Below are 453,665 nucleotides of genomic sequence, written 5' to 3'. Positions count from 1 at the left end.
TATGAATGGGGATTATAATTTAATCCTGTAGATGGGGTGGGGGCCCCCTAGTGGTCAGTCCATGAATACCAGGTGTTAGTGAATTTGTTTGGGGTATTATGAATAATACTAGATATACACTCAGTGGCCATTTTATTAGGTGCTCCTGTACATCTGCTAAGTGACATTGATCGTGAGATGATTGTTGGAGCTAGATAAGGTGGTTTGAGTATCTGCGTGATGCTATCATGTCAACATGGGCCCGAATCTCTAACGAATGTCTCCAGAACCTTGTTGAGCACATGCCACAAAGAACTCAGGCTGTTCTGGGGCCAAAGGGGGATCCTATAAAATACAGTGACCACCGGGTATACACCATGCGGTAAATGAGTAAGAGAGGGATTGGGGTATGCATATTCCTGCTACAGTCTTAATCAAGTGGAGTATTTCTTTTCAGAAGTTACTCAGAATCTCCAACAGATGGGGGGATGTGTTTTGGAAAGTAGTATACTGTCTTTTCGGCACCATTTCCCAGTGGTAGTATATTTTTTGGACATTCTCGCTTATTTTAACACATGTAGAACTTTTATAGAGATTTATTCTCATTTTTGTCCAGTTCCCAGGATCAAGAATACACATCAGCGTATTAAGTTGCACTGCACAGAGAACTTCACTTATGGCCAAATAAAATCTGATTCAATTGGATCAGAAAGGATGGAAATCCGGCTGTTGGTGATGGCACATGACATTGGTGGTACACCAGAACGTGGCTGGTCTATGCATCTGTGTCAGACACAGACAGCTCCAATTGCCATTGATACAATTTGTCTGATCTACTCTGCCAGATACTTGGACTTTAAGCGATGGGGCCGACTTAAAATGTGACGTGGAGTAAATTCCATCACGATACCTTCCGGTGCCATGAAGGATTTTTACCACCGGGGGCACTACTATGCTTCTCCTTTACTTCTCCAATGAATGATGGAAACTTGTTTAGTCATTAATACCAATCTGTCATAAGTAATAATGTGGTTAACTCAGTAAGATGGTTTTCCGGTGTCAGAGTGATCTACATTGCATACATGAGGAGACAGCTATTACAGAGAACAAGCCTTAGGTCTGGCCATCCTGCCCAGAAGGTTTGTGTCCCTACCAGTATGGTAGGGGAACCTGTCTCTGCCTCCACTGTTCTCAAGATTGGACTACAGCCGCCAACATTATTACCTTACCTAGACTATATTTAAATGGAAATGGCCTACCTCATGAATATCAAATCAAATCTGACTTTGAATGGAATTTTAATTTGTTTTATTTTTTTTTATTTTTTTGTAAACTGGTGCCACGTTGTTATCCCTGCAAGACTCCCCTGAAAATAACCTAATTCTTGGACAGATGGCAGTGCACTCAGTCGTGATAGGGGCATCACGGAGGCACTGTGGTTAGCAATGCTGTCTCCCGGCGCTGGGGTCAGGAGTTTGATTCCTGACCAGGTCACTGCGTGTGTGGAGTTTGTATGTTCTCTCTGGCTCTATATAAATAAAACAATTATGAATCAGAAGCCACCTACGCCAATCAGCAAAAGACAGCAACATGTGTTTTCTTAGTATTAATGTTGTGTGACAGCAATTTTATCACCCTGTGTGTTTAATATTGAGAAATCACTGTGGCTGTACATAAGGAGATAAATTGTGTTTTCACGGTCTCCATGTCCAGACCATGGGCTAGATTTACTAAGCGGCGGGTTTGAAAAAGTGGGGATGTTGCCTATAGCAACCAATCAGATTCTAGCTCTCATTTTGTAGAATGCCCTAAATAAATGATAACTAGAATCTGATTGGTTGCTATAGGCAACATCTCCACTTCTTCAAACCCGCCGTTTAGTGAATATACCCCCATGTCTTCTTAAATCGTCTGCCTGTTTGGTGTACCATTTGTCCTGCCCTTAGTAGTGGGTGAACAGCATGGCTCCTAATGGTAGCCAATTTGTAGGGATGATACAACTTCTCGCACTGACCTTTCAGAAAGTGGATGTGGCTTCACAAAAATGTGGGTGGACTGTGCGTGGCTTGGTAGGACCAGGGACAGAGCTTATTTTGACAAAATAATAATAATAATAATAATATAATGTTTTGTTTGTGTTTTAAATGTTGGGGGTATATCTAAGGGGAAACGGGAAACAGCAGAAAGTTGGTGAACATCCTCCTTTTTGCGATGCAGAAAGACCTTCTGCTTTTCTCAGTTGATATTCATGTGTTAATGTTGTGACTTTTTTTGGCTAGCGAGCTACACAAACACTGCCAAAGCTGCTGTTTGAGAAAACAAAAAGTATCTTGTGTGTAAATTGGGATTATTCTGGCATAATTTGGAGGTAAAACATATAAACATATTTAGTGCTGCTTTGTTCTAACCTATCAACTTTTTTTGATTGGTTTGTCAACATGACATACAAATAAGTAAATAATTGCAGTGTGACAAGACTCTCACTGATATTTAAGGAGAATAAAGGCAGAAAGTATCTATGTATCTATGCTAAATCCTCCTCATCCTTAAAATAATAACTGTGTGGGACTTATACTAGGGATTGCCATAGTTTGGGATAAATTTGTCCCAGGTGATATACAGTTTTGGCACCACTAGGCAAAACAGCTTGGCACCTTTACAGTGCAAACTGCCTGGCAAACTTATGGGCATCAATCGTAAAGAGGACAAATCTTGTTTTATCTAGGGGACCTTCAAGAGGTTCCCTTAGCCCCCATCTGCATACCTCCCAACAGTCCCAATTTTGGCAGGACATCCCAACTCACAGTTTCTTTATCCCTAGGATTATCTAGGAGGAGGGGTGGGCAAATGTAGACGGGGAGAGAGTGGTCACAGGCCTCTTATAAGTTAATATATTCATATTTTTACAAGCTTTTTTAGGGATAGAGAAGGGTTCCTATTGAGTTGACCCTTTACAGGAGAAAATTGGGACTGCAAAGTCCTTAAAGACAATGTACTGCAGGCACGGTTAGGCTTGGCTTCACCTGCACCAAGGAAACAAGAGGTAATGGGGGAGGGAAGATAATCTTCTTGTAGTTTCTGGAAAGCTTTCAATGCACCATCTGTATGGAGATGGCCAAGATAACTGATTCCATATCTGCTGCAGACGTAATAAGCATCTGGGAGCATCTTAATTAAAGTCAGGGAAGCATTTTTTCCCACAAAGGAATAAATAACTCTCATTGTCTTTTGCATTAAACAACTTGTAATGAATATTTAAAGCAGCATCTGATCAAATATCAAATATCAGATGTGTTTTTTTACATAAATCACTGTGGCAGGCTATAAGAAGAATGTTAGTATTTACCATTTCCCTTGTATTTTTGTTCTTCAGGCCACTATTATTTATGGTTCTGTACTACCATGGCAACAGTCACATTGTACATGGTGTAGAGAGCAGGGAGGCTTTGGAACGTCCCTCTAAGCTCTGTCTGCGCTGCTGCATCCTCCTTCTCCTCCCTATGTCATCACATGACTTGCTGAGAGCTGTGAGCCTGTGTATAGCAGGATGACTCTCTGTGTCTGGATCACTTATAAATAACTTATTCTATAAATATATTTCAATTATTAGCGCAGTGCACTAATTTATATCATTGCTAATATACTGATTTTTATTATATTGTGTTGCACTTTTGTATAGGAAATGTATTTATTTCTGAGACAGTGCCAGGGGAGGTTATACCTAGTCTTCCTGGTTATCCTGATTGTGCTCCCTGTGTTCCTTATATATTGTTGTGACCCGGCATGGCAACTTCTCCTCCTTCTTGTGACCTACTTGTACTGCGACCTCGGCCTGTTGACTACCTTCTTGGATTCTCCCTGGTACTGCTATTCCTGATTGGCTCGACCCGGATCGTCTGACCCTTCTACACTACACCGGCAACTGGCTAGTAGGACCGCGACTTGCGTACCCTGTGCGGCGAAGTCCAAACCTCCTTGCGGGGGTCCCTGGTGAATACCAGGGCTACGTTAGACTCCGCACCTATTAGTTCAGTAGCGTTAATACCGGTTAGTGTCCCGCTATTGTTATCCTCAAAAGGCTATCGGCCTGACATTCTGCAGCATGTAAGTCTGCACCAGTAGCATATGTGTCCAGTTTATGCCACGCATCGACCCCTATCGTTTGGTGCCAGCACAGTGTGGGATCAGCCATGTTTGGCCGACTTAACAGTACATTCCATTTCCATTCTTGAACCAGTTCGGTTCTAAAATTTGGAAAGTCTCAAATTTTAGAACCAGTTAAAAAATGAGCAAAGTCAAAGAGCTTCAAACATGTTGGAGCCGCTTCTACTATAGTCAAGTCTGTTCGACAATGTTTGATCTAGTTTACACTCATGCAAGCCCAGAGACAGAACTAGAGAGCTGTGGGCCCCGGTGCGGGGAGGAGGGAACCAGGGCCCCTGACCCTCTGCATCTGCCATGCAGCGGGCCCTATTATCTCCATGGGCCCCTGTGCATGGCACCTGCCACACCAATGGTCGTTCCGCCACTGTGCGAGCCGTCTCTAAAAAAACATTCAACTTAAATTTGAATCATTTTGCCAGTTTTTTTATTGTGAATTCCAGTTCAATTTAATAAAATGTTAAACTACTTTTATATTGATTAAATTTATTATTTTTAATTTAAGAAGAAAAAAAAAAGCTAAAATCTCAAATAGCAAACCCCAAATTCGAACCTCGAACATGATTGATGAACGTTAAAGCAAACAACAAACAGTGTTGATAAGCCTCAAATTTCTAAATGAACGTTTGATCAGGGTCCAGAACCAATTGCACTGTACACATGTTTGGGTCATCAAAACGTTTTTTTACTAAGGGTTCTATTGCAAAATGTTGAAGGGGCCCTCAAATTCTAAACCACTTCCTACCTACACCCCTACTAAGATCTGCCTTGTTCTACGACCTCATCTAGGACTGTAGCACAGTAATTACATCTTTGCCTTTCACTCGTTTCACCATCAGTATCCAAATTTAAATTTTTTATACTGCCGGTCCCCATAGGCTTCTGTGCCTATAATTACGGCCACGTGGAGTCTCCTACTTTGTATGTGTGAGATTAAACAAGAGAGTGGCAGTGCTGAGCGGTAGTGTGTTCAAGAGCAGGGTGTGGCTGGGAGTCAGGAGTGGGTTTTGGCCGGAATGGAGACGAGGTGCGTGGGAGGATATTGTAGTGAACATGAAGGAAATAAAAAAAAAATTCTGCTCACAGCTCATTTACTCTACTGTACCGAACTGTATTTCCACGTTAGGATGTTCCTGGATGTACGAGAGGGGGGATGTGCTTTATTATCTAATACATTGCTGTCCAAGTGTTCAGGTAAAGGATTTATTTTACAACCAAGGGTTTGCAGGCCGAATACTGTTTAAAAAAATGATGTCATACAACAGAGTCGGAAATGGTGAGGGCTGGTTGGATAGTAAAAAAGAAAAGTGCTGTAACCAATTAGACATTTGCTTTCACTTTCCAAACTGTACTATAAGAATGTATCTAAAGAGAACTGGATTGTCAGCTATGCGTTACAGCAACTTTTGTATTGCAATTATCTGTGTGTGCACCAGTTTTCATAAATGTCTCCCTCTGTATTTTATGCTTTTTTTAATTTACCCTTGGAAAAATGGTTTGAGGGAGACAGTGATATTGTTTATATACAGCGGGCACCATGAATAGGGCAGCACGGTGGCTCAGTGGTTAGCACTTCTGCCTGACAGCACTGGGGTCATGAGTTCAATTCCTGACCATGGCCTTATCTGTGTGGAGTTTGTATGTTCTCCCTGTGTTTGCGTGGGTTTCCTCCAGGTGCTCCGGTTTCCTCCCACACTCCAAAAATTGACCCTAGTCTCTCTCTGTCTGTGTATGTGTGTATGTTAGGGAATTTAGACTGTAAGCTCCAATGGGGCAGGGACTGATGTGAGTGAGTTCTCTGTACAGCGCTGTGGAATCAGTGGCGCTATATAAATAAATGATGATGATGGTCCTCAGTGGGTCCTTTTGTATTTTATTTTAAAGTACAATTGTCAGGATTAAGTTTGAGCACTTATTACCACACTAAAGGAGCATGAATTGTCTGTCAAAAATGAACATCCTATTAGATAAACAATTACATAGGTAGTGCACAGAACACTCTCAAAACTAATTTGCTAATGCATTATTGGTCCGCAGAGTTTGCTGACAAAATGTTATGTTAGCATGTAATAGCAGCTAAAAATAAACTACATATCACACATATTTGGAAAAAACACATATACCTAACTTTCATGGTTTGGTAAAAGAAAATATGTATTTATTGCCGAATAGAAGTGAATACTTGTCTATGGTAAAAATAATTTTGATGGTAAAAATAATATTCTTTTTTAGTTCAGTGTAAATATTCAAGGTCTCATTTCGAGTCGTATGTGAAGATGACAAAATCAACGGCAAAAATGCTTCTGAACTCAATGCGTTTTAATGTTCGTATCTAGAGTCGCATGTTTCTAGAGCCCATGAATATGTCTGGATCAAAGACATGCCAGCCATCATTATCAACTTATGTCTGATGTACAGACAGGGTCAGAGATGCTGCAGTTATCTCTGGGGAGGGAGTTGAAAATAAATAAATGAAAAAAAAATATTATATATATATATATATATATATATATATATATACATTATGCCCACCCCCCTAAACCCCTAAAATCCATAATTAGTATTAGTGCCATACAACCTGGGCAGTATATACCAGTACTGTGCTAGATAGCAGGGCCTGATCAACCATTAGGCTGATCAGGCTGCAGCCTGGGGCGCTGGGTCCCGGGGGGCAGAAGTGCTAATGACTTAGTAAAGAAAACAATCATATATTTTTTAAAAAAAATGCATTCTAATTAAATTCAGGCCTGTCTGAAAATACTTCCTTTGCCATTTTAGTAAAAAAAAAAACAAAAAAAAAATATCTTCATGAAAGCTGGAGATCAAACGGAATTAGGACCCTAAGGTATACAAGAACCTACACTCCTCAATCCATCAGTGGACAAACCCTGGATGAATGTGACATCTGACTGGACAGGTGCTGAAGCCATTCCCCAAGGTGCACCAATCACTATACTACTACCCCAACACAGCATTTAGATTTTGACCTGCAGGGTTGAAATTTAGAGTCCCCCAGCATTCTCCCTACGATCACAATCACCTGCACTGTAAGGAACTACACAGGGAACGATTGTGGGGTCGGGGGGCCTCTAAGACTAGATCGTAAGGGAAGAAGGGGGTCCTTAAAACATATGAAAATATACAAACTCTCCAGGGGTTTATGAAACTACAAGTCCCAGCATACCTTGCCAGTTATCTGTTGGCTATCTACTTACAAAGCATGCTGGGGCTTGTAGTTTCACAACACCTGGAAAGCTACTGTTGTAACCTGGAGGCTTCAGCAATGCCTTAAAGAGCTTCATCTGATCAGCCATAAAGCAAATTGCACAGAAGGTTGAGTGATCCTCAAGTAAAACCTAATTGTCTTGTACTTTTCTCAGAGTTCCTCTGAAGCAGATGAACTACCTGTTACCACAAGTGGCCAAATCCTAACAGCCTGTTTCTTTTGCTCGGAATGGAAAAGAGGAAGGAGACTCCAAACATAACAAAAAAGCTAATAACATTTTGTGAGATGTTTATATTATATTTCTTTAGGGACCTTTGATGGTGCACAGACCTAAGCCCTAAAAGACAAATGAATGAGAGGGGATAGAACAAGCCAAGGCAAACCAGCCAGACAGCAGACAGGACACAGAAGGAAAGAGGGGATGGAAAGCAGGTGAAGTGGATGGACTGTCATAAGAGCAAGTGCAGGATATGGTAAATTACAGTTGTGTCATAAAAAAACACCCTTTTAAATAGCTGGCTCATTAGGATCAAAGGCCTAGGGAAATATTCAGTCTGCACACTCCAAACTTTATTAAAACGTGTTTATGTGTTCTTAACTTTAAGAATAAACTCAAGGATTTATTTTTTAATTAAAATAAAAAATATTTATATTTTATCTTTATTTTTATTTCATCATTTTCATCATTTATATCTAGCTTCATTGTGAACTCAATGCACTTCACAACGGGGGCAGAGTTGTGTCACAGAAGAATTTGTTTTGGGTGGAGTACACTAAAGTAAGTTAAAAAAAGTTCTACTTACCTTTGGTGCTGCATTACCCCGATATGGCGAGTTTCCAATTCCATTGTCCAACGAAGCTCCTCTCACCTACTTCTACTTGTCTGATATATGGGCAGCACGGTGGCTTAGTGGGTAACACTTCTGCCTCACAATACTTGGGTCATGAGTTTGATTCCCAACCATGGCCTTATCTGTCTGGAGTTTGTATGTTCTCCTTGTGTTTGTGTGGGTGTACTCCAGTTTCCTCCTATGTGCGAAAAATATACTGGCAGGTTAATTGGCTGCTATTAAATTGACCTTGGTCTGTGTGTGTGTCTGTGTATGCGATAGAGAAGTTAGATTGTAAGCTCCAATGGGACAGAGACTGATGCGGAAATAGTGGCGCTATATAAATAAATGATGATGATGATGATACAAACAGACAACAGCTTTGTCATTGTATTCCATGAGTGTCTAATTTATCGAATGGACAGTTCACAAAGAAGGGACATAGACAACACCACTGTGTGTCTGGAAAAGGCCCGTCATTAGGAGAGAGAATTGCAGCAATGAACCATTGGAGACGGAGACTCGCCAGATTGGAATAATGTCAGACTGAAGGAGAGTAGAATTTTGCATTTCATCTTAGAACTCCACCCTGGGTGGATTTATCCTTTAACATTTGAAGTGATGGCTGCTAGAGGTATGTCTATTAACACAAACTACTATATGGCACATATGGGAGTGATGGAGCCAAAGTCAGGTGTAGAATATTCAAAGGGAATATCCTTATCTTAAGGGTTACGCAGCCAAGACTCAATTTATAGAAGATCATTAGCTGCAACTGGAGTGTAGATTGTTGCAGACTGGACCTCAGAGTTTGGAAGACTGTGGCCAGTTCCTTTCCGATCACAAGAGGACCAGACTGGCTACTTCAATAAGAGCCTAAGAATGATGGTTCTATCTATTGCCAACAGGCCTGCCCTGCACCCAAGAAGATCAGGCCCCACTGTACAATCATTTGATGGTCCTTGAAATGCCCAACTGGCTGTAGAATTAGCAGACCGTGCATTCTTCAAAACCTTAAGGCAAGATCGAGCTTCTGCTTTTTAATACTGGATGTTCCGCTGGCTTTTTGTTTTTTTTCAACAGAGATGATATAACGGGGCTACCATCAATACTTTAGACGAACATGGTAAATAACTTTGCAACATAAAACTGGAGAACAAGGAAGTTTAAGGCTAAGGGATAGATTTACTAAACTGCGGGTTTGAAAAAGTAGAGATGTTGCCTATAGCAACCAATCAGATTCTAGCTGTCGTGTATTTACTACATTCTACAAAATGACAGCTAGAATCTGATTGGTTGCCATAGGCAACACCTCCACTTTTTCAAACCTGCAGCTTAGTAAATATACCCCTAAGACTGGTGGTCACTACCATACATATTGAATTTTAAAACATGTTTGTAATTATTGTTCTTATTTAAAGAGAAACCCCCTTAAACTTTCTTGGGAATGTATTACAGTAATCCTATGTCATTTTACAGTAGGGTAGACTGACAGCAGGTGACTGAATGAGGAGGTCAGTGACTTGTGTATTTTTACCTGTGATGCTTGATATGACCAGAAAGAGTTGCACACGCTTGAATTATAACCTTTTCTGAGGCCAGCGTCTGGCTGACGGACTTTAGCCTGAGGGGAAAGTACACAGCAATGGCTCATAGGTAGCGGTCCATCCTTAAAGGGTGGGTTTCAGTACAATATATATTTAGCAATATAAAAAAGAGGCTATTTTGATTTTGCTTTTATTACCTTTCCTTTTATTATTATAAATGATAAATCTTAAATAATGACAAGAAATAATGCAATAACTAACAAACCTCAATTTATATTGCATTTTGTTCTATACCTTCCTTTCCCCTACAGCATCTTTTTTTTTAACTGGCTGATTTAATGGGGTGAATATACAGGGGCTTATTTATCAATGTGCAAAAAAAGCTTTTTTGTGTTAAAAAAAAATCTTGATATTTTTGCCAGAAAAAGGGCTTGTTTTGCTTCGCCCTATATACTAATAGGGTTATCTCCGGCAATAACGCGTGTTGGGGTAACCTATCTATCAATCATTGGGGCGCTACTGCCTGTTCTATTAGAGCCATCATCAGATATTGTTACCAGAACACAGGCATTAAAATAAATCTCTATTCTTGGAATACAGTATGTTTATAACGCGGTACTATTTACATTACTATAATTAGATAAAGAAAGGTATTGTTAATTACACAGACACCGCTGTAGGTAACCAGCAACATACGGCTTCTTCCACTTGAACCATTGTTTTTAAACCCTCCACTGCTGGCTCCAGATTCGCTCAAGCAAAACACTATTAAACGGGTCCAGTTGAAAAAGCTGCGCTAATGCGCGTCTGTATAATTAATAAGTACCAAGAGAAAAAAAAATTAATAATTTAAATAACTTTTATTTACCTTAAACAACAATCTATCTCTTCAACCTGGTATTTGATTCTATGCTCCGAGTCCTACAATCATTAAGGTAAGTAAGGAAAAATAATTTTCTCCTAGACAAAACCATGTTACAATGCAAGGGGTGCAAACTAGTTTATTATTTTGCACAAAAGATAAATATTGGCTGTTTTTTTCATGTAGCACACAAATACTTGATAGCTTTATTTGTATACTGAAATATAAAGTTGATCTAGAACATGCCCTTCCCCAACTATAAATCTGCCATCACATTTTAAATTTACCTCCCCTCCAATGTAACATGGTTTTGCCAAGGTGCAAAGTTACTCATTTTTTTGCTTTACTTTCTGCAATGAATCAGGCCCATGGTCTTTATTTCAGGGCATCTCAGTGGGTGACACAGAGATTAAATAATCTTCTTTCGCAGATGATATATTACTCTATGTATCTAATCCTAAGGAGTCCCTCCGCCCCTTACTTTCTTGAATCAAAGAATTTGGTTAGGCTTTATACCTTAGTCCTGGATGTATCCAGCCTTATCTAGCTAGAGACATACCAATTAAATGGGCGACGAAGGCTGTCCCTGATCTAGATTCCTCAAAAGAAAATGGGGATCTCACTAGGGAGGTAGAGGGTTGGGATCACTCCGTCTCTCCTTAATGGGGAGGGCAAATTTGATGATATCTTTCCCCAGACTCCTATATCCCTTCCAGTCCTTGTCGGTCTTAGTAACACGTAAGGATGTCTCTGATATTGATATAGTTTTTCGTGACTTCATTTGGGACCAAAAAAATTCTAGAATCTGGTTGTTTCACCTCCAGTAGCCCAGTACTAATGGTGGCGTTAAGTTGCCCAATACAAAACTCTATAGTCAGACTGAACTACTTTAATATGGATAATCAATGGCACTAAATGGAAGTTGAATAAATAGGTTTTTGTTTAGACACTTAGGATGTTTAAGAGTTAAAAGTATATTGGTTGACAAATTTAATGTCCTTTTACTTAGTAGAAGTCATATATACAGAAGTGATTATGTAGCGATATATTAAACAGTATTTTATCTTGCAAATTATCTAAAGAAATCTACCACCATGATATGGGAAATAGAGCTGTGTTTAGCGTATGTGCTGGAGAACACGATACTGATGGATGTTGGGTGGGCCTGATAATAGGGTCGTAGGGTCTTAAGTCTTAAATGATGCATTTTTCTATGCAATTATCTTGTGGTTTATGGTTATAGAAGTAATTGTAAAATTAATAATTAATTGCCATTGTTCATTTTGAATTGAATGGTCTGTACTCTATGTACAAAATAAACTGAGCATATTCTAAAGAGACTTCATCCTTGAATTTTTCCGTAACAACTTAGATATCTGAGGGACTGAATACAAGGCTCCTACATCTATATTAATACTCCCCTGAAACAGTATTTCCTCTCTGGCCTATAATTGACTGCTGTTCTACAATTTCATGATCATGAGGTGCTAATGGAAGTTCTTGATAATCAACTTTTGATGTCCGCTAGAAAGTTTTGGCACATATTAGGCATAGATGATACCTAAATCCTTATTTATCTATCCATCTTCCCTTGCAGGGGAATCCTGGGTTCCAAGATGGCGTGGCTGCCTATCCCTTCACTCTGTGGAAGAATGCAGGGCTGGGGACGGTGGGGCGTTTCTCAGCAGCCTATTAGGAACATTTTAAAGGAAAAAAAAATGCAGGTGGCCCAGTGACCCAGCCCAAGGTAGCCAACTATGGGACCAGCCTGGGGGACAGATGCCCCCCTCCCCTCCCCCCAACCCAGCCTGCCCCTAACGCATGTCCACAAAATCATGTAAGTTGCTGGGTGCATATGTTATAGGATTTTGTGTTTTTAAAAAATATTTTTTGTTACTTTAATTTGTAAGCGAGAAGGAAGGAGAGAAGGAAAGTTATATCTTCTTTATTATATGAATCCTAAAAGCAATTGCATTTCTCCCTATGAAATCAAATGTTTACAAAGTTTTATTGCGCTTCCGACCTGGTTCTGTGTATGTGTATGTAAGTACGTACGCCTGCCTACGTACTGAGACAGAAGGACAATGCTGAAAGGTACAGCAAGCAGGTAAATATTAGGTCATGTGCTTGTCCTACCTCCGATCTGAGATATTTCTGCTTCCCCTGTAGATGGGGATATAGTCATGCTGAATAATTACATCAATAGTCAATCTTCTTTGGATATTTATTATTACAACTGTTAATTGGTTGCTTGATTTAATTTTGAATCTAAGAGAAGAGTACATACGGCTCAGTCATGGGGAGACATCGATTAGCTGACTGTAGTATCGGGACACCCAATAGGAGTCATGCTGTAACATATGTCATGCACTGAGCTACATTATTCCTTACCAATTAGGATCTTGCTCTGTCACAGGGGGAGATACAATTGCCGACTATGTGGTGCTGAACATCACCGTGACGTCCGCTGTGCACATTGCCGGCCGTTACAGTAGGAATATCCGCTCATTTTTCCTGTAAAATCTTCAATGCGAGGTGTCTCCGTGGACGTTCCGGAGAAACCTCGCAAATAATTGAATCTCCCCGATAGTCTTGTTGTAGTGACTTTTGTCAACTCTTCCTCCAGTGTATTCCAGAATCCTGTAGTTTACCTGATCCGCGATCTGTGTCACCTTGGCACAGTGGTTAGCATTGCCACCTCACAACACTGGGGTCATGGGTTCTATTCCGAACAGAGCCCTACTGTGTAGAGTTTGTATGTTCTCCCGGTGTTTAAATGAGTTTCCTCCCACACTCCCAAAATCTACTGGTAGATTATATGGCTGCTGACAAAATGGACTCTAGTCTATGTGTTGTAGAGAATTTAGACTCTAAGCTCCAATGCGGCAGGGACCCATGTGATTAAATATTATTGATAAAGCACTGCATTATTTGATTGCCGCTACACAAACAATAATAATAATTAGTGAAGACTGCAGATATGGCGGAATTCTATAAATAAACATGAATAATAATAATCAGTGTTCCGAGGTCCGTCCTGGTGCTGGAGTTGCGTCTAGTGTCTCCAGTCCTGATCAGACGTCTATCAGTTTGGTATTGCCTGCACTGCTCAGCACTCCTCCAACACTGGACAGCTCATTGACTTGGCGTGAAATCCTTGTGAGCCTTGTGGTATAGGGACTGGCCAGTATTCTCCATTCAATGTCTGTCTATATCAAGGCTCCACTGGATATATTGTGCTGCTCAGTTTTCTTGATTGAGTTCCCTCTGAGCCTACTGCGTACAGCTATGGCAGTCACGCAGCCTGTCTCTACTGGGACTCCCCTCTTCTAAAGCCTCTGGTCCTAGTGTAGACTCGCTGTCGGTGTCACCAGCAGTCTACAGCAGGGTTGGGATCTTGCTCACTCTTTGAAGCCACCCTGTCCAGCTAGGCTCAAGTTACATAGGCCACACTGAAAACCGGGCGATGACCACTTGGTGGTGCCAAACCAAGCAAATTGCAATATGAGGACAGATGGTTAACTCCTGTGTAACTGCTGGGCAATACCGCCGTCACCATCAGATATGTAAAGGGGAAGGACAGAATATCCAAATCATTGTTACCAGCATGGCACAGTGTGATGAAGAGTGGCATTACTAATATGAACTGGGGGCATTACTGTGGCATAATTTGAGATGGGGGCACTAATGTGCGGCATAACATGACTCATTACTATTATTATCTAGTAGCATGAAATATTATTAGAGTATTAATATGCATTAAATGCATGTTAATTTGAGAATTAAATGCATGAAATATTAAACTGCCTTTCGGTATATCTTTTTGTATACTTAAAACGGTCATTAGGGCAGAGAACCGGTTGTTAATTTATTTGAATCCCACCTCTGGTTACCCCCATTGCCTACTATACATTATACGTAGATATCACCATTATTATTATTATCATTTATTTGTTAGGCGCCACAAGGTGTCCGCAGCGCCGTACATAGTACAAACAGTAAACCATACAGGGTTAAACAGTACAGAACAGTAAACACAAAGTACCAGTGCTTCAGAAACTCCGGGACAGACAAATGGAGTAAGGACGGAGCAGAAGAACCGGTGTGGAGACACGAAGGAAGAAGTGCACTGCTCAAACGAGCTTATATCCTAAGGGAGGGTGGACGAAACAGACACAAGAGGGAGCGGTGATACCCGGGGAGAGAGGGAAGGGTTAGGTGGATGATTGGTAGGTTTTAAGGAACAGGTGAATATATGTTAACCATATATTACACAATGATACCTACCATTGCCAGCAATAGATTGCACAAAGATACCCCTATACAGCTATATATTACACAGATAGCACTTAATTGACAGCCATATATTTCACAGGGATCCCGCCCCCCAATAGCTGACAATATATTGCACAGAAATCCAATTACTTGCCATTACATTGTAGAGACTCCCTTCCCTAGTTGCTGGTCATATATTACACAGAGATCCTGCCCCTTCTCAGTCTCCTTCTGTTGCGGTTTTCCCTGACATTAAGGGGGGTATTCAATTGTCGGCGGAAATGCCGAAAATCCCGCGGTCCGCGCACTATTACCGTTATTACGGTAATTTTCTCGCTGAATTTCAGCTCGCGGCTCAGGAGCTGAAATCCAGCTAACTACTACCGTAATAACGGTAGTAGTTTTTACGCAGCGGGATTTCGTAACAATTGAATACCCCCTAAGGCTGGGAACACACTACAGTGTTTTCAGCCAATTACTGGGTCAATCAAATAATAAACGACTGTTCGGCCTAATAGCGCATTAGTGTGTACCCTGCAACAATGAACAATTATTGTTACAAAACATCTTATCATTTCCTTTGAGTTTTAAACTGGATTAAAAATGTTGTTCAGCCCACTGGAAGAACCCCACGCCTCCAACGCTCCAAATGGTCTGTGGTCGAGTTTGGCACACCTATCAGATGGAATACATCACCAGCGTGCTTAGGGGCTCCTCCGTGTCCTTCAACAAAATCTGGTCTCCATGGGCTTCATATTGCAATCAACCCCTGCTTCAATTCTAGTCGTATTCGATTTGCTACTGGAAATCCCAGATCGAATTATCACCTTCTGCTAAAATCTTAAAAGCGTGAATTGCCCCTCCCCCCCCCTTTACCTACCCAATCTGCTCTTTCCCCTCCCCCCATTTTGCCCTTACTCCCCTTTCTTTATCTTTTTCCTTTTATTTGTATAACTTAAAATAAAATAACTTCCTCATGGTACCATGCTCATATGTAGGTGCACGTTAACATCTTATACGAATATTAGCCTATAAAAATCACTGATACGTCCGTTATAGATATTCGCTCCCCAAGCTGGATGCTATTGTCTTACTGGATTTACTTTTACTGACCTTTAGTTGCTCCCTGACCCCTGTTCCTTGAGCCTATAAGACCTCTCTCAACATATCATTGAATGCTAGCTGTAGCCATATTGGTCATCGACTAAAGCTACGAAGCCACAACCTGAAAGCAATTTACCTATATATTCGTGTGGGGAATAAAAGTAGGAGACAGTAATAGAGAATTGTTCTGACTGCAACTTCTACTTTTGAACCTAAATTGAACCTTGATACATTCTCTGGAGACCGCCAAACTACTGCAGAGAATAAGAAGTTGTCTTTGTTAGTTGAACCCTTTACTGGTTTGACTGCAAACGACAGTAATCCAGCGAATTGTTCTTCAGTAGAAGACTTGGCCTTCAAAAAAAACCTGAGAGACGTGTTTATCTCAGCTTGTGTTGTGTCAAACTGATACTCATGGTGTAGGCTGATGCCTTTGAAGATGGCGCTCTTCTCAATATTCCTCTGACAAAAACATTATTATATATGAAATTGAAACCTGCTAGCACTCAAATGGGCATTTAAAGTAAAGCACTACTGGTATATACTGATGATAAAAACCTGGAACATATTGAATCAGCTAAAAGATTTAACTCAAGGCCAGCTAGATAGTCCTTGTTTTTCTTTCAACCGAACTTTAAAATCAACTACAAACCAAGAATTATAATATATGAAAAGCCTTTCCATTTCCCCTGCTGATCCAATAATTGCTTCTCTGAGATCAGGGGGTAAATGTATCAAGCTGAGAGTTTTCTGGCGGGTTTGAAAAACCAATCAGATTCTGGCTATCATTTATTTAGTACATCCTGACAGTGGCTTAGTTGTTAGCACTTCTGCCTCACAGCACTGGGGTCGTGAGTTCAATTCCCGACCATGGCCTTATCTGTGTGGAGTTTGTATGTTCTCCCTGTGTTTGCGTGGGTTTCCTCCAGGTGCTCCGGTTTCCTCCCACACTCCAAAAAAAAATATACTGGTAGGTTAATTGGCTACTATCTCTCTGTCTGTGTGTGCCTATATTAGGGAATTTAGACTGTAAGCTCCAATGGGGCAGGGACTGATGTGAATGTGTTCTTTGTACAGCGCTGCGGAATTAGTGGCACTATATAAATAAATGATGATGATGTTGATGATGCTACAAAATGACAGCTAGAATCTGATTGGTTGCTATAGGCAACATCTCCACTTTTCAAACTCGCTGGAAAACTCTCAGCTTGATACATTTACCCCCAGATCTATCCCATCAAATGCAACAAGCCCAGACTCCATCTGAGAAACATCCAAAATTAATGCATGTTTCAGACAATCTCCATCTATCCGTCCTGAAAGAAATACATAACTTAAAACTGTCCGCCCACCCAAGTTTTTTAAAAAAAATAATTCAGTTACCGTTTAGAATAGTTTGGTGATTACATATAGAAGAAATTTTATGTTGGAGTTTGGGCTTGTGAGGTGTGCACAAGGAATAAATCTCCTCACTCTGTTGTGTTTGCGCTACTTCAACTTCCCCACCCTTAAAGAACCATGGCCTCATAGCCATGGATTTTATTATAGATTTACCTTCATACAACGGATTCACCGTTATTTGGGTGGTCGTAGATCACTTTAGTAAAATATCTTTATTCCTTTGTCCTGCTAACTTCTGCCTTGTAGATCAAGTATTCAAGTATCAATTCCCACCAACATTGTGTCTGACAGAAGTTCCTGATGTACTCATAAATTTTCGGTTACAATTATGTAAATTAGTATAACTTGAGTTGTCTTTAATATCCTGAAAGCAACAACCAGACTGAAATGACTAATCGATTGTAGGAACAATTTTTCTTTAACTCAATAAATTTTTAATGAAGAATATGTAGAACATTTTTGAAAAAAAACAGCAACAGATATCAAGGGCTAGAAATAAAGCAGCGGGATAGGGATGAATAATGGGAATATTCAAGGAAAATATAATGCATTGCTACGGGACACAAAGAGGTCATAAAATTGACAATGAGTAGTACTGCGATACTCGTTAGTAGATAACCCATTGGTTCCATTAAATCAGAGGAGAGGATGCATTATCAACATTCATCATCATCAACATTTATTTATATAGCGCCAACATATTCCATAGCGCTTTACAATTGGAGACAAACACAGTAACAAACAAACTTGGTAAAACAGACAAAGAAGTGAGAGGGCCCTGCTCGCAAGCTTACAATCTATGGGGCAGAGGTTACATAACAACTTCTCTGAATTTTGGATACAATTATAGATCGGGGTGGAGGGGCTGGATTTTTACAGTATTGAGCTATGATATGTTACATATTTATTATGTCTATGGAGCTGTGGGGGATAAGGATGGAGAAGAGCAATTTTGGGGAAGAGGTTAGAGTCTCGTATTAGTAACCTGGTTAATGAAGTTAAAAACCTCTACCGAGAGGCGTTGAATTTTGGGACAGCTCCAGAATATAGGTGTAAGAGTCTCAAGAAGAACTCTTGTATATATCAAATGATGAGATGAATGAACAATAAGACAGTTAATCACAGTTCAATATTGTCAATTAAATGACCAAGAGTTCTTCTTGAGAGTAATAGTTCTTTCATTAACAGATCATTTTTTTATTTCTTTGAGTAATGATACATGAATGTATTACTCATATATATATATATATATATATATATATATATATATATATATATATATATATATATATAAAAATAATAATTCAACATAATTTTAAATGATAATACACTATGAGATGAGTTTTCTCTTCCTTTTTATGGTATGAATATGGAAATACATACATCCCCTACACATGATATGAAATCTGAGACTGGATATTGAAGATCATCTGTATATGAAAGAACTTTTACTCTCAAGAACTCTTGGTCATTTAATTAACAATATTGAACTCTGATTAACTGTCTTATTGTTCATTCATTTCATCATTTGATATTATAAACAACCACGGCGCCATTGGTGGGTGTGTCATTAAGTTATGAAATGTATATTATAAATAGGGCTGGCGGGTGACAGTCCTGACACTCTCCGGAGGCAGCAGTGATAGGAGCACTCCATAGCAATCAGTTTATTTCACTTGAATCTTTAAGTTGAAGCATAAGGCATGCCTGCTGATAAGTTGTTAGGTTTGGAGCGCCCACACCTCCTTTTAGCTTAGATCTAAAGAGACATTCCTTGGCAAATATTGGGCTGTTTACCTCTCCAGACGCAATTTAATGATACTGTATTATCTTTTGAAGAACTATGTAACAGGTATAGGATTTTGGTAGAAGCCTCATCTTTACTGGGGTTATTTGTTCTAGCCCTGAAAACTTGAAGCTGGCCCATGGTTTGGTTAAAGAGTCAAATTGTTTTCTAACATGAAAGTTTATAGTTCCTGTATTGCAGTCTACAGTATTTGAAGGGTTTGAGGGAATATATATATATATATATATATATATATATATATATATATATATCCCCCCAAGTATTTTAAAGACGTAGAGCACCAATGGTATTTATATGTAGAGTTAAGCGATTGGCGGAATTCTTGAGTAAGTTCAAACCCCAGGGCTTACAATGTAGGTGTTCAGTTCATAGTAGGAAACTTCAGAATACTCACGAAGGATGCTATGTAGTGCAGGCTATAAAGGTCAGTTATAAACAGGAGAACATCATCTGCAAATTGGCAGATTTTGTGATGTATATTCCCAATCTGGGTGCCCATAATAGCATCTATGGATCTAATTTTTTTTAACATGTAAATATAAGCAGAGGGAGAGGACTATTTCCATTTAAAATGCCAAAATTGAAGGAAAGGTACCCATTGCTAAAGATGCATGCTGATGGATTTGTATAGAATGTTCAGTTTATTGTAATATAGTATGGATTGTCTGGAGAAGAAGCCTTTAAAGCCAAACCTTGTGAAAACCCTGGCCAAGTAGTCCCAATGCTTGTCAAAGGCCTTCTCTGTATCTAGAGGAAGCAATACTAGAGGCTCAAAGCTAGCAATGTGATTTGCTATTATATTAAAGTACTCATCTTGTATTATCAGGTACCCGTCTGCCAAAAATAAAACTCACTTGATCTTGACTATTCAGTTGAGGAAGGATGGGGTTGACACTATGAGTTTAGCAAAGACTTTATGTGGAACCATTTTAAATTTAAGATATGTAGTACCTGACCATCAATCTGATTGGCCAAATACACAGCATGAGCAGAATTTGCTCAAGAGAATTCACACCCCTTCCTCTACTTGCATTTGACCATTCTGTTGTGAATCTGAAAAGCAAATTTAATCCACACCTATTAAAATGCAAGTCTGTTTATGGATATTCCTTGTCGACAAGGCCCCAACATTTGAAATCGATGACAAAGGTCCACTGACAACTACAAGCCTTTAACTTTGCCTCCTCTGAGCTATGTTAGGGCCTACATTCATTGTTCCATGAAAATTGTTTAATGTAATACATTCCATATCATCATCATGAATTGTCCTCTACACTCATCAACAATTTATTTATATAGCGCAACTAATTCTGCAGCGCTGTACAGAGAACGCACTCACATCAGCATTCAAAAAACATAATACTTTTCATATCTATTTTAAACATGCAAGGAAACAATTTAATTCTTCTTTGCATTCACTGACTCCTATTCTGGTAGATAATTGGAGTATGAGAGAAAAAAAAAAAAAAAGATTTTCTATTATAATAAAATTTGTAATAGTCTTCAGGAACTTATCCAATGGCGAAGATATCGTCCGGATGTCCACTAAACATGTACATGCAGACCGTTTAAAAAGAAATTTCCATAAGAAAAATACTAAAAAGCTTAAAGACTTCGGCACACACCCAGATAACTTAATTATTTTTAAAGGCATCACCTAGTTTTGCGCATACAAGGTCATATTTGCACTTGAGCTATGAAATAATGTTCACCCACATAATTCCAGGCTGGGATCACTTACATGCTAGCTTTAGGGTGTTGCTTCATAACCTGGGTGCTATAGTCCTATTGGAGTCACTATTTGTTGCCATATCGGTCTGCAACTATAGCTACATGTGCAAGACCTGATTGGCAACAGAGCACTGGAGAATATATACAGTGCTATGGGAAAGATGACAGTAGTGGCTGACCTACTGGTGTCATAACCAGTCAGACCAGGAGTGACAACTGTATCCGCCATCTCTGCTGTCAACATTGGCCTACACACGGGTCCAAGAGATCCGATGCCTGAAAAAGGGTGTATGGCCAATGTATCTGCATGTATCATCAGCAGCAGTCAGAACAGGCTCTCGCCAGGTAGGTTAGTAACAACTTAAACTCAAGAGAAACATGAACGAAGAAGGGAAGATCTTTGGATCTTCCCTTCGTACATATTTTGGAATTTACTTCTGTACAGTAAAAGGAATGTATTCTTCACATTATGCCTGGTCAACAGCTCATCTATCCAAAAAGTACACTTACAAACATGCTGTGCTGACCAGTGGCTTATCTACATGGTAATTCTGTCATGTACTATCAGGACATCAATCAATAACTCACCACTGAACACAACTTTTTGATGTTTCATATTAAATCTATAGCACAACACTTCATTGTAGAGAAAAAACAAAGCGAACCAGCTAAGTGTATTGTTATAAAAATAAATACATAAAACTGTTCCATTCCTATCCTAATTAGGATTGCACATTACTGAAACAGAAATCTTTACAGGAGTGCCCATATCTAGCAGAAAAATGAAAAAATGCATATACTGTATTTACCTGGAAGAATCAAAACTCCCTCACATTTTTAATATACTAATACAGTATATAAAAAAAAAAGTTAATCTTGTAAATGGGGTTATTTATTCTGTAATATTGATTTTTTTTTCTTTTTCTGCTTTCCAGACAGACTTTACAAAAAGGTTATGGAACAATGCCAAACTTAGTCTAACCAAAACAATATTGAATATGATGCTTACATGCAAAGTCAATAGCTTAAATCATACTGTACGCATTAAAAATAATCCACATACTAAATCTGGCATGTATCAAAATTAGTCCTTATAAAGACTAAAGTTGTCCAGGTTTAGGCTTTGTAAAGAGTGGAACAGTCCAGTATAGAACAGTATAACCATGTTATTTTTTTTTTTAGAGCCAGTAGCAGCACAGATGCAACAGTATTTCTTCCTGCGCTCTATGTACACAGGTACTACTGATGTCTGTGCAGTGTGTTAGAAGGGTTGTGTGTTGCACCAGGCCTGTCTGGCAGTGCAGGGGTTAGGAATGATGCAGGCACTGAACATGTGCTCAGGTCTTTTCTTCTTTCTTCTCTTTCCTTCCCCTGCTCTCCTCTCTGCCAAGTTGTCAGCTGATGGGACTGATCACCCAAGCGTGGCGCATGCAGCCAGCTCCAGCTCTCATCCTCCCCATTCAAGCTTCAGTCTCCCCCATCCGCTATTCTGACACCCCTCTGCACCCACAGCAGACACCCAAAATACCCCGGGGATCCCTGTTGCACAATGCATGAGCCAAGTCTGCAAAAGCCTGCGCTCTGCTTACTGCAGCAGGCCATGCAATGCTTTGCAAATAGTCCTTTGTTTACATGCAATGCCTTACTCTGCGGAAGAAGGGCTGGGATTTGGCTGGGGGTGGAAGAGAGGGGGGCCGGAGGGGGAGGGGTGCTGTTTCTGATCTCTCACCAGCTGTTTCCCGCCTTGAAACAGACATCAGCTGCAAACACACACTCACATTGAGAGACAGAACACAAGGAGAGAGACAGACAGACACCTCCCCCTGATCATCTGGGACATCCTACACACTACACCATTGATCCCTTTCATACAACATCACCTAATCAATAAGGCTGATCAGGGGGATCCCACAAAAAGCAAAGCAAAAGAGGGGGGGCTGCTGGAAGGAGAGTGCAAGAAGGGGGGGTGGGAGGGGTGCACATTGTTGGGGGGGTGGAGGTTGAATCCTCCTGCTGATTGCTATGGAGTATTTCATGATGCCCGCGCAGAAAGTACCCTCCCTGCAACACTTCAGGAAGACGGAGAAAGAAGTCATTGGGGGTCTGTGCAGGTAGGTACCCACGTCCTCTTTGCATGCTGCAGATCTCCTTAGCTCACCTTGCAGACAAGCTAGACACGGGGATGTAGGAAGACATGGGGAGAGGGGATTGGCTGTGTTTGGAAGGGGGTAGAGGTTCCCGGGAGTCACCATTACACCCCAAAATGCAGCATGGTGGTTTAGGAAGAGGGGATGGGTGAGTGCGAGTAGTAAGACGCGGTTTTTAAAGGGCGCAGTGGAAGGTTTGTCAGTTGCAAACAGACCCACGTGGTGCCCCGGCCATGCTGCAGAGCTGTGAGCAAGGAGCATGCAAACACTGCCAAGGAAACCTGCTGCTGCTTCTCCCAGCTGCCCCCCTGGGTGCACACCCGGGGCATTTAACTCCTCTGCTCCTAGACACACACCCCTCCCGAGCCATCAGCTGATTTCACACTATTTATGCTGCAATTGGGCTGTGGGCAGACCAGCAACACCTGGGGAGCTGTGGATAGCACCACCAGCCAGGCTGCTGATGGTAATGAGTGCGATGTCAGGTGTGTGTGTGATTGCAGATCTGAGGCTCTGCTTGGGGAACTACAAGTCCCAGCATGCCCTGCCCACCAGTAACTAGGGCTTGTAGTGCATCAGCTGGAGAAGCTACTGGTTGTCTAGTTTTGGGTTCCCCACCATGCTGTGCACACAAGGTCATGTTAATGTGATGCATGCTGTTGTGTATATACATTATGCGGCTGCAGTAATGAGAGGGGGGGATATGGGGGTTGTAGTCCTGGACACAAGGTCACTATCAGCAGAATAGTGACTGGTGTGGACCTTATTACACTGTACTATGAGCAGGGGTCGGTTATTATGAGCACTTTATACCCAGCACAAGGTCACGTTGTGTATTTATTTTGCATGTGTACGTTGTGTATTACAGTGTATAGCTGTGTGTGTCACTAGTGTGTGAGCACAGCTGGGTAACACGCCCCCTCCGTATGCTGCCCCTGCTCTTGTTGTTGTTATCACTATCGGGGGGGGGGGGGGGGGGGGAATAAAAGCCCCCAGGGCAGCAAGGACGGGGCTTCGTCACACTACGGAAGCCGCTGGGAAGGGACGGTGACGGCAGAGCACCACGACGGGCACACCACGGGACCCCCCACCCGTGACCTTGCCGCCTGATTTTTTCAGCTGAGGGGGGTGTGAGAGCGAGTAACGCAGACAGGCCTGGCCGTGACTCTGCAGCCCGCCTGGAGTAGGAGTGTCGGAGCGCACAGCCTGCCGGGAAGTGTAGTGCGGCGGCGCGGGGGAAGCCGGGAGATGTAGTCGGCGCCTGGCCATGCTTTCTCCAAGCACAAAGCATGGTATGGGAGCAGGTCATGTGACCAGTGTGTGTAGCTCATGGCCCATTACTGAGGGGAAGACTGAGCCCAGAGCAGCTCTCTCTGCCTACTCTGTGTTGTCACCTGTCATATCTTACAGTCCTATAGCATGTGATAATCTAGTGGGGTAACTTAAATAAAATGGAACAATAGTGTTAATTAGTGAGAAAGCAGGTTTCTCACATTAGTTAACCTATCAACCTTGCCAATTCTTTGTTGATGATGGATTGTAGTATTGTGTTTAACTCATATACATATATAGAATTTGTTCTGTAGCAGAAACCGACAAATTTGCAAATCCATAGATGTTGCAAGTGTTTCAGGAAGCAAAGGCCCATTTTTTTCCCCCCAGACATGATTAGCTTGCCAGGCTGGCAAAATCCTGACTTGTGCAATCTTTTTCCTATCCAGCTCTATCGATGATGATTTTTTTTTTCCTGTATAAAGTGTTAACATATTCAGCTGTACTTACTGTAAGCATGTCAGACACATGCTTGTGTCTTCTTTGCAGCATGGATTAGGACTTGTCCACACACATGTACTGGGAAACTGAGTAAAATCTATGACAACGGGCGTATAAACTTGTGCTTTTTACCAATGCAATCTATTGTACCAGTAGAGTGGGAAATACAATGCTTGAGATTTACATTGTGTAAAGCATGAGAAATACGTTGTCTTACATTCCATCATTTTAAACGTAGCATTAATACTTTAGAACACAATGATAGGAATGAACCTGTGAGAAACCTTTCTGACTATTGTTAATGTACTTTCAAAAGCGCATTAACAGATCATACTTGAGCACGAGCCTTTAAGGTCTCATGTATATAAGGTGCTGTTACGCTGTGTTAAAGGTTGGTGCCTTACATGGAGTCAAGTGTGTACTATTTGACTCATTTTACATGAGTTGGGGTTAAATATCAAGCGGTTACTATGGGCTTTGCCTTTAATAAAATTGCAGTTTTAAATAATGATTACAAACCACTGATTGATGCACTTACCCTTCAGTTTGAATTTTCGTTTACCTGATACCAAGTGGACCATTAATACACCTATTTGCGTCCATGTATTATGAGAATCTGGACATTATTCGCATCTAGGTATCCTTAATGGAACCTGATAGTCCTTGTGTGTGGCATGAGCCATAAAACCAAAATAACACATATTGGCTGAGCATGGTACAGTCTTTAAGAAAAAAAAGTTGTAACATTTTGTTATTTCTCTAAAAATAGTGTACAGTTCATACTAATATTTATATCGCAGATACAAGGATTCACTGTTGGGGAAATAGACATTTCTGGCACTGTCTACAGAAAACAAGAAAATATTTACACATGTTGTATTGTTGTCTTGTGTAGATAACACAATTTTTAATTTAGAAAGAAAAAAAAATCCACGGGAAGAATAAAGATGTAAGAACTTAGTCTGATTTGCACTGTTTCTGCAACTGTTTATTTAAACATAGCTTTTTGCCTACAGATTTATTCATCTCCGAACACACATGTTTAATTGCTTTTTGTGAATGTGTTACATGACTCATGTAGCCACACCTACCTGTGAGGTAATCCTAGAACACAAGGTGCACACGCTGGAGTAATACTAAATTATAGTTTAAGATGTATATGGGGGAAAAAAAACGTTTAATTTAATCAATGATTCAACATTTTTACAAATTAGCTGTTAGTGTTTCCTACATAACTGAGGAAGCCGGAGAAATAGATTTGAGATGAAACAAGTTTGCAAGACTCCTGCATAGACAAAGTGGACGCATTGATTCAGAACTGCAGTCTGATTTTCTAAACGGGCATTACATAACACTGCTTTATGGCACACAACACAATTTCATGATAATGACCCGGGGTTAACCACCCATTTTATTTAAACAATATATTTTTACTTATCTTTGGCCCATTTCATAGTAAATTAATTTATTGCAAAACTCTACCCCATTCTTACATTCACCAACTTGTTGCAGAGTACACACCTAGATAAACACCAGTGCAAAACTCATTCTGTTTCAAGACTCTCTTCCATTATTAGGACCTGTAAAAGCTGCTGTGATTTAAGCCAATGGAATGCTCTATTTGCTCAATGGCTTGAGAACAAGCTGCCAATCACTGTGGCCAGTAGGCTATCTGAGAATTTGGAGTTGCAGTATATTTTAGTAACAACATATTTCCAAGCAATATTTTAGGCACAGACAGGCTTTTTGGATGTTTGTCTGTGAACCCTATAATAGGCTGGTTGGGTCTCAATTAGGAATATATGCACTATATATGTTGTAGACCTGTTACTGACCATACTTGCAAGTGCAAACACGGTTAAAAATAACAGTGTACACATACAGTGGGTTCACGTTGCCTGCTTCATAAAGTGTTTTGTTTTCTGGAGAGTACTATAGTTATTTTGAAAGTATATTTTTAGAAAAATCTGAGCTCATGGGATCAGCTCATTCACATAAGTGCATTCTCACAACGTTTTCCCTCCATGTTCAAAATATGTCATGAGTAAACAGCCTGTAAAATACAGCAGGATATTGCTATGTTGTGCTGTGTGCGTGTGTATGTTGTCAAGGTGAACAGTAATAGACTATGTAGTGACCGTGAATAAACAAAACGTTCTTACGGTCATTTATGTGCAATCTATTTCATTGCTGTCAGTGTGGATGGTAAGCATGGCGTAGGGATCAGTAGATCCCTGTTGTTTACTGATCTGCGAATGAGGACTGGAGGGACTATTTATTGAAATACCATCATCATCATCATCATCTATTTATATAGTGCCACTAATTTCGCAGTACTGTGAGTTCTCTACATCAGTCCCTGCCCCATTGGAGCTTACAGTCTAAATTCCCTAACATACACACACACAGTCTAGGGTCAATTTGATAGCAGCCAATTAAGCTACTAGTATATTTTTGGAGTGAACATATAAACTCCACACAGATAAGACCGTGGTCGGGAATCGAACTCATGACGTTGTGAGGCAGAAGTGCTAACCACTAAGCCACACTCAGCGATACTGCCCCGGGAGCAGTAAGGGTTAACTTACCGCTTTTCCGGGTCAATCTGAATGTATATGCGGCTAGCCAGGTCACGCATGCTCCGTGAAATTGAAAGGCCAGACTTTCAGTTTCACTTCGTTAAAATAATGATCATAACATTTGTAAAGGAAAGAAAAAAATATTTGACCATTGAAACAATGGTCATTAATATATTAATTTACTTCTAGTTCCTGTGCTGGCGATCGCAGAATAAGGATTGCGGTGGTACTTGTACTTTCATTATTTTTGTTTTATAGACCTCCCCCTATAATAATTACACCCCAATATAACACTAATGAGATATACTAAATATAATTATAATAAATGTATCGGTCAGCTAAGTTACTTCCTATGTGTATTCTCACTGTAACCTATATTAAGAATATTGTGTTTTTAATACAGCAGTATTTGTTTTTGTTTTTGTTTTTTTTACAACATTCTTAAATATTTCTTATTTTAAAAACTCTTTGGCGATTAAAGCTTTTTTCCAGGTCAGATGCACATTTTAATATTTTTATGTTCCAACAAAGTGTAGATATTTCCTTTGCTCTGTAGTAATACCGCAGGGCGGGGGTAAAATGCAAATATGTAGACAGCATGTTGCTTGTGTTATTAAATGCAGAATGAATTATGACAGGTAATTAACCCTTCTTTCCCCAAATGTGCACAATAGAGGTTTCATACATTTAAATATGCTGTAGTACTAGTATAACATGCTAGCTAATCTGCTGCTGAGTATATATTTTGCCATGCACGTGTGTGGCCACATTTAGCATTTCCGAAGTCAGGATAAATTGGACAGTGTGTCAGTAATTGCAGTCTGACTATGTCCTTATACTCTGTCATTATTCTGCTGGTGTTACTCCCTGGCGTGCTCGACATCTGATTAATCCCGACCAGGGGGTAAATGTATGAACATGCGGGTTCTTCAACACCCGCGTGTTCGGCGATTAAATTTCAAGCGGCGCTGCATTGTAAAGGGAAGCAATGCAGCGCCGCTTGAAATTTAATCGCTGAACACGCGGGTGTTCAAGAACCCGCATGTTCATACATTTACCCCCAGATGTTTATTGGGAATGAATTCTAAAAGTTCTAGATATCACTTATAAATGCAGTTAATGAATTGGCCATCACCACTTTCCTTAGAATTCCGTAGTCTTACTACTTTTTCAGTGAAGAATCCTTCTCCCTGTAAAATTGATGTACCATACTCCCCTTACAGTGAAGAACCCCTCTCTGCGATCATGTTGTAACTGTAACCCCCCCCCCCCCCCCAGATTAAATACGCCCAGTTAGTAAACACTCTATTCCCCCAATAAGTTTGCAGTTTCTGAAGCCTGTCGGGTTCCTCTGTGTCCTCCTTTTGTAGACAGGTGCCCAAACTACCTCATGTTCCAGAATGGTCTGACTAGTGACTTATATAGTGGTAAAGCATCATAGGACTATATTGGCCTTTACAGCAGCTGCCTGACACTGGGTACCGTCATTCAGCTTTGTCTGCTTCCATCCCAGATGTCCCCAATTGTGTCTCATTTAATGTATAAGCAGCATGATTGGTTCCACCACCTGGTTGTATTACCTTACATTTATCTACATTTTACTTCATCTGCCAAAGTTTTCAATTTCTCCCATTGTAGCTATGTGCTATCCTCTTCTGTATTAGTAACCCCATATAGTTCAGTGTCATCTGCCAAATAGTCTTAAGCCATCTATAAGGTCATTAATATAAAACATAAAAAGAACAGAACCCAATATTGAATCCTGTGGCGCAAACGTGTGCAAGTTGTCAATGCAGAGCACTAGCCTGTGTGCGTTTGATATCACCTGTACAATATATAATACACAGCACAATATACCAGCTGCTAATTTTATGCTGTCTCGGTCACACCTTGGAGTTAGAGTGCAGTTTACAATAGAGCGGAAGCAATCTGTGTACTGGGCACTGCAGCAATGCAGATTAGTGACTTTGTCTTTGCTCTGGGTCTGATGCTTTAGATCTTTCTGTTTACAGATAAGGTTTCTTCCATTTATAGTAAAGAGTGATCATCAAATTATTTCATGGCATCCAAAGGTCCAGGTTACTATTTAAAAAAATTGACCCGTCTATATAAAAATGAAACACTACAGCCAGTATAAGGGGGAACTGTTTTTATTGGTTTCAAAACCCGATTTAGACCCCAAATCCACTTGTTTTGTGTGGAATTTGTATAGTACATTAGTTCGCTGAATCCTATAACAGTACTGGGCATTTCATTTATCATTTCTAACCCACAGGTTTATTCCTTAAATGTTCTAGTGGGTTTATTTTGTTTGTTTGTTTTTTAGCCCCAAATTTTTGTAAGTTTGATCCTGAATGTTTTCCGTTGGCTGTAAATATGTGGTCTGACCTTATTCCACTTTTTTACACCTCTTCCATGCAGTAAAACAATGATGTTGAGATTAAAATGTAGCTGTTGCCCGTGTACAGTGCAGGCTGTGGTTTTTGAGGCCTGAGGCTTAGCAATTGAGGCTTGGTGATATCCATGAGGTACTAATTGCTTGTGTATTGATAGGCCGTATATTACTGTGGCTCTCAAAATGGCTGCCTCCACTGTGAGAAGGTGACCGTACATTTTAAAAAAGAAAAAATTCTGAATTCATCAGCTGGAAATAGCAGAGGATGTATAATCACTTTCATTGTCACTAAAGCCAAATGCCAGATGAACAAATTCTTCTTATTATTATTATGCTGCATGAGGATTTAGTAAAGGCTTTTTTTAATATCCCAATGCTCTGTGAGGTGTCTTATTGCTCTGCTCTGTCCTGTGACTAATCCCAACTATCAAGAGGGGAAAATATTTGGTGGGGGCAGGAAGCTGGATTTCCCTCGTTCAACCCTGAGGGGGTCAGCTGCCTTCATTCTCCTCCTGTATTGTCATCTGGAAATTATTACAGAGCCCTCAGGGCAGACAGGAGGGGATGAAAGGGGGGGTCCTCAGATCCGGCTTCCATCCTTTCCTGAGAGGGGCCACACACAGAGGTGGCTAATAGGTCGCACTATATGAACTACACCCACCTTAACCCTTCCGGTGCTAGAGGACCCGTGTTCTTCATTTATACACCTCTTTTCCTATATATATGTAATGCAGAAAAATACTTTTTAGATGTTCCTGTGTTCTCCTTTAACAATGTCCTGTATTTCAGTCTAGCCAACATCCCACTGACGCCGGAGACCCAACGGGACCAGGAAAGACGAATACGCCGGGAAATCGCCAATAGCAATGAGCGTCGGCGTATGCAAAGTATCAATGCTGGTTTCCAGTCTTTGAAGACCCTAATCCCTCATACAGATGGGGAGAAGCTAAGCAAGGTGAGCAATCAGGGGATCCCTGGGGGGTTCAGTATGAGACCCCGTACATTGGCGATATAACCAAGGTTTGGGGGTTGTGTGCATGCCTTTGTTTTTTAAACCTGTCTTAGAATCTGGATTTGGAATTCCTTACCTCCGAGGATTCTAAACCCACTTGCTGTCGAACTGTCTCTTAAACTCACCCAGATTATTGTCTGTTTTCTCCACGCAGGCAGCAATACTGCAGCAGACTGCAGACTATATATTCTCGCTGGAGCAAGAAAAGACCAGATTATTACAGCAAAACACCCAGCTCAAGAGGTTTATTCAGGTAAGGGAATTATGTCCCTGTTCTAGATGTAAATTTAATGGCTGACTTGGCCCACCTGTGGTTTTTCCTGCTGTTCCTGAACAGCAGATCATGATGTAGTGGAACAATAAAGCTTCTCTAATGTAATGGGGGACACTGAAGCTTGTGATCTGATCATAGCCTTGTCTATAATGGACGATGTGCTCTACTGCCTCAGTAATGATGATAAAGTGATGGCCTCTATTTAATGCAGGAGTTCAATGGCTCATCCCCTAAACGGCGACGGGCGGAAGACAAAGACGAGGGGATTGGTTCCCCGGATATTTGGGAGGAGGAAAAAGCAGATGACCTGCGGAGAGAAATGATTGAACTAAGGCAACAACTGGACAAGGAACGTTCTGTGAGGATGATGCTGGAGGAGCAGGTAAGATTAAAGTGTTGCTTCCCCTTTCTGTAGTGCATATAATTACTTTGCATGCAAAGGAGTCTGGGTAACTGCATACATGTGCATTGCTATTGCTTTGTGGAGTTTCTGACAGCTGGTTAGACTAAGATTGGTCCTAGCAGTTTAGGATGTCACTGTAGGTAGTTGGCACGCTGCATGCTTGGTAGAGAGAGCGCTTTCTCAGAATACGATGCTGACGGTTTATCAGCATGCCTGTCAGCATCCGATTGGCCAGACTCTCTGTGATTGACTGATATGACTGACAGGTGCGGGCTCTGGAAGCTCATATGTACCCTGAGAAGTTGAAGGCTATAGCTCAACAAATCCAGCAAGAGGAAGAGGGGGGGCAGGCACAGGGCCAACAGCTGGAGTCACTGGACAGGGCCAATCAGCATCTCCACTCTCAGGTGAGCCTAGCACGCTTTCCTCTCATCCTAATCCCGCATCCACCCCTTCCTTTCCTCAGTCACTCTACGTTCAGGTTGCCTGGTAGCCCGCCAAAACTTGCTTGCTCCCCGTTTGCGTTGCTGTTCTGCACTCATCTTGCTGGCCCCCAGATTAACATACATTTATAGAGTTGTGTATACATTTTATTTTTTTTAATGATCACTTTTTTTTCTGTTACCATTGTAAAATAATTGTGCTTTATTATTTATTATTATTATATTTTTTTGTGCTGTCCGTTTTTTTGTTTTGTTTTGTTTTTCATTAACACATGTCCTGTCCCCCCACAGCTCCTGGCACCACATCTGCCCCTGGCGCCCACCCACCACCCCACGGTAATAGTTCCCGCACCTCCTCCTCCTCCACCCTCTCACCACGTCAATGTTGTGACCATGGGACATTCCTCCGTAATCAGTTCAGTGTCCACATCCCGGCAAAACCTGGACACCATTGTGCAGGTGGGTGTAGAATGAAAATATAGAAGAAAGATCTGGTCGGAATGATTAAACTTGGCTCAAAAACTGACAACGAATATAGATCCGTGTGAATGATGGAAGCAGAAGTATTGTTGTGTGTTCTTAGAATTGACAGAAACACTAATGCTTTTCCTTGCTTTTCCAAGGAGCACAAGTTTACTATAACCATTAACTACAAAGCAGATCTTGACCATCATTGGTACATAGTGCATATTAGACGTTTGCTTTCAATACTCAGGTTGTTATGGTTACAACACATGCTATTAAATAGGCCTTACTATGTCTGTTACATACATTGTCCTTTTAATTACAGCAATATTGAACAGGGGAAACTTAACGCTTGTGTCTGGCGCTATCTATTTGCTGTAATAGAAAAATTAAATGGCGCAAATTGGTGTGATTTATCATGTGCATGCTGACCTGTCACTAGCTCCTACCGCTGTTCTCGGTGATATTAGTTTAGTCCACACAATGTATATAATTTCAGTGATCTTCCCCATCTCTGACCTATCTGCTCCCGCCTTTCATCCTTCTCAGGCCATACAGCACATAGAGGGCACGCGGGAGAAGCAGCTGCAGGAAGAGGAGCAGCGGCGGGCGGTCATCGTTAACGCCGCGCGCCCGTGCGACGATTCGGACACCGCGTCGGACACAGAATGCGATGACAGCGAAGCGGAGCAAAGCAAGGACGACGCCATGGAGGACCCCTGACATCCGCTGCCCAACCCAGGAGTGGGCAAGAGACTGGGGAAACTGGAGAGGAGGAGGCTGCGAGGGTACTGGAGGGAGCCCTATCAGGGTCTGCCCTCTACCAGCCTCCTTCCCAAATCCGTAGGGTTTATAGGGGTGGTCTACTGCTGACCGCAAAGATACTGTAATGAGGTGGTTGAGGGAGAAAGGGTTAAAGCACTAAAGGATTGCCCTGGTCTGTTAGACAAAGGAGGAGTGTCATTGTGGTGGGGGTGCTTACATTTTTTTTTTTTTTTCATTTTTTTTTTATTCCTAAAGTTTGCAACAGTCCCTCAATACCTGAAATATTTTTCTTAAAGCTTTCCCAGCAGAAGGCATTAAGGCCTGCACTGGTAAAAAAAAAAAAAGGGGGGGGGGGTTAGGGTAGAAACATTTTTATAAAGCGGTCCTCCCTGCCAATATTGGTATTCTAGAGTCCTAGACGCCAAGAGATTCTAGCTGTGGTAATATAGGGGGTTTTCTGCTTTAGTTAAGAACCTTCCCAATAGTATAAAGAGACGAGCAACGCGGAAGGTGAGCGGCAGAGGCCTTGTATACGAGTGCTGGTAACCTGCTAAATAGAGGACGGAGAGGGTACAGAAGAGAGACCCAAACTAAAGTTCTACTATGGGAAAAGAAGAGAATTTAGTAGAGTTCTTGATTTAAGTGGAAACCCCCTTTTAATAACCCATAAACCATACTTTCCAATTTATAAATTTATAGATACATTTTATACTGCTATATATATTTTATAGACCTTGCTGTGTGTATAATATACCTATATTTGACCCCTGTTTCTTTCTTTTAAAAGAAACACGTCATTGAAAAAAAAAAAAAAAGTGACTAGGATAGGACAATGCTGTGGGTATAGCAAACCCTACTTGTTTTGAGTTACCAGGTTTAAGTGACATTTCACCTTCAATTTCTATCTGTCCCAAAAACATTGTGCAGGCCTTTCTACCACATGATGGCGCTGTAGAGAACAGACATTTCAGCCTTTAGAATCTTGCATTCTAAAATGTGATTACTTTCATAAAGTCATAGGGGACCCCAAGCTAATACCTATACCTGTACAGACCATGCAAAGTCTTAGCACTACATTAGGTTCTGGTTTCCATCTTTTTTGAATTACTAGCTTCTCCATTTGCTGCTGTGGCCTTTACATTTTTTTATTTTTAGTTGACTTGCATCTGCTCTGAAGCCGGAATTGGTTTGAAATGGGTAAAATTTACTTTAGAGAACTAAACCTGTGATAAAAAGTTTGGTTTAATTAATGTATTTGATATACTGGCGCGCGTAATTGCAGTTTTGTGAGAGTAGTAAAATTGCCAAAACAATGTCCCCATCTTGCTTCCAGCTAACGCTAAACAGTACCACCAGTTGTTGTTTTTTTATTTTTTACTGCAAAAAAATGTAAAAAATAATGTATTTCATGGTTTACGAATTTCGGGAAATTTCAAATTGTCACAGTGTAAACGAATAGTGGCAGCTTAAACCATACTCTTATTTAAAGATGGTTTTCATTATTCCTTTTTTAAAAAAATCTGGATATAGGTCCCATTTAAAGTGTACCTCTTCTTTACGCACAGTATATACCGTAGTTTTGCGTGCTGAATGGATGGTCAGCCTGTTCACAAGGAAGTAGTGACCTCCCTGATGCAGGGAACACAATAGTGCTTCATACCTCAATGATACGAATTCTTGGTGAATTGATTGGCTGCGTTCTCGTTAATACAAGTTTGAGGTACAAATGGCTGCCACCACTGTGCGTAGACAATGGATACACTTTAAGGGCATTTGATAAACAAGGAGGGACTGTCTGCTGCTTTTGGCTCCAGCATTGGTGACAGATTTACCTTTTTACTTTCTAGTCCAGTGTTGGCTAACCTGTGACACTCTAGGTGTTGTGAAACTACAAGTCCCAGCCTACCCTTCCAGCAATAAGCTGCTATATATTGGCAAAGCATGCTGGGACTTGTAGTTTCACAACACCTGGAGTGTCACAGGTTAGCCAACACTGTTCTAGTCACTATCAGGAAGGATAATAAAAAATATATATATAATTTGTGTTGCTATGAGATAATTAGCAAACCCCTGTAGTAGCTAACAAGGGGTTGCTAGCTAAGAAGGCAGACAGAGAATGTCTTTTCCTAGATGAAAACCAGCCAGCGAATGACCTTTTTTTTTTTTTTTTTATTAAAAACAAAATGAAAAAAAATCATTAACTTATGTCTTTATAGGCAGCAGAAGAAAAACTCAAAAGTACTTGTTGTCTAGATACAGCGGAGGATGCCATTTTATAACTAAAACAATATTCAGCCTATTCATTGCCTGAGTAGCTCATGATTCAGTGATGCCACTAGTTCCTAGTGAATAGATTTGCTGCATTATCATGAAAACTATGACAAAATGGCTGCCTCCCTGAGAATCTAGTGGGTACACTTTCATTTTACCTTACTCTGTACCTTTATTTTATTTTTTTTATTCCTGACTGAGCCAAGAAAATGGAGTTGGGCAGCCATCTTGTGCCAGTATGTTAGGATATCTATTCACTGTTTGCAGCCATGAGATTTGTTGCTCCACTTTTGCCGGTGTGGAAAGAAATTGAAAGCTTTTCTTTTGTGCGGAGGTGCAGGCTCTGAATTATCTCAATGAGAACACCTCTTTGTCGTTTTACTTTTTATCCATGGTTTCTTTGTTTCTTTAAAGTTCCTCAAATCCTAAGCACTTACATGTAATTTTATGTTTTCTGTTCGCTAGGGATAATTCTGCCAGTAATTATGCTAAATATTAGGTAGACTGCTGATGTTCCTCGTTCCTTTATTGGTGGCAGCTGGAAAAAGCTTCAGTTTTGTCCATTTGCTTTCTGCAAATTAACATACTGTCACTTGCAGTGGTTGCAGAGCATTTATCCAGGTACAAAATCATCTCGGCCTGTTTTTGTAGGTGTATATTGGGACAGAGAGGTCTTAAGTATCCACGGAACACTGTATTTAGAATCTTATACAGCCCAGAAGTCACAATTTAACCCCCTTATTTGTTGTGGTCCTTCCATAACAAAAAAAAATGTCAAAAATAAGCTTTACCCCTTGTCAGTCGCTTTAGATATTAAACTTCAAATCCACCTGTTGCCTACACAGCATTCAGGGAGCTCTTTTTGGGTTGTCCCAACATCAGGCTTATCAGTTCATGAGGAACTAATTACCTCACCGGACATAAAGCCACCTTTAAAATGCCTTGTGCCTCAATGAGGTTCCTAGTGAATTGATGTGAGACAAAATGTCTGCCTCCACTGTGTGTGCAGGTGACACTATTTCAGTTATTACTAGAATGTCCTTTCTGAGCTGGGAGGGTTTTGATCTAAATCTTATAATTATGGTATAGTCATGTACCTTTTGACTTATAGTAGATTACTTGGGTGGTGATAGGAGACATTCAAGCTCTTGAATTTAAATTCCCAAATTGTCCGAATTTTTGGACTGTGATTGGCTTAGAGTAATTGCGGTCGAAGGTTATACACAGCTAGTGAATTATATAGAGAGCAACTTTATTTTATGTAAGATACCTACTGGGCTGTATTTCAGATTTTTAATCTTACCAGTGTCCTGTATTAAAAGGGAAGCCCTGAATAAACTGGATCTGTCCCGTACACCCGGTAGGGGCAGCCATTTTGTGATCTGAACAATATTCAGCCTATCCGTTCCTTAGGAACTAGCGACATCATTAGCTCTTTGTGAATGGACAGACGGCCTTCTCTTAGCTATAAATGGCTGCCTCCATTGAGTGTAGGTGATGTAGGTAGTCTGCACCACTAGAAATGACAGCATGCTTATTTTCAACATTGGAAGCAGGAGGATGCACCAAGCTTTGAAACCTGTCCCCACCTATTCCCAGCACTCCTCCCTCCCCCGCCCCCCCTCTTCACCTACGATCAATCTTCCTGTCATATTTTTTTTTAAAACCATTTCAGCTCTTGTGTTTATTGAGAAAAAAAAGCTATTTTATATTTTGTTAAGAAAGTGACATAAAAAAACCCTGCAAGGCATCAGCCTTTGTAAAGAAACAAAATAAAAAATGTTTGTACTTTGTTTTTTAGAAACTTGTTGTCTGTCTTTTTATTATGGGATTTGGGTACTTTTAAAGCTTTCATCTATACTATACCACCAGACCTAAGGCTTCCATCAGTATTCGATGACCATAGACACAAACACTTGGGGCTAGATTTACTAAACTGCGGGTTTGAAGAAGTGGAGATGTTGCCTATAGCAACCAATCAGATTCTATCTGTCATTTTGTAGAATGCACTAAATAAATGATAGCTAGAATCTGATTGGTTGCTATAGGCAACATCTCCACTTCTTCAAACCCGCAGTTTAGTAAATATACCCCTTAATCTTTTAACTCCTGTTGCTTACTTTTCTCCTTGGCTACTGAATTGTAGGACATGCCCTCCAGGGGAGATATCATAATATTTTTCTGATGTTTCAGAAAATTAGATGTCAGTATAAAGTTGATATTGTTTACTTTGCATCTGCAATCAATTGATTTTGAAAGAGGCGAAGCTTATTTAATGAGCAGAAGGAACAATGTCCGCTATTTTGTAGACTTAACCAATATTCATGTGTGCATTTAGTGACTCTAGGAACCAGTGTGTGCACAGTGCAGGCAATGTGAAGTTGATTTTATTTTTTCTGGAAAAAGAGGGCTTTCTTCTAGTATGAATGTGATGAATACAGGTAATGGACAGAAGAAACACCTGGCCAATATGGGGGGGGGGGGGGGGGGGTACCAAGCATATTGAAAGCAAAGTGTGACTCATGTATCAAAGCCAATAATGTCTGCATGATCTGGGTCATGGATAAAGCGGTACAAGACACTGGACTTTGCCTGGCTGCCTAGAGATATGACTACAAATGGAGATGGGTGATGGCTGTGGCACAGAACTTGCTAATGTTTTACAAGTGGAGCTGTTTAAGGTGAAGCCAGAAGGAAGCTCATCATGGAAAACCATTTGGTAAAGAGCAACAGTAGGTAGAAGTGCATGCTCCAAGATTGTGATATCTGTACATTAATTTCTGCATTACAGAACTAGACCTTCATCACAACCGAAGTTCCCAGCTCACGTCACAACCCTCCCAATCTAGTTTCCCAGTTGTAGACTTCATTCTCTCCAGCCTTATTAAAAGAGGCTGAAGATCTCCATTTGGACATCACTGGTACCTTCAACTCCTCCTACTTCCTGATGATTGCCTATCATGTCTTGGACTTACCTGTGATGCACCTATTCATCTTGTCCTTTTTTTCAATGAACCTACATGAACTGTGGAAGACCACACATGTTATCTCTGTTAAAATCTGGAGACCCCTGTGATCTAAATAAGTACAGGCCTATCTCTCGTCTCCCAGTACTTTGAAGTCTGGAAAAAAAAATATTGAATGCCCAACTGAAGCGCATCATAGAAAATACCCTGCTAATATCAATGTCCTCTGACTTCAGAACTGAACATTGTACAATTCTAACTCTGGCTAATGTGATAATTAATAGACAGCACAAGCTAGAGAACAAAGAGTTTGCACTGTTTTTTTATAGAACTGAGTAAGGCCTTTGACACTACCAACAACAGCCTCCTCCATTTACTATAGAAACCATTAGTCTAGATTCTGTGCGTATCGACTTGTAATCTGACTATAACATACTTTAATAACAATTTCCTAGGGGGGGAAATGCTACTTAATGCCAAAAATACAAAAGCAATGCTATTGTCTATTAACCATGTACCTTGTATCTTTCTAGGAGAAACCCTGGAATTTGCACTGGCACTCAAATAATTAGGACTTTGGCTTGACTTAAAACTCTTCTTTGTGGTTCTCCTGAATTTGTTAAAAGACGTAAGACAGAAACAATTTTTTTCCTCTTTTGGTTTAAACCACTTTCTAACCAGGGAGGCCAGGAGACAGCCAGTTCAGTCATGAAATGCAGATGGGATAAAAGGACCTTTTTCTCAGTCAAGGGGTAAAAATTAGCATGTAGTCCTGTTCTTGCGTAGAAGGTGATGTTCTAAGAGTGGCCAGTAGAGAGCAGCCTTTCCATTTGTGCAGTTACTTTTGTCCTAAATGGCCAAACCAAGACATTGACACCTTCCCATAAATTAGTCCCAAATAGAAAATGTGCTCAAGAGCGCTAACATCACATTTCCCATTTTTCGTTAATATTAAGTGAAACGCGAATGAATATTAATCTATACCATGGTTCTGTGAGTCAGAAGCAATAGATGTTCGGAAACCTTTATACATTCTTATCTGTTCCTAGTATAATAAGTCATTCTCTCTCTTGTTTATTGACATAGTATATTTAAGAAAAGCTTTATTTTTGTTTCCCCAGCGTTTATTTTAATAAACTTGAAAAATGCACCCGTATTGTGCAAAGAGCGACTTGTAACATCCACAAATATAATGACAAGTAGGAAGTATTTTTGCTGTGGATTAAACTCGTGGTTTGTGGGGGACATTTGTTGAAACGGAAGCGCAGCAGAAACAAGGCAGACAGGTTTTTGTTTGTTTTTTTTCCTTTAACATTTAATGGTCACCTGCGTCTGCTCTCCACCAGCTTAATGCATCATTGCACACCTTTAATTTGGGACTTGAACATGTCACAGAGATGTTGTGGTTTTGCTAAATATGTTGCAAGCTCGGGACATCTTCCATTATGAATGTCACCTGTTGTATTCAGCAATGTTTGCCCTAATTGTTTTCGTGCACTAAAGCGTTACTAAATATCCCCCTTTGTGTGTATTGTAGAGCATTACAGACCCTTCACAGCCTAAAAATATATGAGATCAGAGGTCAGTTGCTTGTCTTGAGATCAATAATGACACGTCATTTAAATATGTTTTAAGTTAAGTCCTAGTATTGTACTTTTACATTCACATGACACTGATTAAAGTCTAGGGGCTAGATTTACTAAGCTGCGGGTTTGAAAAAGTGGTGATGTTGCCTATAGCAACCAATCATTCTAGCTTTCATTTATTTAGTGTCTTCTATAAAATGACAGCTAGAATATGATTGGTTGCTATAGGCAACATCCCCACTTTTTCAAACCCGCAGCTTAGTAAATCTAGCCCTAAGATTTGATTGCATTAGGGTTAAAATAATAAAAATGAAACAATCTATGCTTAGTTTACTAGATTGGCTGGGGTCCAATGGTCCTACTCCTAACCACTATCCTTTTCCTTTTGTTAACAACAAGCTGAGTGGTTGTCAGGGCCCCTCCCTTGTTCTCTGCCTATTCAATTCAACGGCAAGTTTGTGGGGGGTGGGTGTACTAATTACCACTCGACTTGCTTCAAACAGACAGCAGAAAGAGGAGTAGAGAGCGACATGAGATCGTTGGAATCATCAGGGACCTATGTGTCCCCAAACATTTTAACAGTGGTTGGCATGTAAGGCTGGCACCTCATTCTATGCAGGTCCTATACTGACCTATATACTTTAAACACCATTAAGGACCTGCATACAATGAGGTGTACTTGGCGTTGGGATGCAGGCTTAAATATTTTGATCAAAATATGAACCAACACCTCATGTTTTCATTTTGCACACAGATATGCAGTCTTGAGGATATGCGCTGATAGCAACTGTCTTTTTGTTTTAGATGCTGGTAGCTGTAGTCCCACAACATCTAAAGCGCCAGAGATTGCTTAAGCCCACTGCACAATATATAGAGACGCTACCTTGAGGGCTCATTCACACCAATCTGCTATTTACGTGCTTTTAATCTGCTAATGTCTGAAAAGCACCTTATCTAACATTTTAATGGCAGGTTTCAAATTTTAGAATGTAGCAGTGCCTATTTCTCAGTGGTTAATGTGTATTTCCAAAACAATAGAAAGTATCTGTAAGAGCGGAACACAAATAGTGTTAACCACATCGCAAGAACGTTAGTTGTTATGTGTTTTTACCAATATGTGTGAACGAGCCCTGGGCGTTCATCCTAATTAATGGTATAGAGATCAATATTTGCATATAATTATATATTACACTCCTTGGCCTATAGCTATCCATGTTGATTGAATCCTGGTCCATGGTATGTACTTATGTTAATATTTGTTTAAGAGACAACAGGCCTGATTCATTAAGGAACGTAAATGCCGATACATACCGTATTTTGCATAAAAACACTCTGAGCATGCCCAGAACCAATCCATACGCCAGAGAAGGCAACAACATACAATTCATCCTGAGCACTAAGGACCCTTACTACAGCCTATGATTTCATGGGCATAGCGAGGAGGGGACTGGGTGTATGCACATCAGGGGCAAATGCAGGATTTGTAGAGGGGGGTTTCCACACCATGCTGCCAGCGGGCGTGATCAGCATACATGGGGGTGTGGCTATAATTTTAGAGAGTGCTTGGCTGCACTCCAACTCTTCCTATCCCCATAATATACACGGGCAATGCTGTGTGGACTATTGTTAGGTGCACACAGCTCTCCCTTTTCAAGCAGAGCTGTGCGAAGCGGGGCAGGGTCCAGACATCTCAATTATACAGTGCCCCAGGCTTGGAGGGGGTTTCCAGCCACTAGGAAACACCCCCCCCCCCCTCGGTTTGCCTATGCACATAGTCAATGTACAGTAAGGGTGTGCAAAGCTCGAGCTGCGATTCAAGCATTGGGCATATCTAAGGTACATGTTTCTCTGTCCTATCACTTGCACCAGCTACAGGTCTGGTGTAAGGGCCGAGTACTAGTGATGACGTCTGTGCATACATGCTAGAACATGTGTTTGCATGCTAGAACATGTGTTTGCAATCGAGAGCAACTGTAAAAATGCATTTTATGTAAAACAGACATTAATACTATCATGATAAATGTATTGGAGTGACAATCATTGATTACTTTTATTGGTTTTTTTCTGCGCATTCTTTTGGGACCTTATATTATTATTATTATCATTTATTTGTTAGGCGCAACAAAGTATCCGCAGCGCCGCACACAGTACTAACAGTAGACTATACAGGGTGAAACCATACAGAACAATGAACAAAAAGTACCAATACTTCAGAAACTCCGGCTAGTCATATGCAGTAAAGACGGAGCGGAAGAACAGGTATGGAGACAGGAGGGGAGGGGACCCCGCTCATACGAGCTTACATCCTAAGGGAGGGTAAACAGACTAGGCACAAGAGGAGCCAGGTAAGGCAAGAGGAGAGAAGGGAGGATGAGCAAAGGGAGGAGATGGGGGTTAAGTAGATGGTTGGTAGGCTTTGAGGAAGAGGTGAGTTTTGAGTGCACGTTTGAAGGAGCACAGAGTAGGAGAGAGACGGATGGAACGAGGGAGGTCATTCCAGAGAAGGGGGGCTGCACGCGGTATATTCCACATATGTATTGGACGTATCCTGCAGTGTATTGTTTGTTAGAGCAGAGCGGACCTAGACCCGTATTCATCACCAGATGTATCTTTACATCCGCTCATAGTTGAATACGGAAACGCGTATGCCCGATGTACGTTTTCTGTTTGGTTTTTTTTAAAAAACGGGAGGGAAGGGGGAGCATACTGTCTAAAAAGTTATATATAATATGTGCGTAATAGATACATATTTTAAAAAGATTGAAGATCATTGAAAGGATAAATCACTTTTTTTTTTAATTCATCTGTTATAGCCATCCTAACAGAACAGGTATTTCATGTAAAATAGGTAACAGTAATCTTCCTGCCCGAAGCGGTCAGCGCCGGCCATCCCAGTATTATCCCTTGGAAGAAAATTGATTTACTTGACATCTTAAGGTTCAATTATGTGGCATTGGACACGGTTTTGCCCATGTTTGTCCACGTCACTTATGATCGGCAGCCACCGGCATTACTCCTACATACAGAAGAGGAGGAAGGAAAAGTATGAATAGAGGAGAAGTGGGAGAGGGGGAGGAAGGTGGGGGGCAATAAGGCAGTGGGGGGCAGGGGCAGAGAGAGATGTGCAGAAAGGGCAAGGGAGAAAGGGATAGGCAGCCATAATGTGGAGACAGACACACACAAACAGCACACAGAAACACAAAAAAAGACAGATTTACACACACACACACACACACACACACACACACACGCACGCGCGCGCAGGGGTCAGGCACACATGATCAGGTTCGCAGAGGCACACATGGGCAGGAGGAAGAGGTACACATGGGCAGGGGAGAGGCACACATGGATGGGGGCAGAGAAACACATGGGCAGGGAGGAGAGGCACATATAGGCAGCAGTCAGGCCCACATGGGCAGGGGGGGAGAGGCACGTATAAGCTGGGGTCAGGCACACATGGGCAGGGGGGGCAGAGGCACAGGGCACACATGGGCAGGGGGGCAGAGGCACATATGGGCAGGGGTCAGGCACACATGGGTAGGGGGAGCAGAGGCACACATGGGCAGGGGTCAGACACATGGGTAGGGGGAGCAGAGGCACACATGGGCAGGGGTCAGACACATGGGTAGAGGGAGCAGAGGCACACATGGGCAGGGGTCAGACACATGGGCAGGGAGGCAGAGGGCACACATGGGTAGGGGTCAGACACATGGGTAGGGGGAGCAGAGACACACATGGGCAGGGGTCAGACACATGGGTAGAGGGAGCAGAGGCACACATGGGCAGGGGTCAGACACACATGGGCAGGGAGGCAGAGGGCACACATGGGCATTGGTCAGACACACATGGGCAGGGAGGCAGAGAGCACACATGCGCTCCAGCATGCTTAAATGCCAGCCCAAACAGAGAGTGCCTGACCTGGGGGCCTCCTGATAGAGGGTGGCTCACCCTTAATTTGAATCTACTTGCACAGAGCAAAAAATAAAGAAACGCTCAGGTGCCCGGTGATGTAGTGCTCCCTCCCTGCAATATGTAGTATAACACATTATAATCCGCTATGGCAGCCATACACGTGCCAGTTGATGGTTCTCCATTTTGGACACACATGTAGGTGGTCAAATTGAAGAAGCTGGAGCTGTCCTGTCATCATGCCAGTAGAGAACATCTCCCGGCCGCATTTATCTTTTCCATTTTTTGGATTGGATTTTTATTAGGCCTCAGACTTCATTTGTAAACAAGACTTTCTGCGAATCAGCATAGGCTCTTCTAGTCCCTCTATCTGGACGTGGTGTAATACAATCTATAATGTCATCTGCTCATTATCTGCCTGCCTGGGAATGGTTAATGTTTGTGATGGGACACATTACAGAAGAAACCATAGGAATTAATCCCAAACCGGCCCTGAGGGGTAATAGCATTCCACACATCCAGAGAGTCGGATGAGGGGACAGCTGAGGCCCAGAGTGCGAGGACTAAGGGACCGTGGATAAAAACAGTAACATTGTCACAGGGAAATGTGCTCCTCATTTATTTGTCTCCATTTCCCTTCATATTCTACAGTGGGGGGGAAAAGGGGATCTGAGGAGAATCCCACTTCATTTATCTGTGCTCACACTGGAAGCCAGCACTGCTCTGTGATCTGAGAACATACCCTTTGTGACGGGCAATGTGACTATGGGAATAGGGATATCCCAACACTTCAGCACCCCGTGTATTAATAATTCATTTGCACTCATGACCTAGTGATGTCACTATTTCCTAGTGAGTTGCTAGGCAGCATTTTCATGGATATTGGCTCAGCTAACAAAATGGCTGCCTCCTTTGTGTGAAGACTTTATTGCAGATTAAGGCTGGACGTCAGCCTCCAGTTTTTAATTTCTTGTTTTATTTTCTTTTAATAACACTATTACTGTTTTAGTAAAATTAGATTTTTTAGAATAATAGGTCCATGTACAAAGTATTATTAAATTGTAATAATGACATTGTCAAGATGGACAGCACAATAGATTTGAAGAAGAGGCTCATGTGAGCCCCCTATAAATGGCTGCAGGAACCACTTTGGGTTTCATGACCCACACAATAGAAGGTACACAGCTAGTTCCTACTCCAGGAGCCATAATATAGGGTGCTGCGTGATGCCAGTTAAACAACAGCAGTGAAATTGAAAGGTTTAATGGATAACTATATGATATTTACCAGTGTTGTTTGTCTACCTGTAAATGAGCAATAAAACTATGGGTATATTTTATTGTGTGCAGGAAGTATGCCTTTGTTCTTTGTTCTGTTTTATATTGGGAATGATAGACATGGCTTTAAGACATGCGGAAACTGCCATTGAAAATGAGTTCTGTGCTGTGAAAGCCAAACATCATAAATACCCATAGACTCCAATAGCTGCAGTCCCCTCACTAGGTCTATTGAGTAGGACAAACTACTTGTTATGCAGTTGCGCATATAAATTCTCAGTTTCTCAAAATGCAGAAAAGGAAACCATTGACTGACAGAGGCATCTAAAAATGTTAATTGTGTCCCCCCTCATTACAATTTTAGTGGTACACCAGACCTAAACACGTGTACATATGTCTGCTTACTACTCATTTCACTTCTGCCTGTCACATGACCCTTGTCTGCTTACTACTCATTTCACTTCTGCCTGTCACATGACCCTTGTCTGCTTACTACTCATTTCACTTCTGCCTGTCACATGACCCTTGTCTGCTTACTACTCATTTCACTTCTGCCTGTCACATGACCCTTGTCTGCTTACTACTCATTTCACTTCTGCCTGTCACATGATCCTTGTCTACTTGCTACTCATTTCACTTCTGCCTGTCACATGACCCTTGTCTGCTTACTACTCATTTCACTTCTGCCTGTCACATGACCCTTGTCTGCTTACTACTCATTTCACTTCTGCCTGTCACATGACCCTTGTCTGCTTACTACTCATTTCACTTCTGCCTGTCACATGACCCTTGTCTGCTTACTACTCATTTCACTTCTGCCTGTCACATGATCCTTGTCTACTTGCTACTCATTTCACTTCTGCCTGTCACATGACCCTTGTCTGCTTACTACTTATTTCACTTCTGCCTGTCACATGACCATTGTCTGCCTACTACGTATTTCACTTCTGCCTGTCACATGACCATTGTCTAGTTACTACTCATTTTACTGCTACTAATCTTACCTATTGGCTTGCAGCACTGATGAGTAGTAACTACACAATGTCCCCCAAGAGGACTTAAGTCCTATTAACAGACACGTACCCTTCCTGCTCTGAACCAATCTGCATTCAGAAGTTGCTAAACCATACTTGCCAACCTTTTTAAACTTCTTTCCGGGAGATCCCAGGCAGGGGAGCGTGGTTGGAGGGCGGGAAGGGTGGGGTGCGGTGAATCGCGTCATTTTGGCTCAGCCCCCGCGACAAAATGCCATTTTTGTCGCGGGGGCAGGGCCAAAATGACGCGATTCACCGCAAATTGTGTCATTTTGACAGCAAGATACCGTTTGCGGGATATTTGCCTGCTCTCCCGGGAGTCCGGGAGACCTACCCGAATTTCGGGAGTTTCCCGGACATTCCGGGAGAGTTGGCAAGTATGTGCTAAATGCTATGAGTATATTATTGGCTTTTACCATTCAGTGTCTAATCTGTTCCCTATAGTAATTGGTGGATCTCTTGATGTTCAATGCACTATGAACATTATAAGTAGGAATATTATATAAACTATAAATGCTCCCTTACCAAACAGACAATCAGTTAGTTGTTAAATTACTGATTTGTAAATGGTTACTGCCCTTGAAATGTAAACTTTTTCAGATCACCAGAAAACATTAATTTAGAGCTTAAGTTTGTTGTGTGTTAGCTATAAGTACAAACTAATCACATTGTTACGTCAGGGTGCTAAATTAATAGTAATATTAGTTGGTGATATACTATCATATGTAATATTATGTATTAAAAAAATATTTATAACCACAGAAAAATACAGGCCTGAAGCACAAATGATTTTATTAATACAAAAAAAAAGTATTTACCTATTTTGTGCAATTGCCCCAGTTTTAAGGGGTAAGCCCATTGATCAGCTTGTTGCGATGGGCCTGAGAGGAGCCCTTCCAACATGAGGAGATGGGTGACTAAACACATTTTGTGGGCTATTCACACGCACCCAAATGCAATAAAAAAGAGATATTCTAAAGAACTTCAAGGGGTGCAATTTGGGAACTCTCACAATTTTGTGTGGTTCCACAGAGTCTTCTTAGCCCCCCTTATACAAGTCTTGGGTTGCAGAGATCACGTCTGCCATTAATGTAAATCGGACACCTTTTGTGCCATCTAGGCAAATTTCATACTAGAAAGCACATTTATATATGCACATAAGCCAATGGAAAACATTCAAATATACAAATATGGCACATGAAATAAAAATAGCCTCAAATTCAGCAGATTATTTTAACTTTGTTTACAACTAGGTAGAACTGGAACATACGCGGGCAGCACGGTGGCTCAGTGATTAGCACCTCTGCCTCAGAGCACTGGGGTCATGAGTTTGATTCCTGACCTTCGCCTTATCTGTCTGGAGTTTATATACTCTTCCCGTGTTTGCGTGGGGGTGCTCCGGTTTCTTCCCACACTCCAAAAACATACTAGTAGGTTAATTGACTGCTGTCAAAGTGACCTTAGTCTCTCTCGGTCTGTATGTGTGTATGATAGGGAATTTAGACTGTAAGCTCCTATGGGGCAGGGACTGATGTGAGTGAGTTCTCTGTACAACGCTGCGGAATTAGAGGCGCTTTATAAATAGCTGCTGATGATGATGATACATAGAGCATATAGTATATCCAGTGTTTGGTGATGTATATACACATAAATAATGAATAAATAAGAGCGTATATGAATTACAGCTAATATGCTTCACTTATATTTAAAACATATTTGACAAATAATTCCAATTGACTGTCATCATCATCATCATTATTATCATCCGCTAGTAATATAGCACTACTAATTCCGCAACTGTCATCCACTTATTTACATAGCATTCACGTTTTCTTTACATTTTTGACACATGCAGTCTTGTATGTGGACACATAGCTGTGTGCTGGTTGGCAGTCACTGTTTGAACCAGTATCAGGCTGGCAGTGTGCACAGTGCAGCACAGTAGCTGCTTACTAGCAAAGTAAGGTAAGTGTTTATAATACCAGTCATGCACAGTGTATTACACTGCTATTGTCCACATATAATCACTGCATAAGTGGGTATTCTTTTACTTATTTAATGAAGTATTTCCGCCTACCTGACAAGCTTTGTACTAGGGCCAGTTACACAACAAGCTGGGTATCTGTGTGTGTCGGACACAGCTGAGTGAATAAAATGGGCAGTTGTTCTGAGTTCCTAATTAGGGTCACCAATGGCCAGGACTCTGTGTGTGTCAACGGATTGGGAGCACCTGTGGGACAGCCTGCAGTGACGTCTCTGTGACCACTGCACCCCTCTCAGCTAACTGCGGTATATATAGAGGAGCCAACCATCCCAGATTTCCTGGCTGACACCATGAGAGGACCAGGGTTATTCTGCTGCTGCCTTGCCGCCCTTCTCCTCTTTGTGGGAGCAGGTAGGAACCCCTCCTTATTCTCTCTATAACATGGATCGCATTGCTTTCTGCTGAGTCTTACTAGGAGCAGCATGTAACTTGTGTCACACGGGACTGATAGAGATAGAACTGCTGGTGCATCCCATGGGATTTAAAGCCCAAAATAAATAGCATCTAAAAGGTTAGACCTTCAAATTACCATTTTCTGTATTGAAAAGTGATGCGTTTATAACAAACTTAAATTCAGTGCTAGATTGCGTTTATTATAAGCTGTAAATAATTGCATAACTGCTTTATAATGCATTCTCCTAGCATAATAAAAAAAAGCAGTGACCAGCAGTATATGCTCATGTTTCACTCAGTCTCTCTGATATAATCTGATACCTGTTCCCATTCTACGCCGAGTACTATCGGGCTTTAAGTATTGGAACATGCTGATAGTGTTAAATTACCGAGTGCCTTCAATTCTCTAAGGGAACTGCAAGTTCTCAATTCAATATCAAAAGGGTCATTGCACATGACAGCCCCCACTTTTCATAAGACGTTCAACTCATTGACCTTAAAGTGTCCAAGGAAATTACTATGAAACCGAGACATAGGCCTTGGAGGTTAAAAAAGGTGAATGCAACACTTAAAATTTAATTTTGATTGTTAGTGTTACATTATCTTTTAAGGTACTGGTGGGCTAGAACATGCAGGCAATTTTATCTAAGCAATGACATTGGAGTATCGTACAATAAAGTTGAATGAAAAGAAGTACAAGGTAGAGTTCCGCTAGTAGTAGAATGCAAAATATTTGCAACTTGTCACAAGTGAATCTGTACCTGTGCTACTATTGCATGTTATTGCTGCTGCAAAGTAGCCCATTTGGTTCAGTTCTTGCAAATCAGAATATAATGGCTTTATTTGCTCTTTTATACAGACTTAGGCAACCTTGGCTCTCCAGCCGTTGTAGAACTACAACTCTCAGCATGTTGGGACTTTTCCACAACTTCTCAAGAGCCAACAATTGCCAATCTCAGTCTTAATGCACACATCTAGTGAAGACAAGAGTAGGACTGTAATATTTATGGCTGTACCATAGTATGTATAATTTACCTTAATTGCACCTGGGGTTAATCTGTAAAGCTCTTTAAAAAAAAAAAAGGAAGAAGAAAAAACACCTATAAGTCCTTGAATCAATACAGCTAATTACATATTGAAATACTGTTTTCTGATGTAAATATCTTGTCAGTACAGGTAGGATTGCTGTAGTTTATAAAACATGGTAAAAGTTTAACATGTGTCACACGTATACTATATGCTTAATATATATATATATATATACTTTTATGAAATCTATGTATGTATACTATAACTGCTTTATTATATTTGTCTCGCGCAAAGACTGGTCTTATCACATTCATAAAATGTGTATTTTTTTCCAAATATCATATTATGTACATTTAAAACTCAGCCTTTCTTTGAAAATACTTATGTTCAGTGTTCTCCATCGCGGCTGAGAGGTAACTGCATGAAATATCACCACAGTTTCTGTGAAGTAGACCTGATGTAATTACAGACATCTTGATTAATGTAAGCGTCTGTGATAATTGCAATTGCAAATTGCCTCTATAGAAAGACACAAAAGCAGAAATTGTGGAAGGTATCCAAACAGCTCTATCTGAATGGCTCTGCCTGGCTATTCTATCTAGAATTAAAAGAGAGAGAGAGAGAGGGGGATTATGGGTCAACAGCTGACAGCTAAGGAAACATGAGGTGTAGAGTGACAGCTGGTGCTCAGAGAGTGACATGAGGTATTCAGAGCGGGAGGGTGGGGGGGGGGGGGGGGTGAGGGAATGGGAAATACTGTACTTTCTGGTACTGTAAAGGTTAACAATAAAGTTACGTGTGCGCTTACCAGTGGTAGTCACACTGCAGTCTCCCATCTTTGATAGACAATGGTTGTTATGACATACCGGCTATCACATTCCTTACTTGTTGTAGCATGATATTAATATTGTATTAGCATCAATCATATCATGCAGCGCTGTAAAGAGAATATGTACCAATTCACATCAGTCCTTGTGCTATAGGAGCTTACAATCTAAATACCATAACACATATACAAACATACACATTTTATCACAAGCCAACTAAACTCCCAGTATGTTTTGGACTTTGGGAGGCAAGAGGAGCACTCGGAGGAACCCCAAGCAAACACGTGGACAGACAGGCCCCTGGTTGGAATCAAATCCATGACCCCAGTGCTGCGAGCCAACAATGCTAACCACTGTTATGATATTCTAATCAGTGAGGGAGAACCAATTAGCCGCAGTGTTCCTGTGAGCATTGCGGCTGCGCATTTTTACCATTACGACGGTAAATTCTCCGCTGATTTTTTTCCTCGCACCTCTATGGGGAGCGAGGAAAAATCAGCGGAGCGTTCTTGTAAAAATCCTGTGTCCAGTGTCTATCAGCATCGCTCTGCTTAGACATATTCGTGTTTTTAATACAATTAGCTGAAGCTGCAAAAAAATAATAGCCATACATTCTGTACTAGAACCAAAGTAACCAATCAGAAATTGTGTGATAACCCTCACAGGATTCAACAGAACAGTGCCCCCAGTGGACAAATTATTATGGTACTTGTCTGATATGTTTTAGTTGTATTACATTATATTATGGACACTATTAATAGTATTATTGCTTAAAGAACTAACCCCCTAAAATTATTGAAGGTAAAATACATTGATATGTCTTAACCGCCCCTTTAAAATGTACATTTTTCCTCCCCACTCTATTACAGCTGAAGCCCTTTGCACATCCTAATGTCTTGTGATGCAGGTCAAAAAGATAAGACTGCAGTCATTAGTGGGATTACTGGCTGTGCCACTCTGGATGAATCCATCAATCCATGCTGTACATTTTTGCAGCTAAAGTCTACAAAACTGTCAATCCCTCTCAGTCTGCTCAGTGAGAGAAAACACCTCCTCTCTAACATGGCAACATGCTGCAGAGGAAACATGCATGAAATATCTGACATATTAGTCAGCTCAGTTATACCTAACTTTATTTATATCTTAATGTCAATTAGTGGCTTTACATACTCTACTACAGGCTTAGGCGACCTGTGGCTCTCCAGCCGCTGTAGAACTGCAACTCTCAACATTCTGGGACTCTGCCACAACTTCTCAAGAGCCAACAGTTGCCTACCTCTGTCTTAATGCACACATCCAGTGAGTCACAAGAGCAGGGCTGTAATATTTGTGGCCGTACCACGTTTTTCATAAAACTGCTTACACCACAGTTCACATCTCTTTTTCTCTAATGAGATGCATAATGCATGTGGTTATTGGACGCCGCACAGCGCCTAAACACAATAGCCCCCCTACACTTTATAATGAACTCACCCGTTGGGGGCGTGGCCAGGGATACTGCCCCAGATTGTCCATCATGTATTCTGTCATGAGGTGTGGTGTTGTAAAAGAATTGGAATTCTCATCCCTTACACCAGTGACTCCTAAGTGTTTAAAATAAAGTTGAGGGACTATGGAGGAAATTTGAGCTATGGTTTAATTTAAGCTGAAAGGATTTTAAAGATCTGCTTTTTCTTTGTTTATTTTTTTCTTTAGTGCAATGATTTACTATTGCTGTGTCACAAAAAATGTATGACATGACAGGTGTGTTGGTAATGGCTGGTCTACTGTGGCCTATTTCACCCATCACTGCTTGTATGAGGCATCAGGCAATCACTAGGAATGATTACATAAGCTGTCCCTCTGAGTGTCGCTGTCAGTTGCAGCGGTTATAAAGCATGCAAAGACTTATGACCATTGTATGACTGAGGAGTATGTAGCTGACGCCATAGCAGGCCGGCTGTCACATTTTTATGAGACTGATTAGATGTGATTTTATCCTGTAAGTGTTCGCAAGATGAAAATTGTCTACTGTAGCCCTTGTGTAAAGACGACAAAAAGTTTGGGAACCACTACTTTTACAAAATGTTTATAAACTACACGTATTTCCCAACCATCATGCAAGAAAATGTTCATAAGTTGATTTTCAATATTTTGCTGCCCTCAGATGCCTTAGACAGCTGCCTGGGTTGGCCCCATGGCAGTACCATACTTATTTAGTTAGGTTATATCTCAGGAAGGGTTTGTTTAAGGATTATTCATTTACATTATGACAATGATGTAAAGTCTGCCTCCTTGAAATATGCTCAGTATGACTAATGTAAATCTAGATCTTAATATGTATGTTGATATAGGAACTTGTCAGCACTGAGCTCCTGTGTGAGATCATGTGGCCGACTGAGCAGCTTGTTCTAGCCAGGGTCTAACCACTAAAGCTGGGTGCAATGTCTCTAATGATTTCACCAACGATTGAAAGTCACGATGAGCATGCAGATTCATGGGTACACACCGATCGATTTACCTTCAGATCTGTGATCTTCATCTCTCATAACCGTCTGCTGAACAGATTGTGACTCTGCACACACTCTACAGATATCTGCCTACGCTACAGGTCATGAGCGCGTACACACTGCCACATTTGCCCGACATCGTTCCATCGTTGGTTGTGATTTTTAGGAAGCTTAGAAAACCAAATGAAACGATATGAAGTGCTTTGGTAGGATAAAACATTATTGTGGGACACACTCTTGCAATATCTGACCAAAATGTCGTTTATCGTGTGGTCTGCACAAGAATTACATAAATCATCATCATTATCTTCACCATTTATTTATATAGCGCCACTGATTCCGCAGCGCTGTACAGAGAACTGATTCACATCAGTCCCTGCCCCATTGGAGCTTACAGTCTAAATTCCCTAACACATACACAGAGAGAGAGAGAGAGAGACTAGGGTCAATTTTTATAGCAGCCAATTAACCTACCAGTATGTTTTTGGAGTGTGGGAGGAAACTGGAGCACCCGGAGGAACCCACGCAAACACGCGGAGAACATAGAAACTCCACACAGATAAGGCCATGGTCGGGAATTGAACTCATGACCCCAGCGCTGTGAGGCAGAAGTGCTAACCACTAAGCCACCATGCTACCCCATAAATGTGTACCCAGCTTAGTAGCCTTAGACACACTGTATTATGATCATGTCCAGTGGTCAGGTCATGTTGGGAGCTGTAGTGTCCTATGTCTGTATATAGTGTAATAGAATTGTATTATGATTATGTCCAGTGATCAGGTCATGTTGGGGGTGTAGTGTCCTATGTCTGTATAGAGTGTAATATAATTGTATTATGGTCATGTCCAGTGGTCAGGTCATGTTGGAGGTGTAGTGTCCTATGTCTGTATAGAGTGTAATAGAATTGTATTATGATCATGTCCAGTGGTCAGGTCATGTTAGGGGTGTAGTGTCCAATGTCTTTATAGAGTGTAATAGAATTGTATTATGATCATGTCCAGTGGTCAGGTCATGTTAGGGGTATAGTGTCCTATGTCTGTATAGAGTGTAATAGAATTGTATTATGATCATGTCCAGTGGTCAGGTCATGTTGGAGGTGTAGTGTCCTATGTCTGTATAGAGTGTAATAGAATTGTATTATGATCATGTCCAGTGGTCAGGTCATGTTGGGGGTGTAGTGTCCAATGTCTTTATAGAGTGTAATATAATTGTATTATGATCATGTCCAGTGGTCAGGTCATGTTGGAGGTGTAGTGTCCTATGTCTGTATAGAGTGTAATAGAATTGTATTATGATCATGTCCAGTGGTCAGGTCATGTTAGGGGTGTAGTGTCCAATGTCTTTATAGAGTGTAATAGAATTGTATTATGATCATGTCCAGTGGTCAGGTCATGTTGGGGTGTAGTGTCCTATGTATGTATAGAGTGTAATAGAATTGTATTATGATCATGTCCAGTGGTCAGGTCATGTCGGGGGTGTAGTGTCCTATGTATGTATAGAGTGTAATAGAATTGTATTATGATATTATCCAGTGGTTAGGTCTTGTTGGGAGGTGTAGTGTCCTATGTCTGTATAGAGGGTAATATAATTGTATTATGCTCATGTCCAGTGGTCAGGTCTTGTTGGGAGGTGTAGTGTCCTATGTCGGCATAGAGGGGCAGGGGGTTTGAGTCTAATAGCCTTTATATAAACATTTTTACATTACGTTCCTTGTAACAAGTCAGAAATTGACAGTCTCAGTGTTATGAGACCACCTTGTGTGCATCTAATCTATAATCAGACTGCTAAGTGTTTAGGGTGGCTAGAATTACAGAAAGATATATAGTGTTTAGTGCCTCTCTATCTCCAGTATTATTGGGATTCCCTGTTGGGCCGTAAGGGCCTTGACTGTCCTAATCATCTAGAATGACCAGAAGTCTGCCAAAATATTCAGTGGATGGGAGCTGGCATGAGCTTAAAATAGAAGCCTTAAGGGGAAAATTAGACAGACTGTAATAAACTCCTACATGGCATTTTTCAGGTGCCTCAAGTACATTATATTATAGTATGTCCTCACTCTTCACTCTGTACAGTCAGTATGTTACTGGCTTCTTCAAATTGTTATTTTATGGTTGGAACAATAAAATTGGATATGTAATCAGTACTATGTCATTAAAAAGGAGACCATATTTTTTATAGTAGATGATCTAAAGTCTAAGACCGGGAATATATCCAGACATATAAAAATATGTGAAACTTGCCAAGTAACATAATATGCACTATACATTATATGGAATTCCATGGAACGTTGAAGCAGAAACAGAAATTGGAGATTGTATCTCTGGAACTTTGCACTTCAATGAAGTGGCCTGTTCCACCACAAGACTCAATTTCCTCAATATATTGCTCATCTCTACTACTTCCGAGACTACTGTGACAAAATGTATTTAGCATTCTATAGAGAGTACAGATATGGGATCCTTTGTGTGCAATTTTTTATTTTAGTTCCCATACTTATCCTGATGATTACCTGTTTTAGAAGTTTTACAGTTCCACGGAATTGACAAGTGTCAGTAAAAAGGAAACATACCCCCGATTTGAGGAACTCCTCAGCAGCTATTTAGTGAAGGGCTTAAAGGTCAGAATAAGTTTGATCGTTGAGTTCCGAGACCTTATTGATTGTTTTGCTCAGAAATGTGTCTAATATGTATTATATTAATACATCTAATAGAAGGAATGAGGATTTGCATCCTTATTATTGACCAAGTTCCTGTAGTGCCACTAGAATCCTGTGCTGTTTGGTTCAACTGTATTAAATAGTAGTTGACTAGTACAGTTGTACAGAATGGCATTCCTAGACTACCATAGCACAATTCCTTTGTGATGTGTCCTAAGAATGAAAGTTATAAGAACAGGAGAACACTTGAGCAATTTTGCCAGGTGTATCTAACGTGGCCTAGAGTATGTGCTCACAAAGTGGATGTCACTATAGGGGGGCCAACAGCAGCGATAGCACAAATTACAGACATCCCTCATTGCATTCTGGGCAACCCCAATCAGCAAGTAGGCATGCAACTGCTATTAGCCAAACTCACAGTGGTCCAACCAGTTACTCTCTTACTTTGTCAATTTCTCATTCAGACTTTGAGGTATATTTACTAAACTGTGGGTTTGAAAAAAGTGGAGATGTTGCCTATAGCAACCAATCAGATTCTAGTTGTCATTTGTAGAATGTACTAAATAAATGCTATCTAGAATGTGATTGGTTGCTATAGGGAACATATCCACTTTTGAAACCCGCAGTTTAGTAAATATACCCCTGTATGTTAATTTTACCCTCTCTGTTTTTGTTTTTATTACATTTTATGTATAATATATGGGGCACCCCGTAATACATTTTGCCACGTGACCACCACCATATTGGTGGAGAGAGGCCGAAACAGTGTTCCATCCTATGGTAGTGAATGGACCTGATTTCTAAACAAAGGACCGGGAAGCCTGTAACATGTTGATGGCTTCCCTCACGAGCAGGTTTGAATATACCCTTGCTCGCCCTTGGGTAAATTTAGGATGCTATCCGCTCCCCCTGGCTCAGCGTAGCTAATGATTCTAGTCAGCATGCTAAGTATGGAAACAGTGCTGTAATTGGACACCCACCAGCTCAGGACGGTCAGATCCCTATTCTCCCCTTCTAGCAAGTCTTCTGCCCTGCATGGTAAACTCGTCTCCCCCCCCCCCCCCTCCCATTGCACTGTCATACTGGCCCGCAGCTGCTCGGTCCTCACACTGTCACACAACACAGTTGCAGACAGTGACTGTATCCTTTTAAGGTTATATTTCACTTAGCCCTGACTCCGTCAGCAAGGAACCAGCTAGGGCTTATTCTGGAGGACCAGAAGATGCCATTGCACTTAAAGGGAAAGACCATTTATGTTTCATTGATACGGATCTTGCTATGTGTGGGGGGATCCATTCCTGGATTTACAGAATGAAACAATTCAGTCAAGTTAGTCATAGTATGGTGGCACATAGGCTATAACTTAGCACATTTGTGTTTTCAACCCTTTATTGTTGAGTACCCCCCCAAAAAATACACTGTAATTTCTCCTTATTCGAATATGATGAATTAACCTGTGAATGATTAGTACATTGTAAAGCGTGGAATGCTTGTGGTATCGGAAGCCTTCTAAAGTGTGTCTTAGCAGAACTCCGGTAGATGAATGACAGGCGAATGCCTTTGTCTTTGCACATTGTCCCTGGATAGTCTGCCGACCATACATAAAGGTGCCAACTGTCCACTCTTAGGAGAGTCCTCTATAACCTAGAAGTGCACCCAAGGCCTCCGCTACCATTAGGCAAACCTCAGCGGTTGCCTAGGGGGCCAATGGTTAGAGGGTGTCTAAAACACTGAATGAGTGACATAATGTCACTGATCATGTGAAGCTGCTGGATGCTGCTCCACCATATTTATGATTGGCTGGGAGTCTGGCGCTAGGCTATGATGTCACAGCCAGACGCCACAATCCCATTCTGAGGAGCAGAGGATGCTGCTCCCGCCTGCCAAGGTAAGAAGCAGCTAAGGTGGATGTGCCGCCTCAGAGGCGCCCACACGTTTGTTTGTGTGAAGCTTTTTATCGCATTGTTCGGATTGAGTCTAGAAATGCAACATAGAGGCACCCAATGGCTCCCATTAAAGGTAGAAGATAAGACCCAAAGATCGCAGACTCTAAGATGGTGCAAAATTCAAGTTCTTTTGTAGAGTGGAAATGGCTGTGAGCCCCTACACACAGCAAGGCAGGCTCCCCGTCGACCCCTTCATCTCTTCCTTATTGCTCTGCAAAAGGAAATCTTGTTCCCGTAGTGGTGTGCCTACGTCAAAGTCTGCACTGAGTACTCTGCTTGTGTAAATTTCTGCAAACAACGGCAATTTGCTCTGTAAAGCCATGGAAATTCTGGGCGTGTTTGCGCAAATCGAGGCTTTTGCGCTCCATAAATGATCTCCAGCTATGGCAGCCATTTTGTGGAGTGAACCTTGTTTAACAAAGATGAGTATTTGATTGATTGCTATATAGGTCACAGCACACTTATGGTATCGGATCCTTTTTCGTAAATGAACAGTTTGGATTTATGTAGTTTGGATAACGAAATTCTCTTTTCACTTTTAAATAGATTGTTTTACCCTATTTTACACATTGGTGCTGATGTCTTTACTAAGGAACAGTGTCACAAAAACAATAAAAAAAAACATTTTCAACATAATAGCTTAATGTTTGTGATGTCTCCCACAGACTGGGGCACCCTGTTTCATTATGGGGAGAATGTTTATTTGCTAATAGTATTCCCTTAGACCAGCTCTGTAGTGGGAGGGATTCTGGTTCTGGTTGATTAGCGGACAGAATGAATGAATTGACCTCACATCCACTCACTACTGCTGCAATCTGACAAGGGTCCGTGGGGTTATAAGATGCCCCTATCACGTACCACTACTTTGGCAAGGCAGCCAGGAAACGAGATTTCGTCATATTGATGACACACCGTTTCTGGGATTTGGGTCAACGAGACCATTACATAACAACTGCTAAGCTGGAAATTAATCTTATAGTGTCTGCGTTAGGGTGGTGGGTGCATTTGTTTTTAGCATAAATAAATAGTAATAGTAAATAATAGTAATAAATAAATATTAGTAATAGTAAACTTCACAGTTCATGTCAGCTTTTTACAATCATATTTCTTACCAATTTCCTATCCTATACTAAAAGCCCTCCAGGCTCTTTGGACATATCAAACGTAAAACCTAATGTAGAACATTCTTATACCTCCTTATCCAAGATGTAGATATTCCATATAGCATCACCGCCTACCTATTTTATTTTTTTGTTTCCATTAACCCCCCCAGCAACAACTTTCTTCCTTATTATAACACCAGGGGGTAAATGTATCAAGCTGAGAAGCTGAGAGTTTTCCGGTGGGTTTGAAAAACCAATCAGATTCTAGCTATCATTTATTTAGTACATTCTACAAAATGACAGCTAGAATCTGATTGGTTGCTATAGGCAACATCTCCACTTTTCAAACCAGCCGGAAAACTCTCAGCTTGATATTTACCCCCTGTATCTTTTATCAGTCTGCGTAATAATGTACTGTTGGTTATACAACAGTTTATTTGTTATCTAATTTTACCTGTTTAATTCTAAGTTTTTGTTGACAAATTAAACATTAGAATTAAAAATGAAAAAAAAAAAAAAGGCTCTTGGAAAGATTTGCAAATCCAAAGAAGTCAGTTCATAAATTTAGCACTCGGCTCTTTGGTGTACAGTATCTGCAGGGTTAACTGTAAGGCAAGACTGAGGTACCAGCAAATATAAGGTGCACAGTGTCCTTTATTTACCTGTAGACCTATGACATGTCTCTATATTTTAAAATAAAAATTTGAACTACCCCAAAAACATAATGGCATTTACACACTGTGGTAGAAACCATTTTTTTGAGTTGACCCAATATTGATGCCTCTGTGATAAATTACAGTGAATGGATAGGCTGCATTATCATGAATAATGCATCAACCCAAAAAGGGCTGTCGCTATGTGAAAGACTCAAATATATTTTAATGCAAAAGGCAAAGACTAAAAAACATGCTGTAAAAGAGGTTTATAAGGTCATTAAGGGTATAAAAAATATAATATGTTGAGTTCCTATTAAATAATAATCTAAAAAAAATCTGTTCACATCACTGGGGCCATGAGTTCAATTCCCGACCATGGCCTTATCTGTGTGGAGTTTGTATGTTCTCCCTGTGTTTGTGTGGGTTTCCTTCGGGTGCTCCGGTTTCCTCCCACACTCCAAAAACATACTGGTAGGTTAATTGGCTGTTATTAAATTTACCTTAGTTTCTCTCGGTCTGTATGTATGTTAGGGAATTTAGACTGTAAGGGACTGATGTGAGTGAGTTCTCTGTACAGCGCTGCAGAATTAGTGGCGCTATATATAAATAGCTGATGATGATGATGATTACACCTCACTGGTTAAAAGGGGTTCCCATCCAAAATTATCATTTATTTCCTGTGGGTGGGGGAGGTAATCAGCTGCTATCTCCCGTGCTTCCAATCTTCCAATCTCATTGTTGGGGCTATTCTGCCCGAGTCCCTTCAAAAATCTATAATCAGACTGCAGGGTCAGTATATACAGGGAACCCCTTTATAATCAGTACCGACGAGGTTTGTGTCTGTGCAGCAAGTGCCAATGACTTCTCACACACACACTGCGGGATGAAGTTACTCAGAGGCTGCGAGGGTAGGGGAATCTCCTTTCTGAATATCAGCATCTGTTTTAAAAACATTAATTATGAAACATGAAACCAGGAACATCCCTTAGAAATAACAAGAGATCTTCCCAGCTTGGCACATCTTGGACTCGCTCAAGAAAGGGCATTCCCCGGTGGAACTTGTTCTCATGGAGTCACCTACTGGTGAGAAGGGTGAGACCCAGTGACGCAACATTCTGGACATACAAAGGGCAAAATAGACCTCTTGGACTTATCTGACAATGTTTCTAATTAAATCCATTAATAAGCGTACTGCGTACTACTGACTGCTCTGCCTGCACTAGATAGGTACATATTTCTCAACATTTAAAACTGCCAGGCAGGTAAATCTATACGGTGGCTCAGTGGTTAGCACTTCTGCCTCACAGCGCTGGGGTCATGAGTTTGATTCTTGAACAGAACAGTCCTTATCTGTGTGGAGTTAGTATGTTTTCCGTGTTTGCATGGGTTTCCTCCGGGTGCTCCGGTTTCCTCCCACACTCCAAAAACATACTAGTAGGTTAATTGACTGCTCAAAAAATTAACCCTTGTCTGTGTGTGTGTGTTTTAGAGAATATAGACTGTAAGCTCCAATGATGCAGGGACTGATGTGAATGACAAATATTCTCTGTACAGCGCTGTGGAGTTGGTGGTGCTAATATAATGATAATGATCTATACATGGTCTGACTTGTTCACTATAACTCCCAACAAGACATTAACCTGACAGGGGAAGTCTATGCTAAGCAGCACTGTTATACTACTCAATCCTTGACCCGCTCCTGACCAAGGGCTGCGGTGAACTCCAATAGGCAATGCATGGTATGTCTATTATAAGTTTTGCCCTCTGAATACCACACGCTCACTCTATCTGACCTAAAGGTGGAAAGGGGTATTTTAAGTTTCAAGACTATTTCCCTGCTGAGACCGCGAAGGTCAGTTCAGTGACACATCCCCGAGCAACCTTACTGGGTCCTATCATCATCAACATTTATTTATATAGCGCCACTAATTCCGCAGCGCTGTACAGAGAACTCACTCACATCAGTCCCTGCCCCATTGGGGCTTACAGTCTAAATTCCCTAACATACACCATACTTGCCAACATTTGTTTTCTGGCTTCCGGGAGATGCCGGCTGGGACGTGGACGTACAGGGGGCGGGGCGCCGAGATCACGTCATTTTGGCCCCGCCCCTTGACGTGATGACGCAAATTCCGGGTGAATCGCGGCGTTTAAACCGAATTTTGCCGATCAGGGAGATTGCCACACTCGCCCGGGAGTCCGGGAGACTCTCGCAAAATGCGGGAGTCTCCTGGACATTTCAGGAGAGTTGGCAAGTATGACATACACACACACACACACAGACACACAGCCAGACTAGGGTCAATTTGTTAGCAGCCAATTAGCCTAACAGGATGTTTTTGGAGTGTGGGAGGAAACCGGAGCACCCGGAGGAAACCCACGCAAACACGGGGAGAACATACAAACTCCTCGCAGATAAGACCATGGTTGGGAATTGAACTCATGACCCCAGTGCTGTAAGGCAGAAGTGCTAACCACTACGCCACCGTGCTGCCCTGTCCTATAAGCCAGAGAGACTGACATAGGTAAAGTATATACGCGTATTGGACCATTGTTACCAATTTATGTGATGATGACTCTTGGGCAGCTGAATTACAGCAGTGTTCAGCGGTACACTGCATTTATATAACGCTGCCACTGGAAACAACTGATGCAGACAGAATTCTGCAGAAAATGGTTTATGTCTTATAGATCCTACATTACATTTAGGAAAATGAAACACTTCTATAAATTTGTCACAATCCCATCTTTGTCAGGGTCTTGACTCACATATGCCGTATGCCTGCTTTTTATAGCTACTTTCCTCTTAGAAATAAACATGTGTCACTATGGTAAACCCACCCTTTAATCTGAAGAGATGAAACAGTTGCAATGGTGAAAAAAGGCACAATTGCAATTCAACATTTGTCTCATCTAATACAACAGTTGTTGCACAGTCAGTTCAACTATGACAGTGGTTTACCGCTGAGGGAACCAAACAGAAGGATTTATTACTATTACTGCTACGAGGAGAAAGAGGCTGCGTATTGCTAATATAAACTCATTAAAGCTTTTACTTGCTATCTGGGAGTCTTCCCATATACAGACTTATTACAGCGCATAAACATGATTGAGCTGTTTTATGACAAAATGACATTGTTCTCTGCTTTGTAACATTATTATTTTGTAGTCTCTCAAATTGCAATCACTCCATTGGGATGTCATAAATGATTTATATTTGTCAACGCCAGGTTTAAAGACTAAAACAAGTCTCTTAGACCCAGTGTGAGGCTTGTTCTGATTGTTAGATGCAGCCCATCAAAACCTTGATTATTCAAAGCTAATAATCGTGGATAAATGTCCCTAAAACTGTCATATCTTTCCCCTAAAATTGCTACCACCCATGCCCCCCTCAGCAATTTGTAAATTACTTTAAAAAAACAAAAGGGTTTATATAGCTTTGGTAAGTGTACCTAGCATTAGTGGTAACTTGCTTCCACACAGATATTTTATAATCATTGCTGGCCCTAATTGTTGACATTCCTGGTGGGCTAAGGAGGATTGGGGAGAGTGGGAAGAGCTAGTGACACCTATTTGGATGGCAACGGGACCTGTTCAGCAACTGTCCAATCAGCTTCCCACACAGCAGTTGCAACAACATGTACGACAAACCATCCAAAATAGCATTATTTAACACAATTTGTACTACATTTGTTTTACCGTCTTTCCTGCTGAATTCTGAGATGCTCCATTCCTATACTTTATCGTCCCTGTCAATAACCAATCAGAGAATATATATTCAAATTGCTTGTTTCCAGGTTTAGTGCGTCTCAGGAGTAGTCAGACTCATTGGGCCTGAGTCATTAAGGAGAGCAAAGCAAAAAAAAAAAAGGAGTAAGTTTGCTCCTGGACAAACCATGTTACAATGCAAGGGGTGTAAATTAGTTTATCATTTTGCACATAAGTTAAATACTGGCTGTTTTTTCATGTAGCGCACAAACACCTGATAGCTTTATTTTTACACTGAAATTTGAAGTTGATCTAGGACATGCCCTACCCGAACTCTAGATCTGTCCCCACATTTTAAATTTACCTCCCCCTCCAAAGCAACATGGTTTTGCCCAGGTGCGATGTTACTCCTTTTTTATGCTTTGCTCTCCTTAATGACTCGGGCCCTTTAATAGGTAGAAAACATCAGCAAAATTACTTGCAATACTAGCAGTACAGTACGTAATATATATGCTGTACTTTGCAAAAACATTTTAAATACTGGAAACATATTAAATATACTAAATATATATATAGGTTTACATACCCTTTAATTGTCGGAAGACAAAATAATAAAGTTTTGGTGAATGTGAATAAAAGTGACCTATGCAGGTGAATTTTGCTATTTCTCTCTTATCTGTTTAACCCCTGCCTTAAGCTTTATTTCTGTACATTAGGTAACTATTAACGTTTCTTTGTAACCCAGCCTGCCTAATACTTCGAGCTGGTGTCTGCAAAAACCACCACATGACACTGACTGGGAGAGCGAAGTATTTAAATGTACATGACCCCTTTTCATTTATAGGTCTGTGTCAGAAAGGGGTAGAGCAGCTACTGTATATAGTTGTCCGAGCTGCTAAGACTATTAGCAGGATGTGCGATGTCCCTTCTCCTGCTCAGTCAGGATGTCAGTCTCACAAGGACAATTTGTGGAGCAGAGCTGAGATGATTATATCCATCTGGCTGTGCCCTTTCCCTCCTGATGGCTGAGTATGTCAGATATGTAACTTGCGCTGCATCAGCTTTGACCTAAGAGACATACTTTTCCCACAGTCCTCTTGGGCCAGGAGGCTAAGTATCAATAACACAAAAGTGATCGTGTTGGTGGCAGAGAGCTTTAGTGATTATATCATGTAGATTATCTTTCTGTACAAGGTTGGGCCGTATTTCCTTTATATCAGCAGTATGGTTAACCCCTTTGATTCTAAGAATAAGTGCATACCCTTACTTTGCATAATAGTTCTGTTTTTAGGGATCTGTCACAGAAACCCCCAAAGGTCCCACTCTTGCAAAACTGCAGATTCAAAATTGACATTCATCATCATTATCATTTATTTATATAGCACCACTAATTCCGCAGCGCTGTACAGAGAACTCATTCACATCAGTCCCTGCCCCATTGGAGCTTACAGTCTAAATTTCCTAATAAAAATCAGCAAAAGAGACATTTTGGTTTCGGGCGGTGGTTGGACAGTTCAATGAGGGCATGATCGGTTGTCCCAGTCTTTGAAACACTACTAAACCAATGTGGAGGATAAGTCCAACTTATTATGGAAACTTTGGCGAGTGTTTTTCCATTTACATACTGGTGTTTGCTTGCATGATATGATTACCTGACAATATCCGGTACAGTCTGGTAGACAAACATGAGAAAATATCCCCAACTGTTTCGTTAAAATGCAATCATTGCTATTATAATGTTTTTCCAATATGATATAGCCTGTAAAGAAGTGTTCCAAAATTCCCCCAACTAACAGGACAGCAGTGTTCTGGTAGAGAAGGTTGAAATTCAAGAGGCCCTAGCACCTCTTGTGTGGAGACCACTGATTGGACGGCTACAATGTCCAATCATCCAATCAGTGCTCGGGACACAATAAGAATATCAGGTGTCATGAACCTTGAATTTCACATTTCTGCCGCCTCAAACGTCATTTTGGCTCCTAGTGTAGTGGGCGGGACCCAGTAGAAAGGCCTGGGAGAACTACCCGATTCTTCTTCTAAAACTCATGTCTGACATCAGCCTCACACTAGCTGTTAGCGGGGTTTGCTGTCTCTGAATGGTAGTTTAATGAATAAGATGCTGAACTTATAATAATATTTTAATAAAACAAGTTTCATTATCTGAAACAGCAACTAGCATTTTACACAAATCGATATGTAAAAGTTCCAAGACCTTGGGCTAGATTTTCTAAACTGCGGGTTTGGAAAAGTGGAGATGTTGCCTATAGCAACCAATCAGATTCTAGCTTTCATTTATTTAGTGCATTCTACAAAATGACAGCTAGAATCTGATTGGTTGCTATAGGCAACATCTCCACTTTTTCAAACCCGCAGTTTAGTAAATATACCCCCTTGTGTGTAGTTATAGTTAGCTCGCTGCTCTTTCTGTTGGAATTCTCACTAGTTTATTGAAGGATACTATAGAATATCAGTCGTATAGTACACAATTCCTTGCAAAGAGCCAGTGAAGTGTAAATCCTGTAAAATAGTGACATTTTTACATATACATTTGTGAATGTTTCAAGATGTTTTGTCTTATCAGATTTACTCGTGCTTTAGATATAGTGCCCCTTTAAAAGCCTGTTTGGTAATGAGGCCAACAGAAATAGTGTGACATCAAATGATTAGAGACAATGATGAGAGGTCAGGAACCCATCTGAAATAGCTGCACAGATTAATCCCACTGCTGTCCCCACGGAAATTCCTGGCACCTCGCACATTGCACACGGGGCAAACTTTTGACAACTTAGCAGATTTCTGATGTATTTTTACCTCAGTAAAAGGGCAGATACCTCTTTGTTGGATTCTCAGGGCAGAAGCCTAACTGCAGTGAATTAATACAGTAAATGGATTCAGTTATGTCTACAAGCAAAATATATACTGTTCTATTGCTGCTGCCACATATATCATAAAACCTTATATATATATATATATGTATATTGTTTCTATTCAGAAATATAAGACTTGCTAAATATGTTAGAGCAAATGTATACACAGCTGAGAACAATACATGTAACAGCCAACTAGATATTAGTGTTAATCAGTCAAAGACAATGGATTGGGTACAATGGTTCTCATGACATATGTGCTTATGTTAAAAGAGAATGAAGCTTTTATATGAGTAAATCATTGTAGACTTTGTGTACTTCCAAAAATTTTCTGTATGTCCTATGCACCCATGATCGTTTTGTGGGGGTTTTATGCATCACTGAGACTTTTTTTCGTTTTAATTATATAAATTCCTAATTGTGTCGCCATGTGTGTATATATACAGTCTGTATTAATGATGGCTGATACATTCCCGATAATGATCTGATCAAGTTAACTTGTCTAATGCATTTCAATATCTGATGCATGTTACAAAATCTTGTTTTAGTAATGTAAGTGTCCAGACAAGTATTTAATTGTGACTAGGCAGTTATGTATATTGAACTCCTTGCAGGGCCGATGCAAGCCCCCCACCCATCCAGAACAGGTTCCTCCCCTTCCTCTTGGAAGTGACGCCCCACTTACATTACTTCTTAACTTGGCAGGTGGGAGCAGGGTCCTTGGTACCTCAGACTGTGACATCATAGCCAAGCGCCACACTCCCAGTATAACTTCTTGCCTTGGCAGGTGGGAGGTGAGGGCAGGGTCCTTGGTACCTCAGACTGTGACATCATAGCCAAGCGCCACACTCCCAATATAACTTCTTACCTTAGCAGGTTGGAGGTGGGGGCACCTCAGACTGTGACATCATAGCCAAGCGCCACACTCCCAGTATAACTTCTTACCTTGGCAGGTGGGAGGTGGGGGCAGAGTCCTCAGCACCTCAGACTGTGACATCATAGCCAAGCGCCATACTCCCAGTATAACTTCTTACCTTGGCAGGTGGGAGGTGGGGGCAGAGTCCTCGGCACCTCAGACTGTGACATCATAGCCAAGCGCCACACTCCCAGTAAAACTTCTTACCTTGGCAGGTGGGGGCAGGGTCCCCAGCACCTCAGACTGTGACATCATAGCCTAGCGCCACACTCCCAGTATAACTTCTTACCGTGGGAGGTGTGGGCAGGATCCTCATCACCTCAGACTGTGACATCATAGTCAAGCGCCACACTCCCAGTATAACTTCTTACCTTGGCAGGTGGGAGGTGTGGGCAGGGTCCTCAGCACCTCAGACTGTGACATCATAGCCAAGCGCCACACTCTCAGTATAACCTCTTACCTTGGCAGGTGGGAGGTGGGAGCAGAGTCCCTGGCACCTCAGACTGTGACATCATAGCCAAGCGCCACACTCCCAGTATATATATATATATATATATATATATATATATATATATATATATATATATATATAGCAGACACATATATCTCTCTCTGGATAACTTACACAATGTACTTCTGGACGACTACATTAATATACCCACATTGTGTATTATAGTGTAACGAGAAGGACGGTGATAAACTTTGCCTGGCTCCAGAACCTACTTATGTCAAGACCCCAGTGCTTGACCCTGTCAGTCTGTGTTACTAGGCACTGCACAGCTGAACAGGAAGACACTGTGGTAAGGTAGGGGCAGGGGAGGGCTGTCAAATTTTAGCCTGGGGGGGGGGGGGCAAGACTTGACTCAGCAGCCTATTTTAAAAGAAAAAAAATGCAGGTGGCCCAATGATCTAGCCCAAGTTAGCTCACTATGGGACCAGCCCGGGGGGAGCGGGTGCCCCCTGCCCCCCAGCCCAGCCTGCCCCTGGGTAGGGGAGTGGGGGGTGGAGATGTAGTGGGGTGGAGGGGGGGGGGGGGGTTAAGCAGGCTTTGCTGACACATTAGAGCTACACCAAGATTACTTATTTTTCCACTTGTTGTTAAACGTTACGTGTGTCCCTTGTTTGTTGTTTCTTGGTAGCAATGGCGGTGGTTAGTATTTTTTGGCGTTAGACCTACCCCCTCTGCAGAAGGTTATTCCAGAAGACCCAAGCATTACTTTCTTGTACATGCTCCCAGTCTATGCTACTACATGTGAAATTAAATTAGAGAAAAACTAGAGAATATATCCATGTATACTGTACATGACAGCCATGTGTCATAGAAATGAATAGACAATATAGGTGAAATAATGGGGATTAATAACAATGGGAGATCTGTAAGTGGAAGGGGTTATTTAAGACATACATTGGATGGAAAAAGAGTGCAGTGAAATTGATTGGAAGAGCTGTGTTTGTATTGAAGTGCAGTGTGTTTCCGAGTGTATGCAAAAAATCAATAAAGTAAATAACATGTAAATATGTTCATGTAATTTGCATATGCAGAGTATGTATGTGAGGATCTCCTTCATGCCTCAGGGAAGTCACTAGTTCCTGTGAATTGATAAGCTGCATTCTAATGTAAAGAGAAAGTCTTTCATATCTGCAACAGTGCCCCCAGTGGTCATAATGCAATGACATAAAATCAGTGACTTTTGATCCACGCAAAACATTCTTTGTTTTAAAATAGATTATTATTAAACTGGATGTTTAATTTTGAACTTTAAGAAACTTTAACAAACAGTGTTTTAATGTTGAAGTGTAGAACATAACTAAAAGGAAAGTTTAACAAAACTCTAAAGTAATAAAAACTCAGAATAAACCAGTCTAATTTGCATTACTATTGTTAACCACCGGAAGATGGATATGTGAAGACTTGCACAGATAATTCTATAAATCCAATAGAATAAATATGACTTTGGATTTGTGAGCTAATGCACTAAATAATACATTTAATCCCCTACACCCCACTTTTCAGCTATTATTATTGCTTTGCTGTTCTTCTCCTGAACCGAGTGGTCCGATGACACTGACTGATCGTCTTCTGTTTAGAACTTCAAGTCTCTTCTGATGCCTCTGATGACGTCGGAAGCTTTGCCGATGGCCAACCGGGTGCGGTGGACCCCAGATTGGATGACAAGCCTCTTTATGCTGAGCAGATTCTTGTAGAAAAGAATCTGCTAGACTCCTACACAGAAGGCCTGGAGTCAGGGACACATGAGGTAAAGCCACAGGATTGTGGAGCTGCTGGAGAGCGGCAAGAGAAGCAGAACATTACACCGGGTGCAGCTCCCTGTGAGTCCGTCAACATTAATCTAGAAGAAGATGATGCAAGTGAGGAAGCTGTTATAGAACAGGGCCAAGAAAAAAACACATTAGATGAAGACACTGATGATGCAACCAGTAAGGATCCCATAGCTGGAGGAAAAGAAATCAAAGATAAGGCTGTTACAGAGGAACCTCTATTAGAGGATATAGAAGAAGGAGTACAAAAGGAAGACCCTCAGCCCAAAAATGATGAAGATCAAGTGAATCAAGAAACATACTTGAGTGTTCCAGACGACAGTGTTGAGGAACAGGAGGAACAACCAAGCCTTGATATAATTGAAAATGAAGAAGAGGTGGTTGTGTTACAACAGGAGTCAGAATATGATGAGACCCAGGAATTTGGACATGTTTCGCTGGACACATTAACTACCGAGGAGCCAAGTATCAGCGGAGACCATGATTCAATTAAAACTCAGTCAAAGGATATGGATCAGGAAGATTCCAAAGAGTTCATTGACTCAGATGAAGAAGAGAACCAAATACATGAAAATATATTGCATCAACAATCAGAGGATGCTGCGGACAAAAATGAGAAGGAAGAAGAAGCGGTAGATATCACTCTGGACTATGTAAGAACAGAAGACATTTCCCTTGAAAACAATGGAGGCTCAGGGGCAACAACAGCAGATGGTGACGAGGATGAACCTGAAGTGGAGATCGGAGCAGAAGAAGCAGAATCTGAGGATGATATAAATGAAGGGAAGTCATCAGAAGTTGAGAAAGAAGTAGCAGAGGAAATAGAGGTAGACGATGAGGATGATAAAACTGGAGGGGGCTCATTGGAAAAAGATAAAGAAGATTTAGATACTGAGGATGACATAAATGGAGAGATGAATTCAGAAGGAGCAGAAGAACCAGAATCAGATGATGAGGATGATATACATGGAGAAAGGTCATCAGAAGAAGAAGAAGGAGCAGCAGAAGAACCAGCATTAGATGCCAAGACTGACTTAAATGGGGGAGAATCTTCAGAAGAAGAGGAAGAAGAAGCAGCAGAAGAACCAGCATTAGATGCCAAGACTGACTTAAATGGGGGGGAGTCTTCAGAAGAAGAGGAAGAAGAAGCAGCAGCAGAAGAACCAGCGTTAGATGCCAAGACTGACTTAAATGGAGGGGAGTCTTCAGAAGAAGAGGAAGATGAAGCAGAAGCACCTGAATCAGACGATGAGGATGATATAAATGGAGAACGGTCATCAGAAGAAGAAGCAGCAGAAGAACCAGCGTTAGATGCCAAGACTGACTTAAATGGGGGGGAGTCTTCAGAAGAAGAGGAAGATGAATCCGAAGCACCTGAATCAGACGATGAGGATGATATAAATGGAGAACGGTCATCAGAAGAAGAAGCAGCAGAAGAACCAGCGTTAGATGCCAAGACTGACTTAAATGGGGGGGAGTCTTCAGAAGAAGAGGAAGAAGGAGCAGAATACACAGGTGTTGAGGTTGACGGAAATAAGGACATTGTACCAGAAGTGACAGATGCAGATGAATTAGATCTAGATGTTGAACATATAAATGGAGGGACATCAACAGAAAAAAGTGAAGCAGAAGACACAAAAACAGATGTTAAGGATAAAATAAACACAGAAACTGGATCAGAAGATGGAAAATTAAAATTAAACCCAACAGAAGAATTTGTATCAGGTGTAAAAGGTTAGACATTCCAATAATCTGAATAGACCTTCACATGTAAATAATTGTGATTTTGACACTTAATATCATATATACTTGGTTGTTGTTTTTTTTAACTATAAGGCAAGATATGAGTTCTACTTTAGTTCTGGAGTGGTAAATATTAATAATTATTATTAATAATAATAATAATAATAATAATAATAAAACATGTTCCCCACCACAGGGACCAGTAAACATCATTCATCATGCAAATACTAAAATACTGTATATGTGTCTAAAAATGTTAATGCATCATGAACACGGGATCTAATATTCTTCTGCGTTACTAAAAATGCAAGTGAATTCAATTATACTGTATGTTATACGTCACATATATATTGGGTATTGTCGGTAAAACTCTCACCAGTAGGACAGTGACTAACGGTACAGGTAGATTGTCAGTCATCATCATTTATTTATATAGCGCCACTAATTGCACAGCACTGTACAGAAAACTCACTCACATCAGTCTCTGCCCCATTAGGGCTTACAGCCTAAATTCCCTAACACACACACACACACACACACACACACACAGACACACACACACACACACAGACTAGGGTCAATTTGTTAGCGGCCAATTAACCTACCAGTATGTTTTTGGAGTGTGGTAGGAACCGGAGCACCTGGAGGAAACCCACGCAAATACAGGGAGAACATACAAACTCTTCCCAGATAAGGCCATGGTCGGGAATTGAACTCATGACCCCAGTGCTGTAAGGCAGAAGTGCTAACCACTTAGCCACCATGCTGACAATCTCATATATATGTAGGAATATATTATATAGATGCCATTGATATTTTACTCTAAGGTTCCAGCATCTGGATATACGTACGTTGGGCTGACAATCAAAGCATTGTTTTAGAAATGCAGAAACTAAAGACAATTCTAGGTTTTCTGATAGCTATTATTACTATTATTTAGATTTTATCTTAGAATCATAATAGACAAAGTCTGAGGAAGATCCATGTGGACTGGAATTTCTCATAAACCGATCTAAATGGGTGCCTTAATAAATTATCATCCAATGGAAATGGAAAGATGTTTTACATTAAACATATTCCGATTTAAAGAGTGTTTTGCATACACTCCTATCTATCTGTATGTCTGTACAAATAATAAATAGCCTCTACTGTAATGGAGTGTATACCTTTATCAGAGAAAGCACAATATCCTGAAATCTCATATAATTTACTGGATACTAACTTAATTTCCAGATCACTCAATTTAAGAGCACCAATAGTGGGCACACAGTGGACTGAACGAATACAGCCTATCAAATCAGCCACATCGATGACCTCAGTGATGTCATCACTTCCTAGTGAATCGATAAGTAACAGGCCCATAAATATTCTTTCAGCTCACAAAATGGTTGCCTCTGTTGTGCAGAGACAGCCGGTGCACTTTACTGTAAAGTGATATAAACCTCTTAACTCTATGAGTAACGTGTGGGAACAGAACCACCCCTCACAACTACTGAGGGCTGATCACTGATTGGTTGCTTGCTTTTCCCACAGATGATGTGGACGACACAGAAGAGGTCACTACGAGGGACAGAAGCCACATAGAAAGCACCCTGAAACTCACAGAGGAGACACCAGCAGATGACTATTCAGGTAATTAGTCATGGCGCTACCTGACCGATCAGTTGTCCTCTTTATTGGAGAAATTCATCTACTATAAATAGCATGGAGAGGTGTTGCCAACCTTTATCGATTGGTCTCTGGGAGTTTCAGTGTAGAGGTAGGCGTGAGGGGGCGGGATTCCGTGAATCGCATCAAGGAGGCTTCAAATCTACCCACTTCACTAGAAAGTGGGCAGATGCGAGAGAGTTGTCAGCTCTCTCGAGAGTCCGGGAGACCTACTCGGAATTCGGGAGTCTCCCAGACATTCCGGGAGAGTTGGCAAGTATGGACAGGGCCATCATCATTCCTATCTCAAGGACTATGAGCAGGGGTGCCGAGAGGGAGAGGGGGTGGGCAGGTAATAGGTAATGGGGGCCTACCGGGGGTAGCAGCCTCCCTCCATAGTGAGAGCAGCCACCAAACTGGTGTGACCAAGCAATTTTTAGCGGCTATGGAAGGGGCCCCAAGAATTTCCTGTACCGGGACCTGAAATTCCTCTCGGCAGCCAATACTATGAGCTACTAATTAGTATGAGATTAAGTATAAATGGCCTACAAGGAAATCCAATTGAGTGTTGCAAATACTATAATTTATGCAGAACACATTATTTATAATAATTTCTTAGAACTCAGTCTATGGTAACGTTAGTAATTGAACTGCTGTTTATTGTCTCCTGGTTCTCATTTTTCCATATCTCTTTTCAGCGGTACTTCAGAGGCTTAGGAAAATCTACCATTCTTCTATCAAACCCCTGGAACTGTCTTACAAATACAGTGAGCTGAGACAGTATGAGATTACAGGTGAACATGTTTTCCTTTAGCACGTGATAATGGCCTTTTACAATGCAAATGTCCTGGTGGCAGACGTAAGATCAGAAACACCAGAGTAAATGAAGGACCTTTAGAGCCTGATTTAGAGCTGCATATAAAAATGGCATTTGCGTATAAGCTAAGATGCCCCTGCACACTTGAGTTGAATGTATATTAAGTCATGTGCAGCCTTAAATCTACCGTATAGATACTTCTGGAGCAAGGATGCAGCAATCATCATCATCATAAATAATAACTCCCAACACTTGCGATAGGTTTATGTAGGTCCAAAATTCACGTCTAATAGTTAACATATTTCAAGATCCTTGTAACTCAAAATAAGATGCATGAGAAAGGGGTATGCTTAATTGTGTCTGTACGCCCTAACTGTATGTGCAATACGTTAACCGCCCTGCAAGATATTTGTAAATACGGTACACAATACACAGATTATGTGCCTAACTTTGCACCAGGATGCATCTTTACGTTTTGCAAATGCTCTTACGTGCAACTCGAAACCAGGACCTTAGTATATTTGAAGCAAGGGCAATCCAGTCTTTGGATTGTGGAGGTTCCTGGTTCTCTACCGAGGGCACGTGACCAATTATGTCATTTGTTTCTATGACATCATAAGCAAATCAGGATAACTTCAGAACAACTCTGAACCCGATAAAACCTAACAGCCAACCAGTTTCACAAGATAAGGTTGTGAATTCCATCTATTAAATGTAAATAATGTTGTTGTTTTTTTTTTACCCTGGTGTTTTAGTTTATTTTGCCTGCTCTTTGTATGTGGCATTGTTACGTTTGCTGTTTATAGGACATGTTTATACGTATTTGTGTTATATTTTACACTTACTGAGTAAACTAAAGAGAGTGGACCCACTTATTCTGCCAGACTCTTAGGGGGGTATTCAATTGACGGCGGGATCGCAGAAAACCCAGCGCTCTAAAAATATTACCGTTAATACGGTAATCATGTGCGTAAATACCGTTAATACGGTACTTACTCGCTGAATTTCAGCTCGCAGTGAAATCCAGCGAGTGATTACCGTATTAACGGTAATATTTTTAGAGCGCAGGGTTTTCGGCGATCCTGCCGTCAATTGAATATATCCCTTACAGTATGCAGTATGAGAAACCTCCTGTATTAGATGTGACTGATGTATGTACTGAAGTGCTTTAGTGAGACCTGGACTAGGGGGTCTATTTATTATTAGAGATGCTCGAGCTCGGTTTTTCAAAAACCAAGTCCACCCGGCTTAGCTTGGTACTTTCGTGTGCACTCAGAATGGAATTGAGGCAAAACATCATTATTGCGTCATCGGATCTCACGGTTTTTGTATCCCATAAGTACCTCCCTTCCCCAGGAGATCCAGCGCCATTGCTCACACAGAAACATGGGTAACAGTGTTCTCATCACTCTCCAGTCTCCAGTGCCATAGCTCAGTGTCATTGCTCACACAGAAAAATGGGTAACAGTGTTCTTGTCACTCTCCAGTCTCCAGTGATATTGCTCAGTGCCATTGCTCACACAGAAACATGGGTAACAGTGTTCTTGTCACTCTCCAGTCTCCAGTGATATTGCTCAGTGCCATTGCTCACACAGAAACATGGGTAACAGTGTTCTTGTCACTCTCCAGTCTCCAGTGACATTGCTCAGTGCCATTGCTCACACAGAAACAGGAGGGGTAGCAGTGTTCTTGTCACTCTCCAGTCTCCAGTGCCATAGCTCAGTGCCATTGCTCATACAGAAACAGGAGGGGTAGCAGTGTTTTGTCACTCTCCAGTCTCCAGTGCCATAGCTCATACAGAAACAGGAGGGGTAGCAGTGTTCTTGTCACTCTCCAGTCTCCAGTGACAGTGCTCAGTGCCATTGCTCATACAGAAACAGGGGTAGCAGTGTTCTTGTCACTCTCCAGTCTCCAGTGAACATTGCTCAGTGCCATTTCTCATACAGAAACAGGAGGGGTAGCAGTGTTCTTGTCACTTGACAAAAATTGACTGGAAATGACTGGAAATTAATGTTATTGAGGTTAATAATAATGTAGGAACAAAAAAAGAGCCAAAATTATGTGATTTTAGCATTTTTTAGCAATTGTTTTGTTTTTTCAAATACAGATCACGAAGTTAATACAGATCCAAAACCAAAACCAATACCAAATTATTTATTATTTGAATAAATTATTAATTTGACAATACTTTTAAATTATTTTCATTTTTTTTTTTACGTATTCTATTTTTTACTCTTTAAGTTTTGTTATTATTATTATATTTTTTATTCGTCTGGGCTTTCAGTTCCACTCCGCCTGGGTGAACCAACAAGCAAGATCACACATTCACAGATCCCAGAAGACCGGCCCGGCGAATCTCATCGCTCTGGGCCGGTATGACTGAGACAGCTGTTTCAGCAGGATTTTAATAATAAATGCTGGCGATAGGTAATTTTGCGGCGCCGTATATTAATAAATAGACCCCCTTGACCATGGGCGCCTTTATAAAATGACATCCACTTGTCGATAATACTTTTTAAAGTTGTTTTAGGGATTTACACGGCTAAAATAGAAAGTGAACGGCTGTTGCTATGATGAAATAGTTCACAAGTGTGACTGGAATAGCCCTACTCTCTAGTTAGCAGACATTTAACTGAAAGTATCCACTCATTACAGAAACACAAACTTTCTGTCAATAAACCCCAATATTAATGAGTAGGTAAACCCCTCGGATTCGATCCGCCGAAATTTGCGGCATCGAATGGCGGAGGCGGGGCTTAATCGCACCATAAAGCCCCGCTCCACTATTCAATGCCGTGAATGCCGGCATTTTATAGTGGGGTGGAGCCATGGCCCCTCCTACCCCCATGTCACATGACATGAGAATATATATGTTTTATTCAACACTAACATACATTGCATTATATTTAGAATAACACGTGTCAGTATAATGTCTCTTTAAAGCAAGTTTGTATGTCCTGTCCTAAGCTATGTGAATGACAATGAATTAAATTAGTAAGAAAATTGCATGTTTCTGTATGTATTTCCCAAATTGACCCATATAGACACTTAACCTTACAGGCCCATGTGGGTAATTTACCTCACATGCCCGTGTGTTTATGATTTTTTTAACTAAACTTTATTATTTTGTAAAATTAACGATGTACATTGCCTCACCGTTCCCTATGCGCAGTATATCACAGGCCCACATGTAAAAGACAGACATGTGTATATGTTTATCTCAACGGCCCACGTGTATTTACAATAAGGGCTCACGTGTATAATATCCACATTGGTTCATATAATAAGTATAATCTTGGGCCTGTGAGGTAGGGACCTCAGAAACCCATCTGTATATTCACCTCATGAGTACTTTAGAGGCCTTTGAACGCCATTCAAGGTGGGAGGAGATTAAAGGCTGAATAACAATTTATATGTCTTCTTGCTGGCTGCTCAGCGACAGCTGACATATTAGTCCGGTCATGTCAGCGTGAATGCTGGGCAAGTCAAACAAATATTTAGCCCATATTGATTCACACTGGCCTTGTGCACACACAAAACAGCACAGACTCCTAGTTAAGCAGCGACAAAATACAATACATTAATAAAATGCATATTTTTTACATATTTCTCTATCTGGCAAAATGGGACATTCCCTTGGACTTTATCCTAGTTACACCCCTACAATAAGAAGAATGCTTAGCTAGGATGTACTGCCTTGGCATCTGAATGATACTAGTGCACCGCCCCATCCTTCTCCTACTGGCATATGCCAGGGGGCATAGCTTTCCCTTGTCTTGTGATTAGATGTTGACATGTCCTTTCCCTCCCCTCTGCTAACAGCTTATCATGGACGTACCCTTGCTGACTCGGCAGGTGGGTATAACTGCTTGTATCCTGCCTGGTCCTCTCAGCTGGAGTGTCGCTCCCTCTAACATAAGCCTGAGATTACCTCACGACATTTGGCTGAGTATTTATTCCTACTCACCTGCCAGCATCCGCTTGCTACCTTTAGGCCTTCTCTCCTGCTGAGGAGATATATCTTGTATGACGTTGGCACATTACTAACAACTGGCTAATTGGCGCTTTGTGTAGATTACAATCTAACTAGTGTTGATGTATTCACGTGCAAAATGGACATCCTTCAAAACAAAGCGGAAAATATTGCTTACTACTGAATACATCTATACCACTCAAAATGTAATTTAATTATTAAACCCCCAATGGCTACCAAAGGCATATATTCACACCAATGCTTTCCACATATTCAGTGCTGATATTGACTAATTGTCTCAATATTGCTGTGCGTGGCGCCCCAAAATAATCAGCATGACTGATATATATATATATATATACCACACTTACAGGTCCCATTTTTTGATATGGCCATTTGGCCCAAGGAAAGCTGGATTCAGACTCCATGGGGTTCATGCAAGGTATTGGTTCAGCCCCCCCTCCTTCCGATCCATCCATACCAAAATGCCGTACGATGGCATTCCCTGGCATACCGCCGTACAATACTTACCCTATACATACCTCTTATATTAGTTCTCATTTTTCCGCTTCGTATTCAACATTATGACACATGTATACATATAGTTCTCTAGAAAGAGAGCACTAAGTATACCAATGTCTTCCCACATAAGCATGAACATAAAACTCCATTGCTCGCTGCCTACATCTAATTCACAGACAGGGGAGTAAATTTATAAAAATGAAAACTGGAGGTGTTTCCCATAGCAGCCAATCAGATTGTAGCTATCATTTGTACTAGAATGCACATTTCCTCTATAGAAGGTTTGATAAATCTACCCCATGGTGCCACTCACAGATAGATCAGAAATAAATCCCCTGCTGCCCCCTTGACCCACTCAGACACTATCATATTCCCCAAAAAACTCCCTTCCCCTACAAAGAAACCATTTTATTACGGTCACCTATCCCACCACTGCACCCCTGTAACGTTCAATAGTAAAGTGAGTAGGGGTGGAGCTAAATGACGCAATTAACAGCAAATAGTGTCTTCCTAACCCCACCTCTTTGTTGTAATAGGCCGAAAATAGCTTTGTTGATCTGCAGGGGTGGGGCTTAATGACATGATTCGCATGACCAAACCCTTGGACTCGGCACAAAGATCTCCCCTCCAGTATCTCATGAAGAGGACATCAAAATTGTTGTCAAGTATTATTTAAAGTGTTACCCTTTAGGGAACACATGTTTTGCAACATACATAACCTTTACATTAGACATGCACATCTGGTGGTAGCAAAATATATTGCAACATATCCAGCTGGAGCTTGTAGTTCCAACTGGAGGGCTCTGCTTAATCTTACTAGACTAAATTGCTCCAGTCTACCATCCCTCTTTGTTGATCCTGCTGTACGTGGGCTGATTGCAGTCAGACCCCGATGCTTGTTCTGAGTCACTCAACCTCAGTCAAATGAGGATAAGCACTAAAAAACTCTCAGAGAAGCACCTACTTCTCCCCAATTAGTCCTGACATCAAATTAATAGCATTCACATGTAATAAATAGCCCTATTTCCCCCCAATAATATTAAAGATTAAGGGGTCTATTTATCAATAGGTCCCGATAAAGCTGATCACTGCAATTTATCAAAAATATCTCATTCAGTTTCACCAATTAAAATAAAAACAAAACAAATAGGTATGAAAAAAAAAATCCCATTTACAGGTGTAATCCTTGTTAAATAAGCTTCTCCAAGCATGTGGAAGCGATCACCGGCATATTTGAGTGAATCCTACTGCCAGAGCTGGCAGTGCTATCATCGGGAGTAATCACTTGATGCAAAAGGCAAAGAGATTTTCACCCATTCATAAATATGCCAGTACATTTTTTTATATGAAATGTCTAAAATAAAATGTACTCTTTAAGCCAACACTGTAGGTCTGTTAAAAAGTAACGTGTAATGCACTATTTCCTGACCCTGAATCCCAAAATGCAGAAGGCTCCTCCCATGGATCTTAGAGTAACTTGTTAAATCTAACATGGGTTAAACAGCACAAATTGCAAAGTATAACATATCAAATATTCTTCTATAAGCCTTCATTACAATCACTCACTATTCCTTGCTGAATTCAGAAATAAGTAAAGTGGACTTCTGTTACCTAGGTGACGCCAAGTCATTCTTTCATGCATTCTGCCCATTCAAGGCCTCATTTATGAATCACAGGACAGCTGAGGCACATCGTAAAACCCTCTTTAGTATTGATATGTGCCTTAATTTGCATAAGTCTGCCTAGATTTTCGCAAAGATGCAAAAATGGTTAAAAATGTCAGTGTGATTTAAATAAACTTATGAAACTTTATACTGTAGGACTTTACTTTCTGTACACACCTTACCCTATTATTAGACTCCAGATATTACATCCATGGCAACTATCCTAAGATTTTGCTTATGGACAAGGAGACTTACAAAAATTATGCAAAAAAGGTGCAGTGACCTTTAAATACCCCTTAAAGTAATGGTTCACCTTTATGTAGTTTTTTAACATTAAATTTAATAAACCTAAAGAGTCTATTTTGCAAATAGACCTGACTACCGAGCTTGAATTTTTGGTTAGATACACTCTCTAGTAGCTGTATCTAAGGGAACCTGAAACGGATAGAAAGACAGAGTATCTAACCAACGTTCCAAAGTAAATACGTAAAGAATAGCTACTATAGAACTTAATTTTATACAATGGTGGAGTCAAGTTTTAACAGCTCTGGCACCTACTGCCAATAGGGGTGTGGCCTAGCTAAGCATTGCCCCTCTGGGTTTTTTGTATGGCCTATGTTATCCTGAGCTTTATTGTGGAGTATTCGGTTACTATGGTTAGTATTCGGCTTACTGCAATTTTGCATTAATTGTCATTCTTTAATATGATTTTTAATTGTTGTTCTCTCACTCATATTAAAAATTTGATTGTGCCCATCCCTTTCTCAGATGGAGAGATCACTTCTAAACCAATGGTGTTGTTTTTGGGACCGTGGAGCGTTGGCAAGTCCACCATGGTCAACTACCTCTTGGGGTTGCATGAGACACCCCATCAATTGTACACAGGTAATTTTGTAGTCATCTTTGGTGATGTACATGATTAATCAAATGTATCCCATGAACCCCTAAAAATGTTGTCCTTGTCAATTTTCCGGTAGGTGCTGAACCCACAACTTCTGAATTTACAGTCCTCATGCATGGGCCAAAGCTGAAGACCATTGAGGGTATTGTGATGGCTGCTGACAGTGCTCGATCCTACTCTCCGCTGGAGAAGTTTGGGCAGAATTTTTTGGAGAAGCTTATTGGCATTGAAATTCCCCACAAACTCCTTGAAAGAGTTACATTTGTGGACACACCTGGTATTATTGAGAATCGCAAGCAACAAGAAAGAGGTATGGATGAAGACATTAACTACAGAAAATGAAAGCTAACTGAGGGGAATAATCAGTAGTCATCTCCTCTAGATGTTCCTGGTATCATTATGTTTTGTTGAGCTTTTCTGCAAGAAATGAAAGAGAAAACAAACACAATTATTCTTTAAACTTCATTGACTCATTGAGTAGATTTAAGGAGTAGATTTAGATCGTAAGCATTCAAGACCCAGTAGATCTGTTCATTGGGAATGTTACGAAACCTTGAAGAAGTTTTGAATGCTTAGAATATAGTCAGCTCAGTCATCCAATATTTCTTTTGAAAGCTTGGCAAATACCTTTCAAAATGAGTGAAATTTAAGTTATTTCTGGCTACATTCTTATAATCCTAACAAGTTGTTTTAAATTGTATTTATTATATTTATCTATATCATAACTGATCCCTCATCTAAACTTTTTTTGACAGGTTATCCATTTAATGATGTTTGCCAATGGTTCATTGACCGAGCTGATCTTATCTTTGTGGTATTTGACCCAACAAAACTGGACGTGGGTCTTGAGTTGGAGATGCTCTTCCGTCAACTGAAAGGACGTGAGTCTCAGATCCGTATCATCCTGAACAAGGCTGATAGCATGGCCACCCAAGAACTCATGAGGGTGTATGGGGCACTGTTCTGGAGCTTGGCACCTCTGATCAACGTGACTGAGCCACCAAGGGTCTATGTCAGCTCTTTCTGGCCAGAAGACTACCATCCAGAAACACACAAGGAACTTTTCCTTAAAGAAGAGATCTCTCTTCTAGAGGACCTCACCCAAGTCATTGAGAACAGACTTGAAAACAAGATTGCCTTTATCCGTCAACATGCTATCAGAGTCCGAATCCATGCTTTGCTAGTTGACCGGTATCTTCAGACTTATAAGGAAAAGATGACTTTCTTCAGTGATGGAGAACTTGTGTTCAAGGACATAGTAGAAGACCCTGACAAATTTTTCATCTTCAAATCTATCGTAGCTAAAACCAATGTCAGCAAGTTTGATCTTCCCAACCGAGAGGCCTACAAGGACTTCTTTGGAGTAAACCCCATTACAAGCTTCAAGGTTCTTTCCCAACAATGCTCCTACATAGGTGGCTGTCAATTAGAGAAGATTGAGAAGGCTATAACACAAGAGCTACCAGATCTGCTTAGCAGCATAAGTAAAAAGCCTTCAGGCCTCAACTGTGATGTTACCGGCTGCGGAGAGGCACCAAAGAACCGCTATAAAAAACATTAATTCTCCATCCTAACCCCTCTCATATTTAAAAAAATAAAAATAAAAAGCAAAGTGTATCAACACTATAAAGGTCCTGCGATCTTTTGGTGATAGAGTTGACCTGCTCTCGAAAAACTTGCAGGCCACTCTACTTACAGTATGTTGTCAAGGTGTGTCACAGAGATGATACTCAAAAACTCCTTCTGTCCTAGAGGTACCAACAGATTACTGGTCACTCTGGTGCTGAAGGAAGTAAAAATGTGTGAGGGACCTTCCCATATCATTGATAATATTTTCTTAGATAATATTGCAGAGCACTGCTATTCCACCCTTATTCTAAGCATATCCTGTTGGGTTCTGTTTCTTCGATTATAGAAGGAAGGAACATGATCGTTTGGCAAAGTCACCCTGACATAAATCTGTGATGTGAGGTGTAAAAAGAATTCCAGTTCACTGCAAAATCTCTGATGCATTCTGTGCAATAATCCTATTCCTTGTGTAATTTGGTGAGATAACAACCAGTTTATAGTTTGTTTAGGTTCAGTCAGGTACTGCAAAATAGTGCTGACAGGACTCAAATTTCCTTTCTGCATTGTGTCTGGATCATTAGTTCATTACAGGTAATGGTGGAGGTAATGGTCAGTGCACTAGCTTATAAGGAATACATAGAACTGGTTTTACATAAGCAGTCAGCATTGTACAAAATCGGACAACCCCTTTGATGGGGATGTTCCATGGTGCAACATGCATTCTGTGAAATCCTGGGCAGTACCTTTTTAGAATTCAGCTACGTATAAAGATTTATGTTCAAAAGTTTTTATTTTAATGCAAAAGTACAAACTGTAAAAACTGCCCTCATCCCAGCACCACAATGCCAGCAGTCAAGATGGAGGGATCTCAACAAAATGGCTACCATAGGTCTTTCTAAACATTTTATTACATTGATCAATAAATCATTATCTAAAATTATGTCAAAATTAATAAGAATGTTACCGGCTTGTGAAGGAAGAGATTTTTTTTTTCTTTTAAATTCTCTTGAATATTTGCATAATTTCATATAATTTTCCTATGACAACACTTTAATTTGTTGCTTATATTTAAAGTAACACAGCAATGTGGAACTCTGGGAAAGTCTTGGTTTCACCTTTTTATAGTATTTTTTAAACTTTTTACCTCATCCCATCTGGTTATGCTGCACTGCATAATACATGTATCTACAAGCCAATAAATAGTAAGTAAATGTGGACTCTATTCATTAGTGTGAATTCAATGTACTAGATTAGTCTGGTCTTGGCTCACTAGCTATTTTTTTTTCTACAAGATTCACTATGCTTGTCTGATGTCTGAAAAGGCTGAGAAAATGACTGAAGGGCTAACACCAGATCTAGCCTGCATTAAGATACACGAGAAAACAGGCTTATCATGCTTAGCAATGAGTTTGCAAGCAAATTTCTCTAATATTGGCTTAAAGCAAATTGAGCCATTCTCTCTGTCTGTAATTGTCACCATGTGCCTATTGCTTGGGGCCAAATGCAGTAAAAAGAAGAAAAGGTACAAGCGTCTATTTCCACTGGTTCTGGCAATCTGGATGCATCAGAAGTCTGTATTCTATGAAAATAATCGGAATTCGAGGGTCAAAAACCAGAAAACAAGGAAGACCTCCACTAGACAGGATGAAAAATAAGGGTAATGGGAATGTGTAATTAAAGAGGACCTGTCTCCTACACAATGCTAGGGCAGCAATTTTATGGGCTGAACCAATAATTATGAGAATCTTGTCACGTGGAACCCAGTGCCTTATTATTATAATTCGTCAAGCTTCCTGCATATTAGTCCAGCTTCATGAATAATAATTAGGTTTCATGCATATTAGTCAGACTTCATGAATATTAGTCAGAAGTGTGCCTCAGGTATGTCGCTAGTTCCTAAATAAGCTATAGGCTTATTTCTCATGAACATTGGTTGTGCATGAAAAAAAGCTGTCCCTAGCTGGGAAGGTGAGGGGTACGGGAGCGAAAGTGAATTCATTTTTGATTGTTATACACCAGCAGTAGATGAATTGCAGGATACTGTTAGTCTAATACGTGTTCATGATCATATTAACCTGGGTATTGAGCTAATGGCTCCCAGCAATGTGTTGTTTCACTATTCTGCTCTCAAGGGGTTAATAGACAATATTTACTTTTGCAGGTGGTTAAAGCAGCGAGTTCCATTTCCTCTGGTCCAATTAATATAGTTGTTTCATTTTACTTTCTTTTCTACCATAAGCACTCCTTTCACTCTGTTATTATTACAGTCCTCTGAACGGACGCTCCTCCTGACGTACAATAAAATTATTTGTGCTTGTCAACAACAGACTCACTGTGATCTCTTTCTGTGATCGGACAATGCAGTGTTTGTGTAACTGCAAAATCTACCGCAGGCACTTCTTGTTTCAAGGGAAACTATTGATCAAGTGGCGTTTATGTGAAAGAGCCACTTTGTAAGGCTAACCAATGCAATTGGGAAACATTTGAAAATTTGAAAACACTTTAGATTTTATCACTTACATATGTTTTTCTACTTAAACAAACTGGCAAATTTTATTTGTATCTATCATCATCATCATCATGATCATCTATTTATATAGTGCCACTAATTCCGCAGCGCAGTACAGAGAACTCACTCACATCTGTCCCTGCTCCATTGGAGCTTACAGTCTAAATTCCCTAACATACACAGCGAGAGAGAGAGACTAAGATCAATTTAATAGCAGCCAATTAACCTACTAGTATGTTTTGAAGTATGGGAAGAAACCGGAGCACCCCTATGCAAACATGAGGAGAACATTCAAACCCCACACAGATAAGGCCAAGGTCAGGAATCAAACTAATGACCCCAGTGCTGTGAGGCAGAAGTGCTAACCACTGAGCCACCGTGCTGTCCAAGTATGTTCCAGCTCTACCTAGTTGTAAACAAAGTTAAAATAGACAGAGAAAGAGACTAGGGTCAATTTGATAGCAGCCAATGAACCTATTAGTATGTTTTTGGAATGTGGGAGGAAACCAGAGCACCCGGAGGAAACCCACGCAAACACACCTGATTGTGTGTTTGGGATGGAGAGGGCTCATTATGTGTCCTGAGAGCACTGTCTTTCGGTGTTGTCTTCCCCTCCTATACAAACTTCCTTTTTGCTGCCAACAATGAAATGCTATAGAGATCCAGCAGCCACTTCAGAGCATTTTTGCCTCTGCCGCAATGTCCGAGTGGTTCCCCAATATCAGGAAGTCCACCTAGATGAACAATCACCCTTCCGGATCGTATGGAGGTGGGTTTAATGAGGTTGTACATGTCATTGTGTCCCCCCCCCTCCCCGAATGACGGCATTGCACAGCAAGGGGGTGGGACCACAGTGATCAGAGTAACTAAAAGTTGACAAGTGCAATTCAGAGCTATGTTTGGTGTTCTTTATGAGTACCTCAATGTCATGCTGAGCTGTCCCTTGTAAGCTGCAGTGTGGAAATATTGTCAGACTATCCTCTTTAAGTTTCATTGTGATTGTTGTTCCCAGCACTTGGGTTAGGTACACATTACAGTGTTCTCAGCCGATGATTGGTTCAATCGGACGATAAACGACCGTTTGACCCGATACCGCCTTAGTGTGCACAGTGATGACCGATGATCGTTCCAAAGCCACTGAAATCGTTGATCAAGAGTTTCAGACTGACTTGAAAATCTCGTACAGCAATGGAACGACGTTGTTCCAATTCTGCAGTGTGAATGCACTCTGCAGAATTGGAGCGACAAATGATGGAGGGGGACAGGCTCACATACCTTGGAATGCAGACTGAGAACATGTGGGCGGGTCCCTGCTGAGCGACGGTCTGACAGCCGGGTGATGGTTATGACAGATGAAGGGCACAGATCTGAAGGTAATCAGTATTTTTTTTCATTCCTGACGTTTGTAAATCGCTAATCGTTTGTTTTTCCTTTAGCGTCTACCTAGCCTTACACAGTAACCTACTGGGACTGCCAATAACAATACAATACCTCACATCACCTTGAAAATCCATGGTTTCAACCTCTGCCACATCCTATAAGTATAAACTAAATGCATTCTACTAGTAAGAGAGGCATGGAGGCTGGCATTGCCACCCCGCAGCACTGGGGCACAGGGCTCATTTCTCACCAATGTGTCTGCAGCAGGGAAATTAGATTGTAAGCTCTCTGTGTTAAGTGCTTGTATGAAGCTCTTTGTACAGCAATACATAACATGGCGGCGTTATATACATATTCCTCCTGGTTCAGATCAAGCCATACATATCATACACGCAAAGAAAATGAACATTTCCTATTCTACAACAGCATTAGCCAACACCAACTCTGCAGGGGAAACATTCCACATACACACTGTCCCTCAATGCCTGCTTTGTCTGGTTCTATTCTGGATAATTTACAGATGCTTGGCAGATGTAGAGGGTGAACAGAGAAAACAGCATCACTATCTCCTGACAAGTTCTACCAGAAATTTAGCACGGCTCATTAAGGCTGAGTAAACACTACAGAAAAATTCTCCCAATGTGACATCTTCAATGATTTTACCAACGACAAGAGAAAAAAAATAAAACGTGCCGATTCAATTGTCCACACTATACATGTTTTACACGGTCTATCTTCAGATCTGTGCTCTTCATCTATCATAACCATTGGCTGAAAAGATTGTGACTCTGCCCACTCCATAGAGATCTATGGACACTGCCGCCCCTGAACACATAAACACACTGCAGGATTGGAATGACATCATCATCATCATCACCATTAATTTATATAGCGCCACTAATCCTGCAGCGCTGTACAGAGAACTCACTCACATTAGTCTCTGCCCTATTGGAGCTTACAGTCTAAATTCCCTAACATACACACAGACTGACAGAGAGACTAAGGTCAATTTTGATAGCAGCCAATTAACCTACCAGTATGTTTTTGGAGTGTGGGAGGAAACGGGAGCACCCGAAGGAAACCCACGCAAACACGTGGAGAACATACAAACTCCACACAGATAAGGCCATGGTCAGGAATTGAACTCATGACCCCAGTGGTGTGAGGCAGAAGTGCTAACCACTAAGCCATCTTGCTGCCCTGTGACATCGTTCCATCGTTGAAGGAGATTTTAAGTCTGATTTTAAATTTAAATTAAACAATACGATGGGCTTTGGGCCAACAGGTCGTTTATCATTTGATTGGCTCAATAATGGGTTGAAAACACTGTATTGCGTACCTAGCGTAACTGGGATGTAATTAGTAAATTGACACTTAAACATCTGTTTTGCACAAGTACAACATCCTCATGTTGGGCGGTGGTGTGAGATGTAATGACATCTACTTAGTGAGCACTACCGATATGCAACCCTAACTGAGCAGACATACTATCTAAGCCTGTGTTGGCTAACCTGTGACACTCCAGGTGTTGTGAAACTACAAATCCCATCATGCTTTGCGAATATATAGCACCTTTTTGCTGAAGAGTATGCTGGGACTTGTAGTTTCACATGGAGTGTCACAGGTTAGCCAACACTGATCTAAGCAATCCCCTATTCCTACAGCCCCCCCCCCCAACTTTGGTAAAGCAAGTTCTCCCAAATACCCTTTGTTGATTTAAACTCTCATATTGTCATTAAACAACTCAAGTAGTGAGAGGACAAAAGACTGTGGGGTATATTTACCAAACTGTGGGTTTGTAACAGTGGAGATGTTGCCTAGCAACCAATCAGATTCTAGTTGTCAGTTATTTAGTGCATTCTACAAAATGACAGCTAGAATCTGATTGTTTTCGATAGGCAACATCTCCATGATCTTTGAAAGGATGAATATTGGTTCAGCCTAGAAGACGTCTGCTTCCTCTCTGTTTATAGTTTAATACCAATATTTTAATAATAAACCAAAGCTACAATGTAGTACTATACTAGGTACAGCTGTTATATGAGCGCCCTCCTTTGCAAATAAACTTTTTCTGCTTCAAAGTTCTAAAATAAGAAACCTACAGGGGGCTGTTCCAGTCTGAGGACCAGATGGCTGCACAGAACAGATATTCCGTTTTATGGAGGCCACGTCTCAGATTCTGCAATAATTCCTATCTCATGCTCTTGTAAATAAGAGGCATTAAGAAATCTAGGCTATGAGCGCTGAGGTCATACAGACACAGACGGATAGACAAAAGCCTAGCATAAATAAATGAGAGACATCTATGTCATTCTGCCTGATATAAGGATAGGTTAAACCATGATGCATCAGTCTAACATACAAAAATATCTGTAATTATGGATAATGTAGTAAATTTGTCTCCCGACTCTTCCTGGTGATAGGACTGTGACAAAGCTTTGTCAGTTGCCACAAATGAGCTTCTAAATCCATAATCTGATTTTGTAAAGTAAATGGGATAATCTGTGAGTAATACAAGGATTATGCCCAGGCTAGGCAGATGATAGGAATTTTTCTGTCCACTATGAATTAAAGGTAGAAATGACTTTGAGTTGCATGTTTAAACGTGTATCTGAGTATTGGGAGTCACAACACAATTTGCAACCCCCCTCCCCGCAACCGTGCAATTGCATCATCGAGCAGCAGGAGATGGGGCCATTATGACACAGATCTGTTGATCATGTCCTGGGGTCAGGTCATCTTCTCATGGTTGTAGATGCATTATATGCATAGATAAACCTGCCTAGCAGCAATATGTTCCTTGAAAATAGATTATTTTTAAAGGGTGGCAAATATCGTTGTCCCGTGCTGGACACACTTTTCCTTGAAATGACTTGATGCACTCCATGCTCTGGATTGTTGGCTGCTGACGCTAATTCCGCAGCGCTGTACAGAGAACTCACTCTCATCAGTCCCTGCACCATTGGAGCTTACAGTCTAAATCCCCTAACATACACACACACAGACCAAGAGAGACTAAGGTCAATTTTTGATAGCAGCCAATTAACCTACTAGTATGTTTTTGGAGTGTGGGAGAAAACCGGAGCACCCGGAGGAAACCCACGCAAACACATGGAGAACATACAAACTCCACACAAATAAGACCATGGTCAGGAATTGAACTCATGACCCCAGTGCTTTGAGGTAGAAGTGCTAACCATTAAGTCACCGTGCTGCCCATGGTCTGAAGAATCCCAGTTACATGTTGGTAAGGAAGTGGCGAGATGATGGGACAGACGGGAGGAAGCGGAAGCAGGGGGGTCTGCAGGGCTCAGAATCTATTCAATTTAACATTAGCTAAGAATTATTATTAATAATAATAATTAGCTAAGAATACCTGTCTAATGTAAATTCTTACACACTCTGTCCTCAGAGCATAGTTGATTCCTATATACTAACCACGCAGATGAGTATTTTGACATCAAAGACTCACTCTCTGTGTCAGTCCTAACCTCGAATGACTAATCTTCCAACTCAGCAAAATGAGGTGCAGTAAAAATGAGTCAGTGCACCTTCTACTGGCACTATCGAAATTATTTTACACTTCCCTTTGTGAACGTATACCTTCTCTAACCAACACTGCTGTCTATATTTCTCTGTGACATCCTCCATTAAAACCAACCTCTCTAAAAAAAAGGAAAAGTAGAGGTGTTGCCCATAGCAACCAATCAGGTTCTAGCTATCATTTTCTGCAATGTACTAGATAAATGATAGCTAGAATCTGATTGGTTGCTGTGGGTAACACCTCCACTTTCCCTTTTTTAGATGTTTTAGCAAATCTACCCCAAAGACTGAACTACTAGTTTCCACCTTCCACTAATAATTCTCCTAATTATCTCCTGACTTTATTAATGCGGCTCCTCGCTAGTTTGTCTGCCAACCACTACACTAGCTCCATTTCAGTCCATTTTGGATGCGGCCGGTAGATTTAAACACACGTAATTATTTGCTAACGAGGTAAGAGGGTCTGTGTTCTATTAAACCTTACTCTGATATCCTATACTAATCTCTTCACCAATACTACAACCTTCTGCGGTCATTGCACTGGCTGGCTGTTTCCAATAAAACATAATTCAAAACTATGGTTGTGACTTTCAAATACTTTACCTACCTATCCCTCGTCTTTTTATATTACATTCTTCACGCTGCCAAGGATGTCTCTTTTATCGTGCCATCATTCTGCCTACCATTGTCTCCTGCAAGACTTTGCTCGGTCTGCTCTTTCTCGCCCTAGCAGAGTGATCCCAAGCCCTCAGTTTCCGAAAAAGTCTCCCCCTCTATTATCTCTGCACAATATACCCACATCATCATCATCACCATTTATTTATATAGCGCCACTGATTCTGCAGCACTGTACAAATAACTCATTTACATCAGTCCCTGCCCCATTGGAGCTTACAGGCTATATTTCCTAACACACACACACACACACACAGAGACTAAGGTCAATTTAATAGCAGCCAATTAACCTACTAGAATGTTTTTGGAGTGTGGAAGGAAACCGGAGCACCTGGAGGAAACCCACGAAAACACCGGGAGAACATACAAACTCCTTACAGATAAGGCCATGGTCGGAAATTGAACTCATGACCCCAGTGCTGTGAGGCAGAAGTGCTAACCACTAAGCCACCTTCTTTTCTGTACTAATGCCCCATATATCCTTCTGTGTTATTCCCGAAATATTTTATTTTTGCTCCCAGAAAGATGGCACCCTTGTGCAGTTGAAGATTTTATACTCCTATGTTAATATGTGGCTTTTCCCCTACCTTAAGGTATCGAAAATGTGTTGTGCTTATGTGTGCGTAGCACTGGTAATATATATGCTAGACCTAATTCTATGTTATCCTTCTGAGCAGGCTGTGAATACACTTAGGGAGTTGAGTATGGTTATGTTTCTCAATCGGTGGTTGATATGTTCCCCCATGGGATACCTTAGATAGGTTCAATTGTTACTTCAACCTGTTAAATTACAATATTAAGAAGAAATACAACATAGTGCAAACAATTTAGAAAGACTCTTTTCTTTTTTTTCTTATACAATTTCATTGGTTCCAAAGAAAAACCTTAAGTACAGTATCCATAATATAGCATATGTTATGGCATTAAAAGGCAATTAAGGGCAACGTCCAGTAATATGAGAACTCAGCCATATCGAAAGCATCAGGTGAATCAATTTCCTAGATCATAAAAGGCTCATTGTATCACTGTATAAAGGGCTTTCATACCATCAATTGACCTCAAAGGTAAACGGGAGACCAAGACAAAGGGAGAGACAGATGAACCAGCACTACCACAAGCAAATACGCAGATATGCAAAGAAACGGGAACTATTACTTACTTTGTCTCTGCCAAACTCTCCACTAAAGCTACCGTGGTAAGTCAAAGTTAGACTTTTATTATTATTATTACCATTTATTTATATAGCGCCACTAATTCCGCAGCGCTGTAGAGAGAAATCACTCACATCAGTCCCTGCCCCATTGGAGCTTACAGTCTAAATTCCCTAACACACATACACAGACACACACACTAGGGTCAATTTGTTAGCAGCCAATTAACCTACCAGTATGTTTTTGGAGTGTGGGAGGAAACCGGAGCACCCAGAGGAAACCCACACAAACATGGGGAGAACATACAAACTCCTCACAGACAAGCCATGGTCGGGAATTGAACTCATGACCCCAGTGCTGTAAGGCAGAAGTGCTAACCACTTAGCCACCGTGCTTTAAACTTGCCGTTCAAAAGGCAGAGTGTTACTGTGCCTAGGGCAGCCACCCAAGACAGATTTATACCTACAACCGTTTTGTACATACACAGTATTTTCCAATGTATGAACATTATTTTATTTTTTGGTGATGTTTTCAGAGAATTTGTAACACAGATCACTTCCAGATCTGAGCAGTATATGAGAGAAGCCAAATCTGCTTAGGGACCAGTCGCAGGCTCCGGTTTAGATACAAGGCTGGGTGCTCCCCTCTCTCAAAGCCCCGATTCACTCAGAAGTGCTCCAAAGTCCCTCTTCTGATGCATCGTTCTACAGGACAAATTGTCAGCCAAAATCAGGGATCCCAAGTACAGGACCTTTACAGAAAACTTTTTTTTTTTTAGTTAAATGACTGCTGGAAGTCCAACGGGATCACATGTGGTGCTGGAAGAAAGCAGGAGCATGTTGGAGTCCAAATGGCATTGTTGTGAATTGAACTAGCATTAATGGTATGTCAGATTTCTATTTTTACGAGTTCCCGTTTACCGTCAGTTAGTCATCATCATTTATTTATATAGCACCAACATATTCAGTAGCGCTTTACAATTGGGGAAAAACACAGTAAACTAATAAACAAACTGGGTAAAACAGACAAAGAGGTGAGAAGGCCCTGCTCGCAAGCTTACAATCTATGGGACAATAGGAGTTTGATACATTAGGTTAAGTCTACATTTTGCATTTCGGTCCAGCCAGACTGCAAAGGTAAAAGTGACTCATAAGCTAAATGATCCTGTCACACAACAATGTTGGTCAGGGGGTAGTTGTCTTGTGTGAAATTGTGTAACGGATGTTAATAGGGTAATGTAATGAGGCTAAGAGGGTGGTTGAGGAATATTATAAGCTTGTCTGAAGAGGTGGGTTTTCAGAGAATGCTTGAAAGTTTGTAGACCAGAGAAGAGTTTTATTGTGCGAGGGAGAGAATTCCATAGAGTGGGTGCAGCCCGAAAAAAGTCCTGTAATCGGGAATGGGAGGATGTAATGAGGGTGGATGAGAGACGCAGATCTTGTGCAGAACGGAGTTGCAGAGTCTATAATATATTTGACAAAACGTGAACTTTGGTGGCGTAACAATGTTATGATTTACCAGGTTGGTTCTCCATGGATTGTCAGACATTACATCTAGAAACCAAGACACCTAAAGATTTGTTTTGGTCGAGGGTAAGAGAAGCCTTGTGAGGGACAAGGGATTATGACACATGGCTAAATCGGTCTACGGCCTAAATCAGCTTCTCATAACCTGAGGGCCTAAAACAAAATCACCCACAACTGGGTGTACAAAGAGAACCCCCTTGCTCCTTCCACTATAACAGGTTTGTTTCCCTTTTCTGGTTTTGAGCAGAGCAATTTTGTAATCTACTTCCCTTGTAAAACCTCGAAGGGACCCTGACATTTGGCCAACAATTTGCTCTCTTGTGTGGGTCATAATAACAATAACTTGTCACCTGGAGCAAATACCCAAGACCAGACATTCAGAATATACAACCAACTCTTGGGCTCTCTGTGAATTCCTCAAACTCTCCACTAAATCCAGGTGGTTATGTATATTCAAAACATCCTGCAGAACATTTTCGTCTCTGAAAGGTTGTACCTCCCTTGACACCTGCAAAAGATTGAGAATGCCCCATGGCTTCCTGCCACATAGCAGTTCAAACAGCCAAAAGCCTGAGGAACTGCCTGAACTGCAAACAGGAGGAATGGAAAAAGTCTGCCCCAATTCTTCTCCATTTGGTCAAATATTTTAAGCATAGTCTTCGAGGTACTATTAAACTAGTCATGTATACCATTAGTCTACTGATGGTAAACAGATGTCCTAACCGAGCAAACTCTCAAGTGTTTCAAGACTCCTTGCATCTGTCGGAACTCTGATCTGTAGGTACAACATCAGGTAGACCCACACGGGAGACATTCATTTTATAGCCACTTGTTTAGTGGTGTCAATGTGTAATTGGAAAACTCCGGGATATCTAGTTGCGTAGTTAGTCTACCACCACTAAACTAAACATATAATCTCTTTAGGAGGATTCTATTGGGCCCACCAAATCAATCAATGTCAAATGGATCCCTGACTATTGGGAGAGGAACTAATGGGCTTGGGGGTTTAATATGAAATTAAGGACAGGCATTGCAGAACTTCACTATCTTGGCATAAAACGCAAGCCAGAAAAAGTATGGCCCCAAGTCAGTACTTTATGGAAATATGAACCAAACATTGCTGGAATATCTCCCTCCTTTGTATATGATTATCATTTCATATAGAATATCGTTTAAAAAAAAGGTACATGAGCTCAACAACATCAGACCCTGGGTTCACATTTAAAATTACAATGGTTTCAAATGCTTTAGACAGAGCAGGATCCTCAGCTTGGTCTGCTCTAAGGTCAGGGAGGGCCAGAAAGGAAGAGACAAAACATATCCATAGATGTCAGACAAGGGAACGTTAGCATTAGTACCAGCATCAGGGCCACCATCAGAAACTGTGGGGCCAGTACCAATTAATCTGGCAGAGCCCCCCTCCCTCTTCACCATACATACGCCCCCTATCCCTCATCACAGTACATTCCCCCCACTCCCTTATCATAGTAAAGGTTCCCCTCCCCTAAAGAAAATGTCCCCTCCCCCCACCAATCACAGTTAATGCCCCCCAATCACCGTTAATGTCCCCCTCTCCCTCCCCCAATCACCATTAATGTCCCCCTCTCCCTCCCCCAATCACAGTTAATGTCCCCCTCTCCCTCCGCAATCACAGTTAATGTCCCCCTCTCCCTCCGCAATCACAGTTAATGTCCCCCTCTCCCTCCCCCAATCACAGTTAATGTCCCCCTCTCCCCCACTATCACAGTTAATGCCCCCCTCCCTCACTATCACAGTTAATGACCCCCTCCTCCCCCCATTCACAGTTAATGTCCCCCTCCAATCAGTTAATGTCCCCCTCCCCCCCAATCACAGTTAATGTCCCCCTCCTCCTCCCCCATCACAGTTAATGTCCCTCTCTCCCCTCAATCACAGTTAATGTCCCTCTCCCCCCCAATCACAGTTAATGTCCCCCTCTCCCTCCCCCAATCACAGTTAATGTCCCCCTCTCCCCCACTATCACAGTTAATGCCCCCCTCCCTCACAATCACAGTTAATGACCCCCTCCTCCCCCCATTCACAGTTAATGTCCCCCTCCAATCAGTTAATGTCCCCCTCCCCCCCAATCACAGTTAATATCCCCCTCCTCCTCCCCCATCACAGTTAATGTCCCTCTCTCCCCTCAATCACAGTTAATGTCCCTCTCCCCCCCAATCACAGTTAATGTCCCCCTCCTGCTCCCCCATCACAGTTAATGTCCCTCTCTCCCCCCAAACAAAGTTAATGTCCCTCTCTCCCCCCCAATCACAGTTAATGTCCCCCTCTCTCCCAGCCCAATCACAGTTAATGTTCGCACCCCCACAGTTAATGTCCCCCTCCCCCCCAATCACAGTTAATGTCCCTCTCTCCCCTCAATCACAGTTAATGTCCCCCTCCCCCCCAATCACAGTTAATGTCCCCCTCCTGCTCCCCCCATCACAGTTAATGTCCCTCTCTCCCCCCAAACAAAGTTAATGTCCCTCTCTCCCCCCCAATCACAGTTAATGTCCCCCTCTCTCCCAGCCCAATCACAGTTAATGTTCGCACCCCCACAGTTAATGTCCCCCTCCCCCCCAATCACAGTTAATGTCCCCCTCCCCCCCAATCACAGTTAATGTCCCCCTCTTCTATCCGCCACTCTCCTATAAAATGAACACCTAATAAACTTACCTTCTCCTCCGCGATGCTGCAGCCCTCGGTCACTGATACACTGGGAGAGCGGCGCGCAGTGATGACGTCACCGCGCCGCGCTCCCAGCATATCAGTGCCTGGGAGGCAGAGCTGCAGCATCGCGGAAAGAAGGGGCAGTACGGTCAGTCAGACTGAGGGGCCCAGACAGTCCAGAGAGCCTGGACAGACGGAGAGGTGTGGCCGGGCCCCCTAGTCTGTCCGGGCCCCTCACAACAGTACTGGCCGTACCCCCATGATGGCGGCCCTGACCAGCATTAAAATCAATATTTTCGGATGTTACAAGCCAAGTAGTGTTAAACAAAAGGTGGCGGCTTAGGCGGGCCAGTCCTGATCTGACTAAGCTTTGTCCCGTGGCTCAGGAAGTTCACCATCGCACTGCTATGCATAGCAGCATTAAATGGGTGCCACATCCACCTGCCACTGGTGTGCATGGCAATAAATAAGTGTCCCGCTTCCCAATGCTTCAAAGCTGGGTGGTATGGGTGTAATGCCCGTTCTTAATGAATTGATAGGCGGCGTTCTTATTAATGGCCGTCCCCACTTTGTGCAGGTGAATGGTACACTTGCATACAGTAATCTAGACAAATACATATTTGAAATTATTATTATTTTTTTAATACACCAGCATACCTTCATTGCAGTTGATTACAGGTTCACTTTTGGGTAACAAGATGAAATAAAACACTATAAAAAGTGTAATAAATATAATAAAAGCACTGCATACTGATAAATATTTAAATGCAATACATGTAATGCTTGCTGGTTTTAGTTTATGATATACCTCCCTGTTCTGTCCGTTATTCACATGTCCTATAATAATACCAATTTAACTTTTTGCAAACTTTTATTAGAAGTGCAGTAGTTTCACCACCAGAGAGCAGCATTTATCTTCCCAGCACACACAGACTAATGCAGATACAGTAGATCTCATTAACATGACAGGAATACAGGTAGAGGACAAGAGAAGACAACAAGAATGTAAAGATTGTTTAAAAGATTTTGGCGACACCTATGTCTTCAATTCTGCAGAAGGATGTGGCAACATTATTCCAAGACAAAATAAGGCTTCCGTGATTAACGGAGGTAGAAAAATACAAAGATGGCATACCCCAAAAGTAATCATCTGACGTAAGGTCTGGAGACTGACAAGGCCAAAACTGACATCCTGCTGTTCAGCTTCCTTTCCAAATTGTCCCTTTGTGGTTATGATATATAAATGTATATGGTCGACTGTCCCTCTTGGTTGACAAAAGCGTCCGCCTGACTCTTAAATTAAATACAATAGCTTAAACGAATTCTAGGCAGAATACACATGGCTTGGTCCAACATTCCAGTTAAGCCGTGTTCAGTGGCATGTTGAACAAGTTACATATCACTTCGAATAGGAATCTTTGATCCCCAGGGTCTGATTATCCAATAGAATATAAACTGACTAGGCTACAGCCTATGGGGGATGTAAGCAGAATGTCGACATTGAGAATTCTGACACCATAACATTGACAGTAAGTATGTCGACACAGTTACAAGGTCAACATCCAAAATGTCAACAGGTTTTAAAGTCAACAGTCACAATGGCGATATAAAGTATTAGACTGGTAATACAGTAAAAAACAAAAAACAAAAAAGAAACGGTAGTAAACATAAAAAAAATGCCCATCCCCCCCACCTTAAAAACAGATAAGCCAACCCTAGCGCTGCCAGCCTAGGCTGGTACTAGCAAAATCTGGGGGACAAAAAGTATTGTGTCCCCGTTTTCACTATTAAGAGCAATAGGCTTTGCTGGCAAGGGAACTTACAACACGGACCCCCACCCCCCCTGAAGGCACCATGACTCTTCCCACACCACTGGGCATAGGGTGTGGGGTAGTAATAGAAAAAATAATCGTAAATTTTTTTTTTGTCCCTGGTGCACTAGAAGCACCAGCATACCATTGGCTGCCAGGGCATGCTGCCACTTGGTTAACCACAAGTGCCAGCATGCCCTGGTACCCAGGGTCACTGGCACCTGTAGTGCACCAAGGAAAAATGTAAATAAAACACATATAGAAGTGTAAAAAGTATTTTCATTGAAATAAAAACACTGCATCTATGCCACACGATTCAAACGATCCTTGCCTGGCAAAACAAAAAAATCCACATACATCCAGGGGTCTTCATCTGTTATAGATCCAAATGATTCTTGCTGGGCAAAACAAAACACCTGTAGCACAATGCTAAACACTAGCTCTAAAGAGCTCCTGGTGCAAAGTGAGCGCTTAGCCGCACTGGTCCTATTTATAATATGGGGATTTCCCACGGCTTCAACTCTCGCGGCCAATAGGGTGGGTATATATATATACTATATATACTATATATATATACTATATATACTATAAACTGTTAACGAGATTAAAGTTCTGTTTTGCAGTTTACAGTTAAAAGACATTAGAATAAACCACAAATTTACTTTGCCCTGTTATTGTATATTGTATAAAGAGATGTAAAAAATAAACTACAAAATGTAGCCTTTTCTCCGGATTCAAGCTGTAATGGCTACATTTAATAGTATAGTTAACATTCTGTTGGAATTAGAAGTTGGCATGGAAAAACGTTACCAATACTATACTTGTAGCTATTTAAGCTCCAAACCGTTTCTCTTACTGGAATTTAACTGTAATTTTTTTAGGCAATCTAATGTTTGAGAATTTATTGTGAATTTCCATACTTTATAACTGGTCAAATAATAATTATCACATACGCCAGCTGTGTGAAGTAAATAGTGGTGTAAAAGAGAACAATCTAAAGCTGGGTACACACTACAGAAATTTAAACCAACTTTTTATGCCGAGCGATTTTACATGCGACCGATGTTCCGATCGCTCGGTCCATGGACTACATACACACTAGCCTTGTTTAGGACGATAAAGGGAAGAGCGGACGTCCCTTTAGCGACTTTTTACAGCCATGTTGTCGTGAGCAATGACTGTAATTTCGTACTCACTGTTGTGGATCGGTCTGAAGTTTATACACACTACACAGCGGAAACGAGATTGGAACGAAAATATTAAACGGTACGACCACCCAAATGAGGCGACAATCGTCCATTTGGGCAGACTTTCAACCATCGTGTCACTGTACACACTGACCCGACTTTTGAACGAGCGGTCGTATGTCGGCTGTTTGAGCCGATTATTGGATGAAAACTGTGTAGTGTGTACCCAGCTTAAGTCAGTAGAGTAAATACCAGTAGCCCATACTGACTAAACAGCCCGTGAATCAAGATAAGGAAAAAAATATATTAATCCGGTTGTTTAAAAAAATAAATAAAAAAAAAATGTTAGAAAATAAATAAAATAAAATAAAAAATAAATGTTTTTCAGTAATAAATAACATATAAAATGCCCCAATGACTCCTCTGTGTATAAGCAGAGGGTATCTGGGACTGTCAGACTTATTAGAGAGGTTGTATGTCTGTTTTGGGTGAAATCATAGGGAAGGGAGCCATTGTTTTGGAATGTCCTACGTAATCTTCCCAGACAGGGATGACTGTGTAACAGAACATATTAGGAACACTAATGACTGTGCAATTCATCTCTCGCTGCCTTCCAGCGTCTCCTCCTGCATCAATTGCATTCTCTCCTCATCCACCCTTTTTTTTTCCCCTTGAAATCACAAAACTGTGACTCTTTTCCTCAGCCTCTACCCCTTTTCCCATCTCTCTCCCCTCCCTCTCCTCTCTGCCTGCCCCCCTTCTGTTTCTCCTCCTCCTCCCCCCCTCCCTGCTCAGCCCAGCATAGGAAAAGCAGCCAGGAAAGAGAGAGAAGAGAGCGGCCTGTCTGTGTGCTGGTGAGAGGCCCCTCATGGTTGGGGAAGGAGAGCAAGATCCTCAAATCTCCCCCCTCCCTCTGTGTACCCCTAACCACAAAGAGGGGGGCACCCTAACCTGCTGGACAAACAGAGGGTGAAAAGAAGACAGCTGTTCCCCCCCCCAAAAAAAAACACTGCAAACCCATTACCAAGGGATTCAGAGAAAGGATTAAATGTAACACCTAACATTGGAAAAACACCCCTAAAAGAAGAGGGATCTTGAGCTAACTGGATAAAGGTACATCTGTCTCAGTGGCTTCCCTGCAGTGACATTGCCTGTCATGCTCTCCCAGGAACACTAGATCATTTTCCCATGAAAGATGGAGCCCCCCAGAGTGGATGGAATTATATATGTAATATGTTCTCCCTCATGGCTTACAACACTGAGTGAGCAGTTCCTAAATATTTACAGAAGGAAGGGGGAGGGAGATGATACGCTGCGGGATTCACAGTCTCATCTGATTTACTAAATGTACATATTAATGGATGGTCTGCCTTGCCTAACTCTGGAGATATCTGCACCCTTCCCGAATGACTGTATTTAGCTGCAAGTGCACCGAGACTACAGAGCTTACTTTTCATGGAGGTGCAAGTGCGAACTGCCTGGGGCAGACTGGACGCTGTCAAAAACCCTTCTGTTAGTCTGCAGCTGAAGGATTGCTAGACAGCGGGAGGAGGTGGCTGTGTTAGTGGTGGTGGAGAGAGTGTGAGGTGGGAATTAACAAAAAAAAAACGTCCCAGGCAAACTATATATTGATAACATGGCTTCTCCTGTCAACCAGCAGCTGCTGCATCACACGGAGGTGAGGTGCGATGGCAGCGGGGACTGTAGTAGCGTGACTGTGAAAATTAATAGACAGCAAAACCAGGGGGCATCAAGACGTTGCAAATACAGTATATCGTCCAGCTGCAGCTCAGGGGAGTCTGGAGTAAAGAAAGGTGGGGGTGCCGGGGGAGGTCGGAGGCAGAAGAGGCTTCCTCAGCTTTTTGAAAGGTCCACGTCCAACTGGTGGAACCCAAAATTTGATTCCAGTAACCTAGAGGAAGCCTGTGTGGAGAGATGCTTCCCACAGACGCAGCGCAGGTTCCGGTATGCTCTGTTGTACCTCTCGGTGTCTGGGCTCCTGTGGAGCATCTACTTTGGCGTCCATACGAGGTCCAAACTGATTGGCCACCTTGTACCAACCCTGTGCTTCCTGGTGGTGTGCCTAGGCCTCTTTTGCTTCACCTTCACCAAACCTTATGCCCGCCACTGTACAGCAGTCTCCTTATTTGTCACAATGCTGGTCTTTGCTCTAACGTTGGCCTCGCAGTTCCAAGTGTTGACCCCTGAAATTTCTAGTGATGGAATCTCAAACTTTACCTCCCTTCCACCTACAGGTTCCACTTCTTGCTTATCCCAAATCGGCAGCTTTTCCATATGTGTGGAGGTCCTGCTTCTGCTCTACACAGTCATGCACTTGCCTCTGTACCTCAGTGCCTGTCTTGGGGTGACATACTCTGTTCTTTTTGAGACGTTCGGATACCACTTTCGCGATGAAGGATGCTTTGCTCCTTTGGTGGGTAGGATGGCTCACTGGGAACTACTGAGCAAAGCACTGCTGCATGTTTGTATTCACGCCATCGGGGTGCACCTCTTCATAATGTCCGAGGTCCGGTCCCGCAGCACTTTCTTAAAAGTTGGTCAGTCCATAATGCACGGCAAAGATCTGGAAGTGGAGAAGGCCCTCAAAGAAAGGATGATTCACTCCGTCATGCCAAGGATTATTGCTGATGATCTCATGAAGCAGGGTGATGATGATAGTGAGAACTCTGTCAAGCGCCACTCTGCTTCCAGCCCCAAGAGTCGCAAAAAGAAGTCCTCTATCCAAAAGACGCCCATAGTCTTCAGGCCCTTCAAGATGCAAAGGATAGAACAAGTCAGCATACTTTTTGCAGATATTGTGGGTTTCACCAAGATGAGCGCCAACAAGTCCGCACATGCCCTGGTGGGACTTCTCAATGACTTGTTTGGCCGTTTTGACCGGCTTTGCGAAGAGACAAAGTGTGAGAAAATCAGCACCCTGGGTGACTGCTACTATTGTGTGGCAGGATGCCCTGAGCCACGGACGGATCATGCCTACTGCTGTATTGAGATGGGCCTTGGGATGATTGAGGCCATTGAGCAATTCTGCCAGGAAAAGAAAGAGATGGTCAACATGCGCGTTGGTGTACACACTGGCACGGTTCTATGTGGCATCCTTGGTATGAGAAGGTTCAAGTTCGATGTGTGGTCAAATGATGTCAACCTGGCCAATCTTATGGAGCAGCTGGGAGTTGCTGGAAAAGTGCACATCTCGGAGAAAACGGCCAAGTATCTGGATGACCGCTACTTGATGGAAGACAGCTTGGTGGTAGAGCGCGTTGGGCAGATAGTAGCGGCTGATCAGCTTAAAGGTAAAAACAAATGGATCTCATAACGTGAGCAGTAGTCTTAGGCCTTGTAGTACATGAGGATGCATATACCACTGTCTCTATGCTTATAACTGTGACATGCTTTTACTTTCCAGAAATAAAATCCTATATTCAGAAATAATAACTTTATTTAGTGCAAATAGATTTTATAACAAAACTCACAGAAGGTTACCTGTCATTTCATTATGTGGGAGCTAATACAACACAATCATAATTGTATTATTATGGATTATTCTTTGAGATCAAATCTTAGACACACTTCAGTTTATATTCCAGAACAATATGTTAAGCTATTGTGTTATAACTTAATGAATATAAGTATTCTGTTTGAACAGTGATACCACTTAGTTTCACAATCTGTTTTCAGGAGGTCACCAAGTATTAGATATCTATCCAACACTACTGATAATCTGCAGTCAGGAGATCACTATATATTATATAGAATCCCAGCACTGTCTAAACCTCTCCTGATAATCTGCAGTCAGGAGATCACTATATATTATATAGAATCCCAGCACTGTCTGGTCCTGTCCTGATAATCAGGAGATCACTATATATTATATAGAATCCCAGCACTGTCTGATCCTGTCCTGATAATCTGCAGTCAGGAGATCACTATATATTATATAGAAACTCAGCAGTGTCTGATCCTGTCCTGATAATCTGCAGTCAGGAGATCACTGCATATTATATAGAAACCCAACACTGTCTGATCCTGTCCTGATAATCAGCAGTCAGGAGATCACTATATATTATATAGAAACCCAGCACTGTCTGATCCTGTCCTGATAATCAGCAGTCAGGAGATCACTATATATTATATAGAAACCCAGCACTGTCTGATCCTGTCCTGATAATCAGCAGTCAGGAGATCACTATATATTATATAGAAACCCAGCACTGTCTGATCCTGTCCTGATAATCAGCAGTCAGGAGATCACTATATATTATATAGAAACCCAGCACTGTCTGATCCTGTCCTGATAATCTGCAGTCAGGAGATCACTGCATATTATATAGAATCCCAGCACTGTTTGATCCTGTCCTGATAATCTGCAGTCAGGAGATTACTATATATTATATGGAATCCCAGCACTGTCTGATCCTGTCCTGATAATCTGCAGTCAGGAGATTACTATATATTATATGGAATCCCAGCACTGTCTGATCCTGTCCTGATAATCTGCAGTCAGGAGATTACTATATATTATATAGAATCCCAGCACTGTCTGATCCTGTCCTGATAATCAGCAGTCAGGAGATTACTATATATTATATAGAATCCCAGCACTGTTTGATCCTGTCCTGATAATCTGCAGTCAGGAGATTACTATATATTATATGGAATCCCAGCACTGTCTGATCCTGTCCTGATAATCTGCAGTCAGGAGATTACTATATATTATATGGAATCCCAGCACTGTCTGATCCTGTCCTGATAATCTGCAGTCAGGAGATTACTATATATTATATGGAATCCCAGCACTGTCTGATCCTGTCCTGATAATCTGCAGTCAGGAGATCACTATATATTATATAGAATCCCAGCACTGTCTGATCCTGTCCTGATAATCAGCAGTCAGGAGATCACTATATATTATATAGAAACGCAGCACTGTCTGATCCTGTCCTGATAATCAGCAGTCAGGAGATCACTATATATTATATAGAAACCCAGCACTGTCTGATCCTGTCCTGATAATCAGCAGTCAGGAGATCACTATATATTATATAGAATCCCAGCACTGTCTGATCCTGTCCTGATAATATGCAGTCAGGAGATCACTATATATTATATAGAATCCCAGCACTGTCTGATCCTGTCCTGATAATATGCAGTCAGGAGATCACTATATATTATATAGAATCCCAGCACTGTCTGATCCTGTCCTGATAATCTGCAGTCTGGAGATCACTATATATTATATAGAAACCCAGCACTGTCTGATCCTGTCCTGATAATCAGCAGTCAGGAGATCACTATATATTATATAGAATCCCAGCACTGTCTGATCCTGTCCTGATAATCAGGAGATCACTATATATTATATAGAATCCCAGCACTGTCTGATCCTGTCCTGATAATATGCAGTCAGGAGATCACTATATATTATATAGAAACCCAGCACTGTCTGATCCTGTCCTGATAATCAGCAGTCAGGAGATCACTATATATTATATAGAATCCCAGCACTGTCTGATCCTGTCCTGATAATATGCAGTCAGGAGATCACTATATATTATATAGAAACCCAGCACTGTCTGATCCTGTCCTGATAATCAGCAGTCAGGAGATCACTATATATTATATAGAATCCCAGCACTGTCTGATCCTGTCCTGATAATCAGCAGTCAGGAGATCACTATATATTATATAGAATCCCAGCACTGTCTGATCCTGTCCTGATAATCAGCAGTCAGGAGATCACTATATATTATATAGAATCCCAGCACTGTCTGATCCTGTCCTGATAATCAGCAGTCAGGAGATCACTATATATTATATAGAATCCCAGCACTGTCTGATCCTGTCCTGATAATCAGCAGTCAGGAGATCACTATATATTATATAGAAATCCAGCACTGTCTGATCCTGTCCTGATAATTAGGAGATCACTATATATTATAGAATCCCGGCACTGTCTGATCCTGCCCTGATAATCTGCAGTCAGGAGATCACTATATATTATATAGAATCCCAGCACTGTCTGATCCTGTCCTGATAATCTGCAGTCAGGAGATCACTATATATTATATAGAATCCCAGCACTGTCTGATCCTGTCCTGATAATCTGCAGTCAGGAGATCACTATATATTATATAGAATCCCAGCACTGTCTGATCCTGTCCTGATAATCAGCAGTCAGGAGATCACTACATATTATATAGAATCCCAGCACTGTCTGATCCTGTCCTGATAATCAGCAGTCAGGAGATCCCTGTGTTATATAGAAAATCAGATGTCTTCACAAGAAATTAATTTGTGTTAGTAATTTAAGAGTAATTTAAATTTTCTGTCTGGGATTTTGAGCAACATACAAAAAACTGAGATCACTACTGTATATTAGAAATATGAATTAAATACAAATGTAACTGGTTACAAGTCTAATACAATAAAATAGCCTATCCTACCAGTTATAAGAAAATACAGATTTTTCTCTTTTTCAATGACACCGAGAACGAATATATTTAGTGCTTTTTATAAAACACAAATTATAGTTGGTAAATGTGTGATCAAGTTTGTTTAAATTGCAACTGCAGTGTTTGTTTCTATTAAACAATATTAACATTGGAAGTCTAATGTGTTAACATGAGCTATAACACAGATAAAAAACTAACAGCTTTAAACCAATATTACTATTGTTTTTAAAAAGGTTTATGTCCATTTCAATACATGTATGTATATATTTGCATTAACGAGTATAAACTGGAAATCTAGAGTTCATAGACAAAAGTAAAATGCTGCCACCTAGAGGTCAAATCACCATGAAAGCTCAACATGCCTGGCATTGTTTTATTAACAGGTTCTAGTGTAGTATCATGCGGGTGCCAAAAGAGGGCAGCGTTCATAGCGCTATATTGTTCCCTTGGTGACAGGTTAAGTGAATGGGGGAATTCTTGTGCCACATGGGGAAAATTAAGCTCTAAAGATGCTGCATGCAGTGGTTTCTGAGCATAATTACAACAGGGGATGAACGTTCCCCATTCACCTCAACCACGCACCACAGAAATGATTAATTAATATTAACGCTGGCGGTTTTCTCGCTGGAAAAGCGCAATCGTTCAAAGCGCCTGTCTGCCACCACCCGTACACAAAGCATCTCTCCGACCGTATTAACTAATATTGCGTTCACATTGGCGACAGGTGACAGAGCCTCCCACCCCGGCAAATTCCCGGGTCTCCCTGGCAACATCACAAGAGGAGCTTTGATTGTCTCCGATTGTAAAGTTGTTGTTTTTTTCTTTTAACTTTCAATAGTTTTTGGTGAGACCCGGGTTGAAAAACCTGTGTCTCGTCATCATCATCATTATCATCATTTATTTATATAGCGCTAACATATTCCGTAGCGCTTTACAATTGGGGACAAACATAGTAAACTAATAAACAAACTGTTTCACCGTTCAGACTGGCATCTAACCCATACTTGCCTATTTTGGCGAAGTTATTTCCAGGAGAGGGGCGTGACTGGAGGGCGGGAGGGGGCGGAGCACGGCCAAAGGCTTCATTTTGTCCCCCCCACGACAAATATGCCGTTTTGTCGCGGGGACGGGGCCAAAATGACGCTATTCACCGCAAATCACGTCATTTTTGGAAGCTAGTGGTGGGGTGCGGGAGATTTGCCAGTTCTCCCGGGAGTCCGTGAGACAGACCTGAATTTCGGGAGTCTCCCGGACATTCCGGGAGAGTTGGCAAGTATGATCTATCCGGGTCGGACCCGGGAATAACCCTTTGAAAGACCCTGGTTCAATTCCCGGGTCGGATGCAGGGGACCTCGTTCACACTCAACCTCAACCCCTCAATAACCCTGGTTTTTGAGGCAGTGTGAACGGGAAATTAATTTTACCTGAAGTCTGTTTAAACACCAAGTTACTCATTAAGGGGTCTAATTATTATTGGGAGATAACACCTTTCTCTGCAAAAATGGTAAATCTCTGTTATCACCTCTCTATGATAAATAGGGGCCTAATTGTTAAATACCTGGGAGGACATTTACGACTGGTTTCTGCACTCACACAATACAAATCCTTATATTTCTAATTAGTAGTGTATTATATGGTGTTCATTAAGTTTACGGTCTGGAAGTCTTTGAAGGGTTGATGTAGTACAAGACTCTTTACTGAGCACTCAACGCCTCACCCTCACTGTTCTTTATTGATCTCTTGTACAACCTACAAAACCATTAACATCAACTTTGATGTTCCCCATGCACTTAGTTTTCTGATCCCAAAGGGTCCTATTTTAAGGACAGGGAGGTCATTAAAGATAGCAGCTTAAGGTGTCACAATCTGAGAGGGCAGCACATAGCCAGGACACAAGCAGTGATTGTTAGATTACATATGTCTACAGCGCTGTGTCCTTCAGAGCCTTAACAATAATGTTATCCCTTCATATCATGATGAGTGGGCAGATGGCTAAATCCAGTCTGGTCTATGGTAAGGAAATGTAGTTTAGCTATGAGGCTCTTGCAGTGTCCATAGAGCCTGCAGATGGGCAGGGCTGTACTGTGCTTGTGATGGGCAGAATGGGTGGGAGATGTTCTGGTTCTGGCACCCAAAGAGTTAAACCACCAACATAAAAGGTCTTGTGTATCCCATGCTCTATTCACTTATTTCCTGTGTTCTCAGTTAGAAGCCATTCACTTGTGGTTATATTAAACACACATATATATCTTATTACGCAAACAGCCAGACACGAGCAGGATAAGCAGCTTTGTAATATGTCGTTTTTAGCAGAGGGTTTTATGAGATACTGTATCACAACAATGCATCTAGTTAAAGCCTCAGATTCTTTTGAATGCTGCGTTCACCGCTCCGTTGATGCAGCATTACTGCAGCAAATCTACTGGATCCTTGTTCACTTTGTAAAACAGATCTTGGGTGCACACAGGTTTTTTAAGAAAACGGAGGATGGATGTGCGGCATGCACAGTTTTCTGTAGCTATCATTCGGTCTTCTTTTTTCCTAAAAACCTGTGTGCGTTGAAGATCCATCTCACGTAGAGATCAATGATCCCAACGATTGGCTGTAGTAGTGCTGCATTCACATGGGGGTGAACGCAGCATTCAAAATACAGAGATAGCTGAGGCCTGAAACTTTCCCCAAAGTGCTAATCATATTTTCTTTTCCTTTTGAATTGAAATATCAGTCTGTATGTCAAAACTTTCTATTGATAGGACATATTAAATAGTAATATATTTACTGCCTAACAGTAGACTGTCTGGAACGAATAATTTCTTTGGGGACGGGGAAATTACAGACACTTTGGGATAATATTAAAGTTCACCTGATGCCTATTCACAAACTAAACTATGCCAATATTGGAGTTTATAATTTTTGTGTGCACCACACACATGTAATACTTTTAATGTAATGTTTTTTTCTCTAAAAAACTGTAATATCTTACAATTTACAATTAAACGTAACATGTAATCAACACTATAGTAATGAATAGAAAATGAATTATTTGTTCAAAACTACCATCGCTCCCATAATTTGCACATAGTCTTAAAATAAAGTGTCTGTCACTTACAGGCATACTTGCCAACTCCCCGGGAATGTCCGGGAGACTCCAGAAATCCGAGTAGGTCTCCCACATCCTGCAATTTACTAGCCAAAATGAAGCAATTCGCTGTAAATCACACCATTTTGGCTCCGCCCAACGACAAAATGACGTTTCTGTCGTGGGGACAGGGCCAAAATGTTGCAATTCACTCCCGGACTTCACTATTTAAAAGTTGGCAAGTCAAGTATGCTTACACGCAGTGTTGGCAGCCATCTTGTGGGCTGAGCCAAATATCTGATCCTGTCAATTCGCTAGGAGCTAGTGACATCCCTGTGGTATAAAGTTGCCAGGTCACGCTGGAACTTGTAGTTAGCAGCACATAGTACCATGGGTTGCCTAAAACTGCTTTAATCTGTCTATTTACTAGGTTTATCTCAGGTGTTTAAATACAAGCGGTTATATCCTAATTTTATTGTATTTTCTGACAAAAGAGAAAAAAATAATCACAGGAGGAATGTTAGATTTGTGAACAGCAGCATTCTTTCAACACACATCACATATGCAAAGACTTATTTTGCAACCATCCCTTTTGCTATAGTCATTTGTCAAGTAACTGCAAACAAGTTAATGGAACCTGACTCTTGTTTGACCTCTCACCTCAGCCCCCATCTTGCTTGACTTTTTACCTCAGCCCCATCTTGTTTGCCCGCTTATCTCAACAACATCTTGTTTGTGTTTCTGCTTGTAAAGTGTTGTCAAATCAGGACATAATTTACAAAATCGGTGCCCTTGTTTAGAAAACACAGTTGCAAGCTATGCTATCATGAACATATAAGGTTAGGAGAAGTCTCTCTGTTTATACAACACGTGACAGTCAGCCAGCGTCCTCAATCGATGTCTGAATGTCTGAAGACAAGCACCATCACTGAATCTTAACTTAAGAAATAGAAATCTATCTTAAAAATAAAGTAATTGTTCGTTTCACTTTCATTTTTTATTTTATTTTATTGATGGCAAGTAAAGCAAACTGGTGGCTAGTTGGCTAGTGCAGTGGTTCTTAAACTGTGTGCCGCGGCTCCCTGGGGTGCCGTGGCGATCTCACAGGGGTGCCAGGGCCAATGGTAAGCAAAGCGAGGGACTACTTGGTGATTAATTTGGCTTAGGGATGCCTTGAAAAAATTACGGAGACCCTAACGGTGCCTTGAACTGAGAAAGTTTGGGATCCACTGGGTTAGTGTTTTAACCAGACCTCCAACCTGGTGGTTAGTGCATAGGGTACTTTTAATGTGGTGGTCCCACCCACTTCCCCGAAACTGATCTTTGATCTCCCACGCCCTGTACACAACTCCCTCCTGTAGCCCCAAGAGTGGGGACTTTGGCATGGAGAAAGCCACATCACGATGTGAGATATGACATATGACTGCTGTGCATATCTATTGCTAGGCCTATTTATTAAGTTATAAACCATGCGGAAATGGCTTTTTCCGCAAGGTTTTGGCATTTTAAAGTATCACATGTAGACATCATATCTCCTGCATTAGGCTAAGTTTCGCATTAAACCGCAGTCCCCGTAATTTTCAATGGGGACTGTGTTCTGGGTCAATTTAACAAGCTCCAAGAAGCCAAGCTATTCGGAGCTTGACCCCGATGACCACGCTGTGTAAAGATGGCGTTAGTCGTTCTACCCTATGGGAAAGGGATCTTCAGATCCCTCTCCACAGCCTTCCTGCTCTTCCCTTCTTTATTTATTGGAAAATGGCGCTGCATGACCCAAAGGTCGTGTATCCGCAGTAAAGACTCCGGGTCAGAACCCGGAGATGTTAGGGAAGTAAAGTAATCACCGGGACAGACTAATATCAGAAGCGTTGTCCCGGCATAATGTTTTAGTAAATGGCCGCAAATTATCATCTCTTATCTTTGCAATAAGGGATGATACTTAACAGGGGGGGATGCGGCCATTAGTAAATAAGCCCCTTGGAGAGACACAGTTGTCCAGCATACCCAGTAATTGTAAAGTAACTACAAATATACTAACATTAACTTGGTTATTGTCCTTGTAACATTCTTTTTTTTTGTTTTAACATAGAAAATAATGAGTAGCTTTCAATATGAATGAAAGATTTCATATAGTGATATCTATAGAGATTATCAGGAACATTCTCAATTTACTTATATAACACTGCAAAATAAGCAAGGTGAAACATATTTTTTAGGACAGTCTTAGCCGGCTAGCTGTGCATATTGCCGGTTGTTGTAAAGTCTGCACACTCCTAATCCACAAGTCGCTCTTAGATAAACAAACCATCAAACACCCGTGTCCTGCACATTTTACTTTGCCATATCTCGGTGTTTGGGGAAAACAAAGATGCACAAAGCTCTGACCTCTGTTCTTCTTGACCCTTTCCTTGCCAGTCGTGGTATTTATCCAGGTGTAACACATTTAAAGGAGAACTCCCACATTTATCTTACATTCTATTACAGCTCTGTATAACCTTGTAGACATGTAGACAGCTGAAGCTCCTCCCACATCTTTTGGACAGTGATTCGCTGCCCACAAACAGGGATGGGACTTAATTGGAAAGTGGGTGGGGTTTGCACAACTATGCCCATAACTGGATGGAGTTTGGGCAGGGGTGGGGCTTATTTTGTCCCGCTTTCAGGATTCTGAATGTTGCGAGCTTTGCTTATGAACTAGGAACTAGTGTTCCCGGATGGTGTCCACCCAGCTTCAAGGCGAACCACCTACACTTTGCTATTTGGAGATGCTTTTGCAAACTAGATGCATACCTCCCAACTATCCTGATTTCAGCAGGAGAAACCTGATGTTTGTCCCGCGGGGGGAGTGGAGGGGGATGTTGGGGGATGGGAGTTATGTAATGGGCAGCCTATGGGGTCGTCACCACGCCCACTGTCCCACTGCCGGCGGGGACTGGAATTTAGGGAGGTATGTCAACAAAACAAAACCCAACCTCGTTCCACTATAGTACCACACCTTCCAGTAAGCTGAACTAGTTAGCTGTTAATTCTTCTTCTAAAAAAACTACTTGATTTAGCCTCATTGATGGCTTAAATTCATCAAGAGGAGGGATATAGGGACTGCATTTATGACATGGCAATTTTGTGTGTGTAAAGCTTTTTATTACATTAATTGGAGTGTGTGTGAAAATGTGCTTCAGCGCTAAAGAGCAACGAGAAGTTGCAACATAAGTCCAATTAAAAATAAAATATGGAACCCGAAGACCACCTGCTATGACCTGGGGCAAAACAGGAATCTTTTTGCACAGCAAGGAACACCCCTCCATCTCCTCCATCCCTCTATCGTATTGCAATAATTTCACTCCACAAAAGGAAATATAATTTCTTCACCTCTACGCAAAACAAGGTGCATTGGAGAGCCCGCTCCATACACGCTAGAAATGCTTTTCACTCCTTCACTCCAAATCTTGCTAATCCGCAATTCTCTCCATTTTGCACAGTAATCTGCGTAAACTGAGGTGCACGGTGAACCCAAACTTGCTGTTACACTGAGCAGCGGATGATTTGCACTTGATAGATGAGCACCTGTCTGCTTAGTAAGAGAAGCACCTCCCTCTTAACATGGCAGCCTGCTCCAGAGGAACGAGATAGAACATGGTGGACAAATTTAGTTTAGTATAAACACAACGCTTATTTCATGCGTATTATCACCATCATCAACATTTATTTATATAGCGCCAGCAGATGCTGTAGCGCTTTACAATTGGGAACAAACATTAATAAGACAATACTGGGTAATACATACAGACAGAGAGGTAAGAGGGCCCTGCTTGCAAGCTTACAATCTGTGGAATTCACCTGAGTAATATATAAACTGAGTAATACATGCACTGCATAGTGTTGATGGCCTCTATATTAGGAACCCAACCTCCTTCTAGCGTATACTTATTACTGTAATTGTACCATCAAATAAACACGCTGACACCAGTTTGGAAAAAAGGTCACAATTGATTAATAGTAAATTGTTGAACAGTGGCAGCGAGAGCAGGGCAGTCAGCCACTTAAATGCAAAGCCAACCAGGGGCGCACGCAGGGGGGGTTTCTGGGTCTCCAGAAATCCCTCCCCTCTGCTAAAAAAGTGCCCTACATAGCGGCAATGTACTATATACAGCTCCGGCGCAGCAGCTTTCTCGCTTTTTTTTTGGGAGGGGATGGAGGGGAAACCCCCCCTTAAAAATCCTCCGTGCTCCCCTACCACAGACCCAGGATATAATCCTTAACTATTGGCCAGTGCTAAATTCTGGCAACAGAGTGATTACACCCTTTCTGGACTGGACAGTGACCGTGCCCCACACAAAGCAGGTCAAGGGGTCTCCTCACAAAAGGACCAAGGGTCTGGTTGCTTCAAAGGGGGCAGTGACCCGTGGCCAATCCTTGGAAGCACCATATGCTTTCCTACCAACTGTGCCTTCATGGAAATGTATGACATTGGCAGGGTGGGAGAGAGGTATCTGGTGCAGACAGAAAAGGCCCAGCAGCCACTGGTTAATGTTATAGGCTGAGTATGCAGGAGACTTAACCCGAATGGGTAAGTGCTATGACGTAAACACATTATTTTACGTGCGTCTGGCTTATGGTCAGTCTTGTCACAGTCTTTGCAATATAAAATGTGGCTTGTTAAAATCTAAATGGGGCAACTAAGCAGATAAGTAGTTTTCCACATGAAGCAAATGGTGGAACGATTCTGCCTGTTTTTATTTACTTTGTGGCTATGAGGCCACAGAATGTCTCTTGCCTAAAGTGGTTCTTGTGAGCAAATGTTTATTTTTTTTTCCTGACCCAATGTTTATTTTACCTAAAACCATACTTGCCAACCTTTAATACATTTCTTCCAGGAGCTGCAAGAGGGAGGTGGGCGTATAGGGGGCGGGGCCTCGAAAATAGTGTCATTTAGCCCAGCCCCCGTGATGTAATGACGCAAATTGCGTCATTTGACAGCGGGGGCGGGGCCAAACACCGCGATTCCCGGGGAATCACGGCGTTTGAACTGATCAGGGAGATTGCCAGACTCTCCCGGGAGTCCGGGAGACTCTCGCAAAATGCGGGAGTCTCCCGGACATTGGGGGAGAGTTGGCAAGCATGCCTAAAACCACCGCAGGTGCTGTCCCATGTTCTTAAACTTGCCCTGATAGTTTAAAAATGATAATATGACCAATGACCAATCTCACGAGAAGTTATACACCACTTGCTTAGACCCCGCAAGATTGGTCTATTGGGTACAAACCTCAGAACACTGTACCGTGTTCACGTTATCACTGCTGCCTAGTCCAGGCTAAGCCATGCCCTGTTGGAACTTGTAGTTTAACAGCAGTTGGAGAGACATGGGTGGCCAGTCATTGAACAAGATGTGAGGATAATGGAGATGGACAGTGTGATTTTTTAAGTGGTTCTTTGCTCACAACTAATTCCTCACCCCCAAAAGACTTGGCAACACTAGCTCCGCCACTGTGTATGTCAATTTTGCACATACTTACAAACTAGGAAGTGGGCAGGATGTGAGACCTGGGAGAGTGGGCAAGTATAGTTTTGCACCAGGTTGTAGCTGGTGGTAGTCGGGTCCGGTTCTATACTTTTAATGGCAGGGGCAAACGCAAGATTTGTAGAGAGGGGTTTCCATGCCACACCGCCAGTGGGCACGGCCAGCATGCTTCGGGGCGTAGCTATAATTTTAGACGGTGCTTGGCTGTTCTCCAACTCTTCCTATCCCCATCATATACACGGGCAATACTACCTGCACTACTGTTAGGGGCACACAGCTCTCCCTTTTCGAGCAAAGCTGTGTGAAGCGGGACATACCTCCCAACTGTCCCTACAATCAGGACCAAGTCCTGACTTGAATGTGTCAGAACAGTTGACAGACTGTCCTGCTCTCTCCTACCTGTTCTTGCTGCTTTCAATACTTGTTGGGGAGAGATGGCTGTGAACAGTGCAGACAGAAACGATCTGCACACAAGCTGCAAAGTGTCTGGTCCCGGGGCAGTGTCCAGCCACCTCAAGCATACAGTAGGAGCCATTTTGCTCCTCAACGTTGTACTTTGACAATGAAACACATTCCTAGGTGCATCAAGGGTAATATTATAAAAAGATTTACACACGCAAAATTGTGATAGCGGTGTACATCATGAGCGTTTCCTAATAGGAAATAAAAATCTGCTAATTGTTAGCATAGCTGGATTAACTAATGATCTGATGAGACGCTGCTTCAGGCAGGACCGGCCTTTATACCCTGCCAAAACACAGAGGGAACTCCCCCACCTCACGAATAAACAAAAACAAACTTTGTGAACTTTTGAGGCAAGAGGAGGCTCAGAGGCCAGCAAGCAGTAACGGGGGAATTATATGTATTAGTTGTTCAGGAGGAAAAATACGTCATTAATTATTTATAGCATGGAAACACTGGGGCCGAGCAATCCAGTCTAACTCTCTGAATAGGTCCACCAGAGTATTCTTTCCAAGTATACACGTCCCACGGTCCAGAAGTGCTTATTTGTGTTGAATGGGCAGCACAGTGGCGTAGTGGTTAGCACGTCTGCCTCACAGCGCTGAGGTCATGAGTTCAATTCCCGACCATGGCCTTATCTGTGTGGAGTTTGTATGTTCTCCCTGTGTTTGCGTGGGTTTCCTCCGGGTGCTCCGGTTTCCTCCCACACTCCAAAAACATACTAGTAGGTTAATTGGCTGCAATAAAAAAAAAAAATAAAAAAAAATTGACCCTAGTTTCTCCCTCTCTGTCTGTCTGTCTGTCTGTGTGTGTGAGTGTGTGTCTATAGTAGGGAATTTAGACTGTAAGCTCCATTGGGGCAGGGACTGATGTGAATGAGTTCTCTGTACAGCGCTGCGGAATTAGTGGCGCTATATAAATAAATGATGATGATGATGATGATGATGATGAATCTTCTTCATGCACTCTAGAGCTGGATGTTATGCAGTCTGAACACTTTTACCTCTGATTGGTGCAGGAGTGTATTTGTGTTATGGGGAGTTTTGGCTGCCTGAGCTGATCTGTGTTATTCTTGTACACATAGGAGGGCCCAGCAGGAAGCCTGTGTGCATGTGTACCCAGGCTGTGCGATAATGTGCACAGTGCCTCTCTGTATTGCTATAAGGTGTGTATTTGTCTGAGCAATCTCTGCACCAAGGCTAGATTTCTATATGTACACTTGTGCAGTGACCAGAGGTGAGGGGCCCCTGGCAGGTAACACCGACGTTCAGCATAATTATGATGCCAGCCGGACGGGAAATACAGTTTTAAAGAGTTCATGCTAAAACCAAAGCAGATCACAGTGCAGCGGTTTCACTAAAGTCGGAGCACCCAGGATGCTGCCATAATATACTGGACTGAATATATATACATAATGACTGGATGAGCCCAAAATGTACTCATTTTCAAGCCATCAGGGGTGTTTAACTGGACCTCTCTGTTTCAGATGCACCCCAGTCTCTCACATACACAACTCTGACTAGTGACACACAGATAATATGGATTGGATGCTAGACCAGACATCATATAATCCATGTCATCTGTGTACAACTCATATAGCCTGCAGGCAGAGATGATCACAGAGCTGGGATAATACTGCCAATCAATGAGCAAGTATGCAGATAGAATCATATATATATATATATATATATATGTAAAGTAACTTCAGTATGCGGGTTTGAAAAAGTGGAGATGTTGCCTATAGCAACCAATCAGATTCTAGTTAGCATTTATTTAGTACATTCTACAAAATGACAGCTAAAATCTGATTGGCTGCAATAGGCAACATCTCCACTTTTTCAAACCCGCAGTTTAGTAAATGTACCCCCTGGTCTATAATTTTACAACCCAGGTCATTTTTCTATATTATAGGATCTATCTTCCCAATGTCCCTCCCCCCCCCTGCCAGTTATAGCTGATCATAATGTGCTGTGTTCTTTAGCATATTACAGAACTGTGCCTCTTTATTATGCTATCATAGTAGAAGTGAAATTCAATATAATTATTGGAAGTGGGAAATTATTGCTGAGTAAATGACATACAATCCTATGTTAATAACATATTTTTTTTTTTTTAAAGCAGCAACATATTTTCATACTCTGTAGAGAAGAGCAAACTATAATGTCCTTGAGTGTCAGTACCTCTCTGTTTACTCACAAAATTTAAAAGGTTTCTCACTGAACACTGCCATATTTCTCAGAGAGTCTGTCTTAATTCAGTCATTGCTTTTATGGCATTAATGCAAATGCTTTTATGATTTGCAGCCCAGGGTGGCAGCGTCTGTGGGAATGCAAATGTTTTCTCCCTCTGATGGGAAGTCTATGGCAGATCAGGGGTGTTCCTTGCCTAGTGTGGACTTTTGCATCTACGTTCAAAACCAAGATTATGATTGGCAGGTAGGGGTCATTTAAATGAGATAAAGGGGTTGAGAGAGCAGATTTATAGGGGCATTTCCTGTTTTGCAGGTGGGCACATAGACTTTAACTTATACTTCCCAAGTGTTCTGATTTAGGTGTGACAGTCCCGATTGAAGGGGACTGTCCAGCAAATCAGGACTTTTGTCCCAATTTCAGGACAGTCGGGAGGTGATGGGTGCCCCATGTGTACCAGCGCCAGGTGTGTGCAGCACAGACTTTCTTTTGGGGGGTGGGGGGATTGTGGAAGGGCCTGGGGAGTGGCCCAACATTTCAGAGGGTGGTGATTTTGCCCAAATTTTATGCATAAAAAATAAGCTTTGTTCAAAAACCGTATTTACACTATCTATGAAGTGGAGAAGTCAGCTGCTTGGGACACGGCCACGGTTTTTACAGGGATCTGAACAAAAACAAGCAAATGCAATTAACATGTTATCTTTTCCAAAGCTGTGATTTTTGCACTTACTGTGTTGACTTTATAAACATTGCTCTGTGTATTCTATCTCCATGCCTCATATTCAATTTTGGGGTTTAGTAGTTTAAAGAAAACTTTTCTTGTCTGTTTACTGCCACTTTAAGTTCCTCAAGTCATGAGTATTAATTACACTTTCTTATCGCTTGTGACTGATAACCTCTCCCATTAACTTTATAATACACATCATCAGCGCACAGACATTGTGTATCTAAGATAAACCATATTGTCTTTTTATTGGAAGTCAGATTCCAAGACTATATCACTGAATGCAAGGTGCTTGCGGTGTAAACTCGGATCCTAACCAGCCAGATTTCCATAGACCCAGTACCATCCTTAAACACACTGAAGATAATAACAATACAACCATTGTGTGTACTTTATTGGTATAATTTATATACTGATAGCACCAGCTTGCTTTGTGGCTCGTTCACACCTGTCTGCTGTTTACGCTTCTCACAGGTTAATAAAAGCACAAAAAGTACGTACAAAAGTCAGTAGTTCTCACCATTGTTTTCTAAAATATTAACTCCGGGAGGACAGGTCACGCGACAGGGGCAGGAGGGGACGTTGTGACGTCTTTGCGTCACCATAGCGATGCCCCCACTATAAAATGCCTAAATTCACCACATTGAATTATGGGAGGCGGGGCTTAATAACACGATTAAGCACCGCCCCCCGATATTCAATGCCACGAACTTCTGCATTTTTTATGATCCGGGAGGGTTTCCCACTCTTCCGGGAGTCCCCGAATTTCCGGGAGCCTCTCGGAGAGTAGGCAAGTATGAAACACTCTGATTACAATTTAAGCATGCAGCAAGCGCTATTTCTCATGTGTTGATGTGCGCTACCAGTGCGATAGATGTAAAGTGCACAGAAAACACTTAAAATGTGTCTAAATCCATTTTACCAGCCCATATTTGTGATTGGGAACTAGAGGGGATAGTTTAGGTATGGGAGGGGGGGGGGGGGGGGGTCTAAAGGAATTTGGTTGTGCACATTTCCATTATACTTTTCCTGTTAGGGACATTTTTAAAAGATTAGGAAATCTTAAAAACCAGCATCTGGCATCTTGTGTGACCATTAAACCGCCAGGAATTTTAAGGAGCAAAATTCCGTAGACTCCCAATTCTGCTTGGAGGGAAGGTGAACTGGGATGTAGACGAGTGGAGGATGAGACGGCCAAGAGTTAGGGTAAGTCAGGGAAGTGGAGGGTAACGGTGTGTGAAACCTTGGGGGCCTGAATAAAATTTTGCTATTGAGCCCCCAAATTTCTAGTTACGCCCCTGACTTTACCTTTTTCGTTGTACTTTGTCCATTACATAACACTTTTCTGTTGACTATACAGAAAATAACATCATCACCAATAACTCCTGAATAAAGTACATTCATTACAAATATTTTGAGTATTGTCAGAGTTGTGAATGTCACAAAGGAATCTTTCATATTGAAGACTTGTTTGTGAGAGGTGTAATTACCTTGTAATAATGTTACCATTGTTACAGCTTGTGACTAAGCTGTCATTTTTTCTGGATGCAGGCTAATCTGATGATTGTTCCATAACTCAACCTGACCAGTAATATTTAAAAGCATATTAATTTATGCAGAGGGACTGCTTTAGAGGCGGATGTTAGTCCGTTTGTGTGATGTCTGCGTGACATGCGCAAAATCTTGCATTCGTATTTAGAGGATTTTACACTTGTGGCCCCATTGTGCCTGGAGAGGTGGATCGGGGCGTTTACGTGCAAGTAGACAAGTAGATTACAGTAACCTAGTGCTGGTTTCCACTCAAACACTCCACTTATGCATACTTACCTACTCTCCCAGAATTTCCAGGAGGCTCCCAAATTTCGGGGAGTCCTCCCGGACTCTTGGGAGAGCAGGCATTGTCCCGGACGTCATGGGGCGGGCTTAATGATGCAATTTTGTGTCATCGAGCCCCTCCCCGGGCGGGGCAATGGTGATGCAATAGCGTCGCCATGCCGCATCCTACCCTCTGTCACATGACCTCTGCTCCAGGATCTCCTAGAGCAGAGGTTTAAAAAGTAGGCACTTATGTCTAGATAGGAAAATATACAGCAGTCATCATCATCTTCTTCCCTGAGTCATTGAAATAGAAGTTGACGATGAGGATGACTGCTATATATCTTTATTCCGGAGGTATCTGAACCCAAAATGGGGCCCAGAGAATGCAAGAAAACAGAAACATCAAGGGATAGAATTCCCCATAGGACTGCAAAAGTTCAGAAAAGGATGAATAAATGTTTTGTGCTCATTTGGATAACATGACGCTCAATTAGTACAGTCACTATAATATCGCAACAGTCGTCCGTCACAATAATTTGCTTTCAGTTTAGACAATATCGAGGAAATTGTCCAAAATGCTACAAGTATGGCCACAGTCGCACCGATATGTGTGATAACTTCAGAATCCTCTTCAAGCTCCTCACTCTTACTTACAAGGCCCTCGCCAACTCCACTGCCCCCTACATCTCCACCCTTCTTTCTATTCATGCTCCTTCCCGCCCTCTCCGATCTGCCAATGACCGTCGCCTCTCTTCTCCCCTGATCACCTCCTCCCATGCGCGTATCCAAGACTTCACCCGTGCTGCCCCCCTCCACTGGATCAAGCTCCCTCCCTCCATCAGAACTTCCCCTAATCTGTCCAGTTTCAAACGGGCTTTAAAACCCACCTTTTTCGTAAAGCCTTCCAGTCTCCCACTTAATTACCTACCTTTTCTTCTGCTTCTTCCCCTTCATTCCCCTTTCCCTATCCTCCATTCCTCCCTCTCTCCCCCGTGTCTCTCTGTCTGTCTACCTCACCCCTTAGATTGTACGCTCCTCTGAGCAGGGTCATCTCTCCTTCTGTCTCACCACTGTTAACTCTGCTCTCCAGCAACCTTGTCGTCCTCCTCGAGGACCCTCTTCCCCCTGTCCCCTCCCGCTCCCTCCTCTCCCCCCCTGGGGGTCTCCCTATAATCCGTGCCCTCCCTCTTGGGCTCCGTCGTATGCAGACCTTCCCCTCTCCCCTCCCCCGCCCTTGCTGTGCTTTGAGCTCACAGAGTTACTGTGCTTATTGTTTACTGTACTGTGCTGTCTCTCCTTGTATTGTAATTTCGTTTGTCCCTGTACGGCGCTACGGACACCTAGTGGCGCCCTATAAATAAAAATTATTATTAATAACAATAATAATAATAATAATAATAATAATAACACAGTGACTTAATGGTTAGCACTTCTGCCTCACAGCACTGGGGTCATGAGTTTGATACCCGACCATGGCCTTATCTGTGTGGAGTTTGTATGTTCTCCCTGTGTTTGTGTTGGTTTCCTCCGGGTGCTCCGGTTTCCTCCCACACGCCAACAACATATTGGTAGGTTAATTGGAAACTGATGTTATTTCATGACAATAGCAGATTTGGCCTATTAGCTTCTTCATTCTCCCAAACTGTCCAAATCTCATATGATTTAACGGCAAAGACAGTCAGCGGGGAAAAACAGTGACACTTGATTAACGTCCTCGGCCCATTTGAGTTGCACTTGAAAAAGCAAACATCCTTTTTTTTTCCTTGGCTCTCTTCTAAGTGTTTAAAGGATCTGAGTGTTCAGTTGTTTATGAAAGACTATTTTTTGGCCAGAGGCAGAGGATTGTACCTTATAGGGTGGTGTCTGCAGAGATACACCTAGGAGCACGAACTTTGTGTCTAGAATAGATAGCTATTAGTACAAGTGCTTCCGTAACACACATCGTGTCACTTACAATCAGTGCCAACACACTCTGTCGCAAAGAGTTATCTGAAACTTCCTGTGTTTACATCTACGGTGAAGACGGAGGTCTGAAGAACAATGTCCTTTTCTTTTGAATTTACAACAAATGAATTACGGAACCGTTTAATATACGGCCAGAGTTTTTCCTCTCTATCTTGTTTTTTTTTCATGAGCTTCTCTAAATGAAAGTGCCGTTAATAGCAGAAGATACGTCACTTAGCCACCGCGGGCAGCACGGTGGCTCAGTGGTTAGCACTTCTGCCTCACAGCACTGGGGTCATGAGTTCGATTCCCAACCATGGCCTTATCTGTGAGGAGTTTGTATGTTTTCCCTGTGTTTGCGTGGGTTTCCTCCGCGTTCTCCGGTTTCCTCCCACACTCCGAAAACATACTGGTAGGTTAATTGGCTGCTATCAAAATTGACCCTAGTCTGTGTGTCTGTGTGTATGTGTTAGGGAATTTAGACTGTAAGGGACTGATGTGAGTGAGTTCTCTGTACAGCGCTGCGGAATTAGTGGCGCTATATAAATAAATGATGATAATGATGACGAGATGCACGAGATGATCCGTGAGTGAATGCCTGACGTTGCACAGCCAATCTGGTCAGGCCGGTACGGTTTTCTCTTGACCAGATTATCCAGCTGTCTCTGTTGACATCTTGAAGATACCATATCGGATGTTACTTTGGTCTTTTTAGGCCAATACATGGGGAGAGATTCAATTCAGCGTGTTGTGTCTCTGGAACATCCGCGTGACACCTCACAGAGATATGTCGGGGAACTTTCCTACCGTAATTGCCGCCAGTGTGCGCAGCACGATGTCCGCCCTCCACATGGCCGGCAATTCAATTTCCGCTATGGTCTAATGTCCGGACATTTAGGTCTACATAAGGGGTGGACAAAAATACATCGATTTCAGGAGCCAGTCAGTCAAATTTAGAGGTCATCAGGATCTTTTAAAGAGCCTGAGAAGATGTACATCCATGGGCATTGCCAGAAACCATAATCCCAAAGTTAGGTAGCAGCTGTACATTTTTAGATGCATTAGCTAACAGGCTCATTGGACCTGTCCATCCCTCTTCTAAAATGACCTAATTGCAGCGTGTATTAGCATCTTTAAGTTATTGTAAAAAAAAACAACTAAAAACACATCTGCAGAATCTATAGAGAACTGAATACAGCGACTTGTTAACTAGTAAACACAAACCAAAAACCGCAAGATCACTCAAAATTAAAATGCATATTTTATTCACAAATGGATGTGTAAAATTTATCGTATCATCACAATAGGACTAGATAGGTTGGACATTATATAATTGTTAGCTACTTCAGTGCAAGCTATTGTCCTCTGTTATCAGGGAGTCATAGGAATAAGTCCTGAAACATTGACCCATATATTTCAGAATTATATCTATTCTATGGCCTTTGTATTTAATAAAGTAGTTTTCTCTTAGTGCCCCTCTAAATCTGAAAAAATATTTTTAATTTTTATAAAGAAGGATCAATTATAGTATATTGCCTTTGCTATCAAATACAGGCACAGAAGCAGCCATAACTCTGCAATTGCTGTATTGTATCCCGGCCTCTGGCTTTCCAGCTGTTGTGGAACTACATGTTTTAGAATGCCCTGCCTACATGGCCTTATCTGTGAGGAGTTTGTATGTTCTCCCCGTGTTTGCGTGGGTTTCCTCTGGGTGCTCTGGTTTCCCCCCACACTCCAAAAACATACTGATTAATTGGCTGCTAACAAAACTGACCCTAGTCTGTGTGTCTGTCTGTGTGTGTGTGTGTGTGTGTGTGTGTGTGTGTCTGTCTGTGACTGTGTGTTAGGGAATTTAGACTGTAAGCCCCTATTGGCCAGGGACTGATGTGAGTGAGTTCTCTGTACAGCGCTGCAGAATTAGTGGCGCTATATAAATAAATGGTAATAATAATAATAATAAAAACATTATTAGAAACCTTTCAACTTTGAAAAGGGGAGGGGTTGTGCTTCAGTAACGTCTTGCTGACGATGTCATCAATGGCAACGGTCACTATTTGCAGAACGGCTTTAGGTACAAAAATTAAGACTAACAATGAAGCGTTTTATAAGTATCTGAATAGAAACAGACACATTTGTCATTTTTTATGGTAATTCTAGGATTGTCCAAACTTTCTAAACATTTGTCCAACGGTTTTTATATGGAATTCTCAGTCAATTATGCGATATCAACTTTATAACAGATATTTGGTGCTATTTTTCAACTGTCTATTGACGCGCCCCATTGTGTGCAGAACCTGTCAGCCTCAAAGCAATTCTACATGCTTCACAGTTGTGACCTTGAATCCGTTTGCCTTGGTTTAACAGACAAAATATCAGTGTCACAAAACAATGTTTTGTTGCTTAGAATTCTCTTTTAGAAGAAGACATCTGAATCGTGTCTGCACACAGTAGAGGCAGCCATTTTAGGGTCTGACTAATATTCATTAGAATGCAGCCTATCCATTCACAGGAAACCGTTGACAGCGCTCACAAAATGGATGCCTCCACTTGTCAAGTTTAATTGCGTTGTTATTTTTTTTGTATTGGTTTCATGTTCTGTTGCACAACTAGTTCAGATTAAAACATTATTTCTGCATAATGAGCAGATATTGAATCATGTCTTCAATACATGTCACAGATTAACACTGCATCATCGTCATCTAGCAAACTGGCCTATTCCTAGTGACTAGACATTGGGGATTACAATAAATCAGCAGCTGTTTGTAGGTCGAATAAAATAAATGGTGAGAAATTGACACATCAGTGTGACAGTTACGTTGTCTTCCATTACTGATTGTCAGCCTAGAGATCACAAAGGTTTTTTCTATATAAGAGGCCTATACATTACATACTTACCAAATTTTCAAAATTGGTCAACGGAAGAGAGGTAAGGTGGGGTGTGAGGACGAAGGGGGGGCAGGGGTGCGGCAAATTGTGTCATTTTGTCACCTTCCCAGGGATGTGATGACGCAAAAGCGCCATTTTACAACGGGGAGTGGGACCAAAATGACGTGATTCACTAGGAAGTGGACAAGATGCGGGAGAATTGCCTGCTCTTCCAGGAGTCCGGGAGACCTACCCGGAATTCGGGAGTTTGGAAGTATGATATATTATTCTTCAGCAATAATATTTAACAATAAAATATCGCTGGAGCAGATGAGTGATACCGTACCTCCCAACATTTAGAATCACAAAATCGGGACAAAATTAACCACACCCCTGATCATCAAATGTAAATGTCGAGACACACCCATTTTGTTAAGCTCCACCCCTTTTATGGCACACAAATCTATATGTCCAGCCAAAATTGGTACAGTCTTTTACCCTTTCCACCAGCCAGTCCTGGAAGCCTCTCCACATGCATGACCTGGTTTGCTGGTTCACGCATGTACAGTGGAACTGGAAACCCTAACTTGGGTACTGGTACTCCCTCACATCCATTTTCACCGGTGAAAGGGCTTTTCTCCCTTTCATAAGAGGTTTGTTTTGCCAGTAAAATAGCATCTATTATCCATACTTGCCAACTCTCCCTGAATGTCAGGAAGACTCCCTGAAATAGGGGTGATCTCCCTCACACCCTGAAGAGTCTAGCATTCTCCCTGATGCTGAGCCAGTACAAGACGTGGTTGGCTTCGCCATCTGTGGCATGATGACACAGTTCAGAAATTGTGTCCTATGTCCATGTATTGATGCCTATGGAGGCGGACATTCTCATGGAGACCAAGATTTAATCAAAGACTGACAGGTAAGACAACATGACTTCAGTAATGGAGACAGAAATGTAAAACACACTTCAGTCTCTAGAGATTCATTAGCCACTTTTCTTTAACGTATAGTTGCCTACTCTCCCGGAATGTCCGGGAGACTCCCACATTTCTGCGAGACCTCCCGGGTGAGCAGGGCAACCTCCCAGTTCTCGCCCCCATAATATCTAAGTGGTGGGGCTTAATGACGCAAATATCGCATCATCTTAGCCTCGCTTCCTACTGGAATTGGCTAAAATTGTGACAATCATTTAGGGGACGGGGCCAAAATAATGTGATTTGTCAAGCCCCGCCCCACACACCTCATCTCCCTGAAGCCAACGAGGAAAAGTTGGCAAGTATGCTATTACCTGTCTGTCATCCTATGTGTACTCAACAAAATGGGTCCCAATCCACACATAACATTGCTATTTCTGGTCTATAACACAAGATATTGGTATCATGATCCACTCAATGAACAGCGCTGAATAACTTTATTCCTCCACGACTGTGGCAAATTCAGACTAGTTTCTTCTAGAAAGACAGAAGATGGACAAAAGACTCTTAATATAGCCATGGATTTATATACAGAAAAAAATTATACTACTGTATACTCATACTTGCACACTCTTTCTGTTGCCCCCTCCGCAATAGCGTGATCTTGCCGCAGGGGCGGGTCCAAAATGAGGCGAATCGTGACATGGAAATGCGCAGGATGTGGGAGAATGATCCTGCCCTACCCGGAATTCTGGAGTCTCCCGGAAATTCCAGGGGGAGTTGGCAAGTATGTGTATACTGCTAATCAGAAAAAGGATGGTACTGTTCTGGGCGGTAACTAATAATAATACAAGTCTTTGTTTTCGGCTTTGTGAAAAGCAGAATATTGCAATTACTGGGACTTTGAGGGTCACTCTTCAGAGCAGATGTGTAAAAATAAACTTAATTTGACAAACTGTATCCAGGAAGCTGTTTATATGTACCACATGCCACCCCAGGGTTTTTTTTTTTTTAACCCTCATCTATTTTCTATCATGTTCGTTTCTCTCGGTGACACACCAGTCAGTTCAGCCTACAGCCTTGTGCTTTCATATTGGCACAGAACTGACTTATAATATCCATATAATGTACAGAAGGTGCTGTATTGTGCAGTATATTATTCTTTTAAACATGACTTTTAGCAAAAACAAAAATAAATCTGGAAACAAGAGGCAGTCTGGGGAATGCTGATGATTCCAAACAGATGATGCAGTGAGACAGCAGAGAGCAGGCTGTTATTTGGGTAAGCGCTGTGATTAGTCAATATGGGGAATGCCTTGAGCCCCCCCCCCCCCTCTCATGTCTCCGCTGTGGGCCGGAATGTGGTGCTGTGGTATATTTAGAAGACTCTGCCCGCTCCCCCCGTGGGAGCCGGGACCCTCAGAGCTTGGAACCCATCCTGCCAGAGCCTGAGAGACTGTAATGATTCCCATGAGAACCCTTAACCTCCTCCATGCCGGAGGATGTGCAAGTTGTGTGTTATAATGTGTGGTGCCCATGGTAGTAATCATTTTCCAGAGCTGGGGTGTATATTTACTAAACGGCGGGTTTGAAAAAGTGGAGATGTTGCCTATAGCAACCAATCAGATTCTAGCTGTCATTTTATAGAATGCACTAAGTAAATGAAAGCTAGAATTTGATTGGTTGCTATAGGCAGCATCTCCAACCAATCAGATTCTAGCTGTCATTTATTTAGTACACTCTACACAATGACAGCTAGAATCTGCTTGGTTGCTATAGACAACATCCCCACTTTTTCAAACCCGCCGTTTAGTAAACATACCCCCATGGAATTAATGGCAACTTGCAGAGCTTCCGTGTCCAATGTGTTCATACTTACACTAAGTACTTATTTTCATGATTTAGCTCATAGGCCTAACATCTGTACAGTTATCTAAAATATTTATACACTCTCAATCGTTTACGCTTTCATTGTATATGAATATATAGCTGGATATCTTCAGTCGTATGTAGTTTGTTACTATATTACATTACAGAGAATGAAACGGTGATAAATCTGACACAATGTCTAGAAGATGAATATAATATTTATGTAATAAAAAAGACTTTCACATACCAAAGTCTCTAAGTTTATTCAAGTTAAGGCAGCACCAATCAGATGCAAGCATACGGGAGCAAAGATTAAATCTAGGCTTTTATAGATGTTTGAGAAGAAAATAAAAAGAAGCATAGTTTAGTTATAAGGTACTTTGATGTACTAAATTATTCAAAAGGAGCCTACCTTGCTAAATAGGCACATCCGAGCAGTTAGTGTATATTTGCATGGGGACAACGGTCCCTATGCTTATAGCAAAATGGTACATTCCATCGCCATGCACATTCTGTGATGAAGACACCGGACGAATATGAATACAGTATGTCAGAGGAAGAGTAACCATAGCTGCTGATATATTATAGTAGCTATCATATTTTTTTTATTTATTAGTTTCAGGGACACTTTCTCGCTGAGCAGATGCATCTAAACACCAGTCAGTGTTGTCTCCTGTACACTGAATTACTATAATCCCCATCTTGTCACTTATTTTGATAATAATGCACTTTATTTGCATTGCAAATACTCCTCCTCAATCAATATTAGCATATTATGGTAAGAACATACTTGTCAACTCTCCCGGAATGTCCGGGAGACTCCCGAAATTCGGGTTGGTCTCGCGGACTCCCGGGAGAGCTGGCAAATCTCCCGCTTCCCACAATTGCAGGGCTAAAATTACACGATTCGTGGTGAATCGCGTCATTTTGGCCCCGCCCTCCGCGACAAAACAGCATATTTGACGTGGGGGCAGGGCCAAAATGCCGCAATTCACCGTGCCCCCCCCCCCCCCTCCTGCCCTCTAGACACACCCCTCTCCCAGATACAACTTGCCAAAGGTAGGCAAGTATGGGTAAGAACTGCCTGTAATATACAGAAAACACACAGGGCCTTATCCAGAGATAAACGCAACTTGGGTGTTGCACGCAAAAATAGTGTGTTTCAGCCCGTAGGCTGAGGCGGATGCATATGCAGATGCATCCAACACTGCTTCAGTAACATGTGCATCAGGTTTAAGACGGGCATACTGACACCCACATACACATGCACAGAACCATCTCGTTAGAGCAATAAAACTTTGTCAAAATTTGTTTTCATAGGAAATTTGCTATTAGGCTTCATATAATACAGCAGATATAACCTTCTTTCTTGTGCACAAATTAAAGTAAAAAAATATGTTTTTCGTTGTAAAAACACACAAAATCTTACAATATATACATGATCATTTAAGAAAGCACCCAACAGCATCAGAAGTGACTTCACATTCAGCCAGTGAGACGCGGTTAGTTAGTGAGGCTATTGCATATTATACAGATGTCAAAGCTGTATCTGCAAAAATCCTGTGAAAAATCCTTTTTTTTTTAGGGCTTATCTCGATTTAATAAATATACCACTTGTTTTTTTCAGTATGTCCTATTTTGAAGAATTATTTGTGAAGCTTCTTGAATTAGCGTTTACGTCACAGCATGTGAAACATAAACAAACATAGTTTTTGGCTAATGGAGATCTATTTTTGTTGTTTTCTGTTTCCAGTGTGGATGACTTGCGTTCACACGGGCATTTCGAATGCGTGGAATAGGCTGAGTAAATATTTTGCTAACCAGTCTCTTTTTAAGTACATACAGGATATTGTAAGGGAACTTGGAGGGGTCTCCCCTGTGATAATAGTGGGTTGTGGGTGACACATTTCTCCCGACTGTCCAAAATTGCGGGCCTCAATGTGGGCGGAGCTTACACAAAAGGGGGTGTGATTTCACCCCAAAGTGGGTGTTTTTAGGAGGATTTTGGTGGGGTCTAGGTGAGTCTAGCAAGGGTTTGGGTGTGTCTGGTATTGAGGATGGGCATATTTTGTCCCGATTCTGCATGTCTCTATGTTGGGAGGTATGGTGACATCACCCATACATTTGGGTATTCCAGACAGTGCAATTACCTATGTCTGAGATCACATATTGGTGATGTTTGGGTGTAGAGCGTGTCTCTGGTTTTGGAGTGCCGCCATTGTGTAAGTCAGTGGGAGGATACACTTGTATCATACTTGCCTACTCTCCCGGAATGTCAGGGAGACTCCCGTATTCCGTGCCGTTCTCCCGGACTCCCGGGAGAGCAGGCCATTCTCGCACTTCTTGCCCACTCAGTGTCGGACTGGGGCATGAAGGGCTCACAGTGGTAGGGGCCCACCAGTGGGGGTGTGGCCAGTCACTAGAGAGGCGTAACCAACCGGGGTGTGGTAAGCCCACGAAAGACAGCTAGCACCATAGTGTAGTATATAAAGAATACACAGTCTTGACCTGCCCCGTAGATTGGGCAGAACAGTCACAAAAATCAGGATTGTCCCACTAGAATCAGAACATTTCACAGACTATCCTTCTCTCTCCTACCTGTACTTGTCACTTGCACCACCTGTGGCTGCTGGTTTCTTTAGTTGAGGATTGCCTGGATCCTGGAATGTTGGGGGCCCTATTTGAAAAAAAAATGGGTACATTTAGAAAATTCCAACCAGCCCCGGCGTTAAATCAATAGGACCCACAATTAATACTGAGGCCTTCCTCCAGCCCCAACATTAAAGTAATAGTATTCCCATTTAATAAATAAACCTATTTCCCTCCCTCCAAACAGCCCAAGCAATAAATTAATAGCATTTACGTATAATAAATATACCTATTTCCCACAATCGTCACTACCATTAAATAATTCATATTCACATTTAATAAATAGACCTCATGTTGTGTGCCATGCTGGTTTTGCTCCCCCCTTCATCACTCTGTGTCATGCTGCTTTCCTCCCCATGCCTCCGTTTCTTTTCATACCTTCTTATTGGCTTCATCTCTTCTCTTCTTGTCTTCTGTTTTCTTTCTTGCATGCTCCTCTCTGCCCCGACATTCAGTGACACCCCGGCTCCCCGGCAGGCCAGTCCGACTCTGTGCCCACTTGATTGAGGAGCCTCCATGACATGATTTGCGGTGAATCACATCATTTTGGCGCGATTCACTGTGCACCTCATCCTCACATTTCACCGTTCTACCGGTATATCCCAGATGGAGTAAGACTGTTTCCTCTAAAATGGCTTAAAATGATGGTAACACTTATATATCCAATGGGAAGGTGTTTATATATATTTTAAATAAATACACAGCCCAGAGCCTATACTAATGGAGCTTAAACGCAATATGAAATGTTACCGCAGAGTTCTAGAGTGTTCCCGATGCATTCAGTAACACCACCGCCATTCCTGTATATGGAAGTCACATCCGAGTTTGGGATGCACATCACTGCACCTCTGGAATCAGAGTGAGTAGGCATGTTATGGACACACCGGCAGTTATTAATTAATTCACAGTAACTGGTTCAATAAATAATCTTTGTAATCCTGCAAAACAATTACACTTTGCTTAAAGAGCCTTTATACTTGTTTTTGAATAAGTAGGCCTCTGTAACTTATCCTGCCCAATTGTAAAGTTTTTTGTTTTTTTTCTCTTAATCCAGTTAAAAGCCAGTATTTTCTTTTTGATGGTCAACCGTGGAACAGTGCCTGAAGAAGTGACTATAGCGGCATTTATAGTAATACACCTATGTGTGTAATTGTGAGATTGTTCTATTCCAAACCAGGTAGTGTAGAAATAGACGGCCATAAATCTGTGTGTCCATAGCACACCAGCAAGTAGCCAGTTGGTTTGTGATATGAGGATGGCCAGCTTTTCCCTGGGAAAATTGGGATATTCTACACTAAATTATATGTACAATTGCACGGTATACTGTCCTAGATTTTCTATGTAGAAATTTACCTCAGAATCCTTTAAAATGAATGAAAACGTATAACCTTTTGTGTGTTGTTTGATTCAATAGGTCCTCTTTATGTATTTGTATGAATTAAATGAAGCGCTGAACACATTTTAGGGCAAATGTATGTAGAAAATGAAAACATTATCAGGGGTTCACAAACTTTCCAGCACCACCGTGATTCCTTGGGACAGTGGGGTCAGAGCTTCCCTAGGTGTGCGTTAGTAAACGCTGGTTAGAATCTTATTGGCTATAACATAACCTCATACTTACCTACTTTCAGTAGGTGATGTCCGTGAGAGGGGCGTGACTAATGGTCGGGAGGGGGCGGGGTGCCTCGAATTGCGTCATTTTGGCCCCGCCCCCACAAGTAAAATGACGTTTTATCTCGGGGGGCGGGGCTAAAATGACGTGATTCACCAAGAATCGCGTCATTTTGACAAGGGAGTCCCGGGATGCGGAAGAAATGCCAGCTCTCGCAGGAGCCCGGGAGACTGACCCGAATTTCGTGAGTCTCCCGGACTTTCCGGGAGAGTTGGCAAGTATGCATCACCTGCTTCCTCAGCAACAGTTTTCATAAATGCCGCCCAGTTTTGTGAAATAAGCATTCTAAATTCACTTCGATTAATTTTCTTCTCCCATGATGCTTAGCAACCAGGCGGAGGGTTTACATTCCTGCTGTGGAACTTAATACTTCAGTGTTTTAGGCAGGTCTCATGTGTAGCACTTATTGCCTGGCAACGTCACAGAAGATCCAGTGACTGATTGTTGACATTGGAGTCTGTTGAAAGGCAGATTTTGGAGAATGAAGTAGAGTAAACATATGTACTCTTAATTGTGAGCTGTAATTAAAGTGAACTTTTTACCACCCCATAAGGGTATCCGTATATACATATCATCTAGGTAAACAATTTTTAGTGCTATATAAATTAAACGTTGATTATGATACAAACTAAACTCTGTTTCAATCTGCCGACTGTCGAAAAAGCTTGACAGTCTGGTATTGATAAAACCACTGTATAATTGTGCGTAATGGTGATTACCGATCCTCTCAATGTACTGTGTCTATATCCCTGTTCGCTCCTCTGAGTGTAAAATACTCCTCCCTTCTCTCTTAGTCGGTATTAGAAAAGTTTGAAAATTGGAACCGGTTCCAAATTCTATCAGATTTCACTGGTTCGTTGGCCCCAAACATGCTTGTGGTACAATCGCCAATTGACCCCGACTCAAATTTGTGGTTTCGAAATTTGCGACTCATGTTCCCAGTTCACCTTTGCATTAAAATTAGCGTTTATAATATTTTTATTTTATAAACACTATTTACATTTAAAGGTTTTTAAATAATAAACATGTATTTAAACATTTTGTTTTCATTTTGAACTGCAAACCCTTCTGTGATTGAAGTTCACTTTCGACATTAAAAACCGTTAAAATGTATCACTGTAAGCTCAAATGCATATGAGCTGGTTCACCATTGAACATGGTGGAAGCTGTTCGACTTTCACAAATTTAGCTCCGTTGTTTTGTAATTGATCAAAGTTCAAGAAATTCTTCAAATTCATGTACCAATTTGACAAACCGTTTCAAAACCCATACGCAGCTCTCTAGTCGGTATTGATTAACTCCGCACTACCACCTAGCATACTTGCCAACTCTCCCGGAATGTCCCGAAATGTCAGTGAGACTCCCGAAATCCGGGTCGGTCTCCCAGACTCCCGGAAGGGCAGGCAAGTCTAGCATCCCACAATTCCCTGGCCAAAATAATGCGATTCGCAGTGAATCGCGTCATTTTGCCCCCCCCCCCCAAACAAAACGCCAATGTCTTCGCTGGTGACGGGGCCAAAATGACGTGATTGACTGCGCCACGCCCCTTCCCGTATGCCTATGTGGCAATACATTTCAGTTCACTACTTTGAAATAACTGTCACACTTGCTGCCATTTCAGTGTATATGAAATGTATGTCCTCACTGGGGGGGGGATACTCTGTACTCTCTTTACATTTGGTGTGGCTGTTTTGTAGAAATCTGTCTCGTGTACATAGTTTATATAAATACGTGATTCTCTGGATTCTGACAGCTGTGTATAAGTATATATTATGTTTACACAATTCCCCGTAACATATCAGCTTATACCAGGAATACACATTCCGTGGGGGCCTGGATCTGTGCATAACCATAAATTGAACATTTTAAGATAGGAAAGTGCTCCAGTCTGTCACCTTTTATATTCTTTGACGCCTAGCTTTTGTATGTCTGTATTTAATTGGCTTACACCCATAAGGCCTGGCTTTGTTAGTACACATTGGGTAAATGTAATATACAGCATGGTCTATCGCTGTATGAGAGGAATGGGGACGAGGCTTCAGCCTTGCAGTGTTTACTCAGAAATCAGGCACACAGGAATTTTTCCTTCACTCCCAATATAGCCCCGATCTCTGGGCTTGCTGAGAGAGGATCGCACCACGTGTGGAGGAAAACTGGCTGTGAGCAGCGTGCACTGCAGTGTATCAATCTCTGCAGAGTATCGCCATAATGAAACCATGTCTCCAGATCATCCACCTATTAATGCCAAGTAAGGGGAGGAATTGGCTAATAATGATCCCATCTTTCTAGAAGATTGATGTTCATGCAACACCTCTGTGATCCTCTTCCTGCCAAAGATCTTGCTAATGGCCCCTCAATTCCTTTATTAACCCCCGTTCCCTCCCGAGGCTGTGAGCTGACCCAATATTACACAGGCGGAAATTATTTAATAAGCCCCAACCCTCCCACCTTCCCTGCATTTCCTCCTCTCACCTTGAACCATAAAAGACATACAGGATGCTGTTCCTGCAGCTGGTGATCAGACTCCCTCTATGCGGGAGGAACCTGTCTAGCAGAACTATGTTCAAAAATTAACTCTTACTAGGCAGAAAAAAAGTAGGAATAAATTCATACTTGCTAACTCTCCCTGAATGTCAGGGAGACTCCCTGAAATAGGGGTGATCTCCCTCACTCCCTGAAGAGTCTGGCATTCTCCCTGATGCTGAGCCAGTACAAGACGTGGTTGGCTTCGCCATCTGTGGCATGATGACACAGTTCAGAAATCGTGCCCTATGTCCATGTATCGATGCCTACGGAGGTGGCCATTTTCATGGAGACCAAGATTTAGTCAAAGACTGACAGGTAAGACAAAATGACTTCAGTAATGGAGACAGAAATGTAAAAGACACTTCAGTCTCTAGAGATTCATTAGCTACTTTTCTTTAACGCATAGTTGCCTACTCTCCCGGAGTGTCCGGGAGACTCCCGCATTTCTAGGAGACCTCCCGGGAGAGCAAGGCAACCTCCCGGTTCTCGCCCCCACAACAGATAAGTGGCAGGGCCAAAATGATGTGATTCGTCAAGCCCGCCCCCGCACTCCCACCTCACCCAGGATCTCCCTGAAGCCAACGAGGAAAAGTTGGCAAGTATGAATAAATTCATAAACATCATGTAAGTATAGAAATTCACACGAATAATGCTTTATATCTACAACATACTGATATGATAACACTTCTAGATCAAAGGGCCGCTAAGCCAATAATGCCAGTTTTCTTCTAGTATAAAATAACTACTTGTAGCATTTACAAATTATATGTAAAAAAAACATTTGACATTGTTGGGCCTGATTTATCTTTGGATGTAACCTGCACGCAACTTGCGCTTAAAAAATGATCACTGAGCATAGTTCCACCTGTATTCAAACACAAGTGGATATCAATATACGGGGGCGGGGCTCCCAAAATTGCGTCATTTTGCACGCTCCCCCTGTGAGATAGTGACGCAAATGCGTCATTTTACATCAGGGGGCGGGGCCAAATGCAGCGATTCCCGGATAATCGCAGCATTTTGGACCGAATTCTGCTCACTTCACTAGGAAGTGGGCAGATGCGGGATACTGACATACTCTCCCGGGAGTCCAGGAGACCCACCTGGAATCCGGGAGTCTCCCGCACATTCCGGGAGAGTTGGCAAGTATGCTGTAATCAGCCATATTTGCCTAAATGTGGCTAAAAGAGGCTGACTGCATTGTGACTCACTGGGATTACTGACAGAACATCTGCTGTAAGACAATATCTCCCCCTGCATTCACAGCGTTATCTCAAGGATTTCTAAGTAACTGAAACCTTTACATACAGATTTTTCAGTGTTATTAAAAGCTCTTTCTATACCTCCCAACTGTCCCAATTCAGGCAAGAGTCAAGATTTAAGGGGATTGTCCCGACTGCCAGGAATGCAGAGGTATTTTTAGTGGAGGAGGAGGGGGCAGACCAGGGCTGATGTGGCGATGACCCCCAACATGACATGATCACGTCCTCAATGTGACATGGAGCTGATATCACACCTGTTGTATTGGACATGGGTCCGGTCCAATCACTTTTGTTACATACCTTGACCCATACTTGCCAACATATAAATAAATATTGGAGTATTTGCAACAAGGGGAGAGTGGGGAGGACATATGTGACAGTGGGAGGGAGGCTGGGGCTCATATGTGGCAGTGGGAGGGAGGCTGGGGCTCATATGTGACAGTGAGAGGGAGGCTGGGACTCATATGTGACAGTGGGAGGGAGGCTGGGTCTCATATGAGACAGTGGGAGGGAGGCTGGGGCTCATATGTGACAGTGGGAGGGAGGCTGGGGCTCATATGTGACAGTGGGAGGGAGGCTGGGGCTCATATGTGACAGTGGGAGGGAGGCTGGGTCTCATATGTGACAGTCGGAGGGAGGCTGGGACTCATATGTGACAGTGGGAGGGAGGCTGGGTCTCATATGAGACAGTGGGAGGGAGGCTGGGGCTCATATGTGACAGTGGGAGGGAGGCTGGGGCTCATATGTGACAGTGGGAGGGAAGCTGGGTCTCATATGTGACAGTGGGAGGGAGGCTGGGGCTCACATGTGACAGTGGGAGGGAGGCTGGGGCTCACATGTGACAGTGGGAGGGAGGCTGGGTCTCATATGAGACAGTGGGAGGGAGGCTGGGTCTCATATGAGACAGTGGGAGGGAGGCAGGGGCTCATATATGATAGTGGGAGGGAGGTTGGGGTCATATGTGACAGTGGGAGGGGGGTTGGGGCTCATATGTGAGAAGTGGACAGTGAGGGGGACATAAGAGACAAGGAGTGAATGGGGTATTTTGCCTTAATTCACCACTGGCTAGGCTAATGGCTGCCCCTCTGTCTTAGCAGGCCTTGGGTAAATGGCTCTTTTGCTTTTTTATTAAAATGACCCTGTCTGTACAGACATAAGTCCAGGACAAAAACAAAATCTGTGTAATTCTCAGTACGTGCCGAAGGCAAGCAATATGACTGAAAAAGCCAGTCGCTTGATTACAACAGCATGCAAACCTTTTCTAATGGATTTTTGGCAGACGGTTTGTCAGACCTCAAAGCTGCGATATTTCATTGTTCCTCAGTGTCTGCACAGTATTTGTCATTAGGCAGAGAGTGAGATGGAATGTGGTGTTCCCACACAAGAGCCAATCATTTTATTTTGTTTTCCACATGCTAGCGAGATGGGGCGCAGGTAACACTGCAGTGCTGCTTAAAGAGATATCGGCTGAACTGAAGTCACGATGGGACGTTAGCCATTGCTGTTTTTGTATCCTGAGAAGCTGCTTCCAGTAAAACAGAGAGTGCAAGAGGCTGTTGTATTGCTACTTGCTTTCAGAGTGAGCCAAAGGTGTCAGGTTCTGCCAGGAGGAGGGTGAGAGAGACAAGCGTGTGCCCGCTTTAGGCAGGAACAATAGGGCACTGAGCGAGGGCTGTGATAATTACATGGCCATGTCCCTGTGCATGGCGACGTGCCAGAGTCCTCCCAGATTCTAACGTTTGCTCACTGTTGCTGGCAGCCACATCATGATCATGCTGGGAGTTATAGTCCCACAGTAGCTCTAAAGCACTCTGAAGCAATGTGAGTTACCGTGTCTGGATGTGTTTTAACAGTGTTATAATTTATGTGTACCCTGGATGATGTCAGAAAATGGATAATGTTCAAGCACACTTGGGGGTATATTTACTAAACTGTGGGTTTGAAAAAGTGGAGATGTTGCCTATAGCAACCAATCAGATTCTAGCTTTCATTTATTTAGTGCATTCTACAAAATGACAGCTAGAATGTGATTGATTGCTATAGGCAACATCTCCACTTTATCAAACCCGCAGTTTAGTAAATATACCCCTTGGTCTTTCTAAGTGATTTCAATGCATATTTATAAAAAAGCGAAAGCCCTATTGGCGTTCTCTCCGCCATAATAGTTGAAAATCATGGAAAAATGCTTTGTTCTTTGAATAAAACATTTTTTTCAGTATTCAGTTGATTGGTTTTATTTTGTTTTTAATTAGTGGATCTGAGAGCCGAAATCCGACTCCCGCATGCGCAAATAGCAGAGTTTGGCGAGACAAAGAGTAAAGTTAACCTATACCGTTTCGGGCAAGTATCGCCGGTGACACCCAGCTGTCTTGCGATAAGTTATTTATAAATAAGTGATTTTTAAAAATGTTTTGTTTATGTTCTAAAACCTTAATGCGGGGATGTAGATTTCAGAATGCGGGATGTTCTACTCTTGATACATTAGGTCATGTTATTTCACTCATTTATCTGAATGGAGCCTTGTTTAAAAATAACTCAGGTGCTTTTGATGTGTTTTTTGAAAAGCTTAGATGTGATCGTAATCTAAGGAGTAGATTCAGCTCGCGCATTATAACCGTTACTACGGTTAGTGCTCGCGGCTCGCAGAGCAGCTATTACTGTAATTGAGTCTACCCCTAAAGGTGGTCTTCACTCTGAATGAGCAGTAGGAAGGTTGCCCACTGTGAATAAACGCTCATTAACTCCTATTCCTGTTTTTTCTTAAACCACAAATATCAGAAAGAAAAGTATGACCAATCACCGGAGCCAAACCAAAGCGTATGTCTGTGCTAGCGATTGCAGCGGTGATGGTGTTGCATGTAACTACGTAATACTGCTGCCAGAAATCTCGCCAAGCACTGATTTAAAGAGCACCTTGAACCAACAATAACCTATTATTTCACTAGAAACCAGTTAAATAGAGAATTCATGACTTGGTTATAAGTGAATTGATAAGATGAATATTTTCTACAAATCAAGGTCCACACACAGGGCCCGATTATTCAATAGGCTGACTGGTCTTCAGCTTATAGCGCTAGGCTTGGTTTTTTTTATTGAGGGGGGTCGGATCATTTTTAGGGGTGCAGAATAGTGACAGGGAGAGAGGTATAAACTGAAATTCATTTTCAAATTTAAAAGAAAAGTTGTTCTCCAAAGTAAAAAGAAAACATGAAAGAAAATGTAGCAAGGTTTTAATCTTGACATTCCCGTGCTAACGGGTGAGGATAATAATTCGTCCTTGGGCGGATGCTTCAGGGTAAGAGAGACAAAGATGGCGATGAAAAGTGAGTCTAGCAATGTGCTTCTCTCCTGAATCGCAACTGGAAGATGCAACATGGGTCCCGTTAAAAGTATAAGACAAGATATGATCTCCGCTAGCAAACGTCCAGTCCTTCTGCCGAGTGTGAGTGTCCGTATTTTCTTCTGTATAGCAAGGAATGCCGCTAAAAATGTGCCCTTAACAGGACCTTATCTCATTTCAGTAATATTGCTCCTTAAAGGATCTAATTTTTGCACTGCTCCGCAAAATCAGACATGCCTCCGTCGTCTTCGTACTGCACCTCTGTCATTTTGTGCTGTGTAACTGATTGGCTACACTTCGAGCACAGTGAACCAGTCTAGCTGCACCCATAGGCTATAACTGGCTACAAAAGTTCAGCCTGAACACCGACAATCAGGTGCTACACAGTCGCCGCCACTAAAGCTACAATCACCCTGACCTAGCACTCGCATTCTTTACAGCTTACCAAGGGTTAAAATGATCACGAAAATGCAGCTGCAATTTTTCTATGACTAATCTTGCTAATGTTGACATTATCCACATTCCTGACGTGATCTTCAGTATGTCTATCCAAGGCGAAGGCGTACTATTAACCCCGTTTACAGTAGTGAGCAAATAGTGATCTTGTCTCTGGTACTCTCCCCTGACTCGTTATTCCTCAATCTGTCTCCATGGCTTCACTTTCCTTCCTCCTGCCTTTTAGTTAATCTGTCTTCATCTAGGTTCTCCTTCCCCACTTGCATCTGTCAGAGGAAAATCCATCCATCACTGTAAAAGAAGAGGGACTTTCACAAGGGTGATCTGGGACATTTCTGGCTCCTGTCCTGCTCGGCAGCCAAGTTCTGCAGAGTCACCTCTCTCCCGCCAACCACCTGACCTCACACATGGCCTGCTCTATCCGCTGCTCATGAGACGACCTCAAGGCTGAGGCTGTCACGCACGGTCTTCTGTGAACCGGCTCGCTCCAGAGAGATGGGTTTATTTTAGCCAATCTGGCAGCAGAACTGTTAAAGGGAAATCATAACTTATTTATAAATAAGGTTTATCTTTTCCTCCTATAAATAAATATTTAGTAAACTTATTTTGTGTAAGTTATTCTGCCCTTTTCCTCTATGTATTTATACTTAGAGACACCAGGGAATAGACGTATTTAATTCTTTTCTCAGTATAACTCAATGCAAAAGTCCCCCACAGTGGTCAGTTTACCCAGGACAATGGGAAGTTTTTACTTTGGACAATGCTTCCCTAAGACATTGATTGGGGTGACCTGATTTTATACAGTAATACATCCTCAGAAAAACATACTGAGGGATATTGATGAAAATCGGTGCGCAGGTAATTGCAAAACAAATCGTTGTGTAAAATATGTTTGTTCTTATTTAAATAGTGAGCAAAAATAATGACAATTAGAGGTATATTTATCAATAGGAGAAAACTCTAGATCGACAGATTTTCTCCTATTTACCAAATCTGGTGAAGATTATCGTTGTCTACCGCCAGTGTAGTCTTCGTCTAGGGACGCCAGCGAATATTTACCATTCAAAGGGCAATCATATTTAACATTGTGTTAAAGCAGCAATAGAAATTTTTGGTTATTACCCCAGCATCAGACACGTACCTGACAACTTGTCAATGTTGGCCTCTGGGAGATCCGGGGCAGAGTTGGGAAGTTAAGGAGTGGGCAGATGCGGGGGAATGCCCTACTCTCCCGGGAGTACAGATTTTGAGAGTATCCAGGACATTCTGGAAGAGTGGACAAGTATGCATACATTACATAGGTCCTATAATTGTATAGTTGAGCTGTGTAGTGCTATGATTTCACTTGATTTGTGCAGAGGTGTTTTCTATCTCCAGATGGCTCTAATTTATTGGGTGGTACACGCCATCCTACAATTTTTACTTAATACATTGCTTTATTTTTTTATAGGTTCCTGCTTTGCTTTTCAACTATACTATAGAGAGCTGCTCTCTAGAAACAACGGCACCCAATGCAGAGAGCTCAGCTGAGCAGTCATATCCCAGAGCGTCAAGAATAAACATCTCTGCGTACTGATATCAACGGTGTATATGGGAAAACACACACACACGGTACAATATAACAGGTGTGTAGAACCCTGCTTTGGTATAGCAGAGGTATGCAGAATATAAATTCTGTTACTGGTGTACTCCACCACTGCCTTTCACACACCCATTTCTGCGGCTTTCCTGTTTGCGTGACTTGGCTATGAGACGTCTCTGGCAGATGTGCGACCTCTGGGTGATGTATTGGGCAAGTTCAGACTAAACCGATACAAGCAATTGTGCCGTGCCCTGCTCTGCGGCGCTTCAACATTCTATTTTGTGTGTTCAACATTCTATTCTGTGTGTTCAACATTCTATCTGTGTGTTCAACATTCTATTCTGGGTGTTCCTACATTTCCTACCAGTATCTTTCAAATTACTTACAGATCTCTCTTGTAACCAGCCCCCACCCTCCCTCTCTCTGTTTATATTCTCTGTCTCACACCCAGGCCTTCTTGTCTTCCCCCCTCTTTATCGCTGCCTCTGCTTCTCTCACCTGCTCTCTCCTTGGCTCCCTGCCATCCTCTCCCTCCTCGTTACTCATGTGTCTGCTGAACACTTAAGCTTTGTGAAATATACATGGAGACACAAGTGTCCCTTTCACACCCACAGGTCTCAGTGACACAAGGCCCCAGCTTGCTCCCAGCTGTCACCTCAGTCTATCCAGTGAACACTCAGCTGACAAAGGGCATTAGATACAGATATGACAGGGTATGTGCTGACTGTGCGATAGTCATGCACAGCACTATGCACCCGGTCTATGGGTATAAGTGAACATCTATTAGATTAGATGCAATGAAACCACAATTTTTATATATATATTTCTAACACTAAATTCTAGGTTTTTTTAATAATATATTTTCACAATTGCTATTGATACTATGTTATAAAAAAAGACACATATATATACTGTATATGCATATAATACACATTGTATAGATTGCTACATACATACAATATGATGACAATATTAATAAAATAATGTCTCTTTTGGGTGGTGGGCTGGGCACCCCGGACTTTCGACATTACTACCTCTCTGCTCAACTTGCTCAGTTTGCCTTATGGTGTAGCACTAACACCCCTAGTATGTGGGTCTGTATTGAAGCTGAAGGGCTGGGGTTGCTCTTTCTTGCTTCTCTCTTCTGGCTCCCGAGATGGGTTTTGCTCCACCCAATTGTCTCCCATTCCCTGACAATCTGGGATTCGGTCTCTTAAATACACGACCTGTCTCCCCAACCCTCCCTGGTTAGTCCACTTTTTAACACCTCAGAATTTCCTCCACCTCTTACGCCTACCATGTTTGCTCCATGGCACTACCGAGGGATCAGATCTTGAGTGACCTCACCCGTACTGACCTCTTCGCTCAATTCTCCTATTATTCAAGATAAAGTTAATGTCCCTACAAAAATTTTCGACCAGTTTCTACAAATTTGTTATTTTCACAACACAATCAAGCACCGGCTCTCTGCCCTTCGGTTTACCTCCTTTGAATCCCTCTGTCTACGTCAGTCTTCCACGGCAGGTCTAATATCTAAGTTACACTCGGAACTCTCCCCCCACCACATCGGGTCGGCATGGCCCCCATTACGTGGCCTGGAAGAGAGACATCGGGGAGGTGCTCGATGCTGATGATTGGTCTGAGATCCGCGAAAATCCTGCTGCTAGTTCCATATGCGCTAAAAAAAAGAAAATGTCTACAAAGTTTTATATCGCTGGTACTATGTGCCAAGCTGAATTAAAAAAGATGGTACCTGATTCCTCGGACCGGTGCTGGCGGGGCGGTTCTTTGGAAGGGACATTCCTCCATATTTGGTGGAGCTGACCGAAGCTTGCTATTTTCTGGCTTGATCTGACTAATCTGATAACTGCTGTCCTCCAGATCAGTGTCCCCATGGAGCTCAAATTCTTTCTTCTTCCTCAAGAGATCACCACGGCCACGCATCACCAGAATAACCATTGACTCCACAAGATCTCTGACGGTGTCCTATGGTGTCTGGCACCAAGACGTTAGCAGCAGATCCTTTAAGTCCTGTAAGTAGCGAGATGAGGCTTCCATGGCTCCGGCTTGTTTTTCCAGCACATCCCACAGATGCTCAATTGGATTGAGATCTGGGGAATTTGAAGGCCAAGTCAACACCTTGAACTCTTTGCCATGTTTCATCAAACCATCTCTGAACATATTTTGCAGTGTGGCAGGGCGCATTATCCTGCTCAATGAGGCCACTACCATCAGGGAATATTGTTGCCATAAAGGAGTTTACTTGGTCTGCAGCAATGTTTAGGTAGGTGGTACGTATCAAAGTAACATCCACATGAATGCCAGGACCCAAAGCTTCCCAGCAGAACATTGCATAGAGAATCACGCTGCTTCTGCTGCTTGCCTTCTTCCCATAGTGCATCCTGGTGCCATTGCTTCCCCAGGCAAACGACATACATGCACTCGGCCGTCCACATGATGTAAAATAAAATGTGATTCATCAGACTATGCCATCTTCTTCCACTGCACCATGGTCCAGTTCTGGTGCTCATGTGACGATTGTAGGCGCATGCGGAGACTGACAGGGGTCAGCATGGGCACTCTGACCGGTCTGTGGCTACTCAGCAGCAAGATATAATGCACTGTGTGTTCTGACACCTTTCTATCATAGCATTAACTTTTTCAGCAATTTGTGCTACAGTAGCTCCTCTGTGGGATCGGACCAGATGGGCTAGGCCTTTGCTCCCCGCGCATCAATGTATCTTCAGCACCAATGACCCTGCCGCTGGTTGTCCTTCCTTGGACCACATTTGGTAGGTACTAACCACTGCATACCGGGAACACCCTACAAGACCTGCCGTTCTGGAGATGCTCTGACCCAGTCATCTAGCCATCACAATTTGACTCTTATCATAGTCTCCCAGATCCTTACGCTTGCTCATTTTTCCTGCTTTCAATACATGAACTTCAAGATCTGACTGTTCCCTTCTTTCCTAATATATTCCACCCCTTGACAGGTGCCATTGTAACAAGATAATCAATGTTATTCACTTCACTTGTCAGTGATCTTAATGTTATGGCTGATCGGTGTATAACAGATTAACGGGGAGGTCAACACTATACATTGTAATAAATGTGCTTAAACGGTTCTGCGCAAATCTTACAGAAAATCAGTGGACATTTTTGGAAGAATCAATGACAATAAATTAGTGTTCATAGGTTCAATAACACACACACACGCTTACGTGGACATAATATTCTTACAAACCTGTGCAATTTAATAAGCCATGAGATGTGGATGAATGTGGATTAGTTAGGTAATGTATTGAGAGGGTGGGGAGGTACAATTGATTCAGGTAGTTCTGGCCAATGGACGAGGTGCAGTCTCCTTTGCATCTCCAATGGCTTAGATAATGGCATAGGCAACTTCTGCCTCTTGTCCACGTAGGCCTGCGGTATGAGGTGAAATAGAGCATAGTGGATATATTTAGAATAAGCACTTCAATTGTTTCAGGTATTGTTCAGCTAAGTATGTGCTCGTCAAGCAGTGTATAAATCACCTTTGTATTATAATAAAATCATTGTGTGTTGCACGGTGTGTGTATTTGGCAGTTACTTGCAGTAAACACAAATATATAAACAGGCCTGTTCTGGTAACTTTTGCATAATAAGCTCTAATAACCGCAGCGAGGATTAGTAAACAGACATATGTGCTTCTGAATTTGTAAAGGATCCATGGACACATTACATAAATACGTACTGTTGTTGTGTGTTGTATGCCGTCACTCTGTGTAGTATTCTGGGCACACAGATAACCGACATCCTACTGAGTAGGACGAGCTGATAATAGAATGGGAGAACACGCAGACTTCCTGCTGTTCCTCATTGTGTAATTCTGTCACCGTGTAGTTGTTGTAGCCATCTGAACTCCTCTTAATGTCGGTTCATTCACCTTCAGATTTAAGCATTTTTTAAAGTGGACCCGTCACCTACACAGAGTGGACCTCATTTGCGAATTGATCACTGGATTGGGACAGGACAATGCCTTGGTTTTGCACCATTGTGCCTGGATGGTCTGCTCACATTACAAGCTGTACATCTGCCCCCTTGGTCTCTTAACTGCCTGATCTTAACTGCCCCAGTGTGCCAGCACTGCCTTGTGTCCCCAGCCAGAGGTGGGGCTTTCAGAAAAATGGGTGGTGCTTAGCTGGAGAGTGGCCGTGGTTGGACAGATTAGGGCATGCTTGCCAATGTCTGGGAGACTCCCGATTGTTCGTTGCTCCCGAAGAGCAGCAGACACTCCCAGGTAAAGCTCACTTCCCTAATGAAGTTGGCTGAAATGGGCCAGCCCTTTCTTTAAATTGAAATGGTCTTTATTACGTGTATCAATTTTGTGGACGGGAGGTTTTTGTATTACATTGTTGGAGTAAACTTAGAAATACACATGCACGGTAATTTCAGCAATCAATGCCATGTGGTGTGTTGCGCCGATCTCTCCCCTCCTCCATGCCCCAGAATCCTCCATGGCGGAGGTCAACTGTGTTCCATTTTTTGAGCAGAGCTGCATGATATGTAATAATAAAATATTGTATGGCGGTACTCTGCTCCAAGAACGGAGAGCCGCAGCTCTTTGTACACTAGTACATGGAGCTTTCTGTCTCCCTGTGTCTCAGGAAGCAGATTTATATTCTAAACTTACATCTGCAACGGAACCCTGGCTGAAACGTTCTCTGCCTTATGTTCTATGTGCCATTTAAGAATGAATTCCTATGTGAGGTGCATCCAATACTGCTGAATATTCTCATGAGAGAACATGCAGAGTAGCAATGATGGAGCGGTTTGATGGATTATGGCCAAGCATGTTCCTGATGCATGGTATTATGCTTTATTTATATAGTGTCTGGGCTGAACCATCTTATCATTTGCTAGCATTTTCTTCGCTCAGGTTAGTCCCGGCTCAAGTGACTCTTAAAATGTGATTTTCCTACCACAGGCAGACAAACACTCCAGGGCAAATGTAGTGAGAAGACAATTAACCTACCAATATGTCTTTGAAGTATGGGAGTAAAGCAAAGCACTGGCAGGTTACCCATGCATGCTGGAGGAGAACGTACAAACTCTGGGTCACAACTAAACTCCACTACTGAGATGTGCACAGCTTACGTGCAGGGCTGTGTTCAGAGATAATGGCGACCTAGGCCAAAATGACCTCCCAACCTAGCTCCCAACCTGTACCTGGGGTACCAGGCATGCACCCCCCCTCCCCCCTCCTTACTAGAGGGAGAGACGTTCAAAGACAAATAACACTATTTTTGGATTTTTCTTCTAAGGCTTAGAGCAGATCAGATTCCCGGGCCTGATTGGACTGTTGGTTTGTTGCTGTCCTTCAGCTGTATCTTGTTATTGCTAATAGTAATAATAATAAAAGATAAATTTCTCTGAAATGTAACAGGATTATTTATTTTTTTGCCTGATTCATTAAGTATGATTACCAGAAATCAATTCATTTGCTCCTCTACAACTTACCGAGAAGCTATCTGGCTTTGCAGGACACGATGGAGCCTGATTCTGAGTTGGACAGGGGGGCAGATGATTGGCTCAGGACATTTGGTTTAACACAGGTCAGTCAGGTGATAGATGAGAGTGTTAGCTCCTAGGTCACAGTAATATAGCAGATATCCGTGTCTTGCAAGCACAGTAACACAAAGTGGAATTTTACACCTGAGAGTTGAACTTATATCCAAATCTATATCAGGCCTTAAATGATGAATGAGGTGGGCGTGATTGGATGATGGAACTTGCGCCATCACAGCTCATATTGCAGATGGGTAAGCGCCCTTGTGGGAGTATTGTCTGCTCTCTGGGGAGTGTGGGAGGACTACCTCTAATTCTGGAGTTTCCTGGACATTGCGGGAGAGTAGCAAACTATGCTTATACAATATTTATATCTTGGAGTTCATGGGAGTAATTGGGCAAGTTAAGTCTTGACCGATTAAATTGATTGATTCAGAAAGTACTTTAAAAAATACTTGGGAAAGGTTCCAAATGTAAAAACAAAAATGTTCTTTAATGTGTAAAGGATTATTAATCAAGAACGGCATTTCAAAGGGATTCACAGCCAATTTTCCTAGAAAGACCTATTCTTTCTGTCTATTGTCGGCACATTATTCAAAGTAATTTCTTGAAAAGTTGAGCTGTCCATAAACCAACTATTCTTCTATTAACTATAACAAATACTGTTTATCTGAAAGGGCTATATTGTCGGAAATAATCACTGAAACAAATTGCTGCGAGTTATTTTTGCCAAACCAGAAACTCCATTGTTCTCTTTTTATACTTTCCTAGCAGAAATATTAGAGTTACGGCAAATATTGCCATTTTAACCCTTATCGGATCAGCGAGGTGAGAATAACTGCTTTAGAATATCGTAGATGCCAAATAAAGATGCCGCAATCAGCCTCATTATAGGCACACAATGGTAACCGTTTGGCATGTTGGATAGGTAATTAAAGTATGGGTATGGTAAATGTTGGTGATCTATTACACAGCATTTAATGGTGAACCAAATAAAACCTCTTTTAAGATAACAGTTTTCTTATGCCATCCGGGCTAAGGATATTCAGGCCAAGATGTGGTCACTTATCAGATATCGATGGGTATCGATGTATGGGGTAATAAAATCAGGATCAACAGCTGAATTGTTTATTTCTCCATCGTGACAGCAAGGGCTAAACCTAATATCTCCAAGCGAATGATGCCCATGTGACAGCTCTCAGGGTTACTGCGTGTCACTCATTATAGCGGCCAGAACATGTACAAGAACACTGAGGTTCTGTCTACAGTTCCGAGCACGTCTCTGGAATTCTACTCACTTGTGGATAGTGATCATCGTCTAATGGTTAAAATAAACAAATAAACCATCTTTATGCCGCTTTTGCAACTACCATACGCATATGCACACACCCTTACCTGGTATGTGCCGTTTAGGCTGTCTGTTGAGCCGCTGACATCACGACGCACATAACTATAGTGCGCTCACGCTGCTTGCCTGAAAGATGAACGGGTCGGCAAAAGCGAGGACAGGGCTGCAGACATCACAAGACTGGATTCTGCCGACGCAGACGTTTTTCAGATAGGCAGTGTGTTGAGAGCAGAGCCGTAACTTAGAATTCTATAGCCTGGGGGGCGAGAAAGACAAATGCCGCCCCCCTAGCACTCAATTTTAACCAAATTAACCTAAAATATTCCTAAATTGCGGCCCCCTTCAGCGTTGCGCCCTGGGCGGTCGCCCCTGTCGCACAGCCCTAGTTATAGCCCTGGTTGAGAGTAAGGTGTTGGGGCACCCATCAGACAGACCGAAGGCCTAACCGCATTTTACTTACCTTACTATATTCCACCCAAAATGTATTTTTATTTCTGGCTGTAGATATTCTTTAAGAAAATATAAGAAAATTTAAGGTATGAAGCCTGACGCCCATGCAGTTCTGTGCCATAGTCCGATTTGGATTTAGAGCAAAATTCTATGCTCTGCCGGAATATCGGTGAGTCTCCTGAATTTCAAGTAGCTCTCCTGGACAACCGGGATAGCAGACATTTCACCCCGGCGAATCGCGTCTGTCCAAGGTTCTCATCTTGGAGTTATCCATATGAACCAATAAGGTCCTGTCATTTTTCTAGTACAGCTTAAAAAAATATTAAAGCCAACATATGATTGGTTGCTATGGGCAACTCCACCTTTTCTTCAGTCACCTTTGTAATAGTTTTCAGAAATGTCCTTTATAATCTCCTTCTCTTTGGTGTCATAAGGTTCAAGTACATAATGTCTGTGCAACATGCATGTTGTTTGTATTGGGGGTTTTTTTCATTATAGGGTTGGAAATAGAAATAGATACTTTATTGACCCTCTTTGTACTGCAACACTCGCTATAATACCGATTTGGCCTGTGTTTTAAAAAAATAATAATGGAGCACTGTATATATTTCTTGGCGATGTCGTCTGTGACCACTTTCTGATTGGTCATTTCTGATTGTAAACGTAATATTTCACATTCTCCCTACAGGGCTGAAGACCTTCCTGATCTCGGGGCGCAGGCCTCGAGTGCCTAGCTGCAGCTGCTCACAGACTCTGCTTCCGCTACAGGAGGGATCGGACCCCGGCATAGACTCACAGACGTCGCAGGGCATGGGGGGTGTCATCTCGGACAGCACCAGCGACTCTCTTCTTCACTGCTCTCACTTGGAACGACTCAAGGTGCGTAATACTCTGTGCCTCACCTGCTCCGCCGCACGGCACAGGCGTTACAGAAGTATCGTGAGTAGCTGGGCATTGTGACATCTGTATGATGGGTCAAATATGATATCTCTGCACATCAAGGGTTAATGGCACAAATGCCGTGTCCTGACTCTGCAGCGGTAAGTAAGGGGAGATTGGTTGATCTCAGCAGGAGATAATAGATTTACCCCAGGAAGGATCCCCTGCCACCCTTTGTCCTCATTAACAGCAATTAATTGCATCAGGCCCCCCTGGGTCCCTCTCCCTATGGAGGCAGTGCAGCCCTAATGAGGCTCACATTGAATCCCAATCTATTAATGTCCCCAGGCTGCCTGCAGAGAGTGCAGCAAACACAAGCAGGAATCACATCCGGAACTTTAAGGGACTGAGTATATCAAAGTCATAAATATCACAACCTAGTGTAGAAACACTCAGTATATGGTGTGACCCTAAGACACCTTTATTAAATAAACAGATATAAATAGTATTTCTGACATTCTGTTGACTATCTTGTTCCACCAATCCTGATGAAAAGTAAATCAGTAAAATCAGCGGATACTTTTTTGCTTTGTATTATTTAAAATGTTCAAAACGTGGCAAACAGAAAACTTAAACAGTCAGGGTCTGAGTCATTAAGGAAAGTAAGGCATAAAAGGAGTATGTTTTCTCCTGGACAAAAAAATGTTACAATGCAAGGGGTGCAAATTAGTTTATTATTTTGCACATAAGTTAAATACTAGCTGTTTTTTAATCTAGCACACAAATACTTTTATTTTTTACACTGAAATTTAAAGTTGATCTAGGACATGCGTCCCAAATATAAATCTTGAAATTTACCTCCCCCCTCCAATGCAACATGGTTTTGCCCAGGTGCAGAGTTACTCTTTTTTATGCTTGGCTCTCCTTGATGACTCAGGAATTCCAAAATGTCGGCATTAGTGTGTTTGCAGCATTTGTATGATCGACTATGTGTTGCAGTAGAACCAATAGCACTCTAGCACAATTTTTAGCAATTTAGGAACATTCTTTGTAACTTAGAAGCTGCAAACCCACATACTTGTTTGAGGTTTTTAACTGCAAGATTTGTAACAGTGATGCTGTCTTTTCTTCATTCATCTGTGTGAAATGCAATAGCATTTCAGCTCTCAAGCTCGCTCCCGAGGAGAGGGTCACTGGATCTTTAGGTTAGAGCCCTCTTTCAAAGTACATGCTGGCAGAGAAATGAGGAGGGTGTGGGGGGATTGTGCTGTAAACGTGCATGCTGACATGAGGCGTGGTCCAAATCCCCTCTGCTGAATACATAAGATGTCATGTGACTGTCCAGCTTTAATTGGTGTGAAATGCAATTAGATGAGTAACTTTTAACTGCATTTCTGTACTCTTAAGTTTGTAAGTAGAAGAAGTCTAATACAAAATTCTTTCTCAGTACACCTGCCTTTCCTGCTATTTTGTGAGGTATAGAAGTAGGGACACTCCTTTGGGGAACATTACTTACAAAATGGGTATTGAACGTGGAATCTCTGTAGGTGAGGTACACATCATTCGAAAATGAGACAGGTTCCTAAAGAGATTCTGTCTACCCCTAAATCTGTGGCCAAAGCTGTATCTTTGACTACACCGCCTAAAGTTAGAGGGATGTACAGTCATTAAAATAATGTAATGTTGATCCGGGAGACAGACATGGTGTCATTTAAATGGAGAACATACTAGCCAGTTGGGTTACCTCTATGGTGGCGAGAGAAAAGTTTGAGCCGATTATTGGATGAAAACAGTGTAGTGTGTACCCAGCTTTACATATTACAATTGTATGTCATTTCTCAGCATAACAATACCAACTTTAAAAAAATAAATAAATAAATAAATAAAAGTACCACAAAATTGTACATTGGTTTACAATACCACTGGTACAAAATAATTCTGCACGAAGATTTTTTTTGGGGTATTTTTATATTTTTCATATTTGTGATAGGTGTAAAATTTGGGCTAAGTTTATGGTTAGACTTTCCTTGTGCACAGCCTGTCTGAAGTCATTTTAACGGCTAAAGTTAGAGATCGGCACAGATTTAGATTCTGGGCAGCAATCACAGGACCAACATGGTGTGACGGATTGGCATCGTCAGTAAATTTGAGTAACATGTTTAGGACAGAAAAATTAATTCAGTCAATTTTCATAGGTTTCTCTGTTATTTATTTGCAGAGCTGTCCATCCTGCGGAGACGCTGGAAACCGAGACGGAGTGGAGGAAGGAGGGTCTGCAGTAAACGGGACCCCAGAAGAGTGGAAAGGAGGGGGCAGTCGGGTAAGGGCAGCTGATGTATCTGGATGATCTGGGGTTAAAGGGCAATATTGAGAACAATAAGTGTGTTGATAAGTGTGTTGTAGACAGACAAGAAATTGGCTTGGGTTGAAGGAGCCTTCGAATAATAGAGAACACTGAAAATGTTGAAGAGGGGATTCTATGAGGATGAGAAAAGATGTGTGATGTTTGCAACCTCTTTACTATCAGATATCTCCATTTTTTGCCTCTGGTTGTAGCCCACGGCCATTGGACGTCACGTAAAAACCCAGAACGGTCTTTTAAGTCCACCTCCAGAAGAGACCCTGAACAACAGCCAGGCCTCTTTGTATGAAATGCTTCAAGAAAAAGGTCGCTGGTGTGGGGTCAGTATGGACCAAACCGCTCTACTCCCCCTCCGCTTCAAGAACATCCGAGAGAAGACAGACGCTCATTTTGTGGAAGTTATTAAAGAAGACAGGTAACTGAAATAGAGATAAGAATCGGGTGAGAGGGACGTGGGGTGACCACAGAGAATAGAGTAAAGTCAACAGACTGGACAGGGCAGGGGAACTATGAGGACGTTTCTTCAGATAGTACGGACTAGAAAGCCAGAGTTAAAACAGTAAGAACTGGGAAGAGGTCCATGCAAGAGAATTCTGGTGCATAACCAATCAGACAAATTCATAACGGCTTATAAATTAAATGACAAAGGAATAAAGGGTGTAAAGTGCTAAATAAATAAATGTAAATAAATGAATAGACAACAATATGGCAGAGTGTAAAGTGTGGGGCAGATATATATTGGAGATTATCTCTTGACACATGAAAGATGTCTTACGTTGACCCATCTCTCTCGTCTAGCTTAATGAAGGATTACTTCTTCAAGCCTCCAATTAACCCTCTGAGCCTGAACTTTCAAGACAAGGATCTGGAAATGTCATATCGAGCCAGCTACCAGGAGGAGGTAGTAGTCCGTGCCGAGTGTGATCATGTTAGAGTGGAATAATTGTTTTACTTATAAAAATGTTATTTGTTTGTCCGTGATGAATGGGTTTCCAAACTGAATGTATATGTAATTTATCCTACCTGTGTGAACATGTCTCCCACACCACAAGCTGTTCCATTTATATATAAATGCTGGGCCTGATTCATTAAGGAAAGTAAGGCAAAAAAAATGAGTAAGTTTTCTCCTGGACAAAACCATGTTACATAAGTTAAATACTGCCTGTTTTTTTCATGTAGCACACAAATACTTGATTGCTTATTTGTACACTGAAATTTAAAGTTGATCTAGGACATGCTCTACCCCCAAATATAAATCTGCCATCACATTTTAAATTTACACCCCCCTCCAATGCAACATGATTTTGCCAAGGTGCAAAGTTACTAATTTTTTTGCTCTCCTTTCCTTAATGAATCAGGCCAAGGAGATCCTTTAGTGTCTATTTGTCTTCTGTGTTCCCACACCCCTAGTGATCCCACCATTTGGTGTGACGATAAAACGACTAATGTGCTAGTTGCCCAAACACCTGAAGAGCCAAATTGCACAGATCTGTTTTTTTCAGGCACTGACTGGCTCCCAACACATTTTCACCATCGCTTCCGAATGCAAAGATAGAACAACACTGAACAGTGAGTGGGCTTCAATCTGGGTACAAAACAAAGTAACGAAAGAAATTAACATTTCTCCGTCTGTCTCCAGGTGATGCGCATGGCTCCTGTGAAAACATTTGCCAGTGCTACCTTCAGCTCCCTACTGGATGTGCTCCTGTCCTTCTTCATCTTTCTGCTCCTCTCCATCACCTGTTTCCTGAAACCAGGCACCGTTCCTGTGTCCCCACCAACATTGGCCATCATCGTGCTATCTATCTGTGGCCTCCTGGGGTTTCTGTCCTTGCTCGTCTCAGTCAGGTGAGCCAAAATGGGAATATTGATTTTTACCCCCTAATTATTAACGCTTTGATTTTACCCCCTAATTATTAACGCTTTGGGAACAAACACTGTAATGAAACAAGTGTATTAATAAGCAGATAAAGAGGCAGGAGAGCCCTGCTTACAAGCTTACAATCTATAGGAAAATAGTTGTCTGAGGTTAAGTACCACTTTGTCGCATATTGGTCCAGTGCAATGGGAAAAAAGTGGGTTAGGATGGTGGTTTGGGAATTTGACAAGCTTGCCTGAGGAGGTGAGTTTTCAGGGAACAAGTTTGGAGGCTAGAGAAGAATCGAGAAGAAAATCCTGCTGAATGATGGAGGAAATTCCACAGAGTGGATGCAGTCCACAAAAAAAGTCCTGCAACCGGGAATGGGAGCAAGTAATGATTGGAGGTGTAAGGTGCAGTATTAGGCATAGGAGAATCTTTGGGAGCTATTTTGAGACAAGCTAATAGATGTATGCTGGTACAGTATAGCTGATGCCTTTTTATATTAGATGAAGCATTTTATGTGGAATTCGGTAAAATACAGGCAACCAATGTAGGGACTGACAGAGCGGAGCAGCAGTAGAACATCTTGTGAGTAAACACAGGAGATAATGAGTCATGGATTAAAATTTTAGCAGTGCCTTATGTAAGATATGTGCTTATGCTGGAGAGGTTCCTTAGGCTGCGTACACACTACTGTGACCAATCCTGCAGTGTGTATGCATTAACGATCAGGATCTCCATAGCGTTTACAGAGTCACGATCGATTCAGCAGATGGTTATGACAGATGAAGAGCACAAATCTGAGGGTAAATCTTTTCAAACATGAATAGTGTGTACACATGAATCGGCATGCTGATTGGGACTTCTTTTTTTTTTAGTTGTGGGTAAAATTGTTACTGGTACGGTATCAGGAGAAATTTTCTGTAGTGTGTACCCAGCCTTAGATGTATGGAACACGATTGGATGTGGGGAACAAAGGAGCTCTGAGTCAGTGAGCTTGAGGGGTAGAGTTTAGTATAGATGTTAGGCGAGTAGCTTCTGTTGATTGGTGGAAGCATTATTAGCTCAGTTTTGTAACAGATTGAGTTTAAGGAGGTGTGCGGAAAAAACCAAGATGAAAAGGCGGAAAGACATTCAGGACTGAGGGCCAACACAGATGGAGCAAGCTCCGGAAAGGATAGATCAATTTAGGTGTCATCCGCATAGAGATGATACTGGAATCCAAAGAACTTCTCACTAAGTTGCTTGCGCACATACTGTACTGATCTGATGAGACAAAGGAGGAGAATCTAGACGTAGAACTTTTACCAAAGTAAAAACACAAACGGCAAAGCCATTAACACTTAGTGGTGCAGAGAGGTTGAGAAATATAAATGTTTTTTCAACCGTAAGACAGCACTATATGAATATCAATATTTGTGCATGATGGATGCAGAATGGGACGGGCGCCAGTTTGCGCCATGTATTTTGCATGAAATCTCTCCGCGTATGCCCAGAAAGTCAGCACACACATTGCGCCCATGCAGACTTGCGCGATTCTGGCACTCAGGCGCCTCTGTCCTCGGAGAGGAATTAAAATGTTAACAAATTATTCTTTTGTTATTTTTGTTCCCTTTTTTCTAGTTGTAAAAGACCTGATTGTAGACGAATATCTGTGCAACGCTTGTCACTTATGTGCAATGTTTTTGTCTTTTTAAGAAAAAAATGATATTATAGTTACATTAGGCGATACTTTGTATAATGTTACGTTTTGCATACACCAGTGAGAGCTGATTGAACAGCTCCTATAGTACAGTGACACAGAAAACATGGCATGTTAAATTCTGTAATACCTCTTTCTCTGTACGCTTCCTAGGATGGCGTTCTATTTGGAGGACATGTTCCTGTGTACCAGGCGGCTCCTAGAAGTTATCTCTGGCTGGCTTCCCCGTCACTTAATCGGTACTGTGCTCGTGTGTCTCCCCGCGGCTGTTGTCTTCTCCTACATGACCTATGACTTCTACACCAACATACACGTAAGAATATTGTGGACTAAGGTGGACAGTTGTTCTTGAAAGACAATGATGTAATAATATGGGTAGTACAAAGGCATAGTAATAGGAGTATGACACTTGTGCTAGGAGAATGACATAGCAATAGTGGTAGGACAATGGTATGACACTAGTGCTAGGAGAATGACATTGCAATAGTGGTAGGACAATGGTATGACACTAGTGCTAGGAGAATGACATACCCATAGGGTTAGGACAATGGAATAGCAATAGTGGTAGGACAGTGGCAGAGCAATAGGGATAGGACAGTGGCAGAGCAATAGGGGTAGGTCAGTGGCAGAGCAATAGGGGTAGGACAGTGGCAGAGCAATAGGGGTAGGACAGTGGCAGAGCAATAGGGGTAGGACAGTGGCATAGCAATAGGGGTAGGACAGTGGCAGAGCAATAGGGGTAGGACAGTGGCAGAGCAATAGGGGTAGGACAGTGGCAGAGCAATAGGGATAGGACAGTGGCAGAGCAATAGGGGTAGGACAGTGGCAGAGCAATAGGGGTAGGTCAGTGGCAGAGCAATAGGGGTAGGTCAGTGGCAGAGCAATAGTGATAGGACAGTGGCAGAGCAATAGGGGTAGGTCAGTGGCAGAGCAATAGGGGTAGGTCAGTGGCAGAGCAATAGTGATAGGACAGTGGCAGAGCAATAGGGGTAGGACAGTGGCAGAGCAATAGGGATAGGACAGTGGCAGAGCAATAGGGGTAGGACAGTGGCAGAGCAATAGGGGTAGGACAGTGGCAGAGCAATAGGGGTAGGTCAGTGGCAGAGCAATAGGGGTAAGATAATAGCATAGCACTAGTGATAGGACAGTGGCAGAGCAATAGCAATAGCCACTGCAGTTTTAGGGGTTGTGATGGGATATTTTAGAAGGTGTTTAGTTTAGCTGGCTCCACAGATCCTTTTGGGACATGCAAAATGATGTAATGGTGATCTAGGAGCACTTTATACCTGACACACATTTATATGCACACATAAATCAATGTAATTAAAATGTACAAATATGACACATATAATAATGACTTGTGCTTTATCTCTCATGGCTTAATTAAGACCTCATAATGCTCTGCATACCAGGAAAATGAGTCATTTAGGGGGGTGGTAAAAACGTGATAGTCGTCTGTACATTAAAGTGATATTTTTATTTTTGGCAATATGAGCACAGATAAAATGTTTGGCAAAGCATCTACATGGGTGGCCATAAAAAGCTGAATGCGGCAGACACAACAGGCAAATATACATTGTTGTGTAGGAAAGAACTTAATGGGACTTTGCATTTTTTTCTTGACGTACCCACTGCAAAGAGGAACTGAAAACAGGACAATACTTGAATTAGTTTGATGTTTTCCCAGTACCTGGAGTGCTAGTAGACCGTTCACCTCACCACAGTAATGGCAGCCATTTTGAGAGCTAAGCCAATAAATACAAAATGCAACCTGTCAATTAAATTTCAAGTAATTTTGCACTCAAAAGTAAGGAATGCTGGAAAACTGTTTTTTTTTCCCATAAACACCTGCTATTATTGAGGGGCTAATATTGGTGACAATAATTTCTTACAGAAACACACTCTGATTAAAAAAACACAGACAATCAAACCTGAGTAGATTGTTGTGTAAGTGTAGTATGTTGCCCTCTGGTGGTCACAATTTGTCTTACACCCTACAGTATACCATGTTCCTGTGTTCTGCTCTTGTGATTCCCATGGTTCAGTACTGTAACTTCTGTCAGCTGAGCTCCTGGCTACGATCCTCTCTTGCCACCCTGGCTGGTGCAACTCTACTGATTCTGCTATATTTGCCGCTCTCTCCAAATAAGTAAGTGGGAGGCCATTGTGCATGGGAAATACAGAACAGATAAGATGTTGTCTTGTGTTTAAAACTAATGTTAACTGTCTGTTATGTCTTTTTCTAGAGCACTGATAGCAGAGTCTGACATAGAAACCAACTATAGGTAAGATGAAATATGGATGATCAAATGGCAGTTCATACAGGAACAGTATAACAGTTCTCAATGTAATGTCCAGGGAAACTTACCATCATATCTGGTTTAAGAGAAGATTATATCTAAATATAGAGGCCCTTTTGTTACAACTTTATATAGTATATATGGACGTGAAGGTTTCTGTGTAAAATCAGATACGCAATATCTGGGGCAGAAGAAATGAGGTTCTCACCTCGCCTCCCAGCCCTCAGCTTGCCCCTGCTCGGGATGTGAGCAAATCAGACTGCATTCTGGTGGCAAGTGTACAAGGCAGATCACATTCTGGTGGCAAGTGTACAAGGCAGACCACATTCTGGTGGCAAGTGTACAAGGCAGATCACATTCTGGTGGCAAGTGTACAAGGCAGACCACATTCTGGTCGCAAGTGTAAAAGACAGACCACATTCTGGTGGCAAGTGTACCAAATCAGACACACATTCTTGTTACAAGTGTGTACAAAATCAGACCACATTCTAGTGGCAAGTGTACAAGACAGACCCCATTCTGGTGACAAGTGTACAAGGCAGACCACATTTTGGTGGCAAGTGTACTAGGCAGACCACATTCTGGTGGCAAGTGTACAAGGCAGACCATATTCTGGTGGAAAGTGTTCAAGACAGACCACATTCTGGTGGAAAGTGTTCAAGACAGACCACATTCTGGTGGCAAGTGTTCAAGACAGACCACATTCTGGTGGAAAGTGTACAAAGCAGACCACATTCTAGTGGCAAGTGTACAAGGCAGACCACACTCTGGTGGCAAGTGTACCAAATCAGACCACATTCTTGTTACAAGTGCGTACAAAATCAGACCACATTCTAGTGGCAAGTGTACAAGACAGACCCCATTCTGGTGACAAGTGTACAAAACCGACCATATTCTAGCTAGTATATAATGCAGACCACTATTCTGGTAATTAGTAATACAATGCAGACTACATTCTGACGGCCCGTAGATATTGAAGACCTCAGTTTGGGTAGCTTGTATAAAATGCAGACCCCAATTCTAGTGTCTTATATTTAATGCAGATACAGAAGTAGGTAAGCTGGGGCTCACAGTTGTATGAAATAACATATCTCAGCACCTCCCTCAAGTGTTGATTGTCAGTGATTGCAGATTAATATCTCATAATCAGGCAATTACTCAGTATTGGTTCTTAGTAAATAGTCTGCATACTGGTTCAGCCAGTAAAAACTGTGCATAGATGAGATGACAAGTTGACTTTAAACTCTATCATCATCATCATCATCATCAATGTGGTTTATTTGTAAGGCGCTACAAAATGCAGCAGCAGCACACAGTTCCAATATAAAAGAAAATTTTGAAAATAAATTGTACATAGAATCAGGATAAACATATAAAAGGTAGACACAGTAGGTGCAGACATGAGACAGAGAGGACCCTGCTTGTGGGAGGATTGAGTCTATATTTCTGTAGAATTACCTCCCTCCCCCCAAATCCCTATAATCCCAGTGCCTCCACTCTCTGAATGACACCAAATTATCCCTCTAAAAAACGCTTACACCTCAGGGGGGTGGGTAGTGCCAACCTGCCGGTCTGCCTGTGAAGGCGCACCCTCTCCCTCTGTCGTATAGACATGCCAGCTATACCGAAATAAATGTATTTTGACAGTAGTTAAACATGATCATTGATTTTATTTGTAAGGTGACAGGCATTCATAAAACATGTGCCTAAATTATGAAACAAGAACACTAGCCATGCCTACAATTCTGCCACCTTAGGAATGTCCTTACACAGCAACTCTCAATTTCAAAGTTCTCCAGGCTGTTTATCCTGCAAATATAATGAGTGGAGGTGATGAGCATGGGCCAATAACGGGCAATTTGTTTGCATACCGGTATATTACTCTCTGATTGTGCATGTAGCCCAATCATAGTTGGCAGCATTGTTTTTACACTGTGGTGTAGAGTTGAGCCAGGATTCACCGTTGTATGACATTATAAAGGCACTCTACTGGCGGCTCGCCATTTTCATACGGAATGTGGAAGGTCAATGTGACACTCTAATTTCTCATACGTGCATTAGGCAGTGTTCCTAAGGAGTATTATAGTGACGATGTCAGTTGTCAGTTATATATGATCACATAATTTATAACAATAACACTAATAAAAATATAAATTAGGATAGATTATCACAATATAATCTTGGCTAATGTATGCCATTACATGCCATGTACGTTGATAACAAACACAAACAACACTCATAAATATAATGTTAGAAATGTTAGCAGATTCAAGCACTTTTCTTTCATACTCTGTTCAACAGGCACACACTTGGAAATTCTTTGTGGTATAATTATTTATAATAAACTGTTTTTTTTATCAGTTTATAGACCATACTTGCCAAAATTGAGTTCTTGTCCTCTGGTAGGGGGGGTGTGGTGGGAGGGTGGAAGGGGGGGTGTGGTGGGAGGGCGGGAGGTGGCGGGTCACGGCAAATCGCGTCATCTTCAAACTTACGTGATTTAACGCAAATCGTGTCATTGAGGCTCACCTCCTGCCCACTTCACTAGGAAGTGAGCAGGATGCGGGAGAATTGCCTGCTCTCCTGGAAGTTCGGGAGACCTACCCGGAATTCGGGAATCTCCCGGACATTGCAGGAGAGTGGGCAAGTATGATATAGACATGACAGGTCTTACAGGAACAGCAACATTACTAGAACATCATTGTTCAACAGTGTACAGAATGATAACACATTAACATATTTAGTAACAGTGTCACCTGCTGTCCCTCCAGTGTAATCACTCAAATAATATTAAGTCTCATTCTGCTGTAATATCTCAACAATAAACACAGATTTAAAAAATAGAAGTATAAAGTGCACAATTATGAACCCTTATCACACAATAATGAAAAGAGGACTTTTTGTTTTGTTTTTCAGCACTCCCTACCCATCTGATAACCTGGACCCTGGCGATATAAGCAAGCCATCCTCACAGCTCGGACAGGAGCTTGCTGTGGCCTATTTCCTCCTCCTCCTTTTGGTGTGGTTCCTGAATCGTGAGTTTGAAGTCAGTTATCGCCTGCACTACCACGGCGACGTGGAGGCCGACCTCCACCGCACTAAAATCCAGAGCATGAGAGATCAGGCAGACTGGCTCCTTCGCAACATCATCCCCTATCACGTGGCTGAGCAACTGAAGGTTTCCCAGAGCTACTCCAAAAACCACGATGATGCTGGTGTTATATTCGCCAGCATAGTCAACTTCAGTGAATTCTATGAGGAGAACTACGAAGGCGGTAAAGAGTGCTACCGCGTACTGAATGAACTCATTGGGGACTTTGATGAACTGCTTAGCAAGCCACATTACTCCTGCATTGAGAAGATCAAGACCATTGGCGCTACATACATGGCTGCCTCTGGACTCAACCCATCTCAGTGCCAGGACAGCAGCCAACCTCACCGCCACCTGCAGACGCTGTTTGAGTTTGCCAAGGAAATGATGAGCGTGGTAGATGATTTCAACAACAACATGCTGTGGTTTAATTTCAAGCTCCGCATTGGGTTCAACCACGGCCCTCTGACAGCTGGTGTTATTGGGACCACCAAGTTGCTTTATGACATTTGGGGGGACACAGTGAACATTGCCAGCAGAATGGACACAACAGGTGTGGAATGCCGGATACAAGCAAGTGAGGAGAGCTATAGGGTGTTAGTGAAAATGGGCTATGATTTTGACTATAGAGGGACTGTCAATGTTAAGGGCAAAGGACAGATGAAAACATACCTATACCCAAAGTGTACGGACAATGGAGGTCTAGTGCCCCACCACCAGCTATCTATCTCTCCTGATATCCGGGTACAGGTGGATGGGAGCATTGGACGCTCACCCACAGATGAAATTAGCAGCCTGGTGACAGGAGGGAAAGGGCCGGTGGAAACAGGATGTGGGGAGACAGGACGCAAGCGGGAGAAGACAGAGGATAGAGGCCGAGATGGAGGAGCACGGTGAGACTGGTGGAGTGGAGAAGGACCATATAGCTTGTGGAGCCACCAGTGATGAATGGGACTGGTGGCCCAACAGAGCACTTACGCTCTTCACTGTGCCAGCTCGTGGACCTTTCTTTCTGTACTAAGAGCCATTGCATCATTCCACAACTCAGTCTTATGGTGATGTGGCTTATAATGGATATCTAACTAGATGGCTCTTAATTCTTCTAGTCATGTGCTGGTGGGCCTCTGTGTTCTGAGTAAACTATAATTTATGGTGGGTCATGCGCATAACCCATTTTGAAAAGAGAGATGGAGGCTCCATGTATCTTCTCTCTTAAATACAGGGGTTTCTCTTCATACTGTACTCAGTAGTCATGGTTTGGTAGTAAGGTCAAGGTTCCAACTTTACTGAGGGTGCAGCCTCCAATTTGTCCTTTGGTGACATCGTTTTGTCTTTTAGCCCGTGTTTATAGATCCATTAGATGGAGGCCCACCACCTCCTCCTGAGACATTACCTCTGATGGGTTGCACAGACACTGGACTTCAGATACATAAGTGGGAAGACCATTCTCTTGTCATGCCTCCTCCTGTACCAACCTTCTTCAGCCATACTGAGGATTGAACTAAGTGCCTTCCGCCGTCTGGGTACCTCGCGCCCAGATGAGAAGACAGTGACACCTTGCCGCAATTCTCTCCAGTGCTTGCCAAAAGCATGCGCCTTTCTGGACTGCTTTCCATCCATGGCAAACACAAGTGGTGATGGGGGTGGCGTGGTGGTGGTGGTGGTGGGAAGGGGATTTTTATGAATGGGGAAATGGGTAGTGAGTAATTTCATTTCTCTCTTAAGACAATGCGATTGTAATGTGTTTTCAGTAACACTTTAGCTGCCTACCAGCCTCCCCATTAGATGTTCTGCCCCCTACACGGCAGAATTTCAAGAATATCGTAAACAAATCCAATCTTCTTGTGCATGTCCCAATATTATTGATGGTCTTTGAAATATATTTTTTAACCTCGTTGTTGCCATAGCAGAACAATGTAATAAGATACCTCTCTTGCTAAAAAAGGTGTTTAGAACCCAAACCTTCCCTGTTCCCAGGAGGATGGCGGCCATATTGTTCGCCAAAAGAAGTCTGTTAAGGGGGAAGTATCACTCTTTACAATACCTATATATGCAGCGGACATCTTGGCCATGCGTAATAAATGGTGTGATGTCATAGGGCAGTGGATCCCAAACGTTCTCAGTTCAAGGCACCCTTAGGGTCTTCATAATTATTTCAAGGCACCCCTAAGCCAAAATAATTACCAAGTAGTCCCCCACCTTGCTACCAAGGGGCCCTGGCCCTGGCACCCCTGTGAGGTTGCCACGGCACCCCAGGGAGCCGCGGCGCACAGTTTGGGAACCACTGTCATAGGGATTTCTCTCTTTTCCTGAATAAGCTTTTAGAATTCTAACAGATGTTTGCCTTGTCTGACTTACCAACGCTGATCCCACACTTCCATAGGCACCCTTATAACAACCTGAGTATAGGCTGCGGCCCACCGGCTGAGCTTTAGCTTGTTTCTCTCTCCCTACCTTCTGAATGGTACAGCTTCAAATGAGCTATTATTTTACCTCAGGAACCACCAATTGCTGAATAGTCCAAGAAGAGAAAGTAGAAGAAACAAAACAGGTCAAATTTTAAAGAATGATTCTCACTAAAACAATAGGAAGAGTTGGGGACAAATTGAAGCTATACCCATGGGATAAAATATGCAAATAATTCTTTCTACTAGGAAAAAGGACTTCTGGGTAAAGAAGATGGCAGATCTTTCAGTCATTGTGTCATCCACAGTTTTCAGAGCAAGACATAGGAGTAGATTCACTAAGCCTCCTAAAAATTAAAAGCGGAGGTGTTTCCCATGGCAACCAATCAGATGCTAGCTATCATGTTCTAGAATGTACTAGATAAATGATAGCTAGAATTTGATTGGTTGCTATGGGCAACACCTCAGAATTTGATTGGTTCCTTTTTAGGAGGCTTAGTAAATCTACCCCAAAGACTGTTCTCCGGACAGACCTGCTCTGTTTCCGCCTAGAAAATGGCTTTGCCCATAAGTCCCGGCTCCTTTTAAGAATGACGGAAGCCATGTCACCATGTTATCTTTGAAACTATTGTGTTTTTTCAAAGCTGATACTTCCTCTTTAATAAGCATATACGTATAACTATATTGTTATGGCAGAAATTGGGGCGTTACATTTCCCGAGTGTTTGTGTGTTGAAGTGGGCTTAAACATGTGTACAGTATCCCTTGAACTGCAAAAAGATACCTGTGTACATACATAGACATGTTATTTATTGGGCCAAATTTAGACTTTAGGTTATAGACCAGGCATTTTTTGGTGCCTCTATTTATTTCCCATGTGGACATGTTTACCAGCAAGGTGTGTGGGGTTATCAATTAAGTGTTTTGGGGTACATTGACAAAAGGGACAGTTTATAGTTTCCATGTCTTCTCGGCTCCCCCAGACCTTCACAACTTACCGGTGGATTTGGCTCTAATCACCTATAAAATATTTGCATATGTGTGTGTGTGTATATATATATATATACACACACACATACACACACACATGTGCATATATTTATTTACATGTACATAACATAAATACATAGTCAAAGTCCAATACAAATTTGCACAGACAGTTATCTGTATATACTCCTACACAAGTAGATCTATATGTACACAGGTGAATAGTATTTGCCCAGAGGAGACCGTAGAGCCTGGATGTAGGGCCATTTGTTGGCTGTGCCCCCCCCCCCCCCCCCCAGCCCCAGCCCCAGCCCCAGGTCTCTTGCATCTCCTCTATATGCTCAGATTTCTGTGGTGACTGAACGTTCCTGCTGCGCGATATACTCTGTTCTGCAGAACAACCTGCAAAGCCAAAATAAATGCATTCAGTACTCCAATGTCTGGGTTATCTGCTGCCTGATTTGTGTGTTTCTGGTTGGTGAGTGTACGGCTGTGTGACAAACCCTGCACCTATCACCCTCTAGCACAGATTTTCCAAGAAAAAACATTAACTTCCCTGGCAATAAGTAAATTTAACCCAGATTTATTACCCTGTAGTTTATATTTATCAGGGGCTCAACCCAGAGTTAACAGTACAAAGATCCCTGCCGTTCTCTTTAAATACAAACATTAGTGTAAAGATATATCTTCTGTTCCTAATACACAGACAGTAGAACATAGACCTCTCTCTTCCTAGTAATACACAAACCTTTCTACTCCCCCTTGTGCACAGACATCAGGTCACATAACCTCTCCCCTCCACCTAATACACAGACATCAGGACACAGACCTCTACCCTCCACCTAATACACAGACATCAGGACACAGTCCTCTCCCCTCCTCCTACTACACTGACATCAGGACACAGATCTCTACCCTCTTTCTTATGCACAGACATTCTCCTACTCCTAATACAGACATCAGGACACAGACGTCTACACTTTTCCTAATACAAAGACATAAGGACACAGACCTCTCCCCTCCTCCTAATACACAGACATCAGGACACAGATCTCTCCTCTCCTCCTAATACACAGACATCAGGACACACTCCTCTCCTCTCCTTCTAATACACAGACATCAGAACACAGACCTTTCCCCTTCTCCTAATACACAGACATCAGGACACAGTCCTCTCCCCTCCTCCTAATACACAGACATCAGGACACAGTCCTCTCCCCTCCTCCTAATACACAGACATCAGGACACAGTCCTCTCCCCTCCTCCTAATACACAGACATCAGGACACAGTCCTCTCCTCTCAATACACAGACATCAGGACACAGTCCTCTCCTCTCCTCCTAATACACAGACATCAGGACACAGACCTCTCCCCTCCATCTAATACACAGACATCAGAACACAGTCCTCTCCCCTCCTCCTAATACACAGACATCAGGACACAGTCCTCTCCCATCCTCCTAATACACAGACATCAGGACACAGTCCTCTCCCCTCCTCCTAATACACAGACATCAGGACACAGTCCTCTCCCCTCCTCCTAATACACAGACATCAGGACACAGTCTTCTCCTCTCCTCCTACTACACAGACATCAGAACACAGAACTTTCCCCTCCTCCTAATACACAGACATCAGGACACAGTCCTCTCCCCTCCTCCTAATACACAGACATCAGGACACAGTCCTCTCCTCTCCTCCTATTACACAGACATCAGGACACCTTTCCCCTCCTCCTAATACACAGACATCAGGACACAGACCTTTCCCCTCCTCCTAATACACAGACATCAGGACACAGACCTCTCCCCTCCTCCTAATACACAGACATCAGGACACAGTCCTCTCCCCTCCTCCTAATACACAGACATCAGGACACAGTCCTCTCCCCTCCTCCTAATACACAGACATCAGGACACAGACCTTTCCCCTCCTCCTAATACACAGACATCAGGACACAGACCTTTCCCCTCCTCCTAATACACAGACATAAGGACACAGCCCTCTCCTCTCCTCCTAATACACAGACATCAGGACACAGCCCTCTCCTCTCCTCCTAATACACAGACATCAGGACACAGACCTTTCCCCTCCTCCTAATACACAGACATCAGGACACAGCCCTCTCCTCTCCTCCTAATACACAGACATCAGGACACAGACCTTTCCCCTCCTCCTAATACACAGACATCAGGACACAGACCTCTCCCCTCCTCCTACTACACAGACATCAGAACACAGACCTCTCCCCTCCTCCTAATACACAGACATCAGGACACAGACCTCTCCGCTTCTCCTAATACACAAACATCAGGACATAGACCTCCTCCTATTACAATATATAGATACTCCCTTCCCTTAATACACAGAGGCACAGACCTCTCCATACTCCTAATACACAGACATCGTCAGGCCTACTTATGATTGGGGGATATCCTATTTCTCTGGTGAAAACAGGAGATTGTGACTATACTCACACCTCTTAGGTACAATTCTTAGTTTTGTTCAAAAAAAATTTAATTAATGAAACTGAAATCCCCAATTTTCCGCGGTGACGCAGTCGTGTCCCTGCCCATGCTACGAGATTCACGGTATGGCACAGCAGCGGGCATGCCTGATGACCAGCTTTAGGTGTAGTGAATGAATGGCCCCAAAGTACATCATATAATCAGGAAAGAAGATACTGCCGAAAATGCTCTGCCCCATCCTGTCCTCATTGCAGGTAATTGTGTGAGCATCTGTGGCAGACGTAAGAGACCAGTCTTTGTTCTAACTGGTAGGAAAATGTAGAATCTGCATGTGACAATACTACATGGGCACAGGGACTCAGATTGGCATCTCGTTTGAGCCATCTTGTGGTCACAGCTGATATTGCAAGGCTTGATCATATACTCAGGCTGCGGCTGTGCACACATTTGCACGTACATAGACAATCACACCCTATCTGGGGCTGTAATAATAAGAAAACATGAATACAATAAATGTTGCAATAAAGTCATTTCAAACCGGGCATGCCCATTTAGTATGGAAAGGGTTAAATAATTACATTTATTATGTGAGAGTGGGGAGAGGGTGGGCTTAACCGTCTTTGATGTGTAAGAGATTCCAGTAGCTGTCACCAGCAGCAGAATGGCTGGGCCTGAGTGGAAGGATGGATGGCTGAAAATAACATCTGGGGGTAAATGTATCAAGCTGAGAGTTTTCCGGCGGTTTGCAAAACCAATCAGATTCTATCATTTATTTAATACAGTCTACAAAATGACAGCTAGAATTTGATTGGTTGCTATAGGCAACATCTCCACTTTTCAAACCGGTTTGATACTAGCTTGATACATTTACTCAGGGCCATCTTAACAACATTATGGGCCCCCGGGCAAAGCAGTGCATCGGGGCCCCTAGATATAGATATATAGATGTATACAGATATAGATATATAGATATAGAGATAGATAGATGTACTTGCTCAGTGACCCTTGTAGGTTTTTTTTCCAGGTTTTTTTCTTTTGCAGGATTATTTATTCTCATTAAGAGCCGTGCCTATGGGGCCCCCTTTCCCGTGGGGCCCCCGGGCAGCTGCCCATCGTGCCCAATGGAAAAGATGGCCCTGCATTTACTCCCTGCAATTATTTCATGCTCTGAGACGATGTTGGAGCTCCTGGATCTCTGGGATTTCTGACAAGTGCCAGGACCTGTAGATTTACAATCTTACAATCCAAGAGGTGTGGGCTACACTTATTCTAAACTCAGCTTAACTCTTCTGCACTGTCTCACTGAGGATGTTGGGACAGATGCATTGTGGAGGGTACAGGTGAACTTAATGATGGCAGAAACCACTTTTCCCACAGCTGTTTTGGCCTCACGAGAAAAAAATATACACTTTCCCCAAAGCCGCTGTACAGAACGAATCACCAAACCCTTGCAATGAAAAGAGCACAACACTTAGACAGCTCTAAGGTAGATAATGAAATCTGTGGTGTAGCCAGAAATACAAATCACTACGATAAAAACATCTTTTTATTATTATATAACCGCTCAATAAAAACATATAAATCAATTAAATGCTTTACAGCTTGTAATTACAAATCACTTAGATATAAAAACAATCTCTCATACACCAGCTGTTAATCGGTAGAGGGCTAGTCAATAATACTAGACAATGTACACAAATATACTCACAATAAATAGATAATGAGGCTGATAATTTGCTTATGCAATATTATATAAGCGTCAGTAACAAGGCTCATTGACAAAAAAAATCACATGTATCCTGATATTATGAGAGTAACAGTATAGGATCACAAACATAACTTCAAGGTTGAGAGGCAGCCAGATAAGAAGGTGATAATCTGATTGGCTCATTTTAGACAGGCAAAGCAGCAGCACCGATTAGAGTGATGGATAACAGGCGGCCCACCGTAGAGAAAGCGTACTTACGTGTGTATGTGTGTTGAGACAGACGATTCTCAGGATGTGTCCAGCCCACACACAGCAATAATTGCACAGGGTCTACGTCAGACACACAAGTGTGCACACTTACGGTGAAGGATAACGCAGAGATGTGGTCTGACAGTGTTAGTAACAGATGCTAAAGTTACATGACCCTATTTGTACACAATATAATATTGTGATGAAAAGTAATATACACCAGAGAGAATAGGGGCTTAACTGTTATTAATAAATAAAGTCGTATTTTCCAGTTAAAATGTAATTAACTACAAAGACCTCCCCGTCCATGGATTAAATTCAATAGGAATCTTCTGCAGTAGTCCAAGTGGAAGTGACAAGTAATGGGTGACACACTGGATGGGGTCAGTATGGGAGCAGCCAATCAGAAGCGGCTATCTAGTGCTCGTCATGTTCATCATCATCACAAGGTATGTTTGCACCAGCCTTCCGGTACCCTAAGATGCATATCTGGGGAAGCTAATTATGTTGTACTTATGTGAACACACCTGTACTGCATTTAGCTTACTTATTGACTGTCGGGATTCCCAAGAAAAACCACAGAGAGAACGTAGTGAAATGAAGTGGTTTTTATTAACACCGGTTACACAGGTTTCAGGTTGTAGTATGGTAGGGTATGGCAGAGATAGCTAAAGAACACAGTGGATGCAGTGGTCCGCAGGACTTTACACAAAGTAGTGGAGGTGGAACCCAAAGTGTGATGGTCTGTGGAGCAAGGCACTGAAGATTCAGAGAACAGGTAGCAATAATCTGCAGAGCGTTACCACAGGATACTGGAGAAGACACAGTGGCTGAGATGATCTGCAGATAGATGTGCTGGGAACTTCAGAGAACAGGTAGCAATAATCTGCAGAGCGTTACCACAGGATACTGAAGTAGACACAGTGGCTGAGATGATCTGCAGATAGATGTGCTGGGAACTTCAGAGAACAGGTACCAATAATCTGCAGAGCGTTACCACAGGATACTGGAGTAGACACAGTGGCTGAGATGATCTGCAGATAGATGTGCTGGGAACTTCAGAGAACAGGTAGCAATAATCTGCAGAGCGTTACCACAGGATACTGGAGAAGACACAGTGGCTGAGATGATCTGCGGATAAATGTGCTGGAACTCAGAGAGGAGGCAGCATACAGGAGCCCGGGGACAGGCACAGCAACACAGGTAATTGCAACAGATGATCTGGATAAGGTTGCTTGGGACAGACAGGCTTATATAAGCCAGAAGCAGGTGTTTAAGCTTCAATAACCAGGCAGGTAAGAGCAGTCTAAGTACCACAGTGGCCCCTTTGGTGGACAGTGGTACTACAGGCAGGATACAAATATATACAAAGGTCCAACAAAGTACCTGCAGACAGGAGGTTCCGGTTGCAGGTTGTGACATTGACCCTGCTGCGCCCGTTCCGCCTCTCCAGGTACATGGGGACATAAGGTTATGATATGTAAACAAATTAGTAATTTTGGTGCACATGCCCAATGTGACGCCCACTTCCCTTGGAGCGCGTTGGACGGAAATTTTAACTTAAAGAGCAACAATGAAAACGTGGGGCAGCTCTGCTAGCAATTAGTCAAGTAGATAAGAATAATCCGTATTCATTAATTGCAAAGATATCAAGCACTTAATGCAATGAGTTAGTGAGCAAGGTGAGGGTTCATGTGCGCAGCTGATGTACTCGATCATTGTGACTCTTGTGCTCTATTTACGAGTTGTCCCATCCACTAATCTCAGCTAAATGGTTTTGTTCTGTCTTACTGAGCAGGATGTTGGTGACGGGACACGTGCATTGTGGAGGGGCCAAGTGAATTTAATGATGGCAGAAATCACAATATGCCAACAGGTGTTTAGTCATCCAACACCCTAAAAGGGGTGGAGCCAGAAAACATGAACCAACTCATTCAGAAAAAATAGCAGCAGGATGGGTGATGACAGCTTCCACTATTCCCTGCTGTCACCAGAGTTCAAGGAAGGGACCATACCAGCTTATATCTATACACTGCACAGGTGATGCTGATAATAGTAATACCATACTTACCAACTTTCTGAAGTTGGCTTCCAGGAGCCTGCCGGGGAGGTGAGATTGGAGGTGAGATCACGCCATTTTGGACCCGCCCCGTGATGTAATGACGCAAATACGTCATATTACAGCAGGGGGGCGGGGCCAAACACTGCGATTCCCGGTGAATCGCAGCGTTTTTTTACCAAATTCTGCCCCCTTCACTAGGAAGTGGGCAGATCTGGGAGATTGCCACACTCTCCCGGGAGTCTGTGAGACTCACACGAAATGCGGGAGTCTCCCGGACATTCCAGGAGAGTTGGCAAGTATGAGTAATACATATATAAACTACTGCAAACAATAGCTGTATAAGAGTAAGCCCTGGTGTCATCTCTGCAGTGTTTATTAGGATAACCTGTGTATTAAAAGTAAAGCACTCCCTACTGTAAATCATCATGGGCATTAGACGTCCCCTGTGAATCCAATATCCTATATAAAAGCATTTTTGTGCACTCTCCCGGAATATCTGGGAGACTCACGAATTCCATGAAGGAATTTGGTAGACTCCCGGGAGAGCAGGCCATTATTCTCCCACATCCTGCCCTCTTCCTAGTGAAGTGGTCAGGATGGGAGCCTTCATGACGCCATAGGCGGTGAATTGTGTCATTTTGGTCCAACCCCCGCAGAAAAATTATAATGTTGCATCATTGCATCACGGCAGCAGGGCCAGAATTACGATTTTACTATAAAACAAACAAACAAACACATGCACATAAATATAGTGTATTTCTGCCCATATGCAGAGTCGTATACATCCTCAGATGCACTCAGCGCCTGGCTTACGCCAAGTCAGCAGCAGCACTTGCCCTGTGCTGGTGCAAAAGATACTTTTCCTAAACAGGCATACGTGCGTGTTTCTGCATGAGCCGTGTGTGTGTGTGTGTGTGAACACGCCTCTACTGTCCTTGGCCGACATAAGACTGCCCCTTCCCACCCCTGTCCTGTCCCTTCAGTCATAAGAGGGCACGAGTGCCAGATGCGTACACGTCTGCATTAGCACATGTGTGCGTTCTCTTTGTGGGTATGTGCAGTGTGAATTTGTGCAACTTACGCTACATAAACCATGGTAGGTTCAACTCACCATCAGGCCCTGTAGTAAATAGTTATAGAAATAGCGCAGAGAGAAGCAACAAAAGGATCGTCCATTCACTGTGCCAATATTACTGAGAGAAACATGCCAAACAGACAGATGGCTGATGTCTGTCATCCAGTTCTCACTTGTGTAGTTACACCTGCACTCTTTATATTATTATTTTTGCGGGAACATGTCTCAGATTATCCTGGAACATTGTACTTCCTTGGTGCATGCTATGAGTTCTTCCTGGTTTGCAATAACTTATTTCTAGATATAATAATATAATATTCAAAACACAAAAAAAGTAAAAAAGAGAGGGGCGCCACACATAGTGTATTATATTTTTAACAAGTGTATGAATAATAGGATCCAATACTAGGAAATGCCCGCAACAAATAAACAGTGGTGGATGTCACAAATAGCTTGCACTTTAGGCAACGATAGCGGAACAGAAGGAGAGCCACAAACCCGACGCATTTCGTCCTCAAACAGACTTTTTCTTTTTACTAAAGCGCAAGTTATTTGTGAGATTCACCTCTGATGCTAAGAAGAGGACCCCGTTGAACATTATATCCATCTATACATCCGATAAGCTGTTACTATCTGTTTATTTGGATCCTATTATTCATACACTTGTTAAAAATATAATACACTATGTGTGGCGCCCCTCTCTTTTTGTGTTTTGGTCTTTAGATGTGACACTCGCAGACAGGTGACAATTGATTTGGGAGCTGCCTACTGCATATTTAAGTATATGTTTTTGTACTATTATTACAGATAGACCATTAATAGCGCCTATATAGCTTAAATAAAAAATTTTTAGTTAATAATATAATATATAGTAACTACATGATAATAGTGCAAATAATCATATATTTTACTGTTTATTTGATACATTTTAATGATAGACACCTTAAAAGATCTGAACTAAAAGTCTTTTTAGTAGACCCCATAGTAGGACATTATTATTAGTAATATTTCTGAAGCCCATTGGAAAAAATAAATACATACCTCCTACTTTCCTGCACTGCAGCCTAAGGCACACAAGGAATTCAAATATGGAATGTACCGGATGATTCAACCTCCGGATAACTTTAACATATTGGCTCATATGTGCCATACCGCAACTTTTACTACATATATCTTGTAGCTTCCTCCTGTGCTTTTCAAACATGTATTTACATCATCAGGTGGAATTACTTCTGTGGCTGCCCTGGGACAGAATACTAGTCTATGGATGCAATTGTATTTAATGCAGAAAGCACAGAAGACCCATATCATATTCCAGGACAAGGAAAATAACGGCTTTGCTGACAACAATGACACGATAATACAGAAGCATGGCTGAAAAGCACAGTAGTAGGCCAGGAAGACAAACCAATGTATAAAACCTGCAGGGAGCCATGTACAAGTCAATAGATGATACTCATTTCAAGGTAGACATCATCTTTAAGGACTTTAAGTAACAATGTTCCATAGACATGTGGTCATTTATTAAGTGTTGCACAATTACTATTAATGTGTGATTTATATAATAATAATAATAATAATAATAATAATAATAATTAATATTTGCAAATTGACCCTTGCTGGATAGATGTTTTTTTTTTTTTAAATACATCAGGTATACACACGTCTGTATTCAACAAGGAGCGGATGTAAAGATACGTCTGGTGATGAATACGGGTCTAGGTCTGATCTGCTCTAAAAGACAATACACTGCAGGATACGTCTAATACCATAGGCAAACCGAGGGGGGTTTCCTAGTGCCTGGAACCCCCCCCCCCTTCAAGCCTGGGGCACTGTATAATTGAGGTGGCTGAATCCTGCCCCCACTTCACACGGCTCTGCTTGAAAAGGGAGAGCTGCATTACCCATGTATATTTATGGGGATAGGAAGAGTTGGAGAGCAGCCAAGCACTGTCTAAAATTATAGCTACGCCCTCTTGCGTGCTGGTTACGCCCACTGGCGGTGTGGTGTGGAAACCCCCCTCTACAAATCCTGCGTTTGCCCCTGAATACATATGCGTAATATAAAGTCACAAAAGAACGCACAGATTTATTTTTTCAAAGAATGTTTCCTGTTAATAATATATTCATTAATGACAAAACATTTGAGCTTGGCACAATCTTACTGAACATTGGCTACGTACATATGCCCATTCTCCTACCCGTTCTGACCTTGAAATCGTAGGCTGCAGTAAAGGTCCTTTGCGCTCAAAGATGAATTGGACGTTGCTGCATTCTCTGGCGCATGGTCCGGTGCAGAGTGATTTGCACAGCATGTATTGTCATTTACGTTGCTTAATGATTCAGGCCCTGAATGTATCACTATGCTGTGCATTTGGCTGGGAGAAGGACACATCTGATATTTTTGTATCAGCAGACTTATGGTTTATATATGCAAGGCAGAGATATGCATTAGTCATATCTACCTACAGGCCCTTAATTCTGTTCAATCAAAAATGGTTGTATCAATATCAATATGGCAGTCAATCATCTGTTATTAAACGGGTGGGCTTGAGCTTATAGGTAAACGTGCTAGTCTGCATTCGACTGTGCTTCCCTAAAGAGGTCATTGCCTGGGGTTAGTAATATACGGTCATTGTGCTATATAGAAATCAAGCTACATAATGACAAAAAAAAGGTTTGAAATACTTACAATACTCTCTACCTTACAAGCATTTTTGAGCTGATCTAATTTTCCCATTACCTATTAGTGCAATTGCAGATTTGTACCACAAGAGGTCACTATTGCATCATTTATTACATCATTTATCACATATAAGTATTTGTTACATATAATATAACTAAGCAAGCAGGACCTGATTTGGAGTTATCATTACAATGAAGCTGTTTATGGTTACATGTATCTTCAGATACGTGCAATTTAAAGCTAAGGTATAGATACGTCTGGGGCAAAAACATTCACCAAGCCTATGGGAAGAGCAAACACATATTTTAAAGATCTGTGCAAGTAAAAATAAGACATATTTCTAAGCGGCGTAGTTGATTTGTGTCTCCATGACTTTACTGTGCTGAACTTACACATGAACTGCCCTGATACAAGTGCACAAAGCATAATATATGGTCAACTCAAAATACGGGTGTAAGTTGTGCGCATGTGCAGTGCGACAACTTTTATATTACTCACAGTTTTATGTGGCAGAAATAGATTTTGTACAACTTTATTATATATATATATATATATATATATATATATATATATATATATATATATATTCCCATAGAGTATATTCAGCTTCAGGAAAAAGGGGTTATGTATGGAGAGAGAGAGAAGGGTTGGCTCCATACAGAAGGCCCAGTCCTGGTCTTCTGGTCTCCCAGTCTCACAGCTGACTAATCAGGAGTTGCACCTGCAAGGTGCTGACAAAAAGCTGCTAGGCAGTTTCCTCTGTCTCTCACAGTCTGAGGAGGAGGTTGGATGCCTCCTGAGAGACACTGCAAACGGTCTTGTATTTTGTATGTGCATGGGACACAAGGTCCCTCACTTGAAAGAGGGTGTTCCAGTGTGTTTACTTAGTGCCGGACAGGCACGGATTTTGTTTCTGTTAGTTTCATTTTATGACTGGAAAATAAGACTAACTGTGGTTAGTCAAACAAAAACAATTGATTGATGTGATATCCTTGGCTGGGGGCCGTCTAGCGCAGTATATTATATAAATCTCATTACAAAACATAACTAGTGCATGTGCAAATAAGCCTTATAACAATATGAAAAATCTAAAAAAGTTATCTGTTCCAAAAACTGCACAGCTCCTCAACAGCACCTGCTTAGTCCTGAGTGAGACTTTCTGATTTTCCTCAAATACATAGAGAAACTGACATAGCGCAGTTCATTCCAAACATATACTTTAATATAATACGTAATACACGTACATCAAGTTAAAAACAAAACAGCTTATCTGAAAATGATCACTCTCTCTCCACTGTTCCAGTTTATAGACATACAGTCCAATCTGTGCTCACAGTCTCTAATGTCCATACTTAGATATATAAAAAAAAAACCTCAAAAGCTAATAATAAAAGATGCCTAAATTTAGTCCCAGATACTTAGGTAAAATTACATGTAGATAAACAAAATGCAATAATGCATCAAAGAGCAATAAAAATGAAAACAACACAATTCATATTAAACAACAGGTACACCGTCATTGAGCATCATTAATAAATATCAATATTTGCCCAAAATTTGTTTTTTTAAGTTAATAATAAAAAACATACAATGAAACAAATACATCACCTCTTCTCTTAATATAATAATCACCATATATTAGAAGAACACCAATCCTATTTATAAAAAAAGGGGCAATCTCTTACCCTTCATTAGACGCTGGGGTGACAAGGTACCCAGTTGGTATATCCAGTACATTTCACGCTGAGATAGCAACCTTTCAATGCTACCGCCCATTTGTGACAGCGTCACATGTTCAATCGCTTTTCTAGATATAAACATGGGGTCAGAATTATGAGAATTAATATGTCTGTCACGGGCACTAGGAGTCTTTACCCAGGGATCACCAGGTGATAGGCTTACCAGAGCAGTATAGGTGGTAATATGGTACTCTGGTAGCAGGGTGATCACGGAACAGGAAATAGCAGATGATGAGATGCTCAGGAAAGTCTATGACTAGCAGCACTGGCAATATGGAGGTAGTAATACACGAGGAACTGTATGGACAAAGGACACGTGAAGGTAGTCAGTGGTCTGCGGTAGCAAGTTGTACCACTGCTATAGTGAGGAGGAATGTCCAACAGAAACGAGGAGGTGATGAGAGTCAGCGGTCTGCGGATAGCAAGTTGTACCGCTGTCTGAGTGAAGGAATGGAATCCAAGTGGAGGTATCCGGGGAGTCAGTGGTCTGCGTTAGCAAGTTGTACCACTGCTATGTGAGAGGATACTGGAACGGGTGAAACTGTAAACAGGAGTCAGTGGTCTGCCACTAGCAAGTTGTACCACTGAATATATATGTGAGGAGGTGCACGGGGAGAGACTGCAACACAATATATACACGGGCACCTTGACTTTGATCCACAGTAATATGCACAATATAAATGTATAAATGACTGAACAACACTGCCAATATAGAAAGTCTCTTGAAGTAATCCAGCATGAGATAACACAGTCAATGATGGCAATAGAGTCAGCAGATAGTACACTCCAGAGGAGAACCAACACAGTCCAGCAAGGTATGCAATACACAGCACAGTCAATGGGAAGTATGCATACCGTGGTTCAGGAGAAGCAGTCAGACAGGAGTGCAGCGATACCTGAAGGGCAGGAGGCCGGCAGGATCCAAAGTCCCTGGATGGGTGAAGCGGTGGTCTAGCAGGTGCAGAGCACAGGTAGGTAGACCAGCAGGGAACACAGGAAGGCGTGGAGAGCGGATCAGCAGTAGATGGATGAGTAGCGCTGAGAAGTAACAGCAGCGGGTCTCTGCGGGAACACGGAGGTAGCCAATAGCAACCAGCAGGTGCAGTAACGATGGGACACCGGAGCAGAGTTGAACTGGAACAGATGGTCACGGAGAGTAGCGGGTAGCAATAGTGGCAGCAGACTCAAGGAAACACGGGAGAGTAGACCAGAGCTGAAGACTGAAGCGCACAGGGGCAGCGGATAGGAATCAGCCAAACAGTCACGATGAAACACAGACGGGTTGCAGGTTGAAGACTGTAGTGCACGGAGGCAGCGGCTAGGAATCAGCTAGCAGTCACGACGATGAAACACAGACGGGTTGCAGGTTGAAGACTGTAGTGCACGGAGGCAGCGGATAGGAATCAGCTGGCAGTCACAATCATGAACAGGTGAGTGGATGTGAATGAAAGACTGTAGTGCACGGAGGCAGCGGATAGGCATCAGCTAACAGTCCTAATGATGCATGGTAGAGTTGAAGTGATTAGAAGACTGTAGTGCACGGAGGCAGCGGATATGAATCAGCTCACAGTCACGATGAAACAGTAGATGGTAGAAGTGGTATGGGAACCACAGTAGTAGAAGTGGTTTGGAAACCACAGAAATCAGCTGGGCTGAATAAACGAGGAAACACAGGAACACCTTCAGAGACTCATGGGGAATGAGACTCCAAGATCAGGCAACGTGGTGATGACCACAGGTGCTTAATATAGGGAGGTTGCCTGATCTGCCAATTAAGTTAAAGGCACATACACAGAAGTATAGGAAAGGGCTGCGCATGCGCAGACCCTCAGGATGGAGGACGGCCACGGTTCCTAAATGTCCGGGAAGAGGCACTCACGGTACGGTGAGTGACAGTACCCCCCCTTTTAAAGGTGGGCACAGAACGCCTGGAACCGGGCTTGTCCGGATTTTTGGAATAAAACTTCTTCAGAAGGGCAGGAGCATTAAGATCTTCAGCTTTGATCCATGAACGCTCTTCAGGACCAAAGCCCTTCCAATGAACGAGGAAACGGAGGACTCCTCGCGAAATTTTTGCATCCAATACCTCAGTAATCTCGAAATCCTCCTCCTGATGAACTTGAACTGGCTGCGGTGCTGAGGGAGGAGTCGAGAAACGGTTGATGATGAGAGGTTTGAGCAAGGACACATGGAAGGCATTGGAAATCCGAAGATTCTTAGGAAGAAGAAGTTTAACACATACTGGATTGATAACTTGAATGATCCTATATGGACCAATAAAACGAGGGGCGAATTTCATAGATGGAACCTTCAAACGAATATTTTTGGTAGATAACCAGACACGATCTCCAATTTTTAGTGGTGGAATAGCCCGCCTCTTCTTATCTGCGAAAGACTTATATTTATTAGATGTCTTCTTTAAACAGGTTTTGACCTGAGACCAGATATTTTTGAAGGTTTGACAAGCAGTCTCCACAGCAGGAACTTGGGTGGGCGGGAGGGCAGGAAATTCCGGAAAAGACGGATGGTGACCGTAGACCACAAAGAATGGAGTTTTGGATGATGACTCATGGTACATGTTGTTATGGGCGAATTCAGCCCAAGGAAGCAATTCTACCCAGTTGTCTTGGTTGGCTGAAGAGAACATCCTAATAAAAGTCTCAAGATCTTGATTGACTCGTTCCGTTTGTCCGTTAGATTGCGGATGGTAAGACGATGAGAGTGCTAATCGTATGCCCAAGGTTTTACAAAGGGCCCGCCAGAATCTGGAAACGAATTGTACTCCTCTATCCGACACAATCTCAGACGGACATCCATGGATGCGGAAGATTTCTTTAATGAAATGTTCAGCCAGAGTAGACGAGGAAGGTAAACCGGACAGAGGGACGAAATGGGCCATCTTCGAAAATCTGTCTACCACTACCCAAATAGTATTGTGATTCTTACTTGGTGGCAAATCAGTAACGAAATCCATACTAATATGGGTCCAAGGCTTGGACGGAATGGGTAGTGGTCGCAGCAACCCTGCTGGAGTTCTGCGGGAGGATTTGAACTGAGAACATAAATCACAGGAAGCAATAAACTCTTTGACGTCTCTCCTCATTGAAGGCCACCAGTAACTACGAGAGAGAATCTCAAAGGTCTTGTGTTCACCGGCGTGTCCAGAAAAACGAGAGGCATGGAACCACGAAAGGATTTTCCTCCTCAGAGTAGGAGGCACAAGGGTCTTCCCAAATGGTAGCATTTTGGTGGATGAAGCAGCCAGAGAAATACATTTGGGGTCTAGAATAGCATGGTTGGGAACCTCTTCTACATCAGAGGACGTCACAAAAGCTCGAGATAGAGCGTCAGCTTTCTTGTTCTTAGCGGCTGGTTTGAAGGTTATAATTAATTCAAAACGGGAAAAGAAAAGAGACCATCTTGCTTGACGAGGGTTCAAGCATTGAGCAGATTGCAAATATGACAAGTTCTTATGATCCGTGAAGATCGTCACCGGATGGCGAGCTCCTTCCAACAAGTATCTCCATTCCTCTAATGCAGCTTTGATGGCCAGCAACTCCTTGTCCCCGATAGTATAATTTTTCTCTGCGGGCAGAAGACCCCGAGAGTAGAAGGCACAAGGATGTAATTTTTGTTGCTCCGAGCGTTGGGAGAGAATAGCTCCTAAGCCCACATTAGAGGCATCTACTTCTAGGAAGAAGGGGAGTGTCACATCAGGCTGTCGCAGAATGGGAGCAGACGAGAAGGCCTCTTTGAGGATTTGAAAGGCTTGGAGAGCCTCAGATGACCATTGCTTAGTATTAGCCCCTTTCCGAGTTAGGGCCACAATGGGAGATGCAATGGATGAAAAGTCTTGAATGAAGCGTCTATAGTAATTGGCAAAACCTAAGAAACGCTGGATGGCACGAAGAGTAGTTGGCTGAGGCCAATGTAGTACAGCATTTACTTTGTCTGGATCCATCTTCAGGCCAACTCCGGAAACTATATACCCCAAGAATGGAATCTGGGGTAACTCGAATGAACATTTTTCCAATTTACAGAACAACGAGTTTTTTCGTAGTCTGGAGAGGACCTCTGCCACATGTTGGTGATGAGAAGGCAGGTCCTGTGAGAAGATCAATATGTCGTCTAGGTAGACAACGACACATACATATAATAAGTCCCGAAAGATCTCATTGATGAAACCCTGGAAAACAGCGGGGGCATTACACAGCCCGAAGGGCATTACTAAATATTCGTAATGCCCATCTCTGGTGTTAAACGCGGTCTTCCATTCGTCACCGGAACGGATTCTAATTAAATTGTAAGCACCACGAAGATCCAACTTAGTAAATATCCGAGCTCCCTTGATGCGATCAAATAGCTCAGTGATCAGCGGAATGGGATACCGATTCTTGATAGTAATGGCGTTGAGTCCACGAAAATCTATACAAGGGCGTAATGATCCATCCTTCTTTTTGACGAAGAAGAACCCAGCTCCAGCGGGAGAGGTGGAAGGTCGAATGAACCCACGCTGGAGATTCTCCTGTATGTACTCAGATGTGGCTTGAGTTTCAGGTAACGAGAGAGGATAGACCCGACCCCTGGGAGGAGTCTTGCCAGGTAGAAGGTCGATCGGACAATCCCAAGAACGATGAGGAGGAAGACGTTCAGACTGAGCTTTATCAAACACATCGGCAAATGAAGCATACTGAGGAGGGAGTCCCGGGGAGGAAGATGAGATGGAAGATCGCTGTACTTTAAGAGGAATAACTTGAGAGAGACAACGATGGTGACATTCAGACCCCCAAGACGTAACTTGAGGGGTGCGCCAGTCAATCTGGGGAGAGTGACACTGAAGCCATGGAAGGCCTAAGACAATCGGACTTGTCGTAACTGGAAGAATTAAAAACGAAATTTCTTCATGGTGTAGTACACCAATCTGAAGGGTTACTGGAGACGTACTCTGGGTGATGAGACCATTGATGAGGCGTGATCCATCTATAGCCGTCACAGTAATGGGTGTTTTTAAAGTGATCACTGGTAGGGACCATTGATTCACTAGTGATTTAGAAATGAAATTTCCTGCTGCTCCGGAATCAATCAATGCCTGTGACTCAAAGGATTTGGTAGCAAAGGAAATCGTAACATCAAAAGCGCAGACTTTAGATTTCATAGACAATGGAGAGGACTCCAGGGACCCTAACTTCACCTCTCCAGAACTAGTTAGGGCCTGGCATTTCCCGATCTCTTAGGGCAAGAGCTGAGCATATGCGTGGAATCAGCACAATAGATACAGAGTCTATTCTTTACTCTTCGTTTCCTTTCCTCTGAAGATAATTTGGAACGTCCTATCTCCATGGGAATCACAGAGGATGGAGCTGGACGAAATTGAGGGTTTAAACGAAGAGGTGCTTTGACAGCTGTTGTTTTCTCAGACTCTCTTTCACGAAATCTCATATCTACACGATGGCAAAGAGAGATCAAATCTTCTAGTGACGAAGGAAGCTCTTGGGTAGTCAGTGCATCTTTAATTTTATCGGAGAGCCCCTGCCAGAAGGCGGCAACTAATGCTTCAGTGTTCCACTGAAGTTCAGAGGCTAAGATCCTAAATTGAATGACATACTGTCCTACTGTATGGGAGCCTTGTCGCAAACGAAGAATGCTGGAAGCAGCGGAGGTCACACGACCTGGTTCATCGAACACACTTCGGAACGTGGAAATGAATTTGGCACTATCTTGTAGAATTGGATCGTTTCTTTCCCACAGGGGGGAGGCCCAAGCCAGGGCTTGTCCCGAAAACAATGAGATAAGATAGGCCACTCTGGAACGATGGGTAGAAAAATTTTGAGGTTGGAGTTCAAAATGGACTGAACATTGGTTAAGGAAACCTCTACAAGTTTTGGGGTCCCCGTCATATTTTGACGGAGTAGGCAGGTGAAGCGTAGGAGCTGTAGACACCTGGGATGGCACTGGGGAAACGGAGGAAAGCACAGGAGCTTCAATATTAGCTGTAACAGTCTGTCCAGATGTTCCTTGGGAGGTTAATGATTGGTAACATTGAAGTAACAGCTGTTGGCGAGCATCCTGTTGCTCCACACGGCTGACCAGATGCTGCAGCATCTCTTTAGCGGTAGGTTCCGTATCTGGGTCTGTCAGGCCTGATCTTACTGTCACGGGCACTAGGAGTCTTTACCCAGGGATCACCAGGTGATAGGCTTACCAGAGCAGTATAGGTGGTAATATGGTACTCTGGTAGCAGGGTGATCACGGAACAGGAAATAGCAGATGATGAGATGCTCAGGAAAGTCTATGACTAGCAGCACTGGCAATATGGAGGTAGTAATACACGAGGAACTGTATGGACAAAGGACACGTGAAGGTAGTCAGTGGTCTGCGGTAGCAAGTTGTACCACTGCTATAGTGAGGAGGAATGTCCAACAGAAACGAGGAGGTGATGAGAGTCAGCGGTCTGCGGATAGCAAGTTGTACCGCTGTCTGAGTGAAGGAATGGAATCCAAGTGGAGGTATCCGGGGAGTCAGTGGTCTGCGTTAGCAAGTTGTACCACTGCTATGTGAGAGGATACTGGAACGGGTGAAACTGTAAACAGGAGTCAGTGGTCTGCCACTAGCAAGTTGTACCACTGAATATATATGTGAGGAGGTGCACGGGGAGAGACTGCAACACAATATATACACGGGCACCTTGACTTTGATCCACAGTAATATGCACAATATAAATGTATAAATGACTGAACAACACTGCCAATATAGAAAGTCTCTTGAAGTAATCCAGCATGAGATAACACAGTCAATGATGGCAATAGAGTCAGCAGATAGTACACTCCAGAGGAGAACCAACACAGTCCAGCAAGGTATGCAATACACAGCACAGTCAATGGGAAGTATGCATACCGTGGTTCAGGAGAAGCAGTCAGACAGGAGTGCAGCGATACCTGAAGGGCAGGAGGCCGGCAGGATCCAAAGTCCCTGGATGGGTGAAGCGGTGGTCTAGCAGGTGCAGAGCACAGGTAGGTAGACCAGCAGGGAACACAGGAAGGCGTGGAGAGCGGATCAGCAGTAGATGGATGAGTAGCGCTGAGAAGTAACAGCAGCGGGTCTCTGCGGGAACACGGAGGTAGCCAATAGCAACCAGCAGGTGCAGTAACGATGGGACACCGGAGCAGAGTTGAACTGGAACAGATGGTCACGGAGAGTAGCGGGTAGCAATAGTGGCAGCAGACTCAAGGAAACACGGGAGAGTAGACCAGAGCTGAAGACTGAAGCGCACAGGGGCAGCGGATAGGAATCAGCCAAACAGTCACGATGAAACACAGACGGGTTGCAGGTTGAAGACTGTAGTGCACGGAGGCAGCGGCTAGGAATCAGCTAGCAGTCACGACGATGAAACACAGACGGGTTGCAGGTTGAAGACTGTAGTGCACGGAGGCAGCGGATAGGAATCAGCTGGCAGTCACAATCATGAACAGGTGAGTGGATGTGAATGAAAGACTGTAGTGCACGGAGGCAGCGGATAGGCATCAGCTAACAGTCCTAATGATGCATGGTAGAGTTGAAGTGATTAGAAGACTGTAGTGCACGGAGGCAGCGGATATGAATCAGCTCACAGTCACGATGAAACAGTAGATGGTAGAAGTGGTATGGGAACCACAGTAGTAGAAGTGGTTTGGAAACCACAGAAATCAGCTGGGCTGAATAAACGAGGAAACACAGGAACACCTTCAGAGACTCATGGGGAATGAGACTCCAAGATCAGGCAACGTGGTGATGACCACAGGTGCTTAATATAGGGAGGTTGCCTGATCTGCCAATTAAGTTAAAGGCACATACACAGAAGTATAGGAAAGGGCTGCGCATGCGCAGACCCTCAGGATGGAGGACGGCCACGGTTCCTAAATGTCCGGGAAGAGGCACTCACGGTACGGTGAGTGACAATGTCTAAGGGGTGCATGACTGTCAACCTTATTTCTAATACTTATCACATATTCCTGTGCTCTCAGCTTTCATAGTACTTCAACCCACAAGTACACTCATTTATCAGATTTTCAGCCCTCCTAAATACTGTATCCGATTGGTCTGGTATAACTCATGATAAAATGGAATCTAATCTCAAAATTCCACAATGTTTCTTAAATGTGCCCCTTATATATTTCTCATAACAATTATATTTCTTTATGAAAGAGTTCCTTATTTTGTTGACTGTCATTTTTATTTTTATTTTTATATCAGAAGATCACTTCTTTTGGTATTTTTATTCATTGCATTTTTAATCATCTTGTCCAGATGTCCTTTTTCTACAAATCATTGGGTATATAAGGAAAATTGTTTCCCACAGAATTCCTATAATTTTGCTTCACTCTACAAAAGTGGGAAAATGAAACATCTCTCCAGGTGACCACTTTCAAAACGGATATAACTATTGGTGTCTACTGTCTTAATAAAGTTATACGTAACTATTCTCTCTTCGTGTGCCTCTAAAACCAGATCTAAAAATTCAGTCTTATCTGGTTTAAAATTAAAGGTAAAACTCAAATTAAAATTATTATTACTTATACAATTCATAAAATCTGAAAACTGCTCTGTCGTTCTGTCCCATACTATTATAATATTGTCAATATATATTTTATATAAACTCACATGGGTTTTATATAACCTCACATGGAATTTATATAGCCTCATATGGATTTTAAATAAATAATTTCAATAAAGACTTCCCATATATTCTCATAAATAAGCTTGCAAAACTGGGGGCAAAAGTCCTCCCCATTGCTGTACCACACACTTGTAGATAAAAGGATTTAAGGAATTTAAAATAATTATGAGTTAGTATAAAATCAATAAGGTCACAAATAAATTCCATAAAATCATTACAAATATCTGGATTTCTCTTTAAAAAAAATTCTACCTGCATCTATACCTTTCTTATGTTCTATAGATGTCTACAGTGCCTGTACATCTATGGTGGCCTATTTATAACTTGGGCACCATTCGACATAGTCCTGTATATTTAAATCTAAGTGGTATCTTTGAGATGCAGTGGGAGTACTTTCCCTACTTTCCTTTTCTAATTATTATTTCGTAGATTTGGAAGACGCCACAATGCTCCACAGCGCCGTACAGTAGGGAAAACAGTACATGCATAAAACAGGGACATAAAAGGCAGACAAAATAAATGCAGACATGAAAACAAAGGGTATGAAAGACCCTGCTCATTAGAGAGCTTACATTCTAAGTGGAAGGGGGCACAGCTGGAACAAGAGGAGCAAGTGTGGCTCAGAGTGGAGATTGGGACAGTTGTGAGGGTGCATTAGTGGTTAGCACTTCTGCCTCACAGCACTGGGGTAATGAGTTTGATTCCCGATTATGGCCTTATCTGTGTGGAGTTTATACGTTCTCCCAGTGTTTGCTCTGGTTTCCTCCGGGTGCTCTGGTTTCCTCCCACACTCCAAAAACATACTGGTAGGTTAATTGACTGGTTTTAAATTGCCCTTAGTCTCTCTCGGTCTGTGTGTGTATGTTAGGAGATTTAGATTGTAAGCTGCAATGGGGCAGGGACTGATGCGAATAAGTTCTCTGTACAGTGCTGCGGAATTAGTGGCGCTATATAAATAAATAAATGATGATGATGATGATGAACAGTGTTATCGGGGATAAGGCCACCTCTAATAAAGAGATGGGTTTTCAAAGAGCATCTAAAGATTTGAAGGCTGTGGGACAGTCTGATTGTGTGTGGTAGGGAATTTCATAAGTGGGGAGCAGCACGGGAGAAGTCTTGTAGGCGGGAGTGATAGGTGGTTACCAGAGACAAGACAAAGTCTTTCTAAGAAAGATCTCAACATTTTCTATAACATGTGCAGTTAATAAATCACTTCTCGCCACTATAGGGCATCCTGAGGGTTCACTAAGTGGTAGAAGATGGGTATTTTAGGGTGAGTCTGCAATAAATATAAAAAAACATCTTTCTCTATAAAAAAAAACCCCTCTTCTATCTCCCTCTAATAATTGTTGTAAATGCAAGACATAATCCTCTGTGGGATCCTCCGGTAAAATCTTATACAAGTATTTATCATTCAACAGTCTAATAGCTTCCTTTATATAATCATCCCTATCAAGTACCACAAGATCCCCCCCCTCCTTATCATCTATCAGCTTATACGCACAAACACATACAGTCATGGTCAAAAGTATATTTTGGCATCCACGTATATATTTAATTGGTTTGCAATGGAATAAAACACAAAGAGCAGTCAAATGTACTAAGTCGTTGTCAGGCGCTGTCCCGCTGCCTCCTCGGGACGGCCGCCTACGTCATCATCCCGCGCGTCTGGTTGCCAGGTGCGACCATCTGAGCATGCGTGTCCCGTTGCTAGGCAACGGGACGCTATCGGATATTGCGGCGGCAGCTAATTAGCGCCGCCGCCCATTACATTTGATTGGTCCCCTGGGCTTTATAGGCACTTCCTGCTCTGACCCCTGTGCCAGAGTATCAGGTCTTCCTGCCTCCAGCGTTTGTGTGTATTACCAGTTTCTGCATTGTTCCTGACCATTCCTTGTGCTGCCTGTGACCTTTTGATCCGGACCGTTTGACCACCTCTATTTGCATTTTGCCTTTGTACTGCGCTACCTGAAAGTTACTGACCCGGCTTGCCTCACCATTCTCCTGGATATCCTTGTGTGTACCTCTACTACCAGAACGCTACCGACCCGGACTGTCTGACACCTCCTTGTATCTCGCTGTTGACTCTTCGAAGGACCGCGACCTGCGTGTCCCTGCAGCGGAGTCCATACTTCCTAGCGGGGGTTCCTGGTGAATACCAGGGGCACGTTAGATTCCGCACCTTCCTCTGAGTTGCGCCAACAATAGCAGGTACGCAATATAGTTGTGACAGTCGTAGCTTATTCCACAAAGAAATCCACAAATGGGCACAGACAAAATTATTGGCACCTTTTAGAAGTAGTTAGAAATCATTAGATTTCAAGCAGGTGATTCTCCTTCACTTTAAAACTGAACACACCTGTGGTGAAGAGCAGGTGCCTGAAACATAAAAGTCAGGAGCTTGAATAGAGAAAAGTATCACTTTCTTGTTTAGTTTCACTATTTCAACTCGCACCATCGGTCGCTAAACCAATAAAAGGAATTATATGGTAGGGGGCCCCAGAGGGCCCCACTGCCGAGAGAGACATAAGAAAGCCTGTCTGGAGTTTGACAGAAATAGCCAAATTCCTTCTAGGAGGATGTCCTGTGGACAGATGAGACCCAATTAGAGCTTTTGGTAAAACACATCACCCCTGTGTTTATAGAAAGTAATATTAAGCTTTCAAAGAAAAAGACACCTTCTCTACAAACATGGAGGAGGTTCGGTGATGTTTTGGGGTTGCTGTAATGTATTTGGCACCCGATGCCTTGAATGTGTGCATGGCATTATGAAATTTGGAGATCAGGCCACTTTTGAATGACAATGTTTAACCCAGTGTTAGATAGCTGGGTATCCGTTGAAGGGTCATGGGTTTTCCAGCAGGACAATGAACCCAAACTCTCTTCAAAAAAACAAAAACCCAGGAATGGTTCAAGGCAAAGCGCTGGAATGTTCTGAATTAGCCAGTGATAAGTCCAGGTCTAAATCCCAAAGAACAACTCTGGAGAGATCTGGGAACAGCATTTGAGAGACAGAACTTTCACATCTGGGAGAACTGGAAGAGTCTGCATAAGAAGAGAGAACCAAACTGCAGTAGAGAGGAGCTGGAAGCCCATCCATGGCTAAAGGAAGGATTATTCTGCGCTACCAAATATTAAGTTTAGGGTGTCAATAATTGTGTCAGTGCTGTGTATTTTCATTTTCTTATTGAAAAGGATACACATTTTAGTCATAATCAAAGGTTCTGTATATTAACACAGACAAAATTGTGGAGACTCATACTGTAGTTATTTGGAAAAAGTGCAAGGGAGCCAAAAATTTTGGCCACGACCACGTGTACCTCTAATATATATATCTATAATATAAATGTCTAGTGGCGTGTTAGTCTGTCTGTGTGTGTGTGGAAAAAATAAAACCAAGCTGCAGCGCCACCTGCTGGGCGGAGTTATACACTGACCTACTAAATTCTTAGTGTTTGTGGAAAAAAAAATTCAGAAAGGGCTGAAATTTGGTATACTAAGATGTTTTTAATTTGTTAATTGTTAAAAGTGTTTATAAAGATTTTAAAAAAATATATATATATTTCTTGAAGGAGAAGTGACAGTTGGGAGTGGTTGGTGGTTGCCGGGGGTGACAGTGGGGAGTGGTTGGTGGTTGCCGGGGGTGACAGTGGGGAGTGGTTGGTGGCTGAGGCCTGGACTATGGCCCAAATGCATGACAAGAACCTTTTTAACACCTTAAGTAGCTTGATTTGACTAGAATGCATGAGTATCATGCACGGGTTAACTTGTATTATATATATATATATATATATATATATATATATATATATATATATATATATATATATCTCCACACAATTCGAACAGTGTGTGACCTTCTGCCTGAAAATAGTCTGTTTCAGATCAACTAGGACCCCTTATGAGGGATACAAGTGCTAAATAAACCCTTATATACTCCAACAACAACAAAAAGGTGGTGCATTTCACATCGTGGCCATGGCAACACAAATAATATAGCAAAGAAGTTTAGAGCAGCGCCACCTAATGAAACATTGCTTGTTCCCTGCCAAGAGGGATTAAAAGCAATAGTTCAATACAGTAAAGATCCCTTGGTGAGGTATAATAAAGTGTATATAATATTTTATGAAGATTATTTCCAATTAAAAAGCTGCTTTCCTATAGTGAACTCACTGCGTAGACGTCATATAATATTTATGCCAGAGAGAAAAAGAAATACACGTTCATGGAAGAGTTTGTGAAATATGAATAAAAAGTGATTGTGCCCACCTGAGCTTAATAAACTTATGCTCTGAATAAATCTGTATTCAATAAAAATGTTGGCGTCTATATAAACGGTGAAATTTTCCTCATGACTACAGTAGAAATAAAAAAAAACACACAGTGCACTTTTGTATATTTATTAAATCCATTTCAGAAGCGAAGACCCCATGTGGCCCTAGACACTGGTTCGAGTACCCAATTCTCCCCCCCCCCCCAAAAAAAAACCACGTTAAAACACAGTAATCGGATCCCTTTAGTAAAAAACAAACAAACACCGTGTTACGGTAATCTGGGCCTCTCAGTGCCCACTGGGCCATAGGAAGGGGCCTAGGATGCCTAATGGATGATCCGGTTCTGGCCTTTTCAAAGATTTTTCAGTCATGCCATCAACTATTAAGTCTACAGCGATCTTCAGGATAAATTAAATTTATTCTAAAAATACAGACTGGTGCCTGGTTAAGGGCATCTGTCCAATCAGGTTACAGCATGCATGGCACACACTTGCCCATATCTTGTGGAATTTCACGTGTAATACTTGTAGGATAGAGACACAAGATCTGTGTTTTCCCAATCGTACCACTACAATATTTTAAGGTATTACATTTAGTCCAATATCCTCTTCTTCTTGAACAAACTTTACCCCTGGTTTAAAAAAAAAAAACAACTGGTTCCTCGTCTGTAGAATAAATTTATAACTTGAGGATATTTGTTTCAATACTTTAGAATTGTTCATAAAGCGCAGCAGCTACTGCCAGTGTCATTCATCTAATTACATTTTATGTGGTTACCATCTGGACTAGGCTTCCAGTGAGTAATAAGTCTCTGTTATTAGCACTCACTATAGAATTGAGCTTCAGGGATCCATTTAATGTTACTTTTATACTACAACTTTACAGGCCTTTTTTTTTTATTTTTAAGAGTTTATTCTCATTGAAATGATTTTATAAGATTTACCTGATTATATATATATATATATATATATATATATATATATATATATATATATATATGTATATGTATGTATGTATGTGTGTGTATTATGTATGCATATGTATGCATATGTATGTGTGTGCACTATGTATGTATATGTATGTATGTATGTATGTATATGTATGTATGTATGTATGTATGTATGTGTGTGTATTATGTATGCATATGTATGTGTGTGCACTATGTATGTATATGTATGTATGTATATATATATATATATATATATATATATATATATATGTGTGTTTATATATATGTATATATAGATGTATATAAATATGCGTGTATATATATATGTATGTATGTATATATATATGCATGTGTATACATATATATATATGTATATATGTATATATGAATATATAGATATATATATATATGTATGTACATTTATGTGTGTGTATGTATATATATATATATATATATATATATATATATATATATAAATAAGTAGTAGGCAGTCGTGTCATCTGTGTTCAGACATGAAGTGCAAGCATTGCGTTCATTGACGTAAGGTCTGTTCCTGAGCATGTGTAGGGCTATTTCATGTAAGACACTTCTTTGTCGCAGGGAAGATGTCCCGTACGTCACTTGCTGTACTGGGTAGGGGGAGCTCGATGCACCTCAACCCACCTCATGACCTGACATCCAAAGATGGTAATTGATGTATGCTTATAATGACTCTTCGTCATAGAGCAGCTGGTGATGAGGTTAGTAGCATGTTGATAAGAAAGTATCATAAACTAACGGGGAATATAGAATTAGGTGATTTCAGAAATGCTATCGGCTGCTCCGCCAAATTAAAATACTTTTAATGAAAAAGACAGGAAATTTGTTGACAACAACTGACCTGACCTGTGTAAATCTGTATATAACTCATAAAATAATAATATGAGGTGTCAGTAGAATTTTTGGGCCAAAACATGTGACTTCAGGCCAACACCAATGGGTATATTTACTAAACTCTATGCTTGAAAAAGTGGAGATGTTGCCTATAGCAACCAATCAGATTCTAGCTGTCATTTTTTAGAATGTACTGAATAAATGATAACTAGAATCTGATTGGTTGCTATAGGCAAGATCTCCACTTTTTCAAACCCGCAGTTTAGTAAATATACCCCAAGTTTCCTCAATTTCACACTTCAGAACTGAAAGGCAGTTAAGTCATCAAAACTATTTTCTGGTCTTTGTATAATTATGTTGAGTTTAATAATGTATTAAGTAATGTATTATGGATCACTGCTGTCTGTATATTGTATACTACTGTATATGTCATGTACAGCGCTGCGGACATTTTGTGGAGCATATAAATAAAAGATAATATTCTTAATAATAATAATATTAATTATAATAATAATAACATTTACTAGAGTTTAATTATATTGCTGATTACTGGTAAAATATAGTGTTTTTATTAGAATATGACTTTTAGAAAATTATATAATTGTGCAAAAGAATATTAAATTGCAAGTAAACCTGCTTTTGGACATTAATATATATATATATGAAAGGTTATGAATTAGTCAGCTAAATAATATATGTGAAATATCTGATGTTTTATGCGTAACTTAGTCTGTCTAGCATGCTGCCTCCTCTCTCACAGAGAGCTGCCATTACTTAGGAGGGTGGTGCTTCTCTTTCTCATAGCCTTCCAAAGAGAGCTTGTGTGATTGGCTAGCAAGTCTCTATGGTAAAACAAGCATACAGATTGGTGGATTCACAGTTACAGGGAAAGTGATCTCACAATGAGATAACTGCTTTGCTCTTTCAGGTTTTTGTCCTATTTCAGAACCCATTAGACATCTACGAAAAGATTTAGAATGTGGCGTCTCCATATATAATGAAGGGATTGCCAAATCCCATTTATCTTCTTAAAGTGTGCATTTTATATTTATGCTTGACAAGCAAATGTAAAACTGACCATTGTTTGGTGTGAAATGGTTATTGAACGAGTTAGCATAACCTGAAGGACTAGGTCTCGCCTTGTTTGTCAATGTGACACATTTATGTGTCTGTGCTATTGTTCGTGCACATGCTTATGCTCAACTGTGCGTATCTGTCTTCTTCTATAAATTTTATTATAAATGTGGGCAAAGTTCGTCAGTTTATTTCTATGTGTATTATAGTGTGTGTACGCTTGTAAGCATCAGGGTCAGATTACTGATCAGGTAACCTAGACTGTACCCTAGGGCAGAGGCATAACTAGCGAGCAGTGGGCCTCGATGCAGTGAAGCGGGGAGGAGGGAACTGGGGCCCACAGCTTCCTAGTTCCTATCCTCTGCTTCTGCGGTGCAGTGGGCCCCATTATCTCCATGGGCCCTGGTGCACTGCCCCTGCGGCACCAATGGACATTCCGCCACTGTCCTAGGGCCAGGTGTTTATGAGGTGTCCGTGGGCAGAAGTGCTAGCGATAGGCCAATGGTATTAATATGGAAGTAGTGATGGGCCTGATTCATTAAGGAAAGTTAAGTAAAAAAATGAGTACGTTTTCTTACTCAAGTTTTCTGGACATACCATGTTGCAATGCAAGGGGTGCAAATTAGTTTATTATTTTATTTTAAAAATATTTATTTTAGGAAAATACTGTCTGATTTTCATTTAGTACACAAATACTTGGTAGCTTATTTGTATACTGAAATCTAAATTTGATCTAGGACATGCCCTACCCCTACTATAAATCTGCCATCACATTTTAAATTTACCTCCCCCTCTAGGCGTGGTCTGGGAGAGGGAGCCCGGGGCGCACACAGGCGGCCGCATCACATGAAATGGGATGCGGCCGCGTCATTGATGACTGTCATGTGATGCAGCCGCCTGTGCACTGACGCGCCCGCATATCATGTCATCAGAAAATGGGGCATATTGCATCCGGGGGACGGGCTGGCCGGCCTACCCCCCGGCCCTAATAGCGGTCTGACTGAGCGCTGCCCCCCTGCCCTCCGGGCCAGCCCGCCCCTGTCCCCCTCCAATGCAACATGGTTTTGCCTTACTTACTTTTGATTAACTTTCTTTAATGAATCAGGCCCCATAAGAGCATGCACACATACATCAATGTACATAAAAATCCAAATGCATTGTTGTGGTGCTTGAAATAAAAATGAACCCTGATGTCATGAGTTACACAAAATGTAATTTAAAACAAAGCCAAATGAGCAGTATTTTAGGATTTCAAAGTTAAATTGTAATGGATTAAAGGATACGTATAGTCCAGAGACATAGAAACAACCAGACATAGTTGGGGAATTAAATTAGCTGCGATGATTCTCGCGGCTGTGCAGTTTCTCCGTTACTACGGAAGAAATCTCTGCTCATTTTTTTTTTCGCACCTCTATAACGTGTCAAAATCTCTGTCCTAAGTCTTCGGAATGTCCACCAAGAAACTTCGCGCCTAATTGAACCCTCCCCATAGAATGCTGACGCTACTGAGATAAAAAGACAAAATTAAAAAAATACTTTGCATTGCCGAGTTTTATCATTTTTGCCCCCCCCCCACTCTTTTCTTCTGCGCTGCTCAACGTTTTTTGTGCCTTCTACCATTTCTCACTGTTTTATCGACCAGAGTGAGGGGATTTAATAAGACAAATCAAAGTGTGAAAGACCAGAGTCTTTGATTGACAGCAAAGTACATTATGCCTGTAGACAGAGGGACTCCCCCTGCAATTGGAATGGCTCTCCCCATATACACACTTCAGCTGCCGATATAGCACACTACAGAGTCGATATTAAGTGTACATTTGATATACGCATGCGTACTACAGTACTACAGGAAAACTATGCTTAGAACAGCACTTGTAATTACTTTTGATGAGAACATGAACAGCATTGGATACAAGGATACAAAACTCAAAACAATCTATATTATGACACTAATGAGCATTTGCAGAACAAAAATAGACAGAATTCTACTAAAATCAAGGTCACGATGTGTCTCTCTTACATTTTACATCTTAACACATTCCAGTCCATTTTAACATTAAAGAAACCTTTCCCTTAAGACAAATGTATCAAGTTATTTTACATATATGTGAATAAACCTTAAACTCATTATAGTCTACCCACATTTTACCTTCTATTCTAGAATGTCCAGGAGACTCAGGAAATAGTGGGAGACCTCCCAGCCTTCAGAGGGAGCTGTCACTTCTCTCTCTAGGCCACTTAGCTGCCTACAAATTGCATCATTAAGCCCCACCCATCTTAATGAGCACCACTGGGACGGGGCGTGATGATATAATTACTGTCATCATATACATTGCCCCGCCCACTAGATGATAGAAATGACATCATCAGGTCACCCCAGCTCTTCTTCTCATTCCTATCCTAGATATCTCTCTGAATGGGAAGGGATGACAAATATAGATTTATCCAATGCTATGCATACAATACTCTAGATGGCAAATATACTGTATGTCCACGTCAAATATACACTCCTTGCCAAGAACACTGCACTTCCAGAAAGAGTGAGATAGAATATATATATATATATTTATATATATATATATATATATATATATATATATATATATATACACACACACACACACACAACTGTATACAGTATATATAATGGGCCTGAGTCATTAAGGACAGTAGGGCACATATAAGGAGTAAATCATGTTCTCAGGGACAAACCATGTTACAATGCAAGGGGTGCAAATTAGTTTATTATTTTGCACATAAACTAAATACTGACTGTTTTTTCATCTAGCACACATATACTTGATAGCTTTGTTTTTACATTGATATTTAAAGATGATCTAGTACATGCCCTACCCTAACTATAAATCAGTCCCCACATTTTAAATATAACTCACCCTCCAATGCAAGATGGTTTTGCCCAAGTGAAAAATTACTCCTTTTTATGTTTTGCTCTCCTTAATGACTCAGGCCCAATGTCTCTATAATCAATATGGTAGAAATGATTGGATAATAAATATGGAAACGTTGCTGGTATAATCAGTACGGCAACAATGCTGGTTTAACCAATTTGAGGCAAAACTGACATACCTTTTTCTCTGCTTGTGTAATGAATATGACAAGAGAGCCCCTAAAGCTGAACTAACTTAAATGCAATTTGTTTGTGTGTATGTACAATGCACTTACCTATTAAGGGTTAAAGTTTTAGTATGCTTTCTGGCATCAGCCAATAGGATCCGTAGTGGAGAAGCCTTGGATTCTCTATATCAATTTCCCCACTTGGATATTCAGCCTTTTTTTGCTGCACAAAATCCCACCCTCGTTTTGCAACGTGACGTGTTGATTTGTTACATGCTAATACTAGTGATTTTCTCTTTCTCCTTACAGACGAGGCACAGTTTGCAGGAAAGCATTGCGGTCCACGGCTTATACAAAGCACTTTTGTTGATTGGCCGCAGGTCACGGTCCCTTTCGAAGTAAAAGTGGCTCTTGGTCCTTTTATGTGTGGTACTCCTTGACCTGTTTTGAGTGGGTACGTCTTTGTGAGTCTAGAGAGGGTGTAGTATGTCTGACGTAAGATTAAGCGCAGGCCATTCAGTTATGGATCATATCCTTGGTTTAGTGGATTCCGGGCTAGATGGCCATCCACTTGTTTGGTTTAGTATTGTTCTGTTTAACTGAACTCGCAATTTGCTTTTTCCACCACCATTTAAATTTGAATTAAATCTGTGACCTTATTTGCCAAATTTATATTGGTGTCGGTGTCTCTCTTTCATGATTACAGTATTAAGTTTAACGTGTTAAAGAGAGGTCTATTGTGCAGTAGAAAGAAGCATCACCATAATCAGGGGCGGGCTGGCAAATTTCAGCCCGGGGGGCAAACAGGCGGCTGCATCACATGACACGCGATGCGGCCGCGTCATTGATGCGGCCGACTGTGCGCTGACGCGTCCGCATCGTGTGTCATGTGACGCGGCCGCCTGTGCGCCGCTATAATATTGCATCCACGGAGGGGACGGCCGGCACAAACAGGGGTTAGATTGAGCGGCCCGGGGGCCTCTGCCCCCCGGCTCAGCCCGCCCCTGACCATATTGCAGTTTATGGGGTTACCGTTGGTATAGCCATGTAAAAACACTGCTGGTATGATGTGTGCAGGTTACTGTAAAGATTGGAGGAGTGGGCCCCAAAACTGGAATCCTGTTTAGAGATGCCTTTGATTATAACCTGTTATTACTCTGTGGTTTTTTTCAAGCATTTATGTATACAGGGTGTATATTACTATGAATTTGTGTCAGTCATGAAAAGTGTGTTTTTTTTCTTAAAGACAACAAGTAATTACTATGTACTTATCTTAGTTTGTGCTTTGTTGAGACATCATGAAGTGATGTGTTCTGCATGTAACTAACTTGTTTTAAGAATTTGAATCAGATGCAGATCAAGAAGCCATTATGTGTTATGTTTTCAGGCTGTAGTTTAGATTTAAGTCTCTATTATAGCTAAAATTCCTTCATTATGATGTAGAATTATGATGACTGTGTAGTACACAGATTAAATTAAGAAAGATGCGTTCACTTATGTTTGTCAGCAGTTTCAAGGTGTGAATAGTTTTGTATGTGTAGAGGTTTGCTGAAGTGTGCAAGAGTTGCGTTGCTTTACCAAGAACTGATCTTACTCCTTTGGAGAGAAGATATATTATGATTAGTATTATTATTAGTAGTAGTAGTAGTAGTATTAACATTTATTCATATAGTGCTAGCATATTCCTTAGCGCTTAACAATTGGGAACAAACACAGTAATGAAATAATACTGGGTAATACAGACAGATAGAGAGGTAAGAGGGCCCTGCTCACAAGCCTACAGTCTATAGGACAATGGGAGCTTGATACATGAGGTTGTGCTACATATTGCATATTGGTCCAACCAGACTGCAAAGGTAAAATGACTTAGTGGGCTAAATGATCTAGTCATAGAGCATTTACTGCTATAATTACATGTTAATTTTCCATTTGCTTGTCTAGCACTATCTCTCCCTGAAAGCTGCTATTTGTCACGATACAAAGGCTATCTACAATTTACCTCTCACCTGAAACTTTTCCGCCCCCTGCCATGGTACCTCTACAAAATTTGTTTGAAGTACGCTATAAGTCATTAAGACGCTCCCTTTTGGGATGGTCAGGTCTGCGTCTGCTTTCAAAGTCACTTCCTTTTCAGACTGTGTGGCATTCGCAACCACTTGGCACTCCAATCTGCCTCTTCTGTTCTTCTATTAAGGCAAAGACTACTTTACCTCTTCCTGTAGTTCCATGTCCTCTGATGACTAACTGTACTAATGTCCCAACCTATGCCTGCTGTGTCGTTCCTTCCATAAAAAAATATTTTGGGACTATCTCCACCCTCCTTTCTAGCCTTCTCCCCAGTTTACTGTGCAAAATTAATTTTACTTGGAATCTTGCCTTTCATTTAGGAATGTTCCCAAAAAATCCATCTGCCACAACTGTTTGGGTCAGGTGTCTCTGTCTCCACTGGTCATTTCTTGGTCTCACCACAGGTGGGGCAGTACATGGTTACAGTCTTTATATTGTCTATTGTCACTGAGATCCCATGTTGTTGTGCCCATTCATGCTTTTTTCCTCTTTGCCCATATTGGATGTGGGCTCAGGTTCCAAGTTTTATCAACAAAGGGCTTACCAAAGCAGCCACATCCACTTTGGCTCAGTTGGTCGGCTGTTTGGTTGGGGTTGTCAACATCTGTGATCAGGAGTTAGTGAGTATTTATATGGCCCACCTGTAATTTCTTCAAATACCAAATGGACTATCCGTGCATAATCCAGCGGGCATTTTTCAGGTCGGCATCCAGGTAATAAGGCCTTTAAACACAGCCTGTCTGCATTAATCTAAGTGGGGTCTTCTTGTTTATCTTGAAGTACCATTACTGTGGAATTTTGTTCAACATATTGGTTGGACTCAACCTGATCAGACTCATGGTTCATAGTCCCTGAGAGCAGACAGTAGGTGTTAGTTATTCAGTGGTGACTTTTAAACCTCACCAAGGCTGACCCATCAGCGAATCACATCTTTTCTTTGTCATCATCATTGAGCTGCTCGAAAGGTGGTTTCTTCTTCTCTGGGGAAGGCTGGAGTATGCACTCAGCCACATCTCGTTGATCAGAAGGGATATTGACCAATCTGGCTAACTGTTTATTAATGTCTTGAAAGTATGATTCAAGGTCAAAGTATTTTGTAACAAGTCACTCTTAGGGGTAAATGTATCATCCTCCGATTTCTGCAAGTTTCCAGAAATCGGCGACTTTATAGTGATAATTTAAAGCATCGATGACTTGTAAAGGCAAATTTTCACTGCAAAGTCGCCGATTTCCGGCACCTTGCAGAAATCGGAGGATGATACATTTGCCCCTTATACTTTGACTCACCCATCAAAAGGTATTATGAACTGTGAAGTGTGTTATTCCTTTGGTTTTATTCCTCTGGTGAGTTCCACATGCTGTAGAGCTATAGAGACTGTATAAGCAGCCAGGAGTTACTTCTCCAGGGGTTGTTCCTCTGGGCTCCTGTAATTAGTTTGGTACAGAAGCCCATTGGCTTTTAACTTCTTTAGGTTGCCACAAGCTGCAGGGAATTGTCCTTTTCCATTACACCCAGTTGCAAAGGAGTTCCAAGCCTCACATCCCATAAGCCATGATGTTGCAGGCAGGCCTGCTTGGTTGCCATGAATACAATTCAGAGCCCCAACTAACATTAGTCTTTTTTTTAATCTAAACTTATAGATGGGTCTCAACGTCAGACTCAGAGTGGGTATAAACGTTCTTCAGAACCATTAACGTGAACTTTTGGGCCTCATTTTTGTTCATGGGTCCTGTAGTCCCTGTATAGTTTGTATTACTTTATCTGGAATTGTGCACTGGGCTGCAGACCACACCTTACAGAGAAAATTTACCCTTGGTCCTACTTCATTGCCCTCCCTCCGCACTCCATGTGAGCAATCAGTTTAGGGAGGGCTGCTTCCACTTTTCCTCACTCCTTGTGATATTTATATCATTAAAACCTGCATCCAAGCTGAACATAAATAAGACATTAGAAACCAGTTCATGGTAAGGCCAGAGTATATATGTTATTTTACAAAACTCCAGAAAATGTTGCTGTCATAGCATAACTATCTGTCCAAACATTTCCTTTGTGAAACGTCATCAGGTGTCAGCTGCACAGTTCTTCAGTTCTGTGCTGTCAGTCGCCATCTTTAATCTTCCCCGTGGGTCTTCTGGCTTCATCCCGACATCTTCTTCTTTCTTGTCCTCGCCTCTGTTTCTTCTCTTTTTCTCTCCGCAGGCTTCTTCTTTGATCTTGGCATCTTCTCTCTGGAACCCCCATTCAGGGCTATATAATAGCCATCAAGTGGGCGTGGAGAGGTGTTGTGGTGAGCACCAATTGGCTCGCCGCAGCGCCAAACATCTAATTGGCCAGAGGTGAGCCCTGACTGGCTTACCATCTTTTCCACTGATTGGTTGGCAGTATATAGTTTTCAATTCGCTGTCACCGGTGCTGGGGGACACTGAAAGAAAGGAGAACTTACCTGTGCTGGATTGCTGGTAAGTTGAGTCTTCTTTTCTTCACTCTCTTTACGAGCTCTGTGCCCATGGGTCATTAGCTCACAATATGCAAACGAGTATGCATCCAAATCAGCAGCAGGCCCTTTGCCTCTTTATAACACTCAATTAGATACTGTTGAACAGGCTTTGGATATCACTAAAGATGAGTCTTGTATTCTAAAAGAAATACTATCTGAATGTGGACATTCAATCAAAAAATGCAAGATAAAGTGGGAGATTTGGAAAAAAGGTCAAGGCAAAATAATAATAAAATTCCATGAAATGGTAACTAATGTGGAGTATTTACAATTAATTTCAAGCGAAATCCCTGAACATTTAGGACTAAATTAAGTGTTGTTACTTATTCAAGAAGAGAGAGTATATAAAATTGTCCCATTATATTCTGATTGTAAGAACGGTCATACTAACATTTTTGAATAAGTAAAAATATTGGGAGCCTATAAAATCCTAGGCCAAGCTGAAGTGAAGAATTATAAATTATTGATGTTCCAAGACTAGGAAGTTGCTTTATCTCAGAGGAAACACTTTTCTTCCCTGTGCTGTCATTTAATTAAGAAAGAAATACATTTTACTCTAACTTACCCTGCAACCTCAAGAATGTTTAACTCTGCAGCGACAAAGTGTTCTGACTGTCCGAAGGAAGCTCAAGCATTTGTCAGACATTTGGAAAATGTTTAGTCTTGGATATCACCATAAAATAATTACATGGTCTACTAATGCTTGTGATTTTTGTTAATATAGATTGAGATAAAGGCTGATTAAAAACACCCATTACTGTAATGGTTTCATCTGTTAAAAGGAGAAAATAAAAATGTGAGGCTTTCAGGACAGATAGAATAGCGTTGATGTATTAGACATTGCAGTAGAGAACCTGAGAAATCTATGTACTTAGTGGAGCACTAGCTAGTCGGTGCTGTTGTTGGCTAGGACATTGTGCTTTCTAATGATCTGCTTTTCTGCAAGTATAGCAAACTCTGTAAAGGACTTGTCTTTGCCTCTATTCCTCCACTAATCTGCATGGAAAGACTTTGCACCAGCAGATCCACGGGTCTCGTTTTAGGAGCTGCCTTTTTAGACTCTTATGTTTTCATGTACTGAGTGGCGATATTTACATTCTCATTAACAGTGGCGGGCTGGCCGCTGGGTTAGACGCCTATTAAGGCCGGGGGGTAGGGCGGCCGGCCGCCCCCCCCGATGCAAAAAACAGTTTCTCCCCCCGCGGCCGCATCCGATGTCATCAGATGCGGCCGCGTCAGCGCACAGGCGGCCGCATCACATGACAGGGGATGCGGCGGTGTCATCAATGACGCGGCCGCATCCCCTGTAATATGATGCGGCCGCCCATGTGCCCCCCGGCCATCCCTCTCCAGCCCGCGCCTGCTCATTAACATGTATCCCCTGTCGAACCACAGCAAGAGTTTTAAGCTTCAGGGACCTGATTCAGCAGGTATTCCATTCCTGAGGGTCTAAAGCTGGGTACACACTACAGAATTTTCCACCAACTTTTTACGCTGATCGATTTTACATGCGATCGATGGTCCATGGGCTGCATACACACTAGCCTTGTTTAAGACGATAAAGGGAAGAGCGGACGTCCCTTTAGAGACTTTTTACAGTCACGTGGGACTGGTACAGATATCACAAATTTACTTACACACGCCCCCCAGGTCGAGGAAGTATCGGAGGATTGTCGCGGATCGGTCGGAAGTTTATACACACTACACAACGGAAACGAGATTGGAACGAAAATACTTAACGGTACAACCAACCAAATGAGACGACAATCGTCCATTTGGACAGACTTTTGACCATCGTGTGACTACACACACTGACCCGACTTTTGAACGAGCGGTTGTATGTCGGCTGGTTTAGCCGATTATTGTACGAAAACCCTGTAGTGTGTACCTAGCTTTACAAAGATTTCTTGAAATCTCTCAAAATAATCTGCTACTGACTCTCCTTTTCCTGTTAGCAAGCTTTTATCCTAGACCAATTTGCCCTTGCAGGAATGTTTTTTGTTTTACTGCATTTAAGAACTCACTTCTGCAGTCAAATGATCTTTTACTAGATAAGTTGTGGGCCAATATGCCCTTCTACAAAATCTTTCAGTGCTGTTTTCAGCAATCAATAAATGAATCACCAAGGGGGAGCTGTAACACCGAATATAACTTCCATTTCTATACCAACTTTTCCACCCTGATAGGCAGCCCTCTATCTATTTGCAAAAGATCCGTAAATGACCATGGGACCTAAACTATTTGAGGTGGATTGTCTCCTGGTTGGGGAAATTCTCCTTGTTGTTAGATGAGAAGGTGGTATTTTTAATGTATGTACACCTAATATTCAACTAGGTGGGGAAGTGAATGAAGGTGGATTGTGGTAGCAAGGTAATGAAGTGAAGGACGTATCTGGTGTCTTTGTCTATGTGTGTGGTGAACCAAGTATTATTTGATTATTGTATGGTAGATGAGATAAGTGCAGTCAGGGGTGAAGTCTGCACTTACATTGTAATTGTTGTGTGACAATTTATGCAGTACTGGATGATGAGGCTTGTCCTGCTACCTGTCAAGTGTTTGACTATGTATATTCCTTTAAAACTGGATATACAGTGGTTATGGTGGATGTTGGGCGTGTAGGTTATAAAGATTGTGGTAGAGTAATGGGCTGTGTTTTCTTTCATTTCATTAGTCTGTTTGTAGAGTTTCTCTTTTTATCCTTTATAAAACTGTTGTCTAAGTTCCCACATCTAGGGGTAAACGTATCAAGCTGCGAGTTTCCGGCGGGTTTGAAAAGTAGAGATTTTGCCTATAGCAACTAGAGATGCTCACTGACCCCCGTGAATTGGTTTTGGTTTTGGATCTGGATTAGCTTCGTGTTTAGGTTTTGGCAAAACCGCCCTCGTGTTTTGGTTTTGGATTTTTTAGAAAAAATCCTAAAATATGCTAAAATCACATAATTTTGCTCTTTTTTTGTTCCTACGTTATTATTAACCTCAATAACACTAATTTCAAGTCATTTGCAGTCAATTTTGACCACCTCACAGGTCATGATATTATTTTCATACACTTTCAAACAAAGACTGCAGCGACCTGGCTGGATGCTAAGCAACAGACCAATGACACCAACACACGGCAGTTCCTAGCACATCTAGGGCACATTGGCACACAGCAGTGGCAGAAAAGAAAAATGGGGGTCCACCCTCCCTCCCACACCCCGCTGTGCTGGATCTTAAAAAGGATTCCAAAACTCGCGAGATCCGAGATCCGACGACGTCACAATGACATTTTGCCTCGTTTTCAAATCTGAAAAAGCGCGATGGGGTACTCGGATCCCCTAAATTCGGTTGTGTTCGGTTCTCGGGAAACCGAACCTAAGCATCTCTAATAGTAACCAATCAGATTCTAGCTGTCATTTTGTAGAATGTACTAAATAAATGATAACTAGACTCTGATTGGTTGCTATAGGCAACATCTCCACTCTTCAAACGCGCCTGAAACTCATAGCTTGATACATTTACCACCTTGACTCTTCCGTTCTCTTAGTAGTTCCTTTAAGCCACTCGCCATATGCTTTCTATTGTGCAGATTGCTTGTTGTGCCAATCCCACGTGTCAATGAAAGTTTCTTTTCCATAGTGTATAGACATATATCCTGCTGGTGTCTTAGGTGACTGGAATCTGTCCCCATCTTGTAATTCTCAATTCACTCCTGCATGTGCACTGTGAGAATTATTAAGAAACAAAGTGAGAGCAGAAGAATTACCCAACTCATGGCATGTATCCCAGACAAGCCAGAATTCAGGGTCTACTGATAAGAGATGAAATATAAAAGTATAACCTTTGTATCCTTGTCTTTCCAGAACGTGTGGTCTTCTATTCCCTAGAATCTACCCAGATCGCTTATATATTAATTTATAATCATGACCCATGACAGACCTGGTTAACCTCTGCTGACCTGAAATAGAGACCTGTTCACACAAATATAAAAATAAAGATTACACCTCCGGATTGTCATAGTGTTCTATGGGGACAAGTCCAATTCAGACCTGATCACTGCATTCACTATCAACATAATGAGACACCTCAATTCATACTATTCATTATACAAAAATCATCTATAGTAGCGAATATTATATTGCTTATGGTATCTCTAACGCAGCTAAAAGTTACTCCAAGCTGAGCTTCACTCCCTTGCCCCCCCCACCTCGGCCCACCATACTAATCCTACCCCTCCTATATTCCTATCATTTAAAAATGTGATTGAGAATTAGATACAAAACAGCTAAAGCCAAATTTCTTGTGCACTTTTTGATATCAGAGCAAATATAACTAAAATATTGTAAGTCAAGATTGTTGAATCGAATTGTTAATCTTGTATTTTTATATGCACAAAAAACCTGTTATATATTTTGTATGTATGACTTCAAGAAACAATAAAAACAGATTATAAAAAAAAATAAAAAAAATCATCTATAGTATTACTTTTTAGCCTTTATGTAACAAAACATAATTATATATGACATTATAAAAAAAAATGCTGAACAAAGAGGATTAAAAATATACATTGACAGTTTATGCTGTTCTTCTCTCTACTTCACAGTTTATGACTTTTATGTAAAAAGATCTATTCTCATTTGTTTGGATTTATTAATGTATTGTTATGCTATCTTTTTGACCTATCAAAATAAAATATTCTAAACAAATATATGTTTTCAGGGTGTAGTAACCACATTACAATGAACACTTTGATCATTCATTAAAGGAAAAAGCTATAGAGAAAATTAACCCTCACCTTGTGGCACACCTGGGTTTGAATGATTATGGTTCATTGTACAGGTTCTTTTTCCACTCCAATCTTTTTGCATCCCACTTCTCACACCAATTGTTGCGGAAATTACCTAGTTGAGATATGTGGAATGTTGAATGATCAGAGGGTTTCTTCAGGGCCATCTTAACACCATTATGGGCCCCCAGGCAAAGCAGTGCACCGGGGCCCCTAGATATAGATATAGATATATAGATGTATACAGATACAGATATAGATATCGATAGATAGAGATAGATAGATGTACTTGCTCAGTGACCCTTGAAGGTTTTTTTTGCAGGTTTTTTTCTTTTGCAGGATTATTTATTCTCATTAAGAGCCGTGCCTATGGGGCCCCCTTGCCCGTGGGGCCCCCGGGCAGCTGCCCATCATGCCCAATGGAAAAGATGGCCCTGGGTTTCTTTATTAAAAGTAAAGTACATGAAGCAATCTAGCATAGAAAATTCATGCTATCTTAAGATAAACTCCCATCTGAACCTGTAATGTAGAGGTTATCTGGAAATATTAGTAGTACATTCTTAAACTTTAACCTACATTGTAAAAAGAAAACTTGCATAATACATAATAAAGATAGCTTGCACAGCAACTACAAAGGATTATCTTTAAAAAAAAAAACCAAGTCAGATATATAGAGACAAAGAATTTGACTATTGTCTTCTTCTCACATGCAAATAAAACTTGGCAGAACATTTAGTATAGATAACACATTTGTTTTCTTGTTTAAAAAAACCCCATTCAGTGGCGCACGCAGGGGGGGTTTCTGAGTCTCTAGAAACCCCCCCCCTGCGTTAACTAAGTGGCCACTGTCCTATACAGCAGCCGCGGCGCTGTCAAAGAAGCATCCGCGGCGGTGCTGTATTGTATACCGTATAACCATTGCATTGTATTGTATACAGCACCGCCGCAGATGCTTCTTAGACAGCGCCGCGGCTGCTGTATAGGACAGCGCTGGCGGAACGGAGCTGCTGCGCATGCGCAGCAGCACTCTCTCGGTTTTTTTTTTGGGGGGGGGGTTTTGGGGTCGGCGGGGGGAACCCCCCCCGACAATCCTCCGTGCACCACTGCCATTAAAACCACCACTAACCGTCAAGGCATGGACTCCACAAGACCTACAAAGATGTCCTGTAGTATCTCACACCAAGACGTTAGCAGCAGTTCCTTTAAGTCCTGTAAATTACGAGGTGGGTCTTCTATGGCTGACTTTTTTTTCCAGCACATCCCATAGATGCTTGATTGGATTGAGATCTGGGGAAATTGAAAGTCAAGTTAACACCTTGAACTCTCTGTCATGTTCTTCAAACAATTCTGAACAATTTTTTTGCAGTGTGCCAGGGCGCATTATCCTGCTGAAAAAGGCCACTGCCATCAGGGAATACCATTGCCATGAAGGGATGTAATTGGTCTGCAATGTTTAGGTAGGTCATACATGTCAAAGTAACATCCCCATAAAAGCCAGGACCCAAGGTTTCCCAGCAGAACAATGCCCAGAGCATCACACTGCCTCCGCCGGCTTGTTTTCTTCCCATAGTTCATAATGGTGCCTTCTCTTCCTCAGGCAAATGATGCACACACACCTCTTCCATTGCTCCATATTCCAGTTCTGGCGCTCATGTGCTCATTGTAGGCTCTTTCGGCTGTGGACAGGGGTCAGCATGGGTACTCTGACCAGTCTGTGGCTATGTAGCCCCATTTGCAGCAAGCTGCGATGCACAGTGTTCTGACACTTTTCTGTCATAGCCAGCATTAACTTTTTCAACAAGTTGTACTACAGTAGCTCTTCTGTGGGATTGGAGCAGATGGGCTAGCCTTTGCTCCCCATGCATCAATGAGCCTTGGGCCCCCATGACCATGTCACCGTTTGACCGGTTGTTCTTCCTTGGACTGTTTTTGGTAGGTACAAACCATTGCATACCGGGAACACCCCACAAGACCTGCTGTTTTGGAATTGTTCTGACCCAGTCATCTAGCCATCACAATTTGGCCCTTGTCAAAGTTGCAAGTTTGTGGATGGTGTTGGAGATATTAATGGACATTTGCAAGTGTTTAAGATGACCTGTAAACTACATGATTTGCCCAGGACAGAATGGGTAAAATATATCACACTACCAAAGTTGCAGTGACAGATGGATTCCAGAGAAAAATGTCCATGGTGAAGGTATTTCTTAAGCTGTCAAGTAGACCCGAGAATGAATTTGTCCAAGGGATGAAGACGAAATTTGTCACTCCCATCACCCGGAGTCAAGCTGCCAAACTACTATCTTCAGGAGCTATGCCAGCATAACCCAGGCCAGAAAAGCAGACTCAAGCTGCCAAACTACTATCTTTAGGAGCTATGCCAGCATAACCCAGGCCAGAAAAGCAGACTCAAGCTGCCAAACTACTATCTTTAGGAGCTATGCCAGCATAACCCAGGCCAGAAAAGCTGACTCAAGCTGCCAGACTACTATCTTTAGGAGCTATGCCAGCATCAGCCAGGCCAGAAAAGCTGAGTCAAGCTGCCAGACTACTATCTTCAGGAGCTATGCCAGCATAACCCAGGCCAGAAAAGCTGACTCAAGCTGCCAAACTACTATCTTTAGGAGCTATGCCAGCATCAGCCAGGCCAGAAAAGCTGAGTCAAGCTGCCAGACTACAATCTTCAGGAGCTATGCCAGCATAACCCAGGCCAGAAAAGCTGAGTCAAGCTGCCAGACTACAATCTTCAGGAGCTATGCCAGCATCAGCCAGGCCAGAAAAGCAGACTCAAGCTGCCAGACTACAATCTTCAGGAGCTATGCCAGCATCAGCCAGGCCAGAAAAGCTGACTCAAGCTGCCAGACTACAATCTTCAGGAGCTATGCCAGCATCAGCCAGGCCAGAAAAGCAGACTCAAGCTGCCAGACTATAATTACCAGGTGTACAGCATCAACCAGACTTGAAGAAAAGATTCAAGTTACCATCAGAACTTTGCAGCAATTCTTTACCTCCGGAGAAACAATGTCCCCTAGCAATGCAGAGGATGTTGTTTCCAGCCGGCTTGGCTTGGTCTTGTGTGTTGCTAGTGATGCTTCTGTCTCTAGTAGGAAGCCAGCTAAAGCGGTCAGTAGTGACAACCACCATGACCTTCCTGACTGTCCCTAGTAGTCCCAATATAAATCCCCCTGTAAGAGTGTCCTGACCTAGTAGGAAATAAAAACAACAGGAGGAAGTTCAGGAAGCAGGTCTTCTCATCCCATATGGGTACCGCATAACGCAGTCTCCAGGAATTAGTAAGGCAAGAGGGCCAATCCAGCAAGATCATGGAGCTGGATGGACAGGGAGGGAAGGGAAGCAGGTTGAGATAAAAGGGAGCAGAAAATCGCGCAGGACTATTCAAGGGAGCTGAGAGTCCGGACTGGCGAAATCGGGGCAGCACTAGTCTTTTTCCTTCTGCAAGAATCCCTGGGATCTTGTAAACCTGTGTGTCCAGTGACAAGAAAGCCAGATCTCTGCCTTACAGGCAGCATTTGTTGGATCAATTGTCAGATCAGGAATCCAGAAAAGGGCACCAGAGAACTCGGTATAGTGTGTGCTTGTGTACAGTGTTTGTCTTGTTACAATTCTGCAATATGGTTAAGAGTTCTATTGCTTAAAGTACTATCTTTGTTTGCTGTTGATGTAACTATGTAACTGTGTTTTATTCATCTGGATACTTGCCTGGGTGTAGAACCAGCACAGTTAGATGTACACTGCTACTGATCATGGTCAACACACAGGTGGTGTTATTCTTAGGGACAATAGGTACTGCAGAGAACATACCCCTGACTTTAGTGCTTTGGCCAAGTTCCTACCAGACCTCACTAAGAAGCAATTATAATCTGTACAGCACTTATCAATAATTTACAAGTACCTAGTAATTAACTATACTTCCAATTTGTTAGTGACGTGAAGGACTCATGGTATCAATAATTGGTCTTTTTTTCTTTGTAAAAAGTTTAAATTTAGATATTTGCAGCGGGTGGCCTGTGCTGGAACAGTTAAATGGCCTATAGGGGCAATATATTTTTACTGTAAGATGACGAAACAAGTTAAGCCATCTATTTCTTCTGCTCTAAACAGTGGCATTGCAAATGCTTGTAGGGTTTCAGTCCATCTGTTTCATTCAGTTTGAATAACAACCCAAAAATTTTGTCTCAGATCAACCAAAAGTTGCATATGTATAATCTTGCTACTCTCTGGAGAGGTCTTAGCCTGGGCTTCACCTCCTGCATATTCGATGGTTACTAGAAATGTCAGCCAAGTTGCTGTCAGGGCCAGCGCAATCCCTTGGGTGCCCTACTCGGCACTCCCTCCTTGCTTGCACCTCTAGCTCCACTGCTTATATTGTGGGGCGAGAGGTGGCATTCCTCTCCTCCTGGGACTGGGAGTATGGCACATAGCTGTTACTTTATAGCCAATTGCCACAATCTCAGTATTACAATGACATGGAGGAGCAGCAGTTAGCAGACTCACATATAAGAAACTGCCGACAGCTTCTCCTTCACGTCAGTGGCCGGAACTCTGTGTGTGGGCACCACGGGGACATTAAAATCAGTGGATGAGTTACATTATGTTACTCATCCAGTGTTTTAGGCACCCCTAACTATTGGAGCCCTAGGCAGCCTAATGGTAGCGCATGCCCTGTTTGCAGGTCTTTGCTTGTGAAACAGTGAAATATTCTACTATGCCACTGGAAATTAATTTAGCTTTACACACTGTTGAAGGAAGCCTTATTTAAAACATGTTATTATTTTTACCCTTTGTATTAGGCCTTTATTGGCTTTAGGAACGTGCCCCAGTCTTTAATTGAAGTTCTGGCTAGATTCTGACTTGGGATTGTTTGTGTTCTCATAAATGCTTAGTTCCAGCGAGGCTCTTAAGAACTTTACAAGTATCCTATTCTGAATGTCATTCTTTTCTGATGTTTTCAATAAGAAAGATGATGAAATTCTATCAGCTCATCATCCGTATTATGTGAGAAGGGTTTGATAGCCAGACGTTCATGAGTTAATGGAGCGTGACGATAACATCTACTTGCTTTTGTGAGAAATTATATAGCTGCCTTAGTTATTGTACTTAATTTGGTACTTGATCTTATGTGTAGAAAACTATAAAAATAGGCCTAAATATTCAAGATAGAAAATGTAAGTTTCCATTCCTGGGAAATTAGATTTTAGTAATTAGCAAGACGAAAGGAACGTGTTCTGATAAAAGTAACTGCGTTCTCATGAAAATCTTAATTTGCATGTACTGTGCTGTTAATTACTTTTAAACTTTTTTCTGCTTTAAACGCCAATGTTTTATTGTAAGTAGTTATAGTTAGATAGATCTTGTCTAAGTCATGACAAAGGAACACTAGTTGAAAGATATGCTCTCTGTTCACGGTATGAAGTAAGTGAAACGCGCTATTTACCCTTTGTCTATTCCGCTCAACTTGCTGTGTTAGTGGCCCTCACACTCAGGGCCTGATTCATTAAGGAACTTAAATTTAGAAGTTTCTTATTTAAGTCTCCTGGACAAAACCATGTTACAATGCAAGGGGTGAAAATCAGTTTTCTGTTTTGCACATAAGTTAAATACTGACTGTTTTTTCATGTAGCACACAAATATCAACTTTAAATTTCAGTGTACAAATAAGCTATCAAGTATTTGTGTGCTACATGAAAAAACAGTCAGTATTTAACTTATGTGCAAAACAGAAAACTGATTTTCACCCCTTGCATTGTAACATGGTTTTGTCCAGGAGACTTAAATAAGAAACTTCTAAATTTAAGTTCCTTAATGACTCAGGCCCTCAGTGTTTCAACCTATTTTTTTTTCTGATCAAAATCTCAAATTTCCTCGTAAATTTCCATCTCAAAAATTTGAACTTAAAACGCTGTGATACATACACAAAATGATAACTTTAACATGAAACATAACAAATTTGCATAAAAGGATAAATTTAGCAGGAAAAGTACTAACAGGAAAAATGGCAGTTTGTATAGGTTTGGCTTAAATTAAGCATTTAAATTAAATTAAGCACCACTATCCAGGTGCTTCTGATTGGCTGAATCACTTCTCCAGGTGATTGTTTGATTGCTGTTTAGGGGTCTAAAGTTTTGTAGCAACCTGGTAAAGAGGACATGATAGTGTGTTTCATGTGGGAACACAATATTGTCTCCATCCTTCTCCTAAGTCACCCTGATTCAAAGAGTCAGGAAACTGGAAGACAGCAACCATGCATCTTGTTTGTTTACTTCTGGTAATCTCAACAGCTATTACATACGCTCTAAACAACTTTATGACTTTATGGCTATGTATCAAGACCCTTAACAAAACTGTTAGACGTTTGCCTTGGAACAGTATTGGCAGTGGTCTGTCCTGTATTATAGTAGGGCATGTGGGCAAATGTCCTACAGTTTTGTTAAGGGTTTTGGCATATTGAGATATATATATATATATATATATATATATATGCTGTAAAATTGGAGAAATAGTTTGTGGGCTGGAAAAGTGAGCAAGGACTAGAGATGATTTGCCACTTCTGTTTCTGTCTTAATTAAACAATGGAACTCTCTTATTGAGAAATAGTCAATGCAGTGTCTCTTTAGAGATCTAAACAATGGGCAAGAAAGAGGGAGTGTATGCTCTAATTGCAAAAGAATGTCGAGTCTGTAATCCTGATAACTCACAAGAGGTATTTGATCATGCTAAACACATTAGATGAAAATCAAATGTCATAAAGGTGAGTCAAGTTTGTGTGGGTGATATTTAGAAGAGAAAAGGGGGTAAAGGAAAAAATGTGGGCGAAGGAATGAAGGTCTTGCAGAGAAGGACGGAAAATGGGTGGGAGGGTTTTGAGCCTTTTAACTGGGACGGTATGAAGGGAAGGACTGTCAGATTAAGGAGGAACAAATGGAATACAGTAAAATAGGGCATGCAGACTACAATTAGATTTCGGGCAACTTTAAATTATTGTGGCGCTTAGGAAGCTTTATGCCTCGGTTTCTCACTACTGTTAGTGCTGGTTTAAGGTTTTATCACTGTCTCTTGTCTCCTGTTGTGTATTGGTTTATTCACTCTTATTGATCTTATGCTTGGACTTGACTATGTATTTGGCTACTGCTTGCCATTGACCCTGTGCTTGGACCTGACTATGCATTTGGCTACTGCTTGTCACTGACCCTGTGCTTGGACCTGACTATGCCACTTGTGTGCCACTTACCTCTGCCATTGTGTTTGAATCTATTTCCTATGACTGTTACCCACTCTCTGAATATCACCCTCAGTCAGCATTTCCATGAAAACAACTTGTGAATGTCCTTTATTACCTCGTTTATTGTGTCTGCAATATTACACTTCTGTTGTGCCATGGGGTTGTGCTGTAGATAAGATACTACTGCTACGTGCTTAAGTCCTGGGGGCAGCTGAGTACCAGTGAGCATGTATAAGTTCTATGGAAAAAGAGGTTCCTATAAGTGAACATCATGATTCATGATCATTATTTGGTTCTAATATATTACCTCTGCACAGGTAAACCCTGACCTTATGGGAGGAAGTGTAAAGTGAGGTCTGATAGGGGATGTGTGTGACTGATGTCTTGATAGCTGAGGGTGAGGAGTTCTAATTGGATATTTTGTCACTTGAAAGAATGTAAAGGTGGAAGAAGAGCAGTGGAAGAGGAAATAAGTCTTGCTTTAGTGTTTAGGATGGATTTAAGTGGGGTAAAATATGTGATAAAGGGCCCAGACATATGAGTCAAGATGGGAGATAATGAGAGAGTGGATGAGAATTTTGGTAGAATCAAGGGAGAGAGATGGGTATATGCTGGAGATGTTTCGAAGGTGGAAGTGACAGACTTGGGAGAGAGACTTGATATGGTAGTGAAGGAGAGTGGAGCCAAGGGTGGCAACTAGGCAGCAGACATGAGGAACAGAGTCTGGGTTGGGGGAGGTTACTCTAGAATTAGTTAACATGATGAACTTTAAGTAAAACTGGGAAATCCATGTGGAGATGGCAGAGGAACAGCTGGACACATGAGGAAGGAGAGAGAGAGGTCGGGAAAGAGCGGTAAATTTGGCCATCAGCGTAGAAGTGATACTGGAGACTGAAGGAGTTTATTAGTTCTCCAAGGGAGGAGGTATATAGCCACAAAAGCTGAGGACAGAGCCTTGTGGTTATAGAAGAAGACAGCTGGATTGGTGCATAACAGAGTAGTGATAGGCAAGATAAATAGTTCCACTGTGAAAGAAAAAAGGGCAGAGTCAAGAGCATAAAAGCGATGCTAAGTATGTGTGGATTTTCGATTATTTGGATGATGGGAGCTGTGCAGGAGACAGAGAGAGGCTGGAGAAAAGGAGGTTGTGGTCGAAGTGAGGTAAGGGCCAACTGGAAATATATGGAGATAGAACAGAGGCAGAATAAGACAATGTCAACAGAATGAGTTTTATAGTGAATATGAGAGGAAGTTAAAGTAGGAATAGAGGGAGATAATTTTGCTGGTGACAGAGTCAGTGGGGATATCAATTGGAACATTAAGATCACCTAGGATGTGGGAAGATATATAGGAGCAGAAGATAGGCAGTGAAGGAATCAAGTGGCAAAGTTATCAAAGAATTGGGAAACAAGCCCTGGGGCAGTAGAGATCACAACACAATGGTGGATTGGATAGAAGAGGAAGTGGTGCCTCTAAAATCTAAACTATAACAGTAACTGAGTTTTTTGATTGGAGATATTACGATATCCTATCTAAATAACCTAAAAAATAAAGAGTATAATAAAGTATAAAAGGCTACTATCACAGAACCTTACATTCAAAAGATATTCTATTTGTACATATATAAAGACATAGGTTAAAATGAGCAAAATTATACCCTCCACTATTTGTTAATGACAATTTCACATCTGATCTTATATAGTTTATAACAATGATCATTGTGGGTGTCTTGACTTGAAAGGGTCCAATATAATAAAAGATGCAGCACAAAAACATTTGTTAAAGTTCCCTTTTTGCTTGACGGCATGATCAGTCAACAAGATATAATCCAGAATATAATTGTAGAAAAGGCAGTTTATATAGGTAAGTCAATATTTGTAATATTATCCTTCAAAAGACCAGTTTTTCTGGCTTTTCAATTAGAAGGAAAAAGAGAAATTTCACCATAAATGTTGTTGTACTCCAACCACAGAACTCTGTGTGGGGCAGACAAAGTTCATATGTGCTTCAAGATGAAAATCCTTAACCACGCTCCATAGTAGATTCTACTATGGAGCCTGGTGTATTAGTCACTGTTTTTTAAAATACTGAAGCTTGTGAAGAAGTAGGTATTAGTCTGTAGAAAACCTTGTCGCGTTTCTGTGTGTATGGCACATTCTGCAGATGATAAAAAACTAATATGTGTAGTAGAATGTGTTAAGATTCTGTACCACTTAATTTTATGCCATAAAACACGTTGAAATGGTAGATTTTGATTTAAAGAATAATGAAAAATTGAAATGTTGAATTTTATATAATTAATTAAATTAATATTCCATGATGGAGTTGTGTTATAAGAGGGTGGTGATGAACTAGAGAATATATTTGTGAATAACTGGAGGTAAAATGTAAGATGGAGGTAAAATAAGTCATAAATTGGAGGTAAAACTGGTTTTAACCAGGAGGTAATAGCGGAGATAAACTGGCAATAAAATATAAACTGGAGGTAAAATAGGTGAAAATAGGGGTGATATACTGGATGCAATAGTGGTGATATACTGGAAGTAAAACATAAACTGGAGGTAAAACTGATGATAAACTGGAAACAATAATGGTGATAATGTAGAGGTAAAAGTGTTGATAATCTAGAGGCTAAACTGGTGATAATCATTTCAGAGATTAATTCTGCCAGCTTCCTAAAATATAGACTTGTGCGACAGACATTTTGTGAGCAGATATGCACAACACACACAAAATTTATTAATAACAGTATTAATTTTGTCTTAAAACATAACTACTTCCAGTTTAAAAATAACTGAAATATAATTGCAAGGTATGACAATGGGGACTAGATTTGCACCTAGCTACACCAAATCTACATGAGCTGATGGATGTAGGAGCAAATCTGGAGGAGTGGTGAGTCTGGTTTTCTGGCAGCAGTGTGGATGACATCTTGATATGGCGGTACCACCTGGCGGATTTTGGTTGTAGGGAGCAGATAATATCAAATCTTAGAGATGCTCAGTTGGAAGGTAGGATACAACTGTGATGAGGGGAAGATTTTGCCTATGACACCTTAAGCTTCTTCAATTCCTTCTTAAATTTATCTTTCTCTCCCTTATGAGATGACTTCTTAGTTTGACTGTTCATGTCCTCTGGTATCTTCATGTTGCCAATAAAGATAAGCTATTCATAGATAAGCAGTGATTCAGAACCTCTTCTTCTCTAAGATTATGTTGAGAATGTTTAATCCTCTCAAATAAAAGGTACTTTCCAGGGGAAACAGCAATATTTATTTCCCTTTTGAATTTGTTCCAGTCTTTTAATTCTTTCAAGTCTCTGAACCATACTATACTTACACATGTGCATATGAGCCTGATCTGCCGGATGGTGGACATTTACTATTACTTGTCCCAATCGTATAACTTCTCAATTAATGCCTTAAATCACATAAGTAATAGAAAGTGTTGCAGTTATTACTGAAGGGACAAAGAGAATAACTCATTATGCTAGAACTCACTCTTCTTGATCCTGAGGCTATCCCAAGTTGCCCTTGTGATCAGAGTTTGTTCCCATAATCCGGACCCCCATACGGCTGCATACAATTTCAAGTACCTATATTCGATTCACACAGCTTCATGATATAGGAACAACATTATGGTTCTTACATACAAATGAAAAAGAATTTCAGGAAGGGTAAACGCACTTCTCAATAAGATGTGGTGTTCCACTGTGTGTCCTCAGTTTAAGGGACCTATTTGGGAAAATGTGGTGATAATGGTGATTTTTTTTTTACTGTTATCATAGCAATAAAAAAGTTATCATTGCAATTTGTCATAAAAATCTCCGTCGAGGCAGTTGGGTAATACTCAGCTGCCTCAGCGATACTGCCCCGGAATGGAAATGGTTGACTTAACACCAGGCCGGGGCAGTCTGAAGGGATAGGTGCTTGCGTGACCTTGCTAGCCGGTTCACTCTTGCACAATATAACTGGATGCCCATACTTTGGCTTTCAGTACCACTTAGTTGTAATTATTGTTAAAAATAGAATAAAATAAGTAAAAAAATAAAAGTTATTTTAAAAATATTGACCACTGAAAAATGCTTGAAATGGCAATAACAGAACAATTATTGCAGAAGTAAACATTGTTAAATAGGCTTCCCCAAACTTCTCTCTGCAAAAACCCAGGAAATATTATCACCTATTTGAGTCAGCCATAGGGCTTTTTTCCCTATGATAATGCACAGTCCTAGATCTGGTCTGTGAGAGTACTTCTTTCACTTTTCGTATTCAGGGTCTTTTCTCAATTCACACAACCATTCATTTGCCACCTCCTCTTCTATTTCTTTGTAGTACTGCACTGTCTTTTATAGCATTATTCAATACTGACTAGCTCAATAATAATACCTACCAGAAATACAATTTAAGAGTATAAGGATCCATACATTGTTACTTCAATGTGAATCTTTACAGTCTTGACAAACAGAGATCAGATGTTGTTAGTTCTGGCAATAAGAGGGAAGCTCAGGCCAGCCCCTAGATATAAAACATTAGATAGAAATTTCAAAGGGTCCCTTACCAACTTTTTGTGGCATTGAGGCTACACCTAGGAATTGTCCAACTCTACTTATCCTTCCGAATGCAAGTGTCTACATCCCACTTCTAACACCATATATTTGTGAAAGAAATTATTATCCAGAAACTTTTATGAAGTAACACTGCACAGTCACCTTTATTTAGCAATTGGAAAGCTTTCACAATTACATGAATTCCCTGTGCAAGTCTTTCAACTAAGAATAAAATATACTGATATTTAATTATTTATAGCATGAAAAAATAAAAAGCAAAACAAATAACATACTATACATGCACAGTACACAATAAGATTCTTGATAAAAAAAGGAATTACTCTTATCAGTACAGAACACGCTTTTTTTTCTTATTGGTAATTACAAAAATCTCCTGTTCCAGGAATAAAAGCTTAACTTTTTTTATCTTGAATATTATGGCCTATCCTTGTGTTTTTTGCATGTTAGTTTACATAAGCACAATTACATTAAGCACAATTTCATAGGTAAGTGCAGAAGTTATTATCACACACAATCTGTTTCGTCTCCATTTTTTTGCCCTCTAATACACTTTATAAGTCAGGTACAAATAATCCCTGTAACTCATAAAGGTCTGCCCATCAGGGCCTTTTCCTACTATAGTGGTATTGGAGAATGAGTCAGATTGCCAAAGTGCAGAGAATCAGGATCAAGTCGAGGAAGGTGCAGGCAGAAGTGAAGAATAGTTATACAAGCCAAAGTCAGCACAGAGCAATGAAGAAGAAACATTGTTAAGGACAAGTCAGCTTGGTACACAGATAACAATAATAAACATAGCAAGGTGGGATCACAGCTAAAAAGCATAATAATCAGGCAAGGAAAACAGAGGTATAAATATATAGCCCAGTGCTTCCTCTGATTGGTCAGATTAGGAACAGGTGATGCTCATTGGATAATAAGAAATCCTGGGAACAACAGCTTAAAGGGTAACAGACGTAGAATTGTGTATGTTTCTCCAGGGAATTTGATATTTAGTGTTCCATATGGAATTCCCCTATCATATTTCTTTCCACCCAAATTTCACTTTCACATTTCATCCACACAGACTCCCTTATTATACCCTTACCTAACCACAGAGGTGAATGGATTGATAAGGACATATTCCCAGCTCAACTTAAGGACTATAAATTCTGTGAGGTTTTGTTTTGAGGAGTGAAATTATAAAAATGAGATAAGGGGATGGAGAGTGAATCCTTTTAGAGGCGCTTCTTGCTTTCTAGATGGTTACATAGTTATTATCACTCTATGATAACACATGAACTTTAAAAAACAGGACGTGAATCACAAATCACAGATTCGCCTTTATAAACTGCAATACGCAAATTTTAACAATGTCTATTAAAAATATCTGGGGTTATATGCATCTCTAAAATTGATTTCAGCCTTGCTATACACTCGAGCTATGCATCCTATATATAGAAACATTGAAAACAGGTTCAACAAGTTACGCCTCTCATAAATTCTAATTGTGATTATCCTGAGGATTGCAAAGCAAAACCATCTGTGCGACAATTGTCAACTGCATCCTGACCCCAAAAATGGTACTTGGACACATTTCCTGAAATCAATCACCTCCATAATGTCCTCATTGTGGTTTGACCTTAGGTGGTTTAAATGAATGCAGTTTGATGTACAACCCTAGCTGGAGGCTCTGGTGCAGCTCTCTCTACAGTCAAGTATGGCCCTTAGGATTCTTTGGCATAATGTCAAAGGTTTAAACAGCCCACATAAAAGCACTAAACTTTTTCTCACATTTAAACACCACAGGGGTGACCTGATATTCCTACAAGAAACCCATTTTACACAGCGTTTGCACACTGAATTGAAATCCAGACTTTATCCCACTACCTGCCATGCTTATGATACCAGACAGGAAAAGAGAGGGATCACACTTCTCATTGCCTCGCATATCATTTTTAATTGCTTTATTGTCACTCTGACCCGGAGGGTAGGTATTTGTTACTAATGGGTAGATTTAGCAACACCCTATGTACTTTAGTGAATGTTGATGCTCTCAATCAAAATCAGCGACAATTCCTGGCTAAGTTTAATTACCATCTTTCTCAAGTATGTAGAGGAGAGTTGATTATGGCCGGAGACATCAATGTGGTTGTAAATGATACCCTTGACAGGTCGTCCTCATCTGCCCTTCTTAAACATCACCTCCTATTCAACTCTTTGTGCATTAAAGAACCCACAACTAGAGATTATACATTTCAAGGAAAGACATGATCCTCCTTAGCCAAGATCTGACCCTTAACCTTCAATTCACCCAAATATATCCAATGGTCTAGTCGGAACTTGCTCACTCTCTGCAGACCTCTCATATTGTTTCTCTCCCTCGCCCCTCCACATGGAGGATTAATAAATTAATTAACAAATCCCTTCTACACAACCCCTCTTATTCCCATCAACTTCAGACCCTTTTGACTGATTACTTCCAATATAATGACCTCCGATATCTCTCCCAAGACCATATGGGAAGCCCATAAGGCGGTCATGGGTGGACACCTCATCAGCATGGCCTCCTGACATAAGTAGCACAGTGCCTCGGAACATTTGTCCTTAGCTATCCAGCTCCAAGACTTGGAACGTCAACTCCAAATCTGATACTTCTTGACAAGCTCACTAAAGTTAGATCTGATCTTAGGCAGATAGGATTTTGGCTTCTAGGCTGAGGGCGACTAGATCTCAAAACAACATAATAGCTCTTAAAACCTCCTCAGGTCCCTCACCTATAGCCCATATCTGATCAGTAAAGACTTTCACTCTTGTAACTCTGTAATCTGGATAATTCACGACTAGGACCCAGCCCATCAAAGGATGCCATTAACAAATTTCTAGACCGTACTAAGCTCCCTAAACTTCCTTGCCAGTGGCACAACAACTGAATTAGGACATATCTATCGCAGAAATCAATGAAGCAATTAAAGGTCAAAAGTATTCTAAAACCCCTGGCCCAGAAGGCTTTTTCCACAGCTTATTAAAATAAATTTTCCCACATCCTAGTCCCCCACCTTCACTCCCTGTTCAAAGCTGTGCTCCATAGGGTTCCTCTCCCCAATGTTGGAAGTCCTAATAGCAGTGATCCATAATGAAGGGAAGGATCCCTGTGATTGTGCAAGCTATAGACCTATATCGCTGCTCAATTACGATGTTAAGCTCTATGCTAAAATTTTAGCTAACCGACTAAACAGAGTGCTCCACAACTTGATTCATTTTGACCACGTAGCATTTATTCACCAACATACAGAACCAGATGACTGAGGCCTTCACCTATAGCAGCCGCCTTTCCCTTAGAGCTTTATACGCTCACCGGTACTCAGATGCCCCCAGGACTTAACTCCAGATGTAGTGTAATTTGGAAATTCAAGTCCGTAGCGGCAGGCCAGGAGGCTGAATAGATGGCAGCGGATGGTCTGTGCGCAAAAATGCTCTTAATTTCAGTGTCCGGCCGTTGCCCTGGCAACGGTCAGATCAACTACAGGAAGTGGCGTCCTGGAGGAGTCACACCAGGTGGAGTCAGTGGTGATCCGCAGCGGTGCCCGTGGCCGCCGCGGCTCCTAACACTAGGGTCCAAATTAACGATTCTCTCTCTGACTCATTTTCCTTGATTAATGGACTAGACAAGGTTGCCCACATGGTATTCGCCCTGGTCATTGAGTCCCTGGCTGAGATGATCCAGCACTCTCATTTTATACATGGAGTTGAGGTGGGGCCTCGGGAATTCAAAATTTCTTTATTTGCGGACAATATCCTCTTATCCCTCACCCAACCCCAGTCCTCTTTGCTACCCGTATACCAGCTCATGGACGATTATGGCTTCCTCCCAGTTTATAAAATAAACTTTGCCAAGTCCGAAGCCATGCTGTTACGTGTCCCACAATCTTTAAGAGCTTGTCTCCGGTCTTATTTTACTCTCCAATGGCAAAAACGCAAAATAATATAGTTGGGGGTGTATATTACTTCTTATTATGACCCTCTGTACTGAAAAAAATTCCCCTAGGATCTCCCTGGCTATATTTAAGAAGCCTAGACTTAGAGGGAACAGAGGAATCCCAGATGTTACAAATGGCACCTACATTCGCTCCTTAAACCATTATAGCTTGGCTGGATTTAGAAACCCATTATACAGTTCATTTTTTAGCCTTTGTTTGGGGATTATCCAATACCCATAGACCAGCCATGCTTACTACCTTTCCTTCTCTTAAATTTAGCTGGTCTATTTGGGATTATTGTAGGTCCCAATACAAACTATAATCCCTCATGTCCCCATTAGGCCCCCTTTGGAACATTTCTGATCTCCCTCCTAGCGTTTCTTCTCACTTTAAACTGTGGATCCCCCCCCCCCCCCATAACCTCCTATTTGTTTTTAATTTTTCCAGGTTAGACACTTTCTCATGTCTCTCCCCCCGGAACACACCGAGAGCCGCACTCCTTTTGAGAGGCTCTGCTTGCGATCCCTGCTCTGTAAAGATATGATATCCTTCATTTACAACATGCAGATAGATGTTACTTATGACTCTTAGGGTTATGAGAGGAAATGGGAGTGGGAACTAGGACCACCTCCGGATGAGTCTTTTTGGGAGGAGGTTAGAGATGGGGTTACCACAAGTTCTATATCAATGCAACAGAAACGGTATATAAGGTATACCATTGGTGGTACTATACGCCCTCCCCATAATGTTTCCCACTGTGGCCCTAAAGCTACACTACTACACATTTGGTGAACTTGACTTTGCATTGTCCCTTTTTAGACAAAAGTCCTGTCTATTCTTAACTCCTTATCTGACCAGTCAATTTCAAAACATCCCTGGACTTTCCTCCTCTCTACCGCTCTATGCAAATGAGTGCGCAGTCCAACAAATTGCTCTCCCACAATCTTGTTGCTGCTAAATCTTAATAGCTAAAAACTGCAAATGTCCTGATCCTCTGACTATGCGGGAACTCAAAAATTATGCCTGGCACATCGCAAGCATGGAGAGTATCATTTATTATCTCCATGATAAACAGCATAAATTTGATCTTACCTGGGTCCCCTGGTAAGAGAATCATAGTTCTCGATCCACTGTTCGACTTTTATCACTGCAATGATGGATTGCTACTTCCGATGGGCATTCTCCGAGCCAACGCTGGATCCCACACCCACTTCAATAGTACAGTTTAATTTACCATTATTTATTTTGCATGTTATGTTAATTATGACCTCCTGGGTTGCTCATTCATGTTATTGATTGTTAATCTTTACTCCGATTTGCTGATTTCCTTAATGCATTGGTTCTGGTTCCCCTATGTCTTGTACCTGTCCTCCCTTTTTCACTCGTCTCCCCTTCCCCTCTCTTTTCCTCTCGCTTCCAGCAATCATTAAAACAAACAAAAGAGAAAGATGACTTGCTTGTTTGCTTATTATTTACTATTGTGGTTTAAATCTGTTTCCTTTACAAATAATTAAAAAAAAAGGTTACTGACCCCCATTTCCACTTCAAAGTCAAACAAGTGCTATGGAATATTGATGGCTAATATATATTTTTACATAACCTAAGAGGTAAGATGTTTCTGGGGTCACAATTTTTGCAGAGTATAAAAGTGTTCATTATTTGGTTTGGCACAAAGTGCTATTAATTCACTATAACATAAATAATGTATATTATGTTGCACATCCATATTAGGATGAACTTTTCTGTGCTCTTGCTAACTATTGTATAGCAGGTTAATTGGCTGCTATCTAAATTGACCCTATTCTGTGTGTGTGTGTGTGTGTGTATGTATGTGTGTTAGGGAATTTAGACTGTAAGCTCCAATGGGGCAGGAACTGATGTCAATGAGTTCTCTGTATAGCACTACAGAATTAGTGGTGCTATATAAATTACTGATGATGATATATATTATATATATATACACACACACATACACACATAAATATATCTAGATCTATGGATAACTAGTTCTTTCTCTCCCCTCCACATTACTTTAGGTTTCATCAGACTAACATAAAACCATATAAATGGAAGTTCCCGGGACCACCACTGTCATGCAGAGGGTCTAGTGGTGGGTCCACGTCTTCTTTGGATCTGTCGCCTCCCGAGTGGATAGCGTTGCCCTGCAATGATATCCAGGAAGTCCAGGGGGACTAACCAGAAGGTACTGACTTAGGAAGAGCCACACCAAGTAATAGTAGTGAAAGTAATATTCAGTTCTAAAGTTTCTGTACCTTCCGGTACACTCACATGTATGTTGCGGGGGCTGCAGCCACCGTTGACATCTAAGGAATTACTTGATATTTGCACCTCCGACCACTAGAGGTCTCTGTATTTGCAAACTTGCCCTTATCCAAGATGGCCAGTTTGGCATCAAAGAGAAACCATCTTGGATCCTGTTTCCTGTTTTGGCCTATAAATGTTACTTTCTGGTTCAGACATGTACTTGAGTATTCTGCCTGCTTAGCTCTTGCTACACTTCCTTCCATTCGTGACTACTCTCTTTTGTACCGACCTGGCAAACGTCTGACTACCTGCTTGTGTTACTACCCGACAATGTCTAACTACCTGCTTGTGTACCGACCCGCCAACATCTGACTACCCACTTGTGTACTGACTCGGGAAACGTCTGACTACTCGCTGGATTTCTAATAGGCTATTGGGCTTCAGATAATACCACCAGTATCGTTACAACATCTTGTTGCAATTCTGGATCTTCTGTGGAAAAACTTCTGTCTTTCCTCCCTGAAAGGGAGATCCTGGGCCGGGCGCAGAGACTTTCCACAGGGGTTTTCACAAACAAATTTGATCCTTATATTTGAACAGGTGCTGTATGAGCACAAATTAGTCGAAGAACTGAGCGCTCTGCAGTAGTGGTCCGGATTGTGTAAAAGCAGTATATGTATTGCCGGGTTGAGATCCGGTAAGGCAACCTTTCAAGATCTCCTGAAGTCCATGTGACTCTCTGGTCCTGCATACGTGCACCTGTCTTGCTACCCTTGCATCAGACTCACACCATACGTCACCCTGCAGTCAGATCTGTGCAAGTGCAGAGTCTGTTCCCCTTGGAGACCTCCTCTCTTCCCTCATTGGCTATCGGATTATGGATCACTATGTAAACCTCCTGGGTTCACCTGTCTGATTCCTGTTCTTCAAGCTCTCTTCCTGCAGCCTGTGGTTCTGGTTCCTGCCTTCCTTGTGGTTTGCGTTTGTTCCTGACAGTCTGCTCTCAGCTCGTGGCCTGTGTGGAACTACCGCTGTTCCAAGTATCTCTATTACCATCTCCTGAGTACTACTTTGTGTCAGCTTCAGTTCTCTCACCGCTACCTCTCATAGCTGCTGTTCCTTTGACTCATCAGCTGTTGTCCTGAGTTACCATCGCTACTTCAGTCTGCTCTCAGCTTGTGGCCTGTGTTGAACTACCGCTGTTCCTAGTATCTCGGTTACCACCTCCTGAGTACTACATCGTGTCAGCATCGGTTCTCTTTCTCTACTGCCTCTCAGAGCTACTACTGTTCATTGTGACTTCTCAGCTGTTGTCCCGAGTTACCACCGCTGCATCCGCTTGCTCTCACCTCTGTGGCTGGCATTGTATTACCATTATTCCAGTGTCTCTACCACTTACTTTCTGGTATCACTGTCTTCCTCCTAGCATCTCATGGCTCCTCCAAACCACTCTGCTGTCCACTCCCTCGCTGGACCGCAACTGCATGTTTGGTGCCGCTAAGACCATACTTCGTTGCGGGGGTTCCTGGTGAAAACCACCTTCCTGTTAGACCCCGCACCAGTGAGTGGGCCTAGCCATGCCCAGCAGAGCTTAGGGATCCAAAGTTCAGCCTTATCAACCGTGACAGTCCAATGCATTTCACCCCCTCTTGATTAGGGACTTATTCAGGGACGTTTAAGCATGTATATGTGCCGGCAGGTGTAGCAATTGCCAGAAGGGGGGGGGGGGGGTCGGGTGTTAAATACATAATCCTGCAAAGAAGCGCCCAATAGGATAATTCTCAATAGGTTTAGGTCCAGGTGTTCCAAATTGCTTAGTGTATTGTTCACGATACAGTTCAATAAAAAAAATCTCATCTATAGAATAGTAATTTAATGTTGTGGAATATGTAACTCATGTCCCTTCTGTTTAATGATAATAAAAAGTGAAAAATTCTTACATTACATGTGGAATTGTTTCATAGAAATATATTTGACATTTGGCATAATTATGCTTCAAAGTCAAATGTTTGTGTTAACCTTCATACTTTTTAATTATATTAACTACATGAAATATTACTTTCTATGGCAACAGAAACTGATTATTTTAATTTCCAGTTTTATTCTTAGATGTGGAAAAGCCACCCACTGCAGGAGAGCAGTTAAAGGAGGACCCCCATGAGGAGAAGGTGGAGGAATACCTGGAGGCGGAGCAGTCAGGGACACCAACCTCTTTTTTTCCTGATGGTCCGCACATTCACCATCTGAGTAACTCCTTGAGGGTTTGAAGTGAAGTAAAACCAAAGTCTCACCCTCCAGGAGATTAAGGCCCAGCAGGATCAACTAATCACAGCTGTAGTGGGGGCTGGTCAATCCCTGGCAGCAATCCTGAATCACCTGGTCATCGCCGCCACAGGGCCTCGGACTGCATCTTTTTTTGCAACTTCCAATTCCTCTTGTTATTATATTGTGGGGTTATTGTATCGGTGGTCAGTTTTGATGTCACTGAACGTCGATACCTTGATTGGGCTGCCTATTTTATGCATTAGATCACTTTCCTAGTGATCTGGAGTGATTCTGGATATTCTGTGCAAAAACTTCTGTCTTTCCTCCCTGTGTTTCTTCCTCCTTGGTGCTTCTTATTCAGTTGGATTTCCGTTTCCTGACACAGTCTGTTTCTGACTACCTCTTGCCTTTTGTTTTGGTACCATTGGATCTTCTGGTTCTGACTTCACCTGTTCCTGACTTTCCTATGCCTATCAGTTCGGTTTGGATCTTATCTTCTGGTTTGACATAGGCTTCCCTGACTACCCTTTGATTTCTCCTCGGTAGTTCCACCGTACCTCAGGTGCTGACCCAGCTTGTCCACGACTTTCCAATGTGACTCCAGTTACCACGCTAGTGACCAGCTGCGAGGTCCATGACCTGCAAGTCCCTAAGAGCAAACATTTGCGGGGGTCCCTGGTGAAAACGGGGAGGGGGGGGCACTAAACTTCGCGCCTTGGTGTCCAGTTGTGCCAAAATGTAAAGTCACAATATATGTAATAATGTCAAAGACAACAAACGAAAAAATGTATATATATATATATATATATATATACACATTTTTTATATACTTGCAAATGGCACTTACAAGTATTGTTCAATTACCTATTCCCAGATGGCAGCATATTCCAGGAAGTCAGCAGGCTCATGGGCAACATCGTCTGACTCCTGGCCAACAACTTCCTCTTCCAAAGGCACCCCATTCCTAACAGCAATGTTATGATATATGTTGGGATTCTGCTTCTGTTTCCCTGTGTGTGAGAGCTTTTCGCTTTCAATTAGTTTGGGCTGCAATGCAGGTGTGCTACCTGAAAATGTCAGGATTCTGTAGTCAGATGTCAGGTTCTGCTCTACTTCTCTGTGTATAAGAGCTCTCTGCTTTCAATTAGGCTGAGCTGCGTTACAGGTGTGTTACCTGCATTATCCTGATTGATTGCTTGAACAATTTAAGCCCTGTCCTGACACTCCATCTTTGCCAGTGATAGCGTTTTGCTTCTAGTGGTAGTAATAAATTATCCTGTCTGCTCTCTGTGTCTTATCCCTGGCTACTTCTGACTAGAATTCTGGTTGTGATCCCTGGCTATGTCTGACTATGATTCTGGTTCTGTTTACTGGCTTTGTCTAACCGTTCGTGTTCCTGTTACCTGCCTAACTACCAAATACTCAGCACTCCATTCCCGGCTGAGGTGGTGGTGTCCCAAGAAAGCTGTGACAGTGGTACCACTACCATTTATGCACTCGTTCTGTATACTGACGTCTGGTGGTACATCTCTCTGATGTTCAGCTACTCCAAATCCATTCCGGCCTGCATCCTGACCTTCAGTTGTGCAGCTCCACTCAATCCAATTGGTGGTAAGAATTTGCATCCATGTTTGTACTGCTTCAAGTACTAATGTGGCTGGCTGTTCTGAGGGACTCTGGGACTGTGTCAGAATAATTTGGATTCTCTGGACTTTGTGATACTGTTGATATGTACATTGTACCATGTCTGATTTGGGTTAAACTCCTGTTCTGATATTAGATCTTTCTATATCCTGCATTTTTCCTGTTTAGAGCAGAGGCACCTGCATTTGATTCTGAACCATATAATCTGCATACGATTCTGAACCTGATATCCTGCATCTAACACTGATCAATTATGTTATAAAATAAAAACTGTAATTTTATGTAATTATAATTTGTAATTTCTCCTGCTATTCTAAAAATATACACTCAGAGGACACTATTAGGTACACTTTTCTAGTGCTGGGTTGGATCTGTATTTAGCCCCAGAACAGCCTGAATTCCTTGTGGCATTGCTTCAACAAGGTTCTGGAAACATTCCTTAGAGAATCAAGTCCATGTTGACATGAAAGCATCAGCAGTTGCTGCAGGTTTGTTGGCTGCACATTCATGCTATGAATATTCAGTTCAACCATGTCCCAAAGGTGCTCTATTGAATTAAGATCTGTTGACTGTGAAGGCCATTGGAGTATATTGAACTGATTGTCATGTTTGTGGAAACAGCTTGAGATGTTGTATGCTTTGTGAAATGGTGAGTTATCCTGATGGAAGGAGCAATTAGAAGATGGGTAGACTGTGGCCATAAATGGATACATAAGGTCAGCAACAATGCTCAAGTAGGTGGTGGCATTTAAACAATGCTCAATTGGTATTAAAGGGCTACTATGTGCCAAGAAAACACTTTCCACATCATTGCCCATCAAATTAGTAAGATTCAGTGGGGCAGGGACTGAAGTGAGTGAGTAGTGCCGCTATATAAATAGCTGATTATGATTATCCCACCACCACAAAAGTGCACCGTTGACACAAGGCTTAATGGATCCAAGAATTCATGGATTCATTCAGTTTATGAAAAATCCTAACCTCACCATCTGCATCTCGCAGCAGGATTCAACATTTGTCAGACAAGGCAAAGTTTTTCTAATCTTCATCTGTCCAGTTTTGGTTTTTGGTGAGCCTTGCCCACTTTAGTCTGTTTCCTGTTATTAGCCGATACACTGTACGTTCAAAGATATCTTTGTCACACACCAGGTTCTCAGGTCCTGTTACTTACCTCTCCGCTGCCTTTCCAAGTTATCTTCGGTCCTCAGGCTCTGCTGATTTCAGACCTCTCTGTAAAATGCTGCCGAGTCTGCTTTCACTCCAGTGATCCTTCCAGAATCAGTGTATGGGTGTGGTCATCTTGGATTCCGTACCGATTCCTTTAAGCCAATCAGGTGATAACAGCCTCCATTCCAGGTTTCCCTCCAAAACCAGTTTATGGGAACTGCCATCTTGGACTTAGTCACCTGATCCATCCCAGCAACTCATAGTGCTGCTTTAGTCCAGGTGACCGCAGTATCCAATCAGAAAACAACTACTATAAAAGGACTGCCTGGAGGCCTTATCTGTTGCCAGTGCAACGCTGTATTTCAATCACCAACCTGGTTCCCAGCAGTCTTGCTATTAATCCAGCTCAGACAGTGTAGTCTGCATTCCGGCCCCAGTCCGATTTCAGCTGTCAGGCACCGTTCCCGCTGTCCCACTGTTGTGCAGGGACGGCCGCCTGATAGACTCGACCAGGGGCGTCCTGTTGCCAAGTCAGCGTGTCTGACTGCCCCCTTGCTCCTCCGCCTATCTCAGTCTTCCTGCCTTTATTTAAACTCTGCTCTGACACCATTAGGTTGCCAGAGTATCAGGACTCCTGCCTCTAGCGTTATCACTTGTTTTGTTCCTGTTGTGACCCAGCTTCCCTGACCATTCTTCTGATCGTGCTATTTGTTCCTGTTGTGACCCGGCTTGTTGACTATTCTCCTGGATTTTGCTCCCATTCTGCTCCTGCGACCTTGGCCTGCCTAACTACTCTTCGGATCACCCTTTTGCTCCGCATATTCCTCATTGGCTTCTGACCCGGACCATTTTACCTCTCTTTACCACTACACCAGCAACTAATAGGACCGCGACCTGCGTTCCTTGTGCAGCTGCGTGCCTTGTGCAGCCTCTCCTCTTTGGGAACAGGATGATGCTTCTCTCCGCAACTCTTCCGTCTTTATTGAGAATTTTAGCCGAGTTTTTGATGAGCCCGGTCATGTGTCATCAGCCGCCTCAAGTTTCTTTGCCCTCCGGCAGGGGTCACTCTCAGCTGGGCAATATGTCGTTCAATTCCGGACATTAGCCTCTGAGTTAAAATGGAATGCCGAAGCACTGACGGCCACCTTTTGGCAGGGTCTGTTTGAACAGATTAAGGATGCCCTAGCCTATCGGGACCTTCCTTCTAACCTGGACAATTTGATTTACATTAGTATCAAGGTGGACATTCGCCAACAAGAATGTTCCTTGGAGAGGACCGACACTTTTCCTGTTTAGCTCCCCGCAAATTGGACGCTCCCGTCTCTCCCGGGATGAACGGGAGCGCCAGATAAAGAACCATCTATGTCTCTATTGTGTCATTTGTTGTCTGCATGCATCAAGAGGCCGGGAAACGCCACCTCCTAGGCGATAAAGGGGAGGTCGTCCTAGGATCCAGTTTCCACACTCCCTGCTCTCTCAAAGATGCCAACTTCTTGATGCCGGCTACCCTCAATACATCGGATGCTTCCCTGGAACCCTGGAATGTTCCACCTTCATGGATTCTGGATCCGCGAGGAACTTCATATCCGCTACCCTCATGACCAGACTCCATATTCCCTTCCATTCATTGCTGCAACCATTGGTGCTGACTGCAGTGGATGGCAATCGCGTCAGCAACGGTTTCATCACCTGCATCACCAGTCCAGTCCGATTGCAGGTAGGGGTTCTACATCACGAGTGGATCAAGTTCCTGGTTATTAGGCAATCCGTAAATTCTGGTTTTGATCATTGCCCAGGTCTCCTCCTGGGGTCCTTCCTGCTGCCAAGGTTGTTTTTCTAAAGTTTGTCCGCCGGCTCATCTGCAGTGTCTTTCGCTTTCCTCCCAAACTACACTTCCTGAATCATACTTGGATTTCCTTGATGTTTTTAGCAAGTCAGCTTATGAGAAACCTCCTCATCGTACATGGGTGTCACGGGCACTAGGAGTTCTACCCAGGATTCACCAGATGATAATGCTTACCAGAGGGGCGGATTGCACAGCGATCCTCTGGGCAGTAGGGTGAATAGTTGGAACTTTATACAACAACTGGTGGAGAAGGAATGTCAATGGAGTAGATAAGAGTCAGCGACTTGCAGCTATAGTGGTAGGAAAGTCAGCGACTTGCAACTACAGTCCAGAGGCAGGTATCAGCATAGAAGTGCAGAGCGGACGTGAAAGGTGAAGGTAGGTAGTGGGGAGAGTCAGTGGTCTGCGGATAGCAAGTTGTACCACTGCTGTGATGGGAAGACTTGTCCAGGTGCAGGTAGGTAGCAGGGAGAGTCAGTGGTCTGCGGATAGCAAGTTGTACCACTGCGAGGAGGTAAGGACTTGTCCAGATGCAGATAAGTAGAGTAACAGCAAATAGTCTATAGCTGTATGTTTACAGTAGTTGAGCTGAGAAGCTTGTCCAGAACAGATATGCAGGGTAATAGCAAATAGTCTATAGTGATTATGTATACCGCTGCTAAGTAGAGAGGCTTGTCCAGGTGCAGGCACAGCAGGAGAGCTAGGAGTCTGTAGCGGGTATGGGAACCGCCGATGAACAGAGCAGGTAATCCAGCAGGAAGCTGAAGACACAGGCAGGACACAGGAAACACCTTCAGAGACTCACAGGAAGTGAGAATCAAGATCAGGCAATGATACAGAGAGCACAGTTGCCTTAAATAGGAAGAGGTGATTGATCCACCAATTAGATTAAAAGCAAGGTCATAAGAGTTCAGGGATCCTGCACATGTGCAATCCGATCAAGATGGTGGGCGGCCGCGGCTCAGGACAGGCGCCGGCAGGAAGGAGAGAGAACCACGCACAAGGGCAGAGGCACTCACGGTCCGGTGAGTGACAATGGGATTGTCCCATTGAGCTTGTTCCTGGTATGACCATCCCTAAGGGTAGGGTGTATCGTCTATCTTTACCGGAGACTAAAGCCATATCCCTGTACATTTCTGAGAACCTCCAGTGAGGCTTCTTTCGAAAAGCCTCTTCTCCTGCTGGGGCCGGATTCTTCTTCGTTAAAATGAAGGACGGTTCTTTAAGACCCTGCATTGACTACAGCCTCCTGAATGCCATAACCGTCGAGAATCTTTATCCTCTTCCCCTCATTCCAGAATTATTCAACCGCATCCGCGGTGCTCAAGCCCTCACCAAGCTTGACCTCAGAGAAGCCTACAACTTGGTACGCATTCACAAAGGGGATGAGTGGAAGACGGTCTTCAATACCCGGGATGGACATTACGAGTATTTGGTAATGCCTTTCTGGCTCTGCAATGCTCCCGCTGTTTTCCAAGAATTTGCCAACTAAATCTTCAGAGATCTCCTTTATTAATCCGTGATTGTCTATCTGGATGACATCCTGATTTTTTTCTCCTGACTTGCTCTTCCATCGCGGTCATATTAGAGTCGTCCTCTCCCGCATCCGGGATCACTTGCTGTATTGTAAGCTTGACAAATGTCTCTTTGAACATCCCCAAGTTGCCTTCCTCGGCTAACTCGTCTCTGGAACCAGTCTTCAAATGGACCCCCTGAAGGTGGACTCCATTATCAACTGGCCACAATCGTGTGGTCTTAAAGTCACCCAGCGGTTCATCTGGTTTGCCAACTACTACCTCCAGTTTATCAAAGGGTTCTCATCCCTCATCGCTCCCATTAGAGCCTTGACTTGTATTGGACCCTGTTGCAAGATCTGGCCTCAAAATGTGGTCGCTGTCTTAAGATCCCTCAAGGACGCCTTTATTTCTGCTCCTATTCTTGAGCAACCTGACGCTTCCTCCATAGGAATAGGGGCTGTCCTATTTCAAAAGTTTTCTTCTTGCTCATGTGAAACTTGTGGATTTCTCTCTAAGAAATTTCCCCCCTGTGAGAGGAACTATGGGATTGGGGATAAGGCGCTCCTTGCCATTAAGACTGCCTTAGAGGAGTGGCGTTATCTTTTTAGGGGACCCAGCATCCCGCTACGGTAATGACAGACACAAGAATTTAACCTATCTTCAGGAGGCTCAATGTCTCAATTCTCGCCAGGCTCACTAGTCACTTTTATTTTCCCGTTTCCAACTGATACTTACCGTCCGCCCTGGTTCTAAGAACCTCAAAGAACATGCCTTATCTAGATCTTTTGACAATTCTGACTCCCTACTGCTCCCGGATTGTAGACCCATTCTCAGTCCTATCCGAGCCGTGCCTCTAACTAACTCTGCTAGTTGTCGCCTCCTCCTGTGTGCTCTTTTGTGAATCCTCATCTCCACCCCAAACTGTTAAGCTGGGCTCATGAATCTAAATTCGCAGGTCATGCTGGCTACAAGAGGACTAAGGCATTTCTCTCCAGATACTATTGGTGGCCCTCCCTTGTTTCAGATGTCCGCCAATTTGTACAGGCTTGCAGGGTATGTGCTCGTCACAAGGTTCCTAGACAAAGTCCTTCTGGTCTTCTCTTCCCCTTCCAATTCCAGACGCTCCCTGGACCAGTATCACCATGGACTTTATTACCGAATTACCCCAGAGTCATGGCTACAACACTATCTGGGTTGTTGTAGACAGATTTTGAAAGATGGCCCATTTCACCCCGTGTAAAGGTCTACCCTCGGCTCCTGAAGTTGCACGATTGTTCTTGAAGAATGTTTTTCGCCTCCACGGTTGTCCCCAGGAGATAATCTCAGATCATGGCGAGATTTTGGAGAGCCTTCTGTGGGAATCTTGGAATCAAGCTCAAATTTTCCTCCGGCTATCACCCCCAGACTAATGGGCAGACCGAGCGTGTCTATCAAAAGTTGGAATGTTTCTTGCGATGTTTTTCTTCTGAACATCAATCCTCATGGAGTAATCTTCTCTGTTGAGCGAAGTTTGCACACAATAATCATATACATTCTTCTTCGGGTTGCTCTCCCTTCTTCACGGTCTACGGCAGACATCCTACACCTGCCCTCCTGCTAGAGGCTCCTGTCTCGTCTGTTCCTGCTGCCAATACTTTTACTCACGATTTCTTTCAAATCTGGACAAAGACTCGAGCAAGACTTTCGGAGGCCGCTGCTGATCGCCACCGTAGGAACTTGCCAGTCCAGAAAGTTGGAGATCGAGTATGGTTAGCCACTCGTAATCTCAAACTCTGTGTCCGCTCCATGAAGTTAGCTCCTCGCCTTACTGGACTCTTTCCCATTTCTCAAGTCATTAATCCTGTCTCTTACAAGCTCTCCTTACCTCCTTCCCTCAAGATCCATAATGCCTTCAACATCTCTTTATTAAAACTCCTGGTATTCAACAGATTCTTCAGGGAACCAGCCACTGTGACATGTGACTGCACGTATAGGATGTCTTGATTGCCAGGTAAAGCTGGGAAGTGGAGGGTGGCTTTCCATACATTTGCAACTGAGACTTCTGCATCTTTATGTACAAGTAGAAATGGCAGCTCCTTTGCTGGTTATAGCAGTGCGCTGAGGGATTTTCTCTGTATTTGTTCCTTTTAGAATAACTCCACCCTTTCAAGCACCTATGAACATATAAATTGATTGAGCAACTTCCACTTCTGCCAGGTAAAGCTGGGAAGCTGAAGAATCTAGATCCACAATAATATCAGGGAGTAAGCAGGAGCAAGGTAAAATAAAGCCGGGGTCTGGGTCACTAGATGAGGTGCAAAATGTAGGAACAAGCAGGAGTCAAATGCTAGGAAGGAAGTCAGGATGAGATCACATGAGTATTCACAGGGTGACCAGCAGCAGTGAAAATTGACGAACTGGCACAGATTGCTGGGAAAGGCTTAACGCCAAGACACAGGTGAATATGATCCAGGAGTAAAGATGAAGGCTTAACCAATTGCAAGCAGGATCAGACAAAGACAGTGCGGCATTTAGAGGTGAGATACTGAACTGCAGCCTGAGGCCAATCGTGACATGGTCACTGGATGTTTTTATTTTGCAAACCATTCTCGCAAAACTCAAGTCAGTGATGTGAGTGAAAATCAGGAGATCAGCTAATTCTGATATAATCAAGCCACCCCATGTAGCACTAACAATCATTACATGGTCTAAGTTTAGATCACATTTCTTCTCCATTCTGGTGTTTGGTTTGAATAACATCTGAACCTCTTGACTATGACTACATGCTTGTATGCATTGAGCTGCCGCCACAGGATTAGATTAGTTATTTGCATTAATGAACAATTGTGCAGGTGTAACTAATTAAGTGGCCATTGACACAGAGCAATAATGTTGAATACTACATCCAGCGCATATATAAGGGCTCCACCAGACCAGTCAAGGCAATGGAATTGGGCTTTAAGAAACCCCAAAGTCTTTTTAATGACTGACCTGGTGAGGCAAGCATGGCAATGTATGCAACTTCTTGCACTGTATGTAATATATGTATATGCTCTTACCTATCCTGGTCCCAACGTTGTCCTCGCTTGCGCTGCTGTCTGGCACTTCCGGGCGTCGGCTCACGTGACCAGCTGTCAGAGTGATCTTTTGATATCTAGTTGGCTTCATAAACTGCTCTCTGATACTCATTCAGTGTCAGAGCAACTTTGTCGCCGTGCATCTGACTTCTGGTGCTACTCCTTGTGTGCGCTCCAGCTTCCCCTCCTCGTGAGTTTCTGCCCAACATCTAGTGTCCTGAACCTCTGTCTGTCTGACTACGCTCTGCCTGATATTCAATGTACCGAACCTCTGCTTGTCTGACTACGTGCTGCTTGATATCCTGTATATCAAACCTGTCTGTCTGACTACACTCTGCCTGATATCCAATGTACCGAACCTCTGCTAGTCTGACTACGTGCTGCTTGATATCCTGTATATCAAACCTCTGTCTGTCTGACTACACTCTGCCTGATATCCAGTGTACTGAACCTCTGCCAGTCTGACTACGTGCTGCCTGATATTCTGTGTACCGAACCCGGCCTTCCTGTGACTCCGTTTCCGATTCATCCAATGCCCTGACTTGACTGCACATTTACCGAACTTGGTTTTTCTGACTATGCCGTAGATAACCTGTGTACACCCACTCCTGCAGCCACCTCTGCTGTCTGCAGTGCTACTTTCTCAGGCAGTACAGTGATCCGCGACCTGCAAGTTCTCAACAGCAAAGTCCATCCAGCCATGCGGCGGTTCTTGGTGAATACCAGGGAATTCATTAGACTCTGCACCTCTGGTCTGCCAGTGTCAATCAGGGTTAGTACCAGAATCCAACTTACCACTTATAGACAGTCATGACAATATAGGAGTCAGGAGCCAAGAGTGGAAAGGGTATTTTAAATTAATATAACCTGCTTATGTGTGCGTTTTATTTCATTGCAAACAATAACAATCCAAAGTAAAGTAATACAAAATATGGACAATTGTGGCAACTATATTACAGTTGGATTATAATAACAACATGGACTGAGTGTAATTTCTACTTATTAAGCCAGTAATCATTATTACCTATAAGCCATGCATCACTACCTTGCCTCTCTGCTTATTTATGCCATAACAGATTGCCACATATGTGTCATGGACATTTCCTGGGAATTTTGCTACCAGGTTCTGGATTTGGAGAGATGCATCACATATGGCCTGAACATTTATGGAATGGAAATGTTTTCAATTTTTTAAAAATGGATTAGTTTATTCCCAACGGTATTACAGTTACATGAGTTCCATTCACTATCCCGATGATGTGCGGAAACCCAGCTAGTTCATGGAACTGCTGTTTTATGGGCACATGGGATTCCTCATTCAATGGCAGATTAATAAAATGGATGATGTGTGACAGGAATACCCACTGAACCCGCTCCCCTATGTGACTGAAAGCAGTCTGTGACATGCTTAAAGCAACACCCGCTGTGGACTGGAAAGACCCTGATGTAACACCACCAACAAATTAGTAAGCAGTGGTATTGATGTGCAGATGCTGATCAATGGCTCTAGGTCATTCTGCCCAGGGGCCACAGTGTCACCTCTGCATCTGGCATCCCAAAGAGGCTCACGTAGACATGCTTCATGGGTTAGTGTTATTGCTGGAGTTTCAGGGGACAGAGGCAACAACATATTTGTGCCACATATATGGCTATTTAGCTTTCTACTGCTGGTAAAAATGCAGACATGTTCAACAAGAAATATTTTTTTGAAACTGAGCGGGGGTGGAGAAAATAAATATTTGGCATAAAGGGATACACATAGTTGCATAAACCATAGCATAAAGCTTTACATGCGATGTAACTATTTTAGTTGCTTGTCTTCCATCGGGTGCTTTCCCGGGTGGCAGGTAGGGGAGTGCTTACCATACGTGGATAAACAAAAAAAAACTTCTACAAAAAAACAATAGAGAAGCAAAGACTGAGGGATCCTCTGTTGACAACTTTTAATACAAAACAGAAAACAAGGATTGTCATAAGGAACGTGAGAACCCTGGAGTAATCCAACAATAAAAATGAAGGGATATAGGTTAGACATCTTACCCTTGAGAAAATTGAGGTGGACAGACTTTGGCAAAAAGGAGCCTAATAAAATGGAAACCTGTTTTGTAAAGACTCTTGAAAGCGTGGTTCAATACTCGAGTCCAGAAAGTCATGTTCATCCAACGTTATGCCTCAATTGAATCATCACACATCCAGAAGAAAACAAATTCTACCATGTTCTAAATGACACTATCAAGGTGATAAAGAGGAAAGACATCATTATTCGAATTAGGGATTTGAATGCCAAGCTGTGCTCGTCAAATAAGGGACTCAAACAGGTGATGGGTGCTCACAGTTTGGAAGAAAGAAATGAGAATGGCAAGATGCTCACCAACTTCTGTTCTAGCCATGACCTGGTGATTTGTGGGACCCTATTCCTACATGAGCAATGCAACAAAGTCACATGGGTATCTTCAGAATCAACCACAAAAAAACATTGCTGTAACTAGTAAATTCAAAGGATCATTGACCAATGTTAGAATCAGACGAGACACAGACATTGGTAGTGATCATCATCTTGTACCTGAAAATATTGGTAGCCACAGGAAGTTTTTAAGTTAAGAACAAGCTAAAGATGAGATAAAGCTAGAGCTGAACAACTTGTCACGGCGCTGGCAGCTCCCAGGAAAGAATCACGTGGCTGGGGTATCTATTAGAGACACATCACACCTGACCAAGCCAATTAGTGTTCTGAGAGTACTGGTAGTGAGTTACATGCTGAAGTCAAAGGAGTGTACAAGGAAGAATAGTGATGGACAAAGACGAGGTATCGGAGAAGGTGTAATAGTGGGGGGGCGAAGCCAAGGTCGAAGGATTGGAGAAGGTAGAATTGTTCAGTCCAAAAAAAGTCTTCTTCAAAGCACAAGCAGAGAGATCCAGAACAAAACTTTGCTGCTGCAATGGTTTGCTAGAACTGAGGGACTTTATAAAGGCTACAAACAGGTGAGATGAATTGTTCTAATTTACATGACCTTCTCACTAAAGGGCTGATTGTGGTGTAGGGAAAGCTGTGTAGTTGTCCAAGTGAGGTGACTAGCTAGATTGCTGTTCTTGGCAATCTAGCTAGTGCTGCAGAAAATGAGATATGGTGTTTGTAACTGTCATTGTGAATAGTTATCTGACAGCTGTCATTTGGTGCTAGTGCTGTGAAGGAGCAGATTCCAGATGCAAGCTTGCCAGTATTCAGCCTGAAGACTTTGGCAAGCAGAGCAGGTTCATGAACATTGCTTGACTTAATACAAGAGTGGTCATCAGGGCCAAAGCCCTTCAAGTGCACCATGTACTTTTCTCCTCTCCCAGATCTGCGAGAGTTGTCCACTGAGAACACCCTGTGGTCTGCAAACCTTGCTTGGTTAGCTACCACCATCTCCAGCTATTCCTGCAGCCTTTTGCACAGCCCTTGGAGATCCTGCACGTTTGTCTGCCAAAGGAACCCTAGAGGTGGCATGTGAAAATGGAATGACGATTGGACGGAACCCGTGGACGGGGAATGCCCCATGGAGTCCTGCATCAATGCAAGCTAATCAAATATGTATCACAAGAACAATGCTGGAGCAGGACAAAAGACACCATACTCTGGCACTCTAGGGGTGTCAGAGTCTCATTTATATAATGGTGGCTAATTAGAGAATCAGTGCTCAATGACGTCACTGACCACAGACAGAGGGAGAGAAATCGCATCCTGTTGACTAGCAACAGGACACGCATGTGCAGACCCGACCAAGGAAGCCGGGGAACTTGCATCCCATTACTAGGTAATGGGCATGCCTACCCGGCTCAACGAAGGCGTCCATCTCTGCGGAGAAAGAAGAAGCTGGCAAATAAGATTATCTCCAATTGGTTCCTTCAATTCTTTCTGGAAGGAGGCCTCATCATTCCATCTGGTCTCTGCTGTGAGGTCCGGAATTCGATGGTAAACTGGGCACCTGTGCAACCATGTTGCTCAATCTGGGCCAGTCTTGCAGAAACATTGGTGGTGTGACCCGGAGAGTAAAAAAAAAAATCAGTATCAACGTGGCCAAAAAGTCCTTACTATTACCCATCAGTAGATCGTTCCTTTTATAGAGTGGTGTCGTCCAGGCAAATCCTGGCCATTCAGCAGGGAGATGATACAGACTACTTTGATCCACTCTGTGGGGAATGAGGCTGTATGTACTTCAAACTATAGGTAAATATGTGTCAGAAAACCCCTGCACCATTTGTGCTTGCTATCAAAATGCAAGGGTGCAGTAATTTTAGAATCCCGGACAACAAAATGAAATTCTGTGGTCAGTTGGTTGAGTTGGATGACCAACCATTCATAGTGGGCACTGGCTGCAAGGACTGCTTGCTTCAAAACACCAATCTCATGTATCTCTTAGCTGTTTTGCAAAGTGTCACATCGCAGCTATACACCAGCGTGGTCCATGTTTGCCAGGGTCAAAATTTAACGGTGCTAAGAGCTCCCAGGAATGAGCCACTTGGCTGGGGTAACTATCAGAGACACACCACGCCCTGAGAAGACTGGTAGTGAGGTATGAGCTGAAGTTAAGGGATTGTACAAGGTAGAATAGTGCTGGACAAATGCAAAGTCAAGAATTTGGAGAAAGTAGAATATTGGGCGATGAAGCTGAAAAAGTCAGATCAAAGGACTGGAGAGGGTAGAATCATGATGTACAGTCCAACAAATCAATTCTTCTTCAAAGCACAAGCTTCTGCAATGTTTTTTTTTAGAAATTAGGGACTTTATAAAGGCTAAAAACAGGTTAGAGCAGGGTTTCCCAAACCCAGTCCTCCCCAACAGTGCAGGTTTTCCGGATCACATGTGACATAATTAGGACCACCTGTGGATCTGTTACAATGTGTCAGTCAGTAATGAATACACCTGTGCTCCAGCAAGGAGATATGGAAAACACGCACTGTTAAGGAGCTCTGAGCACAGGGTTTGGGAAACCCTGGGTTAGAGGAATTGTTCTGATTAACTTCACCTTTTCATTGAAGGGCTGATTACAGAGTAGGGAAAGCTGTGCAGTAGTTCAACTCAGGAGACTAGCTATACTGCCGTTCTTTGCAAAGTGCTGATTACATGATTTGAGATAAGGTGATTGCAGCTGTCATTGTAAATAGTTATCTGACAGCTGTCATCTGGAGCTAGTGTTGCGAATCCTCAGACAACTGCTTTATAGCATTGGCACCTGAACCAGAACATGACATTGAACAAGCCTGCAGCGCAGTCAAAAATGCATACCTATAGACCAGTGAATGTATCCTCAGACAGACTAAAGAAGGACTGGATGAGTCAGTGAACCTGGGACTACATAGGTGAAAGTAAGAAGATCAAGGCTCAAATCAACAACAGCAAAAAGAGACAACAGATAGCAACAGCCCACGCCAGATATACAGCTGCAAATCGACAAGTGAAAAGAAGTGAGTGATCATCATTATCAATTATTTATATAGGGCCAGCAGATTCCGTAGCGTTTTAGAATTGTGATCAGAAAAATGGGCGGATGATCTGGCAAGGCGAGCTGAAATAGTGGCAATCAAAAACTGGTGAGTTTCTGTACGGAAGCACTAAAATGCTATCCAAAAAGAATTCAGTAAAAGCAGTCCATTAAGAAATAAGAAAGATGAGCATCTCGTAACTCAAGAACAGTTGAGTAGATGAAAAGAAGATTTTGCAGAACTTTTAAACAGAGATATGCCCATGAGACAAGGAGAGGATCAAGCTAACAATATGGAAGACCCAACCATCAGTCTCCAAGTCCCATCTAAAGCAGAAATTAAAATGGCTCTTAGACACTTAAGCAATGGAAAAGCCCTTGGAATTGACAACCCTCCCGAAAACTTAAAGTTGGACCTTGAAACATTAGCTACGCTGTTGTAGCCCTTGCTAAAAAAAGACATGGGTACGGCAGAAGATTCCGGGAGAATAGAGAAAGGGCATAATTGCTAAGCTATCCAAGAAAGGAGACACCTCCAACTGCAACAACTGGTGAGGAATCAACTTCCTCTCTGTGCCAAGTACTGGCAAGACTGATCGTAAACAGCATTATAGACTATGTCGAGGTTCAACTTCAGAAAGAGCAGGCCGGGTTCCAAAAACATCACAGTTGCGCCAATCTCTTCAACACACTTCAAATGATCCTGGAGCAGCGAGTGGCAAAACACCATCTATCGAACGTTCTTTGACTTCGAGAAAGCATTTATTATTAAGATCATCAGTGAAATGTATGATGGCTACAAATGCCAGGTTCTCCAAGAGGAAAAGCTAACCAAGGCCTTAACCATGAAATCAGGAGTGCACCTAGGATGTATTCTTTCGCCACACTTGTTTTTACTAGAACTGGACAGAGTCATGAAGAAAACTGTAGAAGTGTTGGAAGAGAGGTGTACAATGAAGAGAGTGAAATAGTGATAGTAAGAAACATCGGGGACTATCCCGATTGGTGTCTCTTCAAACTAATCAATGTTACGTTTATGTAAGCAATCACTCATTGAAAAGCTGCTTGTTATTACTGGAAAGGGGGAATCCAATAAAAAATACTTCTGTTGGCTTCATTTGACATATAGCAATATGCAAAACAGCTGGATATATATGTGAACCCTTTGCTGCAAAATAAAGTCATTAGTAAATCCTGCTGCTACTATATTTAGGACGGAAGCTCTCTTAAGCAATCTTCTGCAACAGGGTAACATTGTTTCCCATTGTATTTAATGTGACACTAAGAGGTAAATTTATAAAGCTGCGGGTTTAGAAAAGTAGAGATGTTGCCTATAGCAAACAATCAGGTTCTAGTTATCATTTATTTAGTACATTTTACATCACAGCTAAAATCTTATTGGTTACTATAGGCAACATCTCCACTTTTTCAAACTCGCAACTTATTACATTTAAACCTAAGGGTACTTTTAAAGGTTTCAAAACGCCACACTTTCTGACTACTATATTAGTTTTTACACAGAAGGCTGCTGAGGTCCATGCAGATTCATCTCTTGGTCATACAGTATGAAATAATACTACTCATGTAGTATAGAAAATTGTTGCACCTTGTTAGAAAAAAGCAGGAAGAAAAGCAAACTTTCAGGACTACTCGGGTCTCCTGATTCAGCCTGACAGAGACCTAAATAGTGTCAAAAAAGCTTGTAACTAAATTCAGATATACACATAATAGGAAATATCCTTAATTGGCTATGTATATAGAGTATCTCTCTCTATATACAGTACATCCGAAAAGTATTCATGGTGCTTCACTTTTTCCACATTTTGTTATATTACAGCCTTATTCCAAAATGGAATAAATTCCTTTTCCCTCCAAAAATTCTATACACAATACCCCATAATGACAATGTGAAAAAAGTTTTTGGGAAATTTTTGCAAATTTATTAAAAACAAAAAACTAAGAAATCACGTGTACATAAGTATTCACAGCCTTTGCCATGAAGCTCAAAATTGAGCTCAGGTGCATCCTGTTTCCACTGATCATCTTTGAGATGACAGCTTAATTGGAGTCCGCCTCTGGTAAATTCGGTTGATTGGACATGATTTGCAAAGGCACACACCTGTCTATATAAGGTCCCACACTTGACAGTGCATGTCAGAGCACAAACCAAGCATGAAGTCAAAGGAATTGTCTGTAGACATCCGAGACAGGATTGTCTTGAGGCACAAATCTGGAGAAGGGTACAGAAAAATGTCTGCTTCTTTAAAGGTCCCAATGAGCAAAGTGGCCTCCATCATCCATAAATGGAAGAAGTTCGAAACCACCAGGACTCTTCCTAGAGCTGGCTGGCCATCTAAACTGAGCGATCAGGGAAGAAGGGCCCTAGTCAGGGAGGTGACCAAGGACCCAATGGTCACTCTGCCAGAGCTACAGCATTTCTCTTTGGAGAAGAACCTTCCAGAAGGACAACCATCTCTGCAGCAATCCACCAATCAGGCCTGTATGGTAGTCCTTACTAAAAAGCACATGGCAGGCCGCCTGAAGTTTGCCAAAATGCACCTGAAGGACTCTATGACCATGAGAAACAAGATTTTCTGGTCTGATGAGACAAAGATTGAACTCTTTGGTGTGAATGCCAGGCGTCATGTTTGGAGGAAACCAGGCACCGCTCATCACGAGGCCAATACCATTCCTACAGTGAAGCATGGCGGTGGCAGCATCATACTGTGGGGTTGTTTTTCACCGGCAGGAACTGGGAGACTACTCAGAATAGAGGGAAAGATGACTGCAGCAATGTATAGAGAGATCCTGGATGAAAACCTGCTCCAGAGCGCTCTTGACCTCAGACTGGGGCGACGGTTCATCTTTCAGCAGGACAACGACCCTTAGCACACAGCCAAGATATTAAAGGAGTGGCTCCAGGACAACTCTGTGAATGTCCTTGAGTGGCCCAGCCAGAGCACAGACTTGAATCCGATTGAACATCTCTGGAGAGATCTGAAAATGGCTGTGCACTGACGGTTCCCATCCAACCTGATGGAGCTTGAGAGGTGCTGCAAAGAGGAATGGGCGAAACTGCCCAAAGATAGGTGTGCCAAGCTTGTGACATCATATTCAAAAAATCTTGAGGCTGTAATTACAGCCAAAGGTGCTTCAACAAAGTATTGAGCAAAGGCTGTGAATACTTATGTACATGTGATTTGTTATTTTTTTATTTTTAATAAATTTGCAAAAGATCTCCCAAATTTTTTTTCATGTTGTCATTATGGTGTATTGTGTGTAGAATTTTGAGGGAAAAAATGAATTTATTCCATTTTGGAATAAGGCTGTAATATAACAAAATATGTAAAAAATGAAGCGAATATTTTTCGGATGCACTGTATATATATACACATACACAGAAATATAACGTTTGACAAAAGACTGAATAGTCTTTTAATCTGCCGTTTCATTCTTCTTTGACACAATTCGCAAGGACATTCTCAAGGAAAGGTTTCAAAAAAGACTGAAATGTTGGAATAAAAATACTCTATTTTCAATATCATGTTGGAGATTGCCAATTGTCATGTTTGCATGTTGTTATTCCCATTTTGAGGAACTTATTGAGCATCTCACACGGTGAATTGGAAGAGGTGAGCTACAATCTTTTTCATATATTCACTAAAAACAGACCCTACTGGACTCCAAATGTTGCTACCAATTTTGGAATAAATATCCTATCTTTCTTCATCCCGTGAGTGCCGTCTGCCTTTCTTCTTTTCCAATATTTTTTTTTACTTAGGCACTGGATTTTTTTAGAGGGAGTGCCCATTATGTTCATATACATATATATATATATATATATATATATATATATATATATATATATATCTCTAATATATAAATGCTTAGTGGCGTCTGTCTGTCTGTGTGTGGAAAAAAACAACCAAGTTGCAGCGCCACCTGCTGGGCAGAGTTATACACTGACCTACTAAATTCTTAGTGTGTGTGGGGAAAAAAATTCGAAAAGGGCTGAAATTTGGTAGGGCTCAAACTCATTTTCGTGAGGTAATTTTACCTCATGAACACACATGTGTAGAGGCGTGCGTTAGTGTGTGTGTGTGTGTGGAAAAAACTATTTTCTCAGAAAGGGCTCATCCAATTGACCTGAAATTTGGTATACTGACATTATTTGACAAAAAAATTAGAATAGTCAAGACAGTTAACTTCCATCATCCCCCCTTCCCCCCGTGGGAGGGGTAATAAAGGCTAAATTTACGAGTTGAGGGGTCAAACTCATTTTTGTGAGGTAATTTTACCTCATGAACACACATTAAAAAGGGCGCTTGCGTCGGGAAGTAACGATCTTCCCCTGAGGAGGCCTGGGCTAGGCCCAAATGCATGACAAGAACCTTTTTAAGACCTTAAGTATCTTAATTTGACTAGAATGCATGAGTATCATGCACGGGTTAACTTGTATATGTATATATATATATATATATATATATATATATATATATATATATATATATATATATATATGTAGACATTTTAATAACTGTGGAAGGAGAGGGACTGTGTGGTCAAAGACAGGTAATTTAGTCAATTTTAAGTTTGGGGGCTCCAAATTAGAGTGAAACCCAGAGTCTTTAGGATAACAGGTCTCATATCTATAGAGATCTCATCTACCTATGTATCTATATATAGTAGTAGCAGTGCAATAAAAAAATCCACATATCCCACAAAGATTCTTACCTCTGTTTGTATTGTTTTATTACTCCGCTTATTCCCAACTGTAAATCGCTATGGAATTTGCTAGCGCTATATAAATAAATGTTGGTGATGATGATTCTAAGGTTTAAGAAACACAGATACACTGTGAGAATTATGAATTAGAATGTTCTCCTCCTCATACGTGGGCCAATTGTAGGGTATACCATATTCTAAGTAGGAATACAGAACATCTCCTACACCTTCCTCAGGACCCCTGGACCGGCCTGTTCCCACCTTCAGCATTATACTCGGGGCGTTGCCAACCAAACGTAAGCGGGCGCGGCCAACCAGCGTGGGCGTGGCCTACCACTCCCTACGGGCGTGCCTCCTCCCCAGCAGGCTACGTGCGAGTCTCCACCCATCCCCTCCTTCCAGCTTCATTATCCACAGCTCTACGTCTCTCTCCTCTCCCCCCACTCCCCTCCCTGCGTGCGTGCTGCGTGGCCCCGCCCCTCCTCCCGCCGTCGTAGAAGAGAGGAGGAAAAAAAAAAAAGAAAAAAAAAAAAAAAAAACTTTTTTTTTTTAATTGAGGAATCAACAGCCGCCATCTTGTCGCGGCTCGGTCAGCGCCGGAGATCTCCGGGCCCTGTGAGGAAGAGAGGGGGAGGAGAGAGCTGCCAGGACAGCGGGGACTCGGAGGCAAGGGGGGGCCGCTCGCTCTCCCCCCACCCCCCCCGGAGGAGGCTCCTGTTTATTCTTTAATCCGATGCCCCGTTTGGCGGCGGCTCCTCTTCATTGTTTTCCCTCCCCTCCCGGAGGAAGAGGAGGAGGAGGAAGCGGCCGCACGGTTGCGTGGGCGGGCGGAGAGAACCGGCATCGGGGGTGGGCTGGGACCCAGGCCTGACGCAGCCCCGGGGACTGGAGAGCGGTGCGCGGGGCCTTCCCTCCACCCCACCCGGTGCCCGCCGGACACCCCAACAATCTACACTTATTTTGGGGGAGGGGGGTTGTTACCCCAAAATGTGTCACCCCTGTCATTAACCGGCCATAGGTTGGTTTCAGCGCAGCATTAGGGGAGCTGTCGGGGGATCTGTGATTGAGGGGACCCCAGCTGGTCGTGTTTGGGGGCGACAGTGATTTAGGGGTGACTGTGGGGTGCCCCATAGTGCATTTGCAGAGACCTGTCTCTAGGGGGAGCCCTTGTTATAGGGGCTCATTGTGGGTCCTATTAGGGGTAGTATTGGGGGGGGGTCATTAGTGGTCTTGTATGATTTTTGCTGGGGGGGGTTGGGGGGCATCTGAGTCACATAGGAGACACTGACAGCTGTAACCTGAGGGCCACACTCTGCACATCAGGGCCCCACTGACCACTCTAGGGGGGGGTTGACTATTACAGGGGTCCCGGATCAGTAGTCCCGGTGGGTCCCCCTCCTCTCTCCCCTTCCAGCAGGTACCGATCAGGGGGGTCAGGGAGAGGGGTGTCCTGATAGTAGTTACGATCGGGGGACTCTGTCCGCGGGGTCCCCCCGGGATGCAGGACTCGGGGGGCTGCTGAGGTCTTGGCATCCCCGGGTAGTAGTAGTAGTGTAGGGCCGGGGGCATCCCTTCTCCTCCTCCCCTAGCTCGCTGCTCCTCCTCCGGGGAGGGAGTCTTCTCTGTCTTCGGTGACCGATCAGAAGGAAAAAAAAGGGGGGAGAAGATGGCCGAGAACCTGCTGGACGGGCCTCCCACCCGGAAGAGACCCAAACTCAGCTCCCCTGGCTTCTCTGCCAGCGCGGACAGCACAGGTAGGAGAGGCCGGAGGGATGGAGGGGGGATGCTGGGCAATGGACCCAGGCAGATGTCAACATAGAGTTGTATGGTGCATTGTTGTCAGGAGCATGTGTAACCAGTGGCTGTGTGTTGTGCAGGCATGTTGTGTTACTGACACATGGGTGAGACATCACTACAGCCATGTGTGACAACTAAGCCTGGGTGCAAAGCTGGTTGTGGTGTTCTACATTGTAAGACATGTTTTTTTTTTTTTGTTTTGTTAGAGTACAGCATTGAGCTAAAAGCCTATATATATATATATATATATATATTATATTTATTATTATTATACTGCATATAGCAGTGCTTGGTTACATCCAAAATCAGTTGGATGACCATTGATCATTTATAGTAATCCTTTTGCGCAAAGATCAAACAAAAGTTTTTCTGGGGAGATGATGGCTTTGTTTATTTTAAGCTGCCTTTTTGGTGGGTGAATTCATAGTTCTATCAATTGCACGGAGTATGTTGAATTGAGCAGGATGCTTAGATGACATGTCCACAAAAGATGGCAATGTTAGAAAAGTAGTCATTTGAAAAAGTGGATGTAGCTGCTCGTGAGTGGTATATACTTGTTGTAGTGGATATAAGATTTGACATAAGATATTAACAGGAGGTTGAAAGTGAGTGATGGTGATGTAGTAAGAAGAAGTCAGTGAAGATAGACTGTCAAGTGAAATGGTTGTATTGGTAAGATGGATAGGCACTCCACAAAGAGACACACAATTGAGGATAGGAAACAAACAATGGCAAGTATACATTGAAATTGTATTAGAGTTTTGTGGCCATGGTCAATAAAATATTACATATTGAGAAGAAAGTATTAATATTGGTCCTATGCTTTTTGAGTTATGGGGGGGGGGGGGACATGATGCAGAGGAAGGGAATTTTTATTTTTGCATATGGTAGAGAGAACATGTGTATGTCTTTTGAATAATAGAAACAGACTGTAAAAGCTGTAAGGCTCTTTTAAAAAAATAAAATAGTAGGGGAAAGTTTTATATGGCTGTACAAATATATTTTGGACCCCCCCAAAAAATATTTAATTAAGCAAAGTGTAAGTATAGATATGCGGAATTCCTTGATTATCTAATAATTACAGCGTGCAGTAGAAATAGATGGTCACGATCTGGTGGAAAAGTAAATCTGAGAATATTGCTCCATATAATCATGACAGACAATCCATACAAAAGGCTAAAGTGTTTTGGGTACTATACATCAATGTATTGGCCTAAGGTTCTGTTTGGAAAGAGGTGCAGTTATGTACACCTATGGATATATCTAGTTGTGTATGTATTGAACTAGGAACAACTTTAGAGTCTTTGGACAGTGTGTGTACCATATGAGGAAAATAAGCGTTTAAAGTTAAAGGTATGTTGTAAAATAACTTAATGTTTGGGATCTAGAAGAGAAAACAGTGGAACTTATTGATGATTTTAGCATTTCCATATAGTTGGCACTGCAGACTGTATTTGTTGGAATAGATGCCAGCATCTGGCTTGCTTGGAAGGTTATGTACAACACATTTTTGATTGATTAGTTCAAGTGTAGTGTGAAGAAATCAAAGGTGCTGAGATTTGATCAAGTGATGAATTTTCATGGAAAAGCCATTTAAAATTGCACAATCATATTGACAATCATATTTAAAGAACAGCATGCAACATGCACTTTATAAGGCTCATACATATGGGGCCGATTCAATTAGCCATGAGGTTTCGTAGTAACCTCGCTGCTATGCTACTGTGTGATGTTGTAGGTCGCACCTCGTAGGAGTGTGAGCAAAGAATTTTCATGACTGTAATTGCCAGTAATGTCAGCAGAAACATAATTGAATCAGCCCCATGAATGTTGGGGGGGGTCCATAATTTCCAAAATCTTATAATTTGTCCTCTTTTAAACAGTGTTCCCATCCTCCCGGCAGCTTCGTGTACTATGTACATAATCAGTGTTCTCTTAAAACTCCATTATATTGTAATGTTACAGGCATCATTGAAATTGATGCAAAACCAACATTTGTCAGAAAGCATGTATGGGTCTGTTTACATTATATTTTGGATCCCCGTCATCACGCTATTTACTAGAATCACTGATACACTTTGAGTGCTTGATTTTAACACTTGTGTGTATGTGGTCATACTTAACACTTCATACAGAATAGATTAGTTAAGCAGGGTCCCCTTCACGTTATCACTATACAATTCATTTTGTTGTATTCCACCTCGTCTTGCAACACATACTAAATATAGAATAACTGCTTCAACTGTCTGTTTTAAATTTATTGTGTTCAATTTGAACAATTCCCCCCTACCCCTTTGTTGCTCTAACTATATATTGATCATGAGCTCATATCACACATTCTTGTAATGCACTTTACTTTCACGTAGTTGATGCTGTACAGGTTTAGGATTCCAAATACAATTGTGTATTTTATTTGAAAGATGAATTTTTTTGGCTTTGCACCTGTGCTGTTGATATTAATTTAAACATGACATAAATATAGATAAAACATTGTACGTGGAAACTGTCCAGTTCAATTCTCACTGGACTCTTAGGGGGGAATTCAATTGGCCGCGTTACGCGCAAAAGTAGCGCAGCCTGCGCATTATTACCGTTATTACGGTAATAATGTGCTTTGTTACTGTTATTACGTTGGTTTCAACACCGTCTTTTTTTCTCGCAGCTCAGGGAGCTGTGAGCAGAAAGCCAGGTTAAAACTACCGTAATAATGTTAATAGTTTTAACGCGGCGGTACTTTGGGGGGCGGGGGGAATTGAATTCCCCCTTAGGAGTATATTTACTAAACTGCGGGTTTGAAAAAGTGGAGATGATGCTTATAACAACCAATCAGATTCTAGTTATCATTTATTTAGTACATTCTACAAAGTGACAGCTAGAATCTGATTGGTTGCTTAGGCAGCATCTCCACTTTTTCAAACTCGCAGTTTAGTAAATATACCTACTAGTGTACAGGACTAGACCCTTTCTGCACATCACCAATCCTTCTGCAGCAAACCTTCCTCTTTATGGTAGAAAAGTCAGCAATGCATTTGTTCCCAGTAATGGTGAATAGGTTACACGTTCTGATATGTTTGTTGGTTGTTTATGTTAGATAACTCCTGGCTGATTCTGGTACCTAAATATTTCCTCCTCCATGTTCTTATCCAGACGTTGAGAGATCAAAGGAACCAATAACTTATTAACACCTATATTCTGTGGAGGTTGGGGGGGTGGGGGGGAACTTGCGAAATGACTCTGATTTAGCTGCTAAATATCTAAAGACGTTGATAAACACTGTGATTTGGACCTAATTGGCTCCAAATTGCAGTGTGTATAGGCACAAAAAGACTGCAGACACCTACCACGTGTGGTTATCGTACTCTATGATGCAGCTCTCTGTACTTTTTATTTGTGCTAAATATCTCTATATTTACAGTTATCCACCCATGCATTATACTATCGTTACTTGCTATTCCTCTAATAGTGTCACAACCACATTGCTTCTTGAAGGCTGTGATTTTAGTGGTCTGTTTGATAACATTCTGGCTGCCAATTGCAAGTTCCCTCTTTGAAACAGACAATGAATGAGTAGCTGTGATTTGTGTGTGAATATATCCACTGCTACTCTCGCCCAAGCTAATGCTATGAATGTAATTTTAAAACATTATATTTTTAAGCTATATCTATGGTAAACTTACTTTCTATGATATTTAAGTGACTAACCTAGCTGACAAAAGTAACCTGTCCACTAGGATAGTCAGCTATTGATTATTTTTCTAGCCTCTAAAATCCTGGCACAAAGGTTTTTGAGAAATCCACACTTTGCATTGTTAGGTTTGAATTGTGATAATTGCATCTGTCTGATTTCTGACCCTACAAGGGTTATAATATTGTGTGGTTTATTGGAAAAGGCATTGACTGAGCTTTCTGTGTTCACTGCTATGTGGAGTTTAGAACTCCTGAGAAATGCTACAGGGATATAATGAGGATTTTAGGGACATCCTTTTGGTCTTCTAGGTAGAAGCAAACTGTGGTTGCTGGTAGAGAATCTCCGCTTTGCAGGGCTGGACATTCTGCATCGGTGAATCTCAATTGCAGAGTCAGGATCTGTCAGTAAACAATCTTCAGGAGGCGATCTCCTGCCACAGATTTACTTGTTAAGGTTTATTGCAGTACTGTGGTATGTAAAACCTCATAAGCATACAATGTCAGCAGGTTCTTCCTCGTAGTTCACTTGAACATATTGTAAACTATCTCTTATATAATTTTTTTTATTTTGTATTTATGCTTTTGGTGCTTTAGATAATTAGATTAAATTGTGCCTTTTTAATACTGGGTATATATTGATATGTGAATTGGTGCAGACTTAATTAGGCACTCATTAGAGTTGAATCTCTGATATGGACGCATCAGTCATAGTACTGTGAGGCTATTACCTGATGTATATAATAGGAGAGAAGGAGAAGTACTACTTGTATGGAAGGCACACTCATGGAGAAAATCCTGTATTGTTGAAGGGACACTTCATTGTGGATAAAACCAAGAGTGGATAGAAATGAAAAAAATAAATAAATGGACACTACACTATAAAACTACTATTTATTAGTCATGCAAATAAAACTGTGTTGTTAAAAAGCGAAATATTAAAATTTCAGAGTCTTGGTCAGGTACGTATATTCAAAAAATCAATACACTTTAATTGGTTCCGTGTGATTTGAAGATTAACACAATAATACATTTACCAGGACTGTTTATATTCCTTATTACTGTGGATCTCTGGGTCTTTACTGACATATTATAGTGACATACTCATCAAAGTGACACTGACCCTATACCTCATTTGTGTAAACCACACGTGACTGTATGTTTCTCATGTCCATATGATGGAAACACAATACACTTACCTTATATGATCACTATTTATGAATTGTTGGTATTTTCAAGACCCCATCACAAGACATCTGTATAATATAACTACCATAGATAGACTCCAGGTATATATTTACGGAACCAATTAAAGTGTATTGATTTTCTGAATATACGTATGTACAATACATTACTACTGGAAGCAGCACCTCATACTATCAGACTAACCTATTAAATCATATCTTGAAAATATACATTAATTGGAATTATTTTTTCTTCTGCGGGAAATCATATGTATGTTATTACCTGATGTAATAGTGTAACACATTTATGTGTTCTATAAACCTCTGCATGTTTGGTGGAGTAGTGCCGTATCCAAAACCACCGCTTATTATTGTTTTTCCCAAAGTGCAGTGCAACCTGTATATCATCATCATTTATTTATATAGCACCAACATATTCCGTAGTGCTTTACAATTGGGGACAAACATTGTAAACTAATAAACAAACTGGGTAAATCAAAGAGGTGAGAAGGCCCTGCTCACAAGCTTACAATCTATGGGTATGTGTGTGCATCTATATATCTATCTTTATCTCTCTCTCTCTCATGCTCATGGTGTATGAAATCTGAGTTCTCCCTAATTACTTCGGTCTCGTTATCGTTTCAATCTGCGACTCTTTGACAGCAATACCTTTTTTAGTCTCTTAATTTACCCATACAAAATCGACAGCTATATATATTTTGTTTGTGTAGATTCGGGGACTAAAATGTTTGCGTTCTGTGTTCCTTTTTTTTTTTTTTGTGTGTTTTTTTTAATTTATTTTCTCAGTTTGAGAAATACAAGTTCTTTTTAATGTTTTATTTGACAGTTAACTAGGGAAAACTGTAATAAAAAAAAAAAAAAAAAATTTCCAGACACTGCAATCCCAGAAAATGACTGTAACATGTACTCATCTCACTCTATGAGTTTAGGGATACTAAATACATGTATTTGACTCAAGTGAGTTATAAAGGCAGAAACAGCCAGAATCCTCTTATTATACAGTGGTCTTATTTGTATAGGGTCAAGAACAGAAAAATAAAGGAGCTTTGCTCCCTCAGTAGCTGGGGTCCAAAGATGGGGAGGGTGTGCAGGATCGGGGTCCCTCCATCTCTAATGACATTTATAAACATAACAATGAATTAAGCTGTCCACTTCATCTAGAAAACGCAGACGTAAACGAGATTTATTGCTATGGATGTAAAAGCTGTGTAGATGATCGTTTGCTTGCTCATAGATGCTAGAACTTTGCGACTTTCTTTTTCTCCGAACACCATTATATTTTTATTCGTTTTGGTAGACTGCATGTTCAGAGGCAGAAGGGGCCTTTGAACCCTAAATATTCATTGCTTCTCCGAGGCTGGGGAGCAGCTCCCTGTTGTGGAGCACCAGTAGTCCTGGTGGGATCCTCTTTGCTAAGCTAAAATTTCCAGAATGGATACACTAACTTTTTGTTCTGCTGGGGTTTGTTGTGGCAATAATGTAACATGTTTAATGCTGTTTATTTGCTGAGCACTTATAAATTCTGTTTTCTTTAAATACCAGCAATAGGCACAGCGTTGGAGGTCTGTGTCCAGTTTATTGTGCAGGTCTTGTTGGAATGAGACTAGACACCTAGCTCCAATGCTCTGACCTGTTCTAGATATGGGACACAGGCTTGTGTGAATGTTTCCTACAAAATGTGAATTGGTGGAAATAGTTTATCGACCCATCCAGTCTCCTCATAGAAGAACATGGGTAATAGGAATGTCTGCTATCTCCACTCAGGAAAAGACTGATTAGAGCTCCCAACTCTTGTTCAGCTGGTGCAGTAGTGGCCGTAATCACTCCATATCTTGTTTAAATATACTGTTTTGCTATCCATCATACCTAGTTGTCAGTGTGGTTTTCATGTCCTAGACAAGGTGTGAACACCACTGTGTAATCCCCATTAAATAGAGGAACAGGAGACTAGGAGCCAGCTTGAGTTTTCAAGAAGCTCTCAGAGGTTTGTGTATATTGTATTTGCCATGTGACATTTCTGCTGATATGGAGGGTATGTCAGCTTGCTACTAACTTATATCTTGAAGACCTTATAAACCAGGTGTTAACTAAACAGATTTTTTTCAAACTCAAACATATTCTTCTTTCTGAACCAAGGAATGTTAAAGATTAAAATTGAATTCCACTTTTGGTTAATTGATGGCGCTGCAAGTGACTGCTTTGGTTGTGTCTGCTCTGGCCCACTGCCTGATTTAATCGAAGATACCTACAGCACAGAAGAAGGCATTCCCTAGGGTAGGATGCTCACGATTCAGGTTAGGAGATGGCCAATTACATTTTGAGAAAAATTAACCCGAATAATGGAATTGGCCTTTAAAAAATAAAAACAAGCCCAAAATGTATTTTGAATATTCCATTTGCCTTGGTTCTTTGTATTTCCATCGAAGCTGTTCTAGGCTTTGTTTGGAGCCCTGGTGATTGGTTGAAGCCAGAAATTAATCAAAATTGCTAAAAGCCTGTATTACCTAGCAGATTACTAAGTAACCAAAACTACACTTCCCATCATGCCTTGTGGTATACTTTGTGTGTTGAATGTCTGTTTTTTTTTTTTTCTGTATTTTTTATTTTATACATTTTGATTGTTTATGAACCACTTGAATATAGAAGGGTGGCTTTCCCCAGAGCTTGATTTACTGATACATGTCCAGTGTCATCACATTGACAGTACATACATGAGATCTTCCTCTTCTTGTGAATTATTGTTGATGACTGAATATTAGGCTAGTTGGGGTCTTTACTAAAAGCCCCTCCGCATGCACTAAAACAGTCAGCCTGACAATCTTATCTGTTCGAATGCGTTTATGAGAATATAATATGAACACTGCTTGCTGATGCTCACATTTCTACCATGCCAATCTCTTCATGCCTTTTATCCATGTAAAGGAAATTAAAAAAACATTTAACTTTCTTCCTCACTGTGATGGGTGCCTCACTTTGCAGAAAGCAATTCTGAGTAGCTGGCTCCCTGCTATTTTACAAGAGGGAGGTGGAGCTGTACAAATGACTGAAGAGAACGGTTCAGGAGAAGTCCATACTGCAGGGCTGTATTAGTGTAACAGAGCGGTACTAGTGACACAGTGTGAAGTGCGCCAATTGTTTGTTACTAATAGTATTGGGGTCAGTAGGGAATTCAGGCTTATTATAGGATGTTTCCTGCATCTTCTGTGTCTGTACACTTTATCTGGATAGCATCACTGGCAGAGAAGACCTGGCATTGCTACAAATCACCTCTGTCCTTAACATTTCGACACACTCTTTTCTTCTGTTGATTGTATGATGATGACACAGTAATTATCCCCTTTTATGGAGGTATTTCCATTTTTTTTGGCCTGACCAATTTGAGCTTTTTGTTATGAAAGAGAATACAGCTTGCAACCCAAATGTACAGATGTAGCATACTTCAGATTGATCATCTCAAGTGGTGAACATTTTCGTTCACGTCAAAATCAGAGCAGAAAGGGGTTTCTACGGTTGTGGCTTTTCATTGGTCCTCAGGCTCGCACCTCCCTCCAAATGAGTTGCACCGCCCCGTTCTTCAGCGGAAAGACTCTCCACGGAGCCCCTTTAATGCATCAGGACGTAGAGCGGCTTTAACACATCACATCATTGAAATGAATGGCAGGTGATGCATTACATGTCAGTTAAACTTTGCTGCATCTGTAGTAAGGATCAGTCCAAGATTCACAGGCTCGGTCCTTTGTAGTGGTCATTCACTTTGATTTTTTAGTTGCAGACCAAAGCTGCCTATGTGATCAACCTCTTTTCCCAGAGAACTCTACGGATTGGTCTAATATGACACAACTAATATTTACTCTTAAATTCCCTAAGGCCCTGTCAGTCTTAGTTTTTTGTCTACCTGGCATGCAATAACATGGTGTAATACAGGCTGTGTGGTTAGCTTAATGTGTAGTATAGTCAGAAGTTTGCCAACTGTTGTATTTTATTGGAGAACATCACCCTTTCTTCTGTGTGAGTATAACCAACAAATGTTCATTATCTTCGCTGATTGTGTTTGTAATAGAAGATATACACTATCTCAAAAAAAATGTACTTACCTGAGGTCCCCAAAATCTTGCACACGCTGCCACTGCTCTTCTTGCTTCTACGCATAGCCCAGGAAGGAGCGTAGCACATTCTGAAAGTGGTCTTCTTGGCCTTAGTTAGTCTTTAAAGAACTATGTTCCAACACAACCACTCTCCAAGTACAAGGGTCTACAGACACACAGGTGGGTCTTGTACATGTGTTATTTGTGAGATAGTCATCCCTTGGCATCTGCTTAATATCTCCTTCCGCAGGGAAAAAAAAATAATTTCACGCAACACTTTAGGGCTTTGTCTGGGTAGGTGTTCAATTGTAGCTCTCAAGGTGTAATACTGGACTGCTAAATTCTCCAGCCAGGCACGTGTGGGAATGCTGGCAGGGGGCTTCTGGGGGATATGTGTAATCACATAGGGGCATATTTGGAAACTTCATCACATGTTTGGCACAGAAAATAATTGACACTATTTTCCTTCTATCACATATTTAAATTGAAGTCCTGCATTTTTGGGATTTCCCTGTTTCTGGTAAGCAACATGTTAAGTCCTTTTTATGCCTTAAAATCTCTTTATTTTTTATTTATTTTTTTACGCTAAAGTTTACTTAATTGCCGGTGCTTTATCAATTCAATAACTAAGTGACAATATTGGGTGGCATGTGCCCTTACATTGGTAAATGTTACACTGGTGTATGTTTTGAGGTATGTGCATGAGTTTTGTGAAAGTTATTTAGTTGTCAGAACTAATGCTTTGACAATTGTTGAGAACAAAGAACATTGTCTTTAGTCATTCTAATATGACCGCTTAATTGTTGTACCGCAAACACATTTATTAAAATTAGTATTGTGTGCTTCACCCATAAATTTCAGTGTCTCTTTATGCCTCTTATGCTGTGACAGTTTCTCCCGTAATTTTAAAAAATTGTTTTAACAGAATTTTCCTAGAATTGATGGTGTCAATAAAATTATGAGGGTAAATCTACAGTTTGTCTCTGTCTGTGGATCTGTCTACCAAATGGAATTGCCTGGTGTGGTGAATAGATTGTCCACTTTATATAAAGTACAGGTTTGTTCTAAAGTGCATAACCCCTTTTAAATGTATGCCCTATAGTGAAATTCAGAATGTTTTGCTTGCTGTGGCCATATGGAGCGTTACATAAGTACATGTGTGGAATACTTAGGGAGAGACTCTGTTCCCGGCAGAGTGCTGCGCCGTCCTCACCGCAATGTCCGGCTGTCCGCATTGCTGACAATTACGATAGAAATTTGCTCATTTTTTTGCGCACATAAATGAGTGGCGATTTCCTGCCATGACATTGGCCTGAGGTATCCCCACAGACATTCTGGATGTTAAAGCTTTGCTACCATATAGTAAAGGATGGTCCTGGAGGGGGGGATCATAACACGATCCCTGGGGACTTCGACATTCTCTGCTTGGTTGGGGAGCTTTAAGAAGCACAGCCAAGTGCCGTTAACATTTTCAGGACAAAAGATGTGTTAATGGGTGGGTATATCATTTGTCCCCATTCTGACGACTTACCATAATGTAGCCATAACCCCTGCACAGTTCTAAGGTTGATCATCAGCAAACATATCTGTGTGTGGTCAGCTTTACGTATACTTCTTTACTTCTCAATCACCCACCAACCTACAGCTCTGATGGTGCAGAGATCTTGCCTTCTGTGCAGCTTCAACTTTATTTCCGCTACAGATTGTCACAGTATCGCTAATATTTAACTTGAAATGAGACCCTACTGAGCAAAAACTGAGTTGGAACAATAAACAAAGACCCCACATGTTTGAAATGTAAAGACATAGTTCTTAGCTAGTATGTTTCTTCAGTTTCTCCAATAAAAGAAAGTCATCGCCTTTTTCCACACAAGAATAGTAGCTGACATTAGGATAGATTTGTTTTGTTTCCAAGTGTTTCGTGCCAAGGAATATACAGTCAGTGGGGTTTACATGCTACCATCATTCCTTATCCCTAGTTCACCTTTAACGTCTCCTCAGGTCATCCTGTCTGGCTCTTACAAAACCTGATGATCTAATGGCAAGGGAGGAAGTGAACAGATATACTATACTCCAATGGTTCTTGTGGTTAACATTTTATTTATTTATTTTGTTCTTTGGTGGAGGGTCTGGGTTAAGACAACTGTAGTGTTTTTTTTTGTTTTTTTTTCATTACAGTATACACTGTAATCTTTATGCTGTAATGTTATTTATAGTGTATATAATACAATATAAGTGATTTAAGTAATTTAAAGCAAAATTAATATCTATGTCTCACATTGGGTTTACTATCCTAATGCTTTACAATATATGGGGGTGTGTGGCAATGGAGGGGGTATGGCTGTTTGTCCGTCCCCCCCATCTAGTCTATTCTATTGGGTGAAACTGCAATAGTAAAGATATCTGATGGAGGAATCAGACTTTGTTTAGGCCTTACCTTTGCTTCTGTTGCCCATCTTAATTTTGGGCAGTTCCTCTATATGTAGGACAGTTCCCTCTCATGCATCCAGTAGGGTAGTGTCCATTTCACAGTATCTTGAGCTACACCATACCATTGTGGCTGTTAATGTTAGGTTTGGGGTTAGGATTAGGGATGTAGTGCTTTAAGCTTTGTATTATGGTCAAGACATATTCCATTCAGTGCTAATCATTTTACTGCACACAACGCTAGCCCTCAACCCTAACATTAGTAACCACTGCGGCTTCTCTAATTGTTTGGCTGCTGTCAACTTTAGAGGAGGAGCCGCAGCTAAAGTAAAGTAAGCTGCTTCTCTTCAGAAGACCCTGCTTTCGTATCAACAGTTTCTGGAAACTTTCCATAATGTGATAGCAGAAGATATTTTTGAAGTTGGATCAGCTGTTCCTAAAAGGCTTCCAGTTTAAAAAAAGAGAAAGGGAAGTGGATAGTACAAACAATTATTATAGTGATAGGTCTGGGCTGGGGACACCATGGTATTTTATTAATTACATCAGTCACCCTAAATGATGTATAACCTGTGTAACGTATTCGCTGTGCTTTTTGCTTAGGGTCTTTGTATTTAGTTAAAGCGGTAGTGGGTGGGGGGCGTGTAATGGGGTAATGGTCACTTTGCTAGTTTTTCCATGACAACCTGTATAAATTTGACAATTGCCAAAGTATTTACATGAATTAAGTAGTACCTCTAATCCAAAAAGTAAAGGACGTTAGTGAGTGTTAGAAATTTATATTAATTGAAAGGGGGAATTGCTTATTTAAAGTCCGTCTACATTCATTTAATTTTTTATCATGCTTAGTATCTGTGTATTTAGCGTTAATTGCATTATGCTGCGCTATATAGGGAACATGTAGTGATTCTCATCAGTCTCTGCCACGTGGGTGAACTGAGTGTTGTTTTTGTCATTTTTTTTTTTTTTTTAGGTTACATTTTGCTTTATTTGTGCCTTTCATAGATATTGGCTATATCCTATTGTCTCTCTGGTAACCCCTCCTTATCTGTGTGTTCAACGTAGCTGTAATACAGGGAAGAATGCATGTCTACTTAAAGGGATACTATTACTTTTGTGTGTGGTCTGTATTTTTGTTCTATTTTTGGCTATAAACCTTTGCGGGGGAGAGTGAGTTGGTTACGCACAGCGAGCAGCTCTGAGAGGTTTTCGGAAGTTCTTTTTGCTCCCTGTTGCCCTTTAAATAAAATTTTCGTATGCAAGTGAATTACTTTTACTTGCATTTGGGAAGGGGCCGATTGCAGATAGAGGAGGGAGCATATTTTTAATTTTTAGAATATATGAATGCTTTTTTTTTTTCCTTATACAAATAAAGCAGTTGTGTGTTCCTTTAGTAAGCTGCTGTTTCATGATCAGTATTTGAGTTGTCCACATTTGAGTGATCAATCGTCTAAAATCAGTTATATCAGAACGTCATTGTTGGATTAGTTCAGGAGGAACTCCACTTTCTAACATTGTTCCAGAAAGATTTGATTCTCATTGTCCTATGTGTTTAGATACAGTGGTAGCCAAAGTTTATTTTTTGTTATATTGAAGAGCTACAAAAATAAATCCCCCTGGACCACAAAAAGTTTTCCTTTCAGTATTCATTTTGGATTGAGTGGTTTCCCCTGTGCTGGTGGAACGTACCTGTATACAACTGGAAGTGTCCCATTTAATGAATGGTATCTGAGCTGGCTTTATCAGCCTTCGTACATACGTGGGGGGAGATATTACAGCAATACAGCTCTGAGTTATTTGTATGTTATGATGTATTATTAAACAGCTTGCCCCAGCTGTACAATGTGCAGCTTGTAATTGCTGCATGGCACTCGCTCCCCAAATGTGTTGCCCGGCACGTGCTCATTTAAATGTTACTAATTCATCTTAAAACCTGCAAGATGTCAGCAGGCAAAACCCTGAGCACTCGCTCACAGCAGCACAGGGAATGTCACTATACCGTCTGCACAATAAACAGAATGTTAAAGGGAAACAAGCAGAAATTGTATTTCCTATTTGGACTGGCAGACTTTTAGAAGCACCAAACATTCCCTATATGAAAAAGTACATTTTAGGGTTTTAAAATTTCAAAGCTTTAAACTGTATTTTTCTTATATTGCACCGCTGGAACCTGTGACTTGTAGGTTTTCTTTTTCCAATATTCAACTTTCGTTCAGTTACAAGACTCCAAAACAGATGGGGGGTTATCTTTTATATAAAAAAAAAATACTAAAATGATGCATGCTTTGTAACAGTGCTTTATGGTGTTATCTATCATTTACATGAGTATTTTAGTTCACATTTTGGAAGCTCCACTCCCTGGCATGGGTGACGGGTGGATTCATAGAATTGATAGGACGCAAATTATTTTTCAATGTTTGAAAGTGTGGATATTTTGTAGCATGACCCACTAATGGCTCCTGTCTGTTGGTGATGTCAGTCCGAAGAAACTGTTGCACTTGTAGAAAGGAATGTGGTTGCAGGAAGGGTGGCTTGGAGGAAAATACTTGTGACATCCTCAAAAATGGCAGAGGTTTGTGGAAAAATAGAAGGCAAAGGATTTCAAATGCCACACTTTATGTACTTGCTATTGTTTTTCTGTCTAGTGAACCTTCTAGAAAATTGTGGTTTGTATCACAAGTTGAGCTGACTGAAAAGATGGAAGTGAATTTGGTGTGATTGGCGTTCTAATATTTTAGAAACTGTGAAAGTGATACTCCTTTTTGGACACTTAAACTGAAAGTGGAGCTTTATAGTGTGAATTGATAGTTAAAACAATCTGGTGTTAACTATTCAATAGTTGTCCAACACTATGACCTCTCTAATGGTCCTCAGAAGACGGTGGACTGATGTGAGGGTGGGTAGTGAAATGGGTCAATGAGGGCTGCTGGGAAAGGCATACATTGGGTGGAGTGGAAGAGGTTTGAAGTTTTTAAGAGAATAATTCAGCTTTAATTAAACTTGGCAGCATTGATTTATTTCCTTCTGTCTTTACAGATTTTGGATCTTTCTTTGACTTGGAAAATGACCTTCCTGATGAGTTAATTCCCAATGGAGATCTAAACCTCTTGGGCACTGGTGGCGGTCTAGGACAGGATGCAGTTTCCCAAAACAAGCAGCTTTCTGATCTCCTTCGTGGAGGAAACCCAGGACTAGGCGCCGGAATGGGAAGAGGAGGCTCCGGTAGTCCTGTGCAACAAAGTATGGGAGGTCAGGGCCAACAAAACAGCCCAGGCCTTGGCAACATGGGTGGCCTCAACAAGAGCCCACTCAACCAAGGGCTGTCTGTCACTCCTCCATCTGGATTAAACAAGCAAACAGCTGGCACACCTGGCCAATCTGTAGCCACCTCCCAATCACAAAAGCAGGTCGGCATGGTGGCGGGCAGTCCTGCAGCTCCACAGGCACCCGCAGGTATCTGCATGAACTCTAACTTCAACCAAGGACATCAAGCACTGTTGAATAACAATGCTGGGCACACACTAATGAGCCAAGCCCAGCCAGCACAGGGACAGGTCCTGAACGGCTCACTGGGCCCAGGTAGCAGAGGTCGAGGGGCAGGCATGCAGTACAACTCTTCTACCTTGCAATCTAACCCTGGCAGCGTCCTTGCCGAAACATTGACGCAAGGTACAGCGACTATGCCGGCTCACACGGGAATGACCACTGCTCAGGCAGGACCCATGACTAAAGTACGTAATGGTTTGGTTGGTTCTACTCTGTAGATCAATATGTTCCTTGTTAGTTGCTTGTCATGCATTCCATAATATTTGTACCACAAGGCTTATAATGTGAAATGTGTGCTGCAGTAGTCACTATAAATTCCGGGTTGCACCCTCATGAAACTTGGTTAAAAAAAAAAAAATAGCGGTCATTTTTTTTTTCTTAAATTGTTAAAATAATTAAAATAAACAAGTGGTGTCTATGCAGGTGAATATATTAAATACATAACACAAAAGTAGGAAAACTAAAATACGTATTGTTTTAATTAGGGATGATTATACCACTGGACCAATAAAGATGCTCTGGGAAGTGACAAGTACAGAATGGATCCATCTATAGCTATCCATTGATCCACATATATAGTCATTATGTACTATTGACTTATAAATATACCATGAACTTGCCAGAGTCACTTTGATGCTAATAAAGGGCTAGATCAGAGCCTGGCAGTGCATGCTGGGACTTGTAGTTCCACACTAGCTGACAAGCGACATGTTCCCTCACCCTGGGATAGATGAAGCAGTCTGCATACACATAACATGCACTGATAGGGACAACGCTGACGCACTGTGGTGTGTTCTCACAGCAGTAGCCACTATGTACACTGTTATTTCTCATTGGTACACCTAGTCTGCTCGGCTTCACACTGACTTCCTACTATCCTGCCTTGCTATTGGTCACAAGGCCAGCTAGGAGGCTGCTTATTGGATGAGGATAGTTACATCTGAATATGTAGAGTTGCTCCTGTATGTTTATATTGTTTGAGAGGTGACAGTTGCTTAAAAGGGGCAGGACCACCTCCAGCGTTCTAAGCAACTCGGTGGCTTCTGAGAGAGGCATTTACGAGCTTCTATTGCAATGTGCTCCAAAGTGCATTTGCTAAATTTTTATTTTTATTTTCTTCCCTGTTCAGATAACATAACATGATAAGCCTTGTGAGAGGCAGGCTAAGGCTTTTTGTAAGAGTCAGGCACCTATGCATGCGTTCTCTGGCATGGATCAGTAGCATGTAGTAATATAGTAATAGCATGTAGTAAGACACAAATTAGACTTCCAATAAGTAGTTTATTTGCATTGCTTTAGAGAAAAATATAGATGGATATAAAGCAGTATAGTTAATAAACTTTGCTTTGCGATAGCTAAGAAGAACTGCACTGTAACGTGAACAATGTCCTTTAAGTGGACCTGTAAGCTCCTATGGAAATTCTCTAGTTACGCAGATATCCCCGACTAGATATCGGTCATGCTTGTTTTAGCAGCATCCCCTGAAAAGCTTACAGGAGTTATATACCTACAGATGACTTATTGGCTGGTGCATGCTCTCCTGGAAGTTCCACTAAATACATTGCTCGTTTTCTTTTAAGTTATGTCTTTATATGAGCAGAGTTTGTCGTGTCCCAGGGCAACGGAAATAAAGCTGCTGTCCAGATTGTGTTCAATGTAAAAAGCAAGCAGCGATTGGAATCTGAATTACTGTGCTCAGACTCTTCTTGTGCCAAGAGCTTTGATAGGAAGCTGCAAGTCCATCCGCTTAAAGGTTCTTTATATTGAAAGCAATGAGGTGGCTGTGTTTGACCCCTAAATGTAGGAATGAAGAAAAACAAATACATTTATTCACAATATAATTTGCATAGTGTTCTAATGCTCTATCTGATTTTCACATCCGGGCAAGGTATCATAGTACAGATAAGTGTTCTCCTCTTTAAGCTACTGCACTTACGTCTGGTTCTATTTCTTCACTGTATGTTTTTGGCTTTTACGTTGTGGTAGCTAGTATCGCTTTTGCTTGGTTTGTGTTGTGCTTTGTAATAAGTCACATTGGGTTACATCATGTGATGGCACAGTGCACCTTAGCCTGGATACCCACTGCTGGCGCGTTTGTGCATACATCCAATATGTGGTTGTCATGTAGTATTGATATGTGTTGCAGAGCTTTACCCTTCAATTTCAACAGCCCCTTCATTTTAGTGGTCTTTCCAGTGTGTTTCCCCATTGAAGTGAATGGACTATTGAAATTAATAGGAAAAGCACTACTAGTAGATTTAAAATATTGGGCAGTGACCTAAGACATTTGGATGGCAAACAGAATTTGCCATCTAAGTTGTCCAAATATAATGTTAGTCTCAAAGGGGCAGCACGTGACCCTTAATCTCGCTAATAAGATTAACAATACATTTCATCAAAGAAAGACCCTTATATGTAATATGTCGGCAGGCATTTTCGGTATTAAATCAAATTGTTTTTATTAGCATTTTTCAGAAAACTTACAACAAAATCCTGCAATACCTAACCCTAGTACTGCTATAACTACAAACAAAAGGTATCCTTGGGTACTAAGAAATATATAACAAACAAAAACAGTGAAAGAAAACTATATCAAGCATTAAGGAAACTCAATCGCCAAACATTTTCGAGAGTCGGACAGTGTAAACAATCGCAAGAATAAATGGACAGGTGGCCAACCAGGGGTACGACTTGAAGTGGTGGTATCTGGGAGATCGTTAGTAAATTATAAGAGTCTGTAATACCTGATACTCAAAAAAATCTTCTTTTAATTTAGCAAAACATTTAAGGTCATTATCTACATACAATTAACCAAGATAAATTACTCCATATTAGTGCTTGGGTTTGGTTCATCCTTAATTTAAATAATTCCTTAAGATTAGAGTGTTCCTAGATATGTGAATCGGGGTCAATACCTGTACCCTCCAACACTACATGGATCATTTTCCGTACCTGCTGGAGAAGCTGTGCCATGTCTCTGGGGGCTCAGTCTGCACATAGTATAATCCTTGGAATTCCTGACCCACTCTCTCAAATGTGTCACTTGAGCAGCGATATAATATGTTGTCAGATTAGGAAGGGCCAGGACACCTGACGCTCTAGACCTGTAAAGTGTCGCCAATTTTATGCACGCTCTCTTTGCCCCCCAGAGCAGAGAGGAGAGGTATTTTTTCATCTTTGAGATAATCCAGCCAAGGGGCTGTGTTCTAAGGGATATAAAGACCTGGGTTGAAGGACCATCAGCAGGCATTTTAAACAAGTGTTACAAGCTATAGCAAACAAATGTGACCATATATCAAGAAGTAGCTGGGCCTGCAGGTGAAGGCTCGGAGAGCTGTCTTTTGTCCATCACTGCTCTAATGACCCATTTATAGAATAGTACGGAAAAAAAAAAAAAAAAAGTGAAGCACCAGAAAACACTTTTAAAAATTGAAACTTTATTTGTTAAACCTGAAACCCTCATTCGCCACTTTATTCTAAAAGCACATCATCCTGTTCCGTCATAATCCAGTGGGAATTAAATGTTTTAATCCAAATTTAAGTGCCCTTTAATTTGTAATCCAAAGGGAAATCCAAGGGAGATCATCTTGTGATCTACGAAAAATTTAAAACAAAAACTATTAAGACGCAAACTGCTCCTCCTGGAGTCCTGTTGAAGAAGAATCGGTTGACTGGGACTTGCTGAGCTGCTCGGTAATCCTGATGTGATCTCTCACTAGCTGCAATGGGTTTTTGCTTTACACTTTAATGCAAATGAAGTGTAGTGTTTAAATGCCAGTAACTGGCCTTAATATGTTCACTGTATATTAAAGTCTGCACAGAAGTAACAGATATTTGGTACGGCTGGGGGTCTGATGTCAGCTGACATCCATGAGATACATCCTCTGTTTCCACCTGTTGTCTTGAGAGCTCTGATTGGATGGCTGCTTGGTGATCCACCCTGTGATCTTGACACAAGAACACACTGAGGTGTTGGCGCATTTGAAACTGCAATTTCTTTGGGCGTGGTCATTTATAAATGGTGGGGTCCCTAGACACTTTTTCTTCGGTTGTTTTAGTTGAGGGTACGGTGTGCTTCTGTGTCCTTTTAGTTCTAGGTCGGGTTCCTTAGCGTATACGGCTATGCAGCATTTAGCCAGGGGTCTCGATTCAGTGGGCACAACTCTTTTCAGTTGTTTGTCTCCACAGAATGTATTGTCTTGGGTTCACATGTGAACACAAATGGGACATTACTTGATCAGACAACTTTTTCTTCAAACCGATTCTGACCGTGTGTTGCTTGCGGGAAAGATTTGAAAAACTCCTAAATAAAATGTACTATATGCAATTTACTTGGAACTAGAGAGATGGCAGCTATCCATTTCCTTGGCGTCAGTGCCTCAGTGATGTCACTGGTTTTAATTGTACTGATTGGCTGCATTTGTAGAGAGAATATTGTTTAAAACTATAGAATTTTGTTTTTATTGTGTTTATTTGTTTATACATTATTTATATGCAAAAATGGCGCAAGGAAAGGAATACATAAAGGCATTTGTGAACCAATTTATCCTACTCTGCTGTCTTGTCCTGGAGTTTTGTTACTAGTTTAACCTGTTGTATGTATACAGCAGACGGTGCATTGGGCTAAGATTCTAATAAAGAAATACATAAGGCAGAATCGGATTTTATTGGATCACTAGTGTCTGGATGTGACTGGTCATACACAGCCGCCAGTAAGCAGACAGGTATTCCTAGTCACATGATACTTGCACATGGCTATCCCTTTCGCTTTTGTACCCGGATGGGATGTGACATGGATTTCCTGTAAAGTGTATTGGCGACCTGAGTCAGGCCTCCTATGCAAAGCAATAAAGCAATACTAATGGCGGTACTACTTATTGGATCCAGTTTACATTAGTGGTGCTGAAAATAATAAATAAAAATATATTCATTTGCATAACATTGCTCCTGGACCTAAGCACTCCCCAGTAAGAATACTTCTCTAGTATCCTCATACTTGGGAGAACTAGGCGACAACATTTTGGGATCATTTCATGTGATTGTGCAAACTATTTAAAAGTAAAAATAACAAAAGTTCAGGGAAATTTTTTTTTTTCTCCCTCTCTCCCATCTTCTCTAATGCACATAATATAATATATGTAATCCAGTAAGCTCTCGTCTATTCTGAAAAAAATCTAATTTTCTTACATGAACTATAAAAAAAAGGTAATCCTGGCAAAGGGAGGGCAGCTCCAAAAACCCCAAAATGTTTCCAGTCGTTATGGTGCAGATTACTTCTGTTTATGAAGGGGTTAATTTGTAAAAATATATATTTATAAATGTATGTATATAGTCCTATTGCTCCCTGTCTAACTTCCTAAAATATAGAATTGTCGCACATCTGTATGGATCCTGCATGTAAATACTTGTCGAACACAGTCTACATTTAATATTAGCGGTGTTATTTTATATGGGGACTCTGGAGTCCAAGGTGCAGTCAGTTGTTGTGTTAAGCTGACTCAGTGGGACTTTTATGAAGGTGCATTGGCTGCTGAAGACACTGAATCCCTAGTAACCAATCAGATGCTGCGTTCATTTCATACATTGATAAAAGGAGTTACAATGTAGATACCTGCACACTTGTTTTATTTAGTATGGTCTGAGAATTTCAAAATATAAATTGAAGAAAAATCTTTGTGGGTGGGTCCTGAGCACAGATTATTTAGCTGCTTTTTTTTATTGGTAATAGTAGAAACTTGGTACTTCTCCCATGACCTTAGCTTTGAGCAAGAATTAACGTGATTTTTCAGCGCTGTACTGTGGTGTTATGTATTGGAACAGGACGTTCTCTGGTAAGGTTGCAGAATTTCGCAGGAAGTGATCTTGTAAAGTTTAGAGTACAAGGGAAAATTGTAAGTCAAACTAGTGTATGAACACAGAGGGCCTTCATTCGGTTGCTAGCTGGCCTTAAATGTCTTTTATTCCTAATACAACCTCAACCCATTGGTATAATTTCTGCAGCTTACGCCTTCAAACATTTGATAAACGTGGTTTAAATTTTTTCACTTTTCTCCATGATTCTTACATCATTACTTAGATTTCTATGGACTGGCATCTTACTTATATTGCGATTTGTATTTTTCCTTCCACAGATTGGCCTTCAAGGCAGTAACGGCCCTTTCGGACAGACTTTCAACCAAGGCCCAGGGCAACAAATTCGAGCCCAGGGGGTAAATCCTCAGCTTCCCACCAAGCCTGGCATGGCAAATAGCCTTCCTCCGTTCCCTTCTGATTTGAAAAGCTCACCCGTCGCCAACGTGGCCAGCATGGTAAGGTCTAATAGCACACCGTGCCTCAGCCATTAGATGTAGAAAGCTTTATGGTTTAGATGGCCCACCCTGCCCCAAGCCGGTCACTATATGTATATGAAATGCATTCATTTATGAACACCACCCCAGAAAATCTATTTTTAGGTGGAGTTTTGTATGTTCAGCTTAAATACAAGGTATCTGTTATGGACAGTGTGGCGAATCTCCCGTTGTCTGGTCCATTACCTACAACTGTCTTTTTTTGTTTCTGTAATACATGAATGGAACTGTTAGATTGTCTAGGTATTGATAAAGTGAGCTGGCATGACTGATGAGTGTTTTGGGATTGAATGGGGGCTTGCTTTTTTTTTTTTCCAGTAGGTACATTTCCAAATTTGCCTTTGACTTTTCCACTTACTGTTTCCCAGTCTCCTTTACAAGCTCAAGTTCAACAAGTTGGCATCGGCACCACGCCTTCCATGGGAACTGGACCCACTGCCGATCCAGAGAAACGCAAGCTCATCCAGCAGCAGCTAGTTCTCCTATTACATGCCCACAAGTGTCAGCGGCGCGAGCAAGCCAATGGCGAGATGCGGGACTGTGCTCTCCCCCACTGTCGTACCATGAAGAACGTGCTGAATCACATGACACACTGCCAGGCTGGGAAAGCCTGTCAAGGTGAATAGTCTGTGTATATAGACTCGAGCTTGTTCTTATCAAGTATAGACACAGACCTAAAATTCATATTGTAGTTTTATTCTGGATCTGCTACAATTATTAATATTTTGATGCGTATTTGCTAAGAGAGCGTACCTGGCAGTAAGATAGATATTTACTAAGAAAGCGTGCCTGGCAGTAAGATAGGTATTTACTAAGAGAGCGTGCCTGGCAGTAAGATAGGTGTTTAGTAAGAGAGCGTGCCTAGCAGTAAGATAGATATTTACTAAGAGAGCGTGCCTGGCAGTAAGATAGGTATTTACTAAGAGAGCGTGCCTGGCAGTAAGATAGGTATTTACTAAGAGAGCGTGCCTGGCAGTAAGATAGGTATTTACTAAGAGAGCGTGCCTAGCAGTAAGATAGATATTTACTAAGAGAGCGTGCCTGGCAGTAAGATAGGTATTTACTAAGAGAGCGTGCCTGGCAGTAAGATAGGTATTTACTAAGAGAGCGTGCCTGGTAGTAAGATAGGTATTTACTAAGAGAGCGTGCCTGGCAGTAAGATAGGTATTTACTAAGAGAGCGTGCCTGGCAGTAAGATAGGTATTTACTAAGAGAGCGTGCCTGGCAGTAAGATAGGTATTTACTAAGAGAGCGTGCCTGGCAGTAAGATAGGTATTTACTAAGTGAGCGTGCCTGGCAGTAAGATAGGTATTTACTAAGAGAGCGTGCCTGGCAGTAAGATAGGTATTTACTAAGTGAGCGTGCCTGGCAGTAAGATAGGTATTTACTAAGTGAGCGTGCCTGGCAGTAAGATGGGTATTTACTAAGAGAGCGTGCCTGGCAGTAAGATAGGTATTTACTAAGAGAGCGTGCCTGGCAGTAAGATAGGTATTTACTAAGAGAGCGTGCCTGGCAGTAAGATAGGTATTTACTAAGAGAGCGTGCCTGGTAGTAAGATAGGTATTTACTAAGAGAGCGTGCCTGGCAGTAAGATAGGTATTTACTAAGAGAGCGTGCCTGGCAGTAAGATAGGTATTTACTAAGAGAGCGTGCCTGGCAGTAAGATAGGTATTTACTAAGAGAGCGTGCCTGGCAGTAAGATAGGTATTTACTAAGTGAGCGTGCCTGGCAGTAAGATAGGTATTTACTAAGAGAGCGTGCCTGGCAGTAAGATAGGTATTTACTAAGTGAGCGTGCCTGGCAGTAAGATAGGTATTTACTAAGAGAGCGTGCCTGGTAGTAAGATAGGTATTTACTAAGAGAGCGTGCCTAGCAGTAAGATAGGTGTTTACTAAGAGAGCGTGCCTAGCAGTAAGATAGGTATTTACTAAGAGAGCGTGCCTGGCAGTAAGATAGGTATTTACTAAGAGAGCGTGCCTGGTAGTAAGATAGGTATTTACTAAGAGAGCGTGCCTGGTAGTAAGATAGGTATTTACTAAGAGAGCGTGCCTGGCAGTAAGATAGGTATTTACTAAGAGAGCGTGCCTGGCAGTAAGATAGGTATTTACTAAGAGAGCGTGCCTGGCAGTAAGATAGGTATTTACTAAGAGAGCGTGCCTGGCAGTAAGATAGGTATTTACTAAGAGAGCGTGCCTGGCAGTAAGATAGGTATTTACTAAGAGAGCGTGCCTGGCAGTAAGATAGGTATTTACTAAGAGAGCGTGCCTGGCAGTAAGATGGGTATTTACTAAGAGAGCGTGCCTGGCAGTAAGATGGGTATTTACTAAGAGAGCGTGCCTGGCAGTAAGATGGGTATTTACTAAGAGAGCGTGCCTGGCAGTAAGATGGGTATTTACTAAGAGAGCGTGCCTGGCAGTAAGATGGGTATTTACTAAGAGAGCGTGCCTGGCAGTAAGATGGGTATTTACTAAGAGAGCGTGCCTGGCAGTAAGATGGGTATTTACTAAGAGAGCGTGCCTGGCAGTAAGATGGGTATTTACTAAGAGAGCGTGCCTGGCAGTAAGATGGGTATTTACTAAGAGAGCGTGCCTGGCAGTAAGATGGGTATTTACTAAGAGAGCGTGCCTGGCAGTAAGATGGGTATTTACTAAGAGAGCGTGCCTGGCAGTAAGATGGGTATTTACTAAGAGAGCGTGCCTGGCAGTAAGATGGGTATTTACTAAGAGAGCGTGCCTGGCAGTAAGATGGGTATTTACTAAGAGAGCGTGCCTGGCAGTAAGATAGGTAATTACTAAGAGAGCGTGCCTGGCAGTAAGATAGGTATTTACTAAGAGAGCGTGCCTGGCAGTAAGATAGGTATTTACTAAGAGAGCGTGCCTGGCAGTAAGATAGGTATTTACTAAGAGAGCGTGCCTGGCAGTAAGATAGGTATTTACTAAGAGAGCGTGCCTGGCAGTAAGATAGGTATTTACTAAGAGAGCGTGCCTGGCAGTAAGATAGGTATTTACTAAGAGAGCGTGCCTGGCAGTAAGATAGGTATTTACTAAGAGAGCGTGCCTGGCAGTAAGATAGGTTGGCTTTCTTACAGGCGGTTGTTAACAGCAGGGCCCTGGGTTTTTTTCTTCATATTTTATTTTTATTTTATTTTTTAAATATAAACCAGAGAGAAATAGAATGGAAGTTACAGGTGGGATGTCGCTGACATTTAATATACTTTAGTCCCCTTATACTAAACATTTATCACTCTCTTCCCTTGCCACAGTTGCCCACTGCGCTTCCTCAAGACAAATCATTTCACATTGGAAAAACTGCACGCGGCACGATTGTCCTGTTTGTCTACCTTTGAAGAACGCCAGCGACAAGCGGAACCAGCAGCGTGAGTGTTTCTGTACTTGACAAGTCCTTAGAAGCTACCGGTCACCCTCTCCTATGTTGTAGTGCAGTGTGGGCTAACCTGTGACACTCCAGGTGTTGTGACACTACAAGTCCCAGCATACCCTTCCTGCAATAAGTTGCTATATATTGGCAAAGCATGCTGGGACTTGAAGTTTCACAACACCCGGAGTGTCACAGGTTAGCCAACACTTTTATAGGACATCATTAGTCTTATGGATCATAAGTGTTCCCCTTTAGAAGCTATCACAGTTCCTGTGTTGTCTTAGCTGTTAGTAGCTGTTGGTATACTGAAATGCTCAACAGGCTTTTCTAAAAGAAAAGATCACAGATTACATGTATGTAAAACAAGACATGAAGCTGTAGTTTGAGTACAAACACTGTCCTGTGACCGTGCTAAGGGGGTGTTTTGAAATGAAAACCTTGTTAATTGTTAGATGTGATGAATGACCCGTGTTTTACAAGGTATGAAATGTGTGCATTGCTCTTCCCTCAGCTCTCCTGGGATCCCCTTCCAGTGGGGTGCAGAACCCTATTGGGGCAGTGGGTGGCAACCAGCAAACTACTCCATCCCTCAGTAGCCCTAATCCCATTGATCCCAGCTCCATGCAGAGGGCGTACGCTGCACTGGGTCTTCCCTACGGTAACCAGTCTCAGGGCCCTGGACAGCAGCCGACACAGACTCAAGTTCATCAGCAGATCCGTGGCATCAACGCACTGAGTGAGTGGCTCAGATAGTGGCTCATCTTACATGATGCGCCTGTGGACTGTTCAGCTCCTTAAAAGAACTTTCTCTTTAATGCATGCTTCTGTTATACCCTTGAGTCCAAGAGAACTTTTTAAGTATTTAAATATATTACATGTGTGTCCTGATCACCAAAATTTCTCTGTGTGTGCATGTAGGTGGTAATCAGATAAACCTCTCTGCTGGGGGAATGGCTGCTGAACAACAGACCAACCTGATCAATGAAGCTGCTCTTCCCACTGCCCTGGCAAACACAAAGTGAGTGGCTATCATCTGGCATTACCAATGTGGTGCATTCAGATTGAATGTATAGGTATGATTAGAGAAACAACCCTACATCCATGGATGACTGAAACTTAACGGAGAATTCAGTAGCCAGTCCACAGATATAACAGTATATCAGTGTGATGCATTGCAATCTTCCTGCCTCTCTATGTGTTACCATCCACAGCATTTCTGTGTGTCTGTGCTAGGCCATGGCTTCTCTCCTGACCAAGGTACTGCCTGTGCGGAGTCTGTATGGTCTCCCTGTGTTTAGTGGTGTCTTCCCTACCATGCTGGTTGGGTAATGTTAGTGTGTGTATTTGTATGTAAAGAATTTAGACTGTAAGCTCTACTGGTGCAGGGATGGACGTGAAGGATTAAATTTCAGTGATATAGTAGTTTAAACTCTGTGCTCCTGTACATAATAATGGGGTAAGGATGATGGGCGGTGCAGCCCAAAAAGTTATATTAAATAAAACTATTTTGGTATAAATGTGGTGTGGAGGTCGGATAATGATTTTACACTCCCCATAAAAGCACCATATAATATAATAATGTTCTCTTTCCGTTGCAGTTCATTGCTGAATGATGGTAACAATCCCAGCAGTGTCGGCAACTTAGGCACTATGCCCACCGCTGCCCCCCCTTCTACTACCGGTGTGAGGAAAGCCTGGCATGAACATGTGACTCAGGACCTTCGAAATCATCTTGTTCACAAACTGTAAGTAAAGTGTTTGTGCCTTTTATATTTTATTTATATATCTTTCCTTTTTTTAAAAATTATTATTAAGCGAAGACCTAACAAGTGCTATGCACTCTGTATCATGTTGGTGAATAGGGTGAACTTTAATGACTGGTTCTGGTCTTGCAGTGTCCAAGCGATTTTCCCCACTCCCGATCCAGCAGCCCTGAAAGACCGACGCATGGAAAACCTAGTTGCTTATGCCCGAAAAGTTGAGGGTGATATGTATGAATCTGCCAATAGCAGGGTATGTATTTCCGATCCTAAATCCTACAAATAGATACATGGATACCAGGGGACCGGGTTGCTTTATTGAATATGTTGGATTGGTGTTATTTAATCTTGTAGTATACTGTGTAGTTTTTTTTATATGACTTAATAAGCTTGTGAACCAGCATTACAGTGTATTGTCTCCTTAGAGGAGTTTACTACCTTTAGGCACACAAATATACTTCCGTTTTGGAGGCTCACATATTGCCACCTGTATTAAAACCTAAAATGCAGTTTGGTATTTAAGAGATAAAGGAACATTTGATGTTCACTAATTTAACAAATCAGGTAAGTGAACATGGAGGCATTGTCACACATGCACATCTGATTTCTTGTATCCCTGTTTTGGGGAACTATAGTAAATCTAAAATTAATGGTATTTAGGAGCAACAATCCGTAGGGATGTTACATTATGGTATTATGGAATTTTGGATGAAAGTTCAGCACCTGGATCCCTCTCCTCTTATACAGGATGAATACTACCATCTGCTGGCTGAAAAAATCTATAAAATCCAAAAGGAACTGGAAGAGAAGCGAAGGTCACGATTGCAGAAGCAAGGGATTCTGGGTAACCAGGCCAACCTACAGACTCCTGGAACCCAGGCTCCAACTCTTCCACAGGCAGCTGCTGCGCTGGGGCAAGCACAGCCTGTCCGGCCAGCCAGTAAGTCCATAGGAATACATGTAGTCATTTTGGAAACTGTGCACAAGTTTCATTGGAGTTGTTTTGGATAGAGCTTGCGCATAATCTCTTATTTGTTTTCTTTTTCTGTAGATGGCCCTCTCCCAATGTCTTCGGTTCCTATGAGTAGAATGCCATTAAGTTCAGGTAACAAAACAAGGGTTCTGTTTTCATCAAGACATGTTCAGTTTGCACAGTCTGAAAAGATTGGGGCTGGTGACTGATCTTCCCACTCACCCTCCAAGTCAACACCCCCATGCCGCCATTTATAGGTGGGAACGTAATTGATTTGCCAGCATTGCCCTGGGAAAAATGGCATGTAGCAGGCTCTGGCACTTTGTTTACCACGTTTTACTAGTTCCAAGTGCAGCCTTAAGTGAGATGCAAAGCTTGCTGGGAAATAATAAAAATGCAGCTGGTTCTTAATGCATCAATATCTAGTTTTGTGACTATTTACTTAAAGGACTGATTTTTAGCTCCCGCAGACTGGGGCTATTAACATTATCAATTTACATTTAGTATCTTGGGCCCATGACCCGATCCTGATGCGTGAGCCATGCAGATCACAAGAGGTCTGCTAAAGTGGTAGTTTCCCTATTAGATTTACGGCATGCCCCAAGAATGTGTTCACTTTTAAGGTGTTTTTGTGGGTTAGCCAATTTTGTGTAGAGTATGCACAGTGGGGTATCTGTGTGGTCAGCGTGTGTTATGATGTGAGGATGTAGTTGCACCAATTGTTGCTAGCAAACGATTGGTGCATCTCTGCACTGTGACAAGGATTGATAATTTGGTATTTTTAGATTTAAATCTGAAGAACTGAGCTTTCAATGTGGGCTCAATGCTCAGATAGTGGAGGTTTAAATATCCCCTCCCACTGATTTACTCTGGAGCCTTTGGCTCGGAAATTGATGAAACTTTTTTTTTTGTTTGGCACTACAGGAATGAACCAGTTTAACAACATACCCATTGGCAATGTACAGATTCCTTCTGCCCCTCTGGGACCCCGTGCAGCATCCCCACTAAACCACCCCACACAAATGAACAACATGGGATCCGTGCCAGCAGTAAGTGCCATCTACAGCATCTGGGGTGGGATACCTTTTTACGCCATTACCATGATTTAAAATAAAGATATAGACTGCAGAGGGTAATCTGATGACTACGATTGTTTAACCACGATTGAATTGTATGTGAAAATGCTCATTGGTTGTTTCCATAGATGGCAATGTCTCCTTCCCGCATGTCGCAACCACAGAGCATGATGGGAGGACATGCCAATAACCTGATGGGTCCAGCACCGACTCAGAGCCAGTTCTTGCAACAAGGGCAATTCCAGACACCTACTGCAGGATTAGGAGTGGCGCTAGGTCAGACAGGAGCAGCGGCTGCAGTGTCACAGGTGAGGAAATGTGTTTTTCTAGACCTTATATATAGAGGCTTGTTAATGAACATATAAATAACATGCATTTTGCCCATTTGTTAGCAGGGACAGGCGCCAACTGCATCTTTGCCAATCAGCAACTCCATGAACATGTTGGGTCCCCAAACTAGTCAGCTTCCCCGGCCGGCTCTCTCCCAGTCTCCCCTCCATCAGACCCCTCCTTCGGTCACTGCTTCAGCTGCTGGCATGCCTCCTGTCCAGCACCCAACTCCCGCTGGCATGACTCCACCACAGCCAGCAGCACCTGCCCAGCCATCCACTCCTCTGCCCCCAGTCGGACAGACACCAGCTCCCACACCTGGTTCTGTCCCCAACGCTATGCAGACGCAAAGCACCCCAACAGTACAAGCTGCTGCCCAGGCTCAACTCACTCCGCAGCCACCTACTCCTGTGCCCAATCAGTCTGTGCCGACCCCACAGCCATCCCAGCTGCAACCGACGTCTGTGCATGCAGCAGCCCCTGGCACTCCAGTAAGTATAGACAGTCAACTGTGCAATGATGTTCCGGTAATCCACCCTTGCATGTTGAGCAATCGATTCTGTTGGGATGAATTTCTAACAGACTTGTGGATTTTATTCACACACGTGAGTCTTGTGTGTGGGTGGCTTAAAATCTCTGTAATTTCAGTTATCCCAGGCAGCTGCAAGTGTTGACAACCGTGTGCCCACACCTGCCTCTGTAGCCAGCACGGACAACCAATCGGCCCCTGATCACTCAATGACAGATGTCAAACAAGAGGTCAAAGTTGAAGAACCAGAGCCTTGTGAGAATCCAGTGGAACCCAAAACAGAGGTAAGGACTGGCATTCGCATAGATGGTTTATGATGGTCACACAGATGGATGATGTTTGCACATGGCTATTGGATTTGCGGATATGTTAAAGGGGTTGATTACTCTAGGACACCACCCCCGCAATTGTTTTGTGGTGCATTATTGCATGCCAGCTGCACCCATCCAGTTAGGTTGCCATGTTTACTCCACACCACCCATCCTAGCTATCTGACTCTTTAGGACAAGTTCGGTCCTCCACTCGCCTTCTTGCCAAACATAGTGGCCTGGCAGCAGCAATCAGGTAACGGTGGGGTGTCATCCTGGGACGTACTACATGGGTGGAGGGGGCTCCTAACTAAATAGGAGAGTTATGTCAAACTGGACATGGGGGGGAAAACAACAAAGAAAGGTACATATCACTTAAGCCAAGCCCTGTTTATATTTTTCCCTTTCGGTATAGGCGGAAGAGGAGTTAATCACACAGGTGAAGGAAGCCCCCTGTGAGGGTGCAGAGCCAAAACCAGAACCAATGGAGGTTGAGGAGAAGAAGCCAGAGATTAAAACTGAACCCAAGGATGAGGAGGAGAACAGCAGCAACACTACCCCTCCGTCCACGTCTCCTTCCCAGCCACGGAAAAAGAGTAAGTCCTCTTACCAGACATAATAGGTCTACCAAATCTGGGTATTCGTAAAGTGAGCCTGATCTTTTTATTATTTTGTTCAGTTTTTAAACCAGAGGAGCTACGCCAGGCCTTGATGCCTACCCTTGAAGCACTATATCGGCAAGATCCGGAGTCCTTGCCTTTCCGGCAGCCGGTTGATCCCCAATTGCTGGGAATCCCTGTGAGTAGCTCACGTCCTAAGATTGTGTCCTTATATGTTAAGTGCCTTAAGTCTGTTGTATTCTGCTATAGAGGACACACCCGCACCTCTGAAGCATTGTCATCTGGTTATGGTAGAAAAGAATATGGTTTTCCAGTAAGTGTCACTAGACTGTGATTGAGGTGTACATACTTGCTGTTGATGCCAGATTCTTCCCCTTTTTTCGTAGGATTACTTTGACATTGTGAAGAATCCCATGGACTTATCCACTATCAAGCGGAAGCTTGACACCGGGCAGTACCAAGAGCCTTGGCAGTACGTGGATGATGTTTGGCTCATGTTTAACAATGCCTGGCTGTATAACCGCAAGACTTCCCGTGTTTACAAATACTGCACCAAGCTTGCAGAGGTGTTTGAGCAGGAGATCGATCCTGTCATGCAGTCTCTGGGCTACTGCTGTGGTCGCAAGGTAAGCCATGGGCAACCTGTAGACTGCTATTAGCCGGTAGTGGAAAAGATGAAGGGAAATGTCATGTAAATCCTGATTTTCTTTTCTTTAGTTTGAGTTCTCACCGCAGACATTATGCTGCTATGGGAAGCAGCTGTGTACGATCCCTCGCGACGTTGCCTACTACAGCTATCAGAACAGGTAATCTCCAGCTCTGTCTCCTTCAGTCTTAGGTTCAGTAAAGGCACTGGCTTACTAACCAGTAGTGTAAAGGGTATACATTCCTCAGTATATCTGCTTGACTTTGCAGGTTTTTTTTTTTAGTTTATTTGTCTTGCATAAAGGATTAGTATAGTATGGCAGTATGCTTATTTGCTACATAACTGTTGCTTTGTAAGGCATTAAACACTAGACGAGAGCTGGAAACCAAAATGTCATTTCAAGCTTGGTTGAAAGCTGTAATAAAGGGAAAGAACATTCTCTGAGGGGTAAAGAACAAGTTTCCTATGGGTTTGAGTATAGTCCGTAATGACCTGTAAGAGATATTTCGTAGTTTCACTGCACTGTTTAATATCTGAGTGCTGGTCAGTGTTTGCCTTGATGTAACATTTTGATTGATTTGTCAATATGCTCTTTCCTTAGGTATCACTTCTGTGAAAAGTGTTTCACAGAAATTCAAGGGGACAATGTTACTTTAGGAGATGATCCTTCACAGCCTCAAACGTAAGTGCCTTCAGCTCTACCTTGCTGTGCAATTGGGTTCTGTCTTTGGAAACAAAATCGTAATACTGGATTTATAGATCTCTGTAAGGAGCAGACTGTTGATAGTTGCTGTACTACCAAATAATATCCCAAAAATACAGCAATCTACATCCAGTGTCCCTTGGGATTCACAGTCCATGCTATCAGTATTGCCAGCTTGGTTTATAGTAATAATTTGCTCACTGTTTTGACATCCTTTAAACAATATTCAGCATCCAGTGAAGGCAGAGCAGAGTTGGGTGGATATTAACTCAGTCGTAAGTGTTTAAGGGGAATTTTTTTTTTTTTTTTTGCCAAGATCAAAATGAAGCCTCACTTTTACTTGTTTGAAAATGCTGTGATGGCCACGTAACACGCAGCTTGATGCTATGCGCTGTAGACGAGTGTTTCATTTACTGTCTACTTTTATCTAACCTTTCTCCCAAAAGCTCTGCATGTTGCACTCTCCAGCTGGCCACGCTGCAATACTAGAGCCGATATAGGGTGACTGACCTGATGGGTCACAAAATGACCCAGGTGGCCCGTTGACAAATGCTTTCAGAAGATTACCGTTAATTGACTTCTTGTGCGCGGTCCTCTTCCGATTGCCCTAGTGCAGGGCCCTTTGATAGCAGAACAGTTCTTGCACACTGGTCTGTGCGCCTCAGTGATTGCGCCTTCAGGTTATATTGATTGACTTGTACATGCCCTGCTACTCTTAGTTCTAAATATATTGCTTCTGTCTGTCTTCAGAGTGTTTCTTGGCGATAACTTTAGGCAGATATGTTTTTGTTGCCCTGGTATGACACAATACTAGTTTCTTCATGTATTTAGCCACCTATTGTGTGTCCCCAAATTAGTTACTTTATATCAGAAAACGGCCTTCATTGGTGATCCTTCCATAGTGCTGAAGAGGAGAGTGGTCCTTCTGTGTTAGTCATCTGTCTCATGCCCTCTTTTAGTTGATGCAGAAGAGACCTCATGAAATGTCCTTTCATTTAGAGTGTTGATGTTTATTTAGTGGGGTATTATGCATGATATGGAATGCGTTACGGTCTCCTATGTCACTATTGGCTAGAGATCCACATGTTGTACTGTTGGTGCAGATCACTGCGTGAAATCCTTATCTTCTGATCTAGCAGACAAGCGCCCCCTGGAGGTCTTAATGCATCACAAATGTCTGCATGCTCCCTCCTATTGAAGAACTGCACTGCTCCTTATTTTTGTCTAGTGTTACCTAGTGGCAACCGCAGAGACTACGGAAGCTCTTTTTTAATTTTACACTGTTAATCGTCTTCAGATAACTTTATATTATGGACTTGTACATTCCCTCCTTCAAGTGGTGCAAAATAGTTTTCTTCATAGTTCTTATTAGTGATAGCTTAAGTAAGAGATGTTTTGTTGCCTGTAGATATGACCGTGCTGATTATCTCATTTTCTGTGCAGTGCAGAGCTGTGTTGTATCCCGAACAATTAAAATAAACCACCATGCTCCATAAAGACCTGATTATACTGCTTTTCAGAAGAGGGGGGGTGCAAGATATTTAAAGGTGTAAAATAGATTTATATTAAACCGTATTAAGTTTCTTTCCATAGTTGAAAACGAAAATGTCTGGAGACATTAAGCTTTAAAGGGGGATCAAGATATTGTGCAGTAAAAACAATAAAATGTGTTGTCACTGTGGGTTCTTAGGTGTCTACCTCTCCTGTAATCTTAGTAAAATGTGCATAAAGCTAAAAAACAAGACACAGAAACCATTTTAAAGCCGTCTTCCAGTTTTAGCATTTGTTCATTTGAGGGGGAAATTGTCTTTGAGCAATTTCTGTCCCATTGATTCTTGTGTAGCCATGTTATTTGTACTGTGGTCTTTACCCACTTGTTCTGTAACTCATAATGAGGGGAGGGGGATGTACAGACCCTGAGAAGTTTGCATGGGGTTTTGTGTTGTGACATCACTAATCCTTCCTCCACCTTATTGGGAGGGATGTTAACCTGGACATGACGGTTTATTTCAGACTGATGGACGAGAAAAATGGAAGGAGATGCTTTCAGCTGAACAAAATGTAAATATATGTTACCTCTTTAAGTGGGAATACGTGACGTGTCCTCAATGTGCCCCGTCCCCGGCCGTGTCGGCAGCATGCAGCTAACCCAGCCTTTAACTATGGGGGGTGACGTATAGCAAGCATAGCATCATAAATTCTACTTTATTCTCTTTACTTAGGACAATCTCCAAAGATCAGTTTGAGAAGAAGAAGAATGACATGCTGGATCCTGAGCCGTGAGTAGCAGCATTCATTATCTCTTCTCTTACCATTTAGTGTTATCCTGGCCTTGTTTTCCCAGCTTTAGAACCCTCTCCCCTGGCCGTCTGACTGTAATTTTGTTTTGAAATCTCACATTGTATATATGATTGTACACGGCCAAGTAAGGACTGTAAGGTAGTGCAATAAGTTGTGCTTCACTTATACCACGTTTACAAGCTATATATATATTTCTCCGTCCACCAGGTTTGTGGACTGTAAAGAGTGTGGCAGGAAAATGCATCAGATCTGTGTGCTACACTTTGACATCATTTGGCCATCCGGGTAAGTTCTAAGCCTTAGATGGATCTCTTGATTTTGTCTTGATCCCTAACGAGTTTTTGTTCTGTTCATCTTGTGTTCATCTGTTTCACCTAAATGCCGTGTTTTCTGTAAAAACCCAGATGTGGTGAATGAATCAGCGGTCTCCCCTTACAACGTGAAATAACTCCCAATAATCGTTTGAGTGTTTCCGTATTTTTCTAATAAAAAAAATAAAGTGTAATATAGTTATTTAATAAGATTACACATCCACATTTGTTTTTAGTATAGCAATGGACAGATGTCTAGAAGGAAAGTTGTGTGTGGTGTGGTTGGGTGGGTGTCATAGGTTCAAGGTTTCATTTGCCTTTTTCTAATTGGCCGTTCCCTTTTTACAGGTTTGTCTGCGACAACTGCTTAAAGAAAACTGGACGGACGCGTAAAGAAAACAAGTTCTGTGCCAAGAGTGAGTGTCTTCAGTTAGTCTGATCCAAGTGAGACAATGTGACCTCTTAGTGAGTTAGAATTCCAAGCAGTGCGCTTCCTCGCACAGAGGACCCCATAGTATCTGCTGTGCTTGTGGAAACCACAGGAATTCTGTATCCATTTACTGAAGATTTGAGTAGTAGTATTGTGGGGCTCACTTGACTTGATTTTCCGTTTCGTTTCCATTGCTCAGGACTTCAAACGACGCGACTAGGAAATCACCTGGAGGATCGTGTTAACAAGTTCCTTCGGCGGCAGAACCACCCAGAGTCAGGCGAGGTCTCGGTCAGGGTGGTGGCCAGTTCTGATAAGATGGTGGAAGTCAAATCTGGCATGAAATCCAGGTATAATCTGAAACCGCATTAAAAGATGACTCCTGATCAACCCTTGAAATATCATTCAGAATTGCTTTTGATACATTTTTGTGAATGAAGACTTTTCAGCAGTTGCAAAGCTGTGAGCTTATAAAAATGTCCAAAATAAAACTGCAGAGTGGTCAATACTAGTTGGTATTGCTGAGGTTTGTTAACTGCTTCTCACTTAGCCATTGTTTTTCCATCTCGCTTTTCAGATTTGTCGACACAGGCGAGATGCCGGATTCCTTCCCGTACCGCACAAAGGCCCTGTTCGCCTTTGAGGAGATTGATGGGGTCGAGGTCTGCTTCTTCGGTATGCACGTGCAGGAGTATGGGTCCGACTGCCCTCTTCCCAACACCAGGTGACCAGGCTGTTTTATTGTCCGTGCGTGTGAAGCGAACTTATTGCATTTTTATTTAAAAATCAGGTACAGTAAGTAAATATCCGTACCATACGGCAACGGACTTATTGCTGGGCTAAGTTCTATATGTTGCAGACACGGATATTCATAATAGTTTCACTGATCCATAAATGCACCTGAGAGTTCATCCAGAAAATGTTAACAGTATGTAGGTATTTGGTTCTCTGGACTGAACCAATATGCATGAAAATACATCCTATTAACTCAATCCAAACCAGATATCACTGAGGCACAAGGCCACTATATTATGTGCTGGAGCACTTGAGAAGTTAATGCTCTCTTGCATGTTGGTGTGTATTTGGTTTGTGGGGGGGGGGGGGGGGGGGGTTTATATATATTTTTTTTCATTCCACTTTGCTTATACTGTTCACATGGAAACTAACTATGAGTTATCTTGCTTTTTAGACGTGTCTACATCTCGTACCTGGACAGTATTCACTTCTTCAGGCCACGTAGCCTCCGCACAGCTGTCTACCATGAGATTCTCATTGGGTACCTGGAATATGTGAAGAAACTTGGGTAATTCTGCTGTTTGTTTGACATGCTTCTATGTAGAGATGTTTTTTTGTCTGTTGGTAATTTTGTGTTTTTAATATGAAATTTTCAAATGGAAACCATAGATTCTGAAAGTTGAGGCAGCTGTAACTCAATAGCATATTAATTTTCGATAGTGGGCTAACCAGTTAAGACTTGGCATTTGATTTTTAAATGTCCCTTTTTGTTTAGCTACGTCACAGGACACATTTGGGCCTGCCCTCCAAGTGAAGGAGATGATTACATCTTCCACTGCCATCCAGCTGACCAGAAGATCCCCAAACCGAAGCGTTTACAGGAGTGGTACAAAAAGATGTTGGATAAGGCCTTCGCAGAGCGTATTATACATGACTATAAGGTAAGTTGGGGTTGTTGATTTTTAAACATGGGAATTGGCGAACTGTGTATCTTTAACATCTCCTCCTCTTCTGTATTTTTTTGTACAGGATATATTTAAGCAAGCCACAGAGGATCGACTTACCAGTGCCAAGGAGCTTCCATATTTTGAAGGGGACTTTTGGCCCAATGTGCTGGAAGAAAGCATAAAGGAACTAGAGCAGGAGGAAGAGGAGAGGAAAAAGGAGGAGAGCACAGCAGCATGCGAGACCACAGAGGTGAGTTTCCTATGATAGACCTGAGCTTCGTATTGATGGACACGATGGACTCGACTGCGCCAAAGCAAAAAAACGTCTATCGAAATGCTTATTCCAGTGAGACTTTTGAAGGACTCTACCAGGCTGACCATGGTCTTATTATGCTTTCAGGGCTGCCAGGGAGACAGCAAAAATGCGAAGAAGAAAAACAGCAAGAAGACCAACAAGAATAAAAGCAGCATGAGCCGGTCCAACAAGAAGAAAACGAGCATGCCCAACGTGTGCAATGATCTGAGCCAGAAACTTTATGCCACCATGGAGAAACATAAAGAGGTAAGGCGTCTGATGTCAATGTGAAAAGGTCACCAGAACAATCAGTCATGAAGCTCGGAGCTTCCCGTGTCTTCAAACTTTGTTCTTCAGTTGTTGAACCATTGTTATCGCCATCCTTGTCTAAACAGAGCTTTAGCGCCTTTCACAGATTTGCTCTTTGTGTACATATATTTGGTTCGTTCTTCATATACCGATTACTCATTTAGTTGTTTATTCTCTTCTACATAGGTGTTTTTTGTGATACATTTCTACGCGGGTCCGGTGATCAACTCCCTCCCACCTATCTCGGACCCAGATCCGATGCTGAGCTGTGATTTAATGGATGGACGAGATGCATTTCTGACGCTGGCCCGGGATAAGCACTGGGAGTTCTCCTCGTTGCGTCGCTCTAAGTGGTCCACACTGTGTATGCTGGTGGAACTGCACACTCAGGGTCAGGACCGGTTTGTCTACACCTGCAATGAATGCAAGCACCATGTGGAGACTCGCTGGCACTGTACTGTATGTGAGGTGAGTGTGGTAGTCCTAGGAGCTGTAAAGAAGAGTGATGATTTTTATGTAATGCTGTGCATTCTACTTCTCTGATTGGTAACCTTTCTCCACTGACCTTTCCAGGATTATGATCTATGCGTGAACTGCTATAATACGAAGAGTCATGAGCACAAGATGGTGAAATGGGGCTTGGGACTGGACGACGAGAGCAACAGCCAAGGGGAGGCGCAGTCCAAGAGCCCACAGGAATCGCGCCGATTGAGCATCCAGCGCTGTATCCAGTCTCTGGTGCATGCCTGCCAGTGTCGCAATGCCAACTGCTCGCTTCCCTCATGCCAGAAAATGAAGAGGGTGGTGCAGCACACGAAGGGTTGCAAGCGCAAGACCAATGGAGGATGTCCTGTCTGCAAGCAGCTTATTGCTCTATGCTGCTACCATGCAAAACACTGCCAGGAGAACAAGTGCCCAGTTCCTTTCTGTCTCAACATCAAGCAAAAGCTAAGGCAGCAACAGATCCAACACCGACTGCAGCAGGCCCAGCTCATGAGACGGCGTATAGCTACCATGAACACACGTACGGCTCCTCAACAGCCTCTGCCCTCCCCTACCCCTGTCACTCCTGGAACACCTACTCAACAACCCAGTACCCCACAGACTCCACAGCCTGCTCCTCAGCCTTCCCCAGGAGGTATGGCCTCTCCGGGCTTCCCCAGTGTGGCTAGGACTCAGCCCCCCAATGTGGCATCACAGGGAAAGCCAACCAATTCACTGCCTGTAGTTTCTCCCTCTCAGCCCACTGTACAGCCACCACCAGCTGCTGTTGCAGCTGCCCGTCAGATAGAATTGGAGGCACAGCAACAGCAGCAGCTGTATCGTGTCACCAACATTGAGGGTATGACTAGCGTGCGCCCAGGCATGGTAAATCCAACCGTAGGACCTGTTAACTCTTTGCCGCAAATGAATATTAATGTGCCACGCCCAGGTCCAATTGCTGCCCCCCCTATCATGGCAAGCATCCAGCCAGGGCAGTGGTCTACAGCGCCAATGCCGCAGCCGACTCCAATGCAGCAGACTATCCAGCGTCCAGTGATGCAAATATCTGCAGCACAGCAAGCAGTGGCAGGGCCTCGACTGCAAGGAGTCCCCCAACAGCAGGCTCGCACCATATCACCCAATGCTTTGCAAGACCTTCTACGTACCCTCAAATCCCCCAGCTCTCCTCAGCAGCAGCAGCAGGTGCTCAATATCCTGAAGTCCAACCCTCAGTTAATGGCTGCTTTTATCAAGCAGAGGACTGCCAAATATGTGGCTAACCAGCCTGGTATGCAGCCACAACAGGCACCCCAACAGCCACCACAGCAACCAGGCATGCATCCACAACCTGGCCTGCAGAATATGAGCCCCATGCAGGTCGGTGTGCAACGGTCCAGTGTTCCTCAGCAACAGCCGGGGATGAGCCCACAGAGCCAGGGCATCAGTCTCATGAATCCAGCTCACAATCAAACCTTGGCAAATATGAACCCACAATATCGAGAGATGCTGCGGCGCCAGATAATGCAGCAGCAGCAACAACAGCAACAGCAAAGTGGAGCAGGCATGGCTGGTGGGATGCCGGCTCATGGGCAGTTTCAGCAGCCACAAGGAGGATATCCCCAGTCGCAAGCTTTGCAGCAGCAGCGTATGCAGCAGCACCTCTCCATACAAAGTGGAGCCCTGGGGCAGATGGCACAGCAAGGGCTGGGCACAGATGGAGCACCGCCAAGCATCCAGCAAGCGTTACAACAGCGACTTCAGCAGCAGCTCAAGCAGCAGATTGCTTCCTCCGGGCAGCCTAACCCCATGAGTCCTCAGCAGCATCTCCTGACAGGCCAGCCCCCTTCCACGCATCTTCCCCCAGGCCAACAAATTGCAACCTCCCTCAGCAATCAGGTGCGCTCACCTGCCCCCGTCCAGTCGCCCCGCCCTCAGTCTCAGCCTCCACATTCCAGCCCTTCACCCCGTGTACAACCACAACCCTCTCCTCACCACGTGTCTCCACAGACGGGCTCGCCTCACCCAGGCTTGGCAGCTTCTATGGGCTCCTCCTTAGACCAGGGTCACCTGGGAAACCCAGAACAGAGCGCCATGCTTCCGCAGCTCAACCCTCCCAACCGTGGCGCTCTTACAAATGACTTGTCTCTTGTTGGAGATACTTCAGGAGATACCTTGGAAAAATTTGTCGAGGGATTGTAGCATCCACCGAATGGCCGTGAACTGGAGGACTGCAATGGTGGATTGGAAAGGGGTTCGCTCTAACTCCACCTATCTCCCCCTTTTGTTATATATAAATATAAATATATAAATATCTATCCCTCCCATTCTTTCCACCCTTCAATGGACGTCATCTTTTGCCTACTCATTGCTGGTCTGCACATCAGGGACACAGGGTCTCAGTCTGGACTGAGACTGCCGCCCATTTGCCAGATTCAAAACCTGCACTGTCGGAGGGGATGCCAGAGCGCTGCTGAGCACCGCCGTCACCCTTCTCTAGCATTGTCAGTGGCTGCTCTGACTTGGAACACAATTGAACATTTTGTGTTTTTTGGGGGGGTTTCTTTTCCTTTTAAGCTAACCAGACGGCCAAAATGCATACCTCCCTCCCCTTGGGTTGCTATGGTTTTTCCCACCAACGGTCTGATGAGATGCAGTAGGCCAGGCAGCGATAGAGGAACTACCCCTCTTCCATCCTCCCTTTGTGAGGCATACGCCCCCTTCTCTGCCAGCTCGGTGCAGTATTGCGTCTGGCAGGGAAGGGGTGAACTCTGAATTACGCTAATATGTGTGTAATTATTTTCATTTTCTTCATTTTCGAGGACTGTCTTATTGGGTATTTTTCTCCTGCAGCTACAGAGCCTAAAACAAAGTAGGGGAGGGGGAGGTCTTGTTGCCACTTGTAACTACATCTGTCCCTTCCAAACCATAAAGAGATTTTTCCACAGTTGTAAAGAGGGGAAGGATCCTCTGGGTTCTCTTATCCCCCCCCCCCCTTTTGCAAAACCCCAGACTACAGAAAGCTCTTCCACCAAATCTTCCCAGCAAAATACCTCTCTGCTCAGAGAAGCCAGAGGGAGAAGCCGTGCAATCCGATTTCATCATCCTACCGAAACATCCCTCCTAACTTTATTTTATTTTTTGTAGAAGCTGGGGCATGGAATGGAAAATGTCTCCCACAAACTTTGGAACTACAGAGAAATTGAAAAAAAAAAAAACCTGCAATCAAAGTGTAAATCATGTCAGTTCTACCAGTATAAGCCGAGGGTGGGGAAACGCAAAAAAGACTGAATCATTGTACAGAATGGTAGAACGCGTGACAGAACCCGGGAGCATTTCTTAACCTATATGACATTGTTAGCCGCTTTGCTGTCAGAGGGGATAAGCAATCATTCTTTCACCCCTCCGCCAGGAAAGTGGTGGAAATACTGTCTTGACAGCAGCTATTTTCATGCTGAGTAAAAGTGTATATGGTATTAAAAATTCAGTGTTCTGGGTTTTTTTCATTTTGTTTTGTTTATGAAAATGCTGTTTTTAACATTGTACGCTGGACTATGCATGTTTTTTTTAAATTGTATATAAAGTATTGCTTAAAATTGATATAAATTACTGACATTTTTACCATGTAGTTCCTTCCTTACAGCCCCTAGTCTACAATAGAGCTGTAGTAGTTGTATAGATCATATTTAGGTGAAGATAAATTAAATTATCCATTTTTATATATTTTTTTAATAGAGACAAATTATAAAATCCGTACTTAGAATCGGAGAGATTGGTCTGGAGCGATATATTTAGTTTACACTTGGTTCGGGTGAGGACGAGCCCACTCTGTGTTGGCGTGTTATAGCTTGGTAAAAATACACTTGTCTGTAAAGAGCACAATTCATCACACAGCTCCAGGATAAAATTCCAAAATGTGTTTTTGGTGTATTTCTCTACAGTGGGGACAGCTAGCTTGTGGACTGAACCAATATTCAATTCACTCTTTTTGTTCCTATTGATGATGGATTTTCATAAAAAATTGAGTGGTTCAGCCAGCAGACACTGGAAAGGGGGTATGCCACATAGGACAACAGTCAACTTACTTTAGTATCTAAAGCATGTTCGCTTATGAGGGTTGTGTGTCCTTACATGTCAGTCTGCCACCCTCTCTTCACACACAATTAAAGCACTCTGTTAGAATTACCAGCCCTGAACGTCACCAGGTTTTGTGCACATTATAAGGACTATCTGGATATTGAAATCGGTTTAGATAGGTTACAGCTTTTTCACTATTGAAATGATTTAAATTGTACCCATGATGTACGTGGCCTAGATATACTGTGCTGTTCCACTGATCATTGGTGTTGGAAACACACACAATGTGGGGTTAGCTGTCCTGTCGGGCTTGTGTAAGTAACAGAAGTTCATTAAGCCTCAAATCAGTTGATGGGCTTTTTGTGAAAACAATCAGTGGGATATTGGAGCTGACTTAATGAAAACTGATTATATTAGTCTGGGGGAAGTAAAAATACTCTGAACTGAATTCAAAATATTGAGGCAAATTTCAGGTCAGCCTGAGATCTATATTTTTGTTTTTCTTGCATTCAGTCCCATTATTGTCCCAGTAGATAGAATGTACCAGGTAGAATGTTTACCTGACACTGGATAAGCTGTGATGCAATGTTGGGTGCGCGGGGTCTTTTCAGTGTTAAATGGCTGCTGTACATGAATTGGTGTATATATCCTCAGCATGATCTATACTACAGATGTAAATAGTCTTCAGTTAAATGCTCGAGAGATCTAAAACACGTCCTGCCTTCAGGTGCCTGTAGATGTGCTGATATTACAAGCCCCATTAGTTGAGTGCCCTGTAAAATAAGACTATTTTCAAAAGTAAAGACACCGATTTGAAAACAGCAATCCTTATTAGCCCAGTGTAACGGAAAAGTGTCATCGGAGCACATCACAAGGGTAGATGATGACTGACTAGTTGTAACGCAGCTCTGTACATCAACTGTTTTGTCTGATCGTTGCTTAAGCATTATTCCTGCTGATGTTATATTTTAGAGAATTGCTAATGTGGGAGACTAGTCAAATGTATGGTAAGTTTCCTGATATGATTGGTCAAAACATTTCTTCCTTAGAGAATATGGCTCTCATTTCTCTTAGCCATTAGCCCATACAGAGGGGAATAGATGGCCAGCTGATTCCCTTTTGTAGATTATTATTGGTAATGCATGGGGGTATTTAGAGGGGGGTAAATATGCAATGACATTTGAATCTTGTTGTCTTAAAACAGTAAATAGCATATCAATACAATTATCCTCCTGTGCTGAATAATCCAACACTTACACTGTCAACGTCATATGAATATACAGTAAATAACATCATATGCTTCAGAAAGGAATTTACCAGCTATCATATTCACAGTGTAACCTACCTGAAAGTCAGTCTCGTAAAGTATTCTAACTCCTATGACACATATTTCAGCTCCCTTTTAGGTCACCGGTGTTTGCACATAGTCAGCAGTGTAAGCGCAGAGTCTCTGATTCACGAGTGTTAGCTCTGTCGCTGTTGCCCACTGACCAGTTTATGATGGAGGTCTACTTCCCAAAGGGAATGGTATGGTAATTACATCCTGTGTTGTGTATGTATAAGGCCTAGCAGGGGCAGAGAGCTCATTTTGGTCTTGCGTATTTGCATCTATTTGCTGGAACTAAAACGGTTTGCGCTGTGGCATACAGTACATGGGTTCCATATAATTTGGGGTAGTTATACTGACTGAATGAAAAGTGAGGAGGCCTTGTGCCATCCACCATTATTTACTGCTCTGTGATTGGGTGGGCAGGAAGGGTGCGGATAACTAGTGTCAGGTGGGAGTGGTCTTGAATGAGATGGAGTCTGGTTTGGATTTACAAAAGTGTAATAAGTAATTTATTAAGTTATATAGTGCCTATGTATTACGCATTGCTTTACAGGAAATATTTAAGCCTTGTCATCAGTGGCTTACCCAGTGGAGACTGTATTCCCTAATGCGTACACACTAGGGTAAATTGTGGCAGAAGCCAGTTAACTTAAAGTATGTGCTCATTTCTAACATCGGTAAAAAGGTCTGTTCTATTACCCCTTACATACTCTTTGTCATTCTCCATAGTGTCCCTTTCCTAATGTGGAAGTTTTTTTCATTGCACAATCTCTTTTTAAGTTCAATATTTTCTTCTTGCCAGGCCTGTGTGGTTTAAAAGAATGTGTAATTGGTTGCTGATTTAGATTCATTTTTACTGTTACATTTTTGTTTAAGCCAAGGTAGGCCAGGGCCGTCAGTGGTTCTAGGCAGTATTTAAAAAAAAAAAAAAAAAAAAAAAAAGTCACGGGAATAGACATGTAACATGGGCAACTTGGTCAGGTGCAGTGAGCTATTTTTTGTTGTGCTTTTTTTTTTTTTTTTTTTTTTAATTAGTATTACTACATTTAGACATGCAGCTGCTTAATTTTTAAGATTCAGGAGCTATAACCCAAAGTGGACTAGAATTAATGTGTTTTGAACCTTTCAACTCCTTTAGTCTGAATCCTGTAGAAGTCACTGAATTAGTCTTCCATTATATGGTATTGGTGTATGTATGTGTCCACACATAGGGACTATAATGACATTGTAGTCAAATACATATACCTTAATATGAAGTTGGTCCCCCTATTGCAGCGATAACAGCTTCCACTCTTCTTGGAAGGCTTTACACAAGATGTTGAAGTGTTTTTGTGGGAATTTGTGTGCATTTATTCTGTAGAGCATTTATGAGGTCAGGTAGTGATGTTGGATGAGAGACCTGGCTCACAATCTCCATTCCAGTTCATCCCAAAGGTGTTCGATGTCTTTGAGGTCAGGGCTGAACTCATCAAACCCTGAAATACAGCCCCATACCATTATCCCTCATCCACCAAACTTCACCGTTGCCATAATGCAGTCGGGCATGGAATGGTCTCCCGGCATCTGCCAAACCCAGACTCGTCCATCTGACTTCTAAACAGAAGTGTGATTCATCACTCCACATAACATGTTTTCACTGCTCCACAGTCCAGTGTCGGTGTGCTTTACACCACTCCATCTGACGCATGGTCATAGCATGGTGTTGGTGAGGTAAGGTGAGGCTTAGATGCAAGTGCTCAGCCATAGAAGCCCTATTCCATTAAGGTCCTGACACAATTTTTGTGTTTTATAATAATGCCGGTGGAAGTTCAGAAATCTTCAGCTATGAAATCAGTAGAGTATTGGTAACTGTTACGCACCATTCCCCTTAGCAGTCGAACTTTGTCTGTAATTTTATGTGGTCTTCCTGTACGTGGCTGAGTTGCTGCTGCTTCTAAAAGTTTCCATTTTCTAATAATATCACTTACAGTTGACCAGTCTTATATAGGTGGCATCCTATCACAGTACCACGTTCGAAGTCACTGAGCTCTTCAGAATGACCGATTTTGTATCATAAATGTTTGCAAATAGAGACTACAGGGGTAGGTGTTTGAGTTTATGCACCTCTGGCGACAGGTCTGATTAAAACACCTCAATTCAATAGTTAATAGGTGTGGCCAAATACTTTTTCCCCATATAGTGTATATGTAGGTATATATATTCGGTTGATACCGTTATCAAAATGTTGCAAAACTTTCTACTTTTAGAGGCAATTCAGTTTGACGCGATGAGCTGCTGGACCTCGTGCAGATATCCGACTGCACTCCTTTCTGGTACCCAAACATTGCTAGTTTTTCCCCTACACACCTTTTGGGGGTGTGAGAAAAAAACCTCAGTGCCTTCATGATTGTGCTGGAGCCTCAGCACAGGGAATTGAACTCTAGCGGGCTGTTGGAACTGCATTGATGCCAGGAAATGGTTATTTTTTGAAAATGTTAGATATTTAGTTTAAGGTGCAGTTTGTTATTGTTGTAGCCAGAACCAGGCTCATGGTCTTTTTCCTGACCTTACCTCTGTGAACTAGCCCTACATGCAGACTCTCCCAGAATGCCTGTAAGTTATAGTGAAAGTTGGGAATTCTTCCAGATGGTGGTAAAAGGTGGCACAATTGTGCTATTACATAATCACTGCTTGCTCAATGCTGCAAAATACATCACACAGTGCTGGAGTCCTGCAATGATGGTCTCTCCCGCCACGCTGTGCAATTTAAATCATCGTTCATAGGAAGGCATGGCGTGATTTGTGTCACTCCAAAAGGGCCAACTTGACTTTCTAGACCTGCGCTTCAGGCGCTCCAACGTAAGCATGGACTAATTTGTACATTGTTAAAGTTTTCAAACTTATTTTTTTTGGGGAACAGCATCCCTTTTTTATTTGAGATTTGATTATCTTCTTCCTCACTAAAATTTTACATACATTGACACATTTATTCTTTCATAACTACCAGATTTTGGAGTGGAAAAATGATGCACTGTTCCTGGCTAGAGTAAGGTGAAAGGAGAACCATTATCATAAACCTCCCACTGCAGGATTCTTTAAAGTAACGAACAATGGTTCATAAGCGCAGACAAGCTGGACTGGAACAATTCGTTGATTTATTACTAACAAGAATAACAAAGCCTTTAAAGATGTGATAATGCCCTTACCATAAATGCAGTTTTATATCAGAAACTATAGCAATTACAGGTTAGTGGATATTTATATAAAAGCAAGATAAACAATATTAAATAACACTAATGGGTTAGTCTAGTGGTTCCCAAACTGTGCACCTATGCTCCCTGGGGTGCCTCGGCCAGGGCCAATGGTAAGCAAGGCGGGGAACTACTTGGTAATTATTTTGGCTTAGGGGTGCATTGAAAAAAATTTGGAAACGCTAAGGGTGCCTTGAACTGAAATTTGGGATCCACTGGATTAGTCTATACAAGTAAAACAGGTAACTCTTCAAATATGGATATAAGATAAGACTGATGAATTAGATTAGCAAAAATCTACTCTGGTTACTCATCTTCACTTTAATTGTCCACATCTGTACCCAGTGGAACCCCAATCGGTCAAGCACATAATCTGGTGAGGTGTCCCATTGTTAGCTACATTGGGCTGGGTCACCCGCATTTCTTTTAATTAAAAATGTTCCTAATAGCCTCCTGAGCTGAGTCTTGCCTGCCACCCTCTCCCCCTACTCTGGGCTAAAATCTGCTAGCCATCCTGCCCCTGGTTACATGGGATGGATTTTATATATACAGGGTGGTCCATAAGTGTGGAAACACCCTTGTAAAATAAATTAAGAGTTGCATTCAAGATGGCTGCCATACTGGCCACATACCCTAAAAAGTTTACCACTACACCCAGATCATATATGTAGACACTGGTATAATAGTTCCTTCTTCATTTCTGTTTTAAAATGGCATTTGCACACTCATGGACCACCATATGTGAATGTGCAAGTGTGAGTGTGTATGTATATATGCATATCTATATGTATGTATATGTATGTATATGTATATATATATATATATATATATATATATATATATATATATATATATATATATATCCTGATGAAAGAAATGCTTTCTCTGGGTGATGCTGGAGGCAGTGTACATCAATACAGGTTGGACAGGACATACATTACGTTGCAGAGTAGGGATACAACAGAGAAATGGTCACCCCAATATTATTATTGCTATATTAGACCCACAGGTCCTGTCACAATGTCACTGATTATGGACATTAATACAATTACTGAGATAAGCTCTCCAGCTGTAGTGGAGCAGAGCCTGCTGGGACTTGTAGTCCCACACCAGCTGGAGGCTGCAGGGTCAGACACACCCCACCAGTGACGCCGGGGGCGCACAGATATGACGTCAGTCACATGAGCATCTGAGAGGAGACATGGCGGCTGTGTCTGTGCTGAGAGGAAACCTAAGCCGGGTGCTGAGAGCCTGGGGCCGGGCCGTGGCGCCCGTGTCTGGGAGGAGCCTGAGCGGTGAGTCTCATGAGGTCACTGCTGTGACGTCACATGTCACTTTTATTCCTGAGCTCCCTAGTGGTTGTAGCACCCACGTGTCCTCTGTGTCCTCTATTACAGCCAGTCTATATATTGTATATATTACAGATAGCTGGGGCTGTCACATCATGCTGCTTCTGACAACACTCATTTTCTTGCATTATATTAGTTATAGAGAAAATAACCTGTTAGTGTGGGGCAGGAATGTCATAGAGCACAAAGAGTCCCATAGACAGGGGCTAATACTAGTGTAACAGACATTGTGTCCAGTAAGGTGTGTGATCTGCACACATTGCAAAACAGACTGACCCCCCTCAGTCAGGACAAGGTCATTGGTATTACAACATAGTAATTGGCACCAAGCCTGTACTGTACATGCAGGGAAAACTAGTGGTAATGTTCAGGAGAAGAAAACATCCTATACTTAGTGAAAATTGGAAATAAAAATACTGTGTATAAATGGTAAAAAAAATAATAAAAAAAAACAATCTATTCCTTGTGTTTTCTTTAAACTGAGAGAAAGAATCAATAAAAGCAGCACTGTGCATCTGTGTCTATAGCCAATAATTGGAATGTAGTATCAAACATATACATAAACAGATCTAAATTGCTCTAATTTTCAAAATGAATGCCAATTTTTGTTTTCTATACGATGCCTGACCTAGGTTTATGGTAATCTTTGCATACTCATCCTAATACCCCCAGTGTTCTCAGTACCTATTTCCCAAGTGTTCCACCCAGCTGTTTTTACTTGCCACCCGGCTCTTGGAGCTCAACAGAGACCAATTGTAGTAGAATAAACCATTGTTTCTCCTATTAGAACATACAATATGTGAGCACTACAGCTAGCAGTGTGTGTTACACCACTGACCACCAGTCTGACCAGTCCTGGCAGGTTTGGGCAAAAAAGTATTGCAAATGTCGCACCCTGCTGGCATAATTTTCCGAGGAGAACACTGACCCCCATATGATAGAATACAGTGGACCATGTTCTTTGTTAGCCAAATGTTCCACAATATAATTTGCCCGAGACCTATTGGCTATTGTCTTGTTGCACTTTCACTATCAGCCAAATTATTTTTACTAACCATCTTGATCATCAATCAATGTGTCTTGTAGTGGCACAGTGAAGGAGGAAATGTATTTCAATAATTATAAAATCTGATAAAATTGGCCTGTGATAGCAGTTTCAGTTAGGAATACTTAAAAAAACAACTTGCATTTATATATATATATGAGAAAAATACAGGTTTCTGCATATTATTAAAATAATGTGATCTTTTTCCCCAGGCTATATCTCCGGGTACCAACCCTCTCCCTGGCATTCAGTGTTCACATCCAGGTATAGCCAGTGTAACTTGAGTATTACGTCGTGCCGGAGATACACTACACAGACCGTAGAGAACAAGGAGGAAGAGCCTCCTATACACACAATCATCTCTGATTCTGAGACTGTGCAAGGTGAGTGCCGAGCATTTGTTTTAACTGCTTGCTACATTTAGTATGTAAAAATGTTGGTAGTGTAGTCATCATGTATGAAGGAGCCTATTATTGTGAAAGTTACATAGCTGTTTTGAGGTGTATGGGCGGGAGTTGTTGAATCAGTTGTAGATAGTTATTTATATTGGGGTTTATGATGAGTTTTAATTTCAAGAATGTCATGTACTATTGATCTATGTATAGTAGAGCATACTTGCCAACTCTCCTGGAATGTCCGGGAGACTCCCGCATTTTGCGAGAGTCTCACGGACTCCCGGGAGAGTGTGTCAATCACCCGAATCTGCCCACTTCACTAGGAAGTGCCCAACTTCCTAGTGAAGTGGGCAGAATTAGGTCCCAAACGCCTCGATTCCCGGTGAATCGCGGCGTTTGGCCCCGCTGTCAAATGACGCGTTCGCGTCATTACGCCATGGGGGCGGGGCCAAAATGACGCACATTTAGGAGCCCCCCCCCCCCCCCCATCACGCCCACCTCCCCCGCAGGCTCCCGGAAACCAACTTACTAAAGTTGGTAAGTATGTAGTAGAGTAGTGTATATAATGTGCAATAGTTTGTGTGTGTGTGTGTGTGTATGTATATATATATATATATATTATATTCTATAGTATATGAATTACGTTTAAAGAACATGATAATATAGTACAACAGCTACTCCATAGACCTGTTTAGAACTCCAGTCTAGGTGGGATTGGGGAAAGGCTTGGCATTGCTGCCATACTTTTAAGCATACACAAATGGCTAACTACTGTTATTTAAATAAGCCATGTAGATAGCTTTATTTATTAAAGAAGAATTCCGAATTTATTATTTTTTTTTTTATAAAATAACTCGCTTCATCCCCACCTGACGTAACCATATCTACAGGTTTCCCAATGCACTCAGCCCTCCCACTGCCGGTAACGGTCGGTTTTCCAAAGCGCAACACCCTTAAAAGTTAAGCATTACCGACAAAGACAAGAATGATTATATTGAGAAATTCGGGATTATGGAATGTGGGAACCCAGCGGTTATGCCAGTTGAAGGGACGGTCGTCATATTCATATTATATGAGTAACATGTTAAAATGTGACTAAACCAAAGTACGGGTTTCTTCTACAACAGCACTATTAATAACATTTACTAATGTGTTGCAGGTTCTGCTTCTAAGCATGAGTTCCAGGCTGAAACTAAGAAGCTCCTGGACATTGTTGCTCGGTCATTATACTCTGAAAAGGAGGTATGTATTGGTGGCACAGTGGTTGGCATTGTTGACTTGAGGCGATGGGTCCATGGGTTTGATTCTGACTGGGGTGCTATAAAATTCAGTTTGTATGTTCCCTGTATTTGTGTGGGTTTTCTCCTGCCCCCATAGCCAGAGACCTACTGGTTATATTATAGGCTTCTGCCTAACTTGGCCCTAGTGTCATTTTTCTTGTTCCTGTAGTAGAAATTTGCATTGAGGAGGGAATAATGTGTCTGGAATTCTCTGATTGCTCAGCGCTCTCTAATAATGTTGGCACTATATAAATAAGGGGGAATAATAATTAGTTAACACTCTGCAGTAGGAATGAAGTAGCTTAATTTGTCCGATTTCTTAAATACAATAATAAATAGTAAAATAAAAAAAAACAGGTTTTAGTGTGATATGTGATTTCTGGATCCCAGTTACAATCTAGATGACTACTGCTTGTCCTATATGACTCTGTTTCTCCCTCTACCAGGTATTTATCAGGGAGCTGATCTCTAATAGCAGTGATGCCCTGGAGAAGCTCCGGCACAGGCTCATGTCACAGGGGTGCGTCTTGACAGAGATGGAGATCCACTTACAGACAGACAGCGAGAAGGGAACCATCACCATTCAGGTACAAGAATCAGAGTGAGAGGCCTGTTAATGCTGTATTACATGTCAATACGGTACCCTGATAAGTCTCCAGCCATGTACATAGGTCTGTTGTCTTGCAGTGCTGTAAACTAGTAGACCTCTAGCACTGCACACTCCTGTGTTACTCTATAGTCTTCTAGTGCATGGCCAGCAGTGTACACAGAACTGTGACTAATCTATTGCCTGGCTGTGCTGTACATTTGGAATTTTGTCAGCAGTGAATATGATTTTGTTTCTGCTTTATTGCATTGTTGAACACCAATAACCCTCCAGCATATACTGTTACATATTCTATGGATTACTATGTACAATTATATTTCATGACATCTTTCCTGCAGGACACTGGTGTGGGGATGACAGAAGAGGAGCTTGTCTCAAACCTAGGCACCATCGCTCGCTCCGGATCCAAGGTAAGAGCTTAAGCATCATCATCATCATCACCATTATTTATATAGCGCCACTGATTCCGCAGCGCTGTAGAGATCACTCATTCACATCAGTCCCTGCCCCATTGGGCCTTACAGTCTAAATTCCCTAACATACACACACACACAGAGAAAGAGACTAGGGTCAATTTTGATAGCAGCCAATTAACCTACTAGTATGTTTTTGGAGTGTGGGAGGAAACCGGAGCATCCGGAGAAAAACCACGCAAACACGAGGAGAACATACAAACTCCTCACAGATAAGGCCATGTTTGGGAATTGAACTCATGACCCCAGCGCTGTGAGGCAGAAGTGCTAACCACTTAACCACCGTGCTGCACTCGTCCGAGATACAGAAATGTTCCAGCGGAATATTCACTGTACATCATAGTACACAGTGTCATGCATTCCTTATCACTGTTTTCTGTAGGCCTTCTTGGATGCCCTGCAGAGCCAGGCTGACACCTCTGGGAAGATAATAGGCCAGTTTGGAGTGGGCTTCTACTCAGCATTCATGGTTGCAGACAAGGTTGTTGTATTCTCACGGTCTTCAGAGCCCGAGAGCACTGGATATTGCTGGACCTCTGATGGGTAAGTACAAGGTTAGTAGATGTATCTCAGCAGCGTCCGTTCCTTGCACCAGAATGAGAAATCATCTTAACCATTTTTACAAAGTTTTGTCAACATACCAGATCAATTGGTTGGCTACGTGTTGATGGTCCAACTCTCTGTCATCATCTTATTAAATTCCCTATCTAAGTGTTTTATCCTACCCTTCTTTAGGTCTGGTGTCTTTGAAATGGCAGAGGCCAGCGGCGTGAGACTGGGCACCAAAGTCGTCATCCACCTTAAGGATGACTGTAAAGAGTTTGCCAGTGAGGACAGAGTAAGAGGTGGGTCGCTATAGGGCTTTAGAAACAATGTACTGGTTAAAGATAGGGGTTGTTGCATAGACCTATTTTCTCATTTGTCATTTCTTGTGTTACATTGCAGAGGTGGTAACAAAGTACAGCAACTTCGTCAGCGCACCCCTTTTCTTGAATGGAAAGAGAGTTAATACCTTGCAGGTAAGAGATGTAGAGTGCTTGTCCGGTCCTTACACTGTCTTTGCAGTTCACTTTCTTTTTTTCATGCCGGTCTCTTAATTTTCTTATGCTACTTTATCCACCTTTTTGTTTTTCTCAAATTTTTTTTTTTTCATTTCCTCTCCAGGCTCTGTGGATGATGGATCCCAAGGAGATTGGAGAGTGGCAACATGAGGAGTTCTATCGGTATATAGCCCAAGCATACGACAAGCCGCGCTACACTCTTCACTACAAGGCCGACGCTCCTCTAAATATCCGCAGCATTTTCTACGTGCCGGAGATGGTGAGTTCTGTTCATACAACAACCGCTTCAATCAAGAGCGGAACACATATACACAGAGAAGAGTCTTTCTTCCCACATTTAACACTATGCAATCTTATACGTGTTAATGTGAATCTCTCATTGTACACGACTGTCTTCGTACAGAGCTGTTTACCAGTGTGCATATTCAGTTGGGAAATTGAGACTTATATACCACACCTAGGATTGTATAATGATCACCATGCCTTTCTATGTGCAGAAACCTTCCATGTTTGATGTGAGCCGGGAGCTGGGATCCAGCGTTGCTCTTTACAGCCGCAAAGTCCTCATCCAGACCAAAGCCACAGATATTCTGCCCAAATGGCTGCGCTTCATGCGAGGTGAGCACTCCCTAGCAGGCGTCCGTAACTACAGCGCTTCAATCAATTTCACCCTCGCGCGGCTACACCTGAAACAAGCTGGGGTGTTATCTTTATATATCTCTGTACACATTTAAATTAGTGGCGCTGATGATGATTTAATAGCACTTCTCTTGGGAACAGATTTGCATTGTTAGCACATTTAAAAATAATCATATGAAGAAAGAAACCGCAACATCAGATCCAGACAGGGAGAAATGCAATATAAAAATGCCCAAATTCCTTCTTAAAGAAGACAAGTTCTGGGGTAGTTAAGTAGGACACCGATAGACTGGGAGTGACAGTGCATATTACAAAAGCTAATGCTCCTAACACTGCATTCTTCCTTTTACATCCACATACATTTTACTTATTTATTTATTTCTTCTTTCCAGGGGTTGTTGACAGTGAGGATATCCCCCTGAATCTGAGCCGAGAACTGTTACAGGAGAGCGCTCTGATTAGGTGAGCAAGGAGAGAGGTGGAGTATAAAGAACGTTGAGTATATAGAACAGGATCATGGAGGTCATTCATCGACTTTCGTACTGATGATTACATAAATAGCCAGCTAGGTACCTGCATCCGATTGGGCAGTACAAAGTGTTATAGTAGGAATTTGGTGGCATTGCTGCAGGATCGAAGATTTGTTTATTAATGTATTACTTGACTGTTAAGGTTTCCCACTCCTGGAGTAATTTTATCACACTGCGGGTTTGAAAGTGGAGATATGATCTGATTGGTTGCCTATAGCAACCAATCAGATTCCAGCTATCATTTTGTAGAATGTACTAAATAAATAACTATAATCTGGTTGCTATAGGCAACATTTCCACTTCTCAAACCCGCCTGAAAGCTACAGCTTGATAAATATCCCCCTGGTGAAATAGCTACACTGGTACTTTTCTTGTAGCAGACGTATCGGCGGTGTGGGCCCCTTAGCAGTAGGAATCCCTGATTTCTGTCATTCAGGTGCTTGTATTTAACAATGCTGAGAGTTCTCCAGGAAATTAAATTAATTGGGTTTGTTGTCTGGTACATGTTACCTGGGCTGTTTCAATTACAGTTTCCCCATAGAGAGCCATGCACCATTGATTCTGTATGTCACTATGTCTGTTTAGGGAAATCCTGAATATCGTGTGGCAGTTATCTATGGCCGGGAAGCAGAATGTACAATAGACATTGTCCCACCTGTTATGTTTCCAGACCTCCGTGATCTTTCCTCAAGACCACTATCTGGATGTTGTCTGCCTTATCACTTATGGGCAGATCAGTGTGCACTTGGCAGGACTATCATCAGTAATTAGATATAATAATGTAGTTCCTGACTCCATATGCTCAGAAAACTGATTGTAAGCCATGGAATGAGGAGAGATCGGGTTAGTACATTTACATTTTCTCTTAATCAACCACCTGTTAGGAAACTACGGGATGTCCTGCAGAAACGACTGATCAAATTCTTGCTTGACCAGAGCAAGAAGGACCCTGAGAAGTACAGTAAGTTCTTCGAGGACTACGGGCTATTTATCCGGGAAGGGATTGTGACCACCCCAGAACAAGAGGTCAAGGTGAGGCTGTAGTTAGTACATATTTATTTGAAAAATACTTTTTACTGTGTATTAAATAAGGGCTTCTGTATGGAGCATGAAGGATTCTTACGCATAACTTTTGCTCAATGGGATCCCTAATATTGTAGCAGAGCTCCCCCCCCCCCTCCTCCTCCTCATTTGCAGGATTAAATGTGGAGACTTTGCAGTCTAACTTAATGAACGTTTTTGTTTCCGCTTTTCCGGCTTATTTCAGAGTCTGGTGGTGTAAAAGGGTGGCCTTCTGTTTACTAATGGTAGCAACAAATGAAAAAAATATGTGAACAACTTTAAAAAAAAAAAAAAGTTAACTTTATGATAGATATCGGTCCGATGTTTTGGGCAGTGACTGTTTTCAGAACACTACAGGTTTGTAGGTGTAGGTGTTGGCCGGTGACCCTTGTCTGCCTGTAATACAGCAGAGTTCACAGTTGTACCGCTGAGTGGGTAATGCAGACGTATCTTATGACCAGCTCCTCTATAACTTACATTTCCAAACTTAGCACATTCTTAAGTGAGAGACAGACATTGCAAAACCGGGACAGACAACTTTGGATTTGGTTATGCTGAGAAGACGGTAGATGTCTGGTCTTCATGTACACAAGGGAACATATTTTGAATAAAGGGTCTCTATACCTAGATCTTTAGATAATGTAACCTTCTGGTCAGACAGTATCATCATCACCATTTATTTATATATAGCCCCAGGGCTCTGTCCTCGGCCCCCTACTCTTTTCGCTCTACACATCCTCCCTCGGTGCCCTTATCTCCTCCTTTGGTCTTCAGTATCACCTTTATGCTGACGACATTCAACTTTACATTTCTTCTCCTGATCTCTCTCCCTCCCTCCTCTCTCGGGTATCTGACTGCCTCTCTGCCCTCTCCTCCTGGATGTCCTCACGCTTGCTCAAAATTAACATCTCTAAAACCGAACTCATTGTCTTTCCTCCCCCTAGACTCCCCTTCCACCACAACCTCTCTATCGTTGTTAATAACACCACCATCTCCTCTGTCATCCAACTCCGCTGCCTGGGTGTCACCCTCGACTCATCTCTCTCTTTTGCCTCCCATGTCCAATCCCTTGCTCAAGCCTGTCGCTTGCAGCTGCGCAACATCGCCCGCATCCGACCCTTCCTCTCACAAGACGCCACCAAAATCATCATCCACGCACTCATCATCTCCCGCCTCGACTACTGCAACCTTCTCCTCACTGGCCTCCCCCTCTCACATCTCGCCCCCCTCCGCTCTGTACTCAATGCGGCTGCTAGACTCATCTTTCTCTCACGCCGCTACTCCTCTGCCTCCCCCCTCTGCCTTGCCTTACACTGGCTCCCCATCCCCTACAGAATCCTCTTCAAACTCCTTATCACCACTTACAAGGCTCTCTCCCTGTCTACTGCTCCCTATATCGCCAACCTCCTCACCATTCACACTCCTGCCCGGTCCCTGCGCTCTGCTAATGACCGTCGCCTCTCCTCCACTCTGATTACCACTTCCCACTCCAGAATCCAAGACTTCGCCCGAGCTGCCCCACTACACTGGAATGACCTCCCTTGTTCCATCCGTCTCGCTCCCAATCTGTGCTCCTTCAAACAAGCACTTAAAACTCACCTGTTCCTCAAAGCTTATCAACCGTCCACTTAACCCCTCATCTACTCTGCTCGCTATTCCCTCACTCCCCTGGCATCACCAGCTCCCTCTCGTGTCTGATTTGTCCACCCTCCCTTAGGATGTAAGCTCTTATGAGCAGGGCCCCTCTTCCCCCTGTGTCTTCATACCTGTTCTTCTGCTCTGTCCTTACTCCTTATGGCTGTACCGGAGTTACTGAAGCATTGGTACTTTGTTTTATCGTTCTGTACTGTTTAACCCTGTACGGTCTACTGTTTGTACTATGTACGGCGCTGCGGAAACCTTGTGGAGCCCAACAAATAAATAATAATAATAGTGCCACTAATTCCGCAGCACTGTACAGAGAACTCGCTCACATCAGTACCTGCCTCATTGGGGCTTACAGTCTAAATTCCCTAACATACACAGACAGACAGAGAGAGCCTAGGGTCAATCTGTTAGCAGCCAATGAACCTACTAGTATGTTTTTGGAGTATGGGAGGAAACCGGAGCACCAGGAGGAAACCCACGCAAACACGGGGAGAGCATACAAACTCCTCACAGTATGTCATTGTAGTCCAATACAGAGATTATAAACCATCTCTGCCAGAGTGCGTAGGTACATCTGTTATTCATGCATGAGCCTTTTCTATACTGCTTCTTTTAGGAGGACATTGGGAAGTTGCTGCGGTTTGAGTCCTCAGCCCTGCCTGTGGGTCAGCAGACCAGCCTGACGGACTACGCCAGCCGCATGCAAGCAGGAACACGCAACATCTACTACCTGTGTGCACCCAACCGGCACCTTGCAGAACACAGCCCTTACTTTGAAGCCATGAAGCAGAAGCATACCGAGGTCAACACTTGTTTCTCTCTGTCACTTTGTTTATTATGTCCTTTTATATTATCCCTTTTATCTGTTTCTTGCACCGAGTTAGAACTCTTCCTTGTTGTCCCTCCAGGTCCTATTCTGCTACGAGCAGTTTGATGAGCTCACTATGCTGCACTTGCGAGAGTTTAATAAGAAGAAGCTTATCTCTGTGGAAACCGATATTGTGGTGGACCACTACAAGGAGGAGAAATATGAGGACAGTCGGCCAGGTAGCCCATATGTTCTCCTTTTGCTAGCATGGTAGAGTCAGTACCTTGGACACTTACCTACACCTTTTTATCTCACTTGTTCCTCAGCTGGCGATAGATTGCCAGAGAAAGAAGCAGAAGATTTGATGGCCTGGATGAGGAACGGCTTGGCCAATCGAGTGACAAATATCAAGGTACAAACAAACTCTGTTTCTTTCTCCTGTATATTTATACCCGTTTTTGTTTGTTTATAGCTCAGATATTATTATTATTTTCGTAGATTTGTAAGGCGCCACAGTGCTCCGCAGCGCCGTGCAGTAGGGAAAACAGTACATACATAAAACAGGGACATACAAGGTAGACAAAATAAATGCAGACATGAAAACAAAGGGTATGGAGGTGCCTGCTCATTAGAGAGCTTACATTCTAAGTGGAAGAGGGCACAGATGAAACAAGAGGAGCGAGTGTGGCTCAGAGTGGAGATTGGGACAGTTGTGAGGGTGCATTTGTGTGAATAGTGTTATCGGGGATAAGGTCACCTCTGAAAAAAAGAGACGGGTTTTCAAAGAGCATCTAAAGATTTGAAGGTTGTGGGAAAGACTGATTGAGCGTGGTAGTGAATTCTATAAGTGGGGACCAGCACGGGAGAAGTCTTGTAGGCGGGAGTGAGAGGTAGTTACCAGAGACGAGGTGCAGGTCAGAGGTAGATCTAAGAGGGCGGGAGGGAAAGTATTTTGATATGAGATTTGAGATGTATGCAGGGGTGTTGTTGAGGGCTTTGTAGGTACGGGTGAGCTATTTGAATTTGATTCTGGAGGATACAGGGAGCAAGTGTAGGGATTTGCAAAGTGGTGCAGCAGATGTGGAGCGGTGAGAGAGGAAGATAAGTCTTGCAGCAGCATTTAGGATGTAGTGAAGTGTGGATATATGGGTGTCAGGAATGCCAGATAGCAGGAGGTTACAACAGACAAGATGGGAGATGATGAGAGAATGGATAAGCGTTTTGGTAGCATGTTGAGTAAGAAAAAGGGCGTATTCTGGTAATGTTTTTAAGGTGGAGTCGACAGGACTGGGAGAGTGTGGATGTGAGGAATAAAACAGGCCAGAGTAAAGTGTGACACCAAAGCAGTGGGCTCAGGAGACTGAGGAAATTGTGGTGTTATTGACAGTGAGGGAAATTTGAGGGCAGGAGGGAAGATAATAAGCTCTGTTTTGGACATGTTGAGCTTTACGTAGCGTTGGGACATCCATGTGGAGATAGCAGACAGACAGTTGGATACACAAGGTAGTACAGAAGGAGAGAGTTCAGGGGAAGAGACATAGATTTGGGTGTCCTCAGCATAGAGGTGATATTGGAGGCCAAATGAGTGAATTAGTGCCCCAAAAGAAGAGGTGTACAATGAAATAAGTACCCCAATAGTGGGAGTAGAGGGGAGGATGTGCCAGAGGTAGAAACACTAAAGGAGCAGTGCGATAGGTAGGAAGTGAACCAGGAAAAAAATGTTTAATTTTTTTTTTCCTCCAAAGTAGTAGGATTTTTATTTAAAGTTTTTTTGGTTTTTTGTTTTTTTTTTACTCAATTTAATCTTTGGCAATTGGGTTATAAATTAAAGTGAGCTGTGTTTGAGCCCTGTGACCCTTAATGAACTGTATCCCTACTAGAAGTTAGCTCTGTGCTCTTTGTGCAGGTTACACCACGTCTAGACACCCACCCAGCCATGATTACAGTGCTGGAGATGGGGGCTGCCCGTCACTTCCTGCGCACACAGCAGCTTGCTAAAACCAGCGAGGAGCAGGCACAGATCCTACAGCCCACTCTGGAGATCAACACCGGGTGAGTATCTCGGGGCAATCACAACACATCTGTCAGGCTAAAGCCACAGGAACCATTATCAGTTGCTCAAACAAAAGTTGAGACTTGATTAACTTTTCTTGAGTTTGGAGAGTTATCACCTATTACAGAAAACTCTGACAATAAACGTGTGTAGAATAAATTGCAATATTTTGTGATTGAACAAGATCTTCGCACTAGACAATGATGAATAGTCACTTGTATAGCAGAGCACATTGGAAACAGTCACAAAACAGGCGATCACTGATATGCAATTAATTACTTAACATCACATAGCTCAAAAAAGCCGCTGTGTTGCCTATTCCCCATACTCTGATGCCTTGATCTAACATTAGATTCCTGCTATTGTTTTTCAGGCATCCTCTTATTAAGAAGCTTGGGCAGCTGAAGGACACAGACCAGGAACTGGCCAAGTTACTTCTGGATCAGGTGGGTAACCAACCAGAATCTGCAGTTCATTGTAAATTACTAGCTTATAGATTGAATAAGCAGCAAGAGAGCCAAAATTATTTCAAACTCTCTTCAGTCCATTGTATTACTGAACACAATTTCTTTAAACATTGACCTTGTACCCATTAAATACTTTGTAATTATTTTTACAATGATTGCTGCACTGGTACAGGCTGAAAGTAATCAGATACTAAGTAATATCTGGCTGATAGCTTTGCATTACAGCACATGTGTTATTTACATCATGTTATCGATTATTATGTACTAAGTTTATTGTATCCGTTAGATATATGAAGGTAGGTTTTTGCTGAATACTACATTGTACTATACTTCTGAAATGTCTCCATCGTTACTATGCAGATCTATGATAACGCAATGATTGCTGCTGGGCTTAACGATGATCCCCGACCTATGGTAGGACGACTTAACGAGTTGCTAACTAAAGCTTTGGAAAAGCACTGATCCCGCCCCGTCTCTTTGTATAACACGTCATCTGACAAGATCTGCGTCCGCTACCTGCCCGCTACAAGGATTACGTAAATTCAGATAGCCAGTATCCGTTTAACACAGCCGCCATGTTTCCTATGGAAAAGGATTGAAAACGAACAGTCTAGTGCATCTATTTATTTGACAGACGCCGCTCTCGTCCCAAACATTCCCCAAGATATAGTGGACATGTGTAGCACAGTGGCTGCCACTAATTGTTTCTGTGTAGTTCATTGGCCAGCGGAAACTAACCATTATTGTAAATGTTGCAATAAAAAGATATGACAGATTTTGTACAAACTTCTTGTATCATGGTTTATATATCAAGACTGCCCTATGGTCATTTCTCTACACCTGACTGCATCTAATAAGCTTTTTCTTTTTGCTCACTACATAGAGCACTGTGTAGTAAGGCAATAACAGCAATCCTTATAGAACAATTCCAGACAAGGGACACAATTAAAAATAACATTCTTACAGTCATAATAAACATACTTCTATTTAATTCTAACTTAGGACTGCTTGCCGTTTCTTTATGTGTGTGGCTTTATTGTTCTCTGTACACCTTTTTAAAAGTACGAAGAATAACATCAAGGGAGACGTCTCTATTGTTTGTAAGAGGCCAATAAACTGCAATTTCCAGCATGTCCAGCCATTGTCCTTGTGACTGCTCAATGCCGATGTCCTAGCCCTGACATCAGATGCAATCCTTTCATGTTCAAGGGGATTCAGTCTGTACAAGTACACAGTTCTGTGCAGTGGATGCATATTCGTGTATGTACACATACCACCGGTATATTGTCCAGGATAAAGTACAAGCCATATTAATTCTTTCAAACTTGACTTTCTTTATAATGTTATCCTCACTATAGCACTGGTTTTACCCTTTGTCTTAAGCTGTATAACATACTGCTGTATACACACAGTGCTCCCTTGTTGTAACACAAGCTAAAACTGAGGGCAAGGAGGAAATTATTACAAAATGTAATTCCCCCCCTTAGAGCTGCTGTGTCAGACCCTACCTGCTGTTTAAAGATCCGAACGTGCACCAATGGTGATGGGTAGAGATCCCCGCCATACGTGACCTTGCTAAATAGATGAGGGTCTCAGGAAGACCACCAAAAGACTATTATTTGGAAGCAAGGGGTTTTAATACAGGACTTTATAAAGTGTAAAACCCCTTTAAGTAGAGGAGCTTTACATTCTAATTACTCCATCTCCTGTCTGATAATTGAATTACACATAATCATGTCTACTATCGCCCTTGTCACTTGCGAACCCGATAAAGATCAGCTGATTCAGATTTTGTTCGCAATACTCATCATAAAATCGGCAAAACGGATTATGATGGTCACAGTAGTTATTGCCAAGTCAAATATTATAATATGATAGGAATACAGGCTTTAATATTTACAATAATGTATAAAGTTCTTGGTGCTCCAGGACGTTAAAGTTCAGTTCCTTTTTAAATAAAGGCATTAAGGGTTCTGTAACACAAAAAAAGAATTCCGTAAACATGGCACTGTTAAGAGAGAGAGAGGTTTTTTTTTTTTATGAAATAAGTTTTTATTGGGTTTAGAAAACATAGACAGGTTATAAATGCAAATCAAACACAATGGCATGGTAGGCTATTGACAATGAAAGACTGACATCATGGCGCCAGGCCACAACATGCTTGAAGACCCTGAAAAGGGATGCGCCAAACCATACATATATAGCTGTTGAGCACCTCCAGACATGAAGCACGCATACAAAGACAAAGGGAAAAAGGGGGAAAGGGTAATCATTGGGGGGGGGGGGGCAGCAAAAATCCTCATTAAAGACCTAAGTTTAAGGTTCCTTTAACCCAGCAGAATGCAAATCAGCCCGACCCAACACATACCTGTTTGTCCCGCCCTACCAGGCAAGTGTTTGGATGTCAAATAGGACCCGCACCAATCAGTTTGTCAAATATAAGATCGGGGACTCTGGAGAATCTAAGAGATCTAACCATGGGCACCAAATGGCATAATATGTTTTGAAAGAATCTGTGGATGAAAGGTGCATCTCATCCATGATCCTGTAGAGTTCCAATCTATTCGACCAATCCCGAATACTCGGAGGCGTAGTTGCTCTCCATTTCACTGGGATTACTGCCTTAGCCGCTGAGATTAAATATTTTAAGAGAGATTTTTTAAAGCGTGATATAGGCATGTCAACTTTATTTAATAGCCAGAACACTGGAGTGTTGGGTATATTTTGACCTAGCAGCTTCCGCGTGATGTTCACCACCTGAGACCAGAATGTTTGCAGCGTCGGGCAATCCCACCAAATATGCAAAAGAGAACCAGGTCCCTGGTTACATCTCCAACATGTGTCGGGCACCCCGTGGAAAACTCTCGCCAAGTAGGTCAGGCATCTGTACCACCTGGTAAGTACCTTATAGTGGGTCTCCAGAATTGAAACACTAGGAGAGCATGCATGAGCTGCTTGGCAGATTTTGGACCAGTCAGTATCTTGTAACTCTACTCCTAGATCTCTCTCCCATTCTATCATGAATTTCGGAGGGGACACAAATAGATGCTCCACCAAAAGCTTATATATAATTGAGAGGGAATGCGGAGGACAAGTTAACCTGCAGCACAGGGATTCAAAAACCGTTAAGTTCCTAGAAGTGTGTTGTCTTGGAAGCCCCAACGATAGGAGATGTTTAATCTGCAGGTAGAGAGAGAGGTTTTAAGGAAACAACCCAAATGTAAACTGTGTTCAGTTTTACCATGATTTTGCATTGCATCGTTGTTAAATGATAAGACTTTTGAGTGGAATCTGTGTTGACCTGTTAAGTCCATACTTGCCAACTCTCCCGGTATGTCCGGGAGACTCCCAGATTCCAGGTAGGTCTCCTGGACTCCCGGGAGAGTATTGCAGCCTCCCACATCGGCCCACTTCCTAGTGAAGTGGGCAGAATTCCCAGAGAATCGCGGGGCCAAATGCCGCGATTCTCTGAATCACGAATCGCGAATTCTCTGAATCACGGCATTTGAGAATGGTGCAATTTGCATAGCCCCGCCCCCAAAGTGCCCACCTCCCCCAGACAGCCCCCGGACGCTGACTTCAGGACGTCAGCAAGTATGGTTATGTCATTACAAACCTCCGCGGCTGATATCCAGAATTGATCTTCACGATACAAACAAAACACTGGTATTATTAGAAGTTAATTTAATATGGTATAAAACGAGCAGCATCCTATTGGAATGCTATATGTTGGACTGTATAACTAATGGTAAAGTCAGTTACTGGGGAGGTTCAGCGCGTTTCACAATTGCTGTATGGAATTGGACTGATGGATTCTTGGTAGTGTAGTTTTTTCAATAACTGTTTCTGAGGTACACAAGCAGACGAATAATGGTATTTTCAAATTGAGAAAGTGTTTCACTAAACGTCCACACGTGTTGCTTACATGTGTTTATGTTGTGCTGGTTTTTAATACTGATAAAATTGCTGTGTAATTCACTAAGCATTTTCCACAAATCCACAACATTTACCTGATATTAACGGTGAAGATGAGGGCCGAGCACTGTTGTAGAATACTGCAAGCAAAACAATATCCAGTGTGTGTTGGTGCCATGACATAGAATGCTGGAGGATTGTTCTCCATGGCTGAGGCAGGTCAGTGGTGGTCCATCTGCGAGAGCAGGTACAGTATTGTCAACACCCAGGTGCTGTAGGTGGCCAAGGCTGAAGTATTATATAGCCCATAACCAACAGCCAGGGTTTTCTTTTATCACCTTACCTGGACTTCAATCAAGCCCCAAGTCCTGGTGCTCCACATGTATAGAACACAGATTATGTCCAGACTCATCTTTAGTGCATCTGTCACCTTCAATGAGGCAGCCATAATGTGTTCTGTTACAATATTCATAAGATTCTAGCCTATCAATTCATATGCACCAATGTCGGGAGGATACATGTAATAGCCAAATATTTATGAGGTGCTGGTTCCTAGAGAGAAAATAGACTGCATTTTCCTGAGTATCGGGTAAACCTACAAAATTTGCGTCCACTTTCTGTGGGCAACAGATTAAGAAGTATTTGACCATCATCATCATCATTTATTTATATAGTGCCACTATTTCCGCAGCGCTGTACAGAGAACTCATTCACATCAATCCCTGCCCCATTGGGGCTTACAGTCTAAATTCCCTACTATAGACACACACTCACACAGACAGACAGACAGATAGGGAGAGACTAGGGTCAATTTTTGATTGCAGCCAATTAACCTTACCAGTATGTTTTTGGAGACCATGAGAATGTACACGTGCCCTGGTCAAAATCTGACACAAAACACAAATGATGACATTTCTGGATATGAAAAGAAAGCATCAAAACATAATACTCCATAATCACACACCCCTCTGTTCTTTCTCAGTACCTTGCATAGGAGTTTGGTACACGCTCTCTTGTCCTTACTTACGTTATTTTATTTTTACCTCTTGTTACAGCAGGCTTTTTTTTCACCCCCTCTATCTGATTGCTATATTTATTGTTGGTTTCCAGTCCAATGCTTACCAGTCTGATGATGAAATACTATCTTGGTGACATGACCCTACTCAAAATAAATCTGCGTTTTTGTTTTTTATAAAGCAAAGTTTCAAGTTATAGTAACATCACACAGTCATGGCCCAAAGTTTTGAAAATGACACAAGTATTGGTTTTCACAAAGTTTGCTGCTTCAATGTTTTTAGATATTTTTGTCAGATATTGCTATTGTATACTGAAGTAAAATTACAAGGATTTCATAAGTGTCAAAGGCTTTCATTGACAATTACATTAGGTTTATGCAGAGTAGATTTTTGCAGTGTTGACTCTTCTTTCTGAAGACTTCTGCAATTCGCCCTGGCATGCTGTCAATCAACTTCTGGGACACATACTGACTGATGGCTGCCCATTCTTGCCTAACCAATGCTTGGAGTTTGTTGGAATTTGTGGGTTTTTGTTTGTCCACCCACCTCTTGAGGATTGACCACAAGTTCTCAATGGGATTAAGGGTCTGGGGAGTTTCCGGGCCACGGTGCTCCTTAATGCTAGAAAAGCCATTGTTCATCACCAAACTGTTCTTGGATGGCTGGGAGAAGTTGCTCTTGGAGGATGTTCTGTTACCATTCTTTATTCATGGCTGTGTTCTTAGGCAAAATTGTGAGTGAGCCTACTCCCTTGGCTGAGAAGCAACCCCACACATGAGTGGTCTCAGGATGCTTTACTGTTGGCATGACACAGGACTGATGGTAGAGCTCACCTTTCCTTCTTTGGACAAGCGTTTTTCCCAGATGCCCCAAACAATCTGAAAAGGGATTTATAAGAGAAAATTATTTTACCCCAGTCCTCAGCAGTCCAATCCCTGTACCTTTTTGCAGAATATTAGTCTGTCGCTGATGTTTTTCCTGGAGAGAAGTGGCTTCTTTGCTGGCCTTCTTGACACCAGGCCATCCTCCAAAAATCTTTGCCTCACTGTGCGTGCAGATGCACTCACACCTGACTGCTGCCATTCCTGAGCAAGCTCTGCACTAGTGGTGTCCCGATCCCGGAGCTGAATCAACTTTAAGAGACGGTCCTGGCGCTTGCTGGACCTTCTTGGGTGCCCTGAAGCCTTCTTCACAACTATTGAACCCCTCTACTTGAAGTTGATGATTCGATAAATGGTTGATTTAGGTGCAATCTCACTAGCAGCAATATCCTTGCCTGTGAAACTGGAAGAACAATGATTTCAACCACCACCCTCCTTTTAAAGCTTCCAATCATTCTAACTCAATTAACATGAGAGTGATCTCCAGCCTTGTCCTCGACAACACTCTCACCTCTGTTAACGAGTAAATCACTGACCTGATCTCAGCTGGTTCTTTTGTGGAAGGGTTAAAATGCAGTGGACATGTTGTTTTTGGAATAATATTCATTGTCATGGCAAAGAGGGACTTTGAAATTAATTACAATTCATCTGATCACTCTTTATGACATTCTAAAATATATGCAAATTACCATCATAAAAATTGAGGCAGCAGACTTTGTGAAAAATAATATTTGTGTCATTCTCAAAACTTTTGGCCATGACTGTACATGCAGTCAGTGCTGTGGTTGTCACGCATGACAATGGTATCAAAAATTGATGACAATTCATATAACATCCAGCCATCTAAGGTCCTATGTCAATATATATCAGTAAGCACTTTTGTAAACGATCCTATTGAACAGTTGTATTATAAATATACCTTTCTCACTGTGAGAATACTTGCATAAATAATTATTATTACTAACATTTATTTATATGGTGCCAGCATAGTTTTAAAACGAGGCTTGGTACTGACAAAGGGGGCGTAATTCAGTTGTCCGCGAGGTGACTCAATGTCTTAGGAACAGTCCGCAGGGACAATTGTGGTGGAGATTTTACTAAAATCTCGGCTCATTTTTCCCTCATGTCCCATAGACATGCATTGCCCGGCAGCAACTTGCAGCTAATTGAACCTGCCCCAAAGAGGTTAGAGGGGGAAAAAAAAGTAGTAGTGAACCTCCAGGTCAGGTTTTCAAGCTATTACTTTGTCATGGATGGATAGGAGCCGATGCCCCAACCTATTAGTGACGAAAAAGGGGACGTTGCATTTGTATTGTGCACAGAATTGCCATCCTATTCTGTAAAAATAATTAAAAAAACAAAACATGGTAGTCCTATCATCCTATTAATTACTTTATTACTGAGGTAGTCCATTAAAATACCAGCCAGGTGGCAAACTTAAGGATAGATATGTATACACTGGTATTAAAGTTATTCAGTTTAAATGCATTTTTACGTGTGATTAAAAAAAAAAAAAGAAAAAAAAAAAGAGCACTGCATGTGCCAGTATTTACATGCAACAAAAACAATGGACAGGGGAAAAACAGTGCCTGTTATGTTGTGACTCCTGTTCTTTTATACTGATGGAGGGACAGGGAAACATCAAGTGTACAGATTCATCCTGATAGGTGTCTATAATGCATATATATATATATATATATATATATATATATATCTATATATATATATATATATACAGATATATACATAGACAGATATATACATAGACAGATATATACATATATATATATATATATATATATATATATATATACACACACACCTACATTAGATGATTTCTATGCCTCCAGGCATGCTTTTATATTTGCCGTGTTTGGATATTTACATGCAATTTTCAGGACAATTGAACCATACTTGCCAACTCTCCCGGAATGTCCGGGAGACTCCCGCATTTTGTGAGAGTCTCCCGGACTCCCGGGCGAGTGTGGCAATCTCCCGAATTCTGCCCACTTCACTAGGAAGTGCCCCACTTCCTAGTGAAGTGGGCAGAATTAGATCCCAAACGCCGCGATTCCCGGTGAATCGCGGCGTTTGGCCCCGCCCCCGCTGTCAAATGACGCAATTTGCGTCATGACGTCACAGGGGGCGGGGCCGAAATGACGCGATTTCGGCCACCCCGCCCCTTCACGCCCCCCTCCACTGGCTGGCTCCCGGAAGGGAGCTGAAGAAAGTAGGTAAGTATGAATTGAACTATGGAAGTGTATTAATTGCGTGGTAAATTAATTCGGATATTGTGCATCTCTCGGTATTTAAAACCCACAACCAGAGACATATATGTTACAACCAGAGCTGGCTGCAAATCAGACATTGGCAACTATAGAAGAGATAAAAGTACCAACATCAGAGCCATTTGGGGGAGTTACATGACAGTATAAGCATATATACTTATAGATGTAGTTTATCATCTGGAAATACGATTAATCTCGCAACCAATAGACTTGCTGAACACCAGAGGCAGAAAGGAGGGGGCGGCCATTTTGTTGAAGACTCAGATAGTACCAGTGCCGTGGCGCCAATTTCTAGTTCGAATCCGTTGCTATGGAGACGGGCTACGCTTGGTCTTGGTCGCTTTGCGCGGTGACGTCATGGAGTGTATTTCCGGATCCTCGTACGTACGACCGGTCAGAGGTAAGACAGAGGGGGTAGTATGTAAAGTAGGCTCAGGCTGGGTGAGGGGGCAGTAACATGGTAATCATAGTAACGTGCAGTATTGTGTGTGCTCGAATGGGGACGAGTCAGGCTTGTGTGCAACACTGTGTTCAGCCAACCAGCTGTGTAACTACAGGTCCCAGCATGCCCTGAAACCCCTTTGGCTATCTGTTATGGAACTACAAGGCCCAGTCTGTCCTGATACCCACCTAGGTATCTGTTGTGGAATTATAAGTCCCAGCATGTGTTGGTAGCCACCTAGCTATATGTTGTGGAACTACCAGTCCCAGCATGTCCTCATACTCAACTAGCTATCTATTGTGGAACTACAAGATCCAGCATATGTTAGTACCCCCCTAGCTAGCTGCTGAGGGACTACCAGTCTCTCACAGGAAGGCATCATGGGACTTGTAGTTCCACCACTTACAGGAAAAGAGAAACTGGGGCTTTGTTGAAATTCAGGGAACGATCTGAGCAACACAATATAATATAATTGTTCTCTCTTTCTCCAATCTACTCATACCCCAAATGCAGGTGGAGTGCTTCCGCTACCTCCCAACCCCAGTCTAATACAAAGTAGTTGCCCAGGATAAGAATTATTAGTTTAGATCATATGCTGCCTGAGTTAGGTGTAGACTCTCAGATAATTTATTGAAATATATTTCTTATTTTATTCCTGAATGAATCTGGATTTTGTTGCCCTACAATTATCTGGAATCTGATCACACCACTGCCTTCCATGAAAGGATTTGTTTTCAGCCTACACAACTTTCAACGTATTTGGGGAAATTCTAAGTTAGAAATTGTTGGTCATACCTGATTTGTAAAATCTTTTTTTCACTGTGATATTAATCAGTGTACAGTACATATAGACAGCTTTTTTTAAAAAAATTGTTATAAATTAGTTACTTGTGAAATGAGTTCTTTATTAAGTGTTATGTGAAACATAACACTTTTTATTTTCTGCTGTCAAATATGTTGCTGCATTTTGAAGCTCTTGAACAATCCAACTTACATAAAATACACAGAGGACACTGTTAGTGTGTACTGGAACATATAACAAACCAATAACATCTTATTCAGACACAGTTTTCTCCACTGTATAATGTTGCACTACCTCCCTAAAAAAAACACAATTGGGGAACTAAAGTGAAACAGTACATTTTCCTTTTTTTCAAAGCCGTTCGTAGCAATATGACATACATATGGTTTAAACCAGCACTTCAGGAGCTACATGGACGACGCTCTGCCCTTCAAAAGGACTGCACATTACCCTTAATCTCAGTAATTTAAAACAATGTATATAATCAATGAAAGTGACACCAATCTTTAATAACACACCAGTAGGCATTTTAAACAAGTGTCACAAGCTATAACAGACATATCTGACAAAGGAAGGAGCTGGGGGCCGCAGGTGACCCATCAATGGCTTAAACAGTAACTTCAATTTGCAGCAGATTGAGAATGAAATATATTCTTAAAAAAACAAACTACTGGCTGTCAAACCATAATGTGTATTACCCTTGTGAGAATCTAATTTCCATGCAGATTTCTATTCTGTAATGTTAGGAAAAATATAACATCACCTAATTTACTTAATAAAACAATGTTAACTATGCTGCTGGCTTATAACAGAGATTTTAGATATAGTATACTTAGACAGAAGATCCACTCTTCCCGATATAGAAAAAGGGGGTGTGAAATTTCAGAAAAAATGGGGGACGTTTATTGAGTTGTTAGAATCTGCAGTTCAGCAAAATATCTTTAAATTGTTGGAATATACTACTTGGTACTTAGACAAGTGAGTTAAGTGCACCTAACAAATAAGTTGCATTGGCAGCCCCCCCCCCCCCCCCCCCAGTCCCTAGTCCTCCGTACACCTCCTGAGGAAATTAAGCATCTTTAGAGGCATATTCAATTGTTGGCGTTACAGCCACAGTTAACGCGCCCTGCGCACTATTACCATCATTACGGTAATGGTGCGCGTAAATACCGGTATTACGGTACTTTTCTCGCTGGATTTCAGCTCACGGCTCAGGGGGCTGAAATCTGGCTTACTATTACTGTAATACCGGTAATAATTTTTCTGTGGCGGAAACCGCGGACAATTGAATATGCCCCTTAGACTGATAAAAGATGGGATTATGTCCCCCTCCCCTATCTCTTGTATATAAGACAACTATACTTCCCCTCCCCTTACCTCCCCTTAATTTCTTAAGTTTATGTGTTTTTGTTTTTGTTTTTTATTAGTTTTGACTGTTTTCCTTTCTATTACCTCACTCATACCAATTACACTCATTGGACAATTGCACTTGCAAGTAAATTTCTATAAGGTTACGTTTTACCCATAGGAGGCACTGGGAAATTCCTCCTAATTCCTTTTATATGTCACCCTGTTTATGATATGGACACAAGGCTTTTTTTGCCCTTTACACTATTGAGGGGTGTATTTTGTTTCACCGCCCCTATCGCAGTAGATCTCGTTCCCACCTCTGCCCTTTGGCCGACCTAGAGTGAGATGGGGTCAGTTACCTCACCTCAGTCTCCTTTGATTTATTTTATGGCAGGAGTTGTAGGTTGATAACAGCTGGAGAGCCGCAGGTACCCATAATGTATTTTTCTAATGTAGTTTACAAAATAAAAGGAAATGTATGGTTGCTGTAGGTTACAGCGCCTTTTAGGTGTGCACCAGTTTTCATACTTAACCCTCTCTGAACTGGAGTTGATACTAGGAGGAGGAGACATTTTTATAACTATGGCACACTCAAACAATAGATCTGATATCCATCTAGCAAGCTGTTATGGTTTATCCACGTAATATGATCTTTTCAGAAGAGAATAATAGCCCTAAGTGTAGTATGTTGAATACATACAACTTCAGCAATGTGATGTAAAAGGTGTTTTTTATTTCTAGCAGTGGCTGAGTCCTCCATATGATGGAGAGGTGAGATGAGGAATCGGCCTGCTTCTGCTTCTGCTTCCCTCTATGCCCCAGGCTCTCTGACTCTCACATCTCACCCAGTACTTCTGTAACGATTTACTAATGGTTGAATCAGATGATGAATTCACTGATCTATGCTCTAAGCTCTTGAAAAGGGTTAAGAAGAACAAGCCATCAGAGGGTCAGAACATCCCCAAAACCAGCACCGCAGCAAGAAGCAAGTTGAAAAAGCTCAAACCATCCAAGAAGCAGACATGCAATGGGGACAGCAAGGAAGCAGAGCAGACCAGCAGCAAGGAAGCAGAGCAGACCAGCAAAGCCAGACATGGGAACCCCGGTGATAGTGATGGAACAGAAAGGAGGTGTGCTGTGCAGACCAGCAAAGCAGGACCTGGGCCTGACAAACCAAGTGATGGAACAGAAAGGAGGTGTGCTGTGCAGACCAGCAAAGCAGGACCTGAGCCTGACAAACCAAGTGATGGAACAGAAAATAGGTTTGCTGTGCAGACCAGCAATGCAAGACCTTGGCCTGAGAAACCAAGTGACGGAACAGAAAGGAGGTGTACTGTGCAGACCAGCAAAGCAGGACCTGGGCCTGAGAAACTAAGTGACGGAACAAAAAGGAGGCGTACTGTGCAGACCAGCAAAGCAGGACCTGGGTCTGAGAAACTAAGTGATGGAACAGAAAGGAGGTGTGCTGTGCAGACCAGCAAAGCAGGACCTGGGTCTGAGAAACTAAGTGATGGAACAGAAAGGAGGTGTGCTGTGCAGACCAGCAAAGCTGAACCTGGGTCTGAGAAGCTAAGTAACGGAACACAAAGAAGTTGTGCTGTGCTGACCCACCTTTCAAATGTACACATAGAGAAAGGTAATAAGAGATACAGAGTTAGTAAATGTTTTACATGTGTTCCAGTCTGGTTAGCACAATAGCAAAGTCAATTTGGAAACTAAATAAAACCCCTTTGAGACAGAATATTTGGATGACCTCTGACCTCAGTCACATGTCTTGTTGAAGTTTCATCTACACAAAGAGATTTTCATTCACTTGATACATCTAGTTTTAAAAAAAATAATGCAGGAGAAAAGTTAGATGTACCGATGTAATGAACGTAATCTTCTCATAAAAAAAAGTTATATATTCTTATAGTTTTCAGAATTGTTTGTTCATGTATTTGGTTCTGTTATTATATGATATTATCTTCATTGATTAGATGGCAACGAGGCAGAATGTCAGGCAGAAACAGCCAGACATCTGGACCAGCTGAGTGTAAAACATCTCATCTTGGAAAGGATGCAGCAGTTTAAGAGGGCGTCTCCCAAACGCATGAAGCTGGATTCCACCGAGGTCTATGGAGCACATGGTGAGTGTGTATGTCATGTGTAGCTTGTGCTGCCATAGTTCTCCTCTCTCAATGTCTGTCTGCTGTTCTTCCCCCAGTAGACTCTTCTGAAGCTCTCCACACAGATGTGGCCCTGGCTATGGCCCTGCAGATGGACGTCAAGGAGCAGCCAGTTAGCCTGGAAGATGAAGGACTCTTTTTTTGCCAGCTGTGCCAGAAAGACTTGACGGCTATGAACAGCGCTCTGCGAGAGCAGCACGTAAACAGGTACGTTAGGGGAGTGTGCAGCCACCTAGGGGTGTTACAAAGCTGTATTGCTTCTACTGACTCTAGATTGGTTCCTCCGATTATACAGGTGCCTAGACCAGGATGAGAGCATAGGAGGTAGCTCATTAGCTCCCACGGTTCCCAGTTGTCCACTCTGCGGGAAACCATTTAACACAGAGAAGAGTCGCGCATCTCACCTAAAACGCTGTGCTGCCAAACTGAATGTCCCGGCACAGACTTTGCTACAGGCTGTCCAGAGGCAGGCGTCAGAGACGGTACCACCGCGGTGAGAATATGGACATTCCAGTGCCTACTGTGACTGTAGATTACATTACCTTTATTGTTCATCTCCCCATCAACCATAATCTGTTCTGGTATGAGGCTCCTTTATATACCTGTGATCAGCCTGGACTAGTAGTATGAACACCTGGTTGGAAGACTTCCATTGAATCAATATGTTAACCACAGAGAGGAGTGCCCCAGTTCCTGCAACCTTCTGTGGATGACTAAACTGTATATAATTAAAACATTTCACTTTTAAGATCTTTATTATGGCATATCCAGGACACACAGCGTTACTTTGAAATGTTCTATGTCTGCCTGCCAGCTGCGTGTTATTCAGTAGTGTCAGTTCAGTAAATAATGTTTACATTATTTGGTTGCAGATTGACTTGTCATTAAACAATTGACTCTCAGTAACTGGCCCTTAAATCTCTTTACATGAAGCTTAAATCCACCATCTTTGCAGGGTGGCCCATGTGAAGAGGAAGGGTATACCCAAGCAGAAGGAGCCCGCCAAGAAAAGGAAGATGACACAGATGGGTGCGGAGGTGGATGATTTGCTTGTTGCGATGGCGCTGTCACGGTCCATGCAGGAGGACAATGCTGAACCAAACGCTGTCCGTGCTCGGCCACTTCCAGCGATTCAACCACCAGGTACATATCAGAGAGACATGTACCGAACCATTGGGAAACGGGTCCAATCCTCAGCCCAGATAATGCTGAGAATACAGAGGCTCTGTGATTGGTGCACCAGCTGCTGCATGGGAGAGAAGAGAGCTTTCACTGCACTTAGACCCAATATTTCTAGCTGCTCAAGCTGTTAGAATGAGGGTTTATAGTTAATGTGGTTCCTGAACGGATCGGCCTCTTTATATCTCCATTCAGGAGCTGTGCCCTCTATTTACATACTGTGCATGTCCTGCCTAGTTCTCATCGACAGCACTCTACTCTCTTGGCTGACAGAGATGGCAGTGCTTGAGCAAAATGGTAACGTGGGGGAACCACACCAAATGTGTACAAGAGGGAGATGTACCTAGCTTGCAGAGTGTTTACAGAGATGAACAACCCCTTTAGCTAACCTCCCTCCATGTAGTCATATCTGTGGAATGTTCATTGTTGCCTGCACTGGTTTTCCACGTTTGGAATCTTAAAGAGGATTATCAGCACTGGCAGTGTATGTGGCACCTGAGTGTATTGGCTGTTGGTCCTGTCAAATCAAGTGCCGGACTCGCTATGCACCCTCAGTCTTACAGTGTGGAGATCTCACCCTGGGTGGGTCAGTGGCTTATTATATATGGACGTTTAAACTAAAAGTTGACAAAACCCTTTAATGTAACATTTTAGTTTATGTGGACAGTCCAGATAGCACAAGAACAGCTTTATATAAATATTTTCCTCTTTAGCGTTAGTAAAGACTGTAGGTCATGCCTATACACAGAGGAAGCGTCTGCTGTTTCATCTATTGTGCTTCACAAATCATCCTTCCTAGTTTTCCACTTGGCAGCGATCACCATGAAAGTGTACAACGTGATGCATGGCTAATGCCAGGATGAAGGGATCTGATGAAGATATGGCGGTTGCATATGGTCATGGATTGTCCAGAATGCTTTCTTCAGACTCATTTAGAACTGTTTGTATTTTAGAAAAGAAAAGTCGCCGGAAACAGAAGGAGAAACCTACGCCCCTGCTGCTGGTGCAGGCCCCGGAAGAGGCTGTGCTGAAGCTGCAGAAGAGGATGTCTACGCTGCTGACCGAGGAACTCAAAGAGAAAAGTATCCTTGCGCTGCCCCTCAGTCGCTTCTGGTCCATGGAGGTGGAAGAGTGGGACACCTGGAGCATGCGTGGGGGAAAGGACTGTGCGTTCTGGGAGTTCAGCAACATGATGGAGAACAGAGATGCTCTCAGCTACTACACAGCAGAGCTGAACCCCCCAATAACTCCGTGGAATCCACCCTCGAAGGTAAGAGATTCTATAACGTACATTGTGACCCTTCATACAATAATAATACCTTAGTGTATAGACTATGTCTCCATGTCCGTTGTTCCCTCAGAAGCTGCTTAGTTCACAGCCGCGTGAAGTTACAACCGCCTTGACTTCTGGGAGTTCACAAAGCCAAGGTCCTGTTAACAAGGATCTCCATCCTGGGATTCCTTGTGAAGACCAAACGACACCGTCCGACAGCCAGAAGGCATTGCTGGACTTGGTGGAGTTGGCAGGAGAGGGGATGACGCTCACTCAGTGGAACTATGGAGCCAGCAGTACCAGTGACCGGACAGGTAGCCTAAAAGTCCACAGTATTACTGGAAACCATTGTCCTATTTTACTGTGTATTCATAATATTATTTTCCCACAGGCCGGGAGTCACCGGTCATCATTACACCTAGTGGGTTCATCCCATCACAAGAGAAGGAGAATAATAACCAGATTCAGGCCCCGTATATGGTAAGTAAGTCTGATGTAGTCCTCTTCTTTTTACAATATTAAAGAGTATTAGTTATATAGACAAGTAATAGACCAATTATCACTGTGATATCCTAACTTGTTACTTGGGAGCATTCAGAACTGTCACATCTATAGAAAAAGAATAACATTATATGACCACTACTACAATCATCATTGAATGACCATTAAGTTACAAATGTGCACATTGGCATCTTTTATACTGTCCCTCCTCTGTATTTTTGACAGGTGAACAGAGGAAACCTGATGATAATTGATCTCTGTGGTGAGATCAGTGCACACAGCTGATTTACCAAAGAAATGCAGAATATCCTTTTTTTCACCTGCTCCTGTTCTGCCATCCTATCTGGTAATTCAGCTGTGTGTACTGTTACTACCTCTCTACAGAGAGAACAAATATCTTTCATCTGTCCTCAGTCATATGACAGTGTGGAGGGTAAAGAGATTGATAGATGCCAGTATGCACTCACCGTTTCCTGTTCCTGGTCTTTTCAGGCCCCCCTTGTAGCTCTAGCATCAGATTTCATGGAGATGGTAAACAACCCCCATTTGAGTGACGCTCAGCTGCAGACTGACTGTGGTGAGGTGCTGAATGTACATATGTTAGTGTTATACGCACGCTGCCCCCTGCTTGTGGAAGCGGTAAGTGTGATGTTGTCAACTTCATTTTCTTTCTCTTTTACTTACGTCACCTTCATTTCTATTACTACAGATTCAACATTTTTGCAATTTTCCGTTTTACCTTTGTTATTAATATCTGTCCAGGTGCACTCTGAAGGATTCTGGGTACATGAAGCCAGCATGGGGCGGGTGCGACGCCTTCTGCTTAATGACGTATCGGCCGAAGCTGCTCTCTCTTTTATCCGTTTTCTGTATTCCGCCAACACTGCCATCCCCAGCCACTGCCTGTCGCATGTTTGTGAGTTGGCTCGCAGGTGAGTCACACACACACACACACACACACACACACAATAAGTTCTGTTCACCAGCACTTGCCATTACTGTGGTGCTCTGATTGATTCCACATTTTCAGCCCTTTCCTGTGGAAGGGGAGAGCTGTTTTAATACTTATGGACTCACTTCGTGGAAAGGCAGAGTAACTTAATGCTTATGGGTCATTTGCCCCAATATTATTATCTGAAAATGATGTTTTGTTGCATGGAGGGGAGGCCCAGCACCATGGGTGTGTAGTTGTGATCAGTACATGTATTCAGCCTCTTTGTGTTCTGTGTTGTGAACTCTCTTCCTCCTCTACTCTGATGTAGGTTTGGGGTTAAAAGTCTCATAGACATCTGTGAACAGCTAGTTGGGGAGCCGCAGAGCGCAGAGACTCCGGTAACCACAGAAGAGGATGGCGATACTGGAGGAGAACGGGCAGAAACATTCCAAGAGTTGTTGAAATCAATGTGGTTGGATGAGTGTGAAGACCTCTTCACAGACCAGGAAGCAGAGGGACTTCCGGAGGAGGAACATCTGGATGATGGAGGTGTTGGAGAGGGGGAGTTGGAGGAGATCTATGAATTTGCCGCCACTCAGCGAAAAATGCCAGTAGAGCAAGAGAAAGAAGTTGGAAGTAGTAGTGAGCAGGAAGAGCATCGAGACAAGGACTCTGAAGACAGTTCTCCTGAAGTCAGAAACCATGTTGTAGGAAGAAGAGAACAAATTATTGATGCAGTGAAGCAGCGTTCTACAAAATGTCACATACAGACCTCTGTGATAAACACCACTCCGCATAAAGTATCTCCTGCCCAAAAAGCTGTGATGTGTTCTCCTGTTGGGAAATCTCCTGCTCGTTTTAAATCAAACAGCCTTGAATCGTCCCCTTCATTTTCACCTCTAGCTTCCCCTGCTCAGCTCAAAACCCCGCCAAACCCGACCTGCTCTGTGTCTCCCATTCAATCTCCTTCTAGATTTAGTGTTCCAGCTGCCTCTCCTGCCCGTCGACTCTTTAATAATTATCTTGCTAAGCACTCACAAAGCCCTTTGGCCACTCCTGAAAAATGTGCTCTCTCTGTAGTACATACCGTACCATTGATTTCACCCAGCAGGTCCGAAGGCCCTGAGGGTGATGTATTTGCTCAGCGCAGCCCTCCACCTCTTGATGACAGTTATGACCGCATGTTTTCAGAGACTTGTGGGGAATATGTGGAACCTTCAGGTACTTGTGAATCTAGATCTCATGTAAATCCAGCTAGCCCACAGGATCAGACATCTGTACTTACAAGTTCACCTTCTGCCAAGTCGTGTCCTACTCTTCCTGAACTCGGATCTTCACCTAACAACCAGCCACGAACCAGTTCATTTCTAGAGATCTCCTCTTACTCAGTGGTTGAACACGGAATGTCTCCACCCTCCCGTTTACAAGATTCTCATCATATTGCTCCTATCCATGAGTCTTCTAGCAAACCTACTTCTTCTCCCAAAGCCTTATGCCAAGACATCATATTGATCTTGTCATCTGATGAAGAGACAGAATCCAGTACACAAGATATAGCACAAAATCATACGTCTGTCATGTCCAAGAGCATTAAAGAGTCTCCCATTAGCTTCAGCATAAGGAAGAGCAACGAGAATCTTTCCCGCCTAGAAATGAGCAGCAGCTCAGAGAACTCTTGGTTGGTACCTGCCACGCCTATGCCCAATTTAACAGAATCACGAATTTCTCAACTGCAGACCTCACATTTCCCTCTGTTGCCTCAAACCTCACTACAGACCTTGTGCTTACCTCAGTCTCCTCGAGCCTCCAAGACCTGCGACCAATCTGTTTCTCATCCAAGCTTTGTTGACCCATCTCAGACACACTCGGTGTGCCCCCCGTTGTTCTCTCCTAAGACCTCTTTTATTTTAAATCAATCCCTGTGTTCCCACATCACTGAAAAGCATGGAAAACTTCATGAAGTATGCTCTAGCAGTGCTAGTAAAGACCTTTCTTCACCGCCAACGTCTTTTGCTAGTAGCACTGTGTTTGAGGTTGTGGATAGCGAGGATGAAGGTCCTGTGCCAGAAGGTCCTGAGCCAGAGCCCCAGGCTGATACCAGTGGCTGTAGTTTCCATATAGACTATGATGAACCTCCCATTCATATAGAAGATTTGTGGTCCGACATGCAGGAGACACCAACAAGGCCTTATTCTTCCCCAAAGCGCAACATTCCATCACATATCTATGAAACCCCTTCTAAGCCATCTGAAATAAAGAGCAGTGGTACTTTACTGAAAGGAAACACAGAACCCTCCAGCAGTCAGGAATCTCCTGACACCACAGCCTTGCACAGTAACCAGGTGAGCTATATGAACTCCAAGCTGTGGGATGAATGGGGAGATGAAGACCCCGAGCTGCCTGCTGTCCTTCCTTTGTCTCAGCGATTGAATAAAGTTCCTGATGTACAGAAGGAGCTGAGGACCCCAGGTATGTTACTCCAAAGTACCCTAGATACTGTGACATCCGGTAGATCTCACTTTGTCTGTAACTGCCTCAGTATTAATGTGCCACAAATTTTCAGCCGACCAATGACCACTGGGGCCCCTGGTCACCTAACGTTCCTCTGCTTCCTCTCCAGTTACCATAGTGCGTAGGAGAGAGCTTGCTCCTAAGGTCCCTATCACTCCGTTGCCTCATTATTCAGACATGGACACCCCGGTTCTGAAAAAGGAGTTGAACAGGTGAGTGCATGTTTATGGACGTGTATAAGCTGTAAAGATGTCCATCAATCTCATAGTAAGTCCTGTGTGTGCTCTTGCTTTTCGATCCCCTAATAAAATTAAAATGGTTTCTTTAACGCTTCAAATAAGAGTTTGTGTACATGTATTTGACTGTATGTTAAAGGGGAGTACTAATTCCAGACAATCATTTTTTTAAAAATGTTTTATTCTGTATTTACAAATCCTGACCAAAATAGCAAAATACTTTTCTGATGTGTTGCATTGGGGGGGCACAGGAATGGGGGTTCGGGCCCTGTCTCCTGGGCGTAGGCTGCTTAGTAAGAAAAAAATTGACTCCTCCTCACCCCAGGCATGTCACTATCTAACCAATCTATCTAGCTATCAAAAAACTTAACTATAAACTATCTAGCTTAGTGTCCTTACAAGGTGGATCTAGGCCCAGACCTTTAGGCCAAGGTGTCAGACAAAGTATTGTGCACCTGTCTTCTGTACACTGTCTTGGCAGGATCTGTGATCTTTTGGAATGATACCTGCTTTCTGGAGGTGTTTTCCCAGAGGTACAACATGAAGCTTTCCTCTTTTTCCCCCAGACTGATTTTTTTCTTAAAATTTCCCTGAATGCCTGAAATGACATTTCACCACTGTCGAAAGGCCTTCAGTCTCTCAGACAGTCATTACAGTGCTGCCAAAGAAAAATATTTTTTGTTAACGGTTACTACTAAACTAGTTCCCCAAAAAAATAGTGCAGATAGCCATTCTCCTGTAGTAGAATCCTACCACTCATCTCTCTCACAATCTAAGAGTGTCCTTCTCCTGGTGGATTTTGGACCTGTACTGGGACCTCCCAACAGTAGGAGTGGACACCATGGTCATTCCTTGGGGAAAACAACTAGTTTGCTTTTTCCGTGGTACCATATATAGTAAACTTGCCAAGGTGAGAGGTACATATTGCCACATTTTACCATACAGGAGTGAAGTATATAAAGGTATATTCTGTATTATGATATGAATGTGTCTGCATGGAAGTGGCAATGTTACTTGGTACTTAACAACCTGCAAGTCAAAATGACGACTGACACATTGCTGAGGTAAGAGTTTTCCACTCTCCCCCTGTCTCTCAGATTTGGGGTGCGGGCTCTCCCTAAGAAGCAGATGGTGCTAAAGCTGAAAGAGATCTTCAGTTACACACATCAGCTCATGAGCTCAGACTCTGAGGACGACGTTCCTCCATCTCAGCCCCATCAGAGAGTCCACAGCAGCGTAGCTCAGCAACAACCTGCTCCCAGGAAACAGAGACCCGGAGCCACCGCTAAGGCTCCCAGCAACGCTAAGAGAGGGAAGAAGGTGCCACCTGTGTCCACAGCACAGGAAGCAGACACAGGAGAAGATCAGTCATTGACAGCATCACAGGAGTCTACAACATCCTCTGTGGCAGCAAGTGACACCTCCTCCTTATCCCACAGGTAATGAGAAGCGCTGGAGTAGAACCATCGACATTTCACACTTTGTATTTGGTAGCAGTAGGATGTCTAAGAGGAAGTCTGAGATGCTTTTGTGGTTACAGCTGCACTATAATGTAGAGCAGCAATTATAAAGCTGCACTTAATTATTTATTTATAAATTAAATTTCTGGAATACTTATTGTCCCCTGTGCCTTCCCCATAAAAAATAAAAAAAATACCCAACGACATCACTGAGACCTGACGTGTATTCATAACATCATGGTTCCTAGTAAATTCATCAGCTACCATCTAATCAATATTTATTCAGCCCACAAGTCTCCGTCTTGCTATGTTGCCAGGTCCAATGTAAAGGTATCACATGTTTAAACATGATGTCGGGGCCAGATTTGTGGAAGGGCCACATAAGCCAGGCTTATGTTGGCAGAATTGCAGGGGTGTAAGGTCCCCCTTATTTTCTCCTGACTTTTTACCTTATGCCAGCAAGTGTACAAAAAAAAATCAATAACCTTTTAAATAAATGACTAGCAGAATATATTTGTTTTTTAGTGTATGGAATGCATCAGAGTTGGGCCATGGAGCATGACTCTGATGAAGAACGTGGTGGTGTTGGTGGGGCTGCGGAACAACAAATGTGCTTATAGGAGTACAGAATTGATATACAGGCCTGTGTTTACTTGATGGGTATTCTGTGTAGTCACTAAAAGTCTCACTTAATGTTTTATTGTTTGAGTTGCAGCTGCTTTTTACTGTTCTCTCTAACACTGTATTCACTATGCTACAAATAATAGGTACGGATTGTTATAATCGATTAATAATAAATAGTTTATAGCTGAAGAAGAGAGTGACAGCTGTTTGAGTCTCTTATAGAAGCACAGACAGTGACTACAAATCTGTACAACAGACATTTTATCTATGGCACTTAGAGAACTTATATCGCACCGATCTTCAGTGGAAGTAGCCAGTTTGCTTACACTTTGTGCCTCGGTGATGTCACTGGTTCCTAGTGAAATGATAGGCTGTCTACTGGTTCAGCCCACAAAGCGACTGATTAATATTAACAGTACATGAACTAACAATGATATAGGTGAGAGCAAGAGCTTACAGTCTAAAGAGATCTGTAGTTTTCTCGTATAACGTTTTGTGTAACGGAAGACTGAGAATATTGAGATTCTAAATTACCTTAATTGGATAGATACCGTTATCATCAAAAGATGGTTTTACCGGACAGCTGGCATCAGCATGGAGTGTCGAAGCAAATTCATTTTATTACAACAGAGAGAAAATGAGAGTTTGTTTATAATCAGCAAATGGGGTCAGTTTTTTAAACTTTGCACAGTATCTTCTCTGAGAAACTTTTCTTTATTGAAAAACTCAGTGTGGAAAGTCATCACCAATCCTGAATGAGTAACTCTCAGTCAGTGACGTGTGGATACATTCGGCTCCATTTTTCGAATGTATTACAATTAAATCATATTTCTCATGTCAATGCAGAATGTGGACAATTACAAGCATTCACCACTAGAGGGCAGAACTGCAACAAAAGCTCTAATTTGTCCTTGTCAAGCTACAGCCATTTTTAGGTTGTGTTTAGATCTATTGTGTTTGGTCAGAATTCCAAACCACAGAATTGTATGCGAACACAATACCAACAGCCAGATCCTTATTGGTTTCTCTTTACAGTTCCAACACCAATGAGTTTGAAACCGCGTTTGCGGATGAAGAGGATGACGAGCCAGTGGCAGCCTCTCAAGTTGCCAGCAAAGAGGCTCTTACTGCAGAAGCAGTGAGACGGTTCATAGAGAGCCACCCCGAGCTCCACAAGCGGATCTTGCTCTATCAGCCGCTTGACCTGGCCTCACTCCACGCGGAGCTTAAGCAGAGCGGGATCAAGGTGGCCGCTGGGAAGTTGTTGGACTTCCTAGATGTACACTGCGTGACCTTCACCACCGCCGCCGCCCGCAAGGAGAAGAAGAGCCGCGGAAAGAGGAAAGCAGGGAAGCGACACTGAGACATTTTTAACCAATCTGCCTGGGAAATAAAAGGATAAACCATCACTGTACAAATAACTTAACGTGACATAACTAAAATTATGTTAATGAATTTTAATGTAAAAAACAAAAACATGTATGAATTTGTAAATTATGGATGTTTTGTGTATGTTGATTGTATATGGAATAAATAAGAGAACAAAATATCAGTTTCTTGCTTTTCAATAGGACACAAACACGTCTGAGTTCATCATAAGTTTTCATGACACAGACAATGTAGGACAGTTAAAAAAAAATTTAACGTTGAAAAGGTCTTTTATGTTAAAAATACATGGTTTGCATGTAGGAAGACCACAACTGAAAGAGGGATAACATATTAGGGGGGATAAAGACACAGAATGACAGAAAAAAACACAAACTGATCTGATTATACACAATGTTATTCTATATTTGCCTTTTTTCCTTTCAAGTGCTCAAGAAGTGAGATACTGCGATGTACATTAATTCATATCTAGGTCTCCTCCCAGGGTACCTCTTGTTGTGAAAAGGAGAGTGTATAATGGAGGTTTACATGAAATATTACAGAGGAGCCAGATCTACCCTGCCTGGCCCAATGTGAACATTAGAGGTTGTAATCAGCGATTCAATTCAACACACTCCATATATTCATGTATGTGGCTCTCAATCTTACCACGTCATCATGAGTGGTGGAAGGTCTGAAACAAGCCTTTCCTGTGTATGGCATAAGTCTCATTAAACATTTGGGGGTGTATATCACAAATGATCTAAGTCTACTTGATCAGTGTATTTTTTGGCTACTGTTGACCATACTCCGTAAAGAATTACACACTTGGAAATATAAGAATTTCACCTGGATAGGGAGGATGAATATACTCCACATACCTCCCGAGTGGATTTCAGATATGCAAAGAATGATCTGTGGTTTAATTTTGGGGGTAGACGGCCTCATCTGAAACTGGAGGTCCTTTATAGAGTGAAGCACAGAGGAGGTGTTTAACTTTCTTATATATTTGGCTATTATCAAGCCACTTTATTAAATAGAATATTGGAATGGACTAGAGAAGTGGTTGCTAAGCAATGGATAGGGATCGATTCCCGACCATGGCCTTATCTGTGTGGAGTTTGTATGTTCTTCCCATATTTGCGTGGGTTTCCTACAGGTGCTCTGGTTTCCTCCCACATTCCAAAAAGATACTAATAGGATAATTGGCTGCTATCAAACTGACCATAGCCTCTCTCTCTGTCTTTATGTGTGTGTGTGTGTGTGTGTGTGTGTGTATATATATGTTAGCGAATTTAGACTATAAGCTCCAATAAGGCTGGGACTGATGTGAGCGAGCTCTCTGTACAGCGCTGCAGATTTAGTGGCGCTATATAACTAGCTGATGATGAGATCAAGGAACAATCCTTACAGGCCCCAATTGGCATAATTCCTTTGACCCCAACTTTATCGACTCTTAAACATGCTTCCATCTCTCCTACTCTTTCTTGTTGGAAAACGTTTAAATGACGGAAACTTATTTCATCAATGGTCTCTCCGCTGATGTCGTTCACAGTAATATTCACTTGCCACCTGGGCTAGATCTCATTCCCTCTGGAGACTGACAGGAGGCGGGGGTCTTTCGAGTTGGCCAATTGGTGAGCTCTACTGAAGTTTGCCTTTTTAGCGAGCTTCGAGAGAAATGGAATCTCCCCCACACTAGGGATGGAAACACTTACAGCTCTGCCAATTTTAGCGGCAAAAGGGTTTAGTGGCGAAATTACCTGAGAATTTACCACATGTGAACAATTATGCTCTGGCCCTAACAATCCCTCATTCAATTTCCAAATTATACAATCTTATACTTGAGGACTTATATATTCCTTTACTGTGGTATACTAAAACCTGTGAAAGAGACCTTGGACACAAGATTGGGGAGGGCAAGTGGACAAAGATCTTTCAGATATCGCATGCTAGTTCCCCAGCATTTGTGTAGTTGAAACTCAATATAAATTGCTCTCTAGATGATAGAGATGTCCTGATGAACATAGGAGTTGCCTCACAGGTTCAGGGAACCCCCTGCACATATGGTGGAACTGTTTGTTGTTAAAACCCTTCTGACACAATGTTTTACATCTTTCTAGTGTGATCCTTGGAGAAGATGTTCCTAATGATCCGCTGTTTCGGCTCCTGAATTTTTAAAACGCCTATATAGTACAGCTAAAGCTGTGATGCCTACACATTGGCGATCCTCTTCTCCTCCAACCATCACTGTGTGGTTCTCCAAAATTAATTTCTTTATGGATATGGAGGACATTACCTGAGAAGCTGGTGACAACTATGAATACCTGGTTTCATCGGTTAGATTTCAAGGATTCTGCACTTTACAGAAATAATCTATCGCCTCCATTTGAGCTACTTGTATCCCTTTAAAGGTTCTTAGACTTACTGTTGATTAAGTTTTAAGCCGACCCCTCCATTTCGCTCTCTTCTCAGTGTTCCTTAAAAGCTTACCGGATTGCCACCTGACATGTAGAATACTCCTCTAGATGTTTTGACCCATCATTTTATATTTTGTGTACCCTTACATGATGTTAGGCTGACGGTCTGATCACCAACTCACAGAACAAGATGGCGGAGGTCTTCACCTATAGCAGCCGCCTTTCCTTTAGAGCTTGATATGCTCACCGGTACTCAGATGCCCCAAGGACTTAACTACAGGCGTAGTATGAGATGGTAATACAGGCCCGTAGCGGCGGGCCAGGAGGCTGAATAAAGGGCAGTGGATAGTCAGAAGGTAGCCGAGGTCAAGGGTCACAGGCAAGCAGAGTAGTCAATAAAGACGCCAAAGGGTCAGGATCACAGGCAACGTAGCGGAGTCCAAAGTCCAGGCAGGGGTCATACACAGAAAATCCAACAGAGTATCCACAGGACAGGGTACAACAGACAGAAGCAGGTCAGCAAGACTGGGACAAAAGCGCTATAACCGCCTCCCTGCCTTAAATACACAGACTAACCAATCAGGGCTCAGCCCTGCAAGTTACACACAGGCCAGGTTAATTGCTAATGTGCCCTGTAATCAACCCACAGGCTGCAGCTCTGCACATGCGCCCGGCTGCCAGACTTGCCTGAGCGCAGAGAACCTAATTCGGCGTCCACCCATTGCCCTGGCAACGGTCGGCCTGAATTTCCGGAAGTGACGTCCCGGTCGTCATAGCGACGGCTGGTATGCCAGAGAGGGGCGGTGAGTCGCGGCAGTGCCCGCGGCCGCCACGCCTCTCTAACACATTACGGTTATGTCGGGTTGAATTTTCCCCCTTTCCCAGCTTTCCCCTCAATCTCCCCCCTTGTATGTACCCTCCCCCTGCTGTTTACTTGTCAAACCGGTTGTTATAATCGGCTTTTGAAATAGGGTTAATACTGTTTTATACCTATGTTTTCTTGACAACCACTGTATTATATAATCTGATCTCTGAGTACTCTGTATCTCAGTTCGTTATCACTGTATGCTATATCTTGTTTTGAAACCAATGAAGAAAGTTTACACACAAAAAATGTTAGTGGCTTTCCTGTGCTTCCTTTTTTTAAAACTAGTTTACTCAGGTTAGGTTGATAAGTTTCTGGAGACAAAGACATGGGATAGAATGTTGTAGGTTAATGGACTGTAAGCAGTAAAAAAAAACCGCCACTTAACTAATGAAGGCCCAGGAACCGGGAGGTAGTCCGGGAGGACTCCCAGAAATTCGGGAGTCTCTGGGACATTCTGGGAGAGTAGGCAACTATGGTTTATTTAAGTTAGAAACACAAGTATTTCACTGTGGGCATTATTCATCTTCAAAAGTAATGTGAACGCAACTTGAGTTTAAAAAAAAAATGCACGTAACTTGTGCGCCCATATTCAAATATAAGAGGATCTCAATAACTCAGGAACTGACTGCCAACAGAAGAGAAGAAGGCAGAAGCCTGGTAAGAAACGATTTGTGTTTATGTGGGGGACAGAGAATGTTCTGATGGGGGCAGAGTGTAATGATGGAGACAGCGTGCAGATGGGGAACAGAGAGTGTTCTGATGGGGGCAGAGTGTGCTGAAGGGGGGCAGAGTGTAATGAGGGGGGGGGGAAGTAATGAGGGGGGAGAGTGTGCTGAAAGGGGGGCAGTGTAACGTGCAAGAAAGAGCTCACACTTTGTGCCACCATTGGGATAGATGTGGATTCAGCAAAGTAGCATCATTGAGAGACCATAGTGTTTTAGGATTAGAAAGTCCCCTACCAGGCTGCAATAACATTTCTGCATCCACGAGAATGCTGGAAAACTGACATCACTTGTATAGAACAGTTATTAGGTCACTTGTCTCTATTCCCCCAATTGTAGGACTGCAAGAGCACCAGCGCAGCCTCTAACAGGGACTTACTAATTCTGAATGTATGTTCCCACTTGTCCTTACGTTTTAAGCTTCATACTTGTCAGACTATTAATTGACAAATCATCTAAATCAGAAATCTATGGTATGTTATAATAATACAGTATTTACAAGTGATCAAGGATACTGATTTCTGTTTGACAGCTGTGCAACTAAACCAATGGCTGTAACATCCACCTGCCCTTATCTCCTTATTGACTATGATATCAATACCCGAATCACTTACACAAAAGGGGCCTGATTCATTAAGGATCTTAACTTGAGAAACTTCTTATTTCAGTCTATGGATAAAACCATGTTACAATGCAAGGGGTGCAAATTAGCATTCTATTTTGCACATAAGTTAAATACTGACTGTTTTTTCATTTGTTTTCTGGAGTTCCTGAATTTTCCTTTGAGGGGAAGGGGGGGGAAGGTTGGTTACAGGTGCATTAACCTAGGGCTGCCAGGACCCTTAAAGCAGGTCACCAATAGACATACACAGCACAGTCTTGTCAGATCCACGTAGACAATGCAGCAGCTCAGTATTCATGCATCTAGCTAGCTCTGTCTTCCTCCTGTGGTTTATCACATCCTGAGTGTGACCTGCATCAGCCGCATGCTAGTTCTTCAATATATATATATATATATATATAGATGCATAACATATCGGCACCACAGTGCTGCCCCCTACCTGTCATGTGATGTATAGACTGAATGAGAGGACAGCACCAGAATACCGTGTGCTCCATACAGCTGCTTTTTTTTATTTATTTTTTTTTAAATAAAGTTATTGTTATGTTTTGAAGCTAGTGGTTAAAAGTGCTGGAAATTGGTATACGAGCTATAAAATATATGGTATATAAGGTTTCGCAGTTACTGCTCTCTGTTTGTTAGAACTCATTTTTAGCTGTTCATTTTGGATGTTAACTATGAATGAGACAGCATTCCTTTATTACAACTACAGCCAGTACCACAATGGTAAACCATGCTGCTATACAAGGGGTTGCAAACACTATTTTTGTTTTGCATGCACAGAAAACACTGCTACGTTTGCATGTAGCACGCACTTAGGGGTAAATTTATCAAGCTGCGGGTTTGAAAAAGTGGAGATGTTGCCTATAGCAACCAATCAGATTCTAATGATCATTCTACAAAATGACAGCTTTACCCCATACAGAGCAGCTTTCTTTTTACACTGCAATTCAGAGTTGAGCTAGCACGTATCCCGTTGCAGATCTGTCCGCACTATTTACATTTGTCCCCTAGAATACAACAAGGTTTTGCCAAGGTGCTGTAAATGATCTGCAATTAAACATCTGACCATAACTATCTAATCAGACTTCTAATTCAGAGGGGAACTCCACTCACTTTTTCAAAACTCATATTAAGGATGCTTTCATTGCTGTATGGGCATCACGTGTTGTCAGTTATGATGCACAGTTGTTGTTTTTTTTCTTCTTTTGTACAGTTTGAACCAGCTAAAATCTGACCCTTTTTGACTTTTGTGGTACGTTCTGTTTCAAGACAAGAGACAGGAAATCAGAGAGGGCGAGACGCTTAGCAGGAAGAGGTGCGATGCTGAGATCAGTGGACCAGACCTGAGTAGAGACGTATAGCTGAGCACAGAGGCAGAGGGAAGAAGGAGACACTATTAGAGGCTGAAAGAAAGGACCAACTGGTTGGGGTGGATGAGTGCTGGGCACACAGGAACTGTAAACAAATAGAGGGCAGAAAAGGATACCAGAGAGTGGCAGGAGAGAGGTGTTCACAATGGAAGATTTGATGATCGTTCTTGAATTGCAAGCAATATGGATAGAAAAGTCAATTTAGAGACATCACTGTGAGTGACATTGGAACACAAACTATTATTAAAGCACCAGAGAAAGCAACTTGTCTGCCTTTAAACCCCCAGCTAACTCTCCCACAGATGTTATTTGTTACTTAGGTGAGTATATATAGATTGTATGAATGCAAGTAGCATTTCTGTGCTGCAGTACAGCGTAACTTGTATGTGCAAAGGTTTCATATCAAAAGTAACAATTTGTGTCATCGTCTTTAGCACTTACCGTATATGCGTCTTATTCTATATCTGGAAACCTAAAGGGATTGTAAGCTGTTTGGTTTGATAAAAGAATGACTTTCCTACTGCGTTAAGCTCCTGTAACTTATAAAGGGGATAATGTAACATCTACGGTTACTTATAAAGAATATCAGAAGGAGGGTTGTGACCATATAAAGGCACAAGGCTGCAAGTCCTGTTGGACGTAATTAGACTGATTGACCTTCACATGGGGAAATGATGTCTTTGTCTATCTGTCAAGGTCAGTGGCCTCAGTCAAAGGTGGGAGACCCCAGGAGAGTTTCCCCCTGTGATAATGAACCTGTGTTTGTGAGAGTGACAATATTTTGAGGTTTTTAACCCTTTGCTGAATACTACACCAAATGATTTATTTTCTTTATAATAAAGTTTTATTTCATTTGGAACATGGGTTCTTGACATATGGGTCGGAACCAAACAAATCGTTGCCTTGATTCAGCTTTCAGAAAGTAACACATGCTTATTTTAGTGCTTTATTGTTTTGGAAATGCAATTAATTGTCAAGTTATTAGTTGTATTTTAGAATCAATAACATTATTTCCAATATAAGATATGAAGCAGGACCACAATTTACCTTGGACACTGTGTTTGGATACTCAGTGGATATTATGTGATACAGTTGCAACGATTCCGTACAGTAAGATATACTGTTGCCTATACAAGAATAAGAATGTTGCATATTACACCTACCACACTGAACAAGAGAAGAGATGTTCACATACAAACAGAATAATAAACAACAAAGGCACCATGATTTGCAGATACATAAGAGAATACTCAGAATTAACCTCAGTAGTATATATAACAATAAATATGGTGCTCTGTAGTTACCTGATCATAAAGCAACAATAATTGAAATAATAGAAATTGTATTATTCATCACAGAGTGATGTGTTTTATCCAAGAGAGATTGAAAGCTTCTCACCTCTTTGTCTGTTTTACCCAGTTTGTTTATTAGTTTACTATGTTTGTCCCCAATTGTAAAGCGCTACGGAATATGTTGGCGCTATATAAATAAATGATGATAATGAAGAGAGGCGCGGGATAGGGTATCAGCTTTGGATCTCTACTCTGATCTCTAATCCCACTGTAACCTGTCCATCTATCAGCTAGAAGTGGTCATGTGCCAGCCAGGTGGTGCCCATATAATTATATACCAGCCAGCAATGGCGATAATGAGAGGATATACGGGTATAATATAACGACGTACCTGCCAACAGAGATATCCACATGTATATATAAGCCACATTGTAACTATTTAGCTATATTCCATCAAACAGATTTGCTCATATGTTATACCGACAAATTAATGTGCCCATTTAATTAAATAACAGCCAAAAGTGCCAATGTGTTTATATATATATATATATATATATATATATATATATATATATATATATATATATATATATCAAAATTAGATGATTACATATTGCCCTGCAGTGCCCATATAATTAAATACCCAGCTAAAGTGAGTTGCCATCTGGTTATATAACAGAAGTGTCATTTACACTCCATCCCTTTCCCTCCTTTTCTGTCTTTCTTCTGTGTTCCGTCCGTCCCACTTTATTTGTGTGTTTTTCTCTTCCATTGTCAGTGTTCCCTCCACGCTGATTGGGTGAGGAATGTTCCATTCAGTCTCATGTTCTGGGTCTGCACGGACATTTAATGTTCTATGGGCAGCCAATAGAGAGGACCAGCTGGTGATTTACTACCATGGAGAAATACAAGAACGCTTTTTTGTTATTTTCATTTTTATAACACATAGTATTGTCGTGTAGAAATATAGAGGTACAATAATTGAACCGGAAGTAAAATGAATCAACTTTGCTATAATAATTTTGTTCATATGAGTCAAATTCAATTGCCTGGTCATTAATGTGATCACTATGAACAATGGACTTTCTGGTCTTCTATGGGAGATTTATAGAGGACTTATTTTTATTTGGGATGGGAGTGAGACTTTTGAGGGCACCTAAATCACAATTCCTTTAATCTCACATTCACGAGCACTTATCACAAGTCATGTATCAATTTTTGGACATAAAACTAGGAGTGAAAAAAAGTCAACAGTTTGAGCAATATACCGGTTCCAAGCTTTTTTTTTTTTTTTTTTAACATAAATAGAAACAATATTAATAAAAGATCTGTATTTACATAGAAAGATATTTTATTACCAACAGTAGAGGGGTGTTATAGGCATAACAGTTCTATCTCTATATCCTGTACATTTATCCAACATAGAGTTAAAAGATTTGAGTCTAATATTACTAAGGCCATTTTCCCAATAGGATCATTTATTAACTGTAACACTAACTATGTAATATAGATGTTACAACAAGACCCCTAAAGGTTCGCGTCATGGAACACAGGAGAAATATACTAAACAAAGTTCAAAATCACAGTATTCCCCGATTTTTCCTGAAAGACCTTCCGGGATCCTAAGCATACCCAGCTGTTTGATATAGAGCATATTGCACCTTAGAGGGGGCGATAGCTACCACAAATTGTGTATTATCTAAGCCTTTTTAATACTAGAAGCTGGATCCAGAGGGCTTAAATGAGACATTTGAACTATACTTTTAAAATTTATTCCAGTTTTGATAGCAGACATTTATGTTATTATATATTATGACAATATTACAATTATGTATTATCATATGATAATTAATGCTAAATAGTTAGAATGGGATATTTTGCCCTCTGAAGAATTTTGGGAACGTTCTAGTTTATGTTTTGGATAAACTGAATAAACTTGGATAAAAGTTATCCAGATCCTGGAATTATTCTTTTTTCCTTGCCCCTAATTGCTATTATTTTTTGTGATGATTTATATTTACTATTATTACACCCCCTCATCCTTCCTTTTTATGGTCTTTAGCTATATTGAGACCTGATATACATATATAGATGTTTCTTTAATGTATGGATTTAAGTTTGTGTATAAATTCCAGTTATTTATCAGACAGATGACTGTACTGTACCATGTTTTACAAAAGTTTCTTCTATAGGATAAATATATTGTGTGTGAGTGTGTGTGTGTGTGTGTCTATATTAGGGAATTTAGAGTGTAAGCTCCAATGGGGCAGGGACTGATGTGAATGAGTTCTCTGTACAGCGCTGCGGAATTAGTGGCGCTATATAAATAAATGATGATGATATATTGTCTTCTAAATACTTACTAGCGCTACGTCAGAATATGTTTAAACCAGCCTAGCATTTACTTATATCCTAATATCTCTATACTATGAACTCTCTATTAACCATGTGGACGAACGTATACCCCCTGTAGCTTGAGACAAAATAGAAAAATGGATTACGGTATAAACGTTTAATGTGGCTTCCGTGGTTGATTTATTCGGTGGCATCGCTCACGAAGTATCGTTAGAGATTACAAAACTCCTTGATCGATACCCAAAGAGCTAGCAAATTATTAATAGGAAGGTTTTTGTTTGTTAAATTAGTCACTGAAGTGTTTTTTTAGATGAGTGATTATCTCCGGAGGGAGACGAATGTTATTTCCAGTCATTTGGGGATTATTATTATTTATATATAGCTTTACCCACTAAAAGGTATATTTATTAAACTGTGGGTTTGAAAAAGTGGAGATGTTGCCTTTAGCAACCAATCAGATTCTAGCTGTCATTTTGTAGAATGTACTAAATAAATAAATAGAATCTGATTGGTTGCTATAGGCAACATCTCCACTTTTTCAAACCCGCAGTTTAGTAAATATACCGCTAAGACTGATATTATATAGTATCTGTTTTATTCTCATGTTGCCTTCGGCTATGTCAGTAATCGTTGCTTTTTTACATTTGAGCTCATTATGAAGTTTTATTGAGACCTTTTAACATATGAATATATTACAGACAATAAAGGGTATATGTCTTTGTTGGGTTTTTTTTAAGCTTTTGTTTTCCTTTATTGTTGAAGTAGAAATTGACAACAGGGTAAATAAAACCACAAAAAAAAGCATACGCTGGGTCTATTCAATATTTTATTCATAATCACAAGTGAGATGTGTTTCTACGCAACCCATGTCTTTGTTTTTTAACTGGTTACTGCTTAATAAATTAACTAATGAATTTATTTATTTAGATTTATTACTATATACCATCATTTTTCATTAGACCTGCTCAAATACAACTTGTGTGGGCATTTCCTTCTTTTTTATGCTGTATAGAATATGATGTCTTATCGCCCACTTAGTAAAAGCCACGTCAATGAAAAAGGAGTCACTTATAAGGTGTTATGTCTGATTAGATGTTAGATTGCAACCAGAGAGCTGTTCAGACGATGAGATGAGGTGTGTTTCCTACAAGTTTCTTCTTTTGTGTTAGGCTGGGTACACACTACAAAAAATTTCTCCCGATGTGCTATTTTTAACCATTTTATCAATGACTGAAAAAAAAACATTTTACATAATTTAACCGAGGGGTCTGTGCTCTTCATCTGTCATAACCATCGGCTGAAAAGATGGTGACTCTGCACACTCCATAGAGATCTATGGACACTGCCGGTCCTGAGTGCATACAGACTGCAGGATTGGAACAACATTGTTCCATCGTGAAACAAGATTCTTAGATTGGTTTAAAAATCAAATGAAACAATACGATGTGCTTTGGAACGATAATCGTTCATCGTTGGAGCGCACACACTAATGTGATATCGGGTCGAACGCTTGTTTATCGTCTCTTTGGCCCGATAATCGGCTGAAAATACTGTATTGTGTACCCAGCCTAAGACAGTCTATCTGTAGCCTTGCTTCTGGTTGATGTGTCTGCCTACATCCATTGGGATAAAATTACTTTTTTGTGTTTGAATGTAAGAAACTTTTCTTTCGGCATTATTGAGATTCTTTTTGCTTCATCTTTGAATGAGGCCAACAATTGCCCTAATATTTGTGAGCCGGGAGTCTAGTTTAAGGGTGTGTTGCAGTAGTATTGAATAGTATGTCAAAAAGTTAGAAAACTTTCACATTCCAAGAAATAATGGTGTATGTCTGCCCAGGGGAGTAAGTAGGTAACAAGAGCTCAGGGAGGAAAGCAGTGCTTGTGTCAGGAACTTAGCACTTATGCTGCCTGCTATGTGCAGGAAAACAGCCTATAAGTCAGGGGCGGGCTGACCCCGGGCCGCTCAGTCTTACCGCTATTAGGGCCGGGGGGTAGGCCAGCCGGCCGCCCCCCCGGATGCAATATAGCTTGTGCCCCATAGTTGCGGCATAGCATGATATGCCAATAGTGAGTCTGCTTCTGTTTGACTACATTTAGGGAATTCACTAGTTTGAGAAACTTTCTAAAGGTATCTCAGTTTGAGAAATATATATGATGGGGATTGTTTTGATGTTCATAAACCAATGTTTTAGTTAAATAGAGAGTGGATTGAAAGAGGTATTGTAAGTTTGAGTTGGGAAGTGGTGTAGTCTTATACGCAGGTCTGGTATTGATGATTGATTATATTATTATATATTATCACACTGGGAGGTGAGAGTATATTTGTTGGGAATATGAGGTTGTATAATTGATTTATTTTTTCTTCTATAATGAGTATTACTGATTTGTCTGGAATGGGAAATTAAATCTGTATTTGTTTATACTGAAACATGTGTTTCACAATCCATTATGTCACCTAACCTACAAATGCCAGCTTGGACTCCTGGCACCTAATGGGAGGCCCATTAGGCTGTGGTCAAGGGCCACTTGATAGAAATGGCCCTCAGAGCTAAGAAGACAAGAATATGTAGGACGATTGAGCTGACCAAACAGCTCCAGGACCTTGAAAACCAGCATAAGCAATGCCTGGATCCAGGTATCCTGTGGAGGATTAAGACATAAAGGGGAAACTAATCCTAATTGTATCAGAACAGACAGCCTACAAACTTAAATGGCTTAAGCAAACATTCTACAAGGATACATTCTATGAGGATGGGGACAATGCAGACAAAATTATAGCATTCAGTCTTAGGCCCAGACACTGGCTATAATCTCTTAGCTATCAAAACCTTGTTGAATGCTCTCAAATACGATCCTAAGAGTATTAAAGAAGAATATTACTCCAATCTTTATAAGCTTCCTCCCCGCCCAGGTGCCTCCCTAAATAAAGACTTCTTATCAAAAGTAGACCTCCCCCGTCTTCCCAACAGTGAGCAACGCAGCTAAATTTGGAAATTACAGACAAAGAGATTGTTTAAGCAAATAAAAAACAGAAATCTGGTAAAGATCTAAGCCCCTAACAGTTTCTCAGGGGCCTGTTACCAAAAATAAATGCAGACTACTTAATCCCCCAACGCCACCCTTTGTTTAATGCCGCTTTACAGGGTACTGCCTTCCCAGACACAATGCTAGAGACTTGGATCATGGTTATTCAGAAGGAAGGAAAGGACCCCCAAAATTCTGCCAGTTACAGACCCATATCACTGCTAAATAATTATATCAATCTGTACTCCAAAATTTTGGCCAACCGTTTGAACCAGGTCCTGCCCACACTCATGCACCATTATCAAGTGGGCTTTATCCTTGTTTGTCAGGCCGGGGATAATATGAGAAGGACGATAGACTTAATCCAATTAATTAGCAAAATTCCAGCAGTCATCCTGTGACTTGATGCAGAAAAGGCCTTTGACAGGATATCTTGGCAGTTCACAACTCTAGGACAATTTGGCTTGACTGGTGCTCTTCTCAAGGTGTTCTTTATTCCTCCCCAGTGTCCAGAATCCTGATAGAAGGAGCTCCCCCCAAACTTAGCCCAAATACATAACGACATGTGACAGGGCTGCCCACTATCTCCTTTGGTGTTTGCCTTGGTAGTAGAAACCCTCGCTGCCATGGTAAGAACGTCCCAAGATGTTCAGGGAGTATACAAAAGTATAGGCTTTTTAGGGAAGGTAGGAAGCGGCCTTCTCACACCTAGGGGTATATTTACTAAACTGTGGGTTTGAAAAAGTGGAGATGTTACCTATAGCAACCAATCAGATTCTAGATGTCATTTTGTAGAATGTACTAAATAAATGACAGCTAGAATCTGATTGGTTGCTATAGGCAACATCTTCACTTTTTCAAACCCACACTTCAGTAAATATATCCCCTAGAACCTTCCCTTGTGTAGACTCATCTTACGTTCATTGCCAACTCCTTTGACCTGAAACCATTAAATATCCATGATCCCCTCCCCTTTCATTCCACTCCACATTCATTGTGTCCCTTCTTCTTGTCCATGAATAAGTTTTGAAAAATGTGGATCTTGTACTTTTTCTTTCTATTACTGCATTTCTATAACATATGTAATTGTTGCTTGTGTCCGTTGAAAACAAAAAATAAAGTATATTGTTGTACTAGTGGGTTATAAACTCTCAGCAGGTTGACAATGTTTGGATGAGGTTTTAGGAAGTCTATGGCTTTTACATGTGTGTGGTCTGCGTGTGTAGAATTGGTTGGAGTGGCCAACATATATCAAGTATAAAAGGTTAACTGTTAATTTTGATGTTTAAATTAAACCTATCTACCAGCCTCATCTAATGTTTGCTGTTCAGTCTCATAAATGACAGTTTTCCCTAGTACAGTAACCTCTGTTCTTTTCTATAAATGTCAATAAATACATTCTTGGATCCATACATTTTTATATTTTATATGTTATCTGATTTAGATGAGTTTGAACATTGTTCTTCACTTTAATTGGAGTGTTTAGATCTTCAACATTCCATAATTATATTTCTAAATTAGGAATTCAGGTGTTGAAATTGGATCTGAGGTTGTCAAGGTCAGAGATTTATCCTAAACCTAGTCTTTTCATTGTATAATTGGGTGCAGTATAGGGGTGGTTTAGATTAAAAGGGGGTTTGTCTCTCTGTCAAGGAGCGCTGGGTGTAGAGACTGAAAATGAGCGTATTTATACCAATAGGGAAGCTAGATGTTGGAAGGACTTCTGTCTTTCAGTTGGGCAGCACGGTGGCTCAGTGGTTAGCACTTCTGCCTCACAGCACTGCGGTCATGAGTTCGATTCCCAACTATGGCCTTATCTGTGAGGCGTTTGTATGTTCTCCCTGTGTTTGCGTGGGTTTCCTTCGGGTGCTCCGGTTTCCTCCCACACTCCAAAAACATACTAGTAGGTTAAATGGCTGCTATCAAAATTGACCCTCGTCTGTCTCTGTATGTGTGTATGTTAGGGAATTTAGACTGTAAGCTCCAATGGGGCAGGGACTGATGTGAGTGAGTTCTCTGTACAGCGCTGCAGAATTAGTGGCGCTATATAAATAAATGATGATGATGATGATTTATACCAATAGGGAAGCTAGATGTTGGAAGGACTTCTGTCTTTCAGTTTGTCACTTCTTCTTTTTTTGTTTACTTTCGCTTAACCTGAAAACAGGAACTATAAACCAAACACAATGTGAATTCAGGTGATTGCTTTTTACCATATTCAGAGAAAACAAGCAGAAAACAATACCACAATAGTATAAAGTAGGTAAATAAATATTAGTAACTTTTACAACAGTAAAATAAAGTGCTGAGAATGTGAGGAGTTATATTGGTCTCAGACGTCAGTGATTTGATCTCTGTGAACCTGTCTCTGATGCCCCAGATTTAAAATAAGCCAAGAGGTATTATCCATAAACATGTATTTGCTGCATCGCATTTTAAAAAAATCTTGGAATAGTTGTAACCTTCAAATTTTATACCAGGTTTTTTCCTATACACCACAATTAGTTTGTTCTGACCATTGTAATTTACGATGTGCCTTATCTCTGGGTCTCTAGCTGTCTTCTAGGTCGATTCGGTGTGCTCGTTCGATCAATATAGGATTGACAGTAGATCCAAAAAACACAGTTCCTGTTGTAGCCATTCCATTAAGAACTGAGCCAATTATTTTCCTTTTGTCATGTCAGAAAGACCTATCGCTCTGACATTATTACATCTTTGTTAGATACTGTAAATCTCCTACTTCATTGATAAGTGTTTGGAGAGTACCTTGTTCACGTTAGATTGTGGACGGTGGAATCGTCAAATCATCTTCCATTGTGGATGACCTCTGCTCCACTTCAGGTATTCGTTAGTTTTGAGCAGAATGATGTTTAAATAGTTTACTTTAGAGCTACAAATTTTTCATCCAATAAAGGAGAGAGGACTTCTGATTTTTAAGGCTTTAATCGTTCCCCCTTTAGACCATCTACACCTTCTATTTCATGTTATTGTATGTAACTTCTTTGTATCATGATCCCCTCAATGTACAGTGCTAGGTATATATGGGTGCTTTATAAATAGAGGATAATAATAATAATGAGGTTTGGGAGTTACGTAACCAGGTAAAAGTTGGAGTGGCAGACATGGGGCTAAATGTATGAAGCTGAGAGTTTTCAGATGGGTTTGACAAGTGGAGATGTTGCCTATAGCAACCAATCAGATTCTAGCTATCATTTTGTAGAATGTACTAAATAAATGATAGCTAGAATCTGATTGGTTTTTCAAACCCGCCGGAAAACTCTCAGCTTCATACATTTACCCCATGGTGTCTTCATTAGGTTGTGTAGGTGATCTTGTAGAATTTCCCTTTACTAATTGTTTTGGTGGACTGTCCATGTTGTTTAGTTAGTTTTATGTTTTTCCATCTTGTAGTTATATGTCCAATGTGAAGGAAAACTTCAGGATTTGAATGCGGAGGTCACAGGGAGAGATGGATCTAGTATCAAAATATAGACAGATGTTATTGTATAATTTCTGGTTTGAAATGAATCATTAACGGGGAAGTTCTGAGTACATTAGAAACCAGGAGACCGGGTCTCTGTGTTAAGGTTACAGTTCACAGCAAAATATGGCTGGTGTGGTGAGTCAAAGTGTTCTTTGCTGGAGGATGTATCAAGAATGACTTCTGGTTTTTAGGTTTGTGTCAGGTCACTTGTGTGGATTACACTTTTGAACGTTGTTGTCTATTTAGCAAGAGCTTTGTTTAATAATCTGTGATTTTTCTCTGGGAGGTGAATAATTATGTGTCTATTGTGAGGATCCGATCCAAGGTGAGTTCACAACTATATCTCCCCACTTCCCCAGGGTAAGCTTTTTGCTATGTACAGGGTTTTTCTTACTGTGAAACAATGTGGTCTGGTACTTCCTCACCTCTGTCCAAGGTAGCCTCGGTTTCCTTGTACAGATCTGTGTCTCGGCACACGCTGCTATACAAATTGGCCATGACTCTAAACCTCCTTTGTCAATTGTCAGGCCAATGCAAAGACTCAAATCCCACCCAGCTCACTACACACTGCCAAGAGGACTTGAATTACACGGGAACTGAGGTGCAGGTAATTAGAAACTTTCTGGGTGCATATTTTATGTGAGAGCGCATTACTAGATGATTCTGGAATGTCTGGTTGACTGTAGAATAGAGAGATGACCTCCCAGACTCCGAGGCAGCAGGCAACTTTTCCAGAAATCAGTTAACCTGTCGTAAAGCAGATGGTCACATGGCGCTAAAGACGTCGTTGGATCCCACTCACCTTAGTATGGCAGGGTGTGATGTCATGATTGCATCATCATAACATCATTACTAGATATGTTAGGTTTGAAGAGCACTAAACTAAGCCTGGGTACTCAGTATGAGGATCTCCAGAGGTAGGCGCCTAAAAGTATGCACTTATACCATCCCACAGATACACTAACATGGAAATAAAATACAAGATCATATACCAATATATTAACTAATGTATTTAAGGTTTAGTTACAATTGGTGAAAATAACATTTTAACAGACCTTTAATAGGAAAAGTAGGGGGTGGAGGAGGAGATCTCTACAAACAATGGACTGGCCCTGCACAAAACAGATAGTTGGGGGTGGTAGTCTATGTGTGGTGTTATATAACCGTTTGTGCGTTTTGTCTTGTCCTGAATGGCTTTCTTAATATGTACCACACTCAGGTCAATTTAAATAATTTTGTCTTCTCACAGGATGATGACAGAGGGGTCAGGTCTACTCCCAGCCCAAACCTAGGGATGACATGGACCTTGAAGAAATTTGGAATACTAGGACCCCATGGTATATTAAAACAATGATATGGAAGGTGAGTGGATGTCCTATTATAATAATCTGCATTCATGTCCGTTGAGTTTAGATCAGGTTAGGAGATAATCTGCTAAGAAGCCTGTTCTTCTGTGGGACTTCCAGAATTGTGATTTGTGTCTGGCTCCAGTTTAGCTTAAGATTCCAGTAATTATAGTACAGGGTACTGGAATATAGTTTACTGAAACACATACAGCCTAATTTGTCAAATTCATTAGTTTCTGGCACCATCTTTTCTAAATCTCTGAGTACTTTTCTGTCTGCTCTGTTAGGCCTATGGATCCTACGGTACAGGAGACAGCTCGCATCCAGTGCCTGTCTAGAATCCCTCCAGGAGATCATGATGAAGCTGCAGGAGCTTCAGATGTTGAATGTGGAGGAGGTCCAACGTCTTCAGAAACTAACATCATTGCCAAAGTGGGCAGAGACCATGATGGACATACTAGGTGGAAAGGGCAGGTGGTACCTTCAGGCACTCCAAAACTGCATCGAGAACAGCCGGTCCTGCCTGTTTCTACGCATGCGGCACTATGGTGAGTCTTGTGCTCTGCATGAGATCTAGTGATTTTCAAAGCACTTTTACTTTAACCGCATTTGTGTTCTTTTCAGATCAAATGGTTAAGAAGTATTTGGACAATGTTGAATACATTGATCACCATTCAATGTTGACACAGTTAGACGCAATTATAATGGTGGAAGGTTTCACCGACGCCCAGCTTCAAGAACATGACATTGTGCAACTGGAGCTAGGGCAGGGTGGTAGAGGAACCACTAAGAGGTTGTCCCTGGAAAAACTACTAATGCCACTGTCAAGGGTCTGCCTTCCCCCACGTATCACCTTAACCGTGGGAGTGGCAGGAATTGGTAAAAGCACCCTTGTGAGACTGTTTGTGGAAAAGTGGACACGGGGAGAGTTGTGCACGAACATTACCTCTGTGTTGGCTTTGAATTTCTGGGAGTTGAATATCTACGATCGTCTCTCTGCGGAGAAGTTGGTACGGATTGCCTGCCCACATTATTCTGTCCCACCTCCGAGTTCTCTTCTCATTTTGGATGGCTTGGATGAATTACGAGCCCCGCTGGATTTCTCAGATTCCGCGGCCAGCACTGACCCCCAAAAAGAGCTTACACCCGAGTGTCTCATTACTAATATTCTGCGAGGGAACCTGCTGCCAGATGTCTGCTTATGGATAACATCAAGGCCAGGAGCAGCTGCTAGGATTCCTGCCGGGCTAGTTGATCGAATGACAGAAATATCTGGACTAGAGTCAAATGACATTAAAGTGTTTCTAGATCATCTGATACATGATACCAATGGTACAGTGGAGAAAGTGTGGAGTCATCTACAATGCCGCCGTTCCTTGAAGGCCCTATGTAGTGTTCCCACTTTGTGCCACATTATAGGAGTTTCTCTGGGCTTTGTACTTCATGCCCAAGACTCCACATACCAACCTCTACCAGATACCTTGTCAGCCATATTTTCCTGGTATTTGAAAGCCCAGTTTTATGACTTGGAGGGGATAGAGCAACCAAGCAGTGCCAGGCGAATGGTTGGCAACCTAGGAAAACTGGCATTCCAAGGACTTCTTAGGAAACGGTCGGTTTTTTATGAGTCGGATTTGAAATCCTGTGGCATTGAGACCCCTATATTACCCGGTAGCCTTTGTGCCCGACTGCTGATTTCCCAACATTCCCCCTCATGTCCATCTTTCTGCTTCTCCCATCTTTTGCTGCAAGAGTTCCTAGCTGCTGTCCACTACTACTTTGCCGCCAAACGTGCCATCTTTGACCTGTTCGCTGATGGAGGAGTTTCTTGGCCCAAGTTGGGCTTTCTCAACCACTATAAAAGTGCAACACAACGAGTTCTACAAGCCGAAGGAGTACAGTTCTCCATCTTCCTCCGCTTCCTCTCAGGACTTCTATCCCCGCAGGTCCTGCGTGTTTTGGCCGGATGTCTACCAAGTAAGGAGGAGCCAAACAGCCACCATGGACCAGCAGCTGACTATTTGCAGAGCTTGCTGAGTGCAGGAAAGACCATTTCATGTGATATGGTTAACTTGGTAGGCTGCCTGCATGAGATGGGACACACAGAGCTGATCAGTGCAGTGGACGAGGCGCTGAATAGCGGAACACTTAGTGGGAAGTTGAACCCTTTGACCTGTTCTGCGCTCGCGTACTTACTGCGAACATCCCACAACTGCGTCCAAGAAATAAATTTATCCCAGTGCCTGAATTACAGCTTAGTAAAGAACTTTCTACCACAGCTGCAGTACTGCACTAACCTCAGGTAATTGTTATCTTCTCCTGTTCCTCTTCTCAGGGCTAATGCCTTGTTTTCTGGCCCGCAGGTTATGGTGTTACCAGATCAATTTGTGACAAGCTCCTAACGGGTGATTAAACTGCTAGACTGTAGCAATGACAATTATGTTTTGAACTAATATCTTTTGGTTTATTTGTAATTTAATTGATGGTGCTTGTAAGATGTTTAGCAAGCTTCAGATGGGCACATAGATTTTTGGAGGAACTTTGCTTACCCTACGTCCACATGGATTTTCAGAGAACATTTTAGCATTACTTATAAGCATATGGGGTATAAAAAGTATGTTTCCAGAATTTATCATGCTCCGATGCTGCAGAAACATGTCCCAGTGGTCTTTCACTACATAGCTTGGTTATGTTTAGTATCTTGAAATGTAAAATCTATTGGAATAACAACTGAGGAACAGGAGATAAGATGTTATGAATTAAACTGGGACAGACACACAGTAATCTCAAGCAAGGGACCACTCACATACTACATGTCTTTCCACAGCAGTGGGACAAGGGGCTTGGCCACGTCACAAGAGGGGCATGTCCATGGTGTGATGGCTGCGTGGCCAGTCCCCCAGAGGGCTGCCTATTACTTCCCTCTTTCCTCAACATTCCCACCCGTGGGACAGAGCCCTAAAATCGGGACTGTCCCACTGAAATCAGGACAGTTGGGAGGTATGGGCAACAGGATGGCTTAGTGGTTAGCACTTCTGCCTCACAGCACTGGGGTCATAAGTTCAATTCCTGACCATGGCCTTATCCATGTGGAGTTTGTATGTTCTTTCCGTGTTTGCGTGGGTTTTCTCCTGGTGCTCCGGTTTCCTCCCACAATCTAAAAACATACTAGTAGGTTAATTAGCTGCTATCAAATTGACCCTAGTCTGTCTCTCTCTGAGAGACATACTCTCTCTCTGTGAGTTAGGGAATTTAGACTGTAAGCTCCAATGGGGCAGGGACTGATGTGAGTGAGTTCTCTGTACAGCGCTGCGGAATTAGTGGCGCTATATAGATAAATATATGATGATGATGATGATATGCGCTCATCCATGTTCACAAACACTTTAATGTAATTTTTATGAGGACTACACTCAGGGGCATAACTAGCAATCACCAGGCCCCACAGTAACATTTTATTTGGTTGGCGGTAATGATGTGCATCTACTTACTGCGCTGGAGACCTCCTTTCTGCTTGTTTGGTCACACGTAGGGGCCGGTGAATGTGCAGTGTAGCCCCGTTTGGGATTCCAGTTCCGCCGTGATAAATATTCCTATTGTGAATTATCACAGTGGAACAGAAAGCCTATAAGAAACTCTGCGGCAGATGGGCCGACTACGGCACATCGGGGGCCATGGGAGCAGAAATACATGCATCACATGGTCCTCGCTGACGGGCCGCATAGCAGCAACATGGACCGCTATGGCGGTAGTTACAGAGCCCAACTATAGTCCTAACAACAAAAATAATCCTAATCTTGGCGGTGGCTAATGTTAATGTCAGATTTATCTCCAAGATGGGATGAGATTTAACATTGTCAAATAATTTATGTATTTTATTTCTTTTAACATGAAATTATTTTCTAACACTAAATTCACACACATTTGTTTGCAGTGTTTGTAATTTTCACCTTTGTGTGATTCAACTATAGACTGTTAATGAATGTTTGTGAATAAGGTCATTTAGATTTCTCTTCAAAGTATTTCAGGAACTAAAAAAAAAATCAGGATTTGCTATATAGATAAAACAGGAACCAGCCCATCCTACACTTTCACAAGTAAAGCAAATCATTATTAGTAGTTTTGATTAAAGAGACGTGGTTAATTAGATTATTTAAATAAGTTATGGTGATAAATTGCTTACCATAGCAATATGTTTTATTAAGACAGTAAGTACCTTTCAATATAACTCATTTCACCTGTGAGACAATGATCTGTTTCTGTTTTTCACACTTAGGGTTAGATTTACTAAACTGCGAGTTTGAAAAAGTGGGGATGTTGCCTATAGCAACCAATCAGATTCTAGTTATCATTTATTTAGCACTTTCTACAAAATGACAGCTACAATCTGATTGGTTGCTATAGGCAACATCCCCACTTTTTCAAACCCGCAGCTTAGTAAATCTAGCCCTTAGTTTCCATTTAAAGAACATGCTACGAATTAAATAATTGTTAAAAATGTATTGTACTAGAAATCATTTGGCCCACTTTATTGTAAGTGGAAAAAAAGTGGTAAATTGAAACAGAACATTCTTTATGAAATACTCTGCTATTCCTCATGCAGTTTAGTGGCATTTAGCAATGTTACTGTTGTGTTTTGTGCATTTCTCTCTGCCTCTGCCGCATCTATGACAGCATGCTTGTTATACATTTTTATGGCACATATACAGTGATTATACAAATATTTATCACTTTGGCATTTTTTTTACACTTTATTTTCTTACACAATGTCATTTAATAGATTTATTTGGAAAATCTTACCACCGATCAACGCAAAACACGCTGTAATGTCAAAAAAGAGAACATCCAATCGTTTTCTTAATTAGTTAAAGAAAAAAGAAAATAATTTATTTAGTATTTGTAACTTTTGTCAAGACGCATCTAAATAAACCCTGGAGCGATCAGTTATCTTCAGAGGTTAATTAATAATTTCATGGCGTCTACCTATCTATAAGAGTTTCAATTGATTTCAAAATGAATACACCTGCCTGTGAGAGTGCCTGTAATTGATCAGCACATTTCCAAACAAGAGGTTCATCATGAACAGCAGAGAATGTTTAAGAAAATTGGAGAAAAGGTTGTTGAACAGCACCAAACCAGGGGAATATCTCCCAGGAACAATATAAAGTCCAACATAACGAAATGGAGAGTATATTTCACAACTGTGAATTTGTTTAGAACATGCCGTCCTCCATAACTTAGCACCCACCTGAGAAGAAGACTTGGTAGGCATGCCACCAAGAGACCTATTTCAACTTTGACAATGTTACAGCCCTCCACGGCAGAGACTAAAGAAACTGTCCATAGGACAACTATAGCCTGGGTACTTCATAAACCTGTGCTTTATGAGAGGCTGGCAAAAGGAAAACTATTCTTGAAGACTTCCTTAAAATTTAAAATTTGCAGTAAGAATAGACACCCGCATACCAAGTGGAGAAAAATTCTATGGTCTGATGTCAATGAGATGGCACTATTTGGTCTCAATACTAGGCACTATATTTCCTGCAAGCCAAACACTGTGCCTTCCGTGATAGTAGGAGCAAAATGCTATTTGGATGATTCTCGGCTTCAAGCACTGTAAATCTTGTCCAAATAGAAGATCATGTGGACAAATCTTCAGGAACGTCTGCTGTGATCTGCAAGAGACCTAGGACTTGGGAGAAGAGTTCTATTCCAGCAGGATATTGACCCAAATCATACAGCAAAAGCCACATTGGTGTGGCTTAAACCTTAATAAAATCAATGTCCTGGCGTGTCCTAAGCAAAGCCCAGACCCAGTCTCATCGAGAATCTGTGGAATGATTTGTAAACCGGACGGAACTCGAGCAATATGGTAGAATGGGTAATGATAGCAGAGTCCAGAGAGCTGGTACAGACTCAACCAATCAGGTGCAATGCCGTAATGGCTGGTAAAGGTGCTTCTACCAAGTACTAAAACTAGGGGATAAATACCTATGTGAGCAATTATTGTCTGTGCTTTCTTTGTAGTCAAATATGAAAAAAAAACTTTATTTTTTTATTTGACATTGAAATATTTTGTTTTTTGGTGGTAAGAATTCCAGAACAAAATAATTTACATTCCATGATGTAAGAAAATACAATATCAGATATAACTAACAGGGTGATTACTTTTCATAGCCATTGTGTATAAAACATTTTTTTTTTCATTCCAAGTTTCAAAAATATAAATATTTTTATACTACGAGCACTTTTTTCCCCCTGTGCATGTACTGTCCTGTCTGATTGGGGATAATGGTCACCTTGTCTATGCTTAGTGGATTCAAAAGATTAATAAACTTGATTGGTTTGTTGTTATAAAAGTATTACATTTGGGCCATGGCACACAAGAGTGTTTTTTTTATTTATCTTTTGTAATATATTCGTTTTTTTTGGTAGCATTTTTTCCGTTACAGTGTGTGCATGTTTTTTTTGTTGTTTTATTTTTGCCGCAGGCATATGCAGAGCATTGCACCAGTTATCCTTCATATCACATCTGCTGGGCTTCACAATGAAGCCACATGCTACCACGTACACGTAATCTGGAGACATGCTATTTATATAGCGCCACTAATTCCGCAGCACTGTACAGAGAACTCACTCACATCAGTCCCTGCCCCATTGGGGCTTACAGTCTAAATTCCATACAAACACGCAGAGAGAGAGACTAGGGTCAATTGTGATAGCAACCAATTAACCTACCAGTATGTTTTAGAGTGGGGGAGGAAACCGGAGCACCCGGAAGAAACCCACGCAAACACGGGGAGAACATACAAACTCCACACAGATAAGGTCATGGTCAGGAATCGAACTCATGACCCCAGTGCTGTGAGGCAGAAGAGCTAACCACTGAGCCACCGTGCTGCCCTGTCAATTACTCTAGGCAGCTGTAATACATTGCAAGCATTTTTATTTTGCAAACTGTTAAGAAACTGCTGTCCATCTGATGTCACTTTATTTCTGTTGTACCCAGAATGGAGAATAACAACTTTAAAGATGATGTCATGGAGCTATTAGCCAGCATCCTGTGTGCCAAAGACTGCGCCATCCAGAGGATCAGGTGACAGAGCTGGGGATGAGTGTCAATATGTGGTTTATTTACTTGTATATAGGAAATATTGTGTTCTGTCCTGTAGATTATACATACAGAGGAGTTCTGTGACTATATAAAGACACAAGGCTGTAGGCCAAATACCTTTAGGCAAGTTGTGGAATCGACTTTTAACTCCTTTATAATATTATCATCTAAGCCACCGATGGGCAACGGACAGCCCTCCGAGCCTTTACCTGTGCGCTCCAGCTCCTTCCTGCCTTATAGCCAGATTTGTTTTCATAGCTTATAACACTTGTTTGGCATACCTGCTATGATATTACAGCATACATGCCAACTTTTAAAATTTCTCCCCTGGGAGATTCGTGTAAGAAGTCATGTGACAGGGGGTCAGCCCCCGTCCCCATTATAAAATGCTGAAATACATGGCATTGAATGTTTTGGGTGGGACTTAATGACACGATTAAGCCCCACCCCCACCATTCAATGCCGTGAATTTCTGACAATGCTGGAGGTTTGCCTACTCTTCCGGGAGTCCAGGATGACTCCCCGAAATTCGGGAGCCTCCCGGGAATTCCGGGAGAGTAGGCAAGTATGTATTACAGAGAGGTGACTCTTTCGCTGATTAAATATATTGTTTTAACTTATTACTAGAGTAAGGGTAATTTGCGGCCCTGTTGAAGTTAAAGGGACGGACATGTGGCCTCCGAAGTGTATCAGGTTGTCTATCACTGATCTAAACAGTACAGGATAGTCCCTTATTTATTTATTTTTTAAAAAGTTGAAATTATAAATCAAAAAAATATACTGAATATAGTTCTGCAAGGAGTAAAGTTATTTAAAGGTGTAAATGAAAAATCAAGAAGTGATGTGAGGAAGAAGTGTGAAAAATAGGTTTATTTATATGCTCTCAGTGTGAATGTGTGTTTTACCACAGGAAATGAGCAACTATAAACTGAGTCATTTCAGAAGTGTCTCTTGGTGACGTGTGTTGTGTGATTAGTGAATCTATTGGCAATGTTGTATTGTAATAGAGCATGTAACTTTAAGAACAGAGTGCACTGTGGGTCATGTGATTTAAACCAATAAGAAAGGGCAGAACAAGTTATAAAACACTAATGCACATTTTCACTATATTAATATTTTTTAGCAGAACAAGCTATGTATATATTATATATACCTATGTAATTACCATTTCTACAAACTGCTCTTGTACTAGGAACTATTTTTATGGGGTCTTACAGTAAGATGATTTTATGGAGTTATCAGAAAATATTTATGGGGTATCTGGGTACAGAATGCAAAAAGGATGGGGGGGAGGGGGGTAAGGGAACAGAATAATCAATGGCAAACGTAACACTACATCACAATCAGTTCTTAATACCAGTCATAAATGAAAGTTTATAGCAACATGTTGTCCCAATCCCATGTTCGCCACTGATCTTGGAGAGATGATAGATAAGATCAAGCAGGTGACATTTAAAGGACGGGAGACAAGCTATAAGAAATAATAATTGTGGTCTGCTGGGAAAGAAGTGAAGTCGTAGGAGGGTGGTGTACATGGGAGATCCGAGTGACCTGGTTTCCAGACCAAAGTTTAGAGGCTGTGGTACCCAAGGCAGGAGGGCAGATGGCCGAGAATTTAACTGGAGCGTTGATGCATGTTGGGAACACCAGTCTGTTAAATATGAATCAGTGAACCCCTTTCCACATCGGAATTACTTTCAATCATGCCTTCTAGATGTTGGTCAGGTTGCAGCAATGCCTCCAACAGAAATTCATTGAGTCGGGAGAGAAAATTGTTTATACTCAAGGCCATCATAAATACACTTTAATGGCATTTTCTCTAATGTGCTTGTGGAAGATGATGTTCCAGTAGCTCTAATCTGTGTCCTTATCTTCGGGTCCAGGGTCTCCCACATGTCATGCTCCCAGGAAGCTCATGGGTATCCTTAGGCTGCGTTCCAGCATAGAGTAGGAGTAGTATGGAGAGCAAGCCCCTATCTGAGGCCCGTAACCAAGATAAGGATTCCACGCTGTGGAGGGGCATGCATGTTATTGAAAATATTGGAACAGTCCTGAATCCGTCTTTGACCTCTGCAAATGAGGGGAGCGATATCCACAAGGAGCAACACGTCCTGCCTCATATGTGTAGAAAAGGAACTGTGGTCAAGGACAGGTGATAAGGCTATGTTGTCTTAGACTGGAATGAGGATGGGAGTAGCTGGTATAAGAGCAAATCTACGGCCATTATGATCCCATATTTTAAAGGTAAATGCTACCATTGGGGGCCGTTTAAAATCAGGACTCCTGCTTAGAGGGATTTCCCTGTTTCTATAGAACATCATACTATGTTGGTGCTAAATAGTTAATGATATTTAAGATAAACTTATTCACCACAGACATAATCCAAAAGCAATATGCAACTTTGCAATGTGCTAATTACTAATCTACCAATCGGTGACTGTTGCCTGATGTATACATATATTCTGGTGCTCCTGGCTCCCTCTGCTCTGGAGCCACATAGGGGTCACATTGGCTGTTCTGGTTATAGTTATGTACTTGGTTGAAAGTCCTAGCATCTCGTGACATGTTAAGTGTGGTTAGGTTGTCCCATTACTAGGCTTGTGGAAGGCAACGCACCAAAGCTTGGTGAGGAAACCTAATATTGTAGGAGCACTGAGGGCAATTTTAGGATTGGTTGGACAGTCCCAGGATACATGTTAATGTATTCTATACAGTGGTATTATGAGAAGACATTTAGGATTTGCTGACCAATGCCAATACTGGGAGGCATTTTTGGGTTGATTGGATACTACTAATACGGACGGACTTTGTAAGTTTGGTTGAGCAGTACATATTAGTGTTAATTCAACTTACTTGATAGTTGCAAATGTTTACTATAGGTTGAACCATGCAAATGCCTAGTTAGCATTGGTCCTACCTCTGAAAATATAGAAACTTGTAGATTTAGAACACACTACTTAGATATTCAGTCTATTGATGAGAGAAGCAATAAAGAAAATAATCCAAGAAAGCCAATCAAAATTATTATTTGGAAGATTATATAAGAGAACTATATTTTTATATGAGGAGCACTAAGTATGTAAGTCAGGACTAAGCAGCCCGTTATCGATATGCTTTGTTTCAGCCTTGCAGAGAACCAGCTGAGTAACCGTGGTGTGAAGGTGTTGGGAAGAGCCCTGATGGTGAACCGCACGCTCTCCGCTCTCGAGTGAGTGATCTGAAGGGACCAGTAAGATATTACTGTTCATAAACACGTCATTAACTCCTTGTATTATGTGCCACAGCCTCCATGGAAACACCATTGGACCCAGCGGTGCCAGGGCCTTGGCAGAGGCGCTGAAGAACAATCGCGTCCTGTTGAGCCTGAAGTAAGTGGAGTCACACACTCGTAGACCAAACTTCCTCAGTTACTTGTCCGTACTGTGTTGTCAGCCATCAGCTGCCTATGAAGATTTATGGAAATAAGAAGGGCAAACAGCAGCCAATCAGATCGTCTTCTGTACATCAGATCAGTGAGCCCAGTGCATCTGCTCATGTTGTCTGGCAGTCTGCATTAAATCACTTAGACTGACTCAGCTGACATGACTGGTGGAATGGAGGAGTGTAACAATTGGACCGGACATAGAATCTGTTAGATAGTATATTCTCTTAATGTTGAACTCCATCTACAGACATAGGCAGCACACTGTAAACTAATAAGGTTTGCAATATACATGTGCAAACAAGTATTTATTGAGATTTATTTTTGCCATAAAGCTTCTAGTGAGTTACACATGGTCAGTAACAATACACAGGTAGGCTGTGCTCAAGTGGTATTAAGGGCCTAATGTGCGCCAAGAAAACATTCCCCACATCATAACCACCATCACCAGCCTGCACCGTTGACACAAGGCAGAATGGATCCATGATGTTTGCTCAAAATTCTCAACCATCCAACTGCATATTGCAGCAGAAATCCAGGTTCATCAGACCAGGCAGCATTTTTCCTTCATCTTTCCAGTTTCGTTGAGCCTGTGCTCACTGTAGCCTCAGTGTCCTGTCTTAGATGACAGGAGAGGAGCCTGGTGTGTTCTTCTGTTGCTGCAGCCCGTCCACTTCAAGGTTCAACGTGCTGCATTCAGAGATGCTTTTCTGCATACTGCTGCTGTAACTCACGGTTATTTAAGTAACGGTCATCTTCCTGTCAGTATAAACCAGTCTGTCCATAGTCCTCTGACCTCTCTCATTAACAAGGCATTATCGCCCACAACACCACCACTCACTGGATAATTGGTCTGCAAACTATAGAGACTTTTGTGCATGAAAATCCCCGGAGATCAGCGGTTTCTGACATACTTTAAAGTACTTTGTGGGATTTCCTACATTAAGTGTAATTAAATGTCTCTCCAATGTCCCTTGTCACTGTCTCTCTTGCAGTTTACAGAACAATCATATTAAATCGGAGGGGGCACAATTTCTGGCTCAGTCTCTATTGCTGAATCGCAAGCTGAAGGCCCTGAAGTGAGTATCTGTAACAACTCTACCACTTACATGTTAGTCCCTTGACAAACCACAACAGATAAAGACTGCTTTGGGCACTTGTCATAGTATAAATAATATCTCCACATGTTCAAGGTTCTTTTAAAGGTTTTCAGCACTCCAACAACAAGTCTTGGCAGTTTTATATCTGGTTTATTATTATAAAGAACAGTTCTAGAATACAAGAAGCAAATCAGATTGAATGCTTAATAAAATGTATGGTCCACTGGTACTATGTACCTACACGTCTTCAAAAGATACTGCCTGATTCCTCTGACAGATGTTGGCGTTTATGCTCTGGCGCAGGCTCATTCCTACACATATGGTGGGATTGTCCGAAACTGATCCCCTTCTGGCGGGAAGTTAAATCTCTGATAGAAACGGTAATCCAAACCCCCTTACCCCTCGAGCCAAAATTCTTCCTTTTACCCCTCGGGTTTCCCATGGCCACTAGACACCAAAATAAACATGCTCGCCACATAATTTCTGCGGCCACATGTCAAATTGCCATTGAATGGAAACAGGCTTCCCCCCTTCACTTACCGCTGTGATTAATAGGATATGGCAAACCCACCGGATGGAGTATATGACTAGCATTATACGGAACTCCGCCAAATCCTTTACCAAAGTCTGGAACCCCTGGATGTCTTTCTTCCAATACAGCTCCCCCTTCATTTAGTCATATCCCCCTCCCATTCCCAACCCTTCCCCTTTCTTTTCTCGTTGCATCCAATCTCGGGGTGACTTCTGCCACATCACTACTCCTCTCTACCTATCTCTGTATCATTTTTCTCTCTCTCTCTACTCCTCTCTTTCCTTTCTCTTCTTATCCTTCCTTTAAAATATAAAAATATACCGGTCTTTCTTGTTTATCATTTAAAAGAATCTGATATACTGATTATATCCTGTACGATATGAGATGTCTCTGTATTGTATTGTATACCTTATGTGACCGTTAATAAACATTTGGTTTAAAAAAAATTAAAAAATGTATGGTCCACATCATGCAGCTTCTGTTCCCTGGTGACACCCAACTCGGCGCCCTCGGTAGAAACCTGGTGAAACGGCTACAAAGGCTCAAAGATCCAAACGGGCCAAGAAGTGGCCTAAATCACATTGACCTTAATGTCTTTTATATTCTTTTCACCTTATGAAATCCCTTCATTAACATGTAGCCATAAATAAGTGTTACATATACAGTGCATGAAGATACCTCTATTGGTTAGCATAAATATCACATGGGTAATATGTAATATTCCATTTAGCGTGTTGAGCAGCTGGTTAAAATGTGCGATCATGAGAGCACTAAGTGGGAACCAAAATATAAAACTTCACAGTTTCAGCCATCCCCTGAGACTCCCAGAAAGTATCTCCTTGTCTATCTATTCTCAGTACTATGTGCACTGACCTATATGTATTAGAATCTGTCCTGTACAACACCTTTTAAGTCTGTGTAGAAGTTGCTTGTATCCTGTTAACGCTTTCCACAGTTTAGCCCATGCCTTTGGCTACATCACTATATAGCAATGTGGCTTGAAAATATATTTGACATCCTAATATTAGCAGAGGTCAGGTAAATCTCTGCATTACTATTACATTGTTGTCAACTAATTTTGTTTTAATAGGGACAGGCCAAGGTTTTAAACATTTGTCCGTGACATTTTTCTCAATGCATATATCCCTATTTGTCTGTAGTGACCAAATGCACAGTACAATTCCTATTTTTCGGCATGTTAAGTGCAATTCTTACCACCTTTTCTAATTCACTAGGCTTTGAAAGTTAATATTAGTCCCAAATTAATATTATTATTATTATGACATACAGTAAATATGACATGGTGAGGACTGTAAGGCTCCAAGGTCCGCAGGATAGTATGACACTGAAGCGGTGGGGATGTACAGTTTCAGCAACAATGCTACAGTCTCCTTCTGTAAGGACTCATTTAGTCATCAGGTAGTTGCTGGTGCAACAATTTCCCCCTTGGCAGGAACAGAGTTTTAGCAAGGTCAAGGGGTCAGAAAAAGCAGTATTGGGATCTCAATAGCTGTAGAAATTTTCTTAGACCAAATAGGGCATCTAGAAATCCCATTCCTATATCCCTTTACCATGTAGCTACATGCCACACCTCGGGGTAAATGAATCAAGCTGAGAGTTTTCCGGCGGGTTTGAAAAACCAATCAGATTCTAGCTATCATTTATTTAGTACATTCTACAAAATGACAGCTAGAATCTGATTGGTTGCTATAGGCAACATCTCACTTTTCAAACCCGCCGAAAAACTCTCAGCTTGATACATTTACCCCCTCATCTCCACCACGTCTTATCTGTATAAAATATATTCTACCAGTAATTTAACATCAGGTCTCAGCACCTCCGACATATCACTCAGCTGTTACTTGTATCCTCAGCCAAATGGACTCGGATAATTTCTTTAATGTTCAAACTGTATATCATTATTTAACCTATTTTTTATCTATTAGTAGCTTTTTGCTGTTTTTTGTTTATTTGGCATCTTAGTCGTACTTTGGGGAACCATCCTTATCCCCAAGTTTATAACCCTGATCCTTGTTGGCTAAAATAAGACTTTGTTTTGTCACCTGACAGCATCAAGAAGAACAACATTGGGGTAGAGGGAGCAAAGAGCTTAGCAGCCAGTCTGAAGGAGAACCAGGTGCTACAGGAGCTGTGGTAAGGTCTACATTTATATCTATCTGCGGGTACGAGTGTCCAGGCTGCAGCATCAGAGGGCTCCTGTCATCTGCTCATTCAAATACCTGTCTATGGTCCTGACTCTTTCTATATAAATGTTACTGTTATTTGTACTGATCCATCTCCTCATGTTTTGACGTCCTTTCTGTTGTGCTGCAGGTTATCAAGCAACACCCTGGGGGACCTCGGAGCCGCAGCCTTAGCTGAAGCTCTCACCACAAACTCAAGCTTAAGCACCCTCGAGTAAGTTACATTCTGAGAAGATAGAGAGATGAATAATTCTGCAGCTGTGTGGGAATATGAGGAGATGCTTGGCAGGTCTTTCCTAAGATCTTTGGAAAGTTTTTTTCTTCAGAGTGTGGGAGCAAGTTAATTTTATTCTGCAGAATTGTAGCTCAGTTCCAAGGTTCCGTTTAGAGCTTAAAGAATTAAGTGTACTGGTTTTGTCAGTGGTAAGTTGAGCAGCAGGGCCACCATTTCCCTCATTACAGTCAGAATGTAACAGGGTACAGATCTGCAAGTTGTAGGTAATGACAATCTACAATCTGGTGTATGACTATTTAAGACTGTGTTGTATTCCCTCACTGCATGTGTCCTGATTAGCAGTATTTTTAGGTCTTGTTGGGTTGAATAGTGACTAGCTGTAGTAGTAATTAGCTGTATGTCATGTGTTGATTAGCAATATATGCTGGTTTTGTAAGAAGTACATGGGCAGCATGGTGGCTTAGTGGTTAGCACTCCTGCCTCATAGCACTGGGGTCATGAGTTCAATTCCTGACCATGGCCTTATCTGTGGGGACTTTGTATGTTCTAACCATGTTTGCGTGGGTTTCCTTTGGGTGCTCCGGTTTCCTCCGACACTCCAAAAACATACTAGTAGATTCATTGGCTGCTACTAAATTGTCCTTAGTCTCTCTCTGTCTGTGTGTGTGTATGTATATTAGGGGATTTAGAATGTAAGCTCCAAAGGGGCAGGGACTGATGTGAGTTCTTTGCACAGTGCTCCGGAATTAATGGCGCTATATAAATATATGATGTTGCAGATCATAGTCTTTAGGCCTTCTTGGAATGCGTATCTGCAGGTCTTATTTTTATGAAGTGTGTATTAGGTCTTCTGAAGTCTTGTTGTGATGATTGCTGAGTATCTACAGGTCATGTTTTGATGAGTCGTGAATATCCAATGATTTTGTAGGGCTGAGTAATGCAGGAGTTGTTATGATGAGTAGTGAGTATCTGTAAAGGATATATTTACTACACTGTGGGTTTGAAAAAGTGGAGATATTGCCTATAGCAGATTCTAGTTATCATTTATTTTGTACATTCTACAAAATGACAGCTAGAATCTGATTGGTTGCTATAGGCAACATCTCTACGTTTTCAAACCCGCAGTTTAGTAAATATACCCCTAAGTCTTATTTGGTGGAGTAGCGACTATACGCAGGTATTGTAGTGAGTCTGCAGATTTTTTTTAGTTTGTGCACTGAGTATCTGCATGAATTGAGTAGTGACTGTATACAGGATTATTTATAATGAGTAGCAACCACCTGAAAATGTGAGTAACAAGTATCTTCAGGTTGTGTGATGCCTAGTGACTTTTTGCAGGACTTGTGATTAATAGTAACTTTCATCAGGTGTTATTTTAGTAATGATGATCTCTGCAGGTATTGCAGCATCCAGATCTCCATCACCATCACCCTTTATCTACAATGAATGCCGCCATTACTAATAATGTGAAATGATTAGTGTACTATCCTGGAGGGATATCTGCAATGCTTCATATACAGATATCCATGTTTCATTTAGCCCCTGAAAGATCTTGCAGAGCTTATTATACTTTGGACTTTATCAGCTGCCTTGTTTCATAAACACCAACAATCCTTCAGGGAATTCTATTGTTGCCATTTTGACTAGTTTGCATCACCTACTGAGTCTTGTTTAATGGATCTCTTTCCTGTAGGCCTCCAGTAATTTCTTAGACGTTTTATTTTTACTGAAATAATTTGTTTAGTCTACAGAGTAATTCCATCAGCAATCATGGCCTGAAATCCTTGACCTACGGCTTGAGCCAGAATCACAGCCTGAAACGCCTTAAGTGAGTCTTTTAACTTTTTTCGAATCCTGTAAATGTGTTTTAAGATGATAATCACCTTAATTTAAGTATTGTATTGAACCATATCTATAAAAGCCCAGTTCCTTGGAGAATACACTGAGAAAGCTGTATCACATGAAGTAGTAATGTTCTATGCCTGCCCTCCCATCTAGAGCTGCCCAGGTCTGGAGAGCTTTCTCTGGTGGCTTCCATTGTTTGATATCACTTCCATCAGTAAGTCGGCTTTGGTCAATTATGACTGTGATGTGACTATCTGTAGAACTTGGAACTCAGGTACATTGGGAGAGTTATTTCCAGAACAGATATGCGTGCATCAGAGATGTGCGCACAGGGTGAGGGTTAGAACGATTTCAGTTATATATTAAAGCAGTTCTCCACCTTATTGTTTTCTTGGTAATTTTTTGTTGCATTTCATTATCAATAATCATCCACTGCAATTTATCAGATAACATGAATAAAACAGAACAACAAAAATCCACCTCTTGAAGTGCTTGTAAGTTATTTCTAGGATGACTATTTATTCAATCCTGGGAGTGCACTAATATTGACTGTCTGGGGAGTGCACCCCCAGGATTAAATAAATAGTCATCCTAGAAATAACTTGTTTGATTTTTGTTATTATGTTTTATCCATGTTATCTGATAAATTGCAGTGGATGAGTATTTTATATGTTGTGGAAATGCAATGGTTATGTGTTATTGATGTTTACTTACATTAATTTCATGTTTTAATTACAAATTGGTTGGTGTTTTGTAATAGTCAGAAAACGGCGTCTTTTCTTTGTCCCCCTTTTTTTCTTGTGATTTGTCTTCACCATTTTGGTTATAGCACAAACTATTCCATAAGAGGGCGGCTGTTCTCTGTTATTTTACCAATGAATGTATGAATTGTCTTAATCTTTAAAGAGAATAAGAAGTGAGGTATAATTTACCCAGAAGGGCGTCCAATCAATACACTGCAGTGAAATTCTGAAGGTATTGTGTTGCTTTGTTCCATTTTCAATAATGGTTCTGATATCAAGTACATTTATCAAACATTCTAAAATGGAACAGTGGAGATGTTGCCCATAGCAACCAGATTCCAGCTATTGCTTTCTAGAATGTACTAGATAATTGATAGCCAGTATCGGATTGGTTGCTATGGGCTACAAAAATACTTTTCCTTTTTTAGGTTTTGATAATCTACTCCCAAATGTAAATACCTGGAAATGTATCCATTTATGGCATCTTGCCTCGTACACCACATAGCTAGAATTGCAGCTCTTTATTGTGAACACCAACCTATTTTTTAGGACAAACACTGCTCATTATAGCAGAGATGTCAGCCATATGATAGTTGGTAGACCACAGTAGGTGCTCCTTCTCGGTGCTGCACTCCTTTTTCTGGTTTCTCACACACTTGTGTTTTGTTCCCCGTTCACCAGCTTGCGAGAGAATTCTATCAGCATTGAGGGCGCCCAGGCTCTGGCACAGTCGCTACAGAAATACACCACTCTGGCACACTTGGAGTAAGTGAGGTCCTGTAATGAAGTGGTCCAACCTTGCGTCTGTCTAATGCTTGCATTTTATTTTATGGCTATGTATCTGATCTTTGACAGCATACAAATAAAATGCTGTATCTGTACCCCATACCTACAGCCTGACTGCAAATCTGCTGCATGATGAGGGGGTAGAGGCTCTTTCTAGAGCATTGAGAGAGAACCGGAGCCTGGTGTCTCTACAGTAAGTTCCTACATTAAAATAAAAGCATACTTGAATATTTTCTCCGATTTAAAGATAACGAAAGAAACATTGAGAGAGACCTTGTTTTTAAGTATGTACATCATATATAGTTGAGCCCAAATTATATATTAGCCAGATGTTGTCACAAAATGCTTTTTTTATTTACAATTTGACATTTATTTCCTCCTTTTCAAATTTTTTTAATGCAATTTTTCTTCATTCTGTTTTAAAGGCAGTATTAACAGTTGAATACTCAAATATAGACAATGTTGGCAAAACCACCAAAATAAGTGTATCATGTCTTAATAAAACAATCCCCTTTTCAATTTCTGATCTGATGCCAATCTTATTCTATCCAAATTGATACACTTATTAGGCAATTACAGGAGAAAGATTATCCCTGTTTTCTGTAACTTTGTAGAGAACAATAAAGGTAACATATTTACAAAAAAATACATTTCTGGGTGTGACACAGAGGTAAGGTTGACAGACAAGAAGTCTTGATGAATGATGACCTTGTACATTTGTTTGTCAGATTCCTATCACTTCCATATACACTGCTATATCCCAGTGTGTGACAAATATACCAAGCTCTTAATGCTAACCATTAACACCTTCTCCTTCCCATCTCTCTTCCAGTCTCCAGTGGAATTTGCTGCTTGTGGGGTCAGCGCGCTCGCTTGCAAGTGCCCTGAGAGTAAACCAGTGTCTACGTTGCTTAGAGTAAGTGTGCACTGAACTTAAGGTTGTCAAGCACACTGTAACAAAGCAATGATGTAGTGCTCTGTGTACAGACATGTATGTATATGAAGCAACAAGTGATGCAGGTTTTAGTTGACATTAATGTGTAAATGCTGTGAATTTTAGCTTGCAGGAAAATGCCATCGGCGATGAGGGTGTGTCTGCGTTATCTAATGCCCTGCAGGAGAACTCTACTCTCGCCGCTCTCTAGTAAGTCCTGCAAGTAATGACTCAGCATGAATATTTATGAACTAATGTGTAAGCAAGGAGAAGGTAAAATCAGCAAGTAGGGAGGACATGGTATAATGAGCATGAGAGAGTGTAACCATACGTAAAATGCTATGTTACAGTGTGCATAACGGATCCCTGTATTAAACCTCCCTGTGCCACAAACTTAACCGATCCCAAAATAGTCATTGATTTCTTGACTTAGGTTGGCTATGGCCAACTGATGCTGACAAGGAGGTTTGCCACTAAGAGGTTGGGATATAGCTTATTGGTCAGTGAGTACATTAAGTTACCCCAACACAATATCCCTATTAGATCTGATCTACGTAATCCTTCATGGCACCTATCTCAGTGGGGAGTCCCAGGGGCGCACAGAGGATTGTCGGAGGGGGGGGGGTTTCTCCCCGCCGACCCAAAAAAAAAAATAATAAAAAAAAAAATTAATTGAGATAGTTTCGCCAGCGCTGTCCTATACAGCAGCCGCGGCGCTGTCTAAGCGTCTGCGGCGGTGCTGTATACAATACAGCGCCGCGGCTGCTGTATAGGACAGTGGCCACTTAGTTAGCGCAGGGGGGGTTTCTAGAGACTCAGAAACCCCCCCTGCGTGCGCCACTGAGTCCACAGGAAGATAGGGAACATACTATAGCCCAGATCAACACTACAAGATAACAACCACCAACAGTCAACAGTAGTGGCCCCAATTCCCCCCTTTGTATGGGACTTAAGAGCACTGGAATAAAAGGGGAAAAAGAGGGAAGTGGAAGCTTGAGAAGACCATACTGAATAGGAGTACAAAGGATAGCAGTGAACAGTTTTAAAGAAGGATTATGTGAAATGATCAGATGTGGAGAAAGCGGAGGTGAAATGAGGGGGTGTGGGGAAGGGTGAGATGAACAGAGCAGTCTTGAAAAAGGGTGATGCCAAACGTTTGGATCAGAAGAAAGATATGGTGAGATGAGCGGACGTGGGGGAATGGTGAGATGAGCGGGTGTGGGGGAATGGTGAGATGAGCGGGTGAGGGGGAATGTTGTAACGGTGAGATGAGTGGGTGTGGGGGAAAGGTGAGATGATGAGATGAGTGGGTGAAGGGAATGGTGAGATGAGCGGACATGGGGTGGGGGAATGGTGAGATGAGTGGACATGGGGTGGGGGAATGGTGAGATGAGCGGGTGAGGGGGAATGTTGTAACGGTGAGATGAGTGGGTGTGGGGGAATGGTGAGATGATGAGATGAGTGGGTGTGGGGGAAGGGAATGGTGAGATGAGCGGACATGGGGTGGGAGAATGGTGAGATGAGCAGGCATGGGGTGGGGAAGTGGCGAGATGAGAGCGGGAGTGTGGGGGAATGGTAAGATGGGGGGGCGTGGGGGAATGGCGAGATGAGCGGGCGTGGGGGGAGGGTGAGGTGAGATGAGCAGGTATAAAGAGAATAATCACCAAACACTGACACTGTGGAATGCTGGTATAAATTAAGGTATAGGTAGGTAGAGGTTTTTTTATGTGGCATTGTATTTATATGAGATTTTTTTTTACCATTCATTTCCAGGTTGTTGACAGTAGGATTAAAAACTAAAATCTACAAATCGGACAATATAATTGCCCAGTTGCAGCTCACTTAACCAACCATTCTTCAACATTGCCATTTGACAATCACTATATAAAATACACAAATCAAAACATCACTTGGAACCAACACATGTCCAGTAATTGATAACTGTGTCATACAATTTAAGTCCTAATATTAAATACAGTATTTCTGCTCTGAAGACATTGCTAGTTTGTCATCTAATTACATTGTTCATCGATTGAAGTATTTGTCAGCGTCTTGCCAATAAGAACTCAATTTAGGGTAAATGTCAGCACATAGGATTGTAGTGTTATACATTCTTGTATGTGTGTTGCATTGAATATTGATCAGTGATGATGTCACAGTCTGCAGGGAGCAGCTATTGGACATTCTGGGGCACAGTCACTTGCGGAGGCTCTAAAGGTGAACAAGGGTCTAAACACTCTCGAGTGAGTATCTGCGGGGGAGAAGAGTTTGGGGAAACTGTTTATTCTATTATGAACATAAAAATTCATGTACATTTTGAGGCCTTACAATATATGCTACAAAGTCATTTAGAGCAGGTCTGTGATGCTCTTTTTGCAAATGTACATTGTATTTATAAAGCTACAAAAAAACAAACATGCGTTTATTCTTCCCGCTAATGTGTCCTTTTGATGAAAAGTGCACGGTTTAGTGTATCAACATAGTGGACACTGAGAATGCAATATTTTTTAGCATCTTCTGATGGGACTAACTTGGTGGATGGTAGTGTAGTGTTCTTTGTTAAATGTGAAATGATGTGTCATTTAAATCTTGTAGCAGTGTTTGTTCTGAAAAAAGGAAAAGTTGTAACTATTTAAGAATGTGGCCCAAAAGTTATGGTACGCAGGCTGTGAAGTTTTTAACTTAGCCAGTATTCATCTTCCCAGCTGGGTCTACAATTCCCAAAATGGGGGCGTGTAAAAGTAGGCTTGTTCCTGTCTATGTGCAAGGCTGACACAAAGCTTAATTTGTATAAAGTTAAATGCGCTGCACAGCCATATATTTTGCCATTAGTAAATTAACCTTACTGTGTACCAACCAATAGACTAAAAGCATGTTTTACAATTATTCATATAAAAAAGTAAAATGACAACTCCCCTGACCTCAAAGCCACTGTTTAAAAGCACATTTGCAGGCACACTCGGCCCCTATAAAAAACAGTTCCCATATACAGTGCACCATAGTTCCTCAACAACCCAAGCATGGGACACCCCTGGGCTCCATTCCTCGATCACAGGAAGACTGAGCGTTGGGTCCTCCTGCTATAGCGTAAACCAACCCCAGACTGGTCAGAGCAGCAGTTTTAAATAAAACAAGATTTACAGATAAGTTATTCTGTAAAATACAGAGTTACTACAGGATTGTATAATCTAGTAACAAACAGGTTTATGTCCCTCTATAGTCTACGAGGGAACAACATTGGCCTTCGAGGAGCCAAAGCCTTGGGTGGGGCACTGAAGGTTAACCGCACTCTGCAGACGCTAAAGTAAGTACCGGTTGTCTGAGCAATGGATGTAGGAGGATTCTACAACGTATTAATAAGGGATTACAGCCAATACCTCCATCCACTGTATTGAGCTACACAGCTAACAGCCCTTCTTTTTCCAGTTTGCAAGAAAATTCCATCGGTCTGGATGGCGCTATCTGTTTGGCCAATGCTGTTTCTGGGAACTATTCTCTAGTCTCCCTCAGGTATGTCTTCATATACCGGTATCCTCTCCCTTACATGGAATCACCGATATTAGCAAGATTCACTTGGCTCTCATCTGTCTCTCAGAACCTTATTGTGCAGGGGTCACTACTCCAGTCTACTCAAGATTGTGTGTAAAATAAAATATTGCAGCTAATTGGACAGCTCTGCAGATGGTCCTTAAATCAGCCTTTTACATCTGAGAGTTGCCTGTATAGCATTGCATGTGTAGAGATGCATCAGAGGTATCCTTTGTCGTGCTACTCACAAGAGCTGCACAAACGTACACCCACACTGCAAACGCTTCTTGTAAAATCATGCAGCCATTTATTGCCACTTGATAAGGAAACGTGTAGATAAGCGCAAAACGGCCACGTCAGCAGTTTCCACTCTGCAACAGCACAATAGTTTTAAAGCCGATTGGTGGAGACCGGGCCTCGACCTTTGCCTGTTGGATGCAAATGGCGTGCTATTGACAGTAGAGTGCATATGGTAGAGAACAGTTCTAAACGTATTCCAACCAATGTAATAAAAATATTGAAATGCACCATAGTGTCACGTGTAATAAATCAGCTGCCGTGGTCCCTCACTGCCAGGATTTAGCCAAAGACGAGGACTGAACGACAGAGTGTTTCAGGAGAAAAATGTTGAATTTAATGAAAGGAATTTTTTCCCCCTCGAAAGTGCTGGTGCGTGGTATTTGTACATTGTCTGCCATGTGCCCGTCTATCTGGACCCGGAATGCCCAGCGACACTGTTCACGCAGGGGGTTGAGATGCACCCCTGTATGAATTAGGCAGACAGCTTGCAGCATGTAATTAGGTGCACATCGCACCTGTTTGTTTTCTAGGTCCTAAATAACTCCCAGAAACTATTATACAAATGAGAAAAGTGAAGTGTAAGGGAGGGGAAGTGTTTCATAAAACCATGTTTACAATTAAAATAAAAGTGTTTTTGTTTTTAACAATGCCTACAGCATATCTAAATTGAAGTGCACACAGATGAGGCCAGTTACAGAGCACAGCGGAGGCGCACTGCAAGACACAGTGATTGTGTACTGGTGGCTCTGCCCAGTGTGTATGATGGTGTACACCTAATCGTCCCTCTCGGGTAAAAACCTAGGAGTACGGAGAGGCGCACTATGCAAAATCCAACCTCCTATTACTTTAGTATCACCCCTTTCAATAAAACAAACTTTTCTGTTTTTCACTTCAAATGCAGCTCAGTTTAGTCTCCTTTGTGGCTTACATTAATAATCCCTGGAGTGAGTGGACATCGGTCGTTACTTCATATGGCAATTATGTGTGTTGAACTTTTTATGACTTGCTTGGAGTGCACCTGGAAAAGTATAGGACGAGGCCGGATGACTGCCAGCCATGAGTTGGCGCATCCAGGTGGTGATCCAAACTCCCGACCAAGTATGTATAAGATGACTGGCAGAAGCTCACATTCTATACTGAACAAAGCAGGACTTGTACTGGATGTCATGATCTGCGGCACTACTAATAGGATGAGCCATGGAAAGCTAAATAATAATAATAAATAATTGTTGATGATGGCCCCTGTGACTACCTAGTTGTGGGGGACTGTTGTCAAATTGTGGGTATATTTTTACACAGTCGGTGAAAATATTGATCATTTTAATGTAAAAGAGATGTAATTAAATTTCAGAGCCACATCATCTGATCATGTAATAGTAAATTTACATATCAGCCAAACAACTCTGAATCACAAATGACACATCAATTAATAGACAGTTGGCAGACATTAATTGGTCAACTTAACTATTTTTGCCATCTGTCTACACTGGAGCCTGGAGCAGTTCTGGTGCCTCTTTCATTATACGTAACAGGAGCCGAGTTATATATGCCTCCAGCTGCTGCACGCGGCCCACCTTCTTCTCCACCTCGGCGTCACTACCTAGTCTCCAGATAATCAGAGTATAACTGGTATTTAGTGTGCTTGGTACCGACTAGCAAGCTGTGTGTATATGCGCTGCCAGCACTGGAATACTTCATGCCAGTGGCTTAGATTGGAGTGGCACTATGACATTTATCTATATATCTTCATTTCTTTTGGGTTGTTTTTTTTTGTGTGTTACACTCATTAAAAAAATATCTGATTTAAAAAAAAAAAAAAAAAAAAAAAAAAAGTAAAGTTCTGGCTATGCCCAGGCTGAGGGGTGCACCTAAATACGTGCCCTCTCCACACTGATCAACTTTCTGCACTGCTCCGCAAAATGAGAAGCATGTGTGAGCCTACCTCGTACTTTACTAGGAACACTTTCACTGTGCCCCAATTTCCCAATGCCAAGTGGGTCCAAAACTAAGTGAAGGAGAATCTGCGCTTGGTACAGGACCTCCTGTGAATGCAGTGGGCTGAAACAATTAAGACTGCAGCAGTTCACTTTGATGAATAACATCACTCAGACGCTTCATACATCCACAGGCTGCAGTCCCATAACAATATGGAGGCCTCAGCGGTACGTAGACAGCAGGAGCAGGTTGGGTTATGTTCTAGCACCGCAATAGTGTCACTGCCCAAGAAGATCTGACGGGGGACATTTTTATTTGTAACCCCCCTCTCTCTTTATCACAACCACAGGTGACATTGTGTATTTATTGTTCCTATGAAATTAAAGATACTGGTTAACAAAAATAACACTTTTTATTGTTTTTTTGTTATTTAGTTTGCAGGGGAACCACATTGGTCAGTCTGGAGCCAAGGTGATTTCCCATACCCTGAGGAACGACGCCCCACACTGCACAGTGAACATATGAGACGTGTCAACCGGCTGTGGATTCTAGAATAGAAGGTTTGGGTCACTGTGACACTGTCATTCTGAGCTGAGAACACTCAAACTACAGACTTGTAGGTGACACCGGAGACTCTGGGGGAGGACAGTCGGCCAGCATCACCATAGCGATAGGCCCCGCTATCCTTGGGGTAAAGAGATCAGCAAAATAATAATACATTTTTACTTTTTCCCTTCAAAATTGATACTGACAATGTAGTAAATTATTTCACCTGTAATTTTTCTATAATTTTATTTTCTTGTGTTCAGGTTATTGTGTAACATTATAATAAATGTTTTCATTTGTTAATCTTTTATTTTCTTTAAACAAAATGCTTGATAGTTGGGGACAATAAATACAGGGAAAATGTGCTGAGTGATTTGGGAACGGGGGGAGAGCAAGAAGCATATAAGTGATGTGGGTGAGGGTTTTGGGCACAGAATATGAAGTGTTATAGGCAGCGTGTTCCACTTTTATGGAAATGTGAGGAGACAGGAAACAAAAAATTCCCTTGGGAACCATGTTTAAAAATCATTGTCACTCTCCACAAATGACTCTGTTTGCGGTGCTCGTCGGCTGGGTTTACCCAAGCTTTTGCTGGGCCCTCTCACCCTCATGATAGCCGCCTCCTCCTCCTCCTCGTCATCATCATCTTCATCCTCCTCATCATCCACATCCATCTCGCTGTCGTCCAATGAATCCTGAAAGAAGATGTGATTAACTGAACAGCAGATGTTGGGAACATAGTGAACCACTAAAAAACAGATGTCCCAGAATGCAATGGTCCGAACCTCCTCAGTAACCATCGCTGCACCTCCAGAGATCAGTGAGATCACTCTGGATTTCTGTTTACAGAGAACAAGGTCCTACTAGGTACAAGTTCACTGTCCTGGGAGGTGTCATAAGGGACATTTACCAACCTGCTTCTGGGCGGTGAGAGCCTCCGAGCTACTTATCACGGCAGGACTGGCTCCCGCCTTCAAGTAATGACAGCAAGGAAATAAAAAAAACATAAAACAACACATGGGATATGCAATGAAAGCTGAGAATTAACTAATAATCTTGACTAGAGTGAAGAAAATAAATTAAATGGAACAGGAGACAGATTACAATGAGAGATGATGAATATAATTAAGCCATTACTTCATAACTTTTCTATCCCAGAAGTCCATTTGCGCAAGTCACGAATATATATCTATATCTATCTATCTATCTATCTATCTATCTATCTATCTACAGACCGCTACTTTGGAATTTTGTTCTATGGGATAGTTTTATTTTAAAGCACCGAAACTCAAAATTATTTTTTTGTATGTTACATTGTCACAAAACCATTTAAAGCCCCCCCCCCCTCCCCTCTCCCCCGAAATATGCTTTTTGCATCGGTATTTTATGTTTTGTGGAAGCGCTAATGTTTACGCTGGTAAATAACAATTGGCAAACGAGGACACAATGCCTTATAATTGGCCTCCACTAGTGAATTATTAAAATAACTCACATTTTCCTCATAAACACACACCAATTAGGGATCATTACACAGGTTATGATAAATTGTAGTGACTTTGTTCAGCCACTAGGTTGTGCAGTAGCTTATAGTAAAGAGATAATAAAACTGCACTAACACCTAGGTGAATATTTTCCTCTGGTGCCCCCTCCTCATAGCTGGAGCCCTGGAGGGCTTCTACATGCAGCAGATTATCCTGAGGTTCAGCCGCAAACAATACACCTGTGATTGGTCCTCCCAAACATACCCCCTCCCCTTCGTCTTGTTTTGATGTTTGGAGGTTAAAATCAGTGATCAGCAAATTGTTTCATACATAAAACATCCAACTAGTATACATAGAAGAAGACTTCTAGGTTTGAACATCCCAAGATGTTAAGAATGCGTCTTGTGGTGCACTGTTACCCCCCCTGGCTGATACCACCTTAAGGTCACTTACCTCATCACTGTCTCCTCCAATCATAGTGCCCACAATGTGTCCGCCCCTTCCTGTAAGGACATAAGAAATCGTTTAGGAACTGACGTAAATCACAAGTAACAAAAATCACAATAGTGATGTTGACATGTTAAAGCAGTGATGGGCAACCGGAGACACGTCAGGGGCTGCTTGGGCGGCCCTCTAACCTTCAAAAGGGCCGCACATTACGCTTATGCTCAGTAATAAGGTAAAACAATATATTTAATCACATCTATCTGTAATAACATACCATCAGGCATTAAGTTACAAGCTATAACAAACATCTGACAATAAAGCAGGAAAGAGCTGGGGTACGCAGGGAAAGGCTCGAGGGAGGGTGGGGGGCTGTTGCCCATCGTTGTGGTAAAAGTTACGTAACCTAGTCAAATAAACTGTACAATAGTAAACCATACTTGCCAACATTTTTTTTTCTTTTTCCGGGAGATGCCGGCTGGGACGTGGGCGTGCAGGGGGCGGGGCTGCGAAATCGCGTCATTTTGGCCCCGCCCCCGTGACGGAATGACGCAAATCGCGTCATTTTACAGTGGGGGCGGGGCTAAACGCCGCGATTCCGGGTGAATCGCGGCGTTTAAACTAAATTTTTCCCCCTTCCTATCAGGGAGATTGCCACACTCGTCCGGGAGACTCTCGCAAAATGCGGGAGTCTCCCGGACAATCCGGGAGAGTTGGCAAGTATGTAGTAAACTCATGCAGGACTCCATTTTTTTGTAGCCCAGCAACACCCACATAAGACAATTTGTAATTGGTTTATTGTGTCTAACAGATTTTCCCAGTATATAAAATGACTAAACCCATATTATCTATACAGTAAAATAAAATACTGCCTCCTAAAATATCCAGTCCTGTATACCTCTATGTACCAGATATTATAATGTCTGCATTACTGAAACATGAACTGGATGGGACATACACAAAGATCACTGTACAGTACTGCGAGAATATATAATGTATAAGGGGAGAGTTATTGTGTTGTAACATCTGATAAAGGAGATTGGTCAGGTAAATGGGCCTCTTATAATACACCAGGAAACCATATAAATGGTGTAAATTATAGCAAACTGCAAAATCCCCATATGTAAAGTGATGGTTCGACTCTGTGTCGACTATACATAATAATAGATTTACTTTTAGAAATGACAGGCAGCGCAGATCAATAAAGAACTAGTCTTTATATTGTGCCTGGAAGTGAGTCAGAGAGAGTGGCCACAGTGGGCATTATCCAGAGTATGGGCGCAGCGGGCATTATCCAGAGTATGGGCACTGCCAGCCAGTAACAGACATAGAAAACACTAGCATCCACAGTAACATTTTATAGTCACTGCACAGCAAGATAAATATATAAATATGTATTTACTGTGGCCCTGAAACAGACCGTGGTAGCTCACAGATACATATATTGCATGCATGAGTATAGCAATGGAGATTCAAGGTCACTTTGTCTACAACATCTTAAAGAGAAGGACACTTACATGTCTGTATACTATGTATATATCAGATGGACCAATGCAGCTTGATCCCTTACCAGAGCTGAATAGGTTTCAGATATAAAAACTGGGCACTTGCCCTGACAAATACACGGTTACTAAGGGACTTAACAACTCATCTATAATGACATTTGTGTTAACAGTGGGACCTGCAGGCTGTAGCAACCTAATGCTCGGATAGGGAGTCATTCAGAGTTGGGCAGTTTTGTATCCCGAACACACAAAACAGAGGCTGCAAAATTGTGTTCTTACCTATGTATTCTGAGTTGCACGTATATGATATATGTATACACTTCAAGAGTATATTGACGGGCTGCGTACTAGATACACCAGTTATCTATCGATAATGATGACTGGAAATTCAAATGTGAAAAAAAAAACCCAGAGAAATGGGGAACCAAACACCAGAGCTTATAGGCTGGGCTGTGTCCCCCGCAAAACCTGCAACAAGCACCAGGCTAAGATGAGCCAACTATACCAGGGAGACCCGCAGTGTGATCAGCACAGGACTGAAGTCCCTAGAAAGATTGGATGTGCACATTTTAAATAAAATGCAGAGCCTACACATTCTAGTGAACTCCAGCCCCGTGCTTATAGCACTGGGGCTCACTTCAAACTCCCCAGCACCACCTAGAGGCTGGGGTAATAAGATAAATAGTATAAAATAGTGCTTTAGTGTGTGGCACTATTGGTCTTAGAAAGTACTGCCAACCACCTACTTTATGGGCATGCTGGCACTTGTACAACTACCTCTATAGATGTAGGGGGCCCCAACTTACATTGAACTTTACATTTTGCACCAATCATTTTGGACTTCTGTTCAACTCTAATGAGGCCAATATTATGTCTTCTCTGTCTTAATGCTGTTACATAACACAGCCATACCCTGTACCAGACCTGGCCAACCTGTGGCTCTCCAGATGTTTGCAAAACTACAAGTCCCAGAATACCTTGCCAGCTATTTGCTGGTTATCTCAGGCAAAGCATGCTGGGGCTTGTAGTTTTAGAACACCTGGAGAACCAAAGGTTGGCCAGACCTGTCCTATATATTAGAAGTCTTTATAATACCTTGAGTGGGTATGCTGCGCCCCATATGCAGCTTTCCAGGTCTCCTTTCTTCATCCTCTGTGTCGTCAGAACCTTCATCCTCCTGGATCTCACTGTCCGAATCTTCATTGCTGTCTGGTGTTGTGAGAGAAAGAGGTGGCAGGATGTGGTTACACTTTAATAAAGACTCAAAATACATCAATACATGCCAGGTATTATATTTTATTTACATGCGCCACAGAAGGTCCACAGCGCTGTACGTGACATTTGCAGTAGTATACAATAAACAGACAGCAACGATCCATAACACATATATAATACATGAAAAACAAAATAATACAAATGCCTGACATACTGATTAAACACATTAAACAAAGATAACTTGGTAATGCAGATCAAGTTATTTACAGGACACTGAATGAGTGTGTTGGTGATGTCCAACGTGAAGTAGGCCTGTGCTGAAGAACACAGGGATGGGGAAGCAGGCCAAGGTGATGTAATAGTAGGATAACATGAGCATAAAGGGCCCTGCTTCTGAGAGCTTACATCGTAAAGGGAAGGGGAATGTATATGGTGGTAACGAGTCAGGGAGTGAAGGTGGTAGCTGAGGCAAAGGAGTCAGGAGGAGGGCTGATAGGCTTCCATAAAGAAGAGCGTCTGAAGGGTATGTGAATGAATGAAAGATGGCGGTGGTGTTAGTGGGTGATGACAGGTACGTGAATGAATGAAAGATGGCGGTGGTGTTAGTGGGTGATGACAGGTACGTGAATGAATGAAAGATGGCGGTGGTGTTAGTGGGTGATGACAGGTACGTGAATGAATGAAAGATGGCGGTGGTGTTAGTGGGTGATGACAGGTACGTGAATGAATGAAAGATGGCGCTGGTGTTAGTGGGTAATAACAGGTATGTGAATGAATGAAAGATGGCGGTGGTGTTAGTGGGTAATGACAGGTATGTGAATGAATGAAAGATGGCGGTGGTGTTAGTGGGTGATGACAGGTACGTGAATGAATGAAAGATGGCGGTGGTGTTAGTGGGTGATGACAGGTGTGTGTATTAATGAAAGATGGCGGTGGTGTTAGTGGGTGATGACAGGTACGTGAATGAATGAAACATGGCGGTGGTGTTAGTGGGTGATGACAGGTACGTGAATGAATGAAAGATGGCGGTGGTGTTAGTGGGTGATGACAGGTACGTGAATGAATGAAAGATGGCGCTGGTGTTAGTGGGTAATGACAGGTATGTGAATGAATGAAAGATGGTGGTGGTGTTAGTGGGTAATGACAGGTACGTGAATGAATGAAAGATGGCGGTGGTGTTAGTGGGTAATGACAGGTATGTGAATGAATGAAAGATGGCGGTGGTGTTAGTGGGTGATAACAGGTACGTGAATGAATGAAAGATGGCGGTGGTGTTAGTGGGTGATAACAGGTACGTGAATGAATGAAAGATGGCGGTGGTGTTAGTGGGTGATGACAGGTACGTGAATGAATGAAAGATGGCGGTGGTGTTAGTGGGTGATGACAGGTACGTGAATGAATGAAAGATGGCGGTGGTGTTAGTGGGTAATGACAGGTATGTGAATGAATGAAAGATGGCGGTGGTGTTAGTGGGTGATAACAGGTACGTGAATGAATGAAAGATGGCGGTGGTGTTAGTGGGTGATAACAGGTACGTGAATGAATGAAAGATGGCGGTGGTGTTAGTGGGTGATGACAGGTACGTGAATGAATGAAAGATGGCGGTGGTGTTAGTGGGTGATGACAGGTATGTGTATTAATGAAAGATGGCGGTGGTGTTAGTGGGTGATGACAGGTACGTGAATGAATGAAAGATGGCGGTGGTGTTAGTGGGTGATGACAGGTATGTGAATGAATGAAACATGGCGGTGGTGTTAGTGGGTGATGACAGGTATGTGAATGAATGAAACATGGCGGTGGTGTTAGTGGGTGATGACAGGTATGTGCATTAATGAAAGATGGCGGTGGTGTTAGTGGGTGATGACAGGTACGTGAATGAATGAAAGATGGCGGTGGTGTTAGTGGGTGATGACAGGTACGTGAATGAATGAAAGATGGCGGTGGTGTTAGTGGGTGATGACAGGTACGTGAATGAATGAAAGATGGCGGTGGTGTTAGTGGGTGATGACAGGTACGTGAATGAATGAAAGATGGCGGTGGTGTTAGTGGGTGATGACAGGTCTGTGAATGAATGAAAGATGGCGGTGGTGTTAGAGGGTGATGACAGGTACGTGAATGAATGAAAGATGGCGGTGGTGTTAGTGGGTGATGACAGGTACGTGAATGAGTATGAGAATGTTATTCTGCCTCTGCTCCAGAAGAACAAGTTCTATTTGTTGGTGGAGTTCTCTTGAAGAACAAGGGATTCTGAAAATGAACAAACACTCTGTGGTAAAGAACATGATTCCTACTGTGGGAATATGACTAATATAGAATAAAGTAAAGTGGGGCAGAATGAAGTGATGTGGTAGGGGACACACTAGGGTTCCTCAGCTGATCTAAGATAATGATTCCCAAGCAGAATGTCAGTACACAGTGTTAACTAGGAGAACTAGAAGAGTAAGTAGCTAATATCAGGCAATTACCCTGATCGTACAGTGTAAGGATTGATACCGGGCACGATGAGAGATAATAACTGAGGCGCTAGTAAACGCAGTCTATAGACAGCTGCAGAAGGCGATCGGACTGTGTGTGTGTTGTCATCTTCTGATCTCACTAAGTGGCTCAGTCACCCCTAACCACTCACTATTTGGCACCGACACTTGTGGTCAAACTGTTGATTTCGCTAAGTGTCAGAATTAACCTGTGTGTGGTTAGATTTTCACATATACTTTCATGATTCCAGTCTTTGGGAGGCGAGAACGGCTTCTCCCGACCTTTGCTTTACAGTTACCAGTTATAATAGACAGGTCACAACCCAACACTTACTTCCTGCCTTCTGCAGTCTGTTCTCCTCCTCTCTCAGCTTGTTCTGCATCAGCCTCAGAGTGTTCTCTGCCTCCTACAGGACACAACATATTATATCATCAGACATCACAGATGGACACCTTGAAAAACCCATAAACCAGTGTTATGAGTAAGAGATACCAGTGGAAGGTAACACAGAGGGCTGGGTATAACTACTGCGAGGTTAGTAGCAAGTTGCATGTAAGAACTTTCTATGACAGCACAATCTTCCCACATCAGTTTGACAGTTCATGTTTAGATGCACAGACCGACCACGTGCCCACCTAGCTACTACCTGCACATGGAGACACGGCAGTTGGCTGTGCTGAAATACTCTGTGCTGCTGTTACCAATCTAAGCAATAATGCAGCAAGCAGCACCACTCAGCAGCAGTTAAATATAAGGCAGCACAACAATAATAAATACATAAGTCATAATGGCCATATTAAAAAGTGTATACAAAAGCTCTGGGGTATTAAGCAAAGCAGCATGTTTAACAATTTCAACCGCAGCCGTCATGTTTTGAGCACAAATTGTCCTCACCCATAGTATAGAGTGACTAATACAAACAGAATATATGCACAATCAAATAAAACATAATTACAATCAATTGAGAAAGCATCGAAAAAAATGTGTCTAATCTAAAAAGATAGGATATATACAGAGTAACAATTAAGTAGAAATAGATCAATTATCAGACAAGATAAATGGTTTTCAATGCAAGAATATTAGCATAGATGTGATACCCACACAATGTAAAACCACGCACCCATTGCTGTGCCGCATTTCTGTAAATAGTACACACATCAAAAAAAAGATAATTCTGGCTTAACAAATAAACCAAAGCATCACATAAGGGTCTCCGAATAATTAGTACAGTCCAAATGGTAATACCGTATGTACACCCAAATCAGGTGGTATAAAGGTGGACAATGACAACCACATATACTGTGGCCCGACAGTACTCCTCTTTCTTCATTAGTTGGTTAGTATCCCTCAAAAGTCCAATGACAATAGGCTGTAGTTATGGTTCATATGTGTCTGTAACTGATAACTGCCTGAGAGTTTCACCCCGATAGTTTAAAGTTGATCTAGGACATGCCCTACCCCAACTATAAATCTGTCCTCACATTTTAAATTTACCTCCCCTCCAATGCAACATGGTTTTGCCAAGGTGCAAATTTACTCCTTTTTTTGACTTTGCTTTGCTTTCCTTAATGGATCAGGCCCATAGAGTTTAAAGATTACATTATGTGCAACCAAAGGTTTCCCCAATAGTAAAATAAAGTAAAAATGAATAATTCCCTTTAATCTCACATTATCATGCATTCACTCAGCAAGGGCTGGACGGATCTGTTTATGGTAAAACCCCAAAGGCTGATGACACCTGTCACACTTGTGACTTGGATGTAAACAGACTGATGTGGACAGGTCTAAGTACAGCAGATGTGCCGAGTATGCGACTGAATGGTGCTCATCAGGCTGGGAGGGTATTAGAGGAGACAGGTTTATTCATCTGGAGAAGATGCTCAGCCCTTAACATCTGCCCAGCATAGAAAGCGGCGCCATCGTACAACATCCCTGGTGTGTGACGACAGCAAGGAGAGAAGGAACACTTACACCTTAGGGTATCACTGTCTATTTATAGGCAGAGGGGTCTATATCTGACTATTACAGCTGGTGACAAGCCAGCCAATCTACTGACAATCCACAGCTCCGATGTCCTACATAGTAACCGAGTGGGACCAGATAGCTCCACCTCTGTCATGGAGAATCCTAAGCGCTGGACTCTCCAAAGAATACTGAACATATGCTGTGTGTTAATAGTTATTCCATTTTCTGCATCGCACCTAGATCATGTGAAGATCCTATAGGATATAAAAATGGAAAAGTCGAGGTCTGGTGGTAAAATTATAATTTTATATATATATATATATATATATATATATATATATATATATATATATATATATATATATATGTATACATACATACATACATATATATTTATACACATACACATATATACATACACACACGCACAATGTTTGGACTTTAATAAATAAAGGAGAACTATAGTGAGACTCGTCCTACTTATGACTACAGTTGCCCTTCTCTATGACCATAGAACGACAATGACATTCATCTCTCTGATATATAACCATCTACCACAAGCAATAGACGCAGAATACAACACACAGTTTATGAGGTGCAGCCTGTGAGGTCACCTGGTGCCTCATACCTCAGTAATGTCAGGGGTCCTTAATGAACTGATAGGCTGCAATCTCATCTACAAGATGTCTGCCTGCGCTGTGTGTAGACGATGGGTACACTTTGTTGTACAATATGTTGTAGACTTCGCTGGGTGGTTGAGAGGATGGGCCAGAAACTACAACAGGATCTATCTTGAAATACAAGTGGTGAAGGTTTATTAGACTTGATAATAGCGATGGTCAAAAGTAAATAGTAAATTAATAGGAAAGCTTCACTCACTAGCTAATATTACATCCAGCTACCTGAGAGGTACTGGCAGAACACTATGAACAGGATGATACCCAATAGCATTTGCATTTTTGAATGTCTGCATTATGGCACCATTATTTTATACACTGTATGCTTCATGTACTTGCCTCTGCAGCAAATTAACCTTGGGGTGTTAACGGTAGACACTTCTTCCATTTTTCCCTCAACCGCAAGTGCAGCCAACACACAATCAAATTTGACAGGTGGAGTCACTGACGTTTATAGCAACACCAGTGGGTAACCAGCCTTATGGTGTAAATGGCGGTAGTGCTTACGTTTCAGCATACCACAACGTGTGGAAGATCCATTTTACTTATAGTATTAATGCGGACACTACTTATTTATTACCAACAAATGTGAGCGGTGTTCATCCAACTATCTGTGTGGAGTTTGTATGTTCTCCCCGTGTTTAAATGGGTTTCCTCCGAGTGCTCCGGTTTCCTCTCACAATCTAAAAACATACTGGTAGGTTAACTGGCTGCTATCAAAATTGACCCTAGTGTCTGTGTGTGTTAGGGAATTTAGACTGTAAACTCCAATGGGGCAGAGACTGATGTGAGCAAGTTCTCTGTACAGCGCTGCGAAATAATGGGCGCTATATAAATAAATAGATGATGATGATGATCCTCCAATCACCCACTTATTTAATGAGTGCTCTATTTCCAACTTAATTTTGTCAAACCTATGTTCTATATCGAATGACGGTACCACGTTCAACCAAACTATGACTATCCAAGAAGAGTGACACTTGTCCACTCCATTCATAAACATTTAGGGGCATATTCAATTAGCTTTCGGATTCGCGGTAACGCGCGTTACTGCGAAAAGTGCGCGTTCTTGTGGGTATTACGGTACCGCATTAACGCGGATTTTCGTTCGCAACCCTATGGGCTGCGAACGAAAATCCACGTTATTGCGGTAACGTGTATTACGTTTCGTGGCTGTTCCGGCGCTTTACCGCGAATCCGAAAGCTAATTGAATATGCCCCTTAATGTATTCACAATACTTAACTAATCTTCAGGTATTTAACAAGGTTGATATTTGTTTGTAAAGCCTGTGACCGTCCAATATAAGAAACATGAACATATAACAACAACATAACACAACTGTTGGTCACACTACTAAAACCTTCTTCTACGGATCTAAAACCAAGATACATGTGACTCTTGGCCAGTCACACAAGAATTTTAAAAGGGCTACCTAGCCTGAATGGGATATTCTCTTTTATTAATGGGCTTTTATTAGCATTCACAAATATATAAGTAAGGCTTTTAATAAGAAGTTTACTGAGGATAAGACTCCCCTTTGTTTACCCATTTGGGTGAACAGATTGAATTGTTCTGAGAAAAGCTACAAATATTTGAAAATGCAATAAAATGTCACGGTGAATAAAAATGTTTTAGTGACCCAATAAAACCACATTCTCTGCTCATTATATATGCTCATCTAAACCCTAGAGAGATTTGTCCTACTTCTCTACCATGATCTCACAGCACCATGTAGAATGAATATCACAAGGAACAGTTCTAAGATAAATGGTCTGACTTGTCTCAGCCGTACAGCAAGGTGAGATTAGTCATACAAGCAGGTTATTTGAACACTATAATGTTAAAGTATCAGCTAAATTAGATGATTTTAATACTTATAAAATACAAATGATCAAAAGTCCCAAGCGCTGACATATGAGTGTAGAGAAAACCAATGTGTATAATATGTGGGAAAGGCAAAAATGGATCCTGCTGCTGTAAAAGAGTCCGTGGGCTCTGAAGAAAAATTAATATAAGGAAAACAGCGCTGGAAACAATTGCCAATGACCATAAAAGATGCTTATTGTGTTTTGATTCATTTTTTGTGCCCTTTACATGGGGGATATTACAAAGTCATCTATAATACTCATATGTATCAGACATTGTGAATACTTTCTATAAGATTATTTGTTTTTTGTTTTGATTTTTAATAAATTGTGTGTTTTTACAATTTCACCATCTCTTTTATAGTCATTGGCCATTGGTTCCAGCGCTGTTTTCCATATATTGATTTTAATACTTTCATAATTAACATCTTTTATTTTTCTTGTCTATTAAAAATTGTTTACAAAGAGCTTTATTGTCCATTTGTAAACTTAAGACATCGATGGGTGTTGCTAAGAGATATAATTGTGCTCTGTGCAATATAGTAGCCACACACTTATATTACTTAAAGCAGCAATAAACCACAAAGGCATTTTAGATTGTATAAAAGTTTGTTATTAGTGTAACAGCAATGGACCTCTCTTGTTGTGCGCCCCTTTAATGAAAGCTTAGAGTATATACACACACTAAGGGCTAGATTTACTAAACTGCGGGTTTGAAAAAGTGGAGATGTTGCCTATAGCAACCAATCAGAATGGCAGCTGTGAGATACATGTCGAGCCTTCATTTCTAACATATACAATATTTTATACGAATTACATATAGTGTTTCCTATCTAGTATATGACAAAATACATCTTTGGCCACAGTGAATACCCCACTACATTTTATATTTATATTGCTATGAATTGATGATAAATTGAATGCATAAAAGGTACATTTTTATTTTTTCCCTCAGAATATGGTTTATGTCTTTATTAGATATTTATAGGAGGAAATACTGTACAGATCTCCTTTTTTTGTTTATAGGAAAAAACAATATTTTTATTTATACAGTAAATTCAACCCATGAAATATACCCAAAATTTTATTTCCTGCATAAATATTTTTCTATGTGTTTGGGGCTTTATTTATCCTCAATAGTGGATTATTTTCATTATAATAGTAGAAGCTAAAATGCTATGAGTGGCACGTGCAACATAAGGGGGTATATTTACTAAACTGCGGGTTTGAAAAAGTGGAGATGTTGCCTATAGCAACCAATCAGATTCTAGCTGACATTTATTTAATACATTCTGCAAAATGACAGCTAGAATCTGATTGGTTGCTATAGGCAACATCTCCACTTTTGCAAAAACGCAGTTTAGTAAATATACCCCAAGATCTATATACAGTGATCAAGGTGGAAATTTAAAAGTCACAATATGGAAAATGTAAGTGATTGGAATGTGATAGTGTTACAATGGAGGCAGTAGGAGAACTGGTAGCATGGCATATTACTGTATACACCCCCACTTCCAACACTGTCTATAGATCTATACCCACATACATACATACATACATACATACATAATTCCCCAGACCATATTCATTCATTATGTATTGTGTGAAACCACTTCCAGCAATTCCCATACCTGTACCCAGTATTAGTACTCCTGTTGTTTACACAGACTTTTCTAATTATGCAGCCCAGCTCTGTGTTTTCCTATTCTTTGCAGATATACAGTAGATCATACTCAGATCTTAAATTAGCATTTTTCATGTTAACCAAGTAAAAAGGGAACTTTACTTATCTTTACCACCAGGTCAGTGGAAGTGGTCAGATGGGTTGTGAATGATAAAGTCCATTGGTACCTAACCCAAACCTATTTTCACCTCTGAAGTTTCTCCCACCTACAGCTCTTTTTGTCAAAAGGTCTTTTTTTATTACTTTTTTCTGCATTGCTCCAAATATAAAGATGTATAAAAAATAACTGGCTGATCGGCTGCAGCTGACATCATAAGTCTGCCCAGATGTGTTGCTGCTTCCCGACAGGACTACTAAGGACATCATGTCAATCAATGACACATAGCAGCCATCATGCGCTTAATGTGCAATGATAAAGGGATATTGTGTTATGCATTTCATTAAACACATTATCACAACTAAAATAAGACAAATCAGCACAGGGGTGAACAGATAGGAACTTACACAATAAACCTGCACAGAACATGGTAGAAAACCCTAAGTAGAAGAAAGCTACCAAATTAAATAGACTGTGACATGGGGAACACTGCAATTAGTTATCAAGAACTGTGCAGTGCTGGTTTTATGGTCTTGGGAACAGGGATTAACCTGATTTAAGTACAGGAGCCATCATATAAATGTATGAAGTTGGTCACATTATAACTATCAATCACAGAATTCTATTAGAATTTTAAGTATATAGAATGTTGGGGATTCCAGTCTGTCTTGTGTCCTAACAGATTCTGAATCTGGCCACACATGGGTTAGTCCCATCAGATTTAGGCACATGCAATCCTTCTGGCTTATACCAAGGCCTGGTTAGAAGAGAACTGCGCAGACAGGGTGAGACTGGCCACCTGTTGACCATATATGCCTGATAATGATTCAGTCAATTTATATGTGGTTGTAATCGGTCACTGGGCTCATTTTTGTGCCGCACACGCTTTTATAATGAGCAAATTGCCCCATATCTCTCGATCTCCTGATATGTGGGTGACCAGCTTATCCCTGGAAATGATGAACTGGAAGCACCATTATTTATTTAAATCCAGGAGGAAATTGAGGTCAGGAAGGTCTAGAGATTGCTGGTAAACGAAGGTGTTTTATTCTGCTCACGTTGGATTTAGAAGGTTTATAGTGTAAAACATCAACTAAAATGGGAAACACAACCAGTGATAAAGGGACATGTGCAATGGTTAAAGAGGACCAGTTACTTACATGTCCCACTGTGTGCCGTATCTTGCATGAAAATGCTCTGTGCATGCTCCGAAACGGGCAGTGAACGCTACTGCTCGCAGGGCAGGTGATGACTGACACGTGTGCTTCTAAGTAAGAGAAACTATAAAAAAAGTATTTGTACAGTGCGCACTAAGAACGTCCTGATTTATCTACTTCATGTTAATTTTTTTTTTTATATTTTAGTCTTTTTTATGATTATCGTATTAATCATTTTAAAACAAATTTTCTAAAAAAAATAAATGTATGCGTTCTAATGGGACCTGATATTACACATATGCATGAGCGTACCCTGCAGTGTGTTCTCTCTGTATACGGCAAGTAACTTATAGCCAGAGCGTGCTTCTACCCGGATTCAAATGGAAACGTCTCTTGAGATCCTCTTCAATACAGGCGTACCCACGTGCAAGTTATGTTCCATATTTTTAAGCGCAAGTTGCGTTCACAGATGAATCAGGACCTATATGTTTTATGATGTTTTATATGGGAAATCTGAATAGGGAGTGGGACTAAATATTATTTAAAAGTTGTTTTTACAACGATTGGCAGGTAAAATTTCCAGAGTGTGATATCTCCAAAATAAGGGACATTGGAGACACTCAAAGCTCCTCCCTGATGATTATATGCAAATAAGCAAGTAGTCACTTTGAACAAAGCCATTTACATCATCATCATTTATTTATATAGCGCCACAAATTCCTCAGCGCTGCACAGAGAACTCATTCACATCAGTCCCTGCCCCATTGGAGCTTACAGTCTAAATTCCCTAATATAGACACTCACACACAGACACAGACAGAGAGGGAGACAGACAGAGAGGGAGAGACTAGGGTCAATTTTGATAGCAGCCAATTAACCTACCAGTATGTTTTTTGGAGTGTGGGAGGAAAGCAGAGCACCCGGAGGAAACCCACGCAAACATGGGGTGAACTTACAAACTCCACATAGATAAGGCCATGGTTGGGAATTGAACTCATGACCCCAGTGCTGTGAGGTAGAAGTGCTAACCACTGAGCCACCGTGCTGCCCACATGTCAAGCCTTGGAGCCAATACTTTACCCACTTTACCCACAGACCAGCACTGCCCGAGACAGACTGACTTCTCAGCTGTAGAGTGAACGAGAAAAAATCATCTCAGCGAGTGTAAAGATATTAATTCATCTGTGTTAGTGGCCCTTTAACAGCTCTATAAATACAGAACCTGCATATTTATACAAGTAGAATGATTTCTCTTTTGTGAAAAACCTCTATTTGATTGCATTTGTTTTACAAGATAAATACACTGACATACAAGAGCCATTCTCATCAACACTCCAGCCCTATACAGAAGATGAACAGATACCTGCACACGTATTGATCCAGCCTGGCAGAAGCACTTCTATTATGTTTTCTAGCCAAGTGGTTACAGAAGAGGCAATATGCTGGTTCCACTAAATACCATTATTTCAGCAATAAATACAAGACAAGCCTTTCATCAAAGAGAGCAGAAGAAAACAAATATAAACAGGGAAGCGGGTTGTATCTTAAAAAAATCAAAATAGAATTAGTACGAGCAGATGAGGAATAAGCAAAAAAATCTAAAAAAAGCAATACAGTGGCTATGGGGCTCATCTGTCCAGCTAGCAGGAATTAGTCATTCCCTGAAACATTCATTTTAAAACATCAAGTTCTGTCGCAATTGAAATTATTGCTTTAACACAGGCTTTCAAGCCTGAAACTGCTGCTGATTCTCAATGAAACGGTTATAGTCTCATTAGTAAATGCTGCAGTGGTCTCATTAGCTGAAAACGGATTCCAGTACAGCTTCATTTTGATTGGCGGGAACTAAAGTCAAGTGTGAAACTCCAAGTATGATGGGGAAGAGGATATTTCAGTGCGACCAGGCTGGGGAGGGGTTACGGCACTTCAAGCAGTTGTTCATTGAGCAAAGGGGCAACTGTAGAATGAAATGAGTTTAAGGGTCAATGGGTTTGGTATATGCACAGAAAGTATGCTCTGTGTATTTGTGGGAGTATAAGTGCTGTGTGAAAGTGTAAGTCCAATTGTGGTATGCACTGTGTATATAAGTGCACTGCCAGTGACAATATGTGCTGTGAGATGAATGATTAAATGTTATGTATGACCAGCTAGAGCAGGCCTGTCCAACCTGTGGCCCTCCAGATGTTGTTAAACTACAAGTCCCAGCATGCCCTTCCAGCTATCAACTGGTTGTCTACCGGCAAAGCATGCTGGGGCTTGTAGTTTAACAACATCTGGAGGGCCGCAGGTTGGACAGGCCTGAGCTAGAGCATGCTGTGTGAGACTGTGGCGCTGTGTGAGACTGTGGCGCTGTGTGAAAGTGGAGGATGCTGAAAACGGAGGATGCTGTTTGAATGTGCGGGTCCAGTGAGACTGCGGCGCTGTGTGAATGTGCGGGTCCAGTGAGACTGCGGCGCTGTGTGAATGTGCGGGTCCAGTGAGACTGCGGCGCTGTGTGAATGTGCGGGTCCAGTGAGACTGCGGCGCTGTGTGAATGTGCGGGTCCAGTGAGACTGCGGCGCTGTGTGAATGTGCGGGTCCAGTGAGACTGCGGCGCTGTGTGAATGTGCGGGTCCAGTGAGACTGCGGCGCTGTGCGAATCCAGTGAGACTATGCGCTGTGTGAAGTGCGAGTCCAGTGAAACTCTGGCGCTGTGTGAATGTGTGTTAGACTTAAGACTTACGTTTCACCTTTAGACCACGTTAATTTATTATATGTGCGCTACCAAATCTTTTACTAACTACATTGCATGATCTTTCTAGTTTCCTTGTCATACCACCAGCCAGAATGATAAATAAATGAATTCAGTAAAAGTTGTGGGAGGAGATTTACTACCTTGTACGTTAAAGTCAACTGAAGGCAGAAAACTATTAACCCTTTCACTGAAAAAGCTGTGTGTTGATTTTGCACCTCAAACGGCATTGACATTTAACATATCTTTACATCGGTTAGAGACCAACGTGCACACAATGGGCCTGATTCATTAAGGAAAGTAAAAAATAAATAAATAAAGGAGTAGCTTTGCACCTAGGCGGTAAAACCATGATGCATTGGAGGGGGGTGGGGGGGGTGGGGGTAATTTAATATGTGGGAACAGATTTATATTTGGGTTAAGACATGTTCTAGATCAACTTTCAATTTCAGTGTAAAAATAAAGCTATCAAGTATTTGTGTGCTACATGGAAAAACAGCCGGTATTTAACATATGTGCAAAATAATAAACTAATTTGCACCCTTTGGAATTCGGGAGTTTCCCAGGCATTCCGGGAGAGGTGACAAGTATGTGTAATAATGCGCGGTCCGCGATACTTTCAAGAGAAATGCGGCGGCCAAGTGAATTCCCCCACTTTGTATCCTGTTCTCTGCTGAATTTACTAGAAACGACTAGGGATGAATAGGACACTTGGGCTGGGTCAGTTCCTAATAAGTCAATCATTCAGCTCTAAAAAGGGATATAAAGATGGAGCTGTGCCATCAATGAGAAGACTGGTGCTTGGCTGCCAGCTGAGATCTGCTCTGCGGTTACTGCGGCAGTGGCAGCATTATCCTCTCCTCTCCACAAGACTCACTGTGGTTATTCACACGCCTCCTACATCCTACACTCAAACACAGCAGTGATTTAATTCTTCTATTACCAGTGTCACCCTGTGAAGTAACTCAGACTCTGTGAACATTATCACTGGTCAATGTTGCTTAGCAATATATGATGTACAGATTCAATGGGAGCTGTGAGATACAGATACTAATTACAACAAAGTAACATATTTCTGAAACCATTTCTTACATACAGTGTTTCCTATCTAGTATATGACAAATACATCTTTGGGCAGAGTGAATACCCCACTATATTTTATATTTATATTGCTATGAATTGATAATAAATTGAATGCATAAAAGGTACATTTTTATTTTTCCTTCAGAATATGGTTTATTTCTTTAGATATTTATAGGGGCAAACAACACTTTACATATCTATTTTTTTTGTTTATAGGGAAAAAAATTTTTTTATTTATACAGTAAATTCAAACCATGAAATATACCCAAAATTTTATTTTCTGCATAAATAAATATTTTTCTATAAGTGGCACGTGTAGCCTGTGTTAGTAAGATAAGGGGTATATTTACTAAACTGCGGGATTGAAAAAGTGGAGATGCTGCCTATAGTAACCAATCAGATTCTAGCTGTCATTTTGTAGAATGTACTAAATAAATGATAGCTAGAATCTGATTGGTTGCTATAGGCAACATCTCTACTTTTTCAAACCTGCAGGTTACTAAATATACCCCTTGGTCTTACATTAGGGGCGCTGTGGGAATGCTGCACTGTGTCTTATAATATCCCGTCAGCAGGAAACACTGTAGGTAAGTCGTGTTTTGAGACAGCCCCTGTGGCGGTTTAGGGCAGAGTTATCTCAGGTAGTGATCATTTGTACATGTGAGCTGGGTCTCTGCCGCTTGCTAGCACGCATAAACATGGACACTGAAAGCAGAGCAAGAATGACTGAAACCCATACAGATGGTCATGTACAATAAAACAGTCAAAATGACAATTTCTGTGCAAAATTCTATTAACTCAAGATTTTCTTACATGTGATCCTTAAGCAAAAAGAAACCAGAGGTCTCTTTTGGCTGTGAGACAGACATCTGCCTGAATATTGTGGGCAAGATGGTATTGACTTTCAAGGTGGTCCAGTTTCCCAGTTTCACGCAATGGAGTTTCAGTTGGAACAGCTCTCGAGTTGGAACAAATCTCACCTGTGTCTTTCCAGTCAGGTGATTCGTCTTTACCCAAAGGTGTGTTAGTTGCTCCTTTGGTGAGCTGCAAAGGAAGATTGTCTACAGAGTCATCCATTCTCAATCTGGGATTGGACTTTGGCGACAATGGACACCAGCCTTTGCGGATGGAGGGCGGTAGCCTTTGGGGTTGGGAGGAATTAAGCCTTCACAACCACTTTCAGTGTCTTTGAATATTGGAGGAATCCAAGCTTCCAATACATGTGTTGTACCTGCAGGTGGTGTTCCATACTCTGGTCAACACAGAGCGTCTGCTGCAGGGACAGGCAGGAAAGACACAGTTGGACAATGGCACAGAGGATGCATACCTCAATCACCAGGGCCTCTAGTCATGAAGAATCTTTTGGTGGGCTGAACGAAATGTTCAGGCCATCATGACAGACGACTTCATCCCAGGGGTGGAGAGCTGGAAGGCAGAGTTTCTCAGCAGGCAGCCTCTTCACCCCAATGAATAGCCTCTGCACCCAGAGGTCTCTTGCCGGATTCGGCAAGGAATTATCATAGAGTGTGGAGAACATTAATTTCATGTTGCAAAAGGAGTTCCTTCTTTTTGTTTGCCATGGTTACTTATGGTCTTGCAAGAGATGGTGGATGCTGGTCTGCACCTTAGTTCTCTTAAGGTTCTCAGGTGTCTGCTCTCTCCATCTTCATGCACCACGGATCTCAACTTGTTCTTGAATGCTCTGTAGCATTCGCAATTTGAACCTCTGATCTGAAATTTATGACATGGAAGATGGACTTCCTTTAGGCAATTTCTATTGCTAGAAGAGTTTCAAAACTCTTAGCTATGACCTGCAAGTTTCCTCTTCTATTTCTCCAAGGGAATGGGGCGGTTCTTCGGACCAAACCTTCTTTCCATCTTTTCAACCTAAGGTAATGTCTAGACCTCACACTAATCATTACACAGTCATTCCGGCTCTGGTCAAGAATAGATCTCCTGAGGAAGAGGGCTCTCTTCACTGTCTGGATGTGGTCAGAACTTTGCCGACGTCTATGCGTAGAACTTAAGACTGAGACTCCTCTGTGATACACACAAAAGGGGCTGGCCGGATTCTAAAGTTACCATCACTAAATGGTTCACATCTGTGATGTGTCAGGTTTATAGTGGAGCAGGACAGCCCGTTTCTGAGAATCTTCAGACTCACTCCACCAGGCCGGTGAGTGCTTCTTGGGCGGCACGGCAAGGAGCCTCAACTGAGCAACTGTGTCGAGCAGCTACTGTTCCTCTGCCCTCACCTTTACCAGGTTTTACAAGTTTAATGTATTTGCATACAAGCATGTCAGTTTGGGGAGAAAGGTGCTTTGCGCTATTTTTTCCTGAGCGTTCCCACCCGTGATGGCAAAGACGACTCCAATGTGCCCAGTGTCCTTCTCTGGATGCCCGAAAAATAGATTTTTATTCTTACGTTAAATCCTTTTCTGTTCCTTTACTGGGGTGAACCGGGCGCACACATTTTACATTCTGGCTTTTATGTGACATTCGTGTGGTTTGATTTAGTGCAGTAGGTTGTTGTTCTTTCCTATTTTCTGTTAGTTTTCTCTCTCTCCCCTTTTCTGTGGAACTTGGTTAAACATAAACTGAAGTCCTTACAGGAGAGGGTGGAGTAGCTATGGACAACAAGTAGAGATTTAAAGTGCCTGCATGCCTGGATCCAACAATGTAAATCAATGTACCCACTGTACCCCAATTTACTAGGAGAAAAGGATTTAAAGCAAGTATAAAAATCCTATTTCAACCCGTCATATATCAAGACATGGTTTTTAAATACATTAAATTTGGCTGGCTTGAGGGGAATAAAAAAAGCAATCCTTTAACTTGGACATGTGAGATTAAATATACCTAAATCAACAACCTATATTCCAATATGATCTCTCAATCACTGCAGGAAGGAGCTCAACGGATTTCTTCGTAAAATATAGAGATATTCCAAGAACTTTAAATAGTAAAGGCATAATCAGATTTCTTGAAACAAAACCAATTACATTAGTGTATTTATTCAGTAAATTATTAAAAGCTTTGACAGTTTAATGGAATGAGAAAAATATTTTATTTATGATTAACAGCATGACTGAAGACATCAGCATGTGAGTGACAGCCTCATACAGGGAGCCAGCACAAAGTGTGTACTCTAGTGACAAGGAGATGAGTGTTTGGGGTAACAGAATATTCTCTGCAGAATAAGTGACAGATCAAAAGAGGCTGCCAGGAAACTAACATAGTACAGGACTTCATCAGTGCTTATGATAATCCCTGAACAACTGTCTTATTCAGAAATGGTGCTACAAAGAAACAAAAAGTGACTTAAACCACACCAGAAGAAGAGGCTATATACAAATAGTTAAAACCAGCTATAATATATATATTTATATATATTTATTTCTGAAGACTTCAACACAGAGTCCAGTGGTACTGCTCACCATCAGAACTCTCTAGCCTATAAACCGACAGAAGGACCAGCACTATGCACTTATCGTTATACAAGCACATTTTGAAGACAGGCCATGCCTGGATGGGGCAGGCTTTTTGTGGCAACTCCCATAATAAGTGCCAGAGTTGCTGTGTACTCCCTGTGATGAAGTGTAGGGGGAGGACAGGTGCTCCTGTTCCCTTGTTTGTCCACATATTTAAGTTATCCATACAGCGGCTTATGGATCAGTCCAATAATAAGTTATACACTTACTTGCTACAAGGTGAGCATAGCTAGGTTGTGATTGGCCTCCAAGGAACCCAGCCCACAGAAATGGATGGCTTTGGTCAATGAGACCATTGGGCACTATAGGTCTGCATATAACAGGAATAGTGAGACTAAGTATGAACACATTTGGTGAAAATGGACAGAGTCTCAGTATATGATCGGTGAGATGGACGGGGACTCTCTTGGATAATTCTTGGAACCCAACCCTTGGGTACAGGATGTTTTGTATCGTGAGGATAAAATTTAGCTTCTCTGTGTAAACCAACTCTAAGCAAATTTGCTGAGGAGACTATTCTGTAATAATGTATTCAACCAATCTCCTGTATTTGCACCAGATAATATCTTGCGTTAATTGTACCCAATCTAGGTACAGAGTATAATTTTCATTTTTTTTATTCCCTGTAGCTTTATTTAGGTATTTGGAACTCGTTTTATCCATATGTTTATAATACTATAAAACTGAATAAACACAAATGTGATTTAAAAAACAAAACAAAATAAAAACACTATGGGGGGGAAAATTAAATTAGCCGCAAAGTGTTTTACGGATATTCCAGAGACACTTTGTGGCTGAGATTTCTGCTCATTTTTCCTCACACCCCATAGAGATGTCCACGTGCCACATCGTCGGCAGATGAATTCCCCTCTATGAGCAAGTGCTTTCCACATATCTGTGAATAAGATTAGGGGGTAAATGTATCCAACTGAGAGTTTTCCGGTGGGTTTAAAAAACCAATCAGAATCTAGCTATCATTTATTTAGTACATTCTACTAAATGATAGCTATAATCTGATTGGTTGCTATAGGCAACATCTCCGCTTTTCAAACTCGCTGGAAAACTCTCAGCTTGATACATTTACCCCTAGAAGTGTGAAATGTCACTCTGTATAATGATGATTTCATGGTTCTCACCTCAAAACGTTCCTGCTCCACCCGATGATGGTCCTCGAGTTGCTGTTCCAGGTAGCAGAGATTGCGATACTTGTCCACAAAGATCTCGTACTGCTTCTGCAGCTCTTCTTCTAACTTCTCATATTCGTCCATAAACGCTGGTCTGTGAAGATGTGGATGCATCATTATACTTGGTGTTTGAGGGTAAGAGTTTGGGGATTTGTTAAAGCCCTGTACAAGTTCTGTGAGTAGGCCTCAGGGACAACTAGTATGCTCTGTGAATGGTCCAAGCAATGTCCTACAACCTCTATACACAGAGGAATAGGCAGTCTTGCCTTGTATACATGTTTATTATTCCCAGTTCACTGAGAGGGCTACATCTGGAAGTGTATTGGAAGCACATAGGACTGGTGAAAAATGAAGGGAATTCCATTCACCTCACACTCTGTAGGGTCTGGAGTCTCCCTCGGTTCCTCTCCAGCTCCTTCCTCCGCTTCTCAATTTTGGACTCCAGGTTCACCTCATCAGATGCCCCATTAGTCAGGAAGTCTCTCATCTTCTGACACTGTTCCTGAAATGAATGAGGGTGGCTGAGATATAAAACAATACAAAGACATTGACCTCAAACTCCACAAGATCAATAAGCCTCTGTTTAACAGTTTCTAACTAGATTTATAAGCAGTTATCTGCAAAATCAAGAGGCTGAATTCACTTTTTGGCCAATTGTCTGCTGTGCGCGCACACAGGTGGGCAACCACATTCTGCATTTTGACGCATGTACCATTGATGCCATGAGCAGAACCATACAAATCAGTGGAAAAAGGACCACCTTATAATATCTGGGCCTTTTTGCGCATTAGAAAAGCTTTGTGCCTCCCCTTTAAATTAGGAACCACTTTAAATATAAAATCTGCATCTTTGTAGCTTATTTTGAACTCTCTCAGATGTAAATTGGAATATCACCATCATTGAAGGTATTCTGTGATTAGATCCACTCATTAAAAAGAAAGAAATTTAGCTGCACTGTACTGCAGAGAACAGTGGTGTAAAGTCACACACAAGGGGTCATAATACAGCATTTGTAATGTTATACTGTCTATTTGTAAAGGATCCCAAGATATTTCTATGGTATGGACTTCTTGGGCAGGGGGACTACGTACCCAATGGAGAACCCAAAGTCGAGGAAAAAGCAAGATAGCAGTTGCCAAAATAAACACAGATCAATTCCATGGGGAGGGCATTCATTGTATACAGCAGATCCGATACATGCATGTTGGCGGGACCTCTACCAATCAACTTCAGCACTGCACGCTTATTCCCAGAGCAGAAGAGATCAGATGCAGCAGCTGTACATGAAAGCTGGCAGCTGATTGGAGGACTGAGCGATATACATCAGTTCTGAAACCCTGCTAAGTAACAGCTGGCGGAGGTCCCAGGGAAGAGACCCACCAACAAAGTACAATTACAGGAAAGGGTTGGGGTATTGCAGACAGTTTGCAAGAGGCTAAGCTTCCGATGTTTGATGTTAAATTGGAAATAGTCATTTACAAAACTGCAAAAAATGAAGGACAGCATAACAAATGTTATGTGTTGTACTTAAGAGACAATAGGCGGGACTAAAACTGGACCCACAATTCAAAAAAGGTCATACAGAGTTCTCAAGGGAGTCGTTTCCAAAGTCGGTATGGAGCTGTGCGCCTATGAATACACTGGGTGGAGGAAACGAACTGTGCATCCACATGTCTTGCAGATAGTAAGTGAGCCTTTATTACTGTGAATACTGCGTTTTAACCTGGTGAAAGCATAAAGAGATACATTGGGTTCATTCATTGCTTGCGATGTCCCACACGGACATCACTGCGATGTAGCAACCTCTATGTGATGATAGTTGAGCGGAGGTTCCTGCCATAACATCACAGCGATGTGTCACCGTGCACTTCCCTGAGACGCACCGCGCCGAACTGAACCTCCCTCTTTGTGTTACGTTAGAACCCAGCTGAAGTCCAGAACCAGTCATTTCTTTTGTGAAGTTATAAGTTTACTGAAGATCACCTAAATAAGGCTTGATGACTCATTTTGCACTTGGCACTTAAAAGTTGGAGCAGATCTATTTCAAGTTTTAATATTACTTTTAGTTCAGTACGCTGGCATTGCCGTGGGGCTACATACAGTGCTGCAATGACAAGACCTTTAAAATATCTCAATCAATTTGATTAAAACCACACATATGCTTTCAGCGTGGGTACATTTATTTTCCAAGTGCCAGCGTGATAGTAGATGTGAATTACATATACCTCCCTCCATCACAGAGGAGGCTGTTCGATTGACTGTTCCGATGGCACCTCCGGTGAGAATTATATAACGGAATAAAGAGCTTAATCAAGAAATTCAGCTCAAACTGGGAGCTCTGATAATACACATGTGGCAGTAATTGTCACCATGGTATTTACTTGTTCTCATGATGCTTCTTGGCACAAATATATCTGCTCAACAACAGCCATTAGCAAAGAGTAGAATCAGAACGTATACCCTTATATAATCTAGTGCCATGTGGTTCATATTTTACAGGACTGATGGCTAATCACTAACAATCCCAGAATAAACCTTCTAAATCGCTATAAATATCTGCCTTTAGAAGCTATAAAGTTTCCCAGGGGAATGGGGGAACGAGCAATCTGTAACAAGTTACATCTTTCCTTTTCTCTAAAACCCTATCTTTGATTAGTCTCTCTATTAAGGGCTGATGATATAAAATTATTCTTTTCATAGAACTACACATCGGGTCTGTGATTAGTGCAGTTCAATTATTTGCTCTCACTTCAACAGAATCTCTCCATCTCCTCCCACTCTTAGGCTGGGTACACGCTACAGTGGTTTCAGCCGACTATCGGGTCAATCAAGCAATAAACAACCGTTCGGCCTGGTATCTCATTAGTGTGTACGCTGCGACGATAAACTATTATCGTTCCAAAGCACATCGTATCGTTTCATTTGATTTTTAAGCCAGACTAAAAATCTCATTCAATGATGGAACAACGTCCTTCCAGTCCTACAGTGTGTATGCACTCAGGACCGGCAGTGTCCATAGATCTCTATGGAGTGTGCAGAGTCACAGTCTTTTCAGCCGATGGTTATGACAGATGAAGATCACAGACCTGAAGGTAAATCATGTAAAATGGGTATAGTGTGTACACAGGAATCAGCTGCTGATCGGGACTTTTTTTTCTTCTGTAGTTAGTGAAATCGTTAAAGATGTTGCATCGAGAGAAATTTTCTGTAGTGTCTACCCAGCCTAAACGAGGGGTGATAATCATCTAACGCTGCAATAATTTAGGGTCACATTCTAATGTCATCCTTGTGGATGTGACCAGACCACCGAAAATATGAGAGAGAGCAGGAAGAAAGACGGCAGACACAACCCAGGAGGACTGCTCCTAGCCGGCACAGAGGAATAACAGAGGAATGTACGCTCCTTGTGCTAGGGACAAATAAGTGAATGAGGCTATTGTCCTTTTAACAAACGGAACATTCCGTCTGCAAATTAAGGGTTGTGAGTGGTCTCACACCGTTGCTTTTGTGAATTATTGTGACAAGAACATGTTTTGATCATTGCTACATAAAACCTCCCTGACCTGACTGGAATATCAGTGTCACATTATCTGCCTGTGTGGAGTTAAATAAAGCTTTATTCCCTGTGGGTCTCTGAACAAACGTAAAGGTTATTTCAGATGTCCTGGTACATTGGCTGCATTAATGGGCCAATTGCCTCACCAAACTAAAAGGACATGTATCAAATTCCCGAGTTGTATATTTACTATCCCCTACACTAGATCCTGAGATGGTCGTAAAATAAGCTTCACCCTACGGATACCACTGCTGTAACCCTAATGGTTCTGCGATAGGTACACAAGTGACATCACTGCCCACCAAAATGAAGTGATGACATCACTGCTCAACAAATCTCAGGGTATTTAAAAAGAAAAAATAATTACCTATGTAGAGTTTGCTTTTAATTTTAATTTTTAGGAGTTGACTGTGCAAAATAGACCCCGGCCCGGTCTGTAACTGACTGCTATATACAAGGTTTAGTTGAGTGTATATGGCACTTACCTGTCCTACCACTGCGGCTATCTACATCCAGCCCCCTCCATTGCATCATATTGCTAGCCTCATTGTTTTAAACAGATTAACATGAAAAGCAGATTACTGGTAATCTGAGCTACTTCATGCTACTGGTAATCTGAGCTACTTTATGCTACTGGTAATCTGAGCTACTTCATGCTACTGGTAATCTGAGCTACTTCATGCTACTGGTAATCTGAGCTCCTGCATGCTACTGGTAATCTGAACTACTTCATGCTACTGGTAATCTGAGCTACTTCATACTACTGGTAATCTGAGCTACTTCATGCTACTGGTAATCTGAGCTACTTCATGCTACTGGTAATCTGAGCTACTTCATGCTACTGGTAATCTGAGCTACTTCATGCTACTGGTAATCTGAGCTACTTCATGCTACTGGTAATCTGAGCTACTTCATGCTACTGGTAATCTCAGCTACTTCATGCTACTAGTAATCTGAGCTACTTCATGCTACTGGTAATCTGAGCTCCTGCATGCTACTGGTAATCTGAGCTACTTCATGCTACTGGTAATCTGAGCTACTTCATGCTACTGGTAATCTGAGCTACTTCATGCTACTGGTAATCTGAGCTACTTCATGCTACTGGTAATCTGAGCTCCTTCATGCTACTGGTAATCTGAGCTCCTTCATGCTACTGGTAATCTGAGCTACTTCATGCTACTGCTAATCTGAGCTCCTTCATGCTACTGGTAATCTGAGCTCCTGCATGCTACTGCTAATCTGAGCTACTTCATGCTACTGCTAATCTGAGCTCCTTCATGCTACTGGTAATCTGAGCTCCTTCATGCTACTGGTAATCTGAGCTCCTTCATGCTACTGGTAATCTGAGCTCCTTCATACTACTGGTAATCTGAGCTCCTTCATACTACTGGTAATCTGAGCTCTTTCATGCTACTGGTATTCGGAGCTCCTTAAAGTATAATAATAAAGCTGCCAATACACCAGCAGATCCGGTCACTTGACCTCACAGATGAGCGACTGCCCTTCTGGCTAAATCAAACTGGACATGTGGGCCAGGTAGCGTGGCAGACCACGTACTAGCAGATCCCATTCATCCCCAAGCAATGTAATTTCAGGCCCATACACGCCAATCTGGTCTAAAAATAGGTCTTTACACATAGGAGAAGAGCTGTGATATCAGGTAATTGATGACAGACCAGTTTTCAGCAAAAAAATACAGGGTCATTGCGAGCAAAGAATGTTCCAAACAGTGTAATCTTAAGGAACCGTTGAGGGGAGGCAATTCAGGTGGATAAACAGTGGAGAAAGCCTTTTAATTCTGAAATGAATCAAATGTGCACTTACCAAGACTTCTTTGATGGACATCCTTAGAACCTTTTCCGTTTCATTTATCTCCAAAGGTCGGGCAATAGCAGCTGTTCTCAGTTCCTGCAAGAACACGCAGTTTATTGTTCAACACTTAAACTAAACATAATCACCTTGACACTCATCGTTATTATAGAAAGTGACTGCAAAACTCGATGAATAGACACCTGGCAGAATCACAACCTTGTAACGTTGTTTATATAACTACAGCAATTATCTATTCTGCCGCCATGGTTTGTTTATTTTAGTTCTCTCGCTTAGAAATCAATTATGCAAATCCTTAGTGCAGCATAGTTATGTGCCCTTCCAAGCAAGAAATGTGCAATATTAAAAAAGTGAAAAATACTAGACTGCAATCAGAACATCTAATACAAGATAATTAAGAAAAGGCTTTTTCTACAGGAACTCAGCGAGAGGTGTCAATTCAATTTGCTCTCTTGTCATACAGAGATAAGGAGTAGATGACAGGCAGAGGAGATGTCTGTGGGTGACATCTCTGAGGGAGCGAACGCTGTGATGACAGAGCGTTGACACACCTGGACTGTAATCTGGAGATGTGTTATTTTAAAGTCCCTGGCTGAAGTATCAGAAATAACTCTCTATAAAATCCAGATAAGTGTCCTACAGGACATCAGACCAGCAAATGGCAATGTGGCATCGTGAATCAGAGTTTGTGGGCCACTTCTAAGTGTATTGCACTATTAACAGTTATTTGTATAGGGCCTACATATTACGCAGCACTGTACAGAGAATATGTAATCCTTCACATCAGTCCCTGCCCCAGAATAGCTTACAGTCAATATACCCTACCACTCACACACACTCTAAGGTTAATCTTGTCAGACATATAAAAGATATGGTGGGGGGGGCTGTATATCTCAAGGTACAACTAACATAATGGGATGCCACTGGACTCTACAGAACCATATGTGCCTGAACGCATGCCTCCCAACATTTAGAGTCCCGAAAGCGGGACAAAATAAGCCACGGCCCCCGTTCAGTCTAATCTCGGCTCCACCTATCTCCATGGTAACACCACAGAGTTCTGACTTGTGTATAGCAGGGGTCACTCTTGTGCTCGACGCATGCGCTGTATGAGGACCGGATGGTGACTGACTTACTGTGACGTCCCAGTCTCGGAGTGCATACCTACCAACTGTCCCACTGAAATCGGGACTGTCCCGCTGGAATCAGGACAGTTGGGAGGTATGCTAAATGTACCAACACCACAATGGTGTACAAAACCAGATTTTAACAAAAAAATTAAATAAATAAATGTACATCCATTTCCCAAAATTCCTACCTGTCCCCACAAAATGCTGGAGAAGATATTGTAGATTGGGTACGGGGCAAAAACTTATGCCAATTCACACATCTTATGAATATTGTGCAAATGCACAATTAGATATAGTGGCCCCACCCACAAAATGGCTGCCTCCACTCTGCGATGCATTATCCCAGTGTGCCATGACAAAGTCAACAGCACTCAGTGTTTAGAATAGCTTTAGCTATGTCTGCCCTTAAATATTTCTACTGTACAAGTAGAGAGTGCCACTGACCTCTGCGATTTGCAATATTACACTGGGCTTTACCCAGCATGCACTAGACTTTCGCTCATGTAACATTTTACAGAGCACATATATCAGGGTAAGCACATAGAGATCTCATTACAGATGTGTCACTATTCGTTATGCAGCACTCAAGAAATATAATCAGATTTTATATTATAGGGAAAAACATCTTGCAATGATGACAGATATATGATTCACAAAGGGAAGTCTCGATGTTCACATCGGGTGAAGATGTCTGATGCGGTATGTAAAAGTAGCACGTACTGCCATATGTGCTGGAACACATACTATTAACTAGAGAATTGGAAAGATAACACTACTGAGGTAGGTTTAAAATAATATATGATATTGGCTATTTGCAGCATTGAATTTATTGACTACATCCACTAGCATTTTTCTGAAAATAGAATTATGATAGGGTAAATCACCACACTACAAAAAGTTTGACAGATAGATGGTACGAAAATAATAAAATAAAAAATAATAATAGTAAAAAAAATAAAAAATAAATAGTTATATAGGCCTATTATACACACTTTGACTAGGTGTTCGAAATGGTTTGATACAACATTTTGCTTGGTAAGGCCAAGTAAGTATTATATTAATGTTCATGGCGATTTGGCCACTTGATGGCGCCGTTTCATTGTGTAGATATTTAATTTTACAAAGGCGATTGGTAGTTCACAGTAATTAAGGGATGATTTCTGAAAAAACAAAACAAAACCACCTACAAATTGCTACGGACGCCCAAAAAAGATGTACAATGAGAAGTGATAATTGGGGTTTTTATATTAATTGAGACTGAAAATTCTCCAATTGTAAATTTGTTCATTCAGAAACAAGAAAATAAATGAATCCATGTGTGCACTGACGTAAAGGCCGTCCATGTATGTGTAATATCCTGAAGGCCAATATCCTTATTTTCAGAAAGTAGAAAAAAAATCACACAGAAAAAGAGCGAAAATGCTTTGGCTTATTTAATTACAAATGGGCTCATATCTAAGAATAAATGAAGCACTGGAGAAGAGATTCATTCGATGACTGCCCACGACATTCCCTCTCATCCGTATGTTGCAGGAAATTTATTGAAGGATCAAATAGCCTTCTGATGGGTGAGCATTCGTTGAATCCATTACCAAACGGTGTCACACATGGTGAAAACACATGTATTACAGTCAGTAATTTAGGTCAGTCTTAGACAAGCAGTGCTCTCCAGCTGGTTTTGAAATACAAGATAATAAATTAGATGAGGTTTAGGAAATGTGTACGTTGCTGTTATTTTTGTACTACAAGTTCCTGAACAAGGGGAGCGCAGACACTGCCCTGCCCCAGGACAAGGGGAGCGCAGACACTGCCCTGCCCCAGGACAAGGGGAGCGCAGACACTGCCCTGCCCCAGGACAAGGGGAGCGCAGACACCGCCCTGCCCCAGGACAAGGGGAGCGCAGACACTGCCCTGCCCCAGAACAAGTGGAGCGCAGACACTGCCCTGCCCCAGGACAAGGGGAGCGCAGACACTGCCCTGCCCCAGGACAAGGGGAGCGCAGACACTGCCCTGCCCCAGGACAAGGGGAGCGCAGACACACTGCCCTGCCCCAGGACAAGGGGAGCGCAGACACACTGCCCTGCCCCAGGACAAGGGGAGCGCAGACACCGCCCTGCCCCAGGACAAGGGGAGCGAAGACACACTGCCCTGCCCCAGGACAAGGGGAGCGCAGACACTGCCCTGCCCCAGGACAAGGGGAGCGCAGACACTGCCCTGCCCCAGGACAAGGGGAGCGCAGACACACTGCCCTGCCCCAGGACAAGGGGAGCGCAGACACTGCCCTGCCCCAGGACAAGGGGAGCGCAGACACTGCCCTGCCCCAGGACAAGGGGAGCGCAGACACACTGCCCTGCCCCAGGACAAGGGGAGCGCAGACACACTGCCCTGCCCCAGGACAAGGGGAGCGCAGACACCGCCCTGCCCCAGGACAAGGGGAGCGCAGACACCGCCCTGTCCCAGGACAAGGGGAGCGCAGACACCGCCCTGCCCCAGGACAAGGGGAGCGCAGACACCGCCCTGTCCCAGGACAAGGGGCGCGCAGATACTGCCCTGCCCCAGGACAAGGGGCGAACAGACACTTCCCTGTCAGGCCCAGGTAAATTCGGCAATAGGATAGGGCCAATAATATTCCCACCAACTCCCTCGGAGGGCAATTCTGAAAACATGACATGTCCGTGTACTGCTGATCGGGAGGTTTTTTTTTTCTGTAGTTGGTGAAATCGTTAAAGATGTCACATTGGGAGAAATGTTCTTCTGTAGTGTGTATCTGGTAAGAGTTTCAGATAATAAAGGATTATTAGCATCCAGATTATATGCTATATCAAGTAAATAAGGTTGTAAGAATAAATCGTAGTCCCAGCATGCTCTGCCACACAATAACGGGATAACGGGACCTGCAGACTGAGCCTATCACAAGACTCCAGAGGCCGCTCCCTCTGGCCTCCCCGGGTGCTTGATACCGCTATGCACAGTCTATTTAAAGCCTCAGTGTGAGACAAGGGGGCGTCGGGATATGTGGCACCGTAATCAGGGCAATCCATCATAGGGAGGTTTAGCTCATTAGTTGTTGTGAGTAATGAGCTCATGGTAGGTACATTGCACCCTGTGTGTGTACTGGCTGCTGCTCTGTCTCAAATTGTGATCTCAGCCACCTAATTATACACACTGGTGAGTCATCAGCGAGTGTTGGATGACTCCTTCTCTTAAGGAAACGTAATAGAAAGTCAGACAATGACATATAAAACCCTTCCTTTGAGAAATCTGGATGGCATTCTTCTTAAAAAGCTAAATAAAGAACAAGAGAAACTATACTTGGGTTTTTATGCTGCGGAACTTTCTAAGACTGCTACAATTAAACTGCGCTTGTCAATAAACATATGAAACAATTTGGTGGATTTAAAAGTAAGGGTCTGCCCAGACCGTGATCAGTGGCTGTGATATCAGACCTTGGACAGAGCTGTGCAGTATATATATTGGATTGTTGTGACACCATTATCATACGTGTTTCAGAGAGGAGAACCACCACATAAGCACTGAGATTTAGAAACCAGCAGTGCAGCACAGAACACGAGCATCAGTGTGAAAACACAACATTATACGTGTGGATCGTGCCTCTCTTTTTATAGGATTGCACAGTGATAACGGGTGGGCCAATACCAGCCTTCCTCGTCCCGCTGGATAGACACATTATGCTCCAAAATATGAGTGACCAAACTGAGGAGACTTTGGGGTATATTATCTAAACTGCGGGTTTGAAAAAGTGGAGGAGATGTTGCCTATAGCAATAAATCAGATTCTAGCAGTCATTTTGTAGAATGTACTAAATAAATGATAGCTAGAAGAAACCGGAGCATGCCGACGCATACATACAAATTCCACACCTATAGGGCTGTGGTTGGAATCGAACTCAAGACTACAGCGCTGCAAGGCAGCAATGTTAACCACTGTGCTACAGTGCTGATAGGCGAGACCAAATGCAATAGTGTGTGGTGCTGAGTGGTGATGTGTTCACTTATTTAAAACATGCACCTTTGAATTCCACTAAGCATTACTTTGGATGCATTAACAATGAACTTGCACAATGGTAGTGTATGTCTGGGCCGGTAAACATATGTGCAAGTTGCACTATTTGTAAATGACCCCCATTTTTGGCGATGCCTTAGGACAGGATTTAAACAACTTATCTAGTGTGTGTTAAAAAGCATATAAATGATCTGTCATTATATCGTTTTATTTCGTCTACAGGACAGAGTGGCAGAAGCCATCTTTTCTTTTTTGAACTAGCAGGATGTCGGCAGAGTTAGTCTCCTCCTCCTTATATGAATATGGATGTCTCTATGCCACTGGCATTACATAGGAATTGATAATCGAAAAGGAGGAAAAATAAATAAATTAAAAAAAGAAAAATAATAAAACAAAAACAAAAATCACAAAGAAATTTATTAATAAAACAGTGTTTATAAAGCTTCACCCATTTCATGCTATAAGCAACACAACGCCAAGCAGTCTCCAGATCAACTCCATTACTTCACAAATTGATTGTTTCCCTTTCTCACTGTTATCAGATCCATTGTGTCCATCATTAATATAACTGTGCCAAAAATGAATACATTTATATGGAGTGGTGGAAATAAAAAGTAGAAACAACATCAGCTGGATAAATAGATATATATTTTTATATTGTGCAATATATATATATATATATACATACATACAAGTTAACCCGTGCATGATACTCATGCATTCTAGTCAAATCAAGCTACTTAAGGTGTTAAAAAGGTTCTTGTCATGCATTTGGGCCATAGCCCAGGCCTCCTCAGGGGAAGAGCGTTACTTCCCGATGCAAGTGCCCTTTTTTAACGTGGTTTTGTCCACATGTCACCACCTCATAATTTTTCTCCATCACCTCATCCTTCATCTTCATCGCCACATCTATCCAGATGTCTATCCAGACACAGGGATCTCTCTCAGCGGTCCTGAGTATCACACTCCTCTCACTCTGTCACCCCCGGCAACCACCAACCACTCCCCACTGTTACCCCCGGCAACCACCAACCACTCCCAACTGTCACCCCTGGCAACCACCAACCACTCCCAACTGTCAATTCTCCTTCAAGAAATATATATATATATTTTTTTTAAATCTTTATAAACACTTTTAATAATTAACAAATTAAATTAACAAATTAAAAACATCTTAGTATACCTAATTTCAGCCCTTTCTGAATTTTTTTTTACACACACACTAAGAATTTAGTAGGTCAGTGTATAACTCCGCCCAGCAGGTGGCGCTGCAGCTTGGTTTTATTTTTTCCACACACACACAGACAGACTAACACACGCCACTAAGCATTTATATATATATATATATATATATATATATATATATATATATATATATATATATATATATATATATATTTATTTATTTAATTACACCCTACAGTGTAATTGCGAAGCAATATACAGGTCATGTAGAACAATTATTTTACTTGTTCTCCTGTATTTAACCGTCCTGACTCCTTGGAATCTGCCTCTCCCAATATCATGGCCGCCTGCCCCCTACCATATCTGGGCCTACCACATGTCCCAGTTTTTCAGGACAATTCCCATTTCCCCCCAATAATTTAAATTCCTAATAGACCCAGGTTAAAGACAAAGAAAGTTGCTATACGTTCATATAAAGTTTTACCTTGCTTCTGAATAGCTTACCCATTTGATTGACAGCCCCCCATCAATACAGACCCCATTTATCTCACAATGATAGTAGTCCACCGATTATGCAAACAAAAAGCAGATTGAAATGAATAAAGCAGTGTCTCAATTGTCCTGCAGCGAGGAACTTCAAAGATGAAACAAACTCGGGTGCATTCAATATCTGCTCAAAGTCTGTAAAACGGTCGCTTGATCCAAATCAGAAATTCTTCTTATGTTATCTCACAATGGAACATGAAAGGAAAAAAGAACCCCATCATAGTGCACTTATAAAACTGACACTTGTGCTCTTTCAATAAAAACAAGCACACTTTCCATGGAACGTCAATAAAAACAAGCACACTTTCCATGGAACGTCAATATAAACAAGCACACTTTCCATGGAACGTCAATATAAACAAGCACACTTTCCATGGAACGTCAATATAAACAAGCACACTTTCCATGGAACGTCAATAAAAACAAGCACACTTTCCATGGAACGTCAATATAAACAAGCACACTTTCCATGGAACGTCAATAAAAACAAGCACACTTTCCATGGAACGTCAATAAAAACAAGCACACTTTCCATGGAACGTCAATAAAAACAAGCACACTTTCCATGGAACGTCATAAAAAGCAAGCACACTTTCCATGGAACGACAATAAAAACAAGCACACTTTCCATGGAACGTCAATAAAAACAAGCACACTTTCCATGGAACGTCAATAAAAACAAGCACACTTTCCATGGAACGTCAATAAAAACAAGCACACTTTCCATGGAACGTCAATAAAAACAAGCACACTTTCCATGGAACGTCAATAAAAACAAGCACACTTTCCATGGAACGTCAATAAAAACAAGCACACTTTCCATGGAACGACAATAAAAACAAGCACACTTTCCATGGAACGACAATAAAAACAAGCACACTTTCCATGGAACGACAATAAAAACAAGCACACTTTCCATGGAACGACAATAAAAACAAGCACACTTTCCATGGAACGTCATAAAAAACAAGCACACTTTCCATGGAACGTCAATAAAAACAAGCACACTTTCCATGGAACGTCAATAAAAACAAGCACACTTTCCATGGAACGTCAATATAAACAAGCACACTTTCCATTGAACGTCAATATAAACAAGCACACTTTCCATGGAACGTCAATATAAACAAGCACACTTTCCATGGAACGTCAATAAAAACAAGCACACTTTCCATGGAACGTCAATAAAAACAAGCACACTTTCCATGGAACGACAATAAAAACAAGCACACTTTCCATGGAACGACAATAAAAACAAGCACACTTTCCATGGAACGACAATAAAAACAAGCACACTTTCCATGAAAACGTCAATAAAAACAAGCACACTTTCCATGGAACGTCAATAAAAACAAGCACACTTTCCATGGAACGTCAATAAAAACAAGCACACTTTCCATGGAACGTCAATAAAAACAAGCACACTTTCCATGGAACGACAATAAAAACAAGCACACTTTCCATGGAACGTCATAAAAAACAAGCACACTTTCCATGGAACGACAATAAAAACAAGCACACTTTCCATGGAACGACAATAAAAACAAGCACACTTTCCATGGAACGACAAGTAACTCCCTCCGTGAAATTCCGTAAAAAAGAGCTCCAAGAAGAATATCTGATTTGGATCAAGCGACCGCTTTACAGACTTTGAGCACATATTGAATTCACCTGAGTTTTCCGCAGAAGAGTTTGTTCCATCTTTGAAGTTCCTCGCTGCAGGACAATTGACACTGCTTTATTCATTTCAGACTGGTACATATTGGTCACTAGCACCATACTTCCGTTTATATTTGGTTTATGTCGTAATATCATTGCTGACTCTTTGTGTGGATTGGAGTCTAAACGTGGGGGGCAGCAGAAGACCTAGATCTGCGCCGTTTTTACAATTTTTTCTTTTTTTGATCTTAAAAAGCAGCCTGTGGACGAGTAGCGGCAGATGTACCACGTTGGGGGTAGAGGTGTTTGTACTATCGGTAAGCACCTCTACCACCAAATAGGTAAATCTACTAGCGACTCAGCCCCTCACCGCAATTCACTGCATCAACAACTAGACAACAGACTACAGAGCCACGGAGACCTGGGTCTACTAATAGGGCAGGTGGATTTTAGTGATGAAATGTTTACCATCGATTTCTCCTTTAATAACATCTGTTTTAAAAAACACAAATACAACACAGTAACTGAAAATATTCTAAGGACAACTCTGAGAAACGTTTTGCTACAACACCTGGGATCTCCACAGTTCTGAGATCTTCCGCCAATAATGCACCCGATACTTCTCTCTGATTAAATGTAGGGAGAAGCTTGAAGTAAAGTGCTTTCCCTGAATGGTTGTCAAAGCATCAGAGTGGATGTCATACAATGCACAAAGCATCCAATCAGAATTCTCCCAGCTGTCAGCACAGGAGACGCACCATGGTGAGTAACTCACTAACTGTGAACAGCTGGGAGGGGGTGACTGCCAAAACAAAGGATCAGTATGTTCACGTTAACTTACACTACATATTAAAATGGATATTAATAATAGATTTACTGTATGAATATAATATATTTATGGGAAGAGATTGCATTATCTCACTTATAAATTGATTGAGCAACTTCCACTTCTGTTTGAGAGGCATCATTTGGTGTAAGTAGCTGATGGGTAGTGCTGGCACCAGATTACCATTTGGAGGAGTTTGCGGTACCTCTCAGTAAGTTAGCGTTCAATTAAAAAATGCATATATGGCCCAAATATAGGGACTCTCATTGTTTAGAGTTAGGACCATCCTATTAGCAGAAGCGCCGTGAATTGGCGGGTGGCTTATCATACATTTGCAAATGTATGGTAAGCCACCTTCTCTGGAATGATCTCCCTCGCGCTATCAGGCTATCTCCTAGCCTGCATACCTTGAAACGCTCACTTAAAACTCATCTGTTCAGGGAAGCTTACCCTTCCTCTGTCTATCCTATCCCCTCCTCGCCATGATCCCTCTTCACCAGTCTTCGTACTCCTCACCCTCCTCCTCTTTCCCCCTCTGATCATCTTTCAACCTACTCATTTTTCATCGCCCAGTCCTCCACTTCCTCCACCCCCACTTACTGCTTTGTGTCTCGTTTGTCTGCCCCTCCCCTCTAGAATGTTAGCTCTTGCGAGCAGGGCCCTCATCCTCGTGTACTCCTCCTTTTGTTCTTTTCCCCTCGACTACCCAACTCTTTTTCCACATCTCTAGGCCCCAACCCTTGGTCTCATCTTCTCCCTTGCCATCTCACCTCGCTGGCTTTAATCTTGTTAGCTGCGCCCTCACGCTAGGGCACAGGTAAAGCTCACTTTATTCCTCTCTCCCCTCTCTTGCTTGCTTTAGTTCTCTCCCCCTTCCACTCTCTAGTTTCTTAGTATCCTGCCCTCTACTTAGTACTAGTGGATTGATTACTTACTGTACTTTATTTCTACTGCCCTGTATGCCTTGTCCTGTTTTGTCCTATGCTCTACTGGGTTGATAGTTTACTGCACTTTGTTATTGTCATGTCCTGTAGGCTGTTTCCTGTTTTGTATTGTTTTCCCCATGCTCTATGTACGGCGCTGCGGACACTTTGTGGCGCCTCATAAATAAACGATAATAATAAATAATAAAATGTGTACAACTAAGATTTCTACATTTTTATGTACAAAGAGAAATAGCAGCTCCTTTGCTGGTTATAGTAGTGTGCTGGGGGATTTTTCTCTGTATTTGTTCCTTGCTGGATAACCCCGCTCTTTCAAGCACCTGCCATGAACCTATAAATTGATTGTGCAACTTCCACGTCTGTATTATTATCTCACTTACTCTCAGGTCAGCCTCCCTGCCCAGGATGTCATAGAGCGAAGCCCCTTTCGAAGTGATTTCAGATGCAAGTTGTCTGGCCATCTTCAAGTCTGTAATCTGAGGAAAAGGCAGAGATGAGCGAGGCTGACAAGGGCTGGACCCAACATCAGATGCACATAGAGAGAGGACATAACAACATAACTAAACTCTGCCCAGGCTAGCATTCAGTCTAACACGAAGTACAATAAATGCAGAGCAGGAAGACGTAGTGAGAGGACAGCAACAGGGGGGGTCTAATCAGTTACTATTCACTATGTATTAAAAGTGAAAATTAATTGCTGGCTTAGGCTGGGTACACACTACAGAGATTTTCTCCGATGTGATATCGTTAAACGATTTTACCAACGAATGAAAAAAAGGAACAAAGTCCCGATCAGCAGCCGATTCTGTCTACACACTATACACAATTTACCTTCAGATCTGTGCTCTTTATCTGTCTTAACAATCAGCTGGAAAGATTGCACAGAGATCTATGGACGCTGCCGGCTGTGAGTGCATACACACTGCAGAATTGGAACAACATCGTTCCATCGTTGAACAACATTTTTAGTCTGGTTTAAAAAAAAAATCAAATGATACTATTTGATGTGCTTGGGAATGCTAATTGTCCATCGCTGGAGCATACACACTGATGCGATATCGGACCGAACACTCGTTTATCGGGTGATTAGCCCAATGGTGGGCTGAAAAACCTGTAGTGTGAACCCAGCCTTAGGGATGCGCCAGCCAACCTGAACCACTAAAACTACAAAAAATGAAAATCCAAACGCATGTCTTTAATTGAATCAAATTTTTAACACCGTGCTTCTCCCTCTGTTTATACTTCCTTTAAGTTACACCCATTTCACCAACACGACCACCTAACTTCAGGAATTATTCAGCTTGTCATTAAAACGCCATTAATGAATACAGTTGGGGGTTTACCTCTTCTTTAATGATTAGTCTAATTTATCCTAGTGCTGCAGTCTACCGTAGGATGTCACCATAGACTGGTACCCACTGGAGTATACTACAGTATAAGATCTAACACAATGGAGGACATATATGAAGCGTACTCATAACACCTTGGTATCTCACTGTCCACCGGACGCACATTAAGGTAGACGCCTATTCTCCCTCGACCACTTTTGCTCTGCACCTTTCAATAAAAGAAAAACAGTTCTGTTTTTCTCCTAAATTGCTCTGTTAAGCCTTATTTACGGCTTCTCCAGGAACACCCGAAAAATAAGTAATCTCCACCTGTCTCATTTCAATAATCTCGCTCTGGATAAGGAACGCCTGTTTCTGCGCTGCTCCACAAAACAAGTCGTAGCGGACGTACCTACTATACTAGGAGCACCTTCCCTCCACTCATCCTATACCAACGTCTGCTCCTCCGTTCCCACCACCGTGTTGCTCCACAAAGTAATGCACTTTGGTGGATATCCAAGTTGATTTCTCACTGAGCGACGGATGTTAAGTTCTTCGTAAGTACCAGGGAGCAGAGGTCTAACTAGTAGAAAAATAAAATGCTGACACTTTGGGAAGTGCAGCCAGGAAGTCATTACTTACTTTAGTTCCAAGGTCAAACTTAAATGTGGTTGTGTCTTCTTCCCCGGGCTGGATGCTTTCTATGCCCTTGGTTTTCATAGCATTATACAGCACAGTGGTGACCTTCAGCAGCTCCTTTACCGCGTAGCCATCTGCCTGGTACAGCTTCTTGGTGTTCAGCTTAATGTGAGCTTTAGTGACCTGAAATAAAGATTGCGTAGCAATGGCTGAGTACCACCCATCCCTGCACCATGACATTAACACAAACATCTAGCCTTAGACTAATAATCTGATTGCAAGAAAACGGATTAGAAAGATAAATGCAAATTGCACCTGTTGCCAGCATCAATAGTCATGAGAATGCAGCCAACTAACTCACTACCATCCAGTCCTTCATGCCGCAGTGACATCACCGGTTCCTATTAAATTGATTGGCTGCATTTATGTCTCATGAACATTGGTTCATCCCAAAAAATGGCTGCTTCCACTTTGTGATGGTCGTTGCTATACTTTAAAAAACTATTTTGCGGAAACAACGGATGTGCCCTATACGTCTCCAATCCAATTTTCAAATGGTTTAGCTGGCACGAATATGTCACAGTGGGCTCCGGCAGAGCATGAGTAGCTTCAAATATTTCACCCCCTCCCTCCCCAACAGCCCTCATAGAGGAACCCCAGCCTAATGAATAGGTTCTGCCTGTGTGTCATTTGAGCTACCTAGGTATTAATATGTCCCCAGGTGGTGTATTATGAGAAAGACCAATGTGTATATTTTATTTCTGCTTCTTAAAGTAACGTGCATGTTATAAGATCGCTGTTTACCCTGTTACCCTTTTATTTGTTCCTTCAACTGTGCTTGTTACCCTTTCTTTTTTCTGTACCCCATTTAACTTCGAAAAACTCAATAAAAATTTATTGAAGTAAAAAAAAACAAAAAAAACTATTTTGCACCATCTATAGATTGTAAGCCTGCAAGTAGGACCCTCGTGCCTATGTCTGTTTGTTCATACATAATCTTATTTTACTATTGTGTTTTTTTCCCCTATGCCAATCCACTGTGTAGTATGCTAGTGCTAAATACTGGTTATTATATATGTAATAATAACGATCTTGCTGTGCTGCTTCTAAATCAGAGGTTTATGAAAACACTTGAACAATGCAGGCTCCATCTGCTGCCTAATATAGTTGGAATGGTTTTATAGATTACAGGCATCACAAGCATATAGCCTACAAGTTACTTGACAAGTCATTTTCAGAAAAAAACAAAACAATAAAAAACAACAACAAAAAAAAAACCACACACACATCTCAACATAAATAGGAAAAATATAGGATCATCCCCCTCTGATGATCAAAAGGAAAACGAGACATGTTATCAATTATTTTAATAATTAGTAACTATAGAGATAGGCTGTAAGCTGTTTTCCCCCAAACCTTCAAAGCAATCGGCTAGTTTTGTATCATGCAATAATTGCCCAGAAAGCCTGTGTTTAATTGCACCAAGAGCTAGACAGAAATATGACAACTGGGGGGTGGGGGACGATGTAAGATGCCTGCAGGGAAAATAATATAAAATAATGTCTACAATTGTTTTCATGGAAATATAGTGTAGAATTAATCTGATCTGTCTATATCTCCCGGTGGTAGACTCTTTGTTATAAATGACAAAAGACAAGCATTTTGACTAACTGAGCTATACATTTCCATAAGATGCATTAGACCAGATCAAGCTCTCGCAAAAAGCCGCTAACGGCAAAGCTCTATTACTGCCCGGGATCTCAATTCACATTAAAGCAACATGTTTATAAACCATTTTATTAATGCACACAGCCTGAAAAGGAGAAATAACAGTCACCTTCTTTCAAAACGACCTCAAATTATGTTTTATACACAAGCCCTCTTGGGATGCATTTCACGTCTTTGCTATAAATATAAAATTATCCTAGTGGATATATCCACAGGCAAGAGCAAAAGACAATACTTATTTTTAAAACGATGATGTAAACACACTAAAACACGTGTGCATTACAAAAGACTACTGCAAAATTTGTATTTATATGGGAAGTAAAAAAAGAAGCAATTTCAGCTTACATTTATCTTTCATCGCAAAAAGTCTGAGCAGATGAAAAGGATATGATAGAAAATTGATGTTGCAGAAAACTGCATTTCCAACACCTAATTAAAGTAATTTTTTATTCCAAATGTAATAGTTTGTTCCTAATTTCCAGAATAAAAATACTATTATAATTATCATTACTATTAACATTTACTTATACAATTCCAGGATATTCTGTAGCGCTTTGTTTGAGTATAGAAAGAACACATGTAAGTCTTGTGCGAATTGTGTAAAGGGCGATGATAAAGTAACCTAGGGAGGTTAAGAGGGTGGTGGAGGAATATTATAAGCTTGCCTGAAGAGGTGGGCTTTATTGTACAAGGGAATACAATAAGTACTTCCACAAAGTGGGAGCAGCCCAAAAAAATCCTGTAATCGGGAATGGGAGCAGGTAATGAGTATGGATGAGAGATTCAGATCTTATACAGAACAGAGGTGTCGAGTTGGGAGATATTTTGAGACAAGTGCAGAGATGTATGTAGGTGCAATTTTGCTAATCATCTTGTATGTCAGTAGAAGTTTTTTAAAAAAAACAAACAAAAATTATTAGCTGTGTTTTTGAAAGATTGAGTTTGAGGTGGCGAGAGGACATCCAAGTGGAAGCTGCAGAAAGACATTCAGTAACACAGGCCAACACAGATGGTGAGAGATCCGGAGAGGATAAATACATTTATACATAGGTATCATGAATTTGTACAACTATGTAGTCCCCATGTCATGACAGAACAGGATGCTTGATGTACCCTTAGTTTCCAGTGGAGTGAAAGCTCTTGTCCTCTAAATTTACCTTTCAATCTCTGAGCCTTGTCTGTACAGTAAATTATAACCAAAGACAGTCTGATGTGAAAAATGCACAGAAATGACATATGGGCAGCATTGTGGTTCAGTGGTTAGCACTTCTGCCTCCAGGGTCATCGGTTTGATTCTCAACCAGGCCCCCCGGTGCTCCAGTTTCCTCCCATATTCCAAAAACATACGGAGAGGTTAATTGGCAGCTTACAAAATTAACCCCAGTCAGTGTGTGTGCGTTAGGGAATTTTAACTGTAAGTTTCAATGGAGCAGGGAGTGATGGGAATGACAAATATTCTCTGTACCGCGCTACAGAATTAGTGACGCTATATAAATAAATGGTGATGATGCCATATCAGTCTCAAATCCTTACTTTAAATGTTTACTTGAATATATGTGATTTTGTCTTCACAAAACATTTCTTATTTTCTCAAACATGCAGTTCTAAAACTATAATAATCTAAAACAATATATACAAGTAAATCTTATATTGGCCCGTTTGTCTATCTGGTTATACATTCGGACATAACTGCACTGACTGGGATGAAACAAATACGAGATAGTCCAGTTGGATCCTGGCCAGGTTTTAGGGTTCCGGTCAGACCTCCCGTTGGTGCACGCTGGCCAGAACTTTGACCCAGAAGTCTATCTTGAGCCTGAATTCGGACACCCCTGCACTGATTGGGATGAAACCAACACACAGTGGCCCCGTCGGATCCTGGCCAGGTTTTAGGAGGTAAGGGTCCTGGCCGGAGCCTTCCACTGGATGGATTTGGATGAAAATTTCACAGACTGGTAACATTGGAACCCAGAAGACATACTAGGTGGTTGAGGTCCCGGTTGGATCTCCCGTTAATGTAAGCTGGGCAAAACTTTGACCTGGCACAGTGTTCTGAAACTTCCACTGGATGGATTTGATTGATATTTAATATAAAAACAAAAACGACTCCCATTCTCTCACTCATTCGATATTAGATGCAGGAATTACCCCTCTCAGCTGGACAGATCACGCAGAAGAGATCTCACTCTTGACTTGATAAAATTAGCTCCAAGACCTTGTTGATGGTGCCTAGATGACTCAATGTTGTGTCCCACTCTATCCACCAAGAGATTAAGGAAGCAATTAAAGATACTTTGAACTGAATACCTCAGAAGAGATCGTCCGAGGCAAAATGATAAGCAAGACTTCTGCAGCTAAAAAATTAGTTTCTCAAGAAATAATTTCCCTTGAAAATAAATTAGCCTTACTGCTTACCCAGCATAAACTACACCCATCTACGACTCTTCTAACACAAATTTCTGCAGTCAGAGGCCAACTGAATACAATACTCTCCTGCAGAGCTGCAAATACACTTAAAAAATTAAATCAGCAATACTTTGATAAAACTGACAAAGCTGACTCTATACTCACTAGCAAACTTCAACAGAGGAAAGCTAAATGACTGATCACAAAACTTAAAAAAACATCTAACTCTGAGCCGGTGTATGACCCTGTGCAAATCGCCCAAGAATTTCACGATTATTATAAAGCACTATACAGTCTCCCCGGGGCCCCATCCTCTGCCGACTCTCTTGACGAGAAAATAACATCCTTTATAGCATCCCTTTCATTGCCACATCTCTCAGACAGTGACCTCGCCTTCTTAAACGCGGATATCACTCAAACAGAGACTATCTCGGCGATTAGGATGATGAAATCATCTTCTACCCCGGGCCATGACGGACTCACCCCACAATAATACAAAAAAATCGCTAAGGATCTTGCCCCTCACACGACAGACTTTTTTAATAAAGTCTTAACAGGTTCCCCTTTTAATGAAGCGATGACCTTGGCCACCATCGTTGTTATACCAAAGCCAGAGAAAGACCCTACCTCGTGTTCCAGCTATAGACCAATATTGCTACTGAATGTAGATTTTAAGATATATGCCAATATTTTAGCTAATCGGTTGAATGTCCTCCTTCCTTCCCTGATCCACCCGGATCAGGTCAGGTTTATACCAGGTCGCCAAGCTATAGATAACACTAGACGCGCTATTGACCTCGTACACTCTATTAATGTCACTAAACGTCCATCACTGATTATGGCGCTTGACGATGAAAAAGCATTTGATTGAATTTTTTGGTCCTTCATGTCTAGGATCTTGAGGTCAATGGGCTTCTCTGGTAAATTTTAAGATGGCCTGCTAGCCCTATACCAATCACCCAGGGCAACGGTGGTGGCCAATGGGGTCTCATCCTCCCCCTTTTCAATCTCCAATGGGACAAGGTATGGTTGCCCCATCTCACCTTTAATCTTTGCCCTTCTAACGGAACCATTAGCTGCAAAGATTCAATCGAATAAGGCTATTCATGGAATTAAAGCAGGGAAATCTGAACACAAAATATCATTGTATGCGGACAATGTTCTCCTGACTCTCTCGGATCCTGCAGTCTCTCTACCCCATCCCCCCCTCCTTACAGATATCAACACTTACAGCGCCATCTCAGGATACAAAATAAATCCCCAAAAAACAGACATTTTTTATTTCTTTCTAACAGATAAAACTAGATCTTCCCTCTCTCTTCAATTCCCCTTCAAATGGCATCAAAAAAAGATTAAATATTTAGGCATTCACATCACTAAGCAATACAATCAACTTTTTCAAGCTAATTACCCAAAATTACTCTCCCAGATTAAATCTGATCTTGAAGCTTGGAACCAACATTTTATTTCATGGATAGGACGCATCAATTCAATCAAAATGAACATCTTGCCTAGATTACTATATCTTTATCAAGCCTTACCAATATGCATTTCTCCATATGGTTTCAAATTTTTACAACACTACACATCACAATTTATATGGGGCAGAAAACACCCAAGAGTCCACCTTCTCGTCCTGCAGAGGTCGGCGCGGGGTGGTGGCTTAGGGGTACCAAATTTTAGGCATTATTGCTTAGCGGCACAACTTGCCAAATGTGTGTTATGGAACTCTCCTAGTTCCTCCAGGGTCTGGGTCTCAATCTAGCAGAAAGCTTGGGTATCTCATCTGCATCCTCTCTCCTGTGGCTCCCTCGCACCAGTCGTCCACAATCCGTTTCTCATCACCCAATTGTAGCCAACTCGTTATCTCTTTGGGGGCAGCACAGTGGCTCAGTGGTTAGCACTTCTGCCTCACAGCACTGGGGTCATGAGTTCGATTCCCGACCATGGCCTTATCTGTGTGGAGTTTGTATGTTCTCCCCGTGTTTGTGTGGGTTTCCTCCCACACTCCAAAAACATACTGGTAGATTAATTGGCTGCTATCAAAATTGACCCAAATTTCTCCCTCTCTGTCTGTCTGTCTGTGTCTGTGTGTGAGTGTGTGTCCATATTAGGGAATTCAGACTGTAAGCTCCAATAGGGCAGGGACTGATGTGAAGGAGTTCTCTGTACAGCGCTGCGGAATTAGTGGCGCTATATAAATAGATGATGATGATCGAGCAAACGTGAAATTTAACCTTGCTCCTACTCCCAGCCCGGTCATTCCATTGTTTGATAACGCCAAATTTCCACCAGGGTGTATAGCCTCATCTTTTGAACACTGGAAACGGAAAGACATACGCTACCTTAACGATATCACCAAAGACACTTCATTTCCCTCATTTGATGACTTAAAAACAAAAACTTAATACTCCAAACGCATATTTTCTACAATACCTGCAATTAAGACATTTTCATTCTACCAATAAATTAACTTTAGGTTGTAGGCCGTTGACCTTTCGCTCCGGCGATCTACCAAAGGTCTCATTTCCTTACTTTACTGCGAATTTGGAGTCCTGATTCGGACGACCGAGGTTCTCATGAGAGGGCTTGGGGGAGAGACCTGGGGGAAACAGTAGACAATGAAGACTGGGAGGAAACAAGAACTAATACAGCCTCCAGTTCAATCTGTGTTAATTTGAAAGAAAATGCTTATAAAACTTCTTTATACTTGGTATTTGGATCCAACCAAACTACAATTTTTTTTTCCCAGATTCATCTAGCACATGTTGGAGAGGTTGTGGTGCAGAACGGTCCTTCCTCTATATCTAGTGGCAGTGTCCCAAACGTGTCCCCTTTTGGACGGAACTTAGGAACTTTGCCTCACAGCTACTACAACTTGAGATCCCGTTTTCTCCCAGGTTTTTCCTTCTCCCTCTCGGGATTCCATCGGCCACCAAACATCAAATGAAAATGTTCCGCCAAGTAGTCTTTTCTGCCCTATGCCAAATTGTTACGGACTGAAAGCAGCCCAATGCACCAACTCTACAGACCATTATCGGCAGGATTTAGTACGTTTATCAAATGTAATACATGACATGCATAATCCGTAATACCTCTAAATCATTCATTAAGTTTTGGGCGCCGTGGACCTCATACTTCCAAGTCCAAACCCCTTTTGCCATGTGATTCGACAGGTTCACTTCATCTGGACCCTTTCTTCCCTTCCCTATTCCACCCTTCCCATCTTTCTTTTTCTTTTCCCATATTCTAATACACTCCTTCCTCTCTCTTATTCTTAGGCAGTCCGCCATGCACCTTCCCTTCCTTACTCTCCTCTGTCTTACCTCTCTTTCTAAAGTTGTTACTTTCCTTTGAAAATCGGGTCAACATCCTTACTTATATTCTTTTCTAATAAGACGCTGCATGTTTTAATGCATATGTATATATGTATATATATTTCAAAGTCTATAAGAAGGAGCATAAAAATCTTAGATCTTATGAATATATAAAAGAAAACACGTTCTACAGTATAGGAAGAGTTCACATCCTAATTAACGCCCCTTCATACAGCAGAAAAATAGGGATCCCTCTATTGGTATAAACAAGTTAATTGCCTTAAATAAGGCATCCACCAAAGAGAGAAAGGGCATTGGCGGGTTTCTAAAACATTACTATAATGAATTTCCAATAACAAAAAGTAGACAGATCTACAAATAACCCATTACAATGTGAAGGATAGCTGCTGATTACAAAGGGCCCCAGAGGTGACTAAACTTAGATCCTTGATCTTCCATACATCATGCAGTGAGAGAGCTCTGGAGCGATATCAACATTTAACTCCTACATAAGACAGATCTTCTGAACATAAACAGCATCTTAAGAACATTTTCCTACCAGCATTATGTGAAATACGTCTTAAGGTCTCCCATTGCCTCCATGTGACTGATGAGCATGCTGCGCTATAGCATTATTTCTGCACCACTAATGATTGGGCTGCTGTACAAAGTCAGTAAACCGATAATAACCACATGGAAATAAAGAAAATACTAAGAATCTACACAGCAGTAATATTTAGGCTGCAAAACTATGCCAAGAAAAACTGAAAGTGGACCATCCAGGTGCCGGTAAGTGTAGGATGGAACCATAACATCTAATAGTTTGCAAATCATAGTGGATATGTAAATATAAAATATTAAAAAGTCCCCAGACAAAACGCTACCACTTCCAATTATATCATGCTTGCTTTGTTCATCCAACTAACCCACTTGTGACTCTAAATCAGCAGCAGCCCGATGGCACAGTAGTTAGCATGGCTGCCTATGTTCTCCCTGCGTTCACATGAGTTTCCCCCGGGTGCTCCAGTTTCCTCCCATAGTCTAAAAACATACGGATAGGTTAATTGGCTACTGAAAAAATTAACCCCGTGTGTTAGGGAATTTAGACTATAAGCTCCAAAGGGGGCTGACCAATATTTTCTGTACCGCGCTGCATAATTGGTTGCAATATAAAAATGAATACGAGTAATCAACATTACAAACCAGTATTGGGCAACCCGATACACTTTGGTCCACACATTATCCTTAGTCTCAGTAACAAGTTAAAAGACTACATTTAGTTAAAGAGACACCTATCTGTAATAACATATCAGCGGGCATGTTAAACAAGTGTTACAAATTGTAACAAACGTGTAACAACTGAAAGCTCGGAGGGCTACCTGTTGGCCATCACTGCTACAAAACCACTTTACACCTATCCACACAATGTAACCCAACTACCATGAACAGACAAGGAAGATTGGGTTTTAATTAACAATCCTATATTCATCTCTTTTAATCCATGTAAATCCCTGGATTGTACATACAAACTCTTGTTTTTGTTCTCTACCTGGTGCACAAAATTGACGAGGTCACTATGCATAAGGAATGCATTTATCTACCCATCATCCTCACAAGATGGTTAAACTGTGTAGATGTAGTCTCAAGAGTAACTCAAACCACTATTTATACTCTGTTACACTGCCTAACTGGGATGTCAATGACCGCATCTACCATGGGTCATTATAAAGAACACATCTGCATTAAAATTGGACTACAGAGTAGCAACATTACTGACACATGACTGCTTCTAGTGGATTTGATCTTTAATGATTGTTTTCTTACATTTTGTTACAAGATTCCAATTAAAACAAAATAAAATAGCAATGGAGTGGAAAATCATGTTTTTTCCCTTTGCCCCAATAATTGGCTATAGATGATGGACTGGTCTCGCAATGTTATTCTGAAAAAAAAAAGGTCTTTACAGAGATAACCATTTTGACCTTTTAAACAGTCATCCAAGCACTTATTACTGCTGTTACAAAACACAGTGTATTGTATCTTGTTATAGCACCAAGGGCACAGAAGAAGAGCGATGTTGGTAAACAAGTTCTCTCTAGCTGATCACTATTGTGGAGTGTGGTTGTCAGGGATACCAGCCTCTGCTCTGATAACTCATCAAATAGTCAAACAGCCATGCAAAATACCCCCTTTATTTTGTCACAAAACTGCTCCCAACTAGTCACAAACTGCCCTCTGCGCACTCGTGACTTGGAAGTTTACTGTAAGGGGACACACAGCATTTCAGCACTTTATCTTGCACTCACCTATCCCTAAGTTTACAGATCTAGCTGGTCCCTTCCCCAACACAGGCACCCACTTCCTCACCCCTCCTCTGCCACTATTGACTTATAAGTCCCATAGAAAACCTATGACTTATGACTTAATTAACCAATTGCACACACTCTGCACTGGTATTTATAGGGTTAAAACTGCCAAGCAATCAACCTCTTCTAAACAGGCAGTACATTCATTTAAAGCAATAAGGACAGCATTTATTAAATTTTAGATTTAATATGCAAAGAAGGTACAATGTTTACAGATTCTAAAAACAATTACTAAAAGATGACATAACATACAGCAAAACAGATAACAATAAAAAGAACAACGTTTCAGAGTATAAACTTACATACGAGTTGTATAATCTGTGCAAAAGGAAATTGGATTGGAAGATGGAGATCTTATTGTTGATTGATTGCCCAAAAGTCTTACAATATCTTGTAAGTTGCCTCAACTTTTAAAGACACTTTTCTACCTGTTCCCTCCTACAGCGTTTAGTCTCCAGGGAAAGCCTGTGACACAGTTTTACAACCACAATTTACATCTTCCTTGTCTAATCCCCAATGCTAAAATGTAATATCTTTTTTGGTGAGTGTCACACAGACCCAATTTTATCATTAATAAATCCAATACAAATTTACAAATCTACAGATATCAAACAGACATAGGTCAAGTGGATTATTTAAACTGATACTCATTTCCTCTCATTTCCTGTGTGACAGTCAGCTTTATTCAACCTATGGGTTGCCCTTCATTATTCTATTTATGAATATGTGGTTGATCAGTAATTATACTGTGTGTAAGTGGTAATTTGGAAATGGAATTATATTTGCCTATATGAAATATAGCAAGCCATGGTCACAGAGCCCATGTCGCTTTGTGTAAGACTACCCTGCTGAGACGGTTCCCTAAAGTCTCATTAGGTGCCAAACACCACTCCTGTACCAGGACATAGCTCACCCCATGAGGTCTTTGAAGCTGTTCAGCTCCCCCTAAAGGTGACAGTGTTATTTTGTAGTTATTGGGTTTGCATGGCCACATTGAGTTAGGTCATTAACCCTGTGAGAGCAGAACTTTGCCCTGAAGTCATTTGCCTTACACCCTAGCTTACAAAGAAAAACAAATTATAAATGGATTCACTTGATATACAGTATTTACAATGTAGTCCCTTATGATCATGCTGTATTCACCACAGTTATGTTATGGGTTAATCCTTATAACTGTAATTCATCCCTTTTTACTACAGTGGTCATTTAATGTCACAAAACAGCCACAGAAAGAAGAAGGCAGACTGCACAGGTGTGGTCATCGACAGACCGAATTCTCTATCCTGCAAGATGAAACTAATAACTATTCATAATCAAAACTGCAGTCAAGTTGTTAAAGAAACGTAATATACGCAAATTGTGATATATGAGTTTTGGTGGGTGATATTGGGTGGGAGGTTTGGCAAGGGTATAGTTTCAAACGGGAACAAAGTAACGTGACCACAAATAATATAGGCTGAATGGACAGAATAGCTTGCAAAATAAAATTCCAGTAAATGGCTAAACACACACTAGTAACAGGAAAATATGCCTAAGATTGTAAATATACTTTAATGGGAGGTGGTCTTATATTTGTGGCCTATGTGATTGAATGGCAGAGGAAGCGGTTAGAGTTTTCCAAAAGCTTTGGGCTTGATGAAAGTGTTCCCTGGAGGGAATGGAGAGAGAGAGGAGGAGGGAGGAAGCGCCTCCATAAATTCATGCTCTATTGGACTGAGATCTGGTGACTGTGAAGGCCATTGGAGTACACTGAACGCTTGTCATGATGCTTGCTTTGTGATATGGTGCTGTATCCTGCTGGAAGTAGCCATTGGGTAGACTGTGGCTATAAATGGATGGTCAGCAACAATGCTCAGGTAGGCTGTGGCATTTAAATGATACTCAAATGGCATTAAGGAGCCTAGAAAATATTCCCCACACTATTACAGCACCACCAGCCTGCACAGGTGACACAAGGCAGGATAGATCCATGGATTCATGTTGTTAGGATTCTGACCCTACTATCTGCATGTCACAGCAGAAATTGGGATTTGTCAGACCAGGCAACATTTTTGCAATCTTCAACTGTCCAGTCTTGGCGAGTCTGTGACCACTGTAGACTCAGTTTCCTGTTCTTAGTTGACCGGATTGGCACCCAATGTGGTCTTCTGCTGCTGTTGCCCATCCACTTCAAGGTTCAAAGTGCTCTGCCTTCTGAGATGCCCTTCTGCATACCGCTGTTGTGACATATTTATTTGAGTAATTGTCACCTCTCAGCTTCAACCAGTCTAACCATTCTCCTCTGACCACTCTCATTAACAAGGGATTTTCACCAACACTCTAGAGACTATTGTACATGAAAATAGGGGTCATTTTCTGTCACTGTCTATCACACATTACAAAAGATAAAGATCAATAAAGCAATGCTTTTAGTAGAATTTTTAGGAAAAGGAGAGGGCATATTTCTTGCCTGACCTAGGTAGCATTAAAAATCATAGAATGAAATTGTGCCTATCACTGCACAGTGGAGGCAGCCATTTTTTGAGCTGAACCAATAAACTGGAGAATTCAGCATTTACACTTTCCACTAACCAGGCCACATAGTACCTACAATGGCTAGGCCTACACTACTGATCTATGACAAATATGCTGGTCATGTCCTTACCATAAACTGTGCTACTGCCTTAATGAAGAACACTCGGTCTTGTTCTGTGTCCACATCCACAGGAATCACCATGTGAGGCTCATACCTGGTGAGGAGAGAAAACAACCAGAAGAAATGTTAATAAAAGCATAAACACCACCTGCAGTGACAGCAATGTACAACAAATCATCAGAAAGGGGAAGGGAGGGAGAATAATACAGAAACAAAAGGGTTTTTTTTACATACAGGTGATTTTTATATATTTCTACCTCTAGCAACAAATTGTAAATGCAAATTTTCTTTTCTTTATAACATCCTTCTGTACCCCTTAGATTTGTATTTATATCATGTTATTTGTGTTGCTTCTGTATTTGACACCACTCAGTTGTGCTCTTTGCTTTCTTTGTATCCAGATTGTGGCTCTGTGTTGTAGGAAGTAACAATATTAATAAACAATTCCACCCGAGGATATAAATATATGTTGGAAAGCACAGAAGGAAACCATAGGGATAAAACAACATACTGAGTAAATGTCGCAGAAGGTTATGTATAAACCAATAAATTAAAGTTAACTTAAAGTGGGACGCCACTTCCACCTAATCTATGTTCAATTATAACATAAGCAGTGTTACTATACCTAGCTGGAAAGTAATGTGAACAAAAAAAAATTGGAAAAATATTTTGTGGACAGTTTCAGTTTTCGTATAAATTTAGACTTGACACATCCAGAAGTGGACAAATAAGTAGAGCTGGACAACTCCAGGTGACCTAAGCGACTAAAGATACAGTGCACCAACTGCGGGCATTGGGGGGGGGGAGGGCAGGCTTATGTAGTGCGCCTGTGGGGGAAGGTATTTTGGGGTGCACAAACTGATGCAGTGCACCGATGGGGGGGTTGCACAAGCTGATGCAGTGCACCGATGGGGGGGTTGCACAAGCTGATGCAGTGCACCGATGGGGGGGTTGCACAAGCTGATGCAGTGCACCGATGGGGGGGTTGCACAAGCTGATGCAGTGCACCGATGGGGGGGTTGCACAAGCTGATGCAGTGCACCGATGGGTGGGGGGGGGGCACAAGCTTTTGCAGTGCACTGATTTGGGGGAACAGGAAGGTGCAATATCTAACATGCCACATCCCTAAAAAAAAAATTGGTTGGCTTTTAAATTGCTACAAAATTTTTGGCTCCTAACTTTAGGCCCCAATTCTTAACTGTCAGGACCAGCCAGGACTTCAGATAATAAACAATTTATTGGAAACTTTCTCTTCATCATTCATGTGCATTAGCGAAAACAGATTTCCCGGTCTAAAAAAAACCAAAACCTCAAGATTTTCTTCTTCAAATATTTCCAACCCACAATCAATACATAGTGCAGGTCACCTCTCTCTTCCAGACCGGATAAGACTTAAATAGGATATGTGCTGTACCTTTTGACCAACCAAATCAGAACTTCTGAAACCAGAGGAAAGTTGGGACTACGGAAATTCTCCATGGAGATGAGGCGGGGGTAGCCAAGCGCCCGCATCATTTCTGTGAAGTCTGGAAATAGAACATGAAACATTGAACTAAACTTTTGAATTACACATATTTTATAGTAAGTAAAGTAAATAATTTGGTTTAAGAAGTTAACTAAATTGTAAAAGATAGCTAAGCATAAGAAAACACACAGTAATGTAATAAAACGCTGTAAAGTAGATTAAAACACTCATGTCATTAATGCCTGTTTTCAACAATCCTGAACTACAGTAACTACTATTTCATACAAGATCCGTGCAAACATAGCTTGACATCATATGAGGCAGCTCTGAAGGCAATTGCTAAACAGCAAACACACGGGCATACAAACTCTTGTTGAAGTATAGAAAATTTTACTTCACTTCAGGGGTGTTTTGAACTATGTATTTTAACACATCACAAAGCAACTTAGTGAGTGTTTCACAGGTGCTAAATGAGCATTCCCATAGTACTCCATTCTATTTTACAGCATATTAATCGCCAGCACAGCAGGCAAAGCCAGAACTGGTGGAACACAAATGCTTTCAAAAAAAGGGTAAGCAGGTTCATTCAGGGCCATAACTAGGGCTGTGCGACAGGGGCGACCGCCCAGGGCGCAACGCTGAAGGGGGGCGCAATTTAGGAATATTTTAGGTTCATTTGGTTAAAATTGAGGGCTAGGGGGGCGGCATTTGTCTTTCTCGCCCCAGGCGCTAGATTTCTAAGTTACGGCTCTGGGTTCATTCACTTATATTCTGTATCCCCAACAAAGATGTTTACTAGGCATTGTTGAAGCTGCTTAAATCCACTGTTTGTGGCAGATTCAATTAGCAACGAGAAGGCGGGATGTGTATCACAATCCGTGGATATATATCACATCAGAGTTTTTACTAAAATCTTAGATACAAGGGAAAAGAAGAAGAGATTTCTATACTGTATTAGCCGACACAGGGCGCAGCTGGACATTAAGGTGAAGTACAGTGGTACCTCGCGGATTGTTGTGTCTGCCCCTAAGTGCAATTAATGTCCATTACTAGCACAAGTATCATAGTAGTGTGTATGTGTGTGTGTGTGTGTGTGTATATATATTTTATATATATATATATATATATATATATATATATATATACACACACACAAAATTTTGCTATGCCCACACCCCCAAATGTCTAGTTACACCCCTGATACCATTGTATGAGCCCCTGGAAGGCACTGTGAGGTTATTAGATGCAGTAATGAGAAATCACAAGCTGGACATATAAAGTCATGCAGAAAGCTGTCAGTGGTGACACTATACTATAGGAAAACAGTCACAAAACATAAAGCAAGTGTCCAACTCAAGTCCATAAATTGAACTTGAGTCGTATATAAGCACTGATCTAGCGGGCCCGGGATAATGAGGATGACCCAGCTCTTACTCCGTAGGTCCCGGTAAGACATTGTGCCGACTCCCGGTTCGCGAAAGATGATGAAGTGCCTAGGCCGTTACCAGGTAGAGGCGTTCGCTGCCATGACAACTGCTGTTGTACGGAGGCTCACACTGACCTGAAAGGAGCGGCGCGAATTTTAGAGCATGCGCACTGAGAGAGACTGGGGCTATATTAGAGCATGCGCACTGAGAGAGACTGGGGCTATATTAGAGCATGCGCACTGAGAGAGACTGGGGCTATAGTAGAGCATGCGCACTGAGAAAGACTGGGGCTATATTAGAGCATGCGCACTGAGAGAGACTGGGGCTATATTAGAGCATGCGCACTGAGAGAGACTGGGGCTTACCTAGTTGTACAGCGCTGGCAGTGCGTCACGTGGCTTCTTGTGGAACAATATGACAAGTCGGGGAAGGTGGGGTTATTAGCCCCACTACTAGGGTGCCATAGAGCAATATGTGACTACTGAGGGCCAGGCCATTCATCACAGCATATAACCAACAATGACTAAGTTCAAGTCTAACAATACTGAAAATGATGGAATAAGGTTTTAAAATGCCATGTAAATATCCTTAAAGCTGCATCTCCCTCTAATACATGGTGATAGTGCAGGGATATTCCCTTTCTCAGTGTTAGCTAACCTGTGACACTCCAGGTGTTGTGAAACTACAAGTCCCAGCATGCTTGTCCAGCAATAAGCTGCTATTTATTGGCAAAGCATGCTGGGACTTGTGGTTTCACAACACCTGGAGTGTCACAGGTTAGCCAACACTGCCCTATCTGGAGCTAGGGGTTGGGGGGGCCAACAAATTAATTACGTTACCCAACTTTAAATGGCCACAGACGCAGGAGAACCAATCATAATCTGCTCGTGATTGGTCCTCCTGCTTACACCCCCCCTGATTGCTCTTTAACATTCAAAATGTATTGTGTGCGTATTCTCTGAAGTTTTGTAGTATGGGTGCATGCCACCTTCATCTATCAGCATCATCATTTATTTATATACAGCAAATTGCGTAGTGCTTTACGATTGGGTATCTACTTGTCTAAATATCCACTGATGCCTCTGTCCATCTAATGACATCTGATTGTTACTGCCTTTACTCTGCATGATGCCTGCTGTCTAACATTCCAAATTTAGTGTGCGCGTAGCGTTTCAACATTTTTATCTCTTGCATCATGCACTCATTTTTTGTTGTCGTTTAATTTATCTAATGGGCTTGCTTCAGTTGGAGGCATGGCAGATGACAGTTTATGCAACCGCTGCAATGTTCTACATTCGATGTCGAATATGCCCAAAAAAAAACCCTCACACAAAAACACCCTTTTTTAAATATAGATGTCACTGAATAACCCTTTCAAAATTGATAAGTTTTGAAAAGTAGAAAAAGTTTAGAATATATAGTGCTTTTTGGGGGGTGCAGCTGCGTTGACACTCACACGCAAACACCCAGTATTTTTCAAAATTAATTCAGATGTCACTGCCCCACACAAGATTACTTTCACTAGAAAATTTTACAATTTTAAAATAAATAAATCAATTTGTTTTTTGGGATTATGCTGTTAATAGTCGTACAGTAAAAGCACACTGTTTTACTCCACTAAATATACTGCTTAGTACAATGTAATATCTAACTCAATCTATATACAAGTACTATTATATATGCATTAATAACAACCAGTAGCTTCTAGTCCATGTGAACTCTCTGAAAGATTGAAATTAAAACCAATTGATCAGCAAATTATTCTAGTTACTGATCCCTACAGAACTGCTTTAAAATAATCATACAATTCTATGTCCCTCTTTCACCCTGAGTGCTATTTTCAGAGCAGAGCACGGGAGCTAATCTCCTCCCTACACGCTGTTTGCCCGAAAATGGCACTTGAGAAAACGAGGGAGGGCTATATGTATAGTAGATATAATCTCTCGCGAGTTTTGCTTCAAAATTTTCCTAGAAATTACGTTTTGCCTCATTTTGAGATCTGAAATCTGACGTCATGACTCGGTTTCACTCAGAACCACAAAACTTGGATCTGTCGGATTTCTCCGAATCCAAACTGCTCATCTCTAAAATAAAGGATAATAATATCCACTTTCTCAATTATTAAGAAACAAGTGACTGCGGTTATAATTGTCAGACGCCATCTCCGCACTTACACTTGGTGCAGGAGACAGACGTCCGCACCTTCTCTGCAGACGCGTCCCGTTGCCTAGCAGCGGGACGCTATCTCCGCTCACCTGTCAGCTGTCAGCATGTCTGACCGCCAAAATCTCCCTAACCCAATCAGGATGTACCTTATGGTACATAAAGCAGCCTCTGACACATGTCTAGTGCCAGAGTATTGGTTCACTCCTGCTCCAGCGTTTCCTGAACCTCTGATCCAGTGTTCTTCGGTTCTGACTCGGCTTCCTGTGACTATTCTCTTGTGTTTCGTTTTGGTACCCCGCTGCCCGGCCGGTTTCACTATATGGCTTGCCCTGACTTCTCTCTGGATCCTCCCTGTGTACTGCACCGCTCGATTGGCTCTGACCCAGATTGCCTAACTATGCCTGTCTACTACTGTCGCTACAACGGTGACTGTATTGGAGAACCGCGACCTGCATACCCTCTGCAGCTAAGCCCAAACTCCCTTGCGGGGGTCCCTGGTGAATACCGGGGGTAAGTTAGACTCCGCGCTTCCCTGCTCAGTTGCGCCAATACCGGTTAGCGGCCATCTCTGCAATTCCGTGACAATAATGAAACACTGGTACTTCTTACACAAAGAATTTAAGTTGCCAATTTTATGCAAAGACTTTCCGTATTTCTGTTACAGACAAGGTCAAAATTTGAAGGATTTTGTTTGATAACCTTCAGAGTTTAAATTAATATTGAATACAGCATGGCTCATTACTGAACCATTAGGTTGTTACAAATGTGACATATGTACTCAATGTTCTTATATGATACAAACAAATATGTCGGTGGTTCTAGAAATGGTACTCATAGCAAGATACAAGATTTAATTAACTGTGATACATCGTGTTTAAGATATCCCATCGCTTGCATTTGCTCAAGCTTTTATATAGGCCATGATAAGGTTAATTACAAAAATGCTTACATTTGTATTCCTTATTGTAAAGCTGAAAATAGGCATCTTTCTTTAAATGTTTAAGTGTCAAATCTAGGTACATCTTTTAAACTACTTGCTGAAATATCAACCGTAGGACCTTGAGACAAGCAGGCATCCAGTGTTCCAGACAAATGTTGAAAGTATAAACAATTCTTTTTTACTTTCTAAAATATATAAAAATATTGCTGTTTTTAAGATAGAGTTTATGGTGTATTGTGCATGTGCGCAATACATATGTAAGAGATTCACCTTAAAGACATAATGACGGTGTTTGGTTCCAAAATAAATATATTTATTTTATTATATTTTCAGATTATGCATTTATATAATAAAATGAGTGTTTTAATCAGAAATAACAAAATTGACTACTGGTGTGTTTCCACCACAGCTGCACAATGCACTTTAAAATTTAGAGTGCATGAACATAAAAGAATAATGCACATAGTGCGGTAGTTGGTGAACTAATCTACTCATTCAGCTTCCAGTGCCACCTTTGACGCTGACACCCAAATCTAGCTCTCCCTTCCTGACCTCTCCCCTTCTCTACTATATTGTGTGACTCTCCTATCTCCAAGTGGATGTCCCAATGTTACCTAGAGCTCAACATGTCCAAAACAGAGCTTACTACCTGCCCTCAAATCTCATGTACCCTCAACAACACCACAGTTTCCTCTATCTCCCAAGCCGCTGCCTTGGTCTTAGAAACATAGAATTTGACGGCATATAAGAAACACTTGGCCCATCTAGTCTGCCCATTTTTTAACCTATGGTAACCTTGAACCCTATTTGATCCTTTATTCTTTATAAGGATATTCTTATGTCTATCTCAAGCATGTTTAAACTGCTCTACTGTATTAGCCTCTACCACCTCTGATGGGAGGTCATTCCACTTATCCACTACCCTTTCTTTTTCCTCAAATTTCCTCTGAACCTACTTCCCTCCAGTTTCAGTGCATGTCCTCGTGTTCTAATGCTTCTCTTCCTTTGTAGAATGTTTCCCTCCTGTACCTCCATGTTACCCTTGAGTCCACCCTCTGCATTGCTACTTATCTCCAGTCCCTCTCCCAATCCTGTTGCCTTCACCTCCAAAATATTGTTAGAATGTACCCTTTCCTTAAGATGCATCTAAAACTCTAATCCATTCTCTCATGATCTCCCACCTCCACTACTGTAACTTCCTCCTATCAAGCATTCCTCTCACCATCTATCCATGCATCAATCCTTCATAAATCCTGTGGAACGTTCCCTTTTTGGGGGCTCTACATCTACTACACCACTCTGCAAATCACCATATGCATCAGAATCAAATTACTCATACTCACTTACAGAGCCCTCAACAACACCATCCCTTCATACATTTAAAACCCCATCTTGAAATACTTTCTCCCAGAACCTCTAAGATCTACGGCCTTGTCTCGTTTTTCACAACTACCTTTCTACAACAATATCCGATACCTCTCTATGGAATTCCCTACCATCACTGATCAGACTCTCCCCACAGCATTTAAATCTTTAAACACTCTCTGAAAACAAATCTTTTTCTAGAGCATACGCTGCTCCCACCAACACTATTCATACTGGTAGACCCACGCCACTCTCGTAATCCCCATTCTGAAGCACACTCACATTTCTTCTCGCTGTGACTTTTTTCCTTCTAGATTGTAAGCTCTCTAATAAGCAGGTAACTCCCTACCCTTTGCTGTCCGTTGATATGGAGCACCGCTTGAATATTCTGGATCTGGATAGTCAGAGCAGTGTTATATACAAACCGAGTCCATAGATGGCTGGTGAAGGAACAGGGAAGGATTCAGAAAAAGTATGGTGTAAACTAATAAGAGGAACGAGAAGTCAATATGAGTGGTGGAAAACAGCTAATTGAATAATTAAAAATTAGGTGTTATATATTTAGAAAACAAATGAGTAAATAAGAATGCTTTGAAGGTGGAATAGAAATGTATTAATTAAATAGATGAAATAATACACATGTTTAGGAAAAAGTGTGGTCCTAAGAGGCACTGCAGTCACCTGGGAGTGTAGTGGGTGATAGTAGGATATTAATAGGAAAAGAATATGCTGAAAATGACAAAACGGGTTAGATACTAGGGATGTGCACCGGCGACTTTTGAGGTCTCGTGTTTTGTGTTTTGGATCCGGATTTTCGTTATTTTTGAGGTTCGGATTTGTCTCGCAAAACACTTGACGAAAGGTCTCGGTTCGGATTTAAGGTATTGGATTCGGATTTTTTTTGAAAAAAACATAAAAAGTTTAAAAATCAAGTTTTTGGGCTTATTTTCACTCCTAGGCTATTATTAACCTCAATAACATTCAATAACAAGCATTTCCACTAATTTACAGTGTATTCTGAACACCTCACAATATAGTTATTAGTCCAAAACGTTGCAAAAAGGTATCTTTCTGGACTGCGTAGAGGAGTGGGTCACCACAATATATATTAAAAACCCTGAACTTTTATGATTCGCACCAATAATTGTACCTGGACTGCGTAGAGGAGTGGGTCACCACAATATCTTAAAAACCCTGAACTTTTATGATTCGCACCAATAATTGTACCTGGACTGCGTAGAGGAGTGGGTCACCACAATATATTAAAAACCCTGAACTTTTATGATTCGCACCAATAATTGTACCTGGACTGCGTAGAGGAGTGGGTCACCACAATATATTAAAAACCCTGAACTTTTATGATTCGCACCAATAATTGTACCTGGACTGCGTAGAGGAGTGGGTCACCACAATATCTTAAAAACCCTGAACTTTTATGATTCGCACCAATAATTGTACCTGGACTGCGTAGAGGAGTGGGTCACCACAATATATTAAAAACCCTGAACTTTTATGATTCGCACCAATAATTGTACCTGGACTGCGTAGAGGAGTGGGTCACCACAATATCTTAAAAACCCTGAACTTTTATGATTCGCACCAATAATTGTACCTGGACTGCGTAGAGGAGTGGGTCACCACAATATCTTAAAAACCCTGAACTTTTATGATTCGCACCAATAATTGTACCTGGACTGCGTAGAGGAGTGGGTCACCACAATATATTAAAAACCCTGAACTTTTATGAATCGCACCAATAAATGTACCTGGACTGCGTAGAGGAGTGGGTCACCACAATATATATAATAAGAAAACCACCAACTTGTTTGATTCGCACCAATAAATGTACCTGGACTGCGTAGAGGAGTGGGTCACCACAATATATTAAAAACCCTGAACTTTTATGAATCGCACCAATAAATGTACCTGGACTGCGTAGAGGAGTGGGTCACCACAATATATATAATAAGAAAACCATCAACTTGTTTGATTCGCACCAATAAATGTACCTGGACTGCGTAGAGGAGTGGGTCACCGCAATATATATAATAAGAAAACCATCAACTTGTTTGATTCGCACCAATAAATGTACCTGGACTGCCTAGAGGAGTGGGCACTGGGCACCACAATAAAATATATAAAAAACCTTCAACAGGTCTGCATTACACTACACATACGGCTGCTCCTCCATCCTCTCCATCATATACATGTTGGAGTTTTAGCGTGTGACAACCTCTTGTTTTTGATAATGTCAGTGCATTTTGAATATTTTTCAATTTGCCCCACACCACTGAATGTACTTTATCTATGATACGCATCTATCTATCTTGACTGCGTAGTGTGGTGGCCCCGGTACACAATTTGGTACCGAGGCCACAATATAATTAAAAAACCCTCCACGTGTCAGAATTCTACCAAACAAGTATCTGGACTGCGTAGTGGGGTGGCCCCGGTACCCAATTTGATACCGGGGCCACAATAAAATAAATACACCCTCCACGTGTCAGAATTCCACCAAACAAGTATCTGGACTGCGTAGTGGGGTGGCCCCGGTACCCAATTTGATACCGGGGCCACAATAAAATAAATACACCCTCCACGTGTCAGAATTCCACCAAACAAGTATCTGGACTGCGTAGTGGGGTGGCCCCGGTACCCAACTTGATACCGGGGCCACAATACCTCCTCCAAACATGCTACAGACAATTCGTCATTGAGATCCCATCAAGTATGTTAAAGACAGACAGGGTCCAAGTGTTATTAGTTGACTTTGTAAAGAAAAAAACTGTCCCTGTTGCACATAGTCGTGCAATGAAGACTTACTTTTTCATTTAAAGGCACGATCTTTCAAGTGTAGTGTTTGTAAGTCTAAGTCATATTATACTTTTGGTAAAATTGGTTTTTTTTGTTCCTCTTTATGTTAATTAATTAGTAATAGAATTAAAGTAGGAAATAGAATTAAATAGAATTAAAGTAGGAAATAGAGTGGTATAGAGTTGTAGTGTGGTATAGATAGAGTGGTCCACACAATATAATAATAAAACCCTCAACTGGTCTGAATTCCACCAAACAAGTATCTTGACTGCGTAGTGTGGTGGCCCCGGTACACAATTTGGTACCGAGGCCACAATATAATTAAAAAACCCTCCACGTGTCGGAATTCCACCAAACAAGTATCTGGACTGCATAGTGGGGTGGCCCCGGTACCCAATTTGATACCGGGGCCACAATACCTCCTCCAAACATGCTCCAGACAATTCGTCATTGACAGACCCCAGACAGACAGGGTCGTAGTGTTATTGTTTGACTTTGTAAACCCAAAAAAATGTCCCTGTTGCACTTGCACATAGTCGTGCAATGAAGACTGACTTTTTCATTTAAAGGCACGATCTTTAAAGTGTCAGAAAGAGAGAGAAGACACAGGAGAGGAGAGTTGTAGCTGGGGACCTGGGGTGGAAGCTCCCAGGCTCCCCCAGCATTGCCTGGAAGTCTGAGCGTGGTGACTGAGCCAGGGCAAGGAATGTGTGCCCTGGATGAGGGGGAGAACTCCATGCCACTATAGTGAACCCAAGAGAGAGGGGGACACTGCACATGGAAGAGGCCCTGGAGTGAGGGCTGCTACAAGAGGCATGGTAGCTGTAGTGTCAGATCCTGAGGCTGAGAGTACACAGAGTGACGTGTCAGAGCACAGGAGACATTATCCCCGCAGAGGAGGGATGAGCTGCAGTTGAGAGGTCTGTTGTTGAAATAGGACATGCACACTTTAACAAACCAATCATTTCAGCGACAGGGCCTACCAAACAACTTTGACTGAAATGATTGGTTTGTTTGGGCCCCCACACCAAAAAAGCTATTCATCTCTCCCTGTACAGACTAAACAGGCTCTACTGAGGCAAGATGTCGTCCTCATCCTCAACCTCTGATTCCTCTCCCCCTACAGTGTGTACTTCCTCCTCATCACACATTATCAATTCGTCCCCGCTGGACTCCACAACCACAGGTCCCTCTGTAGTATCTGGAGGGCAGTGCTGTACTTCATTGAGGAATTGATTATTCATTTTTATAAACATCATTTTTTCAACGTTGTGAGGAAGCAACCTCCTTCGCCGCTCACTGACCAGGTTCCCCGCTGCACTAAAAACTCTTTCCGAGTACACACTGGAGGGGGGACAACTCAGGTAAAATAGAGCCAGTTTGTACAGGGGCTTCCAAACTGCCTTTTTTTCCTGCCAGTAACAATATGGACTGTCTGACATGTCTACTTGGATGGTGTCAGCAAAGTAATCCTCCACAATTTTTTCAATTGTGACAGCATCCAATGCAGCGAGAGTAGACATGTCTGCAATGGTTGGCAGGTCCTTCAGTCCGGACCAGATGTTATCAGCATCCCCGCCAGTGCCTCTTTTGGGAAAACTGAGCTTTTTCCTCGCAGCCATAGATGTGGAACAAAATGAGGGTGGAGCTGTTGGCATGTCACGGTCCTCTTCAGAGGACAATCTCCTGACCAGCAGGTCTTTGCACCGCTGTAGATTTGTGTCCGCCGGAAACAGAGACACAACATACGCTTTAAACCGAGGATCGAGCACGGTGGCCAGAATGTATTCCTCTGACTTTAAAAGAGTGACCACCCTCGGATCCTGGCAAAGCGTACGAAGGGCTACATCCACAAGAGCTACATGCTTGCTGTAATCGCAATGGCTTACCAGCTCCTCCCTCACTTTCTCCAGCTGCTTCTGCAACAGCCTGATCAGGGGAATGACCTGACTCAAGCTGGCAGTGTCGGAACTGACTTCTCGTGTGGCAAGTTCAAATGGCTGCAGAACCTTGCACAACACGGAAATCAGTCTCCACTGCGCTTGACTCAGGCGCATCCCCACTCCTTTGCCTATGTCGTAGGTGGCTGTGTAGGCCTGAATGGCCTTTTGCTGCTCCTCCATCCTCTGCAGCATATAGAGGGTGGAGTTCCAGCGCGTCACAACCTCTTGTTTGAGGTGATGGCAGGGCAGGTTCAAGCTTTTTTGATGTGCCTCTAGTCTGCGGTAGGCACTGGCTGAATGCCGAAAGTGTCCAGCAATTTTGCGGGCCACCGCAAGCATCTCCTGCACACCCCTGTCACTCTTGAGGTAATGCTGCACCACCAAATTAATGGTGTGGGCAAAACATGGGACGTGCTGGAAATTGCCCATATTTAATGCCCGCACAATGTTACTGGCATTGTCTGACACCACAAATCCCCATGAGAGTCTAAGTGGGGTAAGCCACTGGGAGATAATTTCCCTCATTTTCTCTAATATGTTGTCAGCGTTGTGCCTCTTATTAAAGCCTGTAATGCACAATGTTGCCTGCCTTTGCATGAGCAGCCATTTTGTAGATGCTGCTACTGATGCAGCTGTTGCTGTTGCTGCGGAAGGGGATGCATCTACCCAGTGGGCTGTCACAGTCATATAGTCCTTCGTTTGCCCAGAACCACTTGTCCACATGTCCGTGGTTAAGTGGACAGTGGGTACAACCGCATTTTTAAGAGCACTGAGGACACTTGATCGTACTTCTCTGTACATTTTTGGTATCGCCTGCCTAGTGAAGTGGAATCTCGAGGGGATTTGGTACCGGGGACACAATACCTCCATCAACCCTCTAAATCCCACTCCACTGATGGCGGACACCGGGCGCACGTCTAACACCAACATTGCAGTTACAGCCGCAGTTATACGCTTTGCAATAGGGTGACTACTATCGTATTTGGTGGTCATGGCAAACGACTGTTGGACGGTCAATTGTTTGGTGAAAGACTTAGCGGTCTTACGACTTCCCCTCTGGGAAGATGACCGACTAACAGCAGCAACAGCAGCAGTGGCAGTAGTAGGCGTACCGCTGCAGGATTCCTCGGATGAATCCCGTATTGAGGAGGACTCAGTCTGGCTGCTGACTTGGGCTGCAGGACTGAATCTGATGGAGATTGTGGAGGAAGTTGACGAGGAGGGTGTTGCTGGTGTGTATCCAACTGGACCACGGGATTTAGGTGTCCCTGTACCGATGAGGGTCCTAGCCCCAGTTCCTGAACTAACCACTGAACTATGAAGGTTATTCAGGTGACGTATAAGGGAGGATGTTCCTAGGTGGGCAAGATCCTTACCCCTGCTTATTTGAGCTTTACATAAGCTACATATGGCCATACATTGGTTGTCTGGATTTGGATAAAAATAACTCCAGACCGAAGAGGTGCATTTTTTGGTCTTCTGACCAGGCATGACGATGGGCTTTTTCATCCCATGGACATCAGCTGTTTCCCCCCCTGGTGCCTCATTTACAATAACCACATCACCATCCTCATCATCAAGTTCCTCCACAGCGCCAGCTACATCATCAATAGCCTCCTCCCGAGCCACCTCTTCCCGTACAGTGATGGGAAGGTCAGGCTTGACAACCACCAACATCCTTGGACTCGCCTTGTGGATTTGTGATAATTTCTCTTTAGAAGGCAGAGTTGTTTGCTGTTTTGTTGCTGACAGCATAACTCTCTTCAATTTTTTGTAGGGGGGGGGAGGAGGAGGAGGGCTAAGATCCGTGGGTGAAGCCAGGGCTGCCAAGAAGAATTCAGGGCCCGGGTACAACAAATTCATGGGGCCCCCCCTCATAGTCAAATAAGCCCCAAAAATTTTTTGCGACGCCTTACGGCGGCGCAAAAAAATTTAGGTGTATGGTCATGCATTCAGGGGCGTAGCTAGCCAAACGGCGGTGCAAAAATTTTGGGAGGTGTGGTCATGCATTTTGGGGCGTGGCAAACGTGCCATTGGGGCGTGGCTAACATAAAAACCACTAGGCTCTCAATTCGCCGGAGCGTCACATATGTTCAAGCACTCCTGACTTTCAGGACATCTACCACCACAGTGTAGTATACAAACAATGCAGTGTGTACACAAACAGTTCAGTCTTGGCCTACACCTTACATTGGGCACAACATTCACCAAAAATTGGTATTGTCCCTACTAGAATCACAACATTTCACATACTGTCCTGCTCTCTCCTACCTGTTCTTCTCACTTTCTCCACCTGTGGCTGCATGTTTCTTTAGTTGCGGCTTGTCTGGATCCTGGAATGCTGGGGGCCCTATTTGGAAAAAAATAGCTACATTTAGATAATTCCAAACAACCCTGGCGTTAAATCAATACCATCCACGATTAATAATTAGGCCTTCCTCCAGCTCCAATATTACAATAATGTGCCCCTTCATCATCGCCATGCCTTATGATCACACTGTGCCCTCCATGCTGTTTTTGCCCCCTTCATCTGGCTCCCCTTCATCAGACTATACTATGCTGCTCCCCCCCTTTTTCAATCCCACTGTGCCATGCCTCCCCCCCCTTTGTAACCCCACTGTGCCATGCTGCCCACCATTTTTTAACCCCACTGTGCCATGCTGACCCCTGTTTATTAACCCCACTGTGCCATACTGCCCCGTTTTTTAACCCATCTGTGCCCCTCTCATTTTTTCACCCCCTCTGTCATGCTGCCCCCCCCCGTTTTTAACCCCTCTGACATGCTGCTTTCCCATTTTTTAACCCCTCTGTGCTCCCCCTCAATTTTTAACCCCTCTGACATGCTGCTTTCCCATTTTTTAACCCCTCTGTGCCCCCACTCATTTTTTAACCCCTCTGACATGCTGCTTCCCCGTTTTTTAACCCCTCTGTGCTCCCCCTCATTTTTTAACCCCTCTGACATGCTGCTTCCCCGTTTTTTAACCCCTCTGTGCTCCCCCTCATTTTTTAACCCCTCTGACATGCTGCTTTCCCGTTTTTTAACCCCTCTGTGCTCCCCCTCATTTTTTAACCCCTCTGACATGCTGCTTCCCCGTTTTTTAACCCCTCTGTGCTCCCCCTCATTTTTTAACCCCTCTGACATGCTGCTTTCCCATTTTTTAACCCCTCTGTGCTCCCCCTCATTTTTTAACCCCTCTGACATGCTGCTTCCCCGTTTTTAACCCCTTTGACATGCTGCTTTCCCGTTTTTTAACCCCTCTGTGCTCCCCCTAATTTTTTAACCCCTCTGACATGCTGCTTCCCCGTTTTTAACCCCTCTGACATGCTGCTTCCCCGTTTTTAACCCCTTTGACATGCTGCTTTCCCGTTTTTTAACCCCTCTGTGCTCCCCCTAATTTTTTAACCCCTCTGACATGCTGCTTCCCCGTTTTTAACCCCTCTGACATGCTGCTTCCCCGTTTTTAACCCCTCTGACATGCTGCTTCCCCGTTTTTAACCCCTCTGACATGCTGCTTCCCCGTTTTTAACCCCTTTGACATGCTGCTTTCCCGTTTTTTAACCCCTCTGTGCTCCCCCTTATTTTTTAACCCCTCTGTCATGCTGCCCCCCCGTTTTTTAACCCCTTTGTGCCCCCCTCGTTTTCCTCCCTTCACTTACCTTTTCTCCTCTCTTGGTCTTCTCTGCTGCTCTGTGCTCCATTGCTCCAGACTGACTGAATGCTGGGCATGACATGATGACATCACACCCAGCATTCAGACAGTCTGAATAGAGCACAGAGCAGCAGAGAGGAGGGATGCCGGCTCCGCGATCAGGTGAGTATGTTTTGTTTTTTTTTTAAACTAGCCTGCTCCCCCCACCAACGACCGAGCCCCCCCCCCCCCCCCCCCTGCCAAAAAAAAAAAAAAAAAAAAAAAAAAAAGAAAAGGAAAAAAAACGTTTTGAAAAAAAATATTTGAAAATTAAAAAAAATCAGCAGCGCAAGGGCCCGGGCCGGGCCCCCTGACATGCCGGGCCCGGGTAATTAGTACCCGCTCCCCCCCCCTCTCGGCGGCCCTGGGTGAAGCTGAACCACTAGTCATGAACACGGGCCAGGGCCTAAGCCGTTCCTTGCCACTCCGTGTCGTAAATGGCATATTGGCAACTTTACGTTTCTCCTCAGATGATTTTAAGTTTCTCTTTTTGCTACTTTTTCTTAACTTGGGCTTTTTGGATTTTACATGCCCGGTACTACGAGATTGGGCATCGGGCTTGGAAGACGACGTTGATGGCATTTCATCGTCTATGTCATGACTAGTGGCAGCAGCTTCAGCATTAGGAGGAAGTGGGTCTTGATCTTTCCCTACTTTATCCTCCAAATTTTTGGTCTCCATTATATGTAGCACAAGATACTGCAGAATGTGTGAACTTGGTAATATTGCAGTACCAATGGACTTATACTGCTGGATTGGTTTTGCAAATTTGGTTATAATTATTATATATTTTTTTTTTTTTAAATTTTTTTTTTTTTTTTACTTTTTTTTTATTTTTAAAAAACTTGGGAATAGTGGGGAAATAACTATGCCCTTAGAAGCACAGAGCACAGGACACAGCACCACTGGACTGAACAGGACACGGCACAGGACCCAGCAGCACTACGGAACTCAGCAGGACAGAGCACAGGACACAGCACCACTGGACTGATACTGCAGAATGTGTGAACTTGGTAATATTGCAGTACCAATGGACTTATAATGCTGGATTGGTTTTGCAAATTTGGTTATAATTATTATATATTTTTTTTTTTTTAAATTTTTTATTTTTTTTTACTTTTTTTTTATTTTTAAAAAACTTGGGAATAGTGGGGAAATAACTATGCCCTTAGAAGCACAGAGCACAGGACACAGCACCACTGGACTGAACAGGACACGGCACAGGACCCAGCAGCACTACGGAACTCAGCAGGACAGAGCACAGGACACAGCACCACTGGACTGATACTGCAGAATGTGTGAACTTGGTAATATTGCAGTACCAATGGACTTATAATGCTGGATTGGTTTTGCAAATTTGGTTATAATTATTATATATTTTTTTTTTTTAAAAAAATTTATTTTTTTTTACTTTTTTTTTATTTTTAAAAAACTTGGGAATAGTGGGGAAATAACTATGCCCTTAGAAGCACAGAGCACAGGACACAGCACCACTGGACTGAACAGGACACGGCACAGGACCCAGCAGCACTACGGAACTCAGCAGGACAGAGCACAGGACACAGCACCACTGGACTGATACTGCAGAATGTGTGAACTTGGTAATATTGCAGTACCAATGGACTTATAATGCTGGATTGGTTTTGCAAATTTGGTTATAATTATTATATATTTTTTTTTAAAAAAAATTTTTATTATTTTTTACTTTTTTTTTATTTTTTAAAAACTTGGGAATAGTGGGGAAATAACTATGCCCTTAGAAGCACAGAGCACAGGACACAGCACCACTGGACTGAACAGGACACGGCACAGGACCCAGCAGCACTACGGAACTCAGCAGGACAGAGCACAGCACACAGCACCACTGGACTGATACAGCACAGCACAGCACAGCACAGCACTAAACAGCACAGCACTAAACAGCACAGCACAGCACAGCACTAAACAGCACAGAACTAAACAGCACAGAGGACCACCTAACACACCCTCCCTCTACCCTGATCAATGCCCGAGTGAAGATGGCGGCGACTAGCGGGGAATTTATAGGATCCGAGTATCGCGAGATCCGACAACGGGATTATGAGTCAGAGCCTCAGTTTCACTTTTGAATTTGGCGCCAATACCCGGATCTGTCTCGGATCCGACTCGGATCCGCAACGTTCGGGTGGGCTCGGATTTCAGAAATCCGAGCGCGCTCATCCCTATTAGATACTAGGGTCTAAAACTCTATTTGTAGATCGGTGATAACAAAAATATGAATACATTTTCTGACCAATAGAGTAATGGGGCAATAGTGCAAGAAAGATCAAGAAAGATAGCAAAAAAATAATAATTTAAACAAAAATAAATAACGATAATAACTGAATTAAAAATTATAATAATAAAGAATATAGTAAACCTTATTAGATGTGGTAGCTTTATTTTCACATCTACATTTACTTTATGTACCCCTGATTTATGTATGCTATGTTTTCCCCACTGTGAACCTTACAAATCAATGACAATATTCATGATAAAATCTTTTTTATGGTCATGTTCCTGACCTTCATTTGATCGCCCGAATATTCGAGACAGGAGGGAGTCTATTATCCAATGGGGAGTGTGGTATAAAGTGACTGTTTGACATCTTTAGTCTCTTAATGGATTTGGTACTGTTTATATTTTAACATAATTTATTTGTAATACCTTTGTACCCCCCTGCCTAATGTGTGCCAGAAGTCAATAGAGCCAAATTAATTAATATATACTGCCAATATGCATTCATCTGAAGACCAGCATTCTTTCGCTGTTAGATAATAATAGAATACACAGATGGAATTCTGTATAAGTGACTTTTACAGCATTATAGCTCCTTTGGATTTCTATTTATTAAGTGTTCATCATTAGAGCTATTGTTGCCTGGAAACCCTGGTCTGTGCCTCAGGATCAATTGCAGCATACAAGGAATGAACAAAACTGAGACAGAAGTGTCAAGATTGTGAATGTAAACTATCAAATGGGGAGAGAAGGATAGTGCAGGAAACAGAGTAGCCTGAAACAACCTTAGGAAATAAACTGTTAGAACAAGCGGGAGAGGACTTTCGCCTATAGCAGCCGCCTTTCCCGTATAGCTAGACGCACTCACAGGTACTCGGATGCCTCCAGGACTTAACTCAGAGTGGTAAAAGCTTATGAGGAGGAACCGGTAGCACGGAGATAGGAGGCTGGGAGATATCGGGAACTAGCCAGAGGTCATGGGTCATTAGCGAGATGGGAGCGTAATAAACAGGCCAACACTCCTGATGCCCTGTACCATACAGCCGTCAAAGTGTAACGATCTGTCTGCAGCTTGCTGCTTTGTATTGGCAGCTCCTGCCTCCAGGACATTTAGACTTATTATTTGTTATATATATATATTGTGGCAGTAACTCTATTCACCAGAGGTGCTGCTATTGTGCCTTCTTGTTGTACCAGGGGTTAACCTTCTCTTTAATTATCTCTTGTACCTGGGTGTGTCCCTTCTTATACCTGTCACTCCCAGCATACATTGCTGGTTATTGTTGTTTCATGCTGTTGTTGCTTCCTTTCTGCTGTGCTTCTGGGTTACTTGCTGCTTGGGATCTCTCCATACCTCCTGCTTACCTGCATCATCTGTGAACCTGGTATTTACTTCTGCATTTCCCTGCAAGCTCATTATTACACCTTCTGGTTTGTACTCTTCAGCAAACAAACATTCTATATTTTTACCATATTTGTGGCTCCTTAGCTGTATTCCTGCATTGATCCATGACACAAAGTCACTCCTGTCTTTTGGCCCTTCTCCCACTACATTGCATATACATGACCTGTTCCTTTCTGCCTTCCTATTTGTACTCTACACATATGATGCAGATTGAGCCGTCCATATTATAAGAAGTGTTGGTACCTGTTAGACTGACCATTCAGTGTCTACATCATATTGTACTTCAAAAGTAAATAAGAAGTAGTTATCACTGCAGTGCACATAAAATCTAGAAGCCATGGAAAATGTCCACTCTCCAGAAACGTTAGGTGCCAGTAGTAATTTTGTAGGCTCACTGGCTACCTAGCTTCCAGGATTTATAGATAGGAAGGTAAAGGGCACGGCTGAGACAAGAGGTGTGAGTGTGTCTCAAAGTGGAGATTGGAACAATAGTGAAGGATCATTAGTGTGAATAGTATAAGTGGTAATAGGGTAAGTTCTAGTCAAGTGCTGTGTTTTCAGAGAGCGATTGAACATTTCAATAGGATAGTCTGATCGAGTGTAGTAAGGAATATCATAATGGCATGGGAGAAGTCTTGCAAGTGAGAGTGAGAGGTGGTTATCAGAGACAAAGCAAAGTGCAGGACACATGTAATTATAAGTGGGCATGAGGAAGAATATTTCAAGATGAAGTCCAAGAAGGGGTGGTCTAGCAGAAGGCCTTGTGGGAAAGGGTAAGTAATATGAATTGTATTCTGGAGTTAATGAGGAGCCAGTGTATGCATTTTCAGGGTGGTGCAGTGTATGTGGAGCAGCAAGAGGATGATAAGAGATGCTACGCATTAGTCGAGGCAGGAGATGATGAGAGAATGGATAAATGTTTTGGTTGTATCTTGAGTAATAAAAGGATGTATCCCAAAGATATTTTGAAGGTGGAGATGAGAGAATTAGAAGAGGGTTGAGTCAAGTGTGGCACCAAGTCAGCGGGCTTTGGAGACTCAGGAACTGGTGTATTTGATGGTGTGGGGAATTTCAGGGGAGACGATAAGCTCTGTTTTGGTCATGTCAAGCTTTAGGTAGCATTGGGACATCCATGTGGAGATTGGAGAGAGACCGTTGGTTACACAAGTTAGTCAAGAAGTGAAGGGGCCAGAGGGAAATTTGGTTGCTGTCAGCATAGATGTGGTACTGGTGGCCTAATGAGTGAATTAGTTCACCAACAGAAGTGGCGTACAGTGAGAAAAGCAGAGGGCTGAGAACAGAACCTCGTGGGACCTCAGATAGTGGGAGTGGAGGCGAGGATGTGCCAGAGGTGGAGACGCTAAAGGAGCATTCGGATGGGCATGAAGTTTACCAGGAATGAACTGTGTCATGAAAGCCAATGGATTAATGGGTGTGGTGAAGATGAAGAGGGTGGTGACCAACTGTCGAGAAGCAGCAGAGAGATCCAAGGGGATGAGTATGAAGACGTTACCTTGATACTTTGCACTAACTAGATCTTGGTCACTTTTGTGATTGGAGTCTCAGTGGAATGTTGTAGGCGAAGTTTTTATTACTGATCGGTCCTCTGAAGGAATCTCATCTATGTGATGAATCACATCAGAAAATACAATATCTTCTAATGTCATGGGTCTCATAAACATAGTAGCTTTCCATCACGCTTTTTGCAGATACCGGCTACAATTATATTAGCTGTCGGAAGTGGCAGCTCAACGCGTGAACTACGGGAACTGAGCACAGAACATCAAGCCTGTGGCCTGAAAGAAAGGTGAGACCGGGTACGGTTGGGGTACTGCCAATCACTAACATACGGTCGTTAAATGCATCTGTGATTCACTTGCTAAGTTTGGGCTCACCATCCGCTGACGGGACTGACTTTGTGATAATTCCTATGTACTATTCATCTTCACTTGGTTTAATTAATAATATATGCTCAGGAGAGCTAGTTTGCATGATTATCATTTTACCTACATCAATATCTAAGAGACCATCAGACTTTATTGGAGTAATAACCTTAAATACTGGATAGATTAACATAAGAACTGTAATGATGTATCATTAAATATAACTGTTTGTGAGAATATGATCTGCAGAAAGGATACTGTGTTATGTGAAAGGTGATATTTTTATCTGTAAGTTGGCAATCAGGAAATGTATTCACTTTCATGTTTATGATTATACTGTTTATGATTATACTGGATTTTAATATTATTAATTTAGATTGTTTTTTTTTGTTATTAGCTCCTAGATCAGTGCACTGATCAGAATTAATTTTAGCTAATTAAGTATTTTGTATTGTTTATGGTGTTTTAGTGTAATTGGAAATTAATGAATGTTAGTGGTTTTACATATTTCCATGAATTAATTTTCATGGTTAGTGGAGCCTCAATACCCAATACCTTGATTGTTTTGTTGCATTAAATTAGAACATATAGGTTCTTTTACAGCTGCAGGAGTTGAGTCACCAGCTTTCCGGTGATTATCATAAAATGTAGTTTCAAGAGCATCAGGGATAAAATATATTTTGCTATTCTGTGGAATGTTGGGGGCGAAAGCCTGATAGCAAACATTTGAGAAAGGATTGAGAGGAGAGAAAGTGAGATAGGCGGTTATACACAGGGCTGCCGAGAGGGGGGGGGCGGGTACTAACTACCCGGGCATGCCAGGGGGGCTGGGCCTTCGCGGCCGACTTTTTTGTTTTTTTTTAAACTACATCTTTTTTCCTTGTGTTTTTAATTTTTTTGTTGCAAGGGGGGGGGGGGGGGTTCCGCCCCATTCGTTGGGGGGGGGGCAGGGTAGTTAAAAAACAAACATATACTCACGTGATCTCGGCACAGGTCTCCTCCGTTCTCACTGAATGTCGGGTGTGACGTCATCATGTCATGACCAACATTCAGTGAGGAGCGGCGCAGAGAGGACCCAGACAGAAGAGAGAAGACAGAAGAAAAGAAAAGAGATGAAAGAAGCCAATACAAACGTAAGTAAAGGAACTCATGCAAGAGGAGGAAAACAGAAAAGCACAGTGTGAGGGAAATAAAGGGGGGGAAGGCACAGTGTGATGAAAAAGGAGGGGGGGGGGGGAAGGCACAGTGTGATTAAACAGAAGTGGGGGAGGGACAGTGTGATTGAAAAAGAGGGGAAGCAGCATGGCACAGTGTGATGAAGAGGGACCAGGTGAAGGGGGGAAAAGCAGCATGGAGGGCGCAGTGTGATCATAAGGGGGCATAGCGTGGTTGTTATGAAGGGGCACAGTGTGATCATAAGGAGGCACTGCGTGGTGATGATGAAGGGGCACAGTAATGTGTGTGATGGCAAGAGGGGCCTTGTGGCAATGTAGTGTGTGTGAGGTAGGTGGTGGCTAATTAATGGATGCTATTTTGTTTGTGGGGCGATGGTGAGGCAATTTTATAGTGGGACTCTTAATTTAAGATTGTGTAGCTTGGGCGCTATTGAATGTGGGGGTGAGTTTGGGGAGAATGAGTTCTCTTTATTAAATGTGACTATGAATTATTTAATTGCAGTGATGCTTGCGGGAAATAGGTATATTTATGAGATGTAAATACTATTAATTTATTGCTGGGGCTGTTTGCAGGGAGGGAAATAGGTTAATTTTTTAAATGGGAATACTATTATTTTAATGTTGGGGCCTAATTATTCTCATTATACTCATGAGTGCTATTGATTTAACGCTGGGGCTGGTTGTAATTTTCTAAATGTACCCATTTTTTTTCCAAATAGGGCCCCTAACATTCCAGGATCCAGACAAGCTGCAACTAAAGAAACTAGTAGCCACAGGTGGTGAAAGTGACAAGAACAGGTAGGAGAGGGCAGGACAGTCTGAAATGTTGTATAAGGGGCAGGCCAAGATTGTTAACTCTTTATATACACACTGAATTGTTTATATACTACACTATGGTGCTAGATGTCCTGAAAGTCAGGAGTGCACAACAATGCAGGTTTTTTTTCTTTAGGAGGATGGCCTAGCGTTTTTCACCTGCTAGCAACGTCCCAATGATCCATAGCCACGCCCCCAATCGTACTAACACACCCACAGCTGAGCGGCGGTGCAATGTTTTGTACATTGAGAAGATCTCTCTCTGTGATAGCGTTCTGTTGAGAAGATATTCAGAGATCATGTCCATCAGTAAGATCCCCCAATGATTTTGTCATCATAAATATGCTCCATGATGAAATGAAACAATTCTTTATCTGTTGTTTTGTTTTATACTCCAGTAGATTTTTTGCTGGTCATAGTATAAAGGATCAGATTCTCCTGGTGCCTCTGAATCTTTGAGCATATAGATGTAGTAAACTTTAAATTGACATTTTACTCGTCACATGACATTTATTTCAAAATCTCATTTTTATTTTTTTTTAAAGATTTTTTATTGTAGTATTTTCAAAAGTAATAGCTACATCATCATCATCATCATCATCTATTTATATAGCGCCACTAATTCCACAGCACTGTACAAAGAACTCACTCACATCAGTCCCTGCCCCATTGGAGCTTACAATCTAAATACCCTAAAATACACACACACACACAAACCAAGAGAGACTAAGGGCAATTTAATAGCTGCCAATTAACCTACCAGTATGATTTTGGAGTGTGGGAGGAAACCAGAGCACCCGGAGGAAACCCACGCAAACACGGGGAGAACATACAAACGCCACACAGATAAGGCCATGGTCAGGAATTGAATTCATGACCCCAGTGCTGTGAGGCAGAAGTGCTAACCACTAAGCCACAGTGCTGCCCGCACCGAGGTACAGAGAATGAATTAGGACTACACCCCAGAATATTAGAAGTAAACATTAAAGACATTTCAGATAAGTTCAAGATAACAGTACAAATATCTTGTATATAACATTCTGAAGTAGAGTTGAGTGGTTAGTCCAGATTGAGTTATTATTGTTGGGATGAGGATTTTGTACCAGTATGGGGAGAAGGAAGGAGAGGGGGGGGGGAAGAAGAGGAGAAAAGAAGAGGGAAAATAAAGAGAGGGGGGGGAAGGGTTTGTTAGTATAGAGTTGGGAGGAGAGGGAGTAATAAAGGAAAGTAATGAAAAGATAGACTCAATCCAAAATGCATGTCAATTTTCAAATGGGGTACTATATAAAGAAATGTGTTATGAAGAGGTAAAATAGTCTTGCCAACAATGCCATGTTAAGAGGAATTGGTTAGGGCGATCATTTAAGTTGCTAGTCATATGTTCTAAGTTATATTTTTGCCATACGCTATGAATCAGCTCTGGGATTGTGGGTCTCTCAGCTTGTTTCCATTTTCTATCTATCAAACATCTATCAGCATTGAAAATGTGGCCCGGGAGTTTCCAGATAAGTATATGAGTATCAGGGGGGAAACGGGAAGGAAGGAAGTAAGAAAGATGGAACGAATACTTTAGATTGGTTATTTTATGGATAAGATCAGCCACTTCTCCAGAGGGGGATCATTTTAGGGCGATTCCGCCAGATGTGGGACAGGGAACCTCGATGACCACAGTTACACCAGCAAAGATCTCATTTTTAAATCTTTATTTAAAGTGTGCTACAAAGATAGATCTACATCTGATACTTACAAGTATCTATGATACTGCAGTTCCTTTTAATGCAGCACAACTAGGAAAATACAATGTTGTCCATCCACTTTTCCAGATGGCCGCTCTTAAAATACAGATAACTGTGTCTATTGGTTTTATGTAGTTTGTGATATTTACTATGTCAGAATACCCCTCCAAAACTAGATCCAGATATGTTATTTTATTTTTGTCACTATTACTGTATACTCAAATTTTAAATTAAGATCATTGTTCCCCAAAAAATTCTGTAAACTTTTCCACAATAGCATTGGGCCACAGTGGTTAGCATTGTTCCCACACAGCTTTGGGTTTAATTACCGGATGTAGTTATTCAGTTGTTCCCGAACCTGTTGACGGCTAGACTTTTGACACCAAACTTTCTACAGTCAAAATTTCGACAGGTTCAGTGTGTCTACGTGGTTAAAATGGCAGGTAGTAAAGTCGACAATCACAAATTGTCTACATTCAAACGACAATGCCGTTTGAATGTTGATATCAGCTAGATTTATTTATAACCTGGGGCTATCCCACGACCTGAGCGTTGAGGACATAGGTAAGCCCCAGGTTATAAATAGACCCAAATGCTGTAATTCTCATTATGCAGCAGGAGCTTTTCGTGTTAAGAGCTAGTTTGCGACTTGTTAAAAGGGTTTTTTATTTCGACATGCAAGAAGCAAGGATCCTCTGGACCGTTTTGTTTTTTTTTTTCGCAGGGGGGGGGGGGAAGGGGGTTTACAATGTTTGTTTGTTTTTTTGTTATATATTAACTGTATTGTGTGGCTGGCATTGCCGTTTGAATATCAACATTGTGCCTCTCGACTTTACTACCTGTTGACGGTCACATTGTCGCCATTTTGACCACATAGGCACACTGAACCTGTCACATTTTCAGCGTCGACAGATCGTACGCTACATCTCAATTCCAACCAGGCCATATCTATGTGGAGTTTGCCTGGGTTTCCCTGGGTTTGTATGTGTTTGTGGAAGAGAATTTAGAGTGTAAGCTCCAATTGCTGAGGGACTAATGTGAATGATTAAATATTCTCTACATAGCGCTGCGTACCATGATGGAGCTACATAAATAACCGGTAATTAAGAATACTTTTCCAGACTATTATAACATCATCTATGTGCCTTTTATAATGTATTTTAGTCTGAAGTTTGGATTTTATGTTATAAATATATTTCTGTTTCCTGTTGCCCATAAACAATAAAACATAAAACTGGGTGCAACCATTGTCCCCATAGCAATCCCATACAGTTTAAGATAAAAAGCATCTAACAATTTAAAATAATTAAAAAGTTGTAATTCAAACTAAAATACTTAGTGGATGCCCAGCCCAGCCCAAATATGTCTCCTTTAGTAATTTCATTATTAAATTGTGTTCATGTTATTATATAAATAAATATAGTGTGACCCTTTTCTTAAATAAATAAATAAAGCATATTTTTATCTTGAACCTCCACAATACATTGGATTAAAAAAACAAAACAAAACAAACAACAGCAGCGACGCAGAGTGCCCACTAGGACCTCCTGGGGCAAACGAGTTAAAGTTTGGTAAGCACGCCTACTTAATGAACGGGCAGCCAATCAGAAGCGGTCTCTAATTCTGCTGCATAAGAATAAGAGACGGAGCCTCTTCTGAGCATGTGCCAGTCTGAAGAGGTCCCGCTGTATTGAGAGTAGAGAGGGGAGCTGGGATAGCAAAAATGGCATTGCAGATTTGGGGTCGGGTGATGCACCGTTCCTCCGCTGAGCATAAAGAAAGCAACAGGATAGCGTAAAAATAGCATAGATATGGCTTCACAGTGTTAGTAAATGCAGAAATCACATTACCCTATTTGTACACAATACAATAATATAATGACGTGTCCTATACACTAGGGAGAATAGATTCTTGACAGTTATTAACAGTGCTTTTTTTCTAAGAAAAAAGGTGCCAGAACTCACATCACGTAGTCCATCACTGTACACGCACCCACACACGTCAGTTGTGTAACGAAACATAGCGGCCACCGCCCACAGTAAGTTATCAGCGCGCCACCACACGACCAATCCCAAGCTGAGCAGCACCACAAGCCCGAGCAGCGCCATCACAACCAGTACGCATGCATCGGACTGGACACACAAGTAGCCCGCATGTACCGTTTTAATGATTTTTCTGCCGACCTGCTACGCTCGACAGGGTGATTCAAGTCCACGTGGACCAAACTTCAAAATTTCAGAAGTTACTTTTAAAACTTGGAAAATCTGTTGAAAAAAGGTGCCGGAACTCAGTTCTGTGAGTTCTGTGACAAAAAAAAACACTGGATATTAATAAATGGAAAAGTCACATTTACTATATAAATATAGCTAAATACAAAATAGTAATAATGTAATTAAATGCAACAATATGTTGTTCCTCTCTTTAAAAATCAAACAGGAATCTTCTTTCCTGCTGCAATACAAATGGAAATATCAATTAAGTAATGTGAATAGACAGCCGTGGCTTCATATAATATATCAGCTACACTAATGAATTAAGCACCATCAGCTAGAAGGGTCAGTCCGTAATTAGCCAATCAGAAGCTAAGTAGTGATGCTGAACGTCATCATTATCATTGCGTCTTCTTGCACCAGGCCTCCAGCATTCCCAAGATTCATTAAAATTGACAGCTTTGTGAGCATTCACCCCTCCACTAATCACAATCCTTCACTGTCGGAGTGAAAAAGGGTTAGCATTCATTTCATTGGCAATGTGATTCATATGGACATGATATATCTTTAATGCGTGCTTATAATTTTTTAGTGTGTATGTGTATATATATATATATATATATATATATATATATATATATATATATATATATATATATGTATGTATGTATATACACACACTTTGGATCTCTCTTAAACCAGTAACAAGGCACATACATAGGATTCAGATTTATGGTATATTTATCAGACATTCTGTATAACTATCTAGTAACCTTCTAGAATCTTATTGATTGCTGTGGGCAACATCACCACTTTTCCTTTTTAGAAGGGTGAATCAGCCTTGACAAAGACTCGTGGAGAGTCGAAACGCGTTGGCTACAATGGGGATCGGACTTTTGACTGAGAACAGACTGAGACTTTTTCATATTGATGCCTGGTTTCTGAGAACATCTGGTAGGAGTCCCTGTTATATTGTAATACATTGGAGTTGTATATTTTATATAATGTACGAACATTTTATACTTTTTATTGAATATAGATGATTAAATCCAAAAAGATAATGCACTAGTGTTTCTCTTTCCCATAATTTTTTATGGTTTATGGAGAGGATTGTGGCTCCCCAGTGAAGGAAGGAAGAAAGACCAAAAGAAGGGTTGCTTATCTGAAGTCTGTCTTCGATTAGATTTTCCTGTAAGCATAGGTCCTATTTGGTGTTTCTGATAAAGAACTACACAGTGTTTATATGGAACTTTCCTCTATAATTTTGGGGATTGTTTAAGATTTTTTGTGACATATTACACTATGTTATATTTTTTCTGAGTTGTAGTAAGAAAAAAACAGGACTGTTGGAATTCTCTGAAATGAGAAGAAAATAATAATAAAAAAAAACAGTGTGTTAAGGAATTGGCGCTTAATGTATGTATACATCTCTTTTAATTACAAATTTATTAAAAAGGTTTATCTTTTTACTTTATCAATGCGCAAATGTTCACTGCTCTATTATCCTAAAAGTATTGCGTTCAGCACTGTGATGGTGTAACCTAGGAACTGGACTGAGTTCTTAAGGAGGTGCCGCTATATAACAAGTCTATTTGAAATCCAATCTCTTGCCTGCTTGGGAAACAACTGTTGAGATTTTACATATGACAACAAGCAATACATGCTTCCGTGCCAATAATGTGTTTATTATTAAAAGCTTCTATCATTCAGCAGCCAACCCTTCTGTTTGATTATTTCTCTCACTTAAACACAAGCTGACTATTAGGACTAGGACCTGTCACTTCAATGAGTACAAGATTTGTATAGTAGTGTTAGAGCTTCTGACAGCAGTGAAATGAGAGATGCAATGGTCAGGACAGACAGGGAGCAGACAAGAATATATGAATGGTAGAAAAAGAGGGAACGCTGTGAACTGTCAGGAGAGAATCTAATAGAAGGACAGGAGGAAATCATGCAGAAACACAAGCAGTAATTCTAGTATATTTTGGTAGTTGGGCGGAACGGTGGCTCAGTGGTTAGCACTTCTGTCTCACAGCACTGGTTTCATGAGTTCGGTTCCTGACCATGGCCTGATCTGTGTGGAGTTTGTATGTTCTCTCCGTGTTTGCGTGGGTTTCCTCTGGGTGCTCTGGTTTCCTCCCACACTCCAAAAACAGTCGAGTAAATTCTTTGGTTGCTATTAAAATTGACCTTAGTCTCTCTCTCGGTCTGTGTGTGTGCATGCTCGGTTAGACTGTAAGCTCCTATGGGGCAGTGACAAATGTGGGTGTGTTCTCTGTACAGCGCTACAGAATTAGTGGCGCTATATAAATAGCTGATGATGATGATCGTATATGAAGCAGGTGGTTACTAGATAAACGGGTCTCATTTACTAAGTATAAAACAGCTGAGGCGCAGCGCAGCGTCACATTCCTTAATTTGCACTGGTGCACATAGATTTCTATTGGTGTCATATGTAACAGAGAGGAAGTGTGCACTGGTTGATGGCAGGAGTTGGGCAGAGTGAGCATGCTCCTCGCTAAGTACAGACCACAGACCAGATTTATTTTAATTTGTGTACTGTGATTAGTAAATGAAAAAAAGGGGTGGAGAGAGACCTGTTTAGGGATGTTCCTTACTTTACCCTTCCGTAAAGTAAGGAACATCTCATGGTCATCTCAATGCCACAAAAACACTTGCATTTTTCTCCAGCTCATCCTATACTTCTAATGCGAAGCATTTTGCACCTTACAGTTGTACTTCAAGGGAGATGTCTATGTTTGGAGGTTTCTGTGTTTATCCATGTGCAGATCCAGTCACAGGAGGGCATCTTGGAATACCCCTATTAGCGATGCATACGGCACTCGGGGGTCTATTTATCATCCTTCGGGTTTTTTTTTTATTGAAGCTTTTCAATCCTTATCTCCTTGATAAGGATTGAAAGTTTCCGGCAATGTATCAAGAAAAATCTCAGGGACAGCAGTGCCGATAACCTGCTGTCCCTGAGAAGTGACTCGCCTCTTCATTGCAGTCTCTTCTCATCCGAAGAAAGCTGTGTTGAACTTCACCTCTTTTCTTTTGTTAGTGCGCATGCGCCGACCGAAAACCTCGGGCATGCGCACAGAGATCCTGGACTGACAGAAGGTGAGTCATGTGACAGGGAGGGATCACATGATCCCTCCATACTTGCACTGTCCAGCGAGCTGACATATGCAAAAGATTTCAGTCAGTTAGTTACATTTACATGTAGAAAAAGAGAAAGATTTCACAGGGCAGACTTTGATACATATCGTTACTGAGCACTCCCCATAGACGATAATACCTGCAAAGAAGCAGATATCTGAGATATTTGCTGCGATGCTAGAATGATACATAGTAATTTAGCTGTAAATCTCCAAAAACAACAGTTTTCGGGGATTTAACAGGGGGGATAGCTTTGATAAATAGTAGAGATGAGCGGGCTCGGATATCTGAAATCCGAGCCCACCCGAACGTTGCCGATCCGAGCCGGATCCGAGACAGATCCGGGTATTCCCGCCAATTGCAAAACTGAAACCGAGGCTCTGAGTCATAGTCCCGCTGTCGGATCTCGCGATACTCGTATTCTATAAATTCCCCGCTAGCCGCCTCCATCTT

General features: G+C 41.9%; 8 protein-coding genes and 1 long non-coding RNA gene across 19 annotated transcripts; 7 read left to right on the top strand and 2 right to left on the bottom strand.

Moving 5' to 3' along the window:
- Nucleotides 1–22,913: 22,913 nt before the first annotated feature.
- On the top strand, nucleotides 22,914–37,254 carry TFAP4 (transcription factor AP-4). Of its 3 annotated transcripts, none has more exons than XM_075179424.1 (7): nucleotides 22,914–23,034; nucleotides 30,607–30,772; nucleotides 30,984–31,082; nucleotides 31,315–31,485; nucleotides 31,773–31,913; nucleotides 32,241–32,408; nucleotides 32,964–37,254. In XM_075179424.1, exons 1-7 carry the CDS (start codon nucleotides 22,946–22,948, stop codon nucleotides 33,135–33,137), a joined length of 1,008 nt encoding a protein of 335 aa, XP_075035525.1. In that variant the 5' UTR covers nucleotides 22,914–22,945; the 3' UTR covers nucleotides 33,138–37,254. The 3 variants fall into 3 exon arrangements, with proteins under 3 accessions (XP_075035525.1, XP_075035524.1, XP_075035526.1); XM_075179423.1 differs by lacking the exon at nucleotides 22,914–23,034 and adding an exon at nucleotides 23,290–23,555; XM_075179425.1 differs by lacking the exons at nucleotides 22,914–23,034; nucleotides 31,773–31,913 and adding an exon at nucleotides 23,295–23,555.
- An 11,258-nt stretch (nucleotides 37,255–48,512) lies between these two features.
- SRL (sarcalumenin) lies at nucleotides 48,513–84,297 on the top strand. 2 transcript variants are annotated; one of them, XM_075179420.1, is made up of 8 exons: nucleotides 48,513–48,617; nucleotides 68,946–70,871; nucleotides 72,414–72,512; nucleotides 73,226–73,321; nucleotides 77,167–77,199; nucleotides 80,272–80,388; nucleotides 80,481–80,714; nucleotides 81,160–84,297. In XM_075179420.1, the coding sequence occupies exons 1-8, from the start codon at nucleotides 48,557–48,559 to the stop codon at nucleotides 81,963–81,965; spliced, it is 3,372 nt and encodes a 1,123-aa protein (XP_075035521.1). In that variant the 5' UTR covers nucleotides 48,513–48,556; the 3' UTR covers nucleotides 81,966–84,297. The 2 variants fall into 2 exon arrangements, with proteins under 2 accessions (XP_075035521.1, XP_075035523.1); XM_075179422.1 differs by lacking the exon at nucleotides 77,167–77,199.
- On the bottom strand, nucleotides 49,894–242,992 carry LOC142097521 (uncharacterized). 2 transcript variants are annotated; one of them, XR_012678197.1, is made up of 6 exons: nucleotides 242,649–242,992; nucleotides 202,940–203,045; nucleotides 191,936–192,031; nucleotides 174,647–174,768; nucleotides 50,497–50,625; nucleotides 49,894–50,207 (listed from the first exon to the last, which is right to left on the bottom strand). It is a non-coding gene; the product is annotated as an uncharacterized LOC142097521 (long non-coding RNA). The 2 variants fall into 2 exon arrangements; XR_012678196.1 differs by lacking the exons at nucleotides 202,940–203,045; nucleotides 242,649–242,992 and adding an exon at nucleotides 192,676–192,764.
- On the top strand, nucleotides 99,205–163,148 carry ADCY9 (adenylate cyclase 9). Its single transcript, XM_075179415.1, has 10 exons — nucleotides 99,205–101,748; nucleotides 147,816–148,006; nucleotides 150,225–150,326; nucleotides 150,563–150,783; nucleotides 151,167–151,269; nucleotides 152,008–152,216; nucleotides 154,085–154,244; nucleotides 155,932–156,080; nucleotides 156,178–156,216; nucleotides 159,148–163,148. Exons 1-10 carry the CDS (start codon nucleotides 100,074–100,076, stop codon nucleotides 160,217–160,219), a joined length of 3,921 nt encoding a protein of 1,306 aa, XP_075035516.1. The 5' UTR covers nucleotides 99,205–100,073; the 3' UTR covers nucleotides 160,220–163,148.
- A 104-nt stretch (nucleotides 242,993–243,096) lies between the features above and the next one.
- On the top strand, nucleotides 243,097–285,078 carry CREBBP (CREB binding lysine acetyltransferase). Of its 4 annotated transcripts, none has more exons than XM_075179417.1 (32): nucleotides 243,098–244,393; nucleotides 258,871–259,565; nucleotides 265,512–265,688; nucleotides 266,096–266,345; nucleotides 268,990–269,103; nucleotides 269,617–269,841; nucleotides 270,024–270,123; nucleotides 270,704–270,850; nucleotides 271,001–271,118; nucleotides 271,613–271,805; nucleotides 271,917–271,970; nucleotides 272,763–272,887; nucleotides 273,043–273,222; nucleotides 273,310–273,735; nucleotides 273,893–274,057; nucleotides 274,497–274,677; nucleotides 274,761–274,879; nucleotides 275,088–275,327; nucleotides 275,419–275,507; nucleotides 275,949–276,029; nucleotides 278,064–278,111; nucleotides 278,273–278,329; nucleotides 278,559–278,636; nucleotides 279,011–279,078; nucleotides 279,292–279,442; nucleotides 279,670–279,816; nucleotides 280,282–280,395; nucleotides 280,603–280,768; nucleotides 280,857–281,024; nucleotides 281,175–281,336; nucleotides 281,565–281,846; nucleotides 281,952–285,078. In XM_075179417.1, exons 1-32 carry the CDS (start codon nucleotides 244,306–244,308, stop codon nucleotides 284,058–284,060), a joined length of 7,317 nt encoding a protein of 2,438 aa, XP_075035518.1. In that variant the 5' UTR covers nucleotides 243,098–244,305; the 3' UTR covers nucleotides 284,061–285,078. The 4 variants fall into 4 exon arrangements, with proteins under 4 accessions (XP_075035520.1, XP_075035518.1, XP_075035517.1 ...); XM_075179416.1 differs by having other exon boundaries at nucleotides 273,307–273,735; XM_075179419.1 differs by lacking the exon at nucleotides 278,064–278,111 and having other exon boundaries at nucleotides 243,097–244,393.
- Nucleotides 285,079–291,656: 6,578 nt separating this feature from the next.
- TRAP1 (TNF receptor associated protein 1) lies at nucleotides 291,657–304,697 on the top strand. The gene is made up of 18 exons (XM_075179414.1): nucleotides 291,657–291,790; nucleotides 293,102–293,272; nucleotides 294,444–294,526; nucleotides 295,011–295,151; nucleotides 295,510–295,581; nucleotides 296,027–296,187; nucleotides 296,380–296,489; nucleotides 296,590–296,663; nucleotides 296,809–296,964; nucleotides 297,203–297,323; nucleotides 297,737–297,806; nucleotides 298,759–298,906; nucleotides 301,200–301,385; nucleotides 301,492–301,630; nucleotides 301,718–301,803; nucleotides 303,298–303,443; nucleotides 303,818–303,890; nucleotides 304,272–304,697. The coding sequence occupies exons 1-18, from the start codon at nucleotides 291,697–291,699 to the stop codon at nucleotides 304,371–304,373; spliced, it is 2,133 nt and encodes a 710-aa protein (XP_075035515.1). The 5' UTR covers nucleotides 291,657–291,696; the 3' UTR covers nucleotides 304,374–304,697.
- A 7,307-nt stretch (nucleotides 304,698–312,004) lies between these two features.
- Nucleotides 312,005–327,032, top strand: SLX4 (SLX4 structure-specific endonuclease subunit). 3 transcript variants are annotated; one of them, XM_075179413.1, is made up of 15 exons: nucleotides 312,005–312,411; nucleotides 315,347–316,241; nucleotides 316,585–316,734; nucleotides 316,815–316,980; nucleotides 317,069–317,266; nucleotides 317,729–317,916; nucleotides 318,906–319,222; nucleotides 319,314–319,539; nucleotides 319,617–319,705; nucleotides 320,219–320,365; nucleotides 320,489–320,658; nucleotides 320,989–323,129; nucleotides 323,281–323,383; nucleotides 324,505–324,846; nucleotides 326,527–327,032. In XM_075179413.1, exons 2-15 carry the CDS (start codon nucleotides 315,476–315,478, stop codon nucleotides 326,852–326,854), a joined length of 5,331 nt encoding a protein of 1,776 aa, XP_075035514.1. In that variant the 5' UTR covers nucleotides 312,005–312,411; nucleotides 315,347–315,475; the 3' UTR covers nucleotides 326,855–327,032. The 3 variants fall into 3 exon arrangements, with proteins under 3 accessions (XP_075035514.1, XP_075035511.1, XP_075035512.1); XM_075179410.1 differs by having other exon boundaries at nucleotides 316,812–316,980; XM_075179411.1 differs by lacking the exon at nucleotides 312,005–312,411 and adding an exon at nucleotides 312,452–312,645 and having other exon boundaries at nucleotides 316,812–316,980.
- Nucleotides 327,033–332,757: 5,725 nt separating this feature from the next.
- NLRC3 (NLR family CARD domain containing 3) lies at nucleotides 332,758–369,963 on the top strand. Its single transcript, XM_075179406.1, has 19 exons — nucleotides 332,758–333,181; nucleotides 344,268–344,380; nucleotides 344,652–344,912; nucleotides 344,989–346,666; nucleotides 351,374–351,460; nucleotides 354,603–354,686; nucleotides 354,763–354,846; nucleotides 355,895–355,978; nucleotides 358,602–358,685; nucleotides 358,866–358,949; nucleotides 360,715–360,798; nucleotides 362,240–362,323; nucleotides 362,454–362,537; nucleotides 363,177–363,260; nucleotides 363,405–363,488; nucleotides 365,438–365,521; nucleotides 366,499–366,582; nucleotides 366,705–366,788; nucleotides 369,476–369,963. Exons 2-19 carry the CDS (start codon nucleotides 344,374–344,376, stop codon nucleotides 369,564–369,566), a joined length of 3,216 nt encoding a protein of 1,071 aa, XP_075035507.1. The 5' UTR covers nucleotides 332,758–333,181; nucleotides 344,268–344,373; the 3' UTR covers nucleotides 369,567–369,963.
- On the bottom strand, nucleotides 369,801–425,805 carry CLUAP1 (clusterin associated protein 1). 2 transcript variants are annotated; one of them, XM_075179408.1, is made up of 13 exons: nucleotides 425,660–425,805; nucleotides 424,175–424,286; nucleotides 422,770–422,854; nucleotides 410,312–410,491; nucleotides 408,722–408,817; nucleotides 398,023–398,106; nucleotides 393,011–393,144; nucleotides 392,595–392,736; nucleotides 377,041–377,113; nucleotides 374,113–374,226; nucleotides 371,522–371,571; nucleotides 370,502–370,558; nucleotides 369,801–370,282 (listed from the first exon to the last, which is right to left on the bottom strand). In XM_075179408.1, exons 1-13 carry the CDS (start codon nucleotides 425,679–425,681, stop codon nucleotides 370,106–370,108), a joined length of 1,326 nt encoding a protein of 441 aa, XP_075035509.1. In that variant the 5' UTR covers nucleotides 425,682–425,805; the 3' UTR covers nucleotides 369,801–370,105. The 2 variants fall into 2 exon arrangements, with proteins under 2 accessions (XP_075035509.1, XP_075035510.1); XM_075179409.1 differs by lacking the exon at nucleotides 370,502–370,558 and having other exon boundaries at nucleotides 425,660–425,803.
- Nucleotides 425,806–453,665: the final 27,860 nt, after the last annotated feature.

The sequence above is a fragment of the Mixophyes fleayi genome, chromosome 7 (genome assembly GCF_038048845.1).
Source record: "Mixophyes fleayi isolate aMixFle1 chromosome 7, aMixFle1.hap1, whole genome shotgun sequence".
NCBI classification, from domain to species: Eukaryota; Metazoa; Chordata; class Amphibia; order Anura; family Limnodynastidae; genus Mixophyes; species Mixophyes fleayi.
Note: the sequence above shows the minus strand (reverse complement) of the source record. Positions and strands in the feature narration are given on the sequence as shown.

Excerpts from the sequence above, each read along its gene's own strand:
- SLX4 (XM_075179410.1), top strand. The coding sequence starts at position 315,476 with ATGGTTGAATCAGATGATGAATTCACTGATCTATGCTCTAAGCTCTTG. Across the intron at positions 316,981-317,068 it reads CGAGAGCAGCACGTAAACAG|GTGCCTAGACCAGGATGAGA; the intron begins GTACGTTAGGGG and ends CCGATTATACAG. Across the intron at positions 324,847-326,526 it reads ACCTCCTCCTTATCCCACAG|TTCCAACACCAATGAGTTTG; the intron begins GTAATGAGAAGC and ends TTCTCTTTACAG.
- TRAP1 (XM_075179414.1), top strand. The coding sequence starts at position 291,697 with ATGGCGGCTGTGTCTGTGCTGAGAGGAAACCTAAGCCGGGTGCTGAGA. Across the intron at positions 296,965-297,202 it reads TTTTCTACGTGCCGGAGATG|AAACCTTCCATGTTTGATGT; the intron begins GTGAGTTCTGTT and ends TTCTATGTGCAG. Across the intron at positions 303,891-304,271 it reads CCAAGTTACTTCTGGATCAG|ATCTATGATAACGCAATGAT; the intron begins GTGGGTAACCAA and ends GTTACTATGCAG.
- SRL (XM_075179420.1), top strand. The coding sequence starts at position 48,557 with ATGAGAGGACCAGGGTTATTCTGCTGCTGCCTTGCCGCCCTTCTCCTC. Across the intron at positions 73,322-77,166 it reads GAGACAGTATGAGATTACAG|CTTATCATGGACGTACCCTT; the intron begins GTGAACATGTTT and ends CTCTGCTAACAG. Across the intron at positions 80,715-81,159 it reads TCGCAAGCAACAAGAAAGAG|GTTATCCATTTAATGATGTT; the intron begins GTATGGATGAAG and ends TTTTTTTGACAG.
- ADCY9 (XM_075179415.1), top strand. The coding sequence starts at position 100,074 with ATGGCTTCTCCTGTCAACCAGCAGCTGCTGCATCACACGGAGGTGAGG. Across the intron at positions 101,749-147,815 it reads AGCGGCTGATCAGCTTAAAG|GGCTGAAGACCTTCCTGATC; the intron begins GTAAAAACAAAT and ends TTCTCCCTACAG. Across the intron at positions 148,007-150,224 it reads CTCACTTGGAACGACTCAAG|AGCTGTCCATCCTGCGGAGA; the intron begins GTGCGTAATACT and ends ATTTATTTGCAG.
- CREBBP (XM_075179416.1), top strand. The coding sequence starts at position 244,306 with ATGGCCGAGAACCTGCTGGACGGGCCTCCCACCCGGAAGAGACCCAAA. Across the intron at positions 276,030-278,063 it reads GATCCTTCACAGCCTCAAAC|ACTGATGGACGAGAAAAATG; the intron begins GTAAGTGCCTTC and ends GGTTTATTTCAG. Across the intron at positions 279,079-279,291 it reads AAACAAGTTCTGTGCCAAGA|GACTTCAAACGACGCGACTA; the intron begins GTGAGTGTCTTC and ends TCCATTGCTCAG.
- TFAP4 (XM_075179423.1), top strand. The coding sequence starts at position 23,461 with ATGCTGCAATTGGGCTGTGGGCAGACCAGCAACACCTGGGGAGCTGTG. Across the intron at positions 30,773-30,983 it reads ATGGGGAGAAGCTAAGCAAG|GCAGCAATACTGCAGCAGAC; the intron begins GTGAGCAATCAG and ends TTCTCCACGCAG. Across the intron at positions 31,083-31,314 it reads AGCTCAAGAGGTTTATTCAG|GAGTTCAATGGCTCATCCCC; the intron begins GTAAGGGAATTA and ends TATTTAATGCAG.
- NLRC3 (XM_075179406.1), top strand. Across the intron at positions 346,667-351,373 it reads CAGTACTGCACTAACCTCAG|AATGGAGAATAACAACTTTA; the intron begins GTAATTGTTATC and ends TGTTGTACCCAG. Across the intron at positions 351,461-354,602 it reads TGCGCCATCCAGAGGATCAG|CCTTGCAGAGAACCAGCTGA; the intron begins GTGACAGAGCTG and ends GCTTTGTTTCAG.
- CLUAP1 (XM_075179408.1), bottom strand. The coding sequence starts at position 425,681 with ATGTCTTACCGGGACCTACGGA. Across the intron at positions 392,737-393,010 it reads CAGACCCTACAGAGTGTGAG|ACCAGCGTTTATGGACGAAT; the intron begins GTGAATGGAATT and ends ACATCTTCACAG. Across the intron at positions 377,114-392,594 it reads TGGAGCAGGAACGTTTTGAG|GAGGCAGAGAACACTCTGAG; the intron begins GTGAGAACCATG and ends TGTGTCCTGTAG.